General features: G+C 39.4%; 2 protein-coding genes and 1 pseudogene across 18 annotated transcripts; all 3 read left to right on the forward strand.

The window, feature by feature from the left end:
- Positions 1-20,805: 20,805 nt before the first annotated feature.
- On the forward strand, positions 20,806-335,168 carry FRMD6 (FERM domain containing 6). Of its 11 annotated transcripts, XM_072761554.1 has the most exons (19): positions 20,806-20,981; positions 27,568-27,682; positions 83,598-83,734; positions 102,539-102,618; positions 178,806-178,868; positions 237,942-238,014; positions 296,972-297,216; positions 303,565-303,655; positions 306,771-306,850; positions 307,887-307,963; positions 310,117-310,303; positions 313,672-313,827; positions 316,871-316,936; positions 318,001-318,069; positions 320,837-321,011; positions 324,414-324,749; positions 326,246-326,377; positions 330,194-330,285; positions 332,186-335,168. In XM_072761554.1, the coding sequence occupies exons 7-19, from the start codon at positions 297,118-297,120 to the stop codon at positions 332,468-332,470; spliced, it is 1,845 nt and encodes a 614-aa protein (XP_072617655.1). In that variant the 5' UTR covers positions 20,806-20,981; positions 27,568-27,682; positions 83,598-83,734; positions 102,539-102,618; positions 178,806-178,868; positions 237,942-238,014; positions 296,972-297,117; the 3' UTR covers positions 332,471-335,168. The 11 variants fall into 11 exon arrangements, with proteins under 11 accessions (XP_072617655.1, XP_072617658.1, XP_072617656.1 ...); XM_072761557.1 differs by lacking the exon at positions 83,598-83,734; XM_072761555.1 differs by lacking the exon at positions 27,568-27,682 and having other exon boundaries at positions 20,830-20,981.
- LOC112921490 (U6 spliceosomal RNA) lies at positions 129,348-129,448 on the forward strand (annotated as a pseudogene).
- An 8,832-nt stretch (positions 335,169-344,000) lies between the features above and the next one.
- On the forward strand, positions 344,001-540,596 carry GNG2 (G protein subunit gamma 2). Of its 7 annotated transcripts, none has more exons than XM_072761563.1 (6): positions 344,001-344,359; positions 355,849-355,986; positions 419,301-419,489; positions 443,882-443,923; positions 514,278-514,393; positions 537,383-540,596. In XM_072761563.1, exons 5-6 carry the CDS (start codon positions 514,307-514,309, stop codon positions 537,509-537,511), a joined length of 216 nt encoding a protein of 71 aa, XP_072617664.1. In that variant the 5' UTR covers positions 344,001-344,359; positions 355,849-355,986; positions 419,301-419,489; positions 443,882-443,923; positions 514,278-514,306; the 3' UTR covers positions 537,512-540,596. The 7 variants fall into 7 exon arrangements, with proteins under 7 accessions (XP_072617664.1, XP_072617665.1, XP_072617663.1 ...); XM_072761562.1 differs by lacking the exon at positions 355,849-355,986 and adding an exon at positions 382,841-383,045 and having other exon boundaries at positions 344,149-344,359; XM_072761560.1 differs by lacking the exons at positions 344,001-344,359; positions 355,849-355,986 and adding an exon at positions 415,694-416,053.
- The last annotated feature ends 30,322 nt before the right edge of the window (positions 540,597-570,918 follow it).

Below are 570,918 nucleotides of genomic sequence, written 5' to 3' on the forward strand. Positions count from 1 at the left end.
GCATCCAGTGGAGTGAATAGGAGGGTTAGAAAGTGAGTAGTCAGAGACTGGGATGGATGAAAATGAGCATGTGGATGGTGGGGTGGTTGTTCACCACCACCCATGGCTGGACAACCTTTTTAATTCCTCCTTGCAGTTAGATATGACTAGTAATTACTTCTGGCAAATGGAATGGAGGTGGAAGTGATGTGCCCATTTCTAGATCTGGCCCACAACCTCCCCTAGCCCCCACCGTGCAATCCCAAACCCTTCCTCAATTCTGACAGCCAGTTGGATGCTAAGAATGCAGCCAAGATGAGGCTGCACCTCAAGTTGGAAGTTGGAACCACCCTGGGTCCCCAAACTATCATGTGGAAGGCTCTCCATCCAACTGCTATGGGGTGGCATACCATGAGCCATAAATAAACTAAAGTGTACTTATTCATTTGATTTTATGATGGTTTACAAAGTATTGATCCTACCTTGACTAAGTCAGAGATGTTGAAATTATTGGTTTGGGAGGATAGATCCTTGGGAAGGGTGGGCCCAGGCAAAAGGTCAAGTGAGATGATTGGGGAAGGGGAGTTCAAGTGACTAAGAGGAGAGACGGTTGGATGCTCTATCTCTGTGTGTTGAAATCACCAAGAACAGGGAGAGAAGTAGTACAAAAGGGAGGCACAGTGAGCCGGGAGCTGAAGTAATCACACAGAGGGCCTGAGGAGTCCAGGAGAGGGCCACGCAATGAAGTGAGGTAGTGAGGGCTGTAAGGTGATGGCATAAGAGAAAACGCTGGGGAGCTCCAGCAAGGAAGAAGGGAAGTGGTGTGGAGGCAGGATTTGGGGGGTCAGGGAGGACACCCATCTCACCGCCAGGGCTGGGAAGGATGAGGGGTGAACATGGCTGCTGCATGAGGGTGCTGCAGGGGAGGAGTGCCCTCAGGAGGTCCTAAGTGAAAGCAGCATTCAGGATTGACTTTGCTAGAGAAGGACTGTGGGGCCAGAGGGCACACTGGAGGGCTCTGCTATTGGAAGATGGAGCCAGAATGAGATGTGCAGAGCCTTCTGGGGAATAGAAAATTGGAGACATGGGACCACCCAGGAGCCTGGCTTCTGTGGCCACAGATTCAGTCAGGGATAAGAAACCTGATGTGAGTAGTCCTAGGGGACCCAAGGCTGATAGTGGTGGCAAAGGGGCTAGAGAGCAGGGAGCAGTTTGGGCTTCCTGGGACTCCCATCTCAGCCCATGTCATTGGATGCCCAGAGATCTGGAGACACATGAAGTTAGTCCTACTGGAACACCCTCTCCAACCCCATAGGCTCCTCCTCCAACCCTGAGGACCGAAGGAAGAAGGCCGAGGGGGAGTTAAGTCTCATGGATGGGATGAAGACGTGATCACTCTCTCAGGATGCTCCTATTTATAGAGACAGAACATAGGTGCTCACATCACCATGCTTCAATGGTCAAATCAGGGCAAATGTCATTTAACATTGTGCACACTGTAGAAAACAGAGTCAATACGCTGTCCACTTCTTGTGTGTGACTGGGCAACTGCACAAGCCCTGCCCACCAGGTGAAATTTAGTTAATTCCCTACGCCTTGATGCCTTGCTTCTCATGAGGTGGCCTATTAGCCAGCAGCTGGGCCTTACCTGGACATCTGTTAGAAATGCAGGATTCCACCCCGCCCAGACCTACTGAATCAGTATCTGCATTTGAACCAGATCCCCTATGATTCTCAGGCACATTCGAGTCTGGAAGTGCTGTCAATGCATTCCTTGTTATTAGGAACAAAGCAGGTGCTTCCATGAAGAAAAAGGCAAGTGTAAGAAGAAGCCTCTGGAAATATTATATGTTACTCATTAACCTTAAAATCCCAAGTTCAATGCATCTTTTCCCCAGCCCTGGCTGTGTATTGGATTCATGTGAACTTCATTAAAAAATAAAACAAACAAAGTTCTAACTTGCATGGCTGGAAAAACATCTCATTGTTTCTTTAGGGAGAAATAGATCAGCACAGACAAAGTTGATTATACAGAATAAGGAAAAAAACAACTCTGAACTTTTAACCTGCATGAGTAGTCATGAGAGTATTAGAATCATAGAATTTCAGAACATAGAGCTGTAGCTCTCCATGTTGGCTGTATATTAACATCACCTTGGAAGCTTTCAAAAAAAAATATCCATCTTGAGCCCTAACCTCAGGTATACTGATTTGGGTGTTCTGGAGTTTTCAAGAGTTCTGAGCGATCCTAATGCAATAAGAGTTGAGCCTCATGGTAGAAATAAAATTACATATGTAATTTTCAGTGATCTAGTAGCCAAATTAAAAACATAGAAACATGTGTACTTAATTTTAGTAATATATCCTACTTATCTCAATATATTCAAAATATTTCAACATGTAAACAAGGTGAGAAAACAAATGAGATATTTTTATATTCTTTTTTTTTTTTCTTAGTAAAGCATCAAAATCTATTGTGCATGGGACACCTGGGTGGTTCAGTGGTTGAGTGTCTGCCTTCGGCTCAGGGCATGATCCTGGGATCTGGGATCCAGTCCCACATCCGCCTCCCTGCATGGAGCCTGCTTCTCCCTCTGCCTGTGTCTCTGCCTCTCTTTCTCTATGTCTCTCATGAATAAATAAATACATCTTTAAAAAATTCTGTTGTGTATTTTACACATATAGCATATCTCAATTCATGTTAGGCACATTTCAAAAGCTCAATGGATACCTGTGACTACTGGCTATTGTGTTGGACAAGACAGCTTCAAGGAGTAACAGTCTTGTCAGACTGAGAAAGATAGATTTCCACTTCTGGAAAACAAAATGACTGTCCATGTCAAGTAGAAGAGATGGTTTAGGAGACAATGAGGTGTAATTCCATGTTATTTCCTGTTTGCAAACAATCTCTTAAAGATTATTTTGGAAGTCCAATGAAGAGTTACGATTCAGAAAGTTTGTAGAATTTCTTTGAAAAAGGGAACTATTGTCTGAGATTGCACATCCTCCTATGATGCTGTAGAGGGGCACATGAATACTGTGCTGAGTCTCTCAGCACCCTGTGATATGGGGAAGTATTGGATTTCTTCCAGTTTTGATTTAGGAAAAGATAAGGCAACCATTGGCTACATTCACCTTTTTTTCTCTCCTGGAATTAACCAGTATGATGTATAAGCATCTTTTGGGATTTGGGCGTCTGCATAGCTGAGTCAGTGCTAGAATCTGGGATGTGAAAGGATAAAATTCTATGGCTTGGCCTTCCTGGCCCAATCCTCCTTCTCCTTAGAAAACAAGCATCACTCGCAGATCTCCCAAACCAGTTGTTGAGTATAACAGAGATCTTCCCAGTATTAACATTAGATTGGGATTCTTAGGATCTGATTTTTATTATAAGGTTTTTCTCCCCCTAAGGAAATTAGAGAAATCACTTAGTCAATGGCTTGTGTTAAACTGTAACCAGGTCATGTAGCTCTTCTGAGCCTGAGGCAAATAAGCAAAAAATCTTAGTGCCATGTGCTGAGAACTAGGTTAAACACATTTCCCAGGACACGTTGCAGAATAGTTTACTACTGCTGACGGTAGTAGAGGTGAAGTACAGAGGCACCCAGGAGGGATGGTTTCTCTCCCAACTCCCATCTGTCCAAGTGCCTATGCTCAGGTTAAGGCTCTTTGTCATTTTTCACCAAAATATCTTTGCTTGCTCTAAAGCTATTCCTTCCCAAAGCTGACTATGATTTAACCAAAGGAAACACAGAGATAGACAAAATTTATCTTTGGTTTCTCTAGTTGCTCCATTTTGTGCCTCTCCCTCGCCTTTGCCAGCAATACCTTCTTCCATTCGAAGGCCATAGAATGTGTCTCTGCTGTCCAAATACTTCTCAGCGAAGAGTCACGAACTCCTTCACGCATGGAGTAACCTGTTTACATCAAGGTACAAATGACACATAGCATTCTCTCTCTCCCCATGCTCTTGTGACAAAGCAATAAAGCACTACCAGAAGAATATTAGGCATTAGCTAGGCGGCAAGGGATTTTTAAAAGGTAGGTAGAAAATTAGAACTAATAGACCCCTGAAACAGCACGATATAGGCAGTAGAGTCTCTCCAGACTAAGCAAAGGATGATAATATTGGAGAACCCTCAAAGGGGTTATGTATGAACCTGCAATAATGATAGTTGGCCACCAGGGGGCACTTTGGTGCCTTGGTTGTGTGGTAAAACAGGCGATTAACATTGAGAATAAGGTAATTTTTACTTCTTTGAAAGTGTAGAATTTAAATAGTATTACCAAAATTAGCCTTAAAGATGATTCATCTGAGTACGTTATTAAACAAATCAAAGCCTAAGAAAAAAACATGCTACCTGTTCTCACCACTCTTACACTGCTTTCACCATTCAGGGTAACTCTGTTCATACCTCACCGGATGTCATGATTACATTCCTTCTGACTCACACGTTTCCTATTTGGGAACCCTACCCTTTTATTAGGACAAGGGGGAACAGCTAAGGAGGGTTTTCACAGCTTCAGTAGCCAACTGTATTTCTGTAACTTTCTCTTTCCCTTTTCTACTGCTATTTGGAATGGAAGAAACAGTTCTCTGTATTAAAATGTGGGAATTATTTTGTATATTTGACCATGGAGACTAGTTTCATGATATACTTCTTTTGATAAAATAATCTTGACTGATATTTTCAAAATGTTATAAAGGATTCTGGGGTCAAATTAGTCTGAAGTCACCCATTTAAAAAAAAGTCTGACACTGACAAAATATGTGTGATTTTATGTCTGAAACCCTGCAGTTGTCCCCTTTGCTTAAAGAGGAATATAAATGCTATCTAATGTGAATGAGTATAGGATACACATAGTAGATTAGCTTGAATTACTGCTGAAAGGTAGAGTGAAGACATAAAGAAGTCTGGGTGTTTGACTCAGGAGTTGGTACTTAATGTGTAGCTGTAGGGAGCCGTTGAAGGTTTTTGAGTTACGGGGATGATATTCTTGAAATGGTGCTTTAGCTGCCTTTTGGGAAAATGGAAAGGAGGAGAGGAGCCCCAAAGTTTGGTGGAAGTGAAACCTGTGGGAGCAAGCATCCACAGATCAAATGTGGAGACTAAGGAGGAAAGAGGAGTTCAAGATGATTCAGGTTTGAGCATAAGAGGAAGGTAGTGACCTGAAAGAACAGGGAGGCCAACAATGTTGGGAGAAAATATAATAAACTTGATCTTGAACATGTAGAGTTTGAGGATCAAACAAAAAAATGTATCGAAGCACTTTCTTTTTCTTTTTTTTTTTTTTAAGATTTTATTTATTCAGTTGAGAAAGAGAGAGACTACGAGCCAGGCAAGAGGGAGAGGGAGAACCAGGCTCCCCGCTGAGCTGGGAGCCCAGTGTGGGGCTCGATCCCAGGACCCTGAGATCACGACCTGAGCTCAAGGCTGACACTTATCCAACTCAGCTACCCAGGTGCCCTTGAAGCACTTTCAAGAGTGTACAGCACTACTCTCATATGATATTCATAGTAGCTGCAATTTTCTCTGAAATCTATTGCAGATGCCTCTATGTGAACAAGAAACCTCACACAAGCCTTGGAAAAGAATTTCTTCTTAATACATGGTATCATTTATTAAACACGGAGCAAGTATTTTACATGTGCTCTTTCAGATACAGACTGAGCCTTCATTGTCATGAAGATGATCTTTAACTCCACGTCCTCCTGGGCTTATTTATCCGTAGGGAAGAATGGGCAGCAGAACTGAGAAAGCAGCAAAGGACACATAGGACATGATGCAGCAGGAAGTCACTCCAGGTAGCACAGCAGCTTGGAGATGTTGACTTGGATTCTTTGTTGGACAAGAGCATGGCCTTTCAAATAGAATTGGCTGAACACAAACTCAGATGCCATAGCTTACCTAGCTGGGTTAGTTTGGGCCACTTAACCTGTGCGTGCTTCCATTCCCCCATCTTAAAAATGGGACTGTCAAAAGTATCTGCTTTGTTAGGGATGTTGTAAGGCTTAAGGGAGATCATACTTGAAAGTATGCAGAACAATGCCTGGAATACAATAGTAATTCAAAAACTACTAATGCTGCCAAATACTTCAGAGGACTCCTTGCTGATGGGGGGAAAATAAAAACCATTAATTGCATTTCGTAAAGGGAGGTTAAAAATGACATTTGGGGGAATGGTTTTCAGGAGGGGTGGGAGAGTGCAAAGTTTTTCCCCGGAACATTAAATTTCAATTACAGCATAGAGTAGTAGCAATTTCTTTCAAAATGGCTTGCTGATGGTATTTGTTATATATCGGAGGAATTGTTTTCAATCTTTCTCATGCACATGAACAAAGTCTGATATAGTAATGATATGCAAAAGAGTAGACATTTAATATTTATAATGCAAAGTGGCATGTTTATTTTTTCTCAGAAGGAAATTGTAACAAGGAAATAATCTAATTCCCATGTCTATCCTGAGTAGTGTATTATCACACCTAGGAATTTCGTTGGTGAACATTTAAAAATATTTTCTCAATGCACAACTCCTAAACACAGTGTACCCTGCTTTAATATTCTCTACTATAACACTTTCCCTAGAACTCATACGCGAGCTAGATCAGTGATTCAATTACATTTTCTTGCAGATGCTTTTTTAAGGATTCTCTTGAGTCTTTAAAACAAGTTGGCTGAATATTAGTATCAAAATTTGGTTTCTTGGGGATGATAGTTTTCTACATTTATTTCATTTATGAAATGTAAAATTAGGAAAGTAATACAATCACATTTTTAAAATACTGAAAAGTGATTACATGACCATTTAATAAGTCACTCTAAGCAAATTGGAATATTTCTTTCAGACTTTTAAAAATGCATTTCTTTTACAAAGTTGTAAATATCCCATACATACAAGGTTGGACCACTCTTAAGTATAAAGTTAATAATTTTTAGTTGCCTACATAGTCTCACCAACCATCACTTTAATTATTGCATAACAATTTATCAATCACATAATTTGCCTATTTATTCCCTTCTAGCTGGACACGAGTTTCTTGTTTCCATTTTTTACTATTAAAAATAATAGTATTCGACATACTTAAGGATGTAACTTCTTAATATTTATTTTTTTCCTTTTTCGTAGAAGTTACACTGAGAATCAAAGGGAATGTGCCTTTACATAACATTTTATATACTGCCAGATTATTCCCCAAAGGAAACACTAATACATGTGTGTGCATGTGTACATGCGTGTGCGTGTGTAGTTTTCTTGATAGAAATTGATGCCTTAGTTTACTGTATAATTCTCTGATTCCTTGTGAGTTTGAATCCTTTCCTAATTGTGACCCTCTAAAGTTATTTGCTTGTTGAAGAGCTCTTTTCTTTGGGCCTCATTTACAGGGAAGCAATTCTTTTGCTTAAAATTGATTTAAGGTGAATGGCTACAATCAAGTTAGATTATTTATTGCTTTCTGATACTCTCCACACTCAACAACCAAAATATAGATTTCCATCTGGAACTGTGCTTTTGAAATGGAACCACTATATTAATGAGCTTTAACAGGGCTAAATAATGTGTGTACTAAAACAGGATAAATCACCTGAAATACTTTCCTCAGAAAAAAATCTTCAGAGGTCCTTACAGAGAGAGAGATCTTTAAGAAGCAAAGCTTGATACAATATATGAGTAGTGTGAAGAGCTTATGGAAGACAGTGTGACAAGTTGGAAGCACTTATTAAAAGTATTAGGCTTGGGGGGCACCTGGGTGGCTCAGTCATTTAAGTGTCTGCCTTCTGCTTGGGTCATGATCCCAGGGTCCTGGGATCGAGCCCTGCATCAGGCTCTCTACTCAGTGGGGAGTCTGCTTCTCCCTCTCCCTCTGCTAGTTCTCTCGGTCTCTCTCACTATCTCTCTCTCTCTCTCTCTCTCTCTCTCTCTCTCTCTCTCTCACACACACACACACACACACACACACACACACACAGTAATTAGGTTTGATAGACTGATAAGTGTATTACCAATTCTAGCAAAAAGTGGTAGAAAGGAGAAGGAAGAAAATGTATTGTTGAATTGAGGGGATAGCTCATTGTGTTCCAAGTCAGGGATACAGGTGGGCCTTAGGTAGAGAATCAGGGGCTGGGACTCTCCAGGAGTTCCTCCTTTTTTGTCCATCTCTTCTCTTAGCTTCTGTCTTAATGTCACATTTGTTCTTCTTTTTCTTGGGGTCTTTCAGTCTTGGATCCAAAATTAATTGGCCAGAGCTAAGAGCCTAACCCACATACCGGTCCACTACTACAGTGTGGGCAGGGACTTCACAGAGCATAGAGACATGATGTGTCCTACTGCAGCCATTGGGGTGGTGAGCAAGTGGGTAGAAGCAGTTCCCAGAAAATAGGAGCCAGGCAAAAGATTAAATAACATGCATGCTATACCTGCTGCCCTATTTTTCTTTTCTGCCAGCTAACTACAACTTTAATTTTGTAAGAGCTCTTAGTACCAATCAGCTCCAATCAGCTAGATAATGGTACTTCAGGCAACATAGTGTGTACTTATGATATGTAATCTTTTTGTGTATTTCTGCTCATATGCAAACAATGTATGGCAAATGCCTAAGTGTTTATCTTGTGTGTGTATAGATACAAGGGTAGAGATATTTTGTCAATTGTGTCTGAGAAATTCTAGGGAGAAAAACCTAATTTTCTCTGATCAAAGAACTTCTAAAAGTACTGAGCTATACAAAGATACACAATTTCTGTATTGCATGACTTCTCAGGGTCTTTAGCACATTATAGACCTTTAAATTGAGGAAGCTAACCATCTATCTTTCTCTCTTAAAGGTCTAAAATACACTTATACCTATTCTGTATTAATTTGAAGAACATCCATAAACATTTTGCATATTAGAATATTGTAGAATGTGATTTGGGAAATGCTGGATTAGATTTAGAGATAAATACGAATTTCCCTCTGGAAGAGAGATGATAATTTGTGAATGTTAAAGCCCAGAGGAGAAAGCAACTAGAGGCACCTTTGGGAGAAAATCAGCCAGAGGAGGAACGTGGGTTCTAGCCATTATATTTTTCCATTGACTTATAGAGGTCTCCAGTGGGCTGTGAGCTCTGCTTCCTCTAGTATAAAATGCTAGATTAAAATGTCTCTTTTCTGGACCCCCGACTATCTTTTTCATAGTGTTTGTAATGATTTATGAAACACTGAGCCTTGTAATGTAGCACTTTTTGGAATGTTTCTGTATAAGCTTAAGATCCAGAAGTTGTTCAAAAACAGCAAGAGGTCCAGCTACTGGTTTCACTTAAAATTACTGTATCATTAACTAGGTACAATAGTTACTAGATCTTTCAGCCTCCTTATTTCTCTCTTCCTTATTTTTGTATCAAATTATTTCCTTCTAAATCAAAAGAAGGAACATTTTTTTTCAGAGGTTACTCTTTTACCAATAAATTACTGATTTAAAAATTGAAGTTATAGGTTTCAACATCCTGTGAGGCTGGCTGACAATAGATACATAGAACTTTTTAAATCTTTATTATACCTTAAAAGTTAGTTTAGCCTCACAAAACAATTATTCATTCAATTGCTATTTGTTATGCAGTTATTATGGGCCTGGCTTTGTCCTAGGTGCCAGGGCTGTAGCAGTGAACAGATAAAACCCTACCACTTAGAACTTCCATTTGAGTGTCTGCATGTATGTAGTCAAATTATAATAAAATGCCAAATAGATAAGTGCTAAGAAGAAAAGGCAAGATAAAGGAATAAAGAGTAACTGAAGGTACTACTTCAGACGGGATGGCCAGGGAACTTCACTTTGTTCAGTTAACATCTGAGTAGAGAACTAAATGAAGGAGTTAGTCATGAAGCTACATAAGGGAAAGGAGTTCCTGGCATCTGAAAAGCAAGTGTAAAGATCCTGAGGCAGACATATGCTAAGTGTCTTCCTTCCTTCCTTCCTTCCTTCCTTCCTTCCTTCCTTCCTTCCTTCCTTCCTTCCTCCCTCCCTCCCTCCCTCCCTTCCTTCCTTCCTTCTTTCCTGCCTTCCTTTCTAAAAATATTTTATTTATTTATTTGAGAGAGAGAGTGCACAGAGGAGAGTGAGAGGGAGAAGCAGACTCCCTACTGAGCAGGGAGTCCCATATGGGGCTAGATCCCAGGACTCCAAGATCATACCTGAGCCAAAGGGAGATGCTTAACCAACTGAGCCACCCAGGCGCCCCTTGCTAAGTATGTTTCAAGAGCTACAAGGAGGCCATGGTGGTGGGAGCCAGGTGACTGAGTGGCAGAGAGATGAGAATTGATGCATAAATGTATGGGGGAGAGGCAGATCATGAAGAGCTCTATAGGTCATAGGAACAACTTTTTATTTTATTCAAAGTATGACAGGACATAAAAACCAGGATGCAATATATCAGGAACAGTATCACCTATGTTCTTTTATTACCCTTCATTCAGTCCCTAGAGCCAAAAACTTCGTACATGCAAGGGAAAGAAACAAATGTATCATCTGGCAAGTGCTTTGGGATTAGGGCCACAGGGAAATAGCAGTACTGCCAGCATGAAAGCCACAGTGAATAGGCCCTTTCTAAATGGGATGGGCATAGCTGCTGCTTTTGGGTTCAATTTGTTGTCTATAAATATCACCGTTAATACAACCCATTAACTTGGTGATGGGGTGAAGAAAGGCAAATAGCACCAGATTGGAACTGCCTAATGATGAGTCAGAATTGCTCTGTTCCTACCTGTAGGCCTTAACTGAATAGAAAGCTATTTGTAGGTACAGAGAGGCATGCTGGCACAAGTTGGGGAGAAGCATAAATCAGGTGACACTCAAGACTTACTGCTGTCAGGAGCAGAGAGAGATTTTTTCTGTACCCTTGGAAATCCACTTAAAAATATAAAGAGATTAGGTCTGAGGAAGTAAATGGCCCTCTATCCTCCTTGTAACACACCCATTACCATGGGTTTCATGCAAGGTGCTCAGGCCTAACTCCTGGCACTCCTTTTTAACGGCACCTAGAAATGGTGACAGATTCCACATGCCAGGGCCTCATGGTGTGGCTCACGCATCACTCTGCACATGGTAGCTTCTAGTGTGAACCCTGACTTTGCCCCTGAGTGAGTCCTAATGTTTCTCCTTGCCCCTTTACCATTGCAGGAGTTGGAGCCAGAAAGAGCCTGGGTTCCAGTTCTATCTTCCCACTTCAGTTGCCTTGTTTTTTAATTAGCAAGCACAGAACCTTCCAAGGTCATGGTTTCCTCATTTATAAAATGGGACAATAACATGTATCTGTTATATGAGGATGTAAAGTGCCCCGCAAAGAACCTGGCATTCTGAAATCACTTGCAGTAGATTATGGAATGTAATAAGTAGTAAATTAAAGTATTATCATCCTCATCCAACAGTTGAGAAGACAGAGTTCTGAAAAACGAAGCATGAACAATTCATGAATTGATAAAATGGCAGAGATGGAGTTTCAACTTACGCCTGCGTGAATCTCAAAACTGAATGCCTTCTAGGAACCTGGGGGGCCTATTGAGAGGACATTATCATTAGTAAATCCTTAGTGTTGCACTGAGAAAATCCACTGAAAACAAAACAACAGGAGACATGGACCTAGAGGTTTTATCCATATGGTCTACCCTCTGAATCTCACTGGTTTTGTGAATAAGTAATGTCCCAGAAACAAAGCCAATCCTGTTGTTGATGGTTAAGTAGAAGTCTTATCTTGGGCAATACCAGACGAAGATGCTTCTAGCTTGTTGTTTTGGTCAGTCTTCTTCTTGGCAGTCTGTTCTAGAATCTTCCAGCCCTCACAGACACCCTCATTTTAAGCCTGAATCCCCTTCCTGGGGCCACTACCACTCCTCTAATAGTTTGACCCAGACACGAAGAAGGATCTTAAATCTCACTCTAGCCGTCTCTTTTTTGGAATAAATAGCCCTAATTCTTCTAGATTTCTCATAAGACCTGTTTCCTTGGCCTTTTAATAATTTTCACAACTCTTTTCTGGACATTTTCCAAACTTCCCACTACCCATCTACATTACTGAGTCCAAAATTGGACTAATTCTATAAGAGCTATGAGAAGAATGAACCAGAGGACCTGCTCCCATGGCCCTGTATGCTTTCTTCCTGCTTAATATGCCCCAGGGGTGTGGTCCACGTTTATGTTCTAGAACTATTGAGTCATTTTTCTTGCTGTGAATAAATGCCAGCTTTGAAAAAAACCCCAATAAATTAGGAAGCCAAGGCTTTTAACAGTGTCTAATAGAACTGCTGTTGCTGCTAAAGTAATGTCAATCTCTATACATATCATTGTTAGTCAAAGGAAAAACATAAAAATGAGTGATTTTTTTTTAGCATCAGGAATTTACAAAGCATGTCAAGCAAATGGATCAACTAAATGCAGCATATTAATATTGTTGGCCCAAGGAGAGCAAAATCCTCAGTTAATAAAAAACTGGGGAGGGCTCATTGGAAGCAAGCAAATAAGCTAAGAAAAAGATTTTACAGGGCAAATTGTTTACAAGGTTTAAAGTACCAAGATTTGGTGTCTTATTTATAACTTTTGGGGGACTTAAAAGAGAATATTTGTAATAAAGAAAGTATCAGCTTATTGCTTTTAAAAATACTCTTAAACATCTAGCCACAGGGAAACATGTTCATAATTTGATATTTAAACATTCAGTATTTGATTTCGTTAATTACTTTGAGAGTTATTATCATTTCATTAAAAATTTCTTTCAGTTCAGTTTGAGGATTAGAAGAGCTTTCAGAATTCTTTTAAGTGATGCTTTTATTGCATTTTTTGGTCAGTGCTTTTTTCCCTGTGGGAATACATTTTCCATTTTCATAGAGTCAATGAAAAAAATTCCATTTACAGAAATTTGTTATATAACAAATTGATTAAACAGACAGATTAGGCTAAGATAATATCTCCTGCACTAACCAGCTGTGTGACCTTGAAAAAGTGACTAAAACTCTCTGGCTTAAGTTTTTGTGAAGATAAATGTACATAGAATTCTTAATACAGATTTGGAACATGGTAACAGTTCAAAAAATGGTAATGTTAACAAAGATGTAAGTGTACCCTAAAATCTTTATTAACTTCTATTTGTTCAATTAATTTGAATTGTGATATAGTCCTTTAAAGTATTAGTCATCTCACTATTTTAACAATGTAATTATTAATAAAAACATAAAATATTGGTCAAATTAACAGCCCTTTAAAAAGTCCAGTTGAAATGCTGCTTACAAAATTGAACTATTTTCTTGCTTTTGTTTCTCTGACTTTACCTGAAAAGTCTTCGTTATTTCCTTATGAGGCTTTATTAACTTGTGACAGTTCTACCTCCTTGAAATTTGTGTGTGCTTTATGGCATGTATGTTTTTCTCATGTATGTTTTTTGCTAACCAGCATACCATAGTTTTCATAATCATCTGCCTGTAATCACATGTGTATCCCTTCCTTTCCTGTGGTTCCAGGATAGTTTAGTTTTTAAAATTAATAACTTTTATTTTCCTGATTTTATATACCCATGACATTTTTTCTCTAATAGAGTTGTTTCGTGACAATTTTCCTAAGCCTATTGAAAACTTAGGGAACTTCAGTGTAAAGTTTCTGGCTAATAAAAAGATGTGCAAATGGATGAATAATACTAATATTCAATTTTTCTCTCCTAATGGAAACAAAAATGATCATACTCTGTGGCAAACTGTTACTTTGGTGGCCAACAATGAACCATGACTTCTGGTAATCATACCCTTGTGTAGTTCCCTCTTACACTGACTCTGGACTTGGTCGTGGAACTCTCTTTGGCCAATGAGACATTAGCAAGTGTGATACAAGTGAAAGTCTGAGAAGTGCTTTGATATTGGGGCTTGTTTTCTTGGAATATTTTCTTTTGGAACCAAGCTGCCATATTATGAAAAAGCCCAAGCAGCCATGTGGACAGGCCTAGATAGAGGAGGGCTGGGGCCCTGGCCAACAGCCCTTGTTGAAATCGCAGCTCACAGCCAGCACTAACTTGCCAGCCTTGTGAGTGAGCCATCTTGGAAGTGGGCCATCTAGCCTCAGTTGAGCTGCCCCAGCTGACACCATATGAAATAGAGACAAACTGTCCCTGTTGGATCCTGACCAAATGACAGAATTGTGAGCAAATAAATGATTGCCATTGTTTTAAGCTTCTATGTTTTGGGATGGTTTCTATGTAGCAACAGATAACTGAAACATACAGTCATTCTCATCCCTGACCTTAGGTATATAATCAAGAGAACCTGGAAGCAAACTGGCTTAATGCTACATCGATGCTAGACAAATGTAAATGTCATCCAGTCAAGGCATAATTAGATCTTGGGAATGAGGGGGTGCCTGAGGTTTGAGTGAGTATCAAATGGTACTTTTCCAGAGGGAGCAATAGTTTCATTCTTCCTCCTAATCCCCCCTCCTGACACACTTACTGATATATATTCTTGGAGGACTAGGCGGTCAATAAGACAAAGTTCCTGCTCTGATGGAGTCTGTTTATCCTCCTTCCACCTCAGTTGTTTACCAGGATGTCATACCTTTTGATATCTTGAAGTCTGACTTGCTTTCTCACCCCTTACACAGGACTAAATGTTGACAAATGACCAAAAGGTGACTGGCCAAGAGAATGAGCCAGTGGGTCATTCACCCATTTTCAAAGACAGTGACTGAGACAAATAACAGAAGAATTGAGATCTTATATATGCTACATTCATTCTTAAAGGATAATTCTTCCACACATATATCATCTGACAGTGGAAAAGCTCTGCATTTTCCTTTCTTCAGTGGCCAGTGTGTCTCTCAACAGGTCCCCTGACACCAGATTTCCTTGTACAATGTTTCCTGGCAACTCCTTGCCAGAGGGCATTATCCTCTTCAGTACTCATCAGATTTGTGATGCCTCTCCAGACTGCACACTTCTTGGTGTGTGAGAGAGTAGGTGGGTTTTAGTAACTAGGGTGGACCTGCAGGGTGAGGCAGCTCTTGGCTCCAGCTAGAGAGAAAATGAAATGGATGGTGGGTTCCAGGTTCCTCCTATGCTGAACAGCTTACAAGAGGACAAGCTTTGGAAATCCTGGAGATGTAGAAAAAAGTAGAAGAGAGAGTTTTTTGCACTATAAATACTTTATTTAGTCCAAAACAGAGGAATCACTGGTCATTTCAGGACACTGTGGAAGGTTAAGCCATTTTCCTTGTAGGGAGACAGTGCAATGTAATAGTGCAAGAAAGGGCACTGGGGTCAGGCTGCTCCAGTTCTTAATGATCTTTCATGACCTACTAATCCCATGACCTTGGTCAGGGTATTTAATATCGCTAAATCTCAATTGCCTCCACCTGTAAAACAGGCAAATAATACCTACCTCATGAATTGTTGGGAAGAGCAAATGGGCATAGTAAATGCTCAGTAAACATCACGTATTAGTTTGCTCTTTTTCCTTTCCTTAAAAACAGCATTTTTCTTCTACTGATTGAGCATATTCTTAAATCTGCAAATCTTTGAAAGAACTATTTTAACTGTTGTACAGACACACGTTTTTGGATGCATTCTGTTTTCATTTTCTCATAAGAAACCTACGTGCCACTTTGAAACTTTCTAGCTTCAGAAAACCTTTAATCTAAAAATATATTTTAAAGCCATATCTCATGAGTCTTTTCATGCATTTTAACATTTAAATGATCTGTATAGTCAAGAATTTAAAGTAAAGCATATTTTTCACAACTCATTATAGTATATAAGTAGGATTTGTGAGGCAGCTTTGAGTGGTTTCTGGCTGTGGGAAGGTTTTGATCATGCATACTTCTTGGAGCAGTCCATTCACCAGGGAGTTCTAGGATCCCTATTGCATGGGGAGTCTTAAAAGAAGTTGTATGTTAGGGTCTTTGTTGTCAAGCCAGCCAGGTTCATCTATATGCATGCAGGTCAGTTTATTGACAGAGCTTGACAAATACTTCATTTTATATCCATTTCCTCTCTCTCTCTGTCTCTGCTCCCCTTCCTTTCCTTCCTTCTTTTCTTGTTCTGGTGTTCTCTTGCCATCTTTCATGTTAAGCCTTGCATTATTTTCCTTCTGAGATACCTAAAGCTGCTGATTTTTTTTTATACCCATAGAATAAGTGGCAACTAAGGTCATCCATGTAATCTTTAAAATTTATCTTGTAAAATAAGAACTTGTCACTTGTACTCTTCATTCAAAGAGAATGTCTGTGCTTAAAGACTGGACAGAACTTTATGAGTGTGTTCAATCCTTCTTCCTTTGGTAATCAAGGCATGGGAAGCATGACGTAGAGTCCATGCACATGTGTGTGAGACTCATGGACTCTGCAACTAGAAAACCATGTTCCCATTTTATAGCCACTCTTTTTCAGTTACTTCCTTATCCAGTACCCACTCAGTAGGGATTTACCTGTTAGTTCCCTCATTTTGATGTTTTCCAATCTTATTACTTCTAGGAATGGGCCCAGCATGGGTGCCAGATTATAGCAGAGTCAGATTTCAAGTACTTGTTTTGACCAGATGTCTGAAGGGCACAAATCTTTCTGTTGATTATAGGTCTGCTCATAGGGTTATGCCCAAGCAGTCTTCAGGGGACATGGATATTTCTGACTTCCCAGACTTGAGAAGTATCCTATTATTAGCAATGAGTCTGAGTCCTAGAATCTGGAAAAGTGCTCTATGCCTTCAGTGAATATGTGAGAAATGACAAGTTGATGTCCCTGGAGGGTGAGGAAGTTTATTTTCATGATGGCTTATATCAATATTTGACAGCAGTATGCCATGATTCATTTGATATCAGAGCTTGGTAGAATGATGGACCCTTTATAACTATCTAATACTCTGTGAATTTCCCTCCAAGAAAGAGCTGTGTCTTATTTCTCCCTGTGTTCCCTTAGCACAATATCTTGACAGCAAGTAGACACACAGAAAGTGCTGATTGCCTGAATGAATGCATACTCTGCTTAAAACTTCATCAATTCTAATAGATGCAGTCATTTTTATGATTAAGGCTCTAATGTTGGCAGGGAATTCATTACCAGGACAAATTCTGGGTATCCCTTCATAGTAACATAAGGTCTAACCCATGCATGCTCTTCTGCTTTCCTAGGACCAAATGAAATGTTGCCCTTGGATGTGGAAATCTCAGGTTTCCTGGATACGGGAAAGTTTAGAGGCGATACTCAAATGAAGATCAATAGATAGGGGTCAGGGGGCTGCTCTAGAGATCGTTGCTAAAGGTGGCCTAGGAAAATGCTCCTGTTGCCAATCAAGGTATGCACTACAGGGATGGGAATTTGGGGAAATAGAATTAAGATTAGAAAATTAGTCTTACATCCCCTGCTAGACTCTGAAGTTGATCTGTAATTGACATGTGTGGAAGGGAAGAGTAAAGAACCTCTTCCTTCCAGGACCACTTTGAGAAAACATTGAGGTGGCTGTCAGCTCCCTCTTCCCTTATTTTTGTACGTAGTCCAGCCCTCTCATTGAATAGACGAGGAGGCTAAGGTTCAGAGTGGCAAAGTGGTTTCTCAGAGTCATCTAAACAGCTACAGGGCTGGAGCTAAAATCCAGTGCTCTCGAGTCTCCAGTGCACCATTGTTCTGTCAGTTTCCTACTCCATCTTCCACAGAGATCATTCTCAGAAACCTCCTCTCCTGGCCTCTCTCACCATTATCATAACTACAGTATGTGAGGAATCCACTACGTCACAGGCACTGTGTACTGGACATGTGTTTTATTTAATCTTAACATCTTCATAAGGTTGGTCCAATTATAATCCCCACATCATGGATGAGCCACCCTAAGTTTCGAGAGGGTAAGCAGCTTACCTAGGTTTCCAAAGCTAGCGCAGATTCCAAAGTTCATGCTCTTAAACACTGTGCCCCATGTCCCTGCAAGGGCCTTGATTGGTTCACAGGCTCTTCGTGTGGAACCCACAGAACATTTTTTTTTCTATCAGTCATTCACGTTTGAGTGGAAATAGCCTATGTACTCGTTTTCTAGGGCTGCCATAACAAAGTACCACAAAGTCTGTGGCTTAAATAACAGAATTTTTTTTTCTCATGGTTCTGGAGGATAGAAGTCCAAGATCAAGGTGTAGGCAAAGTTGGTTTCTCCTAAGGCCTCTCTTTCTGGCTGACAGATGGCCACCCTCTTCCAGCGTCTTTACCTGGTCTTCCCTCTATACATGTCTGTGTCTTAGTTTACTCTCTTAATGACACCAGTCACATTGGATTTGGACTCACCCAAATGGCCTTATTTTAACTGAATTACCTCTTTCAAGACTTAGTGTCTAAGTGCCAGTCACATTTTGAAATGTTGGGGGTTAGGACTTCAGCATCTGAATTTGGGGGAGGACATAGTTCAGTCTGTAACAGCCTGATGTGCTGTCCCTTCCCAGACTATTTTCATTTTGAAGCAAGACTCTTAGGTATAGAAATGCTTAACCCCAAAGCAATAACCTATAGTACGTGTTTCATGTACCAGATTGATGCAGTATGTACTCTGTTTAAGGGGAGGTGAGAAGAATACAGGTTTTAACTTCGCTTTCCATAATATTGGCCAATCCTGACTTACAGTTAGTTTGAATGTATGAATTCTCAGATCATTTTAAGGGACTTAGGTTATAAGAAAAACAATTCAAACTGGTAGTTCCTGTTCATCAGAACCTCAGTTGACACCATACATTTCTAATGATCATCCCATTCTGGGAGAATCTGTAACCCTCACAATTTAACGTCATTAACAGCAATTTTCAAATTCCAGAGGTGTCTCGGGTGAATTCCCAGGGTCAGTGAATGACACGTCCCCAGAGTCATTTACTGTTAGCTTGAGAGCTATTTGCTTGGCGTGCAAATAATTCCCTGGCTCCTGACTGAAGAGAGGCCAATTCTTCTTTCTCAGGAAGGCCCTTAAATTCTGTTTATAAATCTTTTGTCATAAAATCCAGACACAGAGAGCCTCCACTTGCACTCTGGCTGCTTCCTAAATGAAGGAAAATCAAGGACAGGGCATGTGGATAGTTCATATAACCGGACTCCAAGCACTGCCCACCTGGAACCACTAGAACCAGCAGTCAATGAGAGAACGAGGAAGAAGCACTGCAGGTCAGAGTATGGGGCCTCCGGGGTTTCTCCTTCCCTGGGTGATGTGGAGTGTACACAGTGGCTCTATTGTTCAGAAAAAGACCAAGGTGCCAGGCTCCTGCACTGAGAGAGAGTAGAAACTTCTCCCCCTCTCTGCTCTTCCTGTGCCCTATCCACCCCCACCCCCTGCCCCACCACCTTGGCATTTGAACCTGCTGCTCAGGTCAGGCCAGTTGGTGCAGATGGCATGCTATTCTATTGGACGTGTCACACCTGTGTCAAAAAGGTGTCTGTTTAGGGACATAAAATGCTGACTGACGTTTCCTTTTCCCCTCACAACACCCACAACTCCCTGGCTGGCTTTAGTTTTCCTTGAAGAGTTGCTGGGTTAAGCTTATTCTGATTTAAAGCCAGCCCTGTGATGGCAGCACTTTGAACATGAAACCCCCATCCTTAGTATCTGATCCCAGCTCTTCTGTAACTCGGTGTGTGAGCAACACGAGTGGCCTGACCTTGCGGAGCCTCTTCCTTCTGTAAAATCATTTCTTCATCCCCTTAGAGCTCCGTCTCCAATGAGAAACAACCGAGCAGTGCATGGCTATTGGCCAAGCTGAAGGATCTGAGAGGCCCAGCAGTGTCCCGGGCGCTGTTTGTCGGGACCCGGCGGCTGATTCATTCTGCCCCTGGGGCGGGCTGAGGGGGCAGAGGTGCCACTCGCTGTGCCGTGCGCTTGCTGTCTCCCTTCCGGAGCACCCTCCTTGTGGCAAGTCTGGGCTTCACCCCGAGTACTCACAAAAGCAGGTCAGAGCCTGAGAGAGAGGGTGGCCGCAGGAGGAGGGGAGGCTCCCACATTTGTTTTTGATCCTCCAAACACACCAGATGGACTTAGGATAACTGAGGATCTGTGAGCGAACATTCTTGTCAGGAGGCCAAAGAGGACAACGCCAGAAGCGCTCTGTGCCAGATTGTGCCGAAGGGTGACGCTTCCCCTCAGAGCCTGGGAGCCCCAGGGCCTGCTCTCTGCTCCGGGGAGAGGCAGATGTGGTGCAGAAAGCTCCGGCATTTCCTAGCTCTGTTCATAGCTCTCAGGCACCTTGGCTAGCCAAGAATCATCCAGTTCTTTGCTTCTCTCCCTCCCACACCCCTCCCTTTCTTCCTTTCTCATTCTCACTTTCAAAAAAGCATTCATCTTCTCTTTTCAAAGCCACAGCAAAAATGTTTATCATTTTTAAATAAGAGGGTGAAACCACAGTGAAGAAATTCAGCTCCTGCTTTCATGGACCATCCTTCCTCCAGAGCAACGATGTGTCTCACACTTAAATACCCACAGTCATCAACAACTATTTAATAAACATTATTCAGAACACCTGGGAAGATAAAGGTTTTAATGTTATATATTTTTCCATATACTTGAGAACTGTATTCCACGGCCAAGACATTTCTTACACATTCACACAGTCATCAGTGTACTATTAATTTGTAAATAACATGCAATATTTGTTCATGGAGGTGGAAGGGATTTTTACATGACTCATAACCATCTGGTTATATAGCAGGAAATGAGGTGTTTGTCAAATTTCTCTTTCTTTTTTTTTTCTTTCCTGAAGAAGTTAAACATGTGTTCCGTGGCCTACAACCTGTGAGAGGTCTTGTACTATTTATCGTTATAATCCGTGGGCTTGCGGTGCATGTGTTGCCAGGGAGCCCGGTGGCTGCTGATCACAGCTGCCTGAAGTTAATGATTCAGGAACCGCCATCTGCGCTGAGTTCTGTCTCTGCGTTCAGTATGCAGACACATCCAGGGGCAAAGGCAGCGCTAAGGCTCACAAATCCACATCCTGCTCATCAGAAAACTTTCCAGGTAGATGGTCCAGCTTTCTGAATTTTAAAAGTTCAGGTGAGTCATGAGAATCTTGCATTTGGGGAATCTGTAGGCCAAGTTAGTCAGCCAGCCTGTGTGACAAGTTGGACACTAATATGTAACTTGGCAAGCTACAAGGGTCTTACTAATCAGTGCCAACAACCTCCTTTTTTATATGCAAATTCAGTTTTCCAGTTATAGTTGTGCTGAAGTGGCTATTATATGTTCCTGTAGTTAAGACTAAGTGTTAAGCCACATCATTGTGTAGAACCAGGAGGATTTATCCTTTGCTGCGACTGTTCGAAATCACCCTTCTAGAAGGTGCTGGACTGGGGAAGAGCTGACCCTTGGATTAGTCAGTGAGGAGCTGAGTAGGATCTGAGAGATTATATCTTATCTGCAACAGAAGGCTAGAACACAGATAGGCTGCCCAATGAGCTGTAAACCCAAAAGATTTGGTTTGTTCTAGGAGTATGACATCAGGAAGGAAACTAAGCAAAAATAAAGAGTTTCAAGCAAAAGATGGGGTACAACATCCTGGAGAGAGTTCCCACATCACAGAGCACAGCTATAGGCCCTCTTTTTAAGGGTATCTGTGGCTTTTGCCATAGGTGGGGAGACAAGTATTAAGATTAACAAGTTAGGTCAGATGCTTTCCCACAACCCCACAATACTGTAGGTAGGTTCAGACCTAGAGCTTGAGACAAGAGAGGTAAAGTTTTCAGAAATTTTGAGATACTTGCAAAGTCTGTGTTGTATGCAGTGATGATTTGTAGGCAGAAAAGAACAACTTTTGCATAGTAATCTCTTGCTTTTTGTCAAAAGTAAGGGCATAAGCGTGTTGTATTTTGTAACTTGCTTTGCTAGTAAATTGGCTATGTTTGATATATTTAAAAGTGTGACATCCTGGGAGAAAGTTTGTAAGCAATTGAGCAACGGAGTTTTTTCCTAGGATAAAAAAGGGGAAAATGACCCTAGGAAAAAGTTGTATATATATATATATACATACATGGAGACATATAACAAGAATTCTTAAGATGAGGATTTTCTCTCAGCTTTAGAACTGATTAGGTGCATATCTTGAACCTAATAATTTAAAATATTTGGTCTGTTTCCTTGCTTATGACATGGAGATGTTGGTACTTATGTTTAAATTATCGGGGCCGGGATCCCTGGGTGGCGCAGTGGTTTGGCGCTTGCCTTTGGCCCAGGGCGCGATCCTGGAGACCCGGGATTGAATCCCACATCAGGCTCCCGGTGCATGGAGCCTGCTTCTCCCTCTGCCTATGTCTCTGCCTCTCTCTCTCTCTCTCTCTGTTACTATCATAAATAAAAAAAAAAAAATTAAATTATCGGGGCCATCCTGAGATAAGAAGAACAATTGATCTAACTGTGCTTCTCCACCCATCATCCCCTCCCATGAACACCAGTGTAAGTGGCTGTTTATTTCAGTGAGAAGATAGGAGTCATGGTCTGTATAAGGCAGAACTAATGTTCTTTAGTTCTATTCCTAGTTCTATTCTTGGCAACTTACTGAAGAATCCTGGATATGCATTAATAGACAGTTTCTCTAAAGGGGAAAGGAGGAGAAAAAAAAATAAGTGGGATATATCAGAAAGGGAGACAGAACATGGAAGACTCCTAACTCTGGGAAATGAGCTAGGGGTGGTGGAAGGGGAGGAGGGCGGGGGGTGGAGGTGACTGGGTGGCAGGCACTGAGAGGGGCACTTGACGGGATGAGCACTGGGTGTTATTCCGTATGTTGGCAAATTGAACACCAATAAAAAATAAATTTATTATTAAAAAATAGTTTCTCAAAGAATATTCTCTCGTTTACATATCAAAGACACATTAGTATCCGAAACAATGTCATTTAAAATGGCCAATACTTATAAACTGAGCAAATTTTATATCTTTTTTGAATATTTAACTACTCACTAGAGATTCTTAGATTATGAAAAAAGGACACTAAAAAAATCTCTGAAAATCAGTCTTTCAGAACAAAGAAATAATGATAAGCCTAGCTTATACTTTTCTAGATTCAAAAAGTCACATCTGATATACTAATAATTCTCTGTGAAGACATCAAGTAAACTGGAAGGTTGGAAAGAAAGTTCCCAACTGGGGACAACGGACCCCAGAACGTTCTCACTGGTCTCTAGATTTTCCTGACCCTAAACTGTCCTACCCACTGCTGCATAAAAGAATGGCCCAAACCTAGGTCTGCTCACTTCTTGGCTTAAAATATCAGTGGACCCCCAGTACTTATTGAATAAAACCCCAGCTCCTGGATCTGGTCACTAAGTTTCTCACATCCTGGCCATAGCCCATTCTCAGGTTCTGTTTCCCACACATTTCCCTGTCCCCACCCCAAAGAGGCACACCCTGGACTCACTGCAAACTGCTCATTGCTCCCTGGGCAAGCCCTTTTCCTATGTGTCTGCCCTTGCTCATGTGCTTTTGTCTACTGATGCCTGGGCCCCAGCTCTGCTCTTGGAAACCTTACCCCTTCCTTCATTCCCTGAGTCAGAATGAACCGCTCCCTCTTCCACCTTCCACACACATTACTGTGAAGCTTCCTTCTGTTTTGTATTAACATCAGTCTATCTTTGTGCATTTCCCAAACTGTGTAGGGCTGCTGCTCTGACAAATTATTTAGTCTTTCATCATTCACATTTACTTGAAAATAGTAACTGCTCAATAAATGTTAAATTTACTACTTTCCTCTGTAGTAGACATTATCCACCATCTGAGTGTACTAAATCAGTATAGGTATATCTATGTCTAGTGACATCTCACTAATCTAGATTAAAAATTGAGATACTAATCTGAGTTAGAAATATATCTGATCATTAGAATATTGTTTCCAAAATACGACTTTATTATTTTTGAGTTCCTGCAGTTACCAGAGTTGGACTGTAAAGTGCTAGTTCTCCTTGAATTGATCCTGATGAACAATTTGAAATAATGCTATCATGATAGCCTTAACAGTACCCCCGACTCCCCTACCCCTCATGTGCTTCTAATCCAGTCAAGTTATCAATACCTAACTAGGTGGTCTGGAATTGTTTATCTACCTAAGAGAACTGTTTTCTTAGAATTGTTATTCTAATTCTACTTATATTGATTGATTCTCTCAGAATAAACTTTAGCCCAGCTCTTGTCAAAATTGGTGAAATCACTGAATCAATTTAGGTAGAATTGAGAGGTTTTATTGCATAAGGCAAAATACTGGGGAATAAGATAAAATTGAATTTGTTTTTTCTTTTTATGCTTCAAAGTTCAGAGAATGTTGCTCTGTTGAATTAGCAATTCTTTCTTTTTTTAAAAAAATTATTTTTTATTCATGAGAGACACAGAGAGAGAGAGAGAGAGAGAAAGAGGCAGAGACACAGGCAGAGGGAGAAGCAGGCTCCCTGCAGGGAGCCTGATGTAAGACTGGATCCTTGGACCCCAGGATCATGCCCTGAGCCAAAGGCAGGTAGTCAACCGCTAAGCCATCCAGGCATCCTAAAAGCAGTTTTTAAAAGAGATACCTCTAGCTGGCACTTTAAAAGTAGACTGAAACACAGAAAAACTGGGAGTTGGGACAGATTTGAAAAAGTGTCGCAGTGGTCTGGGACAAGGTAGGGATGGATTGTGGGGACAGATGTAGGAAGAGCAGGAGGCATGGCAGCAGGGTGGGAAACTGGGGCTTTTGAGACCCACCTGGGTTTGGTACTGGCATCCTCAGTCTCTAGTTATGGGTCCTTGGGCAACTTCTTTACCTTCTCTGAAGTAAAAATGGAGTTCATAATCCTGCCTCAAGGTGTGGTTGGGAGGTAATGTACATAAGGCCCCTGGCACCGTGTGTGCATACAGCAGACCTTCCTGAGAGCCACTAAGGAGGGTTGTTATCACCACTGTCATTACTCTTGCTGCTCCTGATGCTGGCTTGGAGGGAGAGGAGACCCTTAAAGCTGTCTCTATAGTCTCAAATTTCTCTGAAAGGAAGAGTAAGGCACCTTTAATAGAATTAAGATACACAGACACTGGGCAAGCTTGAGGAAGGAAAGATGAGCTCAGTCTTGTACAAGTGACTGGAAAGTTGTCCTTTTCACGACACACAGAGCTCCAGAGGGAGATTGCAGGAGCCTAGAAGCAGAGAATCAATCAATCAGGGACAATGTTTAACTCCTATCAGGAGGGCAGGTAGGGGGCATCACCCCTGCTGCACAGCTCTGTGGGCCCATGTGCAAGGTCTATGCACCCAGGTGGGCTACAGCTCTGATTAGCCATAATTGGTATTTTGCAGCAGATTCGAAGTCCCAGGTCATTCTGTAAAGACAATTGTAGGTGGATAGAGATAACTGGATGGGGTTAAAGTAACAAGCCTTTTCCCCATATAGTTGCCTCAGTGGCTTGGAAGATGACCTAGAGTGGGGAATGCTACAAATTCTTCTCTACATCCACAGGAAGGAAACATATGAACATGCCCCCTCCTATTTGGATATTGTTTACCCTGGGGAACAACAGTTTTGAAAGTGGTACCTCTCTGATGCTGAAAGGCCATGAGTCCCTAGAGAAAGTGTGGTAGCCCCAGAACTAGGCCGCTGGTGGTATGATAGGAAGGTCTTTGGACAAGGAGTCAGGAAGACAGAGTTCTGGCACTAGTGCTCTACTTCCAGCTTGAGGGCTGACCTTCGATCAGTCATTTGCTTCTCTGGGTATCAATTTTTTCCCTTTACAATGTTGAAGTTGGACTGGAATCATAATACTTGAAGAATAAATCATAGAATCCTTCCACCCCACACACACTCCCTTGGTCCTAATTGGTGGCTCACCTTGGAAGTAGTTTTCTAGAACCCGAGTGAAAAGCCTTAATGTCATTCTTACATCTCTCCTCATATCTCCTGGTAGAAAATTGCCAAGTCTCTTCTTCTCCTAATGATTTAAGGGCTTATGCTGAATCAGAAGGAACATGCCATTTTATTTTTATTTTATCTTATTATTTTATATTTAAAGCATTTTGTTTATTTATTCATGAGAGACACACAGAGAGAGGCAGAGACATAGGCAGAGGGAGAAGGAGAAGCAGGTTCCATTCAGGGAGCCTGATGCAGGACTCAATCCTGAAACCCTGGGATCACGCCCTGAGCCAACCACTGAGCCACCCAGGCAGCCCATAACCTGCCATTTTAGTACAAAGAACAGAAGCTCTGAAATTCTGTATATATGTGGTTAACTCTTTGTTTTTCAGTTTGCTATGCACTACATATATTCCTACATGCTATTTAGCAATCAGTCAAAAATTAAGGCCCTTTGTAAGTCTGAAATGGCTTTAGGCACATTGCAAATAAAAAAAGATTGGGCAGCCCCGGTGGCTCAGTGGTTTAGCGCCACCTTTGGCCCAGGGTGTGATCCTGGAGACCTGAGATTGAATCCCACATCAGGCTCCCTGAATGGAGCCTGCTTCTCCCTCTGCCTGTGTCTCTACCTCTCTCTCTCTCTCTCTCTCTCTCTCTCTCTCATGAATGAATAAATATAATCTTAAAAAAAAACATCACTCACAACATAGAAATTGAAGTATCTCACACCAGAGGGACCTTAAATGATCTGTTCTCCAACCCCAACTAGGTTATAGATGAGGAAACTGAAGTCCAAGGAGGTTGATTGTTCTGCTTAAGATCACAGACCAAATCAAAGTCAGAACCAAGAGCAGAACTCAGTTCAATGACTTAGAGAATACCTGAGAGATGAGGCAATGTTCATGGGTTGCACAGTGGTTCTCAGACACTAGTGTACACCAGACTCCTGTGAGGAGTTTATAAAAATACAGCTTCTCAAGTCCCCTCCCCAAAGAGTTGATTTAGTGGGCCTGGAGTGAGGTCTAGGAATCAGCATTTAACAAGCTCTCCTGTTCATTCTGATGGAGGAGCCCAGCCCCAAGGGCAACTTTCAAGGAAAATATTGACTTCTATGGGCCTATGATGTCCATAGAGAGGTTCAGATGGGTCAGTTAAGTCCAGCCATGACTGACTACAGAGAGCTCCATCCATAGGCACAGGATAGAATGCCTGTGCCATGTAATGAGAATGAACTATTGGTGCCCAACAAGGACCCATGGCTTTGGTCAGTGTTTTTGTCCAGTCTTGACAAGCCTTAGGCCCCGATCTCAGCTTGCTGGGGGCATCCTTGGTGGCTCTTCCAGACCCTGAGATGGGCTCTCACACTTTTTTAGGTTCTTCTGGTCACATTCAAGATGAACACTTAAGAGGGAAACAGACCTTTCCAATTATTCCTAACGGTGCTCCAGTGCTACAGTGTCATTAAAGAACTCTCAGAGATGTTTGCTAGCACACGGACACCAAGATAACCCAAATTTTAGGTGAGGTTGTACACTTGTTTTTTAAAAAGGAATCTATTTATTAGCTGTTTGTATTAATTAACTTCTTTGGTGTTGTGACAGAAACCAAGCCTAGGAGCCTAGCTTAAACAAAAATGAAGAATTAGTAGTATGGGTATCTTAGAGAACCTCAGTCAGGAATGTTCTCAGGCCTCAGAAAAATCCTGGAACCAATTGCAACAATGAAATGGAAGCAGAAAGCTGCTAGGAATCCCTTTCCATCTTTTGTCTTGTCAGGCTTCTCTGTTTTGTTCACCTTCCTCCATCTCCCTGTGGACTGCTGAATACTGGCTACATGATATTCCAGAGCCAGCCACAGCTTCCCAGAGTGGTCACCCAGAGAGGATCACTGGTAACATTTTATTTTTTTTTATTTATTTTATTTCCTAAAGACTTTATTTATTTATTTATTTATTTATTTATTTATTTATTTGAGAGTGAGTGAGAGAGAGCATGAGCGGGGGGGGGGGGGGGGGGGGAGTAGCAGAGGGAGAGGGGAGAGGGAGAAACTTGATCCCAGGACCCTGAGATCATGACATGAGCTGAAGGCAGCCACTTAACCAACTGAGCCACCCAAGTGCCCTCCACTGGTAATATTTTAGAATATGTCCTGTTAGGGCTTTTCTTTTGTATAAATGTATACTTTCAAACAAAATCAGGATCATATATTATATATTCTTCTATTACTTTTTTGCTGTACCTATTAATAAATGTACCACAAACATATTTCTATTTTATCACCTACTCTTCTATGTACTCATTTGTAATAGCTGATTAGTACTCTGCCATATGGATGTCCAGTGGAATCTCTCTAGTCCAACCTGACCAGAGCAACTTAAACCTTTTAACTTAAAACATATCCCAAGCCCTGAATTTTAGGTTAAAATATATTTACTAACCCAGAAAGAAAGCCATTGGCATCATTATAATCCCTCCCTTAATATTTTACAGTTGTCCACTAGCACCCAATGCAACAGTATTTTGGTTATTTTTTTTTTTTTCTTGGCAGCTCATTTTATCCAGCCTTTTAAAAACATTCAATCCAGTGTTTGGAGAAATAGAAATCTCTCTGCCATTTCATTGGAGCACATTTTATTTAATTAAATTACATACTTACCATAAAAACAATTAGCATAAACAGGTTTGGGAACAAACAGAATGGATTCCTGCTGAGCATAGGACTCACCTAGTGGGAGTGTGTGTGGGTTAACTACAGAGAGCCTGTTAGCTGAGAGTACCCAGCACTCAGCATACTGGGGCATTAGACAATAAGATTATGTAAAGAACAGAGAGTTACGGTTAATCTAGGGGCTATTTCGATTTTCAAGAACACTTGTACTATACAGTAATTTATTTAACCAACTTCCTGTGTTGGGCATCTGAAGGTTGTTTTTTTGTTTTTGTTTTTATTGCCCCTCACTGTTAAAAGTGATGCAGCATTAACTTTCCATAAAGATAATTCTTTGGGGCACTTTCCTAATTATTTCCAGAATTGGAACTACTGAGTAAAATGACATTCATCTTAAAGACTTTAAATACACATTTTCAAATTGTTCTTTAGAAAGGTTTTCCTAGACTTGATGTTTTAAAAGACAATTGAAAATAGTGAGAGACCAGGATGCCTGGGTGGCTCAATGGTTAAGTGTCTGCCTTCAGCTCAGGGTGTGATCCTAGAATCCTGGGATTGAGTCCCACATTGGGCTCCCTGCATGAAGCCTGCTTTTTCCTCTGCCAATGTCTCTGCTTCTTTCTCTCTGTGTTTCTCATGAATAAATAAATAAAATCTTTAAAAAGAAAATAAAATAATAAGAGACCTTTTAACAGGGAGTTTAATTAAGCCACCAACTTCATTCTTCTACTTATGGCAGGAATGCAAGTCTTATCCTTTATCCTAAAACAGTGACTTCACCTCCTCTAAGACATGGCAGGAAAACACCTTCCCCTTGTTTTCTGTGACAATAGCAACAGTTCCCACGGATGAAATTTATTTTTCATCTAGTAACTCAACCCATTTGGTTTGAGGATGTGGCCAGGCAAAATGAGCCAAAAATGCAAGATTAAGGCAACTTGATTTTTAGGCTTTGTATATAGTTGAGCTTTGGGTTTGGCCGCTACAAACAGTTTCCATGGTTTGGGAGTTTTTGTTGTAGCAACAAGTTCCTTAGGCAGTAGTCTGTAAAATGCAAGGTCCCTCTGTGAGGAACATCTTGAACTCTGAGAGTAAGAGGATCAGATCAGGTGGTGTCTTGCACGGGTTCTCTGGAATGCCCATCCTACCCCAAGCTCACGCCAAAAGTAAAACAGTCATCAATTTCTCTGGAGAGTTTTTCCGTTGTTTGGAACTTCCAGTGGTAGCATTCAACTTGCTAATGTCAACAGGGCTGGAACGGGGGACACTGGCAGAGGTACATGAGTCAGACTAATATGAAGTCACTATATTTGAGTGAATTTGAAGCAGCTGCTCTCCTCTCACTTCTTTCCCACAGTATTTGGGGTGGTGGTGTGGGTGCCTGATTGGGTTGGCCTTACTCCTTACAAGGGTGTCTGTCCGTGGAGATCACTGGGCTCATGAGGCTTGAGAATGGATATTGGAAAGCAGGCCCTTGGGGGGGACTGCCCAAGGTGGGGCTGAAACATGTGGCCCAGCCAGGTCACCCCATACTCTGCTGAGCAGAAGGTGAGAGCCAAGGAATGGGGCCAAAAGGAAGGCCTTTGAGTAACCAGAAAACTCAGCGGTTGAAGTCTGGGCAAATTCTGCTGAGACTAGATGGCTGTTTCATCTGTGTTTGGCAAACTTACATGGGTAAATTGTCTTCATTTGAAAAGGCTGAGGTAAAATGGACTGTATAGCCTTGGAAAGAATGCCTGCAAATGGTGGTAGGAGAAGGGGAGAGTATATTTGAGCTCCAGGTTTTAAAAAAGGTGAAAGAACAGGAGTCAGAAGGACCTCTCTCTCTCTCTTTTGATTTTATTTATTTGTTCATGAGAGAGAGAGAGAGAGAGAGAGAGAGAGAAACCTAGGCAGGGAAAGAAACAGGCTCCATGCAGGGAGCCCAATGTGGGACTCGATCCTGGGACTCCAGGATCACTCCCTGGGCCAAAGGCAGGTGCTAAACCGCTGAGCCAGCCAGGTGCCTTAGAAAGACATGTCTGGCGAAGCAGTCATTCCTCATGCCATAGGTTGAGGGGACAAGAAGGTTCTCTGAATCCCCATTTATTTATTTAAAATTTTATTTGTTTGTTTGAGAGAGAGTGCGAGAGAGCAGTAGTGCAGGTTGGGGTAAGGGTGGAGGTGGCAATAAAGGGCAGAGGAGAGAGGGAGAGGGAGAAAAAGACTTTTCTGCTTATCAGGGAGCCAGACCAGGGTAGGGGGAGGTGCTAGGTCCCAGAATCCTGGGATCATGACCTGAGCCCAATGCCGATGCTTAACTGACCAAGGCCTGCAGGCCCCCATCTGAATCCCTTTTAAATCTTTCTCCTAATTGCTTATGAAATTTGAAGTACCCTAATAGAAATTCACTTTTTTGAAGAGTATATCACAGCATAAAGTAATTGCAAAATGAAAGATATAAAATAGTATATGAAACATGTATAAGATAAAATAATGACACTATGCATCTGATCTATGAAAAATAGTTTATTGTTACCTTTCAAATCCTTTGCAGGCTCTTAACTCTTCAGAGAAAATTATATTCCTGATTTTCATGTTTATCCTCACCTTGCTTTTCTTTAAGGTTTTGCCTTTATATTTATTTCCCTGTAATGCATATTGTTTGGTTTTACCTATATTTGAGCTTCATATAAATGGAATCATACTATATTCTGCAACTTTAAAAAAAATCAATGTTGTATCTTGGAATTCATCTATATTCTTGTGGGTGTCTATAGTTTGTCTCCCTTATAATTGTATTGAATGAATATGCCACAATTTGAATTTTATTCTACAATCGATGTCCATTTGTATAGTTCCTAGATTTTTGCTATTATAAAACAGTGCTGCTATGAATGTTCTTGTATGGATTTTCTGGTGCATATGTACAAGACTTCCTCCAGATTTATTCTTAGGTGAAAAGAGGTGGGATCATAGGTCTTGTAAATCTTCAAATTTATTAGAAAATGCCAAATTATTTTCCAAAGTGGTTGCACCACTTAAATGTCCACTGGTGGTGAATAGGTATTAAAATCATCACTGTTACTTGCTATTTTCAGAATTTTTAATTTTTGGTTTTCTGGTATATATGAAATAGTACTGCTGTAGTTTTAATTTTCATTTTGCTTACTACCAGTGAGCTGATATTTCTAAGTTTATTGGTATATTTTCTCTGTAGTAATGTTTGTTCAAGCTTTGACTTTTTTAATTTGTAAGATTTCTTTATATATCTGAATATTAAATTTTTATCCATTGTATTTGTTGCAAATAATTTCTTCTGGTTGATGATTTATATTTTTATTTTCTTTTTGGTGTCCTTCAATATACAGAAGTACTTAATTTTAATATAGTTGATATTTGCCAAGGCTTTTCTTCATGGCTTGTGCTTTTCAGCCTATGTTCTAAAAACTTTCTATCTCACGATCATAAAGATATTCTATTTTTTTCTAAAAATTTTAAAATATTATCTTTCTCACTTAAGTCTCTTTAATTCACCTGGAACTGATTTTCACATAAGTTGTGAGGAAGAGATCCAATTTGATTGGTTTTCCTTATGGCTAGCCAAATGCTCCAGTACCATTTTAAAAAAAGTCCACCCTTTCTTTTCTGTTATATAATCCCTCTGTGCCATAAACAACATGTGCACTCTGTTCTGTTTTATCCTTGAATCTTATTCCAGTGTTTTAATTGATACAGCTATATAATAAATCTTGACATCTGATTGGGCATATTCTTCTACTTCCAGTCCAATTTTTACCAAGATGATCCTCAATCATATTGGCTCATTGAACTTTTGGTTCATTTGCTTCCATGTGCATTTTAAACACAGCTTGTTGGGCAGCCCCAGTAGCGCAGCGGTTTAGCGCGCCTGCAGCCCAGGGCGTGATCCTGGAGTCTGGGGATCGAGTCCCACGTCAGGCTCTCTGCATGGAGCCTGCTTCTCCCTTTGCCTGTGTCTTTGCCTCTCTCTCCTTCTCTCTCTCTCTGCATCTCTATGAATAAATAAATAAGATCTTTAAAAAAATAAAAAAAAAATAAACACAGCTTGTCTAGTTAAATACCTACCCACATACATACATACAAAAGGGGAAGTTAAAAGTAAATCTTTTGAGATTTTGATTTGTACTGCATCATATTTATAGATTTTGAGATAATGGCATCTTTACAGTATTGAGTTAACCAATTCATAATGTGTTCTTAGCTTTACATTCATTTATTTTGTATCTTTGAAATAACATTTTATAATTTTCTCTATGAAGGCCTTGTACATTTTTTAGATGTGTAGCTCTATATTTTTGATGCTACTGTAAATCAGTGTTCTTAAAATCATGCTTTAGAATTCTTTGTTCATATATATCTAAAATTGTGAGCCTAAACATATAGTATAAATGACAGATGATGATAATTTGAACTGGAGGTGGACGGTGAAGATGGGAACGGTGAAATTATGCATATATGTGAAAGATCAAGCCATCAGGATTTGTTGATACAGTAGGGTAGTGTGATATTGACATCTTCTATATTTGTATATATATGAGGAATTTTTATGTGGGCTTATATTTTGAAAACTGTCATTGCCAGTTTTTTTGTACCTGAGTCAAAAATGGTTTCCTATGTGGCTTTTTTTTTTAAAGTAGGCTCCATGTTCAATGTGGGGCTTGAACTCATGACCCCGAGATCAAGGTTGCATGCTCTACCAACTGAGCTAGCCAGGTGCCCCAAAAATGGTTTCCAACAGAGAGAATTTTCTCTTTGCTTCTGCCAGGCTCCTGGGCAACTACTAACCCCAAACCACTTTAATCTCAATATTCCCCTTGAGAAGTTTTGGATGCCCTAGATAGCATAAAGCCACATAAACTCTGGCTTCTGGTTGAGAATATCCAAAGGGGAATTTTTCTGTTTCCCAACATCCCCACAGTTTGAGAGAGGTACTTTTCTTTACAGTATCCAGGGATGAGGGCATTTTTTTTCCTAGTCTACTTAAATGAACCCCAGCTTCAGTGGAGATCTCTTGTTAGCATCCCTACTGTTTTCTGTAGAGAACTTTGTCTCTTCCACCCTAAGCCTTTTGTGAATAAACACTAATGCTTACTTTCACCTGGGTTTGGCAAATCCTTCAGGGGAAAGGCCAACCTAAGTGCTCTGCTTCTCCTTCTGGCTTCTTACTTTAAATTGAGTTTTTTGGCCTCAGAGAATGTCTTGCTTTCTGGACAGCTTATCAACAAATTTAAAAAGATGCTAAAAAACATTTTAACCAGGATTTTACTTTTCTCCACTATGCTGCCAGAAATGGATATCAACTTCATTCCTCTAAGTTGAGGTTTTGGTCCTTGTTAAAATGTAAATGTCTGTGCTTGAGACAGCATGTTAAGGCAGTATTTCTCACAGTGTCATCTTAAAACCACTGCCATAAAATTCATCTGGCATGCTTGTTAAAATGCTGATCATGGGTCACATCTCAGACTTCCTGATACAAATCTTGGGATGGAGGGAGGAAGAATTTGTATTAAGTGTTCCAGTGGAGAATCACATTGTTAAGTTGTTATCTGTCTTTTATGCTTTTGTAAAAATTAGTTTCAAATTCTTTGCTGAAACAAATTTTCATAACAAAAAAGCTTATAAATAGTTGATATCTGGAGAAAAATGTCTTCCTGATATTGGCATGAGAAAAATTGCTATTCTTACCTATATATTTAGGTTATTTGGTCTCAAAACCAGTGGTTAACTTGTTTTGCTGAATTTTGTTGAGACCAGTCAATGAAATGTTAAGGCTCATTTTTTCAGCCAAATTTATAAAGAAACCTTAGAGCTTTGAAAGGTTAAATAGCTTCTCCTTTTAGAAAGAAGGAGGGAAAACCCTTTAAATATTCTTATAAAAATATGTTTAAGCATAGCCCCAATTATTCTCTTAGGAGAAGGTATTTACGATGGATTTACTAGGTCAAAAGTTAGGCATATTTTAAGGCTCCCCATCCCGTAATAAAAATAGCTTTATTATCCTGATTGTAAGAAAAAAAAAGTACCAGTATAAGCTCAATGTTAGATATGTACAGACACTTCAGAAAGATTTAAGAATTAAAATTATCCCAAACCTGCTATCCAGAGAATATGGTGGTTAAACATGTTTGTATTTTATGTATCTTGTTAGATGTTTTTCCTTATGCATGCAAATACTTTCTTTTTCTTTTTCTTTTTCTTTTTTTTATAATAAATTTATTTTTTATTGGTGTTCAATTTGCCAACTTACAGAATAACACCCAGTGCTCATCCCGTCAAGTGCCCCCCTCAGTGCCGATCACCCATTCACCCCCACCCCCCACCCACCTCCCCTTCCACCACCCCTAGTTCGTTTCCCAGAGTTAGGAGTCTTTATATTCTGTCTCCCTTTCTGATATTTCCCACACACTTCTTCTCCTTTCCCTTATATTCCCTTTCACTATTATTTATATTCCCCAAATGAATGAAATATAATGTTTGTCCTTCTCTGATTGACTTACTTCACTCAGCATAATACCCTCCAGTTCCATCCACGTTGAAGCAAATGGTGGGTATTTGTCATTTCTAATGGCTGAGTAATATTCCATTGTATACATAAAGCACATCTTCTTAAATACTTTATTTTTCAAAGAACAGAATAATCTTGTTCTGCAATCAGATTTTTATTTTATTTATTTTTTAAAGATTTTATTTATTTATTCATGAGAGACACAGCGAGAGAGAGACAGAGAGACAGAGACATAGGCAGAGAGAGAAGCAGGCTCCATGCGGAGAGCCTGATGTGGGACTGGTACCTGGGACTCCACGATCATGCCCTGGGCCGAAGGCAGGCACTCAACTGCTGAGCCACCCAGTCGTCCCATGCAATCAGATTTTTAAAAATCAACATTATATTGTGGATCTCTCTCCACATCTGTAAATGTGAATTTTGGAAAAAGGCATAGTACTTTATAGGTGTCATATACAATGTGCTTAGCATCTGGCAAAACACCTGATATAGGTTCTTCATTTGTTCATTCAACACATATTTATTATCCAGCTTGCCATTCCTGTAACTCCTCCTGGGCAGTCTACCTGTCTTTTCAGAAAGGGCAGCAGTCAGCCATCCATATTTTGAACCATTTATTTCCTCCTCTCCTCTGTCTTTGCTTATTGGATGAGGGGTACTTAGAGGCCCCAAAGAATCCACAGCCTAGCCAGAGACCTCAGATGAGGTCTCATAAGCAAAGGATGAGCTAGCTAATGAGGTTCCATTTCTTAAGAATTTGAACTAAAAACTACTCATAGGAAGAGACACCAGAAGGAACAATATTGAAGTCATCTTGTAGTGCAGGAATGGAGAGGTTATAAAGGACCGAGTTTAGGGCACATTCATTAAAAAAAAAAAAAAAAAAAAAAGCAGAAACTCTGAGGTAAAATAAAGGCAAAATATGGAGAGGGAGGAAGCCAGTTGGTGGAGTACAGGAAGAAGCAGCCAGGGGAGGGTAGCTGAGTTAGTTTATGGTGGAGCATTAGAGCAAGATCCACATTTTCAGTCTGCTGGCCCCTTGCCTATGTCACGTCCTGCTTATGCTGGGGGTGCCCTGATTCTACCATGGCTCCTATTGCTAGGTTTCTGTTAGATTCCTGTCCCTAGTACTCCGTGTATTCTTACAAGTCCATCTACCAATCCATCCACCCATAGACTGATAGTTTAAGTGAGTCTCTGTTCCCTGAAGCCTAAAGAATATAAATCACACAATGGCTTTGATAATTTAAACCCAAGAGTTACTTAAGGGATTGGATTTTTGGTTTAACTTTATTTAAAGTCTTTCCTAGTATAATATATCTGACCATCTTTTTTCTTATACTTCCAATTGTCACTTTATAGAGTTTGATGCAATTCATTTTCTCAAAGGCTTTTTCTATTTAATGTCAATTGCCTTGATACCTTTTGTCTGCTGCTAGTAGGACCACCTTGCTTTCTTTTTTGTGTGTCCTTTTTTTTAAGCCTCTTTTTTTTAAAAAAAAATTTTTTTTATTTATTTGTTCATGAGAGACAGAGAGAGAGAGAGAGAGAGGCAGAGACATAGGCAGAAGCAGGCTCCATGCAGGGAACCCGACATGGGAATCGATCCCAGGACTCTAGGATCATGCCCCAGGCTAAAGGGAAGCCCTCAACTGCTGAGCCACCTGGGCGTCCCTTGTGTGTACTTTTTGATACGTCTTTAGGTTACTTGTGTCTTTTTGAACTTTCCTGTATCATTTTTTTTTTCAATTTAACTGTCTCTTATTAAAAATATAGAGATTTTGCCAATATTTTTGCTTAGACCTACCTGAAAGCCTCTGGAATTAATAGATTAAGCTCATACACCGTGTAACCATCTCCAAGCCCATTTGGCTTTCTTGCTGGGTTCACAGTTTCCATTGGTGTCAGGCGTGGGCACATGACTGAGTTCTGGCTTACAGAATACAGTGACAGTGAAGTGCCTGCACTTCTCAGCCATGACCCCTTTGCTCTTTCTGGTCTGCACATGATTTTCATGGCAGCCTTGTAAACCACAGGTGAGATGGTAGTCTCTACAGCTCTGAGGCCCTGAATAACTGCATGGAGCAGAGCCCCTCTACTGCCAATTGGACTATATATGAGGGAGAAATAAACTTATATTATGTAAAGCCACCCAGATACTAATGTCATGGCAGCTAGTGTGAATTAATGAAGAAATGGTAAAGAAAGTGGGTGCTACCATAATCCCAAACTAAACCATACAGTACTATTTTTATAGCTGGGGAGTGGAAATTGATCTCAAAGGCAAGGGGATGGAGAGCCATGATTTGCAATGGCAAAATGTCTGGAAAAATTTTTGTCAGTGATAAAATGCCTACTGAACTCTTAGTTCTAAGGGAAGAAATTGACTAAAACAATGTTAGTACTGTGTGATAGTTGACAGAGGCTACATTTTGCAAGGTTTTAGAAGCAAAAGCCCAACTAATAACTGCATGGCTTGAAAGAAAAGAAGAAAGCAGAGACTAGAAATTTGGAGCTTTTAAGTAGGAAAAGCTGATTGCCTTTGGGCTCAAACAGCAGGAAACTAAGTTGAAAGAAGATTTTGAGAAGTTAAAGCCCTTCAAGACCCAGTCCAAGGCAAAGAACTCCTTAAAGATGTGGTATTCCTTCCCCAGCCTCCCCAAATAGCTACCATTAAACTGAGAAAGAGTGGAAAAAAATAAATTAGGTTTGGGAATTATGACTAGGAAAGAAATTTAGGTATGGTTACTGACACGCAGAGCTTCCTCGAAGCAAATACATTAGACACTAAGGATTTGGAAAAATTATGTAGCCAAAAACCCCTAAGAGCCTAGATGTCATTAGAAACCTCCTCTCTGGGGGCACCTGGGTGGCTCAGTTGTTGAGCGTCTGCCTTTGGCTCAGGTCATGATCCTGGGGTCCTGGGATACAGTCTCGCATCAGGCTTCCTGCAGGGAGCCTGCTTTGCCCTCTGCCTATGTCTCTACCTTGCTCTCTGTGTCTCTCATGAATAAATAAATAAAATCTTAAAAAAAAAAGAAACCTCCTCTCTGATCATAAACTAGGGGACTGAGGGATGGAGGTGACATGTCTATGTATAATATAGTAGCCAAAGACTGCTAAATAGAGGCAAAAAACTCAGGCCATGTTCAATTCCAAGTGAGACTTTTTCCGGTAGTTTCTGCCCTGTGTTTGGTAAAGCAACTGCACAATAGGCCAACTTCTGAACATGCTCTGTGGCCCTGCCTTGTGTCATGCCTCTTGCCTACACATCAGGAAGAGTCTGGGGCCTGCCGGCTTTCTCTTGGCCTCAGCTTCACTTGGCCCTAGGCCTTCTGTGTAGTTTCTTTAGAATGCTGCTGATCTGCAACAGGAAGGTTTCAAGGGAGCTGGCCTCATCTATCCCATAGCTGTCTTTCACCCTCAGCCAGGCTTAGGGGTATTGCTAAGCTTTCTTAAGGCTCCCCCTTCCCTTCCTCCTAAATTTTTAGCAGCTTTATTAAAATATAACTCATATATCATGCAATTCACCCATTTCAGGTATAGAATTCAGTGATTTGTAGTCTATTTATAGATGTGTGCAACCATCACTACTACTGCCAATTTTAAAATATTTTCATCATCTCAAAAAGAAGCACGTACCCTTTAGCTATTGTCCTTTCTTCCCCACCCCGAGCCCCTAAGGCAACTACTGATTTACTGTCTTTATCTATAGATTTTTCTATTCTGGACTTTTCACATGAATAGAATCATATACTAAGTGGCTTCTTTCACTTAGCATAAGGTCTTTAAAGTTCATCCATGTTTAGCATGTATCAATACTTCATTTTCTTTATGGCCACATAATATTTCATTTATGAATATACCACATTTTGTTTATCCATTTGTCTGTTAATGGACATTTGAACTGTTTCTACCTTTTGGCTACTATGAATAATGCTGCTATGGACATTTGGATACAAGTTCCATTCACTTATTTCTTATTTTAAAGAAGAAAGGTTCCAAGTCACCACCTAGGGCTTTCCTTTAATTTGCTTCTATCTGCAATTATTAGGAATTCCTTATGTACTGATGGTACCCTTCCCTGCTTTCCAGGGCTAATATAGGTTTTCTGTATTTCAATATTCTTTTTATTTTATTTATTTATTTATTTTTAAAATTTTAAAAAAGATTTTATTTATTTATTCATAGAGACACAGAGAGAGAGAGACAGAGAGGCAGAGACATAGGCAGAGGGAGAAGCAGGCTCCATGCAGGGAGCCTGATGTGGGACTCAATCCTGGGCCCCCAGGATCACGCCCCGGGCTGCAGGTGGTGCTAAACCACTGAGCCACTGGGGAAGCCCTTAATATTCTTTTTTAAAAAAGATGTATTTATTTATTTGAGAGGGAAATGTAGGGCAATGGGAGAGGGAGGGAGAAGCTCAAGCAGACTCTCCATTGAGGGTAGAGCCCAAGGTGGGGCTGGATCTCATGACCCTGAGATCCTGACCTGAGCTGAAGTCATGAGTCTGACACTTAACCAATTGAAACACCCAGGTGCCCCAAAATTATTTTGATACTTTTAGTCATGATACTGAAGGAAAAGGTTTTGCTGGGTTTGAAGTACCTGTATTACCATAGCCTTTGCAGGTCTCCAAGCTTCCTATCTCATTGTGGAGCCTCAGTGGCTGTTTCCTTATCTGGCCACAACATGGCTATTGCCATATTAAGGAGCCATGCCCTGCAGCCCTCCTGGCCTGGAAAGTCCATCTTCCATGGAGGGGGCTGTGTTAGCCCTTCTTGCATGTGGATCTTGAGACTAGGCCCCTTTTACCAGTTACTAGGACCATAAGCATTTGCTCTGGAACAGGGACTGAGCTCCTGAGATGGCTGACATTCTTCCCAGATCCTTAAACTCATCTATCCCAGAATCTTCTAGACAAGAACTTATTCTGCATCCTAGGCCTTTTTTGAAGGTTTCGTAGTTCCTCCTCATCATCTCACTGAACCAGAGAATGATTCTGGACATACTCCCTTTTTTATTCTCATATGGAGGGGAGATGCTTGCTTCACTAATTTCATCTGTTTTAACTTCTTTGTTCTCTTCTGTTCTTATTAGCCACTTCATAAAGATATAGTGAAAAGTTCACTTAAATCTAGAGAATGAGGCTACTTGTTCTGATCTAGTACTCTCTTGGGACTTGATATAGGAAAAATTAAAAAGTAAAATGCATAACCCTTGAGTATAAAATGCTTCCAACCTAGTTACAGAAGCTTCTTTATGTGAAATAATATGTGAGTGAAAGAGTATTAGATTTTAGCATTATGTCTTGTTAAATTAGTTAAACAAGGAGGCTATTAATCTGAGGTAGCTCTCTTGCCGTGTGGCCTACATAAGCAAACTAAAACCTAAGCCTGTAAATGCCTCAAGGTTATGGCATTGAAACCTGAAGAAGGCCAATCACAAACAGCCAGCTAGACTTGATCAATAATTTCTTTACTTTGCTTCTGCCTTTTCTCTATAAAATTCCTCACTGAGCTTCTGCTGGTAGGATGCTCCTGACCACTTCTGATTTGGTGCTGCCCCATTGGAATTGAGTTTTGCTCATATAAACTCTTAAAACTTTAGTATGCCTCAGGTTATCTTTTGGCAATTTACATCAGTAAATTCTATGTCATATTGTTTAGACAGATGAAAAACTGGGTAGTCATTGATTAGGTACGAACCACATAGTACTTAATTTTATTAATAAGGTGAATAAGCCTTGATGAAGTGTTGAAGAAAAAGACTGCTGCGTTCTCTCTCATCCTCTGGGATGGGAAAGAACAATAGGTAGAGCTACTGATTAAACTGAAATACAGAAATATAACAGTTTTGCTTTATAGAGTTACCGAATCTGTACTGAGAGAAGGATGTCACCAAGACGGCGACATAGGTTGTTCCTGACTTCACTCCCCCTGACTAGAACAACGATTAATAACTATCCATGAACAAGGTAGTATCCTAGAACATGAAGGCGAAGCTGAAGCACTCCTCTGTACCACAGAGACCAAGAGAGATCACATTAGAAAGGTGAGAAGAGCAGCTACATGCTGACCCTATAGCCCATCTCCTGGGCCACCACAGAGTAAGATAAATACTCACTGGAAATGGTAAAGATGTAGTCAAAGTTAGATTGAGTGATACGGTAATAGTGGTGCATAATTCACTTACATTCGTGAATGTAGTAAAAATAACCATAACTACATTATTCTGTTTTTAGTTACACAGTATTAAAAATATGTAGAATGTAACAGCAGTAACCTAAAATGTGAGGGGGAAGAGAAGTAAAATGTAAAGTTTAGGAATTCTGATGAATTGAAATTTAAGTTGTTAGCACCTTAAAGTAGGGTGTTACAATTTTAATATGTTTTGTGTACTGAGACAAACCTCCGAAGTCCACATGTGGATACAGACCAGCTAAGCACTTAGTGACATTGTTTTTCTCCAGTTTCTATAAGAATTTCCAAGAGCACAGTGATAGCGGAAAATGTGACAGTATCATTTAAGTTCAGATCCTTGATCTGCATTGTATGGAAATCACAGGCTGTGCATCAGGGTGCTTCCCCTGAAAGGCAAAGGCAACCATTTGTGTTAGCCTTCTGTGGCTGCCCAAATATATTCCAGAAAATGGCCTCTCTTTTAAGGATACTTGACTTTTGGTACACCTCCTCTGCAGGGAGTCCCACTCGGGTCACGCTGTTAAACTCCTCTCATGGCTTTGTTATCTAAAGGACTGTTCCAAAGAGGAATTTCTGTTTCTCTTTCCTTCAGATTTAAAAGTTTGCGTGTGTTATGTTGCTCTTTAGCAACAATCAACAAAGCTTATGGGAAAAGAAAGTGTCTCCAAGAACAGGAAAGAAAAGTGTGAGAAAAAGCAGCTGTCATCACACTCCTAGCCTTTCTGAACCATTAATTTAGCTGTAGATTTCTCCAGAACAACTCCCTTCTCTATCCCTTCTCTACTCACTCATGGGAGAACAAAAGGTCAGCATTTTCTGTGAACACATCATGCATTTTGAGTTGGGCAGGACTAGCTTTCATACAAAACAGCTGAAATAGGGAATTCCAGTTCACGTTCCTCACCACCAGAGCCATCTGTGTCCGCTTCAGCCTGGGCAGTGTCTGGCCCCAGCCTCTTCCTCCTTTTATTTCCTGGAGCTCCATCCTTTGCTCTTGCTGGTGCCAAGCAATGCTGCCCACGTTTATGTGCAGGGGACAGTTTGGGTTGAATTGGATGCTGCTGCCTGATTTCATTCCCTCCCCTGGCCTTGCGCCCTCTCCAATTATCTTCGCCCCCAAAAGTCCCCGTATGAACTTGTCTGTTATCAGCTCTCTATCCTCTGTTACCTTGACTCTACTCCACAATTCACAGGCTGGACCTGTGACCCCTGAGGACTCTCAGAACTGACCCTGCACACCCCAGGGTTGTGTGTGTCCGGTTTCAATATCTTATGTGCTGATGAATCATCCATCCCTCCCCTGAGCACTGCCCACCTCATGCACTGATTCCCCTCTTGACTCCATGCAGGCGATCCTCTCTTCTGAGCTCAAGTCCTGTCTTTTTAGCAACTGCTTTAATGTCTTCTGGGTGCCCACTGTTCGTTCCCTCATCTGTTTCCCAGCCACCTTGCCTTTCCGAATCCCATGTTCCATCCCAGCATCAGCCCTCTCTTAGGTCTTGGGACCTTTTGCCACATCGCTTCCCCTTCCTAGAGCACATTCCCCTGCCCCAGCCACATTCTTTGCATGGCTCCTCATCCTTCTGGGCTCCTGCAGAGAATCTACCCCGGACCACCCTCTCTGAGAAGGTCTCTCCTCTGTCTTCTCTCTCATCGCTGTTAACATCCGCCATAGTACTTCTCCCCACTTGTGATGTTTGTGTCTTTATCTTCTTCCTGTCTGTGGTCTGAATTCCTGACGAGATTATAAACTCCATAGGGCAGGACCTACGTCTGTTTTACTCAGTTCTAAAATACTCTTGAGAGCCATGCCAGGCACACTGCAAGCACATAATGAGTATGTGGTGAATGGATGGATGGTTTTTCCTGCCACCCAGTCCCCAAACTTCAGAGTCATATTGACTTTCTAGCTTGCTCTTCAAATCCAGTCTCAAGTCTGTGAACTCTCTTGCTTAAAATCAGACTCTCATGGCTGGATTATCATAATTGTCTCCTCTGCTGTCTCTGTGACTCATTACTGCCTGGTGACTCCTACTGATGCGTTTGTCATAACTATCACTTTTCATAGTTAAAAATCTTTTACCTCTTTTGTACCTTAGCCTGGCATTTAAGACTTCCTGATTTTGTTTTCTGTCACGTCCCTGCCGCACCCTCTACCTACTCAAGCTGCCTCTCAGTTGCACCATTCGTACCCTGTCAGTATGCCTGTGCCCGAGTGTTTCTGTCACCGGTACCTTCCTCTGCCTTCTTCTACCAACTATAAGCCCCCACCCCTGCCCACAACTAGAATTAGAGCCCATTCTCTCGGAATTGTCTGCAGATTCTGTGGAAAGTTCTTTAATGACACATCACTTTCAACCTTATATGTGGTTGTTTCTATACGTACTGTTTTCCTAAGTGGCTTGCAGACTCCTCAGTAGAGAGGTCTATTATGTTTTGCACTTCCATTTACTCAGTGCCTAGAAAAATCTGAAAATTTGGTATTTGCTGAATGACTGCACAAATGATATATAATCTCTAATGCAGATAAGCTGCACTAAGTAGGACAAGAGATGCCAGGTACTGTGAAATGTGGCAGCAGAACAGATAAGAATTCCATAGTTTAGGACTGTTATAGCTCTCCTCTCAAAGGGGGCTTGTCCACTTTGGAGACCTTCCTCTTGAGGTCCAAGACTTCTCTGCACCTTCCCCTGGGGATCCTGAACTGTCCATAAGGACCTAAGCAGAGGCTGGTGTGAGGGACAGATCCGGTGCTGGCTTCCCATCTCCTCGTTTCACCCCACTGTCTTAGCTTAGAGCTGACAGAGCCAAATTTGGCTGAGACCAAAATGACCCCTAGATAATTGGACGTGGATTGGAATGACCCTCATGGAGGCTGGACTAGTTTACCAGTTTTCCTTTATCTTCTTTTTCCTCGCTCCTCTTTAGACATTACAGTCTAAGCCCTATCCAGATTATAAAACATGATTTTCTTTTTAATCAGAACCATTAAAATAGTTGGTTTCTGAGCCCTGGTTGCTCTATTTCTTTTCTTGAGGCTCAGGGTCCTTTATTAGCAGAGTTTAAAACAGGGTGGAAAATAGGTTTATGGCAAGTGCTAGTTCCAGCTGGTTGGGTAGAGGCTCCCTATAATGCCATTTTCTCAAATGACTTGTCATCTAGTATCCAAGTGTTAAGATTTGTTATTAATGTCCGTCATGGGTGAAGAAAGAGAGAGTAGGACACATATGTTCCTTATTTGGTCAACATGTGATTATTGAGCCCTTACTATATGCCAGGCACTTTGCTGATCACTGGGGATAGGAGTCCAAAAGCAAGGAATGGATCTGCCTTATGTAGCTCACAGGCTTGTGAAGAAGGCAGGTGTTTAAGTTATGTGAGTGTGGAACAGCTTATGATGGAGGAAATCCAGAGTGCTTTGGGAATACATGATTGGGGAAAAGAGAGGAAACTCAGCCCTCCTTTTTACTTATGCAAAACTTGGCTTAGAAAACTAACTTGTCCAGGGTCATGCAACAAATAAGTTGCAGAATTAGAATTTTTACTCAGATAATCTTAGTTCAAAACTTTTGTTCCTGTGTTATTCCTGTGATTTTTCACTTCATATCAAATGTGAGCAGTCATATACTAGAGTCAGTTTGTGCTGTCTCATGAGAGGTGATTATATATGTTCAGAAATTTCGCAGGTCTTTTGTTGTCATGTTGCACACGAAATAGCCAGTGTGGGAGTATTTACACCATAGAAATTGACATCCACTACAAATCAAGCATTTTTCTTTTTTAAAAAAAAGATTTTTGGGATCCCTGGGTGGCGCAGCAGTTTAGCACCTGCCTTTGGCCCAGGGCGTGATCCTGGAGACCTGGGATCGAATCCCACGTTGGGCTCCGGTGCATGGAGCCTGCTTCTCCCTCCGCCTATGTCTCTGCCTCTCTCTCTCTCTGTGTGACTATCATAAATAAATAAAAATAAAAAAATAAAAAAATTTTAAAAAAATTAAAAAATAAAGATTTTTAATTTATTTATTCATGAGAGACACAGAAAGAGAGAGGCAGAGATGTAGGTAGAGGGAGAAGCAGGCTCCATGCTGGAAGCCCCATGTGGGACTCAATCTGGGTCTCCAGGATCACACCCTGAGCCAAAGGCAGATGCTCAACCACTGAACCACCCAGATGTCCCAATCAAGCTTTTTTCTTCCCCAAAGAGTTTGTTGTTAAACATTTATCAGCATACTGCTGAATGTGCAATACCACCACATTTTTAAAAAATTCACAAAATCCAGTGGCCTAAACTTTTAATGACATGGATATCATTTGGGAAGGTTAAAAAGGATTTTGAATTTAGTAGATCTGGTCTGAGGGTTGAACTTTGCATTTTTATAAAAGATCCAAGGAGGTCAGATGCTGCCAGGAATGAGAGCACTCTTGAACTTTTCAAGTATTTTCCCCTTTTTTTCTACACTGAAAGTGTCAGAAGAACTCCCTAGGTCAGTCAGTATCTCCAACTCTGTCTACCCATTAGAATCACCTGGGGAACCAATACAAAATTCCAATGTACGGGCTCTACTCCAGATCCAATTAAATCAGGACCTAATCAAGGAATTAGTGACATGTACCCAATTGTATTTCAGACTTATGGACAAGTTATTTCTTTATGACTCCCATTGTCCCCCTCCTCTCTTCTGAACTTGAATGTCTCCTATGATTTTCTTTTTCACTGTGATCATTTTATGTTGGGTATATGGGACAGGAAACATGGCTTTTTGGCTAACAGGTCTTCAGATTGAGAGAACCACACCTGAGTAGCTTTATTGCTCCTTAGACATGATTTAGAAGATGAGATTCTGGATCTCCAATCTAAGCCTGTTACTACAATGAGATGAAGCTCTTGGAGGTCATAGAAGGGAGGAATTATGTTTTCTATGTGGGAGAAATATAAATAATGAGTGGCTAGAGGATGGGCTGTGGTAGATTAGAGATGGCCACAAAGCCTTTGATACTCCTCCCACCAAGAGATGGGATCTCTTTCCCCCTTCTTGGGGTCTGGGTTGTCTGTGACTAGTTTGACTAACAGAGCATGACAGAAACAATATTGGGCCAGTTCTGGGCCTAGTTTTTAAAAGCAATGGCAAATTGAATTCAAATAAAATAAACAAACAAAAAAATAGTAATAATTAAACAAAAGCAATAACAGTTTCTCTCAGTTCTTGAGCTGTGAGCCACCATGTAAAAAGTCTGCCCTGTAAGAAGACTATGTAGAGATTCCCTGTGACTGCATAGGAAGACAGACTGGCTGAGTCCACACTCCCCTGTTCCCATCAGTGAACCATTCACATGAGTGAGGCCATTTTTCATCCTCCAAACTGCCAGTACAGCTGCCAGCTTAATACCACCAAGTAATCCCAGTGCACACCACATGAAGCAGAAGAATCACCTGATCAAGTCTTACTCAAATCCCTGCCCCTCAAAATTGTAAAACCTAATCAAATGGCTGCTGTTCACAGCTACTAAGTTTTGTGATAGTTTGTCACGGCACATTGGATAACCAGAACTCTCCCCACAGTGATTCTAACGTGCAGGCTAGCCATTCAGAAATAGTTCCACCCGCGTAGCTGCAAACACTATTTTTCCCCCAGCCCCTATTCACACACTATACAACATTTGCTTCATTTTCTCCCTAAGTAAACTACTTTTTATGTGGCAAGAAGACATCGTATGCATTTCAGGAAAATAATCCATCACATTCAGTAAAGTGTCATGGACTTTTAAAGACACCAAATGCTGGAATATGAATCAGGAAACCTTGACTTTATTCCCAGCTTTGACATCACTAGTTTTTATGACCTTAGATATGTCATATATCTTTTCTGTCTTATTTTTGATATTTATAAAATGGGAAGTTAGACTACATTGTCTCTAAGTTCCCTTTCACTTGTGGGATTCATTTGGTGTAATGATGTGTGGAATAGTAGCTATCAATGGGGGGATACTATTTTCATAAAAAAGCACACAACCCATCAATCTACTCTTGATCACCACTGACTCAGGCTAGATTTGTACGCACCACCTAGGAGTGGAAAGCTCTGTGTCTACATCACTAGCAACTTCCTCAGGCCCTTAGTTTCCTGAGTATGCATGCCTATTTTAAATGCAAAAAGTTCAAGAGGAAAGAAAAAAAAATAAAATAAAGCTCAATCTCTATTCTTTCATTCCATAAAATTCTGTAGATGCTTTGTGTGCAATGTGATTATGCCAGGCCAAAGACTTTCCGTGCCATAGGCTGTTCTGGTGGAATGGAGGATACAGTAATGAAATTCATGACATGGAAGTTTGGATTTACAATTTGGCAACAAATCCCTCTCTGAGTCCTCAGAACTTAACCCACCTCGCCTTAGTGACATGTTAAAAGCTGAAAGAATGCATTCTTTGTGTGGAAAGCTGAAATATGCTCTATTCTAGGACTGTAAATATAGTCACTCACTTCCTCCCGCTCCAGTTAAACCCCAATGACCTTTCCCAAAGTGTTATTTTCTGGCCTCCATCAATAGCAGAGGATCTAACCCATTGCTGCTAACTGTACACATGATAGTTGTGTATTAGTTCTGAAACCTGAAAAGTGCTATCTCCATGAAAATTGGAATCATTTCTCAATTCCTTTAGTTTTAAAATTCAGACATAACCTTGTATAGAAGCTCATGAATTCCTGGCAGTTAAAATCAAACTTTGCATGCCACAGAGAATCATCAAAAGAATTTTTCCTTCCTCTCATAAATCAGACCAAAAGGAGTCCCCAGTAAGAATATTTCTCTTATCTTTCCCTTGGCACAAAAAGTAGTGGTACAAAACATGAACTGCATGGTGTTTACTACCCTTGGGTGGCAGCTGCTAGAACACAACTTTGCCATCTGTATTCAAGGGACCTTTTATTCCCAGCTGCATAAGCCAAGCCACAGGACTTGCAAGAATGCTTGGGATGCTTCCTGTGAACTTAGGACACAAAGAATCTGTGGTGTGGCTCTGAAATGAGAACTGCTAAAGAGAGAAGAGCTGAGAGGGACTTTTATTATGCTAGTAAAGACATTACCACTCATGTACAGAGTATGTGTCCATGAAGAATACAGTTCATATATGTGTGTATGTGTGTTGAGGATATGTACATGATGACATATATATGTGTGTGTGTATACATATATAGAGAGGGAGACACACACATGTAAGCACATGCACACACACACACACATACAATTGAGGTTATTGTTTTCCATATCTAACCCAGAATAGTGTTGGAATTATTTAGTGGGCATTGAGCCATCATACCTGTGATTGGCTAAGTTCAACAAGGGAACTGTAGAATTAGAGAAGGAGCTCATGTTTTTCTTATTAATGGTTAAGCCATTGCCTCAGATAAGAGTTTTTCAAAGTTTACCAATAAGAAAATGGTCACTCAAGCTGGAAATCCTTCCAAAATAGACTACCTGTTTCACTCAACATTGAGCAATTTTGGTATGCCAGGGGCTCTAAGAGGAGATTCATATGCAACATTAAAATCGATATGCTTCCAACTCATTCTGTCTCTCCTCAATAGGCTGTAATACCACCTGGTACAGAAAGTGAAAAGCTAGGAACATTTTCTTTTACATCGAAGTCAGAGAAACCATCACGCATGCCAAAGGTCTTTGAGATGATTAATGCCTACATTCATAGCCTCTCTTTCCTAACCAAGGTTGCAGTGAAAAGGGAACTTCAGTTTATGGTTCATGGTCCTTAACTGAAGCACCATAGGTTTACAGGTACAAAAATATAGCTTTAATACAACCAAGACCTGAATTTCCTCTGATGTTGGTGATAGACTCTGTTAGGTATTTTTTCCCTTATCTCTCTTTTTTTTCCCCAAATTATAGATGGATTTATGAGCAGTTTAGGGTAGAGGAGACCCTGAGGATGGCTTAATTTTTCTTAATCTCATCTAACTAACAAATAGAGGTCATATGCAAGTAGAATGGTTTTTAGGTATCGATGTGGATTTTTTGGTGAGATTACTTATGTGGAGAGGAAATATGCCTTTGTGATGCACTTGCTTTGTGAGGGTGCCTATAAACTATGTGATCTGAATAAGGTCTATACTACATTACTTCCCTTCCAACACTGGAGAATATCACCAAAGTAAAATACTTCCTTGTTTAATTTGATGCCGATGCTAAATTAAAACAACACAATGTCTTTTGATTTAGAGAATCAAAAGAAGGCAAGATGTAGCAAAAAATATTGAAATTAAGGTACAGTAATGACACTTTTATTCAAATTGATCCAGTTCTTAATGATCCAGCATTGGAAAGACAGAGATTGGCAGAAATGCTGCCGTTGGTAAAAGTGTGGCCATAGGTGGATGAAACCCAGCTCCCTTTCTGGCCTGATCACATGTATATAGATAATACCCCAGGAGTGTATCCCCAGGCAGTTAAAGAAGACTTGCCATTTACACGATTGATTTTTTTTTCCCCCTGAAGAGCTGTCAAATGTGATTAATTCAGATGAAATTTGGGAAAATTCCATTTTCCTTTTGCAAACAGAAAGGTAGAGGAATTTCACAATGATCTGGAACACAAAATTGTCAGTCATGAGGTCATTCCCTTGCTTTGACCTTTGTGAATGATGAGTTCAATGACTTTTCCCAGTATGAAACATGAATACTAAAGCCTGAAACTCAAACTTAGAGACTCCCAGGGCCCATGTTAATTGTTAACTTCATGATTTCTACACCAAATACAGGGCTCGCTCTTAAGCATTTACCAAAACAGTTTTTATTGACACGGGAGACCTAAAAATAACCATAGCCTTGAATATTCAGATCATTAAGCCTGGAGAGGACACCAGAAAAACTGCAGGATCAAGGATTCACACAGTCCCTAAGAAGAATTGGATGTCTGCCCTATGTTGCTGGGTATGGATAATGCTGGGAAAGGAGGCAAGTGGAAGGTCTTTGTGTCCAGAGCTCAACCCCAAGGGCAGGGCCTATGCCAGAAGCCAGATATAAAAATCTCACAGCCATTTCTGTTGTCAGCTTTTGCATTCATGAACAGACAGTTCACATACACAAAGAGAAAAATGGCCTTTAAACATGTGAAAAATATTCACACTCAGTCATAATTAATATAATGAAAACAATACTGAGATGCAATTTCTCACCTATTGGATTAGCTAAAATGAATATATCTGACAACGTATTCTGTTGGTAAAGATCATGGGGAAATAGGCATTCATATACATGGCCAGTAGGATATATAACTGGTCCAGCCTTTCTGGAGTGAAATTGGGCAGTAGCTTTGAAAATGAAATATGCACCTACTGTTTGATCCAGTAGTTCCACTTTTAGATATCTAACCCCAAAAATACCTTCAGTGATATGGAAATGCATGTGTACAAGGTTGTTCATTGAAGTATCATTTGTTTTTGAACCATATTAGAAATAATCTCTCAGGGCACCTGGGTGGCTCAGTTGGTTGAGGGTCCAACTCTTGATTTCGGCTCAAGTCCTGATCTCAGAATCATGAGATTGAGCCCCATGTGGGGCTCCATGCTTAGTGTGGATCTGCTTGAGATTCTCTCTTTCCCTCTCCCTCTGCCCCTCCCTTGCTCAAGTGCACACACACTCTTTCAATAAATAAATATTTGAAAAAAAGATAATCTCAATGTTCTTACATAGGAGAATGCTTAAACAAATTATAATTTGTCCACACATGAAATACTATGTATCTGTAAGAAGGAATAAATAAAACCTTTATGAAATGATAGGGAGTGATTGCAGGATATATTGTTAAGTGAAAAAAAATGAAGGGCAAAGAATACTGAGGAAATACAGGTTATTAAAAACAAATACCTTGGGACGCCTGGGTGGCTCAGTGGTTAAAGCATCTGCCTTCGGTTCAGGGAGTGATCCTGGAGTCCTGGGATTGAGTCCCACATCGGGCTCCCTGCATGGAGCCTGCTTCTTTCTCTGCCTGTGTCTCTGCCTCTCTCTCTCTCTCTCTCTCTCTCTCTCTCTCCCTCTGTCTCTTATGAATAAATAAATAAAATCTTAAAAAAAAAAAGAAAAGCAAATACCTCCTCCTGTATCAGCTTTTCTTTCTTCTTTCTTTCTTTCTTTCTTTCTTTCTTTCTTTCTTTCTTTCTTTCTTTCTTTCTTCTTTCTTTCTTTCTTTCTTTCTTTCTTTCTTTCTTTCTTTTTTTCTTTCCTTTTTTGAGAGAGGATGAGTGAGTGGGATGGGAGGGGCAGAGGGAGAGAGAGAATCTTAAGTAGGTTTCACACTGAACACAGAGCTCCACATGGGGGCACAGTGTGGAGTCCAACTTAGAGCTCCACCTCATGATCCTGAGGTCATGACCCTGGGATCATGACCTGAGTGGAAAACAAGAGTCAGATGCTTAACTGACTGAGCCACCCAGATGCCTCATCTGTTCATTTCAATATAAGTAATACAGGAAGAATAAAACAGAAGAGAATGAGATTGGTCATGTATAGGAGGTGGATGAGAACAGGGTCAAAAGAGTAAGGAATGAAAACAAAGTAGTAAGGACAAGGTGTGAGCAGAACTTCTCTGAATGTACCTTCCCGTACAGCTCTGACTTTTAAAACTATGAGAATTCTTCACATATCCCTCTCTTGTGATAATTAATTAAATCCAACCAGGGTGTTGGGGGAACCCAAGATAGAGCACAATAGTAAGAAAAGAACTAACCTAAGTAACTTTGAAAAACTTTGAGTATATACTATATAATACTGAAGACAAAAATAATTGTACACAAATACTATATACAAAGTTGGTAAATACATTTTTTATGGGGAGAAATAAGGATTAAGAATTCCATTAAGAAATAAGAATTACTGGCCTGGTATCAGAGTTTTGCTCCTAAAGATTCCCAAGGGAAAAAGTGTCTGTAGAGTCGAAAAATCTGTCTGCCACCACCAATAATGACATATGGATGTGTGTACCCCTTGATACAATACACTGAGAAGGGCATAACATAACCTCTATGGTTTTCTGCCAAAAATAGTATAGTTATGAAAAATCATGAGATAAACTAAATGGAGGGACATTCCACCAAATAACTGGCCAGTGTACTTCAAAAGTCTCCAGATGATGGAAGACAAAAAAGACTAAGGGAGTGTCATAGATTAGAGAAGACTTAGATGTGCAACACATGTAGAATCCTGGATTGAACCCTGGATTGGATCCTGAACTAGTTCTTATTTGAATTTTGCCAGTTTTCCCACTGGTCTAAATATTAGTAGTATTATATGAATGTGAATTTTCTGGTTTCATCATTGTAGTGTGGTTATATAAGCTGTGAATGTTAGGGAAGTTGGCTGAAGGATCTCAGGGAAGTCTGAACTATTTTTGCAGCATTTCTAAAATTTCAAAATTAAAAAATTAAAAAGAAAAGACTGGTTAAAGAGGAATACAAGGAGCACAAATAACCATTTTTGCCTTTTATTAGAAATCTTACGAGGCCAAGTCTTGAATTTTTGCAACTGAAGAGTACCCGTCACATACAGTCATGTTTACTTTAACCCCTATTATATGAAAAACTACTCATCCTAAGAGAATACCCTTAAAAAATGACCTTTACAGATTGGCTGGTTTTTCCTCACTTGGTAAAAAAACAGCTAGAAATAAGAGATAAACCAGAGACATTTTATGCTCATGTCTCAAATTTTATGCACAAAAGTCTTCATACTTTACTTCAAGGAGATGCCTTTAGTCTTAATTCAGAGCCTCTTTGTTCTTAGTGCATACACAGCTCTATTAAGTGTCCTATCTGATTCAAGCTCTGTCTGTTTTTTGAGCTCATAGTAGATGAAAAGAGAGTAGTACTACATCTAATCACTATAGAGGCATATCCAAAGTAAGCAGCCCAAGCAATATGTCCACTGGATCATAAGGTTTTGTAAAATTTGCCAAGGTAAGGTGTGGCCACAATTGATTGGGACTGCCTGTTGTCACTCGGACTTGCCCTCCAGCACCCTTTGCCTCCTGTCACATGGCACTGGAGTGGCTGCAGGTCTTTTCGAGCTCCAGCTAACTGAAGTGAATTAGGATTAAAAAAAAAAACAAAAAACGGATTTGTTGGGATATATTTGTATGTTTTACAGTAGCTGACCCAGAGTAGAAGTGTCTTCCAGGAATACTCCCACTCTTCAAGTTGAAATCTAATTTTGTATTTGCCATTTTGTATTCTTAAAGAGCTCTCTCCTTCCCCCCTGCTCAACAGTATGGTCTTTAGGCCCCTACAAATTTGACTCTACTCTTGGCAATGATAGTAACATTTGAAGGAACACCTAGTTAGAGATGCAATAATAAGGAATTAAATAAGGAAAAAAACCTAGATTAATTAATGTAAACAAACAAACAAAAAACGCATAGTGCTCTGGGTCTATTTAGTGTGTGGATTAAGATCCAATAAACTTCAGTAGATCCTAAGGCCATCATTGTATTGAAGCATATATGATAATTGATATTAGTTGTAATGATCCTGAGTCATGAAGTAAAGCTTAAACTGTTGAATATACTCTGTTAAAAAATACAGAGAAGTATTTAAGGAAGATTTAAGTATTTAAGGAAGATTTCTTTTTTAAATGTTTAAAATTAAAGTTTGATGCTTATGCATCTAAATCTTCAGTGATCCAGAAGACGTACCTAAAAATCCTTGTTTATCCAAGGATTTAGTATGGCCTGGGTTTCACTCTAATTTGGTTAGGTAGAGCTGGAATGGTTATGATCCTTGTTATAAACACCAGGGTAATGTGTTGGACCAATCAATTGGATCAGATTTCCCATGATGATGACCTGAATCTTCCCTGAATGCATTTTTAGCACTTCTCTCATGGAGGAGTTGTGAATGAAATAGGCTGTTCTTAGAAAGTCCTTGAGAACTAAGATTTTACTGAAGATTCTTTGTAAAGGCAGAATGGTGTCAAAGAGTGGCGAAAGGTCATACGGGTAAACAAATGAACTTGTATTTGTGAAAAACAAAAAAATCCAGGCAAAATAGGACAAATGCTGTACAATTTCACTTATATGAAGTTCCTAGTGTAGTCAGATTCATAGAGACACAAGGTAGAAGGGTGGTTGCCAGGGGCTAGGGGGAGGAGAGAATGGGGAGTTACTGTTTAATTGGTACAGAGTTTCACTTCAGAAAGATGAAGAGAGTTCTGGGGGTAGATGCTGGTGATTAGTTGCACAATAATGCGAAAGTACTTAATGCCACTGAACTGTATACTGAAAATGGTTAACATGGCAAGTTTTATCATATGTATACCTTACCACAATAAAAAAAAGTTAAAAAAAATAAAGCAACAGTTAGTTGCCAACATAAGTCAATTGTGTAATGTGTCAAGCACAATAACTAAAAAAAATAGGAATTTGCTCCTATTCTCCAAGTGAGGAAACTAAGGCCCAGAAAGGTAAAGTAACTTGGTCTAGGTTCAGAAATCCAGTGATATGACCAAGACTCCATGCCAGGCAGTAGAATGCCGTATTTTAGAACATCAAAATCTTGCAGATGTAGGTCTGATCACCAGGTCTGTGCTTGGCATGTAGTAGGTATCTAGTAAATTTTTAAAAAAGGTTTTATTTATTTATTCATGGAGACACACAGAGAGAGGCAGAGACATAGGAAGAGGGCAAAGCAGGCTCCATGCAGGGAGCCTGAAGTGGAACTCAATCTCAGGACCCTGGGACCAGAACCTGAGCCAAAGGCAGACACTCAACCACTGAGCCACCCAGGTGTCCTTCTAGTAAATGTTTTTTAAAAATTATTATTCTCCGTATGTAGACTGTGCATTAGAATTTGGGTTTTTCTTTGTTAACCTATACCCTGGCATTTGGTGACTTTTCCTTGTGTGTAATTGAGGCTCAAAAGCCATGGTAAAGAATCAACTTGGAACATGTCTACTGTTGAGGCAATATGGGAAAGAGTTAGTTTTCAGTGATAACTCAAATGAAAAGGCAACCTTTTTTTTTTTTTTTTTTTTTTCCTGCAGTGAGTTTATGACTGGAGTCACCTGAATTGGCTCTTATGGCCTGTTGAGCTGGGCATCAGGCAGGCCTCCACACATATTTGGACTGCATTTTGATGACTCAGATTTACTGGAAAGTTCTTTTGGGGCCATTTAAAAGGGACACTTTTGAACCACAGAGTTGATCTCAAGCATTCCAGAGCAGAAAAACACAGCAATAAAGGCAGCTTCAGTGTTCCGCCCTGCCTTGCTATCTTCAGAGTTGGGGAGACAGTCCCTGCAGATTCCTGGGCTGGAGGAAGATACTCAACCTGACAAACTGCAGATTCAGCCAACCTCACCACAAACAGGAGGTCTTCAAATGGCTATCCTTCCTGGAAACTTGTTTCTCTTGGCCAACCATGAGGATTGCCTCTCATTAGGCTCAACCTTAGATAAAAGCTAGTTATTTTTTCACCAGGCTGCTAGGAAGACTTTTTAAGTATTTGAACCCAGGTCTTTCAAATCCTAAACCTCATGCTCTACGCCAAAGCTCTCAACTTTTTTGCGTGTCGATTTCCTTTTGATTATTACTTATTTTTGAATGGAAGCTTTTCTACCTAAGCCAGTCATTTACTGAAGAACTATTAATTATGGTGGTTGGGTGTGAGGTAGGGTAGCAACAGCTTCAGTTTAAATATGTTGTTGCAAAACACTTCCCCATCAAATTCACTGAGTCCTGAGAACATCCCTAGGGGCAAATCTCTGCTCAAGGACCCAAATTCTCCCTTTGCAGGCAAGCAGGAGGTGCATATGGCTCCAGGGCAGCCTCTAATCTGATGATTTAGCACAGGGCTTCTCAACTCTGCTACTATTAACATTTTGGGTTGGATAATCCTCTGTTGTGAGGGAGGTCCTGTGCATTTTAGATGTTTAATGGCATCTTTTAATTCTGCCCATTAGAGGCCGTAACACACCCCTGACGCCCCAGTTGTGACAACTAAAAAAGTTAAAAAGACATTTTTAAGTGTCCCTTGGAGGGCAAAATTATCTTTGGTTTGGAACCATGTTTACCAGGCTTAGATTCACTGCTGCAAAGGCAGTGTCTGGTCATGTTCCCTCTGCCACCCAGCTTCCTCCCCACTATGCCTCCTGCAAATATGTTTGTATACTCAGTACCAGTACCTTGCCTTCTGCTCCACAGCCTGGAACAAGACTCAGGGGGACTTCTGGCCCTGCCTGTGTCCCTAGCTCCTGACACTTCAGTGAAGAGCCCACTGGGCCACTCCAGATGCCTTCCTTTTGGAGACCTCTATGTCCCGTCAGGGATCTGTAAGAGGCCCATATCCATCCTTATATCTCTTCTCAGGCAGTTTCTCTCTTCCCAGTTTCACTCTCATGGCATCCATTCCTCAGAGCCTGAGGTTTGGAGTTGTGGCTGTCTTCTGTCTTCTAGTTTCATTAACAATGGCAGAGTTAATATTTCTGTGTTCCATTTGTTTAAAATTTTATTTAAGGAAGGGAGTTGAACTGAAATAGCCCTATTCTGTGATCTTCACCTAGAGACTCTGATCCAATTTTACTCCCTGTGTCACAATACGATGAGAGATTGAGAAAGAGACCATGCACCAGCACATTGGAGAGAGCAAGCAAGAGAATATGAATGCCTAAATATAATCCAATATGCTTAGAGCTTTGATATAATCTGCCCCTTCTCCTACGCTGGGTGGTGGAATTAATCTAAAGAAGGTGCACGGAGGAGTGCCTGGGTGGCTCAGTTGGTTGAGCATCCGACTCTGTTTCAACTCAGGTCATGATCTCAAGGTTGTGTGATTAAGCCCTGTGTCAGGCCTTGCACTCAATACAGAATCTGCTTGAGATTCTCTCTCTCCCTCTGCCCTTCACCCTGCTTGTGTGTGCCTGCGTGCGCTCTCTCTCAAAATAAATAAATCAAATTTTTAAAGAATGGACATGGAGCTCCTTGTAGAACTATTGAATTTAAAAACAAAAACAAAAACAAAAAAACCCAAAAAAACAAACCGAAAAAATTTTAGTTGTGGGAATAACATAATAATGTAAAATTGCTTCAGAAAATTACTGTAAGTATACAGTGTATTAAATGTGCCTGATAATTATATACTACTTAATGACATAATTAATCCTTCCTATCTCTACCCACTCAGATGAACACAGAAACATTCTCTGTTCTCCTCTGGAGCACCTAAAAAGGCAGGGTTCTCAAGGCCCTGCCCTGAGGTAGGCTTGCTGTTCTCTGTCTGTGTGCGTGCTCAAAACTTCCTGCATCAGACAGCCCACGAGGAGTCCACGGGTCCAGGTGCAAGAATCATTTTAATTTAGCTTGTTCTGTAAAGCACATTAAATGCTTCTCATACTTTTGGATTACTTAAAATCATTTGTGGATGGCAGTGACTAATAACTCTGATATTGGCATAAAGTGCTTGGTGGTTTGGTGATAGGTGGGGTGGGGGTGGCCTAAGTTGATCATCTCTCCTCTCAGTATCTTCCTCCCCTTTTTCCTCCTCTCCTTTACTCTCTCTTGTCCTTTCTTTCCCTCCTTAATCTTCCCTTTCTCTCCTTTTTCCTCCTCTTCTCTCCCTTATTCTCTCTTGCTTTCTCTCTCTCTCTCTCTCTCTCTCTCTCTCTCACACACACACACACACACACACACACACACTCACACATTCCTATCCTTCTTTTGTCTAAGGCTATCAAGGGTTTCTATGCCTCAAGAAATAATTATTTTAGTAATTGCCAAGTATAGTGCTAATTAATTAGACATCCAGAAATAAGCCTAATCTTAAGACTTGTGCATAATAGACTAAATGGCCTTTGAGTTTTTTCTGTCTGTGATTTCACTCTGGCAAACTCTTAGAGAGTCTCTGGCCTTATTTGCCTCAAGTTTCACTGTCTTCGAGTTGTTAAATATTTATCTCTTCCTCCTCTTGCCCCAGCAAATATTATAAGCTCCCCAGGGCAGGAACTATGCCTTTTAAATTATACTATTCTATTGACTGCTTTGGAAATATTTGTTGACATATTTGACATGTTGACTATCCCAGGTCACCTCATTTCTGTGGCTTGTAACTAAGCATTGCTGGCTGTTTCTTCCTCCTTTGGGGCAGCCTCCTTCGGAGTGCCTCTGTGCCAGGCTTCTCTGGTGTGTATATATACAGATATATATATATATATGTATATATACATATATATATACATATATATACATATATATACACACATAGATATATGTACACACATATATACATATATATGTATATACATATATATGTATGTGTGTGTATATATATATTTATTTATAATCATTTTGATATAAAAAGTGGTGAAACTTTATGTTTCACCTCCAAAGAACAGCAAGAAAGACAAAGTAATGCATCATTTTGTCAGGAAGCCACTGAGTACAAAATAGAAAAATTACTAGTATCTGGCCTTTTGCCTTGATGCTCTCTGAAGTCGGATTCCTGGTGCAGGAACCTCTGTGTGATTCTGGCTTCCCCACACTAATGAGGTCATGACAGTACCAGAATAGTGTTAGCTCCATAGGACTTCAAGCTGATGCCCGTTGCCCATAAGTTTTCTCCCTTCTCCCCACTCCTGGCCTCAGATATTCTACTGGGTTCTAAGAAATAAAGCATGCTTGGGCAGTCTGGGTGGCTTAGCGGTTTAGCGCTGCCTTCAGCCCAGGGTGTGATCCTGGAGACCTGGGATCAAGTTCCATGTTGGGCTCCCTGCAGAGAGCCTGCTTCTCCCTCTGCCTATATCTCTGATTCTATCTCTGTGTGTCTCATGAATAAATAAATAAAATCTTAAAAAAAAAATAAAGCATGCTTGTTCTCCATCTTTCCACCAAGCTCTCTGAATCGAATGTGTCAAAGATATTCAAAAGTTTGAGCAAAGGCTCTTCTTCTGACTTAGTTTTATCACAACCAAGACTGCCAGGGAAAATGGCACATACTAGCGAGAAAAGTTTGGAAGAGTCCACGATGTGGATTCCTTATTTCTTCTCCCCAAATCTTTCTATTTATATCCTCCAAGTGTCAAAAATGGATGTGACTCATCTGTGATACACTAAAGGATTAGGCAGCATGTTATTCAGCCCTCACTCTGCTAGCATATGGCGGGGTTTGTGGCTGCCAAAAGCTATGCGGACTCTTGCCTCCAAATATATAACGGACAAAAAAACCCTGTGTTGCGTGAAACCAAAGGCTGCACCTTTACAGCCTGTAGTGCACATGTAGCCCTTCTGGACCCGATCAGGCTGAGGCTGCAAATGACATACCTGTGGTCAGTCTCCCTGTTTGGACTTCATGCCTCACCCTTCTCTCCAGAAGCCTGTATCCATATAACCTCTGTCCCATCTTTCAAGAGAAGCAAAAGCTCTCTCTCCCGAAGTTTCTTTGAGGCAGTCTCTCCCTTAGATGATAAACAGGGAAGCATTTCTTCAGTATTTTTCAGAATGCTAGAGCCTGGCTTACTTCCCACTAGCAGAGAACAGCAAAGATGATTGCTTTCACGGAGGAAACTGTGTGTGAAGTTCAGGGCGACGGGGGAGGAAAATGTATCATCTCTTCAAGCTGTGAGTTTTTATCTGACAAAGTATTTTTCCTGGTCAGTGCTGGTCCCACCATCAGGGAACTTAATGGTAATTTTGTGGCCATCAGACCCTCTTGAGAGTCCTCTTGGGGACTGCCCAAGATTGGTCAGGGGACAAGCACACTCCCACATTGACACAGCAAGTGTTGTTTGTTGTACAGGGCTGCCATGATAGGAATTTGGGATTATGCCCCAATTCAGTTTTTCCTCTCCTGTGTTCCCAGGACAATCTTCTATAATTCTATTGCTAGCAATATATGTGGTCAATTATTTCATAAAATGCCAATCCACAATTGCGGGGCTGATGAAAAATGTGAGAGAGCATGGGAATTTGTAATCATAGCCCATCTCTGTAGGCCCTTGCAAGGCCCTTTCTCCTCTGGGTGGTGATGGCACAGGTGAGGATCAGAGCCACCTCCTCTTTGGGCCCTGGCAAAGAGTCACTGAACCCCATTCTCCCTTAGAGTTTTGTTCCCCAGATTTCTAAAAATTTTTCTAAGTTGCTTTAGCAAGAACTCTGGTGCAACTGTTGGAGTGTGGAGGCATCTCCATGCTTGAGTCTTCTCAGTTGTGAATGTCAGTTTCTAGGGATCCCACATCCTGGTCCATTCACATCCAGCCTGAGATGAAACAGCTTCTTAGAGATGTTCTTTTTAAGTGATTTTTTCCCTTTAATGCACTGTGCTTGAAAGCTTCAGAGATCATATAATGATCATTGAAATACCTCAGGAGCCTAGAGATGGTTCAACTTTGATTGACTGTTTATTCTTCTGTTTAATGGACCCAGGAATAAAGTGAGGGTCTGTGGCTATCCAACTGACCATCAAGCCTCTGTTAATCTCTATATAGGTTTGATTCCTGCCAGGAGAAGCTGGACTATGGTGTAAAACAGTGGGAGACTGGGCAGTTCCTTCTGTAGGTCCCAGCCTGAAAGCATCTCTTTGCTCCTGATCTGATCTGTGTCCCCTCCAACAGCCAGCTTGATTTGTGTGAGGATTGCAGCTGGGCCCCCCAGAGAGCCCTCAGGCCCACCTACCTCATAGAGAGTCATGTGCCAGCTTCCTAGGTCTGCAGAGAACTCTCCTCCCTCTGTTCTTTTGTCATCAAAGCCAGTGGTTGGGTCTGGGTTGAGGGGTTTGGGCCCTTCAATTTTTGTGACCAAAAATGAGTCCCCTGTGGGCTTTCCTAGTCCTTGAGAAGGAGAATGGGAGGGAAAAAAATTATTGAAATGGAAGTGAGAGTTTTTACAAACAACCAAATCCCCATGATTATAAAATCGTACCCTGTTAGAGCTTGAAGGAGCCTTAAAGATCAACTAGCCGAATCTTCTGACTTTGAAGTGCAAGAAACAGACCCAAAAGGATTAAAGGACTTGCTTAAAAAAGATTTTTTGACAACTGCTAACTAACATCTTCTCAGAGACTCCTTGCAGCCTCAAATATAATAGGGAAAAGGCGAGAAAAGAAGATCTTGCCAGGTGACATCATCTCAGGTGTTCTTCATCTTTGTACCCTCGGCAGCTTGCACAGAGAAGGCTCTCTCTACACTTTGTATTGATAGGAAGAAGTGAGTACCTAGTGAGGGATAGTCCAGTGCTGTGATTTTGCAGTTGCCCATGATTAACTCAATAAATATTTATTAAATAATGATCATTATGATAGTAAACAATACCAGATAATTTGTGATGTATTTTCTCATTTACTCTCTACCCCAGTCCTATGCAGTAGGTAACACTACCACTTTCATCTTAGAGATTAAGGGGGCAAGAGCTTTGAGTACTTTGGTACTTACCTGCTGCCACAGAGCCAAAAAATGGTGTGAAGATTCAGACCCAGTCAGGTTGCAGAGCTGAGTCCTGACTTCTACATTGTCTCACAGAAATCAGTTGTGTGCCTCACACCATGTCAGGAGTTGTAGAAAGTGTCAGTTTTCCTGAGAAGTTTATATTTTTCTGGGGGAAAAAAAGGATCTGTGTAGCAGCAGAGATTTGAGTCAGGGCAGTGGTAGAGGAAGGGATCAGAGGAGTGACTGGGATGGTTTTCCCAATGCTCTTCCTTCTCATTTCTATCTTTCGGGAAGTTATGAGGGGAAAAAGTACAGACAAACTGGAAGATTGATTAAGAGGTTGCTGCTGTCCAAAGGGAGAATAGGAGGAAGCAAAGAATGGAAATGCTATAGCCACAGAGTGGGCTAGTGCTTCTCTGTACACATATATATGGAAGCTGGGGCTGCCTGCATTGGGTTCTGGATCTCATAGTTTTCTGAGTCTGTAGCATATCCAAAGAATGATGGACTGAACAGTCTGGAAGCCATGCCATATAGTTATAACTTTCCTTATTCTTTGAGAAATAATTTAGTGAGAATCTGTTATATATCCACCAGTGCCCCAGATCCTGTGGATTTTGTCAGTGATCAATAAATAACGGTCCTCACCCTCAAGCGAAGGCTCTAGTGAAAGGGATTATAGTACAAGGAGATAAAACCTCAGATTGGCATGAGTGGAAGTACTATACCAAATCCTGACAATATTAAGATGATTACAGAGCATTCCCTTAAGGAAAAGACTGAGGCTCCTTTCCCGGAAGAAGACTGACCTAGGGAGGAAATGATAGTTGACATCTTGGAGAGAAGAGCTATCTCAGGGATGTAAGCCATGAGCCTTTGGTTCCTGGGAGAACTTGGGTAGGCAGGGAGGGCAGGCACTAGTCATTCACATAGTGCTGGAAATTCCACACTGCCTGTGGGGAAATATTTTTGGAAAAAGTAATTGGCTCCTCCAATATTTTTTTAGTACTCTGTCCCCATATGAGTGGGCAAATGGGGTCAGAGATTCAGGAAGGTCGAAAGGAGGGTAGAAAGGAAGGTGGTAGGAATTTTTTTAAAAAATATTTTTATTTATCTATTCATAAGAGACAGAGAGAGAGAGAGAGAGAGAGAGAGGCAGAGACACAGGCAGAGGGAGAAGTCAGCTCCATGAAGGGAGCTCGATGTAGGACTCGATCCTGGGACCCCAGGATCACACCCAGGGCCAAAGGCAGGCACTAAACTGCTGAGCCACCCAGGGATCACCCCAAATAGGAAATTTCGTAGCCTCAAACTCTTTGCATTTTACCTGGCATGGAATGGCAAAGTATGAATGAACAGAGTGCCCACAGGGACTATAGGGAGCAACTCCAAAGCCACACTGGGACAAGGGGAGAAGCAAAGGAACTTGTATGACTTGATTGATCTCCTTAGGTTCAGAATTCTGATAGGTCCCTAACATCTTGGAAATCACATATTGTATTCTAGAATGGCCTCGTCACCTTAAAACTTAGAATTAGCTTTCTCATTTTGCTGTGTCTCCTGCTCATAAAGATGGGTATCATTATGCATATTCCAATACACAAACTTGAAGCCCAGGAAGAAGTTGTACTTCTTAGATGCAGATACTAGAGACTTTCCATTATTTTCTATCACCTGAACATACCAGAACATCCCCCTATACCTCCAGGCCTTTACTCTGCCTGGAGCATCTCTCCACAGGGCAGCGAGACACCTGTGTGAAGATTGTGCCCCGTTAAGGACAACAAGCTGAAGAATCAAGGGAGGGCTGGCATTCTGCTTACAGCCTACACTTTGGGCACCTTGGGTGGAACTGCATTGAGTTAGAGGTAGGGTCTTCTCCTCATTTAAATTTTTTTTTTTTTATTTTTTACTTTTTTTCCTTTTCCTCATTTGAACAAAAGATCCTGTAGCTAGCTGCCCAGCATCCCTGTTCCCCAGCTGTCTAAATCCTACTCATCTGTTAGGATCCAAACCCAGTTAGGTATATGCTGCTCATTCTGTGCACCACCCCTCAACATGCAGAAGTCATTCTTCCTTCCTTAGCTTTTTCAGAGCACCTTATTTATAACTCTATTACAATTCTTATCACAGCCAAAATTGTTCTATTATTGCTTTGAGGGCTTATAATGCTGGGTTAACAGTTATTTATTACTTGAAGATATTATTCCCCTGTCTTTTCTGGCTTCCAATATTGTGGAGAAGATAGCTACATTCTAATTGCTCTTCCTTCATAGGTAATGTGTCTTTTCTCTCTAGATGTTTTTAAGATTGTCTCTCCATTTCGATGTTTATAGTTTCATTATAATGGGATTATCTGCACATTCCTTTTATTTATTATATTTGGGAGTTTTTTGGAATTCCTTTTGTTTGGAAAATGCTTAGCTATTATCTCTTTAAATATTGCTTTTTCATTATTCCCTCTACTAGCTCCTTCTGGATTTCCAAATAGATGTATGGTAGATGTTCTTACTTTATTCTCCACATGTATTTAATCATTTAAAAAACACTTAACCATTGACATCGACGTGGATGGAACTGAAGGGTGTATTATGCTGAGTGAAATAAGTCAATTAGAGAAAAGATAATTATTATATGGTTGCACTCTATGTGGAATATAAGAGACAGTGCAGAGGATCATAGGAGAAGGAAGGGAAAACTAAATGGGAAGAAATCAGAGAGGGAGACAAACCATAAAAGACTCTGGAAAACAAATTCAGGGTTGCTGGAGGGGAGGTGGGTTGGGCAATGGGGTAATTGGGTGATAAGCATTAAAGGAGGGCATGATGAGCACTGAGTGTTATATGCAACTGATAAATTATTGAACTCCACATCTGAAACTAAAGATGTGCTATATGTTGGCTAATTGAATTTAAATTTAAAAAATAAAAATAAAAAATATTTTCATTGCTTTATATTTCTGGGTTGCATTTGGAATATTTACCTCCATATTCTAGTTTACTAATCTGTACTTAGGTGTGTATATGTCTGTCCAATTTCACACAGTAAATCGGTGAAGTCCTTGAGGTAAGGACTATATATATTTCATCTTACTTTAGTGTCTGGGACATAGCCAGTGATCAGTAAGTGCTTGCTGAAATTAATTGGTTGGCATGTCTGAGAGGTTATTGTTGGCCTGGTCTTCCTGTTCAATCCAAGGTGTAAATACATGCTAAAATACAAATTGGTTATCTGCAGGCAAAGAAAGAGGAACCATGAGGGCTCTCTGCTTGCAGTAATGACATATGGGACCGGTTGGACTGTACTGCTCTGTCTTGGAGTTAAAGGGCAGGTTTGGCCAGGCAGAGGCACGTGGCAGCCTTGCCTATCAGCCATGACCAAGTCAGGATTTCTTTCTCAAACAAAACTCCCAAATATCGTCCTGCTTATGCAATAAAAGTGGGGCAGGAAATGAAACCTAATGCCAAGTTACAAGCCTAGGGAAAAGCCACTTTTGAATTGGGTTACCTCACCCGGTTTGATCTTCACATTCTGTTGCACTTAGAAATACATGAAGGGAGGTTATGATCAAGAAAAAGGAGTTCAGTAAGTCTCCAAAGGCTTGTTCAGACTAGTCGGGGTATCTCATCCCAGGCAGCAGGTAAATGGGACAAGGGTAGGCAAACAGTGTATGCAGTCTGCCCTTAGAAATCCCTGCTGCTGTGGTTAATCAGAGCAGTTTGTCTTGTAAGCCTCATTAGAAGGAAAAGTTGTCTATGCCATGTTTCTGGAACAGATGTCTGCTTTTTTCAGTTGCTGTACCCAGCTGCTGGTGACCACAGTCATGCACAGGCAGGGTCACAGTCCAGAAAAGATATGCATGACTTCAGAGGGAGTTTCCCAGAGTGTTTTTGGCCAGGGGGGTAGGGATAGTGGGAAGGGTGAGTCTCTCCCTGTGGTATTCGGTGCCTGGCATTTGGCCATTCTTTAGTGGGAGGTTCTTGTGGAGAAACACAAATATCGGTCTTCAGGGCAGTTCTACAAAAGGGCATGTGGCGGCTGCTCCTGATTTTGAGATTCCACCCAATGAAAAAAGAATCTCAGAATACAATGAATTTCTCTCTCACAGATTATGTGATTATCAGGCACATCTTCTCCTGTCAGTGCTGCTATAGAACAGCTCCAAAGCCACAAAGAAATAGCTGGCCCAGTATTCCAGAGCAGGCCATCTGAAATTCAAGGAGGCTTTGTAGTCTCTGATCTGAAATCCTGACTTGGGTATGCTTGGTGGTATACACAGTGATCCCCCAAACATCATCAAGTTATTAAAATTAGATTAAGTTGAATTAACTTTATCATTATTAATAGATATGTACTAAAGAGCACAGAGTAGAGGTGTCTGATAGAGGCAGACATTGTAGAATGATTGTCAAAGCCTGGAATTCAGGAACATTAACAGAATGCAATCCAAGTAAAACACAAAACCACAGCTGGATGATTCTTCAGGCCCCAGGGGAGCCACCGGCTCTCAGGTCATCACAGAGGAACAGATGGCAGCACCAGTAGGTCCAATTTTGATTTCCTCTGCCTGGAAATCTTTTGCTTTATCGCAGCCGGGGATTTCAGCTATTCCGGATGGCAGCGACTTCCATCTGGGCCTGTGGTGAAAAATAAACTTATTCTGAACCATTAAAATTCATAAAGCTGTTAACACTTAAGATGTAGAAAGCTCTTGATATGTCTTTGTGCATGTGATTGTTATCTGTTTTGGGTGAAAACAATTTTCACCTGTGGTGAAAATTCATTATACTTCTAAAATTTAATCTCTCATGCCAAGACCCTGTGACTTATTGTTCCAGAGGTGAGGTAAGAATTAAATGAGATAGCAGTGTGACAGTGCTAGTTTAGAGATGATAATGTCACTACCATCCTCTCTTATAGCTCTCTAAGGGAAAAGATATGGAAGGAAATTTGAGACAAAGTTTTTTTGAATTTCAAAATTTGAGCTAGGAATTATGGTTTAATGGTTTCAATATTAATAGAATTCTAGGAAAACAGAAAATCAGAGCAGAAGTCATTGGCCAGGAGTGACTTTTTGCTCACCATAAATGTTCTAGGACAACAAAGGGGGGGTCTCTGACCATTTCTTCACTCTTTAAGCAAAAGCAACCATCTGCCTGTTTTGGACGGTATCTAGCAGCTTCCTCAAATGAAGCCCAACCAAAACATTCCCCCAAACATCTCGTTGAGCACATATGAAGAACCTGCCTCCAGGTAATAGCTCCCTCCAGGGTCCAGGAGTGATGTAGGCTGAGAGTGAATGTGAAGATGGCAAGCAAGTGCCTGTTCTATCAGTACTACAGAAAAACATGAACCAAATGTTTCCAGATACTTAGACTTCTTGAGAGATTCCAAAACTTTAGAATTTTATTTGATGTCTCCTGATTTTTAAACACTGATATATTTTAAAAATAGCCATCATATAGTCTAAATAAACCAGGTGACCATGGACTGGATCTGATCTCCTGGCCACCAATTTGCACTTCAAATGAAAATGTTCCATGAATTATTGTCTACCTTGTGCCAAGCATCGTCCTAGATATTATGGACATCAAGGCAAGGGGAGCCCTGGATCTTCTGGGAAGTTAACAACCCAGACAGGAAGAAAGACCGATATGCAAATCAATCTTCCAAATGCACCTTGGAGAGTAATCTGGATGTGCAGGGGAAGGACAGCTAGCTCACCTGTGGAGTGTGCAACAGACTGAGAAAGAGTAGTCAGAGGAGTGTGAGAAGAACAGATTAAATGTGCAGTCTTGGAAACCAAGTTAGTAGAGCCATTATTGGGTTCAAGAGCATGAGCCATCATCAGGGCATGAGCCATTGTCAGGATCAAGAGTAAGACATATCCAGGACCATGGATGGGAAAGGACTGCCTCATCATTGTTGATCTTCATTCAGACTTTCTTATGGTTTCTTGAGTAGAGGCCAGGATACTCTTGGGGAGCAGTAGATGGGAATTGAGAAAATGGAAATGGGGAGTACAGTCTCACTACCTGAGAAACTTAAGGAAAAAGGAACAAGAGAGGGACAGCAGTAGCCAGAAGACCACGTATGATCAAGGGGGAGCTATTTTCTTTAAGATGGCTGCGAACTGAATAAACTTATAAAGCTCATATACTTGTAAAGTAAGCTTATTATTAGGCTTATAAACTGAGAAGGAAAAAATGGTATAAAGAGGAAAATTAAAGACACAATGGCCAAGAGAAGTAGTTAATAGATCAGGACCCATGAGGAGATGAAATGATAAAGCCATTGACCATTGGCCGTAAGCAGGGAAGGCACCACGCCCTCTGGGACTATTGGTGGGAGGGCAGGTTAGGATAGTGCTGAAGGCAAGAAGGTATGGCAGACTGGAGATGGGAAGGCATAAAACAGAGTTGTGGTTCGTGTCAGCACAGAGAGAGTAAAAAATGAAGTATCAACAGAAATGATAGTCATGCTGAAGACCTGCCTGAACCACTACTTTGAAGAGGAACGATGCTGGTCTAAAGATTCAGAGTATTTTCAGATAACAGTCGATGTACAGTTTTTGGCAGCCTTCAGTAAATAGATATTCCAGAAGTGATTGAATGCACACTTTTTGACTAAAAGGATTATCCAAGCATTTCCTTTAGCACTAAGGGATCTGAGTCAGATTCAGGTATCACATGTGCACACTGCTAGACCCTGTGTTTGTGTCCTCCCTCATGTTGAAACCCCATCCCCAATGTGATGGTATGAGGAGGTGGGGCCTTTGGGAGGTGCTTAGGTCCCAAAAGGGGACCTAAAGGATATTCTTCTTGAATGAGATTCCTGCCTTTATGAAAGAGACCCCAGAGAGCTCCATTGCCCCTTCCATCATGTGAGGTCACAGCAAAAAGAATGCATCTAGGAAGTGGGCCTTCACTAGACATAAAATCTGCTGGAGCCATGATCTTGGACTTCTCAGGCTCCCAAACTGTGAGAAATAAATTGCTATTGTTTATATGCCTCTCAATCTGTGATATTTTTGTCTAGTAGCCCAAAAGGACAAAGACATACACACACAAACGCATACTCATGTACATACACACACTCCCACACACACTCACCCACACACAATCATGTGCCTTGAACATAAACAATTTACAACTTGCTGGGGCTCCAAACAGGGGTTAAATCTCTAAAGGTGTTGTGTTCAGACCCAGTCAGGCTGAAGAAAACTCTTTGCTGGGTGGGAGGCCAGTGTAAAAGTACAGAAAAGCAAAGTAAAAAAACAAAACAAAACAAAAAATTTCCAATTAAACTTGTGTATTCCATTAGATTGAGCTTAGAAATCATTGAGGAGTCATTCAAAGCCAATCTTGAGATACATGCTTTAAGAGGAAATCACCAGAGGTAACGAAGCAGGCCTCTGCTCCTTGTCAGTCTGTGGGTGAAGGCACAGCAACGTGAAGCCTATGAAAGAGAGCTGACGTCCCACGGGCAGCCAGTAGGGAGGTCTCCCCACTGCCTCCATGAGTCATCCTTGCTCACAGCCTGATGTCTCCCCTGGCACAGGGAAATGTCATGGCATTTTATTAGTTCTGCTTATTTGGATCAATGACTAGGAGCCATGTAGATGATACTTTCTAGGGTATGTACTTCACCTTCTGCTTTTTTTTATCCCCTCATTTTTAAAGTAATTTTTTTTTCTGGCATAAAAGCAGTATATGCCCTTTGTAGACATTTTGGCCAATGCAGAAAAATAGAATTAGGACCGAAATGTCATCTCTATGTCAAGCAGTATTCACATTTTGGCTTATTTCCTTCTTGTCTTTCCACTGTGGTTTTCATGATGAAGAGGACTGACCTCTTCCTTTCTGAGAAAAGCCGATAATTCCAGGATAGGGAAAACTTCCTGGCAGAGGTACCAAAAGATCTGGGTTCTAATGCTGACTACACCACTGAGTAGCTTGTGGTCTTGATGGCTGCCAACCTTCCCGAGGCTGCTTTCTGGTTATAAGATGACCGCATTGATGAGCCAACTCTAGGGTCTGTTCCAGCCAGGGCCTGTGATGTTCTGACCCTCAGGAAGATGTGCTCTGGGACACAATTCTTCTGGAGTGCTTATAGCTCCCACTCTGACATCTCCAATCTTCTGAAGGCAGGAGGGACTTCAGAGGAAGGCTTTGGAAGTGATGTGACTACTTTGATATCCTTTTGTTACACTGTGGAAGTGAAAAAAAAAAAAAGCTCTGAATAAGGGTGCATCTTGATGTAGGATGTACATCAGAGAATCTCTAAGGACAAAAGGTTTCTGATTATCCCCTGAGCTGGGGAAACCCCTGCTTCATTCTAGCTAGCAATTGAATAAAAAAAAAAAAAACAAACAAAAAACAACAACAACCAGGAGTTAAATAAACCTGTTAACTAAATCTGACTCAGAATTTCCCAAACTATGTCCTCAGTATGAGTAGGTATACTCTAGAAAAAAAAGAGGAGTGGTCAGGTAAGTTTAGAAAAGATTAGGTCAAATCAAATTTAATGGGTTTCTTTACTGTAGGACATCTTAGAATTTGAAATAAGCTTAAATGCTTTAGGAATACCCAGAGGGGATATGGAGGACGCATCCCAAGCTAATGGTATCATGGACTATTTTGTCAAGGCACACTAATTCACGTCCCAAGATTACTAGTCTTCTGTAGAACACAGCTTGAGTAGTAGAGTTCTAGCTCCTTCTATCAGTTCCCAAAGATGTGCTATTTGAAAGGCACCATTATGGATCTTTTAGGAATTATGCCTGATGGCTCTAGTCATTGTGGCAATATCCTGAGTTGAATTTTTAAAATCCATAACCTTCTTGACCCTATATACCATGTTTTATAAATTCTTGCATTGCATTTGCAGGACAGTTTTTAATTTTTCTCAAATGTATATTTATTAACTGAGTGGTAGCCTGTACCTGACCCAATACCAGCATCCTTAGCTCTGAGTTCTACCTCTATTCATCTGTATGATCTTGATGAGTTGTTTAAGTTCTTTAAATAGAGTCAGGTCATTTAGCTGGGGTCCAGGAGCAGAAAACAACACCAGGCAGAAAATTTCTGCAGGAACCAGCAGGCTCAGTGTTGAGATTCACAGGATTTGTGGGAGTTAGAGGAAAAGTAAAGTTCTGGGAATCCTGACATGAAAGGAGAATGTAAAGGGAGAGGGTGAGGAATCTGAGCTCTCCCTTGCCACTATTGGACCTCTTTCTGAGAGTCAGGTCAATGGAAAGATGGAAAAGGTGAAATTCAGGATCTTCAGAAGCCCTGTCTTTGGGAGAAAGATTAGGAATCAAAATTCAGGAGAGATCTCAGTCCTGGGCCTGACCTACTTGTCATTGTCTAGAATAGCAGGAAACAGGCTGGTGCAGCAAGTAGACTGTGCCTGCAGACATGTGAGCTAAGGAACCAAGGAGGGAAGTTGTTCGTTGGTAAAAAGTTTTAGAAGCACTGGATTCACAGGGACTTTGGGTGGGAGTTTATTTCCACCTAGCTCACCATCTTAGAGGGATATTTCTTTATAGATTCTATAAGCGATTCCTAGATAAGGTCTGATTTTAGCCTGAAGTGGAATAATGCTACTGTTACACACACACACACACACACACACACACACACACACACATTTTCAAAAGTATCTTTATCGAGAGACTTTTGAGACATAGGTGATAGAAAAAAGAGGCTAATTTGCAAAAATAAAAATTATTCTTTCCTCTTCCTCCTCCTCCTCCAACCTCTCTTCCTGTCCTGTGGTCTCCTTCCTGCCTTTGGCCATGAACTCACTTCCTACTTTTCTAATCTGGGGGGAAGTGTCTGGTATTTTTCCAGAGATGTTGACTCAGTTTCATGTCATTTTTGCTGTTATTTAGACATTTTGGTTGATCTTAGCCCCTAAAGAGTCAGACATTCTGGCTTGAGCTCCTGACCCCAGATGGCCTGACACCCCCTAAACTCTGTCCTTCTTGCCTGCCTTGATTCAGCCACTTTGTCCTGTCTTTGGCATGTTTGACTAAGCTCTGGATTATCTGCCCTAGGACACCTGGTACTTCCTTTCCTCCCCACCAGGTCTTTCCTCTCTCTTCTACCTCTCCTCTTCTCCCTCTGCCTCCTGCCTGCTGTCACTGATTTTACCCTCTCTGCTCACTGTATCTGGAGCTCCAGCCCATCCTGCTCTCCCCAGCCCAGCTGGGCCTCTGCTGGTCCCAGTCCTCTTGCTGCATGAGGATTTGTGGCTGGGTTTTGTTCCTAGTAGGGAGGGGCGCTGTATGCTCAAGGGGAAGTCCATCATGCTTTCTGCTCCACTCTAATAAGTAGCACAGTGGGGTGCCTGGGTGGCTCAGTTGATTGAGCATAGGTCTCTTGATTTCAGCTCAGGCCATGATCTCAGGGTCATGAGATCCAGCCCTGAGTCAGGCTCTGCACTCAGTGGGGAGTCTGCTTGAGATTCTTATTCTCCCTCTTTCTCTGCCCCTACCCCTAAGCTCTTTCTCTCTCTCTCTCAAATGAATAAACCTTTAAAAAGATGAAAAATATCACAGTGATCAGCTGACTGGCTTTATCAAAAGATGTCAGTTTCTAGAGGGCCAATGAATTCAGATACAAATGAACAGAAGGCTTCATTAATTCTAATTCATAAGAGCAAAATGTCTGAACCAAGGCATCGAATATGTCTCAATTATAAACTATTTGTAAAAAGACAAGACAAAACAAAACTTTATGTTTAAACATAGTTCAAACAATAAATGAGACGGTACAAAATACTAGAATGTAGTAGAAATAGAAAACAATCTAGACAAAGGGTCTGGAGAGCTAGCTTTGTAGGTTCCTCTCTGCTTCTGGCAAGGTGTGGTCTGAGGCAAGTCTCTTCACCTCTCCGGGCTGCTGTTCTCCAGCTACCTCTCCCTACAATGAAAAGATCCATTCAGACCCTGTATAATGTTCCTCTACCTTAAAATAGCAGTAGCCTGCAAAAACAGCAAAAAATGAACTACCTCAGCCCCTTTGCAACCTTTACATATTAAGAATTTTTACTAGAATGATGGTTGAAAACCTTCAGAGACAATGGAAAAAAGATTATAAATCACCCAAGTGTATGATGACTAGAAAAAAAAAAAAACCTGATAGAAAGGTGGGTGTTGTGGTTAACAAAGCATTCTTTTAAAGAGCAGATTTGAGAAGCTACAAGCCCCTGTGATTCCAGGTCTTTTGCTTTGTACTACATCTATGAAAGCATTTTAGGAACTTTATTATTTTCCACTTGAAGCTAATGATGTGGCAAAGAGTCAAAGAGATGTTCCTCACTTTCTGACCTGCAGATAGGCTTTCTAAATATTCATCATTCTTAAACAACACAACTGAATTGTGCCTTATGAGATGCCCTGGTCATACCTTTGGTCCCAGGTGTGGGAATTGGAAAGGTCTTACCAAAACTCTCTTGCTATAATCTGATGAAAGGCTTAATCTGTGAATAAAAAAATAATAACCCTCATGGGAGCTTTCAGTAGGGCAAAATGACTGATTTATAAAGAGCATGAGTGCTTTAACATAGAACAAATGTTTATTAATGTGGAACAAATGGACGAAATCCGGACTGTTTGTGAATCATGGACTCCTATATAGAAGAGGACCTTGAGAATTCAGTCTGTGCTTGCTCTGAGATATGCTTGGCTTCTGACATGATTGTTTGTTTAGTAACCTTTCTAAGGTGCCTTGGAATGTGGGCCAGATAAAGTGGGCAAAAAGCAGACTTGCATTCCATATGAATAACTTGAGTCCTTTGTTTCCAAAATTCAGCTGTTCACTCTTTGACCTATTTTGTTTCTTGTGTCATATTTTTAAATAATTTTTGACGAGGGAGGAGAGTTGTTACAATATGAGCAATTGATACCAGTAATTAATTGTCCTTCTTTCTTGCAGGGCCCCTTTGCCATCTTCCCTCACCCTCTCTAATCTCTTATCTGTCCAGGGAAATGTTTGCCAAATGACTGATTAGACTTTCACAGTAAATTGCATTTTTTGGAGATGATCCTGATAGCATTTTCACAGCTTCCATAGAAGGTTCTGAGATTATATATCTTATCTTCAAGCTGTTTGGTGTCTTTAGTCTAAACTGCATGCTATCTCTACGGCTTTTTGGTGTGTTTTAAATGAGTAAATCCTTTGAAGTTTGGGAGACAGCTTTTCCTGGTCTTTCTAAACTCAGTCAATACCACACTACTATCTTTCCAGACCATTAGTGATGCAATTCCAGAACCAATTGGATGATTGATTGTTTATAATTAGGGAAACTAGAAGATAAACAAGGTGGGAAAAAAAAAGAACTGAAAGAGAACCTGGACTGTGTTCTAGTCTGAATCCTGAATTTTTTGATTGGACTGGTGTTGGGATGAGCAAAGGGTAAATTGTATAGTGTCCAGTTTTTCCCTGGGCAACAATCCCCCTGGTCTGCCTTCTGATTCCCAAGCTTTGATATATTCTTGGTCTTTTTTATGAGAAGTCTGCAGCTGTTTTAAGCTACCCAGAGGGCTGGCGATGGAAATGAGAGGACCGTCTTACTGAAACACTCAAGCTCACTGGTTTTGAGATCATGGCTGTGACTTCATGGCTTGGGCTGCCAGAGAGAATGAGAGAGCTTAAATTAGCAGAGATGGCAGAGGTCTTCTATTAACACCCCACCCCAGCCCTTTCCCATCATCTCTGTCAGGTCACAGAGTGTCTGGGGGTACACAAGGCAGTTCAGGGAAATGTTGAATGGAGCTAGTAACTGGTTGAAGAGTTTTCTCCTTGTGTTGACCCTTGTATCTATTTACCTATAACTGAAATCCACTGATTTTCTTTGGTCTCTAAGGCAACAAAAAGCAAACATTACTTTCTCTGAAGATCCTGCATTGTCCTCAGTATTCTGTTATTTTATTTTTTTGGTGCTTCCTATAATCTCTCAAAGATGACTGCCAGTGATTCTAGAATTTCTTCAGGCCCTGGAATCTAATTCATACAGGTTTGAATTGTTGAGGCTACTAGCTCCTTGCATGTCTGGAACTGAAATTCTCTCTTTACATGGTTCTACCCTCTCTAGGTTGAAGACTGGGCTCCCTTGTCAAATAGAAAAGTCAAATGGGCACTTCCTCTTTCTCTCCTCCCTCCATTACCACTATACCAACTTTCCCAAGTAAAGACCTTTGCTTTCTTTCCTTGTTTCAAACATACCTTAAAAACAACAACAACAACAACAACAACAACAACAACAACATGCTGACTCTAGTATTTTTCAGAAGTCTCAGCTAATGCTGTTCTATAGCTTTCCTGGCACTATTCTAACAAGTTTTTGCTACATGGTGTAAAATGGTACTTTGGAGTAACTTAAATATTCTTATTCTTTTGTTAACTTAACATCCTAATTTTTTCACTTGATATTATATCATGAGAATCTCTTCAAGTCATCAGATTCGTTCATACATACTGTGTTCATTCACTCAATCAGCATTTATTGATCAGGTACTATGTGTCAGAAACCATCATAAGTGTTGAAGATGTGTTGGAGAAGACAGTAAAAACAGAGCTTAGTATTAGAAGTCACTAAATAATTACACAGGTATTTGATTAATCATAATAGTAAGTGACACAAAGGAAGCACATGTGAACCATGATAGGGAATACATGGGGGACTTTGGCCTAGTCTGTCATGTAAGAGAAACTTCTCTGGGGAGCATAAAGCATAATTTGCTCCATGATTTCCCCTATTTGGGGACTTTATGCTGTTTGCAAACTTGGCTATTTTTAATAAATCTGCAATGAACACCTCTGTGCATAAATGATATTTTCTTAGGGTATTCTTATAGACATGTAATTATTGGGTCAAGAATGGATACATATTATTAAAAAGCTTTCTAGAAGCAGCAGTGCAGAGTTTTGTAGCTGGTAAACGGTCGTGGCCCACCACATATCCAACTACTTTCATTAAAATGATGGGTTAATTTTAAGAAATCAATAAAATTAGTAGTAAAAGCAGTTGGTATGTTACTTTTACTTCTTAGATTTATTTATTCATTTTAGAGAGAACGAGTGAGCAGAAGTGAGAGAGGCAGAACAGGAGGGAGAGAGAATCTCTAGCAGACTCTGCAATGAGTGCAGAGTCCAGTGCAGGGCTCAGTCTTATGACCCTGAGATCAGGACCTGAGCTGAAGCCAAGAGTTGAATGCTTAACTGACTGCTCCACCCAGATGCCCCAGTTGGTATGTTTCTTGCACATGTTCTAAGCTGATGCTATTCAGAGGATAGTCCTCTGACTAGTGTAAGTCCTGGAGATGTTGATTAATAGTCTAAGTGTAGAAATTGAGAATTAAACATTTAAAAGCCTTTATGGGTGCTCACTTCGGTAGCACATATACTAAAAGCCTTTATAACAATATGATAAAGTAATTTAATGTTTAAAAATTTGAGTGTGTATATTGTATGCTACGTTTCACTTTATATTTTTCTAGTACTCCATTATTATTATTATTATTATTATTATTATATTATCATTATTATTATTTTACAATGCAAGTATTTGTTCATGATAAATGGGGAGGAAACAAGTCCTTCCTCACACTTTGTGTGAAAGCTAGTGGAACCCTCTTGATCAGATTTCCTTTTTATAGATCCAAAGTCCCCAATGCTATATAATGATTCCTCCCCTTCTCAGGGGAAACCAACAGGATTAACAAATTTTGACAACAAACATGTGTATTTAAGTTAAGCCACACAAGATCTGTGAATACTTTTCCCTGAAGGATAAAGGACACCTGTTACAACAATTGAGACATGTATTGTTTAGAGAATTTCTGTGAGAAATTTCTTGGTCCAGGAATTACAATTGCTTACTGTTTTATTTTGGTTCTCAGAAGATAGCAAGGTACTTGACCATTGAGCCTGCCTGTATTGGGACAGTGGAATTATGATTAGATGCTGTCATTGCCTGTTGTTTCTTCCCAGAGGAGGTAATGAATGGTGTCAAAAAAACTTCGATCTCTGAAAACTTTTGCCAGTTGTGTCCATAGAGTTTAGCTTAAAAGTTACTTTGTGTTCTTATCCCCAATAATAGAGACTAGAACTGTTAAGATATTTGAGATGATGAATAAATTGCACCAGTCAGGGGCTGAAACTAGTGTGGATGATATCTGCATCCCATTTTGTATGGTACTGGATGGAAAATAAAAGGAACCACAAAATGATTTTTTGCTGATTTGTCTTAAAAAACAAAAACCAGACTTAGTTCAGAGAAAAGGGCTCACACATAATATCGGTGAGGTCCCCAACATGTGAGAACTGTGTTTGCCAAAAATTCTGCCTACCACCAATTTGCTGGTCATTATAAAGAATCAAGCTTTTAAATTTATTTATTTATTTATTTATTTATTTATTTATTTATTTATTTTTGCTTATCTTGCATTAAAAAGAAAATAAGGCAGTAATAAGTTGAAGTGTTGACTCTGAAGTCAGACTGCGTGGGTTTAAATCCTAGACTCTACATTTTAGTAGCTGGTGATCTAGTTTGAGTTGCTTCCCTCTCAGTGCCCCCAGCTTTTGCATCCACATAGTGGTGATAATAAAGGTAAAGAGAAACTCCAGGTAAGGTATCTAACACACAGCTGGTGAACACAATAGGCACTCAATAAACGTTAGCTGTTCCTATTCTTATGATAAAATTCGTTGAAAGAAGTTCGATTATAAAGGAAGGAAGGAAGGGTGGGAGGGAAGAAAGATCACAAAGCAATGGAAGACTTGTGACAGGCTTTTTCCTGTGGAATGTTGGAGAAGAGTATAGGATTTGGGTCCAGATGACTTCCGCTCTGGGCCTGACTGTGCCATTCATTAGGTGTGTGATCCAAACAGTCATGTGATACCACTGAACTTCAAGGTCCTCTTCTCTTTTGTAGGTGGAATGGTGTTAATAATACCTGCCTTATAAGGTGGTTGTGAGTACAAATGAGCTAATGTATGGGTAGGTGCCTTGTAAGTAGTAAGAATGATAGGGGTGTGGATAATCTCTCTCCTCTCTCGGCAGTTTTTCCTTTGGTATGGTTTTCCTTGGTCATGTGCCTGCTTGAACTGGCTCTTGGAGGAGGTGAAAACTTTCTGAGTTTGGGGCTTCAGGGCTGGGGGCTTTCCCTTCTTCTGGGCTTCTGTGCAGCAATTGTTCATTGAGATCAATGGGTAGACCCCACCTACTTGGTTCCTTGTAATTGAGAGGCGAAGGTTACTGCTGGATATCTGTGTGTATATTTTCTGAATTGCTTCATCAGAACAATGTGCCCATAGATGAGGAAAAGCTTGGTCTTGGGCCATTCTGCATTTGGTCTATCAGTGTAGCCTTCTTTGGAAATGGAATTGTGAGAACTGATAAGTTGAGTCTCTTTTTTTAAAAAAATTTAAAAGATGACTCACAGATGAAGAAACAGACTAAGACCCCAGAGGCCAAGAGTTCCAGTCCCATCTGTGTCACAACTTGTTAGTGACACCAGGCAAATAGCTTAATCACTTGGTGGCTTCATTTTTTGGTCCATAAGATGTGGTACGGCAGTGCTATACTATATGTTGGCAAATCGAACTTCAATTAAAAAAAATATATATATATATATAACAAAAAATGTAGTATGACAGTACTAACCTACCTTGCTAGAGCATTATAAAAATACATTTAATATTTTCCCTGCATATATATTTCAGCTACTCACTGCTTCCAGGACTCCCTGGTTTAGGGTATGTTGAACACTTGAAAAGGGCACATTTTCCTACTGCATTTCGACTAGATTCTCCAGAAGTTCTTTTCTTCATGAATTTTCTCAATTCCATTCTGTTAGCTGTTTACTAAATAACACTGATTTTGTTTCTTTGCCTCTAAAGGCCATCCTGTTTCCACATTAAAGTAAATGCCCAGAATGAATCCACAGGAAAGGTCCTGGGAGGCTCTTAGGAAATACTGAAGCAAGACATGGTGTTGACAGTGCCAGCAATTCTTAATATTAAAACAGGAATTAATGAGAAGTCCCAGCAAGCCACAATGCTTGTAGACAGGCTTCAGGGCTTCCAACTCCTAACACTCCGCTGGGCACATTGCAGGCCTTCATGGAAGAGACATGAATTCATTGCCCACAATAGCCTGTTGTTCTTCACTATTAAAACGGTCATCATTTTCTTCCTGAGTTTTAGTAGACAACAATTATATTTATCTCTGCTCCAACTAAAACCTCAACTTTACTGGCTATAAAAGAATAAAATCTCTGTAAACCCAGCACAATGAGAACAGGAGAAGAAACAACAGCAGACAAGAAGATAAATTTTGAGAAGACAGAAAACAGATGAGGTGGTATCTAACTTTGAACAGAGAAAGCAGAATGTGTGCTGAAAGCCAAGTAATATGTACTAGAGAACCACAGGAAGACTGGCGAATTACAGTCCGGTTTTTCTGTTGGCAGGGATGAGGGTAGAGCTGAAAATGAGAGACCTGGGTTAGCAAAACTATCCCCTTCCTTAGCCTGTGCAACTGGCCTTCCCAGTCACAGCCAATCGCAGGTATCCTACCACAAGAGGTACAGTTCAAGGGGCTCAGGACTTAAGAACCTCAGTTAGAAAATAGGGTGTAGTGAGGTAGGGGGGTCTGTGAACAGGAAGGAAGAGCTGCATACTGAATGATAAGATCTCCTATCCAACTTGGCCCCAGAATGCTGGCAGCCAGGTTTATATACCTGAAGCAGGAAGCTGGGGGAAATGGACAAGCTCCCTGTCTATGGGGGAAATGGACAAGCTCAAGAGGGATGGCCTGCAGAAACAAATTTAGGAGTCTTCCAGCAAAAGAGCTAGATCTCTGCTAGATCAACCAATGATGAAATCTACTTGTGATATCAAACTCCTCCCCTGCCACATAGGCAAAGCTTCCAATCACCCAGGAACCACCAGAAATTAAAAGAATGACTCAGTAGCAAAATAATAATAATAATAATAATAATAATAAATAAAATAAACAAAAAGAAAAAAAAACCCTAAAGCAGGGGAGACAAAATTAAGAAACAGATGAAAAATAGGAAGAAAAATTTAATTAACATTTTTTAGAAAACACAGATTTTGAGTCAGAAGGTGAAAGGAAAAAAAATACTGTTTTTATTTTTTTATCCATCAGAATGGTTGTTTCTGGTTTTGCTTTTGTTGTTTTAAATATATTGAACTATAACTGAATAACTATAAACTGTACATATTAAAATGTGCAATTTGATTATTTTGGACATTTGTATGCACACATGAAACTGTCATGATAATCAAGAAAATGTATGTTTCTATCATTCCCCAAAGATTCCTCACACCCCTTTGTAATTTCATTCTCCTTCTGTGTCCATCTCCAGGCACCCATGAGTTTTTTTAACTGAAGCTGTAACTTAACTTTCACTTTTTAGAAATGTAGGTAAATCGAGTCATACGAGTACTCTTTTTTTGTCTGGCTTCTTTTACTCAGCATGATGATTTTAGAATCAATGATGCTGCTGCAGGTATCGATAGTTCATTCCCTTTGAGTAGTATTACATTCAATGGATATCCAGAATTTGTTATCCCTTCACAATGTTGATGGACATTTGGACATTTCCTGTATTGGGCAATTACAAAAAAGTTGCGGTAAACATGTATGTCTTTGTGTAGACATGTTTTCATTTCTCTTTGATAAATACCTAAGAGTGGAATAGCTGGTTGTATGTTAGGTGCATGTTTCAGCTTTTCAAGAAATGATCAAACTGTTTTTCCAAAGTGATTGTACTATTTTACATTGTATCAGCAACGTATGAGAGTTCCAGTTATTATACATCTTGGCCAGTGCTAGTTATGGGCAGTCTTTTTAATTTTAGTCATTTTAATAGGTGTGTAAAACTTTATTGTACTTTTAGTTTTCCTTTTGCTGATGAATAATGAAGCTGAGCTTCTTTTTATGTGCTTCCTGGGTATTTGCATGTCATATTTGTGAAGTGTTCAAATGTTTTATCCATTTTAAAAAATAGGTTGTCCTATTACTGATTTTTTTCTATTACTGATTTTAATAAGAATTCTTTATATATTTTAGATATAAGTTTTTATATGGGTCATGAATATTTTCTTAAATTATGATAGGTGTTGCACTTTTCAAATAGTTTTTATGCATCTGTTGAAATCATATGGTTTTTCTCCTTTATTCTGCTGATACGGTGAATAATACTTGATTTTTTTTTAATGTTAAGTCGACCTTACATTTTGGAATTGAGTTTATTTGGTCATGATGTAGTGTTCTCTAAAAACATTTCTGAATTTAATTTGCTAATAATTTGTCAAGAATTTTTTGTCTATACTCATGAAGGATAGTGATCTTTATTTTTTTTTCTGTGATATTTTTGTCAGATTTTGGTAATTAGGGTTATGCTGGCCTCATAAAATAAGTTGGGCAATATTCCTTCCTCCCCTGTATTCTGAAAATGTTTGGCATAAGATTGGTATTATTTTCTCCATGAATGCTTAACTGAATTTACCACTAAAATAATCTGCACCAGGGATGCCTGGGTGGTTCAGTGGTTGAGCGTCTGCCTTTGGCTCAGGTTGTGATCCCAGGGTCCTGGGATAGTCTCGCATCAGGTTCCCTGCAGGGAGCCTGCTTCTCCCTCTGCCTATGTTTCTGCTTCTATGTGTGTCTCATGAATAAATTAATAAAATCTTTAAAAAAAATCATCTGCACCTGGAGTTTTATTTTTTGAAAGATATTTATAACAAATTCCATTTTTATACAGATAAGGGGCTATTCAGTTCTATTTTTTTGTATCAATTTTGGTAAGTTGTATTTTCCAAGAATTTTCATTTAATCTAAATAGTTGAATTTATTAGCATGAATTTTTTATATCATTCTTTTTATTCTTTAAACGTCTGTAGGACCTGTGGTGATAACTTCCTTTTTATTCTTCATATTGGCAATTTCTATCCTTTTTCCCTTTCTCTCAATTGCTAGGTTGGGGTTTGTCAAATTTGTTGATCTTTTTGAAAACCAGCTTTTGGCTTTGATCATTTTCTGTTTTATCTGTCTGTTTTCTAGTCCACTAATTTCTGTCCTTTATCATTCTCTGACTTTTAAAAATGTCTTCCTTATGTAATATATGCATTTAAAGCTCTTTTAGCTGAATTCATCTTCATTTAGCTCAGAATATTTCCAGTTGCCCTTGTAATTTTGTCTTTCACTCATGAATTATTTAGAAAGGTGTTTAATTTCCAGTTATTTGGGGTATCCCTAGGTACTGTATTATTATTGATTTCTTATTTAATTCCATTGTGACCAGAAAATACACAGTGTGTATTTCAGTCCTTTAACATTCATTGACCTGTTTTATTGTCCAGCATATGGTTTGTCTTTGGGCAGTTGAAGACAGTATGTATTCTGCAGTTGTTAGATATTGCCTTCTTTAAATGTCTATTAGATGGTGATTGATAGTGTTATTCACATATTCTATGTCTATGGAGATATTTTGTCTTGCTTTGCTCTGAATTGCTTACTAATGAGTATTAAAGTCTCAGTAGAATTCTGGAACTGTTTCTTCAGCTGTGTCAGGTTTTTTTTTCACGTATCTTGTTATTAAATGCATATATGTTTGTAATTATTACATCTTCCTAATAAATTAATCCTTTTAAAAAAGATTTTATTTATTTATTCATGAGAGACACAGAGAGAGAGGCAGAGACAAAGGCAGAGGGAGAAGCAGGCTCCATGCAAGAAGCCTGATGTGGGACTCGATCCCGGGACTCCAGGATCACACCCCGAGCCTAAGGCAGAGGCTCTACTGCTGAGTCACCCAGGCATCCCAAATTAATCCTTTTGTGATCACAAAATACCTATTGCTTTTTTAAAAAGCTCTCAGAAAATGATGTGATAACTGAAATTTTAAAATATGTATGTTGAAAGCAGATTCAGAAGATAAAATTACAGAGATTCTCCCTAGCAAGTAGAATAACAAAACCCCAGAAAACAACAGTGTTGGAAAATGGTAGGTAAATGATAAGGACCTAACAGAAGCACTCAAGGAGTTCCAGCATTCAAAGAATAAGAAGTAAAAACAAAACAGAACAGTATAGGTGGAAATTACCCAAGAAATAATATCAGAATGTTTTGTGTAAGTGAAGGTCACAGTTAATCAGATTCAAAGGGCCTTCCTAAGTTCCATCATAGTGTAGGTTGAAGAACTACACTAAGGCATATTAGTGGGTGTTTTAGAGACCCCTTTCTTTTCGCTCTACTGATTTAGTGGGGATGATTTTAGCCATAGGAGAAATACTTCCTTTTCAGTTCCTGAGCTTTGTCCTCAGTTCACCTGAAATTAGACTCATAGCTGGAGCAGTCCTGCCAAGAATTCAAAGCCGCCTTCTTCCCCTCACCCAGGTTTCTGGTTTGACTTGAGTCATGTAAATCTTTGAAATGTTCTTAGTCCTCAAGCACTTAGGCGCCAGGAATCTTTGTTTAACCACTTTAGCGAGTTAATCCCCAGGTTGTGCTGTAAGTCTGTTACCAGATTCAATTAAGAATAATGTCCTGTATGCTTCTTGAGGAGAATATTTGCCCCTACATGTGATAAGACCTAATGGTTAGCCCTGGAACACTTAGTCGTTAATAGCCTTAAGCATTTTGGGAAATAATTTTTAAATTAGGTATAATGAGTTAAATTATTTTGAAGGTCATCCAAATGAGGGTACCTGGGCCAGCAGTGAAGGCGCTGGGCAGATGTGAGGGCCTGGGATTATGCCCCTGCCAGCACGGCTGCTGCTGCTTTTCCCCAGCTCTGGGATAATTGTTTATAGCCACAGTTTTCTGGGGCCATACCAGTAGGGACAGTCAAGACTTGGCCTTAACTCACACTTGCATGTGGCTCTCAGCCACTTCTCAATTTCACTTTGGTTCAGATTCATATCCCATCTCATTTAAAAAGGCTTTTAAATCTTTACCCAGCCAGCGGTGGGACTCTGCTGCCTTTCCAACTCTTACCTCCTGAAGCCACCACCACTGCTGCTCCTCAGCTGTACCAGCTGACTTAGAACTTTACAGACTCTTTCTCCAGTGATTACAGCTTCTGGCCACCTAGAATGGTAAGTGAGCACAACTCTTCACACTTCCAGAGGTAGTCTTGTTCTTCCTGTTTTACACACCTCAGTCAAGGACATTTGAACAGGTTGGAACCAGTACTCTTTTCATTTGAAGACACTATCTGTAGTGTCACCAAGCATCTTCCTTGCTGATGCTGGCCTGATGCCCCAGGTTAGGGCCCAGGCTTTTGGCCCTATCTCAGAGAATTTTCTGCCTTTCTAGAGCAATGCTCTCCCAACCCCCTTATCCCTTCCTCTTGCCCCCAACCACCCACATTTGAGACAGGAGCTTCTTTGCCTCCCACTTATTACTAAGGACTGATAGTCCTGGTCTGGGAGCTAATTTTGATGCTTTCATTACTGTTTTATCCCAATAAGCCTTAAGATGTTATGCAATACAATTTCTCTTGTCTTAGAGCTGTCAAGAGTTCTCAAGAGAATGATACAGATGAAGGCATCCCTTGGAACTCTTTCTACTAATCATAGTTAACATTTACTCAGCACCTACCATGTGTGAGGCACTATTGCTAAATATGTCACTTACATGATCTCATTTAATCTTCACCAAAACCCTATGAATTCATTTTACATGTGAGAAAATCCTGGCTTAGAGACTCTAAGAAACTTGCCCTAAATTTGCAGAAGAAAAATAGCCAAGCAGAGATTAGAATCCAGGTTTCTTGGAACCCAGAACCCATACTCTTAATCACTCAGCCATTTGGTCTCACACAGGAAAGAACTAGAATACTAGCCATTCCAATGCAGAAAGACACACAGTAGTCCACATTCATGTCTGTGTGGACTGATTTACATTTTATTTTAATTCAGGTAAGTTTATTTGTTATCGTCACTGTGATTACCACAGTGAGGATAGAGAGGGAGTTCAGAAATCTCTCTTCCCCTAGAAATTTGAGAGACTAGACATATACACAAGCAGTTAAATACTACATAATGAAATTTCATTGAGTCTAGATAACACAATAGGATGGAGTAGTGACAAAGCAAGGAATCTACAATTGGCAATTTAGGCTTGGCAGGGAAGAGTTAGGCCTCAGGATGTTACACAGTAACTGAAATGCAGAAATCAGTGGTCTGGTATAGCTGCAAAGGTTTTCATGGAGATGGGTGGACTTGAATTTACCCTGAACCAATGAGATTTTGGTGTTTGGAAAGGTGGAAAGGAAATCCTAAATAAGGAAAGAATGATCAAAGACAGGGAGAAGCAAATGACTGTGGGCATTTGAGAAGGCATCAAGATGGGCCAGATTGGAAAATAGCCGGTGTTGGGGAATGGTGGAGGATAAATTTGGAAAGGATCTTGAGTGTCATATTCAAAAGTTTGAAATTAAATTTGAAGGCAGTAGGGGATCACAGAAGGCATTTGAGTATAGGAAAGATAGGCCAGAAAATTCATATGGAATGTTTTTTTTCACAGCATGGATTGTTTCATCATATCAAAGAGGTTAGAGTCAAGGTGTTAGCACTGAACTCCAGAAAATTAGGTTCTGTTATCCATTTAGCATTAGAGCCACATTCTTCCTGCCCAGATTTTTCCCTAAACTTCAGAAAAACCTTATGTGGAAAGGGAGAGCTCGCTCGCTGGCTCAGAGTAAAAGAGGTAGGTGATTTTAGTAATAGGAGTCATTAGTTATGATAATCCCCTGTCCAATATAGGGATGTACCTGCCAAAAGAATGACAATGCTTGTTTCAGGTAGCCAAAACATGCTGTTTTTCTTAGGCAGTGTTAGAGACTCACTGACAAAGTCCTGTTCTTTGCTTCCCCTTTACCTAGATTCCAAGCAGACTCTCTCTATATATATATAAAAAAAAAAGGTTTTATTTATTCATGAGAGACACACAAACACAGAGAGAGAGGCAGAGACACAGGCAGAGGGAGAAGCAGGCTCCATGCAGGGAGCCCAACATGAGACTAGATCTCGGGTCTCCAGGATCATGCCCAAGGCCCAAGGCGGCGCTAAACCGCTGAGCCACCTGGGCTGCCCTATATATTTTTTTCATTGTTTCCTCAGTCAGGAGACTTTACGGTTTACTTAGTTATAAACTGATTTACATTAACAACATTCACATCTTGAGGGTGCAGACAGGTCAACCCAGCTCTTTGAAATGCTTTGATTTGTGGATTCAGTTGGATTCATCTGTTTTCCTTGCTGGTTGAGGAGCTGAGGGACACTATAATCTCAGGAGTCACTTTTGCTGGAAGCTGGTTTCATTCATTCTAAATTGATAATACTTTCTACTTCAGAGAACTTTCTTACTCCCAAGCTCTGGAAGAGGTGGGGCTACTTTGAATCTTGTAGCTTTTTTTGCTTCTCTACATAAAATATGAGCCATTATGGTGCTATTAGCATAATTTGTGATTTTTCTGTCCTGTGAATCTATGAGTAGCATGAAGAAATCTCTTTGTTTTTTCCTTTTGTGGATTCAAAACCTATTATAGATAAGCTGTTACAGACTACCTGTGTCATTCTAGCAAGTAATATTTCAAATTTTCATTTACATACTTCCCAGGTCATCATAGCAGGAGACAGGTGATACCTGAGATGTTTCTTCACAAACTTTTCATCAAAATACCCATGAAATGATACAAAAAAAAGTAAAAAAAAAAAAAAAAAAAAAGGAAGGATAATAGATACTAAATTTAAGTGGAGAAAGGCCACATGCTGAGGTCCACAGGGAATGTCTACTAACGTAATTGTCAGTAGGATGGATTGAGAAGCATATTCTTAAGATTACAAAATATGCACCCTGTGCACTGAACTCAAGAAGCCCAGCTGGTGCTGAAAGATGCACTTGTACCTTTCCCCTCTCATTTGCCCTTGACAATTTCAGGACCTTGCAGTTGCACTGGCCAGAAAAGCAAATGGTCCAACTGGAAGGAAACCATCCTCTGACCTAGCTAGAGTCAAATCCAGAGTCATGCCTCCCACCTAACCTATCAATTTCTTTTTTTCTATATTCATTTAGAGATATGGCTCCCAGACCACAGCCAGGAAGGAGGTAGATGGAGATAAACAGAGAATGTTTTGTGTCCTGGAATGGCTGATTATGTAATATAAAGTACCACAACAGGGAAGAGGCAAGAAGAAGGCAGGGGAACAGTGCATGCTGGAGGGCATATAATCTTTTATATACTGCCCTCTAAAAAGAACCCAGCAGATTGCCTCTTGGTCTCTCTCTTCCTAGTTAGAAATTATAACAGATAGAGCAGGAAAAGCCCCACCCAGCAAACACCAGTAGCTAAATATCTGGTAGACCCTGAAACCTGAAGTAGGTACCGTGTGAGTCAGTTTGCCCTTCAGATCTGCTTTGCTATCCCCAAGAGGAAAATGAGGGAGTATTAAGACTCCTCACCAGTATTATCTATCGACAAGTGCCAGACTTGAACATACTATTCTCTTCTCTGTCTATGAATAGATAGAAAGATGCTCAAAGGGGACCTAAGAAAAGAATACTACAGTATAAGAGACAGGAAGCTTTTCTATTAAAATTTGGAGCAGGCTTATATGTTTGGGAATAATTTCTCCAAGAAAAAGAAAAACTAGCAGAAATATTTTTGGTATTTTCGAAAAGATGCAAGAAGGTAGAGCCACTGTTAGATAGGAATCAGAAGCCAGCAGGAGAAGAAAGACTGGGATGAAAGATGATTTGCAAAGGCTGAAATAAGAAATGAGGGTAAATATGCCAATAGAGTAATAGCAGAATTCAAGCCTGTACTGAAGAGAGTAAATATAGAGAAGACTCTACAGAAACAAAATGATAAAGTGGAGGCAAAATAAGGAATGAAAGGACCAAGATGAAAGTGTTGAGCGAGAAGACAGGAAAAATTACATTTACTCCCAATGAAGAAATGGAACAAAATACTGGATACAGTGGTCAAGCATATGTCAAAAGAAATCTTTTCAGAGCTGAAAAAGATCTTAGATAAAATTAACAGACCCAAATAGAGATGTATCTTTTAAAAGGTTTGTGTAACCAGGTTAAGGCATCTTTCAGGCATTTGGACAGAAATGAACAGGTTATTAATGAAACAAACATTCACCTGGGCTCAGACTTCTTTACCCTGAAAGCTAAAAAACTGTTCTAGAAGATAAGGTTGTGTCTCAAGAATGTCATATTTGCCTAATGTGATGCTTATGTACAAAGACTGTAGGAACTCACCAGATTTACAAGGAAGTGAAAAATATAGCCCACATGGCCTCTTTAAAAGAAAAAAGTATTTCAATTTGCAGTCCAATTAATCAACAGGTAAATTGTTATGAGGACACACTAACAAAAGTACAGAATAACTTGCAGTGAGCAATTGGAAATCATTAGAAAATATTTTTTAAAGTTTTGAATATGATTACAAAACTGTATACAAAAGCTAATATCTATTGTTGAAAAAAGATTTACTTAGGTCTAAAAACCTGAAATTAGATGAGCAAAGGCTGATAAAAGAGGAAAGAGGAATACATTTCAGGTTTTCCACAGTGAGCTGGTGTTTTTTCTGATTATGGAAAAAATATAAAATGTTATTATTTAATGTGAGATAATATTTTCTCTGACCGAGTGGTTTTAGTTTGAAATCCAGCTTCTCCAAGAGAGTGCTTTCCAAGCCAGCTTATCTCTAAAACTGAAATTATTATAGGATCAGGTGGGCCATGTATCTGGCTTCAGTTGGCAATGAAGGAAATCCTGATAAGCTGAAGCTTTAAGAAACTACATAAAGAGACAAGATATATAAATAGTTTTCTTTCTTCTGGTCTAATTTTTTTCAACTGAAGAAAAATGCTGGCATCACTGCTGCTCACTGAATGTGAGCAGTAGTCAGTGTAAATGAAAACTAGGTTGGCTTTGGTGAAATGAATTTTCTCACTTTATATGTTGGTTTTAAAAAAAGTTCTTTATTGCTTATGAGAGTTTGCTCAGAAGTCATGAGTTGCAATTGAACCAAGGTAAGAATTTTTAAGTAAATTTCTTTCTCTATGGTTTTGGCCTTTGTTGAAGCTTTAATTTGAAGTGAGAGGGACAAGGACTCTTGTGAATTTTTACATGTAATGTTCTTCATAGAATGGGCATGGGGATGAGAAACTAGAAATTATGAGTATGATGAATGTAAGAAATAATTGTGACTTTTAAAAAACACTAAAACTTCCATCTAAATCATTATCTTTCTCCATCTTTACTGTGATATTTTTCTTTGCTGAATATATCTATACTAACTATGGTTGTTAAAAGAAAAAAAAAGTGCTGGAAGATATTTGGAGAAAATCCATAATATTGTGCTGCAAATATTTGGTTACTTGGGGAAATCTTGCTGCTACCTTTTTTTTTTTTTTTTTTTTTTTTTTTACAGATTTTATTTATTTATTCATGAAAGACAGAGAGAGAGGCAGAGGAAAGGTAGGCTCCCTACAGAGAACCTGATGTGGAACTTGATCCCAGGACCCCAGGATCATGACCTGAGCCAAAGTCAGATGCTCAGCCACTGAGCCTAATTTTTAATAAAAACAGGTACTCCCTAATTTTTAATAAAAACAGAAGAACCAGTTCTTAGCCAGGATGGAATTAACAACCTCCTTGGCCCTGTAATTCTCCAAAACTTCTAATTAATTCTGTCACTGATTGCTGACAGCTCCCCTGTGACTTCCCATCTTTAAAACGTTTCAAGAATGTAGAGGATGGATATAGTAAGGGTAGTAGAGAGTCACATAGGGACATTTGTAGACTATAAATTATCTAAAACCATTCATCATTGGGGTAAAAAGGGTTTGTCTCCAAAGGGTTTGTTTAGCACATATTTGTGCATTGTACAAATGTGGTACAAGTCTTGCAGGGTAGGAATTTTAAAAGATGTGTAACATCACTGTATACCAAGAGCCAACCAATGGTCGTGATAACTTACAGTGTACATAGACTCCACTAGTTGTACAGAAGACACAAAATAAATAGGAATCTCAGTCTCTGCTTTCAATGAAGTGGAAAACATGTTAGGGAGAGCATCATAGCATAAATTAAATGATTAGCAAATGTCAAATATAAATCTGAGTTGTATCATCTTCCCTTGCCTATATTTATTCCTCTGTAAAAGAGGAATGATAAAACTATTTATCCCAATAGGGCCTGGTACATACAAAGTGCCCAATAGTAGTTAGCTCATTATTATGGTTATTTGTTATTATTATTTTATAAATGTAATAGTAGGTAAGAGAAAGAAGTGATCAGTGTGTGCCTCAGCCATGAAGAAAATTTACTTAAATAATTGATATTTGATCTGGACCTTTGACTGATGGGTGAAATCTAGCAAGCTAGTGACCTGAACAATGCAAAGATCATCTGAAGTGGGAAAATAATAGCCGTGGGAGGCATGTGGGTTGCTGCCTTCACAGTTAAGATGACAGTCCCAACTGGTTGAATGGATGTGGTATTGGTCTTTGTGGGAAAGAAAATTGACTAGATAGGGTGGGGTAAGATTATGGAGGCTTTACAAGTCAGGCAAAGGAGTTTGAGTTGTGATAAGATCAACAATGAATTGTCTAAACTTGAGTGAAAAAGTAATGTGATGAAGAGTCTCATAGTGGGGGAGAGGATCATTGGAAGGAGTGGACCACTGGTGTCAGGGAGGCCAAAGAGAAGGCTGTTATGACAGCCTAGGTGAACCATAAGCAGGGCTGGGCTGGGGGAATAGGGAGTCAGATATAGTAAAGGAACTAGGAAGTAGTGCCAAGCTGGGGGAAAACAGCAGAGCAGTGAAGGAGAAGAATATGTTTTAAGATCTGTGCCACATTCTCTGAGCCCAAAACCAGGATGCAGGGTTGACGCATACATGTGTGTTAATAGAACAGTTGAGGCTGCATAATTGAAAAGATCACCAAAAATTAGACTTATAGGACCATAAGTACATGGCCAAGTAGAAAACCAAGACTAATAATAAAGTGAAAAGAACATGAAGAAAAGGGTGTCCATCCTCTTCTATGTTCTTTTATCTTCTATCTATTATATAACTGTATTCCTAGACTATCCACTGGAAAAATGACAGTCTCTTCAATAAATGGTGCTGGGAAAATTGGACATCCACATGCAGAATAATGAAACTAGACAACTCTCTTGCACCATACACAAAGATAAACTCAAAATGGATGAAAGATCTAAATGTGAGACAAGATTCCATCAAAATCCTAGAGGAGAACACAGGCAACACCTTTTTTGAACTTGGCCACAGTAACTTCTTGCAAGATATATCCATGAAGGCAAGAGAAACAAAAGCAAAAATGAACTATTGGGACTTCATCAAGATAAGAAGCTTTTGCACAGCAAAGGATACAGTCAACAAAACTAAAAGACAACCTACAGAATGGGAGAAGATATTTGTAAATGGCGTATCAGATAAAGGGCAAGTTTCCAAGATCTATAAAGAACTTATTAAACTCAACAGCAAAGAAACAAACAATCCAATCATGAAAGGGGCAAAAGACATGAACAGAAATCTCACAGAGGAAGACATAGACCTGGCCAACAGGACATGAGAAAATACTCTGCGTCACTTGCCATCCGGGAAATACAAATCAAAACCACAACGAGATACCACCTCACACCAGTGAGAATGGGTAAAATTAACAAGGCAGGAAACCACAAATGTTGGAGAGGATGTGGAGATAGGGGAACCCTCTTGCACTGTTGGTGGGAATGTGAACTAGTACAGCCACTCTGGAAAACTGTGTGGAGGTTCCTCAAAGAGTTAAAAATAGACCTGCCCTACGACCCAGCAATTGCACTGCTGGGGATTTACCCCAAAGATACAGATGCAATGAAACGCCGGGACACCTGCACCCCGATGTTTCTAGCAACAATGGCCACAATAGCCAAACTGTGGAAGGAGCCTCGGTGTCCATCAAAAGATGAATGGATAAAGAAGATGTGGTTTATGTATACAATGGAATATTACTCAGCCACTAGAAATGACAAATACCCACCATTTGCTTCGATGTGGATGGAACTGGAGGGTATTATGCTGATTGAAGTAAGTCAATCGGAGAAGGACAAACATTCAAACATTATATGGTCTCATTCATTTGGGGAATATAAAAAATAGTGAAATGAAAAGGGAAAGGAGAAAAAATGAGTGGGAAATATCAGGGAGGGAGACAGAACATGAGAGACTCCTAACTCTGGGAAACGAACTAGGGGTGGCGGAAGGGGAGGTGGGCAGGGGGTGGGGGTGACTGGGTGACGGGCACTGAGGGGGGCACTTGATGGGATGAGCACTGGGTGTTATTCTATATGTTGGCAAATTGAACACCAATAAAAAATAAATTTATAAAAAAAATATAACTGTATTCCCGCTGGGTAGAAAATTAAGACTTAGGAAGCAACCATTGGCTTAAAAACCAGGACTGTAATGATCTATTTTGTATATGTGTATCTTCCATTAGTACGTATGGTGCTTGAAGGTAAGATTGCATTGTGTTTACATCTATCAATTGAGATGTTTGGTGTCCTACCTGGGCCCTAGGTGCAAATTCTGGCACTGCCACTCTAGTTGTATGCCCCTGAGTGAGTTACTGAAACTCTCTATACTTTAGCTTCCTTATGAGTAAAATGGAATAATTATAGTATCTACCTCACAGTAATATTGTGAGGCTTATGAGAGGCAACATATGCTAAGTGCTTAGAACAGTGCCTGGTGAGTGTGAGATATTATCTGGGAGGAGTTATGGTGGTGGCGGTGGGTTATGGTGTACTGGTGAGGATAGTAGTTCACTTTACCCTAGTGATGCAAACATTGTAACTCATTGTCGGGAAATGGATCTCCAACCAGTATGTTGAAAGTGTGGCTGTAAAAGACAATTCCTGTGAAACCACATATGATACTAGAAAACATTAAATATTGGGGGGATAGATATCAGAGGGTACCTATTAAGGTCAATATCTTAAGTTTCAGAGAGTGTTTCCTTGATATGTCATTCATGCAGTGAGCATTTATTCTTTTTTAAGATTTTATTTATTTATTCATGAGAGACACAGAGATAAAGAGAGAGGCAGAGACACAGGCAGAGGGAGAAGCAGGCTTCATGCAGGGAGCCTGATATGGGACTTGATCCTGGGACTCCAGGATCACACCCCAGGCAGGTGCTAAACTGCTAACCACCCAGGGATCCCCTGCAGTGAGCATTTAATGAAAACCATGCAGATTGCATGTCATATAGCACTTGATAGGTAAGAATGAAAATACTAGGTACCCACTCTTTGCAAGAGTAGAAGGTATAAAGGATACCAACACTTCACAAGTTAATGTCATTTAAATTCCAAGTTAGAGCTCCTTTAGATCATGTTTTCCCTAATCATACAAGTTGCTTTTTATTATAGCTCTTATACTGCAGACAAACTATATCCTAGATCCTGAAAAGTGGTCCGATTACAATAAGCATGTACAGTCAAAGGAGAACTCTCAGTCACTTGACTGAAAACTGGAAAGCATTAGAGAGTTTTCTGGCATGGGGGCTCCTCCAAATGCTTTCTGGAATGGGCCATTAAGCCAATAAATCAGTAACAAAGATTAGGGCATATTCAGAACTGGCCCTTTTGTTTTTCCAGGAACTGGTCCTAATTTGTATTATGTTTGTTTGCTTCAGGTTATGCTTTATAATTGTATTTTCCCTTGGGTGTACCTAAAGGCAGGCATTTCAGGTGGTCAGGTATGGAGATCAGAACCTCAGCTTATGTCATTTATCAAAGGAGTTGGAAGTTTCAGGGATTGGAGAATGGAGCTCATTTCAATATAGAAAAGAAAAACATGTCTAGCAAAAGATAACAATCTGAACTCGATTAGTGCTTTTCATGACATAAAAGAGATGCTGCCTCCAATAGAATTATCTGGCTTTACCCACCTTCTTTAGGCTCAAATCCAGATGTTCCTTAGAGCCATTTGCTGACAACCTGAAATGTTGACTGGGCTTATGTCATGGTTCATGGGCAGGGTGCAGCCCCTTTTTCTGGAGCCAGCCCCAGCACATGGTGTCATGGAGACTGAAGAAGTGCACATCCACATTTGACTATGGGCCATGTACTCCCTCCTGGGCCAGTGAAGAGGCTCCCATTTCATATTTCTAGAACAAAACTTGAAGTGCAGCAGAGCGATCTGAAAGATTTGTGTAGGTGTTCCCAGGCCCTGTCTTTACAAGGTAATCAGAATTAGGTCTTTTTCTCCGTCTCTGCTCATTGAAAATCACTGGGAATAGTTAACTTTAGACATGCCACAAAATTCTTACAAAGTGGGAGAATCTGTCTGAAGAACAGAAACAGGCATAGTAAAACTATATCTGGTGACCAGGGAGATATGGTTGAGGGAGGAACTTCAAAGAAACATTCTGTATCTGTCTGGTTGTTTTTTAATGAATCTAGTGATTCTGGTTAAAAAAGTTTTTTTGAAAGTAAATATATTTAGGTTAGTTATACACTGGAATACTATTATTACTACCAATAACTGTTTAGTTTTATAAATATTTCTCTTTTAAGCCATTGTCTTCAGGGATTTTTGATCACAAGTTTTATTGATTCTTTGAGCAAATACTTACTGCATGTTTTTAATTTGTTAGACACTGTTCTGAACACAGGCGATGTAGGAATGAATATGACAGTGAGGCTCCTTCCTCACGTGGTACTTAACAGCCTTACTAAGGGGGATAGACAATACACAAACAAAGGGCAAAGCCAGAAGCCAACTACTTAGAAAGAGCGTGTGCTATTCTCCTTATGCCATGTTGTCTTAACGTTTGAGTATCTAGCACAGTACCTCAGACGTAGGAGACATCCAATAAATCTTTGTTAAATATATGGAAAGAGTAAACATTTCCATCAAAAATTTCTACCTTTGTTTTTAACACTGAATCCCAAAATGATTGCCTAGGATAAGAGGTAAATAAATACAACAGCATTAGCTCTGCTTTAATGAGGATCTGAGTACTTTTAGGAACTATCTAGGAAAACTCAGGACTTGTGTTTCAGTTAGAACCTATGTCAAGTTTCAGTCATGGGAAACAATCCACTTGGCTTTCTTTTGCAGAAGGAAATGTAATACAGGGAACCGAACATATTCAAAATTCTTGGAAGATTAAACCTGACCTCCTACAGATTGTGAATAAAGTATGAGGAGTCAGGGTGCCTAAGTTATCTGATAAATGTGTGGAGAATGACATCAGCAAGATGGTGAACTATGTGGCTCCTGACTTCAGTCCCCCTTGGCTATCTGTAGACAGGACGCCTTTGTGAAAATCCCAATATTGCTGGAGAGACTGGAAGAGGGCTTGTTAGGCTGGGACTCCGGGATGACTCCCAGAATAAATTACTAATCCTCCTGCCAGGAGGAGCCCCTCTGCCTCCTTCTGCTACAGTCAGAAACAGGGTGTGAATTAGGAGTTCACTGGTTAAACTGTTGACTTCAAGAACATATTCCCCTAGCTTCAGTGAAACAGGAAAGCACCACTGCCATCAGAACAGCCATGCAGCAGTTACACATCTGGAGACTGGACACTGAAACATGGCTGCAGAAAAGTTTCCACCCCCACAATCCTATTTCCAAAAGCAACAGTAGAAGCAGCCGAGAAAACAGTCCCTCCCTCACAGCCGTTTCCTAAATCTACTACACGTGCATCTAATTGGGAAGATTGATTTGCAAACCAAACTCTGGCTTCAGGGAGCCTGGAGAAAGTAGTTCTTAGTCATCTAACCTCTGTACAACAGAAAGGAAGTAGAATGGAGGATGGGTGCCAGTTTCTTATATCCACATAGTCTTTTTTAAAAAGGATTTTATTTATTTATTCATGAGAAAGGCAGAGAAATAGGCAGAGGGAGAAACAGGCTCCATGCAGGAGCCTGATGTGGGACTCGACCCCAGGACTCCAGGATCACTCCCTGAGTAGAAGGCAGACACTCAACTGCTGAGCCACCTAGGTGTCCCTATATCCACATAGTCTTATGCCCTTTTTACCCAAATGCAGTGTTCACCACTTGGCAAAGCAATTTGGAAACTTAGAAATGCAGGCAATGAAGTAGAGTTTTTGGTTGACATTAGTCAGATACACTTATTCTCTGATCAAGGAGGGGTTGTGTTAGCAGCTTCTTGTGTAAGAAGGTTCTTGGGCCTGTGTTTGTCCCATGATGCTTCTGTCCTCAAAGAGAAAGAACTGAGGGTTAGATTATTCCCTGGGAGGAAGTCCTTTGAAGAATCCAGTGGAACCAAGCTTGTGAGCATCAGTGAATGATAGGCTTTTAAGAAGTCTGAGACTGTGGGACTTAGGGAGCCTCTTACCAGCCACCAAATTCAAGAAGATGAAGGATACCTCCAGGGCCTTTTCTCTGCATTGCAGCTCTCTCATGTGAAAAGTTTATTTGCAGAATTGACTTGACATGAGATTTAGATTAGCCAATGCAGATAGGAAGGTTATACTTTATTTTTCGGAAAATTGAGCTGAGAAACTTGAGAGCATTCCATGCTATTTGAGGACACAATCCTTTTCCTTCCTTGAGTTATTATAGAAAGATTCTGGCTTGACTTTGGATTTACATGTGGATGTTTATTAATTTGATTCTCAGTCAACAGGTGTGTATTTCATGTAGGTACTAATCACCAATCTAGGGTTCTCATTTTTTTTTTTTTAGTTCTCATGTTTCTTGAGTAAGGATGAGTGCTAGAAGGTCTCTAAGCCAAAGATTCCTCATCTGTAATGTGGCATTAAAGATAGTCACATCACAGGGCACCAGGGTGGCTCAGTTGGTTGGGTGTCTGATTCTTGATTTTGGCTCAGGTCATGATGTCAGGGTTGTGAGATCCAGCTCCACATTGGGCTAAATGCTGGGCTTGGTGTCTGCTTAAGATTCTCTGTCTCTCTCCCACGGCCCCTCCCCCCCTTTCTCTCTCCCTCTTAAGAAAAAAATAGTCATATCATAAGGAAGTTGGAAGATTGCGTGAAAACACCTATGGAAGCACTTAGTATATTTCCTGATGTGTGTTTAGCACTCAGTAAATGAAAGCTTTGATCCCTTACCTAGATGATTCTTCTCTTGATGAATAGTATGGTGACCAGATCTGTGGGGGCCACCAAATACCTTGCCTCAGTCTATGCCTGTGCTTTTCTGCCCATTTCTTTTGAAAAATCAAGGCACTTTAACAAAAGTATTAGCGGTGATTAATGGCCATACCAGGGGAGGAGATTAAATCACTTTAGTATAATTTGTTTCAGAAGGCAGGAAAGACTTCCATATGAAATGGTTAAAATAAAGAAACACGGTATTTACAGGAATACTTTTAGTTGTATAGGAAATTTACTTGTGGAGGAGAACCCCTTTGTGACAATAGCTGATATCTTTTTTTCTTGCTTGCTTGCTTTAGTCTAAGATAATTCCCTAGAGACAGCATGGTAGAGGCTACATGGCCCCATGGAAAATCCTAAGAGTAAGACTAAGAAAATTTGGTTTCTATAGCTGTGTCCAACATTTACTAGCTATATAACCTTAACACAATTACTTAATGTCTATAAACAGGTTTCTTCATCTGTAAGATGGAGGTAATAATAATTTGCCAATTTCCCAGAATTCTATTGAATGTTAGTGGCACCTAATGTCCGTCCTTTCTAGAATTACCCTCCTGTGAGACCCTGTCTTGGCCTATTACCCCAAGAAAATTTCTCCTTTTGAGACCTGACTGAACCTATATGTTCTAGTCCCATAGGGCCTTGCTATGAAGCAAGTGAATCATAAAATGTATGTGAACTTGGCTTAATATGGTATCCTTCCCAATGAAACAGATCAAAACCTACCCCCAAAACCTGAATAATAGTGTAATTTCAGGAAAATTTGAGTCAAAAGGGTTTTGGGGGCTTCAGTGGTTTTCTATGACTGCCATAACAAAGTGCCACAAACTGAGTGGCTCAAAACAACAGAAATTTAGCCTCTCAAAGATCTGGAGGCTTAGAAACCTGCAATCTGGGTGCTGGCAGTGTCATGTTCTTTCTGAAGGCTTTAGGGAAGATCCTTCCTTGCCTCTTCCTAGCTTCTGGTAGCTCCTAGCAATTTTGCATTCCTTTGCTGGTAGCCACATTGCTCCAATCTATGTAGGTGTCTTCATATGGGTTTCTTCTCTGGGTCTCTGTGTGTCCTCTCTTCTTAAAAGGACAGCACTCATGGGATTTAGGGTTTACTCCCATCTATCTTAACTGTATCTGTGAGACCCTATTTCCAAATAAAGTCACATTCTGAGGTCCTGAGTAAACATGAATTTTGGGGAGACACCATTCACCCCACTACGGGGAACCTTGAAATTGTGTGCTAATGGGGTGATGTGTGCTTTCTTGGTAAGATAAACTCTAGATTGGGTATGTGCTTCTTTGAGGAGCAGTGCTGCCTTATCAACTCTCCTGTTCTCACCCCTTCACTCAAACCTGTTCAAAATTTTTTGTCTCTGTTGGCTCCCTACTCTAACCAGAAACCTGGGTTTCCCCTTGGACTCATTCCTTGCCCTCATTGTTACCTCTTCCCCCCGCCATGCCATTCCAACCAGTCTTCAAGGTCTGTGCATTCTTTCTCAAAAGTCACAGTTAAATCTCTCCCCATATCTTAGCCTTTCTTAGCCAGCGCCAGCTCCTGCACAGCATCTTAGACACTGTATGACCCTCAGAGCTAGGCCCCCTAGTTTTGTTCTCATCTCCACATTGCCTCCTTTAGAATGGCAAATCAGATTACTCACATCCCTGATGATAGTCCTCCAGTACTGCTTATGATCTCTCAGCTGCTTTTCATATCACTCCCTCTCTTAGGCCCTCACTTGTGTGCTTCACTCCAGTCACACTAAACACCTTGCTCTTGCTTACCTCCCAAGCTCATCTTGCTCTTCCTCACCTCCACTGTGTGGCACAATGAGCTATATCAGGCTTACCTGGCTTGCATCTGTTTATCCATGCACACTCCTCTCCAGCCCCATTTTCTCTTTTAAAGCCATCCCTGATGACTCTCAAGCAGGGTTAGGCATACCCTTCTTCTGTATATACATTTGATACTTCTCATCTGTATGCACAGTTGGCTTAACCCATGGATTTTCTTGTCTCTCACTCTAGATTTCTTCATGGCTTGTACCTTTTTTCTCCATATTCCATGTATCTATACCCCAGACACCAAACACAATACTAGCCAAATAGTAGGTGGGTATATGAAATGCTTGTCAAGTGAGTAAAATGAGGTCTTCCTGACAGAGTTTAAAACTAATAATCGGCCAAATCGGGGCCACTCTGTGGCTCATTCATATGCACCGTTTGGCTCTTTGTAATTTCTAGTTTTGACATTAGAATATTCAACATTCATTCTCCAGGATCCACTGTGGTCATGCCATCTTTTTGTTTAGTAGTAATTGCATACATGGCTATAGAAGCATAAGCAGTGCTCAGCTGAAAACTGTTTACATATGTAATATCTTCATATTTTATTTATATGGCTATATTTTCCTAACTAAGGGAAAAATACCCAATAAGTTAACTTTCCTTAGGGGAAATATCTGAGCCTAGAGCGTTTTAACAATGGGATATATCTGGAAAGCACCCCTAGCCAAGGGGTTGCTGATAAGTATATCAGTGTGCTTCTCAGGAACTGCCTCAAAACTCCAGATCTGATTTTTATTGCACTGCCCTCTTGAATTTCCAAGCATATCTGCAAGCTGGATCACTTTCTTTCTGGGAGTCTGAATGGATGCAGAAGGTACTGACCACGAAGCATTAGCAGTATGTACTATGGTATTCTGGTGCGGAATTGCTACATGCATTTGATGCATTGGAGCCTTCATTCACCGACTCTACAGCATTTATGAAGTCCTCACTGTTTATTTAGCCCTGAATCTGGCACTGTAAATATAGGGGAAAGAAAGAAGACTAGAAGAGCTTGCAACAGAACCAGATTGTCTTCCTGTACCTTCAGTGATACTTGCACAATGCTAGTCACTTTCCTGGTCATTCCAGAGCTTTGCTTATCTGTAGATGTAAACACAGTCTGGAAATAGTGATCTGGTGGTCGGGATGCTAATCCTCATGTTGAAGATGCCAGTGATTCCCTTTTTTGTCATTCAATATATATTGCCATCTAAGCCCTAAATCTCTGACCTTGCAGCCCTTGAAAAGAATGATATAATGCTACATGGATGGCATGGAAAGATGTGCCAGATGCAGTATTGAGGGAAGAACAGCATATGTAAATGTAATACAAAACCATTTTGTTTCGCAGTACCGGTGAAATGTTGTTCAGAGACCAGCAGCATCAGCATTACCCAGGAACTTGACAGAAATACAGTTCTCACAGCCTTTGCTGTGCAGAAGCTTTTTACCTTGATGAAGTCCCTATTGCTTTTGTTTCCCTTGACTTTCTAGCCTCACGTTTTGCCTAGCAGATCACAAACTCTGGATGTGTGGCTGGCAGTTTGACCTCCAGGTGGTCATGCTCTTGTGGACCTTGTTGCTATAAACATTGTGGTGCATGTGCCCCTTTGAATCACTATTTTTGTTTCCTTTGGATCAATACCTAGTAGTGCAATTGCTAGGTCATAGGATAGTTCTATTTTTAACTTTTTTTTTTTTTTATATTTTTAACTTTTTGAGGAACTTCCATACTGTTTTCCAGAGTGGCTGCATCAGTTTGTATTCCCATCAACAGTATAAGAAGGGACCCCTTTCCCCACGTCTTCACCAAAAATCTGTTTTCTATGTGGTTAATTTTAGCCATACTGGCAGTGTGAGTTGGTATCTCATTGTGGTTTTGATTTGTATTTCCCTGATGAAAAGTGATGTGGAGAATTCTTTCATGTGCTTGTTGGCCATGTGTAAGTCTTTTTTGGAGAAATGTCTGTTCATGTCTTCTGCCCACTTCTTGACTGGATTGTTTGTTTTTTGGGTGTTGAGTTTGATAAGTTCTTTGTATATATTGGATACTAGCCCTTTATCTGATGTGTCATTTGCAAATATCTTCTCCCATTCTGTAGGTTGTCTTTCAGTTTTGTTGACCATTTCCTCTGCTGTGCAGAAACTTTTTATCTTGATGAAGTCCCAATAGTTCATTATTGCTTTTGTTTCCCTTGCCTTTCTAGACGTGTCTTGCAAGAAGGGTCTGCAGCTGTGTTCAAAAAGACTGCTGCCTGTGTTCTCCTCTAGGATTTTGATGGATTCCTGTCTCATTTAGATCTTTCATCCATTTTGAGTTTGCCTTTGTGTGAGGTGTAAGAGAATGGTCTCAGTTTCATTCTTCTGCATGTGGCTGTCCCAATTTTTCCAACACTATTTATTGAAGAGACTGTCTTTTTTCCACTGGATATTCTTTCCTGCTTTGTTGAAGGCGAGCTGACCATAAAGTTGAGGGCCCATTTTTGGGTTCTCTATTCTGTTCCAGTGATCTGTGTGTTTGTTTTGTGTCAGTAGCATACATGATAATTATAGCTTTGTAATACTGTTTTAAGTCTGGAATTGTGATGCCTCCAGCTTTGGTTATTTTTTTCAACATTACTTTGGTTAATCAGGGTTTTTTCTGGTTCTGTGGAAACTTTAGAATTGTTCATTCCAGCTCTGTGAAAAATGCTGGTGTTATTTTGATAGGGATTATACTAATGTGTAGAGATTGCTTTGGGTAGTATAGATATTTTAACAATATTTGTTCTTCTGAGCCATGAATATGTACCCACTTCTAAAGAAGCCTGGGGGTGATGTAACATCCAAACCAGCTGAGAGAAAGGGGTGATTCCCCAAAGAAGAATGGAAGTGTTGATACAAGAACAAGGTAAAATAGATGTGAAAGTGAGAGGTAGTGTTCTATTATTGTGCAGCACTTCCAACCCAATCTTCTCATTGACTTCTTTGGAAACCAGGCTAAGTGATTTGTCCAAGGGCACAATAATAAATAGCAGAGCCAAGATTTTCTAATTTCTGCCCTTCTGCTCTGTCCTCTCTACTGTGTTACCTCCACCTTCTTGAAAACCAGGAATGAATAAAACATTAAGCTTCTATAATACTTGATTATCACTGAAATGCCTTCTTAAACATGCTGCATTTCATGATATTAAACTTAAAGGAACTATAATTGCACATCTATCATCTTTGACGCTCCTACATTAACTGCCCAGAGTAAGAAAACCACATTCCTTCTGTGATAGTAATCCTTGCTACTCCTCTCCTCCTCTTTGGAGAAACAAGTTAAAGCTTGACAAAGTGTAGCTGCTGATTTACTTGGAAGAAGTTTGAGCCCTAACCAGGTGATCCCATGAATGAGGTGGATGCCCTATGGAGAGAGGGGCTCACACCAGCCTCTGATCTTCATTTGTGGCATATGTTATCCCAAGAACTTGATTAATAGTCTAGACTAGGTCCTCCCTTTGGGCGGGCTTGTTGCCCTACCAATTTTCCCAGGCACAGCGATATCCCTGTGGACAGGTACAGGCATGCATCACAAATCTGGAGGCTTGCCTAAAAAGTATGTCTGCTGTTTGTGAAGGGGCAATGTAGCAATTACCTGTGAGTAATGCAGTGGCAGATCTTCTATGAGAAATTAAAGCTGAAAAAGAGGGCTTTCCTCTCCTTGGATGGATATTGGGTGAACTAACTCCCAAGAGTTAGGGAACTCTTTCTTCTCCTTTCCCCAGATTCAGTCCCTTTCTCCCCAAAGATCCTTTCTTGGGCACCCCACTTTGGCATTCGACAAGCCATGAGAATAAGAAAGAATTGGCTAGAAGTAAACCGACTGCTAGCTCATAGCAATTGAAAGTTTTCTTTTGATGGTTCTGGTTCCAGGGAAGAGAGCTGAAGATTAAATTCTAGAGTCTGCCACCTTCGAAGAGCAGGAGCCTGGCTTCAGGTGGCTACAGCAGCAGGTAAGGAAAGACTGGTTGTTCTTACCTTTTGTTTTTCATAAAATATAACTTTAAGGCAAATTTAATGTTAAATGTCAGTATATTAGACATAGTAGAATCACCAAAGGACTTAAATAATATGATTCCATCTGTAAACCACCCTTGACTAATGAGAGGATTGGTTCTATTATTGGAGAACCTGTCTCATGATTTCTTTTCGGGGCAGGGGGTGACTATATGATAGTCATTGCAGTTAATGCCAGGAAGAAACTCATGTCTTGATGAATTAGACACCATTTGTGTTCTCTGGATTTTCATTTGTAGTGTGCATGTTTATATATAATATATATATATGTATGTATGTATGGATTCTGTACTCTAGACACACAGTCACATTTGTTAAGAACATTCACAAAAACACAGATGAATATCTGATCAGAGGATAGATCCCCTTTGATACATTGCTTTATTCTAAGTTTTCCAAGAGCTCATCAATTGACTTCTTGTAAGATAAGCAGCATGAGTTGTTTAGAAGGAAGTTATTAGGAGTCTGAGAAATATCGACTAGGTTGTCAGTTCCATTAGTACAGTTACTTGTTTACCCTCTGGATGGCAGAAAAAGACTTTTATGTGTGTTGGGGTCATGTACTTCTTTATAAGGAATATAACTTAGTAAAACTAGACAAAAAACTATAAAGTGAATATGATGAGCTGTTACAGAGTTTGTCATAACCAGTTCCCAAGTGTTATAAAATATGATGCATGTGTGATTAAAGGAAGTAATAAAGTGTATATGGAAAAGAACAAAATGGAGTTTTATGAGAATTTTTAGGTCTACTTTTTAAAAGCAAGCTGAGTTTGTGTTTCAGCAACCAGAGAATCAATTCTCAGAGAAAATATTTGTGAATGGTGTGATTACCTCAGCTTAAAAAATGACCAAATATTGAGGTTATCTCTTGTTTGCTGGGGGGAGTGGGGGATATAGAGAGAAGGAGGGAGATGAGGGAGGGGGTATGTTTCTCATGTGCTTGGTTACAGACTGGTTTATTTTAAAATGCAGCTCTGTAACCACTTATTCTGCAGACAGTCTGCACTCTCTGTATTCTGGGCACTGTGCTAGGTTCTGGACTATACACGCCACGCTCAATTTCTTCTTCAGTGACTTTTGCCTACCTCTCATTAGTGTCACCAACAAATAGACAACCACAGAGTTTTAGTACAATTACTTTAACTGGACTCCTCGGGTGGCCTGGTTACCTGAACTGCATATATGCCGATCTGCTAGAAAAATATATATTGTCTTCCAGTTGGAAATGATACCCTGTTGAAAATAAACAGTACGTCCCAAGCTTCCTTAAAATCCAGCTATCTGAGGCCAAGAAATAATAGAGCACTACTGTTAGATTTGTATCCTGTTTGTGATTCCTGAATTTTCTGGGTAAGTGAGGCTCTGATTGCTGACTGGAAGCTTGGTTTAGAGGCATGCAGGCTGTAAGGCAGGGGCAATGCCTTGTCTGCCAGGCTCTCTCCTCGAAACGCTGTGGCCTTGAGGAGTAAGGGGAAGGTGGGGAACTTGCTCCCTCGGGTGTCTCTCAGGGGACCTCCTTCACTTTGTATCAGCTGTGAACAGCCCCTGCACCCTCAGCAAATGTGATTGAAGCTCCTTGCATGCAGGCCTGGGACCCTGTCCTGCTGCCAGGGGCTGGCTCCTCAGCTGGTTTGAGGCAGACCCAGAAGCGAGGTGGAGAGATGTGAATGCTGCCTCATTACCAGCACATGCTCTTCTTTTTCACTTCTTCCCCATGGCTGCATCTTATGTTAGTTGCTGTAAATAGCACCATTGCCCCACTCTGGACGCTAAGTTTGTCACTGGTGGTCCCTTAGCTCTGCATGGCTCCTCGTTCTGGTGGGAAATGCTACCATGCATGAAATAAAACAGAGGATGAAATCTGCAACAACACAAAAATAATAATAGCACCTAACATCTGTGAGAACTGGCTGTGTGCTGAAGGCTTTATAAACATAACCTCACGTTCTCAGAATCTCTTTATTCTTTATAATCACCCATGAGGTGGGGACTATTGGTATGCCCATTATACAGACAAAGAAACTGAGGCCTGACCATTTACTTGCTGCTAGTAGTTCAGACCTAAGTGCCTGACTCCAAAGCATTTAACAACAGCCTGTGATGAGAGTGACAATAGAATTTAGCTTAAGTGCCGGCCAAGAGAAGACAGTGCAGACTGATGAACAAGGTGCTTAGGCAGATGCCCTCTCTGGCCCTCTTAGCTTTCCTGCTCTTTTGTGATGCCTCTGGAAAGGTCTATTGGAGACCACCAGGGAGACCAAAGGGTTTGCTCTGCTGCCTGTGGCTTCTCTCTACAAGTGGCTTGTCATACCTCCCTTTGAGGTCTGACAACCAGCATTTATCTTGGTCTTTGTTTACAAACAGGGGCCATGCATCCTGTTCTTTCCCTGCTATTTGGGGCTGACTTTAATTTTAAAGGAGCATATGTTCCACTTCCACTCTGCTGGTGTTTTTGGACACAGACTTTAGCCTTAAGAGGCATCAGGGAATGCTCATAACCAGTTCTTTTCCTTTCTTTCATTTCAGTTCATATTCTTCAGAGCCTAACTAGGACCAAAAGGAATTCTCCTTTAGGGATGGTCTCTGTTTTGTCGATTACCACTCCCCGTACCTGTTGGAAACTACTCTGAGAAAGAGTTTGGAAAGTCTCCAAGCTGTTTACCCATGGGCTCCTGATTCCATGAGTCATTTCATAGGCTCATTTCTGAGGGGTACTCTCACATTTTGAACCCCTTCCTATTTTCAACCTATAGGCAAATTCTTCTATAATCTGGATCATGTCCAAAGAGAATAGGGTAGGGCTCAGATCAGCCCCTGCACCAAGCCCATTGGATGGCCCTTTGGTTACCTCAAGCAGCTTATCAAAACTCCATCCCCTTAGACTTCTTACAAACTACTTTTAATGTGTAACTTGGCAATGAGTTAGTGAAGTATCACCTTCTTTGAAGTTTGCCTTCAAACTTGCTTATTTCCAGTTTCAAATGGTTTCCCTTACTGTGTGTTTATTGGAAGAGAATGAAAGAGTTGGAAGTTTGAGGCGGCAGAAAGAAAGAGGACTGATATTAATTGAGCACGTCCTGTGTGCTGGGTACTCTACTAGCTTGCTACATAGGATACGTATTTAATCCTGATGGAACCTGGTAAGGTATAAGGGCCCATGCACAGTTGAAGAAACTAAAGTTTCAAAGAAGTTAAGCTGCTAGATGGAAGTGTAATACAAAGGTGGGACCGAATTCAAAGCCTGGGTCCTTCCATTGTTCCATACTGCCTCCATCATGTCACTTTGAATATGAACCCTTTCCCAGTGGATAGAGTATACTCAGATCTTCATGATCCTGGGATTTAGATATGTGATACCTAATTGGTAGATGAGGAAACCAAGACTCAAAGGATATTGCTTGGGTTAATGGAGATCAGCTCCTGCTAAGCCTTGATAATTTCCTACTCCATCTCAGACAGCTGACTTCCTGCAGCAGTGGTGTTCACATGAGAAATTTTAACCTCTAGGATCCTAATTAATGTAACCTATTTGTCTCACTTTTTATTTTCCAGACTTTGATCTTAGCAATATGTGTTTGCTTCCATATGCCCTACTCTGTGTTTCTCACATAATTTTATTTTAGAAATGCAGGTCAGTGTCAATGAGATTAAATACTTATCACTTACACTGATACAGTTTCTGTCTGTTACTCAGGCCAATTCCTTGTTCTTGAGCATTTGAGATGGCCCAAAGAATACAACTTCATTTCTTCCTTTTGGTTTTTCTTTTGGAGGGTATGGTTTCCAAAGAGAAAATTGCTAAGTCCAATAGGAAAGCAAATTTTATAGCTCTTATAAAAAATTTCCAGACTGCTTTCCTCAGAAACCTCACATTGTCACCAGCAACAAACAAACATGGAGGTTCGTTTTCCTCCAATTCCAGACTGGCCTGCTCTTTATTGAGCTGAATTTATTTATATTTCTCTTCTCCAAAAGCTTTGAGAGTACTGATCTTCAAGAGTCTTCTCACCACTGAGCCTTCTACCTCAGGACTGACACTGAGCCTGCTAACCACACAGTTCTCCAGTCAGAGTAGTGGAGACCTGAGATGCCATATTCCATGGCTTAACGAAGTTAGAGGGGAGAATAACAGGTATGGAATGAGCTGAGGAGTAAAGAGAAATAATAAAAAACTTGTGATAAACAAGTAGGTCAGAGAAATAATAGAGGATATGGGAAAATTAGCCTCTTGGGGATGTGAAATATAGTTATTCATTTCTTGGTTATTGTGGTAGCCAGCCTCCAAGGTGGCCCTGTCCCCTGTCCCTGATAATTAGTAACCTTTGTAGTCCTCTCCCACATCCTATCAGAGTTGATCTGTGTGCCCAACAGAATACAGGACAAATGATAATATGTCATTTCTGATATTAGGCTATAAAAGATGTCATGGCTTTCATTTTGGTCACTTTCTTCCATTCTTGGGTCACTCACTCTGAGGAAAGCCAGCTGTCAGGTTGTGAGCCGCACTCTGGAGAGGCCCATGGTAATGAAGAACATGGTGGTGACAGCATTCTAACTGCAGTGAAATCCCAAGTCACACCTCTGTCAGGAAACCTGAACCATCTGCTTGACTCTGTCCCTGTTAGACCATAAATACATGTCAGTTATCTATTGCTGCAGAACGAACCACCCCCAAATAAGAGTGATTCTCTTGTATTTGGGGCCACAAATAGGAAGAGATGGAACAGCTGGGATGGCTAGGACTCTCCATATGGCCTTTCATTGTGGGCCTTATCACAGTACAATATCCTCCCAGTAGCAGTAGAACAAGGATAGAAGCTGTAAAGCTTCCTGAGGTCTGGGTTCGAAAGTTGCACAGTATCACTTCTGCTTCATTCTATTGGACAAAGCAAGTGAAAAGGCCAGCCCAGATTCAAAGGGTGGGAGAAATAGGTGCTGCCTCTTAATGAGAGGATTAGTAGTGTGTGGGCATATTTAATCCATCAAGTCTACCTTCTGGCTATAAATATTTAAATTTGTCCCATATACAAAGTATACCCCTCTCCCCTAAGACCCCTGAAGTCTCATCCAATGACCACATCAGGCTTGATGTCCATGGTCTTGTGACCTGCATCTGGTCCAGACAGAGATAGGGTTTCTCTTGTGTAGCTCCTCTTCCACCAGAGATCAAGTTTGCCTTCCATCCTAGCAAATCCTAGGTTCTGTTTATGTCCTCTAAATTGTGTTTGTAAACTAAATCATACATCTAACTACAGTGTTGAAAGAGGGACGTGTAACTCTGATAGATATCCCCATTCAAAAATAGAATAATAGGAAGAAATAGCAGTAACTGGTCCAGAGCATTTCTGAAATCTCCCTAGGTTCCTGGATATCAGGTTCCCCTACTCCAGCTGGCAGAGTGCCTTGATTAGGCTCTGGTTCTCTTCTTGACTCAACCCCTTTGGGTTCTTGGTTATATCTTCTGAGATGTCTTTTCTTTTTGAGAATAAATAGCTAGTGTTTATAGTTAAGTAGCTTTCTCAGCCTACATCCTGACTGTAGAAAGTTGGCAGTCTGGAGATATCCTATCATTTTAAACTATTACTCCAATCTGATGGAACTCATTTAAAAACTTTATGGGTTTTCTACATATCTCATTATTGTTCATTCCATTAGACAAAATCCATATTCCCAGTTCTTTTTTGGGACTGGCCTTTCTCTACAATAGTGCTATCTAATAAAAATACAATACGAATCACAAATGGGAACCACATATGTATTTCTTTTTTAATTCGAAGAGCCACAATTTAATAGTAAAAAAAAAAGTGAAGGTAATTTTAGTAATATACTTCGTTAAACTCACTAGAGCCAAAATATTATCATTGGAACATTAATTATATTAATTAGATATGTTGCATTTTTTAATGCTAGCTTTTTGAAATCCAGTATGTATTTTATACTTGTAGAACATCTTAATTCAGACTAGCCACATTTCAAGTGCCCAGTAGCTATGTGTGCCTGTATTGGGCAGCCCAGCTTGATTACTCAGAGCTATTTTGGGATTAGGCTTCTATAAATCTTAGAAGCCCTTTGTCTAGTTGAGAGGCCCTACTCAGCACTTCCTAAAGCCTTTTTGAAGTCTTAATTAAGGGTCTTACACTCCTTTCCTTGATTAGTCTTCACCCTGCGACCATCCCTTCCTCTGAGAATCCTTTGCCAGCTGGAGAGAATGGAAATGAGGAGCAGTTTTACTTTCCTACCCAGCAAATCCTGAACCAGCCTCCTTTCTTCTCAGTTCTGCCTACAAATTCAGTGGTTCCTGCTTCAACTCATTTCTCTCTCTTCTTGTAACTTCTACTGTGTGAGGGTAAAATATCCATTGGTGCTTTTAGCATTCTGCCCAGAAATCTCTTTAGCCAGACCAACCAATTTATTAGATCTATTTTTTAAGCTTACAAATGACTGCAGATGACAGTTTTGCTGATTGTTTCAGCAGTAAGGGTTGCCCTTTTTCCAGCCTCCAAAAACAATTTCCTCACTGCCCTTCCAGCCTCTCCCTGCCATCTGGTCCCAAAGGCAATGCCACATGTTATAAGTTTTTGTTTGGCAGCACCCTACTCACCAGTTTCTGTTTTAGTTAATCATTGTAGAGTAACAGACAACCCTAAAACATAGTGACTTTAAACAACAGATTATTTTTTCTCATGTAAGTTGATGGCTAGTTTGACCACTGGTGTTACCTGGGCTTATTCATGCACTTAGCTTCAGCCTGAAGATTATGAAGACTGGGGGTGGGGCTCAGTTGGGACAGCAGGGGCAATGGGGCCTCACTGGCTCCATGGGATCTTTCATCCTTAAGGAGGCTTGGCTTTCTCATATGTTGGCATGGCATTCTAAGGGTAAAATCCTGAATGCACAAGTACTTAGAAAGCCTCTACTAATGTCCATCTTCTGATTGCATGGGCTAAAGTAAGCACACAGCCAAGGCCAGAGTCAACGTGAGAGGAAGTGACACAAGTGTACAGGTCCTGGGAGGCATGATTAGCTGAGGAATCACTAGTGTAAAGCCTCCCATGTTATATCTTCTAGGTATCTTATGGATTATGTTAGGTGATTTATACGAAAAGCACTTAGAGTCTCACAGGCAGATACTGGAACTTGGTTCTAAAGGTGCTTTTATTTTAAGTTTGGAGAGATCCATCCATGCTTGTTCTATTTATGGTCTAGCAAGGAACAAAAGTTTGAGCAGATGGGACAGGTTATATGTCAGATAGTATACAAAAAGCTTCAACTATGTTATCTCATTTCATCCTCAAAGCTGTCCATTTTACAGATGAGGAAGTGAGTTATAGAGAATCTAGTTAACAGCCCAAGACCATCCAGCAAATTAGAGGTGAAGCCAGAGCCTGAGTCCAGGCTGCCTGGCTCTGGGGCTCATGTTCATAATCACTGTCCCACAGCTGTCTAAGCTCAGGGAAGGCAGAAGAGACAGGGAAAGGGTAGAAAACAAGGCCTTGTGTGTAGAAGAAAGCAGCGCAGAATGCCAGAGTCTGTGTATATTCTTTTCAGGTGTTTAGTCCTTTGGGTTTTCTGCATAAACTGTTCTTCTAGAACCCTCTTCTCTGGTGACCAGCTTTCTCAGTTAAGGCAGATGTGCAGGGAGCTATCTTTTTCTGGTTGATCTCACTTGATTCTCAGATCTGAACCAAGCTTGTTAGATTGCAAATATTCTGACGTGTTGTGAAATAATGACCTGAACACTGGCAAGAGAACATGCTGTGTCTCAGACCTTGGCAGAGCTCCTGTCATGCTGGTGGCAAACACACAGGTCCCAACAGAATAGAGGCACTCTGGTTCTGCTGCTGCCACATTAGGATTTATGACGTAGGAAGGTGCCAAGTTGGGTGTAGGGTGAGAAAAAGAAGCAGCTCACATTTACAATAATCTTTTTTAAAAATCCGCCCAAATGATACTGGAGTTGTACTTTAAAGAGTTTAGGGCAGATACACATTTTGGGAAATGATGGGAGAATGTTAAAGATATAAACCAAGGTAGAAGTAATATCACGTAGTATGTGTATAAAGAGAATAGTTGTTGAATGAGGCAAGATCCGTGCTATTTGACTGTTTTTAGATCACTTTTTGTGTGTGTGAACACAGAAAGGCCTGGGTAATTAATGTGTCTTCAGGTATCAGAAGAAGATTTATGAGGTTGAAAAAACACGGAGGCCACCGATGCTGCGTATACATAAATGGTTGTGAGCCTCACATACCTTAAGTACCCTGAGTTGGAAGCCTATCCAGTGAACAATGAAGTGAGCTGTTTCTAGGTTAATTTCTGTTGAGAGTGTCAACAGTTTCAGAAATGTTGGCTTAAATTAGGAGGCCATTTTGATCTTTAATGTTGCAAGGATTTTTGCCATAAATACTTATAAGAAATGTGCTAGCTTCTCGGAGCGGCTGTCATTAAGGAAGCTGGTGCTTCAGAGAGCTTTTCTTTTCCTCCTTCCTAGTGTAAATCATTTCCTCTGCCCCCAAACTCTAACAGCTTGGGCTGAAAGTGGTGCTATTGCTGAAGAAGAGACTGGAAATGGAAATTCTGAATCTACCCATGCCCCATTCCTTTCTGCCTTACTTCCTCATTTGAGGTGTTTACATTATCTTAAATGAACAGTTTTGGGGGGTTTTGGGACATTTCTAGCAGGAAATATTCTAAAGCATTAGCTATGATTTATCTTGTGTAATTTCAGCACTTGATAGGAGCCATTCATTCCCATGTTCTGCATTCCTAGTTCTCTGACCAAGTGGATGGAATTCGGTTATGTTCTTTGTGCTGCCTTTCTATGCTTTGGATTCCTGGTGTATTTAAGAAACCTTGAATTTTTTTTTAACTTTTAGCTAATTATGTCCATATCTGGAAAGGGGGAAGTCATGCAACCCACAGCAGTGATACTTTCTATGGAGGAAATATGGCTTTAATTAAAGTATCTTCTTTCTAGCCAAGTCCTTATTATTGAAGTAATAGAGGTTAAGTTTGTTCATTCTTTGGTTTTGGTAAGGGAAGTGTCTCTATTGTACACTCCTTCCTGATATACTGTGAGATGGAATATGGGGTAGCCTTTGAAGCAGCTTGCAGAGTGGATAGTTCCTGATCCTGTGGGTCCAGCCAGAACTGTGTTACCAGATAGCAGTAGCCACTTGTGATTTGAGATCGCAGGAACAGAGAGTTTGAAGGGAGCCAGTGAGAAAAGTAGACAAGATTAAAAGAAGAAAAAAAAAAAAAAGAACAATTTCTGGGCAGGTCAGAGTAAGGTTGTCCTTGTTCTGGAGATAAGCTGGATTGTTAGCTGCTAAAAAATGGGAGCCGGGAACTGACGCGTTTCTACCCCAGCATGACTCTTAGCAGCACTTTTTGTCTTTCTAGGTAAAGATTTATTAAGATGATGAAGAGAACAAGGGAGGCTAAAATTACCCAGATTTGTTTTATTATGTTTTCATTCAAATTTAGACAGCAGCTGTCCTTTTAATTGAGCTGTTCAAATCATAGCTAGGAAGCCAAGCAGCCAATGGCATGGCGCCACGTCCCGTGTTCCTCTTTAGGTCCTGGGGCTTATACCTGGCTCCTGGAAGCAGGTCTCAGGTTGCAGAGCTCTCTGTCTGAAGGTAAACTCCAGTTACAAATCTGTTCTTCCAAGAGCTGATGGTGCTTTTGCATTTTGGATCTCTAGCAAGGAAGCAGAGCCCCCAACGCAGAGGCAGGGGTGGATGGTACTTTATTGGTATGACTGGAAAGAGTTCAGAAAAGCTTTTTATCCCCCAAATATCTCCTGCCCATTTGCTACACGAATAGGGAGTCATTTTTGTGTGTGTGTTAGACTAATACCCTTTTCTAAAATGCTTGTCATTGGCACCAGAAGATAGGTAGCTTAATTTTCAAAATTTTTTATGAACTGGCTGCATGAAATCCATTCTTTCTCATAACCAGCTAGACACTTCTGAGGGAAGGGAATGGGGCTTTGGGTCAGGGACAAAGATAAAGAATAGAATACAGGGTGGCAGGCCTGGGTCCGAGTAAGGGAAGGACTCCTGGAAATCATTGTGAGGATTCTGAATGCTAATGATTCCCCAAATATCCATCCACAGCTATAGCCACAGCCTCTCTCCAGAATCCCAAATCCATACTGACAATTTCCCTTGGATATACCCATCTGAAGTCCAGTGGGCACCTTAACTGTAGCAGATTCAAAATTGAATCCTTCTCTTCTTTTTTGCTCACACTTTATGTGCTCCAGGTTTTTTTTTTTAATATATTTATTTATTTGACAGAGAGACAGAGAAAGAGTACAAATGGGAAAAGTGGCAGGCAGAGAGAGAGAGAGGGAGAAGCAGACCTTCCCACCCCCGAGCAGGGAGCCTGACATGCGGTTCTATCCGGGGACCCTGAGATCATGACCTGAGCATATAGCAGATGCTTAACTGACTGAGCCACCCAGGTGCCCCATGCCCCAGGTTTTCTTGAACTTCTCCCCTACTTCCCCTACTTCCCTACCCAGTCACCAGTCCTAAAAATTTTGTCTCCTCCATCTCTCTGCTCCATGGTCCCAATGCCTCTGACTTTTAGCTTCTACATACAGACAGTTGCAATAGGCATTTAATTGGTCTTTTGGCCTCTCTCTCTCTATTTCCTCCTTCATACCACTGCCAGAATTAACTTGCTGTATATAAATCATATCACTATTCACCCCTAAAAATCCTTCCTTTAAGTATCTGCTGTTGCCACAGAATAAAATCTGGACTCCATAGTGTAGTGCCCAGAGCCTATCTCAGTCTGGCATCCTGCCGATCCTATCTCCTTGCCTCACCGGAACACAGCCCTTTGATTTTGATTATGCTCTATCTTCTGTGTTAAATAACCTTTCCCACCATTGCATCAAACCTAGCATAAATACTACCTCCTCTGTGAAGTTCTCTCCTGCTCCCCAGGAGCAGGCTGCCCCCTCTTCCCCTGGAGTACCCTACATTGTGCCACTGTTGTAGCATGGATGTTGAGTACAGCGCATACATACAGGGAGTGCTCTATTAATATTTATTGTTGAATGAGAAAGACGCTGGTGGGAAAAGATCTACAAGAGATGACAGAAGGTGCCAGAGGGAGGAGAGAAAGCACTGAACACCAAATTAACACAGCAAATGAGGTATCATTTACAACCATCAGACTGGAAAAGGTGAACAAGATTCTTCATGCCCAGACTCGAGGGTGGAATAAGAAAATGGGCAGCTCCATTTGCTTTTGGAAGGATGGAATATTGGTGGAGACTTCCTGTAGGAAAATTTTGACAGGGTGCATCAAAGCTTTTAAAGATGATGGAATTTGACCCAGCAGCTCCATTTTGAAGAATCCATCTTAAGGGATGGATGAGGATTCAGTGATGTTAATGTAATGCAATGTAAAGATCCTATTTCTACCAGCAATAACATAGTGATATCTAAAATGTCTAACTAAATAAGGCAGTTGTTGAAATAAACCACAGCACATTTTTATCGTGGATTATTAAACAGCCATTAAAAATGTTAACATGGATCTATACTTATTACCATGGAAGGATAGTATGTGTGACCTACTGTAGAGTGAAAAAAGTTGGTTCTAAAAACATACGCATACTGTGGGGATCCCTGGGTGGCTCAGCTGTTTAGCGCCTGCCTTTAGCCCAGGGCGTGATCCTGGAGTCCCAGGATCGAGTCCCAGGATCGAGTCCCGCATCAGGCTCCCTGCATGGAGCCTGCTTCTCCCTCTGCCTGTGTCTCTGCCTCTCTCTCTCTGTGTGTCTCTTATGAATAAATAAATAAAATCTTAAAAAAAAAAATAAAAATATATGCATGCTGTAATCTCATTTCAAAGTATTAGCATAGAAAAAATCATGAGGAATATATATACAGTAGCATATCAACCATGCCTATCCTGAGTTGGTGGTATTCTTTACCTTTTTCTATGTTTTCTGAATTTTTTGGACACTAATCAGGAATTAGTTGTATGGTTATTCCATTAGTAGAACAGAGAAAGCTTCTGCTGGTGGGTCAGCCAGCTTACCCTCATTACCAGTTCCCAGCTCCACAGCAGCCTCAGGGCAGCCTGGCTACAGCATGTTTAAGGCAAAAGAGGCAAATATATCTCCATCTTTTCTGTTAATATGGAAGTTAGCCAAGAATCCTTTAGAGGATATTTGGAAAACACTTGGAGTTAAATCATCTAGTGACCGCGAATAATTCATGGCAATAAACCTTCCTAAAACTCTACTATTAGGGAAAATCATTTTTGAAGGTCTCCCCATCAGAAATCCGGTCTGGCTGAGCTAAACCCTAGCAGGAAAGCTGGCAGGAGCTGTAGAAGCTGATGACCCTTCTCTCTTCTCCCCACCAACACATTTTAGATCATAGAATGCCTGCTAATTTCCAATTCAATTAGAAGTACTCCAGAGTGAGTGTTTGTTGACAACACCACCCAGGGGGAGCTGGAAGGGGTGGGCTGGCATTGCCATGGTGACAAGGCCTCCAAATACAGGATCCAGGTTGTGAGGCGGCAATGTTTGCTACAGGATCACTCTCCAGCCCCACACTGCTGCTTGGTCAGACCCCTGGGCCAGACAGGAAGTCAGGAGCCACTCTTTTCATGGTGCTGGGGAACTGGGTTACTCTGCCCTCCATGCTGCTCTGTGTCCCTTGAACAGGCCTGAGCCCTAGGCCCACAGATGGGAGCCACCTCCTCCTTTGCTACTTCTTCCCCTACCTTGTGGCCACTCAGGCTCCATATTGGACCCTGTAGCCGGCCTCTTCCCTCTGTAGCACCTCAGCCCTTCTGTTGCTATTTCAGTCCCAGAAGGCCAGGGCCGTGAGTGGTCAGGAGAGCACGGGGCCTGCTCTGTGCTCATGGTGTCCCGCTGGGTGACCCAGGCTGGCCCTGCCCAGTGTTGCCACTTCAGGGCTCCCTCCCTGTGGCTGCCCCAACTCATCAATCTGGAGGCCCCAGAGCAGCACTGGCAGCAGTTTAACCAGAGTCTGTCCCCAGAGCAAATTGTCTGGGAGCTCTGCCAGCTTGTGAAGAAAATCTGCTTTGTGAACGGGGGAAGAAGCCTCTTTTATACTTCTGCTAATCATGTTATTCACATAAGAGAGCTCTTCGTGCTTCCTTCCTTTCCCACAAGCCCCTGCTTGTCCAGGAGCCTTGAGGAGACCAGAGGGAAAAAGTGAACAGGTGGTGAGCGAGCGATTGTCCAAAATATGAAGGAAACAGTAAAATACACGTTCTGAGAAATGATTCCACTTCTCAGAAGGCTAAAGTATTTTAATAAACATACTTTCTCAGAACGGAATTAAAAAAAATGTTTAGCCTTGACTGGAAAGTTTATTGTGGCCCATTATAAGCACTCTTCCCCTTCACAAAACAAATAGTAGCATGAGTTATGTCTTAAAAAGCAAACTGTAATTAATGGCTCTTGCCTGCAAGGTAGATTGCTCTGTGATGTCTCTAAGCTGGTTTGATTTTCCCTGCCTCGACTTGTCCCTTCACTTTTGTCCTTTCTCTCTCCTCTCATCCTCTTTCTTCTGTCCTCAGTCTTTTCCTTTCTTTCCTTCCCAGCGTTCCTTATCGGAAAGAGTTAAGTAGAGACCCAACAGCTCATGTACAACAATAAAAGAATGAGACTTTTATGTTAAATCATATTTAAAAAGTCAAGATTAGATGAAAGACAACCTTCAAGTAATGAGTTCAGGAAGTTATGCACTTGACATCATTGTCCACCATTCTTCACAATGTTTATACAAGTCCTCACTTGAAATTACCGTTAGGGTTGATTTATAAGGTGTGTATGTGCACACACACAATCTGTGTATGTAAATTTTGTCCTTTCTTGATTATGTTCCTTCTTCCTTAGGTCGGGCTATAAATGACAAATTCTAAATAGGAAAAAAAAAAATCACTCCAGAAGGACCAAGACTTGCCATCAATAACAATACACAGATATGTATATATTTTAAATAAACCCTGAGGATGCTCCCAACAGAGACGGCCCAGAATTATTTTGTGAAAACTGAGCAGCAATGTTCGAGTCAGACCTAGCACCCAAAGTGGCCATTAGGGAAGATGGTTTTTCCTTTGGGTATATCAGCTCTGAAAAGTTGGATGCTGTTTATTTTTATTCAGCCTTGTGGTTGGGTAGGGAGCCTCCTGTGACAGGTGTGATGTGCACTAACATTTCTTGAGTGCATTCTCTGTGATATGCCAGGCTCTGTGCTGAGAATTTTATGGGCAATATCTCGTTTAATTCTCCCAACAGCCCTGTGAGAGAGCTGAGGCCTTGGGAACAGGTAACTGACCAGGATCACATGGCAGACCTAGGATTTGGGCCCTCTTTTCTGACTCATTTACCAAATCACCAACCTGAGGTGGGTTGTTTCCTTTATGCTCCTAACCCATCTGGTCATTTAGAGCATCAAAGAAGACACTGCATGGAAACATGGTAGCTGCTCAGCATTAAATAAGTGAGTTTTCATGTCTGTTTTTGTACAGCTCTTTCTCCTTAGCCCTTAGTATTCTCATTACATATGTATTCGTTTCAGGAACTTCTCTATATTTTCCCTAAAATAATAATGACTTCTAAAAGATCCAAGAATATTTTATGACTACAGATTTTTGCGCTAGCCAGTGGCTTCCTTGGTAGATGTTTCTCACTTGCTCCATAAACAATATCTCTATAGAAAGATTTATCATTGGCCTACCATGAGCAGCATACATTATTTTCTTTGTAAACCTTATAAGAAATCTTAGTACATACACATGCGATGTTATGGCTTCACCAATTCCATCAAATATGCCTGCAGTTGGTCTTAACCAGAAGTTGGAAATCTTTCTTTCCTTTGGGAATTTACCTCCGTGGCCAATACCTGAAGGATCAATCTTTGCTGCCTTCTTTAATTTTTGCATTTTCCCACAGGCCTTTGCAGTGACAGAATTATGTCTGACCTTTCTGTATGCGTGCCCTGCTCTATGCCTTCCTCCTTTCCTCTCTGCTTGGGATCCTCTTGAGAGTGTGCCTGGATCTTTTCTTTCTTTCTTTTCTTTTTTTTTTTTTTTTTTAAGATTTTATTTGTTTATTTGATAGAGGGTGAGCAAAAGAGAGAGAGAGCACAAGCAGACCGAGGAGAGGCAAACTCCTCACTGAGCAGGGAGCCAGATGTGGGGCTTGATCACAGGACCCCAGGATCATGACCTGAGCCAAAGGCAGATGCTTAACCAACTGAGCCACCCAGTGACCCCAGATCTTCTCTTTCTTTTGGCTTTCTCCACGCACAATAGCCCCAAGTGCATCTGCAGAGCTGGTTGGCAAAGACTGTAAACTTAGCTGCTTTATTCACTTGCAACTCTGTCTTAAGCCCCTCCAAGAAGCCCCACTACTTCTTAACCTACCTCCAGGTAGCTGTTTCCAGGTAAACATAGTAAATGAGAAACTGATATTCCTCCAACAGAATAGAGGCAGGGACAGATTTTAGAATCACTGACGATATTTGGTCTCTAACTATAGGTTGTTGGGTTTTCTTCTTATAAATCTTGGTGGTAGTTTTATTAACCACTTTCAAAAAAAAAAGATTGTGACAGACTTAAATAAGATATCATACAGGCCAATGGCCATCAACTAATATAAAGAGGAAGGTAATTCTGATAATATGAGTAACAGCTTTGATCACGAAGATTCTTCTGGGTTGTGTGATATATCAGGATAACACATTTTAAATTGTAAGGGTCTAGGGGCACCTGGGTGGCTCAGTGGTTGAGTATCTGCCTTTGGGTCAGGTCGTGATTCTGGGGTCCTGGGATCAAGTCCTGCATCTGGTTTCCTGTGGGGAGCCTGCTTCTGCCTCTGGCTATGTCTCTGCCTCTCTCTGTGTGTCTCTTATGAATAAAAAACAAACAAACAAACAAACAAATAAATAAATTGTGAGGATATGCCATTATTAATGGGAAAGATGAATATCTTTTGTAGGTCATAGAACATATCACCTCATGAGCCATCAGTGTTTATGATTGGGTGATAGAATAATGTAAGAGATTAGGGAACCCCATATGTCATCATTTCATAGGTAGAAAAATCGAAACAGTAAGAAGTTTCTTGGGAGAGAAAAAAATTGGTTAAAAGCTAGGATTAATATAATAGTTGTTCTAATTAAGTGATAAATTCATTTTATTCTTTTCTTCTAGTATAACTTCATAGTGTATATATGCATAGGAATCATATGATCCTTTCTTTTTTTTAATAAATTTATTTTTTTATTGGTGTTCAATTTACCAACATACAGAATAACACCCAGTGCTCATCCCGTCAAGTGCCCCCCCCAGTGGCCATCACCCATTCACCCCCACCCCCCTGCCCTCCTCCCCTTCCATCACCCCTAGTTCTTTTCCCAGAGTTAGGAGTCTTCATGTTCTGTCTCCCTTTCTGATATTTCCCACACATTTCTTCTCCCTTCCCTTATATTCCCTTTCACTATTATTTGTATTCCCCAAATGAATGAGAACATATAATGTTTGTCCTTCTCCGATTGACTTATTTCACTCAGCATAATACCTTCCAGTTCCATCCACGTTGAAGCAAATGGTGGGTATTTGTCGTTTCTAATGGCTGAGTAATATTCCATTGTATACATAAACCACATCTTCTTTATCCATTCATCTTTCGATGGACACCGATGGGGAGAAAAGGGAACCCTCTTACACTGTTGGTGGGAATGTGAACTGGTGCAGCCACTCTGGAAAACTGTGTGGAGGTTCCTCATATGATCCTTTCAATCACTTTAGTACTCTTTAATATAATTCTAGAAATGAAGAACATTGAAGTTTAGATTTTGCCTCTATGATAAACTCAGACACTAAAGTCTCGCCACTCTATCCTTTAAATGCCTCATCTCTAAGGGGTTTGTATGGAGCTGGGGGTGGTGGACAGATAATAATTACTCATGCCAAGGTGTTGTTGCAATTTAATTAATATTTATGAAACACTTGGAGATCTTCAGATGAAAGGTGCTCATCCAAAGAACAATTATCTTATGATCTCTCTCATGTTCCTGCTCCAGGTTTTTCGGCCAAAGTGGAAGGGGTTAGTTAACCTAGAACTCTGGGAAGCTCTGCTACCAGAATTATGATGAAGCATGTAGACATTAAGCTTGTCACCCCTTGTGCAGAGTGATGGTTTATTTTGGGTTGCTGAAATGCTGCTGCAAATCACTGTGTCCTCAGGAGACAATGTCATATCATCAATCAAGCCTGCCTCTGGGGAATTTTCTGTCTCAGCAACTCCTGTCCTTAAAGGGGGCTCACGCAAGGAAGGCACAGCCTCCTCCTGATAGTTGGTGTAATGATTCATTTTTTTCAAGATAGATGAAAGTCTTCAGGATGCAGCACAAATGGGGGAATTCCAGTAGCCACGGGGGAGAGAGATTGGGAGAAAGAACAGCCTCTATGTCCCCTGCTTGATCCCTCATTTTCAGAACCCACCCACTTCTGGTCATGTGGCCAAAATGAAAGAAAAGCAAAGATCGAGGCTCAGAAGTGAGGTGATTGGAGCTGGCATAGAGAGGGCTCCTCTCTTTGTTGCCACATTGTCTCCCGGGATTGGCCACAGCATTGCTGACCGCTAAGCACCTGGAGGGCCTCCGCTTCCTCCCCAGCACTGGGCACTGATGTGTGCTGGAAAAGTAGCCAGCCATTCGCAGGCCACTGGGGAGGCTCTCTACCTGCACTCTAAAAATGAGGAGTGTCCAGTTCAGTTCTGCTCTGACAAATACAGTGAGTGGGTGGTGGTGCGAAGAGGACCTCTGCTAGACTTTTTTCTAAGTGTCCCTACAGAACCAACTGTATCAGAATCACCTGAAGAATGTTCTGATTCTGAGGGCCTGGGACTCTGCATTTTAACAAGCTCCCCACGTTTCTCTGAACTAGCACAATACCCTGACCCACTCCTTGTTGAGACCAGTTTCACCTAAAAGTTTGATTCTAATAACCCAAACATGCTGGATATTCTGATCGCCTGAGAGGAGCCATCCCTGTCAGCTGGCATATTCGGTGGCTGCTACATCTTTTGAGAAAATGGCATGTAAATTACTCATCAGAGAATACTAAGGAATGGATTCCTTTGGCCGTCTTCTCAGCCCAAATCCACAATTCTGTAACATATTAAACACCTACTGCAAATACCCTATGCCAGGTCTTTCTTTGTAATGGCTGCTTTGGCTTTACAATGTAAAATCTGGTTGGCAAAGGCTCGGGCAAAACTCTTATGTTCCAAAGAAGCTGGTACTCATTTAATCAATGTTCTCAGCTACTTCCTGAATTTATATTTTTAAAATAAGGAGTACCTGTCTATCATCAGGAGCTTTTTCTAATGACCTGGAGTCAGGCCTGGGTATCAGCCATTTAAACAATAGCTTAGTCTTGACCTAGATTCAGGTGTATCTGAAGTTCTATGTTCTCAGCCTTTTGTTTATCCCCTGCCTTCCTCATTTATGCAAGTCTAGTCCCTGGCATTTCCCTGGCTGACACCAGGGAAAATGTGTCCCTAGTTCATTTCCCAGAGTTAGGAGTCTTTAGAGGGAGATCATTCTTAAAGCACTTCTTCACCCTAGCATATTCTTTAAAAGTCATATCTCTCAGTAGTTTTTAAGATAAAGTGTTAATAAAAGCAGGTATTAAGACTATGATGACAAGAAGAGAAAGGAAGCAATATGAGATGTAAAATATGTGGGGTGGCTAGTTGTGGGTACTACTTTTTTTTCTAGTCTGTTTTCTCTCTCGTTAACCAATAGCAGAGTTTTCATGTGTACTCTGAGTCCCTGACCCTCTGATTCAACCATAGTGGTGTCCCTACCTCCCATCCTAGAACCTTGTTATGCCTGTTTTCTTAGTTGTGCTACAAAATGGAAACAGAGCCTTACCTCACACTCCCCCTCATTCAGTCCCTTCATCTTGTGGTCTAGTTCTGATAATGAAGCTCTCACTTTTGTCCCATTCCAAGTCACTCCACCCCACCCCTGTTCTCATCATCCAGATTTTAGCTCTGCCTTTGTTGCATCTCTTAAGTGCTGGTTCTGGGACATACCTTAGTCTTCTTCTACCACTTCTTCTACCATCTATCTTCAAGATAGATGAAGTCACCCCTTGTGCCTATCTCTGACTAGGCCCTTTGCCCAGTAGCAGGGCCTGTGTTCTCCATCTAAGTTTTTCTCAAATTTTGAGGGAGTGAGAAAGAGCACACGTGCATGTGTGCATTTGAGTGGGGTGGGGGTGGGGGTGCAAAGGAGGGCAGAGGAAGAGGGAGAGAAGCAGACTCCCTGCCTGGCTAATGCTGAAATCATGATGCTCAGACAACCCTGAGATCATAACCAGAGCTAAGATCAAGAGTCAGATGCTAAACCAACTAAGCCACTCAGGCGCCCCTCTCCATCTTTTGATATGCCACTGTCTGACTGCCTGAATTTTAGTATATCTGCTGTCCAAATTCTCTATGGCTGGGCCCCACCTACCTATTGAGCCTCTACTTCTAGAATAACTGGTGCTCCATCTGTAGGGAGGTATTCATGCTCCCTGGACATGGTATCTTGGTCTGACAGCATCTCCACTATCACTTGGACCTACCTCCCACCATCTGTCTTAACCTTAATAGTAAATTTGCTCCTCCTTACTGCTTGGTCTTCAGTGTTCAGTTCTAGTCAGGATATCAACTGCTTGAAATAGGCAGCCAATGACACAGAGAGATGGTTGTCAGGAGACAGAGTAGCTGAGTTGCTACTCATGTTTCCAAGGAGACCCATCCCCTTTATACTCAAGTAACTGCATTAAAGAAAACCATCAGGGAGGCTAAATTTTTACCATTAAATAGCATAAAATCTCTTTACTGAGAGCCTAGGCAGTGGAGTTTGAGGAAATGCCAATTGCTAATACAAATAGAATGTGAGAAGCTTTAGACCAGCAGAGCCTTAAGTATTCAGGAGGCTGGGATACTTCAAAGCAGCGACTGCTGTAATGCTTTTGACTCATGGGTGACACTTTCTAACCTTCTAGGAGGTCACTGTTCTGATCACCACTCTTAAACATCAGGGCTGTTTGGCTGCTGTGCATCTTAACTTCATCTTTTAGCCCTGAGCCAGGCTGCACTATTGGGGAGATGGGAAAGTGCTCATCTCTGGGAGAGAACATGGAAGTTTCCCCCTGCCAAAGGTTTGGCTACTGGTCAAGCCGGTGCCATGGATTCCCCCCTCTAAGGACTAAATTCAGCTATTATGTATCCCAAGATACCCTCTTAAAAAAGCAAAATGTGTTCCACTTGAGTAATAGTTCCTCAATTTGCAGGAACTGGATTTTAGGTTAACTGTTTGCCATCCAGGCAGTTAGACACAGGGCCCATTTACAGGGGATTAGTAGGAGAAAAGAGTGTAGGCATGTACTTATTCAGGTGTCCACTCAGGAATACAGCTCAGGAATAGAAGACATCAGAGATGGAAAGGGGCAGGGCAACCAGAAGCCAACACACAAACTGGAACCTCCAGATGCCTTCAAAAAGAAGCAGGGTGAGGATGTGTGTGTGTGTGTGTGTGTGTGTGTGTGTGTGTGTGTGTGTGTCTTTGAGAATGAGGTAAAATACTAGCTTTCATTTGTCTATATTCATAACTCTTTAGATCCTTGTCATCTTGGGTGTGTAAAAAAAATTAGAAAGTGCTTGTGTTTCTCTAAATACAGACAAAATGGACATATTCTTAGTCTCATAAATATGAAAAGCTGTGGGCTTAGAACTTCATGTGTTTATTTTTTGATGGCACTTAGAATAAAATGTTCCAAATTTAACATTTAACAGAGAACAAACAAACTAACCCATTATGCAAATGGTATTATGGTTGGAGAGTCCGTAGGCAAAGGAAGATAGATGTATTTATAATTGCATTTTAATCTTCTCCACTGGAAACAATTCCTTGTCTGTTTTAAGTTGATGCCAATCTGAACTGAGAGATGGTGACTTAAATTTAGAACTTGGTCAAGATGGCTATCAATTGCTTTAACTATAAAAGATCTTGCAATTTTGTCTCCAAATTGCAATGTCATTTATAATTCCCTTTGTCATTACAGATAGATGTTGTGTTATAAAAGACTGAATGATGAGCTTTGTTGCATACTTTAATTATTATTTTTGTCATGAAAAATGCCTAAAATTTGAAACTGGGAAATAACAGGGGCAATTAAGGAAACAATCTGTAACTGATGTACTCATCCCTCTAAATTACATTTTCCAATAGTTATTTATAAAAGTTGACCAATCCAGTTTGGCTGTTTCCTTACATATAAGACCATAACTCTCCCCTGAGGAGTTTGTGGTCAGTCACTCTAACAGCATTAATGAGTTTTCCAATCCAGACCAGCTGGAATCAAAGCTCTAAAGTACTTTATTTTGAGCAAAGAATATACTACATGTCACATAGATATGAAAATTCTTAATGAACCATTAATAAAGAGAGTGTTTATCTTTCACATAGCTATTATAGAGGCCAATAAGAATATAGAAATATAGCTGTTGGAGAAAGAGAGATTAAGTTGTATTTTTCTTGGTCATAGCTCTCAACCATTGGCAGGGATGATAGAATCTCAAATTTTGCCCAGTGACCCAGCCACAGTCCTTGAATTTTCCTTCCTTTAGACCCAATTATGAAGCCTACAATTACACCATTGTCATTGAGGCAGAGGCAGACATACTTTACCTTCTGCAAAGCAATGGCCTGAAAATGTAATCCTGTTACAGTAGTAATGTCTAGCCATAGTCATGGTTGCCACTGAAGATTTTTCCCCAAATGCAAGCTGGTTTTCTAGTATGTCTTGATGTGATAGCTCACAGAGGTGATGAATAACTCTGTGGAGCTCCTCCCAAGTTCCTGTCTACAGCTATCAAGCACCATTGTCCTACAAGCATAGCAAGACTGAAATTTCTGAATAGATGTGCCTCAGGTAAGGAGTTCCTCTTGGACAGGTAAAATGTAAAAAACAATTATGGGAGCTTCATCTGTGTAAAAGAAAAAAAAAGTCAGTTCTGTATGTTCCGGCTAATTTCTTATAAAGTAGGGTTTGTATAGAAAAAAAAAATTGAGGGTTCACAGAATCCAAGGAGCATGATTTCCAAGGAGGTCATTCCTATGGAATTACGTGAAGCTTTATATCAAAGCTTTGTTTTAAAAATTGAGTTTTCCTTAATACTGTTGAGAGCATACCATGAAGATACACTATGATAAGGATAATTTATTTCCTTTCATGACACAAAAAGGGATATTATTTAAAAATTAAGAGGAAAAGAGAAATGTAGATTTAGATATACCATCCATGGCACCCCATCAAGTAAGGGGGTTGCCCTCCAAGGGCAGCAAAAAAGAATATTAGAATCCAGCTAGTCTTTTTTTCTATTAAGTAGCTGTAAGATCTTGGGCAAGATACTTTCATTCTGTGAACCTCATTTCCAACTCTATAATGTGGAAGTATATTGATACTAATATCTCTTGTGGCTACCTCCCAGGAGTATTGTAAGGATCCAATAAGAAAAGGATATGAACCTGTTTTATAAACTGTACTAAATAATATGTGTTAGAGTAGTAGTCATTTTTCTTCTTATTAATCATATCTCTGATATAATATAAGAAGAAACTAATTTCCTTGTGACCCTTCTCATTTTTGGGGGTCCCATGTATTTTCTCCTGCTTTGGGAAATTTTAACTTAGGAATCAAAATGATAGAAGCCTCAATCTGAGTAGTAACTGATTTCCTAGCTAAGATCCTACTGGGAGATCTGGTTTACTTTATTGCTACCATAGCATGATTTTCTCTCGATTGGCTGTAGCTATTTGGTTATAGCTTTCCTATTATAGAAAACACTCACATTATAGAAAACATAGAAAACTAGGCAAGCCAGCTTTCTCTGACACTTCATTCATGCATGCTTGCATACAATCATTCACACATTAACTACATTAATAAATACCTATATGCCAAGCACTGAGCACAGGAGAATGAATAAGATTCCTATCCTCAAGATGGCTTGTTGTTCCATTAAGAATAAACTAAAAGATTTGCTATATGGTACACTAGGTATTTCTTGCTTTTCTGTTACAAGGCTTGGCATATGGTACATTTTAACAAATATTTCTAAAATAAATGAATGAAACACAGGCCGCTAGTCTCCTTAGAAGAAAGGACAAACTCATTGAGTTCTGGTTTTGAGAGCCAAGGAAAGGCTTGAGTATTCTAAGTCAATATATCAGAGATTTCTACTCTTGAAATCTAGAACAGACTCAACTTTTAAATTACTTTTTCAATGAAACAAGGTCATGGTGACCGTTACACTGAGATGAAATAATGTACTCCTTGCTGACTCATTCTGTAAAATGAAGAAGACATTCTGTGGAGAAGTATTGGGAAGAAAGGAAAGGAATGAAGATAGTCACTGAGACAGAGACTCCTGGTAGCACAAAATTTGGAGAGTTATATCATTGGTGAATCTTACGCTCGATAATCCCTGGGATTCTTTGCCACAGATACATTAGCAATCACTCTGAAATAGGCAGCATGAGTGACCTTGGCACAGCATTTTAAGAGAAACTCACTATACTCACTAGCAAAGTTTACTTGTAAACAGATATGCCTACCATGTTCTGTGGATTGGTATTGTCAAAAACATCTACTTTTTTGAGAGACTGCATTAAGAAGATGAAAAGGCAAAGCACAAAATGGGGAAAAATATTCACAAAACATATGTCTGTCGAAGGATTTGTCTTCAGATATATGAAGATGTTTTATCACTAACCAATACAAAGACAGTGAATTTAAAACTGGGCAAGAGATTTGACCAAATATTTCATCGAAGAAATCTGTGAATGGCCACTAAACACATTTGAAACATTTTAACTTCATTGGTTATCAGGAAAGTACAAATTATATACCACAATACACCCACCGGAATGGCTAAAATTGGATAAGATGTGGAGCAAGTGCCCTCATACACTGCTTATGGGAATGTAAATTGGTGCAACCACTTTGGAAAAGAGACAGTTTCTTATAAAATTAATCATATGTACCCTATGGCCCAACAACCTGACTTTTAAGTAATTTACTCAATATAAATGAAAATATGTCTGCACAAATATTTACATTTGAATGTTCACAGCAGCTTTTTTTTTTAAATCTTATTTATTTATTCATGAGAGACACACAGAGAGAGAAAGGCAGAGGGAGAAGCGGGCTCCATGCAGGGAGCCCAACATGGGACCCAATCCCGGGTCTCCAGGATTATGCCCTGGGCTGAAGGTGGTGCTAAACCGCTGAGCCACCCGGGCTGCCAGTCACAGCAGCTTTATTCTTAATAGCCAAAAACTAGAAACAACCCACATGTCCATCAAGAGGTAAATAAACATACAAAGTGTGATATATGCACAAATGGAATAAAATCCAGTGTTTAAAAGCAATGTACTATTTATTTATGCAGCAACAAGGATAAATCTCAAAAATATTATGTCTATCAAAAAATACAGACACAAAAAATGTACACTTTATGATGCCAAAAAGATAAATCTAACCTATCATGATAGGAGATCAATGGTTATCTGGGGCTGGGGGTGAGGAGGATGTTGTTACAAAGAGAGCTGAGGAAACTTTTGGAGGTAATACAAATGTTCTGTGTCCCTGACTGTAGAGGTAGTTGAAGACATAAACTTTTGATGGAACTGTATACTAACATAGGTACATTTTACTGTATGTAAGTTAGAGTACTAAAAGGTCTATTTAAAAAACTGACATGATACATAAATGTACTAAAGTAGAACTACGAGGCACAGTATTTATATTATGAACAATTCATAGTAAAGTAGGTGCCTTTACTAGTAGAATGTAAGAGCTAAAATAGGGTCGGAGTGCGTAATTTGAAGGAAGTGTTACTTGACTGTTCTTTTAATAATCATACTGATATGTCTCAGATGAAACAAAATGCATTTGAATCTTCAGGAAAAATGTACATATTTATGGATTTTATCTTCCAGTAGAAGTATATAGTCTTAAAAACAAGGACTGCTGTCATTTTTATTTAAATTTAGAAAAGAATTTGGAAGAGAAACATTGATTTATTGATAGAGGTGGGCAGGTTAAGAAACTTAAATTCAAACAGCCCGGCCAAGAAGTAGGTCTTAAGCTCAGCCAAAAGGAGGAGGAGGAGGAGGAGGCAAAAAGAGCCTTGCAGGAGCCAACTGTTTTGAAATTATAAATTTTCACTAAAGAGATGCTGTGATATGATGGATTAGTCTCCCAGGGATGCCAAGTTCAATGAATTGCTCTGTGTACTTTGTAGACACAAATCCCAGGCTTGGCCCCATTTACTCCTTTTCTTTCCCCTGGAATATATCTTGGGTCTAAGCCTCACGTCTCTTCTATAGAAAACTCTGAAACGCCTTCACTCAGAGATGAGCCAGTCAAAGACAGAGACCCATGACCTACCTACCTTCCTTCCTGGGCTCCTAACATCGTAACTGGCATGTGGGAAGCTTATATATATTGTAAAATGAAATGATCAGTTCTGAAATTCTGTTTCTCTACTTTCCTTTAACTGACCAAGACAAGTTTGTGAAGAGCAGAAGTGGTATTTATTTACTGTAAATGCTTATCTCTGGACAAATCATATTTTTGGTCCCATCTGGATTAAGCCCATTCATGTATATAGACTTTTCTCTGAGCAGTACAGAGAACTGACTTAACATGGAATTGAAATTGTGGAGTGTAAAATGAATGCTTTTAACTGTAGTAGTCATTTTAAATGTACTAGGATTAAAGGTCATTTAAATGACTCATCTACAGAAATTTAAAGTGAAAAGATGACATTCTTAATTTAGCTGTTCCTTAGATTTGTTCTTTAGCAGAATTTTAAAAGTGGCTTAAACACACCTCAGACTGATTTATTCAAGACCACTCATCAAATCAAAAATGGATTTGTATATAAAACGTCTTATTTCTAAATGCCAGAAAATAATCTGGTCTTAACCTCAAAATTTTAGGTTATGAATGACATGCAAACAGTATCATTTTTAGTTACAGATTTTACATGTAGCTATTTTTATGTAAATACATAAATCCAGAGATCAGGGATAGGGTAAAAGAACAAAATGATGAGCAATTTAAACTTAGCCTTTGCAGATAGGCTTTACATTTTTCAATTAGCTTTGTCGTTTAGATTTCTGGCCACCATATTTCTGTTATAAAATCCCATGGCACCATGTTTTGGGAGTAGTAGCACCATAATGAGAATCCCTGTTTTCCTTTTTATGTTTTTAGAAAGTGCTCTAGGAAATAGAGCATGAATTTAAAATCCAGTCACACATATCTGCACCTCAGCATCATCCTAAAATCATAGGTTTGACAAATTTCCACAAGTGTGCCCCTTTGAGGATTTAGAAAGAGAATGCTACCCTTCCCCGGATTGAAAATACTTTCTATTCCAGAAATTTCTCCAGCAACTAGAGAAAATTAGATTTGGCCTGAAGGATCAGACCAAAAAGAAATCCTGCTGTGGGCAAAGTTAAAATATAGTAGAAATTGAAAATGCAATATGTAATATAAAATTTTATGTACAATACTTCAGCAGCATGTGTACCCAGATTAAAAAAATACAGGAAGATTAGCATGGCACCTGTGCAAAGATGACATGCAAATTCTTGTATGCTTCTCATTTTACAAAAATAGAATTTATAGATTTGATCTGCGTAGGATAAAAATTATACAGAAATACAAACACAATATAAACAGTAATTATCTTGGGGAATTAGGACTACAATTTTGAAACCTCTCTGTATTTTAAAAAAATGTTCTGCAGTAAGGGTGTAAAAATTCATAATCAACAAAAAGAAAATGAGCATTTAAACACAAAATGATATGTTCATTCAAGCTATTTGACTACCTGAGTTTATTCATTCATTTTTAAAGGTTTATTTCTTTATTTCAGAGAGAGAGCGAGCTTGAGTGTGAAGGGTAGAGGGGAGAGAGAGAGAATCCCAAGTAGACTCCATGCTGAGTGGGGAGCCTATCATGGGACTTGACCTCACGACCCTGAGATCATGACCTAAGCCAAAACCAGGAGTCAGGTGCTTAACCAATTGCATCACCCAGGTGCCCCAGCTACCTAAATTTAAAAGCAGAGTTGACAAAAAGTGAATTAAAAACAGTTTTTAACCTTTCATGCCTTAGAGAAATGACTTTCTAGTTATTTCTCTTTTAATTCTAGTATAGTTAGCATAGTGTTATATTAGCTTCAGGTGTATAATATAATGACACAAATGTGAAAAGATGCTCAACATCACTCATCATCAGGGAAATGCAAATCAAAACCACAATGAGATATCACCTCACACCTGTCAGAATGGCTAAAATCAGAAACACAAGAAACAACAAATGTTGATGAGGATGTGGAGAAAGAGGAACCCTTGTGCACCATTGGTGGGGATGTAAGTGGGGCAAGCTAGTGCAGCCACTGTGGAAGCCAGCATGGAGGTTCCTCTCAGGCTTATTTTTATTTTATTTTTCCCTTTTTTCTTTTCTTTTTTAATGTTTTATTTATTTATTACTTATTTATTATTTAAATTCAATTAATTGACATATAGTGTATTGTTTTAGAGGTAGAGGTCAGTGATTCATCAGTTGTAAATAACACCCAGTGCTCATGACATCTCATATCCTCCTCAGGCTTTTTAAAAAGGTTTCTCTCTTCACATGATGTTACACTTCTTGCTGCTTAATTTTAACCCTCAGAATATCTCATCCTGGTGGCTCTCCCTTCCTCTTGCCTCTTCCTTTTGTGCTCATTGCATTACAGTCACTGACCTCATTACTTTCAGCTCATCTTACACTTCTTCTGGACTATTCACACACCCTCCCAGACACTTGCTTTATTTTTTTAAGATTTTATTTATTTATTCATGAGAGTCAGAGAGAGACAGACAGACAGACACAGGCAGAGGGAGAAGCAGGCTCCACGCAGGGAGCCTGATGCGGACCAATCCCTGGTCTCTAGGATCAGGTCCTGGGCTGAAGGTGGCGCTAAACTGCTGAGCCACCTGGGCTGCCCCAGACACTTGCTTTAAAGGGAAGTCATAAAGTAGAAAAGATTTATTATTTTTGTTCTTTTTTTTTTTAAAAAAAAGGTTTTTATCCATTTACTTGAGAGAGAGGGAGAGGGAGAGTATGAAGGGAGAGAGGGGCAGAGGGTGAAGCAGACTCCCTGCTGAGCAGGGAGCCCCATGTGGGGCTCCATCCTATGACCCCATGATCATGACCTGAGCTGAAGGTAGATGCTTAACCAACTGAGCCACCCAGGCGCCCCTATTCTTGTTCTTTTAAGAGAAGATCACATGCATCACAGAGAGATTCTCTGATAGGCACAGATTCTGCCTTCAGGAAGTTGAGTCTTTCGAAGATGGTTGAATAAATACAAAAGTACAAGTGGATATTATAAGCATCATGAGAGGGTGAGCTCAGAGTCCTACGGAGGACAAGGAAGGGGTCAAAAAGAAAGCTAAGAAGGAGGCATCTTTTCTGAGACCTGCAGGACAAGAGGAGTGAGCGGTGTGTTTTGCACATGTAGTAAGCCGTAAGCTGTGAGTTGATCTTCCCCCAGCTTTGTCCCTGCTCTTAATAGAGACTGTCCTCTGTAGACTGAAATGGATAGTTAAATGGTTGTCTACAAACCAGACTGTCAAAGAGGCACACTGGGTGTTATATGCCACTGATGAATTATTGAACACTACATCTGCAACTGATAATGTACTATATGTTGGCTAACTGAATTTAAAAAGAGAGAGAGACACACACACTAGAGAATAAGTACTTTGAGTTCAAGCAGTGATTTTCTTCAAAAGGCAGAGCAGCTCCTGTGCCTTGTTTGTCCCTTTTACCCTTATCCCTAAGTGCCTTGGACTTCCAACTGCCACCACTTCTTTATTTGAAGACTTCCTCTGGTGCCTGGAGCCTACTTTGTCCCATATGACATAGGCAAGAATGTTAGGGAATTAATGTCCTCCAGAAGCAGTCCACCACCATAGCTGATAGGAATTGGGACACAAATACCCTGGCTCCCTGGCTCCTTGCAGGGATGCCTCTGAGATGTGTGTTTCCCCAGAAATAAGCTCCGGTCGCCCATAGTGATAACTGCCTTTCCTTCCCTGTCACCTTATGGTACTTTCTTCATCTTCCAAGTAAGCTTCTCTATAAACCTCAAATCAGGGGCTCCTGGGTGGCTCAGTGGCTGAGCGTCTGCCTTTGGCTCAAGTCGTGATCCCGGGGTCCTGGATTGACTCTGACATTGGGCTCCCCGCAGAGAGCCCGCTTCTCCCTCTGCCTGTGTCTCTGCCTCTCTCTCTGTGCCTCTTATGAATAAATAAATAAATAAATAAATAATCTTAATAAAATAAATAAACCTCAAATCTTTGCTGCAGCAACTGTGTCTGAAGGAACCCAAATTAAGATTCATGACCAAAGCACATTTGCAAACAAACAAAGTATCACTTCTTAAATTGTCTCTACACTCCCTTCACTCTTCATCTGGATACTCTCCCTCTGTATGCATGTCTCTATCATAGCACTCAGCTTACCACTCGCTTGCTGCTCTGCCTCTCCCTTTGAATTGTAAGGGTTTTGAGACCATGGATTATGTCTCTCATCTCTCTATTTCCAGGACTTCAATAAATACTTGCTAAATGGATTTCCTGTGAGCTTTGCAATCATTGTCCAGGGCAAATGTCTCGGTTCAGGATATTTTACAAAATGCCTGGTGAGAGGGACAAGGTGAATGAATCTGGAGTATGTTCTGGAAGAGAAGCAACCCGGAAAACTTTAACACAGTAAAATTTAACCCCTGCACATGCATTACTGTGCTTCAACTTCCCTGTCTCTAAAGTGAGGATTAAGTAACACATGCCATGATTTAGTGTCGGAAAAGTGCTTTGAAACTTCGGTGAGGCTCTATATGATTAAAATAGTAGCCACTGTTCCATCATTTAAATAATCTCATTGGCAAAGACCATGCATTAATCATCACAGAGGAGTATTTTTATAGTCACTGAACATCTTTCATCTGAGAACATCACCATGGTTTATAAACATTAACTCGGTGTATTCCTCATGACAACATGCAGACTGGTCCTTTACATGAATTGATAAACCAAGGCCTGAAAGAGCTAAACAGCTTGTTCCAAAACATCCAGAGTTGGGGCAAGAAACAGGTCACTATTAGGAGAGTTAGTAATCAAGAGATAGTCCTATGTAAATATTTGGGTAAATGAGGCAAAGTAGATCAGATAGGCAGACCCTTAAGGAAAATAGCTCTTTCTCCTTTCTCTGCAGCCTATAGAAGATGGGGTATCTAGAAAAATCTCCACGGACTAACAGGTTTCATGAATTATGAAAATGCTACAAAATATTTAGCAGTTGCTTTATGCTGAGCAGCTATTCTGTGCATCCAAGGATCCCCATTCAAATGTCCCCATGTATTTTATGCTCCTGACAATAAAAATAACTGTACCTTCCAGTCAGATAAAGAGGGAAGGCTGTTGTACCTTGAGAGAAGACAGATGGGTGAGGCATACGTTCGGACGGCTCCCATTACAGTAAAATATGATCCCTCGGTCTCAGCATCTGTTCTGCAAATGTAGTGGGAACCTTTCATCAAGATTCGGTGGCAGGTTCACTGGTCAGCAGTGGCCAGTTCCTCTTGCTTATGCCCTGGTGTTGGCAAGTGAATTCCAACTTTGGCCAGTGGATCACCAGCCAAGAGGTGTGAGTGCTTTGTGGCTTACAGACACCAGCGTTGTCTCTCCCCAGCTGATCCTCAGCAAGTGCCAGTGTCAGTAATGTGATACGATCATGTGATACACAAAGCACTAGGAACACTAGAAAACTGGCAGATTCTCAGCTCTATCTGCTGTGTGGCTTTGGGAAAATCACTGTATCTTTCTGTTTTTCAAGCCCTCAGCTAAGTAGGAGTTTTAGCCAGATCTGTAATTCTTCATCTACAACAAAAAACCCCTTCTGAGGAGATTTCTCAGAAGCCACTAAAAGGGACCCTTGGCAGAGCGCCAAGGTCCCCAACCTAGCTACAACCAACTGCCTCACTTTTTTTCCCCTCTTTTTTATATTGAGTGTCCATGAAGATTGCAATTGGGAAAAAAGGGAAAAAGGAAGGCTGTTTCTTACTCCAAAAATTTTTTTAGGAGTTTGAAAATCACTGGTCCTGATAACTGCTTTTCCTAACTTTGAAAACATAAAAGAAATCATTAGATAGTTCTGATAAACTATGATTCTTTTCCAGTAGAGCAGAATGGAATTGAATCAGGTCACTGCAGAGAGAGACCTGCCAGCAAAACCAGTCAGGTGGTCGAGGGGCATCCAAGAGGCTTTGTGGAGTCAACGCTCTCACTGCCACCGCTGCCCACTTGCCAGAAGGGGCTCAGCTGAACTTTCCCACCAAAGGGTGCTGCTTTCTCACACTACACAAGCACCCCTACCTCTTCTCATATTCAGAAACTTATAACAAGCACAAGTCATGTTTCCTGAGACACACAGAAGTAATAGCGTGTCTCATGGGACATGCTGGTGGAATAGCCCACAGATGTAGGAACGTGGTGTTTTGTATTTCTCTTCATGCCTTTCCTCTAACTGGGAAAGAAAACAAGCACTGTGAGTGCCTGAAGGCACAAAGCACATTAATTTTGATACTAAATTCCTTGGGCTTGGGACACTTGGGTGGCTCAGCAGTTAAGCGTCTGCCTTCGGCTCAGAGCGTGATCCTGGAGTCCCAGGATCGAGTCCTGCGTCAGGCTCCCTGCATGGAGCCTGCTTCTCCCTCTGCCTGTGTCTCTGCCTCTCTCTCTCTCTCTTTCTCTCTCTCTCTCTCATTGTGTCTCTCATGAATAAATAAATAAAATCCTTAAAAAAAATAAAAATAAATTCCTTGGCCTTAAATCCTAGATTCTATACTTATTCATTCTTTGGCCTTGGACAAGTCACTTAACTTCTCTATGTTATTTTTACACATGTTTAAAGAAAATAGGAACAATGATGACAGCAACAATAACACCCACCTGCCTTTCAGGAATATGACAATTAGAGTTAATATGCATTAGTGCATGGGAAGTACCTTCCATTTAAGAAGCGCTCGGGGAGCACCTGGGTGGCACAGTTGGTTGAGTGCCTGACTCTTGATTTCAGCTCAGGTCATGATCTCAAGCCCCACATGGAGCCCCACGTCAGGCCCTGTGCTCAGCAGGAAGTCTGGGATTCTCTCTCTCTTCCTCTACCCCAACCCCTCCCCTTACGTGCTGTCTCTCTCAAATAAATGAATCTTTTTAAAAAAGCACTGCAGAACACTGAGGGGGGCACTTGACAGGATGAGCACTGGGTGTTATTCTGGATGTTGGCAAATTGAACACCAATAAAAAATAAATTTATTATTAAAAAATAAAATAAAATAAAATATAACAAGATTTTTATAATCTAAAAAAAAGCACTGCAGAAGTGTAAAATACAAATGCACACACATGCATATACACACGTAAATGTGTCATTATATATACAATATATAGAGAGAAATATATTAAAAATATATTTTGTATATAAATAAACAAAATTTTGGTATTTTTAATATACAAGCTCTCTCTATAAAATATATTTATATAAATTCTTATTTATTTATTTACACACACGTGCACAAAGAGCTAAGATATTGGACCAGGCATTTTTATCAATGTTGTTACTGTGTATGTATCTGTATATTTATTATACACTTATTAGCAATCACTCCATGCTTATGGATGAGGAAAAAGAATTGAATTTCCTCTCCAAGCAAGCAGTAGGTGTCTAATTGAAGGTTTGGTTTCCTAGTCCCAGCATCTCAGCACAGATCACTCTACATGGAGAGATGCACGTCTGAAGCATCTCACCTGGCAAAGGCACCTGGCAGCCATAGCTCATAATGAAGAACCCACACCATCAATTTTACTCTTTCTTCTAGTTAAAAACGCACCTTTCCTGTGACTGGAACAAATGCCAGACCACAGGATCTAAGAGAGATTTACCCGCTTATTCCCAGCTTTGCGACGAGATGCCTTGGGTGGGCCACCTGGCTACAGAGAGCCAAGCCTGCAGCGATGTGCCCGAGTCAGCGCCTACCAGCTCAGGAGAGCCAAATGTCACGTTCAGGAATTTTGTGCGGCAATTGTTAAACACAGCCACTCTTAAAAATTAAATTATGTAAACTTGCAATTACATAAATTATATTCTAAACAAAGGTAGTGAATACTCAACACATCATGTTCTAATTATTTCGCTATGTATTACTGCTCTGCGTGCCCCGGGGGTGGCATGCAGCTACTGCAGATGGCAGGCGTGCTATGTAGCCGTGTGCTACTGCATAGCTCATCCCGGCCCCGTCTTTAGTGGTGTCACACTGGAAGCTTCACCTTGCTGTGGTGGGAATGTTTATTCTACGGAAACTAGCAAACACTACAAATCAGGGTTCAGCTTATGATTTTGTTGATTATATAGACTTTGTTATGGGAAAATGTTAATAATGCAGATTCAACTTAAAAGTGTGGTGCATCTTCCTCAAGATATTTATTGATTTTTCTTAGTCTATAGTGCAGAAGCTTGGCAGATCCCATCTTAACAAAGAGATTGAGGTTAACATCACAAGGAATAAGATACGTAATGTACCCTTGATGCCTGTAGTCTGGCTCAAGCTACCATTCTAGGAAATGGAACCACCATTTGCATTTCTGCCCTCTGGTCTGCTAGATTCAGAGTTGCCTGGACCTGCTTTTTTTCCCTTATTGCCTTTTATGCATGGCCATCCACCTACTACTGTCTGGAATGACTTCTCCCTTCCTCTCTGCTCAGATCAATCTTGCCCTTTTACCAAGCACGTTGCTAATTTTTTTCACTCCTACATGAAGCTCCCCATAAAGATACCTGCAGTCTTCATTCTTGCAATTCCTCTATTATTTTCTATAGTATTACTTCTTATAGTACCATTCAGGAATTACATGATATATCAGACTGCTAGATTGTGTGTGTGTGTGTGTGTGTGTGAGTGTGTCTGTGTGTGTCTGTGCTTATGTGTTATCCTCTAACATGACTTCCAGCCTCTAACAACAGAGACTAACCACTTCAAACGACTTCCTATGCCTCTGTAAATTATACCAGAATCTGAGTGTGTATTCAGTGAATACTTGTTGACTGCTTTTAAAAACAACTGGACATCATAACGAAAGTTCTAGATTTTTATTAATTTCTACAACATTAACCTTTAATCTTTATTTATTTATTTATTTATTTATTTATTTATTTATTTTTAACCTTTAATCTTTAACCAAATGTCTCTAGGAAGTTTTTACATCTGAGTCTTCCAGATGGAAGTAGCAATACCATTATAGTCCATATTTTCATAGAATCTATCATCCATTGTTTTTAGTACTAAAAACCCACAATTAACCTTCTAACAGTGACAGCAGTAAGAAGATAGAGCTCAGCCCTAGGTTATCCCCAGGCCCACTCAACCTCATTTTGTAAATCTTGTCAACCCAGTGCTTGGCACACTGCCTGGTACTTATTAGGCTCTCAGTAAATGTCATAAATGTCATTAAGCCCTTTGAAGGCTGAAACACACTGTTCTTGGGTCACTCCTGGAACAGTTTAGAAATTATTATCTTTGATGAACAATCACTGTGTCTACCTCTTCAGTGTCTGCTAAATGCTTGGATCACACACCTTGTGCAGCGCTCTTGGCTTTACCTCAGCACGGTCCAATGGCAAAGAGAGTACCCAGTTCAGAGGAATCACAGCATCAGGTAGACAAAGCCAAGACCTGCTTAAATTTTTGTTGTGCTTCAAAAAAGAGCCTGAAGTTCCTTCTGGGAAAGGGCAGGTTGATGATAGAGAATTGCTGAGGGCCTTTGGCAATTATTCAGCAGTATTTATGGGATTTATTTCTTTGGGTGATTTGATTTACAGAAAAGTTGCCTTAAAAAAAAAAAAAAGCTGGATAAAAAACAGGTCCAGCATTGCATTTGCATGAGTTGCCCTGAATGGCATAAATGATTTTTCCTGAGGCCAGTAGCTCAGAATCTAAATAAGACACTGGTATTTTATGGGAGCCTGATGCATGGCAGTGATCGGGGCTGCCTCTCTGTGCATACTCCTGGCCTCCTGCTGAGTCTCACCGAATGTTCCCCATCTCCAACCCATTCACCACATGAGAAATTTTGAAAGAATCGTTTCTAGACATTTCTTCCCTGTTTGCCACACCTACTAATTCCCTCTTTTAGAAAAGCACCATCCTCGGGACACCTGGGTGGTTCAGTTGTTGAGCATCTGCCTTTGATTCAGGTCATGATCTCAAGGTCCTGGGATGGAGTCCCACATCAGGTTCCCTGCAGGGAGCCTGCTTCTCCCTCTGCCTATGTCTCTGCCTCTCTCTCTGTGTCTTTCATGAATAAATAAATAAAATCTTTAAAGAAAGAAAAGGACCATTCTCTCGAACTCTGTCACTAAATGTCATATGCCCTGGAAATGAGAGTTCTGAGTCCCCAGGCCCATGTTCGCTGTTCTTGCCCAGGACGCCGTCCATCCCCACTCTGTTCAGACAGTGCCTCTGGGTCCCACCTCAAGTCGTGCTTGTGAGTCCTCCTCACCACCACCTGGCACAGTTTTCAGTTTCCCTTGTAGGCTCCTCTCTTCAGTGCCAATCCCTTGAGGTGAGACCTGTCGGAGGGAAGCGTTAGGAGGACCAGCAGCATTGCCGCTCCCAGTGGGTTAGGAGAGAACCCAGTTTGTAGACGTGCATCGCCTGGCGTTGTACTTGGGTGAGGCAACTGTGCCAGCTGCTTGCACAACCGGGGAGGCGAGTCAGTGGCGGGTGGGGGCACACGGGGAACACACCCCGTTCCTGTCTGCCTGCAGGAACTTGTCTGTTCATGCAGTTCAAGTGGCTGGAGATCAGTGCATTCCCAAGGTGACTGGCTGGTGATTCTTTTCTTGAACTACACACTTAAACCCCCCTCCTCGACATACGCGGCCATTCCCATTCGTACCATGGCTAAGGAGAGCAAGGGGTTTGTCACCGGACCCCTGTCGATCTGTGGTTTGGTCGTCAGTGCTCAGTACTCAGTCATAACAGTGCTGGATGGTTGCAGAGCGAGTAGGCTTGTGCTGCTTGGATATTTTTATGGAAAAGTACCTAGAACCTGGCTTCTTTCTTGGAGGACAATTTGAGATACTTGCTTTTTAGAACCTTTCTACCTTTTCTATTTTGAATACCTGTCAGGGCTATAGAAATCTCGCCATCCCTCCTTTGCCCAGACAGCAGTCACTTTATTTAGCTTTCCCTTCTGTAACATCCTACTTCCAGGAGTTGTCAGTATCACAGTCCTTCCTCTAAAACTGAGGATGAAAATCTCAGCCTTCCAGAGCTGGTGAATACTTGCTCTGTCATGAGGGGAATCAATATTCGCCACCACAGGAAGTGGGGCAGGGAGCAGTGGGACAGAGGTTTATGCTTCAGCTTCAGGGCAAGGTCATTTGTGTGACCCAAAGGTGATTCTTTCTTGCTAGTTTGACAAAAAACTGATGGGCAGGGAAGAGGGACAAGAACCCAGATAAAATGAGAAGCGTGTGCTGGGAACGTCCCAGTGGAAAGCATGGGCACCAGGGACAGTCGTTCAGCTGGGGGCAATACCTGAAGCCCAGACTGAGTATTGAGAGGTAATGAAGAGCCCGCTTCCAGGGAAGGGCAGAGCAGTGGTCTGTTCATCCACAGGCAATGGAAACCCAGCCGTTCCCCTCAGATGTGGACTATGCGGTTTAGATACTCTGGACGGTCTTCTCTTCCAGCACTGGGGGAGCTGAAAGGACATTTGAACCTGTTCAGTCACTTTTTGGTTGAGGCAGAGAAACACAGTACTTCTGCAGCCTCCAGGGCTTGAAAAGGTCTGATATCTGGCTACCTTTCTAGCTTTAAAAAAAGATTGAGATATAATTTACATAAAATTCATCGCTTTAAGTATACAGTACTGTGGTTTTTAGTATATTCACAGATATGTGCAACCATCACCAATTTTAGCACACTTTCATCTCCTCTGTCACAAACCCCGTATTGTTTAGCTGTCACAAACCCGCCGCCCCAGCTGTAAGCAACCACTAATCTACTTTGTCTCCCTGATTTTGCCTATTCAGGACATTTCATAGAGATGGAATCCCATAATATGTGATGATATGATGGCAACTGTCTTTTGTGTCTGTCTTCTTTCACTAAGTGCACTGTCTTCAAGGGTCATCGATGTTATAGCACTTCCCTTCTTTCTCTCTCTTGTTTGCTTGCTCTTTCTTTCTTTCTTTCTTTCTTTCTTTCCTTCCTTCTTCTTTTTGGAGTACAGTTGTTAGGTTATATAGTAACAATATGTTCCACTTTTTGAGAAAGTACCAAACTGTTTTCCAAAGGCACTGACCCATTTAAACTTGCATCAGCAGGAAGTGAGAGTTCTAATTTCTCAACATCTTTGTCAACACTTATTATTTTCTGTCTTTTAAATTTTTAGCCGTCCTGGCAAATGTCAAGTGGCATCTTGCAATTGTGACTTGCTTTCCTTTGTGAATAACAATGATGAGCATTTAACCATGTGTCTATTACCTATTTGTGTATCATCTTTGAAGAAAGGCTGTTTCAAATCTTTGCCCATATTTAAAAAGGGTTTTGGAAAATATTTTAGTTTCTAGTTTTGATCATTCATAAACCAGCCTAGCAGTAGTAGGGAGAGTAATTTGCATGATGAACTGAGATAGATCATGGAGTTTTTTATTTATTTGAATGCGTTTAAAAAAATAGACTTCATTTTTTAGAGCAGTTTTTTTTTTTTAGAGCAGTTTTATGTTCACAGAGAATTCCTCTATGCTTTTTTGACCTCACCTATGCCCAACTTAACAACATCCCACACCAGAGTATTAGAATTGATGAACCTACATTGAAACATTATTATCACTTGAGGGCCAGGACCATAGTTTATATAAGGGTTCCCTGTAGGTATTATACATTCTGTTTTAGATAAATACGTAATGACATGTATCCATTATAGTATCATACAGAATAGTTTCACTGCCCTAAAAATTCTCCATGCTCTACTTATTAATCCCTCCCTCCTCCAAACCCTGGCAATGACTGACCTTTTTCCTGACTTTATGATTTTTGCCTTTTCTAGAATGTCATATATAGTTGGAATCATGTAGTATGTAGACTTTTCAGCCTTTCACTTAGTTGTATGTATCTAGCCTTCCTCCATATCCTTCCATGGCTTGGTAGCTCATTTCAGGCTGAATGATATTCCATGGTCTGGATGTGCCTAAGTTTATTTATCCATTCATTTACTGAAGAACATCTTGGTTGCTTCTAAGTTTGGAAAATTATAAATAAATCTGCTATAAACACTCATGTACAGGTTTTTGTATAGATATGTTTTTCAACTCATTTGGGTAAATACCAAGGAGTGTGATTGCTAGATCATATGGTAAGAGTATGCTTAGCTTTTAAGAAATTGCCAAATTGTCTTCCACAGTGGGTGCAGCATTTTACATTCCCACAAGCAGTGAATGAGAATTTCTGTTGCTGCAGATCCTGCAGCATTTGTTGTTGTCAGCGTTTTGGATTTCAGCCATTCTAATAAGTGTGTAGTAGTATCTCATTGCTGTTTTAATTTGCAATTCCCTAAAGACTTATGATTTTGAGCATCTTTTCCTGTGCTTTCATCTGTAAATCTTCTTTGGTGATGTGTCTGTTCAAGTCTTTTGCCCAGTGTTTAATTGTACTGTTCATTTTTTTTTTTTTACTGTTGAAATTTAAGAGTTCTTTGTATATTTTTGATGACAGTCCTTTATCAGTTATCTTTTGCACATATTTTCCCCCGATCTGTGGCTTATTTTTTCATTTTCTGGATGGTGACCTTTATAGAGGACTTTTTAATTTTATTGAAGTTCAGTTTATCAATTATTTCTTTCATGGATCATGCCTTTGATGTTGTAGCTAAAAGGTCATTGCCATCCCCCAAATTTCCAGTGTTACACAATGTTATCCCTCAGGAGTTTTATACTTTTGCATTTTAAATTTAGAACTATGATCCATTTTGAGTTAATTTTTGTGAAGGGTGTAAAGTCTGTCTAGATTCGCTCCTTCCTCCCTCCCTCTTTCTTTCTTTCTTTCTTTCTTTCTTTCTTTCTTTCTTTCTTTCTTTCTCTCTCTCTCTTTCTTTCTTTCTTTCTTTCTTCTTTCTTTCTTTCTTTCTTTCTTTCTTTCTTTCTTTCTTTCTTTCTTCTTTCTTTCTCTCTCTCTCTTTCTTTCTTTCTTTCTTTCTCTCTCTCTTTCTTTCTTCTTTCTTTCTTTCTTTTTTCTTGTCTAGACTGTACCCATTTTAAAATTGGATTGTTCATCTTTTTTACTATTGAGTCATAAGAGTACTTTATATATTCTAGATAGAAGCCCTTCATCTGATATATGATTTGAGAATATTTTTCTGCCATTCTATGAGTTGTCTTTTCACTTTCGTTGGTGCACTTTGAAGCACAGAAGTTTTTCATTTTCGTGAGGTCTAATCTGTCATTTTGTCTTTTATCACTTGTGAATTTGGTATCATATATAAGACAATATTGCCTAATCTAAGGTCAAGAAAATTTACTTCCATGTTTTCTTTTAATAGTTTTACAGTTTTAGCTCTTTCAGGTTGACGATGCATTTTGAGTTAATTTTTATATTTGGTGTGACGTAGGGGTCTGACTTCATTTTTTTGCATGTGGATAACCACATCTTCTGGCACAACTTATTGAAAACATTATTCTTTCCCATTAATTTCTTAGTTTTCTTGTCAAAAATAAACTAATTATAAAAGCAAGAGGATTTATTTCTAGACTCTCAGTTCTGCCCCATTTATCTATATTTCTGTCTTTGTATTTGTACTATCTGTAGTACATATCTATACTTCATATTTGAAATTAGGAAGAGTGCATGTTTCAACTTTTTTTAATTGTTTTGGCTACTCTCAGTTCCTTGAATTTCCATATGAATCTTAGGATCAGCTTGTTTATTTCTACAAAAAATCATCTGAGGAATTATTGGGATTGAGTTGAATCTGTAAATCAATTTGGTATTGCCATCTTAACAATATTAAATCTCCCAGTTTATGAACATAGGATGCCTTTCCATTTACTTAGGTCTTTAAATTTTTTTCAACAATATTGTGTAGTTTTCAGTGTATAAGAATTACACTATATAAGTTTATTCTTAAGTATTTTATTCTTTTTGATAATATTGTAAATGATTTTTTTTCCAAATTTTATTTTCAGATGTTCATTGCTATTGTGTAGAAATGCAATTGACTTATATACATTGATCTTGTATCCTGAAATCTGGCTGAATTGACTTACTACTTCTAAAAGGTTTTTTGGGTTGTTTTATGTTTGTTTGGTTTTTGGCACTTTGCACTACTCCTTCCCTCTTTCTCTGAATTCTGCCCTTTCTGAACTTCTTTTGGTTTCACTAATATGTCAAGCTCCTTCTAATCATAGGGTCTTAGCGGTTCCCTCTACCTAGATCTCACCATTGTCCTGCATTTTCTACGTGGCTAATTCATCCTTCAGCTCTATTTATTTGAACTGCTCCCCTTACCTCAGTCCGTGTCTTACTCTTTTCTGCCGGCCATCACAAATACCATGTTTTTTCTCAACACATACTTCTGCTTATGCTCTCATTTGTGTTACGCTTTGACTCATGTCCTTCTTCTCCAACAGACTATAAACCCCTGTCCCGTTTTTCTCACTATTATAATTCTCATCACTATGCCTGGCACATACTGGATGCTTAACAGCCACTTGTTGATGAAAGAATGAATGAATGGTTGGTATTGGAGAAATATGGCTATCATTAAGACCTTTGAGTGGGGTGGGGGGTGGAAGAATAAATTGAAGGTGGGGCACATACCATCTGTTTAACCAATCTGGCCTCCTTCTGGGGAATTAAGTTCTGGAATGGAATGTGGTTGTCTTAGGAGGGCAGAGGCATTGAATGTGTAGCCAGTAACATTGGATTTTTTCCCCCATTAAATCTCCTTACTTGGTGGCAAGAAACACAGGAAAAAAAAGGCCCAGCTATCTGAGTCATTTGTAGATGAATAACCACAGTCTGACTTCTTACTTGCTTCTTACCTTTCCTGAGGTACAGCTGATTTGTTGTGGGGAAGGCAGGGAGTGGAGGAGACAGTGGAGTGAAAGGGGAGGTGGGGGGAATTGAAAAGATTCATCTGTTTTTCTTGCCAAATCAATTCACTCTAACAAAAATAGGGAAATCCCCAACCAGCTGTTCCAGTGACTAGCAAGAAAAATATTTCCTTGGAACACTGCAACAGAAAACACACTTTGCATGCTGGACCTCCTGAAAGAGTGCTCTGGAGCTTGTCAGTTATTGTTCTCTCTGAGTGCTTCATTGATATCAGTGATAGTAGTTAGAACAGGGTAGAGTCTTTGTATTTTTTTCCCCCTTAATTAACTCAAATACTCTTAAATGTCTGGGTTCAACTCTGATGCTTCAGTTGGAAATATTAAGATGAGGGGTGATAAGAGAACAGAGGGAAAACTAGCTAAGGGGGTCTGGAAAATGAAGCAAAGATGAGTGGGCCTGCAGCTTTATTGGTGTGTACTTCCTGTTCTGTTCTTAGAATCCATGTTCTGGTTGTCAGGCCAGAGAGAAGGAAAATATTTGCCTGTAGTGAAGTAAATTAGGGAAGTAAAAATTTGTTTTCATTTTGAGCTATATTTTAGAGGATTCTTAGGCATCTGAAATAAGGTTTTGCTCCAGGGGGTGTTGAGATCTTTTAGAAATAGCAAAACATTACTGCATGAAGCTATGAAACCAATCATGGAACAATGTGGTTTATCTTTGTGTCTCTATCATCTAGCACAATGCCTGGCTCAGAGTAGAGGCCCAATGAAAATTTGAAAAAACAGCTTAAATAAGGTGATGCAAGCCAAACTAATTTTGCAAATTAGATATTACAGTCCAGGGAACTAAGCTCATTTTCTGTGTTTTGTTATTTCATCCTGATACTCATCATCCCATTTTATCTCCTAGACTATGGGGTGCAGATATTTTGAGTCTTTAATTTTTAGTTGTTTAGGACAGGTAATTACTTATAAATTCTATAGTAAATGAACCAAATCATTGTTTCACTGCCAATAAAATAAAATTTAAAGGAGAATGATTCAAAAGTAAAAATTCTATTTTGCTAGCTGTTTTTAAATGTTTCATCAAAGGAAAAATTCTATTTTGCTAGCTGTTTTTAAATGTTTCTTCAAAGGAAATTTTAAAATAGTAGGCATTTACATTGAAACAAGAATGAAAAAGGGAGTTTATGAAAGCACAACATTCAAAGATGTTTATAAGGTAAACACTGTGCAAAAGCTGCCATCTCCTATTTCAGAATACTTCTCTAGTAAAAGAAGAAAATCACAATTTGGAGTCCTTCCTTCAGAACTCTTAGAATCTCTGTCAGTAATGTAGATGTGAGGTATCTTAGACCAGAGGTTCCAAGTGATCACAGGCAAGTTTCCAGTAGCTGCCTAACAAAATTCCTGGGACAAAATGGTGGCAGACCTCCAAATCATGATGACTTTACTTGACTTTAATAATTTGCAAACTGTTATATCTCTATATGGGTCAAGATTATTGAACTCAGATTTTCTTTCTTTTTATTTTGGTAAAATACTCATAAAATGTACCACTTCAACCATTTTAAAGTATAAATTCAGTAACATTTAGTGCATTCGCAATGCTGTGTATCACTGCTCTCTAGTTCCAAAACATCTTCATCACCTCAAAAGGCAAGCCCAAACTGACACTCCACATTCTTCCCTCCCCTCCAGCCCCTGACATCCACTAATCTACTTTCTGTTTCTATGGGTTTGCTTATTTTGAATATATCCTATAAATGGAATCATATAATGTATGATATTCTGTATCTGGCTTTTTCACTGCGCATGTTTTGAAGGTTCGTCTATATCGTAACATGAACCTTATTCCTTTTTACGGCCAAATAATGTTCTACTCTATGATATACCATGTTTTTTTAAATCCAGTCATTAGTTGATAGACATTTAGATTTTTTTCCTCCTTTGGTTATTGTGAATACTGTTTATAAACATTTGTGTACAAGTGTCTGTTTGAACACTTATTTACAATTCTTTTGTATATATGCCTTACAGTGAAATTATGGAGTCACATGGTGGTTCTATGTTAACTTCTTAAGACACTGCCAAACTGCTGTGCACAGTGGTTGTACCATTTTACATAGAAGCATAGGCATATTCTAATCTCTCCACATCCTCATCAGCACTTGTTATGTTCTGGGTTTTTTATTATAGCCATCTTAGTAGGTGTGAAGTGGTATTGCATTGTGGTTTTGATTTGTATTTCTCTAATGACTATTGGCATTGAATATCTTTTTATGTACTTGCTGGCCATTTGTGTATTTTCTTTGGAGAAAAGTATATTCTGCTCCTGTGCTCATTTTTTAATTAAGCTGTCTGCCTTTTCATTGTTGAATTGTTCTTTTATATTTTATGATATACTAGACCCTTGTCAAAAATATGTTTTGCAGGGGTGCCTGGGTGGCTCAGTCACTTAAGTGCCTGACTCTTGGTTTAGGCTCAGGCCATGATCTCAGTCAGGGTCATAGGATTTAGCCCTGCATTGGGCCCCGTGCTTGGTGCAGTCTGCTTGAGATTCCCTCCCTCTTCCATACTCTGCCCCTTCCCCCACTTCCATGCATGCCCCTTCTCTCTCTCTAAAATAAAATAAATAAAATCTAAAAAAAAATAAATGATTTACAAATAGTTCCTTCCATTCTGTGAGTTATCTTCTCACTCCCTTGGATAGTGTCCTTTAATGAATAAAAGTTTTAATTTTGATGAAGTCAGTTTATGTTTCTTTCTTTTGTTGCCTATGGGAAAGCACTTGAATTGATTATGATATTTTGTGATTACAATTATACCTTAAATCATGACAATCTTGTACTGACAGCATTACCATGATACTACTTGTTAAGGACAGTATATTCCTAGTAGTTGTATTTTCTTTAGGTGTGTACATCTAAAAATAGCAAAGAAATTATATACATTTTATTCACCTTTGCTTTTCTCAATTAAAAGATACTTGAGTATCTTATGTAAGTATTGTTTCACCTTCAATCTTGATTATAAGTAATTTTCATGAATTATTTAGAAAGGTTAGAGCCAAAAACAAGTACCAGCTCTCCAGTCGTCATTGCTACTACCTGTTCTAGCTCCATTGTTCTAAACATTTACTTTTATATAATCTGTATCTCACATTCATTCCCTTCAGAAAAAATTTACTGAGCATCTACCATACACCAGATGATGTGTATTAAAAATAGATGTATTAAATAGATGTATTAAAAATAGACAGATAAAAAGATGTGTTCTGTGTCCTCGTGGGTCTCACAACTTGCAGGAGGTAAATGCACAGGAGCTGAAAAAGATCAATACCACATAAGAGGTTCCTATAAGAGAATAAGACCAAAGTGCTGTGGGGTTACAAAAGAAAGAATCATTGGCCGTATACTTTAGGTAAGAGGGTCTCCAAAGAGGTCTTTTGAGGAAGAGAATTCTGTTAACTAATTTAAGTTTTAGAAATATAATTCTGGCAGCAGTGTGAGAGAGGACTGGACCAGAATGTACAAAAAGTAATCAGTAAGGTCAATAATAAGGTGTATTGGCAATTAATTTTCCGCTTATTCTTTTATTCAGCCCTAAAAATGTTCTGCAATTTTAAAAATATTGATGTGAGGTGAGTTTTCTTAGATTTTTATTATGGAAAGCTTCAAACATATAAAAATTCTTCAACTATTAAACAGACTCCATGTACCTATCAGCACAGATTCAACTATTATCAGCACATGGCCAAATCTCATTTTATCTATGTCCTCTGCCCCCCTTTTCCCTTCCAGATAGTTTGAAGCAAATCTCAGACCCCATATTATTTCATCCATAAATATTTTATTACATAACATCAACAGGTAATAACTATTTTAAAAATCTAATCTCAGTAGGATTTTCCTACCTAAATAAAGTGAACAATAACTTCTTAATGGTAGGAGGTTTTTTTAAGGTTTTAAAAAAATTTTTAATTTTGAAGATTTTATTTATTTAGTCATGAGAGACACAGAGAGAGAGAGGCAGAGACACAGGCAGAAGGAGAAGCAGACTCCATGCAAGAAGCCCAACGTGGGACTCGATCCTGGGCCTCCAGGATCACGCCCTGGGCCTAAGGCAGATGCTCAACTACTGAGCCACCCTGGTATCCCAATAGGAGGTTTTTGGTTTTTTTTTTTTAGTCAAAAATTTATATAAATATTCACATAAATAATTCTACCCTACTCCCTATGGAGATCTTTTCCTTGATATTTTTGGCAGGGGATAGAGAGGTGAAGTTTCTTAAAAACTAAAATGATACTGCTTGAGATACAAAATATGTAGTTTCTGGAACCACATTTGCGATCAGCTTTTCTATTATATGTATTTAGCTAAAGAAGTTTCTACTTTGTTATAGATATATAGCTTGAAAATAACACATGTAAATTGGACTACTGAGAAATTTTACCTTTGAACATTTTTTTATTCAATAGCAATTACTCACATTAATATGGAGCCTTGAATTTTTCACAGTGTTGTCATGCCTGCTACCTATTGAACTCTGATAGCTCTGCTGTGCAAAGTTGTCTATTATCTACTGTTTACAATTGTTATCAATTTTACTTTGTTGCGGCTCTCAGGCTTAGATTGAAATAATAAACAACATATGCAAAATCCTTTACTGGTGAGCCAAGAAAGACTTTGTAGTCAAGCCTGCATGGGTAATGAAAGGAAATTACTGTGAATAACATCTTATCAGTTGTAATTTACTTCATTTTCCACAATTTGGGAATATTTGGTGCACACACTCACAATGATTTTAAATCCATGGTTATAAGTCAGTATTTTTCATGGGCTCAAAATCCACACATAAATTTCCTGGAAACTTCTGGAAAGGCTTGCTTCTTAAAAAACATGGCAACACTTGAATTAGGACAAGTTTCAGAGCTGAAACATGTTGATAGACCACCCTTAATTGGTGCTCCATTCTTTTTAACTCATTTCTTCATTTTTCATTAACATTCCCAGACAGACTAGACCTAGATTATCTTCAAAACGTTCTGTAGCAGAAGAATTGTGTAACTATTAAAAAGGTTGATACAAGTATCATATTTCATATAAATTCTTGCTCTTTACCCATAAAATATAGAAAATGCAAGTATCTTTAAATATTCCCACTAATTTATCTGAATGCAAAGGCTATTTGAAATACCTATACTTGTGTATTTCAAAGTATTTCCAATAGCCTTTGCACTCCAATATGCTTTTCTCAAATGAATGATGAAAACCCACCCCATGGTTAGAAAGGAACACAGAGATTGGGAATGTGAGCTCTGGAGGGGGACAAATCTGGGTTTACACACTGCTGGATCTGAGTAAGCTGTGTTGTCTCTCCATGATTCAGATTCCCCCAGGGATTTGCTGGAGTCTATTAGACTGGACCCCAAAGGCTGATTGTTAAATATGCAAGAATTTTCCCAGCCAGTGTTTAAACCATTGGCTGCTTAAAATCAGCCATGGTGGGAGTATTTATATGCCAGAAATTGGTGAGCTCTGTAAATTATGGTTCCCTTCTTATTCCCACAGCTGGTTTACCAGCACAACACTGGCTACCAGACAGGTTTAAGGGTAAAATGAGCTTGTTGCTGTCAAGTGTTTTGCAGGGTTTTCCCTATACAGAAAGCATTGACAAAGTGCTAGCCGGTAGTAGTTGTAGTAGTAGTACTAGCAGTAGTAGTAGCAATGTGACATTAAAAACTAATGCAGCCAACCCTCAATTGTTTACTTATCAAATTGACAAATAATCTATGATTTATCACTGGCAGTATCTGAAGTATGCTCAGACACAGAAAATAAAGCAGTGAAAACCCCATCAGCCCATGGTAGTGCTTATTTGTTGCATCTTCATTCAGACAAAAACATTTGATGATAGAAAGAAAAGGAAAAAAGTTGTGAAAAAACAAAAGCTAGGAATTATATTTAAATTCAAAATGATCACTCTAAAAAAAAAAAAAAATGATCACTCTACTTTTGTCTTCCCTGAGATAGCCCATTGGAATTTCATTATAAATGGCAAATGACAAAATGATGAACAGTTTGAAATACCTGGTAGGCAAATCTGGCAAATTTGGATTTCTGTAACAAGGGGTAGAATTCCTGACCCAAATTATCTTAAGCCAAAAAAATAAATGATTGGTTCTGAAAGAAAAAAAAAATCCAGGGATAGGTCTGTTTCTGAGCATAGTTTGCTGCAGGGCTCTTAGTAGGCCAGGAGTGCTTATTTTTTTTCCCTCCTTCTTCTGGTTTGCCCTGTGCCTGGCCTCCACATGGCAACCTCAGCACTTTCAATTTTAAAGTGAAGAGTTCTCTCCAAAATCATGTGTACTGGGAAAGAGAAAACCACCTTTCTTGGAGTTCTTGCACAACTCCTGAAGTTCGCTCTGCGGGAACCATTAGATGCCTGACTCTAGTTTGAGAGTCCTGTAACAGACTCTATCTAATGGGGAGGAAATAATTTACCCTCCAATAAATTGGGGTGCTATGACACTAAGATGAGGTGAGTGTTAGGCAACCATTTAGACAATTGTCTACCATAAATCATCTTCACTGTAATTGAATAAATATGACAGCAATCGTGTGCATGTAGAGCATAAGCACACTGCTTGATGGTGGCCTTCTCAGGTTGTGTTTGGGCTCTAAACACTTCTGATACCATTAAAGACTCTTGTCATAAGGAGGCATGATTAAAGTGCCTGGGTGGCTCAATTGGTTAAGCATCTGGCTTCAGCTCTGGTCATGATCCCTGGGGTCCTGGATCGAGCCCTACCCGGGCTCCCTGCTCAGCGGGGAGCCCTCTTCTCCCTCTGCCCCCTGCTTTTGCTCTCTCTCTCTGTCAAATATATAAATAATTTTCTTTAAAAAAAGGATGCATTAATAGAGTTAGTATCTTCCCAGGAAACTAATATTGAGAAACCCAGGTAACAGAGTATTCAAAAGCAAATAGTAGCAAAAAAATATTATAACACCACTTTAAAGGCAGATTTCAAATTGGCAGCTCAGGTAATAGATGAGTATTCTCTATTATGTGTTCATTATAATAAAGAGGTCTTTATTATAGAGGTCTGAGAAGCTGTCTCACCATGAAAATTGAGAGATGTACAAACTTTTGAGTGTTCTATTATGGAAACAAACCTGTTGGCATGTAGAAATTCCAGCATGTTCGGCTGTCAATTTGTTTCAAAATTTCATTCCAGGAAAGTAAGTTGTGACTCTAATGTTATGGAGAAGTCTAAATATTGATGCCAGAAAAAAAGGCACAAACCCTGCTGTCCCCAGGGTACCCACCACTGACAGGTTAGATAATTCTGTCTAAGGTAACATAGGACACTCGGGCACATCAGGGTCTGGACTGGGAAGCTCATGCTTCTCTTGGTGGCAAGTTGGTTCAGCCTGTGCCTGATGTCATTCTGATTCTTAGCTGCCTCTTGAAGCTACAGGCTGTAATGCATGAGTCACAGAGGTTAAAATGCAGCCTTTTCTGGTTTATATCATATGCACATTCTGTAATTGTCTTGGAGTGGCATTCTGTGATTCACATCCTAGTCTGGTGTGCCCTAACCAAACACATCTTCTGGCAATGTATACTGACAGCCCTATAGTGTGTATTAGTGTGGAGTGACTTAAGTGAACCATTTTTCTATCCCCTGGGAACTTACTTCCTTATAGTGTCCTACCCAAATGTGATTTGTTTTTAATTATTGTGATGCTTGCTTTTACCCTCATCATTAAACATAACATCCTGAATAATTCTGTGATGGTGCCAAGAAAATGCCAAACATTGTGAGGAGAGTATTTTACTTACAAAGAGTCACATCTGTAAGCATTTTGGAGTGTGGGACTATTTCCCAAAGATCTTGAGATTAGATAGATGTTGGCACTCTGTGTGGCCCCGTATAAACATCTTGGATCTTCTGTAGTTGAACTAGAAACTGGATACCAATCCAGAGTTTGTAAATAGTCTCATATGGCATTCATTCTGAGATACACAGAAATGTTAATGAGGTGTTGCTGTGAAATCATCTTTTACTAAAAGATGAAATATGTGTGCCCAACATCAGACAGTGGAGATCACTCCCAATGTCTTCTCTTCTCTGAAAGAATGACACCCAAAGACTAATGGATCTTAGAAAGAAAGGAATTCTTATTATTTGCACGAGTATCATTAAGGCTGTATCTGTGTGGCACCAAAGGACAAGTGCCACTTAAAAACGGAAAAATTTAAGAGGCATTGCCAGAAAATAAATGAGAATGTTCAAGATTGCTGAGCTCTGTAAGTAATGTAAACATATCTGGCATCTGTCCCCGTTTTTTTCCTTGGACCTTTTAAATGAAAGGTTACTAATTCATTCTTAATCACCCGCAAGCTGCTAGGTACCCCGTGGCTTGTAGGCATCAGAATTAATTGCAGGTGCCTCTGTGGATCTGCAACATAGCCTACTAGGTTTAGGGTAATTAGCTCTGGATCCCCTCTCCTTGTTCTGAAGTGCTTCTAATTCTCAGTGGATTTCTGAAGCCACAGCTTGCCTTTGAGAGAATTGAAGAAGCGCATGGCAATTGGAAAATAACTGGACTCAACTCTTAATTTTTGGGAGGAGAGGTATGGGGAAAAATAGGGGAGATCTCAGTAGAAGCCTGAAGCACTTCTGTAAAGATGTTTCCCTGGATCAGGGAAAAAGTGGTTTTGGTACTGGTATATTTATCCTCAAATTTATGAAGAGTAACTCTGGTGTTCCAAAGTCCAGACTTCAAGGTCATCTTAACGTACTATAAAACCTTGCCTACCAAAATGTAGTCTGAGGACCGGCAACCTGACCTGGGAGCTCATCAGACTTGTGGAATCTGGCCACCCCAGACCAAAATCAGAATCTGCATTTTAACATGGCCTCCAGGTGATTTGTATTCACATTAACATTTGAGAACCAGATGTAGTGCATGCCTATGATAATTAATCTATCATTCATATTCCAGATGTGATTGCTAAGCAGACCCAGAAAGAAGTGGGTGCAGTGTTGTTCCTTGGCAGAACATGCTCTGAAGGCAGGGTTACTGCTTCCCAGGTCTTTGGATTCCTACCATGACATATTAGAGGTGGACAGATGGATTGATGGGTTTGTAGAAGGATGGATAGGTGGATGGATGGATGGATGGATGGATGGATGGATAAAGAGCATGATACTCCTCCCTCCAAAAAAAAAAACTTGAAAGAAAAAGTGAATATAAAGAAACATAACTCAAAGCAGAATTTGGTTTCTGTCATTACTTAATCAAGAAAGGCTTGCTTACTGTCACCATCACAATATAGTATAACATGCCAGGCCAACAAAGGCTTATTTAGGAGTTGGTTGGACAGTTCCAGGCCTCCATCAGCCTATAGAGCCAAGTTTTGGGGTGTGGAAGGGTGTTTTCCAGCAAAGGAGACTGTGTTTCCTTCCCTGGACTCATCTGATGCTCTGCATCTTAACCCTTTGTCACTGTGTTCCTTTTTTTTCTAACTGTGCCATATTTCCACAGCTAGAATATAAATCTTTTAGAAATAGGGACTATGCCTTAGACATCAACTCCCCTGTGGCCAGAACATGTCCACAGGCCTGACCATCACCATAATGGTGCTCATGCCATTCCTGCTAATAATGAGACCTATATGATAACACAGAGGTGTTCATTTAGAAAGGAACAACCTGTGCCCTCCCTTTTGCATGTTAAATTCATCTGTTCACCGATACCGTTTCTTTTGGAAGAAGGAATGATGTCCTTCTATTATTAGTTCATCTTTTCATTCAGTAAATTGTTGGCCATCAGAGCCAGCCAATATTGTATAACAGTGGGTGGCTCCTGCTTCTCTGACATTCAGTGAAGATGGCATTTGTGCCTCTGTGTCGATGCTGCCCTCAGGAAAGTGTTCTAAGAGTCTCTGCCTGTACTTACCTCATCAAAGAGCAGCTTCAAAGAAGACACTCCATGATGCCCAGCTTGAGTGCATTCCTGAGATGAAGCTTCAGGATATGGAGGTAGAAGCAGGGTGGTTGAGTGAGTGTTAGGGGAACTGGGTATGAAGTCAGAAAAGCTGGATTTGAATTTCAATGCTCTTACTCTCTCCTTGTGTGATCTTGGTCAGTTTTCATTACGTCTGTGACTATACAGTGCTTGGCAGGCAGTGTTCACCAAATACTAGTTTCCTTTCCCTCTCTGAGCCTCAGTTTCCTCCTTGTGATGCATAATAATATTGCATTCTTAGTATTTAGCACATTGAACGTGCATAATGAATGCTTTGAATTCCCTCCCAGTTTCCTGGGCCCTCGTGCTGCTTATAGTATTTGGCACACCCCGTTCCTCTGTGCTAGATCTCCTTGGATTCAAATGTTCTATTGGAATAACTTCCATTTGTCCCTTGCTGAAATGGTCTGAAATCATGGTTTATCTACAAAGTGCACTTTTTTCAACATCTGTAGTATTTTCTGTCCATCCCAGGCACTAGTACATCCCTGGCTTACCCCATTACCTGTATGTAGATCCCTGCCCTGCCCAGTCCAAATAAAAACTTTGTTCTGTTTGCTACAGGTAACTGACCTGCAGACAAATATCAGACCCAGAAGGTTGTATTCTTAAGATACTTCTTTAAACCTCGGTACTTCTGTTCTTCCTGAAGCAAAGATAATCTTTATAAATAATCTTTAAAAATGACTTGAAGGTATACATAGGTTCATTGTAGAAGAGAAAAATGTGTCTAAATACAGATAATCAATAGGCTTCAAAATCTTTATTATAATGAACACATAATATACAAATAAATATTTTATATATATACATTCCACAAATAAATTCATATAATACAAAGTATATTAACACATATCATGTAAATATATGCTAATACATTTTTAGTATATGTGTAAATATTTGCTCCGTTTGTCACTCACTAACTTTATAGAAACTATTGGAAACTGCACATGCACACACATAATCCTAATATACTTATGAATCTATGACCCACTTTTTTTCATTTGATTATCCTTATGCTATTACATATAAGTCATAGTTTAAACAAGTTAGTGCCTAGAATATTGCTTAGTCCACAGTGGTGCACAGTGTGTATATGTACATATATATATAATAAGTGAGTGAACATATACTAATGTATTTTGTGTAAATTTTGAATTGTCTATGTTGGATTTCCTTTAATGGGGGTCAACTTGTTGATAAGCTTTTGTGAAAATTGTACATGAAAGAAAAAAACCTTATTCTTTGCTAAGGTGACCACCAGTTAAGGCAGGTCTTTACTACGTGGACTCCTCTCTGCCATAAGTTACCATCCCAGAACTGCACGCAGATGTAGAATTGGTGTCCAGTTTGGGTGGATTCAGACGGTAAATCTCAAAGCCATTTTGCCTTTGAAATTTGAAGGCTTTAAGTAGTGGAATATTTTTAGGGATTAGGCAAACAGTTATAGGTGACATGTGCCACTTGGATCCCCTACCAAAAGGCACAAACTCTGATACTTCTAGGGGTCAGGTAGGGATTTTTCAGGAGAACTAAACTGAACAGGATGCTGATCAATACCTGCTTTAGACAGTCTGCAAAATGGAGTGCCCACACCCGTCCAAAGGACAGCCATTACTGGGCCCCATTCATGTGCCAATATAAGGCCCAGTGGTGCCAGCCCTCCAATTTTTCAAAAGAAGCCAAATGTTTGACTATTTATGGGAAATTCCTAATTATAAAATAATGACAACTCATTTAATTTACACTGATCTTTAAAACCACTTTATAGAGGTATGGTTGACATAGAAAAAACTCTACACAATTAATGTATGAAACAGTGAGTTTGCAGATAAGTATACATCTGTGGAACCATCACCACAATCTATGCCATAAACAGCCATCACTTCCAAAAGTTTTATTTTTCCATCTTTATTATTGTTGTTGTTGTTTTATTGTTTTATGTTATGTTATTATTTTCATCATGATAAGTGTACTCTTTAATCCCCATCACCTATTTCACCCATGCCCCCCCACCTCCCTTCTGGTAACCATCAGTTTGTTCTCTACAGTTAAGAGTCTGTTTCTTGGTTTGTCTCTCTTTTTCTTCCCTCTTTGTTCATTTGTTTTGTTTCTTAAATTCCCAGTATGAGTGAGATCATATTCATGATAATTATCTTTCTCCAAATTTTTTTTGCTTAGCATAATACTCTGTAGCTCTCTCCATGTTGTTACAAATGGCAAGATTTCATTCTTTTTATGGCTGAATAATATTCCATTGTGTATATATACCACATCTTCTTTATCCATTCATCTATCAATGGACACTTGGGCTGCTTCTATAGTTTGAATATTGTAAATAATGCTGCAATAAACATAGGGATGCATTTATTCCTTTGAATTAGAATTTTCATATTTTGGGGTAAATACCCAGTAATATAATTATTGGATCGTAGAGTCATTCTATTTTTAATTTTTTGAGGAACCTCCATATCGTTTTTCACATGAATTTGCATTCCTACCAATAGTGCACAAGGCATCCCCTTTCTCTGCGTCTTCACCCACACTTACTGTTTCTGTGTTTTTTATTTTAATCATTCCAACAAGTGTGAGCTGGTATCTCATTGTAGTTTTAATTTGCATTTCCCTGATGATGAGTGCTGTTGAGCATCTTTTCATGTGTCTATTGGCTGTCTCTATGTCTTCTGCCCATTTTTAGTCAGATTATTTGTTTATTATTATTGTTACTCACTTTTAAAGATTTACTTATTTATTTTAGAGAGGGAGGCTGCAAAGGGAGAAGCAGAGAGAGAACCTCAAGCAGAACCCCACCCCCACCCCAGCACTAGTGAGCATGGAGCCTGACACGGGGCTTGATCCCAAAACTTTGAGATCATGACCTGAGCTGAAATCAAGAGTTGGACACTTAAACCAGCTGAGCCACCCAGGTGCCTCATTGTTATGAATTTTTATGTTTATTATTTGTGATAACAGCACTTAACATACATGGGTCAAATAGTATCCACCTGAGAACTTTAAGCCTCTGGCTTGGGTTGGGGAGCTCTTTAGATTGCCTGAAAGACTACAGATATTTGAATGCCAGGTGTGACTGCTTTAAATGACCGGCTATACCTGACGTCATCAAGGGGTATAACATGACATGCTTGTAAACCAGACCTAGATTCTCAGTGGCTCCTGCAGGAAATCCTAAGTGGATGAAAGGAGTCCAGAGATGTCAGTTTTGCTAGACAATTACCATAGGTAATGTCAGTCCAAATAGAGGAGACTGCCAACATTTTTTACCTGGCCCCGTAAATTGACAAGTCAATCAGAGAGAGAGGTCCTAATACGTTGTGAATAAGCTCTTCTCATTTCTAAAAATATTCCTGAGACTAAATTACAAAAACCCTCAGATTTACCTACTTCTGGAGGTCTACTGAAATTAAAAGTCTGTATGGCATCTTAAAAGGGAAGGAGCTGTCAAAAACAGACAAATCCCAGCCAAGTGATGGGAAACGTCATTTCAGGATAATAGCCTTAATAGCATTTGCACAATGGACATTAAAATATATTCTTTCTTATAAATGCCCTTAACTCTGCAAGAAGGAGACATGGTTTTAATCAGACAGATTCTCATATCAAATTACATCAAGATACAAGCAGGGGATTCTGTGTTACCTGATCAACATGGGAAAGAAATCCAGAACATTTTCCTTAATGGTAAACATGTTTTATGAAGGGAATGAATAGTTAGTCATCTTTATTATTCAGCATCCACAGTATTAAAGTTGATTGAAAAATGGAGGTTGACACAGTCACTGCCCTGGAAATTTTGCATGTATTTTCAAAAGACAAAGGGTAATAAATCCACAAGTATAAGAAGAAAAGAAAGATGCACCCCCAACTAGTGATACTCAATGGAGTGACCACTTGTGAGCCATGGAGTACATTTGATTCTGCTCTTCATTCTGAACTGGCAAGTACTCTCCGAGGCCTTGGGGATTCAAGTCAAAGCAGGTGGTCATTTTATGCACTGCATTCCATGGCCCATTGGGTGGGGCCAGGTCTGCACTAGACTGATCCAGGGAGGACTCAGGAAACCTCAGGAACTGACCGCCAGATATCTAAGAGATGCTAAGAGTTACTGCATAGAAAATATGTCTGAATGAGAACTCCTGTGGGTCCTCCAGAACCACATCAAATACACACTGGAATGAGGCAGGACGGGACACCTCCCCTTAGGTATTCTTTAAACCGAGCAATAGTTAGCATCTGTAGTGTCTTTCTTCTGACCCAGCACATTCCTAAACCAACTCCTCAAAGGGCTCAGGAACCCATAGGGAGTCCCAGATGATTTGGTCTTATACCTGGGAGGCTGAGCTGATTTTTAGTTTGTTATTGGACACTTTTTGAAATGATGGGTCTGGTAATTCGATTACCTTTTTCTTCATTTTGTTATATCCATCCATCTGTTCACTATACTTTCAGTGAAAGCCTACAATGTGCCAGGCATTGTGCTAGGTGACAGGGATAGAAAGAAGCTACGTGGACACACACGATTCTTGTCCTTACAGAGCTTGCAGACTAGTGGGGGAGACTTATATTGAATACTCCTACAAGTGATGAATAATTATAATCAAGATAAATGCCATTGCTTCTCTTTTTCACATCCTCTCAGGCCTACCTCTTACCAACCACTACTGTGGCAACAAGTTCCAAACAGCTATTGGTTAGCTTCACAGAGATATTTGACAGTGCCTGTCCTTAGCCCATAGCTACTTCTTGCTTCTTGCTCTGGGGCTTTTCTGATGCTAAAATGTGGGAACCTACTCAGAGCTCACAATTATCCAGCCTGGAGGGTGTGCCACCTTTAATCAATGGGAGACTAAGGATAATAAATTATTTTTATCACACGGAAAGGCAGTTTTGAGTTGTGTTTCATAAGACTTTTCAAAATATTCCAGCAGGTTCAAGCATCAGTTGCCCAGAGCAGTGGCTAAATCATTAGTATATTCTTTTTTGGTTTTCTCCTTTCCTGTTTCATTCCCCTAGTCCCTCACTTCTGTTTCCTGACAGCAATCCCCAAATAAATTATCTCCATGTAAGCCTTTTTCAGGCTGTGCTTTCAGTAACCTGAGGTTAAGACATGAGACATGCTATGAAGTAGTATAATGATTCTGAAAATGTGTGAGTGTGTATGTTTATGTATGTGTGCTTGTATATATACTCACCCACACAAGGAAATCTAACTTAATCTGGATTGTAAGGGAATATAATAATGCTTTAGCTACTCTACCATACATTTTTGGCAAGCTACCCAATAGTCATATTCTCCTTCTCTGCTGATAGCATCCTGATTTTACTTAGGTATTTATCCCTCAGAAAATCTCAAGGATATGCTCTATTAGGTCTAAACCAATTATGATAATCCCATGTGATTTACCAATGATTGATCTAGAGATGAAGATACGACCCAATTTGGGCCTGTGAGACATAAGAAATTGTCTGCTGGGGGCTTCTAGAAAGCTTTTTTTATTCATACTCCAAAGTCAAGAAGTAGATTCTCTATATATCTAGGTAGGATACCTATATCTATATATCTAGGTAGGATACCTAGACCTGTGTCAAGCATCTTGTGGGTATCTATCCTAAAGACAAGGACTAAGCATGGCAGAAAATTCAGAAGATCTTGGTTGATATTGTTGGATCACTGAACTAGCTAACAATTTCCATATTGTTTTAGCTATTTTGAGCTGAGTTTTCTGTTAGTAAAGAAAAAAGGTCACATTCCCTAAGGAGTGGATACCTGATGCTAGAGCCAAAAGCATCTGAACTGAAATACCTGACTAATGGTAGAAGAAAGGATCAGATTTTCTTTGGTGATACCTACTAACTGGTTGTAAGAGACACAAAAATCTCTGAAGGATATAATTTTCTTGGTGACTCTTTTTAATGCTGCTTTAACCTTGAAAGAGTCGCTGATAATGAATAGCTAAGAGAAGAAATGGAATGAGGTTTATCAGCAAGAAGAGGGGCAGGCTGTGAATCTAGACAGCAGAAAGGAAGAAGTGGGACTATGAGGACCACCAGGAAGAGGAGGACAAGCTTCCACGCAAGCATCAAAATAAGCACCCTGAAGCCCGATTAACAGCAAGTACACGTAGTGCTCAGATTTTGGTTTATAAGACCATTCTTCAATTAAAGGAACCAGAGGGTCCTTGGAGGATTGTATGATTTTAAGACAGGGCAAAAATATACAAGATGAACCTGGAGCATCTTGTAAAGCCAGTTAAGAAGTGCTGACTAAAACAAAACAAAACGAAATGAATCAAAACAAAAAAACAAAAACAAACAATGATTAGTGTGTCAAAGGAATAAAGGAGCCAGTTGAAAAGAGCTCCCAATGAAGCTGGAACCATTTGAGAAACAAAATGAAATAGTGTTTGGATAATAACCCCAAATATAAAATTAATATCCATGAGTTCATACTGATACAAATAAATGATAGAATAAATAAATAGGGACAAAAAAACAAATGTCCTGTGCTAAAACATTCCATATAGTTTATGTAAATTCTCTGGCCTCAAGATGGTAGAGCATAACTCCTCATTCCTTAAGTGGGGGCTGTGCAGAGTAAATTCTTTCCAAAGAGTACAGTATAAAAAGAATGAAAAAGAGTAACTTTGTAGAGAAACCTTACAAACACTATCTCAACCAAGAGATCAAAATCATCATCAATAGTGATAGCATGTTGATACTCTGTATCCTTGATGTGATGTGATTAAAATGGTACCAATCTGTGATGTTCTTCGCTAAAACCCATAACCACAGTCTAATCATGAGGAAAAATGTCAGACAAAACCAATAAAAAGGCATTCTACAAAATGACTGTCAAGGTCATTAAAAAGAAGGAAAGTCTGAGGAACTGTCCCAACCAACGAGAGCCTAAGGAGATAAATATAATGTGGTATCTAGGATGAGATCCTGGAGCAGAAAGAGACTATTAGGTAAAAGAAAAAGAAAAAAAAAAAAAAACAAAGAAATCTGAATTAAGTATGGACTTCAGTTAATAATAATGTATCAATATTCATTCATTAATTGTGATAAATATACCAAACTAATGCAAGATGTTGATAATAGGGGAACTGGGCATGAGGTATGTGGGAACTATCTGTACTGTTTTCACAACTTATCTATAAATCAAAACTAGTCTAAAATATTTTGAATAGCATCCAGGCCTGCACTAGGAAACACTAATAGTCCACATAATGTGGATCATCTCTCCAATGTGTTTTTTCGCAAATAGCTCTCTTGATTAAAAGGGCAGTAATGTGAAGACTTAGGGATCATTTTACCTAAGGGCCACCAGATGGCTGTCATCTGGCTAAAGAATATCTCCTTGGCTTTCTAGCTAAACATGTGATCTTCAGATACATGTTGGAGAGCATTTCATCTCCAAGAAAGAGTTCTACTGATTATGTCTATCTAAAGAATATGATAAATTTAACAGTTTCAAGTAATAGCAATTAATGCACATCATAGATATACAACTCAGGTAGTTGATTGCAAATTTAATCCAAATTTTATATTCTGTTATTCATTTGACAAATAAACAATGATTGTCTATTATGTGCCAGGCAGTATTTGTATGTATAAGCACATATAAATATATAATTAATTACTTGTTTTGTTATTATATAATTGTATTTATTATATTATTATAATAAATATACTATTCATTGCATTAAATATTTATATATTACTCTTTATATATAATTTTTATATAAATATAAACATATTAACATAAATATAAAGATATATTTTGTATAAATATATATCTTATATGTAATGTATAAATCATATGCCTTAATTTTTATGGGACATGTAGAAATTGCCTTTGGAACTGATTCATTCCAAGCATTCATAATTTCTAGCTTTACTTAGATATTGATGTAGTCTGCTCCTGGTTAAAAAAGCAACTGATACCTAGTAGCTATATGTGAAAGAAAAGATAAAACTGTTGAAATCACTGTTAATTACATGTTGGGTTCAGTTTACATCCTATGTAATATCCAAAAATCTTTGGATGATTTGTTCGAAGGTTGAAACAGGAGATATGCAAAGGCACCCTCTAATCACTCCTGCCTTCCGATGTAGTCATTTGTCTGTACCTCAGCTACTCAGGAGCTTCGTCAGTTCCAGGGCTGAATATTATTTACCATTGTGTCTCCCACATAGCTATGAAAGGGCCTTCCTTACATTCGGTGTTCCATACATTTGGTGAATGAATTAAAGTTTAACTCTGTTGCTCCTATGACTTAGCAGGAGGCTTGACAGGACATCACAGCAAATTCAGCATACGCTGTCTTGATTACCACTTCCCTGTAACAGTAAACATTTAGAAAGATTTTGTTTGCTCAGCTTAACAGATGCGTATATTAATAGACTATACCTTTTGCCTTTTTATTTTTCACTTTATTTTTCATATCAATCACCGAATAATCAGAAGATATTTCTTTTTCTTCAAAGTGTCAAAACATTTCATAGCACCAGTTTACTTTGCAGAATTGTACATTATGAATAGGTGAGAGCCTTAATGATCAGAGTCAAACCTTTGGTGTTGAAATTTGCTCCTTCATGAGATTTGCTTAATTGCTTCATCAGATGGAGGCTCAGTCAAGCCTGTCTTCTGAGCAACTCTTATTTTTTATTCTATTCTATGCATTTAGACCGGTTCCTTGGTGGGCAAGAAAGTAAAGCAGAACATTAGACAAAACTTCTATTTCAAAGAAGATTTAATCCATAATAATGTCCAAATTTCCCAATTCATAGTCCATCCTAGTTGTATGAGGATTGAAGTGCATCTTACATGTGTCCTAGTAATGCCTTATTTATCCCTGGAGAGTGAGGCCATCACCTGGCTCCACCCTGAGCTGCCCTGTTTCCTTCTCTGCATTGTACTCACATAGCTTCAGCTGAAATTTCTATGTAAGTGGCTCCCAAATCCAGATTGAGATCTCTAAACCAACATGCTTGCATTTCCAGACTTTTGCATTTTGCTTTTCAAGGGACCATATTATTTTCTCCTGGCACTCTGCATGGTACCTTGTATCATGTTATAAGGAAGGTAATACGTGAGCAAATGAATAACTGAATATATAATATGTACTGTGTATAATATACTATAATAAAGCTGACTCTCTCGGGATCCCTGGGCAGCGCAACGGTTTAGCGCCTGCCTTTGGCTCAGGGCACGATCCTGGAGATCCGGGATCGAATCCCACGTCGGGCTCCCGGTGCATGGAGCCTGCTTCTCCCTCTGCCTGTGTCTCTGCCTCTCTCTCTCTGTGACTATCATAAATAAATAAAAAATTAAAAAAATATTAAAAAAAAAAGCTGACTCTCTCAAGAGCTAAAACTGTAGCCATTTTAAATAGAAACTCTTCAAAAATGTCATAACTCCATGCCTTTTTCAACAAAATATACTAAACATAATTTAGCCATTTTTTTTACTTAGAAATCACCATTATGAATATTGGTTGCCATATCATACAGTAACACAGTGGCTCTTATGTATTATTAATCATTTGAGGAAAATTTGTCCCTCCTCTAAATGAATTCTTTTGTCTACTTCTCATATTCTTTACTGTCAGGATGGTCTCACTGTCAGCTATTATTTCTTGCTTCCACCTACTTTTGTGCCTCTAGCATCTAACCCCCAGCCTTTGACCCCCTCCCTCCCACTACACCTCTCCTTGCCAAATTTTATTATTTTAACTGCTATGACCTAAGAAATTAAGAGCCAAGTTTTTAGACACTTCTGAAACAAAAATAAATAAGCTCGAAGCATGACCCCACGGAGCTGTTTTATGAGAACTATGTGTAGGTTTAAGTCACTTTTGTCCACTCTGAAGCATTTTTTCCCCATTTCTTAGCTTGACTGTGTTTGAGATGAACGAAGTTGCTAGATAAGAGAAAGCTGCGTGTAAACATGACATGGCAAGTAGTACTTCACTTAGTTTGGTAGCTACTCTCTGATCCTAGAGAATGTGCCAACTCTCACTTGGGGAAGGAGTAAGATCTATAAGTCCACTGGGAAAATATAATTTGTTCCCCTCTTTTTCTGTGTGAAGGTCATGATTTTTGCTCTTTTCTGTGAGACTTCAATAGTCATCTTTTCCAAGCATCTCTCACTGTAGTCCTTGGACTAACTGTGTCAGAAACACTCATTTGCACATTGTTGTGCGGACTCTTGGGCTCTAGTCCTGACCAATCCATTCAGAATCATTTGGTAGTGGGGGGTCTAAGTACTTGTTTTTTTTTTTTTTTTTTATTTCCTCCTTCCTTCCTTCCTTCCTTCCTTCCTTCCTTCCTGCCTTCCTGCCTTCCTGCCTTCCTGCCTTCCTTCCTTCCTTTGAAGAAAACCAGCTCCCCTGGTGATGGACAGAGAAGCAGGCAGAGAAGCAGGCAGAGAAGAGTTTGCATCACCATGCTGGTGTCCTCTTTGGCATCCTTCACAGTTCTCCTCCACCAGCTTCCTTCACATCTCTGCGCTTTCTTTGCCCATTTCAGATATTTTCCTTATCCACTTTATCTTGACTTTTCTGCTCTCCATATCCTCCAGTTTCAGTATCCTCAAGTACCTTCCTTTGAATGTGTTCTATCTCCTTCATTAATCTTTCTCTAGCAAAAAAGAAATAAGATATCCCTTTTCCTCCGGCACATTTAATTCCTGCCATCTGCTCAACCACTTCCAGAGCCTGCACGTATAAAGAGGCTACACAAAGTGATGAAACACCTTTTCTGGAAGTTTTTTTCTTTCTTTTCTTTCTTTATTTTCTAGAGGTGGGGGCGGGGGAGGAGAGAAAATCATAAGCAGGCTCCATTTCCTGCGAGGAGCCAAACATGGGGCTCCTCGCCCCATGACCCTGAGATCATGACCCTAAGATTGTGACCTAAGCTGAAATCAAGAGTCAGATGCTTAACTGACTAAGCGACCCAGATGCCCTCTGGAAGTTTTAAAGATGTGAGTTTATGTTTATAGGTAGAAAGAACTGGATGACTTATACAGCCATTTTCAGGCTTCTAGTGTTTTTACATGGTAAATAGTAATTTATTATTTTTTTGTTCTCTCCCCTTTATGATACTTGTTAGTCTTTTGTCTTTATATTTTGAAGCTCTGCTCTTAAGATTATGTTTTAGAATCCTTTTGCATCTCCAATTATAGTAGTAGACACTAGAAATCTACAATACATTTATTGACATGGAATAAGTATGTGTTGATCTATATTTTGCATCATCGTTTTCTATATCACAATCTAGGTGTAAGGAAGCACAAATTCACTTACTACAAAGAAACGGGCATAATCCAACATAAAACTAAGTTTAATTCTGTACTTACTTGAATATTCTCTGATAAACTCTTAAAAACTTTCATATCAATGTCCTATGTATTTATATAGTGAACTACAAGATTGGAATGGTAATAGTCATTAATGTAGTATGATTCATTTGGCTGGTCACAGCATGTCAAAAGAAACATGGGGAGAGTTTTCAACCCTGATAGGTTTTATGTAATGGCCAAGTGGACAGATGATCTCTAATGAATCCTGCCCCTTTGCATGGATTCCTCTTTTCTTTAGGCATCAAGTGTCCTAGGATAAGGTCCTTTCCATATCCTGCCCTGAGTTGTCCTCCCATGAATTTCTCCAAACTCTTAAGTTACTCCTGGTCCTTCCTGAATAAAAGTTTCCAATCCATCATCTTGGTGTTAGTGAGAAAGTAATCTGATGTTTGTACTTTAAAAACAGTTTATTGAATAAAATTAATCTTGAATTGTCAACATCTCGAAAGGCCATATTCTTAAGCCTCTTTCCCCATCATCAGATTATGGGTTATAGCAACTTGCCATTCCAATTGAAAGTATCACAGTTTGGGATTAAAACTGAGGTAAACTCTGTGTACAGAATGTTTACCCTCTGAATCTAGATGACTCTTTTTAAATGAGGTTCTTCTGCAAGAGCCATTTGTACCACCTGCCTTCCAGGGGTGACTCAAGTGGATTCAGATGAATCTAGCTAGCGATGTGTGACAACAGAAGAAGGAAATTACTGTGACTGTGATTCTTTTATATAAATGACAACATTATTGCCCCAGACTACCAATATGGTCTTCCTCTTGTGGCCTCTAACCCTAACCCTTTAACAGAAAAGACATGTTTAATCATGAATTGCTAGAATATGAAATGGAGTAAAAGGAAACAATTCAATTTGAAAGTCCCTTTAACAGCAGAGGGGACCTCCTTTGTACTAGAGCCTGCTGTGGCCCAGCAGGTATGGTAAGCCATCAGTGTTTAGAGAGTAGAGGAAAACAGGTATCTTTGTAGAAATAGAGTTTGAAGCTATGAATCATGCATTTAAGTAACAGAGCTGTAGGCACATAGCAGTAGACATGTAAGGAAAGAATTATCTTGTATTTGATGACAGGCTTGGGTGGTTTTTTAATGACTTCAACTTAACATTGACCTGATCGGTGTCAGAAAAAAGTCTTGAACTGAAGGGTACTCACTTCCTGGGAGGGGAGGTTTCCATGTTAATGGATATGCCAACATTATTCACTGAAAATGAAGGTTGAGGCTCCTCAATGATACCTATGATCCTTTCAGGCTATTATAATTGGTCTTTTTAGTATCATGATTCATTCAAAAGAAAAAGGAAGAAATCTCGTAGATTTATTTGTATCTTATCCCATTTGGGAAAAATGAATAATATATTAGTTCCTTTCCTAGGAAATCTGATCTTGTAGAAAGATCCTGGTGTTAAATCATTTTATAAAACTGTATTTCCAGCATTACCAATTCATTTTATTTTCTTAGTCTGTAGAATTTGGCCCAAATCAAAGATTCTCGCTTTTGCTTGTTTTATTAGCACTTCAGGGCCCAAGTCTAGCACAAATTGATACTTAATTTTGAGATTAGTTTTAAAAATGAGTTTGAGAAACATAGATCAGTGTAAAGCAAATATCCATCACTCATCTCCACATCTCTATCCTGTCCCATTCCCAGGTCCACCGGTTCCATGATCTAAAAATGAGTAACTTTTTTTCTTGATCAGAATGTAAATATTAACCACGAATTACCTAGATCTGGGGACTAATGGAAATAGGTCAGGAGATTAGAGCTAGATCTCACCCAGGTAGACAAATATATCTCTCTGTACAGAAGTCATACATGATGCCATTCATCAGATAGAGGAAGAGAGCAGGAGCATTGTTCAGGCTACCTGGCACCCTGGGGTCTTCAAGGTGGCCCAGGTACATATACCCTGAATCATAATTTCATGAAAATCCTAGTGCTAAAATAGTTCAGAATAACTAGGAGCACAAATCAGTCATGTATAGTGACTGTGTAAGACCCTTGAAGTGGTAGCCTAGAAAAAACTTTTCCATTTTACTTCTTATAAAAGAACATCCACATCATCCTCTCCTTTCCCTCCTTTCCTCCCTCCCTCCACCCTCACTCCAACCCAAGTGCAATGTCTGTGTGATGGCTAAATCATAATTGGCTGGCAAAACATATTACCAAGAAGATTTGAATCAGTATAAGCTTTCCTACAGCATAAGATTTTATAACCTAAATTGAATTCCACATGGTAGATTAATTAAATGCAGTTTGCATTATAGTGATTATGGATTGTTTTGGTTACTGTTGTTGTGTAACAAACCGCCCCAAAATTTAGTGGCATAAAACCATCATTTATGACGGTTCTCAGGTCAGGAACTCAGGACACAGTAGAGCTACCTTGTCTCTTCGTGTAAGGTCTAGGTGCTTAGCGAGGGAGAGTCAACAGCTGGGGGTGACTTGATGACTGGGGGCTGAAATGATTGATTCTGAGGCTTCTTTCAGACATGTCTAGTGGTTCGTGTTGATTACAGGCTGGGAGCTCATAGTGCTGCTAGCTAGAGTGCCACCAAGTAGCCCCCCTCCTGCCCTGCCCCAGCACGATAGTCATAGAATAGCCAGACTTCATACATGGTGGCTGGGTCCTCCAAGAGTGAGTGTCCCCAAAAAAACAAGAGGAAGCTGTGTGGCCTTTGCTGACCTAGCCTTATACAGTGTCATTTCCATAGTGATAGAATATTGCTTACAGCCCACACTCAAGGGGAGGAGTAAAAAATCCCACCTCTCCATGTGTCAAAACATTCTTATATATGCTTTAAATATGTTTCAAAGTCACTTTATTCATATAAATCTTAACTATCAAGAACTAGAGACATAGTAGGAAAAAAACTATAGTGGTTACTATATAACTGATTAAATGTGCATCTCAGTAATGATAGGTGAAAAGAAATATGAAGATAAAGTATATGAGATCTGTAACAATAGTGATGGCTATTGGAAATGTTTGGTATAACCAAGTTTGGAAAGTTCAGGTTTCTTCACAAATATTAAGATTTTTAACTGCACTTTTAGACATATTTGAAAACAACTCTATTTTCAGAATTCCTGTAAGATAAATAACTTAGAATTGCAAGTCATAAACTTTCTAGGTTTTAACTGCCTTTATCTCTTGAAAACCATTGTTTTATAACCAATGTGTCAACTTTTTATCATGGAAAAATTCTTCTTGGAAATGCAGCCACGTACTGATTGCATTTATTATAGCTCTATTGATTATTTATATTACTTATTCAATGTCCCTTTATGCCCCACGGAAAGGCCCTAATTTCTCTATAGGCCTCCTGTGATCGTATTCAAGTTTTACATTCCATTTTATTGAGACTCTCTCTGCTCTGTACTCATATTTGTCATGACTTTGAAGCATTTAAATTCCTAAGCCTGGATAGTCTACTCATGAGAGCGAAAGAAAACGTATTTCTGTGCGTGTCTTTGATCTTTGAGGCGCTCACTACAGGATTTCAGTTCATCGCAGATCCTCAGTTTCCTCTCTATAATAATGAATCTGGGAAGAAAACGGTAAAACCTTGTTTTAGACAAAAATCTCTTTCTTATGACTTTTAAACGATACGATGAAAAAGAAATTGCCCCTTTGAGAAAAGAGGAGATAAAATGGAGCAACCTGTGGAGACCCAAGGAGATTCAGAGGTCTCCATTTTGAGCGCAGCTCTGTGGTTCCAGAGGGAGCCAACCAAGGACAACTTTGTCAGAGATTGTGGATTGCAGTAGCTCAGAATAATAGATGGTTTAAAGTCTATAATTAACAACCTTCCTCTGAGGAGTTAAAACAACAGCCTTAGAAAGAGGGGTCAGGGGCCCATTTTGAAAGCCCTCAGGGCAGCAGCCTTCTTCCAAGCATAAGGGAAAGCAAATGTTTAAATAAGCCACTCACCTACTAGTTACAGAGTGACTTAACTGACATGTAGAAGTTTGTATTTGCTAAAATAAGGTACCACATCACTTACAGAAACAAGTTTATCAGCATGTGTGATATTCTCTAAATTAAAAATATAGGAAAAGTACGTGTGTATGCCCCCCTATGTATGTATTTGCAGGGAAATGATATTTCATTGGAGGAATGATTATAGACCTATCCTTGTCACTTAACTTCCAATGGTGTACTACCAGCTTGGATTTGTTTCTATTTGTAAAGTCAGTAAGTCATGAGTGAAAACTTCCATGGAAAAGCTTTTAGAATTCAAAAGTAATTATTCATTCAAAACCCAGACCTCTGTTTGGCTCTTTGGATGACAGGGCTGTGGGGCCTCCTCCCTTTGTTCTGCTCTACACACGCAGAGAGGAGGTGGAGCCAAGAAAGATGAAAGTTCTTGACACGAATGCCTGGCAGGACAAGTCTGGCAACTTTCAGAACAATGGAAATTAAATGGTCACATTCTATATTTTTCCCCAAACTGATATGACTTCTTCAGTGGAAGTTGTTATACTTGGTGTAAACTTGCCTATTACCACTGTAACCCACTGAGGGGCAGCTGTAGTTGAGCCCCTGTTAAATTTCAAGATGCTCCTGGAACAAGACCAGATTAACCTACTGGTTCAGGAATGGATGATAGGTTCCCTGCTCAAAGGTATTTGGGGGTTCAGTTTTAAATATTTTGAAAGAAACAACTCTTTTTGTTTTCAGTCTTCAGAAATAGAGTTTTAGGGGGTGGTGATAGTGGTGGTTGTCCTTTATTATAATGAATTGCCAAGACCAGAGAAGGTGGGAAGAGACCCTGAGGACCAACCATAGCTCCCTCTGTTAACGATGAAGAGAGGGGAGAAAAAAAAAGAGAGAGAAGGAGGCTGAAGGAGCACTGCAACTCTGGCAGTAACAAGGATTTAGATAGAAATCATAAGTGAGGCATATTTTATTATCATGTCTAACCCATGACTAATTTCCTGTGTCACATTCTCTTTTGTGATAGACCTTTTTTTAAACAAACAAAATCTTAGCTTATGTTTAGACAATAGCCAAGGGGGAAAAATCTGGTTTTCAATGGACCCGAGTTATCGCTAAGGATTAGTTCCTGAGTTTTGGTCACCAATATCAATAAGCAACTATATGTGATCATCAAATGATGGGAGCATGGTTGAGTTCTAATTGGTTGAATTTATTTGTAGTCTAGTTGGTCAGAAAATTACCCATTCCTAAGTTATAACAATTATTAAAGTGAAGCAGTCACATGTGGATTTTATATTTTACTTAGGTTCTGAGTTTTAATTTGTTCTAAATAATTACTTGGATTCTACACACAAAATGCTCCCAAACACATTGTGTTCTTTTAAAACACAGTAGAAATATGTGACATTTATATATCATATAATTATTTATGAACTTTATTTACATGAATTACAAGGGAACTTTTTAAAAGTAAGATGATTAATTACCTAAGTTTATGTGTCAAGGTAGGTGTTAATTTTCATTTAGCCTAGTTTTCTTCAAACTGAGAGTCAAAGGGTTGACAAATCCATTTAGTGTGTTTTGACCTACTGTATTAAAGAGAAGCAGAATGGGATGGAATTGAATGGAATATAATCAGATAGAATATACCAGAATGCAGGGTGCCTGTGTGGCTCAGTTGGCTGAGCATCAGACTCTTAATCTCACTTGAGGTCTTAATCTCAGAGTTGGGAGTTCAAGACCTGTACTGGGGTGTGGAAACTGCTTAAAAAATAAACAAAAAGCAGAATGCATGAAGTAAAAGTTAATAACAGTTTTATGTAACTTTAATTTCAGTCTTGTGTGTGTGTATATTCATTCTGGATCAAAATGTCATTCTGGATCAAAATGTAAAATGTCATTCTGGATCAAAATGTAAAACTTATGTCTTTTTGAGGGTGACAATTGTTATGACAATTCAAAAAGTTCTCTATGTTAGCCACTGGTTCTCAGTTTGGATAGTCTCTAATATTGGATAGTCTCTAATTGACTTTATTATCAAGTCTCTTATGTGAGATTTGAGTAACTTGCCCAAGATGGATACAAGGTGGCACTGAGCCCAATGGCTCATCTACCCCTCCCTCTACCAAATTTCCTCACCTTTCAAGCTGGACAGAAAATACTCTTTATTCTAAAACATGCTACAAAAAATAATCAAAAATACATTTGTGATGATGCTACTTCATATTTCTGCAACCTCTTTTAATTGTACTTTTTAAAGATTTATTATTTATGTGTGCAAGAGAGAGAGCACAAGTGGAGGGAGGGGCAGAGGGGGAGGGAGAGAGAGAGAATCTTGAGCAGACTCCCAGCTGAGCATGGAGCCTGTTGCAAGGCTCGATCCCAGGACTTTTAGATCATGACCTGAGCCCAAGTCAGATGCTTAACCAACTGAGCCACCCAGGCATCTTCTGCAACCTCTTATTAATGTATTAGGCATATAGATAATAATATCTGCATTAATATCTATATTAATATAGATAATAATGCACATGATACCTCTGTATTAAAATTGTATGTTTTCTGATGGAAAGCTGGCAAAACCATAAAGTAAAGGATTTTAAGGACTCCTCTTCCAGGGCAAGTTTTCAACTATATCTTTTAAGACACGTGGCTTTCCAACATATTGTAGGTTTCTCTGTCAGTAAGTTCCTATTTAATATCCAAACTGTTTTCTCTTTAATCCCATCTCATTTCCACATATTCTCTCCTCTGTGGAGAAATTCATGGAGAAAGCAGTTTAATCAGTAAAGCTTGAAGAATACACCCAGGAATCCAGAATTCTCAAACTTTAAATCAGCAGCTGTTGAATCTTCTGGGGAAAAGTGCATGAAGACTTCTGAGCCTGTCCTATTCCCAGTCTCACTTCCCTCTAATCTCAATGCCCCACATCGCCTTTCAGCCAAGACTCGGATCAGCTCATTCTCTGCTTGGGTCTCTCAGTGAAGAAGTGTGCCAGAGAGGAAAGGGCTGCACACAGGCCATTAAAGCTCTTGGCAACTTGCCTAAACCTAAAAGAGGAGAAGGGAAATGTGAGGAGAAGAGTATACCAAAATAAGTTCCAGATAGATCCAAAGACTTAAATGTAAAAATGCAACCATAAATGTACTGGAAGAAAATATGAATAGAGTTGGGTTATTTTTTTAATTCTTGAAGGGTAAAAAATAAGGACCCCCCCAAAAAAAAAACCCAAATAATAAATAGAAGGTATAAACAAAAAAGTCAGTAAATTCACTACTCAAAAATAAAATTTTCTATTTAAGAGAAATACACAGGTACAATGTTAAAAGCCAAAGCAGGTGAAATGTTTACCATATATTATATAGTAAAAGAACTAATTTCTATAATATATAGAGAACTTCTATGAATCAAAAGGAAAGAAACAAATAATACAAAGTAAAAATGAACAAATAAATAGGAATTAAAGACCTATTAAAATGTTATATTTCACTTATATTAAGAAAATACAAATTAAAATGGCATAGAAATTTTCAGTTATGAGATGAGCAAAGATTTAAAAATCAGTAACACTATTTTTTATTTTTTTGAAGATTTTATTTATTCATGAGAGATAGAGAAGAGAGAGGGAGAGTGAGAGAGGCAGAGGCAGGAGAAGCAGGCTCCCCTCAGAGCAGGGAGTCCAACATGGGGCTTAATCCCAGGACCCTGGCATCATGACATGAGCTGAAGGCAGACGCTTAACCAACTGAGCCACGTAGGCACACTGAAAATCAGTAATACTATTGAGATTAGCTTATAAGGAAAGGAATACACTCCTACATTTGTAGTAGATGTGCAAATTGGTACAACCTCTTTGGAGGATAATTAACCATATCTATCAGTAGTTTAAATATACATACAATGTGACTCATAGATTCTATTCCTAGGAATTTATCAGATACATAGATATATTTACACATAATGAAAAAACTTATGTCCAAGACTGCTGTAGAATTGTTTAGAGAAGGGGGGAAGAACCAAACAACTTTAACTTCCATCAAAAAAGGAATGGCTATTTGTCGTTTCTAATTGCTGAGTAATATTCCATTGAACTGGAGGGTATTATGCTGAGTGAAATAAGTCAATCGGAGAAGGACAAGCAGTGTATGTTCTCATTCATTTGGGGAATATAAATAATAGTGAAAGGGAATATAAAGGAAGGGAGAAGAAATGTTGGGAAATATCAGGAAGGGAGACAGAACATAAAGACTCCTAACTCGGGGAAACGAACTAGGGGTGGTGGAAGGGGGGAGGAGGGCGGGTGTTGGAGGGGAATGGGTGACGGGCACTGAGGTGGACACTTGACGGGATGAGCACTGGGTGTTTTTCTGTATGTTGGTAAATTGAACACCAATAAAAATTAATTAAAAAAAAAAAGGAATGGCTAGATAAATTATATGTCTTTACTTGGACTGGATTACAAATGCAGTCGTTGGACAGCTCTGTGTGTATGAACATGGAACAATTGCTGAGATGTGTTAAATGGGGAGGGCAGGCCAAAAACTCTTTGTAGAGTATGTAGCCATTTGTGGAAACAGAATGGGAGGGGCTCTTATTCGTACGTGCCATGTGTGCTTAGAACATCTAGAAGAATATACAACGAGATAACATTCATTGACTCCAGTGAAGAGCAAGGTAGGCTTAAGTAGGCATGATTCGGCCTGTTCTCCATATCCTTTTGTAACTTTTGAGTCTTGTGTAGTATAAATGGATCACCTAATGCAAAAGTATCTTATTTTAGTTAAGAGAAGAAAGGAGAAAACAAAAGGAAAGGAAAATGGCTGAAGGAAAGGCTATGAGGGAGAAGGGTATAGAAAAGTATGTGCGTTTTACTTCTAATTTGGAAATTTGAAATTCACTTGTAAATTGGAATTTAGTCAATCATGTAAAGATTTTAATTTCAGTGTTGTGTTAGCTGCCTGGGCATATCCAAACACTCCGGGTTCGTGCAGTCATTCTAACCTTAGTATTTAGTGAAATGTCTCAGACCATCTTTCCACTGTAGAGGGAAGCTCATGATGCCTCATTGCCAAGGATTCTCAGAGGAGTAACATTCCTCTTATTCTATTTCCTGAATGGCATGACATTCTTTTATTACACTTACATATTATTCTACAGCTTTGTGTCTTTGCCCTTTGCCAATTCAAATGTGTAACACAGCCTATTATTTATTTTAACTTCCCTCCTAAAGTCTCTGACCAAAAACAGTTGGTCACAGGAGAAAGTTATGTCGCAGCATGGCACAGTAGATGGTCAGTATTAGATTACAGATTGTCTTGGTTTTAAAAGTCCTTGGGAATTTCTTAGAAACCTATTTTCCTCTAACATGCAGATTCCTGCCTAGTCTCAGGCCCTCGGAAACTCAGATCCTCCCCAGCATGCCTTCTTTTCTCCTGTACCTAGAATGTCAGAATGGCTGGGGTTGTGTGTGTGTGTGTATGTGTGTGTGTGTGTGTGTATGTGTGTGTGTGTGTGTGTGTGTGTGTTTCATGAAGGGCAATCCATTTTTGCCTCTTCTGCCTTGTGGGATTCTTCTAGAAGCTTTAAAAAAAATCTTTTCCACCAACTGCATCAGGAATAGGAAAAAAAAGTCTAAATGCCCAGTTATAGAGAATTGGTTAAATAGATTATAAAATGCTGGTGATGAAGAAAAACACATTCACTACAAATTATGTGAAATTCCATATTTACTGGAGTATAAAAAATTCTATAACATATTAAGTGAAGTAAGAAGTTTACAAAATAATATATGTGTGTCCAGGAGTACCCAGGTGGCTCAGCAGGTTAAGCATCTGCTCAGGTCATGATCTCAGGGTTGTGAGTTTGAGCCCCATGTTGGGCTCCACACTGGGCATGAAGCCTGCTTAAGATTCTCTCTCTCTCAAAAAAAAAAAAAAAAAAAAAAAGATTCTCTCTCTCTCTCTTCCCCTACCCCACCTTTCTCTCTGTATCTCTTTCTCTCTCCCTCTCTAAAAAACAGTGTGTGTACAGTAAATGTATATGATATAAATATGTATACAGTATGCATATGATATATAATGTGTACATATACATGTATGTACATTCATTCATATATATATGTATGAATATTGTTTAAAGATTTTTTTTTTCATGAGAGACACTGAGAGAGAGGCAGTGACATAGACAGAGTCCCCCACAGGGAGCCTGATGCAGGACTTGATCCAGGACTCTGGGATCAGGACCTGAGCCAAAGGCAAAAGCTCAACCACTGAGCCACTCAGGTGCCCCTAGACAGAGGTATCTACATGCAAAGGATAGCAGCCCAATTCCTAAGGCAGAGCAGATTGTCTCACTGTAGTCTAGGCACCTTCTTCAGAGAGCTTGGCATGTTTCATCTTTAGGGATCTCAGAGATAATTTAATATGACTCCCTCATCCGAGGAACCAAAACTAGGAGAGAAAAATAGATTGGAAAAGTTCACAGAGCTAGTTAATGTAAAGGCCAAGAAAGCCCACAGGGCTAGGCTAAACAAATAAATACGTTGGAGATGGCCAAGTGAACAAATGAGTGACCGCTCCAATACGATTGTGAAACTCATTCTAAATCTAACACATTCGGCTTGTGTTGCCTGCCCATTGGATGCTCCCGTACATTTCCTCAAAGCAGACAAGAAGGAATTGATTGTCTAGAGCAAATAGTCACGCAGAAGTGCCCCAGTTTAGGACACACAGAGCTACTTTACAGGCAAATTCGACTCAATTCCAAATATATAAGAACAACTCTAAGTAATATTCTTTGTAAAATAGGTAAATTTTCTAAAAGATAGAATGATCAACCTTAACTCATCTGCCACCTCACTCCAAACTTTCATATGTAAAATGTGCTTTGCATGGATCTGCCTACATTAAGTGAACTGAAGGAGTTAATGGAACATCCATCCCTTGTATGTAAACACAACCTGGTAACCTCCACTATAGAGAGTGCATTTTGAGTCACAATCACCAAGGTATTTACAGAATTGAAAATTCAACTCTTCACATATATTCTCCATGATATTTTCCTCCGTAGATTGAGAACAATATTTTATAAAGCGTCCCTCCATATATGAATGGCTTACCCTTGCAAAAGTGAGCTGGAGAGGACAGGATCACTTATTGTGACTGAGTTGGTTGAAGTGGAGCATTTGTCACACCTGCCCCATGCAGGAGGCCCTGTTAATGTACAGCAGAGCTCACAAGCTCAGATGCTCACAGGGGCCAGATAGGTGACAGACATGAGCAAAGCATGTTAGGGGAGAGAAGTAATAGGGATTTGTTTGGGCAGTGGAGATCGGATAGTTAGTGCCCCATCCAATGGGGGTGGGTTTTACTCATTTCTAATTCATTGTTACTATGCAGAAATATATGCCAGGTTTTGACAGACTGTCCAATTTTCTTTAAGAGAAAATACAAGTCCATACATTCTAATGCAAAATCATTCAACTTGCTAATGTTGGCAACTAATTCAAATTTGTTTTAAAACATTGCAAGTGATGGTCAAATAAAAAGTTATTTGGCCCACCCACTGGTGACTAGTTTGAGGTTTCCAGACCTGTACAAAGATATTTAGTGGTGGTATTAAATTGTATAAACTAGTGCATTCGTTTTCAGAATAAAACGTGGAGAAAGACCACCCATCTTTTTATACAAACCATATGCATCCTTTAGTCTACTTTAATCACTTCTTTCCTAAAGCTGTCCCCAACTCTCTGACATCATACATCTGTATGGTCCGTACTTCACAATTCATGCCAAATAAACCCTGTCCTTTCTCTCTTTGTTTCTAATTATTTCACATGTGCAGGTCTTACATTCAGGTCTTATTATAAACAATTCTAGGGCAAAAATCATATCTAATACTTCTTCTATGTCAACTTCAAAGTTCAAAAAATATTTGTAGTTTTTTTTTTCAATAAAAGGAAAAGAGAATAACCTTTGCTGACACACAAACACTTAGTTATACTAGAGATGAGTTTAGTGTCTTGAAGTTCCTGAATTTCTAGACTAGATAAGCTAACAAATCCAAGTCTGCAGGTACTGTGCCCTGCTGAGCTAAGAAGCACTGGCTTGCCATAAATGTTTAAGAAGAAGCAGTTGGTAAAAAATAGCTATGAGTTCATCATATCTTTTCTAGATTTAAAATGTAGGATGTATATAGTCCAATGGAGGTGATGTGGTCCTTTGTAAATTCTAACTTTGAAAATTTTTTCTGAGCCACCTTTTGTCTGCAGGAAACCCTCCATTGGTGGGTTGATTTAGGCAGTAAGAGAATGGTACTCTCACTTAGAGAAAGTCAAATTCATATTTCACATTCACAAGTCAGAACTTCTTGGGCTACCTTAGAGTCATTCGAAGCAGCAAAAGTATGAGCTATAACTAGCCTTAGTCCAGAAATGAGAAGTGGAGAAAGGAGAAGTGGACCCAGAACTGAAGCTCTAGAAATGACTGACCACTATATTTGTCCCTATCTGGGAGTGAGGTTGAGTGGCCAAGCAATGGATCTCACCAAAGCAAGCTTTGCAGTGTGCTAGACAAAGTTATCTCTGCAGTGCCAAGAGCAGGCTACAAAGTCAGAACAGCTGGGCATGTGTGCCAGACCAACCACGAATGTGTCTGGGAGTGGGCATAGTGTTCAGTTTGAACTGGCCAGCATCATTTGAAAGTCAAGACATGTGAAAACAATACCCCTGTGGATCCCTAAATCCACTGAGCTCTATGTGGTAGGGAATCCAAAGGTTAAAGTGAAGGGACCATTTCTGGTATGAAATGACTGACTGCCTGACCAAAGAAAAGCATTGTATTTTCTTCCTTATTTGGAAATACTGATAAAATATGCACAATGTGCTTTTACTGAGAAAGCTCTCTCTCCATACTCCTTATTTTCACAAACATCACACATATATGCGTCTCAGATACTTCTTTACGATTCTTATAATTTCCTGCATATTTTTTAGGAATCAAGAAAATAAATAAACAGACCACATCATTACATTAGGAAGTAGATTTTGTAATGCAAAATTAATAATAATAATAATTATTATTATTATTATTTTGTTACTGAAAATAATGCCTTACCTTAGGCAAACAATACTTGGGTCAAAATAAACATTACTGCTGTTTAGGATATTTAGTTGTATCTCTAATATAATTATCACCTTCTGTTCAATAAAATTTATTCTAAATCATGAAATTTCCTTTTTTACTTGTCACTGTGTTGATCCAATTGCATCTTCTTCATACCCAAATTTGTATAAAAAGCAATGTAGAAAATGCAATGAATATATCTTTGGGATAATGGTGCTTATCTAAAAGTTACTGTTAATCGTAATGATAGAGTAATTTCTATTTCCTTTCTTGATTGCCACATCGTTCTCTCCACAGCCTTTACATCCAGTTTTTTCTCATGAAGTCTCTTCTGGTTGAGAAGTTACCGAATTTCATCAGGTAAGAATTACTAAATATGAACCTGAAAATCTTATTTCAAAAGCATCCAAGTTGAGAAAATCTAAAAATGTGTCCGCTCTGGACAAATACCTAGAATGTAAACTGGGAAAGGTCCAACAGGATCTCCTGTTATTTCAGTGGTTCTGAAAGTATGGTCCCCAGACCAACAGCATCAGTGCCAACTGGGAACAGAGAAGTGCAAACTCTCGGCCCCTTCCTTGTGCTTTAACAAACTTTCTAGGTGATTCAGATGCACACACAAGTCTGAAAATCACTGCTTTAGATAGGTTTTGTAGAACACAAGAACAAAAAATATCTCCTCTAGATTGATGGACTTTGATATATTTGATGTCTCTTCTTTCTTCCTTTTCTCCACTGATTTTTCCTCCTTCCTGCAGGTTCATCTATTACTTATTTAGCAAGCTGAACTGTACTTCATAAGATCATACTGCATTAAAAACCTGTAATTACTCTTTATGACAATTTAAGTGACATCTGATATGGGACTCCATCAAAACTAGGTATGCAGTAGAGGTTGTCAACTAATTAAGTGATTTAAATCCCTTTTTAGCCTTTGGAAGGAAAGCTTCTATAGTCACATAAGACACACCTTTAAAGGGGTGCCCAACTTCTAAGATGGTTGCCTTTTATATCTAATATCTGTAGGACATTCTCTTCACAAGTTAATAATTTCATGTGGGCTAGAAGTGTTGAATTGTCACCTCTGAAGTCATTTGCAAAGGACTGTGTTGTCCAAAAGGAGCTCATATTCTCTTGTAATATTTAGGATATGTTTGAGGTCTATATAGTGTTTGTTATGTCCAATTCTGGAAGCCAGTCTTGATAGCTTCCCAGGGGTCATTTCACCTCCAACCTTAATATAATTTGGTGTAACCCTGTGAATACCTATGAGTTGTCTGCTAAACCTATGAATTACGCTGTTATTCTGAAATGATTACTAAATGCTGCCCCCAAAATGCCTTTGCTCAAGATACCCCTCCTTTGCAAAGGTGTATATGATCTCTTCTCTATAGCATGCCTATTTCATGAACAAATACATATTAGAGTCTCTGAGACTGTTTCTTCATCTGTAGAATGGAGACAATGATAATCTACTTGTTAGTATTGTTGTAAGAAATAATGAAGGTAATTCAGGTGCACTTAGCACAGTGCCTAGCTCAATAAATACTAGCTATAATAAAAAATAACTTTATTAATAGAATTGTAAATTTAAAAATGTCACCTTGGACCTCATCCCACTGAAAACAAACACATAGGGAAGAGATCAAGTGTCTCTGATTCCAACCACTACTACATTATATTTTCCATGGAGATTTGCTGTTGTTGTCAGCTCTCTGCTCTTTTAATTCCTTAGCTACTGCTGGAACTCCAACATGGAGCCATGTAGAATTAAGAACATGATAAATTACAGAAATCCATCATCCATCACCCACCTGTAGGGCTAGGAGAGCACTGAATAATATCTGCAATTAGTTCCTCTAATACCCATCAACCCTTAGAGCAAAATCCAGGACAGCTAGATGACCCAAGTGCAGGCATAAGGTCAGAGGGTCAGAAGAGTACCCTGAAAAGTGATTTACCTCCCTAACCTCTATTCAGCTTACAAAGTCCAGCATATATCCAATTTTTAAAGATTTCAGGAGAAAGAAATTTCCCTAATATTTTATATAGATGTTTATATAAATAAAAAAAGCTATATATGATTATGAAATCTCATTTTGGCATAAGTTTAAATATTTCTTAGAGAGAATCTGCTGCAAAGTTCCAGTTCCATCTATGACAAATGACTGCAGAGATGACTGTGGCGAGAGAAGGGATACAGAGATAGGAAAGGAGATTCTTAAAAGAGAGGAATGTAAAATATTAGGATTAAATAAATGTCCAATAAACAAGACATTTCTGACTTTGAATTAGTGGCATAGAAAAATGAAAAACAGCTGGAATCTGTACTTATTTTGCTGGTCAGAAACACAGTTTTGAGGTTCTTTTTTAAATTGTTTACTTTGTAAAGACAGACTTATTAAAAACAAATGTCTTAGGTGGTTGAGAAGAGAACGTAGTTGAATTCAGAATCCCAAGGCCTTAAAGGGAGCTCTTTAATTTCAAAGAGTTTTTACTTTCCATCAACTAAGCTGAATGCTGTCTCCTTGGAGTCCTTTTGTTCCATTTCAATACACAGTTGAAGAGTCAAAGGCTCACAGACCTATTTGAAATTTAATAGTAAATTTTTGGAGAGAGATAGACTCATTTTTTTCATATTCTTCAGTTATTTTATGATTCTTCCGTAGCCAGCCCTCCTTCACCAAAAAAAAAAAAAAAAAAAAAAAAAAAAAATCATCTCACGGAGGGATCTACCTACACGTTGACCCTTACTTTTATTATGGACACAGCTGGGAATTACAAATGAAGTTGTTTCCCTTTTATTTCTGAGGAAGATTATTTCTGTGGATAGGGTTCTAGTCAAGACAGACTAGGGAGTACACAGCAAGTTTATGGGTTATTGTGTTTTCTGTTGGTGCTTTCACATGCCCTTGCTGGGGCTCATAACTAGTCACTCTCTAGAAGGAGATGTAATTACTCCTTCTAATAGGCCAAGAAGGTGACCTGGGGTGTTGGGATTCTGAGGGGAGCACCCCCTGGAATTATTTCCAGTCAATGCCCTGCTGTGCCTTTAGAACAGACCCCTCTGCCTGTATGGGACGAGGGAGAAGGAGGGAGGGAGGGTTGGTGAAAAGGAAATGTCTTGAGGTAAAATAGGCATTCTCTCCTCCTTCATCGATTTGCTACTCTTTGTAAGTACTTTATAAATAAGTAAGTATTGTGAGGAGCCAGATCTCAGGGAAGCCATGGAATGGAATTGTACATTAGACATAAACTGTATTACTGAAACTCTGGTGGCATACTAAATTCTCAGGATGCTACTGCTGAACCAGTCTCATGCTGGCCTTTTAGATTCAAGTCATGGTAATGAAGAAAGTCCCCATGTCTTGAATTTTTTATACCCAAGTTATTAAATTCAGGAGTGTGGACCCCTTTACCTTACAGTAGGCAAGGTAGAGGCCACTTTCCAAAACTGTCATTCTCTAAAACAAAACAAACAAAAAAAAAAAAAACAAAGAATCTCCATTTATGGTTCAGACCACAGGCCTGGTTGTCTTTCTCACTAAGTAGTCTGACTCTAAAATACCTAGGAATAATTTGTTGTAGGGGGAGAAGGCGAGGGGGTATAAGGTTACTTTCTATGAGGCATTCCCAGAATCCCACAATAGTTATTGTTAAATTCATCATCCTCTTCAGCCTTTTTTTTTTTTAATTGGAACATCTCTTTGGATAGGTTTCCAGAGAATTAGTAGCCATTGTGTGACTTCATGCTTTCTTTCATTTACGCAAAAGCTACCTTTGATTAATTTTGGGGGATGGTTCTTGATGTGTTCTCCCAGCTGTACCCTTTTGGTTTGGTAAACATCAGTCTCTCTGCCTTCAGCCTTCATCTTTTCCGACCGAAAGGTGCAATAATTCTCCCTCACACTTGGCTTTTCTAGTTCCCTTTTCTGGATGTGCTCTGGAGTTTATTGGCCCAAAGAATTCCAAGCATAGAACAGTATATTTCCAAAAACAGAATATAAATATTCACAGAAGCTTTAAAACTACCCTAGAAAAAAGTCTGTATTTTTTTTAGATATATGTGGATTTTGTATTACTAAAATTAATGCAAACCCATTGCTTTTATGAGGTTTGGATTTTTTTTAAATCACACTATGAAGTCTATAAAAATAACCCTTTTTAGTCTAGAGAGATGATACCCACCAGCCTCTCAAAATGACTACCAGGAACACTTCAATTAATTCTAGTTCATTACTGAGAATGGCTTAAATTTAATTCTTAAGATTTATTATTTAATTTAATTTTTAAATATGACTTGAATTTTAATTTTAAGATCCAGAGACAATGTAAACATTTGGAGGAAAAGAATTAAGGTCAATTATCTATTGACATGAAATGATTTTTGTAAAAGGCAGGCTATGAATATAAAGACAGCTTTGTCTGCACTCCTTGTGCATCAGGTCTTTGGTCTTGCATCAGCTGAGGGGGCCCACCTGACTCTGACTTCCTTCCACAGGAGGAATGGTTGAGGAGGATGGAATTTCCCTTCGTGACCTCCCTATGCTGGCTTAACTTACAGACTTGCTGGGTACCCATCAAACTGTTTCCATTTTCATGAGATTTTACAGAACTTTAAGTCTTCTGGTCACAAAATGTTTCCTTTGTGAAACCCTCAGACTTTTGCTTTCCCTCTTCATTGCAGTGGCAGGAATACAGAGCTTTCACATGATTTTTTAATGTGATTCAGCTGCCCAAACAACAGTGCCTTCAGCTGTACTTTGGAATTTGCTATGTCTCTGCCTCATTTTTCATTTGCAGATGCCTGGAACTTTCTCTTCTCTGTCTCTGCCTCAACCAGCAAGAGCTCATGGTTATGAGCTGTATCTTTGCAAACATGAACCTATCAGTAGGTATTCCCAAAATTATCCTTTATCAGCCAGTTTCTGGTAGGGTCATACATTCTTTAAGAGAGTAGATGTATATTGAAGATCCCGGTCAGCACCAGGCAGTTGGTAGCAAACAACTGTGACCATGAGCCAAAGCAAGTCCTGCTTGAGTCCTATGGTCAACAGTGGAGAGACCAGCATATGAGAGATACGGAGCAGCCAACATATGAGAGATAAAGGGAAGTCAAAATAATTCGAAGATCAGGGCCAGCTTGGCACTCAAAACCCAGGAGGATTGTCTGAAGGAAGAGTCTCTGACACCAGAATCTGTAGGAACCACAGGGACAGAGCATTAGGAAACACAAGGCAAGCTTATGTGCCAGTATCAAAGGAGGCATTCTGATCATTTCCGCCTTCTGAATTTCTCTGCATTCCAATAGATTTGACAGTAAGCCCAATACAGATGGGAACAGGGAACTGAGATGGGGGGGTGGGGAGTAGGAGGGTGCCGGGGAGGGAGGGGGGCACAGGCACAAAGAATCTGTTGGCAAATCGAACTCCAATAAAATAAAAAAATATACAAAAAATAAATAAAAACAATAAACAACAACAACAAAAAGAATCTGATGTATCTTTTAGCATTGTCATAGAGAAAGAAGAGTTCTTGAAAAGCACACATGTGAACATTAAACATAATGTGGTTGGCCACAGCCATTCACACCAGCTGAAAATTCCTCTGGCTTCTAGCCTTACACATGCCTATCTCAACTATTTTTCTTTTTTTAAAAAAAATATTTTATTTATTCATGAGAGACACAGAGAGAGAGAAAGAGAGAGAGAGAGGCAGAGACACAGGCACAGGGAGAAGCAGGCTCCATGCCCGAATTTGAATTTTAATTTTAAGATCCAGAGACAATGTAAAGTAAACATTCGGAGGGAAACGAATTAAGGTCACTTAATTGATGTGGGACTTGATCCCGGGACTCCAGGATCATGCCCTGGGCCGAAGGCAGGCGCTAAACTACTGAGCCACCCAGGGATCCCCTCTCATCTATTTTTCTAAAGCGGAATGCTTTTAAAATTTTTTTATCCTATAAAATTCGACATATGACCTCCTTCTATGACAGAGCTCTTTTTCGTGGTCTCCATAAGTAAGCATTACCCAGTATATCCCCTCACCCTTAAACTCATAAACTCCATCTTTTCTTCAGCCCTCAGCGTATTGTCTCTTGACCTAGTGCTCAGTATTTCCATTTTCCTTCATCTGAAACATCTTCCTTGTCTTCAGAGCCTTGAGGATACAGATCTGTGCACACCAGGGACAGGAACCTCCCAACAGTGAATTAGTTACTCTGACCATCTTGTTTGGCATGTTGTATGGAAAGCATGTCCTTGTCCTGATTCCATCTCTCACTGGCCATGAACGTTAGGCAAGTCTCTTCCTTTCCCTGAACTTGTCCTGCCTACTCCAGTGAATTATTGTAAGAATCAGATGAAATAATGGAAGAGAGAGATTATAAATTTTAAAGCACAACAGAAGACCATTGTTGTAATGGATTCTTGGCTCACATTGGGGTGGATCTCCTTCAGTCATTCTTTTGGCTTATTTGTGCAACCTCTAGTGATATATTAATTATTGCTGCTAAGTGGCATAAGTTTCACCACATCCCTTACTTCTTCTGTGGTTTTCTCCGGGCAGCCACATCTGCCATGAGCTGATACTTCTCAGTAGGGATGAGGTGGAAAGACATGTAACTAAAAGGGACTTGGAGGCCTCTGGGTAATGAGACATCTTAGATAGGAGTCACTTTAGGGATGCCTGGGTGGCTCAGTGGTTGAGTGTCTGCCTTTGGCTCAAGGTGTGATCCTGGGGTCCTGGGATGGAGTCCTGCATTGGGCTCCCCAAAGGAGCCTGCTTCTTCCTCTGTCTATGTCTCTGTCACTTTCTCTGCATCTCTCATGAATAAATAAATAAAATCTTTAAAAAAAGTCACTTTAGTTACTCCAACCCAGAATATAACAATAACAATATTATAAAACCATATAGTCAATAATTTAGCACTGTGTTTCTTGTCATTTGAAACTTCCATTCAACCATGTTTGATCTCTTGTAACTCCCACCATCATGAACATCAAGTCTTACTGAGGTCCTACTAGTGCAATTAAATTTCAGCATCTATTTTTGCCTATCAAATTCTGCTAAGCCCTATGCTAAGTATACAACAGTGAGTAATTTACATGTTCTTCCTTAAGAAACTCACATACAGATAAATACACACATAAACATTGCTATAGGGGAGATATATTCAAAGTGCAATGGGAGTATAGAAGGTGGAGTAGCTCAGCCAACTCTGTTTGAGAAGTTGGAGAGGAGGTCTATGTGAGTTGGGCCTGAATGAATAGAACTTGATCAGAGAGTGAATACAGTGCAGTACTCAGTACACGGGCTGCAGGGCTAGCCCAACTGGTTCAGATTCTGACTCTCCTGCTTCCCAACTGCAAAACTTGGCTAGTTATCTTTGGTTGCCTCAGTTGTCTTATTTCTACAATATGATATTGTGTAATACTAATAGAGCCTACCTCAAGGTTTATCATGAGCAGAAATGAGTTAAGGCATGTATAGTACCCAGAACAGTTCCAGTCATGTGGTCATTCCATAGGCAGTAGTCATCATTATTGCTATTATTATTCTTCACCGAGCCAACAAGCGGGAAAGAGATTCTTAGAACTCTTAGAGACCTAGTCCCTGAATTTAAGAGACTTCTATGGTCATCATTATCACTATTAAAAACAATAAAGCTTAAATGTATGTGCCAGGCATTTGACTCCTTCTATATGTAGCTTGACTTAATTCTCATAACAGTCCTAAAAGTCAAAAAAATTTACACTGATATATCAATAATGTTACAAAAGATATGAAGTAAGTGAAAAACAAGTGGATGAAAGAGAATTACAAAAGGACGAATGTTTATAACCCAGAGTAGGAGGCAAAAGTCAAAGGTAGGCTTTACAAAGTAAATGGTAGGCTTAGGCCAAATGAGGTTGCAGGCATGGTTTTTTGTTTTCATTTTCATTTGTTGTATTTTTAGTTTTTGTTTTCATTTCTTTTCATGTTCATTGCCAGGCATGCCCTTTCCAATCTATTCCAGTTCCCAGCACTGATCTCATACCCAGGTCTGAAAACATTTCAGTATTGAAGTTAGTGACACATGGACAAGGATGTAGAACCTAAGGCTGGCAACTGCTCACAAACATGTGTTGAGCAATGTTTTCATGCCAGGGACTGTGCTATGTACTTTTAGACACATGATCCATGAATAAAGGTATTATTACCACCAATTTACAAATGCAGTAACTGAGTCTGAGACAGGCTAAGCCTTTAAAGGACAAGGAGCAGAGGCACTAAAGCAGGGAAGTTCATGGAGTGTTCGAGAATCTTCCCCTGGAAGAGAGAATCCTTGCAGGGAAGTTGTATGAGTACAGGTGGAAGAGGCTAGATGATCTTGAAGGCCAGGCTGAGGAATAGGAACATGGTGACAGGAAGCTAATAAATGATAGGCTTCCTTTTCTTCTTTACAGCTTAATGAAACTTACCCACAGGAAACATGTGGGCTGCCACAAGTTTTGCTCTAAAGTGGGAGATGTGCTGGGAAGGGCTGAAGAGGTTCACTCGTCTTTGGAGAATGCTCCACCGTAGGCAGGGACAGTCCTTCAACTCTTATAGCAACACAAAGGAGGAAAGACTGTCCCATAAATATTCTCATCTGGATTTTCTTCGTATGTACTACGTCATTTTTAAGAAAATGGCCACTGGATGCCAGTCCTTGAGATCTGAGTAATATGTAAGTCCTACACAGCAGAGTGCTCTCCAAATCAAGAACAAGTTCTTTAACTTACTATTCTAAGAAGTCCTTTAGGGTATGGCTCCTGTTTATTTCTTTGCCCTCATCTTGCTCCATTCCCATCATGCACCCCAGCCATACTATTGTTACCAGAGAGCACAAGATTCTCTCTAAAACACTTCATCAGACTGTACTCCACCCCTGCCCTCCATAATGCTGTGCACTTACTTCTAGGATACAACCTCTCACTGAGAATGTGCTTACTTGTCTGCATTAGACTATAAGCTCCATGAAGGTAGAGACCCTTGTTCTCTACTGATTGCCTGTATCAGACACTTCCCAGCATATAGTCAACATTCCATGACAATTTGTCAAATGAACCAGTAAATAATTAAATGAGAGAATAAGTGTTATGATCCCCTGGTTCTTATTGTTGGACCCTGGTCTTCACCTTGCCAGTGAGTTCTCCTTCTCTAATTGTCTCTCTAACCTTTGATGCTCCCAACACCAACTTGATCACTGATATCCAGGTCCCTTTTCAGATCTTACATATCCCCCACACACACTTACAGTCTAACATACACACACACTCTCCTTTCTGGTGGTCATCCTTTGCCAAAAACCATCATTCTGTTGCTGTTAGCCATGAAATGTTTTGGGTTCTCATTTTCCTCTCAAATCCACCAATTATGTTTGAATGGACTCATTGGAAAAAAGAGATGGGGAAGGCCGGCAACATGTTGATTTTATAGCATTGCTGTTAGCAGTTCTTGGAGTAGAGGGGAAGTGTGTGTGAGTGTAGTGTGTGTGTATGTTTGTGAGACATCAACCCACAGCTCTGACTAACTCTCATGGAATGAATAGCCTTGGAAGAACGTTGGCATATGCCTGCTCATTGGAAAAGGGAAGGCCCTACATGGGCAGTCCAGGTTCTAGGGGCTCAGGAGGAGTTCAGCCCAGCAGGCCAAACCTGGTAGTCCAGTGCTGACAATAATAATAACTTTAGCAGCCTAGTTGCTAATACATATGAGAACTCCCTGTGTTCCAATTACCGTGCTAAGCGCTTTACCTAGATTATTTCAATTATTTCTTATGTCAGCCCTAAATGGTTGGAGCTCTTATTAGTCCTGTTTTACAACTAAGGAAACTGAGGCCCAGAGATACTAAGTAGCTTGCACAAGATCACACACTAAGTGATGGAACCAGATTAGAACCCAAGCATTCCTCCAGTCTGGAGTGGTTCCTTTAATCACTGAGAGTTAGAATGTGGAAGCAACACACAAGCAAAAACACACATGTGTTTTTACAATATAACTCTCACAACCGGGGGAAATGGAAGAATCATTTGGTCTTAAGGAACAGATAAAGAAAATAGTTAAAAGTATCTTCCAACATATTGCATTTCTCAGCATGTTTGTAAATTTGTAAATGTATTCTGTTATACATCCAGGGGGATCAAGGGAGCACTGGGGTGCCACACATTGTTCTGCATGTGAAAGGTGCTCCCTGGAATTGTGCGGTGTGCAGACTACTTAGCCTCACATGGGGGCTCCAGAAGGCATGCCTCTTTATACCCATAAATTAATAGGGGCCAAATGGAGATGTGTTAATGGGGCTTGAGCTAGTGTGGCCTTCAAAAACTAAATAAAAGAAAATGTGGAACAGTAAACCCCATCGTGGTAGAATAGAAAGATGTCTTCCCAATGTACCTGCAGAGAGACTCTTCATTCAACTATATCAGTGTCATTCAACCCTATCAGTGTCACTTGCCACTGTTTCCTGCACACACATCCTTGGATACTTCCCAGACTGTATAAATGTTTCTCCCTCCTCAACCTCTCCCTGTCTTCCTTTACTTATTACCTTTGTCATCTTTCTTTACTTACTACCTCCTTCTGCAAGATATAGACATCCATTCATCCATCCATTCATTCAACAAATGTTTTTGGAGCACCTGCCACATCCCAGGCCTTAAAGTAGATGCAAAGTGAAAAAGATGAGTAAGGCATTTCTCAACCTCAAATTACTCACAGTCTAGAGGGGGATTAAACAAAATGATCCTTTCCACAAGTTTTATAACCATCCTCTCTTTTTTTCTCCTAGTTAGAGGAATTCTCATGTTTTGGAAACATTAACAGTGTATTTCCATATGGGTTAAGTAACAATTTGAAACACTTAAAAACAAATACATTCTAGAAAAACAAACAATATTTTGAAAGCTATAAATCAATAAGTTTGTATGTCTGTATTTCTTCCGGTTCATTTTGTGAGGAGGCAATAAAATGCTGAGTTCAAATTCAGTTGATTTTCTCTAGGTACTTGCCAAACTCTTGACATCACATTCTACTGTGTTTTTAAGATTCAGAGAGTCTGCACAGTGCTTGTGGAAAGTTCAGTTGAGCAAAAGAAACCTATATGTCATTCTAGCCTGGAAGTGACTTTTTTTTTTTCATTAAATGTATGAGGCTTGAGCCAGACAGCTACATGTAGTATGAAGATAATTTCATCCCCAAAGACATACAGTAACAGATTATCTTATGGGAATCATAGCAGGTGAAAGACTTTTTTAAAAATCCTCTGCTATGAACATGAGGCTTCAGCTAGCCACACATGTTCCATTTGAGACCCGAGGGCTTATCTTAGTAGACTATAAGCTCTCTTGTGGCAGGAATTGTGTCTTATTTGTCTAGTCCAAGCACCCAGCATAGTGTTTAGTAAGTACTTGTGATTATGTTATTCTACTGATCAAAGTGGAAGTCTTTGTCATTCTCTGATGGCCTTTCATACTACCTAATGTTCTGGAAAAAGGGGCATTAGAGTTAATGTTTGAGATTTTGGGGTGAGGCAGGGGAATTATTTTACTTTGTTTTTGAGATATGTCATAAATCAGTAGGGACCAGGATGAAACCAATATCCTTGTCCATCAAGCTTAGATATTGAGCCTTTGACCATCCTGCTTGATAAGCAGACCAAATAGATGATCTTATCTTCCCTGTGATGAGCAAAGAAAATAATTATATTACCAACTTTAGTACACTTACTACTTTAAAGTTTTGCTATATTTTCACCTCAGGCATTGTAAACAGCCCATTCTATGGCTCTAGACCGCACATGAATTCCAAAGGCTGTACAAAAGCATTAAGAAACTACAAGCTTTCCCACAACCCCATACTGCTATTGTGGTACACCTTGGTATGGGATTACCTGTGATCAATTCACAAACAGCAAGTGCCCTAAGAAGCATGCTTGGCCTGAAAAACACAATATATGTGTCATCTCACCTTCAATGGAAAGTGGAATTTTATGTCACAACCCTCTTCCTGTCCAACTTGACATTGGCATTTGGTTTGACTTGGTGAAAAGAAATGTAACAAAACTATGACAAATTTTCCTTCCAGAGCACTTTTTAAGGAAGCTTTGTTGCTTTACAGGAAATTTGTATTGCTTAGCATTCATGAGATGTCCCATTATTGAGAAGATTAAAGGCCAAAAAAATAGATTTCATCTGAACATATTTAGAACTCACAATAAAAAAAAGGTAAAAGATGAGTTAATGAAATAAGGACATTTTAATCATTTTATTCCACATATATTTCTCACTTTCTCACCTATCCTGTAATATCTTCTCAACATGGTGTCACTCATATACATTTTTGGAGGATTTTTGTATTCTTATGTATTGAACTCTATAGTGTCAATAAATTCACTAAAAATTCTCATTCACAACTCTTACATTTTTCCTACAAGGATTCAGAAAGAAACCCAGACATTAAGGGAAAATCAGTGGCTGCAGCTGCAGGGCCCTTATTCTGTTTTTTTACATCATAAATGTCTTTGCTGAACCAGAATGGTTTTCACCTTGTGGTGTAATTTCCTGCTGCCTGCCTTCAGGTGTTTGTTTGGAAGAAGCCATGTGATGGCTGTGCTTTGAGTCCCCTCCCCATCCAAGGAACCATCCTCTGGGTTTTACCTTGTCATCCAACTACTGGCATGGGTGGACACTGCTGCATCCACTTTGTGCTAATGTTCTTTTAATGACCTAGTGACAGGCAGGCCCTTACTGATCTGAAGTAGACTCCTCAATTTGAAATTGAGGCATCTGGTAGTAAGATGATTTTCTCTAGGTACTTGCCAAACTCTTGACATCACATTATACTGTGTTTTTAAGATTTTAAACATTTTTTTTAAAGAAATATGTTGTTTTGGCTCCTGGGTGGCTCAGTCAGTTGAGTGTCCAACTCTCAATGTCAGCCCAGGTTGTGATCTCAGGGTCCTGTGATCTAGCCCTGCATCGGGCTCCATGCTGGATGTGGGGCCTTCTTGGGATACTCTCTCTCCCTCTCCCTCTGTTCCTACTCCCCTTTAAAAAAAAGGGAGGGAGAAAAGAGAAATACATTGTTAAAAACAAGAGCTAGAGACACCTGCGTGGCTTGGTCTCGGGATCGAGTCCCACGTCAGGCTCTCTGCCTGGAGCCTGCTTCTCCCTCTGCCTATGTCTCTGCCTTTCTCTCTCTGTGTGTTTCATGAATAAATAAAATCTTAAAAAAAAGAGCTATAGTTTCTTAATTTCTGCGTGTGCATTGGTGTTGTTGTTTTCCTATCTTTTGGTTCAGCCCATTGAATAAATGTGATTCTTCTTCCTGAACAGCTAAAGAAATATACCATCCATATAGTGTGTTTGGATGTCATAGTTAGATGCTTCCTATGAACCAACTCTTCCTAAAGTTGAAAATGCCCATCGATAATAGAAGTGATACTGGATTGTTTTTTGTTCTCATTTTATTTTTCCTGATCTAGTATCCTCCTACAGAATAACTTACAGTGTAATATTCACCCTTGGAAAGTATGTAAACTGTTATGTGGTAGATGAAAGAAGTCAGTTTATTTGGGCTCTTTCCTATAGAATTATATGAAATTGGTCTTTATACCTCCTTTTCCCTCCTGTCGAGCCTGAATGGTAATTCATTGATTTTTTTTTATTCATTTACTTAATTCAATTGATTTTTTTTACTTATTTACTTAATTCATACATTAATTAAAAGCATTTATTAAGAACCAATTATTTGCCAAGACATGAAAAAAATAGAAAATAGTGAAGATCCTTGCTATTTGCTTGGGGAAACAGTACCTGCACAAAACAACTGAGTTCTAAGAGTTATTCAAAATGTGTGAAATCTAGTCGTAATAATAAAAATTATATTACATAGCATTTACTTTGTGCCAGAAACTCTTTATGTGTTTTACGTATATTAATTCTCACAGCACCCCTATCAAGTAGCCTCTTTTATGATCCCATTTTACATGTGGTGAAACTGAAGCATGGAGAGGTAAAGTAACTAGCAGCTGATAGAGAGCAGAGCCAGGATTTGAACCCAGGCTCCAGAGTCCAGAACTCCTCGGCCATGGCTTACCATTGTGTATACGTTCTGTGTAGAATTAAAATGTTGCAGCCTGAGGTTACTCAGGGAAGACATGGTTCTTGAGTAGAACCTTAATGATAGTATAAAGTGTAGATTGTGAAGAGGGAGGGCATGGACTTCTTCTTCTTCTTCTTCTTTTTTTTTTTTTTTTTTTTTGGAGAAAGAGAGAACATGGTGGGCAGGGTTGGAGAATGGGGGCAGAGGCTGTGGGAGAGAGAAAATCCCAAACAGATTGTCTGCTCAGTGTAGAGCCTGACATGGGACATAATACCAGAAGCTTGGGACCATGACCTGAGCCAAAACCAGGAGTTGAACGCTCAGCTGAGCCACTCGGCATCACAGGACTTGGATTTTCTAAGAAGCAAAGATAGCAGGAAGAAAAGCTGGGACTTGGAAATGAATGTGGTATATGAGAGGAGGAATGACCAGATTGCAAAATGGTGTGAGAAAACTTTTATATAGGGCTTTGAGCACCAGACTTAAAAGTTCAAACAGAAATCCATAGGTGAGTGTAAAAGCAGAGACTTGACTCACTCATGTATAGATATACTTATAGCACAGAACTGCTAAAAGCAACCCCTGGTTATGAGTATACCTAACATTTAAAAATACTGCAAAAGTTTTGTTTGGGTTTTTTTTTTTTTTGGCTTTAATAACTCAACCAAGTTGCTGCTGGTCATGATAGGTGATGTACAACATTAGAAGCCATCAGAGCAAAGGAGCAGCCAAATCATAATCTCATTGTTTTTATTGTGTCATAAGTGTTGGCTCCTTAGGCTGGAGGTGCCAATGGCAGGGCCATTAGCCAAGAATTTCAATTACCTCTTTGGGCCAGAGGAGCTCCCTGCCATGAGGCATGGAGCTATTGCAGAAAAAGCCTTTTGAAGAGATTCTTCAATGCTATAAGGTCTCAAGTTAATATGGTGATGGTACTGTCTGCCTTTTTCCACACTCTTTGTAAAAATATCGTAGGCCATTGAGCAGTTTTAGGTGCTTTTTGTTGTTGTTGTTGTTGTTTGTTTGTTTTGATACGTCTCTGAGGTACACAGATAAGCTAGACATGACAATTCACAGCTGGCTTCCCTGACACTGAATTTTAAAAGTAGAGTGAGGTGACTTCCTTGGCAATACAGAGGAGGGGGCAGAGATACCCCAAATCTCTAAGGGGTTCTGTGCAAATGACACCAGATTCATGACTGCCTGTCCATGAAGGTGACCTTGAGGGTCCTTCTGACCAATCTTAACTGCAGTGGTATTCTTATTCCTCCACTGGGCATTCATCAGAAAATGGCAAGGCTCAGCTTTGCAGCAGGATGGAAATTCACTCCCCTGGTCCCCAATAGTCAAGGACTATTTGGGTTAGAATTATAGCGGACTATTTGCTGCACATATTATCCTTCTTGTATATTATGTTCTCTGGCATCTGCCTATATTACTCTGCTATATCGTATGTTCTCTTCTAATTTGATTTGAGACATTTTAAAAGATAGATTTTCATTAGATACTAACAAAACCAAACACAGGGAGAAGTTTGAAATGAAAAAGGTGTTCTATAGGGCTCTGCTTGATTATTGAACAAAGATTATTAAAAAAAATCAGGGGGGGGCAGAAAAAGCTGCCCTCTGATGAAATGTCTTCTAGAATCCACAGCGGTAGGACCCAAAGAGGGGTTCTGGTTTACCCACTCTTGAAATCAAATTTTAGTGGAAAGCCTTATCTCTCTTAGTGCTACTACTACCCTAGCTTGCCCCCCCCCTTCCCACTCTCTGATATGCCACTGTCTATGCCTGTCACGGCTCTCACTTGAAGAGTTCTGACTAATCTCAACCTTGAGGAGTTAAATGGAAGGAAACAGAAAAGCCCACAAACTCTGTGGAAAGGTCAGAGAACCAGACTCAGAACCCATATAGGGAACAAGGGAAGCTCCCAGCTCCACTCTCATATCATGTACACAGCTTGGCTCAGGCATTGTCATCTCTGGGGACAACATGCTGTGGCTGGTACTCTTGCCCCTAAACAGTGGTTGCCATCACCACCAAAGTGAGTGCTAAACTGTCCAGACTTCTCTGTGTCACTCACTCCAATAGTAAAGTCCCCAGTTGAAACACCCAATTAGCCTCCTACCAAACATGCAATGGTGATGTCCTCAGAATATGGGTTGGGGATTCAGGTCACGGGCAGCCAAAATACAATATTCACTTTCTCTTCCATTCTCCTCTACTTGCTCCCTTTCTACCTTAAATCTAGTATAGAACTTCTAGGTTTTTTTCCAAAAATATTCTTTTGATCCTCACAGTATTATTATTCCCATTTTACAGATGGGAAAACCAAATGTCTTAGTTCAGGATGCCATAACAAAATGACATAGACCAAGTGGCTTAATAACAAGCATTTATTTCTCACAGTTCTGGAGGCTGGGAAGTTCAAGATTAAAGTGCAGAAGATTTGGTATCTAGTGAGGGCCCACTACCTGGTGTGCAGATGACCATATTTTTGCTGTATTCTCACAGAGCAGACACAGTTCTGGTCTCTTCTTCTTCTTCTTCTTCTTCTTTTTTTTTTTAATAATAAATTTATTTTTTATTGGTGTTCAATTTGCCAACATACAGAATAACAACACCCAGTGCTCATCCTGTCAAGTGCCCCCCTCAGTGCCTGCACCCAGTCACCCCCACCCCCCGCCCTCCTCCCCTTCCACCTCCCCTAGTTCGTTTCCCAGAGTTAGGAGTCTTCCATGTTCTGTCTCCCTTTCTGATATTTCCTACCCATTTCTTCTCCCTTCCCCTCTATTCCCTTTCACTATTATTTATATTCCCCAAATGAATGAGAACATATAATGTTTGTCCTTCTCCGATTGACTTACTGCACTCAGCATAATACCCTCCAGTTCCATCCACGTCGAAGCAAATGGTGGGTATTTGTCATTTCTAGTGGCTGAGTAATATTCCATTGTATACATAGACAACAGCTTCTTTATCCATTCATCTTTCGATGGACACCGAGGCTCCTTCCACAGTTTGGCTATTGTGGACATTGCTGCTAGAAACATCGGGGTGCAGGTGTCCCGGCGTTTCACTGCATCTGTATCTTTGGGGTAAATCCCCAACAGTGCAATTGCTGGGTCGTAGGGCAGGTCTATTTTTAACTCTTTGAGGAACCTCCACACAGTTTTCCAGAGTGGCTGCACCAGTTCACATTCCCACCAACAGTGTAAGAGGGTTCCCTTTTCTCCGCATCCTCTCCAACATTTGTGGTTTCCTGCCTTGTTAATTTTCCCCATTCTCACTGGTGTGAGGTGGTATCTCATTGTGGTTTTGATTTGTATTTCCCTGATGGCAAGTGATGCAGAGCATTTTCTCATGTGCTTGTTGGCCATGTGTATGTCTTCCTCTGTGAGATTTCTGTTCATGTCTTTTGCCCATTTCATGATTGGATTGTTTGTTTCTTTGCTGTTGAGTTTAATAAGTTCTTTATAGATCTTGGAAACTAGCCCTTTGTCTGATATGTCATTTGCAAATATCTTCTCACATTCTGTAGGTTGTCTTTTAGTTTTGTTGACTGTATCCTTTGCTGTGCAAAAGCTTCTTATCTTATGGTCAACTAGTATTTGACAAAGGAGGAAAGACTTTCCACTGGAAGAAAGACAGTCTCTTCAATAAATGGTGCTGGGAAAATTGGACATCCACATGCAGAAGGATGAAACTAGACCACTCTCTTGCACCATACACAAAGATAAACTCAAAATGGATGAAAGATCTAAATGTGAGACAAGATTTCATCAAAACCCTAGTGGAGAACACAGGCAACACCCCTTTTTGAACTCGGCCACAGTAACTTCTTGCAAGATACATCCACGAAGGCAAAAGAAACAAAAGCAAAAATGAACTATTGGGACTTCATCAAGATAAGAATCTTTTTCTTCATCTAAGGGCATTAATCCCATCATGAGGGCTCTACTCATGATCTCATCTAAATCTAATTCTCAAAAGCCACACCTCCAACATCATGACATTGGGGATTAGTGCTTCAAATACAACTTTTGGTTTGGGGGCTTTTTTTGGTTTTGGATTTTAGGGAGACACAAACATTTAATCCATAGTACCAAATCTCAGAGAGGTTAAGTGACTATGGAAGGTCAACTATGGAAGGTCATAGAAAATATTGATTATCTCTAGATTTTTTGCTTCACAAATAGTTTTTAAGCGCTACCCATTTTGCTTTTTTTTTTTCATCATTGGTTTTTAAATTTTCGTGCTTTTGTTTTGCCAATAGAACATTTTACATTTTTCTAATGAAATCTTACACGAAATCTCAATATCTAAGGCAGATAAAAGCAGAGCCGCTCAGGTTGAATAGTAAGAGAGAACAGAACCTCATCTGCCTGGCCTCACACTCCTCATTTCAAACACACAAAACACCACTGAGATTTACAAACTGCTACTGTGTCCTCAGAAAAAAAGCTTGGCCATTCCTGGTGCATTTCCTGTTACTATCCCTCCAGCCCTAGGCTCAGGGACTGGAAATAGCTCTGGATTTAAATAGAGAACTAACTATTCATACCCAAATTTATCTATGGCCATTGTCCAACATTTCTGTTCCATAGAACCCTTATTCATCAGAATATTAATAAATGATAAATTGGGAATAAGGTTTTGTTAATGTTGAATTTCTTAACTAACTAGATGGAAAGCAATAAACTTATAAAAATTAAAAATATTTCTTACCTCTATGTAAGAACTCTCAAAGAGTACTGTGTCTCTCCAAAGAAAAGATAGAGTATCTAGAACTTTCCAAACACTTGACCAGACTCCTATTTTTCAAGTTGCATTTTTCAGGGCTAGTTTCTTGGAATTTCTGGTTTCATCTTCAAATGCCTACTAACCATTTGGCTATCTTGGAAGCAGGATGAGTTGGTTCTTACCCAGCTTTTTTTTTTTTCTTCTTTTTTTTTAAATAAGAATTCTTATAAAGCTTGTATATCCCAGAAGAATTGCTGAATTCACACAGAACAGGTAGGCCGCTATGGGTCCCTTATGTCTGAAGGATCTGCTTTATGTGGCATTTCTCTGGAAGGTAAGGGTATAGACAGTGTGGCTTAGAAGCACTCTGAAAAATCCTCTCTCTGGATACTCTCAAGATAGTAACAACAGTAATTACAACTCTCTAATTAAAAGAGGTCTATAAAGTTCAATTATGAAAGGCAATGAGGTGACGGGAAATTTGCTTTCAGATTCACTCTTTTTAAGCCCTGGTGATTATATATTTACCTGCCAAGGGAAATGATGTCTCCAAAGGTCTGCTCCAAATGCAGGAAGGAACTTAAATTCTGGAGAAGAAATGATTTAGCTGGGTGGAAGACATCTAGCTGCCCGGGGTAATTTATTCCAAGTAACTTCACTCTGTCGAAGTTAAATGTGTAGCCTGGTTTATGAATGTCTCACAGTCCCCTGTCACCTTTTGCCTCAAATGAAACTTGCTCAGCCTGGAATCTACTCCTTCCTCCACTGTGTCTTTATCTCATCAATTCATTTCTCACCTTAAATAAATCACTTACCCGGTGTGAGCCTTGGGGCTTTTATGAGGTTTAGTGAAATTGGAACAATCCTAACTGTTCTGTCAATTCTAAGCATTGTGGTGAGAATCACTCGTGTTGAGCGACACCAAGAGTAGCCCACACTTGCGCCTCGTGTTAATTAGAAAAAGACACCCCTCTGAAGTATGCAGCCTTCTGGTCAGACTTGGCTATTGGCATAGACTAGATGGCAGCCTCCGGTACCCCCACAATCTGGTACATACAACCTACCCAACTGCACACCTGGCATCAAAAGATGCAGAAGAACCGTGTAAACAGGAAGTGCTATCATCAGGCAGTGTTGTGAAGCAAGCAATTAGCAGCAAGACCATGTGGGATATGGGTCTCTTTGCTGGCTATGCCATAACAGCTGTGTGACCTGGGCAAACTCAGTGATCTCTTGGAGTTCCCATGTCCTCATGTGTAAGACGAGGATGACAACAATCAGGGATTGATGATTAGGTGAGATAATGTCTGAGAAGCACCCAGAATATAGTAAGTACTCAATAAATGTTAGCTATGACTATCATTATTTGTAAAGCATGGAAAAATGGACTTTCAGATATGATTGTCATTTTTATTGTATGGATCCTATGTTCTAGCCAAATTAATCATCTTCTTGATATAACAACAAACAATTGTCTAGCTCTATGACTTTCCCTGTGCTGCTTCTCACTAGAACCCAGAGTTCTCATTTTACATTCCCTTGGTACTTTCCAAATTGCCACATTATTCTATAATATTTTTTGAGACTCGTTATTGGAATTAATTAATATCTTATGATATAATGCTAAGTCAAAAAGCATGGTACAAAATTATATATTCATGACCTCATTTCTATTAAAAAATAATTTAAGAAACATGCATACACTACTCTTTGCACAAGCTTGGATATATGTGAATTTCAGTTACCAATGTATTAGTTAAATCACAGCAGTGTTTCAACGATGCTGTTTAAATTTCAGTTACCCCAGTATATTAACTCTGAGTAATTGCTTGAAGTAACACGTCACTGCTAGCAATTCTGTGCATGAATTGCCATGTAAATGAGGGAGGCATATCGGGATCAGTAACCAATCACATCCCTTCTTTCCAAGTCTGTCTGCCATTAGTCACTGTATACCTACCTACCTGTTACTCATTCATGTATAGACAGCAGTATGTGATTGTGTTGCCTCCTTGTCTTCCAGTGATAAACCCACATGGATTTTTAAAAGATGGTTCACTGAAAGAGGGAATTGGTCAACAATGATGAGAGTGCAGCAAGGAAATGAAAAGTGGAAGGGAAATTTTAATCAGTGGGAATGGAGTTATAGAAGAAATAGCTGACCACAGATGTTGATATTGCCACAGTTTTAGAGACCCTTGATATGGAGCCAGAGGAAATCAGGGAAGGCAAAACTGACATAAATAAGGAAAGTGGTTGGAAAGAAAGAGTTGGAAATGCCCTAGAGATAGTGATGGCAAAAAAACACTTTCCATTAAAGGAACTCCCAAAGATATTTCACATCACTGAAAGTGATACAAAAGATAAAATACCAGAAGCTGATCTAAGTTGAGAAAAAAGTATGACAATTTGCCAAGGCATAGAAATGATTATTCTGTATCGTAACTTACACAATGCAAAATAGACAAGCCTACCCAGGCTATGTTTGTTACTTTTTTTTTTTTTTAACAAAGAAAACACTTTATTTTCCATTTTTTTCTAACAGTTTAAGTTACAGAGTACTAAATACTAATTTTACTATTTTCTATTTCCCTGTATACTTATTACCAACAATAAGAGTTTTTAATGTTTTGGCAAAAAATTTTAAAGGTCACAGAACAATTGGATTTTCCCCATTGATTATTAAAATGACTTTGCATGGTTTCAGTTTGTATGGTCACTTTTATAGTCACATACTACGTTCAAAGGGATAACTGCCTGTACTTCTACCTCCAGAGAAACAAACGACTAGACGAAAATACACCAAAACGCATGGGCATTAGAATTATAACTGATTTTAACTCTCTCCTCTGCAATTTTCAGTATTTTCAAATTGTTCTACAATTAGCACGTATTACTTTTATCATCAGAGAAGAAATTGTTATTTACAATAAAAATTGGTTTAAGGCTCAGTTCCATTGGGAGTATGGTTGGTCCTTTGTCCTTGGCTCAGGACCCCTGAACTAAAATATAATTAATATGTCTTGTTGCTGACATATAGTTCCATAAAGGCATTTGGATGATTGTCTGCAATTTTTTACTTACATGTAGACATTATATATAAAGAATTATCCTTCCTACCCCATGGAGCTCTGAATAGTGTTCTGTATACATAATAGGTACTCAATAAATATTTCTAACCTGTCTCTCAAAAACCTGCCAGCTGCTACTGAGGAAAATTACCCAAAAAGTAGCAAGGAACAGATCAGATGATATTTGAACACATTTTAAGAAATTTCATGCAAAATTATTTATGTATTTCACTAATTTAATTAAAAATTAAATTTGTCTTCTTCAGACAACACAATAGCTGAGAATATAGAGGTCTTTACATCATACTGGTTACATTTTTTATTTCCATCATAACTATAATTCAGCCTCAGAGTCTTGACACACTTCTTTGGATTATAGCAAATGGGGTTAAGATTTTTGTTTGCTTTTTGTAAAAAGCAAAGTCACCAATGTTATGGAAACTGTAATTTCTTTTTTTTTTTTTTTTAGATTTTTATTTGTTTATTTATTCATGAAAGACAGAGATACAGAGACAGAGTCACAGGCAGAGGGATAAGCAGGCTCCCTGCAAGGAGCATGTGGGACTTGATCCCGGATCCTGGGATCATGCCCGGAGCCAAAGGCAGATCCTCAACCGCTGAGCCACTCAGGCATCCCTCAATTTCTATTTCTTAAACATTGTTCATTAAAAACCAACAAAATATCTCACAAGGAATTTTTAAAATATATGTCCTTTGTTCAAAAGATGTGAAATGCAGGGACACCCGTGTGGCTCAGTGGTTGAGCATCTGCCTTTGGCTCAGGTCGGGATCCTTGGGGTCCTGGGATCGAGTCCCTCATCAGACTCCCTGCAGGAAGCCTGCTTCTCCATCTGCCTGTGTCTCTGACTCTATGTGTCTCTCATGAATAAATAAATAAATTCTTAAAAAGAAAAAACCCAAAGATGTGAAATGCAATGAAAGACAAAACCTGTGCATTCCTGGTTGCAGCACATGATTTCTTTACAGAATCACCCTCAAGTCAGTGCAGGCTCAGTGTCGGAGCTTCGAGATGGAGGCCAAGGCAGCAGGTGTATGATGCCATTTTTCTCACTCAGCTTGGTACACAGTGTGCTTTGTAGTTTTAACCTAAACTACCTTCTTATTTTTCATTAACTCCTGAAAAATTGTATTTCATTGCTTTACCCTTGGCTTAATGAGACCTACCTGAGCCCTGTGTCACCCCACCTCCATCTCCAGGAAGGGGTGAACTGGAGAGCAGGGCAGGCAGAGGGACTCTATCATGTTGCCAGCTAACGGCACCAGATTTCCCTGCCTGACAAAGAGAAGGTTTTTGAAGTGTAGCCTCTAGCCCAGCCAAAGAAAGACTCTGTCTTCCTTTCGAGACTTTATAATTCACCTTTTTCTGTAACACGTGAATGAGCGAAAGCAAAGACAAATAAATTGTGATTTCAAAATATATCTAGAATCTTAAGCTCTCTCCCCACCCAGCCTTTTAAATAAATATTCCCCTCCTTGAAGGCTTATTATATTGTACCTGTCACAGTTGAGAAATGAATGACCATTTGCAGAGTATGTCAGTACCAGCTGACAGCTGGCTACTGCACACAAATTATTGAGCCTCTCAATGGCTTTTCTTTAGGTCCTTGCTCCTTAGAGAGACAGTGGTCAGGACAGCAATGTACCAACAGGGTGAACTCCTGCTGTCCAATGGCAAATCAATTTGATTCTGTTTGCTGTGCTGGAGTTTGTGTGCTTCATTCCCAAAGAGACTAATCCACTTAAACCCTGGCTTCCACTTCTGGATCTCAGAACACTTTTTTGATATTTTAAGTACAAAACTGAAGATGGCAATTTGAAATATGTTTAATATACGTATAGGAAGCCCACCTCTCCACTGCTACAAAATTCCATTCCTCCTTCCCAAGAACAAAATCCCTATTCTTTCTGAACCAAAGAGAGGGCCAAATACTTGGTGTGTACACAGGTGTACTTCTGAGGATGGTGAAGCAGGATGTGTGAAATGGAAATACCAGAATGAATTATCGATGGAACTTAGATTAACTCAGGGCATTTCTTATATTGTGTCCAGAGACTTACTAAGAATAGGAAGTAAGTCCATGTTTGAATCATCTTCTACAGCAGGAATTCAACTCCCCATTATGCTCGGAAGTGGTAAATAGGATGGGAAGAGTCTCTGCTATTTACAGGTAGCAGGACGTCAGTCAGAGCTCTTAAGCAAAAGCAGAAGGGACTGCTTCACATATTCATTCTTTCCTTTGGAGAAGGTGTTGTCAGGGACACTGACCAAGCTTGTGTGGAAGAGAAAGAGCTGAATGATGGACTGTTGAGTTGGCTCCGGATAATCCAGCCTCAACAGAGGATGAAGGAAATCCTAAGCTGTGCTAGAAACTGGAAGAGGGAGTTTGGGGTGTTCCCGAATCCTCTGTATGCTCCATCCCCCCTCTGGATACCCAGAGTTCACATGGACCAGCGGACCAGGGTTTGTGGAATAGGCTGACTAGGTGGACGCTTATAAAATATGATTTGAGAGTTTCTGAAAGACCTATCTTGCAAAACTCCATTGATCCTCTCACTCAAACTCTTCCTTTCCCAGTCTGAGTTTTAAGCTCAGGCATTATTACCAGCAGGTCCTTCTCAATTTACATTTGTTTCCTGGAAATATATATTATTAGCTCTGATTTCTCATAACATTGAGACTGGGGAGCACGATACTCTGGAATGATAGAACATGAGACTGGTGAAGTTGGATTATATTCAAAAGGATGAGAACAAAATCTGCTTCCAGGGTGAACAGAACTATGAGAATGTCTTTAACGGCGTGAAGGTTCACCCCTGCACTATAGAAAGAAGAAGAACATTTAGGGAGGAGAGCACAGGGGAACCCTGACAGTGTCAAATCCAGTGGCGTCTGTCATGCCAAAGAAGGCAAGAGAAGGGCCCTAAGTCTCTCGGAAAAGGCAGTTAATCAGGGTGCGTGGAAGCAGATGTTGCAGATCGATTCCATGCTGTGAAATGGAAAACACTAGCTTTTCCATTTGGTTTGGACTCCAGTTCGTTGACATTTTTCAATAAACAGCTTGCTTTCTGTCAGGTCTCAGGTGAAAAAGAGTCGTCAACATTCTGATTTTCTTTTAATGCTAAAATATTGCCAAGAATTCATTCATGGTATTCGAACGTGAATGGAATAGAGTTCCACAGTCTGGAATTTAGAATTCCTCCTTTTTAGAGGTTGCAGGGTTTTCTAGGTATTTTGGGTTGTGCTTGTGAAAAATGTTTCACTTTTGCAGGCATTGAAATCTTGGCTACCCGCTGTTTTCTGTAGCCGTGAAACAGAAGTCTTGCCGCTTGCAGAACCAACGTTCTTCCTGATGTTCCTCTCTGGCCCTTTTGATTAAAAGGCGGCAGCAGCGAGGGAGCGAGGGCCTGGGCCTGGGAGTTGCCATTATTTTTATGTCTTCTTTTGTCACAGTAATTCTCAACCCAGGCTTCACATCAGACGGAACTATGCAGCTTTTTAAATTGTGGAATTTCCAGGAGGAGAGCCCAATGTGTGTGTGTTTGTGTGTGTGTGTGTGTCCACACGTTTAAATTCCCTGGAGAATCTGATGCCTAGCCAGAATCAAGAATTCTCACTTTATTGATTTCAATAAATATCTGCAAACAGTTTAAGTCTGGGGCTGGAAGGTGATTTAAACCCCTCTTTTAAGCTAATGCTTACTGTGTAAGATCCTGCCAAATGATAGATCAACATATTTTGTGTGTGCTCCTCTGTCTGCCTGATTGTTTCTCCTGCTTGCATGGAAATTAGATGTAGACTCCTTCATAAATCACCATGTGGCCGAAGATGCCAAGTGTCCTCACTAATGCCTTTTTATTTTATTTACTTATTTGTTTATTTTTTTATTGGAGTTCAATTTGCCAACATTTGGCCTATCACCCAGTGCTCATCCCATCAAGTGCCCCCCTCGGTGCCTGTCACCCAGTCACCCCAACCCCCAACACACCTCCCCTTCCACTACCCCTTGTTCATTTCCCAGAATTAGGAGTCTCTCATGTTTTGTCACCCTCTCTGATATTTCCCACTCATTTTCTCTCCTTTCCCCTTTATTCCCTTTCACTCTTTTTTGTATACACTACTTTACACAAGAGCAGATTGTTTTGCAATCCTGCCGGTGGTGGCCTGAGCCGTGGCTGAGCCCCAAGGTTCACAGGGAAGCGGTGACGCTTCTGGGGCCTGTGAACACAGCTTGCTGTGTGGGCACGTTGGTGGATGAGAGAGTCATCCTGAGCAGAGCCCCACTGCCCTGGTTCAAAAGTTCATGAGCCCAGAAAGGGCAGTGGCGGGATAAAGGCCAGACAGAAACACTTTCTTTCATACAGGAGAATGCGGAGCAGCAATGCAGCCCCTTGTTCTACTGGGCAGCACAGCACCCTGACTGTATATGTGGGGTCCCCAGCTTTCCTGCTCTGCTATTGCAGATTGAGATAGTATACAAAAAATTGCATAGCATTCCATGGACATGTAAATATTCCTTTTATAAATATGCATTTAATATATCCAGTGAACCTAATTGCAATATGTAAAAGAGGGCATTCACTTGTGAAGTAACATAACCTCTAGTGTACATGTTCATTCCGGCATTTTTTCTAACATGTGAATAAATATTGCCACCGATATCATCTATTCTGTACCGAGCCAGAGCTAGCTGATGAGGGAGCACAGAGATAAATCAGATATGCATCATACCATAGAGTGCCGACCTCATGTTTTTAAAGATAGAAGGCACATGTAAATCATTAGGATACACGGTAGAACATGGCATGCCACCGAGTACAATGAAAGTTCTTTGCTTTTTCAGAATGAGGAGATTGCAGCTGAAGGCAATCAGGAGAGGCTCTCTGGAGGAGGTAGCATGTACCCTGGGCCATGAGGGATAGGTAGGATTTGGACAATACTGAGGTTTGGAGGGGAGTGGCTTTCCAGGCAAAATGAATGGGGTGAGCAGGGGCACCAGACAGAAGATCTAGGGTGTATACAGCAAATCTGGCAAGAACATGGAATGTGTAAAGGGGAAAGGTGCCTTGGACACCTTCTGGAGGGCCATCTTGGGTAAGTTACCGAACCTCTCTGTGCCCTAGTTTCCTCGTGTGTAAAATGGGGATGATGATAATAGTACCTGCTCACCAGGCCATATGAGAAAGAAATGAGTTAATATGTGCTAAATACTTAGAATATTCTCGGGTACGTAGTAAGTGTTCTGTATTAGATCTGAGTCATTATTAATGAAAGAAGTGAAGAGATTCCAAGACCAGGTGAGCTCTAAGATCCTTCCAATTCTAGGGACCCGGCATGCAAACCCATTATGAGTTTTGTGTGGTCTCTGAGGGAGGAGGTCAGCTTCCCACTAAACCTGGGGACAGTTTTGGAGTAGAGGAGGCAGGTGGCAGACGTCTGGAAACAAAGAAGGCTCTGAAAGCAGAGGGCCACTGCCCTAACTTTTTGGGCTGGCTTTTTGTTTGCTTATTTTTTAAGATTTTATTTATTTATTTATTCATGAGAGGCAGAGACACAGGCAGAGGGAGAAGCAGGCTCCCCACGGGGAGCCCGATGCGGGACTCAATCCCCAGACATTGGGATCACAACCCTAGCCGAAGGCAGATGCTCAACCACTGAGCCACCCAGGCGCCCCTCTAACTTTTGCTTTTAATATGGAGTTTGAAGAAAAGGGGGAGAAGCCCTTTTATGTTATCTCCTCCTCTCCCAGTGGAGAATTCCCTATTTTGAATTTCCTTCAGCTCTTCTTTTATGTCTTCTTTAGCCAATAAAGGATTTGAGAGAGAGAGAGAGAGAGAGAGAGCGCTTTGTTGTAGAGAGGAGAAAAAAAAAAAAAAAAAACCAAGCCAAAACAAAAAGAGAAATTAAGGTTATAATCTGTAGTCACAGACACAAAGTGGCTTCAGGAGCCAAACCTTGACCGGTCCCCTTCATGCTGACCACAGAAGCATATGCTGTCTGAGAATGAATGAGACAGGCTGTCAGGATTGGGGGGGGGGGGGGAAGGGTGGCGTAGGGCAATCTCACCAGCTTCTGGTCACATCTCACTGCGTCTCTAAGGCAAGCAGAGTTCCCTCCGTAAGTCTTGGTCTTTTTTCTTCAAGGTTGGTAGTCAGGTTCTGAACATTGAGTGACCTCCCAGGTAAGATTCTCTCCATTAAATGCTGAAACAAGCATGGTCTAGAGGCCCTCCTACTTCTCTGCCTCTGGTTCCCTTTAGAGTCTAGTCCCCTCTCTGAATGACTGCCGGGTCCTCAGGCTTTGGAGACGCGGCCAGGAGTCATAGTGTCCATGTCAGCTCCCTCTAGCCAGCCTGATCGCCAGCCATCGCACAAATTCCCAGCTATTCACACCTGGAAAAATAAATAAATAATTGTCAGAAGACTTGAAATCACAAATCTGAAAGTCCCTGCGCTTTAAAACTTCAAGGTGACACAGATACAGTTCTAATTTGTAAAAATTACAGCACTCTCAATTTTTCTGCAGGAAAGATATAAACAAGAAGACAGTTTGGATTGTATTTTATCCCTTCTCTTAGCCTAAGCTCTCCTTTGAATTGCCAAAGGGAATGAGTTACTTGAACACAGACACAGAATTATTATAGTGGATTGCAAAATAAGATATGCCTAAGCTCAAGGGCTTAATTTTTGCTTCATTCAGTAACATATTTCAGAAGAGCACTAGTAATTGGGACATAATTTATTTATCAACAGGGATCCGGACCATTCCCTTGCAGTTGATTTTTGAAATCCATTTGACTTTTGCAGAGTGCTATAATATCCAAGGTGAGAGAGGCTAGAAACAGATGTAGAATTACAGTTGCCAAAGGGAGAAGAGCTTGCCATGGGTATTTAACCACGCTGGCAACTGGCCACCAAACTCTAGGTCTTTCTTCGCAGTCCCTGACATATCCATTTGTGAAGGAGGTTAATAATAGCATCATACCTACACCCACACAGTTACGGCTAAATAACAATTTCCTTGATAAGCCTTTATTTTTCTGCAATTTAGAATTTAAGACCACAATTTTATCTACACTGTCTGAGCCCAGAATTTATTTTTGGCTTTCCGAAAGAAAGTTGCACTCATTTAACTTTGCCTGACAACGTAAGAGAAAAAAAAATTTTTTTTTAAATACAGATTTTAATTAGCTAGGCAATTTACTTTTCTCTGAACCATCAAAACCTGACCATTGCCAAAGGAGGGAGTCAGATAAAGTGGAGCTGTGGTCAGATACAGAAGGCAGTGTCAAGCACTTGCGGCAAGCATCATTTGCCAGTAGCCTGGGTTAGTAATGTGCATATTATTTTAATGACCTATTAGCAGTTGTCACTGAAATGAAAATTGTGTGATAAAGAAAGGATATTTGGGCAGCAATTTTTAGGACATACAGGGGAGGTGTATTTTTCACCATTAACTTTCAGAAGCAGTCTGATGGCCAGATGTTGACCTTGAGCTGCCTTTTCTAGCTCCGGAGCTTCTCCTGGCATTTCCTGGGCAGATCCCCTCCCCATCTGCCCTGTGCTCTGGGTAGAGCTGAGCTCCAGCTTTTGGCGCCTCTGGCCTGGGTTGGTGGATAGCAAGCAAACATCACTGCGAGGGAGAACCCGCTGGCTTAGAGCCCAGAGGTGTAAGCTTGGTTTTGTTTTGGGAGGCCACCTTTTTGTTCCACTTTTCTGTGATGTATCTTTCAGGAAAGATGATTCTTGTGATTTCAGTGTGGGTAACCTACCTTTCTTCAGCAACTTCGTAAGAGACGGTCTTTGCAGGAAACGTTTTTGTATCAGTACATGTTGTTCTATTTCTCTTTGGTTATCCAGTGGTTGTTCAGAGTCGGTGGTGAAACCCCAAGCTCAGTCACTAAAAGACTCATGAAGGCATTTTGTCTGGCACTTTACAGATATCTAGAGATAGTGTGAAAGGCTCAAGAACTGCCTCTAAGCTTGGGTTGCTGCTTCATAAAAACGCATTTTTCTTTAACTGCTTATGCATGCAATAGCACAGGTAAAACCATAAAGTAGGGACTCTGGGTAAAAGCTTTGAGACACTGAAGATGTTGTGAGGCCATTATCCATCTGCAGAAGGCAAAGAGTAAGGGTCTGTGTCCACCAGTATACAAGGAAATGCCCCCATATGCCTGGGCTTGAAAGCATTGGGCAATAATATAATCTCCATCATAGCTTAATGATTTGATTTATTTATCAGTTTGTTTGACAGTTAATGGCCTCTGATTTAAATGTTTAATACTTTATTTATTCATGAGAGACACAGAGAGAGAGGCAGAGACATTGGCAGAGGGAGAAGCAGGCTCCATGCTGGGCAGCCCCATGCAGGACAGGATCTCAGGACTCCGGGGTCACGCCCTGAATCAAAGGCAGATGCTCAATTGCTGAGCCACCCAGGTGTCCAGCCTCTAATTTGAATTTTTAATTTTCTTTGTCCTGCCTCCAGGATTAGATTTTAAGTACCCAGTAGCCTAGTCATTCAAACCTCCTTGGCAAGCCTCATAACACGAGAATCAACTTTCTTTTTTTTTTTTTTTCCAAAATCAATCTTCTAAATGAAGAGCCAAATATCCTACTACTCAAAAATATCTTCTTAGCATCCAATTAGCTACATCTGTATATTGTCTTTTAAATGGAAATTCCCAGGAGGAAGATTGATCCCTGACAGTCACTCCTTAATGTGAATTACTTTGGTCAGATAATCAGATGCTCCCAGAAAGAGAATTGATTGAGGAAAATGGGAGTAATTTTTGATTGTCAACCCACAAAATAAGGACTTTGGAACAACCAGATATGTGCGCAGACACATGCGCGCGTGCATGTGTGTGTGTGTGTGTGTGTGTGTATGTGTGAATATCCAGGAAAAGAAGAGTTGGAAAGCAAATTCTCACTGATTCTGTAACTTGGTCTGTGCATCTAGTGTCAAGCTCTAAGTATGAATGGATGATATGGAGCAAGAGTGGGCAAAGTATAGCCCTGCTCTATTTTTGGGTGGTTCACAGGCTAAGGGTAGTTTTTTACATGTTTAAATGTTTTTTTTTTAAAGGAAGAATACTATTTTATGACTCATGGAAATTATGCAAAATTTAGATTTCAGTTTCTATAAATAGTTTGGTCAACACACAGTCATGGTATTTCATTTATGTATCATGTATGGGTATTTTTGTGCTGTACTGACCGAGGTGACTAGTTGCAATGGAGACCATATAGTCCCCAAAGCTAAAGTATCAACCACCTACCTTGGTAAGCAAAGTCTGTCAACCCCTGACTTAAAGTTTTCTTGTTTTTTTTTTTTTTTTCTTTTTAGCTGTAATACTTTTGGGTGAAAAACCTTTCACCATTCATAAAGTGAGTAAACACTATTTCTTCCCTTTCATGTCTAACCATTTGGTATTGGTTAAAATATGGTATGGCTACACATAGAATGCTTTAGAATGCTTTATTGGCATAGAACTCTGTGTCCAATATTAACTCTTTGTACAGCATGAACCCACAAAAAAATGTTCCAATCAAAAATATCTTCAAAGATCCATTCCATGATGTAAACATGCTGTGCCCTAGTGGTGGGCTTACAAGTGATTTCTTTCCTTATTTTGACCTCTCTGTATTTCCAAAATGGTTCTCAGCAAACAATACTTTTATAAAAAGAAAAAAATATATATGATATAAAACTCGTTTTTCTTGATAGAAAAATAGAACAAAACTATTATTCTATTAGGTATTTTTTATTCTTCCCTAAGGAAAAAAGGAGGAATTTCCCTGGAGATGTGGCACACGGGCCTTGTCATCAAACTTCTCACTGGGATTCTGAAACCAAGCTTGCCAGTCCCTGGTTCTGTAATCTCTCTCTCGGCCTATTTTCTGAGTTCTCCAGTAAGGAAAGAAAACATCCTCTGAGGGTTTTTTCAAACATTAAGTAAAATAATGCATTCAAAATAACTGGCAACCATGTGGTGATAAGCACATCAACAACAAGAAACTGTCAGTTTCCAGCATATTTTATGAAGAATATTTGCTATGAAGATGTCCTACCTTTTTAAAAAGATTTTATTTATTTATTCATGAGAGATATATAGAGAGACACAGAGACATAGGCAGAGGGAGAAGCAGGCTCCCTGTGGGGAACCTGATGCAGGACTCGATATCAGGACCCCGGATCACGACCCGAGCCAAAGGCAGATGCTCAATCACTGAGCCACCCAGGCATCCTAAGATGTCCTGCTTTCTATAGCAATTTCTCTTGTGCAAAGAGAGTGAGTGGAGTCCTTGAGTGAACCGTGGGGGGTAAGGAGCAAGGGAAAGTGGCAGAAGGAACAGGAAGGCATCGAGGGATGAGACAGTTGTGAGGACAGCAGAAGTGGAGTGGTTCAGGAGAGACACAGGCTTTGTCATTTGGTCAGAAAGCTTCCATTACTACCCAGAGTAGTTGGGGACAGCTAGATTGCTGGGGGAAGGGAGGGTGAGTGCAGGCAGATGTGTACGTGTATGATGTACGAGTCTTGAAGGAAGATTCTTCCAGCAGTTCATGGTTTAGTTCCACAGTTTGGAGCATCTGTAAAGTGAAAGTTGCTGAGCCTCCCAAGATGCATAAAGCATGGCTCCGGTGTGAGCATCTCATATGGGTTTAGAGAGATGACTTCGGGGTGAGGCACTGGGCACTGAGTGCTTGTGTAGCACCCTAAGGAATGCTTGCACACTCTGGGTTAGCAGGAAGGAAGATTATTACTAAAATATTGTTAAAATAACTATGTTTTGATGAAATGATTCAGCCAGGAATAAAGATAGTCACTACAAAATTAATGATAATTTGGGGGATTAGATGATAAATGCTTAAGAGAGCAGTAAGAGGTGAAGAGAGGATTCTGTGGCCTATTGTATTTCTTTCACTAAACACCAGGGAGCAAGTCTTGGATATGATGACGCCAAGTGGGAATTCTACAGGTATCTTATTCTCCTCATTCTCCTTGTTCTTATTTTCCAGGGAATATGCTGCTCTGAAAAAGTTCATTTCCATCTCCACTCTCTCCCAGGCTCTCTCCATATCCATACATCCCAACCTTCTAGACTATTGCTCACTATTAACACTGGCATGCGAATATGGTTCAGTCCTTGAAATTACGTCCTTGGGGTGTCAATGGCCTGTATGAACTGCCATCTCAAGATACACGCAGGGCAAAACAAAACCAAACCAGCTGAAAATACAGTTCTCTCCTCATGAAGTTCACCACATCCCCATCCCTGCCCTGCTTACTGTGCCACCATCGAATACATTATACAGTCATTACTTTTTCTGTGCTGTTCACTTCTCTTCAGGTTTCTTTACATGTGTTTGCATTCTGTTATTTATTCCAATTTTAGGGTGGGTTTGCAGAAGCAGGCCTTTGCTGCATCAAACAAGAGAAATAAATCACTCTCTTAATGTGTTTTTGCCTGAAGTATTTAGAGTCTGTATAATTCCATTGCTCATGTCCTACCCCAAAAGATACATGTTCTATTTAAATATATATTTTCTCTCTGAATCTTCTGAGGATACAGAGAAAGAATATATATCATATCCTAAAAGACACTCTGGTGAGACCCCATACCCCCGTCTGTAGGAAAGTTACTCAATAGACCAAGGCTATATAAGAGTTCCTCTCTTTAGGATTTGGAAGAAACCTCTTTCTATAGCTAGGCCCCCTCTGTAGTTGGAGGTGGTATGTGGACCTGGCAGGGATTGGTAACATAAGGTGGGTTATGTTATACATTTTGAGACATATTGAAAAAGAAGGCACCTAGAATCACCAAATAGTTTATTCATCTATAAAATGGGTATGTTGGAAGGAGCTAGAACTTTTGAGTCCCAGAACTTGTGTTCTTCCCGCTGCTGAAGCTGGCTGTTCTGAACTACTCTAGAGTGACTATTAAATACCTAATTTCCACACTGCCATCTCCAGAGAGTCAGAGAAACTGGTGTCGTCATTGAAAATTAGTGATATGGCCAGAAGTGAGATGGGTCAGTTTCCAAGGCTAGAGAAAGCATGTTCCCTCTGGTGTAAGATAAGGACCATCTAATACCACACCCTTGTATCAGTGAGGTGCCTGGAAGTCCTCGGTGGAGAGTCAAGAATGTGGCATTAGGTCTCTAAGCACCTTGAAACACCTCCTGGGGCTTCTGGTTTGATGGAAGAAAGATATTCCCATTCCACACACATATTTATATTTACACACACACAGGTTCACACATGTTCAGTAATACGGATAAACATTCACAAATGCTTATGTACATACATGCACACCCTCATGAACACTCATGCATACGTAAAGACAGTCACACACACATTCAAACACACATATACACACATGCCCACAGCAGCTGGCACTGTGCAGGCCCTTTCCAAAGAACTATTTCTAACCTCTAGCCCTCTCCCACCATCTCTGCCCTAATGATACACTGGCTTGGAGCTAATATCTAGTGACCCTGGCTCTCCTGGGCTCAGTCCATGAATTATTCCTAATCCAATAGCTTTAAGATAGAATTCCTGAAACCAGTGCTGGAAGGTGGGGGAGGCTGAAGTTCTGGGGGGGGACAGTAGAAGAGCATGACTTCCATTCTTAATCTATAAAACTATCAGACCTGAGGAGCTCTTCGTCTCTTCTGGCTAAGAACAAACTATGAAACTATCAATGTTCGGTAGGCACCTTGTGGCGGAAAGTGTATTATGCATCCAGTCTAAAATTGAGAGGACAACTGTGGCATTCGTTCGTCATGACAATTGAAGAAGGAATTGGCACTGTCTCTGACGCATGAATTTTAATCTTGACTGACCACAGGGTTCACCCCTCACTTTCTTGTTTTCCTTATAAATCTGACTGTTTTTATTTACCTTACTGTTTTTCATTACCCACTAAAGCTTGGTGACTATCATAGAATTGCAGAAATTTAAAAAAATGCAAGTTAAGCTAATGTCTCTCCCACATATGGCCCCCTCCTCAGAGACCACCACTGCTTGCAGGTAGCGTACAGTCCTCCAGACTGCTGACTGTGTCTGGACTGTATCTTTTCCAGTCATAAATGGCACCCATTGTCTTACAACTTGTCGTTTTTCCGACTTCATCGTGCGTCTTAAAGGTCATTTTCGTTTATTTTCACTTATATCATTTTTAATACATACAAGTGGTACATTCATTACAGGAACATCACAGCAAAATATGCCATAATGAGAAAACACAGGCACATTACGCCTACAATCCATTTCATTATTATGATTGCTTTGCAACTATTCCATATTTAGAGGAAACATCTCTCATCCTAATGTGCAGTCCTTCTGCTTTAGGACCTTTTATGAGGTGACTTTTTAATATGCAACAAGTGAGTGAACTTCCAGGGGGTGCCCTTTCCCCATTCCTGCAAAGTGCCACGCTGCGCTTGTGGTTCTGTCAGAGACTCCTGATTCTGGGCTCCTGCCTTTCCCATCTCCCACTTACAGCACTCACTTTACAGCATCCCTGGGCTCCCGCCTGTCTGCTGTGGCCGCGTGGAGGAAGCAGAGTCGTCTTACTGTAATTATTTGAGGTTCTGGGCAGTTTTCTGAGCATCAAATCCAGTAACACAAAACAGAAGAAAACCATTATGCCCCAAACCCAGCTATTTACTCTCTCCCACACAGCATTTTCTGGGAAAGGGAGACTAGGAGTAATGTGGGAAAGGCTCAGTCAGGATCTTCAGTTAGGTCCCAGAGCTACGATAGGCCGTGAGCACACTGGACCCCCAGCAGGACTGTCCCAGGCAAAAGGGAACTCTTACCAGGAACACTAGCCCAGTGATTAAGGGACACAAACATGATCAGACTGCCCCCCCCCAAATCCTTGAGGATGATGATGTGGTGGAGGGGGTGTCTACTACCAGGAAATTCTAGAAGTTGCTAGTGTCATTTCTTGCTAATCCCTCTCAACACTGTCTCGGGAAGTTTCTAGTCTGTATTGTTTTCAAACAGAGTCAACACAAATTTTTAATTTTTTATTACAGAAGGGTGAAGTTAAAAAAAAAAAGGAGCTCTTCTAGGAGCTTGGTGTAAGATAAGGACCCCTTATCCTTTTCATCTAGAAAATGGATGTCATAAAAATTATAGCTATTTTGTGAGGGTTTTGTGAAGCTTACGTGGGAGAATTCATGAAAAATCCTTAGCACAGCGCTTGGCACAGAGTAATTCCTCATGAAATGTTGAGCACTGAGTGAATTTTCCCTCCCCTTCCACCTCTTAGAATTCTTGGTGGTTCCACCTGCTAGTGTCTGCCCAGAGAGTCACTCTTTCTCTGCTCAGGCAAGCTTACAAGAGCTGGTCACCTGCCAGCTGGTCCTGACCTGGCCCTTCCCTGAGGGGTTGTTCCCTGGGATTCGCCCTCACTCACCTCTTCCACAAACTTCAGACCTGGCTACTAACAGAGCTGCCTCTCAGCCCCAGGTCCAGTGAAGTTCACCTCCACTCAGGCATGTATTTGTTATTCATTCTTGCAGGACATGTGTATGTTAGCACCTCCCATGGCCCAAGCACCATGTTAAGTGGTAGAGACACAGCCCCAGGTCTAAGGGAATCCCAGTCTTTGGGGGGCCAGAGATAAGGGAAACTGACTGTACAGGCCGTGGTGACCAATATATGCTCTGGTGAGAAGGCTTGTCCAGGACGCCTCAAGGAGGGCCATCCACACCAGCCTTGCAGCCGATCTCTAATTTCTGGGAGATTTCTCCAACCTCATTCTTCCAAACCTCTCATTGAATTTTTTATGTCATCAATTATATTTTCAGTTACCAGGTCTTCTTTTTTTGTGTTCTGATTATTCCTTTTTTCCTAAGTATCTTAAAAAGTGTATAGGAGTCAGCCAGAAATGTACATTTGGAGGAGGATCATGTCCAACAACCAGAACAGGAACCTGGTTCTGAATGCCTCAGCCTCTCGGGGTCAGGTTGTCTCTAACATCCAAGGAGACAGTTGGCCAGGCTGATAGAGCAGTCATTCATTCCTTTATTCATTGCATCAAAATGAGTGTGAACTGCTGTTGCAGAGTATGGTTTGGGTGATGAGAGGCATGGTGTGTACTTTAAGATTTCACTGACATAAGGTAAAAAACCAGCATGTGAACAGTGACCACACCAGAGGGGAAGCTACACCTATGTCATTGTATGGATTGATCAGGAAACCACTGAGGAAAAAACTGGGAAGGGGGCACAGCAGAAGAGGTGATTTTATTGCTGAGTCTTAAAGGAGAAGAGGTAATTCCGAGGCAGGGAAGGGGCTGAGGAAGTGACAAAGGGGGAATGGCATTCTTGGCAGAGAGGAAGGTGTGTCTTAAATCCAAGAGGTATTCAAGGGCTTGTGGTCTGTTTGAGACTGGTGAGAAATTCTGTGACTGGAACTTTGCTCACTGAGCTGGGTGGATGGGGAGAGGACACTAACAGGAGAGGGGGCTCCACAGAGGTCAGTCTGGACCTCATGGGATGCAGGACCACATCTGTCATGTTAAGGATTAGGGCTTTGTGTTGGAGGTTCTTTTTTTTCCCCCAATATGTAATTTTTTTTTTGTATAATTTTTTTTTTAAAATTTTTATTTATTTATGATAGTCACACAGAGAGAGAGAGAGACAGAGACACAGGCAGAGGGAGAAGCAGGCTCCATGCATCGGGAGCCCGATGTGGGATTCGATCCTGGGTCTCCAGGATCGCGCCCTGGGCCAAAGGCAGGCGCCAAACCGCTGCGCCACCCAGGGATCCCTGTATAATTTTTTATTGGAGTTCGATTTGGCAACATATAGCATACATCCAGTGCTCATCCTGCCAAGTGCCCCCCTCAGTGCCCATCACCCAGTCACCCCAACCCCCTGCCCACCTCCCCTTCCACTACCCCTTGTTCATTTCCCAGAGTTAGGTGTCTCTCATATTCCCTCACCCTCACTGATATTTCCCACTCATTTTCTCTCCTTTCGCCTTTATTCCCTTTCGCTATTTTTTATATTCCCCAAATGAATGAGACCATATAATGTTTGTCCTTCTCCGATTGACTTATTTCACTCAGCATAATACCCTCCAGTTCCATCCACGTCGAAGCAAATGGTGGGTATTTGTCGTTTCTAATGGCTGAGTAATATTCCATTGTATACATAGACCACATCTTCTTTATCCATTCATCTTGTGTTGGAGGTTCTTAAACACTTTTCCATGGACCCTTTTGAAAATATGATGAAAATTATGAACCTTCTCATCCCCCAAAATGCACATACACACACAGTTTCAGGATGTAAAGCATCTGAAGCCCATTCCCATTCCTTGAATTAGGCAATGGGGAAGCTCCAGAAAGTTTTAAGCAGGAATGTCATGTTCAGATAGAGGATGGGGCTCTGGCTCTTCCATGTCCGGGTGTATGTGACTGTAGTGACACCTGTGTGCCAGCCTCACATCCCTACAGCCCACCTTGGATTTCAGTGGCATTGAGGTAGACAGTTCTGGGCAAGCTCTGACATGTCCTCACATAAACAGTGTGTCTTCTGTGACTTATACACAGGCTTAGTCCCAGTGCAGCTCCCTAACCTAGAGACCTAGGGCGGAGGGGTCAGTGTGTCAATGTCTTGCCCTCCCATTTTCTGGGTTACTGTCCCTCCAACTACTTTTTGTGTTCCAAGAAATTTAAAAATCTCTCATAAACTGGTAGCTCCCATGCTGTTTTTATGCCTAAAAAAAAACTTTCATGTATAGAGGCATCAAGAGGAAAAAGAAGTAAGTGTTCTTAGCTGGCAACTACCACCAAGACATCTATCTGTTCGATTTTGTTTTTTTTTTTTTTTTTGGTATGACTTAGACTAAAAAGTTTTATATTCTTTTAAATTTTATTTACTTATTCATGAGAGACACAGAGAGAGGCAGAGACATAGGCAGAAGGAGAAGCAGGCTCCCTACAGGGACTGCAAGATCATGACCTGAGCTAAAGGCAGATGCTCAACCACTTAGCCCCTAGACTAAAAAGTTTTAAATATAAATTTAAAATAAAGTTTAATGTTTTAAACAAATATTAAATTGGGGTTGAGCATGGAAAGAAATTAGAACCAGAATGGCTAAAATCCCTAAAACTGGGATTAAAGATTAAATAATTTAAAAATCGGGTGCCTGGGTGGCTCAGTCTGTTAAGCATCTACCTTTGGCTAAGGTTATGATCCTGAGGTCCTGGGATCAAGTCCCCCACTGGGCTTCCTGCTCAGTGAGGAATCTGCCTCTTCCTCTGCTTGCTGCTTCCCCCTACTTGTGCTCTCTCTTTCTCACTCTCTCTCTCTCAAATGAATGAAATCTTTTTAAAAATTAAATGCACAAAGAAATAATTTAAAAATCACTTTTAATTGACCAAGTATAATGCCATGTGCCCAGTGTTCCATTATAACATTCTCTGCAAAAGTCAGGGTATTGTGAGTATGTGCTATGATCCTAGTTTATGTAAAAAGGGGAAATAATACTGAGTCCTAGTTTTGAAAAAGTGTGTACTCCTCTTTCTTGGTCCCAGGGTTAAAAAATGGTTAAATGCTCAGCAGGACTAGGAGACCAAAGTCTTCCAAGTTAACTCAGGTGTTTGTTTTTTAAGTGGTCAGTTCATTGAAAAGAAAATTAGGAAAAACAGTTCATGGCTATGATCTTGACTCTCCCACCAACCTATGGTTGTGGCTTTGTGTAGATAGAGTCTTAAAATCTACTGGCTTGCTTAAATACGGGCATATAGGAGATGCTGGATTTGGCACTTGAAGGTAGGAGAATGTGCCAGGACAAATACAATTTTTGAGAAGAAATCAAGTAGTCTTTTATTGCTTCTTGGCACTGTGCTACAGGAAACCCATGTTTTGTGGTCTCTGAGCAGGGTCTCCAGAGAATATCATGGCCAGGAATCTCTTGGGAGAGACAGAAAGGGAGAAGGACTCTAGGGAGGGGCAAAAGGGAAAACACAAATGGGAAATACAGCAATTTTTAAATTTAATCTTTCCTGTATCATGGGGTCTTGTTTTGTTTTCATTGTTGTTGCTCTGTTTTGTTTTGCTTGGTCTCATTTTACTAGTATTTCCCACAGAAATTTATAGAATGCCTTATAAAAAGAATTCCAGGACTAGAGAGACAGGGCTGCTTAACTATCTAATCTGTTTGTGGCTGGGTCTCAGGGCTTCCTTCTAGGGCTTTCAAGTACATTGAAATCATCAGGGTAATGTTTAAAAAGACTGATGCTTGCTGATCCCCCTCCCCCACTTCAGATTGGGATTTAATCTTAAGTGGAACCTGGGCATCAGGGTTTTGAAGATCTTCCCAAGAGATTCTAAAAGGGCAACCAAGATTGACAACCACTCTTTTAGTCATCTCCTCTTGTATATTATTGTGCACGTAAGTCACTGGGGGATGTAGTTAAAATGCAAATTTGAATTCAGTAGGTCCCGGGTGGGGCTCAAGTCAGTACTGATAACAAGCTCCCAGGTGACACAGATGCTGCTGGTCTGAGGACCACAATTTGAGATACAACAGACTAGAGATCTCTGAGATCCTTTTGTGCCATTAATGCTATCATTATACTACATTGCTGGACTTCATGCCTTTAAGTGTCACTTCATTAGGACTCAAACAATTCTGATAGTAATAATGAAGGGATGTTTAATATCATGATGGGAAATGAAAAAAACAGTGACATAAAATTTCATCTGACCAAAATATGCCAAACAAGTAAAAAATGCATAGAAAAACTGAGAGGAATTATAACAAATATTAATAGTGATCTTGGTGGTGATATTTTTCTTCTATTTATTTTTCATAGTTTTGAATATTCCATAATGAACACCAGTTACTTTCATAATGAACAAAAACAGTTTCAAAAGAAAAGCCTAAAAATCAGGAAGTTGAAATGCTAGAATGCATTAAACATTCTCATATATCTAATTTTGTGTTTATACCTGCCTTTTTTTCCAAATTTATTAAAATATAATTGACATGTAACATTGTGTAAGCTTAAAGTATACAACATGATGATTTGATACATACATATATATTGCAAAATGATTACCACAATAAGTGTAGTTACATCTCTATCATCTTTTCAAATGACCTATTTATTATTGTGGTAAGACCAATTAAGATCTACTGACTTAAAAACTTTCAAGCATATAGTACAGTATTGCTAACAATAGTGCCCATGCTGTACATTAAATCCCCAGAACTTATTTATTTTGTAACCATGAATTTGTTTATAATTTGACCAGCATCTCCCCATTTCCCCCACTACCCAGCTACTAGCAATCACTATTCTTCTCTCTGTTTCTATTTGTTCAGCGTTTAAAATTCCACATATAAATGAGATCATATAGTATTTGTCTTTTTCTGATTGGCTTATTTCATATGGTATAATGCCCTCAGGGCTCATCCACATTGTTGCAAATGGCAGGATTTCCTTCTTTTTATGGTTGAATTATATTCCATTGTATATATCAGATTTTCTTTATTTACTCGTCTGTCAATGAAAACTTAGGTTGTTTCTACAGTATTTTATATATTATTAATAAATACAGATGGTATAGATCTCATTAACAGATAAGAAAACTCTAGAAGAGACAGCTGGGTCTAAAACTAGCTTCATTGTCATAATGTGGTTCTTTTCACTAAAATTTTCTCTCTCTGTACAAAATATCATCTTTGTTGGCCAACAGACACATGAAAAGATGCTCAGCATCATTAATCATCAGGGAAATGCATATCAAAACCACAATGAAATGTCGCTTCATACCAGTCAGAATGGCTAGTATCAAAAACACAAGAAGTAAGAAGTGTTGGTGAACATGTGAAGAAAAGGAATCCTCATGCATTCTTTATGGGAATGAAAATTGGTGCAGCCATTATGGAAAACAATATGGAAACAATATGGAGATTCCTCAAAATATATGACCCAATAATTCTATTTCGGGGTACTTAGCCAAAGAAAACAAAACAAATTTTAAAAACGGATACATTGTTAGGCTTATTGCAGCATTATTTACAATAACTAAGATATGGATAAAGACAATGTTTGTGTATGTATACATACATAGATATATGCATATATGTGTGTATAGAGATATATATGTATACACACACAATGGAATATTTGTCATTAAAAAGAATGAAATCTTGCCACAATAGAATGAAAGAATGAAATCACAACAATATGGATGGACCTAGAGGGTATTATGTTAAGTGAAATAAATCAGATAGAAAAAGACTAATACCATATGATTTCACCTATATGTGGAATATAAAAAACAAAACAAATGAACAAATAAACAAAAAGAATCAGACCTATAACTACAGAAAACAAACTGGTGGTTTTTTGGGGGGTAGGGAATGGGGAGTAGGCAAAACAAATGAATAAGTTTAAGAGGCATAAACTTCAACTTCCAGTTATAAAATAAATAAGTCACAGGAATGAAAATCAAACAGCATAAGGAATATAGTCCATAATGTTGTGATAAATTTGTCATGACAGATGGTGACTATACTTACCATGGTGAGCATTGAGTAATGTACAAAATTGTCAAATCACTATGTTGAACACTGAAACTAATGTAATATTAAATGTTAACTAGACATCAATAAATAAGTAAAAATATGATCTTTGTATCTGTTGAATAACTCAGGCAGCACCCTAAATTTTAAGTAGTCTTGTGAGACAAGGGAAGGTTGGCCAGGTCAAGTATAAGGAGACCTGAATTCTTGTCTCATCTTGCCAGGTAACTAGCTCTGTAGCCTTTGGTACATTGCTTAAATTCACTGAAGTCTTATCTTTCTCTTTTGTAAAATGGGTATTAATAGAAATGCCTACTTCATAGGTCATCATGAAGATGAAATGAGGTAGTGGGCAATCAGTTAATAACAGCTCATGTAACCTCTGAAGGTCCTATTTGCTCCTCAAAGAATGAGAGAGTAGAAGATCTCTAAGGATCCTTCAATCTCTACCTTGTGTGGTTAGAGAATGATACTTTTGAAAAATCCATAGAAAAAGATAACTTGGCATTTGTCTAGATGTCATATAAGTTCCTACAGTTCTTAGCACTATACCAGGCAGCAAGGACAAAATGAGTGACTCAGAGTAGCGCACAAATAATTCAGTACAACCTGATATGCACTCAAGAGCCCTGAGTGGATGTAGTAGAGATGGTGATAATGTGGGTCTTGAAAGGGAAGAGGAAAAGGTGTTCAGGCAGAGGAAGCACATGGACCAAGGCTAGGAAACCTTTCAAAAGAACATTACGTTTGGTGTGGCTAGAGTGAATGTGAGGTGGATGATAAATCGTAGATGAATTCAGAATTCAGACCTTTATGGAGGGCCCTTTTGGCTACAATAAGGATTTTATTATATGATCCTTGAACCAAGGAATACACATAATCAAGATCTGTTACTTTAAAATGAACTCTAACAACAGTGGTGAGGAAGACAATCTGGAGGAAGGGATGCGAGTTAGAGGTTATGACAATAATCCAAGCAGTGGTGACAAAGAAACTCTGATAGGCCTTAATGATTGTTTGTAGGTGCTGGCATGGGCAGGGCACGAGAGGAGGAATTCAAAAGTGCTCGTGACCCAGATAAAAATTGCAGGAGGAGCAGGACTGGTGGGAGAAGTGCTAATACATTTGGTTTTTAGGTGGAGTGTCCAGGAAGACAGCACAGATGTATGGGTATGTGCACCTCCAAGCCTAGAGGCAGAGAGATGATGGAATCTGTGTACTAGTAGTAAAGTGATGGGTGGGTCAATGTTTGTCACTGTTAGAAGTTTCTAAGGCAGCAAGTCCCTCTTTGCTTTAAGGAAAAGGACCCTTTGATAGACTCACGAAAGCTATAGACTCAGAACCGTCTGACAGAAACATAATGTTAGCTACGTATGTAGTTTTAATTTTCCTAGTAACCATATCTTAAAAAGGAAAAAGAAACAGGTAATATCAATTTTAATAATGTATTTTACTTAACCCAGTGCACACAAAGTGTTTTAATTTCAATGTTAATCACTATAATAATTGTTGAGATATTTCAAATTCTTTATCTTCAAAATCCAGTGGGAATTTTATATTTATGATATACTTCAATTGAGGCTACCTTATATCAAATGCTTAATAGCCATGTATGGCTACTGCATTCGATTGTGTGTAGCTATATAGGTTCCACTAATTTGCCCTGAAAAATATACACATGCACAAAATTTTCCTAGAATTCTGGGGGTTCTTTTAGCTCCTGTAGTATATGTGTGCTTGGTTAGGAATCCTTGGTTTTAGATAGAGATTTTGGGTTTCTTAAGGCTGATTCTGGAAATCCATGGCTTTTTTCAGTATTATGAGGTTTAACTTTAAATATTCTAGTTACACAAAATAGGAAGTAATATACACTCCAGAGTGATACGAATTCATTCTTGCAAATAAAAGAAAGGATTAAACAAACTGTTTTGGTTTGTAATTCTACAGTGTGCTGTCTGCTCTAAAAGATGGGTTTTACATTTTCAAGGGACACTTTTGATTGCAGATTTGGTTTGTTAATCCTGTGCATATTGTTTCTAGGCCAAAGTAGAGTTATATGAACATTTTCTAGATGGATAATTTTAAACATGATTTTCAATTCTGTGAGTTTTTTACATTGGTTTTGGTGGTTTCTTTTTCCCTTGTCATGATTATATACAAATTTCAAAGAAATGGCCTGAGGCACTACTTCCTTCCCAAATCCTATGCATCCTTTCTTTAAAGCAGCACCCTCATAAAGGCAATTTCTTTCAAAATCTCAAGCAGAATTATTTTTAGAGGCACCATCATGTTATATTTGAAAGAATGACCCTTCCTGTAACTGGCCTGTTGGGATGATTTGGTTGTGGTCTCACATAATTATAGACCTGTGCCAACAGTCTAGGGACCATCAGCATATTTCCAAGGCCTCTAAATCAAGGGTATTTGGTTAATTGCTCACAGGTGTTTTCTTGTGCTTATGAATACGTGCAGTCTGAATTTTACAAAACTTGGCAGAAAGAGGACCGTAAGTCTGAGGAGTTTCTTAGATTTACTCAGCTAATTAATCAGGCCGAGTAGAGATTTGGCTCCTCTGTTGAAGGAGCTATGCATTTGGAGTATGACTGAGGAGTAACCTATACTTTTGAAGTAGAGTTTAAGCAGAAAACAAAAGGAAACAGAAAAACTTTAGTAAGCTGCTGCCACTAAAAGCTCAGTGTAATGACTCAGCCTGTTCCGGCTGCTTTGCAAAGATAGGTCAGCTCTGCCTCCGCAAAGATATGGTGCTAGATTCTAAAATAAAGCAGACTATGTTGGGTTATGAATTTTAATTTCTAAAACTTTACATATAGTAGAAGCCACATTGTTCATTCTTATTTCTACTGACTACTAATGATCATTATTGTTGACTCAATGGCCTTGGAAACTGTGAAATGCTGATCAGAGGAATCCTATATTAAATATTACTCAGCCACTAGAAATGACAAATACCCACCGTTTGCTTCGACGTGGATGGAACTGGAGGGTATTATGTTGAGTGAAGTAAGTCAATTGGAGAAGGACAAACATTATATGGTTTCATTCATTTGGGGAATATAAAAAATAGTGAAAGGGAATAAAGGGAGAAGGAGAAAAAATGAGTGGGAAATATCAGACAGGGAGACAGAACATGAGAGACTCCTAACTCTGGGAAACGAACTAGGGGTGGTAGAAGGGGAGGTGGGCGGGGGATGGGGGTGACTGGGTGACGGGCACTGAGATGGGCACTTGACGGGATGAGCACTGGGTGTTATTCTATATATTGGCAAATTGAACACCAATAAAAAATAAATTTATTAAAAAAAGAGGAATCCTATATTAGATTTACTTAGAAGTTCATCTAAACAAATAAACACGACATTATTGACATAATATAAAATCAAAAGAATATCCAGATAATTGTGCTAGGTAATTTCTATGGTAGTTATTCATGGGAATAAAAGGGGGCTGGGTTATGTGAAATGTACCTACAGCCAATTAGGCCACATCATTCTGCCCAAGAAGTTATGTGGAAAATGGTTCTGCAGTTCAGTTCAACAAGCACAGGTGCATGCCTACAAAAAGTCAGGTGCTGATATTAATAAAGATGAAAATGACATAGTTCCTGCCCTTAAGGAGCTTAAATTTGAGAGGAAGAGAAAAACAAATAGAGAATGTCCATTGAAGGTACTAAATGCTTGTAGAAAAGCCTTGATTCATCCATTACATCTCGCAACCTTTCTGGAGAGAGGAAAGCAACTGAGTCCAACTATGAAAGGTTAGTAAGACTCCAGCTGAGAAAGCTTGTTTTTCAGGGAGAATATTACCAGAATACAAGAATTGAGTGGAGAGTGGATAGGAGTGACACTGGAGAGAGACAGATAAAAAGATGCAAGGATCTCATCAAAGATGGGGGAGACTTAAACTTGCTTATACTTTGAAGGGAAAGATCCAGTAGAGGAGAAAAGATTAGAGACACAAGCAGATCTTGGAAGATCATAGAAGACATGTGTACAAAGGACATAGTTTGCCTCAACCTCTGAGACTGGAGGGAAAGACAACAGGGAGTCTACAGAAAATCTTGTGACAGATTGTGCTTTGCCACCTCACATTTTCTTTTCTTTTTTTTTTTTTTTTAAGATTTTACTCATTTGACAGAGAGAGAGCACAAGCAGGGGAAGCAGCAGGCAGAGGGAGAGGGAGAAGCAGGCTCCCTGCGGAGCACAGAACCTGACATGGGGCTCAATCCCAGGACCTGGGATCATGACCTGAGCCAAAGGCAGAATTTTAACTGACTGAGCCACCCAGGTGCCCCTAACACCTCACATTTTCTGATGAAGTAGGAAGTGATGTTATCTGTTTAAAAGCAATGGGCCTAATCCTTGGCTGTACACTGGAATCACCCGTGGAACTTTTTTTTTTTTAAGATTGTATTTATTTATTCATGAGAGACATAGAGAGAGAAGGAGAGACATAGGCAGAGGGAGAAGCAGGCTCACTGTGGGGAGCTTGATGCAGGGCTTGATCTTAGGACCCTGGGATCACACTCTGAGTGAGCCAAAGGCAAACATTCAACTGCTGAGCCATCTAGGTGTTCACTTGTGGAGCTTTTAAAGATACTGATGCTTGGATCCACTGCCAGAGAATCTGATATGACTGGCCCAAGGTGCAGCCTAGGCACTGGGATTTTTAGAAGGTCTTGGGATGACTCGAATGGGTTGCCAAGATTGAGAACTACTGACTCACACTAGAGGAAGGGGGTTGAAGAAAGTAGTGGAGGGTTGGGAACAGCTGCTGAGGGGAATGGCAAAGGGAGCTGAGGACAAGCAGAATCACTGGAAGGCAATCTTAAAGACCAGATGGGTTTCAGATAATAGTTTTACGAGAGCCCCAATCTGCAAAGGCTGATTTTTTTTTTCCCCAGTCACAGTGTTACTCCAGCAAAGGAGGCTGGCAGTGGAACTGGTCCTGAGGTGGGGTTTGCAAACAGGCTCGAGGTACAAGAGAGGGGGTCAGGTCATGTCCATATAGTCTAGGCTGGGCTTGGAAGAAAGCAAGACAGGCAGTGACCAAGCCTAGTTCTACCCTAATCCTCCATTTCTACTAGTGGAAGTTCATGCCAACAGGAATCTGGACAAAAACCAAACAAGTAAACAAAGCACAGGGAGAAGCAAGAAGACCAGACGCTTCACCACTTGTATCTCTAATTGCTGAATAACCAAGAGGTAGCTGAACGCACTTCCTATAAGTACATATGACATTACACGTCAAGAGCACATTTCATGCCCATCCCTTTTTGAAAATCACCTTTCCTGTCCATGAAATAAAAAGGCAGGACATGGTTTATGAGGTGTATGTCCTTCCCATGGATCATAGAATGTGCCTCTTAAATCACAGGGGTGCTGTGTGCCTGCCCCTTTTTTTCCCACAGGGATGGGCAGCGTTTTTCTTGCTAAGGCAGTGGCCTATTATTGAACCGTTTTTGCATGTACACAGTGAGTCATTGTTCTGGCAGAATTTTCTGCTTTCCATACACATTTTTACCTGCCTTTGGAATGTGGGAACCCTCACCTTGCATATGACAGCCTGGCAGAAATGCGACTGTCAGAGGTTTTACCACTGAACAGCCCGAGGCCCGCAGGGAACCGAAGGGAAGGGAAGAGAACGGTACACAGGGCTGTGGCAGGGGATCCAGTGAGAAGAAAGACACCAATGACCAAGAGGAGCAGAAATCACGCTGTCCACAGTATTCCTCAGTATGGGAAACGTGACAGGATAAAGCTTGATACGTTAGAACTATGTATCAGTTAAGATGACCAACATGAATATATACCTATTATGTAAAAAACAAAAACAATCCAACAAACATTTAATATTATGTGTATAAATGTTTGAGACCTTACAAGTTACCTAACTTTCATTTCCTTAAAAATTAAATAGGGGGGATAGTAATGTTACTTACTTCATAGGGTTGTTACAGGGATTAAATGAACTAATACAATTTGAATATTCCTGGGATATCATAAGAGAACAGTAAATGTTAATCATTGTTATTGTTTTCCTATATTAGGCAACTCTGAATTTGAAGACCTTAAACCACTTTCCCTAATTTATTCATTTTTCTTTAAACCTGCTTTACTATCTGTGAAAAGGGGATACAATCATCTGGTCAATAGGCACATAAAATTAAGGGTATATTATACTCGCACACTTTTAACTAAAAAAAATAATGCAATATATGATGCATTACCATGATGATTCATTTGTTCACAAGTATTTGTTGAATATATATTGATGTATTAAATGCCTCTCTGAACTAGGACATGCATGATATCTGCCCTCATAGAGTTTATAGTCTTCAGAAGAAGTTAGGCATTATATATAATACAATAAAAATATATTGTTATCATACAATATAAATACACAAATCCATAATCAGTTGTGGTGAGAGTACTGGAAGAGAAAATCCAGGTGCTATGTTTAAGAATAACGATGGAAACTACTTTAGTTTGGGTACCAAACTTTTCTGAGGATTGACATTTAGTTAAGACCTATCTGATGATGAAAAGGCACTACTGAGTGTCTGAGGTAGGGGTGTGGGGATAGGGGAGAAAGAAAAATGTTCCCAATCATTTCACATACCAAAAGAAGGCTGAAGGCAGCTAGAGTTTAGGGAGCCAAGAGAAAATGGGCAAGAGATCTAGACCTATGTTAAGGAATTTGGAACAAGAGCACAGCTTGCCCATGTTCACTTATTTCAAAGGTTGTTCTGGTTGCTGTGAGCAGAACGGATTGGGGAGAGGCAAGTGTAGAAAAAGAGAGACCAGGTGGGAGGCTATGGGATGAGTGGTCCAGCAAAGAACTTATGTGGCTTGGGCATACTGGAGTAGATGGAGATGGGAAGCAAAATAGGCAGAATGGAAATATAATGTGGGAGTGAAATTGACAGGACTTGGTAATAGATTGAATGTGAAGGTAGATGGTGTGGCTGTGGACAGAAACCAGGAAGTCTGTAGGAGGAACAGGCTCAGTGGAGAAGATGAGTAGTTGTGATTTGTTTTTTCAGAATCATTTAATTGAAATGCAAATTGTTTAATCCATCGCAATCAGTAAATAATTATTATAATTATAAATATATATTTTATGAAGAACTAACATGGTTTCATCTGATTGCAGATCCACATAAAGTTGTGATATTAAGGAATTCCAAAGGATTCTTGGACTCCCTATGTTTAAAGAGTTTCAAAGGATTGATTCTGAGGCAAAAAATATAATCTGTCATATGGTTACTTTGACATTATTTAAATTTAACCATGCAGAATGCAGCTCTGCACAAAAAACAGAAGTTTCTCAAGACAGAAGTTCTGTACTGAAACTTTTTTGTCTTGATTCTGTAAAATGAAGAGTCTTGTATATTAAAACATGAGTATCTCTAGTATCTCTACAAAAGCTGAGCAATATGAAGGAACTCTCATTTTTAATAAATGCACAGGAGGCCAGGACTCAACAGGCAACCAGCTGGTAACAGTCTCCCTTCCACAAGCATTTATTGTGGGTGACTGTTTATTAAATACCACACTTGGGCTTTGAAGTGTGAAGAAGGAGGAGGAGAAAATAAAAAAGAATGGAGAGGACAAGAAGGACAAACAAGAAGTAGAGTTGGAAGGATAGAGCGAGGGAGGAAAGGAGGGAATGAAGGAGGAAAAGAGGAAGAAAATAAAAAAAAAAAAAAACAGAAGAGAAAATCCTGACTTCTGCTTCTAATAAATCTGAGGCCAATACACAAAGAAAAAAATGCCATTTGGAAGAGTTGTCATAAATATGACCAGAAAGATTTCTCCTCAAATAGCCCATAAAACAAATCTTCCAACCATCACCACCTTTCCTAACTATTCTTAAAGAGCCAGAGACAGATGGGAAATCAGAGAACATTCCAGACTCAGAGCATAAAGGCTTAGAGCTAATGGACAGTTTATGACTGGAGCCTAGGATGCAGATCAGTCCAGATGTTTGGGGAGCTTTGTACTTTCCAACAGCTGGTCTGCTGTACCTACCAAAATTATGTCAGCTACTTTGTATACTTTTTGGAATATCTAAAACATCTCATCAGCTGGAATACATGTGTTCTCTTTGGGGATACAACATCACTCCATGGAAAAAAAGTTAGAAAGTAAAAAGAAAGATAAACTTTAGAAAAACAGACCAGGCCTTTCCTTTTGACAACTGTATTCAGATTGTCTCAGAAGACAAGCAAGAATTTCCCAAGTAGTCCTCGTGTCACCCATACCCTTTTCACTTTCCAAGGTTATCAGTAAATGGTTGTGTGACAGGGCAAATTCTTCACCTTTTGAGCCCCAGGTCCTCCTGTAAGATGAAGTGACTAAACTAAAAGTTCTCATTAAGATCTCTTCCAGGTCTGTTGTTTGACTTGCCTCCTTGGGAACACTGTGCTCAAAAACCCCATGGGAATTGGCGTGACTTGCTCTGTGGAGGTCATCCAAACCTGATTTCCACTCAGCTTGTTCTGTGATTTCTACTTTTAAGTTGGCCTGGGAACTTCTCCTCTAAAATTTACAACTGGATGAAATAAATCCATCAAGGGCAGCTAATTAGCACGAATATAGTTGCCAGCAGTAACTTATGAAGGAAGTTCTGTAGGGATAAAGGGAAATGATTCTTCCCAGACACACGAAAAGTTTCCACTGATTTGGCACGCAGTTGGGAATTGGCTGCCAAGATGTAGGGCAGAAAGATGATCACTTGGTCTTCTTCTCTGAGAAAGGTATGATTCCGTAGTGTATATGGATAAAAGAGCCCCTGTGTCCTTCTCTTTAGGATGAAGTTAGACTCCACCAGTCAGATATTTGTATACACCATCAAGGCAGGGCTTCTAGAACCAGCAACTGAGAGCCATCGTCTCTTTGCTCCTTAGGATGTCACCCTCCCCAAAAAGCCCTGCCCACCTACCAAGCCATTCTCTGCCTGCTAAGCAGTGGCTGTCCAGCCCCAGCAGGATCTGGCAAGACAGGGTAGCACACAGACCAAAGCCACCACTGCTCCTGCGAGCCTCAGTATTTCCAAGGGCACCCACTGAACATGAGTGACTGTAGCTCCTGCGGGCCCAGGTTCCCAAGCCATGTTCCAGACATACTGTTGGTTATGAGCTGGCACCAGCGTTGGAGAACTGGGCAGTGCACCCACACTTGTCCTCAAGTTCTGACTTTTCCAGAGACAGTCCCCAAGTAGGAAGTAGTAAATTCAGGGAGATGCAGCATCCAGGCCAGCTGACTTTCCAGAGTTTGCTGATAGAATCAACTTTGTTTGCTGCAGTGGGGCTTTCACATCACCACATTCCAGGGCTGAAGTATAATTACTTTAAACACAGAGTGGCATTTAACCAAGCCACTGTTTATATGCCTAAATCAGCACTCAGAGGAAACTGCCTTTTAAATCAACTTTTTGATGTTGCCTTGACATTGCATGTGACTTTGGCAGGGAAAATAAGCCTGGTTATTTGCGCTTGACATATGACTCAAAGGCTCTGAAGTGGTGTGTTGGATCCAGTAGCCTGCCCACAATGAAGCTGTCTTGTTGTCCACACTGGTCCAGCCATGCAAAGCAGCTTCACATGGGGGTGGAGTCTTCTGGCTTGCTTTTCCTGCTTGTCTTTCATTAATAGCGATGAACTGAGAGTTTGACCCACCAAAACGAAGCTATTGCATGGATAACACTTCCTTAGTCCACCAGCACATTCACATGCAGTGTATCACCTGAAGGACAGGCACCCAGGTAATCTTTTTAACCAGGCCTTCCTGCTGCTCCACCCTATAGGTCATTTAAGAAGCTGGGTGGATCTTCATGCAAGCAGAACAAAGACAACTAACTCTACTGGATTAGATGGTATTACTTACAGTCTTGGGTCTCTAAACAAGAGAAACCTTATACACTAGTGACTAATTTTGTTTTAAGTTTTAATTTATAGTAAAACAATGACTTTTAATAATATTAAAAAAAAAAAAACAACAAGGACAACAGCTCCACACAACAGGAACTTTCCTTGCAACCCACTATAAATAGGTCAATGTGATTAGCCCCACTTTAAGATTGGGAAACAGAGATTCCCCTAGGTCCAGCTGGGGCAGAAAGACAATGAAGATCCAAAAGTTAGGATGGAGAGCTTCCTACCTGGGCCTAGCTTGTGTGGTTACAGAGGTGACTTACAAAAATAGGGTGAGCATATAATTTATTGTGCAAACCAGGACTTTTTTTCATAATTAAAAGGAATTATTAAAATTTAAACAAGAATAACAGGCATAACCTGGGACTTTCTGGTAAACCATGATGTGTATCCAAGTCATCCTGCAATCGGGGATACCATATGTGGATGAACCATGAAGCCAATGAAACATAAGCTTCAGGTCCCTCACTTACTTGGGTCCCTGTGCATGCTCAGAGTGGCCAGGACTTGTAGTGTATTGTAGGAGTAGAGTGAACACTAGAGTGTGAGCAGGAAGTGTTTCTATGTAAAGCATAATTCCCCTGATAATTCACTGATAATTCCCCTGAGGTATTTTAGGAAAAGTTCCAAATCTTCAAGGCTTCAGTTACCTGTTGTAATTTTTTTCCTTAATAATTATTCATTTTGTCCTTAATCTTACATACATAATTTTTTATCTTCTTTTTTTAAAGAGCATCCCTCTCCTTACCCTCTAACTCCTACACAATTTGTATAAGCCTCAAGTTCCACACTTTGCGATAAGGGTATCTGCTCAGGTGGGGGAGTCTGGTGATAGAAACAGGGATCAGCATCATCCCAGTAAGGTGTAAATCAGGCTATTTCTTACCCTTGTCATATTTATACCAATTGAATTAGGAAAATGATCAATTAAGGCAGCTCTGTATAAGAAAATCCATCTTCCACCTGGAGCTGAGGGTCCTAGACAAAAGAAAGGGGTAGCAGTGGTCCTGATTTTGAGTTCTTGGTTATAGGAAGAAATGTAGGAGAAAATGGCTCATTGCATGTTTATGAACTTCAGGTCCTGTTACAGTACTCACTGGTAGGGTTATTTCCTCTGAGTCAGTCCCTGACCCAGCTCTGCTGTTGCTCAGTCCCCAACACATACATATTCTACTCAGCTTCTAGGATATTTGCTCCTATTCACAGTACCCTGAAGATTCATTTGGACCAAGCACTGGGAGTCCTTTAATCTAATTCTTTGTCTGCACTGACTCATTATCTGGCTTTGTCATTTATCATAAGATCTCCAATTCTCTTGGATGAACAATAAAAATGAATTAATACCTCAAGAAATAGGAGATCAAATTTTGCTCCTCAAAAAAAAAAATAGATCAGATTTTAAAATCAGCTGACCTTGAAACACATGTTAAAATACCCTTGGTTTATGGAATATGAAAAAGGGATAGCTGATTATTAAAACAGAACAACACAAAAATGATCTCAGTGGAATTCCTGATCGTACTTCAAGAAATGAAATGAGATGCTCTTGTTTTATCACCAAGTGGATACATTGTAGAATCTCTGCTTCAGAGTTATGCATTTTGAACCTGTCTGCCATCATGTTTCCTATCAGTCAAGGAAATGGCTTTTAAAATGGACTCCTGAGGGGCACCTGGGTGGCTCAGTCAGTGGAGCATCTGACTTGGTTTCATGATCTCAGGATTGTCAGACTGAGCCTCGTGTCAGGCTCCATGCTCAGTGCAGAATACGCTTGAGATTCTCTACTTCTTCCCCTTTCCCTACTTGTTCTCTCTCAAAAAAAAATAAATAAATAAAATCTATAAAATAAAATGAAATGGAATAAAGTAAAGGAAAATGGACTTCTAAATTCCACAAGTTCAAACAGTCAAATTCATTCTATTGTGAAAACCAGAGTCCAGCTGAATACTGTGAAAGCTGAATTCTGGGACACCTGGGTGGCTTACCTGCCTTCTGCTCAGGGCATGATCCTGGGGTCCCGGGATCGAGTTCCGCGTCGGGCTCTCTGCATGGAGCCTGCTTCTCTCTCTGCCTGTGTCTCTGCCTCTCTTTCTGTGTCTTTCATGAGTAAATAAATAAAATCTTAAAAATCTTAAAAAAAAAAAAAAAGAAAGCTAAATTTTGCCAATCACTCAGTCCTCTTCCAGCTCTATAACCTTTCTTATTTTCATGAAGGTCATACACATATTTTCTCAGGTCTCTGGACATGCTTTTCTCCTAGTCCTAGCTTAAAAAAAAAAAAGCTGCTTTATGTATGGCGTGAGGAAATGGTCTAGTTTCATTCTTCTGCATGTGGCTATACAATTTTTCCAACACTATTTTTTGAAGAAACTGTCTTTTTTTCCATTGAATATTCTTTCCTTTTCTGTTGAAGATGAATTGACCAAAGAGTTAAGGGTCCATTTCTGGGTTCTCTATTCTGTTCCATTGATCAATGTGTCTGTTTTTGTGCCAGCCCTACACTGCCTTGATGATTACAGGTTTGTAATAGAGCTTGAAGTGTGGAATTGTGATGCCTCCAGCTTTGGTTTTCTTTTCCAACATTCCTTTGGCTATTTGGGGTCTTTTCTGATTCCATACAAATTTTAGGATTATTTGTTCCAATTCTGTGAAATAAATTGACGGTATTTTGACACAGACTGCATTGAATGTATAGATTGCTCTAGGTAGCATAGACATTTTATTTTATTTTATTTTAATATTTTATTTACTCATGAGAGACACAGAGAGAAAGAGAAGCAGAGACACAGGCAGAGGGAGAAGCAGGCTCCATGCAAGGAGCCAGATGTAGACTCGATCCCGGGACTCCAGGATCACACCCTGGGCCAAAGGCAGGCACTAAACTGCTGAGCCACCCAGGCATCCCCAGCATAGACATTTTAACAATATTTGTTCTTCCAACCCATGAGCATGGAACGTTTTTCCGTTTCTTTGTGTCTTCCTCAATTTCTTTCATGAGTGTTCTATAGTTTTCTGAATACAGATCCTGTGCCTCTTTCGTTAGGTTTATTCCTAGTATCTTATGGTTTTTGAGTGCAATTGTAAATAAGATTGGCTCCTTAATATCTCTTTCTTCTGTCTCATTGTTAGTGTATAGAAATTCAGCTGGTTTCTATGCATTGATTTTTATATCTTGCCACTTTGCTGAATTCCTATATGAGTTCTAGCAATTTTGGGGTGGAGGTTTTTGGGTTTTCCATATCTAGTATCATGTCATTTGTGAAGAGTGAGAGTTTTACTTCTCCTTTGCTGATTCAGATGCCTTTTATTTCTTTTTGTTGTCTGATTGCTGAGGCTAGGACTTCTAGTACTATGTTAACAGCAGCGGTGATAGTGGACATAGGTATTAATTCTTCTTTAAATGTTTGGTAGAAATCCCCCGGGAAGCCATCTGGCCTTAGGCTCTTATTTGTTGGGAGGTTTTTGATGACTGCTTCAGTTTCCTTGTTGGTTATGGATCTGTTCAGGTTTTCTATTTCTTCTGTTTCAGTTTTGGTAGTTTTTACATCTCCAGGAATGTATCCATTTCTTCCAGATTCCTAATTTGTTGGCATATAGTTGCTCATAATATGTTCTTATGATTGTATTTTTCGGTGTTGGTTATGATCTCTCCTCTTTCATTCATGATTTTATTTATTTGTGTCATTTCTGTTTTCTTTTGATAAGTTTTCTCCACCTGGACTGTACTCCTCATTACCCTTTGGAGTTTCCCCAGCTATCACGGTTTCCTAGAAGACTTCACCATGCTGTCCTCTTCCTGTCACCATTAACACCTAGTTCATGATCATATCGCATTTCTCCACACTGTCTCATCAAGTTTTACTGACTGACTATGAGCAGTCTCAGTGTAAGGACTGAATTTACTGTAATTGTAGATCTCCAATAAATGTCAAATAAATGAACCAATGTATGAAAGCAAGATGGCATTGTAGAGCACTTGTAAAGTAAGAAATAGATTCAAAGAATTTGCTGCGATCCTTATCCTGCTGTTTCCCAACTTAGAAACCGTATCCCTTATTGAGGACACCATATGGACAATACTATTCACCAGCTGGGATAAAAGAAAATTTCAAGGGCCTGGGGGACCTGAATGATATGTGAAAGAGTAAATGGGAATCTCCAATTTCTGAACGTTCCCCCTTGGTCCCTTTCATTCCTGGCTTTTAATATTGCTGCCTGAGTAAAAAGCAAGATGAATTTGTAAGATGATGTGTATATGGGTGTGTCATCCCATTGTGGTATATATATGTCTGTCCCTTTGTTGTCTTGTATGAAATGGCTTCTGCTAGGCTCTGCTTAGCCAGGAACATGGGCATTGTCTAGATCTGCTTTCAGATCAGCTTCAGGAGCCCAAAGGGATGCTCTTCACTTGTCCTTATAAACCATAGCGCTGAGACAGCTAAACATCAGCACTGTCTTTTAAACTCAGCAAGTTAGTAAAATGAATTTTTTAAATCCAAATTAGAGCTGAGGGAGCATTTGGGAACATTTGTCTGGAAGGCTAACTTGCCTCCATAAAACTCACTAAAATAAGTGCTCACCCCAGTCTTGCACAATTAAAACTATGTAATTAAACACATTGGAGGATTCTCAAGTTGTTCAAGTAGCAGGAAGATTATGACAGTAAAAAATTACACTGTATCTGGCAATTATGCCTTAAAACTATAGAGAGGGTTAACACCATCTCTCCTGTTAACCTAAAAAAAATCCCAGTGTTATAATTTTAAAACATCATTTGCCACCCAGCCTGTCTCCAGCATAGTATGTGCTTGAAGGGGATGAAACAGGGTAGTTTGGGGCCACTTTCACTGTCTAAATCAGTAATTTGAACACTTGGGAGTTTTACTTCTAACCATCTGCATATTGAGAATGGGATGAATTTGTGTGTATGGTGAGGGAGATGATTATATAGTTTTTCCCATTTAGCAAAAATTTATTCAGAGGTGCTTCAATGATTTCTGCTGTTGCATTTTCAGAGAATAAATGACTGAAAATGAAAACAAAACCCAGAAATTCTGATTTCTAAACCTGTATTTGTCCCATGGCCCTTCTGGGATTTCTGTTACTTCTTTCTTTCTTTCTTTCTTTCTTTCTTTCTTTCTTTCTTTCCTTTCTTTCTTTCTTTCTTTCTTTCTTTCTTTCTTTCTTTCTTTCTTCTTTCTTTTCTATTTTTCTTGCTTTTTTCCTTTCTTTTTCTTAAATGCTGTCCAAAAAACAGACATATTTTTACTCGAGACAGGAAGCAGTACCTAAATAATGATTCCCTCCACCCTGCCTGACTAGAATGGAATTTCCTTAGTGCCACAGCTGCCATAGTTAAGTTACTGTTGCATTCGAATCTTTTTGCTCCCTGGCAGAAACGCCATCACACCGACCCCTCCCAGGTGGGTGTCCTCACTGTTCTTCAGTGCATCATGTCCATTCCTAGTTCCAGTCTTTGCAGGATGCTCTTCCCTCTCTTCTCTGCTGTCCAACATGTGCCTTCTGCCAGGCCCACCTGCACCTGGCTCCACCTAGGTAGGTGACCCCCATTCTCATCATCTCATGTCTGTGCCCTCCTATAAGTTCCTGTAGCACTTGCTGGCTGACTCACTCTTTTTGCAACTTCATTCCATTCTTTTCTCTTTATTGAATTACAGGCTCCTGAAGAACAAGGTCTGCTTCTTATTTTGGGGAGGTTGTCATATCCTAGGTTTATTTAGGCATTCATTAGGGAACTGATGATGTTTGTTTAAGTGGCAAAAAAGTAATCTAATCCTTGGTGGTTCTCTAAGATTCAGTGAAGAATAAGATAGCATGATGGAAAGCACATGAATGTTTAGTGAGAGTTTTCTAATCTCCCTTGTCCTCAGATGTTTGGGGACATTTTTCCCCTATAAATAGGAATAAGAACACTTAATTTCCCTAGTTATCAGGATTAGAAATAATAAATGTGAAATGTCAACTACAGTGACTTCTCTATAGTAGGTTCTCAATAAATGGGAATCATTATTGGTTATGAAACCAAGATCTGGAAATAATGATTCTATTTTATATTCATTTACCAAACAGATTAAAGGGTTTTGAGACTCCTTTTACTGAGGGGGAATAGAATTGAGTGGCTTTACTTGAACTCATGATCAGAGAACTCTGGAGGGAAAATGGGAAAGGTTGCAGTATGTCCCAGGCTTGCCTGTGCAACTTTTTCTTTTGTGTGTGTGTGTGTGTACTTTTTTTTATTGAAGTTTGATTAGCCAGCATATATTATAGCACCCAGTGCTCATCCTGTCAAGTGCCCTCCTCAGTGCCTGCCACCCAGTCACCCCTTCTCCCTGCCCGCCTCCCCTTCCGCTACCCCTGTTTGTTTCCCAGAGTTAGGAGTCTCTCATATTTTGTCGCCCTCTCTAATTTTTCTCACTCATTTTCCCTCCTTCCCCCTATAATCCCTTTCACTATTTCTTATATTCTCCGTATGAATGAAACCATATAATGTACAGTTTTTTTCTCACCATCATCAAAATCAGGACAGGATTGTTTTGCACAGTTAAATAGCAGCAGCCACATCTTCATAATGAAAGGTTTTAAAGCATATTCCTCTGTAAATCTCTCATTCCATTCTCAGGATTTCTATTCTCTGTTACTCTTGCCTGATGTCAGATTGAGAGGATAAGCCTGAAACATACCAAAGAGAGATTTTAAAGGGATCTTATATATAATGATGTACCTTGAGTAAAATGACTAGTTTTAGTTAATTAAAATTTATGCATATATCCACCATGTGATAATGTTATTGATCCATAGTCTCATGTCTTCTTATCAGTGGAACTGATGCCAGAATCTTTGCATTAAATGTTAACTAAATAAAATAGCTACTTAATTATCTCTGATGACCTGGTAAGCTAAACAAAAAATGGTCCTTTTATTTTCAGCCGCTCCAGTGATTTCCAGAAAATGAAGAGTCTGAATTTTTCTGGCTGTCTGGAACCTATAGCTAGAATTCAGGTAAGTACCCTGTAAAAGAAGAGAGTCCTGTTCAAGAGAGCATGGTGAACAAGTTATAAAGCACTGAAGAGGAGGCCCTTATGGGTCAAGGACAGAAATCTACAGGGAACCAACTTCTTGGCTCTTCTTGAGTGAGCCATATGCCCTGTCCTTCTCCATCCTGTCCTGTGGCTTCTCCATTTTAAAAAATTAGGGTGATAGTTTTTGCAAGGTATTATCATGATTTCTATTTAGATGTACAGTACAGTGACTGAAGACATTGGCTTTGGAGTCAGAAAGACCTAGATTTGAATCCTGGTTATGTTACCCACCAACTGTCACTTTGAGCAGAAAACCTCTTTATGTATTACTTTTCTCATTTGTAAAATGGGGGGAAATTATTATTCCTATCTCATAGGGTCAGTGTGAAGATTAAATAAGGTGCCTGGTTCTTATAGAAAATAAACTCGTGTAATTCAAAATTCAAAGTATTCAACTGGTAGATATAGACATGGGAGGATATTTTCAATTTTAAAGTAGATTTTAAATAGGCTTTTAGTTTAAATAAGCACCATATGCCAAATTATCTGATGTTTAGTTGATTCACACATTTCTGATTATTCTTTATAGGCCTAGTAGAAGTGCAGCCATCAGTATTAGGAATATATCACATTTATCTGCATGATAACAATGCTTCTTCTCTTGATAATTTCATTCTGAAATACAAGGACTGAATGAAATGAAAGGGAGAATTATTAAATTATCAAGTTCCAAAATAGTAAAGCTTTACTACTTTGAGATTCTCACATTCACTTTCCTTGGTAATGTAAATTGCCAGTTAACAATCTTAGCTTTTCTTTTTAAAGATTTTATTTATTTCTTTGACAGAGGGAGAGAACAGAAGCAGGGTGAGCAGCAGGCAAAGGAAGAGGGAGAAGCAGGGTCCCCACTGAGCAAGAAGCCCAATGAGGGGCTTGATCCCAGGACCCATAGGATCATGATCTGAGCCAAAGACAGGTGCTTGATCGACTAAGCCATCCAGGCACCCTTAATAATCTTAGCTTCTAAATAATAATAATAATAATAATAATCATCATCATCATCATCATCTTAGCTTCTTAAGTATATGTATGTGAATGAGACCTAGAAAGAAATTTCATAAGTTTTGTAAGTATAAGAAAAATAATGATTGAAAAACAGAGTTTTCCTTGGTATAAACTGTTGCATACAGGGGTTGAGACTCATTAGAAGGTCTAGCTAGATAGGACACCCTGATGCATAGATGACAGAAGGACTAATAGATAGAAAAGGGCAGCCCATGGAGGTTGGAAATCAAGAAAAAGGAGGAGTGGGACAGGTGGGGCAAAGAGAAACTGCTGGTCAAGATGAAAAATGTCAGGATGGGCATATTGGGTCCAAGCTGTCAAAAGATTGGATCGTGTAGACATCCTATCATCTCTTTTCCTGATGTAGATAAACAGAAATAGCTGTGGCCTGCTCATCTTCTCTCCATATTCTGTCCTCTGTGGCTGACATCACCCGGTTCTGCTTCCCCCCATGCCCACTGCCCCCGCCTTACCCAGTTGGAAAGTTGGAGCTTTGGAGTTGTTTATAACCAGAGTCATGAACTATTGGATATTTGAGCTGAAAGACAGATGTGTGACTATTTCCAGAAATACAGCCTGATTATGATGTTCTCCACAATCTCTTACTGCTGCTTTTGACATGGAGATCATCTCATGAATTGCATAACAATAAGCATTGTTTTTAAACAACTTTATGGAGATGTAATTGACATAAAATCTACTTTAGATGTATAATATACTAATGTTTTAATAAATTTAGAATTATTTAATCATCACCACAATCCAATTTGAGAACATTTCCAACATTCCCCCAAAATCTTTTATGCCTGTTTTCAGTGAATCACTATTTCTACCCCATCCCCCAGGTGACCACCAATATGCTCTGTCTCTATTGATTTGCCTTTTCTAGACATTTAAATGGAATCATCCAATGTCTTTTGAATCTGGCTTCTTTCTCTCAGCATACTATGTTTGACTTTTATCCTTGTTGCAGCAGATATCCTTGTTCCTTTTTATTGCCGAATACTATTCCATTGTTCATGTGCCAACTGATAGACAGTTGAATTATTTCCAGTCCTTTGCTATTATAAATAATGCTTCTATGAATAGTCACATACATGTTTTTTTGTGTGTGAATATATGTTTTCATTTCTTTTGGGCAGATTCCCAAGAGCAAAATTGCTGGCTAAGATGGTAGGATTTTCTTTAAAAACCACCCAATTATTTTTCAACCTGAAAGATATACCTGCCTGCCAGCAATATGAGATTCCAGGTTCTCCACATCCCTGTCAATACTTACTATAGTCCGTCTTTTTAATTATGCCCTTTCAGTAGGATCACAAGCCTTCCATATTGGCCAGAGTCTTATTATAACTTGAAACAGGCCATTTGATATCTATACAAGCAGAAAAGGAATGCTTAGTTTCCATTTCTTGTTGTGACTGAATGATTAGAATAAGTTAAAAACTAAAACTAAAACCTAGCACTTGATGTGGGTAGGGGTAGAGGATCCATGCTGACTGTATTCTTCCTCTAGCCAACTGGACAACTGCTTCTCCTATACAGCTCCTCCTCTGTTCCAACAAACTGAAGCAGATCCTTATAGGATAAGCCTTTCATAGTGTTATATCATTGTGTTATGTTAAAAAAAAAAAAGCACACATTCAGGGAAGTCATTTATTCTTGAATTTCTTCCTGAAATGATGAGATTGGGTGACAAATAATGCAAGCAGAGAGAAGAAAAGAAAGCAAAGAACCCAACATCTGCCAACTGCCCTCATACTGGATATGAGATGAGCATTTTCATATTTTTCATATCTTGAAATTCTCATAATCCTTGGGATAATCTTGTAATCACCATTTCACAGGTGAAGATGTGAAAGCTCAGAGAGGGTTAGGTAATTTGCATAACAACACACACTTACTAAGTGAAGCTGGGTTATGGGTTACAAGCTGGGTCACCTAGTTGGAATCCAATTTTATTTCACTGTGCCAACTGAGAGGAAATAATCAAGGGGGGAAAATTCTGATGAGCAGAGGGAAAAAGTTAATGTAACTGCTAACTAATGAGAAAATTTAACAATGAGATTTACAATGGTCAATTATTATACCTGTATTATACAGCTGACACTTATTTTGTGGTGCCGGGCTTCTCTTATTTCCATAGTTGGGGGCCGTATATATCTACAAAGTTCAAACCATGGGGATGAAGAATCAAACTCACAGCCACAGAAGGAATGGAGAGAGGTGGTGGTCTGGTTTATTGCGTAGGCATTTTGACTTTCTCCCAGCTGAGAAAAGATTGTTCATTATAAACCCTTGCCCAGATAGTGTGGAGACATTTTTACCACCTGGGGTGAGAAACTAAGAAGTTCCAGAATTAAACTGGTACATTTTTTGAGTAATAGTTCTGCTTCCCTCGGGTGAGTGGAATCTCTCCTGATGTCATTGCCACCCACCACCACCTGGCATCCCTGCGTGGTGGCGGTCACAGCAGTGTGTAGATAGAGAAGAGCATTCAGAAGAGGCTACAGGGTGCTTGGAGCAACTCTCAAAAACAAAAAACACATTTACAGATTCCAGAGTGGAGAACTCCTTTAGGAGTCCATCTTTAGGAGTACTTGATTTATGTGCCACTTACTTCATTTGTTTTTCACAAATGTTTATATGATCATCATGAAAGGAAAAGTGAGAACTCCTCTTTAGAATGACTAGCTTAAAGGGGAATGGCCCTATTTCCCTAGGTTCTTCTATTCCTTAGGGCATCAAGTTAGACGCATAGGTTCACACATCGTTTCCAAGTGCAGTAAAAGGGACAGGGGATGGGGAGATGAGAATATAAGTAATACATTGTGAAATTATTTTTTTTCTCTAATGACACTCAACCCTGTCAGGTACCTGGATTTTTACCAATTAAGTCTTCAAATTTTAGGGCTTTAGATTAAATCCTAACTCTGGCATCATTTTGTTACTGGGCTCATATTGTGTACTTGCTAGCACTTACCTTTCAGTGGGAATTAAAAATTCCAGTTTATACCACAGGATCTAAGAGTGAGGGGGAAAACTAGCAAATGTGATTATTCAATCCTTTACCAGAACAAATGGTCATTGGTGTACCTAATAAAAGCAATAATAATAGTAGCATTGAATCAATGCACTTCTCAAACTATGTTCTAAAAGATGTTAACAGGTGATCTATGGGGAAAAGAAACCCAACTCCATAAATCAGATGAGTTTGGGAAACACTGAATAAAATCTGTGCAACACCAAACAGGCTTTAATATATTAAATGTACATTATGAGCCTCCAAGAGGGGGATGCTGCATGGGAGTATTTCCTGAACTGCTTGAAAAGAAAAACTTTTTGTTTTTTGTTAGTATAGCTAACATACAAAGTTACATTAGTTTCAGGTTATACAACATGGTGATTCTACAAGTTTATGCATTTCTGAAAGGGAAACTTTTAATCACAGGAACATTTTGTACAACATTTTGGGGAAAGACAGCACAGCAAATTTGCAGTTGCTTTTGTCGTACAGTTTCTTGTCTACCTGAGGTTCACACATGCAGGCAACTTTTGCCATTTCACCTGGATTCTGTCTAACATCTGCCATAAAGACCCTGACTGGTAAACTCCTGGAGCACAGAAATATGTTGAAAGAGAAATGCTATCTATGCCCCCTTTCTAAATCTGAATTTGCTTCTAAAAGCAGAAAGGGCCAGCCTGACTGAGCACTCTTTTCATGGTAGTCTCTGTGAAAGGGGAACCCTTCATTTAAAAACAAAACCTACTCATCTAATAATGAAATGCAACTCATGGCACTTGTTTGGACCTGGATTTCAGCAAACCAACTGTGAGGGGACATTTTGGGGATCTGTAGAAAGTTTGAAGGCTAAGGAACTATTATTAATGTTATTAGGTATGATAATAGTATCTGGTTATTCACAAAAGGCCAGTTTTTAAGGATGCCTACTCAAGTGTTTAGTGCGAAATGTCATGATGCTTAGGATTTGCTGTAAAATCCTTCCCAAGAAATAGATGCAGAGAATATGGCAAAATACTAATAAATGTTCAATCTAAGAAATGGGATAGGTGGGAATTTTTTTACAATTTTTTTTGTAGGGCTGAATTTTCTGACCTTGAAGAGTTTTTTTAAAACGCAGGATAATCAGCCCCAAGCTACTAAATCGGACTTTCTGGAAATTGCACCTGGGAGTCTGTTGTTGCTTTGCCTCCTCTTCTCTCTCACTCTCTTTCTTAAAATCATACTACCAGGGTTTTTTAGTTGGGAAATCTGAGATGCTAGCTTCCTCTGGAATGTTACAGCCTTTTACACCTCTCCCAGTCATTCATAGCGTGGTGTTTTGTTTAAGAGCTTACAAAGCAGTGATGTAGGTGTGTGAGAGAGTCTGAATATACCAAAAAGCAGATTGCCCAGATATGCAGGTTGAAGCTGCAGATGCTAACTAGAAGCTCAAGCATCTCATTAAGCAAGTAAGTTTAACATGGCTGGTTTTTACGGATTAGTTTTGATATTTACTGTTTGTAATGTGAACACATCTTTTAATTAAAAATGAAAAAGTGAATAATTACTTGCCATAATTACAAAGTAACCATAAAATTATAATAAAAGCAATGTTACATTTCATAAATAAAACATTTTAAAGCAGACAATATAGATAGCAATATGAATAAAAACTCTAATAAATTCTAATGTGTGTACCTAAAACAAAATTGCTTATAGAATGGCATTATGCATCAACATAAAAAAGTTATATATTATATTTCACATACTAAATGGGGGTCGCCTTCAGAAGTCACAATTTGATATATCTTTTTAAAAATGCAGTTATGAACAGAGAAATTCAGTACATGCAGAACCCATGCTGTTAATCTATATCATCTGTACTTTTCAAAAAATCCATCATATTGTCATACTTTCAAAATGTTATTACAGAACGTGCCTGAGCATCATGTCTGTATAAAATGGATCACGAGCATAATTAGCTATGTCCCAAGCCATAACACCCATTAAATATGGGTTTCTGAGCTGTTTTTGTTTTTCTGAAATACTCTGAAATGAACACATATTTTTTGAAAATGTTTCTCTCTTACCGTCTAAAGTCATGTAGCATATGGCAAATAATACTCTTAATACAACTGGGGGAGACATCAATTTAATTTGAGAGCAGCAAGAATATATCAGATCCTTGCTAATAGGAAAGAAAGTGAAAAAATATTCCTAAAGAGAAAGAACTATGTCATAATTATATTTGTATGACCTATACCTAGCACAGTGCCTAAAACATAATAGGCATGCAATATATGTCTGAGTAAATGAATGAATGCTTATCATATCTCTGAATTAGCTCTATCCCCTATTCTCAAAACCAATTATTTGTTGAGGTAAAGGCTTTAATCAGAGCTCTTAGCCCACGAAAATTAAATTGCTGAGCCAGGCCCCTTTGTATGAAATGTAAAACTCATGAAATTCAAGTACCCTTGGGAAATCCAAACACATTTTCATTTACCGATGTATATAACAGAGGCAAAAATAAATTTAGATAAATTTATTTAAATACATGGATGTTAGCTTTTGACATTTCTTAAAATGTTCGAAAAGGAAATGGAAAATTCTGTCTCACAAATTTGGGGGCAGCTTTGAGTTACTGAGAAAATGCAGACAGAAAGCCCAGGTTTGAATCCTGGTTCTGCTACTATTTAGCTTTGTATAACCTGGTAATGTCACTTAATCTGAGCTTCAGTTTTCTCATTTATAAAATGAAATGTGAGATTGAATTAAAGTTTCCTTTAATAAAATCCTATTTTTTAAAAAATTATTCCTCTTCTGAGGCTCCTGAACAGTGTCCAGTGTTAAGCTTCAAATCTTTCCCAGTATTAAGTAGGCAGAGTCTGGTATGACCCTGTGCACAGACCCAGTGCCATTCTGAATTACATGAGCCCAGGTATTGGCAAGCAAAACTTCCACATATAGGTAAAGGCTCTTTGTTGTTCAATTTTTAAACATATTTAGAAAAACAATTTTAAATACTCTCATTTCTTTTAATAGTTGAAGTAAATTTTATCACAAGGCAGCATACATATCTGGTTGTGAAGAGCATATCTTCTGCAGTTGAATTGTTTGGGCTGGAATTCTGGCTTTAGAACTTAGACAAGGATAGACGTGTTAACTAATCTTATTGTGGTAATCATTTTGCTATTTATGCATGTATCAAATCATCACAATGTATGTCTTAAATTTACATAATGTTATATGTCAATTATATCTCAATAAAGCCGGGGCTGGGGGAATAGATCTTATTTTATTTATTTATTTATTTTTTTTTTATTTTTTTTTTTTTTATTTATGATAGTCACACAGAGAGAGAGAGAGAGAGAGGCAGAGACACAGGCGGAGGGAGAAGCAGGCTCCATGCACCGGGAGCCCGACGTGGGATTCGATCCCGGGTCTACCAGGATCGCGCCCTGGGCCAAAGGCAGGCGCCAAACCGCTGCGCCACCCAGGGATCCCGGGAATAGATCTTAGTACAAGGAACTTCTCTATGATTCAGTTATCTCATTTTCTTAAAGTGATTACAAAAAGAAAAAAAAATGCTACCTACTTCACAGGTTTGTGGGAGGCATAAGAATTAAATGAAAAAAAAAAAAATCCCACTTCGATAGCACTTAGGAGGGATCCCTGGGTGGCGCAGCGGTTTGGTGCCTGCCTTTGGCCCAGGGCGCGATCCGGGAGACCCTGGATCGAATCCCACGTCGGGCTCCCGGTGCATGGAGCCTGCGTCTTCCTCTGCCTGTGTCTCTGCCTCTCTCTCTCTCTGTGTGACTATCATAAATAAAAATTAAAAAAAAAAAAAAAAAAAGATAGCACTTAGGAGATTGCCTGGCATGTAGAAATCACCCAATAAAGCCACTACCACCAGTCTTTTCCAAACATTTTTTATCTAGGAAAACACATTTTACCCTAGTAAAGAACACAATGAAAGTGCTGTGCTATGTACCTGTCTCTTCACTCTGACCTGTTTGTGTTCACATCTGCAGAATAAATGAGGAAGGCAGGTGGGGATCATTGTTTGACTGTTCCGCTCACTCCTACCCTAGAGTTCTAGGCCTCTCTTCAACTGATTGAATTGCTTTGGTCAATGTATCAAATTTGCCTACAATTGACCATTTTTCTCTCTAGCTATGTGCTGTTGGCCCATTCTGGGCAGCTAGAGAGAAACAGCGATGTGAAATGCTGACTTGGGCTGATAATGGTTCATGAGTCTCTGTACTGTTGTGAGGTAAATGAAATGATGCTTGTGGTTTAAAAAACTGCAAGATGCTGTCCAAAAGCTACTTTTTCATATGGAAAGTACAATTTGAAGATAAAATCTAGAGGGAAAAGGCCAGAATGTGGGATGTGACCTCTGAAAGACTCTCATTATTATGAGGTATGGTGCTCATTTCCCAAGGGTCATGGGGTAGCAGTTTTTCTGTCCTGATTCTATACCCTGAGAGAGATGACCTGAGTGGTAGGAGAGCCCCTTCCCAAGACTGACACAACCGTAGGGAAGAAAAGGCCAGCTTTGTTCTGAACTATCTTTTCACATTCATTAAACATTTCAAGTAAACAGCAATTGTATTTTACATTTTAAAAAGTTTTTTCTTTAAGATAATTGGCAGGGAACTTTACTTATATGAATGTCTCCTATTTAAGGGAATAAATATACATTTTACATAACAATCATTTAATGAAAATCCTTTAAAAACTGATTTTATTCTATAATTGATGTGTCCCCATTTAGTATGTAAATGATGTTAAATATATGTGCAATTCCCTAATTTTAGGAAACATGCTTTTGCAAATTTTTATTTTTATTTTTTGGAAGCATAACATGTAAAAGTGATACTATTGGCTAGACATAGTTGCTGGGGGGAAAAACTGACATAAAGCAAATGGCATGTTATCAGCATTGCAGAACAGTACAATTAGCAACTACATTTTATCCTACTGGCACACAATTTCAAAGCGTGGTGTATCTAAAAACAAGCCTAGAGGGTATTATGCTAAGTGAACTAAGACTGAGAAAGGCAAATACCATATGATTCCACTCATAAGTGGAATCTAAAAAAAAACCAAAAAAACAAAAAAACAAAAAACACGAACAAATGAATAAACAACAAAAAGCAGAATCAGACCTAAAAATACAGAGAACAAACTAATGGTTGCCAGAGGGGAGGGGGCTGGGATTGGGCAAAATGGGTAAAGGGGAGAAGAAGACAGGGGCTTCCAGTTATGGAATGAATAAGACACAAAAATAAAAGGTACAGACTAAGGAATATAGTCAATGATATGTAATAGTGACATAACAGGACAGATGGTAGATACACTTGTAAACATTAGCATAATGTATAAGCTTGTCAGATCACTAAGTTGTATAACTGAAGTTAATATAATATTGTATGTTAACTATACCCAAATAAAAAAATAAAAACAAAGGTAAAGAGAATGGAGAACAAGAAGAATATTTTTCCCTGTTAATTAGCATAATAGGTCACAAAGCTAAAGGGATATGTTTTGAAGTAGGGCTTACAATAGTGGGAGCAATTTTGAAATGTGAGGACAAAGATGAAATTCATATTACAAGTTGATCTGTTTGTACCTTCATAAATAAAATCCTTAAGTCCAAAAAAATCCATAAGTCCATCTAAAAGAGTTTTTAATTTAAGCTTTTATTTAAATTCCAGTTAGTTAACTTCCAATATAATAAATCAGTTCAGGTGTACTGTACAGTGAGTCAACACTTCCATACAACACCCAGTGCTCAGCAAAGCAAGGGCCCTCCTTAACCCTCATCACCTATTTTACCCATCCCCTCACCCACCTAAAACAGTTTTTAAAAATCATCCCAATTTAAATCATCTTTCCCCAGGTCCCCCAAAAGATTTTAATGGCTGGTTTTTCTTGAAACTCAAGGACATTTTTTTTTTTTTAAGAGTTCTCCAAGTTGCAAAGAGTAACAGGGAAATCTCTGAGTAAGAAAAAAGTTTGCCGAGTTCTTTCCATGGATAATGAGCTGAACGAGACAGGATAACATAGTGACCAATCTTCAATGCCAATAGGAACAGTAATTTGGTCCCTACCATTCCATTCAGGCTGAGAGCCTCGAGCTGTGGAGGTCTGCATTGTTTGAATTCCTCCTGGAGACTCAGGATTGCCAACCACTGTTCTGGGAGCCACAGCTGACACAGGAGGCTCTTGTCGCATGCTAGATTTTACAACCTGGCTCTAGCAATGATAAAATCATAGACACTTAATAGGCAGAGGTGATTCCAGGGACTGCTAGTCGGATCCCAGTATGTTCCCCTGAACTGTCCACCTCTTTCCTTTATGGCTCAAATGAAGTAACTGGAAATTTGAAGGGAAAGAACTGAGTTGCCAATGAATGCAGAGGGGGTGTAGAGCTTTGGTCATTATTCCTTTAGTCTGATCAATTTAAAATACAGGCAAATTTAAGCTGTTGGAGTGGAAGGGTGTGATCAAGCACTGCCTATTGATACCTTCTTGCCAAATAGGAACTGTTATGGTACATATCTCATAGGGTGGCTGTTGTTATTAGATAATAAAACATTTGGCACAGTACCTAAAACATAGTAAATGATCAATAAACAATCACCTGTCATTATTTTAAGTGCATTGCATTCCTGGAAACCAGTCTTCTGACGTTACTTGTCACTCATAGAACAAAATAGTATCTATCCATGCAACCTTGTATTTATCAATGAGGTGTCACCTTCCAAAGTCCTGACTGAGTCACTGCAGTAGGGATGGAATATGTACATGTTTATTAGGCAGCATCAAAAGAGCAAAGCTGTGAAATGGAAAAAAATAGAAATTGGGATGCTTACATATCCTATATTCCACTTTCTTACAGCTGCCCATCAGCATATTTCTGGAAATGTTAATTAAGACTGTGATTCATTTATCCACTGTTAGATTGATGTGGAAGTTTCTGGGGAGTAGATGCAATTACATTATTCAGTAAAGACTGGTCAGCTCCTTTGCTTTATCTTTAGTTGAATAGCTTCTTATTGACCAAATCGAAAATCACAGTTTTAGTTACTCCATTCACATCACAAAGAATCAAAAATAGGCAACCCTTCCCTAATTCAAATTGGACATCACTGTCCTTATTGCAATAAAAGATTACTATCACATCTTAACACATTTTCCCCTCCACCTTCCCTCCCACCTAGTTTTATTCATTGGAAGGGATTTATAGAGTTACAATAGCTAAAGCATTTTGAGGTATCAAATTAAATATTTCTCAAGTATCTTGAATCTGGACTCTTCATTTACATCTTACTTTAGCATGAGCATTAACAGTGCACTTACACATGTGGTCACAGATGGGTGTCAGAATCCTTTGAAGACGTTGTTGCTGTTGTATATTATTCTGAGATGCCCAGCCTTGCCCCTAGTTCTTAGATGGTTCAGATATGTTTGCAAGTTTGGGAAAAAAATTGTCTAAAAGAAATCAGCTAATAAGTCTAAGTGGCAATATTTGACACTTTTTATAGTTATTCTGGGGTTTTGATTTCATGAGACTTGAATACATACATATATATTCTTTAGGATAAATGTTATTGATATGAAGAATGATGGAAGCAGGCATAGAGATAGGAAATGGCTTTAGGCGATAGGAATGTGAAGAATATGATCCAGGCAAATAATTTTTAATGGCCTTAATGATCCTTTCAAAGTTTATTTATATATATTTGGCAGGAGCCATTTGCTAAAAACTGATATTATTTATTCTGTTATGTGCATTTCTACTACTTAAAAATAAAATTTAGCAAATTAAATAATTATAATTATTCATTATAAGAGCTAATAACTAGTCAGGCCTGGTTAAAATATAAACTTTATACTTTATTAATATGTTTTTAACACTAATTTAGTTCAAAACTTGATTCTTCATTAATGTAAGTGAAAAGCACTAGTGTTTCCAGCTTTTTTCTTCTTTTACCTGTCATTTAATTTGGATTGAGATCTTCTTATAACTCTGTTGACAAGCAGAATAGTGTTTCACCACATTAGAAATTTTATAGCCAGAGGTAGAAACTATACTTATGTTTTAAAAAAATGCTTTTGTCAGATATAGGGATTATCCAATTTACTTTTCCTTCTTGAAGTCACTATACACTAAAATAGGTGATAAAGAAGACATAGAATGTGTATCGGGTGTCTTGGGGCTAAGACAAAAATCCAGGTAAAGTTAGGGAAAGAGTAGGTGGAAAAATTCAGCCTGAATACCTGGTAGGTCCCAAATGATTCACCTCTATCAACTTTTCAACAGACCTTCAGCAGGCTCAGTCAGCATTCCCAAAGGGACCCTTCCCTCAAATCCAACTTACAGGGTAACTAAATGTTCCAGTCAGGGTCACCCTTTATATTTTTATTTTTTAAAAGATTTTATTTATTCATGAGAGACAGAGAGAGAGAGAGAGGCAGAGACACAGGCAGAGGGAGAAGCAGGCTCCACGCAGGGAGCCCAACGTAGGACTCGATCCTGGGACTCCAGGATCATGCCCTGGGCTGAAGGCAGGCGCTAAACCACGGAGCCACCCTGGGATCCCCAAGATCACCCTTTAAATCCATGGTTCTCACCTGGGGGCAATAATTCTTTGTTGTGTGGTGCCCTGCACTGTAGGATGCTTAGTAGCATCCCTAGCCTCTATCCACTAGACACTCCTCCCAACCCCCTGAGTTGCAATAACCAAACATGTCTCCAGACACTGCCAAATGTTCTTTTGGGGGCAAAATCACCCTCTAGTTGAGAATTACTAGATTAAAAGTGGCAAAATATAAGTTTAAAAAGTGCCTACTCTGATAAATATCTTCCCCCTTACCAATGCTGAAATTGCTTTAATAAGATTGTATCTTTTTTTCCCCAATAGATTATAAGGCTTAAGTCACAATTACCAGTTTGGGGTACCTTTGGTGGGAATACATTTCAGCTAAAGTGCCACTTAGTCCATAATGACAAAGGGTTAGTTTTCCAAACCTTCCCAGATCTGCTGACAAAAAGGTATGAGCTAGAGGCCACCTGGAGTGGGCTACTTTTCAGAAAGAGGACTAAGGACAAACTTCCAAACTATAATTACTTTACCTGGAATCATTCAGCCATCTGTCAGACATGTATCTGGTGTCCTTCCCGGGTCAGTGCTAGGTGTAGTGTAAAATGTCCAGTGATTCCAACACTCTGTTAATGCGAAGAATGGTCTAGGAGCTGGCCAGATACTGAATACTTAAGGGGGAGAGTGAATAATTAGATAATCTCCTAGGTTGGAAGATTAGGCCTTGTCTACCTGTGTCCCCAATACCTGGTATACAACAGGTACTTAATATGTACTTGCTAAGTGAATAAACAAATGATGGAGAAGGCCCCTGAACAGCTAGGTGGGATCGGGATATAGAGCTTTGGTAGGAGGTTGGCTGAGAGGGGTCAGGAGAGAACAGCTTCCAAGGAAGACACGTAGATGTTTGGAGGTGGGGAGAGCTCAAGCCCTAGTGAGAAAACTCCTGGAGTCAGCTCTGCACCATAAATAAGACAGATTAGGGAGAGCATGTGTGAGTTTTGAGACAAATTTCCTGAGTTCAGATCCACCACTTACTTTCTTTAAGATCTTAGGCATCTGTAGGACAGGAATAATGATAGTGCCTCCCTAAAAGGGCTGTTGTGAGCATTCAATGAGGTAATACTTAAGCCTTTCAGACCAGTGGCCTGCTAGTAGAGATGGGCTAGGTTGACCCTTGAGAGTGGCAGCGTTTTAGACTGGGATGAGGGACTTGAAGAGAGACACAGAAATATGAACATTGTGGAGCACCTGGGTAGTGCAGCTGGTTGTGTCCGACTCTTGGTTTTGGCTCAGGGCCTGATCAAAGGGTCATGAAATCGATCCCTGAGTTGGGCTCTGTGATCAGCCTGGAGTCTGCTTAAGACACTCTCTCTCCCTCTGCCCCTCGCCCACCTCTCTCAAATAAATAAATCCTTAAAAAAAAATCTGAACACTTTGGTAAAAGGGAAAGGGAGCCCACCAGGGATGAATAAGAAGTTGATCAAGCATCTGTAAGTGCTCCCTGCTCAGATGTTATCTAATCAGCACAAGAAGCTGATCAAGCATCTGTAAGTGCTCCCTGCTCAGATGTTATCTAATCAGCACATTCATTAGATTTTCTTTAGTCTCCCTGGTGACTTCAAAGCAATAGGCAAGAAAATGGTGACCAAGTTTTCCTGAATATTAGGGTTGTTGGGAAAGCTTTATTAGAAGGTCAAGGAGATATGGGGCATAGACTACAGGGGAGAATACATTCAAAATAGTGAACCTAGGCTTTGAATTCCAAAGGAAAGAGAGGAAAGTGAGGCCAAAAATGGCCAATTAACTGGAAGAACTGGGAGGGTTTTGGTGACTGAAAAGTCTCAAGTCAAACAATAGCTCTGGTGGGAGAGGTAGAAGGGTAGGATGTGGCAACGGTGGGGAGGTTTCCAGTGTTCAGAGATGGAGCAGCTCCAGATGACTCAAGGAACTTCACATGGATGTGGGGGCACTGAGCAAAAGGAAGTAGGGCCATTTACTTTTCCCTTGCTCAACACAAACCATCCTGTTCCCAAGAGTATCTAGTTGGCAAGAAATTCAATAATTGTTTAACTGCTCTAGTAAAATCCCTCTAACATTCTTCTTAATTTTTTCAAAACTCTGTAGGGTGAGTCAGGTGGAAGGAAAGCTGCAAATAGAGATAAAATATACATTAAGGAATATTGATAGATATATAATATTTCTGATTATAGATTTATACTTTAAATATAAACATTATATGAATTGGGTGATACATGGTATTCCACTCAAGTCAACCAAAAGTATTAAGTGATAGATCCTTTCTCACATTACCTGGAATATCTGCCCAAAATCCATCTCAGAAAATGTTCAACTTTTTCCATTCTCATCTCAGTAACTTCTTTTTTCCACCCTCCCTCAACATACATGTGTGTATACACACATACACACACACCCCTTCTGTATACGTCATTCATGGGATTCATTCATTCAATAAATATATACCAGACACTGTTCTAGATGCTGGGGTCACAGCAGTTAGTCAGACTAGGTCTGTGTTTAGATGAGGCTTAAATTCTAAAGGGAAAGAAAGTGACAAACAAGTGAACATATTCATAATTTCAGATGAGAAAAGTGCTATGAAAAGTCATGTGATCAAATATTTTATATTGATTTGTATTTTATATGAAGTATATATATGTAAAATTATATGTTAAGTATATATCCCATTATCTCTTAAGAAATTAGGGTATAAAGGACAAAAATTATTATCCAATATAGAACTATGGGCAGAACAAAAAAATCACTGATTTGCTGATTCTATTTTTCTGTTTAAGAAATCATAAAATGTTTAATCATATGTGAATCATAAATATACAATAAAGTTTTATTTTTTAGAAGATTTTTATTTATTCATGAGAGACAGAGAGAGAGGCAGAGACATAGGCAGAGGGAGAAGCAGGCTCCCTCTGGAGAGCCTGATGCAGGACTCATTCCCAGGACCCCAGGATCATGACCTGAGCCAAAGGCAGACCTCAACCACTGAGCCACCCAGGTGCCCCACATAATAATGTTTTTAAAGGGAAGTGTGTTTAAGAAGGCCTAGCCCTACCTCTCTACCCCAAGAGTCTTACCTTCAAAGCTAGATCTAGTTAAGAGTGCTATCACCTAGTACTTTCTTCTCCAGGCCTGTCAAAACTAAGTATCTGGGTTTGAGGTCATTTGAGAACAAGCTCACAATCCTTGGTTTCTAATTTGAACTCCATGCCTAATTACCAATGTTCTTTCTTTAAAGAACTATAGCAGAAGTATCCTGTGTAGGCTAATAGAATGACATACTAGGCTACCCTTGAAAAAGAAATATATAACCAGTGCTTTGCCTATGGAAGAACTCCTTATGATTTATTCGGCATTTGGTTCCATAGGCATGCCAAACAAGAGTGAAAGTAGATGTTGTTTCTAACCTAGGATCAGGTGAGAGGAAAACAGAGAACCAAAGTGGGTGTTCACAGATATTTTTTCCCTCATATACAAGTGAGTAATACAAACAGCACATCAGGACCTTGTGTTATAACCAAAACCCCAACCACCACAGTTAGGGTGTTCCTTGGAGGCCCCACCAACAGAGACCTTTAATTTCAATGAACTTCCTGAGAAATTCCTGAGCTAGCACATCTTACCTGTGCTTTTATGCATCATTCTTTTTCAAGCAGATAAAGCTGAAAGGCACATTTGTTATGCTTAAAATCTACACAAGGTCACCAAATTAAAACAGCATGTACAGATTTCATCAACTCTCTTCATAAATGAAACTTTTGTTGGTAGCCTCAAGAAAGCCAGTATTGGCTGGGCTGTAAACCTGTGTTCTGGCAGATGGATGTTCACATCTCCTTTCTATTCTGGTTCCATATGTCTCAGGCACAAATTGGTAAGAGGTCATAAAATACTGATGAGAATTTCACTGACATCTGTAGTGTTATCATTTGTGTTTGTAAGTGACTCCTCAAGGAATATTATCTCAGATAAAGATAATCAGAGTGTGCCTGAGGCATAATTTGGAGTAACCAATCTATCACCAGATTCCTACTTCCTTTCACTGCTCATCTGTCTCCCACAATAGGGAGTGGAGGGAGTGGTCTCCCACCTCTGGGGGTAGGAGTGTTTTCCTTCAGCTTTTCAGAGAGGAATCAAGGAATCAGAGCTGAAACACTGCTCTGGGAACTTTAAGGCCCATTGTATAAACACAAATGGCACACATAATGAAGCTTCATCCTATAGGGAGCCTACCCCTTGTCTTGTCCCTTCTACTAGACATTTTTCTGTACCTATCTTCAGTCTTTAGAATGTGAAGCCCCATGCATAGAGCAGAAATGCTATTTGCACACTTAATTCCTCACAAATTTTAGTTAACAGCAGTATCCCTCAAACAAGCATGGCCTCTCTGCCACTGACTTTTCCCTCCAACACTTCAGTGCTGGGGAACCCCACCTTTTGCAGTGTGACCCTTTACTGCCCCATTTAGAGCTGCCTCTGCTCAAGTGAAGGGCCTAGCCTGGCGCACCCAGTCTTATCAAACTTTTTGTCTGGAGTATTCATGTATTTAAGCCCTCAAGGAACAGTAATGTGGTGTTTTGGTGAAACTAAAGCCATAATAGAATGGAAAGAAAAATGGTTCTTCAAATATGTCTCTTGTAAAGTTTTACATATTACATAAAGACTCCTAACTCTGGGAAACGAACTAGGGGTGGTGGAAGGGGAGGAGGGCAGGGGGTGGGGGTGAATGGGTGATGGGCACTGAGGGGGGCACTTGACGGGATGAGCACTGGGTGTTATTCTGTATGTTGGCAAATTGAACACCAATAAAAAATAAATTTATTATTAAAAAAAAAACAAACTTTGTCCCAGGATAATCAGATTATCCTGTTTTTAATATTTTCTCATCCTGTTTTTAATATTTTCTCAAAGTTTGATGGCCAAAACAGAATTCAGTTAGTTTTTTCAACTTTGTGTCTCTAAACAGAGTAAAGGTAAATCTTTCTGCATTAGAGTGCTCCATAATATATTAATCCCTGTGCTGTGCTACCCCTGCAAAATTATTTGTTCTGGTTAGGGGCTCTTGGTGCATAATAATGAGATATTATTTGATAATCAATTTTCCTGACTTGAGAATTAAAATCTCTTTTGGTATTTTTGTGTAACAAAACACAGTGATGATATACCACTGAGAATAATAAAAAGAACATTTTAAATGGAAGACCATGAGAACCAGGACTATATCACTGCACTGTTAAGTTTCCACATCTGATTCGTTTGTCTTTCAAAATAATATACATTAGCTAAATGGATATTTAAGACCTTAGGGTGGGACTTATTTAAGTGAATTTTGATTGCTTTCAAATGTATTTTGTTTTGCTTTTTAAATGGAACTTTGGTCGTTACCAAAAAAAAAAAAAAAAAAAAAAAAACCTAATTTTTTTATTATGACCTTCAGCCAGAATGGGGAACAATATTTAATTTGGAGAAGGTCTTCTTTAAAAGCCAGTATGTCAAATTACCGACTTCTTTCTTTCTCTCTCTTTTTTTTTTAAAGCTTTTATTTATTTATTCATAAGAGAGACAGAGAGGCAGAGAAATAAGCAGAGGGAGGAGCAGGTTCTCTGCAGAGAGCCCTTTATGGCACTGGATCCCAGGATGCTGGGATCATTACCTGAGCCCAAGGCAGACACTTAACCACTGAACCATCGAGGTATCCCTCTCTAAATTCTATTTCAGCATTAACACATACTGAGTCCCAAATAACCCTGAATTATATATGGAAGATGAAAAACAAGTAAATTTTTTTCTTTGAATGTACTGAACTGATCATAATTCTCAAAATACTAGTTTAATGTTTGGAAAATATTTGTAAAGGAATGTGAATTAGAGCAGTTCAATCTCTTTGCTTTTTTATTTGTGTTCTTCATGCCAAAATTGTGTAAATATGGGCCACCAAAGCTTAAGCCTCTTCAATTATAAAATGAGGCTATGGCCATCATGCTTTAAACACTACCTGCCCCCGCCCCCAGTCCTCACTCTGTGCCCCCCCTACCTGAGATGCTGTGACCCAAGGTTTCCACAACCCATGGTTCCCACATGTGTCTCCACTTAGAATAATCTGGGGATTTTTAAAACATTTTCAACCCCAGGCCACATCCCAGGCCAATTAAGTCAAATGCCTGGAACATAGTTTTTGAAAGTCCCCAGGTGATTTCAATGTGCTGCCAAGTTTGAGAACCACCACCTCAACCAACCTGTTCCTAGACAAACTTTTGTTCATCCTTCCCACCTCAGTTCACCCTTCTTATCCACACAGAGGATGTCTGATGCCCTCCTTGCAGGTCCTAGGCCTTCTCACGATTCTTCCTGCATAGTTTCATGCTGGCAAGATTTAAAGTGGATTGTGATTGTTTACTCATAGGCCTGCTTCCTCAAACTACTATAAAATCTATGAATATCTTTACTTTCAAATCCCAGAGTCTAACCCTGTGCCTGGTGTTTGGAAGTACTCAATAAATTCATGGAATGAATAACTTCTTCCAACCCCCCCCCCCCAAAATATATGTTATGTTAATATTTATATGCCATGGAAAGAGTAGTAATTTAAGATGTGCTTAATGTGATCTTTCACTGATGGGCAATGAATGTCTCATATTTAGGAAAACATCTCGTCATGCCAATGAAAATAGAACTATATCTCAACATCAAAAAGAATCATAAAATATAACTTTACCTATGAATTTGAATTCTTTACTTAACAAATGCGGGGAAACATTTCCTGTGATAAGAAATACCTAACACAACCCATCCTCTCTCAGCTCCACTTCCATCTTGAGTAGATTATGTGTTGTTTTCCAAAGCAATCCTTTCAGAATTTTATGATGTTTCAGGGGCTTATAAAATGGTTTTTAAGAGTTTTAAAGTACTTAGTTTACAAAAGGTATTATATAAGAGTACATGTTTTTTGTGGTATTCACTGTTAATATGATCATTATGATTAAAAAAATATTCACATAGTAAATTTTGCTACAATCTAATTCTAGACCATAAACCCAATCTTAAACATATGTTTTTTTTAAAAGCTGTTTAAAATATTTTTCTCCTTGGTTTACCTAATTATTTTATATTGCAGCAATGTTTCACAATCTAACAATATGTTGTTCTTTATCTGCTAGGTTCAGAAGGCCTGAAAAGAAATCAGATTTAGGAACTGTTTTCCAAGATAATAACGTCTTACTCATTTATCTTTTCATCTGAAATGCTGAACTATCTCATTAGACATAAAATTAAGGCCTTACCAACTAGTGTTCACTATGCACTCATTCTGAATGCATATAAAAGATAAAGATGAGAGAAAAGTGCAGTCCTCCACTTTTAAATGCCTACATTTTCATCAACTACTGTAGACTAATTTTTAATTTTATTCTATTAAGTACAACTAATTTAGAAGGCAATCATCGAGAGGTAGTTGTCTTCTTTTCCATATGAAGTCACGACTTGAAATCATAAGCGCAATATCCTTGGACACTGCCGCTTTGCTTTATCAGAAATAAACTATGAATGTATTATCAACTGTGAAAAAAGATCAAAGCTTCTAATATTCTATTCCAGTATCATGGCCCCCAAATTGTAAAAGCTGGGAAAGAGGCAACTATTCCAAGTTAGCTTTAGCCCTAACAAACACAAAACTGAATGTCTTTTGCCAAGCAAAGTAGGCAAACAGGCACACTGTCAATCAGCCAGCTTTACTTACTGATGTTTGGATTAAAAGAGCATTTTTTAAGCTGGCTTCTGTCAGCATAAATCCGATTTTGGATACTGTCCTTTCTCAGGTTCTCCTCTGCTGGTCTCCTCACCCATTTGTCATACCTGGAAACATACACCCTGTTATTAGTTTAGTGAGGGGCCCTGTGGGGCGTTACTGCCGCCCCTGGTCAGAGGTCACTGGGTCAGCAGTCGGCCTAAGACCTTGGGTGGGGGGGGGGGGGGAGCGGCAGCCCAGCAGGTGGGAGCGCTGTGCATCCCTGGCCTGGGAACCAGCTGGATGGAGGCTGGGGCTCTCCCTTGTCTCCAGTTCCGAGTGGCAGGTCCCAGCGGGCATAGGCTGATCCGCGAGGTGCAGCTCTTTCCCGGACCCAGCAACGAAAAGAGGCAAAGAAACCCCAGTCTCCTGATTGGACTCTTGGTGCCATAAAAAAACACTTCCAGGGGCCCCTCTGCATCACCCGTCACCTTCGGGAGCAGGCAAACAGAATTTCGGAGGGGGTCACGTAGGCTAAAACCACAGCAAACAGAGGCTGTGTCTACCTTTACAATCGCAGGGAGAGTTAGCGGGGGAGGCTTGGCTTCCAGGCGGCGCCCCCTCCATCCAGTGTAAAACCCACGAGGGCGCGGCGTCCCGAGGGGTGGGCGGGCCGGTGGGTGCGGGACAGGAGGCCGGGGGGGAAGTGAGGAGTCACGAAGCCTCCTCCGCTGGGATCGCAGCCTCTGTGAGGGGCCTGCGCTCCGCCCGCCGCTCGGAATTAGTAAGACGAGGCTCAGGCCAAACAGCCGCCCCCGCCCAGCCCAGCCCAGCCCAGCCCGACTGGGCTCGGGAGAGCGCGTTCCAGGGGAGCGGGGGCCGCGCGCCGGGGAGGACCATTCGGCCAGAGGGGGGAGCCGACAGCGTCCCCTCCCGCCTCCGTCGCGTGGGGAAAGGTCCAGATCGCAGGGGTCCACACACACCGCGCCCTTCCGCAGCTCTGCTCCTGCCTCAGGCCCCCGGAGTGGGGGTGGCGGCCTCCGCTTTCCCCGCCCCCGAGCCCCGGCACCCCTCCGCGGGACGCTTGGTTGGGTCCGGGGCGGGGCCGGCAGGGCTCCACGTGCGGCCGCAGGCTAGGCTCTCCGCTCCGCTCCCGCAGCTCGGCCGCCACCCCCGCCACCTCGGGGCGGACGTGTGGGCGGGGCCTCGGGGGCGGGGCCTCGGTGGGCGGGGCGGAGGCGGGGGGCGGGGCGGACGCGGAGCGCTCGTCTAGCTCCCGGGGCAGAGGGGCTGAGAAGAGCCGAGCTGGCGCGGCGGAGGCAGGAAGGGAGCGGGAGCTGGCGGGAGTCGGACGCCTGGCGCTCCGGGCTTTCTGCGAGGTACTAGCGGGAACTCGGCGCCTGGGGGGGGCTCCCACTCCGCCCCCCTGCCGGGCCACCGCGCCCCGGCTGCCCACTGTGCCCCCTGCCGGCCGGGCGGCGGCGGCGGCGGCCGGACGGGGCTTGGGGAGGGTTTCTGGGAGCCGAGAGCCCCGGCCAAAGCGGTGCCCCCTTCTCTGCGTCTTTCTTCGCCGCCTTCTTGCTTTCTCGGCTCTGGGCGTCGCGCACCGGGCTGGAAGGTCGCCCCTCCAGCGGCGGAGCTCGCCCACGCCGGGACGGGAGGACGGGCCCGGGGGCAGCCGAGCCCGGCGGCGGGGGAGGCGGGGAGCTCGTGGCCTCCTGTGCAGCGAGGGCGGGAGGCCGGCCGGGGCTGCGGGCTGCGCCCCGGGCTCACGGTGCCGCGCTCGGCTCCCCGGTGGTCCTCCGCGCCCTGTCCCGGGGGCTCCTGGCGGGTGCGCCCCATCGGCCGCGCCTTGGACGGGGCGCCGGGGCCAGCCCCTGGAGCCTGCGTTCCTGGGCGCTCTGCCGCCTGTTGTGCGCGCGCGGGGGCCCGGCAGCCCGGCTGCGGGAAGGGACCCGAGCGCGGCGTCTGCCCCACGGTCCCTGAAGCGTCTGGTCGGGGAGCCCGAGACTGAGCCGGGGCTCGGCGGCGCCAGAAGGGGGCCTCGGTGGGATGCGAGTCGGGGGCGCGGCCTGCAGAATTTGGGTTCCCGGAGGTGCTTGCGGCGTGCAGGCCCGGCCCGGGGCAGGGGAGACCACCAGCCTGTCCTCGAGGAGGCCCGGGAGCTGTCAGGTACGGGCCGCGTGAGACCCACAGGGCTGGAGCAGCACCTCGAGTCCCGGGACAGCATAACCTAGTGCGGAGGGCGTTTTCTTTAAGGGGATGAATAAATGGAAAGCTGTCAAAATAAGTATATTTTGAAGTTGAAATGAAAGCTGGCAGATGTTCAGGCCGTGCAGTTGTGTACTTAGCGTCCAAAGAAATATTAGCTCCCTTACACCCTTCTCGTTTTTATTTTTTTGGCAAAAATCTGTTTTGCCAAAATTTCCCCCAGGAGCTTTGCATAGCCCACAGCGGGGAAGGAAAACTTCAGCAAGCGTTCTCAGGTTGCCTTGGACTTCAAGCCTGTGCTCTGCAGCTTTTTTGGGTGTGCAGAAAAAAGTATGTGATTCTGTCTTTTTTTACCCCTCTGAGATCCGACGATGTTTGTTTATGGGTTTTACAAGCATCTATTTAAATTTAGCTTTTACGCGAAATACTCCACCGTTACCACAGGGTGTAGTTTAGGGATTAGAAAATACTGTTGGAGAAAGCTGCTAGTGGCTTCATTTTCCAAGAATGTAAGTCATTTCCTTTCTGTGATTTCAGGGAGTTGATATTTCACAGCATCAAAACTTTGTGGGGAAAATTTTCCGTAATACATCTGTCATTAAAAAGGCTTTTGACTTTTGGGTTTTTTTTTTTCCTTCTTAGAGCAGTGAGTGCATAAAGTCAGTCTCAGCATTGTTAAAGGATAAGAAGTTTTTCAGAATGCACAGCATTATGAAGAGTATTGTAGAAAGTGATTTTTAACAAGCACCAAGACTTACAGCCTGCTCGGTAGAGAGTTGGGGGAGGGGAGAAACCCCGAGGAGAGAGGCAGGAAAACAGATGCTTTTGCTGTTGTCCTTTGTAGTATAAAACTTGTAGCACTTAATCATTTTCCTTGGGTGTGGCTTTGAGAAATAAAAGTATTTTGTTAAAAATGAAGTTACTCCACAGTATGAGACAGCTGACATTTAAATGCTCTTTCAGTATGTTTGTAAACATACTGGATTTATATTCCATATTAAAATGGACCTTTGGGATCATTAGAAGAGAAGGGTCCCTGGGGGGATATCTACTATCAAGTTATCTGCAGGATATCTTCTCCAGAAAGCAGACTGACTGTAATATGAACTAATTTTCCCCCTTTTGAATTACTTGTAAAAATGCCTGAGATCTGACACTGATGGACCACAGTAATCAGCAGTTCTTGCAGAACTCAAAACATCTTAAGAGAAAGGAAATCTTTCTCTACTTCCACTCCCTCGTTTTTGGGGGACAACTGGGGTAAGCTATCAGCTTCAAGTACATAATTTGAACTTGCTGACTTAAGATGGTCTTAGCTCTCTAGGAAAACAGTAGTGCTAGCATGAAGACACTGTGTTTGAAAGCAAAGTGTCCATGTGCTAGGTAATCTTTTCTGGCAACACAATCAGTAAAAATTCATTCAGTTGGGCTAGCTGATTCCAGGGAAGTGGGGGTTGTAGAGCTTTTCTAGTTTCTGGACTTAGTTTCCACTTTTAACTACACTTATAAAGCCTTTGGCTTTCAGAACTTATGACATAATAGACTTGTGTAGCCTTTTGTGGCAGATGCTTGAAATGAAAGTTTCAAACAGAATTGTTTTTGACTGAATTGTCAAGTTCAGAGTTTAGTGTAAATGAGTCCTGTCTCACAACTTTTTGATAAAGGAATTCTTTGTAGTTTTCAACTTGGATGCTGCACATTTTGATTTCTGAGACTGAGGGTTAAAAAAAAACAAAAAAAAACCTGCAAACAATTATTTTATTACATGAAAGCCAGTACCAAGAAAAGATTAATTCAGTCCAGATGTAAAAATGTATGTGAATTTTAGATTTGGATGATCTCAACAAGTTTTCCCTTTTGTTGATGAAACTGCCTGGATCCCAGATGGCATTCACAAATTATCCCTTAGGTGGTTTTCTGAGTTCAGAACTAAATTTCAGAGGCCTTCTTTAAAGTCCTTTTAATATTGTTTTAAGTGTTCTAAAGAATATAGTGTTTTCTGTATTTATGCAGAGATGGGTTTTTCCTATTCCATGTTAATACAAACCTTATAAATACCCTGGTTTGGTAAATGAGGCCTGTGTAGGAAAGCCAGAAGTATTCAGCATTGTGTATTCTTATAGGCAAAGCATAGAATCTTTGGCTTTCATTTATGCAATTCCAGTTCTCTTTTAAAGGAAATAGAGTTTTGTGTGTTTGCAGTCTTCAGTAGAATCCTGTTGTAATACAGTTTGTGGTTTCTGATAAAGCAGTTGGTCCATATAATCCTCTACCCTGCTCCCTCACCAAGAAACAACTAACACAACCTATGAGAAAACTCCAGTCCTTTAAAAAATCTGTACTTCCAGCACTAAAGTTATAAAGGGTGTGTGTTGCACACTTAAAATTATATACTTTTAAGAAGTCTTTGATTATGTAATTACACATTTGGGAGTTTAATTACATTGTGATTGTGTATTAAACAATTGAGTGTAGGAGGGAGAAATAGAAAAGATACAATGATGGAATTTTATGCTTGGTGTGATTTTAGTTACAATGTACATTTCTTAGGGGCATCTGGGTGACTCAGTGGGTTAAGCGTCTGCCTTTGGCTCAGGTCATGATCTCAGGTTTTGGGATCAAGCCCTACTCAGTGGAGAGTCTGCTTCTCTTTCTCCCTCTCCTCTGCACCTAACCCTACTCTTGTGCATGCACGCACCCTCTCTCAAATAGATAAATAAAATCTTAAGGAAAAAAAAAGTATCTTTCCTACACACAAACAGGAAAAATAGATTGTTGGCCTCTGTAGTTAAACTTTGATATGGAGGGTAATAGAGAGGGCCTTTTGAATTGCCATTATTCTAAGGAAGAGGCTTATTTATAAAAATAAGTAAAAGTAAGTCAAAGAAATAAAGAGGAAAGAGGAAGGAGGAAGTAGACTACTGGGCATTGAGTTGCAAGGGAAATCTGAATTTAGGATGAATATTTGAAACAAGGCTGAAGAAGGGAAAACTTTTATTTGAAAGTGGAAATTAAAAAGTAAGATCTTTTTGGCTGAGAAAAAAAGGATTAATATCAAGGTGCCCTACACTATCTGTATACAACTTGATATAGTGATGTTAAGTGATATTATTATCCTGGATGGCTCGCCTGCATTTGTGTTGAATTGCTGCTTTGATGTTAAATAATGTTTAGGAACGGGATGTTTATTATTGGGTGGAACACCCCACCCTACTTATCATTTCAAAGACTGGGAACACTTTTTGTCTAAATTCTACTGACTCTACAAAACTTAATTATTCCCCCCAAATTTGTGGAAACTAGAGCCTCCTTGCCATGCTGTAGGACCAGAAGGGCTCTACAGTAGCAATGGTCATGGTTATCATAAAATTTTAACTAAAAACAAGCTATGCCTGTGCATCCAGATTATCTGATATGATTTGGTGGTGTAATTACTGCTGATGCAAGTTTGTATAATACCACTTTTTTTTAAAAGATTTTATTTATTTATTCATGACAGAGAGAGAGAGAGAGAGAGAGGCAGAGACACAGGCAGAGGGAGAGAGAGAGAAGCAGGCTCCATGCAGGGAGCCCAACGTGGGACTCGATTCCCGGTCTCCAGGATCATACCCCTGGCCGAAGGCGGCGCCAAACTGCTGGGCCACCGGGGCTGCCCATATCACTTTTTATATGGATCCAATGGAGCAGTCATGTAGTGCACTGTATTGATCAAAAAGAGATTCTAGAACACTGGGAAGGGGAAAGAAATCACTGATTTGATAAGAAAAATTTTCTCAGGAGGAGAAAAATATAGTGCCACACCAAATTCAGATGAACCAGTTATAGGCCAGAGGAGAAGGCAGTGTTGCCTGCCGCTTCCTTGGAGCTATCTGCGCCCAGCATTTTCTTCAATGCCTTTCCCCACTTGTGTGGCCCTGCCTAGCAGGGTTTAACCTCCACAGCAAGAAACTAAGAGATTTGGTCATTATCTGGTTTATTTCATTAATGTGATAACTGGATAATTCTGACCAAAAATAACTATTGAGAACCTTCAGCATTCCTAATTGATTATCCAGGAATATTTTCAGATTTTTTTTTGAGAACCCTGGTTTGACACATATTTATTATAGGACCTTGAGCAGCAATGTTTTATAGGTATATGAACACAGAAAAGCAATAATTTTATACTACCTTAGAGCTATAGTTTCATATAAAGGAGGAAATCATTATAAAAATCAAGCAAGTTCTGGATGAAGATTTTAGGAAATGAATGAAAAGCTCACTTAGCTTTAATGTGTGGTTTACATTAAATGAGTAGTTCTTTTTCTCCCCACAACTAGCAGCACTTGTCCAATTTCAGTAGATGGTTTTGGGAGTGGGGGTCCCTGTGGCTTTATTTCTTTTAACATGTTATTGAGTAATTAGATACAACCAGAAAAATGCACAGATCAGAAATATATACCACGAAGTGATCATATCCAGGCAGCCAGCATCCAAATAAAAAAAAAAAACCAACAACCAGATCATTACTTCATCTCTCCCCTGCCCCCTCTCTCCCACAGAAGCCTCTCCTTACATTTGTAATCCCTGCCCCATGGGTACCAGTGCTCTGACTTCAACTGCCACAGGTTAGTTTTAACCTGTTCTCAGACTGCATTTAAGTGCAGTCACATATAAGTTCTTTTTTTCTGTTTTCAGCTCAACATAGTGTTGTGTCCAAACTGATGTTAAGTAGCAGTTCTTTTTCCTTTTATTTCTGTGGATAAATGTATCCAGTTTATGTCCTTTTGATGGACATTTGGGTTAGTTTGGGGCTGATATTTGGGGTATGACCTTTTGATGGCTCAAGAAAAGTTGAGTACTTTGGAGTTGAGAGTATAGTCTCAAGATTAAAAGAGAAAAATACCTAAGAAATGTGAGAGAAAAAATGCAACATTACAAAAACACTCAGTCCACAGAATCCAGTGTTTCAGGGACACGGGAGTAGACCAGCTGGATATTGCCAGATTTTAACTGATCATTGGGAAGAGGGAGGAGACCTTCATTGGCAGCTAGCCTCACCATTGTTTTTATAAGTGGAGGGACTGATGCCCTGTGAGGTTGAGTGACTCAGTCTCACAGCTAAGGACAGCATCAAGAGTACAAGCTGCTTCTGACCCTCGGTCTAGTCTGGATCAGTGCTGAGCACTAAAACCTAGCCCGCTCACTATTCTGCAGTTCAAGCAGTGAGTCCACTGGCCTAAGGATAGGGTGCCCTTTTCTGATTGCCACTAAGGTATTCTGTGGCTCTGTTCAGATAGACTTAGACCTGCCCAGAGAAAACTGAGCAGGAGCCCAGTGAGACAGAATTTTACCTCCTTAATGCTGTTCTACCTCTGCTCCCATGCAGAAGTCCCTTGGGACTTCTCTTTTTTCCCTTTTCTCCTTCTCCCTGTGTTCTAGGGCTTTCCAGTGAGATGTTGGGTATTAAGTGCAAAGTAGGAGACATCTTGAGGTTCCTCCTGACTCATTCTTTCATCGATCCATAAATGATCTAGGCTGGACCCCAATTTCAAAGGACTGCTTTCTAAATATTTTCAGAATAGTTCATTCTTAGGATATTGTGAAGAATTCTTTTTTCTTTTGTTTTTTGTTTGCCTCTTCCTGCCATTATGTCCCTACCTTTTACACACTTTTCTCCTCCCTTGGACACCCTTACCCCCCTTCAAGTTATCTTTTCATAAACATCTGTGGAAACATCCTGTCTCTACCTATAACAACAGTAAAATTCTGATGCTGAAGTCTATGGCAGTCTCCAGGAAGCATTTACTGTAAAACATAGGATTATGAGCAATCTAATAGATAAAACAAAGTGCTTATAAAGAAAAACAAATGATATAAATCTTTCTTTTGTGTTTCCTTAAAGAGAAAAAGAGCATTTTTTGTGATTTAAGAAAAGGCTCAGAATTTTCACGTAGGCTCATTAGGAAGGTGAAAAACAGGTAAAATAACAGAAGTTTTACAAATGGATAGTAAATATATCCTGCTCAAATTATATACTGCTTAGAACAGCAAAAACTTAGCATGTATAATCTTAGAAAATTTTTTAAAAATGAGTTGCGTCACCATAGGATCACAACTCTGACAAGTTGATCGCCGATATTACTGCAGAAAAGAGTAGTGTGTTTCAGAAGCAACAAGGAAGAAAAGCAGGTAAGTATAACAGTAAGAACGAGGTCTTTGATATCATCTTCTGGGGCCCAGATCCAGGCTCCACTATCTTCCAGTGTGTAACCTTGAGGAAGTTACTTAATTCTCTGAACCTCCTTTTCCTTGTCTAGAAAGTGAGGGTAAAGATAGTAACTGTGCCACAGTGCTGTTTTGATTTTTAAGTGAAGTAGTACATATAAAGCAATGATATAGTCTGACTGACACATGGCAAATTGTCAAGTAATGTTAGCTGTTATTACTGAAGACAAAAAAAAAAATGTTGCATAGGATTTATAGTTTTCTTGGTAGTTCTTGAGCCTTTAATTTACCAGTAGCTCCTGAGATTTTATTATATTTTGTTTTTGATAACATTCAGCAGACAGCAAAACATAGTATTTCTCAGTTACAGATATTGGACAATCTATATCACTGCACTGAGAGTAGCTGCTGGCCTGTCTCATTGATCACTAATTGGTTGATTGATTTTCCCTAATTCTCTTTTAATTTCCAGTAGTCTCACTCAGTCTCTCAGCTTCTGCTTACTAGATAATTATTCCTTTCCAGATGCCAAAAAATAAATCTACAGATTAAAAAAATACTCTTTATGATAATGAAGATTGTGCAAAGTATTTTTAACTTAGTACCAGTGACCCATGTCTTTTGCTCTTGTACCCTATTGATTTTATGTACTTTTAAAGAAAACCACGATTATTGGTATAAAGCAATTGTTTTTTTTTTCTCATCCCCTCTTCCCCCCACCATTGGCATAGTTTATATAATGTGGGTCAGACCCCTTTATAATTTTCTCTCATGAGTTCCAAAGCTTAAGATTTTAAACTACTCATTCAATGGAAATTAATAGTCTGAAAATTTCAAAAGGAGCATTTAAGAAAAACAAACTTAAGCACATTAGAAAGACACATTTACATCTAAACAGCATAATTATAAGCCCAATCAAAATAGACACAGGATCTTCCAGAATAGTCATGATGTATCATTTTGCCGTGTTCATTAAAGCAGGACCTGCCTTGCATAACACCATGTCCTATTATGCATTGTGTAATGTCTTTAACTTAGTGAACACTTTTTAAAGCATTAAGTTTACGAAGTCCATCAAAAAATAGGTTTTACATCTCCATGAAGTATCCACCATGTTGGATACTTTGTACATGCCCTGCCAAAGTGCTTCTTGTCTAGGTGAGGGAACAGAATACATGTGTGTAGAAAGGAATTATATGTTTCCAGATAAGTGCTAAATGGAGTCCTAGTTTTAGAGTACAGAATTACTAATGGCTAAAGGTAGAATGTCCCTTGTTTCCTTGGGGCTGCTGGATTTGTGTTAGGCCATCAGGTCAGGCTGGGATCTTTCTATTCTTCAAGCACAAAGGAGCTTTTTTCTAACAAAAAGTTAGGATCTAGTAAAAGACTCATATTAAAAGAAAACATCAAAATTGGAATTATTAAACGTTTATTTAACTTCATTCACTTAATTATAATGTATGTTTACTGTGTGCCAGGCACAGTTCTAGGCCCTAGAGATATGTCAGTGAACAAAATAAGACAAAAGCCCTGCCTTCATGGAGCTTATATCCTATTAGAAGGTAAAGAATAAGTACAACAGAACAAATTTTATATGTATTTTAGAAAGTACTGTGATTGGAAAAATAAAAATAGAACAGGGTAAGGGACATTGGTAGTGCTAGAGGAAGGTAGTGGAGCCTTTGGCACTTGAAGTAGTATGGTATTGGTAGGACTCACTGAGATGACTCTAGGGAAGAAGTTGGCTATACAGAGATACTTGAGGGGAAGAGTGTTCCAGCAGAGACTAGCAAAGGCCCCAGGCAGAAATGTGCCTGGTGTGTTTCAGGAACGATGAGAAGGTCACAAAATAGTTGTACAGGAGGTCAAAGAGGTTTAGGTGGCATGTCAGGTAAGTTCTGACTGGTGGACCATTTTAAGAATTTAGGCGTAATTTTACCCTGAGTGAAATGGGCAATCACTAGAGAGCTCTGAGCAGAAGAGTAAGAGGATTTGATTTGCATTTTAATAGAATCACTGGCTGCTATGTTGAGCTAGAGAAATGGAGCAAGGTGGTCAAGAGTAGAAGCAGGGATACAAGGGAGCAGCGTTGGGAGAAATGTCAATAGCAGTGGAGGAGGTGGTGAGAAATGACTAGGTGTTTATTTTGTAGATCAAACCACTAAGATTTCCTGGCCAACTGTTAGAGGAGTATGAGAGAGATCAGAGTAAGGATAACATCAAGGCTTTTTGCATAATTATGGAGTTGCCATGAACCAAGATGGGGATTTGCTGGAGGAATTGCTTTGGGAAAGATAACTAGGAGCTGTTTTTAACATGTGATGTTTGAGTTCTAAGTGGAGAAGTTGAGTAGGTTGTTGTATATAGGAATCTGGAGTTTAAGACATCCAGGCTGGAGATTCACATTTGGAAGGTGCCAACAGAATTTGGATGGGATTTTTTTGAGGAATGTGTGTAGACAGAGAAAGCAATCCATGGACCAAGCCTTGGGTCATACTAGTATTTACAGTTTATTGAAGGAGAGAAAAAATGTCCTAAGAAATTATCTTATGACATAGGAAATATGCACGTGTTTCCAACATGATAGACCTAGTTACATGTCTCCATTCCTTGAGTAAATGTTATTACTAGAAGATACTGTTATTTCTGTTGACCCATAAGATGGGAAGAATGAACTGTGATTAGGTACTTGGGCTAAGCCTGAGATGTTTCAGCCTGTAGAGACTGAATTGGTAAGAAGGAACCAGTAAAGGAGACAGAGAAGGAGCAGCCACAGTAATAGGGGGAAATTGGAAGAATATCCTTGAAGTCAAGTAAAGACAGTGTCTGAGGGAAGAGAGAGCGAATCAGTGGTGTCAGAGGTTACCGAGAGATCAAGTGGGGTGGGGACCGAGTTGCTTGTTGGATTTAGCAAGGAAAGTCATTGGTGATCTTGACAAGAGCTGTGTCAGTGGAGGGCTGGGGATGAAACCTGATCAGAGTGGGCTCAAGGGGGAATAAAACGCTTTTGAAAGAAAATTCTTATTTTCAGTTTCTTATATTATAAATATCTAATATTGAATATGAGTACACTTTAATATGTCTGATAGACTGTGGGGTGGGGCTTCAGAATACTAGAGGCCTTGAAAATTTTCAGCAGGCTTTGACAGGCATGAGGGGAGCCTCTGAGTTTCCTTCTGGTTATAACTGGTAAATCTCCTAGTGTGTAGAGTGTAGTTAGTTAGTTAGTTGGTTTTTTGAAGTAGAAAACCAGTTCTAATGCGGTTCCTTTTCTCTATATTGCATCCCTTTGATAAAAACCGTATCCTGGAAACACTGTCACTTTGTGTTGAGACTTTGTTTTGTTGTGTTTCTAATATAAAGACATGTTCTTTACTTCAACCCATTGATCCTTTATATGAAAAGGATACAACAGAACCCCAGGGAGACCTGTGCATTGGGTTGGTTTCTTTTTCAGCAATGGTGATAGGTTTCAACTGACAAGCCACACATCCTAGTGCCCCAGGAACCTGGAAGCCTTCGTTCACAAATGGATGGCTCAGGTTAGGGGATCCCAAGAGCCAGAGAAAATTAATAGAAACATTGCTTGTGTAATATTTCTTTTACACCTTGTTGATAACTTCCGTTGTGAATATGATTTCAAAGCATGTGATTAGGCAATTTTCATAGTTCTGTATTGTATATCATAATTATGCACCAAGAATTTTCTCTTCTGGGAATTACCTTTGAATTATAATGCTAACTTTCTGTAATACTATCATCAAAATGAATCAACAAGTCTCTGATACTAATTATCTTTTCTTTCCCTAAGCTTATTAAAATGTTGACACATAGGCCTTTAATGCTTAAATATTGTTTTTGGGTAGTTAAAGGCTTACAGCGAATGGAAGAATTAAAATTTGGTTACATATGTTTGAGTGTTGTTTGGTAATAAAAGAAAGATATAGTAATAGGCTTTAGAAAGTTGCTAATTATGGGCAAATGCTGGAAGGAACAAGAGCTTTTCCTTTGTAGGGGATTATGGAGCATGTTTTTTGAGAAGTGGAACTCCAGGGGACTATATGTTTCTAGTGGATTGTGATATACACATAATGTCATCATTCTCTTAGGTACTGCTCTGTCAACAGTGCTTTATTAGTATCATTTTGAATGTTTTTTCAGCTGAAACTTCACTCCACAGTTAGTTAAATGAGTGTAATTGGCTTATAACAGAAATTCTGACACAAGGCCAATGTGAAATAATTTGGCAGCCCTAGGTGTTTTACGTGATAAATACTGGAGTGTACAGAAGTATAAAACTAAGCAAATTTTGAAATAAATGTGAAGTCTTGGAAGTCAGTGACTACAGGATGAAGTCCAGATCTCTTAAGCATGGAATTCAACATGCCAAACCAGAGCTGCAAACCTGTGGGAAGGAAGACTGGCTGCAGACATGTTTTGGTTTCTAACGTAGTATTAAAACATTTATTTGCCAACATTTAAAAGTTGAAAATTTTTAATAAAAAGAAAATTGAATTCTGCAACTTCTTTTGAAAAACCAGAAGGTGTGGAAATTTTTTTTTTTTTTTTTTTTTTTTTGGAACAAAACAACAGCTTCCCTTTTATTTGGGGTTTGTACTCTGCAGTTCGCCAAAGTCCCTAGAAGAGATCCTCTTGCCCCTGACATTGAGAACAAGTGGGCTGTTGGCATTTTCATTCTGCAGGCTTTATTCCTTTCTTGCTTGCCCCTGTAGGCACATGAATTTACTGTCCTTGTATTATAGTTATTTGGATTATTTTCCAGTGTCCTCTCACAATCCTTAAGTCTAACCAAATCGTTCTCTTCACTATCTTCTATTATCTCCATTATCAGACTAATACGTAGTCTGGGCCATACTTGCTCTTCTGCTTCTATTTTGCTGCATAACATCTATTACTTTATGGGAGCTTAGTACATCCTACTTTATGTAGTCCTCTTTAACCTGTTAGCTGGAAAGGCAGATATTAAATAACAGAGTATACAATTGTTCAATTCTGGTATTACCAAAAAGCAGGGGGTGTTTTGAGACCTTATAAAAGAGCACTTGGGTCTGAGGGTGGGGCTTTCATGGGGAGTATAACACAGCTGAATTCTAAACTCCCTGACTTTCTCATAATTCCATCAATTTGCAAAATATTTTGAATGTAAAAATTTAACCTTAGAAACAAGTAAATTAGGAGGTAATTTCTGTAACAAAATAAGAGTTAAAAAAAACTTTTCTAAAGAACTTAACCATTTGCTGCAGTCATTGCATTAATGATAAAAAAAAGGAGTATAATTTATAACTTTAGAGTTTGTTTGGTACCTGAGTTGAACTCCATTTAAATAAGTAAATGAAGACAAATGGGAAAATGGACTAGATATTTCAGATATAGCTAACTTGGAAACCAACTTTAATTTTATGAAACCATAATTATTTTAAAGATGTTTGAAATAAGGACTTTTCTTATGGCTTCCAATAATAGGATATAAAAAATAAGCTGATTTACAAGAGTAACTAGTGGTTAGTACCTTTATTTTCTGTTTCCAAGCCTGTGACTAAAAATATTAATAGTTTATCAGCTGATCTTGGAGTGGTGTAGTATGGTGTTATGAAAAACCTCAGCAGTAAAGTTAGTGGCATATGTGAGCCAAAAAATAGAGTGGAATTTTGTATGGTGTATGTATTTTATCACAGCAATCAGAAATGCTTTAGACATTTTTTCCCAAAGAAAATAGAATTCTATACTTAACTAAACCCATCTAAATATAGTGGTAAAGTTAATTTTTTGCATAGTTTAGTGTCACACTGAAACAAAGGTCAGCTGCAGTGGTGCCATTTCTGAAATTTCTGTTGAGAAACTCATGTTACTAGTAATTATAGAAGGAGATTTGGAAAAATTAACATATTTAGGAAGTTTTAGTTCAAATAAACCCGGCTTTTCAGATGTGAGCTTAAGGAAATTTAAGGAAATCAGTTCAGGGAATAGTTTTTAAGAAATGTCAAGTGTCATATGTAGAATTTAAAATAAATTCCATATCAATCTTTTCAACCCTAAATGTGCATTAACTGAGCACAAATTAATTTTAAGTTATGAAGAGGATGTTTAACTGATAATTTGCAATTTACTAAATATTTGCTTTTACTGGTGCCTATAGAAATATAAAGAGAAATTTTTATGAATTTTACTTGCAGAGTAAAAACTAGCAGGGAAAGCTAATGAAAGTTATCTAACTTATAACATGAAGTTTCCTTTAATGATTGGTTGGCTTATGTATTCTTGAACTAGACTTGTATCTGACTAATAAGTTTGCAGGAAATTAGTAAGCAGTATTAAATATAGGATCTAAGTTAATGCATTTTAATGTATAAACTATTTTCAGTTGAGACTGAAATATTCAATTGCCAAGGGGATGGGAAAGGCTATGAAATATTGTTTGGGGGCTTGGTAGGCTGGTTAGTGGTCAGTTGAATTACATTTTCTAGTGCTTAAATCCTGACCAGACATATTGTGGTGGTGACTCGTGTTTGTGTATCTTTTTCTTTTCTATGATGTTATTGTCTGTGCTAAGGATATTGTCATGTCTTTCCAGGTAGGCAGTAAGATGTTTTGAGGACACGAGATGCCATGTTTCTGTTCTTTTGAATTCTTACGTAGCTCCTAGTTAATTGTTGGCTCTTGATGTAAACCCAACAGTTTTTTTAAATGTATAACGTGAGAGAACTGTCATCTAGATTTAAACCTTCAGGAAGTCAGGGAAGCATTTGACCCATTAAAAATAATTAACACACTCTCTCTCTGTCTCTCATGAATAAATAAATAAAATCTTTAAAAAAAATAACAGAATTGTGTTTATGTTTAGCTCCAAACTCTGACATGTAATGATGTGTATGTATAAATTGTATGACAGTGATATGTATTCAGGTCTCATGTTGGTGTTGGAAATATGTATTTTAAGGCTCAATATTCAAAAGGGTGTGAAAGGGATCCCTGGGTGGCGCAGCGGTTTGGCGCCTGCCTTTGGCCCAGGGCGCGATCCTGGGGACCCGGGATCGAATCCCATGTCGGGCTCCCGGTGCATGGAGCCTGCTTCTCCCTCTGCCTATGTCTCTGCCTGTCTCTCTCTCTCTCTCTCTCTCTCTCTCTGTGACTATCATAAATTTAAAAAAAAAAAAAAGGTGTGAAAAATACAAATTTTGTTCCATAAACCTTCAAAGACCTTAAGTAAAGATTGGGTTTTAAAAATTAGCAATAGACTGCAGTAATAGAAATTATCTCCGATTTCTCAATGCAAGAAGACAAGGTCTCTTTTGAAATACCTTAGTTTGGTGTTTCTTCCCTGGCTGTATGTAGGATTTCTTGTTTCCTTGTGCCATGAGTTTTCTCATAGGACAGTATACAATATGCATAGCATTTCTGTGCTTCCCGGGGCTGACTGAGAGACAAGCTTAATCCATTGGAAACGCCCAAACCACTCATACAGTTTTTTTCTTCTTGGTTTGAAGTGGTGTTGTCTACTCTTGTTCTGGTGATCAAGTTTTCCATGAGGCAGTAGTCTTAAAATGACACGGGCCTCAGATTTGACTTTTGTGCTTGGCCCAGTGGCCTAGGAGTGAGATGATAATGGAATTTATTTTGTAAATATCTTTTTGAATTTAAACTTTCCCCAGGCCAGGAGCGGTTGACCCATAAAACAAACTGAAAGCTGTGTTTATAAAAATCCATGTTACATGTTTCCGCGTCTGACATATGAATAAAACATAACTTTCATAACAGTAATATGTATTTAGATTTAATGTGGCATTGAAAAATATAAATCAGTAAAGATTGAATTTTGAAGATTACCAATAGAATGTAGCTATAAAATAGAACATTTTCCTCAAAGAAACAAATCAAGATGTTACTGATTACCTTTCTATGATAATTTTTTAAAATAATATGTCTATATTTTTAAATGGTTGATTATGGGAATAATTATGTAATTGTAAGAATAATTCCAAATTGTGTTCTTTCAATTCTCTGAGATGCTAAAATGTAAAATGTAAAATAAAATAATAGGTGTTCAGAATGGTATATGCATCTTAACTACTGAGATTTTTCTAGATAAATACAGATAGCAATATAGCTATATAGTATGTTAAGAATTTTATCATTAGAGTTTGGTATTATAAAGGATCACTGTTCAGAAGTTGAATTATATCTGATACTTGAGAAAGGTCACAGATCTTAAAGTATTGTTAGGTAACGGAAGATACTACTAAGATGAAGTAGTATATTTGAAAGTGCTTTGTAAACATGATATCCTATACAGACACACCTCAGGGTCTTATATAGTTATTGGGACAATAATTTACTACTCCTGTCAGCAGGAGAAAGAAGTTGTGTAGAAATTGTTACAGTGTTTACCCTGGACTGCAGGTCATGAAAGGGAGACTCTGACACTCTAAAATGAAGCGCAAACGTTGTACACCTGTACTTGGGCATACACTGCTCAGGCAAGGATGCAGAGTATCCATCAGATTAAGAACCATGATTCATAGATATTATCTCTTTCTTAAAAATTGAAGGTGAGCATGTATTTCCTTAAACTAGATATTCTGGCATCAGAGAATTTTATATCTATATGACATTTTGCAGTTTGAAAAGGAATTTTTACTTTGGTTACTATATTTGATCTTCAGAGTAGTATCCCTCTATTTTATAGATGAGGAGGTTAGATAATTTGAGTGACTTGACAATTTACATGATACCGTTTGTGACAAAACCAGAACATGATACTCTTCTGCTAACCCTGAGGTGTTTGCTTTTCTCTTGTTACCAGTCACAAGCATTCTGTTGATAAAACATTTCTAGAGTATTTGCAAAATGAGGTATGACATTTTGATTTCTTTTTTTTTAGTACCTTTTTAAGTCAATTTTAGTTTCTGCCAGATACTAAATCAACTTATGTTCCTTAATTAGTTTATATTGATTTTGCCATAGATAATTTTTGTTTCAGTCTGGACTAGATAGGGTAGTCTTCAAACATACTGTACTTCCTGTGATAATGCATTTAACTTGGCACAAAATTCCCAATTATTGGATTTTATTAGAAGACAGCAAGATATGCATAAAATTTCACACTATTAATCCTTTGTTCAGAGCTTCTGTTACCTTGAAAAAAAATTTCTAGTAAGTTTTTGGATTGGTTAGTAAAGGAAAATTAGAATAAAGGTGTTTTGAAATGATTGCACATTATACATTTAAAGGTAAAACATTAAATACATTTGCTTGATTTCTTTTTAGAATGTTGTAATCTTTAAGTGCTAGTATTTTGTGGAAACATACCACAGGCATTTCTGTAGGAACTTTTACTAACGTGTGGGCTTTGCAAATGAATCCAAATTTAGCATGAGAACATCTGCAATTCTTTCTTTCATTCAGCTATCATTTATATGCCAAGCATTTTGCTGGAAATTCAGTGATGAATAAGGCATGGACCCATCCTCTGGAAGTTAGAGCCTGGTTGATGAGGGCAGACAGACAGTGAACCTTTATACCACGTGACAAGTGAAATGCTACCTGTTTAAAAGTCTGTTGCACAATTTTTGTTTAACAAGAAATTTTATCTCTCCAGAATTCTTACGACGTGATACCATTGGTAAACATAAAAGGCCAACCTTTGTTTTCACTTAGTATTGTTTAAAATTAGAGTCTTTTTCCAAATCACCATAAATCCTGCATTTTAGTTTTTAAGGTATCAGTTCAAACTTTCTGAAGCCATAGGTTTAGCTAGTTTGACTAATATTGCACCGTATCACTTTTGTTTATACTCTGTGTCATGAAGCAAAGGGTTTAAGGTAATATGGTATTACTTAACATATATGGCAGTTTAATGAACATGTAGATTTGTTAGATTTTTTTTAAAAAAACTTTTATTATATAAACTACATATAATAAAAATGAAGTTCTAAAGTAGATAAGTGACTTTTGAGAAATATGTATAATTGTAACCAGTGTCACGATCAAGATATAGAGCATTTTTGTCTTGCCAAAACTTTACTATACCCCTTTTAGTGGTCTTCTTCTCTTCCTTCCTTCTTTTCCTTATTCCTCCCTCACCTCTATTATTCAGGACAACTGCTCATCTCTAGTTTTGCCTTTTGTAGAATTTCAATATAAATTGAATCATCCGACTTGTTTTTTTGTGCATGTATTGATAGTTCTTTATTATTGGATAGTATTCAGTTGTCACAATTTGTTTATTCATTCACCTGGTATTAATGGATATTTGGATTGTTTCCAGTTTTAAATGGAACTTATTTATGAATAAAGTTACTATGAACATTCATGTGTAATTTTTTTTAATTTGAGGCACACCAATCAATGCATTTATATTCTTAAATTTTTTTTTCAAGTGTAGTTGACATACAATGTTATATTGGTTTCGGATGTGCAATAAATGATACAACAATTCTATACATTTCTCAGTGCTCATCAAAATAAGTATACTCTTAATCTCCTTTATGTATTTCACCTGTCTTCTCACCAGCCTCCTTTCTGCCAACCACCACTTTGTTCTCCATATTTAAAAGTCTGGTTTTTGTTTCTCTTTTATTTGTTCCTTTGTTTCTTCTTAAAGGAGAATTTGTTTATTTGTTCCTTGTTGCTTCTTAAGTTCCATATGAGTAAAATTCTGTATGAGTGAAATCATTCAGTATTTGTCTTCCTCAGTCTAACTAGTTTCATTTAGCATTATACCCCTTATGTCCATCTATATTTTTTGCAGATGGCAAGATTTCATTCTTTTTTTATGGCTGAGTAATACTCCATTGTGCATATATATGACACCTTCTCTATCCATCTGTTTATCGATGGATGCTTGGATTCATTCCATATCTTGACTATTGTAAATAATGCTACAACAAACATAGGGATGCATATTATATCGTTTTGAATTAGTGCTTTTGTTTTCTTTGGGTAAATACCCAATAGTGGAATTACTGGGTCATATGGTAATTCTATTTTTAATGTTTTAAGAAAACTTCATACTGTTTTCCACAGTGGCTATATCAGCTTGTATTCCCATCAACAGTGCATGAAGGTTCCTTTTTCTCTATATATCCTTACCAATACTTATTTCTTGTTTTTTTTTTTTTAATTAATTAATTTTTTATTTCTTGTCTTTTGAATCTAGTCATTCTGACTGATGTAAAGTGATAACCTGATTGTAGTTTGGTATGCATTCCCCCTGATTAGTGATATTGAGCATCTTTTCATGTGTCTGTTGGCCATCTGAATGTCTTCTTTGGAAAAATATCTGTTCATGTCTTCTATCCTTTCTTGATTGGATTATTTGGGGTTTTTTTTTTTTTTTTTTTTTTTGGTGTTGAGTTGAATGAGCTCTTTATATATTTTGGATAAAAATCTTCAGATATATCATTTGCAGATATCATCTCCATTTCATTAGGTTGACCTTTTATTTTGTTGCCTATTTCCTCCACTGTGTCATCCCAATAGTTTAATTTTGCTTTTGTTTCCCTTGCCTTAAGACACATATCTAGAAAAAATTTGTTAAAGCTGATGTCAAAGAAATTATTGTCTGTAGTTTCTTTCAAGAGTTTTAGAGTTTCGGGCTTCACATGTAGGCCCTTAATCCTGTTACGTATAGTGTAAAAAAGTGGCACAGTTTCATTCTCTTGCATGTAGCTGTCTAGTTTTCTCAGCACTGTATACTGAAGAGACTTTTTTCTCACGTATGTTCTTGCCTCCGTTGTCATAGATTAATAGATCATATAAGCATGTGTTTATTTCTGTACTCTATTCTGTTACATTGATCTGTGTACCTGATTTTGTTCTGGTACCATCCTGTTTTGATTGCTACAGCTTGCTCTATTTGGAGTCTTTTGTGGTTCCATTTAGTATTATCTGTTCTAGTTCTATGAAAAATGTTATTGGTATTTTGATAAGGATTTTAAGTATAACTCTTTGGTGGATGTATCTTTTCATTTATCTTGGGCAAATATCCAAGAATGAGATATCTGAGTTCTATGATGAATGAATGTTTGACCTTATAAGAAGCTGCTGTTTCAGTTGTTTTCTGAAGTAGTTATATCATTTAACATTCTCACCAGTAGTGTCTGAGAGTTCTCATTGCTCCTAATTCCCACCAAGTCTTGGTATTAAAAGTCTTTTCAATTTTATTTTTTATTTTTATTTAAGATTTTATTTATTCATGAGAGACACACACAGAGAGAGAAAGAGAGAGAGAAGAGAGAGAGAGGCAGAGACACAGGCAGAGGGAGAAGCAGGCTCCATGCAGGGAGCCTGATGTGGGACTCGATCCCAGGACTCCAGGTCACGCCCTGGGCCGAAGGCAGACACTCAACCACTGAGCCACCCAGGCATCCCAGTCTTTTCAATTTTAAACATTCTAGGGGTATGCGTTGTGGTATATCACTGTAGTTTTTAATTGCATTTTCCTAATGACTAATAATATTGAGCATCATTTCAAATGCTTACTTGCCATTTGCATACCTTTTTCAGTGAAGTGACTTTTAAATTAAAAAAATTTTTTTTTCAGTCTGGGGATTGCAATGCCATTTTTAAAGTGACTTTCAAAGAGCATAATTTTTTTCTAAGATTTTATTTATTTATTTATTTATTTACAAGAGACACAGAGAGAAGGCAGAGACATTGGCAGAGGGAGAAGCAGACTCCCTGCAGGGAGCTTGTGTGGGACTCGATCCCTGAACTCGATCTCTGAACTCCAGGATCACGCCGGAGCTGAAGGCAGATGCTGGGCCACCTAGGTGTCCTTCAAAGAACAGAATTTTTTATTGTAAAGAAGCCCAATTTATCCTTTAAAAAAATTTTTTTTGATCAGAAAGATATTCTGCAAGTTTTCTGTAAGTTTTACAGTTTTAGCTTTTATATTTGGATCTATAATTCATTTCAAGTTGATTTTTCTTTGTATTTGGGCTGAGGTCATTTCTTTTCCATATGAATATCTAATTGTTCCAGCACCATTTGTTAAAAGCTTATTCCCTCACTAAAAGTACATTAGCACCTTTCTCAAAAATCAAATGACTTTTTAGGTATGCCTCTATTTCTGGACTCTGTTCCACTGACCGATATCTCTTTAGGCCAGTATAATGCTACTTTGATTAATATATGTATTTTTTATAGTAAGTCTGAAAATTAGTTAGTAAGCCTTCTAACTTTGAATACAAGTAGTAAGCGCAGACATGCTTGATTTCCATCTTAGGGTAAAACCATTCAGTCTTTCACTATTGAGTGTAATATTAGCTGTAGATTTTTCAACTGTCATCTCTTAGAGCAAGTAATTTCCAAATTCTAGACAGATTAATGCAATTGGAAGATGTATTTGGAAGACTCTTTAGAGGGAATTTCAGGATTTGTCTCTTCATTATCAAGAACTAAATCGAAGGTTACCAGTAGATATCTTACAACTTTCCAAATCTTATCTGAACAAGAATTTTCATCCGGCTTTCTCTAGAGAGCCCATGATTAGTACCAACAATATATTTTCTTAATTCACTTTTCCAAATGTGAAGGTCATGAAGGAAAATATGCAGTCCTCTCTTAATGAGTACTTTTTGAACCCTTGAGTAGTTTTGCTTCTGGATCTGAGGTGATATGATTCCAGGGCATCTGTTGGCAATATATAACATTTTCTTGAATATGATTAAGGGAGTAAGGTGACAGTGATGCACCATTGGTGTTGGGCAGTGGTCATGCCTGAGGAATGGCTGACCTTGGAATAGGCTGCTCCTCTCGTTTTTCAGGATAAAAGTCTATAGATGAGCCTCAGGACTTGTTCCCTTTCCAGGATGATTAGAGCCATAAAAAACAAAAAAACAGTGCTAAACAGAGATAGTTTGGTTTCTGTTTTTTGTTTGTTCGATTGGTTTAACTTCAAGCTTGAGTTGTGGTTCCATTTTTCATGGAGGATTAACCCTGTCGTCGTAGGGTAAAGTGTAATTCTGATTTCCTTCCTCCACACCCTTTAAAAAACAGACTTTTAAGTCTCCTCTCAAAGCATTAGAGGATGATTACTATAAGAAGGAATGTTGTCCTTTGGCTTTGTGCAGGGGGGGATGCACATCACAGAACCAGAAAAACTAATGAACAGGTAAGTCAAATGGAGGTGACTTGACTAGGCTATTCAGTGACTTACTATTGGACTCTGTAGACTTTACACACCAGGGAGCCCTGCGGTTCACTGATAAATGACTTTGCTTCTACTCTCTTTGAAATACACTGATAATAATTGATTTGACTTTGTTTTATTCTTATTTCAAAAACCCTGGTTGAGAAGAGTTCTAGAAACAAGGCCTGTGAATGGGTGTATGGGAAATAGACTATATAGGTACATACTATTGAAAATGAGATTTCACACTTAATGGAGCTGGCAAATTTATGGTGGTAATCTTCTAAAAGTAAGCTAAGGGAATTTAACACTGGATGATGGGTAGAAGAGAGCCAACTTCTGATTGAAGATTACCTTGGGGAAAACCTAAGGTATACAGCCTTGGTTCTCAGTGATGTTCCTGACAGCTGCCTTAACAGTTTTGGATTTGTGTTTCTGCAGAATAGCACAAATCATTTCAGTCTTCTTAGAGTAGATTGGCTAATGATTGGATGATGCCCCAGGGGAATAGGGTAGCCATATATAACAGGGAAGCCCTATATAAAATGAAAATTTTATCAGTTTTTTTTTATGTAAAGGCTTTTAAAACTGAAATTAGAGTTTCAAGCTTTTTTTAAATTAAAATAAATGTTTTCTCTGACTTTTGATATTGATATTTTCAGATGTCTTTATAAGTTTATGTGAGAACTTTGCATCTAACTTACGTATTCACAGCAAGCCCCTAATGGGATGTTAAATAAGAACTTTTGTAGCAATATAAAGCCTTATTAAAATGTCTGGAGGAATCTTTTACTTTGAAGTCTATAGATTGTGCTTTTGATCTTCTTTTACTGTAAAGAATACTTGGACCTGTGAGTTTTACTTTACACCATTCTGCACGTTTGGCACATGAACAGTATGTGTGCTTGTGTAAGGGTATGTCCTGCTGCAAATGCTACTTTTTCAGATGTGTCTGGCTAACAAAATAATTGCAGCCCATAATTTATGTATATAAGGGTAAAATTTGGATTCCTAGGATCTCAAACTCGTTTTCTGGTGTCATAAACGTTTTTACATATAATTCTACAACTGTCAGCATGGAAGGCAGATTTTATTAGTGTTTGGATACATTTACTTTACTAAACATTTTAGCATGTTATCTTTATATAAAAAATAAATTTTTTAAAGAGACTAGTTTAAATTAAATTGTTCCCTACTCATGGGAGCTTTTGAACAGAATTTAGAGAAGAAAAATCCTGAAAAGTATAGCACACTGGGTACCTAAAACTGACTGGTATCATCTTGGCAGGTCAGTGTCTCACAGTATCAGTTTCATTACCAATAAAAATAAGGGGCTGGAATAGATCATCTGTAAAATCTGACACAGTGATAAAGTTTTCATTTGGTGGTTATTTTATTGCATTATTTTTCCATTTAGTAGTAGATAGAACCCCAGAAATTGATACATACACATACTACCAAATTGTGAATACTCTTATGAGATTTCATTAACAATACCAGAATATCTAAGGCTTTCCCCTATTTCTGGGCCATAGAAACAATTGTGCAATAAGCACAATAATATTTTATAAGGATTATTTTAGTTTGCTGTAGTTCAAGTCTTTGTATAGGATTTGTTTTATGTTAACAGTAGTAGGCTATTATAACAGAATTGTATATTGGTCCTACCTTATGTATTTTTTTCAAGTTTAATCACCAGTATGTAATTATTCACAGCATTTTCAATAATACCACCTCTGATAAATTTACTTGTTAATTATAAAATACACAGGAAAATGCTTATAGTGTCTATGTACATTTTAAAGTAGTAATCAACATCATTATATTCACTACCAAGCATAAGAAAAATAATAATTTCTGTAGCTCCTTTGTTGCTCCTTCCTCTTTCAGAAGACATCCCCTACTCCCAGACTACTCCATTCCGTACAGTTTTGAGGTTAATCATTACATTGCCTTTCTTTATAGTCTTACCAATACATGTATGTATCCCTGAGTGAATTATTGGTTAGTCACCTGTTTTTGAACTTTGTATTCATAGGAAAGAATTGTTTATATTCTTCACATTAACTTATTTTTCTCCTGAAATATTTTTTCCAAAGAGAGTATAATGTTAAAGATTTGTGTGTAATATAAGAATTTCTCTGTTACTACCAGATAATAAGAATTTCACAGCAAAATCATTATCTAGAAAGCTGCAGTTCCAGTGTCAGAGGGAATTGAGTGCAAGTCCCATGAATGAAGGAATCAAAGATTTCATTGTGGAAATTAGAAGCAGATGCTTCTAAGTTGGAGGATTTTCCCTGAGAACAGCACTTTTTGTTGGCGATGTCATGCTAGAAATTCATCTTGGTTGAAAGGAATTTTTGTGCCTGGTTGCTAAACCTGATATGACTTTTGAATACAGATGGCTATGAAAAAAATAAAGTTTCTCTGGTTTAAAATTCATGAATTTTACCATTGCCTTTGTTCTTGTTGGTTCCCTATTTAGCATCTCCCCTCATCTCCCAGCTTCCCAAAGGTACTCAGATTTTTGTTTTGATGCCCATGTACTTCAGGGGAAGTTGATCCTACCTCTAGCTCTAAAGATGGCCCACAGTTGGCCCCATCTAATCTTTATTCCTTGCCCCTGCTGTATGATGGGTGGCTGGTGACTTAAGACATCCAGTTAGGGTTAGTATCATTATTCATGTTTGCTTCCTCATTTTTTTATTTGACCACTCAGAGAGATGCAAACCTTAAAGGGTACCAGGAAGAAACTAGGTTTTGCATGACATCTCAAACTACCCATTCATCCCATTGGTAGCCTTCAAGTTACTTTGGTGTTTATAAATTTTCCTTATAGCATTTAACTAATTTACTAAGAGTTGACATTTCTATAGTGTCTACTATGTGCCTATGTCATCTTTTAAAGTAGATGCTGTTACTATTTCCATTTTACAGATATGGGAGCCAAGATGTAGAGGTGAAAGGACTTGTCAAAGGTCACATACCTAGGAAATGGCTGGCTAATAGTCAAACTCAGGCAGTTTGGCTGCAGAGTTCAAGTTTGGGTTGGATATTTTTGGTATTTGCCATTTAATGCCTCCCAACCAATGTATTTTTTAATATATTTGCTTTCACATAAGTTGGCTTAACTTGATACACAGGGAAGCTGTCTTAGAAACTGTATTTTTTTTTAAACTTTTTTTTTTTTTTTTTTTTTTTTTTATGATAGTCACAGAGAGAGAGAGAGAGGCGGAGACATAGGCAGAGGGAGAAGCAGGCTCCATGCACTGGGAGCCTGATGTGGGACTCGATCCCGGGTCTCCAGGATCGCGCCCTGGGCCAAAGGCAGGCGCTAAACCGCTGCGCCACCCAGGGATCCCAGAAACTGTATTTTGTTAAAAGATTTGGAAATTAATTTTCTTTCATGTTTGTCTTCTACTTTTAAAAACAAGGAAAAATATGTACTTTTTCCCTGTAATTAACACATAGAGAATATTCAAGAAGCTGTGACCAATACTGACTCCCATTTCTGGAGTGAGATGGGGGAATGCTTCTTCAAAAACATGATTTTAATCTTAATTGCTAGAAAATTCAAATATCTAGTGAATTTATAAATAAGTTACTCCTTGCTTCCTACCGTTTGCCTATTATTAGACCCAATTCTACTGCAGACATTAGAGACATGATGCTGATGGATCCTATCCTGGAGGAGATTCCAGTTCTCTGTGGGGAGACAGACTTGCCAACAAGTACAAAGGTGATAAGAGTGCAAGGGAAATGACCATCAGCTTCCTACCAATGTGGAAGCATGCTTCCCAGACAAGTATCTTGAGTTTCTGGGGGAGAACGAAGATACTTTGTTCTTGTTCTTTTGGAGGTGAATGGATAATAGGCCAGGGAGGATATCTAGGCAGAGGGAACAGTACAGTCAAAAGCACAGACATATGAGAGAAAGACTTGCTCGGAGAGCTACAATGAAAACAATTGTAGTAAAGGTACTGCATGAGTTAGAGAATGCCCACACAGAGGCCGGATGGAACCCAATGGTGAAAGATTGTGCCTTAGAGTTTAGATGTTCTCCTATGGAAGTGCTGTAGCATGAAAGAGTGTGTGAGCTGGGATGTGAGATGCAGGATTGGATGTGCCATTTAAAGAGGTCACCCTGGACTTTTTATGATGAGCATGGGGTGTTGTATGTAAGTGATAAATCACAAAATTCTACTCTGAAACCAATATTACACTATATGTTAAATAACTAGAATTTAAGTGAACATTTGGAAAGAGAAAAAAATGAGGTCACCTTGGCAGCATGGTTGGGGTGGCCGACTTAAAGAATGAAACAAGACAGAACATTTAGAAATCCAGATGAGAATACAGTGAAGATATATGGTGGCAGAGAAAAGCACTAGAATGATAGGTTAGACAGAAGGAAGGATTTTTTTTATTAAGATTATTTTTTAAATGTATGTATACAACTAAATCGCAACCTTTCGACCACTGGAGATCACTTTGGTTGTCTTTCCTCTCCCCCATCTTCCTTGGGCCTCATGTTGGAAAAGATTGTCTATCAAAATAAGTTGTTTTCATTTTTTAAATCTGGCAGGTAAAAGGTGGCTCAGTGGTTGAGCATCTGCCTTTGGCCCAGGGCATGCTCCTGGAGTCCCGGGATCAAGTCCCACATAGGGTTCCCTGCATGAAGCCTGCTTCTCTCTCTCTCTCTCTCTCTCATGAATTTAAAAAACAAAACAAAACAAAACAAAAAACCCACTAAATGTACTATCAAAATAAGCACTTGAAAAATGGTATTAAAATTACTTAAGTGAATGATCTTTTAGTTTTCCTTGAAATATCACCATAGGTAAATATATCAATTTTTAAAAATATATGCCAGTTTTATCAGGGTGTTTGAAATATTTAAAATAATTATAAAGATCTCATTACTTTTTATTTTAATTAAAGTATGGTTGACACAAAGTGGTACATTAGTTTCCAGGTTTACAACATAATACTTTGACAAGTTCCTGTGTTATGCTATGCTCACCATTAGTGTAGCTTCTGTCATCATAATAATGCTATTACAATATCATTGACTATTCCTTATGCTCTTTTATACCCATGACTTATTCATTCCATAACTAGAAGCCTGTATCTCCCACTCTCCTTCACCCATTTTGCCCATCCCTCCACCCCCCCTTTAGCAACCACCAATTTTTTGTATTTTTGGATCTGTTTCTGCTTTTTGTTTGTTTTGTTTCTTAGATCCACATACAAGTGAAATTGTACTATAGTATTTGTCTTTCTCTGTGTGACTTATTTCACTTAGCGTAATGCTCTCTAAAGATCCATCCCTATTTTTGCAAATGGTAAGATTTCAGCCTTCTTTGTGGTTGAGTGATATTCCATTGTATGTATATACACCACATCTTCTTTATCAATTCATCTATTGATGGGCACTTGGGTTGCTTCCATTTCTTGACTATTGTAAATAATGATGCAACAAATATAGGGTGCATATCTCTTTTTGAATTAATATTTTTGTTTTTGTTTTGTTTTTTTTTTTGGTAAATACCCAGTAGTAGAAATACTGCATCATATGATAATTGTTTTTAATTTTTTGAGGAACCTCCATACTGTTTTCAACAGTGGCTGTACCAGTTTGCTTTCAATCCACCAATAGTGTGTGAGAATTCCTTTTTCTTCACATCCTTGCCAATTTATTTCTTGTCTTTTTTATTTTAGCCATTGTAACAAGTGATACCTCATTGTGGTTTTGATTTGTATTTCCCTGACAGTTAGTGATTTTGAGCATCACTGTATACCATCAAGTCCTCTGCATTTTAATTGGGTTGTTTAGGTTTTTTGTTTGTTTCTGGTTTGTTTTTTTTTTTTTTGTTTTTTTTGTTTTTTTGGTGTTGAGTTATTTAGGATATTAACCCTTTACTGAATATATCATTTGCAAATACCTTCTCCAATTCTTAGGTTGCCTTTTTGTTTTGTTAATGGTTTCTTTCACTGTGCAAAACCTTTTTATTTTGGTGTGGTCCCAATAGTTTAATTTTGTTTTTGTCTTCCTTGCCTTAGGAGACATCTAGAAAAATGTTGCTAAAGTTAGTGTTGAAGAAATTACTGCCTGTTTCCTTCCAGGAATTTTATAGTTTTAGGCTTCACATTTAAGTATTTAATTTTTGAGGTTTTTTTTCTGTAATAGTGTAATGAAGTGATCTGGTTTCATTCTTTTGCATGTAGCCATCCAATTTTCCCAGCACCATTTATTAAAAAGACTTTCTCTCATTGTATATTCTTGCCTCCTTTATCATAGATTAGTTGACCATATAAGGCGAATATTTATTTCTGGGTTCTCTATTCTGTTTTATTGATCTGTGTATCTGTTTTTGGGCTGGTATTGGTACATTTTGATTACTGCAGCTTTCTAGTGTATCTTGAAACCTGGGATTGTGATACTTCCAGCTTTGTTCTTCTTTTTTCTAGACTACTTTGGCTATTTGGAACCTTTTGTGGCACCATACAAATTTTAGTATTATTTGTTCTAATTTTGTGAAAAATCTTGTTGGTATTCTGATGACAATTGAATGTACAGATTGCTTTGGGTAGTATGGAAATTTTAACAATATTAATTATTACAATCAGTGACCATGGAATATCTTACCATTTGTTTGTGTCTTCAATCTCTTGTTTAATGTTTTATAACTTTTAGAGTTACTCATCTTTCACCTCCTTGGTTAAGTCTATTCCTAGGTATTTTATTATTTTTCATGCAGTTGTAAATGGAATCCTTTTTTTTTTTTTTTAAGTTTTTATTTTAAGCACCCAGTGCTCATTACAAGTGCACTCCTTAATCCCCATCACCGATTTCACCCATCCCTTCCCATCTCCCCTCTGGTAACCTTAGTTTGTTCTCTGTAGTTAAGACTTTATTTCTTGGTTTCTCTCTCCCTCTCTTTTTCCTTTTGCTCATTTGTTTTGTTTCTTAAACTTCACATTTCAGTGAAGTGATATGGCATTTGTCTTCCTCTGACTTATAACACTAAGCATTATACCCTCTGGCTTCATCCCTGTCATTGCAAATGTCAAGATTTCATTCTTTTCTTTTTATGGTTGAAATATCTGATTGTGTGTGTGTGTGTGTGTGTGTGTGTGTGTGTGTGTAAACACCGCATCTTCTTTATCCATTCATCTGTTGATGGACACTTGAGCTGCTTCCATTTCATGACTATTGTAAATAATGTTGCAACAGAGGGTGCACATATCCCTTTGGATTAGTATATTTATATTTTGGGAGTAGATACCCAGTAATGCTATTACTGGATCATTTAGTATAGTTCTGTTTTTTACTTCTTGAACCTCCCCATACTTCTTCCAGTTTGCGTTTCCACCAACAATGCAAGAGGGTTCCCCTTTCTCCACATCCTCACCAACACCTGTTATTTCTTGTGTTATTAATTTTAGCCATTCTGACAGGTGTGAGCTGGTATCTTATTGGGTTTTAATTTGCATTTCCCTGAGACCAAGTGATGATGAGCATCTTTTCATCTGTGTTGGCCATCTGAATTGCCATATAGAAGTTCTTTATATAAATACTAACCCTTTATTGGATATGTCTGGAATTGTTTTCTTAATTTCTCTTTTTGCTACTTCATTATTAGTATATGGAGATGCAACTGATTTCTGTGTATTAATTTTATATCTTGCAAATTTGCTTAATTCATTTATTCTAATAATTTTTTGGTCTTTAGAGTATTCTATGTATAGTATCATGTCATCTGTACATAGTGACAGTTTAACTTTTTCTTTAACAATTTGGATGCCTTTTATTTCTTTTTCTAGTCTGATTGTTGTGCCCATTACTTCTTTTATGAACTCCGGGTTCGAAACCATTATAATTATGCTTATTATTATTCTGTCTAGAGAATAGTCCAGAATATGTCTAGAATCATGCTTTGAAGAAATATATTTTTAATCTCAATTGTGAAAAAAAAAAGTGATGATTTCATTTTCCTTTTGACAATATTATCATTACCCTGTGCTTGGCCTCTGTAATCAAGTGAATAAAGTGAGTTGCCAAAGCTAGAGAATGTGATTGGTTAATATAGAACAGAACTTTGAAAAATGACACCCTCTACAGGATACTGTTGTGATGTCTCAGTGAGTCTCCTTGGAAGCCTGGTCAGGATACTGAAGGAGATGCCTTATAATTCAGGGGAAAGCTCCATAGCCTGATTTCTCATCTCTCCGGCCTGTGTTTGCATCATGGGACAGCAACACAGATTCTCTGAGGGGCTCAGGTCTGTCTCCTGCCTCCCTATCTGGGGCCCTTATCTATATATGACTTTCACCGTTGTCATTCTTTCTTTCTCTGCACTGCATACAAACCATTTCACCTCCCTCCATGAAATCTTTCCTCAGCAGCTGTACTTCCCTCTGTTCTCAGCCTTTCCACAAATCCATGGACAACCTTTTGACCACACAGTTTAGTATTCAACTTGAAATATAATTGTATTACTTCCTGTTATTTCTACTGTGTTAATTTTAACTCTTCAAAAACGTGATAAGGCCTCTAAGGACCAGAATTTAGAAATGATGAGACAAAAAGGAGTATACTTTAACGAGGTGCTGGAGGACTCAAGTACCAGTTAACTTATATACTTGCTCGTTAACAGAAATTTGTGATTGATTGAGTCATTAATTTCTGTCTGTTTTTCTTCCTGCCTTGTTGTCTTACTGTCTTTCTTTCTACCTATTTGATTTAGGAGCTTCCTTTAGTCCTGCTAGTTCTATTCTAAAAACATAGTGAAACAGTAATTTTGGGCTACAGTAGATATTTGTGATTTGGGGAGAATGTGCTCAATAGTGTTTTTTATTGGTGTACTACAGTTCACTAATCCATTCTTATTACTAGACTGTGTAGATTTTTTTTCCAGTCTTTAATTGATAATAATTTAGTGAGTACTTATGATAAAAAATGTGATGTACTTTGATTGATTATTTCCTTTTTATGCATTCCCCAGAAGTGAGATTACTGGGTCAAAGAGTACAAACATTTGTAGAACTAACCACATCATTTTATTCCTTAGAGTATGATAAGCATTAGTTGGCACCAATTTAAGTCCACTTTAATTGGAAGGTGCTTTGCCATTCCCAGCCCCAAGGTGTATGTAGCAAATCTCATTATTAAATTTATTTTTTTCATTATTAAATTTAGAAGTGAAATAATCTATTAGCCACAAACAAGAGAAAAACACTTCCTTTTAGAAGTCAAGAGAAGATTAATAACAGAATGATTGGTTATAACCACCACATACTACCAAAAAGCAGTTCTTCCACTTATTTTCAATAATAGGACATCGATAATGTTACTTGGTAGTAAAGAGTAGCGAATTGAATAATCTTCACAAAAATTAAATTTTAGAGGTGAGAAAAATGGACACAAAGAAGTAAAGAACCTTGCCCAAGGGCACCCAGGTTTCAAGCATTTCACCTGGGATCAGCTGATCAGCACAGTGGTTGCTGAGGTTGAGGTGACTGTGGAAATTTCTTAAAATAAGACGATAATGAAGTGTGCTGCATCAGTTGACTCTTCCTTTCATGAACGATTTCTCTGTCTCACATGATGCTGTTTGATAGCGTTTTACCTGCAATAGAACTTCTTTCAAAAATGACGTCAATACTCAAACCCTTCAGCTGCTTTAGATCTAGTAAGCTTATGTTACATTCTAAATACTTTGTTGTGATTCCCACAGTCTTCACAGCATCTTCACCAGGAGTAGATTCCATTTCAAGAAGTCACTTTATTTGTACATCTGTTAAGAGAAGCAACTCCTCATTCATTATTCAGGTTTTACCCCAAGATTGCAGCAGTTCAGTCCCATCTTCAGGCTCTACTTCTAATTCTAGTTCTCTGTTTCCACCACATCCACAGTTACTTCTTCCACTGAAATCTTGAACACCTCAAACTCATCCATGAGGATTGGAATCAGCCTCTTCAAATTCCTGCTCATGCTGATATTTTGACCTTTTGACCCATGAATTAATGATGTTCTTGATGGCCTAAATTTAGAATGGTGACTCTTTTCTAGATTTTCAATTGACTGCCCACATCCATTTGTAGAATTGCTACCCATGACATCTATAGCCTTATGGAAATTATTTCTAGAATTATAAAACTAGGAAGTCAGAAATGACTCCTTGATCCATGGGCTTCAGGAAGGATGTTGTGTTAGGAGGCTTGAGAACATTAATCTCAGTGTACGTCTCCATTAGAACTCTTAGGTGACCAGGTGCATAGTCAATGAGCAGTAATATTTTGAAAGGAACCTTTTCCTGAGTAGTAGGTCTCAATCGTGGGCTTAAGATATTCAATAAACTGTGTTCAATAAACAGATGGGCTGTCATCCAGGCTTTGTTGTTCCATTTATAGAGTATAGGCAGAGAAGAGTTAGCATTATTCTTAAGAGTCCTAGGATTCTCAGAATGGTAAATGAGTATTAGCGTCAGCTTAAAGTCACCAGCTGCATTAGCCCCTAGCTAATGAGAGTCAGCCTGTCCTTTAAAGCTTTAACGCCAGGAGTTGACTTCTCTCTAGTTATAAAAGTCCTAGATGGTATCTTCTGACAGAAGGCTGTTTAGCTACATTGAAAATCTGTTGTTTAAGGATAGCCACCTTCATTTATTATCTGAACTACATCTTCTAGATAACTTGCTACAGCTTCTACATCGGCATATGCAACTTCACATTGCACTTTTATGTTATGGAGATGGGTTCTTTCTTTAAACTTCATGAACCAACCTCTGCTAGCTTCATATATTTCTTCTGCAGCTTCCTCACTCTTTTAGCCTTTCTAGAATTGAAGAGAGTTAGGGCCTTGCTTTGGATACTCTTTGGCTGAAGAGAATGTTGTGGCTGGTTTGATATCTCCAGGTCACTAAATAAAGGTGTTTTGCTTTTTTATCGTTTGTTCACTGAAATAGCACTTTTCCTTCAAGAACTTTATCTTTGCATTTCTTTGCATTTGGCTAACTGGTATAAAAGACCTAGCCTTCAGCCTGTCTTGGCTTTTGACATGCCTTCTTTACTAAGCTTAATCATTTCTAGCTTTTGATTTAAAGTAGGAGACATCCAACTCTTCCTTTCACATGAATGCTTAGAGACCTTTGTAGGGTTATTAATTGTTCTTATTCCAGTTTTATCATTTTGCAGGGAATAGGGAGGATAGGGAGACAAGGAATAGCTTGTTGGTGGAGCAGAGCATCCACATTTATTAAATTCACCATCTTACATAGGTACCCCAAAACAATTATAGTAGTAACATTAAAGATCACTGATCACAAATCACCATTACAAATATAATAATAATGAAAAAGTTGAAATACTGTGAGAATTACCGAAGTGTGATACAGAGACACAAAGTTAGCAAATGCTGTTGGAAAAATGTTACCAACAGGCTTTCCACAAACCTGAAATTTGTAAAAAAAAACCAAAAAAACAAAAAAACAAACAAACAAATAACCCCTTACCCACCATGTACAGTATCTGTGAAGTGCAATAAAGCAAAGTACAATAAAACAAAAATACAGATATGCCTTTATTTAAAAAAAAATAAAACAGCCAGAAGGTAAAAAGTAATGAGTTTAAGGAAACTTGTTCTCATTAGTTGGCTCTCAACAATGGGTGACCTTGCCCCAAGTGGCATTTGACAATCTGCAAAGAAATTTTGGGTTGTCACAACTGGGAGGTGGAGGAATTCTCCTGCCATCTAGTGAGTAAAGGCCAGGAATGCTACTAAATATCCCCTAATGCACAGGATGTTCCACATCACAAAGGATATTAGACCCATGATGTCAATAATGCCAAGGTTAAGAAACCTTGTGGTAGGATCTTCCTTGTCCAAAGACGTGTGTAGTAAGTGAAACCCACACTTAATGAGCAAATACTATGTGCCTATCATTAGAGATTAAAAGAAATTGAGTAGGGGAAATAGACAAGAAACAAAACTGTAAGCTACTGAACTATTAATGAGAGATAATGCTTTGAAATAACAAAGAGGGGATCCCTGGGTGGCACAGCGGTTTGGCGCCTGCCTTTGGCCCAGGGTGCGATCATGGAGACCCAGGATTGAATCCCACATCGGGCTCCCGGTGCATGGAGTCTGCTTCTCCCTCTGCCTGTGTCTCTGCCTCTCTCTCTCTCTCTCTTTGTGTGACTATCATAAATAAATAAAAAAAATTAAAAAAAAAAAAAAGAAATAACAAAGAGTATTTGCACAAATGAGTTATCCATGAGGCAGAACTTCTAACTGAATATGAGTTAGTCACAGGGCAAGACCAGATTTAAGCGAAGGGGAAATAGATCCCATCTCTTAATGGGAAGCATAGCAAAGAGTTTACAGTTTTCTTTAATATAGCATAAGTGCTTAACAAAAGCCCCTGGCACATAATACATATGTACTGTTAGCTACAATTAGTACTTTTATTCTGCCTTTTCTGAACAGTAGGTGAACCTTGGCCTTTGCTGTTCCCTCTATTTGGAAAACTCTTCCCTGGGATGGATGAAAGAATGGATGAATGTAAGGGGAGGGAGGGAAGGAAGGAAGTGACATCCCTCTCTTAATTCTGTTATAAGCTCAAACATCAACTTATAAGAGATGTTTATAATTATGTGGGTTTAAAATTCAAGTGGGGGAGTCATATCTTACTGTATTTTATTTGTAAGTTAGATATTAATAAAGATGACAGGATGGGGTTTGATCATTATTAAGGTTGTTTCGTTGTTGTCTGGAATATATGATACCACGGCATGCTGTGTTCTTCATAAATATCTGTTCTAAAAGCAATAATCTATCCTAAGATCACTGGACAGAAAAGGGCCTGCCTTGGAGTAGGAAGTATGCTCTCCTGGGACTCAGTTTGGACTTAGCTAAGGACTCAGAGGCTAATTTCCATGATTCAAATTGGTATAAATTTAGTCTGATTTTTTTTCCCCAGGACAGTCCAATGTAAGATTACATTTTATACTGAAGCATATTAGAGATATAGACATTTGCCTTTTTACTGGAACCTTTTAATCAGCTTTCATGTACTCCTGGGTGCATTAAAACTTAATCTCATCGCTCTTTTGGGACTTTTTTAGTTTGCCATCCTCAAAGCAGAAGAAGCAGCAATGGTGCAGCACTGCTTCTGAAAGACTGCTTTTTTATGAAATTCTCTTGAATAATCCTCCTCCAATCTTTTTTTTTTTTTACTGCATTAGTTGAATCATAAAATAACTAAAAATTGTACTCAAATGAAATTTGAAAATTATCTTAATGAAGCTCTGGAAACTCAAAACCTCAGAAGATATTTTTTCCTTAGTTTATTTTTTAAATCCTAGAAAGTAGGTCAGTAGAAATACATTCCTTTAATTAGTTTAATTAGGAATGGACAATTATAGTAGTAACTCAATTTGAAGTGTAGAATTTAAATAATAAGAATTATGCTGGGATTAATATCATTCAAGGTTTTGAATTTAAATAAGATGCATGTAATCATAGTTGATAATTTCTTCTTGAAAAGATTTTAGTAGAGAGGAGGCCTAAGTGTTGGAATAGATCAATATGTAGGAAAAAATCTACCATTAGTGATTTGACAAGAAGAGACACTTGGGTGGCTCAGCGGTTGAGCGTCTGCCTTCAGTCCAGGACGTGATCCTGGAGTCCTGGGTTCCTCGCGGGGAGCCTGCTCTTCCCACTGCCTATGTCCCTGCCTCTCTCTCTCTAAATTTCAAATCTAAAATAAATAAATAAATAAAAGATTTTACAAGGAAATTGTTTTAGAACCGTACTTCTCATTGGTACGTTTAAGAATTTTATTCTACAGGACCTTAATAGATAGGACTTACATGAGAGGGAAAGTATTCAGTGACCAAGTAAATTTGAGAAATATTAAGTTAAACAAATTTAAGAAATTGTCTGCAGGACTCCTCAGAGCCTTTAATATTGACAACTTTTTTCCAGTTACAGTGACAATGTCTCTTACATATGTTGCTTATTCTCCATTCTATACTTCATTGTTTCCCCAGTTTATACTATGAAGGTATTACAACCAGCTGTCTACTCAGTACCTTCCTTGTGTTAATTCAAATGTGGTTTTTATACACAACTATATGTCAGAAATACCTGGGAACTTTTTTAAAAGGTTAAGATTCCTGAGTCTTGACTTGGAAGATTCTGAGTGAGTAGAAATGTCACTGTGCTCAGGATTCTGTACTTATTATAGACACCCAGGTGATTCTGAGGCAGCCAACACCAGTCTTCCAATTGGTGCTTTGGAACTGTTAAACTAAAAGTGGATTGGATTTGGGGTGCACTTCGTTGTGTTTATAGAACACATGGACTAATCATCCCATACTGGAGATAAACTGCAGTGCTGACCTTCACTGATGCTATGGGGTGATGTGCTAGCTATAACCTAGTGTGAAACAATTGCTATGATCCTTTAAGAAAGGCGAAATACTTCTAAGGGGACTTTTGGTCACCTTCCTAATAAAGAAATACTGAATATAAGATTACCATTTGTTTTTACTTAGTTTGAGTAGCTCCCTTATGGATGGTATTTTATTCATACTTTAAAAAGAAATACTAGTTTATATTTACTCTTAGTGCCATGTAAGATTATATTCCGTCCCATCTTCCTGTTGATAACAGATGGATATTTAACTGTAAGCAAATAGACCAGATTATATCTCATTTATGCTTTGATTTATGTAAGCACTGACTGTAGCCTTTCTGTTAAAACTGTGTGGTTATACTGTCTGCCTGGTTAAACAATTTTGTATTCCTGGAAATTCTCTTCGGCTCCAACAAATATAGGTAGAAAGAGGCAATATAAATACTACTGGAGAAAAATAATTACTGTTGGTTTGAGAGGCAACCAGTAAATATACTTGGTTGAATAGTGTTATATTAGCAATAATATATGAAATAGTAGACACACTGATTTAAAAGTAGAAAATTATTTTAAATTGTTTTAAAATTATTCTGCAAAGTTTTGCCAACACAGTAAGACATGAAACACAGAAAGGGTGTGAATATTGAAAATTGGAGATAAAATCTTCATTACTTGCAAACAATTGTATTCATTGAAAACCTGAGAGAAGTTTAAAAATATGTTTAATAAATTGATTAGATATCCCCCAAATCCACAGTTCTTTTGTATACAAACATGGTTTGAGATATACAGTTTTGTTATTTCTGTGTGTTAATTGGTTGGTGAAAAACATAGAAGTATTGTTTGCATTGTCAGGTTAAAGGATCAGGAGAGAGAGCAGTGCCATAAAAATTCAGGGAGGAAAAAATGTGTAAGGAGGGCTTAACCTTGGTAAGTAAGAGAGATCATTTGAAGTGAATCCTAGAGATTCTGCTGATGGTCTAGAGATCACTGGCTTCCTTTGGTAAAGCCACTTTAGTGATGTGAAGAAGTAAAAGCCAGACCACAGTGGTTGAAGAAGGAATGTAATAGAAGAGCCAAGACATTTATTTGAGTTTGTAATGGAAAAAAAGGAGTGATTGACAATTTTGTTGTTCCTGCTGTTTTGTCATTTTGTTTATTTATGGAACTCTTGATTATCTCCCACGTGAGATTGGAAACTTCTCAGAGGCAGGCTCTCTGTTTCTGTGGGCCCTGCAGTGCATAGTACTGCCTTGAATATATGAGGCGCTCAGTGGCTTTATGTTTAATTCATGACTGTGAATGAAAGTTTTAAAACAGTTGATAGTGGGCAAAATACAGAATAAATTTCAGTGAGTTCTCATTTATTAAACTAGGCAACCCTACCTTTGAGACGTGCTGTCCCTGTGCCAACAAGAGCAGTTGCACTGCTCATCTCTCTGTCTCTCTCCTCACCAATCTTGCTGCCTTTATTTATGGCTGGTGTTTGGGCTTTTTTTACAGCTATGAAACCTACGTAGTGGAACATCATGCTGCTTCTCCTGTAGGGCATGTGATGAGGAGCAGAGTTTGGCTTTGCAGTGCTCGGAATCAGAGGAATTGCCGAGGACTCGGAGCCCAGCCCTGACCACTAGAGAGCCCACAACACAATGAACAAATTGAACTTCCATAACAACAGAGTCATGCAAGACCGCCGGAGTGTGTGTATTTTCCTTCCCAATGATGAATCTCTGAACATCATCATAAATGTAAGTGGATCCAACTTTAGAAATAGTTGAATGTTCTATTCACACCAGTGACCACATTCAAGTTACTACCGGTGAAGGGTGAAAACATTACAGAATGAAAGCATTAATAATGTAGCAGAATTGGGGTGTTAAAGTTGTCTACACAGGTATAAACTTTGAATTATGGCTTAAGTGCAACTGCCTTCAACATTCTTTGACCTGAGGGTAAAATTACAGAATTTTGGTTACTATATTATAGAAAAATAACACCTTGCTATTTTAAAATGTTCTACTGACATAAATTTTTATTAATATATAATATGAATTTGCTTTTTAAGTGCTTTAGAGTTGTCACACATGTTATAGTAATAACTGCTGGCTTCTTAATATGCATTTTGATCATTAATAGTAGCTTAAATCCAGCGAATTTCAAGAATAGGCCATGCACTTGAGAGCACTAAGATGTGGCTTACGGTTCTTGAGTCAGAGTTAACCCTCTTAGTTAACTTGGTCATTGAGGAATATGCTACTATTTTTCTTAATTTCTAAAATTAAGTTATACTTTGCATACAGCAAGGTATAGGAGTCTTAAGTGTGCACCTCAGAGAATTTTTATAATTGTGTACACCCATGTAATCATCATCCAGCTTGAGATATGATAGAGTTTCAGCACCCTGGAAAAATATTTTGTAACTCCTTCTAGACAGTAATATCCACCCAAAGGGTAGTAACTATTTTCTCCATAGAGTAATTTTTTTCTCAACTTCATGCAGCTAAAATTATGTGGTGTGTTCTCTTTTGTACCTGGCTTCTTTTAAATAAAATTCAGCCTGTGAAATTCATTTATGTGTATGTGCATATGTATACATTTCTGGGGTTTATTCAAGAGTGGAGTTATGAATCATAAAGTATACCTGTGTTTAGCTTTGGTAGAGACTGCCAAACAGATTTATGGTAATCAGAATCATGCCTAGCATTTTTCAACCCCTCTCCCTATTATCAATGTTCATATTCTTCCTTTCACTGATTGTATTCAAATGGATTAGGGAAAAACTTGCTTTTGTGCATGTCTTAAGTTGATTTTCTTTGCTATATGCTACTATATTTTTAAGCCAATTGCTATATAAAAGAATATTTCTAAATGTTATACTGAATATGTATGACATTGAAGTAGCTTCATTAAAAAATTTAGACAGGAAAAGGTTCTGCTTATTATCATAATTATTTCAGTTTTATTCTGACAATCACCACAGTTCCTCAGTTTCTTGATTTACTGCCATAACATTATTTTTGCTCATAGGGATTGTCTGAGCATCACCTACTTTTTTTTTTTTTTTTTAAGATTTTATTTATTTATTAATGAGAGACAGAGCGAGAGGCAGAGGGAGAAGCAGGCTCCACGCAGGTAGCCCGACATGGGACTCGATCCTGGGTCTCCAGAATCATGCCCTGGGCTGAAGGTGGCGCTAAACCGCGAGCCACCCAGGCTGCCCATCACCTACCTCTTGAATGAATTTTGTCATCTGTTGGGCAGAATTTCTGTTGATTAGCAAGATTGTTATTTAGGGTACCCAAAGTTGTTTTTGAATATGTGAAGCAATAGGCTATTATTTTTACAACATTTGTTTTTTAAAAATCTAATAAAACTTGAGAGCTTATCTTTTTCAGTGTGGTCATGGGCAAAATACATTAAGATACAACTCTACTCTGTTTTACATACATTATTTTATTAAAAAAATACCCACTGAATTTTAAAAATTTCATTATCCATGGCATTATAGCCTAAGCACTTAAGAAATTTCTCTCAGGTCCATTTATATCTTTCTACTCAGTGGACTGTATATCTGTGTGTTCATTTGTGCAGCTATGTATACATATAGGATATGGAACAAGACCTTACTGGCCTTGGATAAGTGGAAGGAAGATTAATCTGGGTTCATGAGGAATACTAAGAGCTGACTATAATTTTCAAAGAAATTAACTGGTACTAAAATCTCAATGGAGGAAGATAATTAGGAATAACACCTATTCTATAATCTTACTGTGTAATTGTGAGAATTGAGGATTAGCGGATAGCATCATTCCTGACACATACATAGTAGTAGTTATTATTACTTTAACTCCTTATCAGAGATTAATTTTACATGTCTTCACTTACCTTATTTTGCAAAATTAGTGTAATATCCCTACAGGGTGGTCAGGGCTATGTTCACAGGTTGTACAGCCATGGATCATCATGCTTAAGGAGGGCTTTAGAGTCACAGGGACCTCAGATGAAATCCTTACTCTCTGACACACTCTGCAGCCTTGGGCAAGTTAGATTTTTTTGCTTCCAATTTCCTCATCTATAAAATAGAGGTAATCTTCCTCTCCTCATCGAGGTCATTGTGGGGATTTAAAAATATAACATGAATAAACTGCTAATTGTAGTGCTAGGCAGCTGGGAATTGCTTAGTAAGTGAGCACTTAATAGAGTAGCACTTTTTAAAATTTCTTTGAGCTGTTTGTTCATTTCATTAGGGAGCTCTGTTAATGAAGCTCAAATGGAGAATCTGAATCCCCTGTAGGCCGATAAGATTTTCTTATTCCAGGGCACATAGACTCCTCTCTAGCAAGCTGTTGAACAAAGGAGGGAGGAGGAGTTAAGTAGTATGGAGACCCCCTCATTGCTAGAAAGCCCATTCAGGGCTGCCAAAGGTCTGTCTTTTTCTACAGTGTTATCTTTTTCATAAAATTGCATTGATGTTTGTAGTATAACAAATTAATTATAGCAAAAACAGTTTTATTAATGGTCTCATTTTTTTCATATTTCTATTATTTTTATTAAACAAAGATAGTTTATTTCTTGACATATATATAGTTTATTTCTATATATATACATATATATATATATATGTATATATATTTGGTAAAATACTGTCTTTCTGCATGAGAGGTAAATTTAGTGCTTTGATCATTCTAGTTTCTCCATGAGTTTGAACTAGTAGGGGATGTTTTAAAGATTTTAATCATCAGGTAAATATTCATGGAAACTTGGTAAATTTTGATGATGAGATTATGATAAATGTACACAAATTATTGAGTTACATAAATAGTGGCCAAGAGTTTATACCTGTTCAGTAAGACAAAAGGGAACAATTCTTTTTTTAATATATTTTAAACATGCTTGCTCAATTACCATTGACATTTATTTATTTATTTACTTTAAATATTATTTATTTACCTATCTATTTATTTATTTATTTTAGAGAAAGAGAGAGCGTGTGCATGAGTGGGGGGAAGGGCAGAAGGAGAGGTAGAGAATCTCAAGCAGATTCCTTGCTGAGTGTGGAGCCTGACATGGGGCTCAATCTCAGGACCCAAGATCTTGATGTGAGCCAAAACCGAGAGTCAGACACTGAACTGACTGAGCCACCTAGGCACCCCCAACCATTGACATTTAGGATCAAATGCTGTTTTGTTTTGTTTTTGTTTTTTTTAAAGATTTTATTTATTCATTCATGAGAAACAGAGAGAGAGGCAGAGACACAGGCAGAAGGAGAAGCAGGCTCCATGCAGGGAGCCTGACATGGGACTTGATCCAGGACCCCGGGATCACGCCCTGAGCTGAAGGCAGATGCTCAACCGCTGAGCCACTCATGTGCCCCAAATGCTGTTTTTATCAGAAAGTTTCATATAGGGATCCCTGGGTGGCGCAGCGGTTTGGCGCCTGCCTTTGGCCCAGGGCGCGATCCTGGAGACCCAGGATTGAATCCCACATCGGGCTCCCAGCGCATGGAGCCTGCTTCTCCCTCTGCCTGTGTCTCTGCCTCTCTCTCTCTCTCTCTGTGTGACTATCATAAATAAGTAAAAATAAAAAAAAAAAAAAAAGAAAAAGAAAAAAAAAAGTTTCATATACAGTAGATTTTTAAGTAATACTTTAATTCTTAATACCTCATACTCTATAGCACTTTTTAAAGCTCCATTGTTCCTGAAGATTAAAGAACTTGAATAATTTCACAATCAGCTAAAATGTAGTCTTGAAGACTCATAATATGCAAATACAAAAAAACTCCAGCTTGTTTTCACAGCAGACAAAACTTCAGAGCCACAGCCTTACTTAATTACAGGTTTTTTTTTTTTTAAATTACAGTTTTGAACAAGAACAATACTTGATAGTTGTTACAGAGTTTTATCAGTAGACTCCAAATACTTGATTTGAACTAGCAGAACAATGATAAGTATATGGGATGTATATATATGGAGGAAATGTATAGCATTATTTGAACAGTGGTTACACAAAGTTACAGCATGGTTTGTTTTTGTATATGGTTTGTAGTTTGGAATTTTTCTGTAAACTTGTTATTACATTTTTATCCCAAGGGCTTTGTTTATGACATTTGAAAATACAGTCAAAACTAAGGATTAAAGGTACCCTAGATGGTATGAAATTTTATGTCTCAAATTTGTAGTATAATGGTTCAATTTTATATAACATTTGATACTTACATCATGTTTATTTAAGCTTTTTTATAAAGTAGAATTGTGGTAATGCAGAAAAAAACACACAATCATTTTATTTTATTTAAATTCAGTTAACACACAGTCTTTTTAATGAGCAAAGAAGAAATGATTTCCTCTTAGCAAATGTATTCTCCCAGTGGTGTTGGTGGCCTTGCAATGCTGCATTTTCCCAAAATTCTTGAATGGCAGATCTATAAACTGATCTGCTCAGTGGGCCAGAGACTAGTCCATAGTCATGAAACAGAACAAAGGTGAGGAGCCCACAGGGGTATCAGACTCATGTTTTGTTTTTCAGACATTTACTGAATGTCAACGATATATCCTGAATATAAAATAAGACACTGTCCCAGCTTCTTCCAGTCCCTTTTGCCCCTAAGCAGCTGAATTCATGTGCTTCTGGTCTTGAATAAATACCATTTGCTCTTTCCAGTAAAGTGCTTCAGATTAGTTGCCATTTAATAATAAATGTGGAAAGAGCAATAAACCTATTTTTTCTTCTTTCAGTTCGAATTATCACCATCTGAATTGTTTGGCTTTCAGTTATTAAAGGGTCTCAGCATGTTTTTATTTTCTGAATCTGAGTTACCTTTATTAAGGTATGATAAAAAGTCATGAATTCAGAGTTAATTTAGAATTTATAATTAAAACTGTAAGTGGCATCAGTATCATTGCACATTAATAGTACAAATGAGGGGGAAATGCCATACATAATATATATAGCTAAAATGACAAACCATCATGTTGCATATATTTTAATGTACACATTTAAAAATATTTGAATACTTAAATGAGCAAAATTGTGTTTTGCTGTTTTTGCCCTTACTAGCTACATGACTTTAAGCTTTCTAGGTTGTATTTTCTACTTTTATAAAATGAAGAAATTGACCTGTATGAGCTCTTAAAGTCAGTTCCAACTCTGATAAGCTTGAATGATTCTAAATTCAATGAGGCAGACCCAGCAGAATTACTATCCCTCAAAATGCTTGATTAAATATTAGAGAAGTCATTAAAACTATGTCTTTTAAAGAGTATATAATTGTTCACCATGTAACTTTTCAGAATAACCTAGTCACAGAGTTCCAAATTAATAGGATTTTTTTATGTTTGAATTCTACTAGGACTGAGAAGGGACCCTTATTTAGGTACTTATAAGACAATAGACGTGATTAAGATAAATAAAATGAGTTATTCACTCACTATAATAATATATAAATATTTTGCTTAGACCATCAAGAGGAAAACATACCTTGTAAAGATACTTGCCTGACTTGCTTTTGATAATCTGAGTAGCCTGTTTTGTGTACCTTCTGATATATTTATCATGCACATTGGTTTTAGAATAAGTCCTTGTCCATGTGTCATAAGATTTATGAGTCTTGCACAAGATTGCATTGGTACCTTATTACCATTTCATAAAAATTTGTATTGTGATAATCATTATTGAAAAACAACACAAATTAAAGCAATTTCCATGAACCAACAGTTGTTTTGCTAGTGTTAACTTGTCCTTTTAAGGCATATATGTAAGGTGCATTAAATTGCCTGATTGTGGGGGTACGTGAGTGGCTCAGTCAGTTAAGTGTCTGACTCTTGGTTTCCACTTGGGTCATGATTTTGGGGTCGTGGGATTGAGCCCCATGTCAGACTCTGTACCCAGTATGGAGTCTGCAGGAGATACTTTCCCCTTGCCTCTCTGTCCTACTCTGCTACTCCTCCAACTTGCATGCTCTTTCTCTCTAAGATAAATAAATAAAATCTTTAATAAAATAAAATAAATAAATTGCCTGATTGTGGCTCAGCATGTAGGCTTGGTTTACTTATTATCTCAAGTTGTGTTGTTTATTTTGTTTTGTTTTTTCTCTACAGGTTAAAATTCTGTGTCACCAGTTGCTGGTCCAGGTGTGTGACCTACTCAGGCTAAAGGACTGTCACCTCTTTGGACTCAGTGTTATACAAAGTAGGTCTTTGTCCCACCGCTGATAGATTTAACCAACTATCCCTGGGGAAATGATATTTTGTTGCTATAACTTAATTTGGGCATATTGTGATAAGATTGTGATTGTCATAATACCCATAAACTGGTTATTACTTGTAGTCTAGTATTCATTTTTAAATCTTAACTGATATGTATTTCTTCTGAGATGTAGAATTTTAAACCATGCATTATAGTTTAAACTTAAAAATCAGTTCTTTTTAAGGAATCTAGATTTTGTGTTTGTTCTTTTCTGTTTTAGTGAACCAAGCTTGATTTTTGTTGCCTTGCACTCAGGGAGCAGCTGGAGCTAGTAGAAAATTATCTTGGATGTTTTTATAATTTGTTTTATAACTTCTAACATTAAAAAATTTAGACATAAGAAAAATAACTTTCCTCTACTCAAGTTCTCCTACTGTTGACTATATAGTATAACAAAATGATCTACTAATTTGCTCTTATTTTCTGTTTTTTCCTCTTCATACATTTTTTCCAATTAGACTCTATGACTTGGAGATGGGGGATGAGTTTCTGCTATATACTTTATGTGAAGGTTTTCTCCACATAAATGGCTCCATATAAGCCTCTTCCCCCACCCCATCCCCATAATATTTGAGTTAAGTTACCAGGATTTGCCAGCACCATTCCTTATAACCTTTTTCTTTCAAATCATATTTTTAAATTTATCTAATTTACTCTTATGTCAAAAAACCATTTATATCTTTATTCAGGTTTTCAATAATACTTTTAATATACTTTTGTGAAATGTATTTAATTTTTTACTTGTATATGGATCATATTCTACTCCTGGAATTAGTTTAAATGTAAAAGTTTATGACATCTTGAGAATCTGTTAGTGTCATAAATGCTTAGATCTGCCAAATGGGAAAGTGTATCATGATCAGCTGAAAAACAAGGCCCTTCTCCACCAAAATGTGAACCATTTTCAGCTGTCTTTTTAGGAGAGGCCAGGGACCCTGGAGCAGTGAGCACCTCAACCAATGAATCAGCCATTTGCTCTTTGGTTTCTTCCTGCAATAATTAAAGCAATAAAAACACACTATCTATCTACTAACTCTATCCTTCTATTAGTACATCTCTCAGTCATACTTTCAAGGAAGGGTCTGGGAGAAATAGGATGCTGTATAGATTCTAAAAAATTTTTCTTTTATTCTAAACTCAAAGTTTTAATTCTTTTAATGCTACAACTACAGCCAGACTGTTGATTTGTGTTGTTCAACAAGTCAGCCTAATAAAACCAGTTTACAGCTTCCTTAGATTTCAAAATAAGAGTTTTAAGATACCTTTTTAAAAAGAGATATTGTAATGTGGCGAAAGAACATTGGAAAAGGAATAAGATGACCTGGTTCTAATTCTGGTTCTACCACTAGCTAGCTGTGTGGCTTTAGAAATATCACTTGACTCTCTCAATTTTACTTTTCTCTCATGTCAACTGAAATTACTGCTTCACCTGCTTGTCAGATTTTGTTATATGCTTTAGAATGCCTAAAATATAGAGCCATGATCAAACTGTCAGATGGTAGAGAGATGGTGGTAGTTTAAAAATATGTGCTATTACACAGGGAACAGTCTCATTTCTGTTCATTATATTGCTTCTTCAGTTGGCAACTCAAGCCAAACACAAATCATATTCAACAGGAAGGTTGTCTGGTCTTGTTCATTTCATGTTTAATTGGTAGCATATGAGAGATGGGAGATAATTTAGTTGATCTGATAAGTGAATTTAAGTAGCACCCTTTTTATGTATCTGAGACCTCTTCTTTATCCCTTTCATTCAAATTGGTTAGCTTAATATGTCATTTATAAACAGAGTAGCTCTACCTTTCCTATTCTCTTACGGCTTTTTCTCAGTCAAAACACCCCAGCATTCAGTCAGGTGTGTTAACCTTGGAGTAGTCAAAGAGATACTCTACCCTTCCAGAGTGAGTACATTTATTTTTATGTAGAGCTTTCCATGAGCATACTCCCTTAGTGATGGTTAGAGAAAAGAGAATAAACTTTTTAGGCTTAAAACTCTGAGGGTACCTAGTTGGCTCAATCATTTAAGCCGTGAACTCTTGGTTTTGACTCAGGTCATGATCTCACTGTGTGGGATCGAGTCCCATGTTGGGTTGCTGCACGGCTAATAGGAAGTCTGTTTCAGATTCTCTCTTCCTACCCCTCAGCCCCTCTCCCCACTCACACACACACACACACACATGCGCGGTCTCTCTAAAATAAATAAATAAACTCTTTTAAAAAGAAGATGGCTTTGTAAGAGAGAGAAATACTGAAGGCTCTTGTGAAATATCCCTCTTTTAAGAGATTTTCTTTGGGAAATCTGAAAATTTTAATGTTTTTTACCAGCCTGTCTTCACATGTTTAGATCACTTTTACCTGGAGTTTTAACAATCATAGCTTCTGTTCATCTTAAGAACATCATGCCCTTGAGGAAATACTTTGACATTCTTTTTTTGCATGAGATTCTTTTCCTCTTTCCATAGGATCAATCCCAAAGGCAGTGTAAGTAATGACTTGCCATTTTATCAGGCTATGCTATATGTGGAGAACACAGAGAAGAAATAGCCTTAAAGGCTGTTGTTCACAAAACATGGGGCAAGTTCCCCTCACTTGGAAATAGGCAGTTATCCTCAGGGTCCCCTAATTTCTTACATAACAATTAGGATGGTGTTTCTGCCCTGTTTCATTATTCTCCACCTATGACAAGAATCCTCTGAGAGCTCAACGAAAGCATGTTTCTCTAAAAGCAAGGAAGCACACAGTGTTGCAAGCTTGACTCTACATTAGGTTGACCATAGAAACTAAGTAAAAGTGGGAGGTAGAAGCTAGTATTTCTTCAAAGTAATACATATTTTTAATAGTATGTGTTCTGTGTTGCAAATGCAAAATAATTTCAAAAGATGTCATTAATGTCTAGCCAACCTTTTGGCTTTTAGTATCTTGTTGAGTTTTCATGGTATTGTGTGAATTCAGAACACATTCACAAATCTTGAGTCTTTTTTTTAAAAAACCCATTTTTGTGTATATTCTTTTCTTTTAAATTCATCTTTATCATCTTGTCTCCTTTTTTAATGTGCAGATAATGAACATGTCTATATGGAGTTGTCACAAAAGCTGTATAAATATTGTCCAAAAGAATGGAAGAAAGAGGCCAGCAAGGTACGACAATACGAAGTCACTTGGGTGAGATTACATTTATAAGCAAAATTATTTTGATTTTTTAAAAGGTTTATTTTAGCTATGTATATTAGAAAAATATTTAGTTTTTAAATTTTAATTCATAAAAGTATTATGAAGTAGAGAATGGGAAACGGAAATGAATTATAAGTTCTAAAATGTCATGTTAATGAAGTGTATTAATTGTTTATAGCACATAACAATAGTTTTTAAGTATCTGCTTAAATAATGTTGGATAATAACTTTAGTAATTTTGGGATAATGCTTTGAGATGAAAGCCATGGAAAAATTGCTTACTCCTCATCTCTGGCTGTATTAGCTGTCAAAACTGATGTTCTAGAAGCTATTCATAATTTTTAAATTCATTTTTACTACACTTCCCTTTGCTACTTTGCTACTTTATTATACTGATGATGCCTTTATAAACATCAATTCCATTTACATGAGGGATCATTCACAGGGAATTTACCTGATGTTTCCAGGATCACCCTAGTAAATCAGGAATAAATCCCTAGTGTCTAATCCTAGATCCTTCAATTTGTATTTTAAGAATTCTTGGAATAAATGGGAAGGCTACTTGAAAGCCAACTACAAAGTAAGGCACATTAAAGTCAAAATAAACAAACAGTATATTAGAATTTGGTATGTGGAATGTCAGAGGAACAAGAGAACATTTGTAATGAGGAGCAAATGGTCACCACAGGGGATAGAGTTGAGAGAGGAGCTGGATCTCAACTAGAAATTTCCACTGGTATTTATTTTTATCTTCCCTTATGTTGTCATTGGCATTACAGTGAATGAGTATCAGATACATGATGATGTTTTATAACTTCTCAGTTTTGCATGAACTTGGTATCCAGAGGGACATTTGTCTGCCTTTTGCCAGCCACCACCCATTAGAAGATAAAACCTTTCAAGATATAAAAACTATCTTGTAAATTACAGAATTTTGTTGCTTTTGAAACCCCTTTTTGTGGTAACTAAAAATAGCTTGCTTTTTATATGTGTCATTGTTTAGGGTATTGACCAATTTGGACCTCCTATGATCATTCACTTCCGTGTGCAGTACTATGTGGAAAATGGCAGATTGATCAGGTAGGAGGACAAGGACTCCAAACCCTTACTTACCCAAAGCACTCACCTCCTAACATACTAAATAAAGTACTCATGTTTGTTTCCACCCGCTAGGATATACATTCCAAAAGAGCAAGGATTTTTTAAAAATTCTTTTTGTATGCTCGTATATCCTCAGTTCCTAGAACACTCAATAAATATTTGTTCAATGTACAAATGAATGATAGACTGTTGATAAAAATGTTAATATTTTCTGTATTCCACATTTTCGATAATCAGTCACCAAAAGGATATTTCATTCAAGAAGGAACTAGCATTTTTGTGGAGAATAAAGAAACTGATTAAAGTATTATATTGTTTTCTGGTGGTAGAGTGGGGAGTAGGGCAGCAGCAAGAATTCTCTCCTATAAAAATGCATGCTGTTTATACAGCCCGGTTTTCTTTCACCTTCGGGGTCTTGCTTCTGTTCTTGGCAGTAGCGTTAAAGCTAAGATTACACCCAATGAAGCTGTCCTGTGAGAATCTTAGATGCCATTTGGCAAAGGTAGGTAATTGATTCTTTTTCTGTAGGTAGGTGCATGAACAATACTGATACTTACACAAACTCAGAATTTACCATTTCAGAAACTCAGTTTATCATTTGTATAGTATTCAGTGTTGGAAAACTTTCAGAAGTGGTTTTGTTGACTGATAGAAAATACTAGAAATGTGAACTCTGTTTTACTTATTTACTTCTAAACTCTGAGAAACACGTGTTAAAAAGATAGATATATTTGGCTAATGAGTTATATGTGAGGTTCGTTCTTAATATTTGTATTATTGCCATATGTAAATTTAAAAGTAAAAAATATTAGCTGTAAATAATTTTTTAAAAGATTAAGAAACTTTTTTTTAGTTTTTCTGAACTTATGTGAAATATTTACTCAGTTTACCTACTAAGTATGGAATGTGCTGAAAAGAAGGAAAATATGTTATTTAGCCACTAATTAACCCCCTGGGGCTAATCAATGTTTAATTCATCCCTGTACTTCTTTTTTTCCCCAGGGATGAACTAGTCCAAACACTGTGTGGTCAGCATTATAAAAAGAAGTGCTCTGAAAAGTACTCTGTCCTGAGGGAAAAAAATTACATAAATGCTTTATTTTTAAACTTTTCATTCTTAAACACCATCTTAGTTGAAATCAACTCAGGTTTTTATTGTCATCTGCTAATGAGCTATGAATCTCAGGTAAACATTCAACCTAAAATAATAGGAAGGCAAATATACTCATTAAATACATACACGCATACACACACACACACACACACACAAGCACGCGCTTTTTTTTTCCTTGCATTTTTACTTTGATCACAGAGGCATCCCATTTGCCTCTGACATTTTTTGGAGCTTGACCATGTTTTTCCCCAGTCAGCACTTCTTACTCAATGTAGTTAATGAGAACTATATTTATTTCTGACCTCAACAGATTGTAATGAGTGCAGTATTAGTATTTCCATTTGTGAGGAGAATCATGATTGTCATAACATGTGCATATAAAACCACACCCGTAAAGTATCCACTCAATTAAAGAAAAAGATTTAAGGCAAGTTTTTTTTTTTCAGTTCATTCATTCTGAGGGGAAAAAAGCACTATAAGTTAATTTTTTGGGGGGGCATATAAACAGAAACATTTTTAAAAGGGTCTTAGAGTATTTGTAATGACCTTAGCTGAAAACCAAACCAAAACAGAACAGCAAAACATTAGAGCCAGGATTGTCCCCTCAGATTTGCGAGCATTATTGCAGCAAAATAATTTTAATGCAGACAACAAATGCTTAGGCTTCTATACTAATCCTTGTTCAGTGAAATGTTAACTATATTGGAGTGGAGTGATTCAGACCTTGTTTCCATTCTCTGAATGAATCAAATGTTACAGGCCTCAGGAAATGGTATGTTTGCTGTTTGGGGAGTCAGACTTGGAGTTCTGTCTCCCTGTGACCTGGGTGAGGCAGCAATCAGGTATTAGCTACAAGCCCTCCCCCCTTTTTTTCAAGAAGTTGGGCGCGGGGAGGGAAAAAGAGGGAGCTGAAACAGAAGACCTCTTGTCACTAGACAGACAGCAGGATTTGGGTTCTGTTTACACGCCATTGGATTGTTCCATCAAATGTGAGGTCTGTTTTCTTTTATTTTCCTAGTGACAGAGCAGCACGATACTATTATTACTGGCACCTGAGAAAACAAGTTCTTCATTCGCAGTGTGTACTCCGAGAAGAAGCCTATTTCCTGCTGGCAGCCTTTGCCCTGCAGGCTGATCTTGGGAACTTCAAAAGGAATAAGCACTATGGAAAATACTTTGAGCCAGAGGCTTACTTCCCTGCTTGGGTAGGCACTGTTTTCGAATCTTAAAGTGTTTTCTCTAGCACATCTCTAGTTCATTATGCTGCTACTCCTGTTGCTTCCAGAAATGGGAACCCAGATGTTTGTGGCCAGTAAAATCCTCTGTGATGCCCAAATATAAATTTAACACCTGAAAGCATGGTACACATGATCTCTGGATATAGTTGATCTGCCACTTACAGCTAATGGGGAAGAGGATTGCTGTCTGTCCTGAATATGGTGGAACTTGGAAGTTGCCAGCCTTCTCTTGGCATTTGTATATCTTTATTTTCTTATTTACTCTTAATCCAAGCATCATTTTCTTCCCTTTGAAGGGAGAAAAACGTTATCTTTTAAAGATAAGATCATTTACAACTTTTCCTGTGTTGAGAAAATAAATATAAGTAAACTCCTTGCTCTGCTGGCCATCTCCTCTACTCCCAAGAGAGGAAGCATGCCATTTCTTCAGCAAGAAAATTTAGATTATTCCAGCATGGCCTGTCTCAAGTGTCCTTTCTCCACACAACCCTGCCCATGTATGGTGCCCACTTGTCCTGGTCCAGGTCTCTGCTGTAACTTGCCTCCCTTCACATCCTTAGCCTCTGCTCAAACTAACTTTGTCAGTTAGAACATACAAAGTGTATTTGGCTTGCCCTACCTCATCCTCCGGGAAGAAAGGAAAAAAGAACTACCGTTCTCACCTTGCCTTCTCAGTAAAGCCTCTTGAAAAAAATAACATATATTTGATTTTTTACCTTCCTTATTTCCCAGGTGAACTCCTCAGGGAGCTTCCTTCTGCCTTCTTTCCTTACCACTTCACTTGTGGTGCTATCCCTAAGGTCACTGGTGACCTTGAAATTGCCAGATCCAGTGGACACTTCCCACTTCTTTCTTTGGCCGCATCTGACACTTAACCACTCCCATCCTGGGAGATCTCATCCAAATGAATGCTTTTTAACAACCACTTATGTGCTGGCAACTCCCAAATCTGTTTCTCTTCCCTGTGACCATTAGATAGCTCTTTACCCATAGGTATCTCAAACACAGAATGCTCCAAATCAAGGTCATCTTTTTCCCACCTCAATTCTATGCATTCCTTCCTCTGCATCCCTCATCTTAGCTACTGCCGCTGCCATCCACTTAGTCACCCAGAAACTTGAGAGTCATCAGAACTCTTCCCCCATCACCCTTCTTTCTCCCTGCCCTATCCAGTCATCTGGAACATCCTCTAATATAAAGCACTGATCACCTATCACCTAGCTTAGGAAATAAAATTCTCTTGAATTTTTGCTGTGATTGACTTCCTAAATGTTTATTGTTATTGTGTGCCCTACCCATCGTCGTTCTGTCTCCCAGGTTCCAGCTCTTGTCAGCACTCAGCAGCACTGCTCTGGGGGGCTTGTCTGTGCTTCAGTCTTCACAGCTTGCACTTGAGTTGCTTTTGCTTCTGATTTAAACCTTCCGTGGCTCCCCTATCACCTTCAGAGTGAAAGCCTGTCTCTCAAGTATGACCGAGGAACTTTCTGGGATCTGATCTCTGCCAGTCTTTCCAGCTTCCTCTCTGGTTGTCCTGTGCCTTGAATTTTATGCTCTGACAATATCCAGCAATTCCTATGTCTCTGCACGTCCTGTGGAGTTTCACACTTGTGTTCCTCCTTCTAAAGTCCCTCTAGCTGGGGAAAGCCCTCACCCTGTTTGACCTGGCTAACCCTTGTTCATCCTCTGCCTGGAGGAACCCATTAGGTACCCAAATGCCCTTCCTCTGGGCTCTGGAATACCCTAGACACAGTGTTTTATGTCTTCTTTTCAAATAATCTGTTTATCTTTTGCCTCCAGTAAACTGCTTGGTTGTATATTCTAATGGACAGGCACAAATGTCACCTTTTCTGTTTCTTCAACATTTCACGTTGAGGTGCTTAATATAAGGTTTTGTGGACTGACAGTGCTTCTGTTGTTAAAAAGAAACCACAAAAGGTGTCAAGCTTTTACATATTCAGTATCTGTGGAACCCAAATCAGCCTGTGTTTCTTTCCCTAGTTGCCATCAGGGACTCGGTGAATCTTGGTCTTTTATTTTATTTTATTTTTTTAATTATTTTTTAAAAGATTTTATTTATTTGAGAGAGCGTGAGAGATCACAAGCAGGGGAGAGGGGTAGAGGCAGAGGCAGACTTCCCACTAATGGGGAGCCTAATGCAGGCCTCCGTCCTAGGATGCTGGAATCATGACCTGAGCTGAAGGCAGACGCCTAACCGACTGAGCCATCCAGGTGCCCTGAATCTTGGTCTTTTAAATCAGAGCTCACCAGTTAGGGTGCCATAGCCTCCAGGGTGCTGAGATATGAGTGTCTTCAATCTTTGGGATCACCAAAGCCACTTACTTCAGTGCCTTTACAAATACTATTTTCTGAGTGTTCTTTGATCCGAGAAAAGTTTGATAACTCCTAACTTAGGTTACCTCCATGTAAAAGGAGTCTCGAAGGAAAACTCTGTAATTTTGAGTTCTCAGCAAAACTTCTTAAATGGCCAGGAATTTATCAAGTTTAATTCAATAGGAAGAAACAAAACATCATTATCTATAAAAACATTTTAAAATTAAGAATCCTTTAATTTTTTTCTGATGATGTTAAACACTACTCTTTTTGCTTTCTTTGCCTAATTGTTTTCATATTTTATAATCCTCATGAAATCAGCTAAGACTTAACTAATCAGCACCTTTCTCTTAGCCTGCAGCTGCTGGATACTATATATTTTGGGCATTGAAAGGCTTAGGCTGCTCTCTGATGAAAACCTGAGCCACAGTGAATTGCAATGAATGTTTGAATGAAATTGTATTCTCACAAGTATTCAAATAGAGCATTCGTATCAACCTTTTATGCAAAAACCAGACGTGTTTCAGAGAATTCCTCCCAGTCCCCTGCCTTCTTTGGATCAACATTTAGAACCTCCCACTCTTGTGGCTGTAATTTTAGAAGAGTTAAGTAGAATCCAGAACTTGGAATATGTGTTGACAGTCAATGTATTGCATGGTACCAATCATTTTGCAAGTATAAACAGTGATGTGTATAAAATTTTGCAAGTTTGCATGGTGAGTTTAAAGCCAAAAGAACATATTTTTCTCATTTCTTGTGATTTTTCTTCTCAGATCTACAGTACTACAGCTATATTGACTTTGTAGCTTCTAGTATTAGCTGATTCAGCCTAGTAACATAACAGATGGTGAAAACAGAATAAAAGTGGGAAATTTCCTACTGGAAATTAGCCAATTTACATGGCCTATTTTAGGTTCTTGTCCTTTCATCATTTTGGGGATGTGAGGGTAGAACTTCCATCCCTCCAACAAATGTTGCATTGCATATCTATTGTATTCCAACAGGTTGTTTCCAAGAGAGGGAAGGACTACATCCTGAAGCACATTCCAAACATGCACAAGGATCAGTTTGCACTGACTGCTTCCGAGGCACATCTTAAATACATCAAAGAGGCCGTCCGACTGGATGATGTTGCTGTGCATTACTACAGATTGTATAAGGTACAAAACTGTAGTGTGTATGCAGCTTCTGAGGAAAAAAAATACCTTCTCCATTAGAAGAAGATTTTGTTAAAATTTGTCATTTCACTTTTTAATGGGCTTTTTATTTATTTTTTAAAAAGATTTATTGAGAGATAGGGAGCACACGTGCACACATGGACACACATGTGGGGATGGGGAGGGGCAGAAGGAAAAAGAGAGAGAATCCCAAGCAGACTCCAGGCTGACACAGGGCTTGATCTCATGACTGTGAGATCACAACCTGAGCTGAGACCAAGAGTCGGGCGTTTAGCCTGCTGTGCCACCCAGGCACCCCATTAAAGGGCTTTTTAAAGAAAAAAGTTTCATGTGAACTGTTATCATAGGTCAGTGTTGGAGTTAATGGTGCTTTTCCTTGAGACTGGGAACATGATGGAGTCTTTCTTTAATGGTTCTGATACTGAGATAACAGGTGGCTTCAGATTGTGAACCTGGCTTTTCAGTAATTATGAAATAATTATCTTTCTTTTTTCCAAATCTATATGTCTGCCTTGGGCAGTAACATTTGCAGCTCGTTTGATCAGTAATTTTTAATGTTCCTCAAAGTGAGGCCATACTTGCGTTGTATCTCTTAATAAGAACTACCACCACAACAGCTGATGTTTATTAAGTATTGTTTCTGTGGGGCACGCTTTATTTTCTTTTTTAGATTTTCACAGTTCTGTAAGATAGAAACTGTGATGTTCATTTTACAGATGAAGAAACATCCAAAGACCATGAAACTAGCAAGTGGCAGAGCTAGAATCCAACTCAGGTCTACCTGACTAAAGGAATTTATGGATAAAAAGTGTTTAAAACAGTGCCCAGCACATCTTAAGCATGATGTTAAGCTGTTACCATTATCACTGTTATTGCTATGCTTCTTATTACTACTACACCCTTTGTGGTAAGATTAGCATAATTGGACCATTGGAAGCTGAACTGTAGTTTAGGTGTGTTACTAGATAATCTTCCTGGCTGGTTCAGAAAACTTAATAAGGTACCAAAGAATGGTATTTTTTTTTTCCCTCACTTCCATGCCCAAGAGATGCATTGTTAATGTCCTATCATTCTTGAGAGGCATTATTGAGTTCCGTGGGATCTCTTTGGCCAAGTTCCCAAAGGGCTGAGTAGTTACTTCTTTTTTTTTTTTTCCATAAAAGATTTCATTTGTGACACATCAATTCATATGAGAAAATGCAAATAGATGACATTAGACGATCAGTTTTTATTTTAAAGTATACTGGGAATATGAATGGTATATAGAAGAGTGTGGCTTTAGATTCAGATGTCAGAAACCCTACATCACCACTATTAAGTGATGCTAGGTGAATATAACTATAATCCTGGACCATCTACCAAGTGGAAAGGATTCTATACATTTCACAAGGTTGGGAAAATTCTATGATATAATGACTCTGAAGTGGCCAGGTGGAATGTCTGGCACATTAATCAGTGCTCAGTAACTATCATTTGCTTCCTATTTGATAGTGACACTTAGTACTTTAAAGAATCCTTTAGTAAATATCCCCAATTTATCTTTTGTGTAAAAATTAATCTTTTATTTACTTACAGTGTGGTACTTCTACATGGCATAGAAAATGACTCTTACCTACTTAAAACCAAAATGATAAATAATAATGTAACTGAATGAAGTAGGGAAATAGATGTTACCTTGTGAGCAGAGTTTTCATTCTTCAGAGAAATCAAGAAGCCATTAAACCTGTTTCATTTAATGGTTTCTTGTAGAGTGGAAATAAAATAGACAAAGGACAAGAAACATTCTGGGAAAAGAAACTTATGTGTCCCTTTCTTAGTAATGCACACCTTGTGCCTGCACAGCCAGCATTTTTATGAGCACAGTCTTATTTCAGGAAGCAATCAGAGTAGCCTTAAGAAGAAATTGACCTAAACTCAGTGATAGATTGGTTTCTCCTGTTAAACCTATACTGTATATACCTTTCTTGATATAAAAACATACTAGTTGGGAAAAATCCAAATAGTCAAAATAGGCCATGTCTTGTCTATGCCATATAAGGATGCATTTTCTAAACATATTTCTTCCTGTGTTCATGGGAAAACTGGCACTAATCATACTCACTTATTTGTGTTGAGGAATATCATAATGAAAATATTTTAGTTACTTAGTAATTTTATTTATCTTCTATTTTGAACTTCATAACCTTATATCCCATTATTATAGATAAGGACTTAAAATATGTGGCCAAATTTCAGAGTACATTTAAAATTCAGAGGACATTTCAGGAATTTTTTTCCATATGCTTATTGTAGTTTATTTTTTGCATAGTTTATGGTTTAGCCAGTAGAATGTATATCGTATTGTATGCAACTGATGAATCCCTGAACTCTACCTCTGAAACTAATAATACACTATATGTTAAAAATTTTTTTAAAAGAATGTATAGAGTATTGGCAAGTAATAATTGAACTTATTTTATTTTTTTTTAATAATTGAACTTCTTAGAAATAAGAATTTTCTTTCCAAACAAACTTAATCAAAGCCTTAACAACCTTCTATCCTCATGAAATGAGAGCCTTAAATATTTAGGCTTGCCTCTGATTTTGGCTTCAGAGTTGACACATGAAACCTGTAAAATCTAGTGCATCTCAAAATATAGTTATGACATTAGTTTCAACATTCTAACATCTAAGGAAAGGTAGAAAACTAAAAAAATAAAGATAAGCAGCAAAAATAGTCTTGTTACCAGAGCTTTCAATAATGTAACTATTTAGACTATTATCAGATATGAAAGTGTATACAATATAGTGAAAACACTAATGCTTTGAAATCGAAGTGGCTTAAAAAGTAGAATATACCATTATTAATAGGTTCTCATGATTTTCTTAAAGCCTACAGTAAAGTAGGGATGCAGAAAGATGAGCAAAGTTATTTTAAGTTAAAAGCTTTATAATCCTGAGATTTCTCCTTCTGTTTGTCTTCTTTGGTGCTTAATTGTCCATTATACAAGAAGATCATATTTTTTATATGATTTTGTTTCTGTAGGATAAAAGGGAAATTGAAGCTTCTCTGACCCTTGGATTGACCATGCGGGGAATACAGATTTTTCAGGTTAGTAAATGAGAAGTTAGTGTCAAATGCTGTCTACTGTGTCTTCCATGATAGTGTGCCTGCATGGTCTTTGATAGGTTCACTGGCTCATTTCTGGCCATGGATTGGTCATTACTTCTTATTTGTCTAGTACAGATGCAGGTGATGTAGAACAGATGAAGTGATACAGTCCAAGCCCTGACAGTAGTCAGTTCTCTAAAAAGAAAATAATAAGCCAAAGATTGGACCAGGTTCATCACTAATAGATCATTAATATCCAAACATTTTTCTTTGTGGTTATTGATTTTAAATACTCTATTTAATCCTCTGGAGCATTATAACTGTATAAAGAAAAAAAATGACATTTTAACACAGTGCCAGACCAGACATTTTAATTTCCATTGCACTTTTCTGATAAAGCTCATCCCTTGAATAAGTATTAACTGTCATGCTTGGGATCCCTGGGTGGCGCAGCGGTTTGGCGCCTGCCTTTGGCCCAGGGCGTGATCCTGGAGACCTGGGATCGAATCCCACGTTGGGCTCCCGGTGCATGGAGCCTGCTTCTCCCTCTGCCTGTGTCTCTGCCTCCCTCTCTCTCTCTCTGTGTGACTATCATAAATAAATAAAAAATTAAAAAAATATATTTAACTGTCATGCTTTTGCAAGTGGGATAATATTATACAACAGCCATGAACAGGGGAAAGAGAATGCCTCTTTCTGTGAGACCAAGGAGAATATGAGGATCTCTTATCTTTGATTTAGGCAAATACCCAGTTATGAAAGTCTGAGTACCTTACCTCATCTCTTGAATGCCTGAGCCTTTTGGACTTTTTATTTAAATTTAGGGATAGGCTCAAAGGGAAAAGATTGTCTTGAAAGGCCAGTTAATACAGTTACTCAGGAACACAAAGCTACAGTTTTGTATCACTAATGTTTTAATTACCGTCTGAACATTTCCAAAGAGAGTTGAGGACCTCCTTCAGATATTAATTACCACATTTTAGTTTTCTAGGAGAGAAGTTAGAGCCATTGTAGAGTGTCTGGTGGTTTCCTCCATAACTCTGCATGCATTATTTTTTCCACAGAATTTAGATGAAGAGAAACAATTACTTTATGATTTCCCCTGGACAAATGTTGGAAAGTTGGTGTTTGTGGTAAGTTTAAAATAACTGATTAAAGAAAAATTGCAGTTGTTTGTTTTTGTGGATTTTTGTTATTCTTCTCTCTTTTGTTTTGTTTTTAAAAATGATATTGTCCCAGGTACAAAAACTGGTATTTTTAAAAAGTTGAGGAAGAATACCACTAGCTTTCTTATATTCTTACTGTATATGCTTTAATCCCTGCCACTCATCAGTAGTGAACCTAAAATTAAAGAATCTTAAGGCAAAAGAAATTACTGATTTTAATTTGTAAGTCTCGTCCCCAGTGAGCTATCCTAAGTTACTCTAGTTGCAGAAGAAATATAATGGGGAAAGTACAAGATGAGTTTATCAAACAGAATTAGTTTCAAAAGCCTATAGCAAAGGGAGCAGAAAACAGAAAGCCATAACCACAAGATAAATTACTTATAGCATAGGAGTTGGCCAGTTCTTTTGAAAGTTACTTCTTTGAGCAAAGAATAAAGAGTGATATAACAAGATGTTTCTATTAATATCTAACTCTTTGAAACTCATCATTACAAAGAAAGATCTACAGTTCTTAACAGGAAAAGTACTGTTATTTTTAGAATATTGAGAATAGTATCCTTTTTTTTGTTGTAGAAGCGAATTCATGATTTTTCCCAGCTGTTTCTCTATTTTGCCAGCTATATCTGGTTTTTGGTAGGGTTCAAAGAATTACAGTTAATAATATGTATATCTAGTTGTCATTAAAATCCATATTTTTTCTTCAGAAACTGTTGGAAAAAATGCACAAAGAAAAGAGGAAGATAAGGATTTGTACACATGTGCTTCTCTCCCATAAGGAAGATGGCCTATATAAATAAAGGGCTGTATTGCCAAATAGCATTTGGGTACTGACTCCACATTGCCCTGTGAAGTCAAAAGACCTGTTCCTGACTTTACATTATTTTAATTACTTGGGCACAGTTCAATCTGATTTCACTTTACTCATACATCGAATGGGGCCTGACCTGCCTCCTCCTCACAGGCCCTTTGTGAAAGGAAAAGGATCTGAGCTATATGAAAATGAGCGAATTATTACCCTAGTTATCCCTGTCATGCCCCAAATTGAGTAGTAATAAAGCACATTTATGGAGTTGAATGTTTTAAGGGTCCTGGACTCAGTGGTTCCTGAATCTAGTTATGCATCAGCCTCATCTGAGGAGTTTGTTTAAGATAAAGATTTCTGGGCCTCATCCTTCTCCCCTAAGAGATTTTTGATCCAGTGGGTGTGGATTGGGGACCAGGTATCTATTTTGGTGAATTTCCCAGATGATCTTCTCTGATCCAGCCCAGTCCTGCCCAAGTCGTATGACCTTGAGCAAGTTACTTAACCTGTGTGCCTTAGTTTCTTTGTTCCCAACTGAGGATAATTGGTTCTTCCCTATAGGCTTCTTGTGAGGATTAAATGAGTTAATACCTGCCTGGTGCTCATTAAGTGGCAGTTATTACCACCCTAACATTGGGATCCACTGGTGGTTCCTTTAAAATGAAAAGTCCAGGGGTGAAAACTCCACCCCTCACTGAAATACACAAAGCCATATTGTTTTTTATTGACTTTGTGTAGTTAGAAAATGCCTCCCTCTTTGCTTTACTTCTCCCCTCTGGCTGAGAATTGTTATGTCTGGAATATTCCTTTTGCAGTCCTGCTGCCCAATTCAGTAACGAAGAGGTGAAGGAATTTATAATATCCCATAACTATCATAAACTTTGCCAAACTCTGACCATCAACGTATGTTAATGAACTTTATGTTAATGGCCTCGGGCTTAATAAATGAGATTCCTTATATCTCTATGATGGAGAAACTTAAAATACTATCTCTTCCTTTCTCTGTCTCATCCCTTGAACTGTCCCTCTAGCTTCCAGCTCTTCTTTCTTTCTTTCTTTCTTTCTTTCTTTCTTTCTTTCTTTCTTTCTTTCTTTCTTTCTTTCTTTCTTTTTCTTTTCTTTCTTTTTCTTCCTTCCTTTCTTCCTTCCTTTCCTTTCCTTTCCTTTCCTTTCCTTTCCTTTCCTTGTCTTTTCTTTCTTGTGCTGTATGTCCATCATGGGGCTTGAACTCACAATCTTGAGATCAAGAGTTGCATACTCTACAGACTGAGTCAGCCAGGTGCCCCCCAGCCTCTCTTTTTTATCCAGCTAAAGAAGTTTTTCCATTTTTTTTTCTTAACCCTATAAACAGGAATTTGAAGTGCTATCCTGCTATCATAACTCCTTATTTCCTCATCAGAGTTTGTCACAAACTATAGTTATTTTTATGTGTTTACTTACCATCTCTATTAGAATATATTTCTATGAAGGTAAGGATCTAGTCTGTCCTATTTACTGTCATTTTCTCAGTGACAAGTACAATGTTTGGTTCAACAAATATTTGAATGCATTATGCTTCTAGAATTTTTCCTCTTGTTTGCTGAATTAGGGTGTTGGAATTTAATTGGAAGATGTTTTCATGGTGGGCCCTTCTCTTCTCCATTGCACAAGTGGCCCAACTAGCCAGAGAAATCAAAGATATTCCTCAACAGTCCTTCTCAGTCAGTGTTTACCAGAAGACCCTGGCTAGATACTTCTCTGAATTTTTGGTAAACTTTGTCCTGTGACATTTTTGAATGGGAAAACAATAATTTAACTCTCAGTGGATTTTTAATGGAGCTTTCTACATTTATTTCTGAATCTGTAGTTTTCTTTATTAGAAAGAAAATGAAAGGGACATTGGCAAATTAGAGACTTCTTTTCCCAAATCCGATTTATGCTTTCACTCCACAGGGTAAGAAATTTGAGATTTTGCCAGATGGCTTGCCCTCAGCCAGGAAGCTCATCTACTACACAGGGTGCCCCATGCGCTCCCGACACCTCCTGCAACTCCTGAGCAATAGCCACCGTCTCTACATGAATCTGCAGCCTGTGTTGCGCCACATCCGGAAGCTGGAGGAAAATGAAGGTATGGGGGTCTTGAGTGAAGAAGAAAATGGTGCCTTTGCCATCTGTGGCCCCTTACCCTAGAGCTGCCATCAGGGGGGCTCTAGAACCCCAAAGAATAGGATCCAAGGGGCAGCCCCTGTGGCTCAGCGGTTTAGCATGCCTTCAGTCCAGGGCATGATCCTGGAGACCCAGGATCGAGTCCCACGTCAGGCTCCCTGCGTGGAGCCTGCTCCTCCCTCTGCCTAGGTCTTTGTCTCTCTCTCTCTCTCTCTCTCTCTCTCATAAATAAAATCTTTAAAAAAAAAAAAAAAAACATGAATCATTTCCACTCTCTGTCACCAAACTACTTCTGTTTTTGGAGAAAATTGGTGTAACCGCCAGGTGTATTGGCTTCCTCTGCTGCCACACTGCCAGTTCTTCCCCATGATGACTCATCAGTGTCATAAATACATCTCTCCAATGCTGACATGAATGTTAGGAGGAATGAAGATGGGACAGAAGCGCCAAGGAGACTTGTAAAAATAGGTAACTTAGGTGTAGAGCCCATCATTTGCCAAATTGGCCATGTTCCTAAATGGCCAGCTTATAGAGCCTTGAAAAGTTTATTTATTCCACAAGCTTTCCCATCAGCATTTTAATAAATTCTTATTTAGATGATGAGGGGAGCCCTTTAGAGCCTGAAAGAACTCTTGAACCTCCCGTATAGGTTCTAAGATAAAATTACAAAGAATTTTCAGTTCTTACAAGGCAGAGTTTTATCTTTTACCATACATAGTACCAAGCGCATTTGGGGGCTTACATGAGGAAGGCAATGAAGGAATGATAACAGGTGTTAATTAGATTTCTTAGTTGGATAAATGTTGATAGAACTGAGAAAAGAGACATCTCTCTTTTTCTTCTAAAGAAAACATACCAGTTTCTTCTACTTAGAGATTCTTCTAGATCTAAAGAAAGCCTGAACTAAGTTTCTCTGGGCCCACCTTAGCCTGACTCCAGTTATCTCATCCACACTTAAGAGCTTCATCATTTTTACAAGAAAGCTCTTTTCCTGGTGTTGGTTTAGCAAAACAAACAAACAAACAAAAAACCCATACAAAAAGAGACTGTATTTTTTTTTAATTTAATTTAAAGTCACCTTATCTGAAAGACTCTTTTAGCACTTTGTGGTAGAAAATGATCATAAGAATTCTTGCATAGCATTAAAAGAGAAGTTTAAAAAATGCTTTTGTCATGAAAAAAGGTTTTATAACCCAGTTTTATTCAACAGTTGGAGCTTATTCTTAGATCATATGTCAAGAGGCTACACTGCATTCTGTTTCAAAATCACATCTGAAAAGCTTTGTGGTCTCTGGGCTTTTACCACCGAGAGAATACAAAGAACACCAACATAGTGACGATCTGTGCTGTTGACACCCTTGATTACTAGGGAGACAAGAGGCTGCATTTTGCAGGTCTTAGAATAAATTTCAGAATTATGTAAATATTTCCTTCAGTTTGTAACTGAGTGGTGTGACACTTCTTAAACGTTTGTACTGGATCTAAGTGATACAGCTGTAAGAAGGGAACTCTGGCCAGCCGCATAACCAACCCAAAGCTGCTCTAACACATTGACAGGAAGTAGATTTACCCTAAGTCCCTATGAGGTAAAGAACAGGTTGGCAGTGCTTGCCTTCTAATATACTAATGAGTATAGAGTAACTGTGACTGACTCTGAACCTGCTGGGAGGTGTTGGGAGTAAAAGGGCTGTTTGTAAAGAGGTAGAAAAACTTTTAAGTTACTAGAGCCATAATTCCCAATTGTTTTAGAACTCCAGCCTCTAAAGAATTTTTTAGAAAACTATTTTCTTTCTGCTTTCCACCTTGCAAATGCCACATGGCTATTATTTTAAAGCAACAGTGAATAGAAATTGTATGAGAATTTTGCAGACTGCTTTAGCTCTCCATCTTCATCTCATCCCCTGTTGCCTTCAGAAAATAAGAATCTTTAAAACCCAGTCTAGCTCTAAAAGATGGATTGTAGATGATGCGCATGAGACTTGTCTCAGCTGTGTTGTGTTAGGCTCTGGTATCTAGCCCCAGTCTGTTTTCTGCATGGCTGTGCATACTTGGCTGTTGTGTTGTAGTCAGATTCCTTAGAATTGATGTGAATGGCTGGAGCACAACAATGTACACAAAACCTTCTGCAAGCGTTTCTGCGTTTTGCTTCCTTGAAAGTGCATCTTCTCTTTCTGCTGATGCTCCTTCCCTCTCTAGGGAGCCTATGGTGATTATACTTCAGAGTTGGATTTAGACATCAGGAGTGCAAGTGTTTTCACTTAACCAAAAAACAAGGCAATTAAATCCATCAATAGGCCCCTGAGAACCCAATTAGTCTACAAATTAGCAATTTCTGAAATAATATCTATTTAACATTCCCCAAATGCATTCTCCATCTTTAACATTGTTCTAATGTGTTATTTCTCATCAGTATTAAGAATATAAAGAATCTAAACTACTTCTCTGTTTTAAAATTCTGATCTGAAACACAGAAATATTATTGTATACCTGTAACTCAGTTGGAATTTGGTGCTTTAATGTAGTGTTTAGTTAAGCATTTGATGAAAGGGACTTTCTAGTATGTCCTTGTGTTAAAGAATGGCCCTGACCTATTAAAGAATAGTTTTATAGTTCAGAGGCCACATAAGTATAAATCATCAACCCAGCAATGATTACTATGTTTTCTAAATAGATGATAAAGCCTCATTAGTGCACCCCAAATGGAGAAAAGGGGCCTTCATTAATTTTTCATTAATGAAAAGCTAAATTTTAGAACTCTCTGAAAGAAATTTGCAGAAGAATAGTTTTATTTTAAATTATATTTAGCAGTCATAACTAAGCTAGTAATGGGCCAAACTGAATAAATAAAATCACTGGCAGTTAGTATAATTATATTTATTAAACAGTCTTATGTAGCAGTACTTCTGAAATTATTTGTGGGGAAGGACCAGATTTTTAAGATTTCTCATCCATTGTGGACTGATCCTTCTGCATACAAAATCACAGTAGTGGCTGTCATGGCAATGTTCAAGTGCTCTAAAGACTTCTAAATATTTATTCTCACATACTGAACCTATGTCACTGTTGGCCAATAGCAATTTGCAGACAAGAGGTGGTCTGGTGATTCTACATGGAAGAGTACTTTTCTATAGTTTTGAAGCTTTAAGACTCTCTGAATAGTTTAAATCCAACCTCAAATCTGTTGTATTGGTTTTTATGCATTTGCAGTCTTAAGTTGAGCTCCTGTCAGAATCATCACTCTCCAGTCCCTGGATTCTGGGTGTGAAAGCACCCTAGTTCTTAGCCCAGTGACTCACTAAAGCTAACCAGCCCTTTCTTCTGTCTGGGTTGAATATAATGATGTGCTGTGCTCCTCACCATGCAGAGAAGAAGCAGTATCGGGAGTCTTACATCAGCGACAGCCTGGACCTTGACGTAGACCAGCTGGAAAAGCGGTCTCGGGCCAGTGGGAGCAGCGCGGGCAGCGTGAAGCACAAGCGCCTGTCCCGTCACTCCACCGCCAGCCACAGCAGTTCCCACACCTCGGGCATTGAGGCGGACACCAAGCCCCGGGACACGGGGCCCGAGGACAGCTACTCTGGCAGCGCCATCCACCGCAAGCTGAAAAGCTGCAGCTCCATGACCAGCCACGGCAGCTCCCACACTTCTGGAGTGGAGAGCAGCGGCAAGGACCGGCTGGAAGAGGACTCGCAGGACGATGGTAACCTGCTCACTGTGGGCTTTCCGAGCAAGCTGCTGTTTCTGTCTCCCCTCCTTCGTCTTGCCTAGTATTTTTTTCAAGTGTCACTTCTGGAGAATTGATGTGCGGAGCATAACTAAGAAGCAATAATGGAGACGAGGAGGGGTCTTGTATCCTCTCCCATGATTTGGTGCTTGTGTGGTGAACAAAGCTTTCTTCTAGTCATGATCCTTTGCCACCCTGGGATTGGGTGTTGGTGGATTCTGAGTCCTAGAGGTTTATGTGAAATGGAGCAGTGGTCAGTCCTGCAGTGCTCACATCTGCGTTTCTGATTCCCAGATTAGATAGGCATTGATGGGGCATCTGGGTGGCGGAGTGGTTGAGCACCTGCCTTTGGCTCAGGGCGTGATCCTAGGGTCCTGGGATTGAGTCCCTCATCAGGCTCCCCTCAGGGAGCTTACTTTTCCTGCCTGTCTCTGTCTCTCTGCGTCTCTCATGAATGAATAGATAAAATCTTTAAAAAAATAAAAATAGTAAATAGATGTTGGTTAGGACAACTGAGCAGATGTAGTGCTAGTGACAGAAATGTCTTAAACTTTTTGCAGGAAAAAAATATTTGAGCTCAGACCATTGCTTATTTTAGTATTTCTTAAACTCCTCCTCTGCACCCGGAACTCTGGGTATATAATAGAAAGTTAGTACCTAGCTGCTTAACTCTGTTGAGATAAAATCAGACCTCTAGCCTGTATCACCAAGCTGAGCATATGTGTATAACCTTTTTACTATTTTTCTGCCTCAAGTGCTATAGCATTCAGGTTTGGGGAAAAAATACTGACTTCATTAAGGAAAACTGCAGCACATTTGTTTGGTTACTATAGAATTCATGTGGATCTCAAATGAAGTCACTTAAATGCCTTGCAGGTAGGCAGCTAAGAGAAATGGGGAGCTTCATGAAATACTCATTGTGCTCTGGCCCTAGGCAAACAGCCCATCAGTCTCAGTTTACCCTTCGTCATCTCAGCAAGGTGGTATAGCTCTTTTCTTCTTTTTTTTTTTTTAAAGATTCTTTATTATTTAAAGAGCAAGAATGTGCGTGAGCACACAGAGTGGAGCAGAGAGAGGGAGAAGCAGACACTGCGTTGAGCGAGGAGCCTGATGCAGGGCTCTGTCTCACAACCCTAAGATCGTGACCTGAACCAAAATCAAGAGTCAGACAGTTAACCAACTGAGCCACCCAGGCACCCCTTTCTCTTTTCTTTTTTCTTAAAGAGTAAAGAATAATCAACAATCAGATTGTGGCATTAGAAGACATGTAACAAACACAACAATCCTGTGAAAAAAGAGAACAAATACATCTAGTGGGAAATTGTCCTAAGAGTTTCCTATTATATAGATTCTCATTAGCAAGTCTGTTTTAAAATAGGGACAATTACATAGCCTCCCTCAAAGTATGGCTATGAATTCTGGTGTCCCTTTCCCTTCATATCCCCAAATGTCTTTTCCTTCTTCTGTTCCAGAAATAGAGATGTTGGTCGATGATCCCAGGGACCTGGAGCAGATGAATGAAGAGTCTCTGGAAGTCAGCCCAGACATGTGCATCTATATCACCGAGGACATGCTCATGTCACGGAAGCTGAATGGACACTCTGGTGAGCTCTTATGGGAAGTTCTTCTCCTTAAGTAATAAACTGCCCCAGCCTGAGAAGCAGGTGCCTCAGAAAATAGAAGGAATGGGGTGGGGCTCTAGGTCATACAGGATTGGAATCAGAACCTTGCCAAGACAGTGCCCCAAACTGCAGGACTGGTATCTTCTGAGGAAGAAAGGGAAAGGCAGGGGAAGAAGCACCTAGGATTGGGAATTAGCCTCTTCTACCCCAAGGTCTGGACAAAGTGGTAAAATACAGTTTTCTCTTGGTTGTTGTTCATTTGTTTTGCTGTTTTAAGCGATAACTAGAGAGTCATATAATACATCTAGAAGGAGCCTCAAAGACCTTTTTTCAGATGAGAAATCCTGTAGATTAGGGGGACAAATATTATGTGGCTAAAAACAGAAGTCTGGTCTCCAGGTTTGTTTTGTACTGTTTTCCCTCACTAGATCATACTAGGTATAGGAGCCCCGAGGAAAACGTGTCAAAAAAGTTTGACATCAAAAGACACTTACTAAATTCCATATCCAATTAGCTCTACTAGAAAACATGCATTCACTGTAACCCTAGTACAGAGTATATAGTATCTATTTCTACCAAATAAAAGATATTACCCTAAAAAAAACCCAACACTATGGATTTTGTTTTTAAGCCTCAGTCACTCCTAATGGCTTTTGTCACATTTTATGGATTGGTCTCCATTTGATATAAAAACATATCTTAGGAATCAGTGCTGTCGCGCTGCTGTTGACATGGTGCGGGTGCTTATTATTCAGCCATGTTGAGCTTTAAGTGAAAGAGTGTATTTACAACCAGGATGACCTGCAATCACTCTGTCAAGATCCACAGTCCCTGATAGTGAGCCTCACCCATGCAACAGGTGCTAGGAATCAGAGATGAATAGGGCCAATACTCCTGGTCCTCTCATCCGGGCATTTAATCTGTAAAAGCATGAGGCTCTCTTTATTGCAGAATTTCATTTGCTAACCTAGCAGAACCACGGCCTCCAGATGCTCTGCCAGGAATAGACCTGCCAGTGGTTACAGAGAATCACTCTGCTTACTCAACACAGATTCATCTGGCAGGTTGCTCTGATCATGCTTAACATTCTCATACCAAACTCTGCTCTTTTTTTTTTTTTTTTCTCATTTGCTCTATAACATAGACGTTTTTCCTTATAAATACATTTTAATATATATTAAATATAAACCAATTATATGCACATTATAGATGGGTAGAGATCTTGCTTTCACTATGTACATGTGTATTTTTGTGGAAATAAAACTGTCTAAACAGTACACACCAAAGTGTCTGTGGGAAAAAGGAGATGTAAAGGAAAGCAGACTTGTGCTTTTTATTTTTATATATTCCTACATTTAAGTTTTCTAAGATTTTGTAATTTTAAATAGAAATAAAATATAAATAGAGTAGCTGCTGAAAAAGGTTTATATACAAAAACGTTTCTTGATATGTTATTTATAATAGCAAAAAAAAAGGAAAAAGGACCTAAACAGTTAACAATGAGAGGTTGTATATTCTATCCAAACAGTGAGATATTGTACAACCATTAAGTAATAGGATCTTCAAAGAATATATAATAATAGGAGAAAGGCAAGAAAAACAGCACCAATTGTATAATAGGATGATCTCAAATTTAAAAATGTATATGTATACAAAAAATAGATAAAAGTATTAACAGCCTTTTCTCTAGATGATGGGGTTATCGATGGTCTTGTTTTCTTTCTTGCATCATCCTACTTTTCCAAATTCTCTACACTTTGAGCATTAAATATTGTTTTAAAATATGGAGCTGAGGGATCCCTGGATGGCTCAGAAGTTGAGTATCTGCCTTCGGCCCAAGGCATGATCCTGGGGTCCAGGGATGGAGTCCCACGTCGGGCTCCTTGAATGGAGCCTGCTTCTCCCTCTGCCTATGTCTCTCCCTCTCTCTCTCTCTCTCTCTCTCTGGCTCTCATTAATAAATAATTAAAATCTTTGAAAAATAAAATAATAAAATAAATAAAATATGGAGCTGAGATTGAGTAGTGATGGAAGTTTGATAGATGTTGGTTTAGTATTCCAACCACCTGACTTGATGCAGATCTAGCTAATGCAAAGTCTGGGTTTGGGAGCAGATTCTTTACAGGCATAGTGGCCAAGAGCACATTTATCAGGAAATCCAGAAGGACCTGTCCCAATTGCCAACCAAGTACACTAGTCCACATCTTTCTCTGATGATTTGTTAAAAGTTTAAAGCTTTTTAAAAGATAAGGATATTCTAGAGAAAGACCCTCCCCCACTAAAGCAATCTGTACACCCCCAAAACATGAGTATATCCACCTGAGAGTTTTTAAACTGTCTACATGTAAACTGAGAATGTCTTCCTTTCATGTTTCAACTGAACTAATTATCAAACACTTAATATGCAAGGCATATACTAGTCACTGACTTATTGAGTCATTTCTAAAGAATTAAGGGATAGGGACGCCTGGGTGGCTCAGTGGTTGAGCATCTGCCTTCAGCTCAGGGCATGATCCCGGAGTCCCCGGATCGAGTTGCCACATTGGGCTTCCTGCAGGGAGCTTGCTTCTTTCTCTGCCTATGTCTCTGCCTCTCTATCTGTGTCTCTCATGAATAAATAAATAAAATCTTAAAAGTAAATAGTTAAGGGATAGAACACAAAAGACCATTTCTGAGGTTATTAGCAGTAGCTAAATAAAAATCACATTACTCAAGGTTCTTTTTTTTTATAAGGTGAAAACATACTTTCCCTAAGAAGAAGATCCTTAAGAAACCATTTGGCCTTAAGGATCCGGGGTTTGACTGAGTTGCTTCATCTATGCACGAGAAAAACATCAGTGATCATATTCACTTCCCATCTCTAGTTCTTGTTAGTTTTATCTTTTGAAACATTTTTTTCTGGTGCTTTACTCACTTGCCAAGCCACAAAGGGAAGTTTCAGCCCTGGATTTCTGTTTCCAAAATATTAGCAGATTACCCCTGAGCGCTGAGGTAATTAGGGGATCCTGTTGGTCTTGAAGATCCAGAACTGAATGTTCAGGGGGGCCTCCCATTTGTGGTCTCTCCCCTGTAGGATCTGCTGCAGGAGGCAAGTGCCACAGGGTCCCCATCAGCCCGAGGAGCTCCTGGGAGCTGAGTGTGTCCCATCTGCAGACCTCGCACCTTGGCTTGCCCTTTCCGTGCATTTGCTTTTCAGTCATCATTAAACTCTTTTGGATAGATGCTGCTGTCAGCCCCACTATATAGGAGGAGACTGAGACACAGGGAGCCTAAGTCCCTGACCAGCATCCACAGCTAATTATTTGTCCGGAGCCAGTGCCATCCCAGATCCGCATGACTCTGGAAGTCAAAGCCTCACACTAAATCACTGCATATCTAAGGGGAACCAAGCCTAGAAGGCCATGTCATAGTTCAGCAGGGGTTAAGTTCAGACTTCATGCTCTGTGGAGTGGTGGGAACCTTAGGAGATAAACCGCTTTACACCTACAGTCTTTTTGTTACTACCCTCATAAATAGATTAATTAGAAGTTGTCATTTACTTTAGAAAATTCAGGTCCTAAGCTCCTTCCTGTACTCTAACCCCACATTTATCCCTGTTGTCCCTATTTACTGTAAGACAAGAGACAGTATATATTCCATTCTGGTTGTCTCCTATGGAAGAATAGCAGATTTTTCAGTAATGGTTAATATTTGACCTTTCAGTCGTGGTGGTAGTATATGCCAGGCATGTGGCAAGAAGTATGAATAATAAGAAGTCTTCATTGTTGGGTTGTTTTTTTTCCCCATGTTTTACTTTAGGGTTGATTGTGAAAGAAATCGGTTCTTCCACCTCCAGCTCCTCAGAAACAGTTGTCAAGCTTCGCGGCCAGAGTACTGACTCTCTTCCACAGGTACAGAAGGAATTGGAAATTTTAAATTGGATACTGAAGTTATAGAAAACTTTAAAAAGGAACTTACATTTATATAAATGAGCAAAAATTAAAAACCCTTAAGGCAGTGCTTCTCACTAGTTACATTCTAGTTTTGTTCTGAATATATATATCCACTTTATTTGCTAGTTCCATGCATCTTTAAGTTGATTTTTTTTTTTAGATAAATTATGTACTTTGTTTCATACTTTTTTATAGTAGGGAAGTGTCTATATTTCAGACTTCAGGTGCTGTGTGTGTGTGTGTGTGTGTGTGTGTGTTGACCTTAACAACTGGGAGGATAATTTTTTTGTCAGGTTTGTTATGGTAGAAATGAAACATACTTTCAAAGTATGCTGATTGAGACTGTTTGGTAACTTGTGATCACTGGCTAGACTATTAAAATACCAAAATGTAAAATACTGTGAAACTCATAGTTGCAGCATCTGGGTTTATTATATAACTGATATTCACCTCTGTTTCCTGAGCATTCACCTTCTCTCTCCACTTTTGCCTCTCTTTCTTGGAGCATCTCTGTCTTTTTTGTTTTTTTGCCTTCTGTGTGTGCCTCTCTCCTCCCTTTTTTCCTGTCTCATTTAAGTAGTATTAATGTGCACATGATATTTTATTAAATATTTTTTTGAATACTCCAATTAATAATTTCTAAAGCAGTATGTGTAGCATGATGATTACGAGCTTCAGGGTCACACTGCCTAGGTTTGCCCTCTAGTTCTGACACCCGGTGTTAGATCTTACTGTATATAAATGTTTGTGGGGCGCAGCTAAGGACTGGGTTCTGCACCTCCAAGATGGGAAGCACATTTGTGGGCCTGCCGTGTGGATTTGTGATGCGGCCCTAGTGCATTCTGCGTGGGAGATCCCAATGGCACCTGGGAAGCCTGCATGAGTACAGGGGATCAGTATCTTCAGAGAGTGCTCAGATGTGGTATTTCCTAATAAAATGTTTTTGGGCTCAGACCCCATTCTCTCCTCCTGGCACTTCTGCCTTTAAGCAGAAAGCGATAACTTATTCTGACAAGGTTGGCTTTTATGATGTTTGGCAGCCAGAGTTGAGTTCCCTTAAATAACCCATGAAGTATCTTTCATTCATGTAATTATCTGAACCATTTTTTAACTTATTTATATTTTCAGCTAATACCACTTCTTGGGGTAATGAGTTCTACAAGTCTGCTGCCTACTGTATGAAGTATTTGGGAGAATACTGCTTACAGTGTTTGGGACCTGCCTCTCACCTCCCAGCCTTTTCTGTACTATGTATTAGTATTTTATCCAAGAACTCTAGCTTTTTAAAAAAAAAAAAAACAAAAAAAACAATTCTTCAAATTGTGTTTCTTGAATGGTTCACTTCCCCACATCTTATTAAAATGATAACGGACCTCAGCATGAGAGTATTGCCATGCTGAATGTCATATTCTAATGAAAAAAAAAATTAGACCCCATCTTAACCTATCCAGCCCTATTTTAAGACAATTTCTTGACTTCTGAAATGCTAGAGACAGTTGGGTTCCTATTGCATTTACCTCCTTTGCCTTAGATTACTCATCTGTAAAATGGGGAAAATAATGCCACTGTCATCTTAGACCTGACAGGAAGATTGAACCATTAGGGCCTTACACATGATAGGGGGTCAGTAAATGCTAGCCAGTGTTGCTCATGGTGGTGGTGATGGTGGTTGTGTTGACATATTCCCCACAGGGCCTCAGAGGCCCAGAAACCTCCAATTGGAAATTAGTTTCCAACATATAAGGATTCCATAACCTTTTATGATTTTGCGGCTTCTCTCTTTACAAGGGCAAATATTGCTAACCTTTCAGTTTAGTCTATACTCTTAAAGTTGTTTTAACCTTTCCTTATTTTGCAGACTATATGTCGGAAACCAAAGACCTCCACCGATCGACATAGCTTGAGCCTTGATGATATCAGACTTTACCAGAAAGACTTCTTGCGCATTGCAGGTCTATGTCAAGACACTGCTCAGAGTTACACCTTTGGGTGTGGCCACGAACTGGATGAAGAAGGCCTCTACTGCAACAGCTGCTTGGCTCAGCAGTGTGTCAACATCCAAGATGCTTTTCCAGTCAAAAGAACCAGCAAGTACTTTTCTCTGGATCTCACACATGATGAAGTTCCAGAGTTTGTTGTATAAAGTACATCTGCGTGCGGCTAGCTGTACAGGCCGGCTGCTGTTTGCTGGAGGCTGAAAAGCCATGGGTTCTTTCCTTAATTATTGTGCCATATTTTCTTCACCCCAAAACATAGCTCTTTCTTGATGATGTTGGCAATGGAAATAGAAGCCTTGGGACAACTGCACTTTAAGTATTACACAGAGATAAAAGAACTACAGAGAATGGACAGCAAGACAAGTGCCCGGAAGTTCATGATCCTTTGGAAGGAAATGTGCTTTACTAGTTACCAAGCCTTCAGAACATTGAATTGTGGTGTGTCTGTTCCTTGTTTTGTTTTTTAGTTTGATTACACGACATCACATTTTTTTTATCATGTGAAAGATGTTGTTAGGTTTATTTGTTTGCTTGTAAATTTTTTGTGGTCACTCCCTCATGCATGTGGCTTGAGGGAGGAGAAGAAAAGAGAGTCTCTCCTTTCAATGGAGAGACCATTGCCTAGTACATAGCCATTGCTGCCTCACTGGGGCTGTCCCAAAGTGAACACTAATGAAGTGGTCAAAATCCTGTAGTTCTAGCAAGCCAAAGATACGTACATAACAGAAGCGCAGCCCAGGGTCAAGAAGATGCAAATGAAGCAATAACCAGAAAGTTCTGCGTGCTATGATGCCTTGTGACTCCTTCATGCCTGGTCAGTGCCATGTCCTCTTCCCGCCCTTCCTGACAGCTTTGGGACTCATCTGAGCTTCTCATCCAAGTAACTGATCAGTTGTGTTCATGTCATCATGCATTTTGTGGAGTTTACAAAACCAGTTTGTTAAAGCTATGGAAAGGTCTTAGAAAATGTTTGTGCTTGGTGTTTTGCTTTGTTTTTAATCAAGAACAAATTACGGTAAGGCTGGCTTCTGCTTAACCAAAATACCCTAACTGTACGTATATGTTATACATATATAAATACCCGAGACTGCGTGTGTTTATATGTGTTTAAAGCTTACTAACTCTTCATCTTGGCTCCATGACTATTTTGTGTACGTGGTCTGTCTTGTTTACTATGGACGATGTGTCACTGAATGAATGATACCTACAGACAATCAGTTAATATATGTAGAGTTAAGAATGACTGTTTTCTCATATGTCTTTTGCCATGATTCTCAACCCTGGTTGCACAATAGAATTATTTGGGGAGCTTTAAAAACAATAACAATGTCTGGATCCCACTTCAGACCAATAAAATCAGTCTGTTGCAGTGAGGTCCAGGTGGAGTTGCCTTTTCCTTTAAAACTCTCCAGATGGAGCTAATATGCAACGGGGTTTAATACCACTGCTCCAGAGGGTATCTTTTTGTCAATTTTGAAGTTAAAGTATACAAAAAAATGTTAGTGTTTGAGAGGGGGCCATTTTTAAGACAGTTACTGCCATTGCTGATAGTATATATATATGAAACCAAGTCAGGAGAGTGAATTTATTAACCTTTAGCTGTACAGTAACGATGCTGTTCGCACTTCAGGAGAGAACTTCAGCACAATGTCTTTCTATGAGATGTTTGTAATGATTTCATATTTTACAACATTTGTTTACCATATTTTGATATACCATTTTTTCTATCTGCCAGGTTTTCTTAAAAAGAAACTATATATTATTTTCTAAAGAAACAGTCATATTTTTATACAAAATTAAGTTTTCAGGTAACAAAGAAATAGATTTAAGGTACAACAGAACAAGCAGTGTTCCCGTGGGTGGGAATCAGTATTCTAAACACATGGAGAACAGCCCCACCTGGGCTGCCTCGGCACGCCCGTTTGCAGATGTAGCAGGGCAGTGTGTACACTACAAGCCCGGTCAGATCAGCTTAACCCCACACTTAGAAAGGAACAAAAGTTACGTAGAGTTCTGTAGTCATGAAATTATTTTGCTTTTATCAAAAGTTTTAAAAGAACCAAAGTTTCAGATGTCAGAATGTACAAAAGTATCTCTCAGTCTTATGTATGAAAAGGTAGAAGGATCATCTAATGACTGCTTCACTTATAAGTAAGTCGTTAAATAATCAACATTTCATATAGATGCTTCGGAGACAAATCCTGGGAAGTTTAACTCTAAAGAGCCCAGACCATAATGCAGTGCATTTCTTTAGCTCTTAGCGTTTCCGGCAAACATCCAGACAAAAGCATATTTAATTTAATTAAGTATATAGTGCTTTATTTTCTCTGTACTTCAGCCAGAATCAGGTCTTCAGGGTTTTACCAGCATTGTTGGTGGTTTTGCACACCCTCTTAATAATTGGATTTATGGATAGTCTTGTGGGTTTTCAAAAATGAAACATGCTAAGGAACATTTTTGCTTTTTGATCCTCTGTTTGCAGCAGAATTATATATATGTATATGAAAATCATTTTGGCTATCTGCATTTTGTATTTGGAAATTGTTTTAAACAATAAAAAAGGAAAAGAAACATATGAAGCTGTAATTTATTCTGCATTTGTTAATATCGTTGCTAGTCGGTATACCAGTTTGGTATATATTGCCTCTATACATCTACATTTGTATTTGCAACAATGAGCTTTATATCTACATAAACTGTAAATAATCCTTTCTGTGAAAGGATCATCATATCAGGATGATACCAAAAGTGTGTAAAAGAAAACTGTTATTTTGTAATGATTTCTTATAGGCATTTCATGTTAAGATTAGCAGTCAATAAAGTTACTTTTTATTTGTCTTTAAAGTGCCTTTTTCTTTTTTTATTAGAGTTCTCAGTTAAGCAAGAGGCATTAAAGAGTGAATGTTTTCTTTGTGTTCTTCCTTCACATAGTATAGCACCTGGAGGGGCAAGCTAAGGTCCTGCGTGGGAGAGCTCTGAGCTGGACCACCCCCTCGGCTGCTGTGATGGCTCAAGAGGACTGTGGCTGAGCCCTGCCGAGTGCTGTCCCCTTCCCACGTGGGTTAGGACTTCCTCTATTAACTCCTTCAATCCTCATACTTGCAAAAGGCAGGTACTATTCTGATTCTCAAGTTAGAGATGAAGGAACTGAGGCTCCAAGAGGCTGTGGCAGCCAGGCACCATGCAGGCCCAAGCTGAGGGGCTGAAAGGGTGCAGGAAAATAGAATATGTTTCACTTTTTAAGTTAAAATAACCACCTTAATTTTTCCCTCAAAATCATCATCTTTGGGGTGTTAAATTTTCATTTTTAAAAAGTAAGTGATTACATTTAAAAACATGCAATCCTCAGGCTGAATGTGAGGGCAGTGGTGGCATCAAGAACGGAGCCTGGAACTTTGCTTCCAGTCAGGAGCCGGGAGTCTAAGAAGCCTGTCTGGCCTTGTGAAAGGATGAACATCAGCTTCTCTTTTTTTTGTTTTTGTTTTTGTTTGTGTGTGTGTGTGTGTGTGTGTGTGTGTGTGTGTGTGTGTGTGTCTTTGATGAGATTAATAATTCAAAGGGCTATTTGGGGGATGCCTGGGTGGCTCAGTGGTTGAGCGTCTGCCTTTGGCTCAGGGAGTGATCCGAGAGTCCTGGGATGGAGTCCTCCCCTGTGGGGAGCCTACTTCTCCCTCTGCCTATGTCTCTTCCTCTCTCTATTTCTCATGAATAAATAAATAAAATCTTAAAAAGGGGGGGGGGGGCGCTATTTGGGGGATTAACTAATAGTTATGCCCCTGATGACAAAGGTGAGAGAAAGGAGGGTTTTCAAATCTTCTAACCAACAGTTACTTTGTACAGAAGTGTTCCTCATGAATTTTGCAGCATATCTGGTAAAATTGTGAGTCAACTTTCTGGTCATCTGCTATGTATCTGACACAACACATGTCACATCTAATCTTCACATCCCTTCAGAGAGTCAACTCATTTCACAGCTGAGGAAACACTCAGACTTCCCCCAAGATCCTGCAGCTCGTAAGCTTAGAGCAGGGTTTTAAACCCAAATCTGCTCCAAAAGCTTTGCCTTTTCTACCACATATACCATGTTACCCACTGCACTTAAGAGAATGTTCCATCTAATGCGGAAGACACATGTAGGATTTTGATAGTGTGAGAAATGAAATTTGCACACTTTTTTGGAACACCTCTACACCAGACCTGTAGAAGGATTATTTGGGTATTGCTCTGGCACAGAAGCAATGACGACCCTGGGGGGGTAGGTAGGGAATGGGAGGTGGGAAGAACGAAGGTTTTACTCAGAAGAAGAGCCTTAAAAAAAAAAAAAAAAAAGAAGAGCCTTGAAGGGGGACTTAAGGCAGATTGGGGTGAGGTACACACTGTCCCCATGAAGATGAAAAGCCAGAGATGACAGTGCTCATTCAGGGGCCTTTAGGCTTAAGTAAGGATTTTCTCCAGACTAGTCGATTTTCTCCAGACTAGTCGTGAAAGTGCCCAGAGGGGAACTTCGGTGTTTTTTTTCTAGACAGGGAGCCACTGAAGGGGACTATAAAAGGAGTCATGTTTGGGAGACATTATTTGAGAGGAATAATGGGATCTGTGCTACAAGAAGGTAGGGAGAAGAGAGCGGGACTGGGGAAATGACCTGAACAAAAATGTGGCAGCAGGGAGAAGAAAATTCAAAAGTTAGGAAGCTATGCCTCTCTCTTCCCCTCTCACTCTCTCCTCCCTGTCTCTCTCTTTCTCTCTTACACACAATCATCTTCTAAGCTAACTCCTAGAGAAATAGGTAAGTTTTCCATGCTTGGCAATATCCTTGGGAAAACAAAAAGTTCACCATTGCTTTATAGAATGAATTAAAATCTACTCTGCATGAATGCTTTGAATGTTAAAAATTGGCACAATGGCCACAATCACTCTAATCTATGGAAAGTGCCTTTCAAGCTGGGCTGCACATAAGAATGACCTGCAGTATTTAAAACAGCAATGCCCATGGCCCAGACCAGAGCTTCTGATTTATTTGGTCCAGGTGGGCATGGTACTACTAAAAGTTTGGCCAGTAATGCTAACTAGTGTGTATCCAGGGTGTAGATCCATTGTTCTATAGGTGAACCCAAGCAATGTAGACCAGCTGGGTGACTTGCTCCTGAGCTGGAGTGATCCACACCTGGACTGAGTTGCATCTCCAGTGTTGCATTTTGTGGGAATGATGTTGTTTTCTTTTCACCAATAAAGGGGTCAGAGAATGGACCAACATTCAAGTGAGGCACTGAATTCACCATTTCAGGAAGTCTGAATACACGCACATTCTAGAAAGCTGGGTGGTATATACACATAATTGTTTTGCTAAGCATGAAAGTGGAGGTTATGTGAGTACAGTAAAATACTTTAACATCTCTTCCCTGTCACTTTTATTTGCTTCGTCAATTCTCTGATGCTTTATATAAGTTGATCCCTACAGAGAATAATGAATAAAAGTAAGCTAAATTCCACCTAGCCCTTTGATTCTTAGACATTTATATGAGTTAATGGTGGAGGCTGACCTCTGAAAAGTCCTACTCAGATGCAATGAGACATTATGGGTGATGGAGTTATATACTCTCAAGGGATTAATCGAAGATCTATAAACAGGGCACGGCTATAATTAGCCAACTCATTACTTAGGATGGGTGTTTACCCATCTGGTATCAACTGTAGTCAGTTAAGGTCTCCTCATTTTATTACTGTCATTATGGCAAGAGATGGATTTCATAAAAACAGTTCCCAACTTAGAAAGGAATTATGTTCCAAGTTTGCTTCTAAATTCGTTGCTTGATGTTTACAACACAATATCCCCAACTTCCCTCACTAGCCCACAAATGCCTGTTTATCCCAGAGATATTATTAGAGATGATTTTTTTCTGTGCATTACTAACCATCAATAAAGAGGCCCAGAGTATAACTAAGGTAGATGGAGTGACCCCACAATCATACAGAAGATAGCACCCCCAGCAGACCAATAATTCAGTCCTTAGGTGTTATCCACACCCAACTGTAGAAATAAGTAGAAAAAAAGCAGGGCACCTGCATGGCTCAGTCCATTAGGGGTCTGAGTCTTGATTTCAGCTCAGGTCTTGATCTCAGGGTCGTGAGTTTAAGCCCCATATTGGGCTCCATGCTGGGTGTGGAGCCTACTTAAAAAAATAAAAGAGAGAAAAGCTTCAAGCATCCATGCCAAATGCAGCAGCTTTAAGTCAGTTTCTACCCTAGTGTCCCATGAGGGGTGCTTCTAGGGTTTTCCCAACCACACACCAGGCCTCAGTCCAGAGCTGCTCAACCCTGCTCAGCCATCATGAAAGAGTCAGCTGGAACTAAGCCAGCCCCAGAGGTCAAGTCACAGGCCCTCTTCTGACCTACAGATTGAAGGAAGAGAATAGGTCTAGCAGCTACTTAAAAAAGCAGAAGCCCCAGGGTCTTATTTAGACTCCATCCCTCTATTGCTACAGGATATAAATAAGATGCTAAGAAAGAAGAGAAGGAGCCTCTACAGAGGCCTTAAATGCAACAGCAAAGTGAATGTAGAAGACCACAAAAACCACTGGAGAAATTAAAAGAAGGCCTAAATTAATACCCCATATTCCTTAAAGGAAAGACTCAATAATGTAAGATCAATTTTCCCCATCAATTTCAATCAAAATCCCAACAGTGAAACATTTCAACCATGATGGAGTGATAGAATCAGTTTTACCCTCTCACTTTCAACAACTTTTAAAGAAGAAAAAATAGGGATGTCTGGGTGGCTCGGTAGTTGAGCATCTGCCTTTGGCTCAGGTCGTGATCCTGGGGTCCTGGGATGGAGTCCCGCATCCTGCTCCCCATGGGGAGCCTGCTTCTCCCTCTGCCTATGTCTCTGCCTCTCTCTGTGTCTCTCATGAATAAATAAAATCTTTTTAAAATAATAAAAATAAAGAAAAAATAGGTCTAAAAAATGTTCTTAAAAACCTTCAGCAATAGATAGTGCAGTAGAGTGAGCCTTAGAGGAGAAAACCAAACAAGGTGAGCCTTGTCAAGGTCTCAGTTTACTGCCTAGAGTTTCCAGGCCACTGAGGGAGGAGGGACCCAAGCAGGTGCCAGAGGGCTCCCAGAATTGAGAAAGCAGATGGTTACCTGGGGAAGCCAGGGGGGAGAGCAGGATGGAAGAAGCAGGAGAGGGAGAGCACTGGAGAGCACGCTCTGGAGGCCTGAGTGTCCCCATCTAGGGCTGAGCACTCAGTACACAGATGGCTCCTTTGTTTACCTGCCTATCATCTGGGCCGCCTCCCAGCTACAAGGGTGGAGAGCCATAGGGCCTGCAGGGCCTAACATATTCATTACTTGGCCCTTTATAGAAAGAAATTGCCAATTCTTCATCACTATCACTAATGACAGGAATTCTCTGGAGTTGTTTGCATCTGGAAAATATGTTCTAACTGGGTCTGTATTTCAAAACATTCTAGGCTCTTCCTTGTAAACGAGTGTCTTCCATGATTTCTGCATTTAATTGATCACTGATATGATTGGGTTTAAATGTACCAACGTTCCATTTGTTTTTACTTGTCCTCTTCTTTGTTGCTTTTTTCCTCTTTCCCTTCTTTGGGCTTCATGATTTTTATTTCACTTTCTCTCTTTTGCCTCTTAGTTATGCTTACTTAGAGTGGTTGCCTTAAAGTTTATAGTACACATCTTTAAACTATCAGAATCCACCTGCAAATCATATTACACCACTTCAAATATAGTATAAATTTACTACAAATATAGTATAAGAAACTTGTATTTTCCTTTCCCGGTCTTTTTGGGGTTGTGGTACCTTTGACTTTTTAACATGTTATAAACTTCATAACACATTGTTTTCATTTTTGCTTTTTAAATGGTCAGTTATTTTTAAAAAGAGATTTAAAATATGAGAAAAATGTGTTTTATATTTACCCACGTATTTACCATATCTGGGACTCTTCGTTCTTTTTGCAAATCAAGTCTTTCGTCTGCAGTTTTCTTTTTGCCTGAAAGATTTCCATTGACATTTCCTATACAGATCTACTGGTGTTGAATTCTTTCAGTTTTTGTAGGCCTAAAAAAGTTTTTATTTCATTTTTGTTTTTTGAAAGAGATCTTTGTTGGGTATAGTACTGAACAGCACTTTTCTTTCCAATATTTAAAAGACTTGCTTTTAAAGCTCTATTGGGACCAGAGAACCTTTAGTCTTAGAAGAGAGAGAGAGAGTGAATGTGTGTACCAAGCGGTATTTTATCTTCCATAATAGGAAACTGACGGATAAGATTCCAAACTGAAAAAGCAGTACACACATATTATGAGAATGTTGCTTGAAAATATGGAGGTTAATACTTCTAGAACCACCTTAAGAACTGGAAGTGTTAGCATCTGGGGAGGGAAGAGGAAGCTGCTATTTTTGTTAGAGGCATTATAAACATATTACTTTAAAAATTTAAAATTCTTTTTAAGAAAAGAAAACTAATCTCAGTCCCTAGCACAGAACCCTGGGTTCCAGAGACCATAAAGAGAAAAGGAGTAGGGAGTCAGTCTTCGTTTTGAGGAGTGGGCTCCTAAGTTTGTCTCCCGTGAAGGATGAACAGCGTATGGGCACAAGCCCAGGAGGTAGAAGGGAAGAGGCAGGCTGCTTTCCTTTGGGCTTGGACTCTTCCTGACAATGCCTGCAGGCTTTTCTGGGAGGTGTTGGGCTATTAAATGCCAAAGACTTTGGGCCGCCACATGGGAGTTGTTTGTAGTGAAAGCACCAGAAGGCGAGATGAATCTCCCTTTCTCCTTGCACTTGGGGACATGTGGGGTTGATGCCCAGTGAAAGTGATCTGGCTCCCGTTTCCTTGGTGAGAACAGCCAGCAGATGTGTGTCTGGTAACTCAAAGCCTTTATTGAACCGGCCCAAGTCAATTGCTCCACCTGGCGTGGGGTTGGGGCTGACTCAGGTTTCAGCCCCCTGGCCTCAGGGGGGCTAAGACAAAAAGTGGGGCTGAAGATGGAACTCGAGGCCTTAGATGCGGAGGGAGTGGGTGGAGACACAGAGGATGTCAGGGTGGGAGACTGTTGACCAGTCTATGCCCTAGATCAAGTGTTCACAAACCCTAATTATTCTCAGAAGCTCCAAAGAAGCTTTTTTTTTTTAATTTTTAAGAAAAATTTATATATTTATTCATGAGAGACACACAGAAAGAGGCAGAGACATAGACAAAGGGAGAAACAGACTCTATATGAAGAGCCCGATGTGGGACTCAATCCTGGGAATCCCGGATCACACCCTGAGCCAAAGGCACCACTGAGCCACCCAGGCATCCCCAAATAAGTTAAAAAAAAAAAAAAGATTAATTTCCAGGCCTCGCAGTACACCAGCCCATCAGAAACTGTAGGGGAACCACCCAGGATTCTGCTGTGCCCACTCATTCCTCTACCGCACCCCAGAAGCCCTGCTCCTCCAGGCCCAGACCACTCCAGACCGCTCCTGTCGATGGCCCCAGGGCAGTCCTCTCTTACTTCATTTTTTAAAATATTTTTATTATTCTTTTTATTGGAGTTCAATTTGCTAACATATAGCATAACACCCAGTGCTCATTCCATCAAGTGCCCCCCTCAGTGCCCATCACCCAGTCACCCCCACCCCCCGCCCATCTCCCTTTCTACCACCCCTCGCTAGTTTCCCAGAGTTAGGAGTCTCTCGTGTTCTGTCTCCCTTTCTGATATTTCCCACTCATTTTTTCTCCTTTCCCCTTTATTCCCTTGCACTACTTTTTATATTCCCCAAATGAATGAGACCATATAATGTTTGTCCTTATGCTGAGTGAAATAAGTCAATCCTCTCCTACTTCAGCTTTCTCTTCTTCCTTCTTTACTAGCAATTCAGATGCAGTAGGAATTTTCTGAAATCCAGGGGTAAAAATCTGCAGGGAGTCAACAGCGTCTGTCAGTTACAAATTCATGCTATAGGAGAAGCAGGGGCTTCCTGCGAAGAGTGAGAGCAAAGTTCTCCTATAGATTGTTGCCACTTTTATCTCATCATTTATCTTCAGTGAGAAACTCAGAAAGGCCAACTGATGGGGTTCAAAGACAAACCGTTCTTTCCCCTTCAGCCTCCAAGGTCTGAGAACTGTGGACAGGCCAGGCCATTGTGCTTTTGTTCAGCACCAATAGATGGCACCCAAAATGACAATGCCAGAATGGGTTGGATTCAGTTATGCGAGCTATGAGCTCTACTTTAGGAACCTGTTTCTTCTTCTTACCCAGCATCTCTGCCACATTATCCTACTTATTTCTTTAATAGCACTGGTCACAATCTCCAACTCTCTGATTCACTAATTCATTCTCTCATTCATTAATTCATGCTCTCATTTCCTGCCTCCTACACCATAATAGCAGCACTATGAGGGTGACAGCATTGTGAATCCAGCTTACTCCTCCCACAGCACTTAGAGCAGATTCTTGGCACAGAAGGTACTCTATGAATTTGACTTGAATGAATGAAGTCACATTCGATTATGAGAAGAAGAAACCTTTCTCAGTTCTAAAACACATTTTTATTGATTTGAACTGGGCTGCATCTTACAACAGATGAGCATATTTGGTGCTGTATTTCACTCCCACTTCTCCCTGAAAAGCTGTTAGTACATTGGGGTGCTCATGGAGTAAATTGTGTCTTAGCACCAAGGAGGGACAACAAACATGATTCTGAGCAGAGCTTTGCTGCCTGTATCCAGGATGCTTTTGCTGAGCAATGAGAAGGAAGGAGGCACATCAAAGGGGATGGAATAAGGAAACCAGTGCCCAGAAATGATTAGAAGGAACAGAGAGGCATGAAGGACATCAGGAGAAGGCAGGGCCAGCCCCAACGGTCTTCATCTGGGACCAGGGAGTAAGAATTTTCCTTCATCCCAATCTTAGATGCTTATTCAAGTGGCCAGGGGCCATAGATATGATGCCTCATCCCATTGGCATGCTTAAGTCCTGGTCAAGGCACAAAGCCAAATCCCGCCACTTAGGGATGGCCCTGGTTTGAACTGCTTAAAGCATTGTCTAAGTGTGTTCCTGCACCACCTGCCATAGAACCTTTAAGGAGTTTGCATAAAATGCAGATTCGTCGTCCCAAACCCTCCACCAGAGAAGAGAGTCTGCCTCCAGAATCAGGACCCAGAATAAGCGCCTCCTCCTCTCCTCCCCCCGCCCCCCCCCCTCCCCCCCCACGGGATCCTTTAGGTTCGTGGTGCTCAAATGCAAATGAGGGAATCGTTCCCTGGCGGGTCTAACTCAGCTTGTGTGACGCACGGGGAAGGAATCCCGCAGGCGTTGGGGGGCGGGGCCGGGGCCGTCCGCGGGGGGCGGGGCCCGAGGGCGGGGGCGGGGCCGTCCGCGGGGGCGGGGCCCGAGGGCGGGGGGCGGAGCTCAGCCTCGGGGCGTCCCTGCCTGATCCTGACCGCAGCCTGACCCCTGGCGGTCGGAGCCGGCCGTTGGGCAGGAGGGATTCAGGGCTTCGTCTGGCCGAGACTCCGGGCGAAGTTGAACCTCCCCGTCCGCTGGCAGAGGCTCTGCGGCCGAGACGGGAGGGCTGTGCGGAGGGGGTGGCAGGCGGTGTGTGGATTTTCCAACCTCCTGCTTTGCCTCCGTTGCTTACAGACGATGCGGCGGGGAGCCCCTCCCCCTGGGCGTCTGCGGGCGGCATTTTTAGCTGCATATAGTATCCGAGCGAGGAGGGAGAGGGAGAGAGACGGACGCGAAGTTGGGTGTTTTTCCGATGCATTAATTATTTTTTTTAAAAGGGAGGGGTGGGGACCAAAGTTCAAGACACGCCAGCAGACACAGGTGCGCTGCGGAGGCCGCTGGTCCGGCGCGGCCGTTCCCGGGTTCGCGGACACCCGCCGCGCGCCTCACCTGGCTGCGCACCTGAGCGGGCCCCGCGGCTCGGCCCCCCCTCGGCTCCCCGGCGTCGGGCCGCCTCCCTCGCGCCTGTGGAACTTGCTGGAGTTCGGCCCCTCCCAGGACGCGAGTGGTCCCGAGAACAGGTAATTCAAAGAAGTCTCGCCCACAAGCTTCCTCTTCTTTTCCTTTTTAATTCGCCCTCATCCGTAGCCGACAGAAACAGATCACTTGACTTTAATCGCGAATAGTAAGGTGCTTTTGCGTTTTCAGACCCGAGTCACACAGCCCGGCTCGAGGCATCCTCGCTCGTGGGCGGGGTGGCCCCGGAGCAGGTGGGCGAACCGGGCAGGTGGGACGTGGTGGGAGGGAAGGCGGCCCGCGGGTCCCAGGCCGAGCTCTAGTGGGGTTGACCGCGACTCATTCATTCAGTCATTGAACAGATTTTACTGGGAGCCCTCGAGGAGGGAGGGAGACCTGGAACTGGCTGCTAGAAGACAAAGAAAAGTAAGACATATGGCTCCTACCCTCAGGCTGTTTTCAGTCTCGTGGAAGGCAGTAGGAAGATATATAAACCAAAAATGATCCAACGACGCGGACCACGCATTTCTCTGGTTCATTTCTTTGATTGGCTGTGCGACCACCTTCCCTGCCACTCTCTATTCATCGAGTGCATAGAACCTTACTCAGTTCTCACAATGGCCCTATAAGGGGGGGGGGGGCTATTATTATCCTCATTGTATAAATGAGGACACCAAGTACTTGGGGGGATCAAATAGCGTGCCCAAGGTCAAAGAGCTGGTGAGTGGTGGTAGAACTGGTACCGGAATCCAGAGTAGCTTAACTTCAAAGCACATGCTGCCACCCATCAGGGCCTTCCACTTCCAATCTTGTTCTGCTGCTGTGTTGTTCAGAGTCAACTTCTGAACCTCTCACTTTCAGCTTATCTCTACCCACTTGGCCATCCTGACATCCTTTCCTCCAGTGTCAGAGAATAAGGCTCACATCCTGCTGCCAGAGCTCATTCCATCCTGTCTTCCTTCCTTCTCCAGACCATGTCCGTCCACTCATCTCCTTTCTCTTAAACCTTCAACTCATTATGTTCTCTCATTCCTTTCCCTCTGCCCATAAACATGTCAAAAGCTCACCTTTGCTAGCCTACAAGCAAATAAAACACAACACAGTAAAAAGCTCCCCATAGTATGCACCGATGAGAAATGCTAAAATAAATAATACCGACAGTACCAAATGCTGGGGAGACTGTGGAAAAATTGGATCGCTCATAAATTGCTATTGGGAATGCAAAATGGTACAGTCTTCTGAAAAATGGCTGTTTCTTTTAAAAGTGGATAAACGCTTACCATATGATAAAAATATGGCAAATCTGCCAGGGCAATGTAAACTAACATCACAAAAACTTCTACCCTACTTCTACACAATGACCATAGCACTTTCATTTGTAATAGCCCCAAATTGAAAACAACCCAAATGTCTTTCAAAGAAGTAAATGGCTGAAACAAGTGTGATATTTCCATATAATGGGTACTACCCAGTAATAGAACAAATTTTTGGTACCTGCAACAACATTGATGGTCTCAAAGACATTAGGCTGAGTGAACAAAAGCCAGTCTCTTAATGTTACATACTATAGGGTGCCATTTCTATAATATTTTCAAATGACAGTTATAGTGATTCATGGTCATCAGGGGAAAAGGCAATATAAGGGAGTTCTTTATGGTGATTGAACAGCTCTGTATTTGATTATTGTGGTAGTGGCACAAATTGATGCTAATAATAAAGTTGCACAGAACTGTTCATACACACATAAGTACATATGAAAACTGCTGAAATTAGAATAAAGTCTATAGGTTGTAGCAATGTCAATTTCCTGGTTTTGTTAATATATACTACAGATTAAGATGTTACTCTTGAGTGAAGCTGGGTGATGAATGTGTAGAACCTCTCTGTTTTTGCAACTTCTTGTGAATCTATAATGATTTTAAAATAAAAAGTTAAAAAATGCATGTACTTTAAAATCAAACAAATAATAGAAGCTTCTTTTACCTTGATCCAGTTCAGCCCTCCTGGGTCCTCACCCCATGGTCACCACCCCATCGCCCACCTCTCTCCTCCCCTTCTGAGCCAGTGCCACCCAAAAGGTGACCTGGTCTCTCTGTCCCCACTTTCTCAACTCCGCTTGGCTTTCCAGTCCACTGCCATCAGACTTCTGCAACCTCGCTGTCACCAGTGTGGAAAGTCCACGGTCTTTATCTTGCTGCATCAAAACCATTGACTCCTTCCTTCTAATCATTCAGAGTCTATGGCAAAGCACTTTCCTGTTTCTACGTACACCTCCTTGGCATTTCTTGTCTGTCTCCTTTATGGATATCTCTCTCCAGTAGCTTCTCTTCTGCTTCTTATCCCTTCTATGTCAGCATTAAAGGAATGGGCAGTGACCCATTCCTTGATTCACTGCTTTTATTCCTCTTCACTCTATTCACTCCTCTGCCCACCTAGGACTAGCTAACTCCCACTAAGGCTCTGGAGATCATCTATAACCTGCCCTCTCCACCCCCACCCCCCGTCAGGTTTATGTTGCAATTATTTGTCTATGTGTCTGTAGCACATTTCCTCAAGATTTCATAGGAAAGATGATGATACCAGCTTTAAGTGCAGGGCTTCTCATTACATTGGGCAATGGGAATATTCTTTTCTTTGCAAAAGAGATGTATGAGCTACTGGGGGGGGGGTGTATTACAAATGCTCTAGGCTCTATAATATACCTTATGCCAGCTGACAGATTCTATGTGAGGAGGAAGGACCTGGAAGGAAGATGGTGGCCCTGCCAGCAGAGGGCTGTTAGGGAGACGTGGCTCGGAGGAAGGCCAGAACCACTGCAGCCCACCCAGGCCTGGGTGTATTCCAGGTGAGATACAGAATAAAATCAGCTCCCACCTCCCTGTACTGGTATGACCACAACAATAAGTCATGTCTAAAGTGGATGTTCTGCAGCAGAGAACACAGGGAGAAATGTGAAAAACCTGTCCTTGCCTTTATGGGAAAAGCAATAGGGAACTAATGTCTTTAAGGGAGTAGAAGAGGAACAGGAACATCATCAGGAACATCACAGTCTCATCAAGGCTCAAGTAGACACTCAGCCAGGGGCAGAAATCCATTTTGGAGTTAGGAGCAAGGAGGGAGGCAACAGGACCAGGTGCAAACCTCAAGAAGGCACGATTGACCACTTCACCAAGGCTCCTGGGTCTCCGCAGCCTGGGCTACTTTCTCCCATCACCTCTCAGGCTAGCGAAATCTCCTTCCATGCTCTTTGGTTTGTACTGACTATTTTTAAGAGTGAAAGAGGCAACTCAAAATAATGCATTTTCATCTGATTTGCAACATGCCTGGTTTGAGATTTCCACTGCTGCACTAGCCTTTCTTTCTCTTCTGAAAGAAGAGAGCTGTGTGCCATCTTGTGGTGGAGGAGTGCCATGACAGCAGTTATGCACCGGAACCATTTATTTCCAGTCCAGCATCAGGGTTACCTGGTGTAAAGCTCATGAAAGGGTTCTGGTTCAGGGGCAGTAGCAATCAGAGAATGCACCACTAGAGAGACACTGGACTGCACTGGTAATTAACGGCATTGGAGTAGGGACCAAAGGGATTTTTCCTGCCACCTTTATGATTTTTATCCCCAGGCACCCTTCTCCCTAATTAATAAATTAATTCCAATTCGTGGTGGTTTAAAAAGAAATGACCTTGCACAATGGCAAGAATGCCAGACCGAGAGCTAAGATACCTGGTATCTCATTGCCCCTCTGCCACGGACTAGCCAAGGGAAATAGCAGCAGAGAATAGTGAAAAGAGTAGTGAACTGGGACCAGAGATCACTACTCAAGAGCTACCACAACCTAGCCTGTTCAACTTTTACTGAACACCTTACCTGAACCAAGTGCTACTTTTCATGTTTCTCCCTCATGGTCAGATGGGTAGTGGGTCTAGAAGTCAGGAAACTGAGACTCAGTAAGAGTGAGTGAGGTATCCCAAGTCACAGAGTCTCAGGATCTGATCTGGATTCTTTCGGAGTCAGGCAAAAAGCATATGATCTTTGGTTTTTTTTAATTTTATTGTTATAATTTTTGATCATGTGAATGTGGGGAATTTGGGGAGCGGGGTCACACACTGGCAGATGGTTTGAATTTATTCTGTCCCTTGCTGATCGGGCAAGCGTGATTTCTACCTGAGTGCTCTGTTAATCTCCTGTGTGTTCTCATTTCTCCCCATCTGACTTTGTTTATAAATGCATTTTAAGAGATTGAACTACCTCAGCTTCAAAACTCAGGTCCTTTGATTTCTGAAGGTAAAAGATGGAACCTAGAGAGAGAACACTGTCTGAGGCATGAATAGTAAAATCAAGGTCTCTATAAAGGGAGGACAAGATGCCGTACCTGCTATTGATTTAGTACTCTTCTAAGGGCTGTCGCTACAGGGTCTCACCTGTGAGACGCTTGTAATATTACTGTCTTCTGGGGGACCTCAGGGATACAGAGGTTAAGAAACTGAGGGGCATCTGGGTGGCTCAGTGGTTGAGCCTTTGGCTCAGGTCATGATCCCAAGATCCTGGGATTGAGTCCCACATTGGGCTTCCTGCAGGAAAGCTGCTTCTCCCTCTGCTTATGTCTCTGCCTCTCTTGCTGTGTCTCTCATGAATAAATAAATAAGATCTTAAAATTTAAAAAAAGGACAGAGAAGAGAAACTTGTTTGAGATCACACAACTATGATTTGAACACGGGCCTTTTTTTTTAAATTAATTTTTATTGGTGTTCAATTTACCAACATACAGAAAAACACCCAGTGCTCATCCCGTCAAGTGTCCGCCTCAGTGCCCGTCACCCATTCCCCTCCAACACCCGCCCTCCTCCCCTTCCACCACCCCTAGTTCGTTTCCCAGAGTTAGGAGTCTTTATGTTCTGTCTCCCTTCCTGATATTTCCCAACATTTCTTTTCCCTTCCTTTATATTCCCTTTCACTATTATTTATATTCCCCAAATGAATGAGAACATACACTGTTTGTCCTTCTCCGATTGACTTATTTCACTCAGCATAATACCCTCCAGTTCCATCCACGTTGAAGCAAATGGTGGGTATTTGTCGTTTCTAATGGCTGAGTAATATTCCATTGTATACATAAACCACATCTTCTTTATCCATTCATCTTTCGATGGACACCGAGGCTCCTTCCACAGTTTGGCTATTGTGGCCATTGCTGATAGAAACATCGGGGTGCAGGTGTCCCGACGTTTCATTGCATCTGAATCTTTGGGGTAAATCCCCAACAGTGCAATTGCTGGGTCGTAGGGCAGGTCTATTTTTAACTCTTTGAGGAACCTCCACACAGTTTTCCAGAGTGGCTGCACCAGTTCACATTCCCACCAACAGTGTAAGAGGGTTCCCTTTTCTCCGCATCCTCTCCAACATTTGTTGTTTCCTGCCTTGTTAATTTTCCCCATTCTCACTGGTGTGAGGTGGTATCTCATTGGAACACGGGCCTTTTAAAAAACAGCTTTATTGAAATATAACTGAACTACAATAGAGTGCCCATATTCAAAGTAAAATTTGATAAATTTTGACATGTATGAAATGATGAGACCATTACCATAATCAGGATAATGAACATATTTGTTATCCCCAGCCCCTTTGGACTCCCCCTGTCCCCGCCCCCTCATTCTCCACCCTCACACTACCATCTCCAGGCAAACTTTGATTTGCCTTCTGTCACTATGGTTTTCATTTTATTACAGTTTTATATAAATGGAAACATATAGCATGCACCCTGTTTTGTCTGGCTCTATTCATTCATCATACTTATTCTGAGATTCATTCGTGTTGTGTGCATCAGTGGTTTGTTTTTTTACAGTTGATGAATGAATATTCTTCTATATGGATAAACCACAGTTTATTTATCCATTCCCTGATGGTGGAAATTTAGACTATTTCTATTTGGGGGCTACTATGAATAAAGCTATTATAAACATTAATGTACAAGTCCCGGCCATGGATCTAGGCTTTCATTTCCTTTAGATAAATAGCTAGAAATGGAATATCTGGGTTATATGATAGGTACGTGTTTAACTTTTAGGAAATAGCTAAATTGTTTTCCAAAGTGGTTATACATTTTACAAAACAGTAGTGTATGAGAGTTCCAGTTTCTCCACATCTTTGCCAACACTTGCTATGGTCAGTCTTTTCCATTTTATACATTCTGTTAAGTATGTAATAATACCGTGTTGTGGTCTTTTTTAAAAATTATTTTTTTTAAAATTTTATTTATTTATTCATGAGAGAGAGAGAGGGAGAGAGAGAGAGAGAGAGGCAGAGATACAAGCAGAGGGATAAGCAGGCTTCCTGCAAGGAGCCTGATGTGGGACTCAATCCCAGATCCCAGGATCACCCCCTGAGCTGAAGGCAGACACTCAACTACGGAGCTACCCAGGCATCCCCTATGTTGTGGTCTTAATCTGAATGTCCTTGATGACTAATGATTTTAAGTATCCTTTCATGGGCTTATAAGCCATTCATATATCTTCTTTAGTGAAGTATCTGTTAAAATCTTTTGCCCATTTTAAAAAGTGGCTTGTTTGCTTATTGAGATTTGTGTGTTCTTTATATATTTTGATATGAGTATCTATCAGATATGTGATTTTTCAAATATTTTTCTCTTTCTGTAGATTGTCTTTTAATTCTCTTATTAATGTCTTTCAAAGAGCGGATGTTTTAAATTTTGATGAGGTCAAATTTATAAAATTTTTTCTTTTATAGATGATGGTTTTGGTGCCATACCTGAGAAGTCTTTGCATAACCCCAGGTGACAAAGATTTTTTTCTATGTGTTCTAGAAATTCTGTGATTTGGGGTTTTACTTTTAGTCTCTGGTCCATTTTGGTTAGTTTTTACATGATGTGAGAGCGTACTGAATTTCTTATTTGTTTGTTTACAAATGGATATCCAGTTGTCCCAGCACCATTTATTGAAAAGGCTGTCCTTTCTCCATTGAATTTTCTTTGCATCTTTTTTGAATATCAATTGACCAGATATATGTAATCCTATTTCTAGAATCTCTATTCTGTTCCACTGATCTATTTATCTTTATACCAATACCATATGGTGTGATTACTATAGCTTTATAATAAGTCTTAAAATCAGATAGGATAAGCCCTTCAAATTTGCTCTTCTTTTTCAAAGTTGTTTTGACTATTTTTGTTTGGGATTTTTTGTTTGTTTGTGTGTTTTGCATTTCCATACAAATTTTAGAATCAGCTTTCTAATTTCTACAAAGAAAACTTAATGCGGTTTTGTTTAGGATTGCATTGATTTTACACAAATAGTAAGACTCATCATTTTTTTTTTAAATCATGCCTCAAGAGTCACAGTCCCTTGTTTTCTAATGTTCATACTTTTAAAAAGCCCATTGTTTCTCTCTCTCTCTCTCTCTCTCTCTCTCTTTATTTTAGGTGTTTTGTTTTTTGTTTTCAGTTTTTTTTTGTTGTTTTTGTTGTTTTGTTTTGTTTGGTTTGGTTTGGTTGGTTCAGGCAGGAATTGTAAATCTCATCCCTGTTATTCTATCTTGACTGGAAACAGGAGAGGAGCATCAAGGCCTTTGACACCAAATCCTTTGCTCTTTCCTTAAGAAGCCTGCTGGAGGAGAAGGTGGATATAGTCTCACCTTAAAACAAACAAACAAACAAACAAAGATGGAATAAAAAGTTAAATTTGGGATGCCTGGGTGGCTCAGCAGTTGAGCACCTGCCTTTGTCTCAGGTCATGATCCCAGAATCCGGGATCAAGTCCCACATCAGATTCCCTGCAAGGAACCTGCTTCTCCCCCTGCCTATGTTTCTGCCTCTCTCTCTCTCTCTCTCTCTGTGTGTGTCTCTCATGAATAAATAAATATTTTCTTAAAAGTTAAATTTTACTCCCATTACTGCCTTCAATAAATACTTATAAATACTCTGTCCCCCACTTTCTGATATGACTACCCACCAATTTTTAAATTCCCCAATTTTTATTCTCACACATTAAATCCATTATTTTTGTTTAATTCTTTTTATGAAAAGTCACCCAAAAAAACTAATATTGGAGCAAATTTACTGATTTGGAGGAGATGCCTTTTCCTCTGTAATTCTGCTAGTTAAGTGACCTCCTAGTATACAGGACATAGCCATTTTATTTGAAAAGAGGGACTCATATTTTAAAATCTCATCTTCTCCCAAAACAGCAGAATCCAGGACTATGGGATATTGGTGGTTCTAAGCAGAAACCCTAATGATCTACCATATATACTTAGCTTTTGACTTCATCAACTTTTTGGAAATGAAACTGTTGGGAAAGCTGATCTAATGTCATCCATTAAATAAGAAGAATAAAATTAGATCATTAAAATGAATGTGGCTGGTGCCAAGGTGAACATAATGAAAAATACTTTATTACTCTTCCTTATTTCAAAACAACCCTTTAATTAAGATTTCTTCCACCAGCAAAACTAATTTCATAAGTTTATACAGCCAGCAAATTTCAATTTGCACCTCCAGAAAGTAACCCTTTTGCATTATAGGGAATTTATGTTTATTATCCAGGAAGGAAATGAGGCCGGAAGGCAAAGAGACACCTCCGTGTGGTGGGGTGATGATTGTCCTGTCCAGCCTGGGCACACACAGAGAACAGTTACATTTCCAATTCCTCAGACTAAATTTAGTCTTATCTACTTTTCACATCAACAGCCAGTCTAAAAAATATTGTTGGAGATAACAGGCTGGCTCTGGACTGTATCCCTCCTTGAATTTGTTGATGAAAGTAGAAGCCTGAATAGCGGAATCATTCCAGTTTCTGGTTTCCATGAAGATGGGGCAGCATAAATTCAATAACTGTTCAGAATATTAATTTAAGCTTCAGCCTGACAGCCAATGATCACTGGAACATATAGTACTGACCCAGCTGCTCAGCTGTTTTAGAAATGACTTAATTACACAGTTGGAATAGCTGCTAGCGCCAAAGACACAAGGAAAAAAAATACTTAAAGGAGAAACAAGACAGAATTAATTTGTGGTCTAACTTATTAAGACCTCCTGCTGTCACCTTTTGCCAAGCCACTGAGCCTTCACTTCTTAGAAAATGATCACATACCTCCAGCTACTCTTATTCGTTCCCTTGATTTTGCAGAAATCATAACAACACCCAGGAGTCATTAAAAGCACCTGGAGCATGTAATCTGTTCCAAATGGGAAAAGACTTCCCAAGGGGACCAGGGATGGTCCACAGAGCCTTAGCCCTTCCCTCCGTGGTGTAAAATTTCCCACTAGACATTGCTACACAAGCCCAGGATGCCTCTCATTTCTCTTCTACCCTCCCCCTCCTCCTTTCTCTCCTCTTCCCTCTTTCAATCTTTCCTCCTTCCCTTGTCAGCCTTTGGCTGCTGGATTGAGGCTGAAGATGGGGTGTCAGACAGTCAGATGTGGAGCTGCTGTCCATGCACCTGCTGAGCAATCTGTATTCACCACTCATTGAATCCTTACAAAAACCTAGAGAGGAGGTGCTTCTCCCTGTTACCCAGGTACAGGAATGGAGGCCAAGAGGGCTTCTGTCATTCCTGTAAGGCCATTATACTGGTTAGTAAGTGACTTCTCTCTGTTTTAAAACCAATCTCTGTGATGCTGAGGCTGGGACTCTGCAAACCACATTTCTGCTTTGTCATTGGCTCTTCATTGGCATGCTAGCGGGAGACTGTAGGTCTGGGCAAGGGAGAAGGAACTGCTGCTTCCTGTTTGCTTCCTGGTATAGTCAGCATCATGCCTGTGGTGGTTTTCATCTCAGTGGCAGTAACTTCCCACATCCCCAGACCAGCCCTCAAAAATGCCAGCGCCAGTCAACCCAGAGGTATGGGCCCCCAGTTATAAAGGGCTCTGCTCTAAGTTTTGAGGTTCTAATGCCCTCATCCTCTTCTCTTTGTCCTGCTAGTCCTAGGAGTAATAGCTGCTTCCTAAAGTCACCATCCCTCTGGTGCCTCAGTGGCCTCTTTTTCTTCTTCTTCTTCTTCTTCTTCTTCTTCTTCTTCTTCTTCTTCTTCTTCCTTTCTTCTTCTTCTTCCTTCTTCTTCTTCTTTTTTTACCTTTTTGCATCTCCAATACCCATTTAACCAATTCCCTCTGTTAAATTCTTTTCTGTTAAAGTTACTGGTTTTACTAATACACAGAGCACTAGGATTCAAAACCAAGTATGTGTGACTCCAGATCCAGGCCCTTGATCCCTACTCTGTGCTATTCCCATCCACTTCCTCTTGCTACCTGTGGCAAAAATGCTTTGCTTTGATCAACCTTTACTCAACCTCCTGAACCTTCTCTGAAGCCCATTTGTGCACTACCTTATAAAACTCTAGTTTTAGCAAGAGCCCAGCTAAGTCAGTTTAACCAGAACCTTCTACCCTTGATATCTCATCAGGCTTCCCATGCTCCACTACTCCCCCAGGTGATGTCTGGTCACCCTGACCTGTCTGCAGCAAGAATCAGTCAGTTTAGTTAGACAAATCCCCCTTACCCTGGATGTTTCCTCTCAGTGATTTTCCATCTACTGACCCTATCTGTGCTCCTTGGCTCTAAATTCCCACTTGCTCATCCTGTATTCAGAGTTGAGCCCAATATCTCTCTCCCACCGTGAAATCTCATTGCAGTGGTCCCAATACGTTCATGATAGTCCTGAATAAGGTCTGTCTCACCATCTTCAACAAGTATCATTAAAATTGTTTTCATTAACAGTGGCATTCAGTAAATACTTTGAATCAAATCGTTAGGACCTCAAGTTACAGTCTTTGGGTGTATTCCCTGGGGAAAGTCCTAAACCTTGTCATATTGATGACTGAAGATTCCACCCTCTGTTAAATGGTTTGGAAAGCACCTGGCATAACATGAGTGAATACAATAGCCTCAGATAAACAAGATGGAGCTCTGATTAATATATTCCTAAAAGATCACAGAATTGACACATTTGCAAGTCATAGTGGTAATGGGAACTTACCAGCCCTCTGAGTTTCAACTGGAAATCTCATTTCTCTAAAAGCAGAACATATGGTATACTTTTGACCTTGTCCTGCTGTTAATTTCATTTTGCAGAGGAAGAGAAAGAAACACAAGGAACTTCTCTCCTAAATTTAATTCTGACCTTGGAAGAAGAACTAAAAACTGATTATTGAAGCAGAAGTATAGGAAGCTAGGGCTGGGGGACTGGGAATCTTTCACATGGGGGGGTTAAAATGCCCCCCCCCCAAAAAAAACATTCGGAGGAGGCTCTGACATGGAACCTGAAGTCAGCACACAACTCTCAGAAGTTTGGAGGAAAGTGCAGTCTGATCCCATAACCAAACAATCTGAAAGAGAAAACAGTATAAAAGGGATGACAGGATCTCGAAACAGAAAATCTGAGGATAGAAGAGCATGGCTCCTGATAAGGGGTGAAAGGGATTGGCCTCCAAAAATGCCAGTATGCCTGCACAGAGAGCAGTTTAACGAGCTTAATTTATCAAAGGCCTCGGCAGAAGATGGGAGAAGTGTACAGCAGATGGTGATCTGTAGATGCCTCTTTGTTTCAGATACCATCTAGAATGAGCTGTCCAGATCATTGCCTTCAAGATACACATCCGGGGAGGAGAAAATAATAAGTCAATAAATAAGCAATAAAACAATCCATAATTCATACTAAGCAATAATAAATCCATAAAGGATGACAGGTAAGTACAATAATGTTATGTGTGCATGTGTGTGTGCTGAACCAACTGAAACTGACAATATTCTACCATTTTGACCTACAAAGATGGCCATTTCATATGGTATGACCTACGGTATTGAGGGGGGTGTCATTCTTCATAAGGTCATGAGAAAAGGCCTCTCAGAGAAGGTGGCATAGGAGCAGGGACCCGAATACAGGGAAGAAATGAGCCATGTCAAAACAGAAGAGTGTTCCAGACTTAGGGAAAAGCAAGGTTCAATATTTTGAGGTGAGAATGCTGGGTGTGTGTGAGGAATGTCTGGAAGTCCAGCGTAGATACACTAGAGGAATGGGGCAGAAGCAGCACGAGAGGTGAAAGTGGCAGCCAGAGACAGATCATATAGGAGGGCCTTATATAGCCCACAGGTCATGACAAAGACTGAGCTTTGTTCAGGGAATAAAATGAGAAGCCCTTAGAGATCTGAGAACAGAGGTGATATGATAAAAGATCAACCTTAGGAACTCTGTGGAGGAGCAAGCATGGAAGCGGGCGGGGGAGCAGGGAGGAGGCAGTGAAGGAGGTGAGGCTGGATAGACGTTAGGATATAAAAGTGGCAGAATTTGCAGGTTGAATTAGATATAACAGTTGAGAATGAAAAATTGAAGATGACAAGAATTTTGACCTGAGCTACTGGATAAATGGAGCTATTTACTGAACTAGGAAAGAGAGAAGGTAAAAAATGTATGTGGGTAGAAAAAAAAAAGTTTGATTTTAAATACATTCAATTTAACATTCTTCTCTGTTATCTAGTTTGAGATAACGGGGTAGGAAGCTGGATAAACAAATTTAGTGTTTTAAGAATAGGACAAAACCAGATATATACACTTGGGAGTTATTAGCATAATGATTTATTTAATGCAAGGGGTGGGTAGAAATCAAGGGAATGAATGTAGATAGAACAGAGACGAGGTTCTCTGAGGCACTTGGGCAGTTCAGTGGTTGAGCGTCTGCCTTTGGCTCAGGTCATAATCCGTGGGTCCATGATCCCTGGGATCCCTGGGTCCTGGGTCCTCCCCACAGGGAGCCTGCTTCTCCTTCTGCCTATATCTCTGCCTCTCTCTGTGTCTCTCATGAATAAACAAATAAAATCTTAAAAAAAAAAATAAAAGAACAGAGAAGAGGTCTAAGAACAGAGGTCCAGGACACTTCACCACTTAGAGGTTGTGAGGAAGCAGATCCAGCACAGGAGACTTAGGAGCAGCTGTCAGCGAGGATAGAGGACAAGCATACACACAATCACTCTAAGGCCCAGTCCTTGCCATATCCCTGTTTGCAAGAGGGATCTTTTGAGAAGGCATAAGGGAAGCTAGAGAGAGAATCCTCAGACATCATCAGTTCAAATAAATATGAGGGTAAAACTGGAGACTCCCTCCCATCCACGAGAATGATCCTCTGTGCCACTTCCACCTTTTCCTAACCTCAAGTGACAAAAGTCAGTTCCTCATATTTCAAGTACAGAAATGCCTCTTGGCCTTTCCAATGGTCACAACAAGTATAACTCACAAATCCTAATCAAAATGCAATCACTTTCTAGAAGTCCATCTGAAAATAACTTCCTGCCCAGGGTGTGAAAGATCTGGCTCCAAGGAAACCCCAGAGGAATTCTCAGATATGTATTGGCAAAGAATATTAAAAGGCTAAAGACTAAATTAATTAGAAGACTACACAAAGGAAAAAAAGAGGAGGATCCGAAAAGATGATCAAAGATAGAGTAAACTGTAAACAGTCATTCTGGGTTTGGAGACCACCTCTAGAATACAGTTACAAATCTGCAGAAAAGCCTTCTAGAAGAGGCCAGGTCTCTGCCACTTGGGACAATTGGGTCAACAGAACTTGCTGAGTGGTGTTTATATGCCCCTCTGGCTACAGAGCTAGGGAAAGATACCTACCCAGATCCACCTCCCTCAGGGAGTCAGAAGAGACTCCCAGCAGGAGGAACCAGGTAGGTACATACCAGTCATAGCTGCCCCCAGACTCAGGGTGATTCCACCAGTTGCAAAGTAAAATTTTTATTCTAGGTATCTCCGTAAATAAATAAACAGACAAGTGCTGATCTTAAGATCATAAGCTTTTTAGAAAACGTATTCAGAAGTATGAATTTTAAAAGTAGTGTTCACTTATGCATTGCTGGGGGAATAAAATGATGCAGCCACTGTGGAAAACACATGGCAGTGCCTCATCACGTGATCGAGTAGTTCCACTCCTGGGATTCTTTCCTTCTTTCAAAAAAGTGAAGACAAGGACTCAAACAGATATTTATACACTCATGTTCTTAGCAATGTTATTCAAAATAGCCAAAAAGCAGAAGCAATCTAAATGTCTGTCAACAGAGGAATGAATTAAAAAATATGGTAACTGCATACAGTGGAATATTAGTCTAAAAAAGAAGGAAATTCTGACATCAGCTACAACATGGGATGAAGCTTGAAGACAACATGCTAAGTGAATTAAGCCAATCACAAAAAGACAAATGTGTGCTTCTACTTCTATGAGGTAACCAGACTTGTCAGGTTCATAGAGACAGAAAGTAGAAAGCTGGCTGCCAGGTGCAGGGGGAAGGAGGTCATGGGAAATTACTGTTTAAGGGGAACAGAGTTTCAGGTTAGGATGATGAAAAAGTTTTGGAGGTGGATGATGTGAATATACTTAATGTCATCGAGTTGTACGCTTAACGATGGGTAAAGTGGTAAAAACAAAGGTGAAGTGTTCCAAGAGTATAAGGTTAAAAGGTGATGGTTCATTAGGCAAATGTGTCTCAAAAGCATGAACAAAATTCCTTAGTTGGAACAAAAATCTCATTGTTAGTATTAAAGAAGCCATCTTTTAAAATATGTGGGAGTGTATACGTGTAAAACTTGGTATATGTGTGTCAACATATTAGTTTTGTGTGGCTCACCTTCAGGATTCTTTCTCTTCTTCGTGAATGTGAGATAAATTCATCATGGAAAAATTACAGATCTCAGTATAATTCTGATAGCTGGGGGATAGTGTATTTTCAAGTGTGCTGGAGGAAAAAAAAACTGGACTTTAAATAACTAAGCCAAAATGGTTGCATTAATTAACTTATATCCTTAATCACTAATTTCATTTTTTATATTTCCCCTGACTTCTGGGGGAGGAATAATCTTTGTCTCAAAAGCAGACTTTAGTGACCTAATGATTTGAAAAGCAACCAGAGATAACGAGGTAAAGATATTTAAATGGAAACATGCCAGCAGTTACTAGTTAATTGAAAGTTTTGATGTTTTTGGCCTGAGGTCTATGCTTTCCCTGCTAAACTATAATGTGGGCAGGGGAGAGTAACAACTTTGTTTCCTCTTTTAAAATGAAGGTGCCGATGAGTAATTTTGAAGCTTTTATTAAATTAAACATTAAAAGATGGTAAAAATAACAATTTTAAAAATCTGTTATATCTCAGTTGAGGGATTTTCTTTTTTAATTTTTTAAATTGCGATATAAGTGACATACAATATTAGTTTAAGGTGTACAACATAGTGATCAACGTATGTATATATAGTGAGATGATCACTACAATGAGTATAATTAACATCCATCACCACACATAGTTACAAATTTGTTTTCTTTTGATTATAACTTTTGAGATCTACCCCCTTAGGAGCCTTCAAATATGTGATACAGTATTGTTAACTATAGTCACCTGCTATACATTACACCCCCAGAGCTTATTTGTTTTATAATTGGGAGTTTAAAACTTTTGACCTCCTTTACCCATTTCTTCCCTCACCCCTTGCCTGACAACAACTCATCTGTTCTATAAGTTTGGCTTTTTTTATTTTTTTGATTCTATGTTATCAGTGAGATCATATAGCATTTGTCTTTCTCTGACATTTCATTTATGTTCATCTATGTTGTTGCAAATGGCAGGATTTCCTTCTTTTTATGGCTGAATAATATTATATTCTCTCTCTCTCTCTCTCTCTCTCTCTCTATATATATATATATATATATATGTGTGTGTGTGTGTGTGTGTGTGTGTGTGTGTGGTATATATATACCACATCTTCTTGATCCATTAATCCATTGGTGGACACTTAGATTGTTTCCATGTCTGGGCTATTGTTGATAATGCTGCAATAAACATGAGAGTGCAGATAATCTCTTTAAGATAGTGGTTTCATTTCCTTTGTATATATCCCCCATGTATATGTTACTCTATTCTACCAACATTTGTGAATCATATGTTACTTCTATTTTTAACATTTTTGAGGAACCTCCATACTGTTTTCTACAGTGGCTGCACTGTATTGTATTGCATTCCCATCAACAGTGCTAGAGGGTTCCCTTTTTTCCACATTTCCACCAACATTTGTTACGTCTTGTCTTTAAAAAAAATATATATATATATGTATGTATAATTGCTATTCCAACAGATGTGAGGAGGCAATATCTCATTGTGGTTTTGATTTACGTTTCCCTGATGATTAGGGATGTTGAGCATCTCTTCATTTATCTGTTGCCAATCTTTATGTCTTCTTTGGAGAAATGTTTATTCATGTCTTTTGCTTATTTTTAAATTAATTTGTCTGTTTTCTTTTTACTTATATGAGCTCTTTATATACTTTGGATATTAACCCCTTACCAGATATATAGTTTGCAAATATTTTCTCCCATTCCATAGACTGCCTTTTCATTTTGTTGATAACTTCCATTGCTATAAAGAAGCTGTTTATTGATATAATCCCACTTGTTTGATTTTGCTTTCAGCGTCAAATCCAAGAAATTGTTGCCAAGACTGAGATCAAGGGGCTTTCCCATCTATGTTTTCTTTTGGAGTTTTATGGTTTTGGGTCTTATGTTCAAGTCTTCAATCCATTTTGAGTTGATTTTTGTGTGTGGTGTAGATAGTGGTCTAGTTTTTCTATTTTGCACGTAGCTCTCCAGATTTCCCAACGCTATTTGTTGACAAGATCATCCTTTCCCCATTGTAAATTATTGGCTTCTTTGTTATAAATTAATCGACCATATATGTGTGAGTTTTTTATGGGTTCTCTATGAGGGATTTTAAAAGATAAGTCCATGTGAAATTGGGAATAAATTTCTACTGGCAAATTTTATTGGTGGTAGTTATACAGTTCCCTCAGAATGTAAAATTGGGAGAAGGCAGGGGGAGTTCCAGGCACAGTATATTAGCATGATGCAGAAAATGTGGATACTTAACATCAAAACAATACAGCCTTTCTCTGTTGAACCTCATAATATCTGAAACTATTAAAAAATATGGATGAAAATTGTGTGCAAAAATATTTTAAAAATTGAACTAATACACTAATGAAGGTGGAATTTTAACTGAAATGTGCTTTAATTTACCTATGTAAATATTTTTTAAAGACTTTTTTATTCATCTGAGCAGGGAGAGGGGCAGAGGGAGAGAGAGTGAGAGAATCTCAAGCAAACTCCAAGCTAAACATGGAGCCCAATGTGGGGCTTGATTTCATGAGCCCAAATCAAGAGTTAGACACTTAACTGACTGAGCCACCCAGGCACCCTTACATATGTATTTTTTATAATCAGTACTTATGAAGTCAGACCACCTTGTGAAATTATTCTTGAAATAATTTCTATGTTAAGCTTTCTGAGTAAGAACCTAACCTTATATTTTGTAATCTTATGTGTATTTCACCAAAAAAAGCTTGATATGCATTTTAATCACATTTTAAATTAATAAAATCAAAGATTTCTCAGAAAGCCCTCAATATTACCAATTTCTTTGGCACTGGTTTGATCTAAAGTTGAAATACCTGCCAAAAAGCAAACCTTGTGAGCAGGACTTACTTTGCTTAATAGGTTATACTTCTACATTTTAAGTTTCTTTTTTTTTAATTTTTTATTTATTTATGATAGAGAGAGAGAGAGAGAGAGAGAGGCAGAGACATAGGCAGAGGAAGAAGCAGGCTCCATGCACCTGGAGCCCGATGTGGGATTCGATCCCAGGTCTCCAGGATCGCCCCTGAGCCAAAGGCAGGAGCCAAACTGCTGCGCCACCCAGGGATCCCCTACATTTTAAGTTTCTGAAGAAATGAAGTCCTTTATTTTATATCTTTAGTATACTAACAACTGATCATTAAAGTATAATAAAATGCTCCTTATTAAGAAAAAGGAACAGAGTGAATTAGCACAGTTCAAAAATAAAATGAAAGAATGTTACCTTAAAAATTCAAATGTTATAATGACTCCCCAGGGCAAGGGTTGGAAGAAAGCCTTTACACAGCAAGGGAAATAAAATAAAACAAGGAAGAAAATACCATAAGTTTTTTTAAATGAATAATAGAAAACTGACATCTCACGAAAGATATCCAAATGGCCAACTAGTATATGAAAAGGTGTTTGGTTGCATTCATCTTAGGGAAAATGCAAACTGAAAACCACATTACAATACCACTGTGAACCCACAAGTATGGCTAAAAAGAAAAGGATGGAAAATATGAAGTGTTAGTGACAATGTGGAGCAAATGGGACCCTTTTACACTAATGCTGGGTATGTAAATTGGCACAACCACTTTGGAAACCTGTTTGGCATTATATACTAAAGTTAAATGTGCATATTTATGACCCAAAAATTCCACTCCTAGGAACCTACAGCAATACATACGCATGTTATGTATGTTCACCAAAAGACAGTGACAAGAATGTTCAAAACAGCACTATTTCAAATAGCCCGTAAGTGAAAGCTGCACTGTTCATCAATGGTCAGATGGATCAAGTGTGTTATGTTCCACACTGTAATGCTATAGAACAGTAAGAATGATGAATCTACTAAGTAACCCATGACAGTGTGCATGGATCTCACGAACACACTGTTGGGTGGGACAGGCCAGACACAAATGAGTACATACTGTATTGTTTCATTTATTTAAATTATAAAAATTGGTAAAAACAGTCTATGCTATCAGAAGTTTAAAAAATGACTTGGTTGGGAGGTGGGAATAGGAACCGACAGGAAATGCAAGGGGATTTCTGGTTGCTTGTCATGGTTAGCATCTCAATCTAGGTGCATTCTACAGGTGTGATAAGGTTTTTAAAATTCATCAAGTAGCACACTTATGATATGTGCACTTTCCTGTATATCTGCTATATTTCAAATATGTTTAAAGATAAGGAGGGAATGAGAGGCGCCTGGCTGGTTCAGTCCACGGGGACAAGGGGTGGGGAGGGCAACTCTTGATCTCAGGGTTGTGAGGTCAAGCCCCACACTGGGTGTAGAAATTCATTAAAAAAATTTAAAAACCTTAAATAAATAATAAGGAATGAAAACGGCACTATTAACAGGAAAATATAAATATGGATTCTATCCCAGGGGTGCTACTTATCATGCTAGAGGCTGCATGCCCTTAAGATTCCCTTGAGAAATGGTCCTTTAGAGGGAGGTCGTGTCTTGCTTTTGTTTTCTGACAGCTGGTGCTGCTCTCTGATAGTACCAACCAGCAGATCATAGATTCTGCCCTATTTGGAATCAGTTCTCAGATTTTGAACTAAGGGTTGAGAAGAAAGGGAGAAAGAAGAAGGGGGAAAAAAGCATGGCCAGCACACTACACTTTCCCATAATGTTTCTGCTTATATATTCTGTTTGTAAATGACATTAGTTAACCTAAAATGCAGCCCTTGGAGCACCATACATGCTCTTACGTGAAGAGTGGGGATAATATCTGCTTTTCTGGGCAGCACGGTAATTCAAATACAGGATTCAGTGTGGTAACATATAACACAAAATGTCAAATTTCATAGGCATAGACATATAGCTTTGTGTGTATGTGTAAGTATGCACAAAAGGGTTAAAAACTTACCTGTATACAATAAGATATTTCAAAAACAAAGATAGAGAACTAGAGCAGGTAAATTGAAAGCATCAGCATGAGTGAATGCTTTATGGCAAGGTTTCTCAACCACAACACTGTTGATACTTGGAACCAGATATTTCTTTGTGGTGGTGTCTATCCTGCATATTATAGGATATTTAGCAGTATCCCTGGCCATCTAGAGTGTAGACCCTACATGCCAGTAGCAAGTCTCCTCTCCCCAGTCATGACACATAAAAATGTCCCCAAGCTTTGCCAAATGTCTTGTGGGGGACAAGTTTGTCTGGGTTGAGAACCATGCTTTATGGTACATTGTGCCTTTGATCCTGTCATTCCTACAGCCAAAAGTCATAGTCATGTCCAGAGTGCAACATAGACTCCACATCCTGACCCATCTCACTATTTGCCATGAAAAGGAGCGAGAGTTCCTTGGTGGATATTGGAATCAATCTTAGAGAAAACGCTAGATAGGCTGAAAACATTCCAATACTGTCAGAAAGTATGAATACTTTTAGAAAGTTCTAGATTAATGTTAAAAGAGGGTTCCCACTGTTAATGTGGAAAAAACTAAACAAATTTATAATAATAATAGTAATAATAGTGGTAATAGAGCCCAGTGAAAAAGTTATGTCTATCAAAAGCGTTATGATATAAAAACAGGTCATATAAAGTGTATATATAAGGGACTTGTAGTACACACAACAGTTTACAATGTTGTTACCATCCCTTCCACCTCCAATAAAGCTGTTAATCCATTTGAACCAAGACAATGCCTGTTCTAGTTTTAGACAGCACCTAATATACCATTTGGATGACACCTAATATATCAGCCACAACTGATAAATAGAAATAGGAAGGAAACCATTTTTAGAATTACTCATACAAATCTTACAATTTCAGAGTTGCTTGTAAATCTTAAGTAGGCCAGTACTAGGACATATGTTGACCGTTTAGAGCAGAAGCCGTTTTGTTTTGGTACAGTTTTGCCCAGCATCAGTGTTAGAGTAGGAGACCCCTGGATTTCCTAATGTGTGACCTTAAGGAAGAACCAGTCCTAACCAAAGGTGACCAGGAGGTTGTCTGGAAGAGCTAAATGGGACTATAAGGCTAATCCTTAACATCACAGTTGTCCTGCAAACCCTGCTACTGCAGCAAGTATTGTCAATGATGAAGCTATTCAAGAGTATGTGTACAAAGGATAGCTATTAAGGAAGATAGCCTAATCTCACAGCTTCAGGAAGAGATGGGTGCCTATCAATTGGGAAATAAATGGAATTCAGCCAATTCATTTCCAAGTTGGTGGAAGGAGCACGCGCTCCAAACCAACCATCCCTTGCCTCTAAGATTCCACCAGCTTCTGCCCTGGCATACCCTCCATTACCCTGCTAATAAGACAAGGAGGAAGAAGACAATAAATCAAACATTGCAAGGACCTTTGGGGTTTAGGCCAGACTCCCTGGGACAACCTATCTTGACCAGAGGGCTGAAGCATGCTTTCTGAAAGGGGTTTTTGATAACTATAGAATGTACTATTACATAGTAAATGATATTAAGGGTTAGCCATGATTATTACTCTGTCGAGAACATTCATTTGATTTTCCTTTGGGAAATTCACTCACATTTGTAATCACATATTTTGGTAAAATGACCTACTCTTCAGAGCTAAGAGACAGGCTTCAGCCAATAAGGGATGAGTTTATGACCCATTTCAGACCAGTGAGACAGAAAATACCAGGATTTGTAGAGAAAGGACCAGAAAATGGTGGCAATGTGTAAGGAGATGAATTTCTGAGGCCAGAAATGGCTGCCACCATCTTGCTGCCATGAAAGGAATGGGCCTGATTATCATCAGAAGAACAGCTAAGAGGTGTAAAAAATTGACACTTGAGTTTGATTGTCAAACTCTTACTGTACCTGAAACCAGGGCTAAATCTGAACTATTCAGTTGTGGAAATCAGTTCTCTCCATGTTCTTTTTAAAATTAAAGCCAGTGTACAAAGGATTTTCAAAGACATACAACATAAAGTGTCTCAACAAATATGGTATGTTACAAAATTTTTAGAAAACACACAAAACATCAAACTCAGCAGTGCAGTTACCTCTGTGGAGGGGCAGTGGGGGTGTAGGTTAGGAGAAGTTTTACTTTCCATTGTGTATGCAAATTAACTAATTTTCTCTTTGCTTTTTACTGTGCATGTCTTTTTCAATGAAAAAAAGTAGCTAAAATTTTTGGTAAACATGTCTTAAATCTGTGGTTCTCAAACTTAGGGCTTGTTGCATCCAGATCACTCCAGGATCTAGTTCAAACCACAGGTTTTCCCTTGGAGAATCTGATTCAGTAGGTCTGGGATAGGACCCAAGAACCTGTATCTTCTACAGTTTTCCCATTGATTCTAATAGCCAGCCTGGTAAGGACATCATTCAAATTCATGATTTTCAGCCCTGACTGTACATTGGAATAGTCTGGGAGAACTTCCAAAAGTAGTGATGTGTGAGTGCTGCCCAAGAAGAATTATATAAGTCTCTGTGTGGTTGGTATCTTATTAATCTTCCTAGGCTAAACTTTTAAAAATCGAGTAATATTAGCTATTGGAGAAGACATAGAACACCTGGAATTCTCATACATTACTGGTATGAATATAAATTAATATAACCAGGGCACCTGGGTGGTTCAGTTAAGCATCTGACTCTTGATTTCGACTCACATCATGATCTCAGAGTCATGAGATCCAGCCCCATGTTGGGCTCTGTGCTGGGTGTGGAATCTGCTTGAGATTCTCTCTCTCCCTCTCTCTGTGATATTCCCCACCTGCTTTCTCACACTCTTTCAAAAAACTCTGTTATTTAATTAATATAACCATCTTGGAAAATGTTTCACAGTACTACTAAAGGTAAACATAGGCCTTCCTTACAACCTAGCAATTCCACTCCTATATGCCCAAGAGAATTTGGTGTCTATGCCACAAAAGACGGGTATGAGATTATCCACAGAAGCATAATCACTAAAAACTGGGAACAATCCAAATGTCAATCAATGGGGGAATGAACTTCCAGAATTGAAACATAAGAAGGACTTAATTTTAAATAAAATGTTTAGTTACTTAAATTTATGTATTATCTATAACAGATACACTGGACAGAATCAAAAGCTACAAAGAGCTGTATGTGAAAAGTAAATTTCTGTCTCATCCCTGGCTGTAATCACTCAGTTTCCCTTTCCAGAGCAATTGTTAACAGTTTCTTCCAGAAATATTTTATGCACACAAAGACCGATCTGTTTGCTTCACCTTGAAAAAAAAAAGCAAACAGAAGAATCAATAAACTGATATATTTTCATATGTTGGACTACTACACAGAATATAATGTATATATTACATTAATATAAGAGCAAACTATACAAGCAACAGCTTAGATGAATCACATTCTATTCAGTTAAGAAAAAAAATCCAGATGCATTAGATTGCATATTTTATGCTCTTATTTATATGAAGTTTAAGAGCAGACAAAATTTGTTCATGGTGGTAGGAATCAGAAGAGTGGTTACCTCTGGGGAGGCTTCTGAGGTCCTAGAAATATTTTGATCTGATGGTATACACAGGTAGATGCCCTTGTAAAAATTCATCAAGCTGCACACTTAGGATTAGTATACTTCACTGTGAACATATGTCATATTTTAATAAAAAGTAAAAATAAAAACAAGCAGGAAAAAGATATGATGACTCTAATGGGCAGCCAGGGTTGAAAGCCACGATTTTGTAGCCTCCAGCCTCAGAATGGCATTTAACAAAATAGTCACACTGTTTTGTTAATGACAGAACCTTGTCCCTCTTTTTTCTCTAAAATCCTTCTTTCAATTGACCCCACTGAAATTTGCCTTCTCATTGTTAAGTCCCACTGGCTGGGGAGTAGGTGGGAAGGAGTGAACTAAATGCTACAAATGTTAAACTATTTTTCTAAACCTTTATTTTCAGTTATAAGAATTTCTTATACAATAATAGCACTGGAAAGGATAACTGAAATCCAAAATTTATCTGGATACTTTCCTCTCCTGTGATATTTTCTAAACTACAATATGGATTATGAGTTGCTTTTTAAATACTGTACACTGAAGAGGTTTCTTGGCATTATAAGCTACAAGTGCAATTGATCTGAAAAGATCTATCCCTGCCTTCAAATTCTGTTCACAGCTATCTGACTAGGAAACCAATTGCATTAACAGCATTACAGCCCCAGCTCTAGCACATTCTTAATAAAGTGCCATACCTCGGGAGGAAACCAGGGCTGGCCGAGGCTTCTTGATTCTGCCCAATGCCAGCAACTGAAAAAAAACAAGTAGTCACATTTTTTACTTCAAATTAAAGATGCCCATATGGTTTCTGGAATGAATAGAAATCCTGCTCAAGATCAGGTTATAAAATTCTTAAGATTTCCACTATTTCAGGTTTGAACTTTCTTTTCCAAGTAGTGGGCTTATCACTGAACCTAGAAAATACTCTTTTTCTAATTTCAACCATAATGATGAGAAGCTACTCCATGGAAAGGGCTGTAGTCAGAATACAAAGCACATGAGGCCTAGCCTTAACCCTTATGGGGTTTATCAGAGACATATCCAATGTGCAAAAGGAAACATACTCAGTTATAGACTAAGCCAGAATTAAAAAAACATAATTCGAACAAAGTGGCCCAAGGGTTCAGATGTGGCTGAGATCACTTCAGATTAAAAGGAAATAACCAGAAGCCCCTCTTGACAGTCTCCGCCCTGTGTCACTGCTAAACGAAGAGCCATTAGAAGGCAAGAGTAATTGAAAAGCAATTCAAACCCCACCAGAACCTCTTGAAGAATGTCAAAGGGAACCCAAGAGATCAACCAGTGTAAATCCTGTGTCCCCCTCCATTTGTCTCTATTGGCCACATGCTGTGGCTCAGGAGCCAAGTGAGCAAAAGGATGGGGTGTGGGAGAGACTGGGACAACCCCATGCTATTTACTCTTGTCCAGTAATGGATGGCTTATATCGTCTTTTACCATAAGCCTGTGATGTTGCTCTTCCTTCCTCTGTGCCCATCAGAACCACAAGAAACTATATAACTAGCACTTGAATGACACTAGTGTTGCAGTCAGCTGAAGTATTATTTCTTCATTTAATTTTTACAACCACTCTCTGAGGTAGGCGTCACTCACATCCATTTTACAGATGAAGAAACCAAGGCACAGAGGAGTCATGCAGCTTGTAGATTAACACAGCTGGTAAATGATAGAGCCAAAACCTGAATCTGGACTCTGAGCCCATGCTTCTTACCCCTCTAGATTATATTCAAATTCTACGTCACTGCTCCTTGGAAAAGATTTCTGTGACAAAAGGAGCTCACGCTTACAATCCACACTCTCATTTAGCCTCAAGGTATTTCTTAATGTTAATATGTTGCCTTCAGCTAAAGCTATCCTGAGGGAGAAGAACAAAGCTGGAGGCATTATACTGCCTGATTTCAAAATACACTACAGAGCTGTAGTGATCTACACAGTATGATACTGACATAAAAATAGACATTGAGACCAATGGGACAGAATAGAGGACACATAGATAAATACATGTGTATGGTCAATCTATCTTTGGCAGGGTGCCACCAACAAACAATTGGGAAAGGATGATCTTTTCAACAAGTGATACTGGGAAAACTGGATATCCATATGCAGAAGAATGAAATCAAACCCTTATCTCATGCTGTATACAAAAACCAACTCAAAATGGGTTAAAGACTTAAACCCAAGACCTAAAATTATAAAACTACTACTAGGAGAAAACATTAAGGGAAAATCTTCTTGACATTGGTCTGGTCAGTGATTTTTTTTTTTTTTTTTTTTTTTGGCTATGACCCCAAAGAGGGTCCACAAAACAAAAATAGACAGGTGGGATGTATCAAACTAAAAAAGTTTTTGCACAGCAAAGGAAACAATCAACAGAGTGAAGACAACCTACAGAATGGGAGAAAATATTTACAAACCATACATCTCATAAGGGGTCAATATCCAAAATATTATGAGGAATTCAACCTCAGATGAACAGAAAAAGCAGGAGATCCTAAAGAAGTTTATGGATCAGCATCCAGAGATGGATTTTTCCAAAGCCAAATTCAACTAGCCCCTGTGTTTGCCTCCCTGAACTTTTGGGGCTGAGCCCCCAGCCATCCACTTTCTTTTCCTACCCTTCCTTGGGACTTGGGGCCCTCAAGGCTCGGGCAGGCATAGGACTGGCTCAGCACAATGATTCCAGGGCATCATCTGAATAGATACTTCCCAATGGAAGACACACAAATGGACACCAAATACATGAAAGGTGCTCAACATGACTCATCATCAGGTAAAAACAAATTAATCTACAATGAGATATTACCTCCTACCTATTTAATCATCTGTTATCAGACAAAAGATAAGTACTAAGAATGTGGGGAAAAGGGAACCTTTGTACAATATTTGTACAGTTGTTATGGGAAGCAGTATGGATATTCCTCAAAATTTTAAAATAGAGCTATATGTCCAAAAGAAATTAAATCACAGTGCTGGAGAGGTATCTGCACTCCCATGTTTGTTGCAGCATTATTCACAAAAGGCAAGATATGGAACAATGTAAGCATCCATTGATGGATGAATGGATAAAGAAAATGTAAAACACACACAGTGGAATATCATTCAGCCTTTAAAGGAGGGAAATCTTATCATTTGCAACAACATGGATGAGCTTGGAGGACATTATGCTAAGTTAAATAAGCTAGACACAGAAAGATAGATACTGCATCATATCACTTGCATGTAGAATCTACAGAAGCCAAACTCTTAGGAGAAAAGATTAGAATGGTGGTTGCCAGGGGCTAAAGGGTGAGGGAAATGAGCAAATATTCACTAAAGGGTATACAATTTCAGATATGCCAGATTAATATATTCTGAAAAGCTATTGTGCCACATGTGACTAGTGAACAATAGTAATAGTGTATGCTATGCCTGAAATTTGCCAAGAGAACAGATTTTAATTGTTCTTACAAAAAATAATAATAGTGAGGTGATGGGTATGTTAGTTAGCTCGTTTAAACATTTCAAGATGTATACATTAAATCAAAACATCACATCGTACACTTAAGTATATACAATTTTTGTCAATTATACCTTATGTAGCTGGAAAAACATATGTTGCCCATTTTTGTCTGTTCATGCCATCCCCACACCTACATTATAAGCAAATGAGGGCAGACTGTGACTCCCAGGGCCCACTAGAATTCCCATATTTTCAGGGTGCCTTGACCAGAGTATGGGCTCAATAAACATCTGATTCTCTTTTCTGTATCTCATCCCCTTGCCAGTGCCTGGCACAAGGCTATATCCATACTTGGTAATCCAAAAATATTACTTGAATTGAAGACAATAAGTACACTAAGTGAATTTATTGCAGAATCTCTGCATACCACTTTCATCTCTCAGACTACACTTTGCATATTTGGTGCTATAAAATAATAAATAATGGCAGGAAAGCTTATTACAGAACTTTCAGATGAATTATGGCAGACTAATAGCAATTTTGCCCCAAAATAACATCTGAACTAATGCATTAGTATGATTACTCTCAGCCTCTGAGTGAATTTAAATCATTTTTCTTCTTCCTCTCTCTCTTAGAGCAATGATTAACCTGTTTGTGAAAGATTGGAACTGGAAAAATAAGACTCACGGCCACAGAGCATGACTAATGGTCAGGGAGAGGGACTAGCAATACCCGCAGAGGTCTGGCCTTGGCTCCCAATTTATTCTTATAGCTCTACCCCACTCCTCTTGCCACATGGTTTGTGTGCTTTGGGCTCTGTGTTCTGTCATGTGTAGCGAGAGCTGCTGGATTTCCTGCCCAGACTCTGCTGCTGTAAATCATGGTTGCTCGGGGCTGAGTGTGCGGTGTGCCGACATCGGAACTGCCAATATTTAGAATCCTGCAGACAAGCTTCTGCTGCAGGCTTCTCCTTTGGATCTAAAAAGTACCCTTGTGAAAAAAGGCATTGAAATCCTGGGGATCTGTGTCTTAATAGGATGAATTTTAAAGCACTATTAAATCAGGAAAACTGAACTTCAGGTGATTCAGAGATTACCTTTTAGGGCATAGGATGTTGGATTTCCAGCTTCATAGAAATAGAGGTTTTATCTTAGGGGGAACACTTTGAGAAGCTGAGAAAGCAGCACTTAGACACCTTCTCCTAAAATATCCCCCCTGTAATCTTAATAAAATTGAGACATTTTGATACAAGGATTACTCCATAGGGTTATATACATCCCTTCCTCTAACACCCTCTGGCCTGGAGGCTAAACCACAGGCCTAGCCTGCCTCCTTTGTGTTCTGTACCAACTCAGAGGAACTAGGTCCTCCAAACACGAACAACAGATCACATTTATGAAGCATATGCTAAAGCCAGTGAATGCATTGTCATTCGTTTCATTTTCATAACAACCCAAGAAAGTGGGATTTATCTCCCCCTTCTGCATCATTTATGATTAAGCAAACTGAGGCACAGAGAGGTCTAGTAAGTCACTCAAGCTCACATTGTAGATAGGTGGCAGAGCTGGAATTTAAACATAGCTGCCCCCTTCTCCACCTTAAACACTGTAATGTGGCTATTCTAAGAAGGAATATTGGGTAGTGATGGTGAGACTATGGGGAGGAGGATGTAGAAGTAATGAGATGGCATGGGAAATCAAAGAAGTCCACGGGTTATTTACCACTTCTTTCAGGAGACAGAGTCTATCTAGGCTGGCCCTGTGATTGCTTTGACTGGTAGAATGTGGCACAAGGAACTATTGTATAGGATACAGGCCTAAGTTTTAAGGGGCCCAGCAGCTTCTGCCTTTCTCCTGTTGGAAGCCAGATGTAAGGAAGCCAGAGTATCTGGTGGAGAGAGAAACCATGTGGAGAAGACTGGAGAATGAGACATTTTATGGAGGGAGACCCATGTGATGAAGGAGGGAGGCACCCCAGTTGACAGCATCAAGCCCCCCAGTCCTGTGAGAATGGCCTTCATTGACTTGGAATCCAGACCAGCTGCAGCCAAATGAAGTCAAATGAAGTCAAATGAGTGACCCGAAGTGAGAACCACCCAGTCAACCCACAGAAGAGTCAGAACTGATAAATCCTATTTTAAGGCACAAGTTTTAGGATGGTTTGTCACACAGTGCTAGGTAACTGATACAGATGGTTATTGAATTGCTTAAATCTCAAGTTCTTTCTTACCCTGAAAGTTGATGGCTCCTGAAGTGGGATAAGTATATTTGGGTGGAGCAGAGTGCTGGTGTAGGAAAAGACTGGACAGTAAGTTAGGACCAGATGAGGTGGGCTTTCAGGACCAAGGTGAGGAATTTGAACTTTAGCTGGTAGGTTCTGGAGATTTCTGAGGAGGGAAGTACCATAAGAAGATTGTTTTTTAGGAAGACTGTCATAGCAGCAGCACGTAGAACAGACGTGAGCACACAGAAAACATGTGAGAGCGAAGAAAGCATAAAGACCTGATTGCTGAACTAAAGACCTACAGTTAAAAATTACTGAGCAAGAAGCCAAAAAATGCAGAATCAAATATTCTGTCTTTAAAGCACAGATGTTTTCTGCCTTAACTCCACATTCTATTAACCCTATCTTTTCCAGCTATGCGTGCTCTTATTTCAAAAATCCATGGAAAGATACATGGTATATGATTGAGAGCTTGGGTTCTAAAATAAGAAAACTTTGATTTTAAGTCTGTTCTCTGCCACCTTCTGGGTGTGACTCTGAGCAAGTTACTGAACCTTACTCTGTCTTACCTTCCTCATCTGTAAGGTGGACATAATGGAAATGCCTCACACACAATCTGATGATTGTTTCTCTTCCACAGAATAGCCCATCATGGGAGTTTCAGATTGATGGGTGCCTCTTCTTTTTTGTTTTTTTGTTTTGTTTTGTTATTCTCTTTCACTAATTTCACCCATCCTGTACCACCTCCCCTCTAGTAACCATCTGTTCTCTAGAGTTAAGATTGTCCTGGTCATGACTATTCTAAGCAGGAGGGAGGAGAAAGAGTATGGAGGAGCACACCTAAGACGTTTTATGGGGCTGACCCAGAAGCAGTACACACTCCTACTCATGTTGCATTGGCAAGGACTGAGGTGCATGACTGCAAAGGCTGCAAAGAGACCTGGTTATGGCTCCATTCAGTGGAAGACAGAAGAGGAGAGAAGACCTGGGTACTAGTTAACACAATGGAACTACTAAGCCAGAGTCAACATATCTACCATAAAACTATGCCCATCTCTTGGATTGCAGAAAGCATCAGGATCTTAAAAATCTCCTCAAGTAACTCTAATGTACAGCAAAGTTTGAGAACCACTGGTTTAAGCCACTGCTATGAGGGTTTGCTCTTACTTGCAGCTGAAAACAGTTCTAATTATAGGTTTTCTGGGACAGTGCTTCTAACCTGTGTGAACATTAGAATTATCCTGGTGCAAGGGGGGGGGCTTTAAAATTTTTCAGTGCCCAGGGTACATTCCAGACCAATCATCTGAATTTCTGAGAGTGAGTCTAAGCTATCAGTAGTGTTGAAAGCTTTCCAGGTGATTCCAATGGGCAGGCAAGTTGGAGAACCACATTCAGAAGAGGAAAATTATTATAGATTTGTCTCTTATGTGCTTCTCTGTCTCATGAGTTAAGCCCACACGTCTCAGACTTTCATGAGCATAGGTATGATCTGGGGTCCTTGTTAAAATGCAGACTGATTCAGTGGGTGTAGGGTAGGACCTGAGAGTCTGTATTTCTAATGAGTTCCCACAGGAGACTGGCCTACTAGTTTATGGACCACACTTCAAGCATTTTAAGCAGCAAAGAGTTAAGCAACCACATGGAGTTCTGGAACTCTATGTTACAATTTAGCAGATAGTTCTAGGAATAAAGATTTTTGATTATTAGTGAAGTATATAGTTTATTGTTCTTTCCTTCAAGGGAACTCTCAGCCCATAAAAATACAATGAATACTTTCATATATCAGAGTTGCTAGAGGGCTGTTTCAAATTATCCCATGAGACATTCCAAAAAAGGAATATTTGATAGATACCCTCTCTTTGAGGAAAAAAAAAAATGATTTGATCTTTTGTACAAGGAAGTTAGAAAACTGTGGGAAGGGAAAGTTTGAGTGTTATCATCTTTTATTTTATTTTATTTTATTTTCATCTTTTATTTTAAAATAAAGTTATCATTTTAACAAATTTAAAGTAATAAGAAAGCATGGGCAATAACTTTAAAGGAAAATGTAGGAAAACTCTCTTAAAGAGGACACACACAATAAATACAGACCACAACAGAAATAGATAAGTTCTGGAATTAAAACGGTGAAAACACAAGCCATCTCCACCTCCTCCTCCTTTCATTCTTTCTTGAACTTCCATTCAGGTTCCCCCAAGACTTCCCAACACACACTCACCAACCCCTGATTGCTGCCCTTTGAAAAACTCCTCCTTCTTTCATTCTTTCTTGAACTTCCATTCAGGTTCCCCCAAGACTTCCCAACATACACTCACCAACCCCTGATTGCTGCCCTTTGAAAAACTCTGTTGAATGCTCAGACTTCAGTTAACTTGACTTTATTCCCCAGAAATTGTGCTCACTTGATTACAGAATACCTATATTTTGCTCTTTTAAAATTAATGTTTTAAAATAAGTATGTGCACATAATTCTTTTTGTATTTAAAGGTTTATAAGTAAAAAACCAAAGCCCATTATCTCACTCCTTCCCTCTCTTGATTCCTATTCCCCAATGGCAGCCACTTTCACCTCTTTAGCTTTTTCTTTCAATATTTAGGTGAATAATATTCGTAAACTGCTATTTTGTTTTATCAATCTTAGCTCTTACTTTTGACTTCCCACCATTATGTAGATTAAAACTAGCCCATCTCCTCCTTCCTGCTCCCCACCTCCCCTCACATGCTTGCGCACACGCACACACACACACACACACACTCACTCATGTATACACACATCCATTTTCAAGCATATCAGATAACTGTCAATTCCATTTTCCCCTAGAGAAAGCATCCTTTTCCCAGAGATTTCTGTCCTCTCCCTTCACCATTGTTCTAGGAATTCCCTCTCCCTCTCTTCCATAATGGGCCTCCTGTTTCCTAGGATTCATATTGGATCATTCTCACATTGATTGACACATTGTCTAGATGGATAATTTCAGTTTGAAAATCATTTCCTTGGGACATTTTCTGGTACTGCTTCATTGCCTTTTAGTGCAGAACACTAATTAGTTCTTTTCCCACTTCACCAGCCCTTCCTTCAGAGCTAGCTTTTGTTTGTTTGGTTGGTTTTATTTTTTGTTTTGTCTTGTTCTGTTTTGTTGTTTGCCAGTTTCTCTTCTTCCTGATGATGTCTATGTGTTGACATGCTTCATGGTTAAGTTCTCCAGACATCTTTTCATCTTTATCTGTACTCACTGCTTAGCTGATTTCAATCCGTTCCAATGTGTTCTAAACCATCTCTTTGTTGATGACCTGCAGATTTCTATTTCCAGCATGGAGATACTGTCCTCAGAGAAGCAACTGCCTACTAAACATCCCAAATGTCTAATAGGTATGTCAGACATTACATATCCAGAGCTAACATCTTGATTCTTCACCCTCCAAATGTGCTCTTCTCACAGTCTTTTTGTTTTAAGAAATGGTAATGCTTTCCTTTCAGTTGCTCAGGCCAAAAACCAGGTTAAGTCATTCCTTATCCCCCTTTTTCTCTCACATTCCACATACAATTTATCCACATTCCACATACAATTTATCTACAAATTAAAAAATTCCTAATCCAGTCATTTCTCACTATTTCCACTGCTTACCATCCATGTTTAAATCACCATCATCTCATTCCTGGACATTAGCAAGAGCCTCCTAACTAGGCTCCCTATCTTCACCCTGTTCCCCATGGTCTCTTTTGGACATAGCACCCAGAAAAGGAATCTAACCTAAGTCAAATCATGGCACTCTTCTGCTCAAGATGTTCAGTGCCTTCCCATCTGCAAGGTCTGGCAACATCTTCTGTCCCTTATGTGCAGCTCTCTGATTTCATCTCCTATTACTTTTTCTTTGCTTACTACAGTCATTCATACTGCCTTCTTTGCTATTCATTTAAGACTCTAAGCATGGGCCTTCCTAGGCACTTGCTGTTTTTTCTTTCCAGAATGTGTTCTCCCCAAATAGCCCTATGGCTCACTCCCTTGCTCTTTGTTCTTTTCTCAAGTACCAGTGTATGAAATGTGACCTCCCCGACTGCCTGGATTAGTTTCCTGTGGCTCCTGACCACAACTGGATGGCTTAAATCAACAGAACTTTATTCTCTCACAAATATGGAGGCCATAAATCTGAAATCAGTACCACTAGGCCCAAATCAAGATGTCAGCAGGGCTGTGCATGATCTAGGGGCTTTAGGAAGCATTGGTTCTTTGGCCTTGGCAGCTTCTGGTACTACCGGGATTCCTTGACTTGGAGCCACATCACTGCGATCTCTGCCTCCGTGCTTATACAGCCTCTTCCTCTTCCCTGTGTAATCATCTTTCCTATTCTCTCATATGAACACTTATAATTGGAGATAGGATCCACTGGATAACCCAAAATATTCTCCCACTGCTAAGGTCCTTAATCACATCTGCAAAAACTTTTTTAAAAATAAGGTAAAATTAACCAGTTCTAGGAATTAGGATGTGAATCTTTGTGGGAGTTAGGGAGCATTTTTTTAACCTATAGCACTTTGCCCTCTGGCCCCCAAAGGTTCATGTGTCTCCCACATGCAAAATGCATTCACCCAATTCCTGTATTTATAAGTCTCAACCCATTAAAGAATCAATTCAACAACAAAATCTAAATTTTGTCAACTCCCACATCCCATATCCCATTATCTAAGTTATCTAAACCAGGAATGGCAGATACTCTGGGTATGATCCATCCTGGTACAACATTCTTCTCCATGTGACCCATGAAACTACAAAAGTTATCTGCTTCCAGAATACAATGATGGGACAGTTATAGACATCACTGTTACAAAATAGAGAAAATGGAAAGTAGAAGGGAATCATAGATACTAAACAATATTAAAATCCAGTAAGGTTTCAAGGCCTGGGAATAATCTTCTGTGGCTCAAGGTGGGCCTGTGGCTCTGCTCCACTGGCCAAGGTTACCATATCAGTCTGCCTAAAATAGCACTGTCAATCACTTTATGCCTTACCCTGCTTTCTTTGTTTTACAACACTTACAGCCACCTGACACATGTATTTGTTTATTGTTTGTCTTCCTCTTTCCCCAACCATTACTTTTAAAATGTAAGTTCACTGAAAGCAAGGACTGTGTTTTGTTTTCAGTACCGAGGATAGTACCTGGTATAAGGAGTTGCTCAATAAAGATTGTTGACTGAATAAATAAATGGGAGAATGAATGATGGAAAAGAAATAGAAACTCATTCATTTCATCTCATGGAGATAAAATTAGTTCCCTCTGGAGAATCCATTGGTAATATCCAGTAAGTTTGAAGATGTACATACCTTTCATCTAGCTAGCAATACAACCCTTAAGAATAATACATTAGAAAAACTCTTACACAAAATGCCGACAAATATATATATACAAGAACTTTCATTGCTATATTATTTTGTAATAGTAAATAATTGGAAACAACTGATTATCCACTAATATACTTACTGGGAGCACTAACCACAGGCATCTGAGCCTCAAATCCATACTAAGTGAGGAGCCCTATTGATTTCGAGTCATAGTGAGGGAACACAGCTAATGATTCTGGCAGAACTAAACCAAAAAAGACTTTGTAGCAAAGGCAGGCAAATTCTTTAATATTTAAGGGGTAAATGTCAAACAGATACAGAAGCTTAAGTGATAGTAGTACCTCTATCTTTCTAGTTTCAGGAATAGTGCTATTTTGCAAAAGACTCTCTTTCTCTCTGACTCTCTCAAACACTCTTCAGATATATACAATCATATATACAAACATACACATACAAACACATACATATGTGTTGTAGCACTTGCGAATAAATACAGACATGAGGATACTTAATGTCTAAATGTTTTAGCTTCATTTCCTAAGAATAAGGACGTTTTTTAGATTTAACCAAAAAGGCATGATCATATCTGAGCAATGATTAATAATTCCCCCAATTTCACCCATTATCCTTTCCATATTAAAATTACCCCAATTATCCCAGGAATGTCTTTTATATCCCCCTTTTTTAAAAATTAGGATCTAATGTAAGTTCATGTGTTACTCTATTTGGTCACTTTTCAGAGTAATCCCAGCTTAAATGCATATTGCTAAGTGAAAGAAGTTGGTCTGAAAAGGTTAAATAGTGTGTGATTCTAACTCTGACATTCTGGAGAAGGTAAAACTATGGAAACAGTAAAAAGATCAGTGGTTGCCATGGGGTGAATGGGTTGAGAGAGGGATGAATAGATGGAGCACAGAGAATCTTGGGGGACAGTGAAGCTTATTCTGTATGATACTATAATGGCAGATGCATGACAGTATACACTTGTCAAAACCCATAGACTGTGCAATGCAAATAGTGAACCCTAATGTAAACTATGGACTTTAGTTAATAATAATGTATTAATATTGGTTAATCAATTGCAGCAAATATGAGAAACTAAATGCAAGATGTTAATAATAAAAGAAATTGCAGGGATTAGGAGAGGTTAAATGAGAATTCTATGCTTTGTGTTCAATTTTTCTGTAAACCTAAAACTGCTCTAAAAGACCAAGACATGTTAAATATGAGAAAGGGCAATGCTACTCTTTTTATTACACCATCATTTTGAAGAATCTAAGACAATTGTCTTACAAGGTATATCACATTCTGAATTTGTCTTATTGTTTGCTCATGTTTTCTCTTTCTCCTCGATTCAAATCTAGAACTTGATTGAATTCAGGTTAAATATTTTTGCCAAGAATACATCAGAGATGTTGTGAATTTCGTGTTGCATCGTATCAGAAGGCACATGCTGTCAGATTGCTCCGCTTTTAGTGGTGTGAAGTTTGATCTTTTGGCTAGGGTAGGATCTGCCAAATCTCTTCCTTGCTAAAGGAAGGAATCTTTCCCTTTGCAGTAAATAAATTGTACAGTGACATTATCTAGTCTCCCAGAAACCTTTCACCTGATAGATTTAGCATCTGTTGATTATTCTTGCCTTAATTAATGATTACATTGGCGGTTGTGAGATGGTGTTTATAACCATCTTTATGATCATTATAACATTTATCTTGTCTCTTCTCCTTTCTTTTCCCTTTCTCTTTTTTTCTCTCACTATTATTCAGTGTGTTGCCATTAGTGATACTCATTATTTCTGATGCTCTAATTGTTCTGACTTTGGCTAGTGGGAGCCCTTTGATCTGGTTCTTGAAACCTTTTGACACAATCCCATTAGCTTTTGAGCATTTCCTTTCTTTCTGAAAAAATATGTCAAGCCTCACCTTGTACTTTTCCTGCCTTAGACATGAACTCAGACATTTCCCTTAAAGTGCCTTAGTTCCTTTTGCTAGAGAATGCTTTTCTGTTGTTTTCTGATTATGAAAGCAATTCATGTCATTGTAGAAATCTGGAAAATAAAGCATAAAGAAGAAAATGAAAAACACTATTACTCTATCATCTAGAGCTAACCACTCTTAACATTTATTTCCAGGTTTTTAAAATATGTATCTATAGGTGAATATTTTAAATTTAAATTATGGGTGGATATCATATATTTGGCATTATGCCATGCTCTTATTAACTATATCATGAGCTTATGTCATTAGATATTCTTTAAAATCATGATTTTAATTTTTTATTTATCAAACCATATCTTACATTTTAAAAATCTTTTTCAGAGCATCACAACTACCTATTGTGATAAAACTAAAACCATTCCACAGCTATTAAGTTGCATCCAAAAGCTCTGTTGAGGAATTAGGGTATTAGTCAAGTACCAAAAAAATAAGGATGCAGTAGGATGAACACACACCTTGAAAACAGAAATTTCCAAAAGTCAGTTTATTCATGTGAGATTTACTCAACTAGTTACTGTGAGTGGGTGCATTTCCTTGAATCTAGGTACTCTAGTGTCTCGAAGATAACTACCTCAGAAATAAAACACCAGGGACTATTTTTAAATGCCCCCATATCAAATAGATTTTTGAAACATATGGTTGACCAACAAGTAAAAAGAGATGACTCTTCTGCAACTTCCTTGCTTTATGACCACAGGATATTATTTACCTGCTCTGTGACTTGGCTTTATCATTGGTAAACTAGCAGTAGTTCCTTCTACATAGCATTATTGTGGCAGTTAAATAATAATTAAAGTGTTTAGGGGAATCTGGGTGGCTCAGCGGTTGAGTGTCTGCCTTTGGCTTAGGGTGTGATCTGGAGGTCCTGGGATCGAGTCTTGCATCAGGTTCCCCACAGAGAACCTGCTTCTCCGTTTGCCTATGTCTCTACCTCTCTCTGTGTCTCTCATGAATAAATAAATAAAATCTGTAAAAAAAAATAATTAAAATGTTTATCACAGGGCCTGGCATACAGTAAGGGCTCCGTAAGTGCTAGCAGTTGGAATTGTCACTGCATGCTGGAATGGTGAGTAGCTTTGAGCTAACATTAGTGGAAAAGCAGGATTTAGGCTGATGGTGGTAGTACTGAAGGGCCCTCTGGGAGGAAGAGAAAGTCCCAGCACAGAGTTCAAGACACACAAGTCCTGTGAGTGAACCTGTGGAGCAGAGTGGGTATCTGTGTTGTGAAGATTAAACAAGATTGTCCTCATGATAACACTGTAGTTCAGAGGAAGCATTTAACTTCCATCCCTCTTCCTTGGCGTTTTTCTTCATGCACAAGTCTAGTGTTACTGATGACTCGGATTAAAGCGTGACAGATATTTTTTAACAGGGAAAGAGTTGAAAATTTCTCATTGGAAGTGGACAAAATATCAGCCAAACCCATGCCAAGACAGGTTTTAGTAGTGCCCAGAGTTCTTTACAGCTTTGAAGTATTTTCAGTGTCCACCTGACTCAAAATTCTCTCTATTCTTGCAGCCCCTTTCAGATTTTTTTTTAAAGATTTTATTTATTTATTCATGAGAGACACAGAGAGGCAGAGACATAGGCAGAGGGAAAAACAGGCTCCTAGAGGAGGCCCGATGTGGAACTTGATCCTGGGACTCTGCGACCACGCCCTAAGCTGAAGGCAGATACTCAGTCGCTGAGCCACCCAGGCATCCCAGCCTCTTTGAGATCTGATCAGTTTCTTATCCCTCTAATGGGATAAGTGGCCAAGCATGTGCATAGACCACTTCTAGCCATGTGACTATAGGAAAATGGCTTCGTCCCCTCGGTCCTGACTTTCCTCACCTTCAGAACAAGAATTTGCCAGCAAATTTCACCTACCAAAAGAATCTTTAACCCTAAAAAAACTAGACATTTCTATATTAATTTTAACCCAACTATTTTTAATTATGACATCTACCACCATAGTATCCACTGTATGAGGTCATTGTGGGAATAAAATGTGATGTCATATGTATAGCACCTAATACGATGCCAATAACTCATAGGATAAACAACAAATGTAATATATGTTTATGAGATGCAAGGTAGAAAACCCTTCCAGTTTCAGCATTCAGATCCTCCCTCCCATGACGTTGTTTCTTATCCAATTTGTCACCTAAACTGCCTGCCAGATATATTGCTTTAAGTGTGAGGTACTTAGATATTAGGAAAGAATCTCCTATGTCTATTTCCACTGTAGCTATCCACAAAATTTATTCATTAATTCCACAAATTGTATTGAGCAATATGTGAGGTTTCACCGTGCTAGATCATGGGCATTCACAGAAGTTACAGTTATATTAGAACAGGTAAAACTATTCAGTCCCTCAAGGGTTGAAATTGGGAATACATGTCTGATTATAGTTCTGCTTTTTTTTTTTTTTTTAGATTTTATTTATTTGGGAGAGAGAGACAGAGATAGCAGCAGAGAGCACAAGTCGGGAGGAAAGGGAGAAGCAGGCCTCCACTGAGCAGGGAGCCTAATGCGGGGCTCAATCACAGGATCCCAGGACCATGACTTGAGCCAATGGCAGATGCTAAACTGACGAGCCACCCAGGTGCCCCATGGTTCTGCTTATTAAGCAAGTGTGAGGTAAGTATCCTCCACATTTTGAAAGTTCACGTTATTCCACTTTGCTGTTACTAAAGACCTATATTGGTACCTGTTTTTACTAACTGAAAGAAATCCAAAGAGGATTTTCATTTTTACAAAAAAAAAAAAAAAAGTTGAAAAGTGAAAAGAGTGTGTCTGTGCTTGTTTTTCAATCCCCCTTACAGAGGCTGATGGCCTGGAGCAGAGACAGGGGCCCCCCACCTGTTCCTTCTGGAGAAGTACACTCAGCATCTCAGCTGCCAGAGCTTTGAACTTTGCCTCTGAGCATCTGGGCTTTATTTCAATTTGTTTCATGAGTCAGTTAGCAAGATGTATCTTAAAGTATCAGAAAAGCCTAAGAGAGGTTATTTTTGGGGTCTGAGAATGCTTAAAAATGTTTTCATGTAAATTAATGGTAACTGCTCCTTCCTTCTTCACTTTACTCCATTTGTGCTTATGAAAGCTTTCATAGGGATGATCTACTTTCAGGTAGTGGGGGAAACCTGCATTCAAATAACTATGAGATCTAAGCCTTTTAGGAAGACATATCTTCTAAAGAGCCTCAAAAGCAAGGTGGACATTTGATACCTTTGTCTGGGAACATAGTCTCCAGATTATCTCACCCTGAGTGGGTGAGGGACGTGGCTATATTCCTGGAACATTCCAAGAGCATTTTTGAAGGATTTGTCATGGCAATGGTGACAGCCTCATGCAGCCATCTTCTCAGAAGAGCATGACAGACTTGGGGACTGGGGCCAGTAGTGTGTGTTTAAACCCAGAGTGCCTAAGCACCCAGAGCCCTCCTCTAGCCCACAGCTTCTAAAAAGTTCTGAACTTAAGGTTTTGGCCCAGGGGTTGAGGCAGTGTGCTGTAGAATGCTTCTGGAATAGCTCAGTGACCTCAGACAGGCCACTCTGAGTCTCCCTAAACCACCTGCATAGTTCAGCTATATTCATCAATGAACATCTAAACAAGAAAAAGAAGATGATTTACTGGGCTAAGAAACTATAGAAACAGTCCTACCTGCCTTAGCTTCCTTCGTTCATCCACTTACACATCATCTCTAGTGCCTTTTATATGCCAAGCCCTGTGCCCCCTGTATGAAGCTTGCAGGTTTCAAGGCATTCCTCTCTGTGGGATGAAATGATTCTAAGACATAGTATTAATTATTTGTGTTAATTAATTAATTAGTGCTAATTACACCAACCACAGATCATTCCCTGGAGTCCTTATCTTTATAGTTCCAGAGGGGACTGAAATGTTAGGGGTCAGGGAAATGCCATCTGTACCAGCCCCAGCTCCAATGATGAATCACTCATATCTTTTCCTCAAGTCTTATCAGAAGAGAGAATGTTATTTCTCATTGGCTCATTTCCCCCTAAAACTCCATCAAGGAAGATAGTCTATTATTGGATCGATTTCTCTATCTTCCTTAGAGGCACAAATTTAATAAATCAGAGCGCTCTTCTGGCTGGGTCAGATTGACCAGTATAAAATTAACATTTATTTGCTTCAGGACACATGTTGAGCTAGACCCTTGACTATATCTAAAGTTTTTACTTTCAGGAAGGAGGAAACTGATATTGTTCAGCATTTGAAAATGCTAAATACACAGGCATTGATGCTTGATGTACCTTTTCTGATAAAAAGCTGGAGTTAGTTCCTCACAAACTGAACTTTAAAAAAATCTCCTCATTATCTGCAAAGGTGCTTTCAGGAGAAGTAGAAAAAACCCCAATTCAAACTACATGAAATAATGAAGAAATTCACATTGTGACAGCATGGAAGCTCAAGGCTTAGGCAGCCTTCTAAGCCATTTGGTTTGGGCAGGGGGGTAATAATGTCCACAAAGACCTAGGTTATCTTTGTGTCTTTGCTGCCCCACAAGATAACAAGATTTGTGTTGGCATCATCTTCAGGGGAGCAGCAAGGTGACTGTAATATGTGACAGCTATATTCCCCAGAAGGAGAGAGACAGATTCCTCTTACTCATCGGTCTCAGAAGCTCCAAACGGATTTCAGCACACACACACACACACACACACACACACACACACACACACACAAACACACACCCCACCCCCCACCATGCCTCACTGATTCCTTAACACTGCAAAGGTAATGGGATTACACTTGACCAATCAGTGCCACCCCTGGAACCGGAGCTGGAATTGGCATCACCTGAGGCACCTAGCAAAGTGGAGGAAGGGAAGATACCTGAACAAAGTCAGGATTCTGAAGGGCAAACATTATATGTTCTCATTCATTTGGGGAATATAAATAATAGTGAAAGGGAATAGAAGGGAAGGGAGAAGAAATGGGTAGGAAATATCAGAAAGGGAGATAGAAACATAAAGACTCCTAACTCTGGGAAACGAACTAGGGGTGGTGGAAGGGGAGGAGGGCGGGGGGTGGGGGTGAATGGGTGACGGGCACTGAGGGGGGCACTTGACAGGATGAGCACTGGGTGTTATTCTGTATGTTGGCAAATTGAACACCAATAAAAAATAAATTTATTATTTAAAAAAACAAAGTCAGGATTCTGCTCATGAGGAACTGGGAGGGTGGATGCTGGGTAGATGACATATAGTTGCAGGAAACAGAAAACTCAATTTACAAGTGGCTTAGGCCAAAAAGCATTTTTTCTCTCATAAATTATTGTATTAGCTGGCTGTTGGCATTGATTCAGAAGCTTGATGATGTCACAGTTAGAAACTTGGTGATGCTTTTGACCTTTCCCTTGTGTTTGTCACCTCTTGGTCCCGAGATCACCCTTTCAGTTCCATACATCATGTGCAGATTCAAAGTAGAAAGAAAGGAGGAAGGGGCACAGGCTATAGAAAGTACTGAGCACTGGAATCTGTGGGGCATATGAAAAACCAGACTCAATCTCCCAGTTTTACAAGGGTTGACAGTTCACACGGGGAGACAAAACATATACTAGAAACAATATCAAGGACGAAGGAGCATGCAAGCAACTAGGTGGCTTACATACCTGAAGGGAGCAAATCTGTGTCTATTTGTCCTCTGAATAGACATTGCTTTTCTGTTGGGACAGATACATGTATAAGAGGCTCTCGGATGACAATATTGCCCTGGCAGGGGTTTCGGGTGGCTGGGAATAGAGAGCATTTAATGAGTCTAGCAGCAGAACTGTTGAAGTGCAACTGAATGTAACAGAGGACAAGAACCTCTGTGATAATGACACTCTCTGAGCTTGGTTGGGCCCTCAGCTCAGGTGTCAGATGGCCAGGCATGTATTGCTGAGAGCCATCTGACTGACATATTACATTCTGTGACCATGAGTCAAGTTTGAAAGGAGTTTAAGAAAAGTAGTTATTCTTTAGTTAGTCATTTGGGTGTTGCCTGTCTCCCATAACATCTTAAATTCAGGAAGGGCAGGGATACATGTCTTACTTGCCTTTATAGCAAGACTCCAACATCTGGTACTTGTGGGTTTCCTCTGGATATTAGTAACGTACTCCTGGACCTTAGCAATGCCTTAACAGTGCTATTGCTCCCCAACTCCCATCTTCTCCCCCCATCTTCCCAGCTTCCCTTCCTACTTTGCTCTCCCTTCATACACAGATTGGACAGAATGTCTGGCTACTACCCTGGCACTTCAGCTCTTGTTCTTTGGAACTCTCTGTAGTACTCAGAACCTTGAATCACAGCTCTCTCCCTCATTTGGCTTCTGGGCCTCACTCACTCTTGATTTTTGTCTCTTGATGGATTCTTCTCCAGTGTCTCTTTAAATGTGTGTTTTCCTCTGAGCACTGTCCCAGGTTCTTGGCTCCATTTCTCCCTCTCTACATCCTCTCTTGATTCTTTATCCAAAGTCACACAACTAAGATCTTTGCTTTTGTCTCCCAAACTCTTATCTATCACAAGACACCCCCATTAGTAGAGCCACAGGTACACCAAACTCAACGTGACCAAGACTGGAGATAGCATCTTGTCCCAAAGTGGCATTCCTGTCTTTTTAAAGGATACCAGCACAGAAGCCTACAGGTCATCCTAGAATCCTCTTTTAAAAGCATTTCATGTGACAGTCACCCTTATTAAGATATTACCATCTGACTATGTGATAAACTTGACCCCCTCTTAACCCTTTCATCATGGCATGTCATTATTTGGTGACCCTCATGTGAAATATGCCCCTGCTGCCTCTTCTTCTCCAAGCCAGCCTGAATTAGTTACCCTACTTCTGGGGTCCAAAAGCACCAATATAGTAGTAGCCAGTACCTTCTTCTATTATGGAACTTACAATTAGACATTTTTTAGAAGATTTTATTTATTTATTTGAGAAAGAGAGAGTTCTAGTGGGGCAGAACAGAGGGAGAGGGAGGAGCAGACTCCCCACAGAGCAGGGAGTACGAGGCGGGGCTCAAACCCAGGACCCCAGGATCATGATCTGAGCTGAAGGCAGATGCTTAACTGACTGAGCCACCTAGGCACCCCATGATTAGATATTTTAATTTTGTGTTTTCTTCTTCATATTATTCTTCTTTCTATACTAGGCTTATGATTTCCTTGAGAGCAAAAACTCTGTCATAACAATTTTGGAATCTCCAGCAATGGCATACATAGGGCCTAGCTGGCACACAGTGGTTATGAAATGAGTATTTGTTGCATGAATTATTTGACAAATGGCTGACAATATTTTTAAACTATAAAAATTCATCAATACATTTTGATCCAAATGGAAAAGAGAAAAAAAGCCATGTGTGGTCTCACCCCCAAACTGAACTACAGTCACATTTAGGGGTATTTGGGCCTTTTTTTTTTTTTTTTTTTTTTTTTTTTTTTAGAGAGCGAGAGAGAAAGAAAGAGAGGGAGAGAGAAAGAGAAAGAGAAAGCAAGGATGGGGCAGAGGGAGAGAGTGAGAAAGAGTGGAACCAGTGTTGAACCCATTGTGGAAACTGATGTATGGCTCAATCTCACTACCCTGAGATCATGACCTGAGCTGAAATCAAGAGCCAGATGCTTAACCAACTGAGCCAACTGAGCCCCTCATTTAGGTAATTTTTATCTTTACTCCTGTGAATAAGATTTATTTTTACCTAAGCATAAATATACTGTACTTAAAATTTTGAATTCTACTTTTCCACTAAGAATATAATTTTTTAAATCTATTTATTTATGATAGTCATAGAGAGAGAGAGAGAGGCAGAGACACAGGCAGAGGGAGAAGCAGGCTCCATGCACTGGGAGCCCGATGTGGGACTCGATCCTGGGTCTCCAGGATCGCACCCTGGGCCAAAGGCAGGCACCAAACTGCTGCGCCACCCAGGGATCCCCAGAATATAATAATTTTTAATATTTTTATTTTTTCCAGCTTTATTAAGATATAGTTGACATATAACATTATGTAAGTTGAGGATGTACAATGTGATGATTGGATATCCATATATATTACAAAAATGGTTACCATAGTAAGGTTAATAAATACTTCCATTGGGTCACACAATTATATTGTGGGAATGTAATGAGAACATTTAAGATCTACTTTTTTTTAGCAACTTCCAAGTATATAATACAATTTTGTTAACTATAGTCACCATGTTGTACATTTGGTCCCTAGAACTTATTCATCTTCTAACTAGAAGTTAGAACCCTCCAACCAACATTTTTCCCATTTCCCCTACCTTCCAGCCCCTGGTAATCACTGTTTTCATCTCTGTTTTTATAAGCTTGACATTTTTTAGATTATATAAATGACATCAGATAGATTTTGTCTTTTTTCTGTTTGACTTATTTTACTTACCGTAATGCCCTTGAAGTCTATCCCTGTTGTTTTAAGTAGCAGTATTTCCTTTTTTTTGTGTGGCTGAACAATATTCCATTGTGTTTGTGTACGCATATGTGTATTTGGGGGAACCTCCATAATGTTTTCCATAGTGGCTGTACTGATTTACATTCCCACCAACAGTGTGCAAAGGTTCCCTTTCCTCTACATCCTTATCAACACTTGTTATCTCTTATCTTTTTTTATAACAGTCATTCTGATAAGGTGTGAGGTGATAAGTCATTGTGGTTTTGACTTGCATTTCCCTGATGATGAGTCATATTGAGCATCTTTTCATATGTCTTGGCCATTTGCATATCTTCTTTGGAAAAATGTCTATTCAGATACTCTATCCCTTTTAAAATCAGATTATTTGTTTTTATTAAATTGTATGAATTTCTTACATTTTAGATATTGACCCTTTATCACATATATGGTTAGCAAATATTTTCTCTTATTCCATAGATTGCCTTTTCAATTTGTTGATTCTTTCTCTGTGCAGAGAAGTTCAGAAAGTATAAAGAATAAATAACAATCAACCATAATCCCACTACTGAAAGGTACAGTCAATTTATATGTTTTATTCTACTCACTAAAAATGAATTTTCCATGGCTGAAATACATTTTGTACTGCTGCGGAACACTGTAGCTATTATGAAATCAAAAACATTTTCCTGTGTCATTTGAAATATTTCCCAAATATTTTTTAATGACTATGTAATAGTCTTTTATATGATTGCTCCCTCATTTCCTTGACTACTCCACTAATGTTGGACCTAAAGGTTACTTGTGATTTGTTAGAAATTATTGTAAATAATATAACATTCTAATACATACATTTGTGTGTGGTTCATAATATAAGTTCCTAGTAGATGAATTAATCTGTCAAAACACATGAATATTTTAAAGGCATTTGATACATTTTGTCAAAATGCCTTCCAGAAGATTTTGACCAGTTTGTTCTCCTACAAATAAAGGAAGACATTTCTTGCTGCCTCTTCCCCAATACCAGGCAGTTATTCTCTATCAGATTGACAAGTCATTAAAAAAAAAAAATCAGATCTTACTCTTGCCTTAATTCTTATTAGTTCCACTGCTGATAAGGGAGAAACCTCAACATTTTTAAATAGCCATTTATAGAGGCTATGCATGTTGGGGGAGAGTGCATATATGGGAACCACTGTACCTTCTTAATTTTGCTAAAATTAAAATTAAGAACCTAAAACTACTCTAAAAATAAATTTTTAAATATGAAAAAAGAGAAAAATAAAATAGCCACTTATAAATTGGCTTCTTTTACAAATTGCTAATTCATTTTTTTGGATAAGAGTTTTTTTATAGAAATATTACAATTTTCCTATTGATTTAAATAAGTTTTCTATATAAAATATTAGTTTTATTGATATTTTCACAACTATTTTTAATTCATTGTTTACTCATTTTATTAATAATTTTACATACATATAGATTTTGCTGTTTATGTAGTCAGTTCAATATTTTCCTTTACAATTTTTTTCAGTTGATTTTAACCTTTCCTAGCAAGGACTTTCTGAGCCATATATCAGAAAAAACTTTACCTCTCTTTCCTTCTAGTATTTTTATGTTTTGATGGACTCATATTCAATGCTTTTATCCACTTGAATTTATTTTAGCATGTCATGTGAAATAAAGGTCTAACTTGATTTTTTTCTCCCAAGAGTTAAGCAGTTGGGTAAGCATCATTTTCAATAATATAATATTCTGCATTGTATTGCATTTCAAGACAAGATTGTTAAAAGGAAGTCAGGATAATGTTTCTGATGAAATAAAACCTTATAATGTAATTTGGAACATGAGTGAATGGTATAGCATTCTAGGAGGTGGGAGCAGGTTGAGGCCAAGTTAAGGCAGGCCTTGGAAACAGGAAGAGGTTCATTTCTGGAAGTGTCTTCAGGCTGGTCGCAGGTACAAACAGAAAAAAACAGGAATGTACTTTATAGAACCTCTCAACTGGAGGAGCATTCACACATAAAAGGATTATTTGAGCAATGCCTCGGTATGTTGCTTTTCCATTCCTATGGAGGTCTATAAATACAATGAGATTGGAATAAAAACAGATGGGAAAGATATTATTTTAACTTTCATTTCTTCATACCCAAACCTCAATCCTGACCTTATGTTAAACAATGACTCCTATCTCTAAAATCTGCTAAATATAGTAAAGACTATAGGAACACTGTATAAACTGAATGCAGATTTGTCTGCAAAAATCTGGGCTGTCATCATTAACATGTGCAATTCACATGTTTATTCAGAAGTTGGAGTGACTTTCCAATAGGAAAGGAATCACTAATGAGGCCATTTCCTTCACCATAGAAGAGGATCGAAAGTGTCAGACATATGATGGTGGTCTACTTTCATTTAACAAATCTGGATTTTGTTGGGAAACTCAAGTACAACACTTAGCATCACTTCCCAAGGACCTCCATGTGGTTTGGTAAGCTAACATGCCCATGCACAGTACTGGGAAATTTGCCCTGTACCCTTTTTAGTCACCGTAGCAGAAAGATTTTACTTGTTATAATATCAGCATTGTCATTTTGCAGAACTGAGTGCATCAGCAAAAAAAAAAAAAAAAAAAAAAGAAAAAAGAAAAAAATTGTGCATCTGCGCACATGAGAGTGTGTGCACACACATTTGGCTCAGCCTAACTGAGGAGATCTTGACTTAGAAATGAAACAATTTTATAATTCATACAATTTAAAAAACAGACCAAAAAACATCACTAAATAAGTAGTTGTCACAGAAACCTAACAAATCCCTGAGTTACCTAGCCACAGCCTATATACAAGCTATCTGGATTTTTCCTCTAAAAAAAATGATAGAATATTCAACCAGTACAGAATTCAAACCATATTGTAGTGCAACTCCCTTGTTTCACATTTTGAGGTTTTCACTTTGATTTTACAGTGCTTTTCATCACTTACTAATTGTCTACTAATAACCATTTCTTAGCTTTCTTTCCCAGGCAGGTTACAAATTCCCTGACTGCAGAGGCTACATCATCTTCATTGTGTGGCTCACCAGCCTAATGAGTGAAAGATGCTCAGTAAATGTCAAAAATGATCCTGGTGCTTCACCTACACCTTTTGGTACAGTCGCAGATAAGAAAATACTTCAAGTGAGTTTATTTCATGCTGTTCAATAACCCTTGAGGATGAATAAGACAAGCTTTAATCATAGTTAATATATGATGATGGCAAAAGTAATTGGTATCTGGCAAAAAAAAAAAAAAAAGATTTGACTATCTTAGGATGCAAGAATCATGATGTAATTTGTGGATTATCCAAACTCCTGGCTTTTCTCTCCTTTATAAAGGGGAGAAGGAATGTAGACTTTTTCAGGATTAATGTTCAATTCCTCATCTCAGCCTGGTCAGATGCAGGGTTGACCATCTTCATGAACTACCAGAAGCTCCCCAAAGCCTTTTCTCAGTGTGTAGCAAATGACTGAGCCTAGGGCTTGAGAGGAAGGGTAATTATTTTTTATACCATATTTGGAAGTGTTTACTCATGTTTTATTTCTAGCAATTAAAAACAGAAATTTTGTTCAGTGGTAATTTAAAGAACTTTGAGTTGATCACTTCTTTAAAATATAGCTTTATCAAGGTAAAATAATCTCATTTTATAGCATTTCCATCACCTCAAAAACTTTCCTCATGCCCATTACAGTTAATCACAGCTCTCATTCCCCCAATGCTAGTCAGCCACTGATCTGCTTTTGTTTCTATAAATTTGCCTTTTCTAAACACTTCATGTAAATGGAATCAGACATACAATATACAGTCTTCTGCGTCTGGCCTTCATCATCACTTAGGATAATGTTTTCAAATTTCATCCTTGTTGTAGCATAAATCAGTGATTCTTTCATTTGAATTGTTGAATATTATTCCATTGTATGGATTAGCCATATTTTGTTTATTCACCAGCTGATGGATATTTGAAAACTTTCCATTTTGGGCTACTATGAATAATGCTTCTATAAACATTTACATCTACTTCTTTATGTGGACATATGTTTTCATTTCTCTTGTAAAGATTCCTAGGAGTGGAATTGCTGGATCATTTGGTAAGTTTATGTTTGGCTTTTTAAGAAACTGCCAAACTATTTTCCAAAGGGGCTTTTACTTTCCTGCCAGCAATGCATACAAGTTCTAATTTCTCCACATCCTCACCAACATGTGGTATTATCTGTCTTTTAAAAAAATTATTATTATTATTATTATTATGGTTTTTCTAGTGGGTGTGCAATGGTATCTCATTATGGTTTTAACTTGCATTATCTTAATGATGGATGCTATTGAACATCTTTCCTTGTTCTTATTTCCATATGTATATCTTCTCTGGTAAAATATCTATTCACATTTTTTTATTATCTTCTTACTGAATTGTAAAAGTTCTTTAAAAATTCTTGATACAAGCCCTTTATAGGTACATGAATTGTAAACATTTTCTTCAAGTCTGTGGCTTATATTTCAACTTTCTAAATGGTGTCTTTTGAAACACAGATGTTTTTAATTTGGTAAGGTCCACTTTGGAAGTTTTTTCTTTTAAATATGATGCTTTTGATGTCAAATATTTTTATATTGTGTCAAAATAAGAAATTTTATATAAATAAAACATTTAACGTCATATGCATAATATGTAATTTTATATCAGTGTAATGTTTAATATTAAATTAAGTGTAAGTTCCAAGGAAAATTAGCACCAGAGCTTTCTCTGCTATCCCTCATAAATTACTCTGTATTTTGAATAGAAGCAACAGAAGTACTCTGCTATAAATTCATGATAAGGATTTTCACAGCCACGATGAAAGAAATCCAGTACATAACACCTAGCCCTGAAAACCCTGTTTGACACTGGGGCCACAGTACCAATACAGGCACACTTCCTAAACCAAGGTTGATTTAATTGTATTAGTTGAGCAAACAAAACTACTCACTCTTTTGTCTGCCTTGTTGGTTTCCTTCCTGGACTGGGCTTCCTGTGTGTGTTTTTATCATTTTCCTTCATTTTTTCCCCCTGCCTCCGCTGGAGTTGTCACCATGTGAATAGGAGACCCTCAAATCCCCAGACAACTGGATTCCCAAAGGGTTTCTGGATTTGTTGTTTCTTCATTGTGCTGACAGGAGCTATGTGCCTGCCTTTTGTTGAACAGTAAATTATGTGTTGGAAGCAAAGGTATCATTAATATAATGCCTTGTGCTTCCGAGGCATTAGTGCCTAGCATATTGAACAAAGAAGTTATGTTTTAGAAATAAAAAGAAGTGTGATATTGACAGTGCAGAGTCCCCCTGTCATGTGGCAAGGCAGGAGGAAAAAAGAAAAAATTTAAAACCAAGAATTCTGAATGCCAAATTCAAAAGCCTCTAAAGGAAGCATCTGGAAAGATTTACTCCTACTTTAGAGTCAGCCATCAGTGAGCAGCAAGGGCTGACAAATGGTAGTTGGGATGTGTATGAGAGAGCAATAAGGAAAAGTGGCAGAGGCACAACCTAGTAAGAGCTGAAGCACAGGGTCTAGAGCTAACAGAGAGGGGGAGGCGAAGACATATGGAAAGAGCACGTAGTTAATCGTGCTAAGTGCTGAGGAAGTGAGGTGATTTGTGTGGCAAGGTAAAAAAAGGAAGAGTTGACCTTGAAACGGAGTAGGGGTGCATCCTCTGAGATGAAAGGATAAAAGAAAGAAAGGGTGTGGCTACAGATAAATTGGTTACTTAGGGCATAAAATTGAAAGAGATCATGCCTGATGGATTTGATTTTACTTGATGAAGTAGAAGGTCATCTGAAGAGTTCACATAGGGATATTAGAATAGTGAAGTTTTGAAATTATTATTAATTTTTAATAGTGATTATTATAGTGAGGGAGATGGAGAGAGAACCAAGAAGTTAAAAGCCAATGAGTGAGCACAACTACAGTGAGCCATAGAATGAGAAAGCTGTGTGGTTTTCTCCAGCCTCACTTGATGGCTAGCATTTAGGAGTAATGAGCAAATGTACTGACACGGGTTGCCTGAGGGGAGGAGACCCACACAAGGGAACAGGGGAATATCCAGGTGAGGAGTATAGTTTGATGATTAACTATATTGATGAGGATGGGTAGGAGAGAAGGGGAAGATAGAAAGTCTTGATACCAGCTGTTTCCCAACTTATCTGTACACAGCATCAATTTGGATCTCTTAAAAACTTCAGAGCTCAAGCTCTATTTCAGGTGAATTAAATCAATCTCAGGCCATGGGATGCAGACACAAACATCCATACTTTTCGAAGCTCCCCAAGGTAGTTCTGATAGGAAGGTCATTTGCAAATCACTGGGCACATACATTGGCACAGTGTTCTCAAAGTGTGGCCCCCAAACCAGCACATCAGTGTCACCTGGGAACTTGTTAGGAGTGCAAATTCTTGATCCCCACCCCAGACCTACTGAGTCAGAAATTCTGGGGTTGGGGTTCAGGAGTCTGTCTTAACAAGTCCTCCAGGTGATTCTCATGTTTGTTAAAGTTTAACAATCACTGAATTAGGAGGAAAAGGAATGTTGGTCCTGGTAATCCCAGCTGGGGGAGTCCTAACTCCAACCCCTCCTCCAGACACGGAGGAAGAACAGCAGCCTCCACTGGAGGTGAAAGCAAGAGACCATGCACATTTAGGAGGAGGTAAGCTTCAGTTTATGGTGGTGGAATAATATTGTAGACAAAAAATGGGGAAGCATTTTCTGTGGACCGGTGGCTGCAGAGGGCATAGTGGGAAGTATAAAAAGTTTGGAGAAAAGGGTTGAGATGGGAGAAACAGACTGAGAAATCATAAAGCTACAGAAGACAAAGAACAATGCAGGATAGACGTTGGGGTAGAGAAGGATGGGGGAGGAGGACAGGTCCCATTTATCTTTGGGGCAATGGCCACGGATTATCAGTATGACAGGCCTTGGTAAAAATGACTAGCTTCCTCAGCATGTGTTATGTAGTGCCTCTGTGGCTGATGGTCCCAAACAGTCCTGTCAGTACCCCCCAGGGAGCTTAGTCAGAATGTGGTGAAAGCCACAGTCCCAGGGAAGGCTGCCTCATGATGGGTGGAGCACTGCAGGTCTCATGAAGACACTTCAGCGTCGATGGGTGGTAGATGGGCCTGGTCTTTGATTAGCTCTTTAATTTGGGAGACTTTCCTCTTTCCCAGAGCTCTGGGTCTTCTCCCAGCAAAGATGGGTCTGCCTGAAGATGGTTCCAGGGCCCCGCTGTTACCAAGAAAGGAAAACAGACTCAGAAGACCTTGAACACTTTTAGATAGTGCTTCTCCTGGCTCTGGCTGATAAGGGAGACAGGAGGAGAAAGGGAGGAAGGGATAAATCAAGAGGATAACAGAAGAAGAAGAAAACAGATCCTTGTTGCTGGGCTCGGTAGTTTGGCTTATGATCTCTCTCTCTGACTCATGAGCACACAGAGAATTCTGGAATGAATGATATGCATGTGGGAATTAAGTCTTCTTATGTCTTCCACAAGACGTAACTTCTTTACCAACCAGTACACTTGCCTGGGCTGGCCCAAGACTAAATTGTGAAGCTGGTGAAATTTGTTTCTGACTGTACTCCATTTTGGGGACCTTTTTTCCTCCTCCAGAAATCCTTCTCCTTGGGTTTTCCTTACTCTATAGTCCTGAGCTCACACTTCAGGAACATCTCAGTGGTCCGGGGGGTGGGGGCAGCATGGAGGGTTTTCCCCCGACTTCTACCTAATGTTTTGACAGTCATTACAGACTGTCTCTCCCTGAAGGCTCTTAGCCCATGGTCACACTCCCTAAATGCTCCTCTTACAATTCTTGGGGACGTGAGTGTCCACAGTGATGAGACTTTCAATTGTTTGGACTTAGGAATAACCTTCCTAACTGACAGGGCCAAGGCACCAACCAGCCAGAACAGACCTACCTCAGTAAAGTACATCCTGCTCATCCAGGTTTGTGGTCATCCCTTTTTTTTTTTTTTTTTTTTTTTTTTAAGATTTTATTTTATTCATGGGAGACACAGAGGCAGAGACACAGGCAGAGGGAGAAACAGGCTCCCTGCTTCAGGGGAGCCCGATGCAGAACTTGATCCCAGGACCCCGGGATCATGCTCTAGGCCGAAGACAGACACTCAACCACTGAGCCACCAGAGCATCCTGTGGGTGTATTCTGGACTTGTCATTGCCATCAGCAATGATCCCTTCTCCATCTCAGCCACCATATGCTGACCTTGCAGTTTCTCTCTCCCACTCTAAATTTCTTTAATCCCAGCAGCTCTTTGACTCATGTACAGGCTCTTGATTCTCCCATCTTTTCCCTATCCCTCCATCCCTCGTTCCCTCTTTATCTAGCTCAGTTTCCACAGTTCATCATTATTGTCACTCAAGCTCATCTCTCTCGGCTCTCTCGCTCTACTGTACATGTGTGACAGCTCTCCTCCTAGTGAAATCCACCTCATTGCACACTACAGACTCACATTTGCATAGCTATTTCGTACTATCTTAAAAACAAAACCACTATCTTGATCCCACATCACCAGCCACTGAGCCAGTCCTCCACCACCACCATCCACTTTATAGTAAAATCCCTTGAAAGAGTTGTCAGTCTTCACTGTCCAATCTCTTCCTCCCATTCTCTGTGGAGATCCTAGCAGGATTTCACTTCCATTATTCCCACAATGATGCTCTCATCAGGCCACCAGACCTCCACTGCAAAACTCAGGGGACAGTACTCAGTGTTTACCCTATTTGTTCCATAGGTAGCATTTCTTAGCTGATCATTCCCTTCTTGAAGCACTTTCTTCTTTTGAATTCCAGGATTTCACACTTACCTATTTTTCCCTCCCAATCTTTTGTCATTCCTTCTCAGAATCCTTTGTTGGATTGTTCCCATTGTAACAACTAAATAGGGAGGCACTTTAGTGCTCAGTCTTCAGACCTCTTCTCTCTCTATGTACATCATTCCCTTACTGAGCTCATTTTTTCTCATGGCTTTAATTGCTATCTTTGCCTCGATATTTCCAATTTTATATTTCTAGCAAAGACCTCTCACCTGAACTCCATAGTCATGTGCCAACTGCCTGTTGGACATCTCCACTTGATAGATAACCAGCATCTCATTTTTGACAGGTTCAAAATGAAACTCCTCCTTACCTTCACATGGTTCCTTCTACAGTTCTTCCAGCTAAGTACATAGCAACTCTACTTACTCTTCCAGGTACTCAAGCCAAAAATCATGGAATCATCTAGGTATCTTCTTTCTACTGTCAGACCCTATGTCTTATCCATCAGCAAATTTCAACATATATCCAGAAGCTAACCACTTCTCATCACTTCAGTTACTTCTACCACAGTCCAAGCTGCCAATGCTTCTTATGAGTTATTGCAGTAGCTTTTTAATTGGTCTCCCTGCTTTCATTATTGTTGCTCTTCCACTCAAGCTTCAATATAGGAACTAAAGTGATTCTTTTCAAACATTAGATGGCAAAGTTCCTCCTCTAAAATTTCCCCAAAGGACCCATTTTACTGAAGGCAAAAGTTAGATCCTTAATATGGTTGACAAGGGCCTACAACACCATCTGTTTCTCTCCCACTATTCTTCTCTGACCTGTGTACTACTACTTTCTCCTTGGTTCATGCCACGCAGTGGCTTCCTTGTGAGTCCTCAGATGTACCAAGCATGTTCTGGCTTCAACACCTTTTACTTGCTTTTCTTTCTGCCTGGAATGCTCATCCTTCAGGCATCTGCTTTGCTAGTTCTCCAACACCAAAAATTGTTTAATGCCAACAGCCTTGTTGTCATATTCCCAGGGACCACTTTACTTAATATTTCAACTTATCTCCTCATCCTTGGTTCTGGCACTTCATACCCCTCTTTTTTTCTTAAAAAATTTTCCAACACCTAACCATCATTTAACACATGTATTTGTTTGTTGTATGTGTTTCTTAATTGAATACAATCTCCATTACGACAGGAGTTGTTACTTGTTTATGTGTTGTCCTCAGTACTTAGAACAGTATCTGGCACATATATAGTGTCTGATGATAAATATTTTCTGAATAAATGGATGAATACAGATAAAATGAAGAGCAAAGGTAGATTTTATCTGTAAAACCTAGACCATCAGTATCAGAAACCACTGAATCACAAAAGAGTACTATGTTGCATAAGCAACCAATCCTATGAGAAGAAAGGGAGAAACTCATTTCCTTTTAGCAATCAGACATTACCTGGTACTTTTCCTTCTCATGGCTGGTAGGGAAGTGGACCTCAAATGTTAACCTCAACTCAAATTTAACAGAAATTTAGAGAAATCCTAATGTAATTGAACTACCTCGTGGCCAATGCCAACATAGTGTTACATTTGAAAGAAATCAGCCTAGTATCTAAAAAGTAATCTATACTTTTCTTCCAGTTTTATTGAGATTGAGATATAATCGACATACAACACTGTATAAACTTAAAGCATGCAGCATAATGATTTGACATATGTATATACTGTGAAATGATTACCATGATAAGGTTATTTAACATCCATCACCTCATGCAGTTACAAGAATACTTTTTTCCTTGTGATGAGAACTTTTAGGATCTACTCTCTTAGCAACTTTCAAATATACCATACAACATTTTTAACTACATTCACATTGTACATTACATTCCCAGTACAAATTTATAACTGAAAGTTTGTACCTTTTGATCACCTTTACCCAGTTCCCCCCATCCTCAGCCCTCTGCTTCTGGTAACCACAAATTTGTTTCTTGTATCTATGAGTTCATTTGTTTATGTTTTGATATTCCATATATAAGTGAAATCATACTGCATTTGTATTGTCTGACTTATATCACATAGCATAATGCCCTCAAGGTCCATTCATGTCACAAATGGCAGGATTTCTTCTTCTTTTTTTTTTAAATGATTGAATAGTATTCCAGTGTGTATATGCGTGTGTGTGTGACAATTTCTTCATTCATTCATTCATCAATGGACATTAGTTTGTTTACATGTTTTGGTTATTATAAATAAACCATGAACATGGGAATGCAGGTTTCTCTTTTATATTGTGATTTAACTTCCTTCTGATATATACCTAGAAGTGGAATTGCTAGAGCAAATGGTAGTTTTATTTATAAATTTTGAGGAACTTCTATACTGTTTTCCACAGTGGCTGTACCAAATTACCAAATTCCCACCAACAGTGCACAAGGGTTCTCTTTTCTCCACCTTCTTGCCAATATTTGTTATCTCTTATCTTGTTAATGACAGCCATTCTAACAGGTGTAAGGTAATATCTTATGGTTTTGTTTTCCATTTCCTTGATGGTTAGTAATGTTGAACATCTTTTCATGTACCTGTTGGCCATTTGAATATCTTCCTTGGAAAAATCTTTTCAGATTTCTTTGTCCATTTTTTATTGGATTGTTTTGTTATTGAGTTGTATGAGTTCTTTATATATCTTGGGCATTAACCCAGTATCAGACATATGATTTGCAAATATGTTCTTTCTTTCCACAGATTGTCTTTTTCCTTTGTTGATAGTTTTGTTTGCTGTGCAGAAGCCTTTTAGTTTGATGTAGTCCCACTTGTTTATTTGTATTTTGTTGTTCATACTTTAGGTCTCATATTCAAAAAATCATTACCAGGATCGATGTCAAGGAGTCTATTCCTATATTTTCTTCTAGAATTTCTATAGTTTTAGGTCTTATATTTAGGTCTTCAATATATTTTGAATTAATTTTTAAAATGATGTAAACCAAGGATCTAGTTTCATTCTTTTACATGTAAATATCGAATTTTCCCAGGACCATTTATTGAAGAGACTGTCTTTTCTCCATTGAGTATTTTTGGCTCCCTTATCAAATATTAGCTGACTATATAAACATGGGTTTATTTTCGGGCTCTTGATTCCATTCCATTGGTCTATGTTCTTTTTTTTTTTATGCCAGTATCATACTGTTTTGATTACTATAGCTTTATAATACAGTTTGAAATCAGAAAGTATGATGCTTCCAGCTTTGTTCTTCTTTCTCAAGAAAATGTTGTCTATTTGAGGTCTTTTGTGATTCCATAAGAATTTTAGGATTGCTTTTCCAAAAATTTAAATCTTTACTGAGGTCTCATGAAGAGATACCAAAATGGAATATACTACACAACATGTGGCATAATTCCTAAAGATTCTCTTCACTGTTGAAAGTATTATCTTCAAAATTAAAAACATGACTCTGATACAAGTACACAGTGTATGCCAGAGTTTTATTTTAACTTACTAAAATGATTAAGCCAGTTCAAAGATGATAAGAGAATATAATGTTTATGTAGTTAGTGAAAGCAAAAATGAATGAATGCAGAAATAAGATTGTTAGATATAAAACTAGTTTATTTCTTATGGGGCAGTAAACCATTATCCTGGAGCTCTCTTTTCTATGTTCAGAAATAATTTGCATCTCTACAGGGCAAAAATTCTTTTCTATAGATGTTTTAGTCAACTCAGGCTGTCCTAACAAAACATAGTAGACTGGGTGGCCTAAGCAACAGAAATTTATTCTCTCACAGCTCTAGAAGTTAGGAAGTCCAAGATCAGTGCCAGTATGATCAGTTTCTGGTGAGATCTCTCTTCCTGGCTTGAGATAGCCATCTTCTCTCTGTATCCTCAGATGGGAGAGAGGAAGAGAGGGAGAGAGCGAGAGCGAGAGAGAGAGAGAGAGAACGAATGAACTCTCGTGCCTTTTCTATTTGTTTAATTTTTGTTTGTTTTTTTTCCTAGTATCCCTTCTTATAAGGGCACTAATCGTATCATGAGGCACCACCCCCATGACTTGTAACCTCCCAAATGTTTCATCTTAAAATATCATCATACTGGGGTTAGGTATTCAACATACAAACTGAGAGAAAGTGTGGGGAGGCACAATTCAATCCATAGCAATAGGCAAAAAACATTGCATTAGCAGTTTTCTACAACGTTTAAAGGCTACCCTAATAAATTGTTAAATGGTCTAGTAAATAATTGGTAGTCAGACAACTTTATACTCTTCTGAATTCAGATGACCCTTACAAAGGCCTATTAGACAGGACCTTAGCATGAAAAGGAAGTCATTTACCTTTTGGTGTTTGGAAAATTTTTCTTCACATCATTCATTTGCTTCTCTATAGACCTACTCATGATTCAGATTTATGAGGTCTGAAGTTTGTACACTTGGGGGAGGGGTGCTCTGTATGAAGAAGAATGTAACAGGAGCATGTAAATACAGTCCTTGAGTCCCAGCAACTTAAAAAGGGGCCTGTGCTAGTGAGAACATCATAGAAAATTCATCTCCAGCCCTTTTGGTAGCAATTTCCACATTTCCCCCCCAAATCTTTTTTCTCTTCTAAACATTCCATAAAAATTTCCATCTTTCACTGATTCTCCTTTCCCCATTCAAAACTTGTGTGTGTGTGTATTTTTTATTGTGATAAATATATGTAACACAAAGTTTACCATTTTAATCATATTTAAGTCTACAATTCTATGGCATTAAACACATTCACAGTGTCATGCAAGCATCACCACTATCCATTTCCCAAACTTTCCATCATCACAAACAGAAGCGCTGCATCCATTATACAACAACTTCCACTCCCCTCAGCCCTTGGCTCCTGAGAAATGCTTTTCTACTTTCTTTCTCTAAGAATGTGCCACATCTAGATGCCTCATATAAGTAGAAACACACAATACTTGTCCTCTTGTGTCTGGCTTATTTTATTTAGCATAATGTTACCTTCCCATTCAAAAGTCTCCAGATCTTGGTCCATGAATTTCTTCTCCTGTCTTTCTAAAATAATTCATTGTAACATCTCCAACTTCTAGTCCTTGCTACCCATTATCTCTACAGCAAGAAGCAAAAAGAGCCCTTCTTAGAATTCAATAGTAATAGGATAAGATTGTGAATATGAAGATATGTGCCCCTCTCAACACTTACTCTTTGGGGGAAAATCCAATAGTTCTTTATACCAAGGTGAGAATGAGTAATAAAGCCTACATATAGCTTCAGGGATTTTTTTTTTAAACAAGAATCAGGAAGCCTTAAAGGAATGAAAACCACTCTGTGGAATTTCAGGTAGAGGAGATGAGGTGTGTGATATTTGAGGGTTATAAAGAATGGCAGTATTGCATTTTAGAAAAGCCACCAGAAACACACATTCAACAGAATATCACTCACCTGTCCCCATAACTGGTTCATTGCAACATCATTCCCATGTACCATCTGCTGGGATGATGAATGAAATCACCAGCAAATCAGAACTACCACCACTTCTCCTTGCCATTTTTTTCTCTCTTTTTACAATGGTATTGGTGGCTCTATGGGTAGTATGGGATACCCTGTGTTTTCCTAGCTTAAAGTAGCTGGCTTGAGATCCACTCAACATGAGCATCAGAATGCCTTTAAATCACTTTATCATACAATCTCAATTGAATTAGAAACATGGTCTGAACACTTATGAAAAGAGACAAAAAAATTGGCAAATAGATTTGCAGAATGTTGACTTCGGTCAAAAAGTGCATTAAATAAATAATGTACTGAGGCTTTTGGAGAAGATAACTAGATGAATGCAAATGCATATTTTTCTCTCTATAAAAAATCATCCAAAGCATGCTGGTGCTCAGCATGTAGAAGCTGCACAGTGGTGCAGAGGTGCAGAGGTGATGCGCTGCTCTCCATTCTGAGCTTGCCTGACTTCTGCCTGCCCGAGCCTCACTGCTGACACAAGAGCCACAAGGAAGCTAGGCCTTCCCTGGTGACTGAGAACAGAGCTTGTCAACCAGCTGGGAGACAAGAGTCAAGCACTGGGAAGAGGTGGCAGATGAAAGGCTGGCTAATGTCATTTCCTCCAGAGGGTAGCAAATCAGAAGAAAGGTTTTCCTGCCTTGTGCAACAAGCTTTGTGTTCATGTGCCCTGTGGATGCTAGTGCCACTGGGTTGTGGGTAAGGAAAAACACATACTACTCAACACTGAGGCTGCTAAAGCTGCTTTAATTTTCCAGGAGAGTCCCTTTTATGGGGGAGAAAGAAAGCATCAGAGACATTGCTTAAGTGGATTCTGGGAACACATCTAGGGCTGTAATGAATGCAAAGTTATTGGGTACATGGCCTGAAGTACTCATTAATATAATGCAAATGTTCTGGAAATAGACTTTCTTTTCCATTCCCTTTAGGGCATTCCATTTATTTCTGCTATGTCCAAGGAAACCCATTTTTCCTTTATGCTCTCAGTTAGAACTCTTTATTATATGCCTGGTTTAAAGATCCCCTAAATGCCCACCCAGCTAATGTATAAACAGATAAGGGGAAATTCCTTATTCTAAAAAGAGTAGGCAACTCTGATGGTTAGCAGGGTCTTCACCAAAGTAGTGGAAGGCAAATGAACAGAAGGCGAACTCTGGAATTAGGTTTTAGTGCCTGGAATTATTACCAATGTTACATTTTTTTAATGCCCTCTGAGGAACAAGCAGAAGAGGAGACAAAAGAAAGCTTCGAGGCTAATCCGATGTTTATTAATGGCCCCAGGCTCAGTGGGAGAGAGAGAGGAGCTGAGATTTTGTACTTACCATGTGAAGCAGGAAGGAACACTGAGCTAATCATATTAGATGAGAGACGTAAAGCCAGAAAATAGGAAATGAAGAGAAAAACCAAGCATCAAGGTCTCTTATTCTTTGGGCATCTACACCTACCTTTTTTCCCCCCAGTCTTTTATCTTGAGCAGAAGAAAAATTACTTTATATATTTAGGCCTCCAGATCTCTCAGCTCTCTTTACCTGTAATATTTCAGAGGTCCAGAGCTATATAAGTTAATAAGATAGAGGTTTTCAGAGTGTACTCCCTCGTTCCCTCTGCCCTCCCTGCAGCTCCAGAAGATCACCTACCACTGGTCTGAGATACACTGACCCTGGCGTATCAACCTCAAACCTGTTCCTTCCCACGTTCCGTGCTCCTTTACAAACAGTTCAACAGATGTACCTAAAGAAAGACACGTTAAGGCAAACCTATATTCACTCCTGCCTCTTAACCTACAACTTCCAATTAAGGAAAGACCCAAATTTATGAGGCTCCCAAAAGTCTCTTCCTTTCAGAATTGGGAATGAATGTAAACATTTAACAAAATAGAAAATCTTAGCTTAACATACTGTTGTGGTTTTTCCTACCATTTTGGAAATGTTAGTCTTGCTGCTAGTCATCAGATGTCTTGCTGACAGGTGCTTAAAAGGAAGCTCAAATGTTCAAGCTTGAATATTGCAGGATGAGATGCTACTGTGCAGGGAAGATTATGCTGCAACTGGATTTGGCACATAAGTCAAGGCAGTGTGGTGTGACAGGGCAAGGACTTTGGGTTGGTCCCAGCACTGTCGCTAATTTATTTACTGAAGGACCCTTTGTACCTCCATTTCCTTTTATACAAAATGGAAAAACACATTTTGTGGTGGTGTTCTGAGAGTCCCATGAGACTATGTATGTATGAAAAGCTTTTAGAATTATAAAAAGCCATACAAATAGTGTTTTCATAGTTAACTCCATATATCACTGCCTCACCAGTATTCCCTCCTCCCCACAATCCTAGCAAGTACCCAGTAGTCACCTACCATTCACTTTTGGGTAACCTGACCAAAATATATCACATCTAACCCACTACTCCTTCTCATGATCCACATTCCTCTACATGCTCTTAAACAGATGCACCTGGAAAAACACACACACACCTTTGCAGGGCACATTTGTAAGATTATCCACTCTTGCCCCAAAGCTCCAACTTCCCAACCAAAGAAAGGACTCAAATCCAGCCTATAATAAAAGGCTTGTTTTTATAAATGCAATAAAATATTTTAGCATTATTTTTAAAGAAATTTAACATGGATAAAATAAAACATACATTAATTATAAAACCTTGTATCAAGGAAACACTTCATTTTATATTGTTTCACATGCCTAGACTTGAAAGAAAGGGGAAAAGTTGGATGAAAATAAGAGCTAAAATTTATTAAACATCACTCTGAGCAAAGCACTCTGCTAAGTATTATCAGGCCTAAAGTTAAAAAAACATGACTCATTCAAATATAAAGGGAGCACATTTCAAAGAATTTTTAACTCATGAATGAGGGAACTGCAAGATAATTCAAAAAGAATCAGAAAGATGGAAGTATTTATAAAGACTGAAAAAGAAAGAGGAGCACTTGAAAACTTGTAGTTTAAGTATTAACCTGGTTTATATCCTAGAGGGAAGTAACAGGATAATCTTGGGTTTATCTTTTCAATCCAGAAAACAGCGTCATCTCCTCTGGATAAAATTAACATGCATTTTTCTTTGACAAGAATCATTTGCATTGCTAGCAATTCTCTACAAATTAAATTTTACATTTAAAGAATTTCAAAATATCCTAATCAATAATAAATAGCGACTTAAAACAAAAGTACTCACCCAGAGAATCAGATAATCCACCCAACATGTCTACCCACAACCCTTGCTCAATACTGAAAGGACTTATAGATTTCCAAATTTTGGATAACTGTGTTTAAAAGAACTTTATGCATAGTGTATGGAAGCATTTAGTATTTGTTATTTTGTGTGATCTACACAATTCTGAAAAGTTGTTGTTATTCCATTTACACAGATGAAGAAACTGAAAATCAAGGAGACAAGTTTGTTCAAATTCAATGTAACAAATGATCACCTAGATCTGTTAAATTATAAAATCCTTGCTTTTCTAGCTACTATGTATATATTGGCCAAAGAATGTTTTGATTTTATTGAGATACAGCTTACATATGATAGTGTGCAGATATCTTAAGTACACAATTTAATGCTCCTTACATATAAGGATGTGTGTGTGTGTGTGTGTGTATCTTTTGCCAAACACGTGTTACTATGACCCAGATCAAGCAATCGAACATTTCTAGTGCCCCATAAGTTCTCATGCCTCTTTCTACTCAATAGTCACTATCATCACTAACTCCCAGGTAACCATTTTTTTGGACATCTCTCATCATAAATTAGTTTTGTCTAATTTATTTGTCAAATTAGTTATGTTTTTCATAAAATGGGTCATACAGTAGATACTCTCTTGTGTCTGGTATCCTTTGCTCATAATCACATCTGTGGAACACACTTATGTTGTTCTTACATATGCTAGTATTCTTTTTAGAAAACTGTTTAGTATTCCATTGTATGAATCTTCCCAAACTTACTTATGTGTTCTCTTACTGAAGGACACTTGAGTTGTTTCCAAATTTTAGCTGTAATTCATGAGGCTATTCAGAATATTTTTGTCTGTCCTTTCCATGAACATGAGCATATATTTTTGTTGGTTGTATACTCAGGAGTAGAATTGTTGGGTTGTAGATTATACATAATTTTAGTAGGTACTGCCAAATATTTTTCTGAAGTGGTTGCACCAGGTTACAGTCCCCCACCAGCAGTTTATGGGAATTCCAGTAGGTTCACGTCCTTAGCAATACTTGATATTGTCACTCTTTAATTTTAACTATTTTGTGATTTGAATAGGTATTCCTCTGTACTTACGTTTGCTACCTTTCCTGTTATAAAGGAAGGAAGTGATACAACAGTTCTATAAAGCATTAGATTTAAGAGAGTGAAAGCAAATAATACCAGCTGTACCTGGAGTGAGTGGATAGATCCCAGTGTTCCAATTTGGGGGCTACTTTAGATTTTATTTTTTATTTATTAATGAGAGACAGAGACACAGGCAGAGGGAGAAGCAGGGAGCCTGACGTGCGACTCGATCCCGGGTCTCCAGGATCACGCCCTGGGCTGAAGGCGGCGCTAAACCGCTGGCTGAGCCACTTGGGCTGCCCTGGGGGCTACTTTAATAGGTCAGTGTAACATACTAAAACAAACCTATATCTTTTTTAAAAAATATTTTTTAAAATTTATTCATTTGGGAGAGAGAACAAGAGAGTGAGAGTACAAGCAGTAGGAGAGGGTCAGAGGCAGAGGGAGAAGCAGACTCCCCACTGAACAGAGAGCTCAACTCAATCCTACCACCCCGGGATCATGACCTGAGCTGAAGGCAGATGCTTAACCGTCTGAGCCCCTCAGGTGCCCCAAAATTATGCCTTTTCTTGGTGTATTCCCTTCTGTTCATTTTGTTTTTTGTTTTTTTAATTTTATTTATTTATGATAGGCACACAGTGAAAGAGAGAGAAGCAGAGACATAGGCAGAGGGAGAAGCAGGCTCCATGCACCGGGAGCCCGATGTGGGATTCGATCCGGGGTCTCCAGGATCGCGCCCCGGGCCAAAGGCAGGCGCCAAACCGCTGCGCCACCCAGGGATCCCCCTTCTGTTCATTTTGGATGCCATGATTTTGATGGTATTTACCAATCAAATCTACTTGATAAAAATATTTAGTAATATTAGAAGGTTTTTTTTTTTTTAATTTAGCACTGTATAAAAAGACTGTTAGGAAACTACTACTATGCAAAGAACTGTGCACATTTAAATAAATCTAACCATAAATAGAAACAAAATACAATTAATATAGAGAGATCTAACTTCAGAGTGGGTCCTTAGACTAAGGAAAGAGTAAACACATGGTGCTCAATAAATGTTTATGAATGATATAGATTGCATATCTCTCTTTTCATCATCTGTTCTGAGTGGGGCTTTGCCCTCTTTGTTCAGTGTTTTATGCTGGTCCACATTAGATCATTTACCTAAATCAAGGCAGCCTGGCTAATCTATAGAAAACTTACAGTTTCTGCAGATACCCTGAATTTACATTTTAAACAATCTACAACCATATTTCTAAATATGTAGTTATTTTCATTCCTACTGCACAAATTAATATAGCTTAGGACCCTAGGGAAGACTGCTTCCTTCAATGGCCAGACTGAATTTACTGACTCTTCTCTTTATTACTGTGGGTGAGTCTTCAATAGACAGCTATGATTTGGGGCAGGAAAAAAAACAATTAAGCTGCCTGGCTTTAAATTCTATGTCCAGGGGCACCTGGATGACTGAGTCAGTTGGGCAATTGGGCATCTGCCTTTGGCTCGGGTCATGATCCTAGAGTCCTGGGATCCAGTCTCACATTGGGCTCTCTGCTCAGCTGGGAGCCTGCTTCTCCCTCTCCCTCTCCCTGCCACTCCCCCCTGCTTGTGTGCACTCTCTTTCACTCAAATAAAGAAATAAAATCTTTTAAAAATAAAAAATCCTATTTCCATTACTTAACTATGTGACCCTTGGCAAGTAACTTAACCTCTGTGTACCTCAGTTCCTTCATCTGTAAAATGGAAGTAATAACTCCAACCTAAGAAGACTGAGAATTAAAGGAGTTTTTATTCATAAAGCATGTAGAACAATATCTGACACACAGCAACAATATATTGGTGCTTGTTAAGTAGAAGAAATTAAAAATTTTACCTCAAACTGTCTTCAATCACTCAAAAAAATCTCTTTGGATTCCTATATGCCCTGTTCAAATGTCCCACCCTGGATCCATGTATCCTCTCACACTAGCATATACACAACACTCTTGATATCAGAAGAGCAAGATGCTCAGCAATGAGGGACCCAGAAAACACAACAACACGCGTGGATCACATGCATTAAGCTGAGTGAAAGAAGCCAGATACCAGAGGCTTCATATTGTATGATTCCATTTATTTGACATGTGGGAAAAGGCAAAACCACGTAGGATAAAAACAGATCAGTGGTTGCTGGAGACCAGAAGTCAGGGGAGTAGTTAACCACAAAGAAGCATAAGGAAATTGGGGAGTGGGGGAGGTGATGCAGCTGTTCTATATCTTGACTGTGGTGGTGGTTTAACAACTGCATGCATTTGTTAAAAGCTACAGAACTATACTATTAAGAGGGTGTACATTTTGCTATCTGCAAACTATACCTTAATTTTTCTAATGGAAAAAAGGACCAAGATGTACCACAAAGTAAAAAAAAAAAAAGTCATTCAATTACACATAAGGAGTCCTAAAATATGTGGAGAACATGTCTAACTTCAGACATGGCCAGTTACTGCAGTTTGAGGAGTAGATCTCCAACAGTCCTGAAACTTTGGCCAGTCGCAAGATGATCTTGGAGAATTCATCTTTGCTTAACTATCTTGCAGGAAACATTTGAAATGTGCTATAGTTGTTTTGCATCCATTACTTACATCTGGCAACTAGAGGTCTGTTAAGGACTCAAGAAGGCATAAAAATAGCTTTAAGAATGGGCACGGTGAGTTCTCATGTCTGGTGAAACCGTTACTCCACCTGGATGGCTTCATCAGTAACTCTCTGGCATTGTCAAACCCATACAACCTGTAGCCTGTCCCCAAGTCCGAGAGCATGTCATCTGGTCTTCTGCTTTGCTTGACTCTAAAATTTCATCCTTTATCATTTTAGCATTATGAAACTTCTTGTTCCTGGATTGTTTGTTGGCATCTTCCTATCAATCATGTCCCCTATGACATCTATGAAATGTTCCATGCAAAAGTCATCATCAACAGAAAATCAGAAATGGCTCCTTGAGCCTGTTGGACTATCCCTCTTAATTGAGTAGAGTCTCAGATATACACTCTAGATGCAGCAAGTGCCAGTTCCCAGGCTCTTGAGGGAGTCCCTCTTTGGTTCTCTCCATTCCATTGGTCTCCCAATCTCCTAAAACCCTCTGATCTTTACTTTTACTCCTTCTTGTGCCTGGGTTGCCACTTATTCCATTGCTTCAGCATCTTTCCTGGAGAGAGCTGAAGAAGGCTTTGGATCCATTGAATAGATAAAAGAAGAAAGCCACATGTGCCCTTCTGCCCCTAGGTTTAGCATCCAGGAGGAGTCTGATTTTTCACAGCCCTCTAAGTGATTGCCTTTTGGCATCACTCCTGTGCTTATAGCTGGAAGAGAGACCTCCCTTCCTTCTACATAAGTTACATTATATAAACAAGTCCCTAAAACCTCTCTTACCTTGCAGGACTCAGAGCCCTGAAATTAAGTTCAGTCCCATGCATGTGCAATGCCAAAGGCATATTACTTTTGCCACCATAGAAAACATAGATTAATTGGAACCCTCATGTCTCTATCTGATCTTTTTTTATAAAAGTGGAGGTCACAGACACTGAGAAATGGCCAGAAATGTATAATATGAAACCAGTGTAGTAAGAAAATGGGTAGTTCTATGGAGGTCCACAATGGGTAGACAAATCAACAAATGCTGCAAAATCTGAGATTTGCCATTGTGGGACAATATGACATGGGAGAAGCTCAAGAGAGCAAGGATTGCACCACAGGAGCCAGAATTTTAAGTCATGGTTCTTAACTGCCACTACATGAATCAGCTGCAACAAGCCCCCTTCCAGAATGACTGCATCAGAATCTGTGGTGGTGAACCCAGGAATCTGTAAGTTAAAATATCTCCCCAGGGGACTCTGACCTTTGCCCAGATCCGGAAACCCCACGTGTAGAGGCTCCCCCAGGAAAGGAGCCCCCCACTGTTCTATGTGAATTCATATAGTGCTCACAAGGACTCTATAAAGAAGGTACTATTATCCCCATTTTACAGAGGAGAACACTAAAGCACAGAGGAAAGGTCTCACAGCCAGTAGGTGGTGGAGCTTGATTTGAACCCAGGTAATCTGGCTTCAGACACTATGATAATATTTCAACAGAATTATTAAGAGGAAATAAAAGAAGCAAAAATATGAAGTACATATTAACATATTTAAGAAAGGCGTTTAACATGAGTTAACCTTTGCAATTGCACCCAGAAAGCCCCTACAAGGGAAACATGCGAATCTCTGAACATTCCACCTAAGGAGGTTTTTAATCCACTGTGTTTTATTTCCCATTGTGTAAAAGGCCTCCTTTTTTGTCTAACCTAGATGGACACCAATGATGTCATGCTTATTCGCCCTTTCCTGACCTAAACAGTAATGAAATTGAGGTCCTTGAAAAACTCTCCTATTCAGAGCCAGGACACTAAAAGCTTATTCGGATATGAGACAATTGTCCTGATATTATCTAGTCTAGACACACGGACTCATGAAAGAAGGTACAATTAAAATATTTTTGTCTGGAGTTGATGTCTTCAAATAAGTTTTCTAAAAATCCGATTTTAATATGTTTTATTTTTGTAAAGGAAGTGAGAGGGCAAACATCTTTCTCAGGTCTTCACAAGAGCACTTAATTGTGTTTCTTCTTTCTATATCCTCTAGAGCTGTCAAAGTCAGTAACTGAACCTGTGATTGGCAGGCAGAGAATTTCTTTGGCATCAGCCACAGGGCTCTGCACACCTAAACAAAATCGCTGAGAAGCTGGCCACTTACTCTCCCAGCATAGGAGTGGTGTTTCCTGAGGTCCCACCAGAATAGTCGTGGACCTATTAATTTATTAAGATGGCAGTTTGGCCTATGTTGCCAGACAGATGGCTCACGTGTGACCCTTTTTCACAGAGTGCAGTTATTGACAGAACTGAAGACAGAAAAAAAAAATCCTTTTCCTCTAGAGAACTCTGCTACTGATCTTGGTGCCACTAACTTAGTGGACTGAGATGCTATAACAAAAGACCCACCCATGTTGTTAGAAAGCAGAACCAACAACACAAGTTATAAATAGCTGAACTATTCTAAGTGCTTCTAATCAACACTATTCTTACTGTAAATCACAGGGAAGGTCTTCAGGACAGAGAGGAAAGAGATGTTGTTTCTATAATAATGCAAATCAATAATTATCGACTGGAGAGATGAAGGCACAAGAATCCACTGTGGTTGTTTTGCTCTTGAGAGTACTCCTCACCTCCTCTTTCCGGTTCTTCTCTCCCTGTCATCCCCTCCCAAGACATTCTCAGATGTCTAGTGCTATGGAAACCACTCAAATATTTTGTGTGTATACTCTGCTCTCATCTTCCACCCTATCCCCTTTCAAAGCCCACCCCATATTGCCATGGAAGCATTTTTTTTTTTTTCAAACTGCAAACCTGGCTATATCAATCCTCTGACTCAAATCTGTGGTTCTCATTTTTCCATACTGGTTGAAATGCCATTGAAGGTACCTCCCAAACTGATCCCAGCCCACCTCTACAAGCCACAGAGGACCTCGCCAGTGCAGCCCGGCCATTTGCTCCCACGATGGCAAACCACAAAGCAATGTCCAAGACCCGTGGTTTCTCCTCCCAGTCTCAGAAACCATTCATGGTTCACAGAATAAGGTCACGCTCTGCCCCACTCGCATTCTGAACAAATAGTTACCTAGCCTGCAAAACCCCTTTTCTTTTACTGGGTCCTCAGCTACCATCTCAATTGCTAACTCTGTTCTAAAGGCTCTCCTAGTAACCCAGGCAAAATAAATCTATCTTCTCTCTATGCTTCCTCTTCTCCATTTCCCCCATCTGTGCTCCTACACTGTTTACATGGCTGTCCCAGCTACTTAGCCAGTTTGATTGAAGGCACTCAACTTGTTGAGGTAAAAACATAGACCCATTTTATCTTTCCCATGGCTGCTAAGACAGTTTGTCCCATTCTGCTCTCTTTTCCCTCTGGGCAGCAAGCTCTCTTAACAATAGTTCATTCTATCTCAGAACTCTTCAGTTGCTTCTGTTAAGACAATCGGTTCTGGTAACTGGCTCCTATTTGGCATAAACCCCTCTCCATCTTCCCAGGGCAGACTGGAGAACACTGGGTTGGGGGTGCATCTGTTTTATGACATGGCCTGAGATGAAATCATTAGTTGGTCGCCCAACTGAGCCACCCAGGTACCCCCAACATAGTCCCCTTCTTTAAAGGATCAGAGTGAGGAGCAGCAGAAGTTTCCCTTTGTCACTTTTCCTATTCAGTAATAATGAGGCTACTGGCAACTCTTGTTTCTCACAGTTGGTTGCGGGGGAGGGAGGAGTAGTGTTATAAAGAGTCCCTGTGGTCAGATGGAAGCCCCAAAATCTCCATTGCAGAGAATTCAGTCCCCAAAAGTCCCCTAAGCATGGTTGGTTCCTTCCCAGAAGAATCCACTGCAGCTGACCTACCCGCTGCCCCAACCCCCCTCCACCCCCCGTGGAGGCATCATTTGAATCCCTCTTTGCTCCTTGCCACAACATATGTTGAAACAATTGAAAGGTCTTGTAGAGTTTATGAAGAGAATCTCACCATTATACCTATAGAAGCAACAACAACATCTTGACAAAATAATTTTCTCATATGCTCAGGTTCAAAGTGAATATTCTAAAGGACACCTAATTTATGGTGGATTCTTAAAAGTTTTTTTTTTTTTCTCTTGGCTTTCTTAAGAATCTATGGGCTAAATTAGGGTTTTATGTGGAGTCAATCACTTTTTAAAATTTTGTAATTTTAAATCCTAAATACAAATTTGTGTATCTTTAACTTACAATTAGATTTTAAAGAATCTGGCTCAGCATTTCTCAAAGTGTGCTCTGAAGAACTAGAGATGTTCTGTGAAGACATTAATCAGTGGTCAGATTCATTTGGGAAACAGCATATTGTCTAGGGCCCCCTCCTGGAGAATCACCGTAGATACTGGAATATCAAAATCACTGAGAAGTTGTGCAGTAAATAACCTGCTGAACATTTTTGAACCTAACGTTTTGCAAAATTATTTGAGCTCTGAATTTCCTGCCCCAACTTTTTACCTTGTGTCACAGTTACTGACCCAATTTGGGCCATGCTGGCTTTTCCAATGAGGCAGCATTGAATGCCAGAAAGAATATTAAGAAGTACAGTTACAGGGCCTGGCTTTGTCTGCTTTGTACCCTGGAGTACCCCAGGCACAGAAATTTATCTCTTGCTGTCACTTCTCTACCATCTATAAAACATGGGAGGCTCATTGCAGCTCCAACCTTCCCCAGGATAGGCATTCAAAACAATCACTTTGTGATTCACCTGCCAAAAATTAATAGTAAAGCACCAATAGCTCTTTCTATATATGTTTTTAAGCAAACCTATGAAAATTCAGCCTGATTAGGTTTTGAAAACCTTTATATGACACATGAGTCAAAAGGCAGAAAGATTTTTCTGGGAAAGAAACAACAGATTAATTTAAAACTATTTGGTTCTAAGATATGATGAGAAGTCAAAGAGGTTAGTTATCAGCGGCTTCAGTTTCTGTATACCTAGAGTTATACAAAATATACATCTTTTCATCACAGTGCTTTTTATAGGTATTACTAAACACAACACCCAGGCTATGAAAATCCTAGAAATCTGAATTGATATTTGGCATCTGGTTTTATCAGGATGTCATAAATCCATTTTCTTTTCAAAATAGAAAAATAACTGCACTTTATTTCTCTGGAGTTATTGAACAGAAATAAAAACCCATTCTCAAGCAGATATTAAATTGAGGCATTTGGAATCTTAATTCTAAAATTATAAAAGCAATTCTAAGCAATGTCCATGAGACTTGTTTTCTGTTTTGTTTTGTTTTCAATTCAACTTAATTCTTCCACTCCAGTCAAAGATTTCAGATTTCCTCTCTGTAGGACTCAGGCTCATTACTTACTGAGTAAGGGGTTCCTGCCACCTGAGAATGGCATCTGTCTTCCTGTCACCATGCCAACCCCACTACAAAGGAGGGATTTCCCCTCCCTTTTTTTTTTTCCCCAGTCTTCCCTCCAGTGTGGGAGAGGCACACTCCTACCTCGGGGGAAGCACCATTTTTTTATTACAATTGGTGCCTTTCCTCTGCCTTTGTGTGAGAAAAAGGCTTGAGGTGAAACTGTTTGTCTTTTTAAATATGATTTTCATTCTCTCTCTACTCTTACTGACGTCTTTGTGTGGTGTAGTGGCTGGGATCCCACTGCATCGACATGGCAACCAGGAAATCAGTCATTCAGGGTTGCCATAGTAACCAGAGGGGGGCAGGGGAGAAGTCCATTTTATCACAGTAGGCTGTGCCCCTTCCAGGAAGCCTACAGAATTTTAAGAAAGAGGTCATTATGAACACAACAACAACAACAACAACAACAACAACAAATGCCGATTGACATCAGGACAACCATGCACCAGCATCGCAAAGCTCTCTGTAGAGGAGGGTGCCAGTGAGCGCATGGCAAACATCACAAGGAGATAAAGGGCGTTGCCTTCTCCCCTCAGAGCACTGGGTGCTGGCTCGGTCTCCTAGCAAGTCCATACAGGGAAGTCCAGAAACACAAGCTCCACACTGAATTGCCCAATTCTTTCTAAAGTTTCAAGTATGCAGAGGAATGGCAGGTAACTGATGTTGTGCAAGCAGGGTGAGTGTCTTGTTTGGGTTGGGGCTCAGCTCTACTTTTATGGTAGAAGAGCCCTGAACTGCGGAAATGGGGCAAAGGGTGCTGTCCCAAGAAAAAAGGAAATGTCTGTTAAGTAGTATTTCCTGCCGCATCTGCTTCTGGAGTCATATTTAAAAAAAAATTTTTTTTTTAAAGAGTCATGTGAGGTTAACCAGCGAGATTATCTTTTACAGGCTTGATAATTAGAATCCTCAACTGATAGGCAGATCATGTTTTAGGACAGACAACAGGGACCCTGGACCTGGGGAACAGACTTGGCTCCTGGATTTTATGTAGCCTGACCTTTGGGGATCCAGAACTGACCCATAACTAATTGCATTCATAACTAAACTTGAGAACGCACTGCATAATTTTAAAAAGTTTTCTGATGTCAGTACTCTCTCCAACAGACACGGACATAGGAAATTTCCTCTGTAAAAGGAGATGTTCTGTTTTGCAAAGTGAGAAAAAAACCTCTCGCCTTCCTTTTTAACAGTAGAATGTTACCCTTTTCCTCTTTCGAAGTTGAAAGGAACCAACTCTTGATTCCTACCCCTCCTGCCTCCAAACTGCCCTCCTCCGCTCCCTGTGTTCATCTCAGTAAATGGCATTCGTTGTCCACTTTAGAGTCTTTCTCAGCCTTACTTCTCTCACATTAGATTTAACAGCAACTTCCTGTGGGTCTGGTTTCAAAACTTATCCTGAATTCCGTCTCTTCTCTCCACTTTAGTACCCATCACACCCAAGCTGTCATCATCTTTCTGAGATCTAAGAGCCTCCTGACTGGTCTCCCAGTTCCCATCCTGGTCTCCCAAGGCAAGGCAAGTTAGCTCATTCTATGCTACTGCTGAGACCTCTCCCAACCCACAACCCAAAACACTCAGAACGCAGTCACGACCTGGTGTGGCCCCTGCCTACCCCTCCATCCTCATACCCTTACACTTTCCATTTGTGCATTCTAACTCTCTTACACTGACCTTCTCTTCTTTGAACACATCAAGGATTCCCTCATCTCGGAGTCTTTGCACCTGCTGGAATATTCTTTCCCACACATTAGGAGGCCTCCTTCCCTCACTTCTCAAGTCTCTAAATGTCCTCTCCTACAGGAAGCCTTTTGTATCAGCCTGAGTTTTGGTTGGAAATGAAAATCATGCAACTTTTAGGAGAACGAAGGGACTTGTTCCCCAGTTGCAGGAATTAAAAAGCCAACAGTGAGATCAGAGGCCATAGCTAGCCTTGAGGGGGCAAAGGGAAGAAATAGTATTATAGGGGCACAAAGAGAGCTGCATCCTGAAGACCCATAGAGCTGCCCAGAACAGAATGCTGAGGAATAAGACACTGACCTCACTTCCTGTGTGTTAGCCAAACACAGCTAGAAACCAGAGTCTGAGGGAGTCGAGGTGATACAGTATTGGGTATTATACAAGTTATCTATGGTTGTACAGCAAATTGCCCCAAAATACAGTGGCTTGAAACAATAAGCCCTCATTATCTCCTTTCTTGAGTTGGGAATTTGGAAGCAACTTACCTTCATGTTTCCAGCCCCGGGTCTCACATGAGACTGTAGTCAAGATGTTCATTATTTGAAGACTGGTGTGGGATGAAGGATCCATTTCCAAGGTGGCTCACTTACCTGGCTGGTGAATTGTTGTTCGTTGTCAGCAGGAGACCTAAGATCCTCTGCATGTGGGCGTCTCCACAGGGCTACGTCAGTATGCTCACCACGTGGCGACTGGCTTCCCCCAGAGTGCTCCAACAGGCCAAGATGGAAGCTACAATGTCCTTTTTGACCTAGCTTGAAAATCACATCAGCCACATACTATTAGTCACATAAAGCAATTCTGAGTCAATGTGAGAGGAGACCACACAAAGGTGTGAATACCAGAAGCCAGTAATAACTGGGGGACATGTTGGAGATACCACAGCACAGGACAAAGCAAAGAAGGGTGGAGAATAAATTGAAAGGGGTGGGGAAAGTTAGAAATCAGTGAACAGCTAGCAACCTTTCTACTTAAAATATTGTATGCAATAGTGCCTGACTGGTAGAGTCAATTAAGTGGCTTGGTTTCCACTCAGGTCATAATCTGAAGGTTGTGAGATGGAGCCCCAGGCATTGGGCTCCATGTTCGATGCAGAGTTGATTTGGGGTCCTCTCCTTTCCTTCCCCCTCTGTCCCTTCCCTTGCTTGCACTTGCTGTCTCTCTCTTCTCTCTAAAATAAATAAATAAAATCTTAAAAATAATCGTGTACAATCCTGCCACTCTGTTCCCCTTTACATGGTTTTATGATTCTTCACAGGACTTGGTGCTACCTGACCTACATTTATGTGTTAACTACAGTTGACCCTTGAACAACGCGGGAGTTAGGGGCCCTGACACCCCATACAATCAAGAATTCACGCATCACTTTGACTCCCCCAAAGCTTTACTAATAGTCTACTGTTGCCTGGAAGCCTTGCCATAACATAAATAGTCATTTAACACACATACTATTTATGTTTTATATACTGTATTCTTACAATAAAGTGAGCTAAAGAAAAAAGTGTCAGAAAAGTATTAGGAAAAGGAAAAATATTTGTAGTCCTGTATGGAAAAAAATCCACGTGGACGTGGACACGTATAGTTTAACCTGTGGTGTTCGGGGGTAAACTGTGTTTTATTTTTGATTCCCCCACTATCCTATAAAGTTCATGAGATAAGAGAAGTAGTCTGTTTTGTTTCCTGCTGACACCTAGCAAGCTTCTAATAAATACTTAGATATTTGGATGTATAAATTGTATCCAATTTTAGATAAAAAGTAAATGTTTTTAAATGACCAATTCCAGTAACATCCCCTCTCTTTTTAAACTCACCACCACCCACCTCCACACCCCTCCCCGCCCCCCACCCCTCCACCCCTCCAGGAGCACTGATACGCAGTGAATTAGAATTTGCCTCTGTGAGCTTTGCAAGCAAACACAGTTGCCTTTGAGTCCTGTCTGCCTCTTTGGTTTGCTATTCCTTTGAGGTGTTGTTGTTAGTGTTTTCCCTTCATTTTAAAACCAAGTTTTCACATTTCTCCCTCTTAAAAGTAAATTAAATTGTCTTCTGTTTTCAGAGATCTTGTTCAAAAAATGGCTTTCGGGAGCAAAACAAGCACTTCCCTCCTAATCTTCCCCTTTATTCCTCCCCCACCCTCCTTCTCTGTTTCTTCCTGAAATCTGCCAGGAGCACCTGTGGAAATTTCTTGTCCTCTGTGGCATTTATGAGGTGGAAGAGATTGCTGAACTCTGGTTACGGACAGAAGAGAACAACAAGCAGAAAACATTTCTCTTGGGCCCCCAGGGCCACTGTGGAGTGCACGGTCATGATGTTTTATCCAACTGACTGTAAGAAGATGACAGCCTCCAGTCTAGGGTAGGTAGAAGGAGATTTCTTTCCCTTGCATCAGCCCTAGAGGGTACATTATAAATTCACACCTTTTTAAATAGGAAGTGGGAGAAATTAATCTGTTAACCATGAAGCAGTGACCCTTGGAGTGGGGGAGACAGGCTGGTTGTTGAGGGAACATGGTGAGCAGACATGACCGACCTAATGCCACATGTGCATACTTGTTCCACATGAAATCTACACAGAAGTCTTCCTTAGAATTCCTTTGGGTAATGAGGTGCACTATCTAGAATCCATACCAGATCCAATAGCTTTATCTCTTATTAATACCAAACCTCAAATACAAATAGTGAGTTTCTGTTATTCTTGCAAAGTTCGTTCACTTAACGAAGATTTAGCAAGCGCTGACTGCGTACCAGGTGCCATTGAGACACTGGCTAATCTAGAGAAGCACAAAGTTATCTTCCTAGAAATTTAGGGGTAGGAAGGCGTTTTGATTTTCCCATCTGATGATTGTGAGAAATGGTGAGAAATGGTAAAAAAAGCAAAAGTTTATTCTGAACACTTCTTCCTTAAAAACTTATTTTTCTCTACTGGCATCCCTTCAGTTATGGTCATATATAACTTTTTGTCCCTCTTGACTATATTATTTGAAGTTGTTGCTGTCACTTCTTCCGATATAAAACCACTGATACAGGTAATCCTTAGGTAAGAACAGGTCATGTAGTTTCCTGCTCTTAAATGTTAGAATGCCAAGTGTGATTATTGGGTACTGGTGGGGTTTTTTAGTCATATTTATGCTATTCCTTTTTAGTTAGTATAAATCTACCTACTTTCTAGATGCAAAATTTGAGGTTGGGGAGTTAGGAGAAATGTACATAAATATTTTAGTAGCAAGCAAATGACTTGGCTGTGGTCTGGGTGAATTCCAGTATTTTGAGCTGGGAAAGATGCAATGACAGCAACTGATCTTGAACAAGTAACTCATTCTTTTCACTTGAAAACAAAGCCATAAAGAACCGTGTACAAATAATGACAAACTTGCTTATCAACAAGATACTACAGGACTATATTAATTTTTTAAATTACAAATAAACCCATAAATGTTTGGCTTATAATATTCCTCCTAAAATTAATTTGTGTCCTTTACTTGGCACACTTTTGCCTTTATTCATACATGCAACAAATATTTATTGCATACCTACTACGTGCTGTGCACTAAGCATTGAAGAACGTACTATAGTGTCAAGTAAGACATTACCTGTGTATTCTAGAATTCCACATACAGTAGAGGATAGAGAAAGAGAAACATACAATGACAATCAGGAGTGATAAGAACCATAACCAGGAGAAGCAAGAGCTGATTTGTGGAGGAAAGGGAAGGCTATGCCTAACCCAGCCATTTTCTTTAAAGATTTATTTGTTTACTTACTACTTGAGAGAGAGATCTCGTGAGCGACTGTGGGTTTGGAGGGGAGGGCAGGAGGGACAAAGGGAGAGGAAGGGAGAGAATCCCAAGCAGATTCCCCGCTGAGTGCAAAGCCCAATGTGGGGCTCCATCTCATGCCCCTGACATCAGGACCTGAGCCCAAATCAAGCGTTGGATGCTTAACTGATTAAGCCACCCAGGCACTCCTAACCCAGCCATTTTGTTTGAGAAAATTGTACATGTGAAATAGTAATTTCCTGAGGAATCATATTTATTTTTGTCAAGTCAATAATTTGAGATTTCTGCATTTACCACACACCACCTAATTCTTCTCTGTTGAAATTTCCCTGCGTGATCATACCAATGATACCTATACAATGTTGAATAATTTCTTATTAAGATAACTGATATCATTTTGGTAACATTTCATAGGAAGTTATAGAAAATGCTTTGCATTACTGAAAATGCACGTTCAAGTGTACAGATTTGTAAGTAATCAATTGATAAAACTTTACAAGCACTTTCTACATACGGTGGGATTTCATTATCATCTGTGCAAATAGTGGATTTTCACGTTGGTTTAATAGTAGTCAGCTAGTACCTTCAGGGTCTGTCCCCTTTCAACATTGGTATCACATTTTCCATCTTGCCGTGGCTTCTTACTTTCCAATTTCCGAGGACATTTTGAGTGTTATTGTAAGCAGCCGTGGTGGTTTGTTTGCACATTCTCTTAGAATTGTGTAAAATGTACATTCTCGTGTTTTCACAGTGGTCAGCAGTACTCATCACTGTCTCCCACAGGGCCTAATTGTTTAGATTCAGTTAAAGTCAACAAATGGGTACTGAGTACACGTGACACGCCGAGCACTATGGAACATGCTGGGCAGCCAGAGAGGCACAGCTGTTGTCCTCGGTGCCCAGTCTACTTAGTAGATTCAAGTGGACTCTGGGAGAGACAATGTCACCATGGAACACTGAACACCCCAATGGCTTCCTCAATGCCTGTGCTTCTGCTTCTGAAATTCTACCGTAGGAAAATTCAAAGTGCAAAATCAGGAGAAAAATAGAGCTGAAGGAGGGGACCAAGGTAATAAACAACCTGTGAATCTTCTTTACAGCCAGGAAATCAACAAAGACACCAAGACAGAGGCCTCCAAATGTTTTCCTTTGTTCTCCAGCCTTTGTTAACCTATTTACTATTGAAATACATCGCTCTCTCTGGTTGACATATTTGGCCCAGAAAAATCAAGTGTGTTGCCTTTCTGCCTTGCCTGCAAATGATGAGAGTTCTTACTGTATCGCTTTTCTTTCAAGGCACTTCAAAATAGTCTACTTGTGTGATGTTAATCTCATCCATCCGTAGCCTTTAATTCTCATATTCCTTTCAACAGTCGTTTTTCCAAGGCTTTGCGGTGCACCGTGTTCTCTAACCTCTGTCATACTTTGTTGCTGACTCCCACTTCTTGATCCTGTTGCTGGCTTCCTGTTGTCCCTGATTTTCTGTGTGGATCTTCAGAGACTTTGGAGAGGGAACAGGTTGTATTTTGCAGAACTGCTGTTTCTGTTTTTAGGGTAACAATGCATCTGGTTTAAACTCTTTCATCAACCCCTGCCAGTGGTCCAGCCCCCACTTCTGCCGATGGAAGGTCTGGAATATTTTCACCTTCTGGGAAGACCAGAACTGCAGACACATTGCAGGCAGTGTCCACCTGGGGAGTGTCTAGCCTTCTTCAGCCTGGCCAGACTCCCCCAGTTGGGCTCCGCATTCAGGCCTCTCTGACTTACTTCCAGCTCTGGCTCTGCCTCCCTCTCCATCTCCAGGCTTCTTCCTTCCTGCATCCCCCCATACCTGGAGTCTTCTCTAGCTTCTGGGTTGGCCTCCTCCACTGCCAGCTTCCAGCAACCATCGGCCTCCCAACTACCCCCGTCCTTCCCATCAATAGTTGTGTTTGTTTTCTCATGAGATGTTAGGAAAGCAAATTTCTAGAACTCATTTATGAGTGACAACCTCCCCAGGGCTGGATGCCTGAAACATACACATATATACCTATGGGTTAATGAATGTATATATGAAATTTCAAGCAATATCAGAGAAGTATTTGGGGCAAATCATCCTATTCCACTTAATCTGCTCATTAGCACCGCCCAGGCTAAAGGGAAAGTAGAATTCTTGCCTCTAGAGGAGGACATTTGATCCTCTAGAGGAAGCCCTTGGCCACTACTATGCAAACCCCTCATCCTACTAGCTTTTCTGCTGGACCATGCAACAGGGACTGCCATTTCTCATTAGTGAGGGGCAGCCACTCTCTTCAAGAAAAAGCTCCTCTCTCTGTCTCCTTCACCTCCTGATTCTCTTTAAACAAAACATGATTCAGTCTTCTTGATTCCTAACAGCCAGGGGTAGGCTCAGATCCCTGGGCAGAGGCAAGGACCCTGTGACACATAGATCTGAGTGGGACAAGATTTATTAGCATCTGCATTAAACCTTCTGCCAGGTTCACTCTCCCTTCCTTTGTGGCAGCCCACATGTGCACTCCAGGAGTGGCTTTTCTGGCACGGTTTATGGCTCCTGTCCGGCACAATAGAATGAGAAACGATAGGCATCCAAACTGAGACATGGACAGAAAAGTAGGGAGGGCCTTGTCAGAGAGTGCAAGTCAATCTAGTAAAGAACTAGTAGGCATGGCGAGGGCGGGGGAGAGAGAGGAACAATATTGTCAAGAGAGTGGAAAAGAGTTTGGGGATCTGGCATATGAGAGCCTCTGGGACAGCTGCGAGTTGGCAAAAACTGGAGCGTGCAGGAGGGAATGTGAAAAGTGTTTTTGGCTTATAAATTAGTCTCTTTAAAGTTCATCCAGAAATGCAAGTAAAGAACAGCTTTCTTTCCTTTTTTTTCTATTTCTTTTTAAAATTTATTTTTTAAAATCACTTTTTGTTGCCAGATTGTGCTTCCTTATAAGCAAGTCAGTGCAGACATAGAACTGGGATTCACCTATAACAAAAATTCAGAATTTGGCATGCAGGTACCATGATTTTCTGCAACTTGCAAAAAAAAAAAAAAAAATCAAGGGATTATTGTCTCTTATCCCATGACCAACTTCTCATATTGGAGACTTCCCTTTTCTTTCCCTCCCCTGCACCCAGAGGAATAAAGGCAGGTTTGGAATTTCTGCCAATGATGCCTTTTTATTATCCAAACATCAGTTCCCTACCTGCTCTGTGACAAGCAGAGATGAAGAGCACATGGGCCTAACTTTAAGGGGCTCAAATAGGAACAGGTGAAGTGGACATATGACAACTCATGAAGAAAGTCATGCAGCTTACACTGACATGGAGCTAGAGGCGAGGCACCGTGCCCTCCCCGAGCAGGAAACACGGGAACACCGGGCACTGCCTGTGTGGTCTGGGGAGGCTTGAGTGAGGCTGAGTCTGAAGGGATGAGGAGGGGTTGCCAGCAGGCAAGATGGAAGAAGGAATAAGGGCATTTCAGGTCAAAGAAAAGAATATGGTCCCTTTAGACACCTGCTGTGGAGGTGGAGGTGGACTGGCAGCAGTTTGTATAATAAGATGAGAGTGTAGTCAGGTGACATTCTGGAAGGCCCTGTGTGTCGGGCAAAGGAATTAAGACTACTGTCTTGTAGGCAATGGGGAGGGGAGATAGTGACAAAGCTCCATAGGACAGTGACAGTATCAACTGCTCATTTTAGGAGTGTATTTCTAGTGGGCATAGCTTAGAAGAAAGATGGCGGTAGAAGGACAAAGTAAGGAGTCATGCGGTCACATAGGGGACAGCAAAGCGTTTATGTAATAAGACTGTGGCAAGGAAATAGAGGGGAGGGATTGGCTCAAGGGGATAGCTTGGTGGTGGGGGCACGAGGTTGAGGAACTTTCAGACACTGCGTTAAGAAAGACAGATGATTTTGACAGCGTTCTTCTATCCCTTCTGTGGGCAACTGGTTTGTATTCCTCATTAAATGGGCTGGAGAGTATAGGTTTGGTTGAGGCAATATATAAAATTTGGGGAATGTTAACTTCAAGGGACATTCAGCTAGAATGTGCAGTAATGCAGGAGAAATGTCAGGCCAAAATGATGGCTTCTTTATGGTCATCAACCTCTTCTACGTGGTAGATGTAAGAAATATAAGGTATCAATGCCTATAAATAGGACCCTTGATGAATGGTTTTTGTGTTATGCATTGATAAAATGCAGCAAGGACAGGGTCATATTTAGTTACTGATGGCATGAACTGTTAATGGTGAGATGTAATTATATCTCCTAAGAAATGAACACTTAGGGTGTCCTTACCATGCTTATGTTAAGAGATCTGAACTGGATTAATCTTGGCCAGGCCACACACTCATATATTTTCTTTCTTCTCCAGAAAAAGGGGCTTTTAGGAACAGTTGAAAGCAATGAGGTTAATGACAGAAAGAGACAATCTCAAAATCTAGTTTTCAGCTGTGAAGACAGGTTGGTTGGTAGTTCACAACAGCCAAGTGAAACCCTACGAGTTTTCTTAGGGCCAGAGGTGGAAGAGCTAATCAGAAGGCAACAGGACAAATTCCTGGCTGATTTCATTGTCTGAAGGAGATTTTCCTGTATAGATGTAAAGGTAAGTACCAACCACTCTCTACTGGGTTGAGAGAGTGAATATGTGAGAAGGAGAGAGAGAGAGGATTAAAAAAAGGAAATAAAGAGACCTGCTGGAATCCAGAGTTAACACCAAAATCCACTAGTCTAAAATTAACCAGAGATTTGTTTCCATAATCTTTCCAACCATTAATAATTGTGCTGCTTATTTTTATTAGGCCTTGTATCACATGCATTGTATTTAAATTTTTATCTAAAAGCTTTTGGTAACCTTTGACATGAAGATTCCTGATTTGGAGGTAATTCACGTCTGATTTTCATTGGGTTGCAGGACGCACTGGGAATCTATGTCCATTCTCTGCCCCTACTACAATTGTTTGCTTGTGGTTCAAAAGTAGTTTCTTATTTACAATCTTAAAACAATTCTTTTTATAATTTTCTGATGTTAATGAGTCGATATTAGGGTCCTTTTTTGATAAAAAGATTTCCAGAAAGAAAAGCAAACTCTGTTCATGGGACATCCAATCAAAACACAGGGTATTCTGAGAAGGTCTCAGAACATTTCATAGAAATTAAGTTCTGTACCTTCCAGGTGACTGTGCTCAAGGTGGGTTAGGAAGACCTGCTAGAGGATTAAGGCAAGAATGGATTTTAAGAAGTGGAGTTGGGGAATTAACTCTGTTGCCTGGGGAGGATTAGCTTTCTAGGCACTAAAGCCTAGAGAGAAGTTTAACAGCACTGCCTGGATCCTGGAAAGATTTTACCCTGCCCCCAGGCCATGTTTAATCTGTAGCTTCCCCAAAGCACATTGTGTTCATATTGAGGGAAGAGTGACTCCCAAACTGAATAAATTGTCACCGAGAGCATTGGGGGCTTAGTGATGAATATACTAACTGTGGGGCATCCAGAAACCAAGGACAGGTCCTGGTGTGACTGCTGTCTGTGAAAGTCACTGCTGTCTCTGAGCTTCCCCATCCCCTAAGAATAATAAGAGCTAATATGTACTGAACACTTCCTAAATCTAAGAGAACCATTAGCATTTTGTGTACATCTCATTTAATCCTCACATTCTGCTGTGGGACGTGACTATAATCCTCTCCATGTTGCAGATGAGGAAATCAAGGAACCCACAAGTTAAATAGTTTACCCAAGTTCATATGGTCAGTAATGACAGCTTGGGTTCCAGTCCTGGTGGACAGACGCCCTTTCCCATAACATCACACCACACCCTAAGGTGAGGGGAAAGGACTAGAGGATTATGAGGGTCCTTAGAGCCCTACCAGTGGGAGTGTGTGTGTTGGGGGGAAGGGAGCAGAGATCTATTTGTAGGCTAGGAACACATGGCATTCAGCTCTACCCCATTCCTTCGGACCACGGAGAATCTTTTGGGACTATGTCTTCACTGCCAGGCTACAGGTAGCCGTGCAGGACTTGGTTTAGCTCCCGTGCCCCACAAGGATACTTAACAGGGCCATTGCTTTCTGAGCATGTGGGTTAAGCAAGATCTCCCTGGTAGTGGGACCTTGGAGAAATGAAGCTGCTGGAATGTTGGCCACAGAGCAAAATGCTGCAGCAAGAAGCTGCAAGCTGCAGGCTCCCAGCTAGCTGTCTTGAAAGGGACCACAGTAAATCAGGAGCGGCCACTGAGGCTGCTGCTGGATTTCAGGGCCAGAACCCGGCCAGGGGCTGTGGACCCCCAAAGCCAAGAGCAGCAGCCTCACCACCAGCGACTGGTGGGGCCAGGCAAAGACGCTGACTGCGCCTGGGGAAGGGGGCCACTGAGCACTGGCTCTCTGGACGCTGCTGTGGAGGTGAGGGGGTGACAAGGGGAAGGAAGGAACCAGAGGCACCAGAGGGACTTGGAACAAAGGGGGAGTGGGGGTGCTGGGCACAGTAGGGTGAGCAGCGCGGGAGGAGGCGAAAGCGTGAGCTTGAGTGAGAGGGGGGAGAGGAAAGCAGCTAAGAGCTCCCAAGAAGGGGAGGAAGTGGGAGATGCGCCGCTTCCTGTAGAAAGCACGATGACTGAAGACAAAGCTGGGTGGGGACTAGTCCCTGGGCTGCAGGCGCCGCTGCTCCACACGCACAGCGCGCAGCGGCGGCCGCTCGGTGGCAGCTCCTGCTCCTGCTCCTGCTCCTGCTCCTGCTCCTGCTGCGCTGGGCGGGCCGCGCCGGGCTCGCTGCTCGCTCGGCTCCCACACCCCGCGCCCGCGCCCTGCGACCAGCCGCCGGCCCCAGGTAAGGGGCCGCTCCTGCGCTCGCTCCCTGCCGGGCGAGGGAAGGACCACCGCCTGCGGGGCCAAGGGCAGACCGGGACTTTGCTTGGGGATTGGGGGAAGTGATGAGGCTGGGCTCTTGCAGAAGGGCTTTGGAGAAGGACCAAACGTGCGGCACGTTTGCCTAAAAGGAAGGCTCATTAGCGCTTAGCTTTGGAGGTTCGTGGGGAAAACGCGCTCGATGTAAGAAGCCGGTGCATAGTTCTCTTGAAAGAAAAGCAGGGATCAGTTGAAATCAGTTGGGGCTGAGGCTGTGGGCTCATCATCTGAGCGTTGCAGTCTCCTGGTTTTAAGGGTGTAAGTGGTGGAAAACGTTATCTTTCTTACATATTGGACTGAGGTGTCTTCTGTTCTGCCAGTTTAGTGACTGTGATTTAGCTTTTTTTTGGGGGGGGGACGCTGTTAAATCCTTTTGTATTCAGAATTTGCCAACAAAGACTGGAATTGCGTATTTGAGGGGCAGTAGTTACCGTTGAAAAAAAAAAAGGTGCCTTCCTCCTTCGGCTCTGTGCAGCTGCTTTCAGGATAGCCTCAGAAGCAAGCTACCATTTGCGGGTAGGTCTCCTCCTAAAGTTGCATCCTTTCTCAAGGGAGCGTGGGAGGTCTAACTTGTCCAGATTCAGATATGTATGGCTTTGATGCTTATGTAGATTTTATTCATCTATAGGTCAAGATGCATATTAACCTCAGTGAGGGATAAAATGTACAAGTGGAGCTGGGTTATCTCCTTACCTATATACCCCATAAACAGAGCCAAGTAGTAAAATCAGAATGTGATTTTGTTCTTTGGTTCTCTTGAGCAATGGATCCTGTTAATGAGAGTCCATGACCATGACTTGTTCATATTTATGAATGATATGTGAAAGTACAATAAAGGGCTCTAACAGATTGAAAATGAAATTGGAAGATTTCTTTGGCAGGTTACGTAGCAGGAAGAGTTTACTACCCAAGTGAAGAAATGATTTAAGAAATTAACCTTTGTCTCCAACAGAAAGTGTGGGTGAGCAATAAATGGTCATTGATAAAAGGTTTTTTCTTGAATTTTTAGAATGAAAGGAGATAAATTTTCAAAGGAAAGAAATAACTGCTTATAGTGGAGTAAAAAAGAGTAAAAAGGTCATATTTAGACACTCATAAATTCTCAAAATGTAGGTTTTTTAAACACTAAATATGCCATTGAGAGTGTATATGCTTCCTCCTTTATCACCATTCTCAGGAAGAGCTGTAAGGTCTGTTTTTTAGTGCCATCTTTCTGAAATTGATTTGGCGTCTCAAAATTTGTGATGTAGCAGCACATTTTGAGAGATAAGAATCTTTGGGTACTAAAGAAAAAATATCTACTTTTCTGAGGTTACTTATTAAATTAAACTTGCACTCTGTCTAAGGGGCAAAAGATTGCTGGTGTTGAAACCATGGAGTTTCCCTGTGGACTCATTGAATTTAATCAAACCTGTAGGCAAGATAAGTCATTCTGTGTATTTCACAGTTGCACTTCCCATTTCCCTCCTAAAGTATTAAATATGGAAAGATAATCTTCCACAGAGGAGAGATATAGGGGTTGATGATCTTGGATCTGAAATGCTGCTACTTGGAGTTCCTGACTGAGCCACCTATCATTAAACGAAGTGGAAAGTTGGGAAGCTGGGCTGTATGAGGATGGGGCTCACCCCTTGGTACTTACTTATCTACAGGCCGTGTATTCACTAGATTGTGCCAACACCCTGCTTTGTTTGGGAATGTGTAGACAATCTGCGTTGTTCTCTGTGTGTGTTTCACAAAGAGTAAGAAAATGAAACCCTGGCCCTTAGGCACAGCAGAGTCAAGAGGGCTCCCTGTTCTCTTTCACAAAACGGTTAAGAGCTGCCTATTTTCTGTACTGCACAAAACATTTCCTTAATTGTTAAATTTCATCTTGAAGCACAACATGAGTGAGTAACAGCTGATCAGTAGCTGTGATGGTAGAAGGTTTAGGAAAAAGATAAAAATGCTTCTGTGCTATAAAATGAGGCTGTTTCCACTTGTTCTGGCCATATGGAATATTGAAAGACATAATGCTTTTGCCCAGAGTATTCAGGAGCTTTTGAGGGAGTCGACCTACACTGAAATTTTAATCGTACTTTTTTTTTTTTCTGCCATATGGCCAATGGCTGAGTGGAAACATGACTCCATTATTTCATGGCCAGCCCTGGGCCTCATATGGTGGGCACACAGTGAATGTATTTGGTTGACTGACTTTTTCAGCCTACTTCAGAAGGCAGGTCTAACTTTTAAGTATAAAAGCTCTATCATCAAAGCAGAAAGCCAGTTCAAAAAGACAACTATGGGGTAGAATAAAAGAACATCATGGAATGAAAAGAACACTGGCTTTGGCTCTGAGAGTCAGGCAGATCTGCCTTTGAATCCTACCACTGGTTCTTACTACTTGACCTGGTACGTTAACGTTTAAACCTGAGTTTCTTTGTTGTAAAGAGAAGTTAATAGTACATAATCAAGGTTTGGGGTTTTCTTTGTTGTATTTTGTTTTGTTTTGTTTTGTTTTTGCTGTTGTATGTGACTGTGTGAGTGCCTGCTATGAGTAGTAGGTACTCAGATGTCAGTTTTTCTTCCTGGGTGGTGAAAGGAAAAGTTAGCATATTCTCAACCTTTACCACTACCTCCAAGGTTCCAGGAGACCTTTTTTTTTTTCTTTTTTTTACTGGAGTAAAATACGTATAACATAAAATTTCCCATTTTAACGATTTTTAGATAAATTTTCTGTGGCATGAAGTATGTTGATGTTGTTGTATGACTATTACTACTTATCCATCAGCAGATCTTTTTCATTTTCTCAAACTGAAACTATTCCCATTAAAAAATGACTCTCCATTTTCTCCTCCTCACAGCCCCGCGCAACCCACTATTCTTTCTGTCTCTGAGTAGGACTACTCTAGGTGCCTCATATACATGGATTTCTATGGTATCTGTCTTTTTGTGACTGGCCTCATTCACTTGCCATCATGTCTTCAGAGTTCATCCATGTGGTAGCAGGTGTCAGAATTTCCTTCTTTCTTTAGGCTGGATGATATCCCATTGTGTGTATATGCCATGCTTTGTTTAGTCATTCATCTGTTGGACACTGGGGTTGCTTGCATGTTTTAGCTATTGTAAATAATGCTGCTATGAACATGGCTGTACAATTATCTGTGTGAGTCCCTGCATTCACTTCTTTTGAGGCACACCCATAATTGAATTGCTGGATCAAATTGTAATTCTGTTTAATTTTTTGAGGAATGGCCATACTGCTCCCCAGTAGCTCTACCATTTTACAATCCCTTAATAGTGCACCAGAGTTCCAATTTCTCCTCATCCTCACCAACACTTGTGTTTCTTGGGGGTTTGTTTGTTCTTGACAGTAGCCGTACTAATTAGGGTATGAATTGGTATTTCTTTGTGTTTGCAATTTTCCCTAAGGATTAGTGATGTTGAGCATCTTTTCTTGGGCCTATTGGCCATCTGTATATCTTCTTTAGATAAATGTTTATTCAAATCCTTTGCTCATTTTTTAATTGGATCATTTTTCAAGGAGACATTTTTAGATGGCAAGATCTCTTGACATAGAGTGTCCTAAAGATCCTGATTATAATATTTGAAATTAGTCTCCTGCATATACCAGTATTATCCCTGCCCAAGTAAAATACTTCTCTCAGGAGTAACTTTTAAAATCAAAAGGAGAGAGGCACCTGGGTGGCTCAGTGGTTGAGCATCTGTCTTTGGCTCAGGTCGTGATCCTGGGGTCCCGGGATTGAGTCCTGTATCAGGCTCCCTGCAGGGGAGGGCTTCTGCCTCTGCCTATGTCTCTGCCTCTCTGTGTGTATCTCATAAATAAATAAATAAATAAAATATTAAAAATAAAATTAAAAAGAGAAAGTAAGAAAATCTGCAGAGCTCCCGATAATTGGTGATATCAAGAATCTGATAGTGGAATCCAAATTCTTATTCTAGACAGTCACACCAATGACCCTGCTGGTCAAATGTGGACCCGGCTACTACAAAGAAGGCACTGGGGGACTGTTCCCACATCTTTCTAGTCTCCACTCAGTAGATGGATGAGAAAGAATGCCCCAATAGTTGGCAGGGTTAGAAAAAGGGGAGAGAATCTAAAGTATTAAATTATTCTTTTAGTTTATTCTAATGGAGAGGATTAACCTATGGAGAAAGGGCTATAGTAGTTAAACAACAAAAGATTTCTGAGAGAGGCTTCTACTAGCAAAATGTGATTCTAATCTAGATTTCACTTTTGAAAATAGAGAATCCTTCTGAGTTTCATTTCCCACTATACATTTCACCCTTGATTCTGAAACTGATGAAGCAGGGTGTGAACAGGGCTGAGGGGAGTTGCGCAGGAAGATGAAGGGGTCTCTGTTAAGAGCAACAATACCTGAGATTTATGGTGTGGGTATGGAGGTTGACCTTGAATAGTTTGAAGAGCTCCTGACCGATCATAGGTGAGTTTCTTGTAATGCAGTCTTTGTGTGTGTTGGTTGGTTGAGTAATAAACCCACTTTATTTAATTTGCAAATCTATTTATTCTACAACTAGTGGGAGGATCCATGACTGGCTTTCTAGATCCAGGTGGAGAAGGGAATTAGAACTGTGTTAAGACTTAGTCCCTGGCTTGTGGCCTTCTAGAATGGTACAACTGAAAATGACCTAGGGATGAGCCTGGTGTGTTTCAAACCCTCCATGATGGATAATAGAAGAGGTCCAGAATTTAAGTTACCTTTTTAGAGCTGCACAGATGATTGATACCTTACCCCCAATTCAATCTCCATTTCACCTCCTTCATATTAGGGCAAATGGACAGAGAAAGCCTTTATACTCGGGATGTCTAAGTGGCTTGTTAGTTTAGCGCCTGGCTTCGGCCCAGGGCGTGATCCTGGAGTCCCAGGATCGAGTCCCACGTTGGGCTCCCTGCATGGAGCCTGCTTCTCCCTCTGCCTGTGTCTCTGCCTCTCTCTCTCTCTCTGTGTCTCACATGAATAAATAAATAAAATCTTTAAAAAAAAAAAAGACAGCCTTTATATTCTGTCATTTTTAAAATTATAAGATGAAATTATTTTGTTTAAAAAGTAGACCATATTGGGGATCCCTGGTTGGCTCAGCAGTTTGGCGCCTGCCTTTGGCCCAGGGCGTGATCCTGGGGACCCAGGAACGAGTCCCACATCGGACTCCCGCCATGGAGACTGCTTCTCCCTCTGCCTGTGTCTCTGTCTCCCTCTCTCTCTGTCTATCGTGAATAAATAAATAAATTTAAACATTATGGTCTACTTTTTTTTTTTTTTAAAGATTTAACATCCTATGTATGTATGCAGTTTCTGTGTTCAAAATTGTTCAAATGTAAAGATGCCACAGTGGAATTTAAGATTCAAGTAAAAGCATTGGAGATATCTATACATTTTCCCAAACTCTTATGTTAAAGAAAATGAGTTATATTTAATGGGAGTCATTGTTCAGACACTCTCTAGGGGACTTCATTAAGCACTAAAAAAGAGGGACCTCAATCTTAAACTCTAGTGATAACACATTTCTTAGAAATGGTTCCACTGTATACCAAGGTTTGAGATAAGACAGGATCAGCTCTTTTATCTCTTGGCAAATATATGTAAACAGTCAAGCTCTTACTGGACAGGCTTGGGAAAACCAGTCCCTTGACCCCTTCCTCCCTGTTCTTTGGCCTTTCCTTGCCTTCCTGCCAGCCTGCTAGTCAGGGTCAGACCTTCCCACAATCCTCTCCTCAGGCACCTGGCACTCTGAGCTAAGGAAAAGGGTCAAGAACTGGCTTCTACTCCACAGTGATTGCAACATCAGCAGGGCCATGTCTCTTCTTTGAAAACCCTTTTCTTCTTCTTCTTTTTTTTTTTTTAAATTTAATATTTTACTGCCCCCTGTGCATTTTCAATAAATCTACTAAAACCAACTCCTACCTTTATTTATTACAGATGGCCTCATTTCTATTTATCTTAGAAGGCATATATTACAGGCTTTCTCAACCTCACTACTTACCACCTCAAAATTTCTCTGTGCCTCCATTCATTCTCTTTCCCTGTCTTCCTAGGTCAAATTAACACACCCTTTTGCTCAAGCCAGGAGTAAACTCTGTACTTGGACTCTGCATTCCATTTCCTTTTACTTGGTAGAGGACTATGTTTGGACAGTAATTCTATCTCTTTCCCATGTATTTGGTTTCTTCTCTTTATTGGCCCTTTTCTCTTTGCCTGCACATATGTTCATACACATAAATTCATACACATAAATTTAAAATTAAACCTGCTGCCAACAAAGCTTCTCCTTGACTTTTATAACCTCTACTAACCTGTTCTTCTACCTGTAGAGGCAGACAAATAGTTTTCCCACTACCGTTCTAGGTTCTCATCTGGAAACCCTGTAACAAAAGGCAGACTAATAAGAGAAAAAGCAAATATGTTTATTAACATGTATAGTTCTTGTATACATGGGACATAACCAGGGAAAAGTGAGTAACTCTCAAAGGTGGCTTAGAATTCAGGCTGAAATACTATCTTTAGCTAAAGACAGAGGAGGAAGAGTAGAGGAGGCCAGTTATGGGAAGATGACCAGGAAAAGCATGGTAAGTAAGAGTAAGATTCGGTGTGTAGACTTAAGTTCATGCCTGTCTACTGATGAGTCTCTAGTGATTTAGTCCTCCTTTCCTTTCAGGTAGGAGAGGGAGGCACTCTTATAAACGGAGATTCCCTTTATAAATGTAAATTTCTCTTACACAGTAACTTCTACTCTGTTTTCAGAATTTCTCCTGTGTCTGTTGTTTCCCAAAATAGCCTACTCAAAATAATCCTTATGTCAAAGAGGCACATTTTGGGGCAGTATATTGTGCCACCCATCACAGGCCACTAGAAGCTCCCAACTTCCCTATTAACTCCTAAGTTCTGCTCCCTAAAGATGTTTGTTCTTAAGACTTGATTTTTCTGCCACTTAATCTCTCCCTCTCCCTTGATCAAATCCTTTACTATGATTTCAGTCATTGTCACCATGCAGGTCAGTTCCAAATCTCATCCTTCATCCTGAACACTCATCTGCTATCGAGACATGTACATCAAGCACCCTACAAATATTCAACCCACTGGAAATTAAACTCTCATGTCTAAATCAGTGCCACGATTGCCTTTCCCCACTCAAACCCAGCTCCTATCTGATTTCCTGACTTAATGACACCTCATTCTCTCAGTCTTTCACTTATGAAAACTCAATTTCAGTTTTTCTCAATGAACAGTCCAAGTTGTAACCAGTCCCACAGCTTTTTGCACTGTCCTTGGAAACACATTTTGACACTATCTATTCTTTTCCGTGTTGATAGCTGGTATCTTAGTTCAGGCCCTCCTAACATCCAGCTGGGCTGGTTTGTTTGTGTTCTTGCTTCTCCCTAGAATAACTTTTCTACTTCCCCTTCCACACTTCATCCCAGTCTTATTTCTCCGAATAGCCAAATTCCATCTGTTCTGTAAGGCTCAGTTCAAATGCTACCTCTTCCTACCTCTTCCGTAAAGCCTTCCTCAGTACTTCTCTCCCCTCCTCAGTAAGAAACAATCTTTACTTTCCCTGAAAGCTTTTGTTTTTTCTTCACAACAGTAAGCACATTCTAGTGTGTATAATGGCAATCTGCATTTTTTTCCCCTTTGGCTAGCTCTTTGAGGGTGATGGCCACACCCAATTCCATCTTTGTCTTCCTTATAGCACACAAATACAGTTTTATGGGAGGTTTTGGGTTTACTTGTTTTTAATTTCAGCTTTATTGTGGCATAACTGACAAAAGGGTAAGATATTTAAAATGTACAGTGTGATGATTTGATGCACTTATACATTGTGAAAGGGTCCCCTCTATTGAGTTAATTAACACGTCCCTCACTTCGCATATCTGGTATTTGTGTGAGTGTGTGAACGTTTAAGTTCACAAATGCAGTTTGTTTATAATTCATTTAATGAACTTTCTTTTGTTGCTTATTTTTTGGTGCAGACTGGGCTAGATACTCTAGAAGCTCTCTAGGAGCTCATAAACTACAGGGGAAGCAGGCAAATGCTGACATAATTATAATCCAGTTGGTCAGCTTGTCCACAAGTCTTAACTGAATGTCTGCAATGTGCCACGTGTCCTTCAAGAGGCTGAGGAGACTTGGATGAACAAAACAGTCCAGTTCTTTGTTTTCTTGGAACTCACATTCCAGTGTTGGGAGAGATCCAGTAAACACATAAACAAATGGCTTTTAGATCTGGCTGCACATTCAATATCACTGAGGAGTACTTTGAAACAAATACCCAGGTCCCAATCTCAGCCAGGCTGATTTGATCACAGCCAATCAAGTTTGGACCCCATCGAGAAAAACGCATTGTGATACAAGAAAATATCAGGTAGTGAGAAGTGCTAAAATGAATGAAAATAGAAACAGACTGAATATTGTAGATTGTGCATATGATGGTGGTGGTGATGGGTTTTGTTGGGTAATCCCTGAAAACCTCTCTGAGGAAGTGATATTTGAATTGGGACTGGTAGTGAAGAGAACTCCATGTGAGGATCTGGGGAGCAAGGGTTTCCAAGCAGGTGCAGGTGGCTTCCTGATGCAAGGATGGGGTGAAGTTCCAAGAAAATGTGTCCTTTTCACCCAAGTGTATGATGATCTATAGAAATCTGTCTTTCCTCTCCAGAAAGCACCTTTTTCCATTAAACTAGGCTGACTCCAAACACAGTGTACTTGGCTGCTCTGTTGTGTACTTGGTCTGGGTTAAATTTTTTTTAGATTAAATTGATTTACACAGTCAGGAAGACTACTGTGTTTAATTATATTTTTCTACAGTACAATCAGCACTACAGGGCTGTTGTCTGAATCAAGTGCCAGTTTTATTGTTTAAAACAACCTTAGGAACTTGGTATTATCTCTTCGATGAACAAAGTAGAGAAAGCAATGATTTCTGCCCTTAATTCTGTTTGGAGGAACCAAGGAAAATCGCACTGAGGAGTCTTTCAAACCACACAGAGTCAAGCACTCACTCATGGTTGAATGAGTGAAGATCAACGCATTTCAGCAATCATGATGTGAACTAGCATTTGCCAGGCATGCTGTTTGTGCTGCTGTGTGCTGGATACTTTATATACATTACTGTTTGATGAGAAGAGGGTTTTTTTATTAGGACACTTTTGGCTACTGGTAAAGGAACACCCTACCAAAAAGGCTTAAACAGCAGGGAGTTTGCTTCAGGACTACCTGAAAGAAGGGTAACTCCAGAGTTATTCATAACTGGGCACTGTTCTTAGCAACCTGCATTCTTTCCTTCCTACTGTTCTGACTTCCTCAGCAGGTTGGCATACCCTCTTAAAATGCTCCCCTCCCCATGCTGAGATGGCTGCTTTCAAACTATCAACTAGATTTCAATATCTAGAAGCACAGTGAAGGGTCTGGTTTCTTTTCATGCACCTATTATTAGTGTGACAGAAAAGCTGTCTCTGGCTGAATTCCCCCACAGTGCACATGCCTTATCTGTAGAGACGAGGCAGATGGAACCACTGTGACTGGATCATGTGTTTCCTCCTGAGGCCGTGGAGCAGCCCTGCCTCTATGAAGACCACAATCACCAGACCCCAGAGAAAAGATCTGGTTCTGTTAGGAAGGAAGGAGTTAACAATCATCAGGTAAGAAGTCAATGGAGTCTAATACCACTATTCGTCCCATTTTATAAGTGAAAATACCAAGGCTCAAAAAGGTTCAGTAACATCAAGATCACACAACTTGGAGTTGAACAGTGTTTCCATGCATTTCCCTTAGAAAAACACACACAGACACAAAGAGCTTTTTGTTAATGGTGGTAATCTAGGTAGACTGGAGAAAGAATTCTCAAAGAAAATACAAAATGGCTAATGCGAGACTTAGTGAAGAATAACCTTTTAAACAAATCATTCCAGAAGAAAAATCCATCAGGTACTATAAAGCAAGAAGAATGTCATTTAATTTAGACAGCATTGAATTTAGTCTTGGATTATCTGCATTGTAAAGTTTTTAATGGACATTAAAGTAGTTTTTTTTTTACAGTGCAGATATTCATATGAGCACATATTCATATATATATATATATAAATTATATATAAAATTAAATGTATATAAATCAAGTTTTCCTGACTGGTCAGTTAAATCAATTTGATGTAAATAAAATCCACCCTAGGCCAAGACAGGAGCTAGAAGGGCCAAGGGCTCTGTGTATGGCACCTGTTGGACTTAAATGAAAGCCTTATTTTCTCTAGAGAGGTGTGTGTTTTGTTGGTTACAGCACCTGTAAGAAGAATGACTAATCTCTGCAATTTCTGATTATGAGTTATTTTGAAAAATCGGTTTTCACTTTCCAACTCTGGAGGCAACATGCACTTCCATGACTGTTGCCTTTTCTCGTGGTTTCCACTTTCTAAGGTGCTGTTGTATTTCAGAGGCTCCATATATGTGAGGCAGCCTGGTGAAGAGGGGGAATTTCAAAGTGGAATTGCTGACATGACAGTGTTTTGACTGCTTGTCTCAAGGTGTGCTTTCGTTGCACCCTCATCATTGCAGACTAAGGATTAATAGTAGGAGTACTTTTTCTGTAGTAAATGATGGAGTGCTTCCTACTCATATCTGCATTTTTAACAGGAAAGTACACTTAATTTCGAGGCTTTGCCAACAGTGCTCTGTTCAAGAGCACTGATCAGTACAGAAATGTGAAAAAAAATTAACAGGAAAAATGTCATTTTAGAGAGTCTTTTTGGAGAACTGAGCTATCGTTAACATTTTTTAAAAATCTCATAAATGATGGTTGTGCTTAGAGAACATTGCTGTGGATGGACATAAAAGTAGTATCACTAAGAAAAAAAAACTTTTGATATTGAACAGCCCCTAGATTTTCTTTTAATTGAGATAATACAAAAGTTAAATAAAAGGTGAATTTTTTTTTTTTTTTTTACTATTAGTCTTAACATAATCGTCAAATACTGTGGTGTAAAAAATAATATTCTAAGGCTTAGTACACAGGAGAGCATAGTAGTTAAAGAACACTATGGAATGGTGTTTGGAATCAGAATCTCTTGAGCAAGTTACTTTCTATGCCCCAGTTTCATCATCTATAAAATGGGAAGTAATGACAATATCTGCCTCATAAAATTGTCAGGAGAAAATTATATAAATATTAAAATGTTTATGTAGCATAGTGAGTGACATATAGTAACTATTTAGAAGTATAGCTATTCAAGTATTATTGTTACCACAAAAGTAGAGTAGAACTTTTCTTTTGTCCATGGGATTTTTACCAAATTCTGGCAGAAGTGATTATTATGGCCCAGCATTGATCACAGATACAAAAACGGTGGAGTTAAGGAATCATTGCAGAAGGCCTATTTTTCTGGGATAGCTAGATGTTGATGTTTTGACTTAAGTGTCCACTCAGCCTTGGACTATTTGTCCAGTAATTTATGAACTTAGAATATTTCCAGTTTTCCTTCCCAACTCTTGATACGGTTGCTTTACATTTCCCTGTCCACTTTAGTTAGGTATAGCCACATCTCTTGTATTAGCGAGTGAAATGTGAACAGTAGTGCTCTTGACCACTTCCAGGAAGAACCTTCTAAGAACCAGGCTGTGAGTGAAGTCCTTGGCAGTTGGCAGTGGTAGAAGCATAGAAATGAGGGCTGCACTCTTAGGCCTGGGTCTTGGATTCAAGACACCATAAGGATGGTCTCTCCACTGACCTGCAATGGACATGTAGTGGAAGTGAGAAATAAGCTTTGCTGTCTACACCACTAAGATTTTGGGGTTGTTCATTAACACATAGTATAACCTAGTCTATCCTGACAGATTCATTCTGATTATTCCTTCAAACTCTAGAGGAAAAGTATATTATTGGTAACAATACATAAAATATGTGGCTATTGGGAAACTGTAATTTCTAATGACTATTTTGCGTGTGTTTTATACATTGTGTTATATGTAAGTATCAGGAGATAGAGTTTTAAGTTAAATAGTTTTAGAGTTTTAAGCCCTATAGCACTGTTCCTGTTATAAACAATGACACTTGCTACATAGAGGGTCTTAAATAATGTGTATTAAATAAATGATTGGAAGTGGTCCACAGTTTTTCCATATGCCTGGACTCTTTCATGTTTAGATTTTAAAGATTGATTTATTCCATAATAAATCAATCTTTATGCACACACAAATGTGTGTGCATACAGGGGGGAGGGGTAGAGGGAGAAGAAGAGAGAATCCTAAGCAGGACGAGCCCAACCTGTGGCTCCAAGTCACAACCCATGAAATCATGACCTGAGCCGAAACCAAGAGTGGGACAGCCAACTGACTACACCACCCAGGGGCTCCCATGTTTGCATTAAAATTAAATATCTTTATTTTGGACATTGGTTTAAAAACATCTTGGTACTAAAACTTATGTTTATTCTTTCATAAGAATAAACACTTTACATAACACTTTATAAGTGTATATAAACATAAGAATAAACACATAACACTTTACATGTGACTGACCACGTACCCACAGATTTAGGCTATTTTATTTGATATTTTTTACTGCTGATTTTATTTCACTTGATTATTTCATTTGGTTCTCTAAAACTACATTATGAAATACCTTAATTATTTAAATTAGGGACAGATTAATTATCTCCAGTGTACAAACTCAAATTAATTTCATTATTAACCCAAGTTTTAAATTGATTAATCTTGGAGTTAAGGAACCAAGTGGGGTTTTTTTTTTTTTCATCTGTAAGGAGAAGAGCATATTTGATTTGATGAATCTTCTCTATCACAGCAGTTATGCTAATAGGAGCAAGAAATTTGCAAGAAAACTTTGAATAGCTTTTATAAACCACCCAGAAACCGGTGTGTCTGGGACTTCTGAGAGAACAATCTGTGAGTCATTTTAAAAAACAAACACACTCATAATCACAGTGCATGTTGTTACCATGGTAATTAGGCCTGTCGAGCTGGCTTGCTTATGTTCCTGTCAAGAGAAGAGGGGGAGAGAAACTGAGAATTCAGAGTTTGGACAATCAGCTTTATTTGCCTATTGCAAGAGAGAGTTAGGGGGTTCTTGAAAATGTACTAGCATAGTCATCCTAAGAGGGAAGTGAGGAAACTCTGGCATCCTGCCTTTGTTATTGAATATAAGTTAGCCATATTAGTGTCCGGTGTTGTGATTCACAGGAGAGAAAAGGACCATTTGGTATTCTCTTGGGAAAAAAGAGGGAGAAATAGGTCCTTTATCTGATATATAATTACATATAAGTCTCTAAGGTCTCTCTGGGGAAGTGTCTCGTGTGCAGGTGCACAGAGCTTTAATGATCTTCTAAAAGGCACCAAATACCACTTGCATAATGTTATTGCAGATTAAAGGATCGTCACTGTAAAGTGCATTATTCTAATATGGGTAGAGATTGGTTTCAGGCTATTGTTTCAAAGCTGATCCCCAAGTAGATGAAGTATCTTTTCTCCATTTTATGGAGTAGATATGACTCCTTTATCTTGGACACCTTATAATACCGGCCCATGCGTCGCAGAGATTAGGAAGTTTATGTGAGTTCTGACAAATCTGTCACCACTCCAGAGGAAAGTAAAATCAAAATATAACACTTGTTTGATGGACAGTCAACAGAGTTATTGGGCCAGTGGACTTACAGTAGGAGTGAGTCATTATGATTCTATCTGAGGAACAAACAACATCCTTAAATTAAAGGTATGAATTAGTGTATATAAAACTGTTTTTAAGAATGTTTCTAAGTTTACTTTAAGGGGTCTAGATATCCTCTTAAATGGATAATTATAGTATGTTGACTAGAGTTTTATTTTTTTAGAGTATTCCTCAAGCAGATACTAAAGCAGATTTTATTTAAAGCTAAACACCTTTTCTGTATTGAAACTATTTTTCAAAAGGTTTGAAATAAAGTGCCATGAAACATAATGAGAAGGTCATAGAAACTCAGGAAGTTGGAATGTGATTTATGTCCTTGATAGGATATAATAACTACTTCTTGAAATTGTAGATTTCATTTTTTTCTCTCATATATGGACGGAAGGCACATGTTGCTTGAAATCAATCCTGTACTATCTTAATTTTCTTAAAATTCCTAAACAGTGCTTAACTTAAATTTTTTTTCTGGTATAGTAATTCATGGTGATTACTGAAAATTTGGAAAACACTTAAATTGTAAAGAAATGACCTCTTCTCTATTAATTAGATTGTTGGTTGAACTGCATGTAAGAGGGGCTTGATTTCACAGTGGGTGACAGAAGTTATTTCTCTTTCACATAATAATCCAGAGGTGGGTAGTCCAGGGCTGGAAAGGTAGCTCCGTAAGATCATCCAAGGACCTAAGCCTTTTAGTGTCATGTTAGGCCATCACTCAGGCATGTTTCTCTTGCTTTATTATCTAACGTAGCTTTCCCTAAGGATCCCACCTATGACTATTATGAAGGGAGAGTGTTGGAAATGAGAGGGCATGACCCAGATGTTGCACATATCACTTTTGTAGTCATCCTATTGAACTATGTCTCATAGTCACGCACCTTGGGGCAATGGAGGCTGGAAAAAGTAGTTACCCTTGACGTGTACATTTGTAGCTTAAAATTCTATTATAAGCATAGAAGAGCAGAGCAGTTACTGGTCATATCTAGCAATTCCTGCTATTTCAATTATCCTATAGATGATAGGATAGAAGAGGCAATATGCTGTTTACATTTTGGTGCATCTTCCAATAATTTTGTAGAATCTATATCAGAAAGATTTTGTATACTATTTGCTAGAAAAGATTATTTGTGATGTACTAGAAGAATATTACATATTAAAAATATAAAAATATATTAGAAAAATATGTATTTGAAACCTATATATTAGAAAATTAACTGATGAGGTCACAACTATATACATATAATTTTGTATTTTTTTCACATTACTTTATGTTGTGTATTTTTCCTCATCATTTAAGTTGTTTGTAACTATCATTTCAAAGTTCCATCATGTACAGTTTTTGTTTTACTTAATAGATTATATTACTGATATTTAGGCTATTTCTAACACCCGGAAATACTTTTTTTTATATAAAGTCAAGGAGTATTATCACTAAGACGGTGATTGAGAACATATTTGAGGATCTTGAATAGTGCCAAAATATTTTCCTGAGAGGCTCCTAGCACCAAAAATGCATGAGAGTACTGGACTCAGAGCACCCTTGGACAGGCTTATTTTGCAAGCCCCACTAATCATTGTTATCCCTAGGGTTCATTCTCTGAAATAGGTTGGTTTTGGCCCTTGGCTTTTTTTTTATTTCTTTGCTGCCATTAATCATAAGATAATGTATTCCTAATAACTTTGGCTCATTTAAAACATATGATCCTTTCTAGTCATCTGGGAATAGGTTGGGCTGAGAATGTAGCATGCCTGCCAATCTTAAGCAATGTGAGGTCTTTATAGACAAGGATGTTCCTTTGGTCCTAGGACCCAATGTGAATTTGATTAAAATCTTCAGAAGTCATTGTAGCCAGGGGTATCGGTGTCTCTACTTTTAAGCAGCCTACAGAAACGTTAGATACCAATGATGCTTATATAATTACTAAATTGTCCAAATATACCCTCTTAAAGGGCTAGATACACACAAATGGAATATCTACCTCTGTTCATAACACCTGGAGCATCGATGAGTTCTACCTCTGCCCTTTTGGTTCTGTTGGGAGCAAATTGGGTTAGGTCAAGAGTGAAACTTGCTCTTAGTCATCTCAGTCATGTATGTCACCAAGAACTCTTCTTCCCTTAGATTCCCAAGTTGACTTTATGTTTTGATGTTTTCTTGCAGGCCAGGGAAGTCCATAAAGAAACAGACTCTTATTTTCACATCTGCTTCTTAAAAGAAAAAGAATTAACAAATTGTTGCTTGGCTCAGAAATGTAAACCTGTGAGACTCTCTGCCCTTAGAGCTATTCAGCCATTACCACCAAACCCTATTTACAGAAACACTCATTTGCTTATTCAGCTCTTATGTATCATGTTATTTTTCCTCTTTATAAAAAAACATTCATTTTTCTCTTTGCTTTCTCAACAGCCCAGATCTGCCAGTGAGCCTCAGGCTTTGGAAACTGAAGAGGTAAGAATTAAATATTTTCTCCTAGGAGCTTCTTGAATCTAACCAGAACTTGAAGAGAAAAGAATATCTTAACTGATCCTATAGACGAATGCATTTATTATGTGATGTTTATCAATAAGAAATATTCATAGGAACTTTAGCAAAATTAACAGGACTTCAGGATTTTGGAAAAACAGTTATCCTTGATGATAGTTAAAATCAGATTTCTCACTCAGATTTTCCCATTTTTTTCTAAAAACACAAGTTGGAGAGTCTTGAGGTCACAGCCTTAAAATGTCTTCTTATGGCACCATACTCAGTTAATTGGTTGCAGCTATTGATGACATTCCCTGTGCAAGACAGACATCACAGTAGATTAGTTCAGAGAAGGGTAAGCCCAGTTCTTAATAGATTGGTTGTACACAGTGTAAGGGCTTTTCCAGCAGCTAAAGCAATAATAACAAAAGGTCAATCTTATGCTGTAGGGGTTTCTTCTTAAAGAAGCTAACTTGGCGTTTGAAAGTAGCTAAAGCCATTTGAATCTGGTTGTAGACTTGAAAGGTCACCATATTGCTGAGACAGGTGATAATGTGTTTACCTGCCCTGATCTATAGTCAGCAACTTGGATTTTTCCCCCCATCTTAAAATTTAACATCATCAGGAAAAATTTCAAGGATATTCCAAAATAGAATAATAATATAATGAACTTCCCCATCACTCAATTTCCACAACTATCAATTCATGGCCAATATTTTTCATTTATCCGACCACCTATTTCTCTTCTTTCCCCCATTGGATTGTATATCAGTGGCTTGAATTTGGGTGTTGGATTTTAAATTGTTTATTTACAGAACTATTTAGTGGTTACAGAAAAGTACTAGTAAAAAATACAACTTACTTATGACCTGATTTACTTTACTGCAGCTAGTCTTTCATCCATTTATTTATTCAGCAAATATTTAGTACTTGCTAGTATTAGAATCCCAGAATCTCTGGTCTTGAAGGCTACTTGGGTGGCTCAGTCAGTTGAGCATCCAACTCTTGGTTTCTGCTCAGGTCATGATCTCACAGGTTGTGAGATGGAGCCCTGTGTCAGGCTCCACACTTAGTGGGGAGTCTGCTTAAAGATTCTCTCCCTCTGCCCCTCCCCCCATTTTCTGTGTGTGTGTGTGTGTGTGTGTGTGTGTGTGTGTGTGTGTGTGTCTCAAGTAAATAAATAAATCTTAAAAAAAATCTCTGGTCTAGAGCTTATTAGAAGAAAGGCTTGTGTGAGTGTGCTTTTAAGACCATGTATAGCTTTTACTATCATAATGAGGTTCTTTAGGATTTAAGTACTTAATATTTTACAATTGAGTACAGAACCATCCCTACATTCTATCAAGCACAGTAGTCCCCCCTTATTTGTGGGGAATATGTTCCAAAACCCCCAGTGGATGCCTGAAACTGCATTAGTACTGAACCATATATATACTATGCTTTTTCCTATATGTATATACACCTACAATAAAGTTTGATTATAAATTAGGCACAGTAAGAACTAACAACAATAATAAAGTAGAACAATTATAACAATATAGTGTAATAAAAGTTATGTGACTATGGTCTTTTTCTCAAAATATGTTATTGTACTGTACTCACCCTTCTTGTGGTGACATGTGATGATAAAATGCCTACGTGTGAGATGAACTGAGGTGAATGACCTAGGCATTGTGGTCACCTGCTTCCTTGCGGTTGACCAAGGGCCACTGAAACTGCAGAAAGCAAAACCACGGTTGAGGGGGGACTACTCTATTGCTAATAATGAAGACTGTCATACAAGTATTTGATGTTCTCTGATGTTTATGTTGATTTCTTTCATGCTAATGAATGTACTTAAATGTTTCAAATCAATCCAGGCAGTGTTTCTCAATGGGAGTTGCTGGCAGGTGGAATGGGACAATTCTTCATTGTACTCTTCGGTATTCCTATTTTGGGGCTTTTAAAAGGCCAGTGGCATCTTCTGATCATTGTGATATCCAGAGCACCCTTAGGAGACATGGAGAACTACTGTATCTTTGCACACAGCTTTAGAAAGGTTCTCTGTCATTTTCCTTTCTCATGAGCATTTTTGCTTCATGCAAATTTACTGATTTCGGTTATGCTTGATGGTTCCTCATGTAAGGGGTACTGTGCTAACTAAAGAAAGAAATTCACTGGGTTTTATACAATATGTTGGAAAATTGAATTTAAATAAAAAATTTTTTAAAAGAAACTAAATGAAGTAGACATGTAAAGAAAACTGGTGTTTGCACTATTGGAGGGATTTTGAGCAAATTTGCTCTAGTACCAAATCTGTTTTCTTTTAAGTCTATACAGAGAAGCAAATTAAACACTGGGTGAGAAATGGTCAAATATTGAGGTTAAGAGCAAAATACTATTAAGGTATTATGCAAATTAAAAAGCCGCAATGATGAAGGATGTATTCATTTCATGTTTGCTGCCATAGCAAATTATCACAAACTTAGTGGCTTAAAGCAATACAAATTACAGTTCTGCAGGTTAAGTTCTCTAGGGATCTCACTGCACTAAAAGCACACTATCAACAGAACTATGTTCCCTTCTGGAGGCTCTAGGAGAGAATTCTAAGGTTTACCTCCCTCTATCTTTAAAACTAACACTACGTCTCTGTATGCTTTCTCTTTTTTTTTTAAGATTTTATTTTTATTTATTCATGATAGACATAGAGAAGGAGAGACAGAGACACAGGCAGAGGGAGATGCAGGCTCTATGCTGGGAGCCCAACGTGGGACTCGATCCTGGGTCTCCAGGATCGTGCCCTGGGCCAAAGGCAGGCGCTAAACCGCTGAGCCACCCAGGGATCCCCTCTGTATGCTTTCTACTCTATCTACATCTCTTAACTCTGAACTCAGAAAAACTTTTGATTTTAAGGTCCCATGTGATAAGATTTGGCCCACCTGAATAATCCAGGATACTCTCCCACATGTGAAAGTCCTTAATTCAAAGTCCCTGTTCCCTTGTAAATGTTACACATTCACAGGTTCCAGAGAGTAGGACATGGACTTATTTGGGGGTTATTATTCTGCCTACTACAAAGTAAAAGAGATTAGATGTTCAGAAAAGCAGAAAGGCTAGTAGAGGTAGGAGTATCCAACATTTCATTGCATACTATTGAGCAGGTTTCGGGTTCCCAGGTTTCTGAAGCAAGTTCTTTTATTGACTTTGCGAATCCTGTTTTGTAGATACAGGCCCTGAAGGTTTTCTTGGAGTATTTAGCATTGGATCCAGTGGACAGGTTGAAGTTCCACAGCTCCTTTCTTGGCCAGATCTTTTGGTACTATGGGTGTGGCCTCTGGAGAGTGTGCTGCTTTTGGAGTTTCTGTAACTCTGGGGAGTTTGCCCACAGTGTGCAGGTTCCAAAGTCATTGAATAGTACCAAAGAAATGTAAGATTTTTATTTTATGCTGTTATGTCTGCCTGTCATATTATGCTATATTTATTAGGCTCTAAAATGTGGAAATTGGAGGAAAACATAACGTAATATTTTAGAGCCTCACTGTAGTGGCATTTATTATAGCTAATTTCAAAGTATGGTTTCATTTCCATCATATATCAGGTAGGTCCTCCCCACAAAGTAAGAAACCATTTCTTGCCTAGGGAATGAAATAGACCACTGGGTTATTTTTTGAAAAGCATCTCTGGAGTAGAATGTAGCTAGAAATTTTAGTTGGAGATGTTAAATTTTTTCAGCTACTTTTGTAGCAAGTTCCTTTTCTATCCACTTCTAGACATTCCAACAATGCAAATCTGAAGACAAAACCTAGAATTAGTAATAGGATAACAAATCATTCTAATTTGTCCAAGACCAGGGGTTTCCTGGGACACAGAACTTTTGGTGCTAAAACTGGACCAGTCCTGGACAAATCGGGACAATTGATCACCCCACCAGATGTCTAACAAATGGCTATGTGGAAAGTATCTGTCACATCAATGAATTGTTAAAAATAGAATTTTTTTTTTTTAAGATTTTGTTTTGGGGCACCTCATTGGCTCAGTCGGAAGAGCATGCAACTCTTGATCTCAGGGTCATGAATTTGAGCCCCACATTGGATGTAGAGATTACTTAAAGAATAAATAAAGATTCTATTTTGAAGTAATCTCTATACCCATTGCAGGGCTTGAACTTATAACCCTGAGATCAAGAATAACATACTGAGCCAGCTAGGTGCCCCCAAAATAGAAATTTTAATTGACATAGATAATGACAACAACCCCCAGGGCTTAGGCTGAAGATAAGAGTGACTCCAACTCTTGGAAAATCTGTATCCACATATACATGTTTGCCCAAACCAACTTAAAAAAACAAAAAACAAAAAAAACCAAACCTTCAGATTGAGAACTAAGAAGGAACTGTGACATTTAGGAAGTGGTACATTTCAGGCCCTACCCTTTCAGTTTCTCAGTGTTAGTTACTAGCACCCTCCTACAAGATGCCTTCCATGAACCCATCTGTAATAACTTTATCACTGAAGTGACCACAGTACCTCACTGCATCGTTTCCAGCACATTGGCATGTATGGAAATGATAAAACCTGTTTGCCAAAGCAGCACAGAGCTCTCTTAGTCTGAATCCTGTCTTTGTGTGACAAAATTAAACTTTCCCACCTAAGAGACAGAAGACTGTTCAGAAAGTATGAGGAAGATGATCCTGAAAACCTCAGGGGAAAGGATTGGAGTGGATAATGTCTTGGCGTCTGACCCAGCTCAAGAATTTGGTGCTTCCTGACCTTCCAGCTGTAGAGCTTGAGCTACTTGCCCTGATCTAAGTAGGTGCATTTGGGTAAAGACTCTTGTTCGGTCCTTCCTCCCTGCTTCCCTAATTCGCTCCCCTGTGTTAGCCACATCAAGCCAGGTTGAGAAATCTGGAATACTGAAGGTCATAGAGGCTCATTTTTTACATTTCTGTGAACTTTATTTGGATATTTTTGTTCTTTAAGCCATTGGGACAAAAAGGACTGCAAACGTACTTGAAAGAACAATAATTTAGCTTCCCCAGAACAGACATTTGACTTTCCAGAGCTGGCAATCTCTCTCTCTCTCTCTCTTTTTTTAATGTTTTTTCATTGTTCTCCATCTTCCAAACTGCCTTAGTTGGTAGGTACAAAGAATTCTCCTTTAATACTTTTTTTCCCCCAAAAAATAGATTGAATACTTTCTGTCATGGAGGTAGGATCTGGGTTTCTGACAAGGATAGGTCTTGGATAGAACTGTGAATTATTTTGATATATTCCTCAACCCCTTTTTTTGGTTCCTGCCTTCTAGGACAACCAATCCTGGTTTCATTTTAAGACTAGCATCATTTCAGCTTCAGACCTCTGCTGGGTTTTTTTGAGGGGGAATCAAACAAGTTCCAGAAGAAATGAAAGCATCCCAAATCATTATGCTGTCATATAAACCCAGATTCTTTTATTCTTTGCCAGAGAGAAATTAGAGAGTAAATGTAAATAAGAGGTCCAAATGACTACTCTGGGTACAGAGTTCCTTTGGGGGTAATAGAAATGTCTTGAAACTAGAGAGAGGTGATGGCCTCACAACATTGTGGATGTAGTTAAGTGCTGTTAATTGTACACTTTCAAATGATCAGTGGTTAATTTTATGTTATATGAATTTCACCTAAAAAAAATTGACTGGATTTCGAGTGGGGAAAAAAAAAAGACTTTCTCTTTAAACTCTGAAAGAAATCTTAGCCATTTTAATAAGCTCCTGTTAAATTTCTGGACCAAAATTGTTTATTCTATCCTGTCCCATTACTCAGAGAGGATATTTAGACATAAAAATGTCTGCGAGAGGGTGAAGAAGGAACATCTTTGAGAGTTAAGACACTAGTTGTTCATTAAAATGTATAGTTTTTGTTACTAGATTATAGACTGGCCTATACTTTGTAAAGCTGATCACAATAAAAATTTGTTTTTTTTAAGTTGAATAATTTTAAACACAGGACATTATTCTGTCTTTCGTGGGATAGGATTTGTGTCAACTAGGTTGGATGGTTTTTTTTAATATCCTGTAGTTGCAGACTGCAATTGGATATGATAAAATGGAAAGAGTCCAGATGTGATAACTTTAATGAAATGTGAGCAAGGTAACAAATTTCAGATACAGAAATGCCTTTTATTAAAACATCTCCTTAGACATCCCCAAGGGCTGTCATGTGATTAGAGTCTGATGGGGACTTGTTGTAAGGGGTGCTTACATAAGGGCTCACACAATCCTTGGTTTAATTATGAAGCTTTAAGATTTTTTAATTCCTTCTAGATTTAGAGGGAACCATTTTGACCTTTCTACGGAGATGTAACTAGGCAACCAGGAACAGCACTTAGCCAGTGCACAGCATCCAAACTTCATAGCTCTTGCACCATTTAAAAAAATACCATTTAAATCTGTCTTTTAGCTCTGGCATATGCTGCCATGTAACCTTTAATTTCTTAGAAAATATCATGCAAACCCCCAACTGTAAAATAAAGTGGTTCCTAGAAGCCCAGTATCCTCCAAAGTTAATAGGGAAGTGTGCCTACAAGAACAGCAGTAACAGAGTTGAGAGGTAGCTGCATACACTGTGCTTTATAATTGGGAATTAAGAAGGTAGCTCTCATTTTTGGTGTATGAAGGTGTAAGAGTTTAAAATCATATCATCAGCGGGTGGCAGTGAGCATTCCTCACAATATGATTAATGGAAAACATATACAGTCACTTAGATGAAAGCTGGCTTTTATTCTAATGAAGTTGATTTTACTTTGCTGGAAAGGTATATAAAAATACCTAGTTTGATCAATAAACAAGAATTGACTGAAAGCTTTTTATGTGTTAGAACTATACTATGTATGTACTGTATTCTTTGTGATAACCATGCCTTTAATTTAATTAGTTTTTGTTTCATGAAAGGAATAGATGTGTAAGATTTTAAAAATTCAAGCAGTTGAGGCAGGCCTAAATGAAAAATAGAAGTTTCTTCCCAAATGTTATTTTTTAGTCCCACTCCCTGGAGGTTATTGCTGTTAGTAGTTTCTGGTGTGTCTTCCAGAAGTGTTCATCTTTTGATTAATCTGTATTGAAAAGGTGAGTATGACAAGTGCCACTAAACCATCTTAGTAAGCTGCTCTTCTGAACTAAATCTTTTTTTTTTTTTTTAAAGATTTTACTTATTTATTCCTGAGAGACACAGAGAGAGAGGCAGAGACATAGGTAGAGAAGCAGGCTCCCTGCAGGGAGCCCGATGTGAGACCAGATCCCAGGATCCTAGGATCACAACCTGAGCCAAAGGCAGACACTCAACCACTGAACCATCCGGGCGTCCCTAGACTAAATCTGAAGACACTACTTGGTGCTTCTATTTGAGCTGTGCCTTTTGAAAACTGAAAAAAATGTCAGCACCAAAGTGATGCCAATAGAGCATAGTGGGAGGGAGGACTACGCTGAGGAATGTTCCTGTGTAATTTTAGCCTTGCTCAAATTTACATATAGAACTTAAGTAATAAACTTTAAGGTAGTTCTTCATAATTTTCAAAGCCATCTGGAATACATTATCTCCCTTGATCCTGTTGATGACCCTGTGACACAGGAATTACTCATTTTACCATGGAGGGAGCTGTGGTTCTCCAAGGTTATGTAAGTTGCCCACGAAGCTGACAAGGGACAGGACCAAGACTAGAACCTGAGTCTATTCCAAGTTTTATTCTTGAGCCAAATGATGCTGGTAACTGTGAGCAACAAAGAGATCCATAACACCTTAGTGCTCCTGCATGATGGGCTGTGCTGGAAAGCGGAAGGGAGCTCACCTTACTGCCCCCCCCCCTCTTTTTTTAAATTCATGAGAGAGACAGAGAGAGAGAGAGAGGCAGAGAGAGAAGCAGGCTTCCTGTGGGAGCCTGATGCAGGACTGGATCTCAGGACCCTGGGATCACGACTTGAGCCAGAGGCAGATCACTGAGCCATCCAGGTGACTTGGGTGCTGGAGTTACACTCTGAAGATCTGGTTATGAAGTCATTTGCTTCTGCCTCAGGGCAATTGATTTAATGCTGTATATACAGATTAGGGTGGCTGGCTCTCTCCTCACAGTTTCCTCACTGGCTCTGTCTATCCCTGTTTTCTTTGTTTGTTTGGATAATACTGGCCACAGGGGTGGGGACTTGACCCAAGCTGAGAAACCACAGTATTTCATCCCCAGACTGCAGGAGTGGGTTCAAAGGGTGGACATGTGACCCAACAGGGGCCAGTAGGTTCTTCTCCTAGAATATGCAAACTCAAGTTGAGGATGAGGTCCCATCCTTTCTTATCTCAAGGCAGTAAGAGTCACATAAGGCCATGTTTCAGTCTGCTGAGAGAATGAAGTCTGATGCCCAGAAGGGAAGCAAAAGAGAGAGAAAGGGAAAGGAGAGAGAGCTTACTAACAATCGGAGACCATGAATTCAGTGGATGAGAGTCAATACATTTCCATTGCCGTTTTTTACTTAAGCTAATTTAAGTTGCTACAAAGAGTTCTGAATGGTATCTCCAGGTCTGTTTTCTCTAAAATGGGGATGATAATATTTGCCCTGACTATATCACAACTGCTGTAAAGATCAGTTGAGATAATGAATTGGAAAACACTCTGTAAATTGTAAAATGCTGTACAAATACAAAGTGGTATTATTCATTGATAAGTTGCATTGACTTAGGAAAAATCAAAAGCATGAATTTACCACTCATTTGGAAAATAAGAAGTGAGAACTTTGTAAGAGCCATCTGGTGTTATGCAAAATAAAATGGAAGCTGCCAGCGTCCTCCAGATTTTTTTTATATCCTTTTCAAATACTTTTTAAGTTCTTATAGATGTTCATAATGAATACAAGGATAAAGCTTACCTTGCTGGCTCAAGTTTAATTCAATGAGCTCTTTTCGATCTGTGGCTGTAATCTATGGCAAACATGCACAGTTAAACCAAACAAAAATAAAGTATCATTTTAATATTTCAACATTTTAGCTTTTTTACTTAAAGAGCTTTGCAGATTTGTGCTACATGACATTTTGCCTTTATTAGAGAAAAATCATCAAAGAAAATCAGCCTTAAAATAATTATTCTAGTTATAGAATTTTCTTCGTTTGGGAATAATATAGTTGGGTTAATTCTGGAGATGGGAGGTTAGTTGTTTTGGGCTTAGATGGGATCAATATCCATCTTTTTCCTTATCCATTTTTTCCTTATATCAAAGATATAAGCTCTCAGTAATCAAAATCTGTTTGAGATTATAATTTATGTCTGACACAGGAAGCATCACTTCACTTTTATAGCATTTTTTTTTTTTTTTTACTATATATGATAATACCTCTCAATGAAGGAAAACAGATGGTACCTCTGAAATCTGCTCTCTTTCTTAGATTTGCCATTTAGGCAGTTTTTATTGTAGCAAACATCTCTTCATATTGATCGTTAGACTCCCCCAAAAATGGTTTAATGTCTCAATCTAAGCAATATATGCAGAAATGTTGAAGGCACCATGGAAATATGATTTGTAAGCATGATGAAGGATGATATAGCAACCTGAAAATGTTTTACATATCTCACATTTTAAAATCTGAGGATTGCATCCACCACCTTGATCATAAATCTTGTGAATATGTCTTTGTGTTACATGATCGCCAATGCAATGAGTTTGAGCCAGTGCTGTTTTGAGCTCTCCATTCCACACCTCACCTAGCCATTGTTTATCTTTGCCTGGGTTTGACATTAACCCCACAAATGTCAGCATTTTCATATAAATCAAGGAGTTGGAATAAGTTCATTTTCTGAATAAGGCATACTCTTAGCCCTCAGAAATGTCCTCTGTACTGGAAACAGTTGGCATCCTCAAGTCAGTTAATTTTAGGAGAGCTTAATAAAGAGAATATTTACAAGGATGTGGGCAGAGTTTAGGGAAAGTGCACTTCTACAGAGCTCTTTTCCTATCTATGGGTTTGAAGGGATGAGGACTAGGAGGAGAGCCCTCCTGAATGGTGCTTTAGCCCCCAGGAAAGGAGTGGAGCCAGATTATAACAACCCTGGATGCAGAGATCCCAAGAAACCTATACATTGAAATGATTCTTTTTCTCTCTGAGCTGCTTGTGCTAGCCATTGGCCAAACCCGACTGAAGACAAAGAGCAAGGAATTCTGCTGCTGAGTCCATATGGTTTAGTTTCCTGGGGCATAGAGATTGGTGGAATGGGATGGAGAATGGTTCCAAAGGGGCTAATGGAAGATATCTAGCATAGGGAGCCTTCCTTATGAAAGTCTTGCATGAAAGAAATGGCATTCCTTCCTCGCCCAAATTCAGCTATCTTACAAAAACAATTGTTTTGACCAACTTGCATTTTTTTCATTAATTTTGCTTAATCCAGGTTATAGCCCATGTTCCAAAGGGCCCAAGCATGATAGCATTTGGACAAAATTTAGCTGTGTATGTGGTAAGATGATCTGGAGGCCATACAGAGGTGAGGAAGCTACCCTCATGCTTGTCCCATATAGAGAGGGGATGGCATCTTCAACCTAAAGCTCAAGTTTAGTGGTAGGCATGGCCAAAGGTAGATAGACATTTCAGAGCAATTTGAAGTAGTCCACGTTCTTGGACCTCCCATATTCAAAAGAGGGGCCTATTGTCTGATGAAGTACAATGCTCAGCTAGTGAGCTGAATGGCTAGTTTTGTTTTGTTCAGCTTGCTTTTAATCTCAGTTGAATTATTTTCACTTCTTTGATCCAGGGACCAGGATTACTTGCCTTGATCTAATCCAGATTAACTCTTCTGATCCACTGAAAATGAATAAATCAACTGACTCAGACTAATCCCCATAATTGGAGAGGTATTTGTGGGAGCATACCATGATAGGCAAAAAGAAAACAAATTTGGAATACCACTATAAAGCATAAACCTTTTCTGTGGGCCAGAAAATTCTCTAATTCAGGAAATGCTGGGACACAGGGATTCCAGGAAAAAAAAAAAAAAAAAAAAAAAAAGCTGGCTCTGTAAGAGGAACAGTGAGCAGAAGTGTGGTATAGAGAAAAGAACATGGGTTTTGGGGTTAAGAATAAGAGATCTCTCAGTTCAGTACCGACAGTGGCCACCTTGGCAAATTATTGAACTCTCTCAATCTCAAGTTTCATTGTGTATAAAATGAGAATAATTTCACTTGTTACAGAATTATTTAAAACAAAGGCAGTGTTTTTCACATGGTAATCAGTCAAATGCTTTTTTTGGGAGGTACTCTCACTTTTTAAAAAAGTTTCTTAACAGCTTTATTGAGATATAATTGACATATGGTAAATGATACATATTTAAGGTTGATGAGTTTTGACTGGATACACCCATGAAACCATCACCACAATCAAGATAATGAACATTTCCATCTCTGAGTTTCCTCAAGCCTAGTAACTGTCTTTCCTTCCTATCCCCATATTTAGGCAGTCACTGATCTGCCTTCTGTCACTCTAGAAGAGTTTGCATTTTCTAGCATTTTACATAAATGCAATCATATTATGTATTTTTTTCTGACTTCTTTTACTTAGCATAATTACAGGAGACACATCCATATTGTAAGGATCAGTAGTTTGTTTCTATTATTATAGAGTAGTATTCTATGGATTGGTATACTGCAGTTTGCTCACTCATTAGAGGATATTACTTAATTATGTTTTATTTCATTCTCCCTTCTTCTTTCTTCGTTAACAGTGTAAGAAAAACTTCTCACATCTTCCATGTTACCACAGTTGACATTTCCATTAATATCCTCTGGGGGTAGTGTGGCTTACAATTGGGTAGAAAAGCAGATGTAACAGTAATTGTGTTCATTAAGCCCTGGCTTAGGTTGATTCTGACCTGAAGCTCAGTTCTTTCTGCTTCTTTGGCTTTCTTTTGCTCTTTAACAGAAATAAGCAACCTGGAAGATACAGATGTCCTCACCTGTCTCTGGATGAAATTATGATACATCTATACAATGGAATATTATTTGCATAAAAAAAGAATGAATACAGATTCGTGCTTACAATATGGGTAAACCTTGAAAACATTATGCTAAGTAAAAGAAGCCAGACACAACAGGCCCCAATTTATAGGGTTCCATTTACTGAAATGTCCAGAATAGTCAAATCGATAGAGATAAAAGGTAGATTAGTGGTTGCAGGAGCTGGGGTGGTGGAGGGGAAAATGCAGAGTGACTGCTGATGGGTACGGGTTTTTTTGGGAAGGTGATAAAAATGTTCTGGCATGATACTGGTGATAGATGCGTAACTGTGAATATTCTAAAAGTTACTGCACCATACACTTCCAAAGAGTAAATTTTATAGTATGTGTGTTATATTTCAATAAAGCTGTTATTTTAAAAAGCAATCTGTAAAACTGGGGAAAAAAGTTCAACAGCAGCAACTAATTTACTTTCCCTTTTTTTAATTTGCTAAAGGAGAACTCAAAGCTATTTCCCTTATTGATCATGCTGCACCTGCATTTCCAGGTTTTGAGCACAGCATGGAAATTTCTAGCATTAGGAAGTAAAAAATGTCACGTCTGTAAGTAAGTCGTATTTTGGAGGTAGTTCAGTATCATATTGTTTTGGTTTACTTGAGATGATAAAGGGCCTATAGCGACACTGACTTTTTTTTTGTCTTTTCCTTTCCTTTTAAAAATAACATGTATTCAGTTTGTCTAATCACCCTTTCCTCTGGCCCCAGTTAACTAGATGGAGGATATCCTGTCAGTAAAGCATCTTAGCTAAATCAGAGTATTTACCAAACTCCTAATAACAGTAGATAGAACAGAGTGAGTAAAGTAGGAGTCCAAATATTCAAAATAATCCTTGGAAAGGAAAATAAGCCAGAAGCTCAGAGTTAGTAGTGATTCAGTCAGAGGTATAACCTTGATTTCAAGCAGCTGTAGAGGATGGGAATCCAGACAGATTTCCTTCCTTTCTAATTGCCTTCCTTCACCTGGTAAAACACCTCCTTATTTAGAATACGCTTAGCTGCCCCCTGCTGTGATTCAGGACTAACATTGTAATGTCTGGAAATAGAGCTCCATGTGGTCTATTCCCAATAAATCGGGGTTTCCTGGGTACTTGCAATTTGTACTCAATAAAATCCCTCCCCCCTTCCCCTTAGCAATCTTAATAGCCATGGTTTGAGTTTTGGCGTCATTTAGTTTAAATCATAATGTGAATGAAAGGTGTTAACCCAAGGTGAAAAAAAAAACCCATGGAACTCTACTCAGGAATGCTACCTTTGTTTTTTGCTGTAACTTACCAAATGAAGTCTTCCCAAGGTGACATGGTGTTTATCTTGGATTTTTCTGTGATATTCTGTCCAGCTTCTGGTGTACTACAAAAAATTGCATAAGAGAAATTTCTGTTTTTACCTTGGCCCTGGAAGAAAATAGCCCCCCAGGGATGTCCATTCATTTATGTGGTATATCCATCCATTCTAGAAATATATATAGGGATATATTATATCCATCCATTCTAGATATAGATATAGATATATTGTAACTATTCATTCTAGAAACAATCCATTTATGTATTAAGCATCTATAATGCAAAATATGCCTGTAAGATGTTTAAGTGACTTCTCCAGTAAGTAGACAGACTTTGTAGGCATAAGCAGACATTGACCTAGATTCTTTGTGTGTGCGTACACATCTCCATGAATGAGACATACCCTACTATAAGAATACATGCATGTACACACACACTCACACTAAAGACTACTAATAGGGGCAGCCCGGGTGGCTTAGCAGTCTAGCGCTGCCTTCAGCCCAGGGCCTGATCCTGGAGACCTGAGATCGAGTCCCACGTCAGGCACCCTGCATGGAGCCTGCTTCTACCTCTGCCTGTGTCTCTGCCTCTCTCTACTCTCTGTGTCTCTCATGAATAAATAAATAAAATCTTAAAAAAAAAGACTTCTAATAAAACAAGCACACATACATGTCCCCATATTTTCCCCCACTAGCTTTATTGATAAGTATCACTTTTAAAGACTCCTGTTTTCTTATTGTTGACCCTTTCCTCCTTTCTCCCCATTCCTAGAAAGCTGTAATCTGGACTTTTGATTTGTCATTCCCCTACTCTTTTTTTGTTTGTTTAATTGTTTAGTGTTGTCTGTTTCTGAAATGGAATCCTGCCTTTTCTCTCTTTTGGGATTTACTCAATATTATGTGTTGAGATGCATGCAAGTGGATATGTGTAGTTACAGTTCACTTATTTTCACCACTATCTAGTATTAATTAGTATATCAATATTATTCTTCCACTGTATGACATATACTACACATTATCCATTCTATCCATTTCGGTTGCTTCCAGCTTCTTGCTCTCATGAAACTGCTGTACTGTACACTCTGTACATATGTCCTGGTCGTTTTTGTCCAGGAGTTTTCTAGGACATGAGCTTTGGAGTTCACTTCCCAGGTCATAGAATATGCAACATTCAACTTTATTAGGTAATGCCATACTGTTTAAAATGGGTACATCAATTTATTCTTCGATAGTAGTGGAAAAGTGTTTTTGTTCTTTTGCTCCCCTTGTCAATTTTAATGTTCTCTGATTTTTTGTTTTTACTACTCTTGTTGCAAATGTATTCTGAATTTTTTTTTTTTAAGTAGCAAAGAATTGGCTGAGGTTTTCATTTTGAACTAGCTTGGTGAAAGAGAAAAGGAAATAAATAGTTATTTGTTTGCTACATTTGCACAAAGTTAAAGAGATCACTGCTATGGGGCACCTGGGTGGCTCAGTTTGAGCATATGCCTTTGGCTCAGGTCATGATCCCAGGGTCTGGGGATCAAGCCCACGTAGGGTGCCCGGCTCATGCTCTCACTTTCTCTCTCTCTCTCTCTCTCTCAAATGAAGAAGAAAAGAAAGAAAGAAAGAAAGAGAGAGAGAGGGAGAGAGAGAGAGAGAGAGAGAGAGAGAGAGAGAGAGAGAAAGAAAGAAAGAAAGAAAGAAAGAAAGAAAGAAAGAAAGAAAATTAAAGACCATTACTGTAGATTTTTCCCCTAGATATAGGTGTTCCAGTAATATCCAGCCTGAACATCTTCTTTGCTATTTTTTCTTTAAATTTTTTCTTTATTAGCTATCTTTAATTTTCAAGTTTGACAGGTAGAATGGTGCAAAGGTAGAATGGTAAAAAGCTGTTTATTTACTCTTTCCTTCCTTATCTTCTCCATTCTGCAGATAATCAGGGTGAGTGCCCTGGCTATTATCATTTCACATTTTTTTTTCATGCTCAGGCATATATAATAAAGGTATGTTAGGCTGTGACTTATGAAATTGCCATTTTATTAGATCAAAAGCAGTTGAATACCAGCGATTTTGTATGGCTCAATCACACACACATATCAGCAGTTTCCTATAGTTAAATAAAACACACGTGCGTATTGTGCTTTTGAAGATTTTCCAATATAATTATTACCATTAACTATGTTTTACATGATGAATGTCACAGGCATTCACCTAGCTCATTGGTATGGGTCTGACTCACTCATGTTAATGAGTGCATAGCATTCACTGTTCACTGCACTGTCACCCATGGAGAGAAATTAACATTGTTTCCCTTGGTTGCAGTTGTATTTCCCTTAACTAGTATGTCTTTATTCACCAAGTGCTTCATTCTTGTTGAGTCCCAAGGTGGAAGTAGGGCATGGGGTGGGGTGTTGTTAAGTCAAAGAGCACATATATCTCAAATTTCTAAAGTATGCTACCAGATTTCTTTCCAAAAGAGTCATACCAGTTCAGGTTCCCACTAGCAAGTACGAAACTGCTTGTTTTCTATATTCTGGTGATCACTGGGTATTATTATTCTACTGGGTGAAGAATGGTATTCTATTTTAATTGATATCCCTTGAATTTTGGTGAGGTTAAGCATATTTTCATGTGCTTTTGTTGCTCTTTTGCATTTCTTCTCTGAATTTTCATTTCTTTTGCCCATGTTTCTATAAAGTTATTTGACTCCTCAATTTGTAGGGGGCTTTTAGCTTATTAGTTATAGTAATACTTTGCTCTATGTGTTGCAGTTACTTATTTCCTGGTCTTTCATTTGCCTTTTTGTTTATAGTCTCTTTTGCCATACCAAAAAATATTTTTTATATTTAGTGTATCTTTTTCTTTATGGTTTCTTACCTTGCTTAGGAAGGTTTCCTTTATCTAAGATAATATAAATATTCTCCTAACTCTTCTTCTGATACTTTTATTGATATATATCAATATATATTAATGATATATATTTTATATAATAATATATATAACATATATAATTATATATATCAATATGTATATATATTGATATATATATAATCTGTCTGGAATATATTTTACATATGGTGTCAGGTAGGAATATAACTTTATGTTCTTTCAAATGCACATCCAGTCTGATGAGACCATTTATTTTTAAAAACCCTCTTTTCTCTACTGAATTGCAACACTACCATAATTCTTTACTGTTTCATATATTTCTGTACCTTGCATTATGGTTCCAGAGTCAATCTTCTATTCCTGTGTCAATATGACACTATCTTGATTCCAGTAGTTTTGTATTAGGTTGTAATATATAGAAAAGCACCAAGTCCCATTTCACTCTTCTTTTTCAATATTTTTTGGTGTTACTTGGCTTTTCCCCCCCTTTTTTCCCATATAGATTTTAAGTTCATTTAGTTACAGTCTAAAAAGAGGTTAGCAACCATTGATTAAAACTGCAATAAAATCCTATACTAATTTGGAAGGGATAAACTTTTTTTATATTCTTTTTTTTTCCAGCCAGGAAACATGTTTCTCTGTTCCAAACTTGTTTTATATCTTTCAAAAATATTTTATAATGGTTTTCAAATAGATACTGAGCTTTTTTTAAAAAAATGTGTTCCTCGGTGTATAAGTGATTTTGTTTCTTTTAGAACTGGTAATTTGGTTAAATGGCTAGATGTAAGATAAATATAAAAATACATAGCTTTTCTTCTCTTAGTGCTAAAACTTGTTCTTAGACTAAAATTCAGAGGAGTCCCTAGTTCCAGTCCCCAGGGATACATGTGATAAATTGATTTAAAGAATATTAAAGAGGAGCTTTGTGCTACTTGATATCATTCCAACTTTGCTACAGTGGGACAACCCTCTTGCAGATGAAAGCAGCACTCTGAGCTTTGTGTGGTTAAGCATGTTGTTTCTTCATTTGGTTCAGGATTATCCAAGACATTCTTAAAAGTAAGATTTTTTTTAAAAGATTGTATCTATTATTTATTCATGAGAGAGACAGTGAGAGAGGCAAACACATAGGCAGAGGGAGAAGCAGGCTCCCTATTAGGAGCTTGATGCGAGACTCGATCCCAGGACCCGGGGATCACACCCTGAGCCAAAGGCATATGCTCAACCACTGCGCCACCCAGGCATCCCCTTAAAAGTAAGATCTTAAGAGAGGAAACTAATTATTTACATTTCAATTTTCTTTGAAACATAACTTTGTCTGTTGAACAAAGGCTCATAAAGACAAAATCTTAAGGTATAAAGTAGATGAGGAATATTACTTTTGGGAAGAATTTTATCATCAGTTTAAAAAAATGTCTACAGTACTCTTGTATTTACTTTTTAAAGAGTAGAATTTACAAGTAGAAATTTTTTTACCTCTTAGAAACCAATGGCTTAAGTAGCAGTATAAACAGCCTTCATGGTAAATCTATTAGAATGCCAATGAAAATGTCTCAAAAATATTCAAAAAAATAACCTCAGTATCAAAAAAAAAATAAAAACAATTGAAAAAGAATTTTCAAAATAACCCAACTAATTTTTAAATGTTGGAAGGCCAAAGAACAAAATTATAAAAGAACAGAAAAAAATATAAACTTTAAAATTGATACAGAATGACCGAAAAGTCTCAGTGTAGGAATTCAAGAAATGACTTAGGTATACTCTAAATAATAAAGAGGATAGAAAGCCATGCAACAAAGGCCATGTAGTAAAAACTGCAATATCACAAGAACATTTCTAGAAGTAATAAAGAGTTTACATAGAGAACTTCCAAATACTTAATTAGGGAAGTATGCTTATTAACTATAGATTCAAATCCGACATTAGATGGCTTACATAAGTATGTATAAATAATGGCAGACCACAATGACTCATTTCTAGAATTGAGCAGTGTTTTAACTTAAAAGTAATAGAGTAAGTACTTAAGCTAATAGAAGAAATATGTTTTACAGAATCAATAGTTGAAGGTAGGAAGTGTTTCCAGAACTGATCAAAGGCTTAGCCTATACATGGATGTTAACATCTAGAGAAAAATATCAAGAAATTACTTTTATAACATTTTCAAACTTCAGTGAGGAAGAAATCCTAAAACATCTGGAAGAAAGGCCAGATAATATTCAAAATACTGATTTCAGATGCAGCTGCAATTGAGACCATAAACTCCCCAGGGAAATGAAACATCTGCAGTTCCCTTTATGGAAAAAATTATCCAGGCAAGATGTCATTCATTTGGGAAAGCTAAAGAAAGATTTTCACATATCCCACCCCCCTAAATAGTCACTGACCTTACACTTTGGGTCCCAAGCAGGGATTTCTTCATATTGTGGCTGCCTTATTAACTCTCAGTATGACAGACTAAAAACCCTTAGTAGGAAGGATTAATGCCTCTGACTGCAGAATAAGGCTCATTGCAGAATAAGACTGTGAAATTTGAAGGATACTAATATTTAGAGAGCATCTGCTATGTATCAAGTTCTTTACAGTACATCATTTCGTTTAATCTTCATACCCCTGGTAGAATGATCTCCTTGTTCCAGATGAGAAAATGGTCTCAGGCTAAATACCTTGCTTTGTTAAGTAATAGTCAGAATTTGAATATATGTCTTTCTGACCTCCAAGAAAAGTAGAAGTTTCAGAATAACAGAACACAGAATGAAATAAGATGGAGAATGGCTGCAGCCCATAGCTCAAATGTTCTTTTTTACTCATTAAAAGAAGCCTAAGAATTTTGGGTTTTATTATGGCTATAACCAGAAATCAACAGAAAAATGAATTTGATGATTGTCATGATTGGGTACGTGTGTGTTGGTGTACAAATCTGATTTATGTAGAAGTAGTTTTATTCAATGCTTTCTTCCAAAGATATTTAGAAAGAGATGAGAGTATTTATACAGTGTTTAATTAATTCCAGTGGCATATATTAAGCAAAAATAAGAGGAAATAATGATAGATGATGGTCCAAATATAACAATTATAACATATAAATTAATTATCCCATGTGAAAAAGATGCACTTACAACAAAGGTCATATATTAAAATATAAGAAATATGATACATTAATTAAAAGGGAAACTGAGAATAGTGATGTCTGAGGACTAATATCACAACAAAATGACTAAAGGGGAAAAGGAACAAGCAAATAATGTTGGCATGCACAAATGGTGGTATTAAGTTGGGGTCTGCTTTGGGTGGCATCGTTCCAGGAGTGAAGGTTAACTTATCATGGGGTATATTCCAAGAGCCCTGAAAACCAAGAAACAGCTTTGGCCTCTTGAAATTTAGGAATGAATATTGTATGCCTCCTGGTTTACTAATACAGAGTAGAGTTAGACAGTCAGGCTTTATCTGGACTGAGGTAAATCATTAATATCCTTATAGTTAGGAAACATATGAGTTTCCTTGGTTTGATCATCTTATAGAGAAAGACACTTCCTAAGGTCAGCCAGCTGTAAAAGAGATTGCTCCTATGGCTAAGGAGAATGGACTAGATTCAAAGGCAAGGTTGCCGCATTGCACAACTCCATGGAGAACAACTCTGATGTGAAAATGGTGATATTAGAATTAAGCGATGTAAGATGAGCAGATTATACAGTTGCAACCAAGTTTCTGGTCAAATCTACACTCTGACAGTAACTTCAAGGAGAGATAGTTTGGGAAGGTTGATTTAAAAAGTTCTTAGGTAGGGAAATTAATGATCAACTTTGCTTCCTAGGGACATAAGCTTATCTGTCATGTCGTCTGTCTTTTCCTGAGTAGACTACCAGATAGTTTGGGATCCCTTCTCACCTGGTTCTGAGACAACAGGGAACTCCTCCTTTGGTGAAAAGGTAGTTGGAAGAGAACATGGCCGCGTAGACAGAGCATGTTATTGGCCTCACCATGTTTGAGGCCAGAGTCCCATAAGGTTATAACAGCTGCATGTCCCACAATGTGTTGAAGGAATAGTGTAAAGGAAGGTCATGGGAAACATCTGCATAATAGCAACATTCTTTTCAAGTTCCACTTTGAAATGAAGCTCTTAGGAGGCAGGCCAATATGAAAGGGGCTCTATCAGCAGAGAGACCCTCTGACTGTGGATTTAACACTTTTCAGCTCTTCTCTACAAGGTTACTGTTCTCTGGGTATTGTTTTACATTTATCCTATTTTCCATCCATGGCTTGGGCTTCTCCAGAAAATTGTCTCTGTCCTGTGGTTACATATGTTAGAGACCACAGATTTTAGTTTTCAGATCTCATATTCTGAAAATTTTGGAATGGTGTAATTCCAACCATTTCCCCAAAGCTGCCTTTGAAGCTAATATTATTGCTTACAAATGATTGTGAAATATTTAAATTATACAGGAAAAGACAGAGAATTTTTTTTCTTAGTGGTTGTTTTGAATGACTTGCATAGTGAATTTCAAGGGGAGAAATAGCTCCTGCATTTAGGTTTTGCTGGGTCTCCCATTGTAGAAACACCACAGACTTGGCCAGAAGAAAAGTTTGCCTTCATAGTTTTCCCTTGCTCCCTTATCCCCACTTAATAAAAGTGACCAAAAAAATGGAATAAAGTAACATGAAACAAAGCTAAAAAGATCACTCATTAAAAAAAGAAAGAAAATTGTCAAAATAATAGTGCCAGCAAAAGCCCAATGGAACAAACAAAATAGCCACAGAAGACAAAGGAAAGTTCTTCGTCTGAATTAAAAATAACTAAAAATGGTAGGATATGCATTGAATATAAATGTGGGTTTCACTGCAGAGCCCGCCAGCTCTGTAACTGTGCAGACCCTGAGATCTGAGATAGAGGTGCCTTTGCTACATTACGGAGCAACTCCCCAGACAAGTGCTACCAAGTCACTGTCCCTGCCTTCTTAGACAGTACATTATAGTACCTGAACATTGTCAGTCCTGCCTTCAAGATTTCTGCCCCTAAACCATAAAGATTTGATGGAAATAAAATAGGTAGGGTGGTCCAGACCAGTATTTAATTAAAAACCTAAGGTTTGGATGTATTTTTCCTTCAGCATCAGTGAAAGATGGTAAAGAAATGGAAGGAAGGCTGTTTGTGGTAAAATCTCCATCTCTGATAGTGCTCTGTTGGATTCCTAGAAACCTATCTCTATTCTGGAATTGAAAAGTCAAGAACTTGTGCCCCAGCTTGTTTGAGACTCTCCCCGTCTCTGCAGCATACCTCTGGTTCTGACAGCTTTGCTGACAAATAAGAGTTTGCTTCTGTGCTCTTTGGGGGAACTCAGTGTTTTTTCCTTGTCCCAGACCATCTCTGTCCATCCGCTCCTGCCTGGCCTTGCCTCTGCCAAGATCCAACCATTCTTGAGTGGAGCCCGCAGACTCTGAATAAGCTCCTTCCCTGGGGCTCAGGCCATCCCCAGCCCAGATCTTAGTTGGAACTGAAGCAAGAATGGTACCAACAATAAGGCAGAATTGTGATTTACATCAAAAGTAAGGGTAGAAAAAAGAAAATAAACATCTTGGGTTTTTTTGAGGTTTTGTCTTTTGAAATTCTGGTAAAATACCCATAACATAAAATTGACCATTTTAAAGTGTACAGTTCAGTGGTATTAAGCACATTCTCATCTTGCTACCATCACCACTATCCATCTCCAAAACTCTTTTAATCATGTAAAACTGAAACTCTGTACCTATTAAACAACAATGCCTCATTCCTCCCTCTCCCCAGTCCCTGGCAATCACCATTCTACTGCTCTATGAATTTGACTACTCTAGGTGCCTCATATTAACTCTTCCTATACAGTACTTGTCTTTTTTGACTGGCTTAACACTTAGCTTCACATCACTTAACACTTCACTTAGCTTAACATCTTCAAGTTTCATTTGTGTGTCAGCATTTCCCTCCTTTTGAAGGCTGAATAATAATATGTATACTGTGTGTACATACCACATTTTGTTTATCTCTTCATCTACTGATGGGTACTTAGTTTCCTTCCTCCTCTTGGCTCCTGGAAATAATGCTGCTATGAACTTGAATGTAGAAATATCTCTTCAAAACCCTGCTTTCAATTCTTTTGGCTATATACCCAGAAGTGGAATTGCTGGATCATATGGTAGTTCAATTCTTTATTATTGAGGAGCCTCCATACTGTTTTCCACAGCAGCTGAACCATTTTATATTCCCACCAACAGTACAGGAAGGTTCTCTTTTCCCCACATCCTCACCAACACTTAATATCTCTTGTCTTTTTGGTAATAGCCATTCTGACAGATGTGAGGTGATATCTCCTGGTTTTGATTTGCATTTTTCTGATTATTGAGGATCTTTTCATATGCTTATTGACCATTTGTCTTCTTTGGAGAAAAGTCTGTTCAAGTCTTTGCCTATTTTTTAATCGGGTTTTTAAAATTATTATTAAGTTGTTTTTTGTATCTTCTGCATATAAACCCATTATGTGATTTGTTGTTTTTTTATATCTTCTGCATATAAACCCATTATGTGATTTGCAAATATTTTCTCCCATTCCATGGGTTGTCTTTTCATTCTGTTAATTGTGTTCTTGTTTGCACATTTTTATCTTTAGTGTAGTCTAGCTTACCATTTTTTTTTCTTCTATTGCCTGTGGAAAATAAACATTTTTTTCTCAGATGCATAGGAAGTTCTAAAAATGTATTCTTGAACACATGGAAAGTTTCAATAAGAACGAGGAAATCAGAAATCATATCAGATATCACGTTTTATGACGATAGTATACCTCACCCCAAAACAGTTATAGTGAAAGTACTATATATAAAATAATTAAGTCATAGGTCAGCAGTACAAAGGAAGAAATGTATTGCTTTCAGGATTATTTTATTCTTCATTTATTTCATCCCTCGAATGAAGAAAACTGCTACCTGGATAGAAAAGAGAAGAGGTCTACAATGTTTAGGATAGGAAGAAGCTAAAAGGTAGTGACATTTTTGAGAAAATGCAAATAGACAGGTGGTTAGCATATAGTGTTTTACTGATTTCTTACAGCAAGCCTGCAAGGGAGGTGTTGGTATTGCCAGTTCACAGGGTAAGGCCCCAACCCACAGCAGAGCTGAGACGGGAATCAAAAGCCTATTTTTTCTTACTCCATCACCAAGTGAACTAATTGTTAACTAATTATTAACTAATAGTTAACAATTTCAGCTGAAATGTTAATAGGACGCTTGATGGAATATAACAAAATTATTCTAAAACCAACTGGTAAGAATTAACTTTCATACCATACAAAGAAAAAGAAATAGGATGATTCACTATGTATTATAATGTCTCATAATTCAAAATAGTGTGATATGAAATTAGAAATGGAAATAGATAATTGTGACAGAGACCTCAAGAATAAGGCTTCATATACTCAGGGTTTAATATATAATACTCTGAGCTTAAACAGTTATCAGGAAAGAGCAAATCATCATTTTCTTAAGGCTGAGATTAATATAAGTCCGCTTTTAGAAAAAGTAATAGACTGGGATCCCACACTAGCTAGTAGAAATTTTGTTTGTCCAGAGGTATGTGTGTGTATGTGTATCCAGATTTGAAGGTTCCCATGTTGGACATCTAGGCCAGTTTGTCAAGGAATTTACCATTCCTTATAATTCTTTTTTTTTTTTAATTTTTATTTATTTATGATAGTCACACAGAGAAAGAGAGAGATGCAGAGACATAGGCAGAGGGAGAAGCAGGCTCCATGCACCGGGAGCCCGATGTGGGATTCGATCCCGGGCCTCCAGGATCGCGCCCTCGGCCAAAGACAGGCGCTAAACCGCTGTGCCACCTAGGGATCCCCATTCCTTATAATTCTTATCTGTCACAATTACATTTCTGTGCCTACCAGGCCCCTTTGCCATTTAAGCTCATGACTAATAATGAGTGTTTTACATCATAAAATTGATCAAGCATCAGAATTACATGGAGTCTTGTTAAAACACAGATTACTGGGCCATAGACCCAGAGCTTCTGATTTAGTAGGCTTGGGATAAGGCCTAAGAATTTTCATTTCTAACAAGTCCCCACATAAAGTGTAGCCCCTGGACTTGAGATAAGTGCATAAATTGTAATTAAGCATTTAGAGACTTTTATACTTTTAAAAGGAACTTCTGTATTACAGAGTAATTTGGATTTTATTGACTCTAGTAATAAAATACAGGCCTATATTTTCTGTGACTTTTTAAATTTTATTTTTCTGGAAATATATTTTTATTGAATTTTATAAAAGCATTGGTCCACAGGAATTGGAAACTTAAAAACCAACAAGTGAACAAATAGCATGTCCATAGCCACAGGTTGCCTGAGAAGCACTGTCACCAGAGTTCTGACCAGCTGGCTTTTCCCTTGATTGAATCACATGATCTGGGCTAGGCCACAGCCTGTAGGCCAGAAACTTGATCTAGTAGAAGAACCACAGTTGATTTAAGTCACAACACAGACACATGCTGTCAGTTCCACAAAGAAGTGGAATGGAAAACCATATGCCAATGGCAGCTATTAATCTACAGAAACTGCCAACTGGATGGGTTGCTCATATTGGCCTGACCAGTGAATCATTTCCCTGCCTAAGAAACCAACTTATAATCCAGAGGTTACTCAGTGAGCATGAACATGGCAAAAAAGGGGGCTAGATAAATGGTTTGTTTGTTGGTGACATCAGGCTGGTTGCCTACTGAAGACATCGGGATACACCTGCCAAGTGGACCCCACATCCCCATAGTCGGTGCTTAGTTGGATGAATGTTTACTTATGAAGCTTCCATTGCCGATCTACCAACTTCCCCTTCCTAACTGACAGGTGATGAAATTAATTCAGTCAAGCTACTGCCGTCAACCTACCCAGCCGTATCTGGAAGTAATTCTGTCTTTTTGATATGCCTTTGCACATCTTCACCACAACCCATTAGGTTATGAATGTCAAAGTCAATTTTGAAAAAGTTGAGAACATAAATCTCATATACATACATAGTGAGTCCATGTCCAGTATTTAATTAATTCGTGAAAGGAAACAACAGATGAAAAACCTGATTTGAAGAATACAGAAAGTGTCAATGGAAGAAAGAATGCTGAATATCACCAAGTTCCACATCAAACTGGCTAATACTCTATTTGGCAATAAAAGCGTAAGTTTGGGAGTTAGTTTTCCAATTAAGTAATTTGTGTTTCTACCAGAAAAAAAAATCCTCTGTAATTTATCAGTCTTTTGCCAGTGAACATCTAGCTTTATAGAGTCTGGACCCTAATCAGCAGTAAATTAAAAAACTGTCCTCCTCACAGTCAGATGAAGCTGGGTGAGCTTGTTAGACCATGCTCTTATATCACATTGAAAGGGCACATGAATCTTTTTTCCTTATTTCTGAGTTTTGGAAAAAATTTTTTTGTAGCAGACTTAATAGTTTTAGAGAACAATCAGTTTCCTTGTTCCCATGTGCTGTGGAAGAGAATAAGGTGGTCTGAGGGCAGAGCAGAGGGAAGCTTTTCAGTTACTTGTCACCTTTTTGAGATCTTTCCAGCCAGAATGACTTGGCTGGAATTTGCATCTACTGGTTGTTTAATTGCCAGAAAGAGTAGATCAGTATTCATAACTGGATAAAAGTGATGCTGTAAATTTACCCAGAGATATTTAAATGCTCTCATCAGCTTGACTGTAGGTTTGTTTATTTAGGTTAGATATTCAGCCAGTGCATACAAATTTCAAATGTGGAACATTGAAGGATGATTCTAGTGTGTTCCCATGTTCCTGGAAGGTTGATCATCTTAAAGTGTTTGAGAATGCTTGGGATCTGTTATCTAAGCAGATGTCAAATCTGTAGGAATTATATTTCTGAATAATCATTTCATATAAACACTGATTTGGGGTTAGCTAGGCCTAATAATCAGCTGGTACATAGTAAGAGAGCTGCACTGGGTGTTAAAATACTGAAACGTTTTCATATTGGTTGGTGAAGAGAAATGATCTCTCCACTGAGATTATAAAGTATCTAATGATGTTTCCCATCAATGGCTGTGGAGGTAGTAATGTGTCTGGGAGAAGCGTGACACAGGTGCTCATGGCCCCAGCAGCCACTGAGTGTCTGGGAGGTGGAGTGGTGCACAGCACTCTGCCTCAGACCTCTGGCTGCCCAGAGTTGGTAGGAGTGGCAACGTGGGCATGGGCCCTCTGAGGGGCACTGGCATCCAGGTATATACCAGTGATGAAAAGCCTTCAGATGTTCAGCTGCAGCAAAGATACTGGAGATTTAATGACTGTTAATATAATGTTGAAATCATTGATGTGGTTCTTATGTGGTGTGAACAGGAGCATTGCTTAGCTAGGTGATGGCTACATCAACTAAGATCGCAGCAGTTTGTAAAAATCAACAAATGATTCAGAATTTTCTAGGATGTTTTGGTAAATTATTTTCTCCACAATGTATTATTTGTAATATTTAAGGATATAGTTAATTTAGCAAATAAAGGAATGTTAAATATATTTTGGTTTATTATATTACATATTAATATTTTCTCTTGCCAGGTAAGTATTTTGAGTATGACTTTTATTTCTGGCTATATAAAAATCAAAATTATTCAATAAAACCATCAAAACTAAGGAAAAAAATGGAAAGACATAGTAGATAATGATTTATTGTCTAACTTTAAATAAATAAGGTGCCTATTCAAAGCTAAAAGGATGGCATAAGCCTCCAATAGGCAGATAGTTGAATGTTAGCAGGCAGGAGAGAGATTCCCTAAGGGCAGGGACGGTGTCTGACATGGACCTGGTCTCCTGGTAGGGATCTGATAAATGTAAATTGACTAAGCGAATGACTGAATCAATATATGAAAAAGCTCTTCATCCTCACCAGTAATTAAGTAAATGCAACTAAAACATTCATGAGATATAATTTCACACCTATTAATTTAACAAATTAAAGAAATAAGACCAATGGCAGAGAACCACTAGGGAAATAGGAAAACTTGTCACCATATTCTGAAAGGACCTAATTAATTTATTACTAGCAATCAGTAATAAATTAATTTCCTCACCCATTTTGGGGGATTTATCCTAGGAAACAATGTTAAAGGAAATGAAAACTTTCTTTGAAAACATTTATAGTAGAGCTGTTTATAATAGCAAAAATTGGAACCAATCAGAATATCCAACAGCTCGGTAAAATAGTATGTACTCATTTGAAATGATACACGTGAGCTTTACATAGAGAGGCTTAGAAAAAATGTTAACTAGTACACACTTTGTGTTTGCAGCCATGTTTGAAAACCCCACAACATCTACCTGCAGAATCAAAGTGTAAGGAGCAATGGAGAATATCTAGATGAAAAACTATCAGGGTATAATTTTATTAAACTGCTTTTGCTTATGAATGAACAAGATATCCTAAAGAAAAATTTACCACTCTTACAGGTTGCCAATTTAGGATGTCACTAAAAATCATCATTAGCACATTAATATTTAAGCCCAAATGTATTTTCTGAAGATTGTTTTCTCTCTGCAATTTACATTGCTCCTCAAAGATTTATGATGAACTTCAAAGATTTATTGATGAACTTCAAAGTGATGGTGTGCATTAACAATATTCAAAGGCAGTTCATGGTATCCAGAAAGATTTTTGTGAACAAAGTACAGTCAATCCTCATTATTCATGGATTCCATATTTGTGAATTTGCCTACTCACTAAAATTTATTTGTAACCCTTAAGTCAGTCCTCATGATACTTCCATGATAATTTGCAGGCATAAACAGTGAAAAATACTGAGTTGCTCAACACACATACACCCAGCTGAAGTCAAACCAAAGCAACATTCTGCCTTTTTGTTTTAGTTCTCATACTGTAAATAAGTGTTCTTTCCATGGTCCACTTAGTACCATGTTTTTCATATAATTGTGCCTTTTTTGTTGTTGTTAATGGTGATTTTACTGTTTAAAATAGCCCCCAATGCATAGTGTTAACATGCTGTCTAGCATTCGCAAGTGTCAAAAGGCCTTTGTGAGGTGCCTTTTGGAGAAAATATATGTGCTAGGTAAGCTTTGTTTAGGCATGAGTGATAGTGCTGTCAGCCCAGTGTTCAGTGTTAGTGAATCAATAATAAAGTGTCTTTTTCTTTTAAGTAGGCTCCACGCCCAGTGTGGAGCCCAACATGTGGCTTGAAGTCATGATCCTGAGATCAAGACCTGAGCTGAGGTCAAGAGTTGGACACTTAACCGACTGAGCCACCCAGGTGCCCCTAACGTGTCTTAAAAATATCTTCAATAGGGTGTCTTTAAACAGAAATACACATAAAATAAGATTATATATTATCAATTGACCGAGTATTGTGACCACAGGCTCCCAGGAACCTAGCCCTGTATTTCCCTTAGATGCAATGCTAATCAGCATTTGCTAATTCATTGTTTGTAGTAACTTTATAGAACACAACTACTATGAATAATGAGAATTGACTGTGGTTTTAGTGGGAGCATAAACTTATGTGTTCACATCTGGTCCAATATCATCAAACAAAAACTTGGGCAAGGCAGAAAAAGACATCTGTTTTTTAGATTATGGTAAATTGTTTTACTTTGGTAGTGAACACACATAGTTCTAGACCTTGATTACTTTCAATCCCTTTTTTCCTCCAAGATCAACATGAATATTATCATTTGAGTAGTGTAGACCTGCATAATAAATCCTAAGAAGATGGCAGGAACCTTAGTAGATGTATCCTGTATTCCTTAAGACTCCACAAGATCAAAAACCGACAACTATGGATTCTTTGGTTTGGGAAGAACTCAGATGATGACAGGGTGCCTGTGACCTAAATCCCAATCGGATAGCCTGTGCTGGATGTAAAAAGACTCAAACCTCAGAGAGCTGTGCTCTGTTCCTCAGCTCTACGCGCTGTGGGTATTCTTAATTATAAGCAGTAATAACTAGGGTGAATTTTACCACAGAAGGACTTTATCAGAAAGATACGCAATGATCATAGAATCTCTGGGAGAGGTGGGGGTTCTTTATATGTGGAGGATTGATAGTCAGAAATAATACCCAAATCATACCACAGAGCTGGTCCAGAGAAGATGTCACTATTGCTTTTACTGGGAGTAAGCACTGAGCTCACACAGCTGCCACCCAGATGGTGGGCACTTGGATGCTGCTGCTGGAACCGCTACCACAGCTGTCTCTGAAAGCTCGGAGCAGCTGCCACCACCACCCACATCCACCATCCCCAGTTCTCCATGTTTCAAGCTTCCATTATGGAATCCAGGCAGCTACTTGAGTGATGTACTTTTGCTGCAAGAAAGGCAGGGAAATGAATTTTAGCTTTTGCCTCAAAATGTAGGAAGAAAGATAGAAAAAGGAGGAGAAAAGAATGATAAAAGCACTTTACCATCCTGCACAGCCTATGTGAGAGGAGTTCACTTGTGACTCAGGCCCCACAAGGTATGTTGTTGGAAAGACTCACCATCCTGTCCTGGCTGCTGGAGCGCAATCCATACGGGAGCCTGGGCCTCCCACACTGTAGCTGCTCCGAGCACATCCCTCTTTCACTCTGCTGCTAGGAGAGAGAGAAAAAAAAGCTATATACAGTGATTAGGAAACACACCAAAAAACACTTTTAAAGAAATACCAAACAGACTCCAATCTTTTTGACTTCTGCATGTTCCTAAGACATGCCCCAAACCTAGGCTCTCAAAGTCATCTGCCTCCACATCAATTGTGAAAGGCAAATACAATTTTCAGGGCCATGTTTATGTCTTAGAACATTTTTGATCAATTTCATTTCTTAAAAACATTATTCTTCAGAAAGCACTTTATGCCCATTGATAATATAAGACATCTTCACACAGTTTGAATGAGTGCCTGACTGCACAACTGTCTGGGGACACATACAATACAACACAATGATTTGGATATGATGGATTTTGATGGAACTTGACAGTGAAGACATTTGCATTAAAAAATGCTTTTCTTTTACCATCTTGTTTATTATTCTCACTGTAAATTCCTTGTTATGGGAGCGTGAAGAAGTGAGGGGCAGATGGTGTGCTTTCTGCAATTCCTGGCAGGGCTCACTGCAGCCATGCTCCTAAATCACTCCATCATCCATTATGGAAGTAGTTAGTCCAGAATGATTATTTTCCTCTTCCTGTATCCCCAGTTTTTAGAAAACTTTGTTATTGTTTTCGCCAGAGACTTGGGATCTAGTAATATTTCATTTGAAAGAGTTTTGCTAGGACACCTGGGTAGCTCAGCAGTTAAGCGTCTGCTCAACTTGATCTGGGGATCAAGTCCTGTGCAGGGCTCCCTGCAAGGAGCCTGCTTCTCCCTCTGCCTATGTCTCTGCCTCTCTCTCTGTGTCTCTCATGAATAGGTAAGTAAAACCGAAAGAGGAGGGAGGGAGGAAGGGAGGAAGGGAGGAAGGAAGGAAGGAAGGAAGAAAAAGTTTTGCTTATAAAAACAATTTTTAACTATTTTAAATTCTGAGATAGCAATGTGAGGTAGCTAAGGTTTTTTCTCTTTGCGGGGTTTGTCATCTCTGACTATTAACCACATAACTAAAAGTGATATTGGGTAGATAGCTTTAAAATAAAAATGCTAGTTATTTAGGTTAACATTGCAATGAAAATTTCACCCTAAGTACCTCCGCTACATGGTTTAGCTGAGTTTTTCTGAACACATCTTTAGATTATAAATGAAAAATTAAGATAAAAATAAATTTAGGGAAATTGAATTCATTTTAGTTAGCTTTGCTTTTTCACTTTGAACTGTAGACAAACTCAGGAGCAATGGAGGCCAAATATGCCATAGAAAAGGGTCACTCTTACTGACAGAGGGGGTATTCTTTGGCAGTGCCGTTAAGTATGAGAGAGACCTAAGGCAGACAACGTTCCTCTTCACTCACTCTTCTAAGCCAGGAAACTCAGAGGGGACTACTGCTGTTACTTGTTCACTGAAGTTTCTAGAATATTCCACATGAGGCAGAGGTTTCTACGCCCTGCCTTTCCCACCACCTGGCCTCAAGGGCTTTGCTCTGTTACTTATTTCCTCTTCCAAATTTTATCATTTCATATTAAAGTTTTTGACCTACTGGAAATAATGACATATTTTATATGCCATTCTTACTGTATAAGGAGACTGCTTTTTGTTTAAAATGTATATTCTATAAATGTAAATCTGTACATAAAGCATGATTTGTTTAATCAATGTATGAAATCTTCACATTTGGGGAGTAGGTGAAATGAAATTAGAATGCAGTTACATCTCAGTGGATAATGAGAAATTTTTTATGTCCCTGGTCTCCCTGTAGCATCTCCAGAACAATGGCTCTCCATATGTCAATTGGAAAAGTCTTTTTTTTTTTTTAAGTAAAATTTTACAAATCTCAGTGTATAAGTTGTACTTTTAATATCCATTGGTTAAGAAAGCTATTACTTGAAGAGTGCTTTTAAATGAATTTGCATTTGATGATCACACTGGCATCTCGTTATATTTGTGAAAATAGAAAAACACGTATGTGTAGAATATATGTGTAGAATATATCTTACATGCCCCCTGTTTGAGAGCTCCTTGTAAGGACTCCATGACTTTATGGAGATAGAGGCACACCAGCTCCAGAGTTTATTCAGGTTGGTGGTCACTGCCAGGTCTCTTTGGACCAAGCTAGCAGGGAATCAGTGGTGCCTTGGGAGAGACTGGTTCTCCTTGGACATGCTGGCTGTGCCTCCCTGATCTCTCATTGATTTCGAGGCGGTGGTTCAAAGCACACATTTTTTTTTCAGTTACACAAAAATGTACAATTCATGTGCAAGCCATTTTAAAACAGCAAATAAAAGCCATTCCTAGAATTATTTGAACAGATGTTCATGGCTCGATTAAAAACCAAGGGTCTTGAGTGAAAACTCAGCAACAGTATAGCAGAAAAGTCTCCTACGACAATGAAAGCTCATTTCCCTCTCTGTGCTTGGCATGAAGAATTAAACCTACTTGTGAAAGGGTCCATTTCTTCTTTTATCAGAGACCCCACTTAGCAAAGAAATAATGGGCAGCTTTTCAGCTGCTGTCCTTTTCTCTTAATTACGGTGATCTCTTGTGACATTTAATATGAACCATTGCCTGGGTCAATGACGTAATGGTTTGATTGGACCGGATTAAAAAAGAAAAAGGCAGAAGTAAAACACAGGATTTTAATTTGAAGGTTTGAGGCCATATCAGTTCCAGCGTCCTATGTCTCTGGTGACCTCCCTTGGATTCAGTCCCCACCCCTCCTTATTAGTGATACCCTCTTGAGGACAGGACAATATGCCCTATACTAACTTTAGTTGCTGGTCCTTACCAATGCAAAACTAAGTTTAGAGCACAAAGATGGTATCTTTAAAAGGCTGTTTGGGGACACCTGGGTGGCTCAGCAATTGAGCGTCTGACTTTGGCTCAGGGTGTGATCCCGGAGTCCCGGGATCAAGTCCCACATCGGGCTCCTTGCATGGAGCCAACTTCTCCCTCTGCCTGTGTCTCTGCCTTTCTCTCTGTGTCTTTCATAAATAAATAAATAAAATCCTTTTTTTTTAAGCTGTTTGTGGGGACGCCTGGGTAGCTCAGTGGTTGAGCATCTGCCTTCCATTCAGGGGTGATCCCAGAATCTGGCATCGAGTCCCACATAGGGCTCCCTGCCAGGAACCTGCTTCTCCCTCTGCCTATGTCTCTTGTCTCTCTCTCTCTCTCTGTGTCTCTCATGAATAAATGAATAAATCTTTACAAAAAATAAAAGGCTGTGTAGATTAGGAGACAGGCGCTAAAAATTATATAGTAGATCAGGTCCTGTATTAGTGATCTATGGCTACATAAAAATTAATCCAAACAGGTGTCTTCAAACAACAAACATTTATTATGTAATGGTTTCTATAGGTCAGGAATCCTGAACTGGCTTAGCTGGGGAGTCTGGCTCAGGTGCTCTCATGAGGCAGCCACTAAGGTGTCAGCCAGGGCTGCTGTCATCTGAGACTTGACTGGGTCTGAAGGATTAGTTCCAAGCTCATTCATATGGCTGTTGGCAGGAAGCCTCACTTCATCACCACAGGGGCCTCTCCATGCAGCTGTTCATGACATGGCTTCCCCTGGAGTGAGTGATCCAGGAAGGAGGGAAAGCAAGACCAAAGCCGTAGTCTTTTATAACCTAATTTTAGAAGTAACATCCCATCAATTCTGCCACATTCTCTTGATCACATAGAATATGAGTACCAGGGGGCAGGAATTATTGTGGGTCATCCTGGAGGCTGCCTACCACAGGTTCAAATGACTAGCTTTCCTAGAAATCATGAATTGAATAGTTGCCTTCTTTGTAAGTCTAAGGACAGTCTCTTGATCAAGTTAATAATAATGACCTGTCATACTTTGAAATAATTTTCATATCTTTGTTTGAAAACGTAAACTTGACTATTATTCTTTTCAAGTAAAATGTAGTTATAAAGACTGTAAATAATAGACACTAGTGTATGATACAGAAATTTAAAGTTTTACGTGAACTCCTTAGAACCACTATTTATAACATACATTTATATATCACTATGAAATATATTTATTTTTAAAAATTATATTCTGAATCTTTTTTAACTTAACAGGATATTGAAGTCAGAATATACATCCATTTTGTATAAGCTGCATAATATTCTATTAAATGACTGTAGCAAATAGAATAAGTGTTCTGGAATTATCTAACCAGTTCCTACTGTTGGATGTTGAGTTTTTCCCCCATTTTTGGACAAAATAAAAATCATATTTGTACATATATCTTTGCATGCTGCATGAAAATCCTTCAGAACAAATTTTCAAAGTATATTCTTGAGTGAAAAAGGATGGGCATTAAAAATCAACTAGATATGACTGAATTGTCTACTAAAAATATTGTATTTACAATATTTTGTGACAAAAGTATACCAAACACCTGCCATCTACTGTCAGGATTATTTTTACTTTGCTACACCTTGATGTGGTTTTGAGGAAGGCAATGGTGGTGTACTTGGCAGAGAAACCTCAGAGTCAAAAAAGGTGGTGGTGGGGAGGAAGGCTACAGTGTGATCAGGCAGTCATCAGGAGAATGAAGAGGATCCTGTGAGTGGTCGATTCCTAGGTGGCAGTAGCCCCACCAGAGCTCACACAGCACTAGACCCCCCAGTGTGGCTTCTCTGCCTTGAGTATGAACATTGGGGATATTTGCCCTGTTTATCTCTTAATTAGATGACTCTGATGTCTTCAGATGTCTGACCATGCATCAGTGAAGGAAGGAATAGAACAGACCAGACATAGATCAGAAAAATCCAGGTTCCCCAGTTCTTCTCAACAGCCTCCCACCTGAGAATCTCACCATTGCTTTGCCTGACACCTTGGATTCAAGATCCTTTAAATTGCACACAAATTGCCTTAGAAAAGTAATGTTGACATCAGTCACTCATGTGCAAGCAAAGGTAATATTAGTTGAAGAGACTGAAACTCTGAAAGAATGGAATTCATTCATTCATGAGCCCATTCAACAAATAGAAACGATTGAGTACCCACTGTAGACCAGAAACTATCCTAGACCCTGGTTATAGAATCAGGAGCCAAAATAAGCACCAACATGGAGCTGCCAGTCAGTGGAGAAGGTAGACAATATTCAAATAATTTTGTGATTTTATATATATATATAGATATAGATATAGATATAGATATAGATATAGATATCTATATATATATATATCAGGGAGCCAGGAAAGTGACAACCTTTTATTTTATTTATTTTATTTTATTTTGTTTTGTTTTTTAAAGATTATATTTATTCATTCATGAGAGACACAGATAGAGAGGCAGAGACACAGACAGAGGGAGAAGCAGGCTTCCTGCAAGGAGCCCAATGCAGGACTCGATCCTAGGACCCCGGGATCACGCCCTGAGCCAAAGGCAGAACTCAACCACTGAGCCACCCAGATGTCCTAAAAGTGGCAATCTAAAGGATGAGTTGGAGGGTTGCTGGAGGGGTCAGGGGTGGGGGTGGGTGGGGTGGGGTACCTGGTGACAGGCATTCAGGAGGGCACATGATAGAATGAGCAGTGGGTGTTATATACAGCTGATGAACCACTGAACTCTACCTCTGAAAGCAATAATATATTAGATGGATTTAAGTTAAAAAATAAAAAATAAAGTATGAGTTTGAGGTCAGTAGGAGAGACCCTGGGAGAATCACACTGGGCAGAAGACAAAGTAACAGTAGCATGCTTGCAAAGGACTTGAGGAGGGAAGTAGCTAAGTTGTTTGATAAACTGTAAAGGTCTGTGTGGCCAGAGGGAGTCACGGGCAAGAGATGAAGCTGAAGAAAGGACCCAGAGCTGGATCATGCAGGTCCTATACATTTTGTTAGAAGAAGCGGTTTGAAAAAGGAATTCAGCATATGGAAATGCTGTAAAGGCAGATATAGAGGAGAATGGGGAAAGTGATGGACATGGAGCTGGAAGGAGAAGTGTCAGCTGGACAAGAAACTCTTCTGCTCCATTAGCCATGCACCTCCTGTACCTCAGTGTCTACCTGGTTTTCATAGGCACAGTGCTGTTGGGCTGGGACCTGTCAGTACACATGGCATATGCTTAGGGGCTGAGCGGCCTTGCCAGGACCTACCTTTCTTCCCCTCATAGACTTTCAAGTCTGTGCCCCACTTTGCCTGGAGGCTGGCAAAGGATTTGCCTGGGAGGATTCCAGTTAAAGTCCATGCCTGGTTCTATTAATTGAATTACAGAGGAAAGGCCCTAGTGCATTCATCAAACCTTAATCCATCTCCACGTTACCTTACAATGTTCAATGTTTTAAAAAGCCCACTGCAGCATGCCTCTAAAGCAGCACATAATTGACATAATATGGGTCATCTGTCTACATGGAATTAGCTGGCAGAGCTTCCAGAACAACCTACTTTTCCTCCCCTTTGCCTTTAGTTTTTGAACTTCTGAAATGCGTCACTGCTGCTCAAGACGGTTTTGAGCCATTATTTAATAAAGAGTGGAGAGCTGTGCTTCTGGCACCAGCATTTGTCTAGCGATGCAGTTGGGGGTAAGAAGAAAATGTGGCTAGGGCCTTGGGAACTGGGCCAAGGACCTGTTAGTGATGCTCTCCATCCTGGTCAGCTTCAGCTTTCGCAATTGTGTAAAATATAACATGGCTTGACGTCATGCTTTTAATGTCAAGCTTTATAAAAACTGCATGTGTGTATGTTTGGGATGGGGAAAATGAGTGAGTTCTGCTTTGCAGTGGGGAAGGGAATGCTCATCTAGCCCTGTGAGAATGAGATAGTCCCTTAGCATAGCTTGGTGTTCCTGTATCCTGATCTGGGAGACCACAGAGCCACGTGACTAAGTATGTGGCCTAGGAGAAGCCCTGTCTCAACTCACATCCTGCCCCCCGCCCCACTTGCTATGTGGGAAAACTTGTAGATTTAATGACCTTAACTGAGTTTCATTTTCTTCATCTGTAAAATGGGAATAACGGTAGCCTCCTCTCGTGGAGGTTTTGTGAGGATTAAAAGAGTTGAGGCATGAAAAGGCCTCTGTTTAACATGATTATTTAGTAGATTAAAAATACAGCTTACAGTGCCAGGCACCGTTCTAAGTGCCTTGAATGTATTAACATGTTTAATCTTCCAAGATCCCAGGAGGTATGTGTGATTATTCTCATCATCCCTGCCCCCCTTTCCAGATGCCCCAGATCACCTGGCTAGGAGAGGACAGAACTGAAACCCAAACTTGGACAGTTGCGCTCTGAGTCCAAGCTCTTCACTGCATTGCTACACTGTCTATCAATCCTATACAAATGTCAGCTGTCGCTATTCTTGGGGAGGGAGGAAAGAGTGAGAGAAATACAGTAGATAACGGCCAGAAAAGGGGGGGATGAGAACACTAAGATTCCTTTGGACCTTGGACTGGACTGTGAGCCTCTCCGCCATCCACCTACCACCGCTACCCCCTCACCCCCCACTCTCAAATCCCTCAATTCCAGTGTCTCAGACTGAGACACTGGGTCTGGCCTGAATGTTAAACCCCATACTGAAACCGCTTGACCCCACTTAGATGAGAGATAGACTGTCACTTTCTGCTGTGGCTACAGCTGCTCTGATTAGTGAAGGCTGGCCAGGGGTCTGTCCAGGGGTACTTGCCACCACGCCAAGGGCAAAGCCCCTCTTGTGGGTTGAGTCCTGTCCACTTTCATTGCTACCTGGCTTTTTTTGACAAACCAGAAGTCCCCGAGTGAAAATCTCAAAAGAAAATTGCATGATTGACCAACTCTGACATTCTAGAGAAGAGTTATTCCCTGCAGGGTTACCAGCCTAGATTCTTTCTTCTAATATGTCAATGATTCTAATATAAGGCCAAAGTCATCACACTGGGGAACAACATCATGTGGGCAGTCCTTTACAAAAACCTTACACCAGACAAAGTGTCATCCATATCTCAAATACTGCAATCCGCATTTAAGTTACCTGGCTTGGTTTGGTTTTGTTTCCTTGAGGTGGGAGATTGCCTAGGAAAAGCTAAAATAAATATTTAGGTAAAACTGCTGAAGCTCATTAACTTCTGCTGGGAGTTATCTTAACCTGTGATCGCATAGTTCTGCTCTCAGAGTGATGCTGTCGCTAAAAGGTTCAGGGATGGAGTCTAATCACATCTGCTATCTCGTTTCAAATGGTGGTTGGGAGGCAGAAATCAGAAGTGATGATGGTCACATCTAGGTCGATGGTATATGGGTGTTCATTGTTTTATTTTAACTTTTCTGTGCATTCGCAATTTTAAAAAATAAATTGGGGGAAATAAAAGCATTAAAAATAAGGTTTATGGGAAAGGAGTAAAAAAATACAATTGCTACTGATGGGATCTGTACTGTGGGAGGGCAGTACAGGGTTAGTGGTGTTTGCCTCCCCATCATCATCCATAGCACCAGTGGGAGCAGCCGAGACATGGAAGGGCTGTAGGGAGGAGTGAACAAATGGAAAAAGATGCTCCAGATGAAGAAATGTCCTGGCTGTTCTACTGTCACAGAAATCAAAGTTACTGTGGGAGTAAAGGTTGCAACCTTTAAATTGCACTCATAAATCTAATATTAGGATCAAGGTACTACATATACTTCCTTGAAACTGATTCAACAATAACAGAAATGTTGCATATATGCACACATATCCAGACAATTTTTTCATTTATGTATTTATATATATATATGTGAAAGAATAGCACTAAAAATCTTTAGATAGTAGGATTACAAATTATATTACCTGGGATCCCTGGGTGGCGCAGCGGTTTAGCGCATGCCTTTGGCCCAGGGCGCGATCCCGGAGACCCGGGATCGAATCCCACGTCGGGCTCCCGGTGCATGGAGCCTGCTTCTCCCTCTGCCTTTGTCTCTGTCTCTCTCTCTCTGTGACTATCATAAATAAATAAATTTAAAAAAAAACAAATTATATTACCTATATTACCTCTAAATTTTATAGATTTTTTTCAAGTGACAGATTATTTTATAATCAGGAAAAAGTCATTATTATATGAAAAATAAATGTTATATATGTAGTATTTCCACATAACTTGTTTTCTGTATTTCCCACTATTAACCATGGCATCAAATGGAAATGTATTCCTTTAATCTGGAAATTAAAATTAGAGATTTCCAGAGAGTATGTCCTGTATCTTAACAGGAGATAATGAAAAAAACCTTTGATGGCTTTATTCCTACTTCTGATTTTATAAATTTTGACCACCTTAAAAATTTGCCTACTTTTGAGGAGTTTTACACATGTACTGATTTTTAACAGTGCTTTGGCCAATACTTCCACAATTTCACTTTTATTTTTAAACTCTTGAGTAGAACCATCCTGGTCTGGTAATTTATTTCGATGCAGTTAGTCGGTCTGGTCAAGAATATGGTACACATTTACCATTGTTTGATTTCATTGTTCAGACATTTCTCTGTCGCAAGATTATTTTCAGTAGGAATCTCTCCAGTGGCTTCCTCAGTAAAGATCAATGCCAATAATTCATTTCATTTCTTGACATATTTTTATCCTTAGGCCCATATTCTCTCCACAAATAACCAAATGATTTTTTTTAATTTGCATGAGTCAGTTTTATAAAGAATATACAAAGTCATCCTTTGTGATACAAAGGATGTATCCACAAAGGATACTTTGTGATACAAAGTCATCACAAACATCATATATATATATATATATATATATATATATATATATATATATGTGTGTGTGTGTGTGTGTGTGTGTGTTTTATTTTGTTTTGTATTCCCCAATCTGCCATGTTTAGTAGACCTCTTTGAGCTGGGTTTGGGTAGGAATTTCTACTTGTATGCTTAATACTGGGAGTCACTGTACAAGGTTCAAGGGTTTTTGCTTGCCTGCTGTTTTTTTATTTACTTTTGCAGGAGGTACTTAAGCACTTTGTAGTCCTTTTCTTGGCTCTTGTGTGGGTCTGTCACTATTTTTATTCCAGTGACAGGTTGCCATACATGGTGGCGCCATCGCACAAGGTACATTAGGCAACATGAACTAGACATCAGACCAAGGGAAAACGGAAGAAGACCTCTATCTTGGGCAGCTTCATTAAGTCCACAGAAATCATGCTTTCTTCCTTTCTCCCTGAATCTTTCTAAAGGATTCTCCCTGTTTAGGAGCCCAGGGTGGAGGAGGGGTTAGAATAAATGCTGATGGTTTTAGGAAAAGGTTTGGTAAATCATCTTGTATGCTAAGCCCCTGTGTAACATTATCTGATAGTAAGGAGATGTCAGCAATCTTTATCTATTTAAAGCTTTAAATAGACCACATGAGTAATGTGTTTCAGGTGCTTATCACTAATTAATTCATTTGTAAGTGAAATACCTAATTAAAGCAGTCTAAGGGAGCTCCTTCGTGGCCCTGATGTGGTAGGCCCACTGACAGAGAGGGATTTTAGTTGGTGAAACTTGTTGGACAGATTCCCATGGGCTAGTTAACTTGATCAGATTTTGTTTGAAGTGTTTTTGTGTGTGTGTATGTGTTTTAAGTATAGATAGTGTAGGTTTGAACTGGTATTTAATGCTGACCAGAGTCACTCACACATTCTCAGCTTTGGGAGAAACCTGAAGATAATGTGGTTGGGATCTCATGATAAAGCAAGGGAAATGGACAAAAGATATGCATGAACTGGTATCATGCCTTACTGCCCTGCATGCTGCCATCAGAAAGGGCCAAAGGGCCTGTCCCTTCATGACTTCTTCCTTGGACTTGATTTCAGGGGCATTTCTTTCTACTTAAAAATTTACTTTGCCTCTACCCTGCCAGAAAACTACGTAACCCAAAGTGTTGACTATTTTGCCTCAGCTAGTAAGACATGTTAGCCATGTTTAGAGATCAAATGTATTCATCAGTTTAATTATCTGTTCCCTATGCTCCCTTTCATCTTCTTTGTTCTTTTCTTAGAATAAGGACATTGTCCTTAAAGGAGAAGAGCATTATAAAGGCAGTTAACAGGCTCATGGATAAGAATGCAATCTATGGGGACGCCTGGGTGGCTCAGCGGTTGTGTGTCTGCTTTCAGCTCAGGGCGTGATCCTAGAGACTGGGATTGAGTCCCACGTCGGGCTCCCTGTAGGGAGCCTGCTTCTTCCTCTGCCTGTGTCTCTGCCTCTCTCTCTCTGTGTCTCTCATGAATAAATAAATACAATCTTTTAAAAAAAAAAAAAGAATGCAATTTTGGGTTGAGAAATTTGTATTTAATCATCTTGCGTCTCTGCTCTGTTATGAGGGGAAAAGACACATTTGAATCAATAATTATGCCTGACTTATAATGTGTTTTCTTCCTTATAAGGTATTATTGCCTCAAATAACATAAATAGAATAAAGAACATAAACAAATGCACCAAAGATACCTAAACTGCTCTCAGGATATAGGATAGATTTAGAGAGGCCGCATGAAAAGATTGAACTTAGGAGAAATAGAAAATTAGAGGGAAAATGGATATAAATATAATATACTAGAAGCTACCAGTTCTCTCCCACAGCAGACTTCTCAGTATGGGGTCTGGCTCACACTACCTTTCAAGCAAACCCCAACGCTCACTGACGCCTTCCTCTCTAGTCAGAGCTAATGTGACTTTTCATTAAAAACAAAACAAAACAACGCTTCCTCTATAAATTTTAGGTTCTTAAAAGATTTGCTCTGCAACAGAAAATGGATAATTTCCTAAAATGTTTTATAACAAAATGTCATTTGAAAAAAAAAGTGGCATTGCTTTAAATTAGTTCTTTGAAAAAACACATACTTACCATGAAATGTTCTATTCTGCCTATCTATGTGAATTAAGAGTATGTGCTGAGAACTTTGGAAATAGTTGCTATACTCTTTTCTCAGGCAGAAACACACCAAAGAGCACCACACCCTGGCTTTTTTGTTCTCCTGGGAGTATGGCAGGAGGCAAAAGATGCAATAATATTTGTTGTAAGGTAAATCTATAATTACTATCATTTTTAGAGAGGGAGGCATTAGAAATACAAAGGATACAATGGGACTATAAAGGAGTATAAAAGTCAGCCCCAAAGATAAATTCCTTAAGAACAGGAATCTCTTTTTGTTTATTTCTTTATCCCCTATTGTACAACATACTATATAGGGAAGGCATCAAATGCATAAAAAATGATTGACTTGGCAGTTGAAATTATGCATCATTCCATCCACATAATCATTTTATTTCTGTGGAAAATTCTTTGTGTCTAATGGTAGCTGATAGTGTCTAACCAAGGGCTAATTTTAGATGGAAAGTCGTATTTTAGATCTATTATTATTTTAGCCAGAAGAAAACACAGAAATTGAGTGGGTGCTGGAACATATCCATTATTTGCCCCCTGGAGATAAATGGAGTAGTTGAGAACAGTGTACCATTGGCAGAACATGGTGGGAAAATTTGCACATTGGCTTCCCACAAGGACCTGTTCTGTGCTGTTATTTCATGTTTCAATCACTAGGATGCCAACATTATAACATCTTAGAGTGTTAACATTTCACCACCAAAATAATTCTGAAAGAAAGAAATGGAAATTAATCAAATTAAACACACTCTCTTGGGAAAACTGGATTTGTAGCTATTGCATCTTCATTGATGGCCAAAGAGAGAGGAGGAAGCCCGGAGCAGAAGAGTGGGGCCCAGGGAGACCTAGCTGCATGCAATGTGGTGGGATCAGTACAGGGACACCTTGAACCATACCCAGGTTGGTATAGATACACCAGGTGTGCAGTATGATGGACAGGGGGTGTCAGGGAGAGAATAGCGTAAGGTTCCAGGGTCATGTGCCAGCTGAAAGCTGCCTCCTATTTAATAGTGTTTATTAAGATTCAAGGAGGAAGTTCTGGCCTGGTAGAAGGCCCAGCCACATAGGTAGAATGCAGGAAACATTACCTGGATGCCTAGGTGTTCTTCAGTTCTCTGGCTATAAAGCTCAAACCTCACCCATTGCTGGAGTTCTGATTTTATATATAGAGCCCGGCTTGTTCAGGGCTGGGTTGGATACCAGGTGAGCAGAGCCTGCTGAAAATACAGCTGTCACTAGAAAGGATGAGATGGTGCCTAGGAAATACCTGCCTAATGGACTTGACCTAAACCTTTGGTAGCCCTTTGGCAAGGAAGCATATCTCCATCTCCTCCCCCTTCCTCTTCAAAATGATATCTCTGTTCTGAAATTTCTTCCATCAAAATAGAAGCAGTCCCCAAATGCTCTCAAGTCAAAAATACACGGTCACCACAATGCCCAGTGAAACCCAGCCACTGCTGGGAAGAGGGATGGAGAAGGAGCAATTTTTCCATAGAGGTCCTTGCACAGCCCCAGGAAGAAAGCACAAGAAAATTGCATCCCATTTGTCAGACGGTAATGACATGACTGGTTTCTTCCAATCTCCTCTGAAATCTTCCTATAAGATGTAACATCCTCTAGGAGATTAGAGCCAGAACCTTAGCCCAGTGTCAGGTTTATTAGAACCATGTCTTTTTTATTACTTAACATCAAGAAAATGGTATAAATCCTGCACACACTGAATTTCCTCTGATTAAAGTTATTTAGGATTAATCAAGGGAGCTTTTTGTTCTGTGAGGAGAAAAGTCAGGCTTGTTTGTTTTTAACCATACATTGGGCTATTTTGCAATGATTATCTCAATCATAAAAGCAAATCAATTTTTTATCACTTTCTTATCAGAAATACTGTATTATTTTTAAAACTAACAAAACAAGCCCCACCTCTCTCCCAAAAAGGAAGAGACCAAAGCTATGGGGTAAAGAGCCAGAGGGACAGGGGGAACAGTGGCATAGAAGTGATCCCTAAAGCATTCTTACTTAACAGTGTCAAAGACACCTGCCGAAGCTATGCCCTAAGATTTGGCCATATGACCAAGATATAATCATGCATGTTGGCAAAGAGCTACACTTTCTCCACCCTGCAGAGAGCAGCTTTCTGTTAACTCTGCTTCTTGGTTGCTCTTATGTAGATGTTAAGTTCCAATGGAGAGCACTTAAAAATACAAAGTTGACTTTTATCTCCTTCATTCCAAGAAAAGAGCAGATGTTGTAGTTTCATCTTTATAAGATGAGCCTAAGGTTGAACTCCAATTTAAAAAAATATCTATCCATACCAACTTACACAAAAGTCTTTTCTAAAAATAAAAGAGCAGTTGTTCATGTCTGGCGTGGTCCCCAAGAGAGTGCTTATTTACTTCGTGTTTTGCAGACTCTTCTCAAAATCAGTAAGTAAATAAATAAATACACTAACCTATATCACACAAAAATAAGACAGCTTTTACTTGGAACTGGCTATGGAATAGGAACTAAAGCATATTGGTTACTTAAGCACAAAATGAACCTTCCTTTGTACTGTGTTCCTTGGCTTTTCCCGTAGAGGTACCACCTGGATTCAGCTACATTATGATAAATTCTTATTAAATATTTAATTAACAAACAATAAATCAATGAGACATCATATCCCCTTCTTTTCTGTGTATGTGTGTGCATAATCATGTGACAAACACGCAAGTTGTAACCTCGATCTTTTTCCTCCATACCCCTCAGATTTGGGGATGTCTGAAATAGTTTAGGAGATGATGCTTCTTTAGCGGGAGAGAGAGAAACCAGGAGAGTACGACGGGAAGGAAATTGCTTATGAACTCATGAAATAGAAAATGTAGCTTTTTAGATAAAAAGGAAAGTAGAAGAAAAAGACAAGAAGTGGAGTCTATTCGGGAAAACCCTCATTCCCAGGCATTTTTCTGGAGGCCAGCGCACTAGAATCTCTCCTAAATGGTCCTTGTGTGGGTAGCTCCCATTCTGGGGGAGAAGAGCCAAAACGGTTGTGAGCAGCCAATGCCTCTTAGCCCTGACCCCGCTCCCTGTCAGCCAGAGACACTGGAGGTTTTACCAGAAGTCTGACACTTGGCACTGCCCCTCCTTTGTCCCTGGCCGAGGAGCATGCCCCCATGGAGCCTCCTCCTCATCTTCAGTTTCTCCTCCCTCTCCAAAGACTGCTCAGAAGGAGCTCAGTTTTTCCTAAAGAGTAAGAAACAAAAAAGTCTTTATGTGGGAGTCTGTTTAAGAAATAACCGACTCCTGTTTATAAAGGCCCCTTTCATTCTGTTTGCTGGTATGTGCTTCCTGAGCAGCCGCGGGTGGGACGGCTCAATGGAGCCCAGTCAGAGTCTGCAACTGCTCACTTCCAAGGCTGCCGTGGGGGTGGCGGGCAGGGGAGGTGCAGGGGAGGTGCGTGTGGCGGTGGAGGTGCTACCCGCAAGAGTCACTCAGAGGGGCCCCGGGAGCTCAGCCTTCAACAGGCCACAGCCGTTAGCAGAGCAGTTCTTCCTGCCAAATAACTTGCTTTATGCTTTCCCATGTACAGGGTGGTTTTCTTTTTCACAAAATATCCTTATTTAAAAATAACAACAGGGCAGAGAAAATAACAGGCATTAAGTAGGAAACGGTTGGAACCCAAGGGTTCTTTCCATTGCAGGCCAGCAGAGCACTGCCCTGGGAAGCCAGAGGATGCCATGCCACTGCCACTGCCATGGGATGCCATTTCCTGTGGAAGCCATCAGGATGGTGCCCAGAGTCAGGCGGAGCTCGTCGGCAAAGAGTTCCTCTTGGTCTTGGGTCGTAAGTTAGAATCACTTAGAGGTCATCAAGCCTGGAGAAAATCAAGAACTGTAGAAGGATAGAGAGGGTTGGCTAAGTGATTCACAACATTTTTGAAACTGTAAAATCAAACGGTTACTTTCTGTTTTCCCCATACACACAAGAATATGTATGCAAACACATTTACATTTTTCCATTCTGTACTGGTATGTGTATGTGTGTGTGTGATTTAGATTTAAGTGAAAAGACATTTGCTTGTGAGACTCTAAATGGATTTCATAGTGCCTTCGTTTTTTTTTTTTCTTTTTTTTTTTTTTTGTGCCTTCCTTTTTTAAAAAAAACTTATTCATTTATGAGAGACACTGAGAGACAGGCAGAGACATAGGCAGAGGGAGAAGCTCCTTGCAGGGAGCCTGATGCAGGACTCGATCCCAGGACCCGAGGATCATGACCTGAGCCAAAGGCAGATGTTCAACCACTAAGCCATCTAGGTGCCCCTCATAGTGCCTTCTTAAACTGGGAGAATGCAACCACATACCAGGATTAATATGGTAAAAATGTCACCTTATTTAAAAATTATTTTATAGTAAAGTAAACATGGAATAAAATGCAAAGTAGATACAGATTTAAGATAAAAATGGGATGTAGACTTTGCTTGTGACTGGAAAGGCCCACAGATTCCTGAGTAGCATAAGTTTACTCTCTTCTCTCAGCTTTAGCAAATACTCTGAGGCATCTCAACTTATATAGATGACCATACAGGTCAACAAGAATGGACAACAAAAATCAAAAAGATTCTCTGCCCAAAGATACTTAAATTCCCCACCCTTACTTTTGTTCTATAATTACAAATTTATTAGCCTTTCAGGTTTTTCTTTTTAAAAACATGTCTCCTGGTAGGTTTAAGCTATTGGTCATTCACATTTTAGTATGAATTACCCTATTAGCTTTATCTAATTAATTACCTAACTAGCTTTCTGTTTTGACTGGTTTCACAGGCCAAATCAGAAACTGTGAGTTCTTGGGGTGTCTGGGGAGCTCAGTCAGTTAAGCATCTGCCTTTGGCTCAGGTATGATCCCAGCGTCCTGGGATCTAGCCCCACATCGGGCTACCTGCTGAGCAGAGAGCCTGCTTCTCTCTCTCTCCCTCTCCCTGCTGCTCTACCTACTTGTTCGCAAGCTGTTGTGCGCTCTCTGTCTCTTTCTCTCTTTCTCTCTGTCCATAAATAAATAAAACATCTAAAAAGAAAAAAAAAGAAACTGTGAATTCCTAATTTAGGGTCACAACTTTTGTGGACTAGAGAAAGCAAGTTCATTCATTTGAGCCCCAGTTTCCTAATCTGAAAATAGGAATGCTAGCATCTGCTTTGCCATCAAAGAACAGCTCTAAGATCAAAGTGACATCATTTACATGGATAACCTCTATTAAGTTTTAGAGTACTATTTAAATATCTGTCACCACTCAGTACTTTTAGTTGAGATTAGAGGTACGTCATCATGGTTATTAACACATTTTCATTGAGATTAGTTAACAGATGAAGAAGAGTGGCACAGGGAGAAGTAATTTTAAAATAGAATACATTTGGGAAGATCAGGCCCACAGCGTTACCTCAGTGATGGACTTCGGTATGTGAAAGTATTACGAATCAGAGGAGAGAAGGAAGAGAAAAGAGGTGAGAAAATGCCAGAATAGAGTTCTGTTCTGCAGTTCAGCACAGGAGCCCTTGGAGTAGACAAGGGCTTACTTACACCCTGATGGCCCCAGCTGCTATCAAGGAAAATGTCAATAGTAGAGATAGAGATTCATCTTCAATTGTTAGGCAATCCCCAACACACAGTATGCGGTTCTGAGTGTAATGTTTCTCAAAATAAGGATCTGCCAAAATTGTACATAATTTAAGGTAAACACCGGTCCTGCTTAGCTTTCAAAATATATAATGCTCTTGTCTACCTCTGATAATCCTGCCTTTGTTTCATGTTTGGTGTGCATCGTCTAATAATGGCAGCAACCCTATACTATGTCCTGTGTATGTACTGTGTACATGCACTAAGCATGTGCTATGAATGAGGCACTATTCTAGCACTAAGAACTAGGTATGATAATACCCCAGTTTACAAGTGACAAAACTGAGGCTGAGTATTTAAGTAACTTGACCAGTTAGTGTATGGAGAAGATCCAACTGAAATCAGGTAGTGCTGACTATAGAACTAGACAGATTCCATGTCTTCCTCCTCCCAATCAATGGCATTAAAACCTTCAGAAGACAAGAAGTGCTTCTATGGAATCTGCTTCTATGAAAATCAAAGGACATTCTCTTCTTTGGGACCTGGTGCTCAAATTCTCTTATACAGGACTTGACTTGAAGCCTTATGTATACTTGGAGAGGTGAGGATGGAGTAGGGTCAAAAAGGAAGAGACTCCAAGAAAGTAGTTAGTTGCCTTTTTGTTTTGTTTTTTAAAGCTAAATAAAAATTTGGGAAGAACAGAAGTCTAGGGACATTGAAAATGTAAAGTGACCATTTTTTTAAAGGTTTTATTTATTTATTCATGAGAGACACACAGAGAGAGACAGAGACACAGGCAGAGGGAGAAGCAGGCTCCAAGCAGGGAGCCTGATGTGGGACTCGATCCTGGGTCTCCAGGATCATGCCTTGGGCTGAAGGCAGGCGCTAAACTGCTGAGCCACCCAGGCTGCCCTAAAGTGTCCATTTTTAAAAGAAGCATCCCCTTTTGTTAAATAAGTGAATTCTCAGGTCTGCTTGTTAGTCATGATAAGTTACACTGAGTTGTTTTGCTGTCTTGCAAATCTTCTGAAATCATCAGTTTGACATTGTGTTTGCTTCTACCTCCAGGCTTCACCAAGACATGTACATCTAAATTTATTTACAGAGAAGTCATGAAGAGTAAAGCAAAATAGTGGAATTTAAGCCTTAACTTCTAAAAGTATGCTCTCTTCCCTTCTAAACAAGTCATAGAAATTAAAGGCAAAGGTAGATTCACATGTAAGGGGAAAGGCAAAGGCTTTACATCTGACTCAAGAATGAACTCTAGACTAATTTGCTCTGATTCAGTGGGCAGAAATGAAGGCCAAAGTTTGATGTTTCAGCACCCTGTGACAGACCCCAAATCACTGCTGCCACAGAGGGGTGTCTCCAACACAGCCCTCTGCCATAGATTTCTATTTTTTAATATTTGGTTATAGTTGACATACAATGTTACATTAGTTTCAGGTGTACAACATAGTGATTGAACAAGTCTATGTATTACACTGTACTACACCATAAGCAGAGCTACCATCTGTCACTACACAATGCGATTATAATTTCATTGACTCTGTTCCCTATGCTGTATTAGATTATTATTTTGTGATCCTTAACCAACTTTTCTTAAGTCCATAGAAAATAGACTAACATTTATAGTCTAGGTATCAAAGTCACCAAAAGATAATAGTCTTTTTCAGAAAATACTTGGGTATGGTGCCAGATATTTGCATTTCTCTATTTTCAGAACTCATTCATGTTAAACAACTTTTTACTTATGGCCTGATCAATAATAACTGGAGTGTGTGGATACCTTTCCTAAGCTCTTCATCAATCAGAAAGAGGCAGTTCTGGGAGGCAGATGGGAGTGTCTAAATTGAGGGAAGTTGCCAAACACACCTCAACCAGTTCCTTTCTTTGGGCCATTAATTAGAAAAGTCTTTCCTTACTCCTGGGCTTGCTGGTCTTCTCATTTTTTGTCTCCCCTGACCATTAGCAGTTCCATTTGGTCAGGTAATTCCATCTGAGTGCATCGGCAGTCCAGCAACATGGTAAATAATTTTGTCTGGAATCAAATGTCTCCTGTTTATCTGGAACTGATGTCATTTTGAATTACAATCACTATACTTCTCTTCTCTATTCCCCTTTCTCAGTTTAATAGCATTAAAATTATTCAAACTCAGATTTTTTCTTTTATAATTCAGAGTCTTCAGTTCGATTAAGACCCAGCTGCCATTAGATGAATAACAAAATAACATCAGACCTCTGAAGTCAGTCAGGTCAGATTCTTTATGTCATCGGCTCAGATTGTGATTCCACAGTGTCCCTTACACAGGAATTGCAAAGCATGTTCATAGTAGTGCTTATTTTGTTTTCTACAGGGACTCTAAATGCACCAGATTCTTCTTTTTTCCCCTCCAGCTTTATTGAGTTACAATTAGCATGTGACATTGTGTAAGTGTAAGGTGTACAATACGATGTTTTGACTCATGTACATAGTGCAAAATAATTACCACAATAAGGTTAGTTAACACTTCCATCACCTTACATAATTACCTGTGTGCGTATGTGGTGAGAGCATTTAAGATCTCTCTCAGCAACTTTCTTTTTTAAAAATATCTTTATTGTTTCTTATTTCTTTTTTTAAAATTTAAATTCAACTTGCCAACATATAACACCCAGTGCTCATCCCATTACATGCCTTCCTTCCTTAATGTTGTCACCCAGTTACCCCATCCCCCCCCCACCTCCCCTTCCACAATCCTTTGTTTGTTTCCTAGAGTCAGGAGTCTCTCATGGTTTGTCTTCCTCTCTAATATTTTCCCACTCAGTTCCCTCCTTCCTTTATGTTCCCTTTCACTATTTCTTATATTCCACATATGAGTGAAACCATATGATAATTGTCTTTCTCCAATTGCCTTATTTCACTCAGCATAATACCCTCTAGTTCCATCCATGTCAATGTAAATGACAGGATATTCATCTTTTCTGATCGCTGAATAATATCGCATATCCACATCTTTATCCATTCATCTATCGAAGGATATCATTCCTTCCACAGTTTGGCTATTGTAGACATTACTGCTATGAACATTGGGGTACAGATGTCCCATTTTTTCACTACATCTGTATCTTTGGGTTGTAAATACCCAGTAGTGTGATTTCTGGGTCACAGGGCAGCTCTATTTTTAAGTTCTTGAGGAACCTCCACACTGTTTTCCAGAGTGGCTGTACCAGCTGTATTCCCACCAACAATATAAGAAGGTTCCCCTTTCTCCACATCCTCGCCAACACTTGTTGTTTTTCTGTCTTGTTAATTTTAGCCATTCTTACCGGTATAAAGTGGTATCTCATTGTGGGTTTGATTTGTATTTCAAATACAAACTGATGCCAAGTGATGTGGAGCATTTTTTCGTGTGCCTGTTGGCCATGTGTAGGTCTTCTTTGGAGAAATGTCTTTTCATGTCTTCTGCCCATTTCTTGACTGGATTATTTGTTTTTTGGGTATTGAGTTTGATAAGTTCTTTATATATCTTGGATATTAGCCCTTTATAGGATATGTCATTTGCAAATACCTTCTTCCATTCTGTAGGTTGCCTTTGAGTTTTGTTGACTGTTTCCTTTGCTGTGCAGAAGATTTTTATCTTGATGAAGTCCTAATAGTTCATTATTGCTTTCATTTCCCTTGGCTTTATAGACGTATCTTGCAAGAAGTTGCTGTGGCCAAATTCAGAAAGGTTGCTGCCCGCATTCTCCTCTAGGATTTTGATGGATTCCTGTCTCACATTTAGATCTTTCATCCCTTTTGAGTTTATCTTTGTGTATGGTGTAAGAGAATGGTCCCAGTTTAATTCTTCTGCATTTGGCTGTCAATTTTCCCAACACTATTTGTTGAAGAGACTGTCTTTTTTCCATTGGCTATTCTTTCCTGATTTGTCAAAATAAGTTGAACATAGAGTTGAGGGTACATTTCTGGGTTCTCTATTCTTATTTTGTGCCAGTACCATGCTGTCTTGATGACCACAGCTTTATAATACAGCTTGAAGTCAGGCATTATGGTGCACTCAGCTTTAGTTTTCTTTTTCAGCATTTCTCTGGCTATTTGGAGTCTTTTCTGGTTCCATACAAATCTTAAGATTATTTGTTCCAATGCTGTCAAGAAAGTCCATGGTAATTTGGTAGAGATTGCATAGAATGTGTAAATTGCTCTGTGTAGCACAGACATTTTCCCAATAGTTATTCTTCCAGTCCATGAGCATGGGATGTTTTCCCATCTCTTTGTGTCTTCCTCAGTTTCTTTCATCAGGGTTGTGTAGTTTTTAGAGTACAGATCCTTTACCTCTTTGGATAGGTTTATTCCTAGGTATCTTATGGTTTTTGGTGCAATTATAAATGGGATTGATTCCTTAATTTCTTTCATCAGCTCATTGTTAGTGTATAGAAATGCAACTGATTTCTATGCATTGATTTTGTATCTTGCCACATCGTTGAATTGCTATATGACTTCTAGCAATTAGGAGGTGGATCCTTTTGGGTTCTCCATACACAATATCATGTCATCTGTGAACAGTGAGAGTTTGACTTCTTCTTTGCTAGATTGAGTGCCTTTTATTTCTTTTTGTTGTCTGATTGTGAGACTAGGACTTCTAGTAGAACAACAGTGGTGAGAGTGGACGTCCCTGTTGTGTTCTTGACTTTAGGGGAAAAGCTCTCAGTTTTTCCCCATTGAGAATGATATTCTCTGTGGGCTTTCTGTAGATGGCTTTTATGATATTGAGATATGTTCCCTCTATCCCTATACTTTGAAGAGTTTTAATCAAGAAAGGATGCCATATTTTGTCAAATGTTTTTTCTAGATCCCATTGAAAGAATCATATGGTTTTTTTCTTTTATTATATGATCTATTGCATTGATTGGTTTATGAACATTGAACCACCCTTGCATCCCAGGAATAAATCCCACTTGGTTGTGGTGAATAATCATTTTAACCTACTGTTGGATCCTATTGACTAGTATCTTGGTAAGTATTTTTAACATGCATGTTCATCAGGGATATTGGTCTGTAATTCTCTTTTTTGATGAGGTCTTTGGTTTGGGGAGCAAGGTAATGCTGTCCTCTTAGAATGAGTTTGAAAGTTTTCTTTCCATTTCTATCTTTTGAAACAGCTTCAGTAGAATAGGTATTATTTCTTCTTTAAATATTTGGTAGAATTCCCCTGGGGAGCCATCTGGCCCTGGACTCTATTTTCTTGGGAGGTTTTTGATGACTGCTTCTATTTCCTTGCTGGTTATTCATCTGTTCAGGTTTTTTATTTCTTTCTGTTTCAGTTTTCGTAATTTATAGGTTTCCAGGAATGCATCCATTTCTTCCAGATTGCCTAATTTGTTGGCATTTAGTGGCTCATAATACATCTTAGCAACTTTCAAGTGCATAATACAGTATCGTTAACTATAGTTACCATGCTGTACGTTAGATCTCCAGAACATATTCATCTTTTAACTGAATGCTGTACCCTTTGACCAACATCTCCCTACTTCCCTTACCCCCAGCCCCTGGCAACCACCATTCTACTTATAGAGAAATATCTTATTTAACCTAATTGATCACTATATTTCACAGAAGTACTATAAACTATTTTTTTTCTTTTTCTGCAAAAAAAAAAAATGGTTTAGATGCCCCTCCTAGGAGCTTCCATCATACCATGAGCTTTCTCCTGCTTTAACACATAAGACACCATGTTGCAATTGCCTATTTATGGGTCAGTCTTTACCTTTAGAGAATAAGCTCTTGAATACTGAGCTCATGTCTAGTTCCCTGGCTTCCAGCACTGCCTGGCACACAAGTCTCTAGACTGCATTGATATTTGATAGAAAAGTAGTGCCAGAGGGCTGGCAAGATTTCTGTTAAATAGCTCAGTTAGATTAAATAAGGCCACCCAGATGTTAAGGAAGAATGATCTGTTATGTAAAGGAAGACTGAAAGTTTTTGAAACCAAGTATTCCAGTGTTCTTTGCAAATGATAGTAAGAAAGATGAACTGATCCCTTTATGTCAGTAGAATCCTAAGTGTTTGCCATGACACCACAATACTTCATGGAAACCAAGTCTTCTCTGAAGCCCCTGTTGGGTGTTTGCCTTCTTTCAACCTTGTACTATCACAGTAGCTGGTATGAACTGAACCATTGACTCATATAAATCATGTACTCTTTGTTCTCATCAAATCATAGCTTTAGTAATTTTAAAAGGCTTCTATTAAATAGCCTGTTCTGTCATTTGTATATATGTGGAGCTCTTAGGAATAGAAGCATTTCACAAGCAAGTGGGATTACTGACATTAGGGGTTTTAGGACCAAATCCTAGGAACTTCAAATGACTCAGTAATGTCAGAGTATTAATTAGATCTCTTTAAAATGAATTGGGCTTATTTTCTTAATCGGGAGTCACCTGAATGACAGACCTAGCGAGTAAGCTGGCTTAGATCCTGGGTTTTGGGTTGTTTCTCTTTCCAGCTATTTTAAATAGCTGCCATAAATGGACAACTGTTTCTGTTCATCCCATTCCTACCTAGCCCCAGTGGTGGTTGCAGTTCCTATCTGCATGACCCATCTAACATTAGCTGAAGATGGGGACAGCTGCAAGGGTGCTGGGAATCCAGTCACTCATGAAGCAGCCTTTCAAGGCATACAGCATTTCTGAAAATGAGTATCCATAAACCACAGAGTTTTCTAGCAGTTCCAGCAGAATTTGCTTCTCCAAGAGAGACAAAACATAAAGAAAGAATACAAGGTATTAGTTATGAATATAAGCTTTATGTGCCTAGAGCCAAAAGTAATTGGGTGTGGGTGAGGTTAATGAATATCCGAGTGTTGAAACTAAAAGTCTGTCCACCTCTCTTTCCTACTCATTATTCTTTTGATTTTCATGGAAATATTCTTTAGGATGAGAAAAGATAGAATCTACTGGCCACAGGGACTCCCTTGATTCTTCTGTGCTTGGTAGGGCAGGAAACATAAGAAAGCTGGGGAACTGGCATTGAAAGAAGAGAAGATGGAGGTTATTCTGATGCCAGTTTGGCAGGTAAATGAACATTTTTATAGACAGTTCAGTGCCTCTGGAAAACTATTTGCCAGGATGATATTATCTGTCCTCATCAGCCAAAAGAAAATGTATCATCCTACTTTTAAACTCACCAGTAATGAAAGCATCTATCTCTAGAGATTCCACAATATGTTTCTATGCAGATGACTAATCACCACCCCTGTCTGTGAAGTATCCCATTCATCCTAGTCTCAACCTATAGACTCTGAAGAACCCCCATCCAAATAATGATCCAACCAGGCACGAGTTGCTCTTCTGACTTGTATGTGTCCTTCCTTTGTTAGCACACTGTACAAATATGGTTGGAACACTCTCATTCCTCTTCAGCAGGGTCAGCTTTGTTTTGTTGCAAGACCACAGAAGTGCTCGTTAAATCCTACCCTGCCATGTCCCTTGGTGATAGGGGACATAGTAGTCATGAGGCTGACTAATCCATTACTACCATAAGCAAAGTGATTCTGGATGTCAGTTTTGTCCTTAACCCTACTTTATGCAGGAGACTAGTCATTTTCACAGGAAAGACCTCATAAGGAATTGATTCTATTTTCTGGGGTAAGTGAAAGTATTAGTTGTCAGAAACAAAAGAATTGACTTTTATATTCACCATCTGTGACCTTGGTCAGGTCACCTGATCTTGCTATTGTTTCTTCATCTGTAAGTTTGTCTCAGAGGTATTTCCCCCAAACAGTGGAAAATACAATACAAGTTCTTGAAAGTAACCTTCCACTATTATACTTACTCTATATTGATGGCCTAAAATTAAATAGAACAAAATAAGCCTCAGGAGTATCTCTGACAAGTTAGCATCAAATCCCCTACAGGTAAAGGCAATGTTTAGAGGAAACTTGTTTTAAAGCTAACTTCCTGTAAGGCCTTTTTAAAAGTTCCAAAGTGCCTATGCTCTCAAGGCCCAATTACAAATAATCAATAGATGCAAACCTCCTTCTGGGAAATGACTCTTTTGACAAAGACATTAGGCACCTCATTCATTCTATAAATAGTTACTGAAAGCCTACCATGAACCAGACCCTGTTTTAGGCACTAGTAATTCAGCAGTGATCAAAACAGACTAATTTTCTATGCTCATGGAGCTTATATTTTAGTAAGCTATACTAAATAAATGCAGGCAATACAGGCAATAAAAATAAAAATAAATAAAGATAAAATATGTCAGGTGGTTCCAAGTACCAAAAAAAAAAACAAAAACATAGAGTTGGGTAAGGAGCATGAGCATTATAAGAAGAGGAGGTACATTTTTAGAGAGGGGAAGCCAGGGAAAGGCTCTGATAAGTTGATGTTTGAACAGACACCTGAATAAATATAGTGAGGGGGAATATAAGAAGTACATTCCAAACAGGGGGATCAGGAGATGCAAAGGCTCTGGACAGGCGTATGACTGCCATGTTCAAACAACAGCAAGGAAACACTATCGCTCTATTAGAGTGAACAAGACACTGGTGGAAGATGAAATTAGAGAGATACCTATGGACTTTATCATTCAGCTCTTGCAGACCATGTAAAAGCCTGAGCTTTTACTCTGAGTGAGGTGGGAAGCCATTAGAGAATTATAAACAGAGGACTGACATCATTCTGACATACACTTTATTAATGCACCCTCTAGTTGCTATATGAAGAACACACTGAAAGGGGAAAGGGCAAAATCAGGGAAGACAGGGTGATATTGAAATGTTCAAGCAGGAAATAAAAGTGGTAAAGTTCAGACTATTATCAGTGGAAGGAAGGAGAAGGGGTTGGATTCTGGGTATATTTTGAAGGAAGTATTCAGAAAGTTGCTGGGAGATTGGAGATGAGCTATGAGACAAAGAAGCAAGAATGTCCTCAAGTTTTTAATCTGAGCACCCAGAATAATGGAGCTGCCATTGACTGCCATTAGGAAGACTGTAGGAAGAGCAGGTTTAGGGGAGAAAATTAAATATTTGGTTTAGGATATATCGAGTCTGAGATGCCCACTCTTATGGAGAGGTTAAATAGGGAGTTGAGTCTAGAGTTCAAAGGCAAGACTAGTAATGGAGATAGAAGTTTGATAGATGTAAGCTAAGGGCTGGTAATTCAGCCATGGGCCTGAATGAGATCACCTGGTTTGAGGGTAAATATAGAAAAGTGCAAACTCACTGAGATCTGGGGATTGAGAAGATGAATAAAACCAAGAAGGTAGACTGAGAAGAACCTGACAGGAAAGTAAGACAAGAATCAAGAAAATAACAAGTGTTGTAAGGAGGTGAAGAAATTGAAACCCTTGCACACTTCACTGTTGGTGGGACTATAAAATGATGCAACTATTATGAAAAACGGTATGGGGTTTCCTCAAAAAATTAAAAACAGAACTACCCTATGATCTAGCAATCTTACTTCTGGCTGTATATCTGGCAGAATTGGACGTAGGATCTTGTACATCCATGTTCATAGCATCATCATTTCCAAAAGCCAAGGGGGTGGAAACAACCCAGTGTCCTTCAGTGGATGAAGAGATAAATAAAATGTGGCATATATATATGTATATGTATACATATATGATGGAATACTAGCCTTAAAAAAAAGAAGGAAATCCTGTCACATATTATAGTGTAGATAAAATAAATCAGTTGCAAAAAGACAAGTTCTGTGTAATTTCACTTACGTGAGGTGTCTGAAGTAGTCAAACTCATAGAAACAGAAAATAAAATTGTGGTTGCCAGGGGCTGGGGACAGGGAAAGGAGATGTTCAGTGGGCATAGAGTTTCAGTTTTGCAAGATGAAAAAGTTCTGGAGATCTGTACAGCAATGAGAATATAGTTAACACTGCTGTACTGTACACTTAAAAAGATGGTTAAGATAATAAATTTTATGTGTCTTTTACCACAATTATGAATGAATGAATCAAGCAATCAGTCAATCAGTCAAGAAAAAGCAGCATCCCTGGAGTCAAGTGAAGAAGATATATAAGGAGAAGGGAGCAGTCCATTGTATTAAATGCCAGAAGGTGGTCATATCTGAATAATGGCCACCAAAGATCTCAGGTCTTAATCCGTGGAAACTTAAATGTAACTTATATGGGTAAAGAGTCCTTGCAGATGTGATTAAGTCCTTAACGTGAAATCTATATCCTAGATTATCTTGGTGAGCTCCAAATCCAATGATAAGTATCCTTACAAGAGAGAGGCAGAGGGAGATAACACATAGAAGAGAAGAAGGCAATGTGACCACAGAGGCAGAGCCCAAGCAATGGTGCCACAAGTCAGGGATCTCCAGCAGCCATGAGAAGCTAGAAGAGGCTAGAAATAGATTCTTCCTTCCAGAGTCCAGGAGGGATCATGGCCCTGCTGGCACCTTGATCTCCCCTCAATGGAACTGATTTTGAATTGCTATCTTCCAGAACTGTGAAAAAATAAATTGTTGTTTTAAGCCATCGAGTTTGTGGTAGTTGGTTTCAGCAGCCACAGCGGACTGAGACAGAGATCAAGTAAGGTGAGGACTGAGAAGTGGTCACTGGATTTGGAAAACTCCCTACAGGGAGCCTACTTCTCCCTCTGCCTATGTCTGTACTCTCTCTCTGTTTCTCTCATGAATAAATAAATAAAAGCTTAAAAAAATTTTTGAGCCTTAATAATGCTTCTGATATTAGACATACTCAGGAACCAGTCCCTGGTTCTCACACTAGGTTATAGATATGTTTTGAAGACAGTTCATTTTATCACTCTGGCCTTTAAATTTTGTTGTTGTTGTGAAGTAAGATCTTGTTTCAGTGAGTTTCAAATGCCTCGTATTTAGCCTTTCTTTATGGGTTAGTGGCATATATTTGCACAGGAGCCATCTTGGAGCCATTTTTTTAACTTCCTCATTCCTAGAAAAATCCTCACCCCTCACCTTGGAGAGGCCTTCCTGCCATGAGCCCCGGAGGAATACCAAAACAGAACCAAACTTGTTAAATAAAACACAGTGCCACCGCAGGCTCCATTCATTCAGAGATATTTTTGAAACCTGTATCACAAGTGATTAAAGTGTATTAAATCAGTGATTATAAAAAATATTTGTTTTGGATAAATGGTCCTGCAAGATAACTTCTGGGTCCTGCTAAGCTCTGAGATTTCATACTCCGTGTCGAGGAAGGTCAGTCAGTTTCACAGCCTCTGCTTTCTTGGAACTGTTCTTGGTACCTGGGGACTGATCTCTAAGGTGTGCCATCTGTGAGGCCAGACTAAGAAAGGAGGAAAGAGAGCAGACAAAATGGTTAAGAAGATCCTGAAAATAGTATGTGCAGTTTTGAGGTGGTTTCAAGACTACATATATACAGTTATCAAATCCCTTCATTGGCATGCTAAAAACAGGTGAATTTTAATGTATATGAATTATATCCTGATAAACCTGCCTTTAAAAAAAAGTATCTGGGGCAGCCCGGGTGGCTCAGTGGTTTAGCACTGCCTTCAGCCCAGGGCGTGATCCTGGAGACCTGGGATCAAGTCCTGTGTCAGGCTCCCTGCATGGAGCCTGCTTCTCCCTCTGCATGTGTCTCTGCCCCGCCCGCCCCCGCCCCCCCCCCCCCCCCCGCCCCATGTCTCTCATGAATAAGTAAATAAAATCTTTTTAAAAAAAAACTATTTGTAAGATGGTCTCCTGGTCCCCAGGTCAACATTTCAGAAAAAATCCCTTTACCTTTTGGAGATGGCAAGTAAACAGCTGTGCTGTGGAGAAGGGTCCCCTTCTTGGTTCTTGGTTCTCCTCCCCTCCAATCAAGGGTACTTTGCAGGGGAATCAGCGTGGGCAAGAATTGTCTGTGTCCTTACTTAGTGATAAAGTAAAAGAAAGGGTTACCAGGGCACCTGGGTAGCTCAGTGGTTGAGCGTCTGCCTTTGGCTCAGGTCATGATCCTGAGGTCCTGGGTTCTAGTCCCACATCAGGCTCCTTGTGGGGAACCTGCTTCTCCCGTCTGCCTATGTTTCTGCCTCTGTCTCTGCCTCTGTGCCTCTCATGAATAAATAATATCTAGAAAGAAAGAAAGAAAGAAAGAAAGAAAGAAAGAAAGAAAGAAAGAAAGAAAGAAAGAAAGAAAGAAAGAAAGAAAAGAAAAGAAAAGAAAGAGTTACCTATCCCTTCGTCTTTAACTTTTTACATTTTTTTCTCTACTCAGTTCTTATAATCAAAGGATATTGTTAGGGCAATTTATTTTATGCACTTAGAGCAGTCGTTGTAAAAACAATATTGTTTAGGAGAATAAAAAATGGCTCTGGACTCCATGTCAGAGATGTTTAATAGATTTAAAAGAGGATATAAAATGTGACAGTTGAGTAATGGGGAAACATTAAAATAACTTCATTCTCTTACGGATGTTGGGAGCGGAGGAGAGGGATGGATAAATCTTACAGTGTGCATAATGTGAAAACATCTCAGAAGATCAGCATTGATGCAAGGCCCAGAAAATGATTATGTATATTAGTTAATATTATCTTCTAAATATGATACTACAGACCCCCAAAAATAAGCATTCCAAGTTGAGGAAAGGCACTTGAGAAATGTCTGTCAAGGTTCCATTTGGTTGTCTCTTGATGGTAGATTGTAGGGAGTTTTTTGCTTTCTGAATCTCTGTGTTTTTCAGTTTCTCAATAATGGGTGTGTATTTTTAAAAATATTTAAATAGTTTTAAAGTTAAAAAATTTTTAATATTAATTTTTAATATTTTAACAATATTTTTAAAAAGTCAGTTTGAGACAAATGTGCTCCTTGCTGTCCCTGACACTAAACTAATAAAAAGGAGCCAAGGCCTCTGTGCTGCTGTTTCCAGGGCTGTGGCCTCACACTGGGTTTCTGCCTGAGTCAGTGGCCACCGAGGGGTGGAGGTGGGGGATGTGAGGCCAACGCTACAAAGGAGCTTTCAGCATCAGATTTACCCTTTCAAACAGTGTGTTTGTGTAATTTTGCAACTGGGGAAAATTATAGGTGATTTATATGTTGCCAAGAACAACCCAGATTGCATGTGGTTACCTGAGGATCTGTCCCTTTCTTGGCAGTAGCCAGGAAATGGTGAGAGGGAAGAAGACACGAGTCCAAGGTTATCTTTTGCCCCAATTATGTGAGGACACTTAAAGATCTGATGAGATAATAGTCTGAGAGGTGTCCTTTCTGGGAATATGCTTTATAAGCCCATTTGCTACCAAACAAAAGCTGCCATTAGCAGCCCGTCTTGAGGATCAATGTTTGGTGGGGCTGCAATGAGGAGCATGGATGATTCTGTGCTCCAGGTCCCCATCTTCACAAGTAGCAAACATTTACTGATGCATCTAATATCCATAAGGCTGGGTGCTGGGGGTGCTAGCTGGGGGACTTTCATTTATTTAACAAATGTTTATTGAGCATCTACTGTGAACAGAATTTGGAAGAGGAGAAAGATGGATGATAAAAAACTTAATTCAGTAGCTTCAGATTATTATAATGCATTGGGAAAAAAATAAACAGGGTGCTATGCTGGCAGAATGACAGGCTAGATGGAGCACTTCATTAGATAGTATCATCAGGAGACCCTGGCATTTGAACACAGGCTCAAAGAAAGCAGCAGCCATGGAAAGTACCAGCCAGAGCAATACAGCATGGCAGACAGGGGAAATAGCAAGTACAAGGGTCCTGAGGTGAAACCTGGCTTGGCCTGTTCAATCAGTGAAGACAGACAAACAGGGCAACTTTGGAGATAGAAAGGTAGGTTTAATAAATACTTATGGGAGAAAGTCTGCACAAAATACTAATAATTAATTATAGCCCTCAGCATACAATTTTTAAAGAGGCCAGAGAAATGGCTTGGTTTCTACTATCATAGGCTCCTGGGTTGGTGTGAGTTTGAGGGAGTGAGGAGGTCACTGCGGTAGGTAGGTGCTAAGGAAGGGTTCTCCGAGGAAGAGAGGCTAGGTCCTGGCTGTAAGATATAGGTGCATGTGAGGGAATACGTGGTATGATGAAATCATGGCTGCCTTGGGCATCTGCTGTATTGGGAGAACAGAGAACAGGCTTTTTTTGGCTAGAAGTTAGAGCTAATGACGTGCGACAGAGGCAGGCACTGTAGATTTTGATGGAAAAGCTGCTATGTGTGCTCAGACACTCTGCCGGCCATTACATACAGGAAATAGACCCAAGGAGGAAACAGGAGACAATTAGCCTCAGGTGGTTGGCTTGCAAGTTTATTCTGTGCACACAGGAAACCCTTACAAATGCTATAGGTGGACGTGAACCTTTCCCTCCAGAAGATACCAGTGAAAGAGCAGCGCCTTCTTAGAATTATTGAAGGAGCCTGTAGGGTTCTCACGTCCACTTAGTGGCTGGTTTCCGTAGAAACTTTCTAACACATGCACATGCTTCAAAGTCACACACATTAAACATTTAATAAATCCTTGATTATGAATTTTAAATCACAATTGATTTTCAAATAATTATTGCCTCTTTAAGAAGCCATCAGTGCAAATTAGAAATTGGATGTGAAGATTTATCCACTTTTCTCCCCATAAGTTCCCAGTTAATAGAGGCACAGTTGGTCATAATCCTAGACTTTTCCCTTTGTCTTTCATAGTCCCTGATTCCTTTTCCATGTTCCTTGTGAGGACTGGGGATCATGTATGTAATACTTCTAGGTTACAGGGCTCAGTAGTTGCTCAATTAATGGTGGTGGTCATTTCCTGTTCGAGCCTGTTCCTTCTATAGCACTCCGTACTTTATAATGTGTTGTCACAAACATTAGGCACACTTGTGCAATCCTGCAACCCAGCTGAGCTACTGAGGCCCAGAAAGATTAAACGATTTTCCCATTTAACAAACAGCTAGGAATATCAGAATAGACAGGATTCAGGTCTAGTGTCTTCTAGTGCCTAGTACCTGTCTTTCTACTCTTGTACCACCTGTCAGTTACATTACAGAGAATACTCCTAGACAATACGGTGATAACAGACTTGAATGGATGGGGTCCAGTTATTACTGGGGGAACTGCATTGAGGATCTTGACCAGAGGACTTTGGGTGTTACCATTTTGGGAGCCCAAGGTCTATTTGAGCAGAGGCAAGGTAACTCAGGCAGCCTAGTCTCTCTGAACTCCAGGGGTTGCCTAAGGTCTGAGATCCACTGAGAATTTAGAATTGAAGCAGTGTTTTTTTTTTAGAGAAATTAATTAACCAATAAATAATTTCCTACAAAGAGGCAGAAGGCCACTGCCTGTCAGATATCCCTTGCCTGCTGTTGTAGAGCATTAGACATCAGTAGGTTAACAGAGCCATTTCTATGGAAACAAGCTCGTTATTTCTCTTTTGTTGGAACCCTACTGGTTCATGGTAGAGGCTTCCTTTTTTTTCCCTAAAGAAAACCCAACATATACCATACAAAATATGAGTCTTTTTGCCTCGGAGCGAACAAAGCCCATCTAACATTTAAGAATGCCAGCTCCCATTTGTGGATATAGCCATTTGCATTATCCAAGGCTCAGGTAAAAACTAAAACTCACATGTAATTTTAAGTTGCAACATGGTCTATTCATTGCTGTTTCATTTTATAAAATCTGTGAAATTCATGACTTTGAGCCAGCATTTTTCAAGGACTATGTTTTTGTCAAAGTCATTAAAAGCAGCTAACCAGTGATGCTCTTTCCAAGCAGAAGGCTACATCTCACAGAGATGTTGTTTCAAAAACAGCAGTTTACTGGAAAGCAGAGCGCTGTCATTTCAAATAATGGTTTCTGGCACCCAAGTAAGTCAGGGAAGCTGTGTTGTGTCTTACTCTCCACCTACACAGCATCAACGGCTCCCATGCTGAGTAGAGCGAAATTAGATGCAATGTTGTCTTTCTCCCATTTGGTAAGTGGCAACGTCCCAACAAAACCACATGGAAATAGTCCAGAGTAGAGTTTAAGTTGATATGTTGCTCCCTTGGTTCATGTTCTTCCCCATTGGCCCTGTAGCATTTTTGTTTGGTACAACTTCTGTACCACATCTCATTCTCATCAGCTCTCTCTGTAACTACAAAGACCGTAAAAATTTCTATTATGTTTGTGAAATGGCCAAACATATACCACAGCCCCCAGATTAGGATCAGTCTGTAGCATCTAAAAATGTGAATTGAGAAGGGCTGAAAGAACATCTTTCCCTGGTGGGGGCTTGCTTTAGAAACACCCCTCTCTCTAACGTTCTGACTGAATCCATGCCTTTGTTTCCTCCAGCTAGGGATGCAGTGCTTACTTCCCCGGAGTTGTAAGGATCAAACAGGAACTTGGCCCAGGGCCTGTCACGAGGCAAGCCCTTGGTTTATAAGCTAATACTCATTTTTAGTATGAGTTCCTGGTCCTCTGGTAAAAGAACAGAGCTTTTGGCCTGTAAAATCAAATTCCCGGAAATGAGAAGCACTGAAACATGGGGAGGGGAGAGAGGAAGTGGGGGAAGGTGCTTAGAAGATTACTGTTTTATTTACAAAGCCATCCTTAGCCAGCACTGTGGGGTCTAGCTCTCTACATTCTGGGTGCTCATGAACCTGGGTCTTCACAGGGGAAGTTATCTTTCTGTGCCTTTTCTCCTTCCCCCAGGCTCTCCTCCCCTATTCAGATACCAACTAGCATCCTCTGGTGTCCGATATCATTTCATACCTTCTATCCCCATGCCAAAGTCTGTGTGGACATACTTTATTCTACCCGCTCCCTGACACCCCCCTTCCCATTCTCATCTTTTTCATTTGCCACCTCCAACCTCCACACTGCTGCTCAAAAATGAGCAAAGGCAAGTGAGGAAACCAGGACATTATGACACCCAGAAGATATCTTTGTGTCAGCTCCAGTTGTTGAAACGCATGATTGGGAAAGAGTGAACATGTGAGGTGGATTCCAGCCCTGACACCCTGGGGCTTGAAAGTGTTGAGGGGGAAGCAAGAAGCTTCACAAATAAATCCTCTATTGATTTAAAATATTCCTAGTGGTGGGATAACCAAAAAGAAATTAGTGTTTGCTGATTAGTAGAGACTGAGATGTGCTATTTTGGTATTTTCAGATCAAAGTAGCCAACTGGTAATAGGAAGAGATCTCTCACAGAAAAAGTACCCTGAAACCTGGCAGTCTGTTTCTACAATTATTGTTTGATTCACATTGCAGCAACAACTCAGAAATTCACTTGTGTTCTGACTGTGAAAGCCCTTCCCTGGACTCTTTGGATATATACTCTAATCAATTTGATGATGGGGTTCTTACTTGCTACAGAATCATATAGAGTAGGGATCCAAAAAACAAAAACAACAACAAAGAATGAGTTTGGCAAAATGACCAAGCTAAACTTGTGTAGAGGTATGAGCAATTAGCAAAGACATGTACCCAGGTGACTAATTATAGGGGTTCTAAAGAACTATAAATTGAAATTGTTAGAAATTGGTCCTCTCATTCAAAAGCAGCTAACAACAACTCACCAATGATATGGCTTACTGACAAATGAGAATAATAAAGATATCAAGTGACTGGGAGACTAGAGACTATAAACCTCTGATTTGTTTTGTAGACCAGAATTGTTTGTTTTATTGCCCATATCATCCTAACTTGTAAATATATAAAACAAGTAAATCAACCCTCTTTGCACCAACTGCAAATATCGAAACACACAGTGTTTTCTGAGAAACACACAGTGGTAATTAAAATGAAAGACCATAAGAAAGCGTGCCTGAATGCCATGCTTAAAAAACACCACTAGAACCTGAAAAGAATGGGAGCCTCCACAATTAACCTATACTCTCTAAGGCAAAGATCTCATTATCAAAACATTTATTTATCTTTGTGCCACAGAAATAAAGAGTTGTGTGTTTACTTTCAAGCCTAAATGACGAGAAAATGTATGGTTTCTTAACAGAAAAGTTCCTCCTGAAAGAAATTAAAATACTGGATGTATTTTTAGAAAAAGAAAACTCATCTAATGCTTATTATTCTATAACAAGCCTATCTCTCATGTTCAGGGGGAGGGATGCTCCTCTCATCAGTGAAAAGAATAAAATGCCTTCTGAATTATTCTTGGGTTTGGAATTCAGGTGGGATAATTAGGACATTCTCCAAGAGTCCTACCAATCGCTCTCACATAAGCTCTATAATTGTTCTAGGAGCTTTGGTTGTTTGTATTCTTTTTGTTCACTGGCAGATATGACCCAGCATGATCTCATTCCACCAGCACATTGCAAGAGATTGTGCTCTCTTTTAAATAAGCAGGGACTAAATATCCATAAAGCATAATAATGCTAATGAGAATTATGAGCACTTAACACTTATTCATCCCTGGGAAGGTAATAGGGATCCTAAGACATAATATAAAAGCAATTTAGTTGAACCTTTCCTTGTGGAGTTACTTTCTTTGAGCAGATTCCTCATGCATGGATCTATGGCTATTTTTTTTCCAGTGTCCCTTCTCACTGAGGGACCAGGAGCAGTCCAATTCATTGTTGCCTGGCACTCTACAGGACATTAGAATTTCTGCCTCTGCTCTCTAAGTGCAATACCCCTCAATACTGTCATAACCCAGGTCACTCCATATATTTCCAAATACTTCAAAGGGTGGCACTTCCTTTCATTGAGAACCATTGTCAGTGAGGCTTAGAGAATAAGTTAAATCCCACTTGGAATTTCCAGACGATCGATTGTTAGAATCTTGAAAAGAGATCTTGGCTGTAGAATTCTGAAAGAATTAATCTGCAGTATTATATTCTCTGATTCAAATTCAGAGATGTGTAACCACCCATTTCAGTACTTGAGAAGGGCGGGCTACTGATTGCTGGGCTGAAGAGTGTGTCACTCCAGCACTACCAGCATTTGATCATTACCCCCAGTTGATTCCCAGACATGTTTTGCGATTCTGGAAGCAAGCTCTGGAATCTAGAGTCTCCCCATGACAGCCAGACTCTGACTCTATTTCCCTCTGCCCCACTGATTTCTAGAAGAGTTAGGGTCCACAGCCAGGTGCATCTTTGAGGTGGGCCTCTGGTTCCAGGGCCAGGCTGGGCCCCTGCAAAGGTAAAATATGGTGCATCACAAGGCAATCCAAAAACTAGCTGATGAGGTGAGGGGGGAGTGGTGTATAGAAATTAATCACCCTCTCTTTTTAACTAAAGGTTTTTTGGGTGTGTGTGTGTGTGTGTGTGTGTGTTAAAGCTTTGTGTACGTGATCTTTTCAGCAGAATTTTTTTTCTTTTAGCTATTTCAGTGGTTGGTATAGTCAAACCATTTCCTTCCCTCTTAAAATAATATCTTCCCAATCTCTGTCAGATATAAAGTGAAACAGGAACATTAGCAAAGGATATCTGATATGCATCTATGCTTCTGCCTAAGCACCTAACAGGACTCTGTCAACACTTTCTCTTGGCCTGATATGCTCACAAGATGCAACACCCTTTTCTCAACAACATTTCCCATTGCATGCAATTGCTGTCAACTTAGGTAGGGACAAAAGACAAAAGTTTTTGTCTTCCCTGTTGGAAATCTATGATGTAGCATTTATACACCAACAATGAACAATATGGGAAGGATATTAAGGAAACAATTCCATTTGACAATAATGTCAAAAACAATAAAATATATAGGGACTTAGAATTAACTTAGGAACAGAGAGCCCAGAAATAAATCCTCACCTATGTGGTTAAATGACTTTCAATAAGGGTGACAAGACCATTCAACTTGGAAAAGGAAATCCTTTCAACAAGTGGTGCTGGGAAAACTGGATATCCACATGCAAAAGAATGGAGTTGAACCCTTACCCAACACCATTTACAAAAATTAACTCAAAGTACATCAAAGACCTAAACATAAAAGCTAAAACTATGAAACTCTCAGAAGAAAACATAGGGCAGAAACTTCACAACATTGGCTTTGGCAATGATTCCTTGAACATTACACCAGATGAATGGGCAACAAAAGAAAATTGCACTTTATGAAAATTAAAAACTCCTGTGCATCAAAGTGCACTATTAGCAGAGTGTAAAGGCCATTTATGGAATGAGAGAAAATGTCTGCAAACCCCGTATATCTGAGAATAGATTAATATACAGAATATGTACAGAACTCCTAAAACTCAACAACAAAAAACTTGGTTCAAAAAAAGGCAAAGTTGGGGGACCTGGATGTCCTGGTCAGTGGAGTGTACAACTCTTGATCTCAGAGTTGTGGATTTGAGACCCACATTGGGTGTAGAGATTACTTAAAAATAATAAAACATTTTTTAAAAAAGGGCAAAGGACTTGAATAGATATTTCTCCAAAGGAGATATGCAGATGGTCAACAAGTATGTGAAAAGATGCTCAATGTCACTAATCATCAGGGAATGTAAATCAAAACCACATTGAGATACCACCTCACATCCATTAAGGTGACTACGACCAAATAAAAAACAGAAAAACAAAAATGGAAAATAATGAGTGCTGGGAAGATGAGAAATTGGATTCCTTATGCACTTTTGGTGGGAATGTAAAATGGTATATCTGTTATGGAAATCAGTATGACTGTTCTGCAAAAAATTAAAAATAGATTTACCATATGATCCAGCAATTCTACTTCTGGGTATATACCCAAAATAACTAAAAGTAGGGGCTTGAAGAGATATTTGTCCACCCATGTTCATAGCAGTATTATTCATAGTAGCTAAAACATGGAAACAATGAAAGTGTCTCTCATCAGATGAATGGATAAGCAAAATGTATATACACGCAGTGGAATATTATTCAGCCTTAAAAAGGAAAGAGATTCTAACACACGCTACAATATAGATGAATCTTGAGGACATTATGCTCATGAAATAAGCCAGTCAAAAAAAGATAAATGCTGTATGATTCCACTTCTACAAGGTGCCCAGAGTAGCCAAAATCATAGAAACAAAAAGTAGAAGGTGGTTTCTAGTGCTGAGGAGAGGAAAGAATGGGACTTACAGTTATTGGGTACAGAATTTCAGTTTTATAAGATGAAAAGGGTTCTTAGTGTGTGCATGTGTGTGTGTCTGTGTGTGATGCATTGTCCAAATACCTCAAGCTTAGGAGACAGACTAACTTTTCTTATTTACCATAGACACTTTTTAGGAAAACACGTATTTCTTTGGAACATTGGCTTAGGACTCTATAGTGCTTTCAGTCTTCAGGAGGAGAATTTTGTAGGAAAGCAGCTGGATGTGAAAAAGAAGACAATGCCCAAAGTAATTCTAAAAGTTTAGGGTGTCTGGGTGGCATAGTCAGTTGGGCATTCCACTCTTGGTTTTGGCTCAGGTCATGATCTTAGGGTCCTGGGGTTGAGCCCTGTGTCTGGCTCTGTGCTCGGCACGAAGTCTGCTTGAAATGATGGGGTCCCAAATCAGAGTTGTTAAAGTCTTTTTGTTTTTTTGTTTTTACATAAAGATCCCTCCTCTTGTTCTTCAAGGATATGAATACAGTTCAGAGATCTTTGTGGCTTCAGAATCCCTTCAATCTTCCTTTCCATTTTATTCTCTGATGCCTTTGAAAATGAGTTAAGGGAATAGGTTTTTTTTTTTTTGAGGGAATAGTTAATTATCTTCCAATTATACACTAAATGCTGTTGGGGTGGCTGATTTTGCAGTATTCTTTATAAAATAACACTCACTATGAAGGGACCTTTTTGTTTACAGTGTTATATGTAATTTCTTCTATTGCCTTGAAGAACAAGATGTTGAGATATAAGAACCAAAAAAGATAATTTCCATATTTATGCTTTTTTGGTAATTAACAATTTTTTTCCTGAATAAGTAACAGTCTTGTATTGAACTTACTGTGGGTTATACCTCCTTCCCTGGGTTTTCTATGTATCTTCTTTCCTTTCTGAGATAGTAGCCTGATTTTTTACTTTATCCCTGGATAAAAATATTGCCCCAAAGCTATAAGTCATGGTTTTATTTAATATGTCTTCAGAACAAGATTCGACTGTTGACTGAAGTAAGGCTTTAATGCGTCTCATTTCTTGGGTCATGCACTCTAACTAAATTGCTGCTCTCAGACATTGCTTCACTGTGGGGTGCCAGTGACCTCAAAGGGCACATTTACACAGACAGTCCTGAAATAGCATATGACACCTTGACATAGAGCGAGACCTGATCAGAATGTGGAGGAAATGGGTACCAAAAATAAAATAGGGTACTTTCCAAGATGAACAACAAAAATAAATTGAGATGGTGGGTCAAGAAAGAATTAGAAGAGGAATGAAATTGGGATAGAACTTGAAGCAGGTGGAAGAAAGGATGGGGAGGTGATCTGGCAAAGCCAGAGGCAAAGAAACCATCTCATAATTTACATAAGTATGAATTCCACTCTTGAAACATTTGTGTTCCATTTCCATATTTATAAGTACTCTTATAAGAGTAAGTAAGTCCGTTATACTAAATACAGAATTCTGCTGGTGAACTCATTGATGCAATTAACAATTTAGACATGGCAGTCCTTCCCCCTTTGACATTACAGATGAAGAATTGTGAGTTAAGTAAATAGTTGTGTCTAGCCATATTTCAAATAGAATAGAGAGAAAAGACTATATTTTTAAATGCTGGATAAACAACACTGAAAAGCGACACATCCTTTGCAGGGTCTCTGCAGTATAATAGATTGAAGTGGTTACAGTTAACTAGAAAGCTGGTATTGGAACACATCAGGAGAACATTGTAAACTTGGTGTTTTTAGTCCTAAAGGATTATATAATTTACCATTCCTTTCTGTTTGCCTTTCATTCTTCAGCCCCTGAGGGCACTTAAACAGAGTATCTGACAATAGTAGTACCTGAAAAATAGCAACAGTAATAATGCATCCTGCCACCCTTCCCATTTCAAACTCATTTCACAAATTAAGATAGTTTTAATGACTTGCTTTCTTAATTCAGCAGCATGTCTTATTCTAACTGATGCTTCATTGTTTTTCCCTGAAGAAGGGATGGAAGTACAGAGGTCTGTGTGTGTGTGTGTGTGTGTGTGTGTGTGTGTGTTGGGGCTGTGTGTGGGGTGTTTGGAAAACCACACCTCATCTCCTGGTCTGCTGTAATCAGGCTTGGTCCTGGATTGGTGATGTAGAGAGCTGGGAGAGCCAGGCCTGACCACAGCCACTCTTTTAAATTTCCCCCATCGTGATGAACCTGCTCTTTTGGCAGCTCCTGAATTCCCTGATGCATTCTTTCTTCCTGTTTTCTTTCCTAGTGTATCCGAAAAACCCACCCAGCATTCCAATGGCCAGCAACAACACCGCCAGCATAGCACAAGCCAGGAAGCTGGTAGAACAGCTGAAGATGGAAGCCAACATTGATAGGATAAAGGTGAGGACCACATAACCCACATAGATCTTAGAGCCTTGACTATAAGGAACATGATTTGCAGCCATCTATCACTTGACACCCCTTCTAAAAAGAGTGATAAAAAGCAGTGAGAGCAGGAGAGAAACTTAATAATTGGGCAAAAGTTCATTTTCCAATGTGTCTGTGCCTTCTCCAGATTTCTCCAAAATAAAAAAACAGCATAAATTAAAACAGGTTCTCCACATAGAATTCAAAGCAAAACAATAACAGCAAAACAAACAAATGAGAAACAGGCTCTTGGTTGAATTCTAGCCAAGGAGCTTGGAAACCTTGCAAAACTTACCAGGTCACCAGCTGACCTCCCTGACTCTGTACTGACTGATTTTTCATTTGGATTTTAGATTTTCTGTCTTGGTGTAGGTTCTCAGTTAAGTGTCTCTCTGACATGGTTAATCTTTCTATTCACCACTTCGGGTTGTAATTATCTTCTTTTTAATACCTCATTGGATTTTTTTTTCTTCAAAACACAAAAATCACACATGGTCTCCCTAAGAAGTCAAACAGTGTAGTGGGTTAATGAAAGTACTTTATCAAATGGAACTCAGAAACATATCTCATTTTATTAAAATAAAGCTAGAACATTCTTCCAAATGCCAAATTCTTTTTTATTTATTTATTTTTTAAAAAAGATTTTTATTTATTTATTCACAGAGACACACAGAGAGAGAGAGAGAGAGGCAGAGACACAGGCAGAGGGAGAAGCAGGCTCCATGCAGGGAGCCTGACGTGGGACTCGATCCAGGGTCTCCAGGATCACGCCCTAGGCTGCAGGCAGTGCTAAACTTATGCTGCGCCACCAGGGCTGCCCCCAAATTATTTTTTAAAACTAGAACATTTCTCCTATTTTCTCCATGCCAGAGTTAGCAACCTGAACAACCCACCCAACCTTTGGAGTATGCTTCTAGAGCAAAGGTCAATAGACTAAGGCTCATGAGCCAGATCCAGCCTATTGCCTGGTTTTATAAATAAAGTTTTATTAGAACATAGCCATTCATTTACATATTGTCTATGGATACTTTCCCACTATAACAGCAGAGCAGAGTAGTTACAGCAGAGACCATGTAGCCCATAAAACAAAATATTTCTCTCTGGCCTTTTACAGAAAACTTTGCTGACCCCTGCTCTAGAACAATCATTCTCAGCCCACCTGTATACATTCAGATTACCCCAGAAACTCTGTGGAAAGACCAATTCCAAGACCACCCTCTATACCAATTAAATTAGAATCTCTTGGGGTATGATTCAGGCATCAGGCTTAGTTTATTTATTTATTTATTTACTTATTTTTGCATTTTGTTTTTAATTCTTAGTTAGTTTCAATGTATAGCCAAGGTTAAGAACCTAGGGAAGGGATCCCTGAGTGGCTCAATGAGTTAACTGTCTGTCTTTGGCTCAGGTCATGATCCCAAGACCCTGGAATCAATTCCTGCATCAGGCCCTCTGCTCAGCAGGAAATCTGCTTCTCCCTCTTGCCTTCCCCCCTACTCACACTTGCTCTCTCTCTCTCTCTTAAATAAATAGATGAAATCTTAAAATAAAATCAGGTGTAGGCTTTACACCTGATGTAAGGCTTGAATTCATGATCCTGAAATCACGAGTCATATACTCTACTAAATGAGTCAGCCAGTCACCCAGGGTTTGCTCCTTCTAACTCCCATCAGCTATCGTTTAGAAAGTGAAGAGAAAGATGATCTTCCTTCAGAAATAAGCTGAGTAAATAACCATGGGCATCTGTCCTAATCTTCTTTTTTGAGTTCTGATAATGGGGCCATATAAACAGCTTCTCTTCTCTCAGCAGCTCTAACTCTTCTTATTATGCATTAATGAGATAAATGAAAGGTCCTCACTATCTGCCTTGCTCCTTTACCACCTTCCTCTTTTCCCTTTGCCTCTTCTTTTTCATTCCCTTGCTGAAAAAAGTACAGTGTGGAAGGTGGGCACAGAATGTGCTGCAGGAAATGAGGTGGTTCAAGGACCATGGCATCCAAAAGTATCATTTAGTCCTTCCTTGGGAATGGTGGGGAGAGAGGAGTCTTTTGCCCATGGACCTTCTGGAAAATGTCACTTTGCCTTTTAGGGTGGCCCAACTAAGATAAAAGTAGTTGTGAAGCATCATTGTGGTTGGCTTTTTCTGTTACTCCTCAGCATCCTCAGATTTATCTCCTGAAGGAGGAGGTGATGGTATTAGAGGTGATGAAAAGCTGGCAGTGGGAGGAAGAGGACAGAAATAGGTCTGTTCAGCCATAAGTCAGACCTCCTTCATCCCTCACTCGAATTACTGACTGCAGGGGCTCCTAGTTGATCCCTGAAATCCCATCTCAGCCCTGTTTTCACGCCTGCCATCAATTACCCTCCACATTGCTACCAAAGACAATTTTCTCTAAGAAAATCGTATTACATTCCTCTCCTACAGAAAATCTTTTTGTGCTTCCCATCACCTGTAAAATAAAATTCAAACTCTTTAGCAGAGTATGCAAGGTCCTTCTGGCCTCTGCTCTTCTTCTCAGCTTCATCCCCTCTTTTTGCCCACCTGCCTTACTGAGCCACTTCTGGTGCTCTTGATGGAAATTTCAAATGCCTGGAACATTCACTCTCCTTTCTATCCTTTATTAACTCTGGCAACTCCGTGAAGACTCAGACCAGTCATGACATCCTTTGTGAAGGTTTCCCAGACCCTCATCTCATCATAAGATTGGAATTTTACTGATTTTCAGTTGTTCTTTTATTCTTTTGTCTAATAAATATTTTATTGATAGCTTTTTAAATGGCCAAACCTTGTAAGATCCTAGAGATACAGAGATGGAGAAAGATGAAGACATGGCTCTTGCCCTCAAGGATCTCCTAGTCTAGGAGGAAGTTACAAAAAAAATATGAATGAGACCTATCACTGATAGAAATAAGATATCCAAGAAGCATAATCATCAAATATTATCAGAAAGAAGCCAGCACCACACCCTGACTCCCTTCGTATACTACTTCTGAAGACACCAAAGGAATCGCCACTATAAGAGAGAAGAAGTGTTCATCTAACAAACTGAGCGCTAGGTGGTCATCTTCCTAGGCCATCTTCACATCCAAACCTCTGGACCCTTGCTATATCATTAGACCTCGCATTGTTGGAGATACAGCAGCAGCTAGTGTTTCAGCACTTCTCCTGCACATCAGAGCCAGGCAGGCATGCTGTGGCAAAGTGTCAGATTATTTTTAGTTCGGCCGTTGGCTAAACTGCGACTGTTGACAGAGTTGTCAGCTAGCTGGTTTAGGGCTTGGTTATTCTGCCTTTAGGAATCCCTTCAAAGGCTTCTGAGCCCTTGGGCTTCTCCACCTACTTCGCCTGTGTGATCCTGTCAGCAAGAAAGGGCTTCTCTCTCAAGATCCCACGTCTGTGATTCTGCAGTCAGATAGTGACCTCTTCAAGCTCGGGCAGCAGTGTGTTATGTATATCAGGCGGAGCCCACTGTGGCTGAGGCCATGAGTAGCGGGGGGCAGGGAACACAGCTGGCATTGGAGCTTTGAGAGTCCCATCAGCAGGGGCGGCTGCAGAGAGAAGCTGTACCGTAGGAGGATCTGCATAGCATATTCATTTTTAAACCTTCTTGTGTCCTATCCCTTTGCATCACACATCCCGAGAGAATTGAGCTAATGAACCCATTATCTGTTCATAAGCCTCAGGCATATATAAATTACACTCCCAGCCTTTCTGTGTTTCTTTGTTAGCATTTCATTCAAGGACAGAAAGTAAAGAGAATCAAAGGAAGCTGCTGGGAAGGGATCTGGGGACAAGGAGAGAGAGGGGCATAGAGACTGTGACACTCAGATGTATGAGACAGCAATGTAGTCACACTGATGTCGAGTGAAGATGGATAAAAGGAAGCTTGTCCTTAGAGCACAAGTTGAGGAAGCATGTCCAAAAGTAAAGGACAGCAGGACTTCAGTAAATCTATTTGCTCGCCACTGTATTAGGCCTCATTGGGTTTCTAATAATAGAAACCTAGCCCAAGTTCACTTAAGCAGGAAGAGGGGATTGATAATAAAAGATACAGTGTGTCTCAGATTCCAAGAGCAGAAATATAGCTGGGTAAGCAGTAGGAATAAGAGCTGGAAACTGGAGAGCTCTGTTACATGTCTCTGCCTCTGTGTGTCTGCCTCTTTCTTTTCCTGGGAAGAATAGATTTCTCAGCTGCCTATTCCATGTGGCAGATATGATGGCTGCTCACTGCTCCCAGGATCCCATGTCTCTTCCAGTTCCATGAAGAAAGAGATAGGTTGATTCAATTCCTTTTAGTTTCAAGTGCATATTCCTGGAATGGCATGTCTGTTCTAGCAAGAGTGAACCATCTGCAGCCCCAATAACAGACATTAGAATCAAACCACATTGCACAAGCATTGCTCCTAGGAGCTAACCCACCCATATGAATGGGAAAGGGTTAGACAGTTAAGGAGGAGTGAGAATCACTGTAAGCTGGAAAGATGCTCCTTGACAGTGGGCATCATCAGCATCATGAAAAATGATGTAAATGTAAGAAAATAAAGCCAAGGCTAGGAGCGTGTCTGAAATGATTGCTTCTTAACTAATTGTATACTCCATCAATTGACCCCATATAAGAATGTCATTTATTTCTTCTTTCTCCCAAATATTCCTAATAGAGCTTTCCAACTTGCTCTATTATCTCAAGAATATACTATGTAAAGTCCCATCTCTCTGGTTACTCTGGGTCCCTCAATGAGAATGCCCTTTCCCTCATTCTTTTCCTATCCACTACAGAATGAATGTTTGTAACCCCCAAACATTCACCCCCAGCCTCCAAAAAAATTCATATGTTGAAATCCCAGCCCCCAGTATCATAATATTTGGAGGTGGGGCCTTTGGCAGATGGTTAGCCCTCATGAATAGGGTTAGCGCCCCTTTTATAAAAGAGACCCCAGGGGGATCCCTCACCCTTCTACCATGTGAGGTAATAGTAAGAAGACATCTGTGAACCAGAAAGTAGACCCCCACCAGACTCTCAATCTGCCAGCACCTTGATCTCAGACTTTCAGTCTCCAGAACTGTGAGAAGTGAATTTCTGTAGTTTATAATCCATCCATTCTACAATATTTTGTTACAGGAATTTGAGCCCACTAAGACCCTGTCTAAATCTTACTTTCCCGTTAGGGGTCAGCTCCAGTCCCCATTTGTCCATGAATTTCTTGCCATTCTCCCCATATTTATTAATTGGTTTCATTTTCATCAAATAAAATTTTCTAATTAGACCACAGTCCTCAAAGACAAAGACTATGTCATTTACTTCTCTGTATTTTTCAGGGTGCTGGGCTATAGGGATTCAAGAAACTTTTTTTTTAGTGAGTAGCTTTAAGTTCATGTACTAAGAATGTCATATAACAGGACATCAGGAGCTGTAATTCACATGACATTTCCAGTGACATTTATGGTTTAGGAAATTGCAAGCATGAGTATAATTGGCCAAATAAAGCCATGGTCATAGGGGCACCTGGGTGACTCAATCAGTTAAGTGTCCAACTCTTGATTTTGGCTCAGGTCATGATCTCAGGGTCCTGGGACTGAGCCCTGTGTCTGCTTGAGGATTGTCTCTTCCTCTCCCCCTGCCCTTCCCATTTGTACTCACTTGCTCTTTCTGTCTGTCTCTCTCTCTCTCCCCCTGAAATAAATAAATAAATATTTAAAAAAGAAACCTGTAGTCATAGGGGAAAATTCATTGAAATACGAAAATGAAGAGAAGACAGGTGAAGAGTTTCATGTCTTGTGTTTGATTATAAGTAGCCAGAATCTATCATATATCTTCTCTTTAAAACAGGTCAACATAAAAATAGACTGATTTTCATAACTGACAAATATGTATAAATTATTAAACCAAATTTTATAATGATTAAATCATCTTTCTGATATTCACTCATAAAAGATTGGAATTGAATTTCACAGAAAATGGTACTGAGAAATGGACCAGTTAAGACATTATGCTTGGTAGTAAAGAGGAGACATATATCCTAGGTTTGGGACTTTTGAAATCTTTTTCTAGCATTTGAAATGAAAGTTTTAACACCACTCCCCTAAAATGCTTGCATTTGAGGAGCACCTGGGTGGCTCAGTCAGTTTAGTGTCTGACTCTTGGTTTCAGCTCAGGTCATGATCTCATAGGAGCCCTGCATCCAGTTCTGTGCTCAGTGGGGAGGCTGCTTGAAGGTTCTCTCTCTGCTCCTTTCTCTCTCTCATATATATATATATATATATATATATATATATATACATACATATATACATATATATAATCAATCAATCAATATTTTTTTTAAAAAATGCTTGCATTTGATTTATTAGGGAGAATGAGATACTATCTTCCTCATAGGCCAGTTGATAGTATTTTCAGAGATAATAAAATCAGTATAATATGTCAAAGGACTTAAAGAGGAAAGGGTTGTGTGTTCATACTTGGCCAATCCTAACTCATTCAATTTGCTAAAAATGAAGCAAAAACTTTAAAATTGAATTCACACATATGTTAATAATTGAGCTTGACATTTCATTTTTATGAGAGTTGATATAACTTTTAAAAATTCAATAGATAATTTATTAAGCATCATGTACATGCTTAGCCTTATGCATTGTGTCTAGGAGCTACAGTAGTACTGGTAAACCTTGATAATTTGAAATTTGTAAGAAATGAATTTTTCTGAATAGCCCAGTTTTCAGGCCAGCTGAAGTCTCTTTTCTTAAAAATGTAACTATTTTGGATGACACTTTGAATATCTTTTTTTATTATTATTAAATAGAGTAAATGAAGTATAATGTACTTTTTTGATAATTCTTTTGAAGTTATTAATTTCAAAAATATTATTCTATTTCCTTTTTTCAAAAAAATCCTTAGTACCATTAGTTTAACACCCCCATGGAGGAGAGGGAGGGGAGGACTACTTAGAATATTCACTCATTATTTTATAAATAAAAAAGGCAATATCTCTCCATGCGATTTTACTTCCTCTAGTATCACAATCAAAGTTTGAGCCTAGGTGCTCTTCACACCCAAGAAAGATCCTTTAGACTCCATTTTGGCCATCAGCAGTGATGCAGGCATGATGATGATGTGAGACAATAGGTGACTTGCTGCCTTTCATTCCTGACTTTAATAATCTTACTGTCCACAATGCCTCTCATATTTTCAGTATGGTTCCAAGGCATGTCAAAGAATACTAAGGTTTCCTCTGCATTCACCAGTGTTTAAATTGAATATTTTAATTTTTTCTTACTTAAATTATGTATTAGTGATTCAAAGAAAAATGAAGACTTTAAAGTGGCCAGTTGCTTTTGACCTGAGCAAAAGATCTTTCTAGACAAATGTCAGACCAATCTCTCCTAGTTTGAGAATTATTAAAAAAAAAAAAAAAAAAAAAAGGTTTTATCTATTTAGTCATGAGAGACACTGAGAGAGAGGCAGAAACGTAGGCAGAGGGAGAATCAGGCTCCCCATAGGAAGCCTCACGTGGGACTCAATCCCAGGACGACCCTGGGATCACAACCTGAACCAAAGGCAGACACTCAACCACTGACCCAGCCAGGTGCCCCTACTTTGGAAATTCTATCTCTTCCCAGATGTTTGGCAGTTTCTTTTGTCTTAGGGTATATTGCCAGGCCTATGACAATGATAAACTTCCCATTTCAGGCCTCCATTGCAGCACAGTCTTTGAGGTCCTTTTAAGCAACAAAGTTAAGTCAACCCTGGGTGGTGCCTTTAATGCAGGCAACTCAACTGAAGAACTTGGCTGAACGATTGATTTCCTTAACACACATGTGACTTCCCACATATAGGCAGTGACCACCTGTCAGTGCTTACTTCTTTGCCTGATGAGAAAAGCATTTTGCAACATCAATTTTAAAATGTGTCTTAATTTCAGAATGTAATGAAGACAGAATATATCCTACATGCTGTAAATTCTTAGGTCTGATTTTTATCCTTACCAACAGCTGCTTCTCAGAGCTGTCAGGGTGTCTTCCTAGAGTGGGCTCCTACATTTTCAGAGCCAAAATCGTAGTTTGGTGGCCTTCATTGGGACTGTCTAGGATCATCATTTCTTTACTTCCAGTGTAATTTAGAGAGGTTGCTGGAGAACTGGGTTTCAGTAATGGTCAATCTGAAGAGACCCATACTCTTATCAAATGTAATTCTTTCACTTGTACATCAGATCTCATCTCTCTAACCAAGGTCATGCTCCACCACCTGTCCATCCTGAATCATCAGTTTTGGTTCTCTATTTCATCATTTCCATCAGTGTACAAACACAGTATTATTTCTCCATCTTAAATAAAATTTTAATTTTTTTTCTCTGAATCACCCACTTCCTCTTCCAGCAACTGCCTCATTTGTTTGCTATGCTTTGTAGAACTTCCTGAAAAAGTTATCTATATTCACTATCTCTAATTTCTCTTTTCCCTTTCTTTTGAAAATTTATTTTTACTCTGGAAATAATCTCAAAGGTACAATAGGATTGCAAATGCAGTACCAAGAACTTTGTCTTCCGGGCAGCTGGGTGGCTCAACCCATTGGGTGTCTGCCTTCAGCTCAGGTCATGAACCCAGGGTCCTGGCATCAGGCTGTGTCTGGCTCCCTGCTCAGTGGGGAGTCTGCTTCTCCCTCTGCCTCTCTCGCCAGCTTGTGCTCTCAATCTCTCAAATAAATAAATAAAATCTTTTTTTTAAAAAATAAAGGTTTTTATCTTCCCCTGAACCATTTGAAAATAAGTTGCCGGGCAGCCCGGGTGGCTCAGCGGTTTAGCACCGCCTTCAGCCCAGGACCTGATCCTGAAGACCCGGGATTGAGTCCCACGTTGGGCTCCCTGCACGGAGCCTGCTTCTCCCTCTGCCTGTGTCTCTGCCTCTCTGTCTCTCTGTTTCTCATGAGTAAATAAATAAAATCTTTAAAAATAATAATAATAATTTGCCAACAGTTACCCCATCACTACCAAATACTTTAGTGTGTGGTACCTATAAATAAAAACATTCTTCTACATAATCATAATATAGTCATCAGAATTGGGAGGTTAACATTGATATGTTACTGATTTCTAATCCTCAGAGCCCATTTAAGTCATGCAAATCACCCTAGTAGTATCCCTTTTAGCTAAAGGACCCAACTCAGCATGATGTGTTACATTTAGTTGTTCTGACCATAGACTTCCTTGACTTTTGTGACCTTGACACTTTTGAAGATTATGGGCTATCCATTTTGTTGAATAGCACTCAATTTGGATTTGTCTGATATTTCCTTATGATTAAATTCAGGTAACAAAACTGGGACATTAATATAGAATTGATGGGGTTATTTGTCTCATTACATTTTATCATTGGCATATGATTTCAAATTGTCACTTACTGGTGATGTTAACTTTGACTACTTAATTAAGGTGTTAACTTCCAGTTTCTTCATGTAAAGTTGTTCGTTTGTTTTTCATAGTTAATAAATATTTAGATTTTTGGAGAGAGACCTTGAGGCTGTATTAACTATCCCACTCCTCATTAAACATTCTGTTTTTTAAAGTTTATTTAATTATATTGATATGGACACATGGTTTCCTCTTTTATTCTATGATTTACAATCTGCTATTATCATCATATATTTTGATGTTTTAATTGGCACAGACTAAAAAACTAGGTACCGTGTGCTTTTGACATGACTCCATCATTCTATGAGTGCTTCCTTAGTGTCTGGCACAAAAAAGATGATGTAGGGTCCTCTTGTTATTTCCCTGCCCCAACCCTGGAATCACCCTTTTCTCCAAGAGCACTAGTTCCTTTGATTTTTTTTATTTAGAAATGAAAATCTGGATGCTAGATGTTCTCATTGCTGAAGTGTTTTGAAGTGTTGCTCTTCCAGGTTCCTCTCAGTGGACAGAGTTAGGGAATACTGTATACACACACTTTTACATCTGCATTTATTTATTTATCTTTGTATCTGTGTATACTTAACCACGAATTCATACCAACACTACCAGGTCCTGCCCTACACCACAGAGTATATTCTGTCTTTCTACTTCCCATATTTATAACTCCCTTCACTGACCATGAGGATCCTTGATCCCCTTGTCTTTATTTGGCCAACTATCCTGTAGGGAACTGAAGTCCCATTCCACAACATCTCCTCCCAACGTGGATGCATTCACATCCCCCTCAGGCTCCTACACTCTTCACCTGGCTATTTTCTGTATAGATGCTCTCCTCACCCTCCTCAAGCTCTGACATCCCACCGTGGGTTCCTAACCTCCTAACCTATGGATTCCTCTTTGCTTAGTCCCACCCAATCCCTTAAAGGCTGAATTATTCATGAAGAAGGAGGAGGAGGATGCCCCATTTGTTTGTAAACCATATGAGATTTTCACTCCCACCATTCTCTTGAACCTTCTCTCACCAAGGTTGCTGATGACTGCAGATGGCTAAACCTAACACTTAATTCTCAGTTTCATCGTACTTGACCTACTGGCAGCATTTGTCATGGTTGATGATTCCTTATTTCCTGAAGCATTTCCTCCAGCATTTGGCTCTCATCTGTCCCCATTCTCACAGGCTACTGTGTCTAAATTTCCTTATCTGGCTCCCCTTAGGCTCCCCAGCTTCTTACATTGAAGTGTTCCAGGGTTCAGTATTTGTCTCTCTCTTTCCTACCTAAATGTACTTACTCTCTTGAGGATCTTGTTCATTCCCAAGGCTTTACGTACCTTCTATATGGCCTTGATTCTCAAATTTATAGATCTAGTCTGTATCTCTCTCAAACTCCAGCATTGTATATCTCACTAACAGATATTTTAATTTCAAACTAAAATTATATTCCTGATCTCACCCCAAAATTCTTCCCTGCAGCTTTCACCAGCTGAAATGAGAACAGTTTCATCCATTTGCTCAATCCAAAAACTTTGATAAGAGTTATCCTTAATAGTTCTTTTGTATTCATACCCTTTCTCTAGTACATCATAAATTCCTGGTGATTCTATATTCAAATACTGTTTATCCTGAATTATACCATTTCACACCACCTCTGAACTACTGCCACCTCTCTCTTAAATTACAGCAATAGTCTCCAGGGCAGTCTCTACTTTGACCCTTGATTCCCACAAAGTACTCACTGTTTTCCACACAGCATTTAGAGTGCTCCTTTACAATGCAAGTCAGTGCCTCCCCTTCATTCTGTAAGTTTTTATCAAAAGATTAAATATCTTCTCAATTAATCCCAACTATTGCAATCTGTTCCCCACGCCCCTACACATACACATTTTTAATCCCTTTTACCCTGCTCTACTTTTCATTTCCTTATAAAACTTACTACCTTTTGGGGCACCTGGGTGGCTCAGTCGGTTAATATCTGACTCTTGATCTCCACTCAGGTCATGATCTCAGAATTGTGAGATTGAGCCCTGTGTTGGGCTCCTTGCTGGGTGTGGAGCCTTTTTGAGATTCTCTCTCCCTCTCTGCCCCTCCCGTCCCCTCTCTTCCTCTCTGAATTTACTAATTAATTAAAACTTACTACCTTCTAACATTCTCTGTAACAATTATGCTTTCTTTTCTGTTCTCTCCATTCTCCCATTTAAATACTATATAGGCAATTTGATTATACTGTACACTGATATAGTTTGATTCATGTTTCTTCATTTGGGGTTTGTTGAGTTACTTGAACCTCTAGGTTTGTTCGCATCAACTATTATGTCTTTTTCAGCCACTGTCTTCAGATATTGTTTCTTCCTTCTGCACCCACAGTTATATGTGTATAATTTTCTTTCTGTCCTTCAGAGACCCCAGTTATATGTGTATTCAGGTCCTTATGTTATCTTCTAGCTGGGTGCTCTGTTCATATTTTTTCTGTCTATTTTCTCTATACTTCATTTTGGAGAGTTCCGATTATTGTCGTCAAGTTCACTCATCTTTTCTTCTGCAGTGTCTAAGTCTGCTGCTAATTCTATCCAATGTATTATTTATCTCCGGAGATTTGATTTGAGTCTTCTAAATATCTTTCCTGTCTCTTTTTATCATGTTTTTCTTTTCTTTTTTTTTTTTTTTACACCTTCTTGATGTTATGGGCACTGTTTACAAAAGCTTTATTTATTTATTTATTTATTTATTTATTTATTTATTTATTTATTTATTTATTTTACAAAAACTATCTTAACAACACCCTTATCAATTTTATTATCCTGTGTCACTTCTGGGTCTTCTTTGTATTAATTTTTCTCCTTATATGGGAGAGATTTTTTCCTACTTAATTATATGCCTGATTTTTTTATTGGATTCTAGACACTGTGGCATACTGAAATTTTTTGTGTTCCTTCTAATATTCTGGGGTTTTGTTCTATGGTGCAGTTAAGTTACTTGAAAACATTTTGATCTAATCAAGGCTTACTACTAAACATTGGTAGTCCATATCAGCCTTTAAGCTAGACCAGTTTGATACTACACCTAAAGCACTACCCTTTTTAGGACTCTACTCAACCCCCCAGTGTTATGAGATCTTTATACTTCATCAAGGGAGGTACAAACTATTCCAGTCCTGTGTGATCACCAGGGATTGTTTTATTTGATCCTTTCTGATTTTTTTTTTTTTTTTTTGCATAGCCTCAAGCAGGTTCTCTCACATATGTACTAATCAGTATTCAGCTAAAGACTCAAAAGAAATCCTTCGGAGGCCTCCAGAGCTCACACGTTCTTTCTCTCTTCCTCTCTTTTTGTGTCTGTGTAGCTCTTTCTTCTCTATTTACTCTCCCCTCAACTCAAAGAGTTTCCTTAATTCTTTTTTGGTGATCCCTCCCTGTGCCATGGCCTAAAAACCCTTTTTATACAGTAAGCTGGGACAATCATGGGGCTTATGTTATCTCCCTTCTCTCACTGATCAATGCCTTGTGCTGCCTGTTGCCTAACCTTTAAAAACTACTTGTTCGTATATTTTCCCAGTGTAATTGGTGTATTTTTTTCATCATAGTCTTAATTTAAAAGTCTAGAAAATTGCATAAGTTCCACAAGAACAGAAATCTTTGGGTATTTTGATCCTTTATTATTCCAAGTATCCAGACCTATGCCTGGCTTATTAGGTACTCAGTAAATATTAGTTGAACAGAATATTTGTTGAATAAGATTATCTTTGAGAACTTCTTCAGCGGTTATCTGAGTGTCTATCACATGTCTGGCATTGATCATACAGTGGTAGATAAAGCAGATATAGTTTCTGCCTTCATAGACTATACTGCCTAAAGTGAAAGACAAATATCAAACAGCAGATAAACAATGGTTGTCATTATAAATTGTGAGAAATGCTTTCCTATAAAGGAAAAGAATGGGATGAAAGAACATAATGAGGAAAGTCATTATTGGATGAGGTGGTCATTAAAGACTCTGCAAAGAGGCAGTATTTCAGCTGACTCCTAAAGGAAGATAAGGAGTCAGGCTGTTGAGAAAATAGGGGAAAGAATGTTCCAGGGAATTGTATGTGTGAAGCTCTGAGACAGAAAAGAGTTTGGAGCTTCTATAACATTAGCGGAGGCGTGTGTGAGGAGGGAAGAATGCCACACATGAAATTGGAAAGATAGGCAGGCCCAAAGTGTGCAAGACCCACAGGCTGTTTTAAGATGTTTTGGTTCTCTATGAAGTACAATGGGAAACTATTAGAGGTTTTGAGTAAGAGAGTGGTATGAGCCAATTTATATTTTTAAATTAACTTTCTAGCTGCAATATGGAAAATACTACTCTTGGCACGGTAGTCAAAGCAGGGAATTCGTTTACAACTGAGATTCTTAAACTTTTTTTCTGCCCTAGACCTGTTTGGCAGCCTACTGAAGCATATGGTCTCCTTCTCAGAGTAATGTTTTCAATTATAAAGGAAACTAATCATATGGGAATACAATTTATCAGAATATTTTCTAGAAAAACATTTGTGATAGAGTTATATATGTACTCCTTTATTAACTGTATGAGATCTTATAGTGGGTCTGTAATTATAAAGTAGGTGAACATAAATGAAATGTTGAGATATTTGTAATAACTTTTAATGTGATGGGAAATACCTGATTTCTATAGCTAATCAAGTCAGAGGGACTGCTAATGCTAGTGTTGTGTATTGTCTACATCTGGGAATGTAATGGACAGAGATGCTTGAGGTTAGTGAAGATAGAGATGTAATTTTTATCATCAATGTTCATAAACCACCCCCTTAAATTCTATCTGTTGACTCTGTGTTAGTCCATTTGAGCTGCTATAACAGAATACCATAGACTGGATGCCTTTTAAACAACAGACATTTTTTGTCACAGTTCTGGAGACTGAGAAGTCCACAATCAAGGCACTGGCAGATTCCATGTGTAATGAGAGCCTGCTTCCTGATTAGTAGATGGCTGACTTCATACTAGGTTCTCACATGGCAGAAGGGGCGAGGGAACTCAGTGATCTCTCTTATACTCTCTTATGGCACTAATTCCATTCATGAGAAACTCCAAATTCCATCACATTGGGACTTAAGTTTCAACATATACATTTTGGAGGGCACAGACATTAAGTTTTTAGCAGACTCCTTTGGAAACCCAAATTAATCACTTTTTATTTAATGAGTTATTTCTGTAAACATGGAGCAAGAAGATGGAGGCTTAAACTTGGGTAGTCACAACAGCCATGACAATAAGGAGACAAATTTGAGATATTTTGGGAGGAATAATCAACAGGACAGAAAAGAGAGAGATTGCCTAGGGTTACTGGGGAAACCTTAAAGGAAGTAGGCCTAGGGCTATATAATGTAAAAGGCACTGTGTGCAAAATGTTATAGTAGAGATAGTCAGAAAGAGACTTGCCAGGCAGACTACTGCTTGACTCATTTAAGGTAGGGGACAAGGATGACACTATGGGTTAGAAAGGAAGAGTAGCCATAGGATTAAGTCAGGAACACTAAGACTCACTGCTCAGCCACTTGTGAGCTATGACACCTATGGTAAACACCTTCCTAATGAATCCTCAAATTCACATATTTAAGATGAGAATAATAGCTTGTGACCCATAATATTGTTGTAAGGATTAAATAAGATACTGTATGTACAGTGGTTAGCACAGTTCTGACATGTGGCAAGGGCAGATAAATATTAGTAATTATTCTCATTACTGCTAGGATTCTGACAATGTGTTGGACTCTCACTCACATAGAATTGCAATCTAGTTAAGGAAACAAGATAAAAGTCATACAATATTTTGAGAAAGAAACCATTCAGAATCAAGTGTTCAAATATAAGATATAAGCAACTCTTAAGCTGTTAATTTTGCCCAATATAGCACTTACTATATCATAAAAAGATTTTGAACATTTCTGCCACATGCAGGCATACCTTGTTTTATTTTGCTTTGCTTTATTGCATTTCTTAGCTACTGCGGTTTCTACAAATTGAAGGGTTTTTGGCAACCCTGCATTGAGCAAGTCTATTTGTGTCATTTTTCCCATAGCATTTCCTCACTTGGTGACTCTATGTCACATTTTGGTAATCCTTGCAATATTTTACACTTTTTCATTATTTGTTTTGGTGATCTGTGACTAGTGATTGTGACTTGCTGAAAGCTTAGATGATGGTTAGCATTTTTTAATTATGAAGTATTTTTGAATTAAAGCATATACATTGTTTTCTTAGGTATAATAATGCTATCGCACACTTAATAGACTACAGTATAGTGTAAACATAACTTGTATATGCCCTGGGGAACCAAAAAATTCATTTGACTCATTTTATTGTGGTATTCACTTTAATGCAGTGGTCTGGAACTGAACCTGCAATATTTCTAAGGTAGGGCTGTGTTTGTGTGAGCATTGCAGAAGAGTAGGGATGGTGCTGGATTTCTGCTTAATAAGTGAATTTTAGATATTACTGTTGCCTAGTCTTTGCTGCTTACAGCTGAGCTCCTGTTTGGGATAATAATGACTATGGCTCAAACAAGTAAAAGGCACACACATTAAAAAAAAAAAAGTAATTGAGATTCAGTCTGAAAGTCTGTCCTTTGCTTTCATTTGGAGGAGCTAAGACAAGAACAGGCTGTTTTCTTTCATTCTATCATAGTAGCATTTCATAAAGATGCACAAAGAATTTCAAATTCAACCCTTAGAACTAGCCCTGCATTTGAGTAGCTTATATGTAGATAACTGTGGCTTAATGGCAAAACATCAGGGTTCAGTTTTTTTTTCCTGCCATGTACTTTGCTGTATGACATTGAACAATTCAAGCAATCTGTTGAGCCTTAATTTTCACCTATGAAAGGAATTTAACAATTCCAACCTCAGGATTATTGTGTGGATCAAAAGAGAAAACTCAATGTCTGAAACATAATAGGAGCAAAATAAAAATATTTTTACAAGCAATGTAATGTCAATTAAAGAGCAACACTTTAAGCCAAAAGATGTAGCAAGAGACAAAGTCATTATATAATGTTAAAGGGGTCAATTCATCAAGAGGATATAGCCATCATAAATAAATATACATGAACACAAGAATACCTAAATATATTAAGCAAATATCACCAGACCTGACAAGAGAAATAGACAGCAATAAAATAATAGTAGGGAATAGCCCACTTTTAACAATGGATAGATCACCCAGACAGAATATTTATAAGGAAACATTGGACTTGAATATATATATATATATTAAACCAAAAGGATCTAAAAGACATATACAGACCATTCCATCCAATAGCAGAATACACATTTTTTCCAACCACAGTGGTATGAAACTACAAATCAATAACAGGAGGAAAATTGGATAATTCACACATATATGGAAATTAAACAGCACATTCCTGAACAGCAAACCAATAGATCAAGAGGAAATTAGAAGGCAAATAAAAAAAAAATATATCTGGAGACAAAAAAGTGGAAACACAACATCCCTAAACTTATGAGAAACAGCAAAAACAGTTCCAAGAGGGAAGTTTATAGCAATAGTCACCGGCATTAAAAAATAAATAATTAAAGATCCTAAATAACCTAACTTTAAACCTCAGGAACTTAAAAAAGAACAAATTGGAACACCTGGGTGGCTCAGTGGTTGAGCATCTGCCTTTGGCCCGGGGCATGATCCTGGAGTTGCGGGATCAAGTCCCATGTCAGGCTCCCTGCATGGAGACTGCTTCTCCCTCTGCCTGTGTCTCTACCTGTGTCTCTGCCTCTCTCTCTGTGTGTCCTTCATGAATAAATAAATAAACTATTGAAAGAAAGAAGAAAGAAAGAAAGAAAGAAAGAAAGAAAGAAAGAAAGAAAGAAAGAAAGAAAGAAAGAAAGAAAGAAAAAAGAAATTGAGCCTGAAGTTAGCAGTTACGTAAAGAAATAAAGATAAGAGCAGAAATAAATGAAATAGATATCAGAAAAATAATAGAATAGATCAATGAAACTAAGAGCTGATTTTTGAAAAGGTGAACAAAACTGACAAATCTTTAGCTAGGCTGAGGGAAAAAAAGAAAACTCAAAAAATGAAAGAAGACATTACAGTTGATACCACAGAAGCACAAAGGATCATGAGACTACTGCAAAAAATTATATGCCAATAAATTGGATAACAACCTAGAAGAAATGGATAAACTCCTAGAAGCATAACACCTTCCAAGACTAGATCATAAAGACATAGAAAATCTGAACAGACCAATAAAAAGTAAAGGGATTGAATCAGTAATCAAAACCTCCAAACAAGGAAAAGCCCAAGACCAGATGGTTTCCCTGGTGAAATCTACCAGATATTTTAAAAAGAATGTATGCTAATCCTTCTCAAACTCGTCCAAAATTGAAGAGGAGGGAATACTCCCAAAGGAATTATAAAACGCCAGAATTACCCTGATATCAAAGCCAGATAAAGATGCTACAAGATAAGAAAACTATAGGCCAATATCCCTAGTGAATAGATGCAAAAAATCTCCACAAAATATTAGCAAGCCAAATTCAACAGTTCATTTAAAATATCATACACTACAGTTAAGTGGGATTTATCCCTGGGAGGCAAAGATGGTGCAACAAATCAACAAAATGTGACATATCACATTAATAGAATGAAAGATAAAAATCATATGATCATCTCAATAGAGGTAGAACAAGCATTTAACAAAATACAACATTCTTTCATGATAACTCAATAAATTGGGCATAGAAGTAATGTGCCTCAACATAATAAGGCCATATATGGCAAGCCCACAGCTAACATTATCTTCAATGATAAAAAATTGAAAGCTTTTCTTTTAAGATCAGGAACAAGACAAAGGCTCCTACTTTCACCACTCCTATCCAACATAGTACTAAAAGTCCTAGCCAGAGAAGTCAGGTAAGAAATAGAAATAAGAGGCGTCCAAATTAGAAAGGAAGAAGTAAAATTGTCTCTGTTGGAAGATGACATGATCTTATATATAGAAAATTCTAAAGATCCCACACACAAAATAACTTAGAACTAATCAACAAAGTAAGCTAAGCAGTAAAGTAGCAGGATACAAAATCAGCATCAGACATCCATTATGTTTTTAAATAAAAAGAATTAAATAGCAGAAAAAGAAATAAACTCTCATTCATAATAGCACCAAAACAATAAAATACTTAGTAATAAATTTACCCAAGAATGTGAAAGGGCTGTACACTGAAAACTAGGACTTTAATGAAAGAAACTGAAGACACAAATAAAAGGAAAAAATAGTCTGTGTTCATAGATTAGAAGAATTAGTATTGTTAAGATGTCCATACTACCCAAAACCGTCTATAGATTCAGTGCAATCCATATTAAAGTTCCAATGGCATCTTTCACAGAAATAGAAAAATAATAATAAAATTCATATGGAACCACAAAAGAACCTGAATAGCCAAAGCAGTCCTGAGAAGCACAAAAGTGGAAGCATCACACTCCTGATTTCAAACTCTATTACAAAGCCATAGTAATCAAAATAGTATGGCATAAAAAATAGACACAAAAACCAATGGAACAAAATAAAGAGCCAAGAAATAAACCCTAGTATATACCATCAATTAATATTTGACAAGAATACTTAATAGGAAAAGATCATCTCTTCAATAAATGATATTGGAAAAATTGGATAATCATATGCAAAAGGATGAAACTGGACCCATATCTTACACCACCACAAAAATTAACTCAGAATGGATCAAAGGCTTAAATGTGAGACCTGAAACTCACTCCTAGAAGAAGACATAGGGGATAAGCTCCTTGACCTTGGTCTTCGCAATGATTTCTTGAATATGACACCAAAAGTACATGCAACAAAAGCAAAAATAATTAAGAAGGTCTACATGAGACTAAATAAAAAGGTTCTACACAACAAAAGACAACAAAATGAAAAGGCAACCTATGGAAAAGGAGAAAATACTTGCAAACCATATATATGGTAATGGATTAATATTTAAAATATATAAAGAATTCACACAAGGAAAAAATCTGATTAAAAATGGGCAGAGGAACTGAGTAGACATTTTTCCAAGAAGTCACGTAAATGTCCAACATGTATGTGAAAAGCTGTTCAATATCACTAATTAGGGGAATGCAAATCAAAACACAATGAGGTATCACTTCACACCTGTTAGAATGGTTATTACCAAAAAAGACAAGTGATAACAAGTGTTGGTGAAGATGCAGAGAAAAGGGAACCCTTATCTGCTGTTGGTGTAAATGTATAATGGTGCAGTCAGTATGGAAAGCACTATGGATGGTCCTCAAAAAATCAAAAGTGGAATTACCATATGATCCAGCAGTTCCAGTTCTGGATATATATTCAAGGGAAATGAAATCAGGATTTCAAAGAGATATCTGTGCCCTCATATTCATTGCAGCTTTATTCACAATAGTCAAGATATGGAAACAACCTAGGTGTTCATCTTTGGGTGAATGGATTAAGAAGCTGTATTATATACATACTAATGGAATATTATTCCACCATGAAAAAGGAAACGTGGCCATTTGTGATATATGATGGACCTTGACAGCACTATGCTAAGTGAGATAAATCAGACAGAGAAAGACACTCACATGTGAAATCTAAAAAATTTGACTCACAGAAACAGAGTAGAATAGTGGTTGCCAGGGGCTGCATGGTGAGGAAAGTGGGGAGATGTTCGTCAAAGGCTATAAACTTCCGGTTATAAGATGAGTAAATTCTGGGGATAGAATGGACAACATGATGACCACAGTTAACAATACTGTATTATACATTTGAAAGTTGCTAAAAGAGCAGATCTTAAATGTTCTCACCACATACATACAAAAAAAAGGTAATTATGAGAGCTGTTAATTAACCTACTGTAGTTATCATTTCACAATATAGTAGTGTATCAAATCATTACAATGTACACCTTAAAGTCACACTATTATATATCAATTATATCTCAAAGCTGGAAAAAAGGTAAATAAGAGGTCATTTTAAATGCAAAAAAAAAAAAAAAAAAGGTAAGACTGACTTTTACATAACTATATTGTACTGCCTTGAATAGTGCCCCTAAACCTACCTGGAACCTGAGAATGTGATCTTATTTGGAAGTAGAATATTTGTAGATGTCATCAAGTTGAGATGAGCTCATACTGGATTAGGGTGGGCCCTATTCCAATGATTGGTAGGTAGGAAATTTGAAGATAGACAAAGAAGAGAATGCCATGTGAGGACAGAGACATACAGGCCAGAAGGCTATGTGAGGATACGGGCAGAGATTGGAGTGATGCATTTATAAGCCAAGGGACACCAAGGATTGCTGGAAACCACCAGGCGCTAGCTAAGAAGCATGGAGCAGATTCTCCTTAGGCCTCCAGTGGGAACCTTGATTCTGAACTTCCAGTCTATAGCACTGACAGGAAATAAATTTCTGTTGTTTTAAGTCACCAGTTTGTGGCAATTTGTTAAGGCAGACTGAAGAAACCAGTACACATCTAATAATACCTATATCTCTTTGTATCAATCAGGGTAGATGAGGTTTTGTCGTAGTAACAAAAGGTCCTCTCGTCCCATTCTTAGGGGCTTACAACAACAAAGATATACTTCTTATTCCCACCACATGTCCTTTACAGATCAGCTGCCACACCACACCATGTCACTTTGATCATGGACCCTGGCAGATGCAGCAGCCTCTATTCAGAATATTGCCTCTGTCTGGCCTGTGATGAAAGGAACAGAGTCCAAAAATTCAAAGACTTATGGGATTAGAAGATGAAAGCAGTAAACTATAAAATTGAAAGGCCTTTAAGTGACAAAGCTGTAATCAACTCAGCCATAAGGCAAGGCACAAATCAAGGATATGGCCACTATGCCTTTTGTTAAAACCTCTGAATCAATTAAGGTGATTCTCAGCAAATAATTTCAGCTGGAAAAATTGGCAGAGAGAAGAGCATGACAAACTATGTATCGGTTCTTGATACTTCTGCCCCAAAGTGACCCATATCATTTCTCTCATACCTCATTGGCCAGAGCAACTCTGATGTCATTGTGTGGGTATGTATAATCCACCTGTAGGGTGGGGCAGTGAATTTTTTTTGGCAATAATATAATCCATCCCGCTCTCACAGAGGATTATCCTTTCAGTGGTCACTTTGAAAGACTATCATAGTAGTACAGTGATGTTAATAAATCTTTTGGAATGATCTCCAGTGCAAGTATATTATGTCAGGTAAGAAACAGACTCCTAAACTCCATTTAGGGTTTTTGAGCCCAAATGACATTCCTCAGGTAGATCACCCACCTAGTTCCCAGATGTGGTCATAATTGACCTTCAGTTTATTTTCCCAAATTAAGTCCACCCTCAAGTAGTGAAAATTTGCCATTGTCAAGGCTGGTTGAAAGAAGGTATTCCAGATAATTCTCAAGAAGAAGCTACAGAAATGTGAGAAACATTAGCATTAGTGAAATCACTGACCAACCTCACAATGGGATTCCCTAAGGGATACAGTATTGGATTGAAGTAATATATTTATCAGATGTATAATAAATTATATATAATGATATATATGTATATATTGTAATATATGAAAATACATGAAGTTATGTATTTTATATATGTGCATTTTTTGTTTTATATATACCACATATATATTCTGACGTGTTTGTTTAAAAAGGAAATCAGGGGCACCTGGTGGCTCCAGGGTGTTAAGTGCCTGCCTTCAGCTCAGGTGGTGATCCCAGAGTCCTGGGATTAAGCGCCACATGGAGCTCCCTACTCAGCAGGAGTCTGCTTCTCCCTCTCCCTCTTTTCCTGCTTGTGTGCGCGCTCTCGCGTGCTCTCTCTCTCTCTGATAGATAGATAGATAGATAGATAGATAGATAGATAGATAGATAGATAGATAGATAATAGATAGATAAATAAATAAATAAATAAAACCTTTTAATAAATAAAAATAAAAAGTTAACCAACATGGCTTCATGCATCCTAACAATTCCAGAAGCAAGGAGGTACAACTATGGAATAGTAATCATGGCTAGGCCATGTGGAAAGCCTAGTATGTGCCAGGCACTAAGCCATTTGCCTGGACGATCTCATTTAACCCTTGCAGCCAGGGCTGGGAGTAACTAGAATGAGGTGAGTAAAGAGGCACAAAATTTAAGCAGACCCCCTCCCCTTGCCAGGGCTATACCAATGCCAGGATGATCCTCACAAGACCCGAACAATGAGCAGCACTCCATTCTGTTTGTGCCTCACTCACCTCGCCTGAGACCCGGACCTGCTGGAGACAACCCCATGAGATCGAGATCACCAACCCCCTTCTTTGCAGATGAGCAAATGGGGGCCCTAAGGAGGTTGAGGGCGCAGCCTCATTTTCCCCTGAGCTAGTGATGCGTGCCCCTGGGAGTTGAGCCGAAGTCCTGGGGGGGGTGGGGGTAGGTAGACTCGGAAGTCTGGGCCCTGGCTGCATGCACCTGCGTGGATGCTTCCGCAAATGCTCCTCTAAAGGTCCCGTTGTTCTTGTCCTCCTCTCCAGGTATCCAAGGCGGCCGCAGACTTGATGGCCTACTGCGAGGCACATGCCAAGGAAGACCCCCTGCTGACCCCCGTCCCGGCCTCAGAAAACCCATTTAGGGAGAAGAAGTTCTTCTGCGCCATCCTTTAAGTCTTCACGAGGAGCCTGAAGAGCCTCAGGGCTCCTGGGACACTGATGTCGAGTTTTTAGCAAAGTGGGCGCCTTTCTAGTCCACAGCATTTAAAGAGAGGGAGGAGAACCATCCTGGAAACTCCAGGCTATGCATGTTTAAAGAACTGGTCCCCTTGATGACAATGAAAGCCAAACCACATCCCGAGTTAAGAGATCTGATCACTGCAGAACCGCCTGGAGGAGGGGAATATGTAAAGATAAAATCCGCCTCATTTCTTTTCTGCTATCCCTCCCCAAACCTTATGTTTCTGCTTCATATTTAAAAAATAAAAATAAAACAGACAGCTGTACTGAGCTCAGATATGTATGACCTTCTTGGAATGAATATTGCCTTTAGAATACCCTTTGATAAGCTGAATTGTCCAGTGTAGCCGCAGTTTGGTTTAATGGCATTGATGTTTAGTCTTTGTGCCTTTTTCTTTTGTTCTTCTCTCATCCCTCTCCTTCCACCCCTTCCCATTAGAGTAGTACAGAGATAAGACTGGATTTGTCTGTAAGACTGAACTCCAAGGATGAGCACCCAAATATTTAGGGAGATGTTCCCCGTGGTTGACCCTCATGGTAATAACAAAAAAAATGCCAGTTGTCTGTGTTCTCTTATCACACTTCTTAACATTTGTACATGATAGCTTTGATTCTGCAAGTAAAAGTAAATCATGTGTTGTGACTGGTGCTTTCATATATTTGTGACAATTTTTGAGTAATACTGCATGAAAATGTCCCTATGTTACATCCATTCAGAAGGTTTGTGGTTTTAACTAAAGTTTGGAACCAAAATGAGAGAGAAAAGAAGCTAAAAAAGAAAAAAAACTCAGTGTCTTGAAAACTGAGATTACCTCAGAGCCTTACCCATGCCCAGAATACCTCTGAGTTCACAGTGGTGTAGACACCTCTTCCACGCATTTTCCAGAATCTGAAGCATTTTGGTTGTATCTAGGATCCAGGGCAGTCCCAGAAACAGCAAGCAGGAGAAGGGAAGAATTCACCATCATTTGGGAGGCATTCTTGTCATAGTGTAAGAGCAAATCTCATCTTTCCCTGAATCGTGGAAATTCTAGATTGAAAGAACACGTTCTATTTGTTCAAGTATCTGGAGAAATAAACCAATGGCTCCAGAGAAGACCCATTCTCAGAATCCTGGCTGTTCACCTGCCAGGTGAGGGGCAGGGAGAGGGGCAGATACGACCCCCTTTCACCCCACAGTCAGCAACACCAAAAGGGGTTCTGGCTCTTTTTGCCTCTGAGATGGTCTTCGCTTTTCACTCAAAAAATTTTTCAATAGAACCATTTCTAGTTTTGTTCTCCATCTTGTTTGTTAGAGTCTCTCAGTCTTTATTTACAACTTGCTTGCAGCTAGAGCTCTCTCTCCCCAAGAGATAATATTGAAAGTGATTTTTCATTACAGCTCTAGCCTTCTTCAGTAATGGAAGGTCCTGGAAACCTGTGTCACTTTTTTCTGTGCCATTCTTAGGCAAAAGAGGACTGCTCTTACATCTCACTGTTAACTTTAAAATTGCAAAAGACCATTTCCAAATCAATTCTACTTTCTTTTCATTCTCTTCTGTTTAAAAAAAAAAAGATGGAAAGGAAGAAAAAGAGAAGATATAAAAGCTTAATATGCCAAGGACAGATTTTGAAGGGGTTAGTAAATATTTTCATTAGCTCCTTTTATGGGCATGATGGTAAAAGAATAAATACATCCAATTAAAGCTCACACCTAGGGCAGGGAACAAAGGAATGCTGAGATGCTTGCAAAATGTATGAATGTACTTCTATAACCAGATACTTCTGTTCAAACCTTGGGATGTTGTAATAGTCGGTGAGCGGTGAGACACTAATGAAGATTTAGTAGGAAGACCTTGGCAGAGTATTTATTAAACTATATGCTGTATTGTACCATTAGCTTAGTAATACTGTGGAATCAGCTAAAACTGTATCACATTTTGAAATTAGCCAAAACATGAATTGAATATGTGGTCACATAAAAAAAAAAACTTGAATAAAGCACCTTTTGATGGTGATTATGGCGTCATTGTAAGGATTTTCATAATCCACACCATTTATTTTCCTTAGAGGGATGTTTTATATTTTTATGTAAATCTAGATCTTTGGAGCAATTAAAATGGAATTAAAACTTGAAGGAAGCACCGTAATAATATGGCTCTGGTAATTAAAAGTTAAGGAAGTTCCAAACTGCATGTGACCTTGTTTACAAAAGAAGAGAAAGAGCAGAAAATACACAGCCCCTCTGAATTTAAGGAAAATGTTTCAGCTTTTTCATATTCATGTCCTGTAGTATGGTATTATAATTCCAGAGTGTCTATATGAGTTTTTGCTTATTGGTATTTTTACTTGTTAAGGGGGAAAGAAATCTTTTGATGACTTATACCTCTAAAGAGCTTTAATTCTGTTAGAAATCCAACAATCATTTCCACCAGCATAACTATCTAATAGGAAATTTTAACTTAATTATTCAAGGCCCTAATTTCTGTGTATAATGTATTGGATAGTAATGAAAATCTGCCATGCAGTTAAACTATAACAATAACCCTCATGTTAGGAAAAAAAATCTTGCACATCTGCAATATTAACTCTGATTTCTTTTTTCTCTTTTTTTTTTCAGTTTCAAATCAAGTATTATATCATTTAAATTAGAAATTGCAAAATAGTACTATGACCTGAGACTAATTTTGATAATAATATTTGAAAGAGATTGCTTACCAAGAAAAAATTAAAAACCATTTCTCCACATGCTCCTATTCACAAATGGGATTTGGGGAAATTAAGCATGTTGTCTTAGATTTTTGTAGTTTTTTTTTTTTAATATTTGCTTCAAGCTGCTTCTGGCAATGGTAAGTTATTACGTATCATTAATGTTTTCCAACCCAAGGATTGTTCACATTTTTCCTATACAATATCTATGGAGTGTGTCTTTCAAAGAGAGGAAAATACAGAAATGTGAAAGCGGGAAAAGCTGAATGTGATGTGCACATTTTCATCCCATACAATGTATTTGTTTTAATAAATGGAATTTTCAAATTCATTTCATATGCAGTCAATTTCATTGCAAGGGCCTATAGGGGCACCTCACCCATTGATTTCATGGTTAACATGAGAAGAATGATGACACATAACAGGATGGGTGGGGAAATAGGAACCCATTGATTTACCTTAGAATTTTGTTAATAGAAGTGCCCTAAGGAAGGAAAGACTCACAGGAAACTTTAAAAGCCTTTCTCCATGGGGCTCTACATCTCAGAGACCCACGCCTGAGGACAGAGAAAGGTGAGGGGGAAGAGCCCAGGGCTCCGGCAGACTGGACGATGAGGACAGATGAGCTCTGATCATGCTCCAACGTGCTGTGAGTGTGCCACACTAGGATTTTTCCTTCACCAAAATTTAATTAATTAATTAATTAAAAGAACACAGAGAATGCTGTTCTCCATAAGTTGTTCACGATTGAAAAGGAGTACTGGAGAAGATGAAATGCTTAGAATTCTGGATTCAGCAGCTCCTCAGAGGTATCCTTAGTCAACAAAACCTTTATGTCCCGCAAATTATACCAGTGAGGACTAGACTCTGTTAGTCAAGAAAGTGCTGGCTCTCCCAGGGCTTGTGTCAGTGACAGCAGCATCACAGCAGTGACAGCCCCTGATAAAGGGGCCACTAGGAGTTGGTGCGCTTGTACACTTAACAGCACTGTTTCTCAGACAATGGTTCCTCGACCATCTGCCTCAGAATCACCTATTAAAAAGGCAGATAAGGGGCCCCAACCAACTCAGAATTTCTGGCGGTGGCACTTAAATACATGCACTCCACTGCATGCGATAGTCTGAGGACCGCTGACCGCTTACTTATGACAGGTAGCTTTTCATACCGCCTAAGGAAAGGCACAGACCAATCGTGTGTATGCTCACTTTTATTCCCACAGCCATGGGAAGTGCCTGACCAGGAGTAGACGTATAACCTGTGGGTGAAAATCTAGATGGATCCTACACATGAGACACGGTGAGTAGGAAGCTGGTGGGCTCTAACTCTGCTCCTGTTTTGTTTGAGCCCATGTGAAAGGATTGCCTCCAGCTCTGGTTCTTTAATAAGCTGGTCACATTTTAGACAGTACTCACAATGACGTGGGAATTGGAGCTGGGTCAGCTCCAATCCACAAATTGCAAATAATTTGCCAAGGGAAATCCCTTTCCCTTCGGTTCTGCCCCAAATCTACATTTTCTTCTATTTAGAACCAGGAGACTCAGGCAGAATTTATTTTTAATGAAAAGGGTCATGGGCTCCCGGGCCTTTCCTCGGTAAGAACTCCTACTGTTTCTCCATGTCCTGGGGGTGGGGATGCACCTCCGTCCTAAGGTGACTGAAAGACGGTGTGCCTGGTGGCTTCACACAGGACCCATGCAAGAGGCCATCTAGTGTGTGCTAGAGAATCAAAACCAGCCCCCAGAGTTCCCACATGACCTCGGGCAAGTCCTTGAACTTCTCCAACGCTATAAAATGGTGACAAGAATACCTGCTTCATTTGCTTCACTAAGTTTTCAAAACCAAATGAAAGAGAAGGTACAGAGGCATCATGAAGGAAGAGGTGATAAAGAATCACTAGACACTGCTTGCACAACTTTTGAAGGGAAGAAAAATCTAGATAGTGCCTTCTCATTGCTTGACCTACCTCCTGTCCTCTTGGCCCTCACATCCCTCCCTCCCCACCCACCCCCCCCCCCACCGGTTCAGACCCTGGGTACCACACATCTGAATCCCTGCCGCGTCTGCTGGTGTGGCCACTCCAACTCATCTCCCATTTTGAGCCACCCCGCTTACCCTGGATATTCATTAAGCAGGATGTCTTTGGTTGCAAGTGGCAGGAACCTGAATGAAACTGGCTAAGAACTGAAGAGCTCAGAAATAAGTCCCACTTCAGGGTCAGCTGGATCCAGATGCTGAGATGATGTCACCAGATGTCTTTCATGTTCTTTGGCCCTGCTTTCCCCTACACTGGTTTAAGAGTCAGACAGACTCTCCCCAGCAGCATCAGTATAGTGTCAGCACTTGCAGACTTCCTCTCACCAGTTTAGTAATCACAGAAGAAAGATAATAACAGCTCCAGCACAAGTCCCGGCTGTATCCCTGCAACACTTCCTGAGACTCTCCTCGGCTGGACCTGGTTTGAGATCCCAGCCATCCCTGAACCTGGGCATGGAGGTGGGGTCACTGTACCCCAGGGACAGAACAGCGAATCTAAGGAAATTGAAGTACTGCCACTCAAGGAAGAGAGATTGAAGGTTAAAGGCAAAAACAACTGATGCCAATCCCATCTTGCCAGACTCACAGAGGCATCCTCCAGTTTCAGCATACTCAGACACCCAGGGTGCACTGCCTTGTGGTGCTCTTACCAACCCAGTAAAGCCATACTCTGGCACCTGGGGAGTCAAGCCCCACCCTACTAATTCTACCTTGTTTCCTAAACTTTCTTGTGGTTGATCCTGTCTCCCATAAATGTAATATTTTCAATCCTACCTCCATGTCTTTGTTTAGATATTACTGCCCTGGAATCCATTACTCCTCAAATATATCTTGCTCATTTTTCAAACCTAGTCTGAATTCCATATTGACAGTGAATGACTTCAGGAATACTTACCTCTTTCCTCTCAACTCCTATTGCTCTTGTCATCAGTCTCAAATAATTTAGCATTTCACTGCATTTGAGGCATTGTGCTGGGATAGACACTACCTCTCTGTCTTCATGGACTTTGTGGTTTAGTGGAAGAAGGAGACCAGGAAATAGTCAATTACCAATCTGAATGAGAAGTTGTAAAGTACAAAACACTGTAGGGATGAGGAAAGAGGAAGTGATGCCGAAACCCTTGGCTTATTATATGAATATCTTGTCTTTCTGGGTAACCTATAATTTGCTTGGGAGTAGAAAACACCGGGTGAACAGGCCTTGGTCTAGCACAACACTTGAGAACATAGTAAGTACTCAGCAATGATTGTTAATGGATTCAGCACAGCCCACATGCCTGCAGAGAGAAATGGAGCCACACAGAGGCACAACTGTAAAAGCTGGTCTTGAGAGCTTGCCAGAGACAACTAAGAATTCAGCTCCCTGCCCCGTGATGGTCAGCAATTGGCTCTGTGCTCGCAACAGTGAACCACACTGCACTAGGCTTATGGCCTCTCTTCTCCCAACCAGAGCCATCCAGTGTTCCTGGGACTCCATTCTCTTCAGTCAGCAGCCCTTTGGCCCCCATTATACCACCACTCTCCAGGCCAGAAGTGAGGTCTCGTGAGCACTGGGGGGCCCAAGGGCCAGATGAATTGCACCACTGGCTGTACTGCCTTAATTCTAGCCCCAGTGGTGGGGTCATTTCCACTATGCCCTGGGAACACTCTCTTCAAGCGCTCTCCACTGTGTCTATGTGTGGCTAAACTGAGACATAAAAGAACTAGAATTGAATATAATTAAAAATTCAGTGATTCAGTCACACTAGCCATATTTTAAGTGTCCAAGAGCCATGCGCAGCTAGTAGCTACTGTTTGGGATAGCAGAGATCTAGAACATTTCCATTGTTGCAGGAAGTACTATTAGCATTGCTCCAGAGCAATGGTTGGCAGCCTTTTCTCTACCCCATACAACTGACAGAATGTGCCTTGTCTTTGTGCCCAAATTTTGGCAACACACACACACACACACACACACACACACACACACACACGGAGAAAATAAAAGTACTGTGATAATCGCAACAATTGGCCATATGTCACAGTAAATCATACAGGCTTGGTACAGAAGAGATAGGTTGTGAGTTATGTATCATTCCCAGAGTCTCCAAGCCATGAAGTTACCCCCCCATGTCTGTCATTCAAGAAAAGGCAATGATCATGGTCATAATGATAACCGCCAGAACAGCAGTGGCAACAATCAAATGAATGCTTGTTAAGCACTTGGCCATGTGTTAGGCACAATGCTCAATATGTTAAGACACCATTGTGTTTCATGCTCACAGTGACTCTATGACATGAATAACATGTATCTCCTATAGTAGATATCTTAGGTGCCTCATGTCACATCTGGTGACCCACTTTGATTTCAGCCACAGTTGCTGTGGAGATTCATTTTTCCTCGGGGGAAGTTCACTCCCCACCAGGGCAATCTTCAACCTATGAGGGATGAGATTAATGTCTCAGGCACCCACCCTTCAGAGGATAATTCTGGGATAGATTTCATATGGTTTCTCAGAGGGTCACCAGCAGGAAGGAGCCTCAATTGTCCAGAATAGATAGTACCCAGCCCAGGAACACACCCTACTTTTTCCATCTTACCTCATTTTTTTTTCTTCCTACATTTCTCCTTTCTGAGCTTACCCTCACCACCATTAAATTATGTTCACCCCTTACGTCTAGATCCAGGCTCTGTTTTAGGGGACACTCAAACTAATTCCCCTCCATTTTACACCTGAGGAATCTGAGATCTAGAAAGGTCGATGTTTCTCCCAAGTTCCCATTGCTGTTGAGTAGAGATCAAGAAGAACCTCTACCTGTCTTGATTCCAAATACTTAACGCTTAACTACTATCTTTTTTTTTTTATTAACTTTTATTGGTGTTCAATTTACCAACATACAGAAAAACACCCAGTGCTCATCCCGTCAAGTGTCCACCTCAGTGCCCGTCACCCATTCCCCTCCAACACCCACCCTCCTCCCCTTCCACCACCCCTAGTTCATTTCCCAGAGTTAGGAGTCTTTATGTTCTGTCTCCCTTCCTGATATTTCCCAACATTTCTTTTCCCTTCCTTTATATTCCCTTTCACTATTATTCATATTCCCCAAATGAATGAGAACATACACTGTTTGTCCTTCTCCGATTGACTTACTTCACTCAGCATAATACCCTCCAGTTCCATCCACGTTGAAGCAAATGGTGGGTATTTGTCGTTTCTAATTGCTGAGTAATATTCCATTATATACATAGACCACATCTTCTTTATCCATTCATCTTTCGATGGACACCGAGGCTCCTTCCACAGTTTGGCTATTGTGGCCATTGCTGATAGAAACATCGGGGTGCAGGTGTCCCGACGTTTCATTGCATCTGAATCTTTGGGGTAAATCCCCAACAGTGCAATTGCTGGGTCGTAGGGCAGGTCTATTTTTAACTCTTTGAGGAACCTCCACACAGTTTTCCAGAGTGGCTGCACCAGTTCACATTCCCACCAACAGTGTAAGAGGGTTCCCTTTTCTCCGCATCTTAACTACTATCTTATCGTGGAAATTGTAATGCAAGTACTTGAGAAGTAGGTTATTAGAAAGTTCTGAATCTGTTCTCATTTGTAGAATAAGTAGATTGTTTGTAAACGTCCAACCTTTTTTCCAGATTGCTTTTCGGGAAGGAAGAAATCAGGGAACTCTTTCATGTTGATACTTACCTTTTCTCCACTGTGGTCATTTGGTACCTAGAAAGGGTCACTTGCACAAGAAGTATTTCCTGGTATGGAGGAGCCTGTGTATGGAAAACCACGAAAGAGGAGCCTCACAGTGAAGGTCCGAAGTCTGTCTGTCTTTTTTTTTTTTTTTTTTCAGGACTTTCAGGAGGAGAAAATCCCTTCCCTTTCCAACTGCTGTTCTAACCACTGCTTCCCTGTAATCTCAGAGCCCAGTGACCCTCCAAGGGTCAGAAGCAGGGTCTGGGTGGCAGTGGAGGCTTGGGGGCGGGGGAGGCTTCTCTCCAAAAGCCCTGATTTGAGAAGAGGAAGAACACAGGACAGAGGCCCTTGCAAATGCAGCTTCAAGAATTCACCCAGAGCCTCTTGGAAAGAGATAAGAATAGTGCTCATTCCCTTTCCTCTCCCCACCGCCACCCCATTTCCTGTCCCTGCTCCAGGAATATGCAATATCCCACAGGAGCTTGTCACACAGGATCCCAGCACAGAGCAACAGATGCTCCTGCATTTGCATAAGCACACACATGATGAAAAGCTTGCTGTTCCAGACTGTTTGCAAAAGAAAACTGTCACTTTAAGAAAGGGGTCAGCATGATGCTCTGGTACATCCCATCAGCAAAAAATTACTGCTTCCACCTGTGCAACATCTTGGCTTACTTTACAACAGCAGGTCTCAAAAAATATTCCAGAACTCTGGAGGATCCTAAGATCCTTTCTGAGGTTCTGATAGCTCAAAATTATAATGCTATGATATTATTTGCCTTTTCTATTCTCATTTTCTTATAAGTATAATGGAGCTTCTAGAGCATATGTAAAATTGACGTCAGTAAGTTCTATGTATGTAGTTCATAGTAAGTGAATAGCAAATGCACATGTGAGAATCCAAGACTCTTTTATTAAGCCAAGCAATAAAAGGATTTGCAAAAATGTAAAACAATGCCATTTGTCTTGCTGTATTTTTTGTTTTAGAACAGTTATATTTCATAAAAATATGTTATTTATATTAACATGTAATGGGTTTGTTATTGCTACTTCAATGAATTAATAAGTGCATTTAAAAATTTCTCAGTTTGTGAAAATAAATAAATAAAAAAATTATAAAATAAAAATTTCTCCTTTGGGGGTGCCTGGGTGGCTCAGTAGCTGAGCATCTGCCTTTGGCTCAGGGCATGATCCCGGAGTCCCAAGATCGAATCCCACATCAGGCTCCCCGCATGGAGGCTGCTTCTCCCTCTTCCTGTGTGTGTCTCTGCCTCTCTTTCTCTGTGTCTCTCATGAATAAATAAATAAAATCTTTTAAAAAATTATGTTTTAATTTCCAACGTGATAAATGTCAATAGATATAACCCACATAAGCCAAATCCTTAATAATTTGAGGGTGTTCTCAATAATTTTAAAAGAGGAAAGGGGTCCTTAGACCATAAAGTTTGAAAACTGCCACTTCATGAACAGTTTCTCCTTCAACCACTATTTTGCAGATGGGGAAATGTGTTATTCAAAGTCTTATAGCTATTTAGTGTCAGAGTCCTGAGGAGAACATAAAAGGAGATGACTCAAAAGGACAAGCCAGAAATGTGTCAGGTTGTCCCCTAGGAGGCTGTTCAAGTGTTTTCTAAAAAGACATTCCTGAATTCAGTTTCACAATTAAATAGTGTATTAGGAGATAATTTTTCACATAAAAGTTAAAAAGTCATGACTTTCACACAGGTGTAAAATAAATACATCGAAGATTTTATTTAACTCATTATTGATAAGGACACAGAGGTTACAACTGGTTCAAAGCAAAAGTCAAAAAGCAGAGACACTTACAGATCAGGAATCCTGAGGTGAATTTGCAAATGGTACAAAACTATCTTCTTGTACAAAGGAAGAGAGAAATCACTTGAACCTCCCCTGGACAGAATTAGTTGCATATCTAAAGTGAGATACATTTCACATGCCTATCAGTTGTCTGTAACTCACGAAGTTATAAAATAGCAAGAAAAGGTGCAGAGCCCCCTTGACCTCAGAACCAGATCGCTGAGAAGAGCGTGCTCTGAGCCACGCATAGCTTTCCATTAAGCCATCAAGGCAGTGGTGTTTCTTTTTTTTTTTTTAATAATAAATTTGTTTTTATTGGTGTTCAATTTGGCAACATACAGAATAACACCCAGTGCTCATCCCCCCCTCAGTGCCCGTCACCCATTTACCCCCAGTGGTGTTTCCCAACAACTGATGCCCTCTTCAGGTGCCAGGTACTGACTGAATGAGTCAGAAAAAGAGAAACTGTGTGTGTGTGCCCTGCTCTCAAGGATCTTACAATCCATTCGTATTACCATATTCTATACCCTGAATGTGAATGTGTCCTCTAGGATTCGTATGTTGAAATCTTAACCTCCCAAGGGGATGGTATTTGGTGGGGGGCTTTAAATGGTGACTGGGGGGAGCAGGTATCTGGGTGGCTCAGTGGTTGAGTGTTTGCCTTCAGCTCAGGCCATGATCCCAGGGTCCTGGGATCAAGTTCTGCATCAGGATCCCTGCAGGACTATGTCTCTGCCTCTTTCTCAGTCTCTCATGAATAAATAAATAAAAATCAAAAAAAAATTTAAAAAATAAAAGGTGATTAAGTCATGAGGGTACTCCTCATGAATGGGATTAGTGCCCTTAGAAAAGAGACTCCAGAGCAATCCCTCCTTCCTTCCACCATGTGAGGACACAGAGAAAAGACAGCTGTCTGAACCAGGAAGCAAGTCCTCACCAGACACTGAATCTCCCAGCACCTCAGTGTTGGACTTCCCAGCCTGTAGAATGGTGAGCAATACATTTCTGTTGTTAATAATCTACTCTGTCTATGGTATCCAGCCCCCGTGGACTACTATATTCTGTGATCATAGCAGCCCAGATGGACTAAGATACTATATAAGCCACTACTAATGTTGGAGCATATGTTGGTTCTCATACACTGATGAAGTATTTCTTAGGGTTCATTTCTATCTTCTAGGTAATAAAAGCTGTCATCTGTTTAGCACCTACTGCGTTTCAGGTTCTTGAAATCCCCCTTAAAGCCCTTTCAGATAAAGAATATTGTCCTGTCATTTTATAGATTAGGAAAGAGCAACTAAAGAAGTTCAGTCACATACATGTCTGAGACCTTGATCAGTAAGACTATGTGTATCTGGCTTCACTTGCACTCTCTCTGCTAGTTCAGTGCTGATCCAGCAGAGCCTCCCTGGCAAAACATGCATTTGGCAGGAAATAATCACACCAGAAAAAGCAGTTAGTTGTTTGACCATGGAATATCATGTGTTTTTATTAACCCCTTAACCCAGTGCAAAATTTTCAACAACTCTCTGCTCACTAATAGTAGGAGCTTAAATGTTTTGTTTCCTTCATAATTTTTGGAGGATGTTTCTAGGTGGTCTCAGGGAGAAACATTTACAAAGATATTCTCTCAGAGAGGTGTAGCATTTACAGACGGAGTTGAAAGTTTGGGCTGATGGGATGGCTTAGGTAAGCAAGAGTTTGGCAAACCACAGGCTATGAGTCAAATCTAGTCTTTGTATGGCCTACAAATTAAACACACTTTTCCATTTTAAAATGGTTGGAAGAAACCAAAAGAGGAATGAGATGTGTGACCTGTGAAAATTATACAAAATTCAAAATTTCAGGGTCTGTAAATTAAGTTCCATTAGAAAACAGCCACACCCATTTGTTGTGTATTTTTTTGTGCCTGCTTTGGAGCTACAACAACAGATTTGGGAAGTTATGACAGAAACTACATGCCTGCAAAAGTGGAAATACCTATTATTACCAGAAGTTTGCCAACTCCTGGCTTCGAGTGACTTTCTGCATGAATGTTGGTAATAATTTCTCAGGAACCCCAAAGTAAGTAGTTCTGACTGCAACGCGGCAGGAGCTAAAGGTAACAGGTTTCAGAATTACTTGGGGGGAAATTCTGTTCTTGCAGAAGTCTTGGTAAGGAGGCAACCCCCATTAGAGGCTTTATATCCTCATCTGAGCAACACTTTGGGAAGGTTCTCCACTGGGTTTCCCGCCATTGGCACCTCTATCACTCTATGCCTGTTCTGGTTTATGTCCTGTGGAAGCTCCACTTGCATTTACCATTAATTACAATAGTTAAAATTAAGTGGTGCCTCCTGTGTGGGAATTTTCAGTCCCTGAAAAGAAGCTTCCAAATAATTCTTTTTCAAGAGCACCCTCTGCTGGTAAATTCTCAGAAGGCACCGTCATCGCGTTTTCATCTGTAGGTGGGTTTTGTGGTCAGGAAGAAGCCAAGGGCAGATTTTAGTCTAGAGACTAGAAGCATTGTCTCAGTGTCATGGTCTGGTTTTTCACAGCACATGGGCATGAACACCTAAAGGTAGGGAATTTCATTGTCAAACTTGGTGAGAGAACAAAACTCCCTTTGAATACAATCTAGCGATCTCCTACGCTAGATTGTTAACTGTTAACTGTTCCCAAACAACCTGTTAATAAGGCAAAGCTGAGTTTATTGCTAATCACCATAAGCAAGTCTGATAGTGTGTTGATAGGAAAAGCGGAAGGTCTAATTAAGACTTTGAGGTATGGTTTAAGGTAGTTTTTTTTTTTTTCTTTAAGATTTTGATGTGTTTAAGTAATCTCTACACCCAATGTGGGGCTGGAACTTATGACCTCCGAGATCAAGAGTCACATTATCTACTGACTGAGCCAACCACATATCCCTATGGTAGATCTTTTGATGTAGGGAGAAGGTTTGGTTAGGATTGGGTAAGGATTATGGTGTAAAAGTCTATGACTGGAGGACACAGCAAAGTAAGGCAAATCTAGGAATGCAAACTATCTGCTGATGATTTGACAAGGCTTTCCAGAATTTCTACAATGATAAAAGTTTTGCAACTTTGCTTTTCCCAGAGTCTCTGAACTAGTAAAGTGATGCTAATGAAGGTGATAGAACAGTGAGGATGTGTAAAGGTAGACAGTAGGCTGTGGAGTTTGGGATGGATGGTTTGGGTTCTCAGCTTCTTAAGATGGTGAATGGTGTCTGAGAAACCCAGTGTGGATGGGATGTCAGCATAGCCAGTGCCCTGATGACTTGAAGCAAAATGTTTGGCCTGCTCCAGGCTTCCAGATTGGTTAGGAGTTGGAACTGTGTTTACAGTTCTTCATGTTTAGATATGGGACTGGCTATGAGATAGCCCATGAAGGAAACCAGAATATGTCACCCAAAAATACGTCTCTTTGACATAAAAGTTATTTTGAGGGCACCTGGGTGGCTCAGTTGGTTAAATCAAGAGACTCCGACTCTTGATTTTGGCTCAGGGTTGAGAGATTGAGGCCTGCGTTGGCTCCTCACTCAGCAGGGAGTCTGCTCGAAATTCTCTCTCTCCCTCTCCTTCTGCCCCGACTCATGCACTCTAGAGTGCTCACTCTCTATTTCTCTAAAATATATAAACCTTAAAAATTTTTTTGAATTGAAGGTAATTAAGAAGTGACAAACCCCAAGAGAAAAACTCCCCTTTTTCTGACTATCAGAAGGAAATAAATTCTTCTTTTACTAGAGTCAGACTCCAATCAGCCCAGAGATGGGATCAGAGAAATTCGCAGACAAATCTTGTTAAACTAGATCTTATCTTCCAAGGACTACCTAGCCCTAGTTGGATTATCTCTAGCCCAAATCCCTTTGTTTTGTCAATTCTTCACAAGTACTATTTCTTCATCTAAATGGTATGAAAACTTCCTGCTTTGATGACTTCTCTCTTCTCATGTACATGTAAACATTTAAAAAATGGGTGTGCTTTTCTCCTGTTAATCTGTCCTTGCCAGTTTAATCTTCAGACTCAGCCAAAGACCCTAAAAGGGTAGAGAAAAATATTGTCTTCCCCAACACTTGCCAGGAAAGGGGTTGATCTCCATAGGCTGCCACAGTGCTGATTAGTCCTAAGCGTCTGCATTGGGCCCCAAGGGGACCAAGGCCAATGGGAAATGGCCATATCCCCTTCTAGTACAGAGGAGCTCTGCAGGGACTCCCGTTTAAGAGCTACTGAAGGTGCACAGGGGATGGGACCCAGGCTTGGCTGGGTGTAAAGAGAAGTCAGGGAAACCTGCAGAATTGACACTAGAGCTGGGATTCATGGGCTGGTGGGAACTCACCAATTGGGAAAAGAGGACCCATGAGGAGGCCTCCCAGGCCCAGAGACAGGAAGGCTCCTGTGTTCTGGGAATGACAAATGGTTCTGTGTGGTTGGACAATGCAGGAAAGAAGTTTGGCATCTAGTGCTCAAGGGCCTGGTTTGTGAGAGTGTTGAACTTTCTCCAGGAGGTGGTAGTGGAAGAAGTCTTTACTGGGAAGTACCATGATTGGATTTTTTATTTAAAATCTGCTTTAGGCACCCTAATGTTTCTAGCAGCAATGTCCACAATAGCAAACTGTGGAAGGAGCCTCGGTGTCCATCGAAAGATGAATGGATAAAGAAGATGTGGTCTATGTATACAATGGAATATTACTCAGCCATTAGAAATGACAAAGACCCACCATTTGCTTCAGTGTGGATGGAACTGGAGGGTATTATGCTGAGTGAAGTAAGTCAGTCCGAGGACAAACATTATATGGTCTCATTCATTCAGGGAATATAAGAATAGTGAAAGGGAATAAAGGGGAAAGGAGAGAAAATGAGTGGGAAATATCAGAGAGGGTAACAGAACATGAAAGACAAAAACAATAAAAAATAAAAATAAATAAAATAAAATCTGCTTCAGGGCAACCCGGGTGGTTCAGCGTTGTAGCGCTGCCTTCAGCCCAGGATGTGATCCTGGAGACCTGGGATCAAGTCCCTCATCAGGCTCCCTGCATGGAGCCTGCTTCTCCCTCTGCCTGTGTCTCTGCCTCTCTCTCTCTGTGTCTCTCATGAATAAATAATCTAAAAATAAATAAAAAAAAGTAAAATCTGCTTCAGCTGGTGAGTACTGGGCAGGTGTAGAAAGGACGGACTAGCCTGGGAGCTGTTGTCTCAGCAGACTGAGGGCCTTGGCTAAGAACATGGCTTCCAGGGTGCAAGAAAACAGGTGGTTTATGATGAAAGGTGAGAATTTGCTATCCGTATATATGCCCTGTTGGCATATAGATTATTTTGAGTTGATTATTTTAAGAAACAGCAGACAGAGGAGAAGTTACCCTTTCACAAGGGAAAGTTATATTTATAAAAGAAATCTGCATTTGTGAGGGTTTCTCCTTTCTATACCTCGAAGAGAGAGATGAGGGAATTTTAAGAAACTCTCATCAATGGAGAAACCACCGACTTAAAATTCTGATTGACCAAACTCCCCCTGGTCATCCCCTTACCACTGGCCTTCCCCTTACCTTTTGTTGCTTCTAGCTGAAGATGGCATTTCTGCCTGAATTCTAAGCCACCTCTTGGAGAGTTTCTCACATTTCCCTGGGTGTGTCCCATATATACATGAGATATGTGTGCTAATAAACTTGTTTGTTAACCTGTCTTTTGTAACGGGCTCCAGCCAAGAATTTAGAAGGGTAGAGGGGAAATTTTTTTTCTCCTCCTCTCAAAGATGATATGTTCAGCTTTGAGCCTGCTGGCTGGGAGTTTCAGAGGATGGGGCTAGCCCAGGAAATACAACAGTAGAGCTTCTCTGAGAGATGGGGGTGGAATAGATAGGTACTTAGGCTTCCCTGGCAGGTGGGAAGCTGAAGCATGAAGTAGCTGAAATCAGCATCATTGACAGCATAGGCAGAAAAGAGATGAAGAAGTCCCCTGCAGGAAACAGTGATACTGAGACAGAGAAACTGAAGGGACCCTAGGAGAGAAAAAACTGGGTTTTTCCCCCTTTGCTTCCTTTCTGGCTTCTCTTCTTGCCAGGATCTACACCCCCCCCCCACCCTCCTACTCCCCACTCTACACATGCCTTGTATTGCCGATAAGCATATATCCTCATTTTAAGGGACAAGGGGTTGATGATTTCTCTTGAATAGATAACATCTAAGGAAGGACTAGCTGAGCTGAAAAAGACCAGAGGAAGGAAGTTATCGTGCATTATTCCAGACCACTGGTGCTAGACATCTTGACTCCAAGACCTCTGGCTTCAGGGAATAAGTGACTTATGATGGACACCCGGACCTTGTCTTCATTCTGACAAGTTTCTGGATGCCTCAGAGGACAAGTGCACTAGATAATCATCAATAAAAACCCCAGAACCCAAGCAAAGATGAGACTCTTTTCCTCTTCAAGTGTCCCAGATGCTCTGTCTATATCTTTCTCTGTATATCTCTTCAGTAAACTCTGCTTTCACCTCCTGCTGGCTCACATTTGATTTGCATACTGCACGAAGCCAAGGACCCTCTTGGCTGGTTCTATGGGACCACTCCTCTGGGTCCTTGAACTTGTACTGCTGGCATCCGTATGTATGCTGCTGTATCAATGGCTGAGCAAAACAAGATGGCTTACAAGCTCCTATGCTCCTCCTTTCAGGGATAGTGTTTCTTCTCAGAGGGCCAGAGATGCCTCTTAGAACACCTACACACATCTGAGGGCCTTGTGCCACCCTGCCCTATGGAGAGGACCTTGACAACATAGAAAACTGCGCTGAGAAAAAGGAAGGAAAAAGACAACCCCACCTCACAGGTCAGAATGAGGAGGACAGAGAAGGTAATTAGTTTTTATGGAACAGAGGATTTGACCTATTTCTTCCTCTGAATTTAATCAACTCAATGCCTGAAAGATTGGGAAACAATAAAGTGGGAAGGAAATTGTTCAAATGAAGGCTGTGCCAGCTGCAGGAAAAGCAGGTGCCTCTGTGCTGTTGCTCAGGTCTCAGTGGTTGAAACAGAATGATGAATGGTCCTGAAGGGAGGCAGGGCTGAGCCAAAGCTGGGGAAAGGATCTGAGCTAGAAACTTCTGGGTAGAGGAGGTCAACTCACCAGAGTGCACCAACTTCTCTGACAGCTGTTCTTAATCTTGAGCGCATCACCTGGGGTGGGGGGGGGGCAGGGGAGAGTGCTGGTTAGAACACAGGTTGTTGCCCACCCACCCTGGTCTCAGAGTCAGTAACTCTGGGGTGGGGCTGGAGAGTTGCATTCTTAACAAGTTCCCAGGTGATGTTAATGCTGTTAACCCAGGGATTCCCCCTTTGAGAAGCACGTGTATGAGATTCCTCAAATGCTAATGGGCCTGCCATCACCCAAGATGATTTTAGAAAGCACACAGATGAATGTTATACGTTGTGACAGTTATATGTATGTTTTCCTGCATCTTCAAAAGTGTCACTTGCATATCAAATTCATGAATTTAAGAATATTTTTGTTTGGAACAAGGCTGAAGTGGTCATAATTAAAAAGTGATGAATTTAAATAAAAGTGTTAAGCAAAAAAGTAGTGTAGGTAAAAATGTGAATATAGGAAAAATCAGAAAGTGGTATGCAAATGACTACTGTTTACTAAATAGGAGAATAAAAAGAAAGCAACTTTATATTTATACCTAGCATGTAGCTAGGGACAAGTGTGGATGTTGGAAGTCAACAAATAGGCTCTGCTGCAGAGGTCTGTCCAGCTATATGTCAGCCCAGGTCACTTACTTAATTGGGGATGAGGAAGCTGAAGTTAAGAGAAGTTGTTTTCCAAGCTCACAAATTAGGGGCAAAGCTATGACTAGAATCTACAGAATTACAGGGATAAGAACAGCAAAATATTCCCAGGGCATTCACCTGGAAAGCTGCCATGTTCCTGCTAACCCTGTCCCCTTCCTCCACCACCAGGAAATAGAGAGGCTTCTCCCATTGTACATATGCTGGGCCTCCTTCCTCTCCTGTAGATCCCCTAGGCTCCCCGCAGGTGTCACTGGCCCACACTTATACGTGTATATCTGAGCACTTGTTCAACAAGTATTTTGTGAACCCTGTCTGTGCCCAGGCACTGTGCTAGACAATGAGGATACAAAAGCAGTAAGACACAAATGGTAACCTCAAGGAGTTCATGGTCCAGTGATGGAGATATATAAGAAATAATTACATAGAGTGGTGATATGCTGAGGGAAGCTGCACATGTGGAAAGGACACATAACTGGAGAGAAGTTGATCTAAGGCCTCCTGAAGGTCATGACCTGACCTGAGTTAGAAAGACAGCCAAACAGAGGGAAGATAGGAGGCTATTCTGGGCTGAGAGAGGAGCAGGTGCAAAGGAGCAGAGAACAGAGGAAACCACTGTTAATTCAGTGTGATTCTAGCACTGAGCAGAATAATACAATGTGTACTATGTTGCAAGTACTTTATATCCACATAAACACACATTCCTTGTATATTCATGTATACAGGTATTCATGTATACACATGTGAATTAACATAGAGGTAAACCTATACATATGTATACATGTAAAACATGTCTATTGTATGTAACTGCATACAAGTTCATGTGTGCTATGTGTATACATATATGTACATGTATGTGTGTAATATATGTATAATATACACGTGCCCATATTAATTAAAGTTTTAACCTTCACAAACCTACCAGATAAGCACCATTATTATTCCCATTTTACAGATCTGGAAACTGAGGCATAGAATGTTTAATAATTTCTCCAGACCTGAGGATATGGCTTGAGAATAAGCAGACGTGTATGGCAATTAAAACCATAGGAATGGATAAGAATGTTGGGGAATGTTTGTGCAGGGAGTAATGGCTGCAAATGGTTCCCAAGACAGACTCAGAGGCAAATATTCAAAATTTGGGGGGCAGAAAGAATGGAACATCAGCCACAAGTAACCTGAACCCCCAATATCTTGGCTGAATCCCAAACAGCCTCAGAGACAGGCTTTTAATTTCCATGTATGCACTGTGTGTGTGAGAGAGAGAGAGTGGGGGAAGGAGAGAAGTATTAATTTGGTATGTAATAAACACTTAATTTATACCACAATTTTGACAAGGCTTTGAGTTCCTTAATTTTCAAAATAAACCTAAAACCTCAAAAATCAGAAATGGTCTGACCTCCTTCAACCTCAGGGAGGCCCTGAATGGGAAGTCAGGATTTTACAGGTGTCCTCAGTATCCCTCCCTAGCTGGCTGGTTCCTTCACTGCTGCAGCCCTGACAGGTGTTCCTTTCTTAGAACAGTCTCCTCGAGGCTGGGTGATCTCCCTCTAGCACCCACCTGAGTAATACCCCTTTTGGATCTCTTGATTCTCTTGAGTTCCTCTCCCCACTCCCTTTATTAATACTGAAAAACAAGAGGGAATTTCATTTCTGGGTGAAAATGTACCACGGTCAAAGCATGCAAATTCTAATTCTGGGGCTTTTACATGAACTTCTTCAAGATGTCTGAGCCTTCATTATAATTCAGGTAAGATACTCAGACTGCCAAATTTCACTTGGCAACAATAAATAGAGCTGTGGTTTTCTTTCTTTAATCAGATTTTTCTGTGATTCTCTTTAATAGAAAGCTCAAGGGTTTTTGTTTTTATTTTTGCTTCTAAAATTGAAATATGAAAGAAAACATCGTATAGGTTTAAAGTATATAGCTGAACCAAATGAGAGTTTGTCTACCTGATGTGCAGCAAGCCATAAAAACTGACACCAAGCTTTTGCAGAGAAGAAAGAGAGCCTATTTGCTGATGTGAGATCACCCAGAAGAACAGGGAGCTAATGCTCAAAGTCCTGAAATCCCTGATGGCTTACAAATTGAGGGATTTCAAGGGCAAAATTTGGGCAGGTGCCTTTTGAGAAGATGGATGCTGCTGACTGGATGCCCATGATATCATGCTAGCAATTTGGTATTGCTTTTTCTGGTCCCTCAAGTTCTTTTCCATCTCAAGAGACTTGGAATCTGAAAAGATTTCTTTATTCTTTGTTAGAGAATTCAATCGGTATACTTTGTGGTTATATCTCTAAAGTGGTGCTAGTAAACTACTTATAAGCTAGTGGGGTTGCAATTCATATAGGTTCCTTGGTCAGTTGGGCTGTGCCTGGGGATGATATGACATCAAGTGTTCATTCTTCCATCTGAAGGGGCAAGATGGACACCAGCTTCCGATGTACAGGACATATTGGTTTGGTGCATTTATATGTTGCAATATGATTAGTTAACACCTCTATCATGTCACATAACTATCACTTCTTTTTTGTGGTGAGAACAAATAAGATCTAGTCTCTTAGCAACTTTGGAATTTATGATACAGTATTATTGACTGTCTTCACTATTCTGTGCATTAAATCTCCAGAACTAATTTATCTATTAGCTGCAAGTTTGTACCTTTAAACAACATCTTCCTGATTTCCCCACCCCAACCTCTAGTAACTACCATTCTAATTTCCATATATAGGAGTTCAGCTTTTTTAGATTCCATGTGTAAGTGATGTCATACAGTATTTGTCTTTCTTTTTCTGACTTACCTCACTTTTAGGACTAAATCTGTGAGAACTCATGGTAATTAACTAAAAGCCCAAAGCACTGAGTTTTGTTCCCACTTAGCCTGTAACACTATGACCAATCCAATGGCATCCTTGCTTTTTTTTTTTTTTTTTCTTAATTGCAGTATTTCAACCCGGCAACTGTGTGTTGAAAGCTTACCATATACTAGGCTCTGGGTCAGTACCATGAGAAAGTGGGCAGTTAAGGAAGTTTAACATCAAGTAGGGGTATGATAACATCACATGCAATGATCATTATGCGATGTCAAGGGGATGACAGTCAATCTATGCCCAATGGGGGCTCACAGAGCAGGTAAGATGTCTCCTACCAGAGGTTGCATTTGAAAGGGTCTTGAAGGATCAGGAGGTCTTTGGAAGGTGAGCACATTGAGGGGGAGAGAAGTAAGGGAAGGTGGACAGCATGCACAGCATCCTGTGAGAGGGAACAGCATAAGCTAAGCCACAAAAGCAGAGAAGTCTGGGAATTGTTTAGGACAATGCTTACAACTATTATTGATCCACAGTCAAGAAAGTACAGAAACTGAGAGTAAGCATTTAAAAAGCCTATACAGCAATTTTATAGAGTAATTTTACGTTGGTTCAAACTAAAAATAATAATAAATTGAGCTTGTATTTCTGTGTATCTCTTTAATTTCATTTTTCTGGTGTTACATTTCTTTTTTTTTTTTTTTCAAAAGTATTGATCTGTGATAGACTGGAAATTTAAAAACTGGTCCTTTGCCACAAAGAGTTTGAGAAACACGAGTTCTCGGGAAAGTCAAGTCTTTAGCACCATACAGTGTTACACATAAAACAGAACTGGAAACAAAAGCTTGAAATGGTTGATTGAGGCATGTTGTGGGCAATTATTTTTTTAAGGTGATATAAGTCTATTTGTGGGTTCAGAGAAAGCAAAGTGACAGAAAAAGGTAGGAGCAGGATCTGAAATATGTGAATCTTCTGATTTATGTGATGGTTATAATTTTTAATTTTTTCATCAATTAGTACATGTCAAACAAAACATATCTGATGGCCACATGTGGGCTACCAGTTGGGATCTTCAATGTGGGCAGACAGGGCTGAGTTGCTTTGTTTCATAGGCTGTGGCAGAGGATCAATTCTGCAATCCCAGGGTCCCAGAGGCCATGGAAATGGAGTTCCTGTCACTTAAATGGTGCAGGAGCCATGAGAACAACTGAAGGTTAACACAACGCAGAGAATCTAGAGACCCAATAGTGGCCATAAGCCAGGCATAGCAGGGACTTGTACACCAACCAACCAAGACTGGACAAAATGAGAACATCCCAGCAGAGTTTCAATGAGGACACTGAACCCATCTAACTCCTGCCACTCACTCCTTGGCCTTAGAGAAGTTCCCCCCAAATTTAGGTGCAACCCATAGAGAAAGAGATCATACTTGGGGCTTAGCTTTTACCATGTATAGAAAGGAGGTTCAAAGCAGGAAATAGGTTCACATTTATGGACTGTTTTTATTTCACTTTCTCCAGCGATGCCTGGAGTGGACAGGCTGGGACCTACTTTGTCTCCTAGTGGCACTATCAAAGAGGCCCATATCAAAACAAAACAAAACAAAACAAAACCGAAAAACAAATTCCAAATATTTCCTGACTCTGAAACAAGGGTGTGAAAATGACAGCAGCTTCCAGAAAGTTGGGCTCATTGGGGAAATAACTCAAAATCTCATTAACAGTCTCAATTATTTATTCCTCTGTAGTCATTAGTGGGACCATTGAGGTCAGGTCTCAGGTTCCAGCCGTGTCATCCAAGAGCCTGCCTGATTTCAGCTGGAGAGGAGAGGATGGGAGAGATTACCTTTCCCCTACACTTGCTAGCACCCATGCCCAGCATGGAATATTAGGTACTGAATGCTAACTTCCCAGGAGGCTGCTTGCTGTTCTCATTTGCCAAAACTAAAGCAGAAATGACCCAGCAAACATGAAAAATAAGGAAATACCGTGTTCAAGTGTTAGAGGAAAAAATTTGCTCTTGATATTCAATGTCGTAACACGTTTGCAATATTTTCCAGGGACTTTGTAAAAGGAAAAACATATACAGAAATCACTGTGCCCTTCCTAAGCCTAGGAAAGGAATTGGGACCAGCATCTCACTAGAAAATAGGAAAATCTGTTTGAATTAAGAGTCACAGTGGGAGAGCTGGGAAGTGTGTGCTCTGACTGATCACAGCTATATTTCTCCCTTTCTTTCTAATATTCTCTTTCTCTCAGCCTTAGAATTTATTCTTCTACATTTGAAAAATTACCCAAATGGCTATCTGGCTCTTCCAGCAATGCTGAGTAACAAATGGGAGGCATGGAGGTGAACAGTTCATGGGAATGACTCTCACTCAATCACAGTGATGGCTGAAAGAGAGTAAAGGGTAATTTGCAACAGCTAATCCTCTCTTGATAGATTATGATGTACTGGATACTGTGCATAGCATGGATATTCACCCAACCATGGGAGCGACCCACTAACTGGCCTCTGACTCTTATTCTTTCCCAGCTACATTCTGTTCTGCACGCAGCAGCCAGAGGGATCTTAAAACCCAAGTCACAGCTCATCACTCCTGTTTAAAACCTTCAATGGCTTTCTGTTGCACTTAAAATAAAACCCAGATTCTTCACCATGGCCTCCAAGGCCCTGCTGGCCTGAGTCAAAGATAAACAAAGATGAACACTAGTTAAATTGGTAAGGACAGATTTTAATCTGTAATAACTACTTCAGTAGGAAGAAGGAGTCCATCTTGAACTGAACTCAACCCCCATTTGTAGAGGTAAATGGGCCAATGAGAGAGGAGGGAGAGGGGGCAAACAGGTCAGGTTGTAGTATAGTGCGGGAAATGAAAAATTACAAAGAGCTAGTCAGTATCAATGCAGTTAGGCCAGCTATGTCTGCCTGCTGGCAACTAGCCAGGTTTGGATTGTATCCTCTCATGGAACTAAGAGGCAGGGCCCTATCTCCAGATGATGGCTCCAGACCAAAGAGTAAATAGTAAAGGTTTTTGACAATCTTGAGTTTTCTCAGGCAGGCACTTTAAGGTAGGAAGATCTTAAAGGCAGGGGGTGGGGTCCTGGAATCATCCTGGGGATGTGGCTGTGAGCTGTTAGAAGCTAGGTTAGTGTTTATTTGTCTTTATAGACCAAGGTTTTGTTGTTGTTGTTGCTGTTGTTGTTAAAGATTTTATTTATTTATTCATGAGAGACACTGAGAGAAAGGCAGAGACATAGGCAGAGGGAGAAGCAGGCTCCTTGCAGGGAGCCCAATGAGGGACTCGATCCTGGAACCTCAGGATCACGTCCTTAGCTGAAGGCAGATGCTCAACTGCTGAGCCACCCAGGCGTCTCTAGACCAAAGTTGAAGGCTAGTCAAGAAGTGGGCTCGGAGGACCCTGGTTAGAGTTTGGCCACAGAGAGGGTCTTTGCCATTTGCCCTTCCTCTGTCATCACTACCTCCTCTCTGAACACCGGGCCACCTACCCACCTTGCTCCTTGCCTCCCCTACTACTCTAACATACATACCTTCAATTCCACAGTATCACACCCTTCCTACTAAATGGCCTTTGTGCTCACACTGGTTTCTGTTTTTTTCTGCTCATTTTTACATCTAATTATAGCTTATATCTTATGTCTTAGCCTAAATGACAACTCTTACAAGAGGTCTCCTCTGACTACCCTATCTAAAGTAGGTCTCATTACGTCCATCTCCATCTCTTTTGCCTGTACCTATTGTTTTCTGTCTCCCTGTTGGACTGTAGACACCATGAAAGTGCAGATCAGGTTTGTCTTCATCATTATATCTTAAATGTCTAGCATGGTACTTAACAGGTATTCAATAAATATCTGCTGAAAGAATGAATGAATGAATGAATGAATGTTCTCAACCCTCACTCAGGTCTGACTTCCTCCTAAATCGCCCTAATTTAACAAAATCCAACCCAACCTGGCGTAGGCACCAAAGGGAATGTATTGGCTTATGTATATGAATATCTTTTGAGCACAGAATAATTCTGACATGTTCAAGCAAAAAGGAGAGGATCTTGTGTTCCTGCATCAAAATAGAATTTTACCTAAAATGTCCTCATATCTGAGAGCCGGTGTGAGATCAGGGCAGATCTGGAGGCGTTCACCATCCCCCGCCTTCTTTACAGTTTGCAGGCTGAGCTCCAGTGCTGTGGTTTGCAGGGAGGTACTTGAGAAGTCTGGTCCCAAAGTGAAGCCTGAATTCGGAGCCTACTCAATAGGACAGTGCCTTTTACAAGTTCATGATCCTCCAAGAAACCTGACTTTCTAGCACTAGCAAGATCCCTGCAGTAGTTAGCCTCGGGGCAACTCCCAGCATCCTGGAGAAAGAGCAGTTCTCAGAAATTAAAAAAAAAAAAAAAAAAAAAAAAAAAAAAAAAAAAAAAAAAAAGAGCCTTTGTGGCTACTTCTGAGAATTAGTCAATCTACATGAGGGCTCACTGGGGTGATGGAGAGAGGAATGAGGAGTATCAATGGGAGTCTGTGAAGCAGATTATCTAAATTTGACTGAATGTTAGTTAATATATGAGATCATAATCTCTCCCTTAGTCCCTGCCTTGTCTCTCCAAACCCTCTCCTCTCTGCTTTTTGGGATTCCATGTATTTCTTGTATCATTTATCCTTCCAACTGCTTTCTCATGAAAACTTTTCCATGACTCTTCTCCTACCCATTCAGATGGGAATATTGGGTTTTCCTGAGATGCAGTCATAGCCCCTCTTTTCTTTCCATGTGGCTTCTCAGGGAGTTCATCCTAGTAATTTCAACCACAATTTGATGTGGATGGTTCCCCCACTGACCTCTCTAGTTGGGCCACTCACTCAAGTTCAGTCCTGAGTCTCAGGAGTGTTTATGGGTGTATGAGAGAAGATCTAGGTGTTCCCTCTACCCTCCGAGTTCTTGGCTGAGACCCTGGTAACAAAAAGATTAACAAGAGAAAAACAGTTCACAGGACTACCTTGTTTTATTCAGCTTCACATTATTGCACTTCACAGATACTGTGTTGTATTGTTTTGTTTTTACAAAGTGAAGATTTGTGGCAACCCTGCATCAAGTAAGCCTATCAGCACCATTTTTCCAACTGCATTTGCTCACTTCAGGTCTCTGTGCCACAGTTTGGTCATTCTCACATTATTTCAAGCTTATTTATTACTATATTTGTTATGGTGATCTGTGGTCCATGATCATTGATATTCCTCCTCAGGTCTCCCTATTCCCTGAGAAATAACGATATTGAAATTAGACCAATAATCACCCCACAATGCCCCCTAAGTGCTCAAGTGAAAGGAAGAGTTGCATGTCTCTCACTTTAAACCAAAAGCTAGAAATGGTTAAGCTTAGTAAGGAAGGCATGTGGAAAGCAGAGCTGGGCCGAAAGCTAGGCCTCTGGCACCAGTTATCTAGGTTGCAAATGCGAAGCAATAGTTCTTGAAAGGAAATTAAAACTCCCTCTCCAGGGGATCCCTGGGTGGCTCAGCAGTTTAGCACCTGCCTTTGGCCCAGGGTGTGATCCTGGAGTCCCAGGATTGAGTCCCACATTGGGTTCCTTGCATGGAGCCTGCTTCTCCCTCTGCCTGTGTCTCTGCCTCTCTCTGTGTGTCTCTCATGAATAAATAAAATCTTTTTAAAAAATTAATTAAAAAATAAATAAAAGGGCCTCTCCAGTGAACACACAAATGATAAGAAAGCCAAACAGCTTTGCTGCTGATATGGAGAAAGTTTTAGTGACCTGGAGAGAAGATCAAATCAGCCACAGCATTTCCCTAAACCAAAGCCTAATCCAGAGCAAGGCCCTGACTCTCTTCACTTCTGTGAAGGCTGAGAGAGGTAAGGAAGCTGCAGAAGAAATGTTTGAACCTTGCAGATGTTGACTATAATCTACTCCTGGTGAAAAAGTTGTGAAGATTGTTGAAATGATAACAAAGGATTTAGAATCCGACATAGACTTTGTTGATAAAGCAGCAGCAGGGTTTGAGATGACTGTCCAATTTTGAAAGGGGTTCTAATGTGGATAAAGTGCTATCAAACAGCAAGCATGTTACAGAGAAAATCATTCATGAAAGAAGAGTTAGTCAATGCAGCAAACTTCAACCTGTCTTATTTTAAGAAATTGCCACAGCCACCCCAACCTTTAGCAACCAGCACCCTGATCAGTCAGTAGCCATTAATGCTGAAGCAAGACCCTCCATCAGTGCAAAACCAAACCAAACCAAACAAACAACCCCCCCAAAAAAAGTGTGATTTGATGAAAACTCAGTTGGTGGTTTAGAATAAGGTATTTTTAAATTAAGATTATACATTCTTTAGACATAATGCTATTGCATACTCAATAGACTACAGTATAAACAAAATTTTACATGCACTGGAAATAAAAAAATTCATTTGACTCACCTTATTGTAATAGTCACTTTATTTTGTATTTGCTTTATTGGGGTAGTCTGGAATTGAACCTGCAATATCTTCAAGATATGCCTGTATTTATGCGTACAGCACACATCACGCAGCAAAAACCTAAACCAAAAGTAACTCAAAATGGAGGCTTAGATTCCAGCTGATGTCACATCTTCAACAAGGAGCAGTATGTTTGTAAAGAAATGACAGAAAACAGCAGTTTTAGTCTCTAAGGGCAGCAAACCATGGGAAGGTAAATATATGAGAGGAAACAAATGGAGTAAGGTTTGTTTGCAGTTTCCTCTGTTGCATCATTGAGCTGGTAAGAGTTTTTCTCTAGGAAAAGGAGAATTTATGCCCTGTCTTTAGGCACAAAAGGGAGCCCGATGCAGGACTTGATCCCGGGACTTCAGGATCATGCTCTGAGCCAAAGGCAGGCACTAAACCACTGAGCCACCCAGGGATCCCCAGCTCAAAATAATTTTTATGTTAGAGCAGCATATTTAGAGGTTTCCTATGTAGGCGACACCTAGCATCACCTCAAACTCAACTTTAACTTGATTCCTGAGCCTCTCCAGCTGGTTCACTTCTATCCGGTGCTCCTGTTTTTCTTTTTCTTTCTTTCTTGCTTTCTTGCTTTCTTGCTTTCTTTCTTTCTTTCTTTCTTCTTTCTTTTCTTCTCTTTCTTTTCTTTCTTCTTCTTTCTTTCTTTCTCTTTCTTTCCTTTTTTTAAGATTTTATTTATTTATTCATGAGAGGCACAGAGAGAGAGAGAGGCAGAGACATAGGGAGAGGGAGAAGCAGGCTCCATGCAGGAAGCCTGATGTGGGACTCGATCCCCAGACCCGGGATCACACCCTCAGCCAAAGGCAGATGCTCAACTGCTGAGCCACCCAGGCATCCCCAGTGCTCCTATTTCTATGCCTGCATCCACTGTTCTCCAGCCCTCTGATGTAAGACATTTCCAAGGTCACCTTTAAGGCATCCTTCTCCTTCTCATCTTCATTGAGTCCCATCAACTCTGTGGATCACCCCCTTTTTTAAAAGATTATATTTATTTATTCATGAGAGACACAGAGAGAGGCAGAGACAGAGGCAGAGGGAGAAATAGGGTCCCTGCAGGGAACCCAATGCAGGACTCGATCCTGGAACCCTGGGATCACAAACTGAGCCAAAGGCAAATGCTCAACTGTTGAGCCACCCAGGAGTCACTGTGGATCATCTCTTTTAACTCTTTCTGGAATCTGTCATGTTAGGGCTATTTCAGTTTTAAGATTTTATTTTTAAGTAATCTCTATACCTAACATGGGGATCAAACTCACAACCCTGAGATCAAGAGTCTCATGCTCCACAGACTGAGCCAGTCAGGTGCCCCAGGACTGTCTCAATTGTAAGTGACAAAATCCAACCCAACCTGGATCAAGCACCAAAAGGAATGTATTGACTCACATATATGAAAAGCTATGTCTAGGCTCTCAGAAGACATTTCCAGAAATTGTCTTTCTCTACCTCTCATGTCTGTTTTCTCTATGTTGTTTTCTTTATCAAGGCAAGATTTTCCCTTGCTGTATCAAATAGGGAAGGTGAATACTTCATGGTCCTTGTATGACTAAGGAAATTCCAATTCACTCCTGTTCTGTTTCTACTATTAAAATTGAGCTCTATTTGCTTGCTCTTTGCTTTTCATGCTAAATCATGAAATTTCAGTGCCTGACCTAAATTTAGAAAAAAAGGAAGTCTTCATAATTAACAAAAAGAATCTCAGAAAAAGATGAAAGAGATGTTTGCTCTTCAGTAGGCTCCGAGGAAGAAAGACTTCTTTACATTTACAACTTGTTTAACAAGATCTGATTTAAATTGATAACATTCATTAAAACATCAGACTTGTTTTTCTGTGCAAGATAGAGACTTCTGTGGTTATTTTTAAGTGTTGCCAATTTGTTCTGTTCACTATCTTTGGAAGAGTAATTCGAACAAAGGGGTCTAGTAAAACAGCTAAGACTCTAAGAAATGTTGCGAAAATAACCTTCAAAGAACAACCTGTATCTCTGATTTGTTGTCTTACTTGATGTGTTGGCCTGATAATATTGGCAAAATTGCCCCCCTTGCATTTATGAATCCATATAAACTCTTGCAAATATTTTAGGATTCATGCACCATATGGTTTCTGTTACTCAGCTCTTGTAGCACCAAAGCAGCCAATAAGCAAATGGGTGCGCTGTGGTCCATTACTTTATGAACACTGAAGTTTCAGTTTCACGTAACTTCCCTGTGTCATGAACCAACTATTCTTCTTTTGATTTTTCAACTATTAAAAAATCTATAAGCCCTTTTTCTGTCTCATTTGTACCAAGTGCTTGATCTCAAATGATCTTCTTCCATTTATTCATGTAGCTAACTCCCTTACCTCTTTCAAGTCTCTGCATTTTCCTTTCTCAGTGAGGCCTAACCTGACCATCCTTGTTTAAAACTGCTGACTGTATATTTTTTACTGCCCCCATGGTCCCAACCTCTACCCCATACCCCTCTTATTTCATTATGATTAACATAGGACTTACACATTTTAATACACTCATTAATGTATTTATTTATTTATTTATTTATTTATTGGAGTTCAATTTGCCAACATATAGCATAACACCCATACTCATCCCATCAAGTGCCCCCTCAGTGCCCATCACCCAGTCACCCCCACCCTCCGTCCCCCTCCCCTTCCACCACCCCTTGTTCATTTCCCAGAGTTAGGAGTCTCTCATGTTCTGTCTTCCTCTCTGATATTTCCCCCTCATCTTTTCTCCTTTCCCCTTTATTCCCTTTCACTATTTTTATATTCCCCAAACGAATGAGACCATATAATGTTTGTCCTTCTCCAACTGACTTACTCCACTCAGCATAATACCCTCCAGTTCCATCCATGTCGAAGCAAATGGTGGGTATTTGTCATTTCTAATGTCTGAGTAATATTCCATTGTATACATAAACCACAGCTTCTTTATCCATTCATCTTTCAATGGACACCAAGGCTCCTTCCACAGTTTGGCTATTGTGGACATTGCCGCTATAAACACCGGGGTACAGGTGTCCCGGCATTTCACTGCATCTGTATCCTTGGGGTAAATCCCCAGCAGTGCAATTGCTGGGTCGTAGGGCAGATCTATTTTCAACTCTTTGAGGAACCTCTACACAGTTTTCCAGAGTGGCTACACCAGTTCACATTCCCACCAACAGTGCAAGAGGGTTCCCCTTTCTCCACATCCTCTCCAACATTTGTTGTTTCCCGCCTTGTTAATTTTCACCATTCTCACTGGTGTGAGGTGGTATCTCATTGTGGTTTTGATTTGTATTTCTCTGATGGCCAGTGATGCGGAGCATTTTCTCATGTGCTTGTTGGCAATATTGTTTGTCTTTCCTTGACGGATGGCAAGCTGTCTGGGGGCAGAGGTTTCCATGTATAGGTGCATCCAAAGTGCCTGGAAGACTGCCCAGCACACAGATGACACTTAACAGCTTCGTTGGATAATTAAACAGCTAGATTCATGACCTATCAAACCCCAGATCAACCACTAGGTTGGAGTTCAGCTTATTTAATGGTAAAAGCTGGTTTCTCCTTCTTGAAGCATAGAGGACTTTGAGATGAAATTGTCTATGTGCACTTTCCCTTGGATTTTCATTTGAGATAAGCCCAAGGACTCCTTCCAATGCAGGAAAAAAAGAGAAAGACCTTGGTGTCCATCGAAAGGTGAATGGATAAAGAAGATGTAGTCTATGTATAGAATGGAATATTACTCAGCCATTCGAAACGATGAATACCCACCATTTGCTTCGACGTGGATGGAACTGGAGGGTATTATGCTGAGTGAAGTAAGTCAATTGGAGAAGGACAAACATTATATGGTCTCATTCATTTGGGGAATATAAATAATAGTGAAAGGGAATAAAGGGGAAAGGAGAGAAAATGAGTGGGAAATATCAGAGAGGGAGACAGAACATGAGAGACTCTTAACTCTGGGAAATGAACAAGGGGTAGTGGAAGGGGAGGTGCCTGGGGAGATGGGGGTAACTGGGTGACAGGCACTGAGGGGGGCACTTGATGGGATGAGCACTGGGTGTTATTCTGTATGTTGGCAAATTGAACACCAATAAAAAATAAATTTACAAAAAAAAAAAAGATTGAATGCTTATAACCTATTTTAATTCTTTTCCAAAATTAGTTTTATGATCTACTCAAGTCTAGTGGGTCCCTTTCAGCATTCCAACTGCCCCGCACATGGGAATGGCTGGGGTTGATAACCAGAGACAGTTCTAAATGGCTGGAAACTTTGGGCCTTCAAGTAGACAAAGTCAGGTGCTAACAATACAGGTTTTTGTTGTTGCAATTGTTTGTTGTTGTTGTTGTTGTTGATTTGCATTAAAAGGTCAATTCCAGAAGACAAATTTAAGAGCTGCTTTCTCCCACTTGTTAAAGAAATGCATTATCTGCAACTGCAGGTAAACATTCATTTATTATTTTCCCTCCTTGTCTGGCTCATTGTTTTCTTCTTTTTTTCACCAGTATTTCATTAATTATACAACTAGCATGCATCACAGTATATGCTTATAGCTTCAGCTTTGATCAAATTTTATTTGAGACAAGACACTCTTTAAACTGGTTTTCTTGATTTACTCTTTGAGCAGCTTAATTGGAATATATAGATTGTCTCACAATCCCTGCTTAAAGCTGTACAGGTATCCCCTGTTTTTTAAAAGTTCACATTATGCTTATGAAAGACCTTTATCAGTACCTCTTTTTGCTAACTGAAAGAAATTTGAATTTTTGCTTTTACAATAAGAGGCAAAAAGCAAAAAGAGTTTGCAACATTTGTTTGCAGTAAGCCATCCTAGAGGCAGCAGCACCTGAAGCAGCAACAGTGGCACAGACAGGTCCCTTTCCCCAGGAAATACACTCAGCATCTTTGCATTAAGCCTCAGAACTTTGAACTCTATCTGTGGTATTGATTTATTTTGTGCTTTCATTAGCGAGGTGTGTTTTAAGGTATCAGAAAAGCCTAAGAAAAGGTAGTTTTGGGGGTCTGGAAACACTTAAATTTTTTTTCCGTATAAATTAATGGTAATTGCTTCTTCACTTACACCATTTATAACTTATGAAAATTTTCATAGGAACGCTCTCCTTTTGGATAGCAAGGGAAACCTGTATTTGGATCTAACAGCACACTTTGTATTTCCCATAAATTATTACTTTCTAACTCTAGATTATAAGTATTTATTTAACTTCCTGAAATAGCTTATTTGTAAGCCCCACAAGTGCTAATACAGTGTTTAATAATAACCCGTTGAAATGAAATGAAGCATATAGAGTTGGCATATCTCAAAGAACTTCAATAGCTCCTCTTTGCATGGTATGAAACGCCTTTCTTGATCAGGCCCCCATCTCTGTCCACTGTCATAACAGCTGTCATTCTCTCCTACTTTCCAGATCCCATAAACTCTAGCTTCTCTGGGCCACACTGCTGCTTACTCCTTGCTTTTCCAGTTGCTTCCCTGAAAAATACATTGCCAGTGGGCAGAGAATCCTGAAGTGCTTGTGCCAGGCTGGTGGGGGTGGGCTGGGAGGAAAGATGGGGATTCTAAGTAAGATTTTTTATTGAGGGGTGGTGTGGGTAGGACAATATATTCAGTAATAAAATAAAGATTGCAAATTAAAAAAAAAAATAGGGCACCTGGGTGGCTCAGTGGTTGAGCATCTGCCTTCAGCTCAGGGCCTGATCTCAAGATCAAGTCCCTTATTGGGTTCCCTGCAGGGAGCTTGCTTCTCCCTCTGCCTATGTCTCTGCCTCTCTCTGTGGGTCTCTCATGAATAAATAAATAAAATCTTAAAAAGTTTTGACTGCCTTGTGAGCTCCTAGCCATCTTCAAGCCATAGTTCATACTTGTTTATCTGTTTATTGTTTGTCTTCCCTCATTAGCCTGGTCTTTAAACTTTATGAAAGTGGGGGCCTGGTCTGTCCCGGTCACTGTGATCTCTGCAGTGTATGAAAACCGACAGGGACTCAATCAGTCTTCGATACAGTTAAATTTTGACCATTTCCAAAAGGCAACAGGCA

This window comes from Vulpes vulpes, chromosome 6 (genome assembly GCF_048418805.1).
Source record: "Vulpes vulpes isolate BD-2025 chromosome 6, VulVul3, whole genome shotgun sequence".
Classification (NCBI taxonomy): Eukaryota; Metazoa; Chordata; class Mammalia; order Carnivora; family Canidae; genus Vulpes; species Vulpes vulpes.

Excerpts from the sequence above, each read along its gene's own strand:
- FRMD6 (XM_072761552.1), top strand. The coding sequence starts at position 297,118 with ATGAACAAATTGAACTTCCATAACAACAGAGTCATGCAAGACCGCCGG. Across the intron at positions 318,070-320,836 it reads TTGGAAAGTTGGTGTTTGTG|GGTAAGAAATTTGAGATTTT; the intron begins GTAAGTTTAAAA and ends TTCACTCCACAG. Across the intron at positions 326,378-330,193 it reads GAAGCTGAATGGACACTCTG|GGTTGATTGTGAAAGAAATC; the intron begins GTGAGCTCTTAT and ends GTTTTACTTTAG.
- GNG2 (XM_072761560.1), top strand. Across the intron at positions 419,490-443,881 it reads ATGACAGCCTCCAGTCTAGG|CCCAGATCTGCCAGTGAGCC; the intron begins GTAGGTAGAAGG and ends CTTTCTCAACAG. Across the intron at positions 443,924-514,277 it reads AGGCTTTGGAAACTGAAGAG|TGTATCCGAAAAACCCACCC; the intron begins GTAAGAATTAAA and ends TTTCTTTCCTAG.